The sequence below is a fragment of the Copadichromis virginalis genome, linkage group LG18 (genome assembly GCF_057382275.1).
Source record: "Copadichromis virginalis isolate Kocher_CV1m ecotype Utaka linkage group LG18, C_Virginalis_male_GT1.1, whole genome shotgun sequence".
Taxonomy (NCBI): Eukaryota; Metazoa; Chordata; class Actinopteri; order Cichliformes; family Cichlidae; genus Copadichromis; species Copadichromis virginalis.
The window spans coordinates 15,056,139-15,599,543 of record NC_140635.1 but is presented as its reverse complement, the minus strand read 5'-3'; the positions used below and the strand labels follow the sequence as shown (position 1 = coordinate 15,599,543).

At 39.2% G+C, this 543,405-nt stretch overlaps 25 protein-coding genes, 2 long non-coding RNA genes, 3 other non-coding genes and 4 pseudogenes across 40 annotated transcripts in view; 20 read left to right on the top strand and 14 right to left on the bottom strand.

The window, feature by feature from the left end:
- Positions 1-34,282: 34,282 nt before the first annotated feature.
- Positions 34,283-35,858, bottom strand: LOC146687536 (histone H1 pseudogene; annotated as a pseudogene).
- Positions 35,859-53,889: 18,031 nt separating this feature from the next.
- fyco1b (FYVE and coiled-coil domain autophagy adaptor 1b) lies at positions 53,890-79,609 on the bottom strand. 2 transcript variants are annotated; one of them, XM_085439132.1, is made up of 18 exons: positions 79,539-79,609; positions 78,924-79,004; positions 77,835-77,941; positions 76,698-76,823; positions 75,257-75,363; positions 72,186-72,329; positions 70,756-70,852; positions 68,208-70,649; positions 66,791-66,883; positions 65,416-65,534; positions 64,865-65,032; positions 63,673-63,813; positions 62,141-62,349; positions 61,852-61,993; positions 59,511-59,615; positions 57,578-57,788; positions 55,928-56,037; positions 53,890-55,836 (listed from the first exon to the last, which is right to left on the bottom strand). In XM_085439132.1, exons 2-18 carry the CDS (start codon positions 78,979-78,981, stop codon positions 55,761-55,763), a joined length of 4,455 nt encoding a protein of 1,484 aa, XP_085295258.1. In that variant the 5' UTR covers positions 78,982-79,004; positions 79,539-79,609; the 3' UTR covers positions 53,890-55,760. The 2 variants fall into 2 exon arrangements, with proteins under 2 accessions (XP_085295258.1, XP_085295259.1); XM_085439133.1 differs by lacking the exon at positions 55,928-56,037 and having other exon boundaries at positions 55,761-55,836.
- Positions 79,610-80,869: 1,260 nt separating this feature from the next.
- On the top strand, positions 80,870-84,428 carry LOC146687534 (chemokine XC receptor 1-like). 2 transcript variants are annotated; one of them, XM_085439793.1, is made up of 2 exons: positions 80,870-80,916; positions 82,775-84,428. In XM_085439793.1, exon 2 carries the CDS (start codon positions 82,787-82,789, stop codon positions 83,828-83,830), a length of 1,044 nt encoding a protein of 347 aa, XP_085295919.1. In that variant the 5' UTR covers positions 80,870-80,916; positions 82,775-82,786; the 3' UTR covers positions 83,831-84,428. The 2 variants fall into 2 exon arrangements, with proteins under 2 accessions (XP_085295919.1, XP_085295920.1); XM_085439794.1 differs by having other exon boundaries at positions 80,893-80,916; positions 82,779-84,428.
- An 831-nt stretch (positions 84,429-85,259) lies between these two features.
- On the top strand, positions 85,260-87,432 carry LOC146687533 (chemokine XC receptor 1-like). Its single transcript, XM_085439685.1, has 2 exons — positions 85,260-85,322; positions 85,499-87,432. Exon 2 carries the CDS (start codon positions 85,527-85,529, stop codon positions 86,517-86,519), a length of 993 nt encoding a protein of 330 aa, XP_085295811.1. The 5' UTR covers positions 85,260-85,322; positions 85,499-85,526; the 3' UTR covers positions 86,520-87,432.
- Positions 86,820-89,895, top strand: LOC146687532 (chemokine XC receptor 1-like). The gene is made up of 2 exons (XM_085439684.1): positions 86,820-86,871; positions 87,439-89,895. The coding sequence occupies exon 2, from the start codon at positions 87,471-87,473 to the stop codon at positions 88,482-88,484; it is 1,014 nt and encodes a 337-aa protein (XP_085295810.1). The 5' UTR covers positions 86,820-86,871; positions 87,439-87,470; the 3' UTR covers positions 88,485-89,895.
- Positions 89,896-91,437: 1,542 nt separating this feature from the next.
- Positions 91,438-94,650, top strand: LOC146687531 (chemokine XC receptor 1-like). Of its 2 annotated transcripts, XM_085439790.1 has the most exons (3): positions 91,438-92,342; positions 92,481-92,522; positions 92,659-94,650. In XM_085439790.1, the coding sequence occupies exon 3, from the start codon at positions 92,669-92,671 to the stop codon at positions 93,704-93,706; it is 1,038 nt and encodes a 345-aa protein (XP_085295916.1). In that variant the 5' UTR covers positions 91,438-92,342; positions 92,481-92,522; positions 92,659-92,668; the 3' UTR covers positions 93,707-94,650. The 2 variants fall into 2 exon arrangements, with proteins under 2 accessions (XP_085295916.1, XP_085295915.1); XM_085439789.1 differs by having other exon boundaries at positions 91,438-92,522.
- A 4,498-nt stretch (positions 94,651-99,148) lies between these two features.
- LOC146687530 (chemokine XC receptor 1-like) lies at positions 99,149-100,630 on the top strand (annotated as a pseudogene).
- A 5,641-nt stretch (positions 100,631-106,271) lies between these two features.
- Positions 106,272-107,572, top strand: LOC146687529 (chemokine XC receptor 1-like; annotated as a pseudogene).
- A 678-nt stretch (positions 107,573-108,250) lies between these two features.
- Positions 108,251-109,797, top strand: LOC146687528 (chemokine XC receptor 1-like). The gene is made up of 2 exons (XM_085439142.1): positions 108,251-108,308; positions 108,481-109,797. The coding sequence occupies exon 2, from the start codon at positions 108,491-108,493 to the stop codon at positions 109,469-109,471; it is 981 nt and encodes a 326-aa protein (XP_085295268.1). The 5' UTR covers positions 108,251-108,308; positions 108,481-108,490; the 3' UTR covers positions 109,472-109,797.
- A 16,081-nt stretch (positions 109,798-125,878) lies between these two features.
- LOC146687527 (chemokine XC receptor 1-like) lies at positions 125,879-126,981 on the top strand. The gene has a single exon (XM_085439162.1). It carries the CDS (start codon positions 125,893-125,895, stop codon positions 126,862-126,864), a length of 972 nt encoding a protein of 323 aa, XP_085295288.1. The 5' UTR covers positions 125,879-125,892; the 3' UTR covers positions 126,865-126,981.
- A 21,658-nt stretch (positions 126,982-148,639) lies between these two features.
- Positions 148,640-150,097, bottom strand: LOC146687526 (uncharacterized). The gene is made up of 2 exons (XR_014916520.1): positions 149,786-150,097; positions 148,640-149,408 (listed from the first exon to the last, which is right to left on the bottom strand). It is a non-coding gene; the product is annotated as an uncharacterized LOC146687526 (long non-coding RNA).
- A 3,604-nt stretch (positions 150,098-153,701) lies between these two features.
- LOC146687525 (chemokine XC receptor 1-like) lies at positions 153,702-156,283 on the bottom strand. The gene is made up of 4 exons (XM_085439768.1): positions 155,757-156,283; positions 155,546-155,662; positions 155,349-155,383; positions 153,702-155,183 (listed from the first exon to the last, which is right to left on the bottom strand). Exons 2-4 carry the CDS (start codon positions 155,552-155,554, stop codon positions 154,202-154,204), a joined length of 1,026 nt encoding a protein of 341 aa, XP_085295894.1. The 5' UTR covers positions 155,555-155,662; positions 155,757-156,283; the 3' UTR covers positions 153,702-154,201.
- Positions 156,284-164,906: 8,623 nt separating this feature from the next.
- On the top strand, positions 164,907-166,433 carry LOC146687524 (chemokine XC receptor 1-like). The gene is made up of 2 exons (XM_085439109.1): positions 164,907-164,992; positions 165,396-166,433. The coding sequence occupies exon 2, from the start codon at positions 165,406-165,408 to the stop codon at positions 166,375-166,377; it is 972 nt and encodes a 323-aa protein (XP_085295235.1). The 5' UTR covers positions 164,907-164,992; positions 165,396-165,405; the 3' UTR covers positions 166,378-166,433.
- Positions 166,434-175,325: 8,892 nt separating this feature from the next.
- Positions 175,326-176,693, top strand: LOC146687523 (chemokine XC receptor 1-like). The gene has a single exon (XM_085439839.1). It carries the CDS (start codon positions 175,346-175,348, stop codon positions 176,357-176,359), a length of 1,014 nt encoding a protein of 337 aa, XP_085295965.1. The 5' UTR covers positions 175,326-175,345; the 3' UTR covers positions 176,360-176,693.
- Positions 176,694-178,128: 1,435 nt separating this feature from the next.
- LOC146687522 (chemokine XC receptor 1-like) lies at positions 178,129-179,581 on the top strand. Its single transcript, XM_085438937.1, has 2 exons — positions 178,129-178,183; positions 178,336-179,581. The coding sequence occupies exon 2, from the start codon at positions 178,346-178,348 to the stop codon at positions 179,354-179,356; it is 1,011 nt and encodes a 336-aa protein (XP_085295063.1). The 5' UTR covers positions 178,129-178,183; positions 178,336-178,345; the 3' UTR covers positions 179,357-179,581.
- A 1,607-nt stretch (positions 179,582-181,188) lies between these two features.
- LOC146687521 (pescadillo pseudogene) lies at positions 181,189-183,372 on the bottom strand (annotated as a pseudogene).
- A 4,186-nt stretch (positions 183,373-187,558) lies between these two features.
- LOC146687520 (chemokine XC receptor 1-like) lies at positions 187,559-191,470 on the top strand. Its single transcript, XM_085439153.1, has 2 exons — positions 187,559-187,614; positions 189,274-191,470. The coding sequence occupies exon 2, from the start codon at positions 189,314-189,316 to the stop codon at positions 190,295-190,297; it is 984 nt and encodes a 327-aa protein (XP_085295279.1). The 5' UTR covers positions 187,559-187,614; positions 189,274-189,313; the 3' UTR covers positions 190,298-191,470.
- Positions 191,471-210,935: 19,465 nt separating this feature from the next.
- neurod6b (neuronal differentiation 6b) lies at positions 210,936-213,970 on the bottom strand. Its single transcript, XM_085439616.1, has 2 exons — positions 213,796-213,970; positions 210,936-213,440 (listed from the first exon to the last, which is right to left on the bottom strand). Exons 1-2 carry the CDS (start codon positions 213,806-213,808, stop codon positions 212,431-212,433), a joined length of 1,023 nt encoding a protein of 340 aa, XP_085295742.1. The 5' UTR covers positions 213,809-213,970; the 3' UTR covers positions 210,936-212,430.
- A 24,915-nt stretch (positions 213,971-238,885) lies between these two features.
- Positions 238,886-401,387, bottom strand: pde1cb (phosphodiesterase 1C, calmodulin-dependent b). The gene is made up of 21 exons (XM_085439535.1): positions 401,300-401,387; positions 400,280-400,379; positions 399,644-399,888; positions 366,715-366,762; positions 365,929-366,094; positions 345,484-345,510; positions 307,588-307,701; positions 302,918-303,100; positions 300,879-300,945; positions 300,537-300,653; positions 300,105-300,245; positions 298,166-298,266; positions 296,461-296,589; positions 295,893-295,994; positions 289,733-289,853; positions 288,123-288,204; positions 287,100-287,220; positions 284,652-284,827; positions 283,923-284,156; positions 282,862-282,924; positions 238,886-242,140 (listed from the first exon to the last, which is right to left on the bottom strand). The coding sequence occupies exons 1-21, from the start codon at positions 401,385-401,387 to the stop codon at positions 242,124-242,126; spliced, it is 2,442 nt and encodes an 813-aa protein (XP_085295661.1). The 3' UTR covers positions 238,886-242,123.
- Positions 259,763-267,844, top strand: LOC146687518 (uncharacterized). 3 transcript variants are annotated; one of them, XR_014916591.1, is made up of 4 exons: positions 259,763-266,761; positions 266,946-267,082; positions 267,172-267,390; positions 267,513-267,844. XR_014916591.1 is itself a non-coding variant. In XM_085440375.1 (2 exons), the coding sequence occupies exons 1-2, from the start codon at positions 259,943-259,945 to the stop codon at positions 265,083-265,085; spliced, it is 4,983 nt and encodes a 1,660-aa protein (XP_085296501.1). In that variant the 5' UTR covers positions 259,763-259,942; the 3' UTR covers positions 265,086-265,157. The 3 variants fall into 3 exon arrangements, 1 of the variants encoding a protein (XP_085296501.1); XR_014916592.1 differs by having other exon boundaries at positions 267,172-267,394; XM_085440375.1 differs by lacking the exons at positions 266,946-267,082; positions 267,172-267,390; positions 267,513-267,844 and having other exon boundaries at positions 259,763-264,814; positions 264,975-265,157.
- Positions 320,408-325,077, top strand: LOC146687517 (uncharacterized). Its single transcript, XR_014916517.1, has 3 exons — positions 320,408-320,592; positions 321,732-321,854; positions 323,117-325,077. It is a non-coding gene; the product is annotated as an uncharacterized LOC146687517 (long non-coding RNA).
- Positions 401,388-403,011: 1,624 nt separating the features above from the next.
- Positions 403,012-408,203, bottom strand: viml (vimentin like). The gene is made up of 9 exons (XM_085440176.1): positions 407,598-408,203; positions 407,267-407,327; positions 405,431-405,526; positions 404,998-405,162; positions 404,277-404,402; positions 403,862-404,082; positions 403,700-403,743; positions 403,538-403,623; positions 403,012-403,440 (listed from the first exon to the last, which is right to left on the bottom strand). The coding sequence occupies exons 1-9, from the start codon at positions 408,122-408,124 to the stop codon at positions 403,399-403,401; spliced, it is 1,368 nt and encodes a 455-aa protein (XP_085296302.1). The 5' UTR covers positions 408,125-408,203; the 3' UTR covers positions 403,012-403,398.
- A 6,112-nt stretch (positions 408,204-414,315) lies between these two features.
- On the bottom strand, positions 414,316-424,035 carry LOC146687514 (uncharacterized). 2 transcript variants are annotated; one of them, XM_085438985.1, is made up of 4 exons: positions 423,367-424,035; positions 421,179-421,338; positions 417,095-420,777; positions 414,316-416,905 (listed from the first exon to the last, which is right to left on the bottom strand). In XM_085438985.1, exons 1-4 carry the CDS (start codon positions 424,033-424,035, stop codon positions 414,695-414,697), a joined length of 6,723 nt encoding a protein of 2,240 aa, XP_085295111.1. In that variant the 3' UTR covers positions 414,316-414,694. The 2 variants fall into 2 exon arrangements, with proteins under 2 accessions (XP_085295111.1, XP_085295110.1); XM_085438984.1 differs by having other exon boundaries at positions 414,316-420,777.
- Positions 424,036-428,112: 4,077 nt separating this feature from the next.
- Positions 428,113-436,861, top strand: tcea1 (transcription elongation factor A (SII), 1). 2 transcript variants are annotated; one of them, XM_085438490.1, is made up of 10 exons: positions 428,113-428,331; positions 431,006-431,068; positions 431,156-431,261; positions 433,319-433,421; positions 433,766-433,914; positions 434,019-434,075; positions 434,628-434,782; positions 435,100-435,246; positions 435,416-435,487; positions 436,448-436,861. In XM_085438490.1, the coding sequence occupies exons 1-10, from the start codon at positions 428,257-428,259 to the stop codon at positions 436,454-436,456; spliced, it is 936 nt and encodes a 311-aa protein (XP_085294616.1). In that variant the 5' UTR covers positions 428,113-428,256; the 3' UTR covers positions 436,457-436,861. The 2 variants fall into 2 exon arrangements, with proteins under 2 accessions (XP_085294616.1, XP_085294615.1); XM_085438489.1 differs by having other exon boundaries at positions 428,193-428,331; positions 433,769-433,914.
- A 1,375-nt stretch (positions 436,862-438,236) lies between these two features.
- Positions 438,237-445,006, bottom strand: rgs20 (regulator of G protein signaling 20). The gene is made up of 5 exons (XM_085438491.1): positions 444,933-445,006; positions 443,121-443,287; positions 441,664-441,738; positions 441,332-441,566; positions 438,237-440,600 (listed from the first exon to the last, which is right to left on the bottom strand). The coding sequence occupies exons 2-5, from the start codon at positions 443,282-443,284 to the stop codon at positions 440,412-440,414; spliced, it is 663 nt and encodes a 220-aa protein (XP_085294617.1). The 5' UTR covers positions 443,285-443,287; positions 444,933-445,006; the 3' UTR covers positions 438,237-440,411.
- Positions 445,007-452,880: 7,874 nt separating this feature from the next.
- On the top strand, positions 452,881-486,188 carry atp6v1h (ATPase H+ transporting V1 subunit H). Of its 2 annotated transcripts, XM_085438274.1 has the most exons (14): positions 452,881-452,977; positions 453,676-453,829; positions 457,371-457,470; positions 458,354-458,443; positions 459,068-459,181; positions 461,224-461,328; positions 462,459-462,518; positions 465,406-465,503; positions 467,414-467,606; positions 473,766-473,944; positions 474,197-474,322; positions 475,326-475,427; positions 476,914-477,027; positions 485,803-486,188. In XM_085438274.1, the coding sequence occupies exons 2-14, from the start codon at positions 453,726-453,728 to the stop codon at positions 485,870-485,872; spliced, it is 1,455 nt and encodes a 484-aa protein (XP_085294400.1). In that variant the 5' UTR covers positions 452,881-452,977; positions 453,676-453,725; the 3' UTR covers positions 485,873-486,188. The 2 variants fall into 2 exon arrangements, with proteins under 2 accessions (XP_085294400.1, XP_085294401.1); XM_085438275.1 differs by lacking the exon at positions 462,459-462,518 and having other exon boundaries at positions 452,884-452,977.
- A 17,998-nt stretch (positions 486,189-504,186) lies between these two features.
- oprk1 (opioid receptor, kappa 1) lies at positions 504,187-511,658 on the top strand. The gene is made up of 4 exons (XM_085439068.1): positions 504,187-504,791; positions 504,912-505,263; positions 505,810-506,162; positions 508,308-511,658. Exons 2-4 carry the CDS (start codon positions 505,025-505,027, stop codon positions 508,844-508,846), a joined length of 1,131 nt encoding a protein of 376 aa, XP_085295194.1. The 5' UTR covers positions 504,187-504,791; positions 504,912-505,024; the 3' UTR covers positions 508,847-511,658.
- A 2,536-nt stretch (positions 511,659-514,194) lies between these two features.
- On the top strand, positions 514,195-525,107 carry chmp5a (charged multivesicular body protein 5a). Its single transcript, XM_085439016.1, has 8 exons — positions 514,195-514,386; positions 514,743-514,847; positions 514,937-514,983; positions 516,579-516,672; positions 516,936-517,007; positions 518,298-518,406; positions 524,189-524,304; positions 524,638-525,107. The coding sequence occupies exons 1-8, from the start codon at positions 514,318-514,320 to the stop codon at positions 524,686-524,688; spliced, it is 663 nt and encodes a 220-aa protein (XP_085295142.1). The 5' UTR covers positions 514,195-514,317; the 3' UTR covers positions 524,689-525,107.
- Positions 519,688-519,779, bottom strand: trnar-ucu (transfer RNA arginine (anticodon UCU)). The gene is given in 2 exon segments: positions 519,688-519,723; positions 519,743-519,779. It is a non-coding gene; the product is annotated as a tRNA-Arg (tRNA).
- trnar-ucu (transfer RNA arginine (anticodon UCU)) lies at positions 520,469-520,560 on the bottom strand. The gene is given in 2 exon segments: positions 520,469-520,504; positions 520,524-520,560. It is a non-coding gene; the product is annotated as a tRNA-Arg (tRNA).
- A 1,905-nt stretch (positions 525,108-527,012) lies between the features above and the next one.
- On the bottom strand, positions 527,013-527,104 carry trnar-ucu (transfer RNA arginine (anticodon UCU)). The gene is given in 2 exon segments: positions 527,013-527,048; positions 527,068-527,104. It is a non-coding gene; the product is annotated as a tRNA-Arg (tRNA).
- A 1,322-nt stretch (positions 527,105-528,426) lies between these two features.
- bag1 (BCL2 associated athanogene 1) lies at positions 528,427-531,466 on the top strand. Its single transcript, XM_085440470.1, has 7 exons — positions 528,427-528,572; positions 529,194-529,322; positions 529,410-529,492; positions 529,575-529,688; positions 529,816-529,923; positions 530,020-530,082; positions 530,178-531,466. The coding sequence occupies exons 1-7, from the start codon at positions 528,536-528,538 to the stop codon at positions 530,265-530,267; spliced, it is 624 nt and encodes a 207-aa protein (XP_085296596.1). The 5' UTR covers positions 528,427-528,535; the 3' UTR covers positions 530,268-531,466.
- On the bottom strand, positions 531,263-533,606 carry myl12.2 (myosin, light chain 12, genome duplicate 2). The gene is made up of 4 exons (XM_085440471.1): positions 533,499-533,606; positions 532,289-532,496; positions 531,955-532,116; positions 531,263-531,787 (listed from the first exon to the last, which is right to left on the bottom strand). Exons 2-4 carry the CDS (start codon positions 532,470-532,472, stop codon positions 531,615-531,617), a joined length of 519 nt encoding a protein of 172 aa, XP_085296597.1. The 5' UTR covers positions 532,473-532,496; positions 533,499-533,606; the 3' UTR covers positions 531,263-531,614.
- Positions 533,607-534,215: 609 nt separating this feature from the next.
- myom1a (myomesin 1a (skelemin)) overlaps positions 534,216-543,405 on the top strand; it is a 30,110-nt gene continuing 20,920 nt past the window's right edge. For 2 of the 3 annotated variants that reach the window (XM_085440464.1, XM_085440463.1), the window contains exons 1-6: positions 534,216-534,523; positions 541,866-542,006; positions 542,119-542,302; positions 542,402-542,559; positions 542,778-542,870; positions 543,007-543,095. In XM_085440464.1, the coding sequence (XP_085296590.1) occupies positions 534,231-534,523; positions 541,866-542,006; positions 542,119-542,302; positions 542,402-542,559; positions 542,778-542,870; positions 543,007-543,095 (958 nt within the window). In that variant the 5' untranslated portion in view covers positions 534,216-534,230. Of the gene's footprint in view, positions 534,524-538,431; positions 538,644-541,865; positions 542,007-542,118; positions 542,303-542,401; positions 542,560-542,777; positions 542,871-543,006; positions 543,096-543,405 lie in introns of all 3 variants that reach the window. The other variant, XM_085440465.1, reaches the window with a different exon arrangement.

Below are 543,405 nucleotides of genomic sequence, written 5' to 3'. Positions count from 1 at the left end.
ATTTCTGGTCATCCTCTGCTAACACCACGACCTGAACCCACTGCTCCACCCCTCCCCTACACCCTGCCACATACCCCCATCACCCTACTTAGGCCATGGAGCTGTCCCTCCTAGTCTAACCACTGCAGCAGTCGGTAGATCTGGGACACCTTTTTGGGTGAGATCAGTCAAGAGGCTGGTCAGTTATGCAAAGCCGGGAACGAACTGGCGGTAGTAACTGGCCAGCCTCAAGAACCGCCTCACCTCTTTTTTGGTTTTGGGACATGGGCAGGATGCAATGGTTGCAGTTTTATCCATCTGTGGACACACCTGCCCACCTACCAAGTGGTACCTCAGATACTGTACCTTCATCCGCACATTTCTTTGGTTTGGCCGTGGGCCACGCGTACCTCAGGGACTCCAGGACTGCGTCCACCTGCTGCACCAAACAAGCGGAATGGACGTGTGACAAATTGCTACAAACCATACGGAGAGGAGAAGGCCCTCTGCTAGTAGCCATTGGTTAAATCCAGTGTTGTGAAAAAGTAAGCCATGCCTAACCAGTCCAGGAGCTCGATGATCTAGGGTATGGTGTAGGGATCAAACTGTGACACTTCATTCACCATGCGATAGTCAACACAGAACTATATAGACCAATCTTTCTTCACCACAAGAACTATGGGGCTACACCAAGCACTGTGTGACTCGTCTATTACTGCCAGCTTTAGCATTGCAGCCAATTCCCTCTGAACAATTTGTCTCTTATGTTCATGTAACTTGTAGGGCTGTGAACACACCAGCATGCCAGGGCATGTATCGAAATGGTGCTCAATGAGACTGGTGCGGCCAGGTAGGGAGGAGAACACATCTGTAAAATGCTGTTGCAATGCAGCAACGTCTGCTCCTGTGTGAGATGGTCATCACAATGGAGAGAGGGGAAATAGTGGAATTTGGCACCTCCGGCTCCAACTCTTCTCTCCTTCACCTGGATCACCAGAGACGCAATTCCAGCCTCTCTCCATGCTTTTAGGAGGTTGAATGTGATATATCTGTGTGGGTCATCCCCTATCCAACCGTACCACCTCATAGTCTAGGTCCTCACTAGTCGTGTGACCACAAAGGATCCTTGTCAATTGGTGTCTTGGCATCATACTCAAATAGGACAGACATGATTAGACGATGGTTGTTAGCTGTTCTGGTCAGCCTGCCCTGACACCACACCCTGAACCCAGTGTTTTGACAACTTTGGGATGCTGTGCGGAAGAAAAATGTGTCACCTGTGTGAGATATTTGGAGTCACATACAGCAGCTATTTATGCATATTATTTATGCATATAACATGAATTAATTCTGCATTGATTCATTGAAACAAACAAAGAAGCTTATTTTTATCCTCAGTTTAAACCTTTTTTTTTTTAAAGCTGTTTCTTTAACCTGCCCCAGAATCCAAGGATATAGGCAGTTTCCAGTGTTTTGAGTGTGGCTCGACTCAGACGTGAATGATCACCCAGCATGAGGCTTTTGATGGGTTGGCTATAAATCAATGAAGCATAAAAAGTATTAAATCCAGAGAACCAAACAGGAAATTGAAAAGGCCACATTAACTGCCTTGAAGACACTCGTCTCTATCAAAATGTATGAAATAGGGGTGGGGGTGGGGCCCATGAAGAGCAATGACGCATGCCTCCCTCTGTTCCTGGAACATTTTTACACTGTTACTGGACTTGCCTCAAGGACAGACACAGAAATGCTCCCAGTGAGACAAGTTCAGAAAATCTTCTGTTATTAAAGTCAGAGATTTGTAGTGTTGTACATCATAGCATGTGAGACACTGATTTTAGCCTTGTTTCCATGGCAAACACGGATTCTACCAGTTACTTTCAGTAATTTGGCTTTCCAGTTCTCTATTAACTCAAGACCAAGCAGCAAAGCAATTGCAGAATCCTACTGCTGTGATAACGGCCTCTGTGTGTGCGCAGAATTACAAGGCAAGAAGAAGATAAAGCTGCTTGTGTTTATATATTTTTTCTAAAATATCCACATTCATAGAGTTCTTCAGTGCAATTACTGCACAAACAGTCAGTTTAGGGTTTCAGGCATTCAGTCATGGATGGTAATGGGTACTATAATAGAAATGTGTGTCTGTGTCAAGGGTCAAACCACCAACTCTGGATATAAAATAGCCTCTAAACCACAATGGTAACCTGTGTGTTATATGACACTGGTGTTCATTTTATCCAAATAAAAACCCTAAAACACAAAAAAGAGAGAAAGAGATAATTGTGAACAATTTTGTCCTTTATTAAAAAATACTATGGTATTAAGATATTTTCTAAAAGGTTGTGGAACTAATATTAATCAAGCTTTAAAAGATTTTCAAGAGTGAGTCACTTGGGGTTTTTATGTCTAAAAACCACATTTTTCCCTCCTCACTGAAAGATGATTTAAGATGTTATCATTTGTAACCTGAACGCCTTGACAGCTCCATTCATAAATTCAAATAGCTGATGCTTAGCAGATTTATGGCTTACCATGCTAATTGTCTTAGTTTAGCCTGTTGACATACTGAAACAGACTTTTTTCTTTTAGCCAGTGCCTGGGGGTCGCCACAGAGGCTCATCTACCTCCATCTCACCCTATCTCTATATCATCCTCCTCTGCATCAACCCTCTGCATAAATGGGGAGAAAAATGCTAACATTTTGTAATTGACACAAAACCCAAAGTACAGTTGAAAGTTATTGGAAGGCCATTATATTTGTAGGTATTTGGTCATAACCAGTGTTACTACTGATCATCCCAAAGGGCACATGAATGTCCATACATAAAAACAACAAAAAAAACCAAACCCAAACAAACATCATCTTACTAGAAGTAGGAAGTACCAAGTTTAAGGAAAACGAAAGGGTTCAGGATTTGATTTGACCACAGGGTACATTAAAATTCTAAAAAGGCAATCCAAATAATGGTTGTTTACTTATATGAATAAATAAAGTTGGTAGCACAGCAATAAAACCTGCAAACAAGTACACACGTGGAAGGTGCTGTCAAATATAATATTAAGCATTACATTTTACACTCTGTCCATTTACACAGATTCAAGAACATCCCCAGGAAGAATTTGCTTCGTTAGTCGTGTTATTGATATAACAAGTGCGTATGCTCCATTGGGCCACCACTCAATGAGGCTCACCACAGGACTACTCTCCTACTCTGTCTGCCATCATGCACTAATCAGATTGGATTGCCATGGAGACTCATCTTTGACAGCATGTGGGAGGATAGCATCAAGTGGTTGAGTGCAAAGACCACCTATCCATCTCATCGCTGAGAGGACGCTGCAGGGAACCAGGCAAGACCTCCTCCTAACTTCCATGCCATCTTCATTCTTCTCCCACATGTCAACCTCCCACGGAGTGGCTCACATGGAGGGGATTAATCAATCAGCTATGCACATGAGGCAAGGCAGGGAAGGAGGAGGAAAACTATCCCTTAGTTATGCTTCTTGGCGATACAGTGCCAAAAACACAAGCATTATAGAGCTTAAAAACTTGACAATAATTAAAGCCTGTTTGTAGCCATAATGCAAGCTAGATGGCTGCCTTGGACAGCATCAGAGGAGCTTCAGAGAAAAAGACTAGAACTTCAACTATTCTTCTTTTACTCCTTTGTTGTCTGAACATTTTTCCACTCTTGATTCATTCAATAATTAGTAATTTCCTAATCCTAACCAAAAAGAGAGGCAAAAGTAAATTAAACAGTAACGTTATTTAAACTTCATAATAGCTGTCCAGCTAACACAATGCATGGATAAAAGCACTGGGCCACCTAGAGATTACACCTTTAGGAGCTGCTCAGCCATGGAAATCCATGCAATGAAGCTCCCGCTGTATGGTTTTTATGCTGATGTTAATGTCAGAAAAAGTAGGGCCACTTACAGTTGACCCCTGGAAAATATAGAAGGGAAGAAATTTCACAAACTGACTTGATGCAACATTAGCATCCTGATGGGGAGGTGGAGCGTGAATCAGACCAGTAAGTTGGTGCAGCGTCAGCAGTAATGTGGGCATTGTACTGGACTATTGTGGTGAAGAGAGAGCTGTGCCAAAAGGCAATGCTTTTTACCAGTCCACCTACACCCCAGCCCTCACCTGTGGTCATGAAATCTGGATAATAAGTTTCCTCTGCAGGGTTGCTGAGCTCAGCCTTAGAGATCGAGCAAGGAGCTCAAACATCCAGTTGGAGTGCAACTGCTGCTCTTTTATGTTGTTTTGTGTATTCCCAATTGCATCCCCAGTTACATGGCATGGCTTCTTATACTTCTGTGTGAAACCTATGTTTTAAGTGCATTACCCTCGGAAACCCTATGCCCTAACCTGTGCTGTAACCTGACGTGCACTTTCCTGGAAATGTAACTGCATGCATTGCTGACGCAGCCCGCAGCTGTTGTGTTTGATCTCTTCAGATAGTGCCAATCCCTTATACACATTTCCAGCTACTATTCTCAACAGTTTTTGAATTTAGCAGTAAGGAAATAACAATCATCACCTCAATATAAGGAACAATAATCATTGCCTAAATATAAGTTAGCAAATTCCTCAGATCAGAATGGGCACGAGGAAATGAACATGGGGAAAACATGTTACCTCCAAAAAGAAGTGACCGCAACAAAGAGTCATGATCCAGGAGGGGAAAAAGTCCCAGCATTTCATTTGTTTCTATCATGCCTGGCACTGCTTATACAACCACAAAGTAATTAACACATAATAAACCATACACAAGCACGAATGCTGGCAACTAAATCGGCCGCTTATGTGTATGTCAGATTGTAGGCTCTATGAAGATTGACTGCAGGAGTTTAAATCAACTATTACACTGAAGGTTACATTGTAATAGTTTCAGGAAGGTTTTGTGGTTACGATGTATTACCATACAGTGCAGACTTAATACAAAACTATATTTCCACAGTGTTCCTGTGGATAGTGAGTACAGGGATATGGCAAAAGAGATTTCTTTAATGTTAATGCTGTAATCCAGTGGTTCTTAACCTTGTTGGAGGTACCGAACCCCACCAGCTTCATATGCGCATTCACTGAACCCCTCTTTAGTGAAAAATAAAATGTGATTTTTTTACTGGTGCACAAAATGAGCCATGCATGTCATGGCGAAGGCTCTGCCGAACCCATGAGACCGACTCACCGAACCCCTAGGGTTCGAGCGAACCCAGGTTAAGAACCACTGCTGTAATCTTTATTTTCTATAATAATATGCAGAATTTTTAGAAATCTCGTTTTATGAGTTTATGTATGTAAAGTCAGCCAATCTATAGTGTAGTAAGTACTAAGTGCTACTACTAGGTCGGTAGGTTTCACAAAATTTATAAGATTTATAGAAAAGGAATGCTTGCAAAAAATTAAGAGAAAATATATCCTCTTAATGCAAAGTTAAAACAGAAATGTCTAGAAAGTGCATGGTTAACAGTACAATGAACAGAAAGACTGGATCATAAAGTGTAATCCAGACATTTATAAATTAAAGTCTTACCACTAGTTTAAGGACACTGATGTGGGCAAATCAGTTCCTGCACAAATAATCAGAAACAGATCATGTTTGAATCACAAACAGACACTAATAATACATTGTTTCATATCAGTCTCATGACAAAAGGTAGAATAAGTTAGAACAAAGTCGAGTATTCATGTAAAGTCTCTTTACAGTTGATGACATTTAATTGTCACAACATCATCTAGTCTAAGTCTCTCCAGGGTAGCAATGGATGTCTTGCACAGGGCACTAAACTCTTTGGAAAAGTCTTAGTAGTTATCATAAACAAAGACAGTTCTGCCAAGGTGACTGGCAATTTCAACTGGTGTTTCCTCTACATTGACATTATATCTTCACAGGACGTCTGTTGGGTTGGTTTATAGCACAGAAACGAGGAGAATGAAGAGGAGGAAGACTGTTGATCTTCCAGCACAGACGGAGCTAAAGTTTTCTCAAATGGCAGATGGTGAGATGAGCAAAAGGCTGAATAAAAAACTCAGAGTTCTCAGTTATGAGCTCTCACCCACTTATTTGCTTTTAACGAGAAATGCGTGCAGAGAAATGCCAGTAAGTTGGAGGGAGCACCACAAGAGACATGGCTTATAAAGACATGAGCGAAATATCCGTCTAAATATTGGCTAAGTTGATCAGTAACTTTTAAAATGCTCTTAAAAATAGCTACAAAACAGATATCATCTTGTAAAAACAATATAACTGAAGACGTCATAAATAGTAATTTGGGAATGATATACAGAAGCTAATTTTTTAAAACATACTGTAGGAACTGTCATGATATCTGATCGTCTTTCCGAGGCTTCTTTCTAAACAGTCAGAGTTAGTATGACAGCACAGGGCCTGGACCTCCAATTCGTTCCTGACAAGACTTTTCAAAAGCTCTGAATTGCCTTTAATGCGAGGCTGGCAGTGTGGATTGATTTCTCAGAGGATGTGGATATAATTGCAGGTTGTCAGAGAAAGAGAAAAGCAGCTCAACAAAATGTTCTGTAATGGATGACATGTCGTCACGAGGCCCTTTCACTGGTATGGGAGAAGAGAATGACAAATCACCCGGCAGACGTCTCGGTAGGGGAGACTTTGGAGTGTTTGTGTGTCTTTGAGAGTGCATGCCTGACTGCCTGTTTCCAGTGCATTTGTTAATTGTTAGTCTCTGTGTTCATTTCCACCAGTGATCACTCGCTGATCAGTAGGAATCAAGAACATTATGCAGAAGTCTAGACAAAGAAAGACAATTTGCAGCTACTTTATCTTTTCTTTTTAAACAAAACAAATTTCCCACGTGTGGGACTAATAAAGGTTATCTTATCTTATCTTAAAACTACAGGATACAAAGACATGACAATACCACAGATCAATCTGTGCAACTAATATTATTCCTACAGAGTGCTTTCTCAACCTTTTGGTTTGAGACCAACTTTAAAGCAAAACCATGTTTTATGACACACATTGCGTAACTGAACACTGACTTTTAGCTTGTCTTGATTTGAATACATTTAAACTCGAGTGTGAAACAACTGAAATTAGCCTGTAATTTAGCAGACATTTTGGCATTTTGTTAATATTTTAATGAGACCTTCCAAGCCATTGCTCTTAAACTCATGCTGCTTCATTTTAACTAAATAACCCCCTGATATTCATACTGCAGGGATTTTCACAGATAAACTCAGATAAAATTTCTGGACATTCAGGTAAGGATTGATACTACTGTTGTTCTTATGCACATGTAGCAGTCACACTGCTCACTTGCCCACCGCTATATCAAAGCTGCTTTAAAGTTACAGTGTGTAACTGCTGTTAGCTGTTGTTAGTTGCTCTTCGGTAGCATTAGTGACACTTTCTCTGAAGTGGATCTAACATTGTTGGGAGAATAAACTCTGATGTAATCAGAGGGGAAATTTTCCCAAGCCTAACATAGTGTTAGCTTATAACGGGCTGTTGTTGTTTAGCTAGCTCATTGTGTGCTGTCTAGACACAGGAGGATCATATATCTAACCTGCTGAAAATAATTATGACAATATCAGGAATAAATAAGTATTTTGCTGCATATTTCTATTTGTTAGAGCCCTGATCTCTCTTCAATCAGTGACGTTTTAGGTGATGCAGAAGAGAATTTTCACTTCTTTGTTAAAAGGGAACCCTCTCAGATATGAAAAGACTGGTATGAGCTTTCATATCTTATGAATTTAAATTTACTTCCATTGTATGCAAACACATATAAGTTTGCTTCTCCTCCACCTTTGGTGTACTACGTGGCCAGACTCTAGCCATGTGATTTGGTGGTGGTGGAAAACGGACCTCATGTCAATAGAGGAATGCTAAATAATATTATTGCATTGTGAGCTTGCCACAATGGACTAGATTTAACCTACTAGCAAGACAGAAAAATACTTAACAACTATGAATAGCCTTTTCTTCTTTTAGCTGCTCCCTTTAGGGGTCACCACAGTCTATCATCTGCCTCCATCTCACCCTCTAGCATTTCTAGCATCCTCCTCTGTCACATGAATCCTCTGCATGTCCTCCTTTACTGCATCCATTAACCTCTTTTGTGGACTTTCTCTTGTCTTCCTGCCTGGCAGCTCCATTTTCAACATCTTTTACCCAATATATCCACGATCCCTCTTCTGCACACTTCCAAACCATTTCTGTCTTGCAGCTCTAACTTTGTCTCCAAACTGCTCAACCTGAGTTGTCCCTCTGATGTAATCGTTTGTAATCCTGTCCATTCATGTCACTCCCAGTAAAAATCTTCAACACCTTAAACTCTGGCACCTCCCCTTTGGCCTGTCTTTTTGTCAGTGCCACCGTCTTCAGACCATGCATCATCGCAGGTCTCACTAGCATCCTGTAAACCTTCTCTTTCACTCTTGCTGCTAGCCTTCTGTCACAAATCACCCCTGACACTTATCTCCACTCGCTCCACCCACTCCACCCTGCCTGCACTGTCTTCTTCATCTCTCTTTAGCCAATTTTGAGATTTCAGCATGCAACAACAGCTACCCAGTCTACAAAATATGGCACATGGGAAATGACTAACAGCAGAGACCAGAGAAAGTAAATGACGTCAGTCAGGCAGGTCTCAGGCAATAAGATGAAAATGGTTCTCTGCTGGCAGTGTGTAGGGAGCTACAGGCAGCTCATCTACCTGCAGAGAGCATCTGTTGCCAGGTGGAGGCAGTACTCAGAGTATGTGGCACGACCGGCCTGAACCATAATTGCCTCAGTTGTGCTGTTTTTGGTCCTTCAGCAAGCCACAGAGAACAAGAAGTTATCACAAACAAAGAGCAGAAGTGAAACCAAGTAAAAAAAAAAAAAAGTGTCCATTGCAGCAATTGTCTGTACCTCTCATGCAGTATTTTGTGATGTTTCTTTTTTTTTTATCCTCTCCTGTTTCTAGTGAACTTTCTGGACTCTGCTATTGCTCCGTTCTGCCTCAGTTATATCAAGTAATCAGTATTCGACTTATGCACCTCTCCATAAAGTTTTTATTGTTAGTGGCAGGCATAGGGAGAGCTACGTGCTGTAGTATTTATGGAGAACTGCACTGGAGCACATTTATGTAGGTTGAAACCCCTCCTAGTAAGCGCTCATTGGGCAAATATCTATGCCAAAGAATACAACCATGGTACTATAAAACAGGAATTAAAGTTTTCTCAGCTTCAAGGCAAGCAATTCCAGCAACTATAGCAATGAGTGGAGGATACTGTTGATTGACTGAAGACAGAGTAGGAAATACATTAGAGGGTTACCTAGGCAACTGGAGTTCGGAATGTTAGCTAGCAGCCAGCGACAAAACAATGCACGATGAGCTAATCACTTCCTGTGCAGACGCCCTTGAAGAGTTTTGAAGTCATTAATGCTGCAAAACGAATGCAGTAGACGATCTCTTGTTTTGATCTGTGTGTGACATGAAGAGCGTATCGCTTCCCCTTCTAAAATGGCGCACTTTCTTTTTTCTGTTCCTGCAGCATTTTCCTTGTAAGAACACGTTTTGTCTACTTAGTTTCAGCATTTGTTGAATTTCTGGAAGCTCGACTTGTTTTCATTAATGTTTGTGCTTTCTGTCCTGCATTTCCTTTGTCCCTAGGAGCCACTGTACTTACACACAGCTTTGTAGAGTCAGGTTTTCATTACCACCACATTCGCTTTCGTAAAACAAAAACAGCAAGCAAATCATATCAATCAGGCCTTCTTTTGTCTTTTGATACATCGACAGTATGAAAACTTGCATGTGTTTTTGTTGTATGAGGATCATAAATAACCTGAGGCCGTGCCTTTTCAAAGCCAAAATACATAACCTAGGGACGAGGGATGAATTGGCTCAAAAATCTGTTGTTCTACTGTTGTTATGTGGACCATTAAAGAAATTAGTGTGGTTATGGTCAATTGTGTCTGTAATATGCCAGAAAATACAACAGACACAATCTGCTGCTCATAATAACCAAAATTGTTGTTTCATTTGTTGGAGTCTGTGTATCTAGGTACAGTTTGTCATGTGAAATGTAGGTAGCAAACAAAGAGTTGATGTTACAGAGAAACAAGACAACAGAAAAAATTGCATTTTCATCAAACCCCAAACAAAAAGGAAACTATATGATGTTTTTTACCCAGAATTTAATTTGGAGATAGTTTGGGTCTAATTTTGTATTCATTGCCACTCTATTCTAAAACAGTGTGGCACTGATGTCTTTGTTTTTACCACTATGACTTTTATTTCTTAGTCACTGCTTCGCTAATGACGGCAGGCGACAGCATTGCAAATGATTCCAAATGGCCTTTCGCAGGTTGTGTCTAAATTTAATGGTTTGTTTGCAAAATTATGCATCTTCTGTTCACATTAAAGCCCCATCCTGTGAACAATCATGCTAAATGCTCCTGAATCCAGACAGAAGCAGAAATTATCACCAGATGATGACTGTCATCAGCTTTTCTTTTTTTTCTCTTGGCTACAGTATATTAAGATTTTACCACTTATCTCACTACTTAGACATTCACATTACTTACACTCTCATAACACATTCATATAGGATCTTGGGGGTGGGCACGCTACACGGAATCCAAAAGACCATCAGGGTGTACACCTCACCCCTGGCATCGTTGCCCACCTCTCAATTTTAAATACACGTAGACATTGAGGGCTAGCAGGAGGGACCATGCGCTCACCTGCTGCTCTCTGGCAGGTAGCTCCATGCCCTCCTGGGTTTTAAATGCACCTTAGAACACACATGCATCAACACATATGAGCGGGCAGAGGGAGGTTTGGAGTCTTCTCTCACCCCCGTTCTCTGTGGCCTGCTCCTGCAGGGGGGGGGGGGGGGGGGGGGGTGGTGGTGGTGTGCTAGGAGGAGAAGTTGGCCGTCCGACTGGGGTCTGGAATGTGGGGCCTCCCTGCTGCTGCAGAGTCAGGGCGGTCTGCTTCTCCCCACTGCAGGGAAAAAGGGTAACACCACCTGGGTCTGGGTGCAGTTCCCCCTCCAGGGGCAAGGGTACCTAGACCCGGGGCTTAGAGTACGCTTGGGGAGTGTGATTGTGTGTACAGTGTCTCTCTATGTCTGTCTCCACGTTGGGTGAGTGTTGAGTAATTGCATATGAGAGCATGAGGGTGGGAATGGATGTTTGTGTCTGTATGTGCCTGTATGTCTGTGTCCATATGTCAGGTCGGGTATCAGATGGCACCTCTCTGGGGACATCCCAGGTCCTCCAAGGTATGGAGGCCTATCTCCCCCACCACTTCCCCTGCCAGTGGCAGACGCCCTCAGACATCGGTGCGTTGGTGGTTCTTTGTGTCCGGGGATGGGCGTCCAGGTACACACCGGCTCACTCCTTGGTGGCTGCTTATCGGGGCCTGGAGCCTGGGGCTCGCTCGGGCCACTTCGGAGGTGGGGTGCCCTCGGCTGCCGGCGGAGCTCACGGGCGCGTCACTGCAACTCCCCCTGGCTTCTGCTCCGCGGCTGCTGAGTGAGCCCTCATCTGGGACTCTCCTCAGCTCTTTCTGGGACAGTGGCGCGGCTGCCCCTCTGTTGGTCTTCCTTGGTCTCTTGTGTTCTGAGGGCCTCTGGATGTCTGGAGTTTTGATCTCCTCCATACCTGTTTCATGCCCTGGTGGACGGGGCTGTGGCCCCCCCAAACCCTCTAGCAGATCATTACATGAAGGAACCTTTTAAAAGAAGCGCGTCCATGCTCACAGGTGTACACACGGGTGCTCACAGACACAAACTACACCCTTTTTGGCTCCTACCTGAAAGCACACTGTGCGCTGTCGATCTTACGTGCTGCACAATAATGTTTAATATTTAGTATTTACTGTTATATTCCCATATATCATCATGATGTTGTTTATTGTATTGCTCTTGTTTTCTTCTGCTTGTTTTCTTTTTTCATTCTCAACAGGTGAAATTAAAAAAGTATCTACTGCTATCTATTAAAAAAAAAAAAAATTTTACCAATTGCATTAGAGAGGTGCGTGTTTCGGCTTCTTTTTCATTCTAAACATTTACCCAACATATTCTCAGGATTCAAACCCTCCTGTGAGCCAAGATTTGCTACATTAATCACTATGCAGTTGCTCAGTTGATTAATGGTTCCACATACAACGTAGTAATCACTGTCATCCTGCTTTAGATAACTAATTATAAGGTGAGCGGAAGCCAGCTGCATGACCTCCAGGCTTTGTTCGAGCAGCTGGAGGTTTCAGTGCACTACAATGACCATTTGGCCTGCACTGGTGACTGAGATCTAATGACTCTCTTGAGGCAAGATTACAAATGTATTACTTAGTGCTACTTGTTGGTGATCCATGAGAAATCCATTTTTAGTGGATTTGTAATTAAGAGATTGATTTCAGGTTGTTTAGCCTCAGAGTGATTTGCCTGGCTAACATTTGCCATATTTGGAGTGCGTCTGTTTATAAATTCACTGTTAATTTACTACTAGATACCGAATAATAAAGTGAAAACACGACTCCTTTTTTTTCTGCAAATATGCTAAAAGTAAAAAAACTGAAATTTGTTCCCAGGTTTTGCACAGCTGGACTCTTCCTGGCAGATCCTGTCAGACTGGATGTGACGCATGTGTGAACTGCAGTCTCCAGACTTCTCCACAGATCATCTAAAAGCTTTGACTCGGCCCCTCAAAGACAGTTAGAGACTTGCCCTGAAGTCACACCAGCCTTGTCTACATGATGTGATTCACAGTTGTGCTGATAGGTAAACTGCCACCTCAGTCTCAGGTTGCTGCACTGTGAAGGAGGTTTTTACCCCAAGGACCTCTCTATATTTTAGTGCATTCATTCTGGTTTAAATTATGAAAGGTGTCCCTGTCTCTGCGTCTGAGAAGCACCACCCAAAAATGTTGCTGCTATCAATAGTAGTGTGCGATACTGAAAATTTTCGTATTGATCCAATACCAAGAAAAGACAGGGTTAGCTTTGGTGTTATTGACATATACTGAACTTAGAGGATAGAAACAAAGTATTGATCCTCTTGCACTAATATTAATCCAATACCAATACCTGAGTTGGTATCGATACTATCGATATTTATTGATACAATCCACCCACCTCAAGCTACCACAGTTCTTTAATATCTGCTTCTTAAGTGATTATCAGCCCAACTTTTGGGTCCTACTGCATTCATTGAGGCTATTGTTGTTTTATTGTGTGTAATAGTTTTTATCTTGTTTTAATAAATATAAAGAAGGCCACAGGCTCACAATTTGCCAGACACTAAATAACTGAAAGCTTCAGAAAAGAATCTTTCTCAGATTGAATAAGAAGTTATTGAGGATAAGAAGCTCAAGATCACAAATTGTTCATAGAGAGTCATCCAAACCATGCACGAGATTATTAATGACTAAACTCAAAGTTTGAATTTATTTTCAGTGTCTTCTTCCTGCCATGTGTGTGCATTTCTCTCTGTCGATTTGAAAAACTCAGTTTGACATTTACTTAGGGCAAAAACGTAAACCCTCAGTCTCCATCTCGAATGTGCTAATGTTTTTATATTATCCTAACCATAGCCACCAGGTAGCAGACTATTATATGTCAGCTAGCCTAACTTCAGAAACCAACAAAAATCACTGCTGTTTAGTTTGTTGTTCTTTATTTTATGTCCAAAGTGACAGCAGAGCTGTACACTTGAGGGTTGTTTTTTTTCCCAAAAATCTTTCAGTCAGAAAGTGGTCTACATCATCTCGATAGAAACTAGCAGCTAACCTGCTAACATCTAATTCTTATAAAACCTGAGTGAACAGATACACTGATTATTTATTGTAGATGAAAGAATTTGGATTGCTTTTAGCGCTCAGTGATGCGGCTGCTTTATATTGACAAATTCTAAGGAAACTCTCGTGTGTCTTACTCAGAGTTGCTTCCATCTAGGTAGTCTGCTATCAATGCCTCATTAATAAAGTGAGCTGGTGAGCTGCAGGTTCTTGTATTGCTGCAGAACACATTTTTGCTAGAGTGACAGCTTGATTCCATATTTATTAGATGGAGAGATTGTTGTTGAACTTTTTAATGTATACTTGAATACCATCTAGATTATGCATTTAAAAGCTGCAGTCAAAAAGCTCATTGACTGCATCCATTAAAGCAAAAACCATACCTAATCTAAAGTTGGCTGTTAGTCATTTTGCGCAGCAATACACCACTCCAGGGCTCCTGTCACGCCTGGAGCACTCACTGGAAGTCCTATTTAGAAAGCGCATTAAACACCATCTGCATCACATGCTGAATATCCTACACTGTATCAAAAATTGGGAGAAGAGCATGAATTCACAGGGAGCCAAATCTGGTGAGCTAGGTGGGAGGGAGTAACATTTGTGTTGGTGCCAAAAATCTTGCATACTGTCGTGTCTTAGTTTAAGTTCCCTCCCTCAGGCGCCTCAGGATGTTGTAGCAGTAGACTGCATTGGTCCTGGGAGAAACATTAATGGTCTACAAATGAACCTCAAGAAAATCACTGACACTGCTGATGGTCACCCCTCTGATCTTTCTGGCTTTGAGATAGCAGAACAATCCTCAACACAATGGTTGGTCATCTATTAACAGAGATCCTCAGAGACTTTGACCGGGTACAAATTGCACTTTCAAGAGATGAAAAACTGTGTAACACAGGTCTCGATGCAGATCAGGTGATGCCACATGCAATCTTGACTCATGAAAGTTACCAGAGGCACTAGTTGGATTGCCACGATCCTTTGTGTTCAACAGGCCTCAAAACCTTTTTCATCTTACCACTTACATACACACTTTAGTTAGTCAGACATGGACTCCAGCCAAAGTTTTAACAGCACATTCCATATGATTAAAGCAAATGTTATTTATTTTATCCATTTAAATCTACAACTGGGCAGCACAGTGGCGCATGGGTTTGCCTTAGAGCAAGAAAGCCCTGGGTTTGAATCCACCAGCTGGGGCCTATCTGTGTGGAATTTAAGTGGGCTCCCTTCTGTCAAATGTGGGTTCTCTCCATGTACTCTGGCTTCATTCTACTGACAAAAAAATACATGTTATGTTACTCTGGATTGACCATAGCAGGGGTAGGCAACTCCAGGCCTCAAGTGCCAGTGTCCTGCAGGTTTTAGATCTCACCCTGGGTCAACACACCTGAATCAAATGATTAGTTCATTACCAGGCCTCTGGAGAACTTCAAAACATGTTGAGGAGGTAATTTAGCCATTTAAATCAGCTGTGTTGGCTCAAGGACACATCTAAAACCTGCAGGACACTGGCCCTCGAGGCCTGGAGTTGACTATCCCTGGACTATAGGTGTTAATGTAGGTCTCTGTCTATGTTTTAGCCCTGACCCTTTGCCCTATCACAGCAGGTCCCAGTGGAAGTGGAAGAAAAAATGAATGTAATAAATTAGCAACTCATCAAAGTCAAGGGGATCCAAAATCATCACTTTGATTTGAGTTTTACTTCAGTTGACAAATCAGTTTCAGAAGTTCCCATTATTCTTTTAAACTAATAAGCAAATGTTAATGCTAACAGGTTAAATTAATATGGCAAACAGTCTAAAACAAAACCCTTCTAAACAGGGATTTTAGGATCTCCAAACTAAGCTGTGCTCAGGTGTTGAGGTGCAAGCATTTGCAGACTGTTCTCTTTTTTTATGTTGCCAGCTCCTGCAGAGTTAATCTTCTTGACCCATGTGGATTTTTTACATTTTCAGCTTTCCTGAGCTTTTTAGAAAAAGCTCATTATTAATTACTGTCTTTTAAATCTTTGCATAATGTATCACTTTTTTCCTGTCAGATATTAACACCTACTCATTTTAATGATTTATCTACACACATCCTCATATGTATCCTAGGTAGTTAAGTACTGGATGTCTATTGATTTTATTATCCCCTTACATGTAAATTTAGACTTAATGGACTCTTCCACATTAAACCCAATAAAAGGGTTCTTCCATTAGACTAAAAGCTTCTTTCTGCTTTTGACACAGAGGCTATTGGCCTCCTTGATGCATTTCTTTTTGACCATGAGTCTGTTGTTTGAAGACCTTTCACTTGCTAATCCTAAGACTTGATACTTTCTCATCACACAGCTGAACTTTGATTCTGCAGTTTAATTACAAGAGACATTCTCCACCACAAAGGTTATTTCAGTCAGGATGGCATTCTTTCAGCAGTCTTTGTGTATAAATCCTGGACTGTATTCAAAGTCAGCAGGCAAAAACCAAATGACCTACCTCCTGACAAATTATCAAACTGAAAGAGAAGCTGAATGCCAGGGAAAAGCAAATGAGTCCAGTTCCTCAGAATAGCTTTGAACTTGTTGCCAGAAAGCAGTTAATTATGCGAAATTACCTCATTAGCTTATCTCCAATCAGCAAAAAGGAAAATACATTTCCCAGTACTTTTGCTAAGTCGTGAAATTTAACAGTATAATTTGGGGTATTGTTTGGCAATTCTAATGTATTTAGTTCGTAGCATTAACTATATTGGTGAAAGAAGGCAGGATTATTGAAAGATTCAGTCATGCTATTAATAGCTTTAAAATGATGGTCATATATTTTTTAAAAACAGAGACCCATTAGATCTTAGAAACAGAGATCAATTTCAACCTTATACAGATTTCAGCTTAATTCAGAAAGCTATCATCCAACAAAATTCAGCAACAACTGAAAATAACAAATTTTATGGTTTTCAACTTGGAAAACAGTGAAACTGTTTGTTTTAGTGCCAGGCAGTATCATATTACTTCTTTAATTATACAATGCAGTATTCTGCTAATTACCATATTAATATGCATTCAACTGGTTATCTATACCAGATACAACCCAAGTATGATTACGAAGCATACCGAAACCAAGCAGTTTTAAACAGGAGCAGATTTTGGCAGCAACGCACTGTTCTGTATGGATGTGGCTCCCACAGCTTCAGAAAAATCAAGACACAAAATTCCCAGTTGTCATGGAGACAAAAGAATCTGAGGTGCTTTGTATATAAACTACTTGTTGGTAATGTGCAGAACTGAGATGTCAGTCTCTTCCGTTAGATCTCTCAAAAGATAATAAAACAAGCAAACACGATTTAGAAAGTAATGTAAGAGTCAAAAACCCTGGTTCTTTGCGTCTAAGTGCATGTTAGTACAACACATAAACACAGACTCTGCTCAAGAATCTGCAATCAAGAATCGGATCCCTTTCTCAAAGCTTGAGTCACACTGCAACTCACAGTTCTGTCAGTTAAATAGACCAGATTAAAATGAACCCCTTTGCATGTACAAATGTACAAGCAGGAGGCAGAAATGAATGGCTGAACAGGACGTTAAAATGAAAAGTTAAAAGTTAAACTACAAGAACTGCAAAAGTATGAAAAAAAAAATAAAAATGGAAAAAGTTCATTCAATTCAATTCAATTCAATTTTATTTATATAGCGCCAAATCACAACAAAAGTCGCCTCAAGGCGCTTCATAGATACAGAGAAAAACCCAACAATCATATGACCCCCTATGAGCAAGCACTTTGGCGACAGTGGGAAGGAAGGAAGTTCATCACATCAATCGGAATATCTGCTTGTTTACAGACTCTGAACTCCAGCAACCTGATTAGCTACAAATTGCTGAAGATAGAAGTTGGAGGGTTATAACGTAAAGGTATGAAATGCAAAGGTCACTTTGAAATCTTGATTTTCTAAACGTGTCAAAGATCTGATGGCCCCCTGCACAATTGCAATAAAATAAAAATAATTAAATGGCCTTGCTAGGATCTAAGAGGGGATCAGGCCAATGTCAGTCACTTATTTAGCCACTGGAATGTAGTTCATAGCTAATCTAATATTATTCTCAGCTGTTCATTCAGGAAGCTAAGTCAACCCTGTAGCCATAATTGGCTCGGCTCATAAAAGTCATTACTTTTGGATAATGGGTGTGTAGGCTTAACTCAGACCAGCCGCTGGATATGTAGCTGCTAGTTAGCTAATACCAGGCAAACTCTAAAAAAAAGAAAAGCTAATGAACTGCTGTTTCATTTCATTAGAGAGCTTTTTTTAATATTTTGAGTCATCAAGATGCTTTTGTTTTCTGACATGCATCGAGTTGACATCAACATCACGAAATAAACTTGGCGTGGAGAAATAAAGTTGGACAGTGAACTATGTTAAAAAGCCCAAATCAAATTACCTACCTGTTAAATTCACAATGACTGGGCCATTTCTTACAAAATCCTATAATTTTGTGTAATTGAACTGATGAGAAGCATGAAAAATTGGAAGCACAAGACAAACTGTACTTGTTTGGCCAGCTAAAAGAAAGAAAAGAAAGAAAGTAGTACTCCAGATGGTAGAAAAAACACATTAATATGGCTGTGACTAATCTTAAACAACAGTAACTGAAGCCACTAAAGCTCTTAGATAAACATTAGAAATGAAAAGTGTTATAATAAAAAGCAAAGCTGTCAGTTTACCTGTTGATCTATATTTCTACGCTTGCTTATGGTCACGAGCAGTCTGGGTAGTGTTGTAATGAGATCATCGATACAAGAGTCGGAAATTAGTTTGCTCTAAAGGGTGGCTGGCCTCTTCCTAAATGATAAAATGAGGAGTGAAATCATTTCAGGGGGATTCAGGGCAGAGATGCGACTGTTCCACATCAAAAGGAGCCAGCTGAGGTGTCTGAGTATGATACGTCTTGGCTGCTTCCTGAGTGAGATGTTATGAGCAGGGAGGAGGTTCCGGGGAGGAGGTCCCAGGAAAGTCCATAATATGCCGGAGAGATTACCTCTTGGCTGGCCTGGGAACATCTTGGTATACTCCAGGATGAGCTGGTGGAGGTGGCTGGGGAGATGGAGGTCTGAGCCTCTCTGCTTAGGCTGTGGCCCCCAATATTTTTTAAATAGGGTGTGTCATTTTGAACATTTTAAATTCAGACTACATGGACAGAGACATAGATAACAAATGTGTGTGTCTCTTTTAAGCACACTGAAACTAAATGGCAGTAGTGTAATCAAGCTCACATGTTGCAAACAAGAATGAGTTAAACATTTTATAATACAAATATGGTATCATTTTCTCTTAAGGTTCTCCTGAAAAACAGTTTGCCATGGTACTTAACAAAAGTTTAAGCCAGTCTACAATTTCTCAGAGTCATACAGTATGTGAAAGCTTATATGTGATACATGTTTGGTTCTAGCCTGCATGCAAAGACATTATTAGGCATAACATATTTTTTAAATGAGAAAATGTACCACAAAAGGCACCAGCCCACAAGCATGTAATAAGTTCCGTCCTATGGACATGCACACACAGATGTTTGGCTTGGATAGCTGAAGAAAAGACATGCCGTGCAATTCTGAAGCTTAGCGATGCGAGCAAGCATGAAATGTTTGGCAGCCTGCGATGAGCACAGACTCTGGTGAGCTAAGACACGGCAGAGGACAAGTAAATCAAAAAGGGCTTTAAAAGCACAAAGTAGTATGCATGAAAAAGTTCAACAAAGAAAGTAGTGCTGGCTGTGTGCAGAATGCGTAATTATGAATGTTTAAATACATTTTTAAAGGACTACATGATAAGTGTGCTTTGAAGTAATGCATACTTCACGAGAGCTGAGTGCTGTACACTGTTCAGACAGTTTACAGTTTAAAGGTCACCAGAGCTGAGACTGTGTATCCTGACCTCATCTGCTGTGGCTGAGTCATGTTACAGCAACTCCAAGCAGTTATATAGAGGTAGGAAGTCAAAAATACTCACAAAGTACGGCACGAATTAAACATGCTCATTAAAAAAATAATTGATTTCAGACCCCCTTTTTGTCATACAGAAACATAAACTATTCCAGGCCATCCATCCATCCATCCCACACCCTGGATGGGTCACTGATGTATCATAGGGCTAACACAGAGAGACAAATAATCTAAAAAAGGTTCAGTTAAATAAACATCTACTTAGGCTGAAGAGGGGTGGAGCTGTGCTGGGAATTACTTTACATCACCAAACTCAAATTATTAACAACCATCATGTTTGACCATTTTGGTGGTGGTGTGAGCTTTCATAATGTTGACATATCTTCCAGATTTTTTTCTCTTTCTCCCTTCTTAGTTCCTACCAGTTACGATGCATAAGAGATGTTGCTTGCTATTATCTCAGAAGGTGTTTATTTACCTTCCTCCTCAACTTCATAACTTCATTAATCTGCACAGAGATGTGTGTGTTTTTGTGTAGATGTGTCTCTGACCTTTTATCCCTCTCTCCCATATCTGATCCTTGGGGATCAGGACGGTCCTGATCCCCAAGGACCCCAAGAAGGGACCGGTCCCCTCCAACTACCGACCAATAACCTGCCTCAGTACTACATGGAAGCTCCTGTCAGGCATCATATCGGCTAAGATGAACAGGCACATGGGTCAACACATGAGCGGGACACAGAAAGGAATTGGCAAGAATACCAGAGGTGCAAAACACCAACTACTGGTAGACAGAACAGTCAGCCGAGACTGCAAGACCAGACTGACCAACCTGTGCACTGCCTGGATTGATTACAAGAAGGCCTATGACTCAATGCCCCACAGCTGGATACTGGAATGCCTAGAATTGTACAAGATCAATGGGACCCTAAGAGCCTTCATCAGGAACTCAATGGGGATGTGGCGTACAACACTAGAGGCCAACTCCAAGCCCATAGCACAAGTCACCATCAAGTACGGGATCTACCAAGGAGATGCTCTGTCCCCACTGCTGTTCTGCATAGGCCTGAACCCCCTCAGTGAGATCATTAATAAGACTGGCTACGGATACCGACTACGGAACAGAGCAGTTGTCAGCCACCTCCTGTACATGGATGACATCAAGCTGTATGCCAAGAGTGAACGAGACATCGATTCACTGATCCACACTACCAGGCTATACAGCAATGACATTGGAATGTCATTCGGACTGGAGAAGTGTAGTCGGATGGTAACAAAGAGAGGGAAAGTAGTCAGAACTGAGGGGATTGAACTACCAGAAGGCAACATTGCAGACATAGAGGACAGTTACAAGTACCTGGGGATCCCGCAGGCGAATGGGAACCATGAAGAGGCCGCTAGAAAAGCTGCAACCACCAAGTACCTGCAGAGGGTCAGGCAAGTCCTGAGGAGTCAGCTGAATGGTAAGAACAAGATCCGGGCCATCAACACGTACGCCCTGCCCGTGATCAGGTACCCTGCTGGGGTAATAGGCTGGCCAAAGGAGGAGATAGAAGCCACTGACATAAAGACAAGAAAGCTCCTTACCATGCATGGAGGGTTTCACCCCAAGTCCAGCACCCTGAGGCTGTACGCTAAGCGGAAGGAAGGGGCCCGGGGACTGGTGAGTGTCAGCACCACAGTCCAGGATGAGACAACAAACATCCAAGAATACATTGGGAAGATGGCCCCAACTGACCGAGTGCTCAGTGAATACCTCAGGCAGCAGAAACCCAAGAAAGAGGAGGGAGACGAGGAACCATCATGGAAGGACAGGCCCCTGCACGGTATGTACCACCGGCAGATAGAGGAGGTGGCTGATATCCAGAAATCCTACCAGTGGCTGGACAAAGCTGGACTGAAAGACAGCACAGAGGCACTAATCATGGCAGCACAAGAACAAGCTCTGAGCACAAGATCCATAGAGGCTGGGGTCTATCACACCAGGCAAGACCCCAGGTGCAGGCTGTGTAAAGATGCCCCAGAGACAATCCAGCACATAACCGCAGGGTGCAAGATGCTAGCAGGCAAGGCATACATGGAATGCCATAACCAAGTGGCCGGCATAGTGTACAGGAACATCTGTGCCGAGTATAACCTGGAAGTCCCGAGGTCAAAATGGGAGATGCCCCCAAGGGTAGTGGAGAATGACCGAGCTAAGATCCTGTGGGACTTCCAGATACAGAGGGACAAAATAGTGGTGGCTAACCAACTGGACATAGTGGTGGTAGACAAACAGAAGCAGACGGCCGTAGTGATCGATGTAGCGGTTCCGAATGACAGCAATATCAGGAAGAAGGAACACGAGAAGCTGGAGAAATACCAAGGGCTCAGAGAAGAGCTCGAGAGGATGTGGAGGGTGAAGGTAACGGTGGTCCCCGTGGTAATCGGAGCACTAGGTGCGGTGACTCCCAAGCTAGGCAAGTGGCTCCAGCAGATCCCGGGAACAACATCGGAGATCTCTGTCCAGAAGAGCGCAGTCCTGGGAACAGCTAAGATACTGCGCAGGACCCTCAAGCTCCCAGGCCTCTGGTAGAGGACCTGAGCTTGAAGGATAAACCGCCCGCAGGGGCGTGCTGGGTGTTTTATATATATATATATATATATATATATATATATATATATTTATATATATATATATATTTATATATATATATATATATATATATATATATATATATATGTATATATATATATATATATATGTTTGATTAAATTTTAATTTAAACACAGTCCTAATGAACCCCTGTGGTCCTCACACTGGGATAAGCCTATTTTAACAACAGAGGTCTTTGGGGGAAAATATACCTTTTATCAGCATAGCTCAGTGTCTGTTTTGGCAATCTGACTATGAAATGAAGCGATGAAGATTCAAAAATACAGAAACAGTTGACACAAAGTAGGCCTTTTCTTCCTTGTGTTGATATTTTATTGTTTAGTCATTTAGACAAGCACACTAGAAATCACATGAAACTAAATTCTCCACACTTTGTTTCACACAAAAGTAAACGTCGGAAAGGTTTTTTCCCTGAGTTTACAATGTGTTAATCCCAAATATTTAACATGGCGGCCTGATCTTTGGTAAATGTGCCAATATTTAGGAGTAAACACTGACTGTGGGCTTACAGTGCAGCTTTTCCATGTGGCTATGAGGACATATGGCATGTAAATAGAATAGAATAGAATTCAACTTTATTGTCATTGCACATGCACAGGTACAGGGCAACGAAATGCAGTTTGCATCCATCCAGAAGTGCTTTAGTGATATAGATATATTACAATATATATTAGCAATAGTATAGATATGTAAGTATACTACAGAAATGGGTCTATTATGGTATGTTATAATGTACACGGTATGAAGTATGTTGTGAATATTCTATAACTAAGTATGTAAAGGCTGTAGTGAGTACAAGCTATGTACAGGCTATGAACAGGATATAAATATGAAAAACTATACAGAATATGAAATAAATAACTTTACAGAAATCTGAGATATACAGCTATACAGAAATGGGAACTATGCAAGTTGTAAACAGTTGTAGGATTAAAGATTATTGAATGTACAGAATGATTATTTACACAGAGCTATACAGTAGTGCAGTTAAGATAAGTGAGGGTGTAGATAGTTTCTACAGAGGCTATATAAAGTGCTAGTGGTTGTGAGTGGTGGTTCAGTCCATGTTATTATTGTGTGTTTGAGGGTACAGTTGTCCATTGTGGGTGTGTGTATGTTCAGTCCATGAGTTTAACGTGGGTCAGATGTCAGGAGGCAGAGTTCAGGAGTCTGACAGCTGTGGGGAAGAAGCTGTTCCGGTACCTGGTGGTCTTAGTCCGGAGGCTCCTGTGGCGCCTCCCAGAGGGCAGGAGGGTGAAGAGTCCATGTGATGGGTGACTGGGGTCTTTGATGATTTTCCCAGCCCTTTTCAGACTCCGCTTCCTGTAGATGTCTTTTATGGCAGGAAGTGGTGCTCCGGCGATGCGCTGGGCAGTTTTCACGACCCTCTGCAACGCCTTCCGGTCCGAGGCAGAGCAGTTCCCGTACCAGACTGTTATACAGTTGGTCAGGATGCTCTCGATGGTGCAACGATAGAAGTTCACCAGGATGTCTGAGGACAGGTGGTTCTTCCTCAGGGTCCTCAAGAAGAAGAGGCGCTGGTGAGCCTTCTTGACCAGCTTGGAGCAGTTGGTCGTCCAGGTGAGATCCTCGGAGATGTGGACTCCCAGGAACTTGAAGCTGCTCACACGCTCCACAGCCGTCCCCTTAATGTGGATGGGTGGATGTGGGTCAGCATTCCTCCTGTAGTCCACAATGAGCTCCTTGGTCTTCTCGGTGTTAAGCAGCAGGTTGTTTGTGTCGCACCACTCAGCCAGACGATCCACCTCCTCCCTGTAGGCGGCCTCATCGTTGTCACTGATGAGGCCAATCACCGTGGTGTCATCTGCAAACTTAATGATGGTGTTGGAACCATCAGCAGGTCTGCAGTCGTGGGTGAAGAGGGAGTAGAGGAAAGGGCTCATCACACAGCCTTGTGGTACACCGGTGTTCATTGTGATGGTAGATGAGCAGTGGTTATCCAGCCGGACATGTTGGGGGCGGTTGGTCAGGAAGTCCAGTAACCATTTGCAGATGAGGGAGCTGATGCCCAGGTCTGTCAGTTTCCTGATGAGTTGTGAGGGGTGGATTGTGTTGAATGCTGAACTGAAGTCTATAAACAGCATCCTGGCGTAGGTGTTGTTGTTGTCCAGGTGTGAGAGGACAGAGTGCAGTGCGATGGAGACTGCATCCTCTGTGCTCCTGTTCTGGCAGTATGCGAATTGGTGGGGGTCCAGGGTGGGGGGGAGACAGGATTTGAAGTGTGCTAGGACCAGCTGCTCTAAGCACTTAGTGATGATGGGGGTGAGTGCTACTGGGCGGTAGTCATTGAGGCAAGATGGGTTGGAGTTTTTGGGTATCGGGACGATGGAGGTGGATTTGAAGCAGGCCGGTACCACAGCGTGGGCCAAGGACAGATTGAATATGTCTGTGAGCACTCCTGCAAGCTCCCCAGAACACGCTCTGAGAACACGCCCGGGGATGCCATCTGGACCTGCAGCCTTGTGGACATTGATCCTGCTCAGCACCGCTCCTACATCGGTGGGGGAGAGAGTCAGAGGTTGGTGGTCTGGCGTCATGTCTGCTTTGGTTGTGGTTGTGGGGTTCCCTCGCTCAAAACGAGCATAAAAGTTGTTGAGCTCGTTGAGGAAGGAGACATCAGAGGATGCGGGGGAGGGTTTGGTGGTCCTGTAGTCTGTAATGGTCTGGAGTCCTTGCCACATGCGTCGGGGGTTGGAGTTGGAGAAGTGTTCTTCTACCTTCTTTTTGTAATGGTGTTTGGCTTTTTTGATGCCCTTCTTTAGATTAGCCCTGGCTGTGCTGTAGGCGTGTGCATCTCCTGACCTAAAGGCGGTGTTGCGGGCCTTCAGGAGGAGACGAACATCCCGGTTCATCCAAGGCTTCTGGTTGGGGTACATGGTGATCCGTTTCTGGGTGGTGACACTGTCTGTGGTTTCGGAGATGTAATCCAGTACAGATGAGGCGTACTGGTCCAGGTCTGTGTGGGTGAACATATTCCAGTCTGTGTTTTTAAATCTGTCCTGGAGCACTGCCTCTGTCCCCGCTGGCCACACTTTAATTGTCCTCACAGCAGGTTTCACACGTTGGATGAGTGGTGAATACCTAGGTGTGAGGAACAGGGAGAGATGGTCCGATTGCCCAATGTGGGGGAGGGGTGTGGCTTTGTAGGCTCCAGCCAGGTTGGAATACACATGGTCTAAAGTCTTGTCTCCTCTGGTGTGGCAGGAGACATGTTGGTGGAATCTGGGGAGGACTGTCTTTAAGTTGGTGTGGTTGAAGTCGCCAGCAACAATAAAAGCAGCCTCGGGGTGTTTATTCTGGTGTTTGTTAATGGCTGCAGAAAGTTCTTTCATGGCTAACCTAGCATTAGCGTCGGGGGGGATATACACGGCAGTGAGTATGATTGAAGTGAGTTCTCTGGGGAGATAATAAGGTCTGCATTTGACCATTAGAAACTCCGCATTAGGTCAGCAGTGACTCTCAGTAGTAGTGGAGTTCATGCACCAAGCATTGTTAATATAAATGCACAAACCTCCACCTCTGGTCTTGCCGGAGTCATCTGCTAGCCTGTCGGCTCGGTGTGTGTGGCGTCCTGCTAACTCGATAGCATTGTCCGGGCAGCTGTTGTTCAACCATGTTTCGGTGAAAAACATGACATTTGAGTCCATAATCTGTCTGTTGTTAGAGATGGAGAGCCGTATCTCATCCATTTTGTTTGCCAGAGAACGGACATTGGCGAGGAAAATACTGGGTAAAGGCAGCCGGTGTGGTGTTAGCTTTAGCTTAGCCCGTAGCCCTCCGCTAAATGGTAAATGGCCTGTATTTATATAGCGCTTTACTAGTCCCTAAGGACCCCAAAGCGCTTTACATATCCAGTCATCCACCCATTCACACACACATTCACACACTGGTGATGGCAAGCTACATTGTAGCCACAGCCACCCTGGGGCGCACTGACAGAGGCGAGGCTGCCGGACACTGGCGCCACCGGGCCCTCTGACCACCACCAGTAGACAAGGGGTGAAGTGTCTTGCCCAAGGGGCTATAACAACACAGGGCTGCAGACTGGGAACATTTACAAGAACAAAGAAGGTACATTCGGACATGACTATTTATATGCTATATAAAAACTGAGGGCTGAATGGGTGCAAGAAACAGGAGGCAAACAACACACAGGTGAAAGTAATCAAGACAAATAGACAGAAAGTAAAGCAAAAAACAAGGTGCTACAGAAAACCATCGATCAAAGTAAATCCTGAAACACACTATAAAAGACACATGGGACAGAAGACCCACATTAAACATGAAGGTAGAAAGAAGGGAAATACAATACAATACAAATATAATAATACAGTCCAACACATAATTACCAGTTGTTACTAAGGCATACAAACAGTAGTAGGGCATGTTGTGAATTGTGGGTGGATAGATACTGGATGGACACCAAAGCATCATCTGTCACAGAAGTCAGATTGTTTTATATAAGTCATGACAGTTATCATAAATAGACCTTTTTCACTGCACAAACATTTGTTGTGTCTTGATGACTTACGAGTGTATGTACTATCTATTAATTGTTGTGTCATTGTTGTCATGGACCTGAGTCTTTGACCCAGCGTTTTGAGTTTATTTTGCATTTGTGATTCTTTCCTTCAAGTTTTGTATGGTTTAGTTTTGAGTTTAGTTCTGTTAGTGTCTCTGAGTTTATTTGTACTTCTGGTTCATGGTTTCTTGTTTGTTAGGTTTTGTGTCTTTGTCTCGTCCCTGTGTCTTCTGTGAGAGTCAGTTGCGCCCTGTGTGTTTATCCTTTTGTTTTCCTTCTGTTCGTGACCAGAGATGGGCAGTAACGCGTTACTTGTAACGCGTTACTGTAATCTGATTACTTTTTTCAAGTAACGAGTAAAGTAAGGGATTACTATTGCAAAATCGGTAATTAGATTACCGTTACTTTCCCGTAGGAACGCTGCGTTACTGCGTTACTAAAACCGTGATTTTTTTTGCGAGAATGTCTCATGACATTGACGTAAGCAAGTGCGACGTTGGTGACAGCAGCTGTGTGCAGATCAACAATGGATAATATATCGAGTGCGGGAGAGAGTATGAGCGTGCAGCGTTTAAAGTGTGGAAGTACTGACCTTACTTTGAGTTTGATTCCATAAAAAGTGACAAAAACATTAGCGTCCATCGTGCGTGGGAAGAAAACTTCTTTTTACAGCGAAAAAAACCCCTAAACTTCCGAGCAAGCACCGAGTAGCTACGACGTGATGGGAAACTCACAGAGACACTCGCGCGGATTCTTCAACTGACCGCAGCACACCTGCACCAGGGTAACCCTCCGCCTACCCTGCTCCTGCTTTACAGGTGAAAATAGAGCAAAAGGACCGCTGAGTCTTTGACTTTATTTATTTTCTGCTGTGTTTTACTTGCATCTGTTTGAAAGAGTGAGTGAAAACACAAAAAATATTTTATTTTATGTGCTGGAATGTGCAGAAAATAGGTTTAAATGTTAAACTAATTTATTCAAGTCAGAGAATGTTGCATATAATTAAATGTTTTGCTTGATGCATAAAGTTAAAAGATTAAAACTGATAAAACAAGTTAAAAAAAGAGACTTTTCCATTTGATTACATTTTGTATGATGGATTATGTAGAAAAAGTAGAATTGGGCTGAAAGATCTATCACTTTATCACCTCTTCAGGTTGTAAATCGTGTTTTTAAAAAGTAACTAAGTAACTAAGTAACTAAGTAATTAATTACTTTTGAAAATAAGTAATCAGTAAAGTAACGGGATTACTTTTTTGGGGGAGTAATCAGTAATTAGTTACTGATTACTTTTTTCAAGTAACTTGACCAACACTGTTCGTGACTGCCTCTGTTGCTCTCTCTGTCCTGCAATCTTTCTCTCTCTCTCGTCTCTAGCTCCCTGGCTCGCTCTGTCTTTCAGCTTTGTCATGTCTGTCTGCTATGGGTGCTATTGTATTCCCACGTCAAGTTGTGTGTCTTAGTCTGTGTCTCAGTGTGTTTCCTGTTTTATTTTGTGTTTAGTTTTGCTTCCTGTGTCTCTGTGTCTAATTTGTTCCAGCTGTGTTTCCCTGCTGACTCCACTCTCCTAATCACCTGCCTGTGTATTTATTGTGTCACTTCCCCTTTGTCTCTTGCTGGAGCGTCAGTTTGTCTCCCTCCATGTGTCTCACCTATGTTCCATGTTTCCATGCTACTAGTACTTCCCAGTTTAGGTTATTGATAGGTTTGTAGCTTGAACCTATTCGCTGGAACGTTGAAGACAATATAATTACACTGCAAGCAAGACACAAGTAGGCAAACTTCTTCATGGTACTCGTGCACGGGAGAGAACCGGACAACCGCTTGACTCCAGTTGGTCTCGTCCGTCCTCCCATACACTGTCCTTTTATTGAGGTTACATGAATATGCATAGGTTCATTAACATACCGACGTCTACATACAAACAAAGAGTACCTTGCCTGTGTGTGTGTGTGTGTGTGTGTGTGTGTGTGTGTGTGTGTGTGTTGCTGATCAAAGGGTCAAACATCCTTGGTCAGGAAGAGGGTAGACTAGACCCCCCCCCCCCCGGTGAGGAAGTCCAGCAGTTCATCTAAACAGAAAAGCACTTAGACTAGAACAGACGTAGCTACGTTAATCCTACCATAAAACAATTAAAACAAGATGCGACCTCTTCCCGTGCTCCCAGGATGTAGGTGTGCATTCTAGTGTGGAATGCACACCAAGCCTCTGTAGCCTGTTAAAGATCACACAACTTATCACTACACAATTGATTATACACCTCTAAGCATCTATGGTTAAATATTTCTAAGCATAAATGACAATCAACAATACAAACTCTAACATTCCCCCGTTTTTGACCTTTATGCTAGAAAGTTCCCAGTTATGCATACCTCATGTCTGACAGTTTCAATGTAAACATTTTTTTACTCAGCATATGTCAAATCACCCTAAATTACTGTAAAAGTTACACAGTTTAATAAATGTATTAGCAGTTACCCCATTCATTGAGCTCATCTCATGGCAAACTGCATCTTACGAGCAACCAAAGAAATTGTTAATGTAATAGTGAAACTAAAAAAGTAACATTTTCAAAAACATCTCAGCTTGGTGGTGCTTCCTCCGGGTGTGCACATCACATGTCTCTCTGCAGAGTGGTTTAAGCTCTGCAGGGCGTCATGAATGTCTCTTCCAGTTGTTTCCATCACTGTCCATAGGACCAGAGTCCAAATGTATGTAGAATAGACATTCAAACATACCAGTTGGTTTTGTTGTTCGTCAACATGGGTCTCAGCTATTTCCAAACTGCAGACCTCTCAGCACTCTAGTTTTATGGCCTCTTACCAGCCCCCATCACCTGACTTCAGACCTTCGTCTTGTGAGGGGGATATTTATGACTCCTTAATTGTCCACGCTCTGCAGAAAAAGCTCTCTGTGGAAAGGGTGCTGGGTTCCGTCATCTTACTGCTGTTATGATCCCAGCAGCCTTCAGAGTGTCATCGTATGCACAGTATAGTGGCACAGCATTAGGTGATGTTCATAGGAAACTGCTTTCATCACCACCAGAGATGGGCAGTAACGCGTTACTTGTAACACGTTACTGTAATCTGATTACTTTTTCCAAGTAACGAGTAAAGTAAGGGATTACTATTGCAAAAACGGTAATTAGATTACCGTTACTTCCCGTAGGAACGCTGCGTTACTGCGTTACTAAAACCATGATTTTTTTGCGAGAACATCTCACGACAGTGACGTAAGCGAGTGCGCCGTTAGTGACAACAGCTGTGTGCAGATCAACAATGGATCACATATCGATTGTGGGAGAGAGTATGAGCGTGCAGCGTTTAAAGCGTGGAAGTACTGACCTTACTTTGAGTTTGATTCCATAAAAAGTGACAAAAACATTAGTGTCCGCTGTGCGTGGGAAGAAAACTTCTTTTTACAGCGAAAAAAACCCCCTAAACTTCCAAGCAAGCACCGAGTGCGCAACGACGTAATGCGCAACTGACCGCGGCACACCTGCACCAAGGTAAACCTCCGCCTACCGCAGTCCTGCTTTACAGGTGAAAATAGAGCAAAAGGACCGCTTAGTCTTTGACTTTATTTATTTTCTGCTGTGTTTTACTTGCATCTATTTGAAAGAGTGAGTGTAAACACAAAAAATATTTTATTTTATGTGCTGGAATGTGTAGAAAATAGGTTTAAATGTTAAACTAATTTATTCAAGTCAGAGAATGTTGCATATAATTAAATTTTTGCTTGATGCATAAAGTTAAAAGATTAAAACTGATAAAACAAGTTTTAAAAAGAGACTTTTCCATTTGATTACATTTTGTATGATGGATTATGCAGAAAAAGTAGAATTGGGCTGAAAGCTCTATCGCTTTATCACCTCTTCAGGTTGTAAATCGTGTTTTTAAAAAGTAACTAAGTAACTAAGTAATTAATTACTTTTGAAAATAAGTAATCAGTAAAGTAACGGGATTACTTTTTGGGGGAAGTAATCAGTAATTAGTTACTGATTACTTTTTTCAAGTAACTTGACCAATACTGATCACCACCATAGCTTCTGGTTCCTGTGCTTTCACAGAATCATGATGTCATCCTCGAACTCCTTCTGCGCTGTCGATGGAGCTTGGCACGCTCCCCTCATCCCACGAGTTTTCATGTTCCAACGCTGCTGAAGGTTTAAGGCAGAGCACGTCGTACACCTTAGTTGTCTTCCTCAGCGTCAATATTGAATCTTTCATTTTATTTAAAATCTCCTGGAAGCTCAGTAGCACAGCTCTCTGTGTGATGTCTGCTGTGCTGAAGATGATCTCTGATCCTCCTGAAGCCTCTCTCCTGGCCTCAGCTCCCATCTTGTGGACGATCCTCTCCTCTATTTTGCAGGCAGTTTCATGGTCCTTGCTGTGGCTCCAAGGTCTGATCTCATGATGGGCCCCAACCAGCTTGACCTTTGACCTCAACCACTGCCTGGCTGTCGGCTATGCCTGGAATGGTTCACGCTTCTCACTGGGCCTCTGAAGATTTCTCAGGAGATTACTGCTGCACCTGTATTTCCTTGCTAAGAAGAAAAACTTCTATTTGGAGAGCATGTCAACAATCATCAAACCACATTCTTTAGTTCAGTGAACTTCACTTATAGGCCATCAAAGCCTCATCTGAACATGGATGCACCACTTGCATAGGTTTAATACTTGTAAATAAAACGGCTAATCACACAAATCACTGCAACAATAATAGTAAACATTGTTTAATGTTAATCCTTGCACTCCACCTCTTGACGCATGGACATTCCCATGCGTCAACTCACCAAACCTGGATCCCTGTCTTAAAGAAAAAGATTAGCTAGATCATGTCCCAGGCAACATCAGGGCATCTCCTCTGGAGTAGCTCCATAACCCTGCAATAAAAGATGTTAGCGTGTGTTGCATATTAAGTTTGCTTAACACCTGGCTCTCCCAGGAGCCTGCATACACACCATCACGGCCTGGAAAGCAAAATCTGGAAGTGAAATCAAACTTCATACCTGTAAACAATTGTATCATAAGAGTAATAAGCATTCAACATCAGCAAGACAAGTGTCATGTGCAGGTTTTCTCAAAGCAGTAACTACAACTATTACTCTAATTCACCTCAGACATGGATTATCCCATGTACTCTGTTAACATTAATGTAATCAGTGACTTCTCTTAAGCAAAGTCACTCCACTCATATATTATTATTATGGGTTCAAAAGTGGCCAGCAAATGAGCCCATAATAAACTATTCCATAAATACCGTAATCTCTTATTTGTTTTACTCATGTCACTTGTCCGCTTCAGCTGATTCTTCTAAATGCAGTCTCAGAAAAACAAACATTAGCAATACACATTGACCATCCTGGTGGGCAGGCGTCGGCCATCCACATTCCAGAGGTGCCATAAAACACCATAAAGTTAACACTCGCTGTGGAAAAAGTAACACTGGTCTCATCACAGTATGTCTCAAACTATATTAATTTCTCCATCAACATATAGCCTGTAACTACAGTTTTCTTCACACATAAACCCAGAAATCTTGTAGTAGAGAAACATTAGCCAGTATTCCTATAAATCACATGATCAAACACATGAAGAACCGTAATGCTGTAAAAACGAAAATGCAAATGTTAGCGCTTGCGCAGGCGTATGCATACTTTGTCACAGATATCTCTGTGAGCACACAAGCTAGTGAATGACACACACATAGTAAATTCACAGACACAGAAAATGGCATTTAAAATGTTAAATCATCACGCAACCTCGAGTGTTGCTGTCATCTTTCTGCTCCTGTAAAGGGAAGCACACACAGACTCATCTGCACCCCTGCCAGGCGGGGGTCAACTTCACACAGTCGTGTTACATCAGTAAAGTCTTGTCAGCTTTTGTCAGTCAGTCAGTCAGTCAGTTTTGTTTTCCTTTCACTCACTCATTCATGCATTCATTCTTTCTTTCTTTGCTGATAGTGGAACCTATCGTCGCATTTAGTTTCCACTCTCAGCAAAATGACGTCATTTCAAAAAGAAAAAGAACTTTTAGATGGGATTACCTCACTGAATCCTTTTTTTTTTTTTTTTTTAGGCTGGGACACTTATAATAAGTGGTCTTCTCCAAAGCCCAAATTAATGTGGAGAAAACTCACTTGTCACAATTTTCTCGACGACGTGTAGCGCTTTTAATTCCCGACGTGCAGATCTGCTTAAAGAACAGAGATTATCAAACAAAACTTTCAGTGCACTGTGAAAGTATCAAAATAAAAAGGCCTTGTTAAGTCATGACACAAGCTCCTCATCAACTTCACAACAGGAGAAGAATCATCAGCTAGATTCACTCCAAACCAACCATCAGCTGCACCACTCACAACATAAGCCTAATGTCTTCTTTAACTTATGAGTTTAATCACCAGGTCTGTGTTCTTCACTCATTTAGGCCACAGATCTATTTTATTCAGTTTTCCTTTTTCCCTTCATCATAAAACATGTGACATGCTGTCATGCACTTCACAAAAGACGTTTGTTCTGACGTATTCAGAGTTGTGTATCTAAATACAGGATTCACTCGCACATCAAAGCAGGAAACTCAGTGTTTTAGAGTCTCCACTCAACACACAACAACTCCAACACATCTCATTCACTCATACTAGAATTCAGTCACCTTTCATTAATCTAAAACCAATCAACTAATTTGCATATCAGCTATTAACCCACTAAGTTGACAGGACAACAGAAAAGCATGTTCAAAATAGTATCACAAAAGACAATTTCCCTCATACAGCAAATTACATGTGCTGCCTCAATCAAGCAGGAAGCTTCTCCCAATTTACCATTTTAACAACTAAATTTATTGTCTGATCACTGGTTGGTCAAACCAGGATCTTTTTTCCCACAAAAGTTAAACTGTTGTCCTGCAACCTGGAGAGTCAATTTTTTTCTTTAGGATAAATTCAGCATTTGATAACAAGTGTCTGCTAAATTGACACTATTGTAACACTGATGAAAGATAACAAGCTAATTTTCATTACATGTGTTTGTGTTATTAGGCAGGTCTAATGCATGTCTGTGGAGCTGCATATCCAGCAGAGCATGTTCTTAAAGCTGCCTTTCCTACACACTTCTCTGCTATTATTTAATCATTTCTTAACTAATGTGCTATGAGTCTTCATGAGTCATTTTGTGTTTGGAATTGTTAGTAGGGTTAATGCATGTTCTGCTTGTGTGTGTGTGATTTTGTATATGTTTCTATTTTCGCAATGTTTCAGACTCCGTCTCAATTTTCCAACTTAAGCAGTCAGTTTTCTTTTCCCCAGGTTTGCTAACCCAAATTTTGATTTCCCACATTAAATAATTCCTATGTGTTCTCACCTAGTCTTCTCACTCTGTTGTCCTCTCACTCTTCAACAGTCCAACAGCCGGCAGTTCTCCTTCAGCTTTGTCCTGTGTTCCACTGTCTCTTCTTGCCATTTTACTCCACAGGTGGCAAATGTCAAACTCCAACTGTTCAGCTCTCCTCAAACGTTTTCTTCACATGCACAGTGAAGTCACAGCCACTCTCCCTATTGTCCTCTGATGCGGTTGACTTCGTGCTAGTGGCTGAAGTGCTGCTGCTGCTGCCTTCCTGGGCGACTTCTTAGCAGCTGCTGCCGGTTTCTTGGCTTTGGCCGCGGCGGGCGTCTTAGCTTTGGTCTCAGTAACCCTGTTCATCTTGAAGGATCCGGAGGCCCCGGTGCCCTTGGTCTGCACCAGAGTGCCCTTCGCCACCAGACTCTTGATGGCGGTCTTGACACGGGCCTTGTTCTTGTCCACATCGTAGCCTCCGGCAGCCAGAGCCTTCTTGAGAGCGGCCACGGACAGGCCGTTGCGCTCCTTGGAAGCGGCCACGGCTTTCACAATCAGCTCGCCCACGCTGAGGCTGACCTTCTTGGGCTTGGAAGTCATCGTCTTCTTCTTCTTGGCCTGAACCTCGGCGCAGGGCGTGTTTATGATGGAGCCTTTCCCACCACAGCGCTGGCACGTTGAACGCATCATGAAGGGTCCATTTCTTTCATGTCGCTAGCCGCATGTGGCTTGCCCGAGTCACTCAGTCCTTTTTGAGCATTTCAACATGCTGCCACCGCCATCTTGCTCGCCCCTCCGTGGAATTCATCCAATCAGACAGGGAGATGGGTTTGCTTTCTTCTGCTGCTGCTGTTTATCCACATTGCTGCTGCTTTGCTGGGACTTTTTGTGCTCAGGACTTGCTGCTGTCTCTTTATCATGGAGCTGCATTCCTTATCTTCAGGGAGGAGTGAGCTCGCTTGTGAGGTTGAGAAACACATGGCACTGTAAATAAGTCAGCCAGAAACTTGGCCTGCATGTTTCCAATGATGTTAAACTATAACTTTCTTCCGACCGCTGCATGTGGAAAATTGATTCAGGTCTGCTTTTCACCTGAAAGTGACAAACTAAGACATTTCATTATTATCATCACTGCTTAATCAACACATCTCTCTCTCTCTCTCTCTGTTTTTGTGAACAATCCTTTCTTAAAAGCAGAAAATGAAATTATAGTTGTTTTTTTGGTTGATCAACACAAAACCTTTTTCCTATGATTATTTTTTTTCTACAATATAAATTCTCCCTCTTATTCACTCTTTTTTTTTTTTTTTTTTTATTTACAATAGCTGGTGACCTGCAAAATCACCGCTGTCACTCACAATCAAAGGCAATTACTCTTGCACAGTGCACAAAAACACTGTGATGTCAGACACAGTCACACTCACTTTGTCATCTGCAAAAATAAATCACATGGCTGATGATATGTGCCATGGTGATCCGTAAATATGATCACCAGTTTATTTAACTATTTTTCAACCCAACAAACAAATAATCAAAAACATGATGCCGATGTTATGAACACTCTACACACAAGTCAAGATGCAGGAAAACTGCTCATGGAAACGTTGCACACTCCAGTTATCACAGTTATCATAGCGCTGTTTCCCTCTCTTAGAGTAGTTCCCAGACAGTTCTCGATCTAATAATGTGTAGCCTGCTCATCAGCTCAGAAGAAAAAAAAAAAAAACTGCAACGCAACATCACACAGTAGTTGCTCTGCCCACAGTGGCAAAGTTTTACACTTTCATATTCAACTCAGCTTCTCCATCATGTACTTTTAGATGTTTCATACAGGGTTGAGCATATTAGTTGTTTTCACAGATGTGCTCTATATCTCAACAATGGCTCATAATAAGACGACCGTCTTCCACACAGGTCAAGTGCCTCTATGCACTTCATTAGTTTAAATATTTATCTATATCACTTCACCTCACATGTCATTGTACTGAATTTAAGCAACCACAAGCGTAATGTAGATGACTTTTAACAACTATCCACCTCAATTACGTCTATGGTCTGGCACACAGGCTGAAGAGTTAACGTTTTGTGTCAGCAAGGGGTGGGGGGACAGCCACCCACCAGAGCATAGCTGCTGATGTGGGCTGGCCTTCTCCACACGCTCTTCAAGGCTGGTGTGTTTTCTGAAAACTTCTAACATTTTAATCTCTTCCATTTTTAAGCCTGCGATTAACCGCACGGCTCAGGTCCGCGCGAAACCCGCGTGACCGCGCTCGCGTGAACCCGCGCAGCTGTGGAGCCGTCGCTCCCTCTCTTTTTTACATAAATACTTTGTGCTGCCAGGAGCAAAATCCAGCACAAACGTCTGTCTCCCTCCGACTCACTCTTGGTTGCTTAGAAACCCATGATAACAACAACAGTTGGTGTCACAGACCACATGTTCTGCTCCGCACACACTCACACAACAACAACAACGATGACAACAATGACAACGACAACAAAAACAACACAAAATAGGCCTATCGTCCAGCACAGTCTGGACCCCGCGGAACTTCTCAACGCCCCACAAAGCGGCGGAGAACTCACCTCTAGCCACACAAAGTAGCGAGGAACCTCTTGCTCCACAAAGTAGCAAGGAACCCGGGTATCGCTACACAAAGTAGCGAACTTCTCAACGCCTCACACAGTGGCGGAGACTGCACAACCACACGGTTATAGAGTCGGGCTCTTCTCAACGCCTCACACAGTGGCGGAGACTGCACAACGACACGGTTATAGAGTCGGCCTCTTCTCAACGCCTCACACAGTGGCGGAGACTGCACAACGACACGGTTATAGAGTCGGCCTCTTTAAACTTACTTGGCGTTGCTTAGAGTGTAATATCAGCCCGAATCCCGCCGACCGTCATTCATCGAGGAGAAAAGACAGACCGCGAATCCACAGGAACTTCCTGGCTGACGTCAGCCTTTCAGCGTGCCTCTCCTCCCCTCGGTGAATGCGATTCCAGGGCTCCGGCATCGAAGGACCAATTAATGATAGGTTTGTAGCTTGAACCTATTCGCTGGAACGTTGAAGACAATATAATTACACTGCAAGCAAGACACAAGTAGGCAAACTTCTTCATGGTACTCGTGCACGGGAGAGAACCGGACAACCGCTTGACTCCAGTTGGTCTCGTCCGTCCTCCCATACACTGTCCTTTTATTGAGGTTACATGAATATGCATAGGTTCATTAACATACCGACGTCTACATACAAACAAAGAGTACCTTGCCTGTGTGTGTGTGTGTGTGTGTGTGTGTGTGTTGCTGATCAAAGGGTCAAACATCCTTGGTCAGGAAGAGGGTAGACTAGACCCCCCCCCCGGTGAGGAAGTCCAGCAGTTCATCTAAACAGAAAAGCACTTAGACTAGAACAGACGTAGCTACGTTAATCCTACCATAAAACAATTAAAACAAGATGCGACCTCTTCCCGTGCTCCCAGGATGTAGGTGTGCATTCTAGTGTGGAATGCACACCAAGCCTCTGTAGCCTGTTAAAGATCACACAACTTATCACTACACAATTGATTATACACCTCTAAGCATCTATGGTTAAATATTTCTAAGCATAAATGACAATCAACAATACAAACTCTAACAGTTATCGTTAGTTTTTGTCTCCTTTTGCCTTTTGTTTTGTATTCGTGCGTGGTTTTCATCCAGCTTACATAAACAGCTCTGCTTTTTGTTAAGTCCAGTCCTGTCTCAAGTGTCTGCATTTGGGTCCTGTCTTCAAACCCAAATATCATATAGAAAAATCAAATATCCTATAAGCAAACTCAAAAACAAGCAAAACAAAATTTAGAGAAAACATTTTTTCCCTTTCTATTCAAATATTAATATGTAGTCAGCACTGTGTCCCTGACCTTATGGTTATCAGTTTTCTCTAAAACTGTTGTCACCATCTAATGGATCTAACGAACCCCTGTGCTGCTCATACTGTGATGCATCTATTTTAATAAGTCATAAGATATTATACATATTTTACTCTAAATACACACAATATACAGAGTGAGCATCATTTCTTTTATGGGTTACAGGTTAGATCAAGTCTAACCCCTCCTGATACTTGGTATCAGAATTCTTACATTTCTGGTTTATGTTACAGTTTTCAGATGATGCATTTCACATATAATATGTGTCCCACACAGACTTATATTCACAATGTCTCACTTTCCTTTTAAATATTAACAAATAATCATATGTTTATTCCCAAAACCACCCTCAGAAACAGTGAAGCCACACTTATGGCGCTACAATTTACAGCAAATTTAAACTGGTTGGGTACTCATCAGAATTAATGATCACTGTCTGTTATGTGAAAGCTGAAATAATGGTAATCTGTTGCAATCAAATCAAAGCACATGTACATTTTTCACCGGAGCCATTCAATCACGAGTCCTTTTCATCAGATTGTCATGGCAACTTGGGGCTCGGCGACTTGTGTGTGAGTCAGGATTTAATCATGTTGTGGGGACCTAAATCTGCTTCTCACAGAAACATTACTGGGGCATCTCTGCCTTATATCAGGAGAACAGCAAGACCCCAAAATTTAAGCCAAATTAAGACCTGTTTTAAGATTGTAAGATTCAGACAAGTAGCAGTTTTAATAAGATACAATAAAAAATGATACAATAATACGATAATAAGAAATTATGGATACAAGAAGTGTGTTTTACAGGCACCAGGAAATGCTGGAAATTTCCGATGTCATTTCACTGATGTGACTGTTCGACAAAACATAGAAGCCGTGATGAAATAAGCAGAGCTCTCATCTGTGAGGGTTGAATTTGGGAATTGGGTGCTGAGATGATTTGACATCTGCCTCTTATGTCTGACGCCATTAGACGCTTTCAGGTCCAATATTCTTCTTCAGTTCCCAAACTCAAATAAACTTCTAAATTCTTTCATCTTTAATAAAATAATCACTGTGGCTGCCCTACCAGGTGTAACAATAAAGTTTAACATCCAGGCATCCATTAAAAGCAGGTTTCATGACGTTTAACAGCATTAAATGTTAGCAGGGAGTAGCTTTGATCTAACAATGATATAACACGTTCTGACTGATGGATTTCTGAAAAACGAAGACATACATTTCTGCTATCACTTTGGACATAAATAAGGACAGAAAACTAAACAGCAGCAATATTTGTAATGTTACTGAAATTGGGCTAACTGGCATATAATGTTATGCTGTGTGGTGACCAGAGATGGGCAGTAATGCGTTACTTGTAACGCGTTACTGTAATCCGATTACTTTTTCAAGTAAAGAGTAAAGTAAGGGATTACTATTGCAAAAACGGTAATTAGATTACCGTTACTTTCCCGTAGGAACGCTGCGTTACTGCGTTACTAAAACCGTGATTTCTTTTTGCGAGAATGTCTCATGACAGTGACTAAGCAAGTGCGACGTTTGTGACAACAGCTGTCTGCAGATCAACAGTGGATAATATATGGAGTGCGGGAGAGAGTAGGAGCGTGCAGCGTTTAAAGCGTGGAAGCACTGACCTTCCTTTAAGTTTGATTCCATAAAAAGTGACAAAAACATTAGCATCAGTTGTGCGTGGGAAGAAAACTTCTTTTTAAAGCGAAACCCCCCCCCACCAAACTTCCAAGCAAATACCGAGTGCGCTACGACGTAATGGGAAATTCATAGAGAAACTCGCAGATTCTTCCACTGACCGCCGCGGCACACCTGCACCAGGGTAAACCTCCGCCTATGCAACTCCTGCTTTACAGGTGAAAATAGAGCAAAAGGACCGCTGAGTCTTTGACTTTATTTATTTTCTGCTGTGTTTTACTTGCATCTATTTGAAAGACTGAGTGTAAACACAAAAAATATTTTATTTTATGTGCTGGGATGTGCAGAAAATAGGTTTAAATATTAAACAAATTTCTTCCAGTCAGAGAATGTTGCATATAATTACATTTTTGCTTGATGCATAAAGTTAAAAGATTAAAACTAATAAAACAAGTTTTAAAAAGAGACTTTTCCATTTGATTACATTTTGTATGATGGATTATGTAGAAAAAGTAGAATTGGGCTGAAAGATCTATCGCTTTATCACCTCTTCAGGTTGTAAATCGTGTTTTTAAAAAGTAACTAAGTAATTAATTACTTTTGAAAATAAGTAATCAGTAAAGTAACGGGATTAAGTTTTTGGGGAAGTAATCAGTAATTAGTTACTGATTACTTTTTTCAACTAACTTGACCAACACTGGTGGTGGCTAGCTACAGAGCTACAGTTAAGATAGTATAAATGCATTAGCACAGTGAAGCTGGTGGATCAATGCTAGCTTTTTTCCCCTTAATAGTTAATTTGAGGGTCACCACTGGACATTCAATTGCATGGCAGGAAAAAGATGCTGAAAACTGATTAGTAAAGAGAACCCCTGAAATGATCCATATGGAATATGAGGTTAGTCATTAATATACTGCTGTATAGTTTGGATTAGTTTGTGTGAAAAAATGTTTACTCCTCAGCTTTATGTACCCATTCAAATCTTTGTTAGCCTCAAAGTGAATCTTTTCTGACATGTTCAGGTATTTGGTTTCTGGCAGACTGTGAGCTAATGGGCTGAAGTTACATCATAAGGTTTTAAAACTTGAGCTTTAAAACACGCTGCAGATGAATAGAGAAATACAAACCCAGAGAGGCAGACAGTGATCACAGACTATTTTAAGGGCTTGTTCAGACTAAATAGAACAAGATACAAAAAAGGTTAAAAAGACAACAGCCTTAATAAACACAGTGTGGTTTGGACCCGGAAGCAGGTTTCATATGTCATCACTTAACAACTGGATAACGAAAGTAATCATTTCAGGTTGAGGAGTGAGGAGTTTGACAAATGCAACGCCTTCTTTTCTTTCATCAACCTTTCCCAGTTTGGGCAAATCTTTAGCTGTCAGACATCTAGTGTCTTACATTTGACACTAGAATACTTTGGTATTGAGAAGTTTATGGTCGACCCAATGACTGCAAGGTGCCTAGGTCCTGTGGCTGCAAAACCCAAATCACCACACTTCCATCACTGTGCTTGAGGTATTTTTGCCAACATGCTGTGTTTGGTTTCCTCATGATGTGGTGTTATGCACTATGGCCAAACATCTCCACTTTGGTCTCATCTTTCCAAACAACACTGATAAATTCAGTATCTTAAGTCTTGTGCTTTTTTCAAATGCAGCTTTACAACCTAAGCTGCTATTTTTCTCTAATTGTATTGTCATGAATGTTAACACATAACATGCTAACTGAGGCCTGCACTGTTACTGCAGTTTCTCTGAGCACTGCATGATCGAAACTTAGCAGAGAATTTACTTGGAATTCCACTCCTGGAAAGATTGACAGCTGTATTGAATGTTTTCCATTTGTGAATAATCTTCCTCTTTGTAGAAAGGCTGATTCAGAATTTTTTTTAAATGACCTTCTAATACTTCCTAGAATGAGAAGCAATAATTGCTTCTCTAAGATCACTGCTAACCTTGACAGTATGTCACTACATCTGAATGCTCCAGACCTGCAAACTGCTAAAGATGTCTGCTATTATAGAAGTAATCACACTTACTGATGATCAGTTAATCATAAATAAATTTGATTAAGGGCACTGAGTTACTACGCAAGTCGAAGGTTGTATTTAACTTGACCCGCAAAGGACCAGATTACTTTTTTTATGCATTTATATGTAAAACCTTTGACTATGAAGAGAGAGAGTCGTGTACTTTCTTAGCATCACATAACATCACTACATGCTTTGATTAACTAGCATGTCTAATAATGGCCTGTGCTTTTATTTTTAATAATAACATAAAAAATAAAGTAAATATAGCGACAGTCATTCTTGATGTTCAAATGACTACATATCTAATCCGCGAATGTCTAAAAATGTATTCCAGGAGCTTCACATTTTCAAAAAGAGGATAAATATAAAACAGGACAAAGTGAGCTGAAACCCAAAAGTTCATTTTCTTCAAAGCTTGTGACTTTTGAGAGGTGAGGTTTTGATCTGGAACCATAGCCAGTCCTGTCCTAACCATCTGCTCTGCTTCGAGGGCCGGGCTGCTGTCATCACATTCTGCCCCCAACTGCCCTTTTGTCCATGTCTCTCTCTCACTCACTCACTCACTCACTCACTCACTCACTCACTCACTCACTCACTCACTCACACACACACACACACACACACACACACACACACACACACACACTTTCTCTGCTCTCGTTTTTTTATACCTCCTTCTCTCCTCTTGTTGTCACTCCAGCTGGTGGTTTTCAGTGAGGGCTGTCAGATGCTGAGCTCCCTGATGCGGAGGCGAGGAGTGTGGAGAAGAGGACGAATGGATGAATAAAAGATCACAGGGCAGCTATCACCCTATTCTGTTTTCCAATGAAAGGAAAAATTCTGACGCAGATGCACATGAAATAAAAAATGCCACAGTGTTTTGAGACTGTGTGAGAGAAGAAAAGGTTGAGCAAGAGCAAGTAATCAAATATGTGCAGTTTCAAAGTTCGTTGTTGGGTTTTTGTTTTTTTTTTGGTTTTTTACACATGTTGACTGTTTCTTTTTTGTTTTTTACATTTTGGCTCATTAGTGAGAAGGAGTTATTGTGGACAGAGCAGTGCCCTTTTTGACAGGTTGTTCTTGGACTTTCTGTGGATTATATTTTACTTTCAAGATGAATAAATTGAGGTTTGTTTTTTTTTTTTAATTCTGCTCAGTGACTGAATGTGTCATCAAGCTCTACATCCTCTTACATTCAGAGGGACCTAAAATTGTGAGATCTGAGGGAATTACAGCTTTTTTTAAAGGGATCAGTGTGATCATTCCCCGTTAAATTTGCACTGACAAGCGTTTGGAATTGTACCTGTTCTGCCCTTGATCCTTTATTCCACACGAACTGGATACTTCACTCATTTGTAGTTTTTGGCAGAATCATTTGTCTGTTTAATTCCTTGTTGTTCTCTTGGCAAACCCAGTCTTTAGAAAGAATTTCTTAAAAAAAAATCTATTTCAAATGATTAAATAAAAAGCTACTTTATTTGATTTAAATTCGTATTTTAAGTTTAGTTTCAAATAAATTATTTGGTATGTGCAGAATGTCACAAATAAACGTGGAAATCTGTATGTAGATTTGTTCCTTGCATGCACTGTTTATAAAAGATGGCAAGACACTGAGTTCTGCGCTCCATTTTGAAATTTTAAGTGGAGCATTTGGGTGCTGTCATGATTATTTTCAAACCAGGTGAAACAGGATAAGAGGCTGCTAAACCGAGAACACTGTACACTCGTATGGTTTCATGTATTTAACTCTAAATATCTAAAATATGCAAAGTAAGTGTCACACCTTTTTAAGTCAGACTTGAAATTAATTAAACCACAAACGTATTAAGAAAATATTTACTGAGGTAACAAGTCAATTGAAATCAATAAGCCTGTAGAGTTGCCCCCTGCTGTACATTAGAAATAATGCAGGTCTCTTGTTCACTAGGAGCCATCTGGGTAAGCCTAGAAATTCTGTCCATAATCTTGAAGTAAAGCCTCAAGAGTGAGGGAGAGCACCTGGTGGCCAGGGCCTAGCAAATGGGGCCCAGCTAAAGAAGAGATGGGCCTTCCCTTCTGTTGGACCACCATCTACAGGAGGTGCTGTAGGGGTTAGGTGCAGTGTGTGAGTGCTGAGGCTCTCACAGACTGATCCTCTGCTATCCAGGCTATAAAATGAAACACCATGCCATGCAGTTTTCCTTTTCTTTTTGTCCATATAGGGTATTTATCAGTATACATGCATGCTAACCACTGCTACTGAGTTTTAGAAAAATAAGGAGGATAAAGCAGCAGGTGATAGACAGGGCTATGGTGCACATTTTAGAGGATGGGAATGAGTGGGAGGGGAGAGTGCAGCAAGGCTAAATAAAAGTGACACATGGTTCTGCCCAGATAGAAACTGGATACGTTTTTCAAAGGGCTGACAGGTTAAACAGGATTGCCTATCATCAATGAATCAATCTAGTGTTATGTGATCGTGTGTGTTCAGTGCATTGGGTGTGCAGAAAAAAGTTTGGGAATAACAACAGTGTACATACCATAAATAAAAATAATTTTCTGAGTCAGCGAAATAACATAATCATGTTTCTTATTACAACAATAGTGGACATGCTTGAGCTCATCACCAGAGAAAAAATCAGCATCATATTTTCTTGCTGTGTCAGTCCATTTAATTCAATGCCAGCATTTTTTTTTGGGGGGGGGGGGGGGTGTAATGAAGACCTTACAAATCTGGGACTGACTAACTTTAATTTTCCGCTTTAACTTCAAAAACCTCTGTTCCTGTGTATCCATCCGTACAAAAAAGAAGCGGTTTTCCACGGTGTTCGCACAATTTGCCCACAAGAGCTCAATTCCTCTGTGCAAACACCACGTCCTCCCCACCTGTGCTCCCCTCTGAATAAAAGAGAAAGTAATTGTGTGCTTTTCCGCGCCCTGTGGTCCACAATGTTTCATCCCTGTGGCTGAACGTAGAGCTCGCTGTGGTAATTAGCGGGGTTAATATCCCGGGCAGCATCTCTAAATTAAATCTCCAACTCTGTGGCGATGAGGCTGAGTAATGCACCTGCTCACAGTAATTACAGATGCAGCTTGGGAGTGTGCTTGTAATGAGTTGGGATAGTCAAGGTTGAATCACTTTAAAGACGCATCCTGCCAATTTGCCAATAATGTTTTTGTCTGTCTACATGGAAATAGAAATTATCTTCTGGCAAATGAAACCTGGGACAGCCTTCACCTTTCTTTAAGGTGGACTAATTCATTTTAAAGTTGGAGCGTGGGCATTTTTGGATAGAGGGATAGGATAGATTACCGTGGCCTCCAGAGGGAAAACAACAACAGTTGAGCTTTGATATTTCACCATTTCCTCTAAAAGCAGGCCAGACTTTGTATACATGCAGTGATCTGCTTTATCTACCAGATGGCATATGTTTCTGACCATTTTTGTTTCAGTACTGCTGAAGGTTAACATTTTTAATTTTGAGCAGAATATCCTGACATTGTGTTGAATAAAACAGATGTCACATGTGTCTAGAGGATATTCACTTTGATAAAACGCCAAATACATACAAAAATAATGGCAACAGGAGTATCCTTGGCTAAGACATTGGACTTATCTATACCTGACACTTGATTAGGGTGTGACAGTTAAAGCACTGAATATATACAAGAAAGCACTTAAACTTGGCTTAAATTTAGCTTGTAGCATAAACCTCCTTATTGACTATAGTGATAAGCTATTTAGATCCCTTCACCTTACAAGTCTCAATTCAGATTACACTCTCATATAGTACTCTGTGCACATAGTGTGATAAGTTGTATAGCAGTTGAGTTTAATCTCCATAATGTTGCCTCAAATCAAACACAAAGTGCAAGCTGTGCTCTCAGTGTAGTCAGTGTTGCCAACCATGCCTGTTTTATGCATTTTGTTGTGTTGACACTGTTCCCTAACATGAGCACTGGTAGTTTGATGGGCACCAGTAGTACTACTGTTATTTCATTTAGCCTTACGTTTATATGTACTCAGCTTGCCATTTGTCGTTTTGCCTCCATAGTCTTGCATATGTTCTTCTGTATGCTCCATTTTTGTAAAGTCCTGTTTGTCCCTGCATTTTTGATTACTTCTGCTCTAGAAATTGAATTACTTTTGAACTCATGTTTAATTTTTGGATTTGACAGTCCGCTATTACGACATCGCTTTTTGTTGGTGAACCCTGCCTCCTTTATCCAGCACCAGAAGTCTATATCTAGGTCTTTTCTTTATAGCAGTCTTTATTTCTGGGTTAAGCAGTCAAAAACACCTACTTAAATTTTAAAAGAATGCTTGTTGTAGCTACTGACATAAAGTATACATAACTGGCTCTACAGTTTCCATTGATTGCTGCAGCTTTAGTCCCAAGAGTCTTTTTTTGTTTGTTTTGACAATGTCCCAGTATTTAAGTGAATGCCGTTACGCCACAAAGCTCCGCAGTCCTGTAAAGCAGTCTCGGACAGATCCCAAGCTCTTAGATCTCCTCTGACAATTTTCTCCCACCTTTGAGGCTGGCTCTCAGTGTAAGTATGTGCTCAGGCAAGATGGCCTTCTGCACTAATTGAAGTCAATGACACAAGCTGCAGGGGCACGTGAACAAATTGCGTCTCCATGGAAACACACGGTGGCAAGTGTGTCCACTGAGGAGCCTGCAGCGCTACATAGGATTTGCTGTATACACTCATCTGAAGTCCCTCATCAAGAAAGAGGGGGGAGGGGGTGACAAATCAACCCCAGACACAGTAAATGAGAACAGAGAGCGAGAGAGAGACTCTTATTGTCTGAGCCAAGTCCTGCTGAGTCCAGTACATGTGGAAAAAGACACATTACATCGTCCCCTGGAAATTAAATCAAACGTGTGAGTGAGGTATTCAGATTCAAGTTCACATTAAATGAGGCTTATCTGGAGGGGAGGGTGTGAAAGAAAGAAGAGCAAAAAAAGTGTTAGATGAAAACATAATGACACAAGTTTATTATTAATTTGGTATATAGTAACACAAAATTAAGGGAAAAGTAAACTCAGACAAACACCTCACCCTGTCATAAATGTATAACTAAATATAAACAAAACAACAATGAACTTTGTGTCTGAACTTTAAAGCCTGCGCAGATGGAAATTTTAATATTTTAAATACCATGACAGCAGGGCAACAACTTTTAGGCACTAGTGGCACATTATTGGTGAACACAGCAGTAAATGAATAATTTTGCTGCAAATATATCACAAGTTCAAAAAATCCTTACCGATGAGAAAGCGATAAAAACAGTGAGTATTATATTTTTATGTTTTCATAAACTTTACAAGCTGAGAAAACTGTGCAAAAGAAGTTAAAACGTTTCCGAAACTCACCGTCTTGTTCGTTTGGAACAAACTCGGGATGTACAGGATGTGAGTATCATTGTTTTTCAGTGTCTGTTGAACTCTGTAATGGCATAGCTGCTATTAAAGTCCTACACAAACACGCAGATGTCAAGGCCCTTTGCCGTGCATTTCATCAAAAATGACTCCCAACATTCGCTAATGGTCGACCACGTCTGTGCGAGAATTTGTTTCCCTGGGGCTTCAGAAATCATCTTCTTTCATGCTTCTTTAAAAATAACATCTCTGATCTTTTGAGATGTTGTGGGCAGAGGTTGCTCAAGCAGTTACCATGGAAACAGTGGCCATCAAGCTACCTCCACAAAGAAGAAAGGCTGTAATGAACAACTGTGCCGTACCCTCCCCCTCCCCTTTCTGCTTCTATATGTGATTTAAGATGGTAGGGATTTGTGGGTGGATTAATGTACGACTGGAAAAAAAGAAATAAATATGGTTCTCAGGCAGCCACTCACTCATATAAATAGTGTATCCAGCACATATACGAGGACATTTATATTCGTTCTCCTAAGCTCTCTGCTGCTTCTCCTCGTGAATCTGTTTCTGTTAATGATCAGCCTGCTGGATCTATGTGTCAGGCCTCCTGTATCTCCTATGCATTCATCACAACAGCTTCGACAAACCTGGCTGAGACGCTGTAAATAGAGAAACAAAACTCCGGACGCATAAAAAAAAAAAAAATCACTGCTTCATGTGATACCTGCAGCAAAAAAAAATACAGGCTCAAGCTGTGTGCACAGCACACAGCACAGCTGTGATATGTAGTAATAATACTTTGGTCTGCGACCACTGCAGGATAATGCAGCATGATGAGGTCATCATCACTAGTTACTGTGGTTTTTATTCAACTCCACATTTTGACTCTCGGAGGAAATGCGTGCACTTGTTGTTCCCTCAAGCTCTCTTTCTTTTTATTCCTAAGAAAGTAGTTTCATTTTAATCTGCCAAGTTTAAAAAGCCAAGTGTGTTGACCCCACCTGTGAAGGAACCGGATCATTTATTTAGGGATGTCCAGGTCAAACCTGCGGGGTATTTGTTATGTAATTTCCTGTGTTTTTGTTTTTTTTTTTTTACACTGAATGTTATTTTTTTTACTTAATGTCTTTGTTAGTGACGTCTTCTTTGTGATTGCTGCCCTCCCTTAATCAGTTTCACCTGTGTTGTGTTAGTCACACCTGTTTCCAATTAGCCAATCACCTCCAGAGTACATAGCTGTTCAGCTCCAATCAGCTAGATTTTAAATCACTTTGCGACTTCTGTTCTTGAAACAAAAGTCACAAAGTACATAAAAGTATAAATGCAACAATTAAGGCATCTGCTCTGAAAGTGGTCACCAAAATTTTGAGATCCTATTTTACTTAAGCACTATATACAATGTGCCTCATTCAGCCACATGTGTCTAAGTGCTTTATAACCAACGTAAGGACTTTTGTTGCGTCTTCCTCCTCTCACCCCAACCGGTTGCGGCAGATGGCCGCCCCTCCTGGAGCCTGCTGGAGGTTTCTTCCTGTTAAAAGGGAGCTTTTTCTTCCCACTGTCGCCAAAGTGCTGCACCCCATCTGCCATGTCACAAAAACTGTGTAGTTAAAAATCTAGACTATGTGTTGTTTTTAGGGAAGCTTACATCAGTCAGTTCAGACTGTTAGGACGTGATACCATAGCAAAATGTGGTCCTTAATGTAATTACCACAAAGGTTTAGTTTTTGAAAGGTTTGCATTTTATAAATGCCCCATTAGTTGCCCCTTACCCAAAGTAATTAGAATATCTATTTTTAACTTCTCACAAGGTATCTTTACCTGATGTAAACATGTAAAACACACAGCTATATACTGGCCTAAGAAGTTTGTGTAACAGCAAGTATGAGTACATTGGAGGACAATTCCTAACTTGGGCTGTGTGTGCTTGTGCATTTTTTGCAGCACAGGTGTGAAGCCATAAGAAATCAGGAAACAGGAGAAAGTTCAAAAAAAGGAAAGGGGAGTCCAGCAGAGGAAAACGAGATCTGCTGCTGTGTGAGCAAAATGTCTGGCTGGCCTGCAGCTTGTGATGGAGGGTCCCAGGGCAGCAGGAGCTGAAAGTGTCTGGTTGAAACTATGAAACTATATTTGACAGGAGCAAACTGTCTGAGAGGGGCCAACGCGACCTGTCATTACCACTACAGGGGGCTGCAAATCCTGAGCAGAGAAAGTGTTGAGAGAGGAAACACACATACAGTGAGCAAACAGATGGAGGCACATTCACAAAGACACACCAGCGTGTCCGTGTGTCTAACCTCACAATGCATACAGACATGCGTAGACTGCTAGGGACACAGCGGCAAGTCCAGATCAGTGCTGTGCTCTCTGCACATAGACAGGCTGCCAACTCACTCAGACCCATCTTTATTCAGTTATGATAATGCAGTGTCACGCAGGTACAGGTTATGTTAAGGTGTCTGAGGGGAAGACTTTAATAAAGCATGAGAGGTCTCTAAACAGGAGTGTAACTGTGGACAGTGGGTGGTCTGAGACTTCATCCACTACAAATTGGAGATGTTTAGGTCTACTGTACTATAAGTTATATGTTAGAAACACACAGTATTTTGACAAAGGATGTTTTTTTGTGTTTACAGTGAAGAGACAAACTATCCATTTTTTAAAATTACATAAGCAACTAAAATGTATTTTCCCTACTGTGTTGGGCTAATTCGCTGCTCTGACTGTACACAGGCTATCAAACACCCACCTATGCACAGTAAATGAATTTTTCATTTCATTTTACTGCCAGTAATGCTGATATAATACACATTATGATTGATGGACAGTGAGTCAGAAATCTGCACATTAGGATTAACCCATGTGCATGATTCTGCCAACCTCAACATTACCGTGCCAGCATTGTCAACAGCAATCAGTTGGAGCAATGTGAGATGGAGAACAATGTGGGCTAACGTCCTGAGCTCAAAGACTCCAGGGGGCTGCAGAGATCCAGGCTAAATGTGTGCAAGCTTTAGAATTACACACCATTACAGCATAATATGAGTGAATAAAAGGGCTTTAAAGACAAAACTGTTCTGCATTCCAAAAGAAGTTAATTAATAAGTTCTATTTAATAGGTTAGGTAAGATACTTTTTTAGGGCACTGTCTTGCACTATGAGCTCCATTTACACATGAACGAAGAAAAAAAAAAGTTTCAAGAGTTTCTAGTGCATGCTATGATTAACTTCATTAGTAGATCTCTTATAGCATTAAACAAAGAACAACAACAAAATACTGTAATTCATTTTCACATCAATCATCAGATAATAAAAACAGACTTTTCTGTTGATTCTTCATCAGCTGTCACCTATGAGGTGCTAATATCTTCCACTCCAAACAAGAGCACATCAGAGATAATGTACCTCACACATTTTACTCTTTAGTTGCAATGTGTTGCATCCCTTTTAATTTATGTAGCAGAACACAAATACAGTGCGTAACAAATTTATTAGACAACATGTCATAAAAAAGAAATATATTTTAGAAATCTGTCAAAAACTTGTCTAAAACTAAAAACCTACTTAATGAACTGATGTTGTGTTTTTATACCACGTTTGAGTCGGCATACTGGACTTTTCTGGGAAGTCAGAAATAAATCAAACATCCGACCACTAAAACTAATTAATCTGTTCAGGAATGCAAATTAAAAAACTGTAATTTGGCATCTTAATCAACAATAATAGTGTGCAGTACTTTTTTCTGTAAAACGGTAAAAAATAATTAGATTTTTAGAATTAAAAATATTTCAATCAAAAAGCTGGAACATGCTGGTGGATTAATGATTACAGACACATAAAACATGATTTTTGGTAACTACCAATACTGTGAAGGACTGCATGTGCTTACTTTTTTCAACTAGAAAAGAGAAGTTGGACTGATAAATGAGTTTTCGGGGGGGAAAAGACACACTTCTGTGTAACTGTCAGATACATGACGACGAGAGCAGAACAGCAGAGGAGGCTGTAAAGCAGTTTCTCCACCTATAAAGGAAAGTGTGATGTACTGTTATTGTGGAATGACATTTCATATAAATGTGCATCGTATGCACACTTGTGCAACAATGTGATTTTCCCCTTACACGCTCACACGTGTGAATGTCCCCATCTACATTCAACACGCAGTCACTATTATAAACAACCGCCTCCGACAGACACGCAAATTCATACATGTGCACAGCAACAGAGCAAATGACAGATTCAGTGAAGGCGACAGGCAGGAAGAGAGAAAAGCAGGAGAGAGGGGAGTCAGGGAGAGGGAAGGTGGATGTGACATGATTTACAATGAGATCATTAACCTTGAGAAACAGAATGGCCTGTGCGACATAAACACTATCTCTGAGACAAACACCCTCTTAGAACAATACCATGTGTACACGCACAGACACACACACAGAGACACAGACTGATGTACGAAAAGGCAAACACACATCCTGTGATCCTTAAAATAACACGACTTAAGCTGTGTCCCAGACACGGTGAAGATGTAATGGATTCACACTAGAAGAAGAACAAGAAGTGGCAAAATAAAGGCATAATGAGAAAGAAACGTGAAGCAAACTATACTTCCCTTCTCCTATTTTCTTTTTGGGGGTTTTTTGGGTAAGAAGACAAATTCTTAAAATGCAGTAAACACAATTAATGCAGTAGCTGCTCAGAGCTGAAGTGACTGCTTCAGGAGAAAGGGTGCAAAGCTTCAGCTAACCAAAAATATTCAGACATGCATTCTGATTTTAAAAATGATATACTAAGACATTTAGATGTTTATATCTGATCATGATTTTGTACAGCAGAGACAGTGGGCTTCAAGCCACAGTACTTCCAGTGTTGGTCCCAAGCCTGGAAAAAACTGGGATGGTTGCATCTGGATGGGCATCCGCCATGAAATCATTGCCAAATCAAACATGCGGATGAGATTTTCATACTGATTCAGTCAGGGCCCAGAACAACAGGGTTCTGGCGGAAAATGTGCAACTGTTGGACAAAGACAAAAGACGAAGAAAGGGGGAACACCACAGAGAAGATTCATAGATAGTGAAGGAGGGTTGGTGTGACAGTGGAGGATGGGGTAAAGATGGTAAAAACAGAGCTGCTGAAAGAAGAAATGAGATTTTTAATCTCAATGAGATTTTTACCTGGATACATTTTTAAAAAAGGATTGCTAGAAGAAGCGATTTTAAGGATATAGGTACAATATCCTGCACTTTGAGTGCAATGAGCTATAAGCTAATAAGAGCATGCTAACACAGGACATTTACAAGGACATGCTAGCACATGTAGTTCTGCATGTCAGGTACAGACCACCTAACAGTTCTTTGAGTACACAGTATATTTACAACAGTCTTACTGTACTATTTTAACAGAGTATCAAATTAAATTTATACCAATTATGAATGCAAGTTAACAATCTTAGTAACTAATTCATATAATACTCATATGAATATGATAAAAATGTAACTTACAATTGTATGCAAGTTACATGTTGTAGTTTCCCTCAGATTTAATATTTCTTTTGTGTTTCTCAGATTTGTAATTTGGACCGTTTCCCCAACCTTTTCCCAGCTACATGCTGCCTATGTCTCTTTGTCCACTGCATTATGAGTACCAACAGCAGGCTGAGGAGTCTTTTGTATTTAACATACCAACTCTGTGCTTTGAGAACATTTTGCTGCTTAGTGAGAAAAATGCTGTTAAGTTAACAACAAATGCAGTTAATGTGAAATTTGAGATTGTAGATGTAAAGTAAGGTGGGTCGGGAAATTTATCCTCACCACAGGGAGCAGTCTAACCCACAAGGTGAAAACTACACAGAAATCGTAAAAAATATATAATGTTATCACTCCAACTCCAGCAGTGTGGATACCAGCATTATGTGACTAAAATATGCAAATTAAAAATTGTTCATTCATTTAAAGCTGTTTGAATCATAAATAACGTGCTGCTGTTTCTTTCCAAAAATGTAACATAAAAATATTTTCTGCGTTTGTACATACATTGTACATTTTAATAAACGCGGTGTAACAACAACAGATCCAGTAGTCACCTGTTATGTAAATAAATGTTTCACTGAACGTATCCTTTTTCATCCCGAGCTGGTAAGATTGCTGTTACCGGCTTCTAGTTCCTGTCCGCCATAGAAGTCGTACAGCCAGGTATGATCATGCTGTGGTCGGTGCAGTCAGGGCGTGACAGTCCTGGTACAGCGTCGCATGGAGCGCATCAAACTCACTGAGTTCCCTCTGGTCTTAATCAGCTCACCGAGCTCATCAAACGTTCCCCACGATGATCACTGTATCAGCTCCAGCACTGAAACCCTGTTGTTTACACCGTAGCTCCTCTGAGATTACAAGCAAAAATCACCCCCCACAGAGCATCTATGAAGGGGAAACTATCTATATAGGCCAAAACTACTTTCTGTAAACATGCCTTCTAATGCTTCACAGTTGGGGATTTTAACATCAGGCTAGCTTTTACTCCTTGTTAACCTCACAACCTTCAGCAAATTCAGCTGAATTGCTCCTCTGCAAACCGTACATGCGTGAATGTGCATGGTAGCTCTTCTGGTGGTTGTCGAGACACTTCCATCGTGAGCAGATTGACATCCACAGACCAGTGTGGCTAAAAAACAATGTGACCATCAAATACATCACAGTGATATGCTTCAGATTAAAATGCAACCACACATTCATCACACAATCCTTATTTATTAACCATAAACGTACATCATTTCTAGTATAAATATTTAGTTCTCATAAGACGTGCCGGCAGATTCCCTCTGGTAAATCCAGCTGTAAACATCTACAATCAAACACTGCCTACATATGGAGGAGAAAAAAACCTCATTCATCATCTGGCACAAAGGCTCATGGGATACATATCGACAAAAAGCCCTTTCACAAAGTGCATTATACAGCAGTCATGTCGCAGTGTCTTTAAATAGAAACTCCCATTTAAGAATTGTAAAATATACTTGGCAACTTGTCACTCTTAATGAGCGGATGTATAAAAATCAATTAGCATTTTTCCTTATTTTCTTTTCTCCTGTCAGTTCTTCACAACATAAATTACAAAATGGGTTTAAAATGGTGGAAGAGATTTTGTAAAACCTCTGGATAGAGCAAAGCAGTTAAATCAATGTTACTCTGTCAGTATTGTTAAATGATGAGACACTGAGAGGATTGCTGATTGAAAACTTGGATCATCTTCCACATTAAACCTTTTAAAGGTCCACATATGAAAAAATTCAAGTATTAAAGTAACAGAATTTTTGGACTTGTGTGATTTAAAGGCTGAGGCTCGTGTTTTCTGTTTGACACACTGCAGGTTTTGCACATTTCTCATAACAAAACACTCTAATTAACTCATCCAGAACATTACACAGCAAAAGCATAAAAAAACCCCAAGAAAATCATTCTAAAGATGATTCTTTTTTCTTTCTAGAGACAGTAACAGCTTTGTGCTTTTCATGAGAATTTGTCCCATTTTTGCTCACTTTAAATGTAAAACCATCAAGAGTGATGGTTAAACTGATGGGGAAAAACAACTAAATACTGAAGCACTGAAACTTACATTTTGATATGTGCGTAATGAAGATGGGAAAGCTTGCACACACTCTTAATGTTTGCATGCACAGAACCCAAGCAGCCACATTCCCCTCTGTCTTCAGCTGCAACCACTAGAGACAAAGCACTGAAATAAAGCCTGTTTACTCAAGATAAATAAAACCAAATGCTTTCCGGGTTCTTCCCGTGGTTCTGTTTCTTCCATTTAAGCTTCGTCATGATTGCAACACATCCATTTCATCTAATTTCTGACAGCTGAAAAGGCAACAGTAAGAAAGATATGTGAAAGGACTGCTGGGCTCATTCTACCGCAGCATTAATGTCCACTGATGCGTCAGTTAAGACTCTGTTAACATCAGAGTTGAATTCTTCCACTGAAAAGTTTTACAATCAAAGTTACCGTTAATAAATCAAGTGATTAGATTTGATCTCAGCTTGCAACCACAGACGCTTTCACAACAAGAGGCTCCCTGTTTGATTATGACTCAATCGCATGTGTTTGCCAGCAGTCAGAGCTTTTCTGGGAACAATGTACTACAATTATTACTGTATATTATTTTTTTTCTCATAAAGAATTTTTATCTTATTTACGCAACACCCCACATCCCTCCCTGTTTTTTTTTTAAAGTGTATATAAACACTTTCTCAACCCTTTTTGTTTGATTTTGATACTTTTGGATATCAAAACATAAAACTTCTCATACTATGAAAAGAAGATTTTAACTGACACACACATTAAGCGGTCACATTCAAATACGAAAGCGCCTGAACTTTGGATATCCTTCCTTATGTATATTTAAACTAGCTTTCATAAAAGTGCATGCTGACATACCGTAGTGTAATATTGTTATTTACTTATGTGTTTTAATGCTGTGACCTTTCCGCTGTGGCTGCTCAGCATCAGAAGACTCTGAAGTGATACCTATGCGCTTAAACAGCCTTGACAGTTTGAAAAAGTCAGTGTTACACATCCTCGTGCTGCTCCTGCCACACTCAGAGGAGGTCGGTTCCATCGTAGACCACAGGCTTGTCTAGACTCAGATGATACAGCACTTTCTTAGAGATGAACCTGACAAACAGGAGAGAGAGAAAAGGCTTTATGTTCTGCTTTGTTCAGTCTTATTCTGAACAGTTGTTGTTTAGAGCACAGCGTGACTAACCTGGAGAAGGAATTGTCAAAGATAAGTGTGTATTCTCCAGGATTTCTGACTTTTAGTTCCCCCTGTATTGTCTCCTTGTGGGAGTTACAACGGGTCAGAGGGATCAAAACCTGCAGAGAGCAAAGGAGAGAAATCCGGGTTAAGGATTTCTTCTGTGTACACAAGATGGCAACAGGAGGCAACATTTTACCAACTGTGAAACCAATTCAGAATCAGCTTACTGAATCTAAATCCCAATAAATGTGCAGAAAAGCTGTCGGACTTTCTCCACTGCTCCGTGACCTTTTTTAACCCTGTCCTGACACATTTTTATGTTTGTTGCCGGGCAGCTTACACAGTGGGCGGCTCTGCTACGGCTGCATAAGAACCACAGTAGAATAAAATATTAGCTCTGCTTTATCACTGAGGAAATATGAACTGAATAATTTAGTTGCTTCTGCATGCACACTGCATATTACATCAGGGGTCACAGAATACAGCCCCACACTATCAGCAGGCTGGGAAAGGCCGCTTGTCCCTCTCTGACTTGATTTATTGCTAATAAATATTTAGGAAAAATCCTGCAGCAGTCTGAGGTGTTTTGTTGACTTTGATGAAATAAACTGACACAAACTTTTACTTCAATCACTGGTGGTTAGACGGTTAGGCTAAATACACATCCACGGTATTATTAAGGTTACACTATATAAACAATCTCTAAACTGTAAACTATAAACTGTAAACTATACATGTACAGTTTATCTGTCATTGACTGCCTGGCAAATAGAAAAAACATATCCAAAATAAAAAAAAAACAAAAGTAAAAATACAAAACTATATACAAAAGCATGTGTACATATACCCGTATGCACATCTGTGTATATGTCAACCCATCAGTGCCAGAATTTAAACGGGAAACACTGACCAATCAGGTTTGAGCGGGCTTTGGATGCACATAGGTGAACGATCTGTATAGAAAGCAAAAAAATGGCGGCATTTGCCAGAAAACATCTGAAACCGTCAGCTATCGTCTGACAGCGTTTTAATTTTTTTAAATTAATTTTCATTTGTAAGTAATGACCTGAAAGCTTAGCCCCGACAACTGCTGCAAGCACAGGAAGTCCTCCATATTCTAAGACATCAGACTAGCAGATTGATTTTCATATCGCATCAGTGTTAAAGGTTGGCTATTAACACATCCATTACTATTCATTTGGAGTCATGTTTGTGTGGCGGTAGTCACGGCAGTAGTGCCTTTTGGTCACTATCCTCTCCTGAGGGGAACATCTGGCTATTTAGCTGCTGAATGCTCCACTGCGTTCAGCAGCTGTTAAATTGTGTTTGTTGAACACCAAGAACACTGAGACTGAGTCAGTGCTAAAAAAAATCAGTTTGAAAGATAACCAACAAACCCAGTGTTGTGATGAGCTGCATATGCGAGCGACTGTTTTCTGTAGATCAATTCTATTCTTTCATATTGCTTACCCTTTTCATTTTACAACTATCAAATGAGATCAAATGTTCACGTTAATGTTCACTGGTGAGTTTATATTCCTTTGGAGATCGGTTTACAGTTGAATAAATCCACTTTATTGGAATGGAATTGGATGGAAATGTATCTCTGTGAGGACGTGTCCTTCACCCATGGTTATACACATGCTGGGCTCTCACCTTGGCTTGTTCCAGTGGAGTCTCAGTGCTCTCCCTGTAGACCACACTGAAGGAGATGCTCTTTGGTTCAGATGTGAAGGTCCAGGACACGGTAGGACCACGGTTGCTCATGGTGATGGGGATGGTGCTGTAACAGCTGGATTTGATGAAGAGCTCTCGGGGGCTGTCGCCAAACGCTGCGATGTCATCCACCGTGAAGTGCACAGAGAACCTGCAGCATGTGGAACGAAACATTTCACGCTGAAACAGTGGCACTGCAGTACCCAACCCAGTTTAATCCCATATCATTTATCCATTTTTTAAACAAAATCCTAATTTCCAATTTACTTGATATTTTTCAGGGTTTTTTTCAGTTTATCCAGTCACTGTGCACAAAAAAGTATTCCGATATCTATCAAACACCTTAAGAAACACACCACATTTACTGTTAATGAGCTAGAATAAGTAACTTCAGGGTCATATTTCTGTTAAACTGTAAAAAATATTAATTACAAATATAGTTGGCTGGTATCTTATGCTACATGACTGAATTTGCAGCAGGTTGAGAGCAGCTAAAACGCCAACATTTCTCAAAACACAGTGGTAATAAGAAGTACCGTGATTCCCGGACTACAGAGCGCACCTGATTAAAAGCCGCATGCTCTAATTTTAGAAAGAAAATCAATTTTGTACTTGTACAGGCCCACCAGATTTTAAGCCGTATGCATTTCACCTGTAATATGAGATATTTACACAGAAATATTACATGTGAGGACTTTTAACGTTTAATTTAATCCGTAAGGTAACATAAACATGGTAACATAAACGTTATGGTAACATACAAAAATTCATACTGCAAATGCTTCTTTTCCTCGAACAGCGCCTGTAACACGGCTACCTTTAAGTACACGTACGTATCGTAACACACAAATTACGTTGCTTATGGTTTTTTTACAATGTCTCTTAACAACCGGTAAAAATATATACCGTATATATACTACTTATCAATTTTATTGGTCTTCTGTTACCAGGCAAAATGTTTTTGGCCGCATGAAAAAAAAATGCATTAGCCACATGTCAGTATAAGCCGCAGTGTTCACAGTGTGGGAAAAAAGTAGCGGCTTATGACCCAAAAACTACGGTATGTTGAAGATTTCTGCAGAATTCCATAAATCTCTGTAGAGCTGAAAAGATTGACGTGCAAAAACACAAGCTCACATTGCAACATTTCTTTTCTGATTAAAAAGGAATTTGAAAAAGTTATCTTGGAAATGAGAAACGTCTGAAATCCTACAGACCAAACCTTCATTGATCAGCTGTCAGATCGATTGATAACAAGAAGAATAATACTAGCAGTGTGCGGCTAGCAAGCAACCTTGAGCTGCTCACCCCTTGTGGTGATGAGAAAATGATTACAAAAGTCTGGAATTTCACTTCACTCTTTTTGAATCATTTTAATCTTGACTGGTTCCATCTGACGCTCACTGAGTGGCATAAATCATCTGGTCATATGACTCGCTTTATACCATGTTTACACGTTTGAAGTAGTGCATTCCCTGAATCTATAAATAGACTGTTTCCCTTTAAAATGTTGAAATTCAAAGTCCTGTTTACAGTTTTCGACCTTATCAAAGGTGTGTTCTTTAACACTGTAACTGAAAAACAGTGCTAACAGCAGAAAGTTTCCACACAGCCTGAACAAACCAGCTCCAGGTTACACCAGAAGTGAAACTGTGGATCTGCAACATGTACTGCACAATATTTAGAGAAGTTGATAACCCCCAAACCAGATTTGCTTCATTTTTCAGTTCCCTTTTAGAATGTAGTTCAACACTTTTATCACAAAAAGACAAGAGAAACTTCTTCTGAAAATTAGAAACCCAAACAAAACATTTGACCTCACAAAATGCAACTACACTTGTGGCTTTCAGGTGTAACTTTCACAGAAACTTACGTCAGTTCTCCAGATTTCAGCAGGCAGATCTCTGCGTCCTGTACCGCAGCGCTGAGGTCGTCAGTATCCTCTGATGTGACGTCTCCCGCACTGGCACTGCTGTTTCTAATCAAAACGGCATTTATATTTCAGATCAACACATACTTTACGGCTCATTATTCAAGCATTTTTTGAAGCTTACAAAAACACTAGACTGAATACATGTATGAGACTGAGCAGCAGTCTTGAGCTTCCCCTTCTTTCATTATATTTTGCTAAACAAATGAAAATTATTGTAAGAAGGGCATATGTGGGAGGCAATATTTAAGAAAATCAGAACAGTTATTACAATAAAAACACTGAATTTTGGAAGCAGTTGATTCACAGTCTTGTAGACATCTAAAGCATCAAGAAATATATCTACCAAAGCCTCATCGGGCAAGTTTTGATCATTTAAAAACAAAATCTATTTAATAGAAAAAAACTCACTAGTTTTTCAAGTTTTACAAAATTGTTTCAGTTTATATAATCCAGTGTTTTTAATTTTAATCAGACGTCTAGTTTTTATTTTTATGGTAGTTTACTGAAATGTAGTTTCAGTTAGTTATAATAACCATGGCAGCAACTGATAGAATCATGCGCTCACACAAATTGAAAGTCGATATTTGTTTTTCTTTCTTTCTTCCCCCCTTTCTCACCGTCTCTTCTCCCCTCTGTTTTTCTTTCTCTCCCTCTCTTTCTTTCATTCTTTCTCCCTGTCCTATCCCCCAGTCATGTCTGTCCCGTTTGTAACAACCGAAAATAAAATAAAATAAATACATAATTATAATAAAGGTCAATCAAATGGACCAATATGGCAAGGCCATGATGATCCACTTGGTAAAATAAATCCGCTTGGCATCTTTTTTGGCCTTAAGACAACAATTCTGATGGCTAAAGATCCAAACGGGACAAAAAAAAACAAAAAAACAAAAACAAAGTTGATATTTGGTATGAGCACCTTTATTCTTCAGCACAGCCTGGCCAAGTTTTCTTGTGATCTCTTTAAGCAGTCATCATAGAACCATAGAGAAGCCTGTAGAAGTACACCAGTACTTCTACAGGCTTCTTGAAGTGCATTCAAAGCTCTTCTTTGGATGTTTCTACCTTTTGTTTTGTTTTCGGGCGATCGTGGCTCAAGAGTTGGGAATTTGCCTTGTAATTGGAAGGCTGCCGGTTCGAGCCCCGGCTTGGACAGTTTCGATCGTTGTGTCCTTGGGCAAGACACTTCACCCCTTGTCTACTGGTGGTGGTCAGAGGGCCCGGTGGCGCCAGTGTCCGGCAGCCTCGCCTCTGTCAGTGTGCCCAGGGTGGCTGTGGCTACAATGTAGCTTGCCATCACCAGTGTGTGAATGTGTGAGTGAATGGGTGGGTGACTGGATGTGTAAAGCGCTTTGGGGTCCTTAGGGACTAGTAAAGCGCTATACAAATACAGGCCATTTACCATTTCTGTCGAGATGATGCCACACTGTTTCAATAATAATGTTGATGTCCAGTCTCTGGGGAGGACAGTGATCGTCTAACTGGCATTGTGTTTGGGATGAACGCTGTTGCCAAGCTATAAATTCCAGATGGCATTGCATGGTGGATCAAAATCCGATGGTACAAGTTTTCTGTTATGTGTAGTCACAACACTGGTTCATCCTTCGAGTTAGGTGACTTTCTTGAATTACTCATAGATCAGTGTTGACTGGCTTGAGTTTGTTAAACAAAGCAAAAAAGAACATTCTTCTGAAAATGATCCAGTAAAATGACTGGAGTGGGAAGAAGTAAAAAAGCTGCCAATGTCCAAAGAAAAACTGAAAAAAAAAAAAACAATAACGGGAAAATCGGACTGCTTGGAAGAAAAATATGAAGAACTGAGGAGTGGCTCAAGACTTTTGCACATTACTTAAATACATTTAAAAACAACAATAAAAGCCAAATAAATTAACAATAAAATCCTCAAGAATAGAGACCTCAAGTACAAGTAATAGCTTATTGACTTCACATACCAAAGACGCCAATGTACTGCTAAAGAAGTACAAATCTATGTCTTAGAGCATATGTCATTTGTTTTGGGATATGCAAATGTGTTAAATATAAAATTGTAATTATATTCCGGGGTAAGTGAATTTTTCAATAATCACTTTAGCAGTCATGCTTATTTCTGGCTGCTTCTGATTAATCTGGAGCACACTAAGTAGACTGTTTCAGAGGAGGCATGTTGCAAAGGACAGGTGCAAATAGAAAATCTGTTTTGGTGGCTGTTATTAATCTGCCATGCAGTGTCTGATAATCCTGTTGCTTACTATATCTGTCCATCTGTGTGTGAGATACTTACAGTTGTGCTGCCCCCTGCTGTCCATGTCCAGGCGAGCAAGCGGGGACAAAAGACAGGGATTCACTGTCGTACGCCCCAATCACTTCTTCATCTGTGATAATGTCAAAAACACCATCGTCCAGTTTCTCATCTCCACCTGCTCCTAGAAGATAAACATCATATTCACCATAGATCTTTATTGTTAGCTCTTACTGTAGTGTGTATATCACTACCGTGTCCCCAATATAAATTAAATATGTAAATATTTTATCCTTTGACACATTAATCCAGTGAGTGTGTAGGAGACTACCTGAAACACCGCTTACAGCCAGGCCAGCCTGCAGAAAGCGCCTAAATGGTGTTCCCGGTGTGCTGTGAGTCACTTCTTCCTGCGGGTGGCGCTCAACTACTGCACTGTGCTGGTTGTAACAGTCCTTACAGCAGCGCTCTCTGTTGCCACCCTGCTGGGTGCTCACTGTGTTGCTGCAACAGTAGTAGCAGAAAGGACGACCACACAGCCTAGAATAAGGCAAAAAGATTGAGACAGAGCGTGTTAGTGCAACTCGCTGTGAAATGTTCACTGGAGAGAATTGACCTGGGCGTTGTAGTTCCTTTTATGTGAAGTATAGATTTGCACAAAAAGAAATGAAACTATCAAAGGTAAAAAAAAGGGCATTAAAAAACAGAAGACGTGTAAAAATGTAACTTGTAGGACTTGATAGTTCCTTAGTTTTCAGCCTTCATCTCTGGGTAGTCAGCAGTTTTTGATCTAAAACCCTAAAGCAGTGCTATGGGACAAAACATGTGACTCATAACAGCCACTTCAGAGGTGGAGTGGATAAACAGGAAAAAAGCTCAATTGAATGACCTATGAGTAAAGCTTGAGCACTACTGATGTAAGGTAAAAGTAAAGGAAGAGCATTTAGGCATGTAAATGTGGTTAAGACGACCTGCTGAAGCTCCAACAGAGCATCAGAACAGGGAAGAAAGCTTTAAGTGGCGTTGAACTTGATCGTGTTGTTGGTGCAAGACAGGCTCGTGTGAGTGTTTAAGAAACTGCTGATCTACTGGAATACTCCCACACACCCATCTGTAGGGTTTACAGACAATGGCTTTAAAAAGAGGAAATCTACAATGAGCAACAGTTCTGAGTAACAGTGCCTTGCCAGAGGTCAGAGCTGAATAGTAACGCTGCTTCAAGCTGATAGGAAAGCAACCACTTGTTACTACCAGTTTATGCAGAAGACCATCTCTGAATTTAGAACACACCGAATGTTGAAAAGGACGGATTGCATCACCAGAAGATTGTACCGAGTGTCACTCCTATCAGCTCAGGAAACGTCCCGCAAGTTCTCAAATTAGTGCCATGAAGGTTTGAGGCAACTATGAAGGCAAAAGAGGGTCCAACCGGGTACCCGACAAGGTGTACATTTGCTGAATTGAGAGTGATGCATTTGTGAGGGATACCATTCAGTGGTAGAACAGAGTGTATCTGAATAATGATCACAAAGCTTCATGAGGCACAAAGAGTTCTGTATCATAGTCACTTTGACTTTGTCTTCACTTCCCTCAGGTCACTGAGGGTCACGGTCATGCATTATCATGTCCTACACATGTGTGCATGTTTTGAATAAGCACAGTCTTTTGCAGAACTAAGTTTGTAGAAGTGCTTTGCAATGCTCAATGTAAACCAAGTGAGGAATGTGTGAGAAAACAGTTATCACACAACCACAGTGTAAACACGCAGTGAATGACCTCAGAGTGTTGAGAAGCTGTGAAAGAAATGAGTGTGCTTTTACTGGTTGGTGCTTCCAAGCAGTTTCTGTTTTGATGGACCATCACCTGCAGCTGTACTTGCGGAACCACCAGCTGAACTGAGTGTGGCAGCCCAGACAGTAGTTAACGTCCCTCTCCGACTCCTCATCCCGCAGCTTCTGCTCAAACTCCAGAGCGTCTGACTTCTGCCAAAGGGCATCTTTCTCCCTGCAACAAGCACAAGCATATTTTTACACTTTTCAAAATCCGCCCTTCCAGTGTGGATGTCACGGTACCAGAAATTTAGATTATACTGATACCAGTAGAATGATTTTTGACAGCCAATTTGATACGGACTGTTCTTAAAGTTAAACTCCATTATTAGGAATGTTGGAGGCAGTTTATTTAAAATGCTAACATTATATTTTATGAGACAGACTGAAATGTGATGGTTGCAGAATAGCCTAACCAAAAGAAAAAGGTAAAAAAGAACTTAAGAATAAAAACAAAAACCCCCAGAAATGATTTTGTATTAAGCTAATCTGTGGAAAAAGAAAAGACGTTTATACCTGATGAGCTCAACTCATCAGTTCGACCTTGGAGAAGCTCACATTTTACAGTCTGGTCTCTTAGCTTAGCTTCGGTTTCCTGGAGCTTTTCAAGTAACTCTGCTTGGCTTTTCTGCGACGCTATAATGTTCTTCTCTAACTTTTCAGCTTTGGTAGTGAATGAATCCAGTTCCTGTTGAGTTGTGGCTAACTGTTTCTTCAGTGTGGACTGACTGCCGAGAAGCTCAGTATTCTCATGCTCCAGCTTCTTTAACTGAGCATCAGATTGCTCCCTTTGCATAAACGCCTTCTGAACCATCTCCTCCAATTTCAGGTTTTCATCTAAAAGCTTTTTCTCTCTGTCTTCCACACTCATCTTTGCAGCTTCTACTCTACTTCTGAAGTGCTTCTCAGACGCCTTCAAAGAAGCTAGCTGGTCTAACAGGGCAGCCCTGCTCTCAGTTAGCTCGGAAATGCTTACCTCACTTTTCCTAACCGTTTGGAGAAGCTTAGCATTTATTTCCATTAGACTGCTGAACTGTGTTTTGTCATCTGCAGTATTCTCTGATTGACTGCAAGATGTTATTTCATCATCAATAATTCGAGGGGCCACTGTTTCTTTCCCCACGTTTAGCTTATCTAACTGCTCCTCCAAATGTTTGATTCTTTCTGAACCCCCAGAAATGATTTTGTATTAAGCTAATCTGTGGAAAAAGAAAAGACGTTTATACCTGATGAGCTCCACAAGCCTTTCTTCCAAATTGATTTTGGTACGGTAAAGATCATCCAGTTCAGCAGCCATTTTCACGTCAAAGCTTTGTTTGTCCTGTGTGACTCTCCGTAGGTTTTCAGCCATCTCCTGACAGGCCCGCTGAGCAACTGCTAACGCCTCCTCAGATCTGCATATAGCACAAATACATGCTGACCAAAAAAACATGGAGGATCGAGCATCCATGCAGACCTTATCCCAGCTGTCACTAGGAAAGCAGGGTACACCCTAGAAAGGCTAACAGTCATCACAGAGCTAACACACAGAGACAAGCAATCATGCTCTCATTCACACCTACGGCCAAATTAGACTTGCCAATTAACCTAACATGGGTGTCTTTAGACTGTGTGACAAAGAGGGAGTACCCAGAGAGATTCGACTCCGTGCCACCAACACAGACAACGTGTATTTGGTTGTTTCTGGGCTAGACAGCTCACAACAGACAAGATTAAAAACTTTCATCAGGAGCTTTAATTTGGTCCAGAATGTGTGATTATGAATACAGTATCTCACCTTGATAAATTCCCTTTCAGATGGATTATCTCGTCTTCTTTCTGCTGGATGAGGTTTTCAGACTCGGCCATCTGGATGTTTGTCTCCTCAATCTGTTGGCAGTATCTCTGATTCTCAGCCTGCAATCAGCGCAGCAAAGCACAGCCTTATTTCTTTCTCTTTGTGAATTATGTTTGTGAATATAACATTATGGTTACTTCAATTGACAATATACAGAATGGAACTGCAATTTGTTTTCCCATTTATCAACCCCACACATGAAAATGCAGATCGAGCTGCGCAAGCTACACATGCGTTTTGTCACGCATCATCCTCCAGCGATGACTTTAGTGTGGTCAGTGTTAGACAGCAAAGAAGTTCCATTTCCACATGTAAAACCACTTCACTATGTGAATACTGTCAGCATGTTGACCACAACTAAAAATCTTCTTGCAAAATTAAACCAATGCGAGTTTCAGGTGGCTTTTATGACGATGAATAACAGACAAAGAGCCTTCAAAATAAATGTGGGAAAAAAAGAACTATCTCAGGGAAGTTCTCTAAAATAATTAGAGATGTAAAATACAAAATGCTTCACATAAAGCAGTATTCAGAAGCTGTTTTCTTTGCATGAATTTCCCACTCAGGACCATAACCTGTTGGTTTTAATGGTCAAAAACCAACAGAAATTATTTTTAAGAGGAGTCTGTTTGTTGGTAGTTTGGCTCTTTAACTTTCTTCTTTAACCCAAGTGGAGGAGTTTAAGCATCTCGGGGTCTTGTTCACGAGTGATGGGAGAAGGGAGCGGGAGATCGACAGACGGATTGGTGCAGTGGCTGCAGCGATGCGGACGCTGTACCGGTCTGTTGTGGTGAAGAGAGAGCTGAGTGTAAAAGTGAAGCTCTCAATTTACCGGTCGATCTACGTCCATACCCTCACCTATGGCCACGAGCTGTGGGTAGTGACCGAAAGAACGAGATCGCAAATACAAGCGGCGGAAATGAGCTTCCTCCGAAGGGTGGCTGGCCTTTCCCTTAGAGATAGGGTAAGAAGTTCGGCCATTTGAGAGGGGCTCAGAGTAGAGCCGCTGCTCCTCCACATCAAAAGGAGCCAGCTGAGGTGGTTCAGGCATCTGACAAGGATGCCTCATGGGCGCGGTTTTCCGGGCATGTCCCACCGGGAGGAGGCCCCGGGGCAGACCCAGGACACGCTGGAGAGATTATATCTCTCGGCTGGCCTGGGAACGCCTTGGCTATGCTGGAGGAGGTGGCTGGGGAGAAGGAGGTCTGGGCTTCTGTGCTTGGGCTACTGCCCCCGCGACCCGGCCCCGGATAAGCAGAAGAAAATGGATGGACTTTCTGTTTACAACACCGTACTGAATTTTTTATCCTCTTACCTCTAGCCCCTTGAGGTTGTTCTCCAGGGCAACTACCTTCTCATGCTCAGTCTGGAGCTGCAATTTAACATCCTCTAACTCTTGAATCGTGCTCTAGATGGACAAAAAATAATCAGAAATTCATCATTAACGTTGAGCAGGGTATGTAGAAAACATATCTAGTTGCACTCTAGCCGAGTTGGTATAAATCTTTCTATACATTCTAGTTATTTTCAAAATCATGGCCTAAATATTTTAGTAGTAACAAAAAAGATGACTTGTTTATATTGCTCGTGTACAGTGCAGTGAGACTGTGCAACTTTTTCTAAAAGCACGTGTCTGCATCTTAGCAAGAGTTCAGTGGTATGGTTACTTATTCTCAGGACTGCAGATGAAATTATTTGAGAATATGGGAATGCGTTTGTATTTCTCTGTAATAACCAGTGATTTTCCCCGATAACCAGGTGCAGGTTCTGTCGCTCACCTCACTATATTAAAAAGTGGAATCATCAAACAGCTCTGTAAATTGCTGTACAATTTGAGGATAATATTATTTCAAAGAAAAGTGTAGGCAGCAGATAAAAACTTCCACGAACTGACATAGAATTTGTGGAATTTCTGGCAGTTTTACAAAAACGCAAAGCGTGAAAATCTCCTCTAGTGCCGGGGAGGCTTTCACATGTAAATGAAAGTGCAGTACAAATGCAAATTGGGACCACTGCTCCAAAAGTAACACCTTTTTTCTCAAATGTCCTGACTCCATTTAAGATCTTGTATGCTATACTTAGATCAGGCTTCATTTATGTATGTACTCATGACTGAAACTTGAATAATCTGCTTTATATTTCCAAACACATGATGCTGAATGACATTATGTGGCAATACTCATATGCAAATGCAGCACGTAGCAGGGGTTTCAATGTCATTTTTGTTGAATGCTCAACTTTAGCGTCATTTCAGCTCATCGTGTAAGATCTGAATTTTTGTAACCGACCAGACTCGAGATAAAAGTGCACAAGAGGGTCAGTCTGTACTAATATTTCAGTTATATATCAAAGCAGGAGCAAAGAGATGGTCAGAAAAAGGAAAAAATAAATAAATACCTGCTTTATTTCCTTCTTTAACTTAAGTAACTCTATACCAGCACTGATGGGTTGCGACATATTCATTAAGAAGAACACATGAACAATGCCAACCAACCATAATCACAGCTTACAAGGACAAGACTGATGCACAATCCTAAATTTGCATTAAAAGAATGAGCTCAAAAGTTAACATTAAAAAGAAACCTGTAATTTCGCTAACAGATTTCTTTCAAAAAATTAAGCTGCGTAAAACTGTTTTTCAGTTTATAAGAAACAGTTTTGTTTACAAGGAAGTATGTCATAAACGGGAAGACAACAGTAACTTTGTACATGTATACTTTACTCTGCCTGACCTGGAGCTGGCTTTCATGGCTCACAGCTTCACTGCTGAGCTGCAACTGCAGTTGTTGATTCTCTTCCTGGTTCATCTCCCGCACAGCTTCGACTTCCTGTTGGGCCTCCCTCAACTGTTTCTCCAGTTTCTCCTTGGATGCCATCAAATTCTCAGTGTTTGGGAGCTGACTGTGGAGCTCCTGGTTCTCCTTGCGCAGCTGCTCCATGCAGGCATTCAGCCTTCCTGCTTCCTGAGCCGCCTCCTCCTCCAGCTCCTGCAGCTTTGTTGACTGACCCTCCCAGCGCAGCCGAGCCTCCTCGTTCTCAGCGGTCAGCATGCACACGTGCACGCCTAGTTCTGCGGTCTCTGTGTTGGCTCTGTGAAGGGCCTCCCTTGATTCACTGTTCTCCAGACACAAAGCATTGTAACGCATCTTAAGCTTATCAAGCTCCTCTCTAGAGGCCGTCACCTCTGCAGCAAGACCGGCTCGAGCCTGTGCCTCGCCATCTCGCTCACGAATAAGAGCCTCCTCACGCTCGCGAGATCTAAGAATTTCATCCACATGCCGGCGGTTTAGTTCCTCCACTTGGGCCTTCAGTTGTTCTACTAAAACACGAAGGTCTTCTCTGGAGGCTTCTGTCACCTCCTGCAGGGCCTGAGCTTTCATCCTCTCCTCATTTCCTGCCAGGAGTTGTGCCCTAAGCTCCACCACCTCTTCCTGGAGCCTGGTTACCTCTCTCACGTTGACTTCCAGTTGTGCCTCAGCTATAACCAGCCTGAATGGGGCCTCTTTGGATTCCACTGAGGAAGTCTGGTGCTCACTGTGAAGCTTTTGCATTTTTTCGTTGCTCTCTGCGGCTCCTTTTTCATCATGCAGCTCCCCACTCCTGCTTTCTAGCTCATCAGTTCGACCTTGGAGAAGCTCACATTTTACAGTCTGGTCTCTTAGCTTAGCTTCGGTTTCCTGGAGCTTTTCAAGTAACTCTGCTTGGCTTTTCTGCGACGCTATAATGTTCTTCTCTAACTTTTCAGCTTTGGTAGTGAATGAATCCAGTTCCTGTTGAGTTGTGGCTAACTGTTTCTTCAGTGTGGACTGACTGCCGAGAAGCTCAGTATTCTCATGCTCCAGCTTCTTTAACTGAGCATCAGATTGCTCCCTTTGCATAAACGCCTTCTGAACCATCTCCTCCAATTTCAGGTTTTCATCTAAAAGCTTTTTCTCTCTGTCTTCCACACTCATCTTTGCAGCTTCTACTCTACTTCTGAAGTGCTTCTCAGACGCCTTCAAAGAAGCTAGCTGGTCTAACAGGGCAGCCCTGCTCTCAGTTAGCTCGGAAATGCTTACCTCACTTTTCCTAACCGTTTGGAGAAGCTTAGCATTTATTTCCATTAGACTGCTGAACTGTGTTTTGTCATCTGCAGTATTCTCTGATTGACTGCAAGATGTTATTTCATCATCAATAATTCGAGGGGCCACTGTTTCTTTCCCCACGTTTAGCTTATCTAACTGCTCCTCCAAATGTTTGATTCTTTCTGAACTCGCAGCTAGCTCTTTCTCTCTGCTTTTAAGCGTTTTTCTTAAATCCAAGCTCAGACTCTCAAGTTCCTCATTCTGGCTGCTACTGAGACTACACTGCTTCTCTACCTCCTCCCTCTCTTCCTGGAGCATTTTTCTCAGTTCCTCCGCCTGCCTTTCCCTGCATTCCAGTGAGGCCTGCAGGTCCTGAAGCTGTGCTCTCAAATTCCCTGTCTCTTTCTCTTTCAAAGTCAATGCCCCCTGAATTCGACCAACCGCACTCTGGAGCTCCTCTAACCGCATGAGCGCTGCCTCCCGTTCGTCATCAGCTCCAGCTTTTACTTCAGCTAGCCTCTCCTTAGCATTCTTCAATTCTTCTTCCCTGAGTTTTAGTTGCTGCGACAGACATTCACAGTGCCTCGCCGTGTCCTCAGCCTCTCTCTTAGCCTCCAGCCTCCCCTCCTCTGCAGACTTGAGTTTATCCAGGAGTTCCTGGATTTTCCAGGCTGATTCACAGTAACTAGCAGTTTGTTGGCCCCTTTCTTTAAGAGCCTCATCTAACTTAGAAAGAAGCTCCATATTTTTGTTCTCAGCAGTTGTGAGTCTATCTTGAAGTTCACTTCTTATCGGTTCCCTGCAGGTTTGATAGTGATTAACTCTTTCTTCACTGTATGTTTCTGGGTTACTTTGGACTGCTGTAGATGTCGAATTGGCAGACTTCTGAGCTGACAACTGTTCTTGAAGGTGTTTTACAATATCTTTCAGCTCCGCAGCCTCCTTGCCTAACTCCTGAACCCGCACCAAAAGCTCCTGCTGTCTGAGCTCGGACTGGTCAAGCTCAATGCGCAGATTCTCTGCAATGCTGCAGGAAGAAGGTTCCCCCAGTTCTCCCAGTTCATCAAGACCACTGTGGCTCAAGTCTGGGACTGGAAGGAACTCCTGACCCTGTTCAGTGCATGGAAAAAGAGAGAGCAAAGGTCAGGTGCATTAAACATTAGTCACATTTAACCAGAAAATTGTGGGAAATACTGATATAACAGTTTTTGTGTACCTGTGAGTGTGAATAACTGCTAACCAGACTGTTCACACTAGAGCAGCGACTCGGGGGTTTCCAAAGGTAAGCTGAGGAGCCAGATCCTAATGTTCGCCTATGTTAATGAGACACCAAATATTAGGGTCACATAATGACAAACAGTGAAAATGCTTTATTTTAAAGTTCTGCTAATTTTCTGTAATATATACCAGAAAGAACTGTATTATTTAGAAATGGTTAACAGGAAGTAAAAACCACACCTATATACAATACACATACCAAGAACATGCCAAGATTTTAAAGAACCCAAGAAAATATGCAATATTTACAGAGTATAACTGAGGTCATTTTAAAAAACTCTTAGTTATTCATTTTAAAAGGAACTATCTTGCCTAATTTTACTGTGGGAGCCCACACTCAGTGGCATTTAATTCTGTAGAAAAGATTAACATAAAAAACGAAAAAAATCCCATAGACTGCCATAAAGTCTACTTTTAGATGAGATTAGTTCATTCGATGAAATGAGAACAGTTAATTTAATTTTAGCAGTATGTTAAATGGACGAACAGATTTGAAATGTAGTCCAGCTTTTATGCTTTTCTTGTTAGTGGGGAAAATATGAGTCAATTTACACAAATACAAGCAAGGAAGTCACTCAGACGTTACACATTTCTTCTCTGGAATTAGAAAGTGATGATTTCATGCTACTCATTGGAAATAGAATTGACAACCACAGCAAATTCTTTTTAAGAATTTCTTAAAAAGAGTGCAGGACTCTACTGTCTTCTTTTCTAATAGCTTGTAAAAATAGTAATAACAATACATTTTATTTATAGGCACCTTTAAAAACCCTCAAGGTCACCTTACATTATTTCAGCAAAATAAAAACATAAAGTAAACAAATAAAATCACAACTATAAAACTAATTGAGGTAACAATAGACTAAGACCAAGTTATAATGAAGGGTTTGCAGTTCTGAACAGATTGAGTCGTGATTTAAATGTAGAGGGCATTTATAGTCCGGAGATCTGGTGAAAGTGCACTCTATATGTATGTAAGATCACACAAATACGGAGGCGCAAGGTTATGAAAGTATTGCTTGAATTTATTGCAACGAAGTTGAAAGTTTTGACAAAGCTGCTGATAGAAGAAACAATGATCCAAGTTCACACACTGTCAGCAACCACACACACACACACACACACACACCTACGCACACACGAGCAATACAGCAAAAAGACAGAACTGTGAATGTGCAGGGAGATAAGATAATTAGGTGTTAACTTCAAGTTGTGAAAAACCCAGTACGCTTTCACCACAATTCAACATTTGCAAAAAAATAATGTCTTCAGTCTAGATATTTAGTCTCTTACACCTTACATGTTTTCCAGGTTGAAGAATTATGTGTTATAAAGTTTTTTAGTCTTCTATTGTTCATACATACATACCTTGCAAATTTTGGCCAATCTGCATCAAGGTCATAACCTCTGGCTGCCACATCAAATTGGATCTGGTTGAGTTCATAAAGATTGTTGATTATGTCTCCAGTGAGGTGAGACTTGAGGAAAGGACTCCGGGCATAATACCAGTCACTTTATCGGAAGAATAGAAAAAAAAGTTGAAAAAACAACTCACAAAATGAAAGTCAGAGAAGTTCAACTAGTAAAAACAGAAACATTCAGAAAAAATACATTTAAAGGTATGATATACATCACAGACATTGGCATACAAAGCTAATATTCAAATTAAAGCTTTCCCTTTATGCCCACAACTTGTCAATAGAAACAATGGCAGTAAAAAACAGCTTTAAATAGCACTATAAAGCAATACTGTCACCTTGTTGTTGTTAACCTTGTTAAACGTGACAAGATATTTTATCTTTATATCTTTATACCGTACCTTTTACATAATGACAATACACATCACACTTTTAATAATAATTGTTTCCAAGTTATAAGACTTCTTGTTAATTTTCAACCAGTAACTCATTAAGTTACCCATGAACACCTTGGTGAAAGTAACGCAAATTTTTAATTTCTTGTTAACATGACTCTACACAAAGTTGCATTAAAATCCATTCAACGCTTATACATTCAAATTCAACAATGTATTAGTTAAATAAACAGCAGGCTCAGTGGAGGCATGTGGAGGAACCATACACACAATAGCCTGGCACCTCCCCATTATGCTGGTCAAGAACTTGGTCACACACTTCTGTGGGATGGTTCTTTGACCAGAAGTTGTTACAAGTTCACCAGTGTGGTTGTGTCGGTCAATCTGTCACAAACAGCATGCTCAAGCTTAAAACAAGTCTCAGTAGTTGCTGCTCAACCCCCAAATATATTTTCCTCCCAAATTTGGCACCGTGGAAAGGGAAACCAAAAAAATAAAATAAAATGTATTTATTTATATCAACCAAATATCAATATCCTTGCTATTCCTTTTCCTTGCTCTATCAACAATAATAAACACTCCCTCATATACTGAAAAACAGAAGACATTTTGCGCTATCTAGAGAACAGAGAAATAAAGGTTTCAAAGATTTAAAAAATAATTCAGACATAAAATGAAGACATAAAGTAATGAGGCTACCCTTTCTGAGAACGCTTTAATTGTTTAAATAAAACAACTGTCAGCATGTTTGCAGTGTAAATCTGATGGCACAGTCAGCATCCAGTTGGCTTGTCTTACATAAGCTGAGCCTATAGACTGAAAACAGGGAAAGTTTTTACTGAAGTATTCAAAGTCTTGAAATTTAAAAAAAAGAAAAGAAAAACTATTTCTAGGCACTATTTCTAAGCGCACTCAGTCCAGCACCAAAGGTCGTATGAAATGGTATTTTGTTTTTTTCATAGTTCATATTGGGAAAAATGCTTTTGCACCCCAGAGGTGAAGAATTATTTGCTCAAACATAGAAGCTGCCACCCACCACCAAAACACCAAACCTGTTTCAGGTCCATTCCTGAGGTTCCTCATTCCAGTGTGTTTGCTAACTACGCTGAATCTCTACTGAATGTAAAATACTTACAAAACCCACTGTGTTTAAATATAAGTTAAATACTTTCTCTTTCATACTGCCAAACATGGCCCATTAGACTGCGTCTAATTTGTACAGCGCTTCCTTTATTTGCAAAAGGCACAGATACTGCATCTCTGGTTTTTAAGATGAGCTATATTTTTTTTAACTCATTTCTTTATTTGTTAATTACTTATTACTTAAACCTGCATTTTGTTATTTGCATTTTTATTTTCTTTACATTTTGAATATTGTTTATGTGAAGAGAAACTTGCAAACTTAGCATGTCATTGGTGTAAACTGCTGTGTTTAGTTTTACTATGCGTGGAGAATAAACTACTTCTTTTTTTCCTTAACGCAAAAATAAAACTGACATTTTGATTTGAGAAAAGACAGGAACTGAGCAGTGCTACAAAGGTCTATGGTCAAGTTTTTTTTTGGTTGCTGTGATTTCAGTCGAAAAGGAGAAATAGGACATAAAAAAGGAAGGGAGAATCACACTTCCTAAGAACATCCAAAACAAAGCAGTACAGTATGCCTGGAGTAAAACACACATCTTGGCAACAGTTTTCAAACTGTCATAGTCAGGAACTGTAAAATGTATCAATTTATCTTCAATAACAAGTACTCTTTGATGAATTAGGACATTTAGAGATAAACCACTGTTCATGTTGCATGTAGCCATGAAGGAAATGCATGCAGTCAACAGAATTACACATTCTAATTAGCTTTGATTAATCGGTTAGTCCAGGGAAATACTTTAAGCTTCCATTATTAAATTATGTTTTCCTAATTTTGTTTTGTCAGTTTTTTGTAAATAATTTCTTCTTTTCAGATAAGTGGAGATTAAACCTTTACTGCAGTCATTTGCGCAATGTCAGCTTTATCACTGCCCAGTATCCAGAATTTTGTCATTTCACAACTTGCAGCATAGAATACATTAAAGCTGACCTTTTAGATTTCAATATCATCAGCTACCATGAAAACAATAGTATTTATGAATTTAAGCCTAAGTGTGCATCGAAACGGGTTTAATATTCTCACTAAACTGAACTGTCATGGAACATGTCCATAGATCTCAATGTTTAAGTCAGGCATTCAATCTGATATCATGTTTTTTTCTTCTTAAAGCAGACATGAAACATACCATCGGGTCCTGCTTGCATAAACTGATACAGACTTAAAACTAGATTTTAAAAATAAGTGTTTAAAGTTACAGATTTTGGGGCATGTTTAGCGCTACCTTGTCCAAGTACAGAAAATGACATCACTAGGAAGTGATCACAGAAGCAACTGCTCAATGTAACTAAAGCACATAATATCCACTTTAAAATGTAAAATAGTGTTACAGATAGTGTTTCCAGTTTCTATCATTTACAGAATTCTTTTGCCCATAACACTAAGACTAAAAATAATCATCTAATTATTTTTAGTCTTAAATGTTACGATATTTCGATGCGTTAAGTGAACATTAGATTAATCTGAGCTGATGTGTCCTCTCACCTTGTGACCTTCAGATTCATAAAACATTGCTGCAGTGTGTCAGCAAGACGCTGGTGAACGAGCGAGTAGCGGATGAAAGCCCTTCCTTTCCCCAGTGATGTCTTCAACTGAGGACACACAAAAATAGACTCTTTTGTCATAAACATGCACAACACTGGCAAACTCAATCCAAGGTGGACTAACCTCCACTGTTTTTCTTATCTAACTTGTTAAATAGGTCAGACGTCAGTTTCTACTTCCTAAAATATTATTGTATAAAGCATTAAAAGGAAACTGTTAAGACTTTTAAAAATAAGACTACAGCTCTTTTGCCATTTTTGAGGTTAGTAAATGTAAAATCTGTTCATCGCAGACTTTAAGGATCAAAGTTTTAGTTGTCTTCAGCAACAGTCTTGGCCATTTCAATTTAACATGGAAATGTTTAATTCTACTGCATAAATCGCAGTTCAGCTTAAAGATATCTAAATTTAAAGATGATCACCATATAGAGAATAGATGTACAATGTTATTTCTAAGCCTAGACTCTCCAATGCATTGGCAGATGGAGGGATTTAAGTAAGATAAGAGACACAGATACACCAGACAGACACCAGCTGGAGACGTCTTTATGTCTCTGACCAATGGACAGCAAATAAAAACAGTAAAAGAAGAGAAAAAAAATAATAATGTTTTAGGTTTTCAGAGGGCCAAAGGTTTTTAATTATTAATTATCAGTCAGATGTTATTGACTAGACTGTGTGACTTCTGAAAATAAACACGCTGACCCATTTAAACCCCACCCCTCCCCCCTCAAAAAAACTTTAAACCACAGATCTGTCTTCCTTATGTTATCAAATCAAGGATTACTTAACAGCAAAAAAATATTAACAGGCTTGTGATAAACAATTACAAAAATAGTTTAAAAATAGATGATAAGTCAAAAATGATCTGGCACATAATTCAGTACCCTAAAATTATCATCTATAAAAGTGGGTACCCAACGTCTATTGGAATGCAGGAAAATAACCATGAAATATGCAGATAATGAACGTAGTCATAGCTGTTGCCTTTACAAATAGAACAACATAACTTGTAAATGCTAATAACCAATACACAAAGAACACTTTGATCACTTAACCACCAAATATTACTAACAGTTCAACAGGAAACCAATTCATTACAATACAAACTAGGACCAAATCATGAATAGTTATTGAAGTATGAGGCTCACCAGTGTGAATTTCCAGGACAAAAAGTGAGGAGGAAACAGTACAGGTGGCACAAGTGTAAGATAGCATGTGAATTAGCAGCGTTGAGCCTTAGTGCACCTGATTGGTCGGAATATTAGTTACATGGTTATACGGTCACTGTCTGTATACATGTGCGCATGTGTTTCACGCCATGGAAGGGCTGAGGCACGAAGGGTGACTAAGTGTACGCGTGTGCTGCAGAGGAGGATTACCTCAGGGATGGACTTAACGAAACGGATGCCATCGTTAGCTCCCTTGATCTTAATCAGGCAGTCGCAGAAGTAATCCCAGTAGTCTTTTCTCTGGCCAAGAAAGGTTGTCTTCTCTTTTTGGTCAAACTAAGAGACACAAAGGACACAAAATTATTGCATTCATAAACAACGTGCTCTGTAATGTGGACTGTACTACATCACCGTGGTGACTGAGTTGCTAGTGTTTAGTAGTTGTTAATGTAATTCAAGAAGATTAAGGGAAAGAAAAAGACATAGTTGAGCTACACAAATGTGTATTTTCTTCAACTTGGACTTTACAAGAACAGCTCAAGCACATTAAAGAAATTACTCACTGGTATCAGGACTCATAACCTTTAGATACAGGAAGGCTTGTGAGATGAGTCTTGTGAAATGTTTCATTTTAAGAGTTCATAACTTAAGAACACTAGTCTACAGCACTCCCAATAGTACTGACAAGTCATGTTTGACCAGGCTTCTGTTACATGCAGGTAAATAGTTCTGTGTTTTTTTTTTTTGCAAGCAGAAATGGATCTCTTTGCTCAGAAATCCACTGGCTACACCGGGATCCCCTTAAAATTAGCCACTTCCACCAGAAGCTAATGGTGTATTCACACTAGGCAATCTATACAATCCTGGAGAGTATTTACTGAGTGTGATCGCGTCGTGCCATACTCTGGTGTGATTATCCTTACTGTGCCTTGATCTGGTTGAGAAAGAGCGGGGCCCAAGGTTTAGGTCAACTGGATCGGGTAAAGCATGCACATAGTTTGATGGCTAGACATGCCTCAGGAACTGTCTTTCTAGTAACGGCTCCAACAGAAATAGCTTTTGCTAAGCAATTAACAAATATGTTCAAGACAATGTGTGACCACTTCCCCAGTTATGCAGAAAAACGCATAAAATTGTGAAACCACAAAAGAAAGAATGAATGAAATAAAGGGAAAAGCAAGCATTAGATGGAAGTGCTGAGATGCTATGATTAACTGATGCGTTCTCTGGCTCAGATCCATTAAGGGCTATGTGAGCACATACGATAAAGGAAGAGTGTGTGGGGGGAGTGGTAGGTACTTATGGTTTAATTTACCCAATGCTACTCTCTTTGATATGGCGACATACCTGCAGCAGGTATTCTAGTTTGTAGAAGAACTTGTGCAGGTTGGCGAAGTCGTCCGTTATGGGTTCACCACACTCCCTGTGTTCCTTACTTAACTCTATCACTGCATCTACATTTTAAAAAAGAAGAACAAGAGCATTATTAACCCAAACACAAATATGTGATTTTGTGTAGATAGATTTTTTTTTTTGTCCCAGAATATTTTTGTGACATTTAAACCAAGCAGCCACGTCACTCAAGCCATAGACAGGTGGAGTGAATACCTTTGGTCGTGTCACTATAATACCGTGTTTGGCCGGGAAATCTCGGGTCATGTGGACACTACTAAGACACACCTTAAACATAATTGCAAAAGAAGACTATTCCCCAAGATAGTGACCTCCCACAGCAAAATTATGAGACACACCAAAAAAAACTGATCCTAGTATGTTGACTTAGCCTCTAAACTTAATGGGATGTACAGAAACATGACCTATTTACAGTATGGAGGCCCAAGTAGGGTTTGGATACTGAAAAGCTTTTAAAGGACTTTACTGTAATTGATTATTTTTTATGTTTTCTGTGAGGAAAAAAAGGAATCTTGCAGAGTTATTTTTAATGTGACTGCTTTGTTTCTTTTTTTTAATCTGAACACACAGTGTTGATATACAGTATGAAAAAAGGTTCTGTACATATCAGGTGTGCAAAAACTCAAACTCTTCAGCTATGAATAAAGTACATGAAAAGCTCGGTGACACCGAATTTAGACCAACTGCACAAAATTGGACCCTTAACTGATTCCCTATTCTTGCACCCCAGGACATTCCCAAACGAGCTGCCAAAACAGCTCAGACAGGTCATAGCTTTTTTGGTGGCAGGTGGAGACTTGACACAGTATTTGTCTGGTGATGCTGGTAAATGCTGTAACTGGTTAGTGTATAGTTCATCTGGTAAAACAAACAAACAAACAAACATTTACATATAAAAAAAATCTTTGGCTGATGTAAATATTGCAGAATCCTTTGGACAAGACACCTGATGCATATTGCATGATATTGTATCTACTGTAATGCACATATGGGGTTTGCTGTATGTGTGGAGAGCTTGATTACCATGCAGATCTCTGATTATCCTCTGCAACTGTTTATCCCCAACTGAGGTGGAGGCCATTGTAGGGATGTACTCAGGCAATTCTTCACAGAGGGATAAAAAAGGGAAATTCAAGTTATCTAGCACGTCATCACGAGTTCTCCAGAACACACACACACACACACACACACCGAAAACACTCGGAGGTAAACAGTGCAGTCCTAAATTAGTTCCTCCTGCTGTAAAGTAGGAGGTTCATGAAGGCTCTGGTGGCTGTAAAACGAAGTAACAGTAAAGTTAACAAAATTTAACTGCATGTACAAAGGAACAACGACAGGTCACAATTTGTCGCTACATCGTCTTTGTCAGAGCGCACTGGGACAAGATTTGTCTAGATTTATCCACCGTCGCCATGACGAGCCAATAAAGTTGACTCCTATCACTTTAAAATGCAACAAACCGCGACATAAACATCGATTTGTCAAAACAGTGAGCGCTACAGGATGGACATGCACCTGCTCTCAGCGACTCGTTTCCTGGTTTATTTCATCTACATTTCTGTCGCTAATCATCCTACTTTGGTTGTAAATAAGGATAAAGACTTCGTTGTTGAATAAATCACAATACAAAACACGTACTTGATGTATAAAATTGTCCGGACTGTCCAGTTTATCAGTGGTATAGCAGAAACTTGCTGCCGGTGAGGGGCGGGCTCTGGAAATGATTGACGGCTGACTAACCACGGTGTATGGCCGAGGTCTGTTCACGTTTGGTTGAGACACACCATAAACAGAAAGCTGAAAACATGATATGTTTATATGACACGGAATACACATGATAGATAAAATAAATGCAAGGTAAAATAGAAAGCTGAATACAGTCTAATACTGGATATACACGATACAATATATAAAATAAATACAACGTAAAACCGTTTAAGAGTTCAAATTCATAATAGAAAGTAAAAAATTAGTGCAGGGTATTTAAAACCAGTTGTTAGAATTCAAAAACGTAAGAACTTGTTGGCTGCTTAAATAAAGGGACCATTTCACGTAAAAAAAATAAAATAAAATAAATAAATAAAAACAAGCTAAATAAAAGAATTACAAAACAACTGACTGACATTAAATATCTGGGGTACACAAAGAGGTCTGAATCTGAATTTATTTAGAAAAAAAAGCTCTTGTTGTTAGTTTAGCAGTCTCATAAGGATAAAAATACCAAAGTGACCACAGACATATGCCCTCAAACAAGCACGCACAAAATCAGTGTGCATTTATTCACATTATTGACTTTTCTGTTCTAGTTATTGCTCAGACTTTTCTTAACACTCAGCATCTGGGTAAGTAGGTTAAATAACAGCCATGAAGTGACATCAAATGTAATTTGTGTTTACTAAGGGTTACATATTAATAAATTAGACACATACTTCTTTCCATCCATCCATCCATTATCTTCCGATTATCTGATTATCATGGTCGCGAGGAGGCTGGAGCCCGTCCCAGCTACAGTAGGAGGACAGGGAGGCTACACCCTGGACAGGTCGCCAGTCTCACGCAGGGCTAACAGACAGACAGACAAACATTCACATTCTCATTCTCACTATTCTTACATGGGCAATTTAGAATCATCCGGCTAAGGCAACAGCACTTCCTGAATGTCTATTTATTGTAAAAGGACTACCTTTGATGCATTGGAAAACTGATTTGATATCTCTTCCCTATCGGCTCTTTTCATTGTCTTTGGTTTATCTGCAGTAATGAAAGTTTCTCAATAAACAGTTACAGGTAGAACACAGATTTACAAATGAAACCTGTACACACCACTAAGTGTTTTCAGTTACAGGGAACATGTTTTCATCACATGTGAAACACAAGTCCCACAATCACTGCTTATTGGATGAACTGAAAAAAATGCGTAGTTTCTGTTCACCTTTGTGATATTCAAAACCACTCTCACCAACCTTTCGCTAACAACCTTGCTGAGGACCCTGGTGTGCAGACCCCCTTTGTGCAGGTACAGTATAGTTTTGACTTTCTTTCATTTCAGTCAAAGTCTAAGGTTGACCTTTGCTGAAAGTGACGTTAAAGTTTAGAGTGTGTACAGGTTCAATCAATGTTTACAGAGTGGGAACATTTTTCAGGCGTGACTGCTATTGCAGATTTGTGCACACATTTTGATTAATTTGTGCATTTGATTTAGTGAAAACCTGGACACTGATTAAGGAAACTATGGAGAAAATTGAAAACAATGACACACAACAGCACTTTGTGCACTGCACACAATGAATGTATGTAGCCTTTTTGTGGCTTTCCCCCCTTTTATGACCATTAATGCTATCTTATATTCACTGAACAAACTGAGTTGCATTGACATAAATAAATCTAGAACTCTACGTTTTAATTAGAATGTTTTCAAAAAAAATCCTACTTATTACTTAGAATGGATTTTTGCAAAAAAGTTCTCAAGCAAATTATACTAGCAACACAAAACAATTTCCTTTTTCTCAAATTACAAAACTTCTTGGAGTAGCTTATCTTTATTCTGTGTGGTAAGGTAATATTTACTTAGATTTACTAACTTTACACCCCGATTCTGATATGATTTATTTCATTTTCTACATGATACTTCTTGTGTTAACATAAGCCTTGTATCACAAGGCTTTCATAAAACATGAAATTACAGATGCTTTAAAGAACAGGCCACCAATCCTGATTACTTGCAATATTCCAACATTTACATATTGATCAACATTAAAGATGCATTGATTTTCTTAGTCAATTCCAATTTCCAATTTTTTGTAAGTGTCTCTCAGTACCAATTTTTCATGTTCCAGTTTTATTTCTAAAACCTGTACTTGATGGCATAAACAAACAAAATTCAACTTTGTGTCTTCACTCACAGTGAAGAGCTTCCATGGTAACGACACATTAGTATGCACCTGTGAGTATCTGTGCACAATTGAATGACACTTGGAATGAAGTTCACAGTCAGACATATGGGAGGCTGACTTACTGCTCAGGACAGAGAACTCTGGCAATCAGATGGCTCCTCTTCCTGACTGGTCGATTAGTGCATCTCTAATTACCAATTAGTCAATCAAACTTTAAACAAAATCACCTTTTGTGTGTATGCCTAATAATCTGATAAGAAAACTGAAAAATATACTTAGTAAAAATAAGAAATAGCAAAACAGCTAAAAGTATGAGCTAAAATATAGAAAATAAACTTAAATAATATAATCTACACATACTATATTATTTTCTTTTGCTTTCTAATCGCTCTCCATAGTGCATAATCAGTTAAAAGTCAGGGTGAAAAGGTAAAGTAAGTTTTGGTTTATGTTTAAAGCTTTGAGCCCTTCATCTTCTCTGAGGTTCTCTACCAGACTGTTTGGTCAGGCAATTCACAATGTGCTGTACCTTCTCAACCTGCAATGTTTCTCCAAGCCAGTTTGTACCCACTGCAATGACTAAATATACACAAAAGTGGCTCAGTCACAAACAGTCCTTGATTAGTTTTTATTTGCTAGCTTCTAGGTTTGCTGCATTTCTTCTTTGATGTTTTCGTTGATAAAATCCTGTCAAAAAACACAAATCAGTGCATAGAATATACTACATAAATACATTTTTAAGTCCATAAATATAAATAACTTTTAAAATGTATTCTTGGTTAAATATTATAATAGAGAGTAAGTGAGAAAAGTGAGATATGCATCCAAATACAGAGTCACTGACCATTAGCTAATATTTGTTAGATAGCCTTGTCTAACAAAGGTTTATAATATTATAAGTCCTTAAGTAAGACTGTGAAATTTGACCTACTTGATATACCTGTCTAACAGTCTTTTTTAAATTTCCCTTTATGCTGGAAGAAAGTGGATACAATGGATAACGTAGATACTATCAGCACCAGCCTTGACTCAACCTCGTACCCCTATGATTATGACTACGATGAACTCTGCAACAAAACAGGTGTCATCCAATTTGGAGCGATCTTCACTCCAGTCTTTTTCTCCATTGTGGTGATTCTCAGCATCTTTGGCAACATCTTGGTCCTCGTGGTGCTGGTCAAGTATGAGAATTTGAAATCCCTCACCAACACCTTCATCCTGAATCTGGCTGTATCAGATCTCTTCTTCACAGCTTCTCTGCCCTTCTGGGCCTACTACAACATGCACGGATGGACCTTAGGGGAGCATGCATGCAAAATAGTGAACTTTATCTTCTGCCTTGGATTCTACAGCAGCGGTATCCTCCTCATCCTGATGACTGCTCACCGCTATATAGCTGTTATAAATCCTCTGTCTGACATTGTTTCCACCACAGGGTATTACAGTATTGTAGCATCTGCGATCATTTGGGTCGTTAGCATCCTGGTTTCCAGTCTAGCTTTTGCTTCCACCAAAGTTGCAGAGTCAAAGTACTGTGTATATGCAGATTCTTATTGGAGCTTGTGGGGAATCTACCAGCAAAACATCCTCTTTCTAATTACCTCAGTGGTATTCATGTTTTGCTACACTCATATCATGTGCAGGTTGCTTCATCCTGTGCAAAGAAGACGAAACAAAACTTTGAAACTAATTTTTATTCTCATGGTTGTTTTCCTTGTTGGATGGGTACCTTACAATTTAGTGATATTTCTGCAGTCCTTTTCCTACTGGCCCAGAGAAAGTGACTCATTAGGGGAAGATTGTCAATACAGCAAAAATCTGGATTATGCGCTTGAGATTACTCGACTTTTTGCCTTTTCACAATGCTGCCTTAACCCCGTGTTTTATGTGTTTGTGGGGGTTAAATTCAAAACCCATTTGAAGAAAATGCTAAAGAGCTTGGGCCGCAAAAAAAACAATAACAGCTTTCGCAACAGACCAAACCGGCACACAATAATATCGATAACAAGTGGTGAAGAGTTGTCACAGGCACCTTGATATTGTAAAAAAACAGAACTAATACATCTTGTTCATTAACATAGTTGATTCTCAAAATGTCTCAAACGGATTTCATTGTTCTTTTGAATCTGGGTTCACTTGGGAATGAACTGCCAATATGTTTTTCCAAAATGATTTCCCCCAATGTTGGTGCTTTTTACAACCATTTTCTGACTCTTCTTTAAAATTACTGATCAGTAACCTATATCAATGCAGCATAACGGCTTATTTTCATCAGATTATTGCTTGCCATTTATTATTCAGTCAAATATGTTTATATTAACATTCACTAAATAACATTAAATAAAAAATAAAATGCCAAAAATAGACTGAGCAACATAACCTGCTACTTCTTTGTGAAACTGCATTTGGTTTCCTCATGTCTTTAGCCATCAGTGATCAAAGTATGCACACATATTCAAGAGGTTTATTGTCATCATAAACATCATAATGGAGTGTGGTCTATATGATTTCAAACCAGAAGAGCTGGTTTGATTGTCTCAGAAACTTTTTGAGATATCTGGGATTAAGACTTATGTTTCTGGAGTTTACAGATAATGGTATAAAAAAAAAAAGAAGCACAAATTGAAATGACTGGCAGTTACTAATAACAGAAACTGACTTTTTAATGCAAAGTCTGAGTAAAATATTATAGAGCTGTTCATCCTGCCAAACCTATGATCGTAACTCAAACAGCCTCATTCAGATGATTGGATCATAAAGACTTCAAGTTGTTCTGGGGTCAGAGTGCAGTCGTGTAATTTACTGGAAAGGTGCAACTGAAACAAGAAGAATAGAAAAGTGGGAAACTTCTGTTTAACATCGATGGTGTGCAATATGTTGTAATATTTTGTAATATGTTGTAATATGTTATGTTTAATCAAGTTTGCTTCATGTACTTATCTGTGGTTATAGTTTCTGACCAAACTCTTCTATGATCAAAGAACCTTTTGTTGCTGTAGCAATTTCATTTGTGTTTAGATCTGCTGATTATGCTGTACATGGTATTACAGATATATATATACATATATGTCACTTTGATTATCCATGATAATAATAAAAAAAAAAAAATCTTTCCAGTTTTCAGCAGAACATGACTTCTTCCCAACAGAGTATTGGGTATTGTGCTTATTTTCATATTCTAATACCATCAGCATTATTCTTTTGCTTTACAAAATAATAAACAAAATAATACATGCAGTTATTTTTGTGTTCATTTTGGCTAGTGCTGCATGCTTGTAGTCTGTTACATTTTTAATAAAACTATGAGAAAATATTAAAATGTACTTTTAATTTTGTTTAAGTTGGATTTTCAATGCAGAAAAACAAGTTGCCCATGGTTTTTGGGCATGTTTTTTTTTTTTTTTTTTTGTTAAGACGGCCTCTCTGACTTAATGTGAAACAAAAAGAGGAACTGTTACTTTAGTCAAGACCATCAGAGCTATCTGACCAGAGCGCAATTCAACACCAGAGTTGACAGCTGATTGTTGAGGTAAGTTGCTGTATTATTTCTCCTAAGTTGGACTTCAACTGGCTGCTCCCACTTGCTAACATAATGTACAAAGATTAAAACTAAAATAAAGAATTTCTGTTATTTAATAGAGAACTGCTCAGTTAACGTCTTTAATTACATTTTAAAAATCTAGTTTTTTGTTTTTTGTTTTTTAGAAAACTGACAAAGGAAAACAACTTCACAATGAGTGACTATAGACTGAGTGATCATGTTGAATTTCTTTGTGAGACTGACTTTCCAAACATCACCGGCCCCCTTTTCATCCTGATCTTCATCCTCAGTGTCATAGGCAACGGTCTCCTCTTATGTGTTCTTTTCATCTACGAGAAACTGAACACAATGACAAATATTTTCATCCTGAACCTGGTCTGCTCTGATTTGATCTTCACCATCACACTTCCATTCTGGGCCGTTGATCATTTACACCACTGGGTCTTTGGGGACTTTGCCTGCAAATTCATGACTGCTGCATACTTTGTTGGGCTGTACAGCAGTGTCATTCTGCTGACTGCCATGACAGTGGATCGCTTCATTACCGTGGTGCTGCACAACCGGCTGAGCAACCATGCTATAAGGCAGAAGTCTGGAGTTGGTGCCTGTATAGCTGCCTGGGTCATCAGCATCTCGGCATCCCTGAGTGATGCTATGATAGTAAAAGTAGTAGACTGGGAAAATGTTACCTATTGCGAGCCTGAATTTGATGACAAGCTTGGACATTATCTCCAAGTATCACTGCTATTTTTCCTCCCATATGCCATCATTATTTTCTGCTATTCTGCCATCCTCAAGACAGTTTTACAAGCTTTAAACAGAAAGAAGCACAGGGCTGTAGCTGTGCTGTTGTGTATTGTTGCAGCCTTTTTCTTTTGCTGGGGGCCATACCATATTGTGCTTTTAATTAAATCTCTTTATAAACCGATAGGTTGTAAGGCACAGGAACAGTTAGAAGTTGCCTACCATATTTGTGAAATGCTTGCCTATTCTCACTGCTGTATGAACCCTCTGCTATATATGCTCTCACAGAAGATGCGAAAGCATCTGTTGAATCTTTTGTTCAGGAAGAACAGGGAGAGAGACACATCTCTCAGTTCTGTTAGTCAGAAAGCAGTTTTCATAGCTGGGAGTTCTGCTATAAACTTGGAACTGCACAACAATCAGTTAAACAGCCACTTGTGAAGTTAAACATCTGTAAATATTCTTATTTAATTTGACATCTTTTTTATGTTCTCCTGAAATTAAGTAGAAATTACATGCATTTTTAATTTTAATGTGCCAAGTAAAAGCAAAATGTACGTGTGTAGGAATCTGTTTTCTACTGCACTTTTACAAGCAATGCTGTTTTTGTAAAAAAACAAAATACAATGTTACTGAAATCCAGTGAAGCTGTTTTCACTTCTCTCTTCTCTCTGCACGTCATTATAGGCTAGATGGAAAAAATGCAATGAAAGCAAATTTCTGTGGTCATATTAGTACGAAGTGTAAGTGTATTAACACAATCAGTGAGGGAAACACAGAGTGCATGCACAAGGTAGGCTCTTCTTGGCTGTTTTTCTCTTTTGAATTAGGTGATAATACTCATAAGAAATGATTCATGTAATAATAAAATATTAGTATTTATTATTTATTATAATAACAATAATAAAGTATTATTTATTTATTATTAACAAAAATAAATGTTGTGACAGAAATACAGGAAATGTAAGGAAATGTAGGAATATGGAGTGGAATTTGATATAACTGCGATATGAATTAACCAGGGAATATTAAATAAAACTGCAGTGCTGTTATGCAAGCAACATTATATGTTTTGACCATTTTCTTCACTGGTTCACAATAACCCCTGTGGACATGCTTTATTTGCCATTCATAGATTTATGCTGTTATATCATTCTTTTTACATTTCTACATTTAATTTTTCCTGAATGCTGTTGAAGGCATGAATATTATGCTGTTCAACTTTATAATCATTGGTTCTAAACTGTATTAGTTTTTATCTTGACTAACATATTTGTACCAAAATGCATTAATTATGTTACTATATATAAATAAATAAATCATCTTCACAGTATAAGATTTTTTTTCATTTCCTCAACAGTACTTTCCTCCCAAGACCTAAACAAGTAAATCATGGCCTTGGACAGTGACAGTTATGATTACATACACTTTAATGAGACTCACAGCAGTGAGACCGAGTATGACATTAAGATATCAGAACTTTACTATCCTGCTGCTGTCAACAGTCTCGTCTTCTGCATCAGCCTTCCTGCAAACAGCTTCCTGCTGTGGGTCCTCTGGACGGAACAAGCTTGGAAGATCACATCGGATATTTTACTTCTTCAGCTCACAGTTTCTAACCTCTGCTTCACTGTGACATTGCCTTTTGCAGCCTGTAATGCACTCCATACGTGGGTCTTTGGAGAGTGGGCCTGCGGAGTAAGTGTAGGGATTTATTTTCTGGGACTATTCACCGCCGTGGTGATCCTCACTGCCATGTCTTTGCATTCTTATGTTACTGTGGTTCAGCCTTGGTGCTTGTCTGCACAGGCCTTAACAAAATATGGTGTTCTCATAGGTAGCATTGTGATGTGGCTGGTGTGTGCTGCTGCAAGCATTAAACTGGCTGTGAGTGGTCGAGTCATCGAAATCGCTGACATGAAAGTGTGTGTAAATTTGGTGGAGTCACTAACCATGAAACTCACTGTAATCTACACACAGATTTTTCTTTTCTTTCTCATTCCTGTCCTTATCACTTCATTCTGTTATGTTCACATGTGGATAATGGCAAAGCAGGGCAGGATAAACAGCCAACAACAGCCTTCAAAATTGATTTTAGGCATAACTGTCAGTACTTTTCTATGCTTGGCTCCTTCTAGCATCCACATGTTTATACAGTCCTTGCTACTATTGGATTTTTATGAGTACACACATGAACTGATATATGCATTGCACTATGCTTGGTTGATCATTCATCCCATCATTGACATCTACTGCTGCTTTATCCCTTTGGTGCATTTAATAGGAGTACAAAGGTTTAGGAGGTATCTTCCCATGCCGTGCAATACATTATCACTGTGCAGAGATGAAACTAAAACTGACAGTCCAATGGCATTAATCCCTCTCCAAAATGCGGAAGAAATTTGAATTTACTGTAGCATGCATGCATTAGGATGAGACAGCTAGATGCTTGAGGGTTTGATTAGATAAATTAGCTGAACTTAATATAGTACAAGCAACAGTAACAAGATCAAAAAATGGGCAGCACCTATTAAGATAAGATAAGATAAGATAAGATAAGATAAGATAGAACTTTATTAATCCCTCGGGTGGGTTCCTCTGGGAAATTCGACTTCCAAAAAGCACAGCAACGACCGAAGTTACAGTTACAGAATTGTTATATATATATATATACACACACACACACACACACACACACACACACATATATAAATACAGAGACAAATATAAATAAAATATACAAAGGGGATAAATAGAATAAATAGGAATAAAAAATAAAATACAAGTGAATTGCACATTTCAAGTATTGAGTCTATTGCACTGTTGACTATTTACAAAAAGTATTGCACAAGGTATTGTACAGTGAGGTGAAGAGGCACTACAGCTTAGTTGTTCCCCCCTCCTTTGTCCTCCTGTTTCCCCTCCCTCTCCCCTCCAGAGAGGAGTTAAACAGTTTGATGGCGTGTGGGACAAAGGAGTTTTTAAGTCTGTTAGTTCTTGTCTTGTGGAGAAGCAACCTGTCACTGAACAGACTCTTCTGATTGTTTATGGCCGTGTGCAGAGGATGCCCAGCATTGTTCATAATGTCCATCAGTTTCTATTAATGATAGAGTCTGACTTTGTTGATGCCAAAGGGGTGTACCACACAGCAAGATTAATGGCTTAGTGACCTGAGTTTTCTGTTACGAAAGTGACTTTGTTTTTACCTGGCTAAATCACCATGGTAACATGCTGAATACCCAACCAGTGAAAGTTGATAACCACCTTTGTAATATTCGTTATGTCCCACATGGGTTTTCAGTTTTGTTGAGCCAGGTAAGACAAAGAAAGCCAACATTCTCATAGTTACCTCTTTGGTAGAGAGTGGTACAAAATGGCAAATAAATTAAAAACAGCTCAATTAGTCAAGCTTTATAGAAAGACAAATGCTACATCTGCTGCTTCATGCACAGAAAATTCAGGGTGTTCTGTGGTTAGACTGGGATTCTACCAGTTACTGCAAAGGTGTCCATCATATAAAGAGAAACAGAAGTGACAATTTCATTTTGACATTGTGTAATGTGTTGTGTTTCAATACCTTTTCTTAATGTTTTTATCTGTGTTTATATACTTTCTGATCAGAATCTTCTATTTTATACTTCTACTACTCCAAAATGATCTGTTGATTATACTGTACATTGTAGAAGTGATATTGTAGATCGGTCTCTATGATTACATGTGTTACATTTTCTGTTGTCAAAAAAATCACTTTCAAAGCTATTTTTTATACATTTGATATCATGATTATTTTCACATTTTATTTCATGTAAAGTATTCTCAATGCATTTGATTTAAAAAAATAAAACTAACGTTTGTATCTTGTGGAAGTTTATTTAATATGAAAGAGATACCTTTTAATATTTTCTTAACAGCATACTTTCTTTTTCAACAAGCGAGCAACTAGGAAGTAAGTAAGCAAATTTCACTTTGACCTGTCGACTTGAAAGATCAATTTTCTCTTTCTAATCATGTTGGACAAATTTCCTGGTGCAGATCAGTTAGAGTGAAGTGTGACTTAGCATGATAATAGAAAAGGCTCAACGATTGATCCAGCGTGTTAACACCTTGCATGTTCAGTTCAACAAAGCAGGCAAGTTCAGCAGGTGCAGACTCAGCCATCAGATTAGCATGTATGAAAAACAAATAACCAAAAAACAAATAACCAAAAAAACAAAAACAAAAACAAAAAAAAAACTGGTTGCTGAATGTCCTTAATTTAACCAGTTTAACCACTAATACAACATCTTGAGTTTTCATAATCATGTTAGAGTTAATATATTATTACATATAACTGCAAGTTGTTTATTTCTGTATTTCTAACATTTATCATTATTAAATATGATTTAATAGTTAAATAAAAGAAACAGCTGCATGAAAATCAAAGATTAATTAAAACAGGGTCGAGCCAGCAGGTCTTTGTACCTTTCTCTGTGTTTCGTTGCAGGTGGTTTGGTGGGTGGATCCCAACTGATTTCTGCCCTCCTGTGAAGCTGCGTTTCTGGGCTTTCTGTCATACACCTGCAGGCAGTCTGCTCATTGAAAGCTGCGTAGCCTGTTTTAGACTTTCTGCTAGTGGTGTGTGATATTTGTGCAAGTTTTGATGTGATACCAAGTAAATACGGGGCCAGTATACTAATACTTTTAACTTATAAAAGCAGCTTATGAAGGGGAGAGTGGTGCGTCATTATCTACAAGATTAACACATTTTAAAAACCACTAAAAAAAAATCACTGTGATTTTTACTTTTCATGATAATGAATGAACACAAGACCACGCCTTATAACTATCCTTGTGTTTTTGGGAGACCTGGAATGTCTTTAGACTTTTTCTGTATGCTGGTGGTCTGGGTCTGTCTGAGGGATTTACTTCCTCCTGTCTTCGTTTCTTTTGCTGCTCATTCTGTGTGAAAGCTCTTTTTATTTATACTAGTTTGTCACAGTACAGGATTTGTGTTCGCAGTGTTTTTATTTGCAGTTGTGAAGTACTTCTACACAATGCTGCGCTTTCTCACTCACTACAGCTCTGTGCGATTGAGTCACCTGACCACAAGACAACTAAACATAGTGGAGCAGGGAAGAAGGGGTGGCGCAAAGTTAGGCAGGATGAGAGGAGTGGTGTTTGCACAGACACGTCAACTTTCTGATGACTGGGAGCAACGCACTAAAGGTAAAGGAGCAAAACAAAGTATCGATCCTATCATGCTAGCATTGATACCAGCAGTGGTATTGATACTACCAATAATCAAATTGATTTAATAAATGTAAAAATGAGCATGCACCAGCATTTTGGATACTGGATTTAATAAACTGGTCTTTATTATCAATGCTGCAGCAGGATGTAAAATGCAAATTGGGACAGCTTACGCTGAGAGGTACAATCAAGTAGCTGGGATAATGTACAGGAACATCTGAGTTGCATATGGACTTGAAGTCCCTAAGTCCCAATGGGAGACACCAACAAAGGTGGTTGAGAACAACAGGGCTAATGTCCTGTGGGACTTCCAGTTTCAGACAGACAAGCAGCAGCTGGCCAAGCAACCACCACAGTGGTGGCTGACAAGGAAGCGAAGACTGAGGTTGTGATAGATGTGGCAATCCCAGTGGACAACAACATCAGAAAGAAGGAGCATGAGAAAATAGAGATGTACAAGGGACTGTAGCAACAGCGGGATGTGGAAGGTAAAGTCCAAAGTGGTCCCAGTGGTAAAGGAAGCATTAGAAGCTATAAATCTGAAATTGGAAGACTGGCTCCAGCAGATTTCAGCACAACATCAGAGATGTTTGTCCAGAAGATTGCAGACACAGGAACACCTAAGATACTGCTCAACACCCTCAAACTATCAGGCCTCTGGAAGAGAGCCAAAGCTTAAGATTCACATGCATACTATCCCTTCTAAGGGGTGGTTATTTATTTATTTTTTTCATTTTTATATGGGAGGGTAACAATTACCGGAAAGTGTAACTTAGGATAAAGAGCGTGAAGTTTTAGTTTAATAACAGTGACGTGTATGCTGTGTTTCCTCAAGTTATTTTCAGGTTTTGCAGTTCATATGATTGGGACCTTTTATTGTTATTCTGTTGTAGCAATTTTAAAATACATTGACCTACTGAATATGCTGTACATATTATTAGAAGTATATTTTAGGTTATCATTGTCAGTTTTTTGAAGGTTTGCTGTATCTTTCCAGTTTTCAGCTGAAAATAACTGCTTTCCAACAAGTTTTGGGTACTGTCCTCATAATCACATTTTAATATCATCAGCAATATTCATGTGTTTTGCAAAAGAGAAAAAACTGCAACTCTGAATTACTGTGAATAAAAAGAGGAACTGTAAGTTAACACAAGAACTTCACAACTTTTCCAGCACAATGCAACTGACCACAAGGCATGACAGCTGATGATTTGGGTAAGTGATTTCTCTATCCCTGTTGCTTACATAAGGTGAAAACTAAAACTCAACAGTTTGTGTCATTTTATTGGAAAAAGAAGGGGTAATGTACATACATTTTATAAATCTAGTTTTGTGTTTATGTTTTTTCTAGAAAACAGACAATGACAAACAACTTCACAATGAGTGACCATGGACTGAGTGATGTTGCATTTCTTTGTGAGACTGACTTTCCAACTTTTACTGGCCCTTTCTTCATCTTGATCTTCATCATCAGCGTCATAGGCAACAGCCTCCTCTTATGTGTTCTCTTCATCTACGAGAAACTGAAAAGTATCACAAATATTTTCATCCTGAACCTGGTCTGCTCTGATTTGATCTTCACCATCACACTTCCATTCTGGGCCGTTGATCATTTACACCACTGGGTCTTTGGGGACTTTGCCTGCAAATTTCTGACTGCTGCATTCTTTGTTGGACTGTACAGCAGTGTCATTCTACTGACTGCCATGACAGTGGATCGTTTCATTCTCGTGGTGCTGCACAACTGGCCGAGCAACCAAGTTAAAAGGAAGAGGTGTGGAGTTGGTGTCTGTATAGCTGCCTGGGTCATCAGCATCTCGGCATCCCTGAGCGATGCTATGATAGTAAAAGTAGTAGACTGGGAAAATGTTACCTATTGCGGGCCTGAATTTGATGACAAGCTTGGACGTTATCTCCAAGTATCACTGCTATTCTTCCTCCCATATGCCATCATTATTTTCTGCTATTCTGCCATCCTAATGAAAGTTTTACAAGCTTTAAACAGAAAGAAGAACAGAACTGTAGTTGTGCTGTTGTGTATTGTTGCAGCCTTTTTCTTTTGCTGGGGACCATACCATATTGTGCTTTTAATTAAATCTCTTTATAAACCGATAGGTTGTAAGGCACAGGAACAGTTAGCAGTTGCCTACCATATTTGTGAAATGCTTGCCTATTCTCACTGCTGTATGAACCCTCTGCTATGTATGCTCTCACAGAAGATGCGAAAGCATCTGTTGAATCTTTTATGCTGTAAAAAACTGTGCAGGAAGAAAAGAGAGGAAGACACTGGCCAGAACACTTCTGTTACTCGTAATGTAGCTTTTACAACTGTGAGTTCTGCTGTTCAGTTGGAACTGCATCCATTAAACATACACAGTGTCATGGTCCTGCGACCATGACTCAGTGACTTTATGTTTATGTACTTATTGTTATTACTTTCATTATTATTCATGGCTGTTTTGGGATGGTTTGTGTTTGGGATTTTAGACACTGGGTTCTGGGTTGTGCTCCCTCTGTTGGTCCCTGGTGTTAGTGTTCCCCTGTCTCGTCAGGTTAATCAGGTCCAGCTGTTTCCCCCATCTGTGTGTGATTTCCCAGTGTCTCTTTGTGTATTTATAGCGTGTGATTTCCTCTGCTCCTCGTCGCGTCGTCTGTGTTCCTACCTGTGTTCATCCTCTGTGTTACCCTGCGTACTCTGCATCTACCCTGTGAAATCCTCTGCGTGCTCTCCCTGCTGTTCTCCCTTCGTGTTCAGGTTTGCCACTCCTTTGTGTAGTTTCACCCAGTTTAGTTCATCCGTAGTTCTGTTTTGCCATCTCCTCTTTATGTTTGTTATTATCAATAAATCACCCTCACACCTGAATAAGTGCTGCGCTTTGAGTCCTCCTTCCACTCTCCACACGGCCGCTGCCCCGGACCGTGACAGTACGACGCGACCACAACATGGACCCAGCAGCGCTTAATCCATCCAGGGAACTACGGGAAAATCTCATCGATGCCACACAGGAGCTGATCGACCTGTGGCTGGAAAGCCCGGGTGGCACGTCCCAGCGCGCTGTAGAGAGGCGGCTACAGCGTCTGGTGACCGGTCTCCCATGGCTTCTGGGCTCGCTTTGTTCGTGGGAGCGGGAGTTCCTCCTTCTGGACCTCGGTCTTCACCCCCCGTCTGCTTTTACTTCCGAGCAGTCCGAGGCGGTGAGCGAGCGACATGTTCTGGCTTCCCCAGATTCCGAGACTCTGTTTTCTGGGGCTATCCAGAGCGGGATGGGAGACTGTTCGGATCGCTTACCCACCTTCGTGGTAACGGACCCTTCGCAAGTGGGCGTGTACAGACCCTCTGTGAAACCGAGAGACTGTGTCTCTGCCGCTCCTTCTGAGCCAGGACTCTATCACCATTCTCCGGCTCAGTTCTGTGTCCAGCCACAAGCTTCCCAGTCTGTAGCTCAACCATTAGCCTCCCTTAAGCCACAATTTTCACACTGTTTTTCCACCGCCGTTTCTGAGCAGGGAGACAAACTGTTACATTACGGACCTGTTCCTCAACAGCTGGCAACATTAGTGACTGTTACTCACTCCGGGGCTTCCCCAGAGGCGGGGTTGCTGCCCTCAGCTTACTCTGGACCCCTGGTGGCCAAGATGCCAGCTGTGAACTGCACCGGGCTGTCACTGCCTGAGCAGGGTCAGTGCTCTGCGCAGCTGCAGCCCTCCGTATGTGTGCCAGAGGCCCACGTGCCTACTGGTTTTGTTTCACATGTGCCAGAGGCCCACGTGCCTACTGGTTTTGTTTCATGTGTGCCAGAGGCCCACGTGCCTGCTGGTTTTGTTTCATGTGTGCCAGAGGCCCACGTGCCTACTGGCTTTGTTTCATGTGTGCCGGGGGCCCCGGTGCCCACTGGTTCTGCGGCTGTTTTCGCTGGGGGGCCCGAGGAGCCCGTTCAGTCTCCCGCTTCGCCTGCTGGGGGGCCCGAGGAGCCCGTCCAGCCTCCTGCTTCGCCTGCTGGGGGGCCCGAGGATCCCGTCCGGCCACCTGTGGCTGCTTCTCCACCTGTGGCTGCTTCTCCACCTGTGGCTGCAGCGCCGCCTCCTGCAGTATCATCACCTGCAGCGCTACCACCTGCTACTGCCACGGCTCAGCCTGAAGCTTCAGCCTCGCCTGGTTCTGGTCCAGCTTCATCCTCACCTGGCCCAGCTTCAGCTTCAGCGTCTGCTTCGCCTAGCCCAGCTTCAGCTACAGCTTCATCCACGCCTGGCCCGGCTTCATCCACGCCTGGCCCGGCTTCATCCTCGCCTGATTCTGGTCCAGCTTCATCCTCACCTGGCCCAGCTTCAGCTACAGCGTCAGCTTCGCCTGGCCCAGCTTCAGCTGCAGCTTCTTCATCGCCTGGCCCGGTTTCATCCTCGCCTGGCCCGGCTTCATCTTCGTCTGGTCCGGCTTCATCTTCGTCTGGTCCAGCCTCCGTGTTTGCATCCTCGTCTGGTCCAGCCTCCGTGTTTGCATCCTCGTCTGGTCCAGCCTCCGTGTCTGCATCCTCGTCTGGTCCAGCCTTTGTGTCTGCATCATCATCTCCGCCTGCTGCGGTCCCGGCTTCCGTGCCCTCAGCCTCGCCTGGCCCAGCCTCGTTTGGGTCTGGAGCTAAACAGCCGTTTTCTGGACCGCTGGCTAGGCTACTGGCCGAGCGCCGTCGCCTGAGTGGCCGCCGTTGCCTTCCGCATGACCGGACCCCGGACCGCCATCGCCTGTGTGGCCGCTGTTGCCTTCCGCACGGCCGGCCCCCGGACCGCCATCGCCTGTGTGGCCGCCGTTGCCTTCCGCACGGCCGGCCCCCGGACCGCCATCGCCTGTGTGGCCGCCGTTGCCTTCCGCACGGCCGGCCTCCTGAACTCTTTACGCGCCGCCGTTGCCTTCCGCACGGCCAGCCTCCTGAACTCTTTACGCGCCGCCGTTGCCTTCCGCACGGCCGGCCTCCTGAACTCTTTACGCGCCGCCGCTGCCTTCTTCGTGGACGGCCTCCTGAACTGTGCTTTGGACTCTGCTCCCCTGTGGGTTTTGTGTTCATCTTTGTTTTGGGACTCTGGGCCCTCCGTCCTGGGCCCCCTGCCGCCCGCCCGGATCTGGTGGTGTGTTTCTATGGCTGTCGGGGGCCAGCCCTTGAGGGGGGGGGGGGGGTACTGTCATGGTCCTGCGACCATGACTCAGTGACTTTATGTTTATGTACTTATTGTTATTACTTTCATTATTATTCATGGCTGTTTTGGGATGGTTTGTGTTTGGGATTTTAGACACTGGGTTCTGGGTTGTGCTCCCTCTGTTGGTCCCTGGTGTTAGTGTTCCCCTGTCTCGTCAGGTTAATCAGGTCCAGCTGTTTCCCCCATCTGTGTGTGATTTCCCAGTGTCTCTTTGTGTATTTATAGCGTGTGATTTCCTCTGCTCCTCGTCGCGTCGTCTGTGTTCCTACCTGTGTTCATCCTCTGTGTTACCCTGCGTACTCTGCATCTACCCTGTGAAATCCTCTGCGTGCTCTCCCTGCTGTTCTCCCTTCGTGTTCAGGTTTGCCACTCCTTTGTGTAGTTTCACCCAGTTTAGTTCATCCGTAGTTCTGTTTTGCCATCTCCTCTTTATGTTTGTTATTATCAATAAATCACCCTCACACCTGAATAAGTGCTGCGCTTTGAGTCCTCCTTCCACTCTCCACACGGCCGCTGCCCCGGACCGTGACACACAGTTGAAATTAAACACCAATTGAGTCTGTAACTATTTTTATTTGATTTGACATCTTTTATATATTCACCTGAAATTATTTTTTAATGTGTAAAGTGAAAGATTTATGTGTGTAAAGATGTGTATTTCACCGCTTTAATCAGCTGTGCCTGTAAAAAAGAAAATGTTGCTAGAATCGGTTGAAGCTATTTTCACTTCTCTGTTCTTATGGTATGCCAGGATAGACTGGGTTGGAAAAGAAATGCACTGACAGCAGATTTTTGTGATTGCTGATAGAGTCAGACTGGTCAAGTATGAGTGCAATAACACAACCATGGAGAGACTCATTGAGCAGTACCTAAAGTCACATGGAGTGCAAGCACACGGTAAGCTCTCCGTGGCATTTTATCTCTTTTGAGTAAGGTGACAACATAGTAATGGGAAATGATTTATGTAATAATTAAAATCTAAAAGGTTTCAAAGAGAAATATAGGAAAATGTTTTTGAAAAAATGACTCTGGATCTTATATGGGTGTGAAATTAAAGTGAACTCTTTTTACTATTTCATTACAAAGGCAAAAAGAAAGGTCTCGCATTATGAACTGAATAATTAACATGGGCTTGGTTGTTACTGCAATAACTAGTGGGTATTTAAGACTTTCATTTTCAGATCATTTGATTTACTTTTGTGTGTGTCAGTAGAATTCGGGTGAAGGCACACTGACTTTGTTGGTCAGACCTGGACACCTGGAGTTCTGTAGCTGTCATGGTTTTGTTTATTTATCCGCTGCCTTGGTCTCAGTTTGAGATCTTGTTGCTGATTGTTGGTACTCCTGCTTTTGTATTTCTCTCTGTATGAGAAGAGGCTGACTCTCAGTTGATGATTTAAATTATATGCACGAACTGATCAACAGCTTATTGACTTCTCTCTTTGTTTGTCTAATATGTTAACATGCTCTGATTTCAAATTTCAGTTTGAGAAATTCAGTCTTCTTTTAAATCTAGTTTCACTTGGGAATTACCTGCGAACATGGTGTCAGTCTTTTTGCATGTATTCTTAATAGTCAACTCTGACTTCTGTATTGCATATCTGGACCACTCTAAGTTAACTGATGTGTAATATGATGTGCTTTGTTTGGTATCTTTCATGTAGTTTTTTGTAGTTATCTATTCTTGCTATAAAACCGTGCAGTTTTACAACGGAAAACTTTCGATGTTGATCTACTACACTGGGCATACCATCAGAGATATCATAAATCTGTCACTTTGATGATATCATGGATCCATTTCATTTTATCAGCAGGAAATACTTTCTTACCAACACAATGGTTGGTATTGTGCTTTTACATAAAAATTATGTAGTCAGCATTTTCATGCTTTACAAAAAACAATCATACATCTATGTTTATGTGTGTTCTGATCTGTGCAGCATGTTTGTGCACCGTTATATGTCCCTGATAAGTATGAGAAAAAAATATTCAAACATTTGTGTTCCAAACAGTCAGTTTGTGTCATGGTCCGCGGCCCGGTGTCTGAGGAGCAGATGGGATGCCCACGACTACGGGTGTGGCTGTCGTCTCCACACCTGCATCCCATTCCAGGCGATCATCAGGAGGACTATTTAACCCCTCTCAGCTGGCTGCTCCACGCCAGTCCGTTAGTCACCATTCAGCGGTTATCGCTCGGTGTGTTTGAGCCTACATCTGCCTGTCCTCCTGCCCGCCTGGAGTTCGAATAAACCACCGGTCATCATCTCCTCCGTCTCCCTGGAGCTCTCCCGCAGACCCTCACCCCTCTCTCTGGTTCCCACGGCCCAGCCCTGATCGTAAGATAAATAACTCTACCCCGTGTATGCTGTTATCTCCCCGCTCCCCAGTAACTCTCTTGCCTTTTCTGTTGCAGCCTCCCACGGTCCTGATCATGGCGTTCCCGAGTTGTTTGTCTCCCGGTCCCTTTGTTTTAACATTAACTCAGCGTGTTTTCCTTTGACCATTCCGGGACACCCTTAGTTCAGAAATAAAGTTTATTTTGCGTGCATCTCTGCGTATTGTGTTTGCTTCTGGGTCCAGCTTGTGTGCTTGAACTATGGTTCTTGACAGTTTGAGTTTCATTTTCAACTTTCAGTTTCACTATGAGAAAAGGATTGCATATGGATTCTTTTTCTTAAAAAAATGTGACCTTTGGTAAGGAGGCATCTTTGACTTAATTTGAAACAAAAAGAGGAACACCGATTTGTTTAAGTACATTACAGCTTTGTCAGCACAGCTCAATTCAACAGAAGACTTGACAAGAGATGCTTGAAGTAAATTGTTGTGTTTGCTCCTCTAATTTTGTACTTTACTAGAATGCATGGTTTATGTAACATGAAAAAACTAAAACTAAAAGCAACAGTTTGTGTCATTTTAGAGAAAAAAATTTAGCTTTGTGTTTATGTTTTCTAGAAAATTAACAATGGCAAACAACTTCACAATCAATGAGGCTGCCTATCTTTGTGAGACTGACTTTCCAATTTCAACTGGGACACTCTTCATCATCAGTCTCATAGGCAACGGTCTCCTCTTATGCGTTCTCTTCATCTACGAGAAACTGACAAGCGTCACAACTATTTTCATCCTGAACCTGACCTGCTCCGATTTGATCTTCACCATCACACTTCCATTTTGGGCTGTTGATCATTTACACCACTGGGTCTTTGGGGAATTTGTCTGCAAATTTCTGACTGCCGCATTCTTTGTTGGGCTGTACAGCAGTGTCATTCTACTGACTGCCATGACAGTGGATCGTTTCATTCTCGTGGTGCTGCACAAGTGGCCGAGCAACCATGCTAGAAAGAAGTATGCAGTCGGTGCTTGTATATCTGCCTGGGTCATCAGCATCTCAGCATCCCTGAGTGAAGCCATAAAAGTAAAGGTGGTAAACTGGTATGATTTTAACTATTGTGAGGATGGATCTGATGAACAGCTTGGACGTTATCTCCAAGTATCACTCCTATTCTTCCTCCCATTATTATTTTTTGCTATTCTTCAATCCTCAAGACAGTTTTACAAGGTTTAAAGAAAAAGAAGCACAGGGCTGTAGCTTTGCTGTTGTGTATTGTTGCAGCTTTCTTCATTTGCTGGGGGCCATACCATATTATGCTTTTAATCAAGTCTCTCAATACAAACAAAGATTGTAAGGTACTGAAACGGTTAGCAGTTGCCTACCATATCTGTGAAATGCTTGCCTATTCTCACTGCTGTATGAACTCGCTGCTGTATATGATCTCACAGGATTCGCAAAAGCATCTGTTTAATCTTTTGTGCTGTGAAAAACTGTGCAGGAAGAACAGAAAGAAAGACACCAGTCAGAAGACTTTTGTTATTCAGAATGTAGCTTTCACAGCAGAGAGCTCTGTTGTTAAGAGTAACTGAACACTGATCCATTAAGCAGGCACAAATGAACTGTTGGTTCAGTGTGTAAATACTTTCATTTGAATTTACATCTTTTATATATTCTCTTGAAACAATATACATCTATTTTTCAGGTGTTTAATGTGCCAACTAAAGGATGTATGTGTGTAAAAATGTGTATTTTATGCTGCACCATCACTTTCTGTTTCTTCTTTTTAAAATGTTGCTTAAATCCAGTGAATCTGTTTTGTCTTTTCTGCTGTCTCATGGGAAAATGTGTCTTTTCTGTGGCATGTGAAGATTATTCCATTAACACCCATTTTTTGGCATCCCAGGTAGAGTCAAACTAGTGTGATATGCAATACAATGAGCAGTACTTTGAGTGACATAGGGTAGGTGCTTAATAGACAAATTTATGTAATGCAGATGTGCAGATATATCATTTAAGAAAGAAAATGTCGATGTTATGCAAGCAACAATGTTTGCTGTGACCCTTTGTTTCTTTGACTCTCAGCGACCCCTGTAGGCTCACTTAATGTAATTAAAGATCTCTGTCATATTATTGCTTCGCCATTTAAAGTGGTCCTTTAAATTAAAATCGAATTCTATATACTTGTTTTGAGAAGAAATGCCCAGAAAGTAATAGTCCTCCCAAAAGTGGAGTCACCACTCCACCTGAAGGGAGGGGAAATCATTGATCATTTAACATTAATCACAGTGTAAGATACAAAACAGAGCAGTGGCAAAGTACTGACATTATTTATTTAAGTAGAAGTACAGACACCTGCGTTAAAAAAAATACTCCAGTAAAAGTTACAGTACTGAGCCAACTTCTTTATTTAGGTAAAAATAGAAATTAAAGGATCTGAAATCTATTAAAAGTAAGATAAATGTAAAAAGTAGCTCCGTGAAGCAACTTTGCAAAAGTAACTGAACCTTTGCAATATTAATATTGATATTTCTGTTCTTTACATCCTGGCTTCTTTCCCATGCTGTCAATCTCAATATTGACATGTCTGATTTCTTTGAGTTTCTTTTCATGTAACCCACCTCCTCCCCATCTCCACCTCAGGCACCTCGGCCAAAGCTCTATTCAAGCCTCAGTCTTCATCTTCACCACCACCTCCAGCGTCTAGATTCTGGGGGGTTTATCAGAGTCTTATCGCGAATTACATTCATTTCTTTGTCACAATAAATCATGTTCAATTCCTCCAAGTGATCTCTCCTTATAGAAATGATAATAAAATAATATTAGTACACGAGAGTACCACATGGAAGCTCTTGTCAGACATCATAGCGACTAAGATGAATAGGCATGGCTCACTAATAATAATAATAATAATAATAATAATAATAATAATAATAATACATTTTATTTGAGGGCGCCTTTCAAAAACCCAAGGTCACCTTACAGAAGAACAAAATGAATAAAAGGAGCAATAGTCATAAAATACATAAAATAAATTAAAATTGCAAAACAGAACTTGACAACAGATAAAATCAGCACTAAACCGAATAAGCCAGTTTGAACAGATGTGTTTTTAACTGTGACTTAAATACGGGAAGAGAGTCTATATTTCTTATGGCTGGAGGAAGAGCGTTCCAGAGCCGAGGAACAGAGCGACTGAAGGCTCTGTTCCCCATAGTGATAAGACGTACGGACGGGACAGTAAGATGAATAGCAGATGAGGATCTGAGAGGGCGGGAAACAGTGGTGATATGAAGCAGGTCACACAAATAGGAAGGAGCAGATTTATGGATACACTTGTATGTGAGAAGTTTGATTTTAAAGTTTATCCTGGCTTCTGGGCAACCAGTGAAGCTGCTAAAGAACTAGGGCAGGGTTTAGCAACCTTTAACACCGAAAGAGCCATTTGGACCCGGTTTCCATGCAAAAGAAAACACTGGGAGCCGCAAATACTTTTTGACATCTAAAATGAAGATAACACTGTATATATTGGTGTGTTGCTTATGAAATCCTTGAAGTGCTACAGAGAAAATAAAATTTTATTTATGTAATTAACACATTTTAAACTCTTAAAGAAATATAACAAAAGGAAAGACACCCAGCTGAACTAAAATGATCCATGTAGCAAACAAAAACTGTTATGTCGCCTTTGGGCTTTTGGAGCCTTGACCTGACTTTTAAAAAATAACTGGAAAAAAAAGCACTATGCTGCTAAAAAATGAAAAATAGATATTTGCAAAATTCTGCCTAAATATGTATTTTACCTGGTTAATGTTTGTGGCGGGGCGTGGTCTGCAGCGCCGCTGCAGGGGAGGCGGACGCACCTGAGCGGCACCCGCAATCACGCCTTGCCGCCTTTACGTCTGTGCTATCTATGCTGTTGTGTGTGTGTGACGCTTATTTTGAGCGATGAAAAAAAAATAAAAATAGAATAGAATTCTATTTTTATATTTCAATATCACAATAATCTTCCAATTTAGAACTACAAGTTAAAAAACAACTTACATACACTTCAGCTAAATACTTCTAATTTATTTTCCCAAACCACACGGAGCCGCACTATAAGGACTAAAGAGCCGACTCCTGAACTAGGGTAATATAAGCTCTTCAGTGGGGCACAGAAAGAAATTGGCAAGAGCACCAGAGGCGCAAAACACCAGCTACTGGTAGACAGAGCAGTTGCCCGACATTGCAAGACTATAGGCTGACCAACCTGTGAAATGCCTAGAACTATACAAAATCAACAGGACCCTAAGAGCCTTTATCAGGAACTCGATGGGAATGTGGTGTATAAGACTACAAGCCCAAGTCGCAATCAAGTGCGGGCTCTGCCTCAGTGAGATCACTGACAAGACTGGCTATGGATGACATCAAGCTGTATGTCAAGAGTGAATGAGACATCGATTCACTGATCCACACCAGGATATACAGCAATGACATCGGACTGCAGATGAAAAATGAGAAATTCTACTTAAATACAGTACTTTGTTACTGCTCTGTAATATATTATCACAAAGCAGACACAGATGGAGGTTCAGAGAAAGAGTGTGATGTAAAAGAGTGTGATTAGGCTCAAACAAAGATACCCTAATTACTTTAGCCTATGTTGTAAAGAAAAAAAAAGACTTCCCAAATCTGCCTATGAGGGTAATTTTAACGTTCCACCTCTCATGTGTAACAGACAACATATTTTTTAAGCTTCATTTACTCACATGCCTACATTAACAATATACTCCTAAAATGATGCTGCATGGCACACATTAAAGACTTTATATTTAAAGGCATACTTGAGTTATTGTATGTGTGACAGTTTACTTACTATGCAGATCTATGATTAAACTCTACGACTGGTGAGCTCCCACTGATCAAGAGGAGGTCATGGTGTAGATGCTGTCAGGCAATTCTTCATATCAAACGTCTAAATATTAAAACGTGTAAATATCAAATCTTTACACGTTGTCAAGAATATACACAAAAATGTGAGTTAATTATTTTCCAATTTTTCCTGCTGGTTTAATCATCTCCACTGCCTGTGTCAGAGCTAGGATCACATTCATACACATTGTAACTTGCAAGTAGATGTTAAAAAGTATGTATCCTTCTGGGGCAGAAAAAAAATTTAAATAAGCAAAATAAAACAGGAAAAATATCATTAACATTCATAAATAATGATGTAAGTTAAACAGAAGCATCAAACAAGTCTTCATTTGAGCCAAGATATGGTGAGCTTTGGTAATGTTTTGTGTAAACCACAAGCATCATTGCTGCAAACGTATGTTACGTTAATGGTAAGATAACCACTGTGAGTGTCAGAGGTTGTGTGTGGAGGCGTGGAAGAGATGACCCAAACGCTGGACTCACGGTGCAGAAATGAAGAGGATTTATTGGAGGGTGAATGAACAAAGCAGGAACGATGGAGTGAGTGACTGGCTGGCTGAAAGACTGGAAGGATGGCTGGCTGACTAGCTGAACATACAGACGGAGACGACGACATAACATCAATGACACGACAGAGAACTGGTGAAACCGAGGAACTTAAATACACAGGTTGAATGATGACAATGATTGGAAACAGGTGAGTACAGAGCTGAACATAATCTGACTAATGACATGGAAGACAAGCTGACACGGGGAAAAACAGGAAGTGAGAATATTAATGTGGCGAACTAAACTGAACATGAACAAACTGAAATCACTGGGTCAACGACCCAGGAACCCTGACAGTGAGGAAATATATTGGTGTCACATCTGACTGAATGTGAAACGCAATAGTAATGTTAAGTTAACGTTAAGTTAAAAACTAAGAGAGAATATAAAGTCTACACAGCAGAATAAAGTTCCTAAGAAGCCTTTATAATATAATGCAACATATTGCATTAGGTAGAAAAGTCAGTGCACATCTTGTTTCTTATTCACCTGATTTTTGTAGCTGTCACAGGTTTGAGTCTGTTTTTTTCTCTCTGCTGCCTCTGTCTGAATTTAAAACATTGCTGCTTATTGTATTTGTGCTTTTTTTGGAGCTTGTGTTGCAGATGTTTACTGTTTTGTTTATAGCTCATAGTTATAAGCCCTCTGTATAGGTCACCTCCTCCCTGTTTCAGAAGAAGCTATCAAATTTCTATGTAATGTAAACTTGGAACGTGGAAATTTTACATTACTGCATCTTATTGCCTTCGAGCACTTTCAAACAAACTCAGTGATGGTGCATGAAAACCAGCTAAATTGTTTATAGTAAGTCTGGGTGGTTAGTTACCACACTCTTTGTAGGTTTGCTTTCATTCTGTACAAAACTGAAAAGCATTTCGATCATTTTTGCTTTGCATATTTTTTTTGAATGATTGTTTTTGACATTGTATTTTTTTTTTGTATTTTTCGTAAAATTTTGTTTTGTATATTTTGCATATAAACTGGACAGTTGACTTTTGTATACTTTCAGCTCAAGCGGAAGGTAATTTGTGTAGTTGCAATATTAATTAATAAGTGAGATATACTGTAAATATGATTAATTACAGTATAAGCCCATTTGACTGTTTTCTTAGTTTTGATGATATATCAACATATTTTCTCTTTGTCCCATTTCAAGGTCTAAAGTGGTGTTGGCTGGTTAACTTTGATGGTGAGCTCTACTAATTTGCTTGCTGTGGTTATTCTTGTGGGTAAAAATGAGATTTAGATGTGAATTTTAGATGTGAAGTTAATTTCTTGAACATTCTTCCTCTTGGTAGTCACAACTCTGAGTTCATGCTTTAAATAATATGTATGGACTGATTAACCTCTGTTTTATTTCTTTTTTAGAACAAATTTTAAAACAAAAGCTGCTCACTGACCTATAAAACACATCAACACCAAAGTAACACAAACACTATTATTGGAAAAAGATGTTTGTTGTTTAATTTTCATGAATCTTTTTTTATGTCATGCTTTATTGGCTGATATGAATTCCCTCCAAAAATAAGAGATTTTGTAGAATTTGTAGGTAGAAAATAGATGTGATATCATTAATACATTTTATAAAAAACCTTTCCATACTTACATGAATATTTAAAGTGAAAAGAAACAAGATGGAGACATATTTCTGGGATCATAGAGGATTTAGAAGAATTTGAATAAATCTCAGAGCAAAATGTAAAATCAGCTTTCTCTGCACTGGGATGGAGACAGAAATCTTAACTTCAGCAAATGAATCTAAAATTTTAATTAGTGGCTAAATATCACTAGCGTAATGTGATGAAACAAAAATATGTGAATGTAGTCAGAGTAAAACAGCATGATAGATTAACATCTAATGAAGCTGAAGTTGTCATAATATCATGTCTTACTGTGTAATTTGACGTACTTGATTTTTTGACTAACAAAGCCTTTTTTTTTTAATTTGGATTTTGTTTTTGTGCAAGAAGAAAGTGGATACAATGGACTCAACTTTATACAACTATGATGATTACTATGACTTTACCTGGGACTATGATTATGACAACTATGAACTCTGTAACAAAACAAGTGTCATCCAATTTGGAGCAATCTTCACTCTGGTGTTTTTCTCCATTGTGGTGATTCTCAGCATCTTTGCCAACATCTTGGTCCTCGTGGTGCTGGTCAAGTTTGAGAATTTGAAATCCCTCACCAACACCTTCATCCTGAATCTGGCTGTATCAGATCTCTTCTTCACAGCTTCTCTGCCCTTCTGGGCCTACTACAACATGCACGGATGGACCTTAGGGGAGCATGCATGCAAAATAGTGAACTTTATCTTCTGCCTTGGATTCTACAGCAGCGGTATCCTCCTCATCCTGATGACTGCTCACTGTTATGAATCCAATCTAAAGCCTCTGTCTGACATTATTTCTGCCACAGGTTTTTACAGTATTGTAGCATCTGTGATCATTTGGGCAGCTCTCTCTGTCCTGGTCGTTGGGTCCTTGGACAAGACACTTTACCATATTGCCTACTGGTGCTGGCCAGAGGGGCCGATGGTGCGATATGGCAGCCTCGCTTCTGTCAGTCTGCCCCAGGGCAGCTACAACTGTAGCTTGCCTGCACCAGTGTGTGAATGTGAGAGTGAATGAATAGTGGAATTGTAAAGTGTAAAGTGCTTTGGGTGCCTAGAAAAGCGCTATATAAATAATAAATTATTATTATTATTAGTTAGCGTTCTGCTATCTAGTCTAGCTTTCGCTGCCAGCAAAGTTTCAGAGTCAAAGTACTGTGTATATGCAGATTCTTTTGGGAGCTTGTGGGGAATCTACCAGCGAAACATCCTCTTTCTAATTACCTCAGTGGTATTCATGTTTTGCCACACTCATATCATGTGCAGGTTGCTTCATCCTGATGAACAAAAAAGAAGAAACAAACATGGAAACTAATTTTTATTCTCATGGTTGTTTTCCTTGTTGGATGGTTACCTTACAATGTAGTGATATTTCTGCAGTCCTTTTCCTACTGGCCCAGAGAAAGTGACTCATTAGGGGAAGATTGTCAATATAGCAAAAACCTGGATTATGCGCTTGAGATTACTCGACTTTTTGCATTTTCGCAATGCTGCCTTAATCCCGTGTTTTATGTGTTTGTGGGGGTTAAAGTCAAAAGCCACCTAAAAAATCTGATAAAGATTTCAGGCCCCCCAAAAAACAACAACAACAGCTTTCGCAGTAGGCAAAATCAACTCACAGTGACATCATTGACAAATGCTGAAGAGCTGTCAGTGGTGCCTTAATGTCGGGAAATCCAGAAGAAAGACATCTTATTCATTAACATGGGCAGTTCTCAAAATTTCTAACGTAAATTCATGATTCTTAAAAAAAGAATATCTTTATCTTTATTGTGACTTTGCAACATGTACATTACAAATCTGCTTCACTTAGGAATTAACTGCCAACATGTTATTCCCAAATTACTGTTCCCACTGGTAGTGTTGCTGTGAAGTGTGTCATGCAGATTGTAAGATCTGAGAGAATTCAGGCTGGTGTGGTCAGAGTGACGTCCTACCAGGTACTGCAGAGGGGTAACTGAAACAAGAAGAATACAGTGGGTGAGGATGTGTAACATGTTGTATTACATAAAGTTTTTTCAATGTAGTTACCTGTGATTATCTAATCCTTAATTCTAATTCAAAGAGCCTTTCAGTGCTGTTAATGTAGTAGTTTTGATAGCATGTTGATCTACTGACTATGCCATACATAACAACACACAAATAAATGAATAACAAAAAATCTTATATTCATATTATATTTTATATACTTGCAAAAATTTTTTGTGTAAAATTATGTCAAAAATATTAAAAGACAATGTTTTATGGGGTTTTATTTATTTATTTTTTCAAGATGTGGTTTATGTTAAGGGCGGTATCTCTGATTTCGTGTGAAATGAGGAAAGGAACTATTACTTATCTCAAGACTATCACAGCTTTCACATCATAGTGCAAGTCAGCAACGTGGCAGTTGACGTTTGCGGTAAGTTGATCAGTACTTGTTTTTATTACAAATGTGCTACATAATTACTTTTTATATTTACCTAAAATACAAAAACTTAAACTAAAATCAACAATTTCTGTTTACAGAAAAGTGTTGAGTTAATGTGTTTAATTACGTTTTTAAAATGTAGGTTTGTGTTTATGTTTTCCAGAAAATTGAAAATGGCAAACTTCACATCCACTTATGATGGAGTGAGCGATCATGCTGCATACATTTGTGATATTAATGTTCCCACCATCACTGGTCCCTTCTTCATCTTGATCTTCATCATCAGTATCACATGCAACAGCCTCCTCTTATGTGTTCTTTTCATCTACGAGAATCTGAAAAATATCACAAATATTTTCATCCTGAACCTGGCCTGCTCCGATTTGATCTTCACCATCACACTTCCATTCTGGGCTGTTCATCACCTACACCACTGGGTCTTTGGGGACTCTAGTTGCAAATTCGTGACTGCTGCATTCTTTGTTGGTTTGTACAGCAGTGTCATTCTGCTGACTGCCATGACAGTGGATCGTTTTATTGCTGTGGTGCTGCACAAGTTGAATAGCAATCATACTAAAAGAAAAAAGTATGCAATCGGTGCCTGTATAGCTGCCTGGGTCATCAGCATCTCAGCATCCCTGCATGATGCAATGAAAGTAGAGGTTGAAAACTTGGATGGTAAAAACTATTGCTACGATAAATCTGATGAACAGCTTGTACGTTATCTCCAAGTGTCACTGCTATTCTTCCTCCCATTTGTCATCATTATTTTTTGCTATTCTGCCATCCTCAAGACAGTTTTGCAAGGTTTAAACAGAAAGAAGCACAAGACTGTAGCTGTGCTGTTGTGTATTGTTGCAGTTTTTTTCATTTGCTGGGGGCCATACCATATTATGCTTTTAATTACTTCTCTTTATAAACCCAACGGTTGTAAGGAACAGTTAGAAGTTGCCTACAGTGTTTGTGAAATGCTTGCCTATTCTCATTGCTGTATGAACCCTCTGCTGTATATGCTCTCACAGAAGTTGCGAAAGCATCTGTTGAATCTCTTGCGCTGTGAAAATGTGGGCAGAAAGAACAGAGAGAGAAGCACCAGCCGCAACCCTTCTGTTACTCAGAATGTATCTTTCAGTGTACAGAGCTCTGCTGTTTAAATTATTTACATTTAATACATATTTAATCTGTAAATACTTTTATAACAAAAATCTGGGTTTATTTATTGTTAAATCTTATTACATCATCCAATGACATTACAACTTTCTTGAATTTAATGTAACAAGTTAAAGATGCATATTTCACTGCTACTTGTGGTATATGTAAAGGTATGCTAGATTTCAAAATATTTCATTGATAGTCATTTTCTGCCATTTCAGCCACCTTTACTTTCTGTTTGAGAGTCACAGCTTTGACTTTAGTCATTGTCTATTGGGTGAAGATCAGATGACTGACTTGACCATTGGAAGATAAATTAAAGGTACTCTTTAATTTGCTCGCAGTATGCTTTGGGTCATTATCTATTTAAACTCCTGTGCGATCAGTTTTGCAGCATTTGGCTCAGTCTCAGAAGAGAGTAAATCCTGTATAATTACATGCATTAATTGTCAGCCTGAACAGAGTTGGCAAAAGTATAGATTTTCTTTCCTGAGGTAGAAGTACAGATGCCTGAGTTGAAAATTGCTGGGGACAAAGTACTGAAACAACTTCTTTACTCAAGTACAAAAAAAACAAAAAAACAAAACAAAACTTCAAGTGTGAAAAAGTAGAAGCTCTGAAATGTACTCAAAGCGAGAAAGTAAAAAGTAGCTTCTTGAAGCACAATTCTACTAACCATTTTAGTATAAAGGTAACTGAATCTTGTGCTATATCATTATAATAATCAAATAATATTACTACATAAGAATACAAATATTTGAATCTAAATTCTAATTCTAATTAATGTACTTAACTTGAATCTGCTATGAAGGGCACATGCAGTGAAATGGAACTAATAAAAACCCAGGCTATTTTATTTTGTTTCCTGGTAGAGGGTGACTTTATCTCCTCAAAATTAAATAAATAGTTACATTTCTCCAAGAAGTGAGACTGGAATAGGCAGGAATGTCCAAGGGCATATCGACTGGTAAGGAGTCTGCAATGTTGCAGGACATACAAGGCAAGTGTGGCAGGTTGCCGTCAATGTAGAATTGATCAAGCATAAAACATTTTCATATGAAGTTCTCTGGGTGATCTAAATGCAGCAACTAATGTGCCTAAATAAGTAAATTACTCGTAAAATCATTTTGTATGTCCTAAATAAAGGACACTGTTCTCTAAGCCAAATGTACTTATTTGCATTTGTGAACTGCTTACTTAACATGCAGATCTCTGCTTAACCTCATCTTCGCCTACTGATGAGAAGGCTGTTGGGGAGATGTACTTAATATCTCTTAATATCAGATTAAAAATGACAAAATTCAAGTTATCTTGAATGCTTCAAAGACATCCTCACGAATTCTCAAGAAAAAAGAGAACTCATCAGTGACTGTAAAAGTTGTTAATCATAATCTGTTGGTTTAATCATTTCCACTGTTGGTGTCAGAGCTGGGATCACATTCATACACAAACATATGGAAACAGAAGCATCAAAAGGTGTCATGATCCTGGGTTGTTGACCCAGCGTTTTGTGTTCATTTTGGTATCATCTTATGTTTTGTGTTAATTCTTATTTTGTGTTAGTTCTCAGGGTTTGGTTCTTGTGTTTAGTGCTTTAGTGTTTTATCAGCCCTACCCGTGTCTTTACTCTGTGCTCTGTTCATGTCCCCGAGTTTGTGTTGTAAAACACTCTGTGTTTCCTGTTTTACTTTGAAGGTTTGTGTCTCATTGTGTCTAATTAGGTTCGGCTGTGTTCCCCTCCTGTGTGTCATTCCCTCATTACCTTGTGTGTATTTATAGTGTGTACCTGCCTGTGTTCCTCGTCGCGTCGTCTGTGTTACTCTGCGTTAGTTGGTATTTCTCTGTCTCTCTGTTCTCATCTCGTGTTCCTCTCCATGTTGCGTGTTCCAGGTTTATTAGTTTTTCCCAGTCCTCGCCACCCTTGTTTCTGTTTATATTTCACCCTTTGTAAATAAACGCTCACCTGCATCTAGCCGTTTCCTGCATATACTGTAGGGTTCTCTTTCCTACAAACACCACACGACTGCTGCCCCAACCGTGCCTTCATTTCAGGAAACATATGGTTTGTTTTAGTTATGATGTGTGTAAACCATAGGCACAATGGCTGAAAACACATTACCTCCCTGGTCAGTTAAAAACTGAGACAGAATGTATGGTCTTCACATTTGAATAAGGTTCCTATTAAGCCTTGATTATTTTAAGATATTAAAATGTAACTTATTGCGTCGGCTAGTTAGATTGTATAGATTTTCTTCTGAGTCAACCAACTTGCTGCTGAAAAAGCCTTTTCCTGTGTAATGAAATGTAACCACAGCTTCCTGAACTAAGGAACTGTTATGTGATTAGTTAGTTTGTGACTTGAGTTTCAAAGATTTAAGTCTGATAATGGCCATACATAATACAGGTTATCATTTTGGGGTTTTTACTCTCCTGTTGCTCAGTGCACATTTCTTTTCCTGTTCACCTGATTTCTGTAGTGATCACAGATTTGATATTTAAAATTTTTGGATAAATTAAATGCTTTGAATGAAAGAAATGTGTAGCATCGATTTTTTTTTCGAGCACCGGACATCAGCTCTTGCTTGAGATCTGATGTCTCACACGGCCCTGTCATTACCCCAAACCAACATTACCTGCTGATCTGTCCGCCACTGACTGATGTCCCCCTGGTCCCAGCTCCTATATTTGCTCCACTTTTAACAGTAATACACAAAACTCTGGACTCGGACCTCTCTCTCCCACAGTCAACATAATACCCGTCATAATCACAAACAGAGAGCATCAGAATTATCATAAATCCACTAACTCCAAAAACATTAATAACCTCCGGCCTCTTCAAAAATGTCAACATCCATTGACCTCTACTGTCAAAAATCCACCAGTCTTGATCAGTATGGCACTTTTAAATGTCCGCTCTCTGTTGAACAAGTCTTTTATTATTAATGATTTAATTTTAGATAATAAACTTGACTGTTTATTTTTAACTGAAACATGGCTGGGTTCGGATGCACCAGTTGTTCTCACTGAGGCCTCCCCACCAAATTTTAATTTCTCTTTTTCTATTAGAAGTGGTAAGAGAGGTGGTGGGACTGCATCTTTAACCAACAACACACTCACCACCAAACAAATTTTATTTGACAATTTCACCACTTTCGAATTCCATGCTATTGTTTTTAGCAGCCCTCCAGTTTTATCTGTCACAATTTATAGACCACCTAAAGACAGTGCTGCTTTTATCAAGGAATTTTCAGAATTTTTAACAAACATACTGTTCTGTTTTCAATATGTTCATATGCTAATGACACAAATAAGTGTAAAGTGTATTTCTATTGTTATATATTGAAAAATGTTGAATCTTTTATTTTGACATCTGGATAGACAGGGAGGCTTTTATTTTGCATTGTGCATAGACAGGAAGCAGGAAATGCAGAGAACAGTGGGAAAAGCATGGCTACAACTTTGTAATCATTCATGTGGAATCCAAAGCAATCCTTCAAAGGAGTCCTTCAGAAAGCAATAGTCGTAAGTTCTGTCAGTTCTTTGTATATTAAGCAATTAATAATAGGGTGTTTTGAGACATTATTTTGTACCTTCTTTGAAGTGCAGTTATAGGGTGTAGCTTCTGAGCTAATGATACAAGTGTACGCTCACCCACTACCTGCTTGTTTTTCTTTGTAGTAATATCAGTTTGCATATCTACAGTATACTTATTTCATGGTCTCCTGTGTAAGTGCCTGAATATATTTACCTGCTGATTATATGTCAATCGATTAAGAGTTTTGTATTATGTGTTTTTCTAGTTTCACTCCAGTTCAGTGATGTCAGTGCAAGATGATTGCTATGTTTGGAGTCATTAAAGGAGCAAGTACGCCAGAGCTATCGCTGAAGCTGCACGCACCAGGGCCACATTTGCACAGAGGGAGCTCGAAATAAAAAAACATAAGGCCAAGTTGGATTTAGAAAAGGCTACTCTTGAGGCAGATCTAGAAGCATTGGAACTTGAAAAAGCAGCTGCCGTTGCTGTTGCTGAGGCTGAGGTTTTAGAAGCAGCAGCAGCCATAGACTGTGATGATATACACAGCAACAGGAGTGGCATCTCACCTTTGTCCATAAAACAGCAAACCGAGGCATACCTCGAAGATCAAGCTCGAATCAGTTTTAAACCTGCCATAGATTCTCAAGCCACACTGAGTCCCATCTATGTTAAGAAAGCATCGTTGTCAACAAAACAAGAACTCCCAGAATCCAACGTAGAATATAACACTTTATCTACAAACCCTGGTTACTCACAGCTAAGTGAGCATCAGCCAACTACAGGACAGCAGCCATTCTCGCCTCAACCCACTCCATTGAGCCCTCGCTATTTTTGTAAGGCATCTGTAGAACGCAGTCCACACATCAGGCATTCAAATACTTCTCAAAGGAACAGCATACAGCAAAACTCTCAGACTCCATCTACAGGCATGTTAGACTTTGCAAAGTATCTGGCACGCAGGGAATTAGTAACCACAGGTCTCACTAAATTTGATGATCAGCCAGAAGGCTACAGAGCTTGGCAGTCATCCTTCCTCAGCACCATTCAGGATTTGGAGCTGACAGCCAGTGAAGAGTTAGATCTACTAGTAAAATGGCTCGGCAAGGAATCATCAGAACATGTAAAAAGGATCCGTGCTGCTCATATCACTAACCCTGAAGCTGCGCTTAATTTGTCATGGTTGAGACTTCAAGAATGTTATGCAACCCCAGAAGTGATAGAGTGTGCTCTCTTTAAGTGACTGGACTGCTTCCCTCGCCTCACGTTGAGAGAAAACATAAAACTGGCAGCCAAGGAAGATGGTTATCTACCAGGTCTTAGTTATAGGGCTGCTCAATTAATCGAATTTTAATCTCAATTACGATCTGGGCTTTCAACGATCATTAAAAATGACTGAGCCGATTATTAGCACCTCCCTCAAGCTTTACTCTCGCGCTGCTCCGTGTGGAAAATCGAGCGCACCTCTCTGCATTTCGAACACGTGTCACGACAATTAGGAGGACCCGAGGGAAGCTCGGAAAGCTAAGCAGAAGTTATTTGGAGAGGAGAGTGACTGCCGTTGGTTGAAAAGAGAGGTTAAAAAAAACAAACTTCAGTGGTGTGGAAACATTATGGGTTCGCGGAGTCAGACGTGGATCAAGTAGACACAGTGTGTAAACTTTGCTACGGTGTCGTAGCTGCACCACAGATCAACACTGCAAAGTTCACTAAACATAGATGTTTACATTTTTCATTTATTTCTTATATTGCAAACATTTGCACTGTTATCAGTATTTGCACACTATTTTATATTATTTTTTAAAGTCATTATTCAATACATTGTTATTGTTAACCCTTTAAAGCCGGTCAGAGCAGCACGCACCGTTTTGTATAACTATTTTTAAATCCCTGTAGAACCTGAACCATGTAAGCTAGCGCAATAATTTTTTTTGCATATGAAACTTATATCTTATGCCATCATTTGTCCTCGGTCACGGTTTCCTTCCACATAAAGCTTTGCAAAAAATTGCATAAAAAGCGCTTGCAGGAACAAAAACATAATATTCCAGAAACACGCTTTGCCGATCCGATCAGCTGTTCGTAACACTTCCCACATTGAAACAGACGTCAGCGCGAACTATCGCATGTCCGCCATTTCCTGTCCAAAACCGGAAGTGACGCCATATTCGCGGAAAATGTAGTTTTTTACTTGTAGGCCTTAAAAGCCTATACTGGTGTTTTTATAAGTCATGTTTGACGTTTCTGAATAGTTTCTGGGATGCTTAGAACTCGAATTGCACAGCTGGAAATATTTTATTTTGATGCTCATGCTGTTTTCTTTGCAAATTTGCATCATACGATTGTTTTTTTGTTTTTCCTGCAGTATATAAAAATTGCTGTATCTCCAAAGTAAAACTATGAAGACACTCAAAATAAATTTCCTGTTGTTGTAAACTATTTTTTGCAACTTTTTTGTATTTAAAGTTTTGAGGGACAAACCTCTTAAATTTCTCCAAGTAGAAATATATGTAAAAAAAACAAAAACGATTTTCAATTTTTTTGTAGCTTATTGCACGTTTTTGCAATTAATGTAGTTACTATGGACTTAATGCATACATATTATTAAAATATGGGCTATAACAGTTGTATTGATGTATAGCAACTTGAAATGCTCCCACAAATGGCACTACAACATGTAAAAAAATAATATAAGCTCTGGCGGACTTGGTTCTATAGTAGATCTTAAAGGGTTAAATAAATATCGTCAAATAATCGAGATCTCAATTTCAGTGAAAATAATTGTGATTACCATTTTTGCCATAATCGAGCAGCCCTACTTAGTTACTTGGATACTCCAAGAGGCATTAACCCCATTGTCGAAAAGCTGCCAGTGAACCTGCAAGAGAAATGGCTCTCCGCTGGTTCAAGGTATAAAGAACAGCATAGGGTATGCTTCCCCCCATTTGCCTTTTTTGTGGATTTTGTCAACAGTGAAGTCAAGGCTAGAAACGATCCCAGTTTTGTTTTGACAAACAGCAGCCGTTATTATAATTGAAATGAAAAACCCATGGCAAATCATGATGGTGGGAGAACTGCCATAGCCGTTCGAAAGACAAATGTGTCCACAGTAGCTAATCCAAGCTCCAGACATAGAGAAGAAACAGATGGGAGAGGCGCAAATGATCCTGCTAAGTACTGTCCACTTCACAACAAACCCCACCCTCTGGAAAAATGTAGGGTCTTTAAAGCGAAACCACTCATGGAACGGAAGAAATTATTAAAGGACCACAGACGGTGCTTTAGGTGCTGCTCAGTTACTCATGTTGCAAGGGAATGTCACATGAACCTACAGTGCAATGAATGTCAGAGTGATAAGCACTGCACTGCTCTTCATCCGGAGACTACTCTCCCAGAAGTGTCGCCTCCTGCATCCGTGTCAGATACAGACCAGCGAAACAACTCCACAACAGAGGTAACCTCAAAGTGCACTGAAGTCTGTGGAGTTGGTCTCCTTGAACGATCTTGTGCTAAGATCTGCCTGGTGCGAGTTTTTCCAAAGGGACAACGAGAACGCTCAGTCAAGATGTATGCCATCCTGGATGACCAGAGCAATCGCTCGCTGGCCAAATCAGAGTTTTTCCAACTCTTTGGGATCAGTAGCAACCTTTCCCCGTGCTTGCTGAAGACATGCGCTGGTACTACTGAGATGACAGGGAGAAAGGCAGTCGGTTTCCAGAATGAGGCTTTAGACGGTGAAGTGTGCTTAGACTTACCTCCACTCATTGAATGTAATGACATCATGACCAACAGGTCTGAAATCCCCTCAACAGAGGTAGCACGTTCCCATGCCCACTTGATGCCCATAGCGCCTTACATTCCTGAGATAGATCCCGAAGCACAGATTTTGATCTTACTGGGAAGAGATCTCATACGTGTACACAAAGTAAGGCAACAAATTAACGGCCCCCACAATGCTCCCTTTGCCCAGCAGTTGGATTTGGGATGGGTGATAGTTGGGGAAGTTTGCATCAACAGGGCACACAAGCCTACTGTAGCTGTCTATAAGACTAGTGTCTTGCCTAATGGACGTCCATCTTTCATGGTGCCATGTCAGAATGAAATATCTGTGAAAGAAAAGTTGGCGTATGGCGGGGAGAAAAGACCCGATATTTACCCTTGCCTGTCCAGTTATGGCTCCATCAACATGCCTGCTGAGGAAAAACTTGGGGTAAGCGTATTCACAAGACAGACATGTGATAACGAACCGGCTTTGTCGTTTGAAGACGAGAGCTTTCTGAACATCATGCAGAAGGAGTTCTGTCAGAATGAACAAAACAGCTGGGTTGCTCCACTACCATTCAGGTCGCCCAGACCACGCCTACCAAACAACCGTGCTCAAGCCTTGTCTCGTCTCCACTCTCTGGATCGCACATTGGGCAAAAATCCTAAAATGAAAGAGCAGTTCATTGCATTCATGAAGAAGCTCTTCGAAAATGGGCACGCTGAGAAGGCACCTTCTCTCCAAGAACATGAAGAATGTTGGTATTTACCCATTTTTGGGGTCTACCACCCCCAAAAACCCGATCAAATACACGTAGTATTTGACTCAAGCGCACAAGAAAGTGGCATTTCTCTTAATGGCGTCCTGCTCTCAGGCCCTGGCCTAAATAACTCCCTGTTAGGAGTGCTGCTCAGGTTCAGAAAGGACATTGTTGCTGTGACAGCCGACATCCAACAGATGTTCTATTGTTTCATGGTGAGAGAGGACCACAGAAATTATCTAAGATTTCTTTGGCACAAAGATCATGACCTGACAAAGGAAGTAGGGGAATACCGCATGCGCGTGCATGTGTTTGGGAATAGCCCGTCGCCTGCAGTCGCTGTATATGGACTTCGAAGAGCTTCCCAAGAGGGTGAGCACAAATACAGACCTGACACACGCCAGTTTGTGGAGAGACACTTTTATGTGGACGACGGACTGATCTCTCTCTCGAGAGAAGCAGAGGCTATTGACCTTCTCAAGCGCACTCCAGCATCACTGGCAAGATCTAATTTTAAACTGCATAAGATTGCCTCCAACAGTATCAAAGTGATGCAGGCTTTCACCCCTGAAGATCTGGCTACAGGTTTAAAAGACTTGGCGCTAAATGAGGAAGTTCTCCCAGCACAAAGAAGCCTTGGTCTGTGCTGGAGGATAGATTCTGACACCTTCACATTCAAGGTTGCAGCTGACAACAAACCCTTCACTCGCCGAGGAGTGCTATCGACAGTTAACAGCCTCTTCGACCCACTGGGCTTGGCTGCTCCAGTGACCATCCGAGGACGAGCACTACTAAGGGAACTTTCAGCTGACATATGCGACTGGGATACAGAACTTCCCACAAACAAGTTAAATGAATGGGAAACATGGAGAAGATCACTACAGGATCTAAGTAATCTTCAGCTTCCTCGTGCCTACATACAACAGTCCCTCTCCACTGCCATGTATACTGAGCTGTGTGTATTTTCTGATGCCTCAAACTGGGCCATAGGAGCAGTAGCTTACCTGAAAGTCATCACTACAGATGGACAGTGTCGAGTCGGCTTTGTACTTGGGAAAGCCAAGCTAGCTCCTAAACCAGAGCCCACAATCACTCGCCTGGAACTCTGTGGGGCAGTGCTGGCCGTCGAAGTGGCAGAACTAATCCTCAGGGAACTCGATCTTAAACCTGATACTGTGAAGTTTTTCTGTGACAGCAAGGTGGTTCTCGGATACATCCACAATGATTCTAAACGATTCTATGTGTATGTGCACAATCGTGTTCACCGAATTCGACAGACAACTTCTCCTCAGCAGTGGCACTACGTGCCAACAGATCAGAATCCAGCTGACCTAGCCACCAGATCGGTCCCAGCATCTCGGCTTGGAGAGACTATGTGGTTTACAGGTCCAGATTTTCTTCACAAGCCTCCTGTGGCTGAAACACATGAGCCCTTTGAGCTGGTGGAACCAGATGCAGATGTGGAGGTAAGACCACAGCTGACATCCTGTGCTACCCATATAACCGAGGGTAAGTTGACTTCAAATAGGTTCCAACGCTTCTCCACCTGGAGGTCTTTACTGAGAGCAGTTGCCTTCTTGAGCCACCAGACTCAATCATTCAGTACCAACCCCCCAAATACATGTAGAGGATGGCATATGTGCAACAAACTTCATACTCCAGAAGAACTGGAGGCAGAAAAGCTGACCATACTTAGGTTGGTCCAAAGGGATGCTTATCCAGAAGAGTATGTTGCACTGCAAGAGAATAGAGCAATTTCAAAGACAAGCACAATCCTCAAGCTAGACCCTTTCATGTGCAACGGTCTTTTACGGGTTGGTGGACGTCTGAAACACTCCACTGTTAGTCTTGGAAGGAAAAATCCAATCATTCTCCCAAAACAGAATCATGTGACCAAATTGCTAGTGACCCATTACCATGAAAAGATAAAACATCAAGGACGACAGTTTACAGAAGGGGCAATCAGAGCGGAAGGCCTGTGGATTGTTGCCGGCAAAAGGTTGATTAGCTCTGTAATCCATTCCTGTATTGTCTGCCGCAAGCTGAGAGGAAAACTGGAAGTCCAGAAAATGGCCGACCTTCCCCCAGAACGTCTGAGCATGTCTCCTCCCTTTACATATGTAGGGTTGGATGTTTTTGATCCGTGGGAGGTAATCACCCGAAGAACTCGAGGTGGAGCAGCTCAGAGTAAGCGATGGGCGATCCTTTTCACGTGCATGAGTACCAGGGCTGTGCATATAGAAGTCATTGAGTCCATGGACTCAAGTAGCTGCATCAATGCACTACGCAGACTTTTTGCCTTAAGATGGCCTGTGAAGCAGCTGAGGTCAGACTGTGGTACAAACTTTGTTGGAGCATGTTCTGAATTAGGAATAAGACAAGATGATCAGAGTCAAGACAAGATCCTGAGTTACCTCTACGAACACGGCTGTACATGGGAGTTCAACCCTCCACATGCCTCGCATATGGGAGGTGTGTGGGAGCGCATGATTGGTGTAACCAGGAGGATACTGGACTCCATGTTGTCTCACGGTAAACACAGTTCCCTGAGTCATGAAGTGCTCTGTACATTGATGGCAGAGGTGTCTGCTATAATCAATGCAAGGCCATTGATCCCAGTCTCCAAAGATCCTTCTTCACCACTGCTGCTGACTCCCGCTATGATAGTAACGCAGAAACCTGCAAGTACAGGTACTTGCTGATGAATTCTGGACCCGATGGAGAAATGAATATCTACACACTCTGCAGCCAAGTGGCAAGTGGCATGTCGCAACTTACAAGTGGGTGATGTAGTGTTGCTCAAACAGAAGCAGTCATCTCGTAACGAGTGGCCGATGGGGTTGGTCACTACCACCTTTCCAAGTAGTGATGGGAAGGTGCGCAAAGTGGAAGTCAGAACAGCATCACAAGGCAAAGTAAAGACTTTCTCAAGGCCTATAAGTGATGTTATTTTGCTCTTATCAATAGAGAGTCCTAAGTTAACCAAAGACAGTTAAGCATGAAGTGGCATATTTGGGAATGCCAGACGGGGAGTGTTCTGTTTTCAATATGTTCATATGCTAATGACACAAATAAGTGTAAAGTGTATTTCTATTGTTATATATTGAAAAATGTTGAATCTTTTATTTTGACATCTGGATAGACAGGGAGGCTTTTATTTTGCATTGTGCATAGACAGGAAGCAGGAAATGCAGAGAACAGTGGGAAAAGCATGGCTACAACTTTGTAATCATTCATGTGGAATCCAAAGCAATCCTTCAAAGGAGTCCTTCAGAAAGCAATAGTCGTAAGTTCTGTCAGTTCTTTGTATATTAAGCAATTAATAATAGGGTGTTTTGAGACATTATTTTGTACCTTCTTTGAAGTGCAGTTATAGGGTGTAGCTTCTGAGCTAATGATACAAGTGTACGCTCACCCACTACCTGCTTGTTTTTCTTTGTAGTAATATCAGTTTGCATATCTACAGTATACTTATTTCATGGTCTCCTGTGTAAGTGCCTGAATATATTTACCTGCTGATTATATGTCAATCGATTAAGAGTTTTGTATTATGTGTTTTTCTAGTTTCACTCCAGTTCAATGATGTCAGTGCAAGATGATTGCTATGTTTGGAGTCATTAAAGGAGCAAGTACGCTCACCTTCCTGGCTCTTGAAAAGGAGTTTGGCTGGCTGTTTATCTATGTTCACACTCAGGGAGTTTAACACATAGAGAGAACAGTACACATACACTCAAAATATAACATGATCATTTTAACCGGTGATTTTAACCTGCACATAGATAATCCTTCTGACTGTACATCAAAAGAATTCTTAAACATTCTTCACTGTATGGATTTTACCCAGCACGTCACGCAGCCGACTCACAACAGAGGACACACTCTGGACCTGGTCATCACCTATGGGCTGTCCAACAGTGTGTCCTCTGTTGTTGATTTGGCTGTCTCTGACCACTACGGTGTGTTTTTTAACATCACCGGTTTTATTCAGCGCGAGACCTCGGTGCAAACTGTGAGGAGGCGCTATCTAACCTCTGTAGTGGCTGCAAATTATACCAGGGTTTTAGACTGGATACATGCACCTCATGTGTTAACCTCTTCGACATGTAAATGGCTGTGAACAAAGAGAAACTTGTAAATAACTCATGAAAGAATAAAGTTACGTTGAAACCAAGCACACCATTGTTTTTCTTGTGACATTACCAATAAGTTTGATGTGTCACATGGCCCTCTTCCTATTGAAAAAACAAAAGTTGTATCCAAGATGGCCGACTTCTAAATGGCCACCATGGTCACCACCCATCTTGAGGAGTTTGCCCCCTCACATATACTAATGTGCCACAAACAGGACTTTAATATCACCAACCATTCCCATTTTATTACGGTGTATCCATATAAATGGCCCACCCTGTAGATAACCAAACTAAAACCTGACATTACAAAGAGTAGGCATTCAGAGGTGTTGAACTCCACTCCTGGAGGGCTGGTGTTCTGCAGGTTTTAGATAACACCCTGGGTCAACACACCTGAATCAAATAATTAGTTCATTTCCAGGCCTCTGGAGAACTTCAAAAAATGCTGAGTAGGTAATTTAGCCTTTAAATAAGCTGTGTTGTATCAAGGACACAACTAAAACCTGCAGGTCACTGGCCCTCCAGGCCTGGAGTTCCACACCTGTGGCATAGAGCAATTACAACTATAATAAGAAACAAAACCTGGAACACAATCTTAACCTCAGAACATTAAAGAAACCAGAAATAAAAGACCAAACACATAAACATTGTGCCACAGACCCACTGGGACCCAGACCCAAACTCAACTCAGATTAGAACTACTTCTACTTAAAAATATTTATGTTAGAAAATTAGTTGTAATAAGTGACTGGCACCTACAAACACAGTCAAGAGGCTTAGCTGTTCAAGCCAAATTTAAGAGATAAGGGACTTGAGATTTGTTGTGCCCAAAGATCTGGTTCCAGTATTCTAGAAACATTTAATAATTTGGGATTGACACAACAAAACAAAATTAAAAGGGAGTGGCAGCTGTCAATGGCAGATATTAACTTTTGCTGGTTAGCGAAGATTATTAAAAATTGGTTTGAGCTAAGGTGAGAGGGGGGCAAGAGAGCGATGGACAGACTGGTGCTGCAGCCGCAATAATGCAGTCGTGGTTAAAAGATAGCTGAGCGTAAAAGTGATGCTCTTGAATTACCAGTCAATCTATGTCCCTACGCTCACCTATGGTCATGAGCTTTGGGTAGTGACTGAAAGAACAAAATTGCAGATACAAGTGGTGGACATGAGCTTTCTCCAAAGGGTGGCTGGCCTCTCCCTTAGTGAGTGAATGGGTTAAATGCAGAGAGGTAGTTGTAGTTGTAGTTGTTGTTGTTGTTGTATACAGGATGAGAGGTAGGGATGGGTATCTATGAGATTTTCACGATTCCGATTCCATTTTTGATTCTGTTTAACAATTCGATTCTTTATCGATTCTCTTATCGATTCTTTTAAAAAAGGAGAACACTAAGGTCGAATAGCTTAGAACTTTGTTTTATATCTTCTCTTTGAACAAGATAGAAATTTAGGAGTAACATGGCCTTACAAACCCAACAGTGAGATCTTAAGAGATCCACAGCCTACGGCTCTTCAATGGGGTGTCACAGGGTCCCCAGGAAAAAAAATTGTAAATGTAAAATAACAAAATAAATATTCTTCTGTAGCAATAACAAAGTATAACATAAATTATTCTGTAGCAATTACACAAGAATATCCAGTAATGTCCCTGCCTACAATTAAACACATTCACTTACCGAAAATCGGGGCATCTGCTGTGGCAAATGGGTGCAAACCTTTTACCACAAACTGAGTCACTGCTCAGTAACATTCGTCTATCCTGGCCTGAAAGGAGACGCTACCGGTAGACTGCAGTGAGAACTGCCAGCATCTGAGCCAGCCAGACTCTGTCTGTCTCTCTCATCATGGTCACCTAAATGCACAGTAATAGCAGGTTTTGTAATAAGGCAGATCGCGCTAACATAATATGCACTGTTAGTTGATTATTTACCTGCCGCATTAACGGGAGAGGACGTGCCAACGTTACCGCTGCTGCTGGGTTGAGATTCACAAGTCGAGCGGAATTAAAAACATGACATTCATTTAAGGTTATCGTGTGTTTTGTGAGCAAATGCTTTTTCATATTCGTAGTGTTTCCTCCCTTAAATGAAATATCTACTTGGCAAGTATTGCAAGTTGCCCTGTTGTCATCCGTTCTCGTAAAGTATAATCAAACTTTTGAGCGTTTGAGCCGCCATGTTTCCTGCCAGGTAAATGACGCTCCGCAACGTGGTGACGTCATTCGGGGCGACTGGAATCGATAAGGGAATTGTTTTACAAAAATGGCAAACAATTCCAAGGAATTGAAACAGTGGGAACCAGTTCTCAACAAGGTTTTCGATACCCATCCCTAGTGAGAGGTTTGGCCATCTGGAAGGGGCTCCGATTATCTTCTCCACATCGAAAGGATGCAGTTGAGGTGGTTTTGGCCCACCAGAAGAAGAATCTGGGGCAGACCCAGGACATGCTGGAGAGAATATACCTTTTGGCTGACCTGTTAATGCCTTGGTGTTCCCCTGATAACCTAGAGGAGGTCGCCAGGGAGAGGCAGGTCTGGCTTTCTCTGCTTTGGCTGCTGTCCCTGCAGCCCGGTGTTAGGTCTGCACTTGCAGGCTTTGCTTTGTTCACCGTGAACAAAGCAAGATAATTAGACCTCAATCCATTTTAACTTGCAAGGGAAGCCGGTCTGGTCAGGATCTTGGAGCTGCAAGCTCCCCACCTGATCCCAGCCAACTCCAGTCTCCCCTCCCATTGTAAAACCCATATGGTGTGTCATAAAAGTTAAGGCACTGTGTGTGTGTGTGGGTGTGTTTGTGTTTGTATATGTAACTTCCTGGTTACAACTGTTTTAACAACATCCCTAGTCATAAAAAGGGTCATCTCCCCTCACCCCGTATATGTCTTAACCCCTTTTAATGGTCCACCATATACAAGCATAGGTGAGCCCATAAATGGCAGGAAGTAAACATTCCTTACTAAATAAGGAAACCAGAATGTTACCTGCAAGTGTGCCTGCAGTTTAAGACAAGGTTCACAATTTTAAATGCAACAATGACAACTTTTAACAAAATCACTCCAACACCCAGCTCCAGAGAAGTGGAAGAAAATGGATGGATGGATGGTTTTTGCTACCAAAACTATTACAGTAACTCAAATATTCAGGCTCTATAACAATGGCAAATTTCTGGTGACAAGATCTCAGACAAATCAGGCTGGTGGGGTCAGAGTGTAGCCCTATTGTAAAGGGTCTAACAGAAAAAAACAACAACAACAGAATAAGAGTGTGAGGCTTCTTTTTAACCACAGTGGTGTGTAACATGTTTTGTTTCAATTTTAATTTTCTTCTTATCTGCTTCCTCATCAAGAGCCTTGCTGCTGTACTACTTTAGCACTTTAATATGTTGGTCTACCTTTTTATGCTCTACACAGCATTAGAGATATCATAAATCAACACCATTTTTATGATCTGTGTTGGATTTTATGTTTTCATATTTAGTTGTATTTATATAATGTTTACATGTTTTCAGCAAGAAATACTTTCTTTTGAACAGAATACTGGGGTTTCTGCATTTATTTATGTAAATAAATGTAACTTTTGATTGAGTCTGTTTTGATTAGATGGCTTTGAAAAAAAAAATACATTCAACATTATTTTATTTCATTTCAATGTAGAAAAAAGTGATTGCTCAAGCTTTTTGCTTTTTTTTCTTCACAGTGTGGCTTTCGTTAGGGTGGTACTCTAGCTCAAAGACGAGACAAACTATCAGATATCTCACGAACATCACACGTTTTTCACCACAGTGCAGTTCAACAGAAGACCTGAGATAGAGGTAAGTTCAGAGGAATGTAACATGCGTATAGACAGCTATTTGTCAGGTTTAATTTTGATGAAGTTTCATTTTTCATGTGACAGTTTGTTGCACAAGTTAACTTTGAATTTTTTGTTTCATAATGTGGTTTTTGTTAAGGCAGAATCTCTGAATTAATGTGAAACAAAAGGAGGAACTATTAGTTTTCCGAAGAACATTGTACAGCTTTTGTGCTGAATCACAGGGCAATTCAGCAGAAGACTTGACAGTTGATTTTTGAGGTAAGTTGCTGTTTTTGTTTTCTGAAATTTGATACTTTTTTAGTCACTTTGGTTTTATATAATATACAAAAATTAGAACCAAAATCAAGTTTCTGTCACTTTAGAGAAAACTGCTCAGTCATTGTGTTTGATTGCATTTTATTTTATATGTAGGTTTTCCAGAAGATTGAAAATGGCAAACTTCACATCCACATCCAGAACGAGTGGTCTTGTTGAATACATGTGTGATACTAATGTTCCCACCATCACTGGTCCCCTTTTCATCTTGATCTTCATCCTCAGTATCATATGCAACAGCCTCCTCTTATGTGTTCTTTTCATCTACGAGAATCTGAAAAGTATCACAAATATTTTCATCCTGAACCTGGCCTGCTCTGATTTGATCTTCACCATCACACTTCCATTCTGGGCCGCTGATAACCTACACAACTGGGTCTTTGGGGACTTTGTCTGCAAAGTTATCACTGCTGGATTTGCTGTTGGTTTGTACAGCAGTGTCATTCTGCTGACTGCTATGACAGTGGATCGTTTTACTACTGTTGTACTGCACAACTGGCCGATCAGCCATGCCAGAGTGAAGAAGTGTGCAATTGGTGCCTGTATAGCTGCCTGGGTCATCAGCATCTTAGCGTCCCTGAGTGATGCAATGAAAGTAAAGGTTGAAAGCTGGGAAGGTAAAATCTATTGCTATGATGAATCTGAAGACACGCTTGGACATTATCTCCAAGTGTCACTGCTATTCTTCCTCCCATTTGCCATCATTATTTTCTGCTACTCTGCCATCCTCATGAAAGTTTTGCAAGGTTTAAACAGAAGGAAGTTCAGGACTGTGGCTGTGCTGTTGTGTATTGTTGCAGCCTTTTTCATTTGCTGGGGGCCATACCATATTATGCTTTTAATCAAGTCTCTCAATACAAACAATGATTGTAAGGTACTGAAACGGTTAGCAGTTGCCTACCATATCTGTAAAATGCTTGCCTATTCTCACTGCTGTATGAACCCTCTGCTATATATGCTCTCGCAGAAGTTGCGAAAGCATCTGTTGAGTCTTTTGCGCTGTGAAAAAGTGAACAGGAAGAAGAGAGAGAGAAGCACCAGCCTGAACACTTCACAACAATTCACCCTGCAGAGCTCTGCTGTTTAGATGGAACTGCACAACTATCCATTTAACAGTCACTAATAAAATTAAACCTTGATTCAGGCTGATACAGTCATAGTACTTTGATGTGTAAGTGTATTAACTCATTCATTGAGGCAAACAGAGAGCAGTAATTAAATCTAATTACTGCTCTCTGTTTTCCTCAGTTGGACTGTAAAAGTCCAACTGAGGAAAACTTGGACTGTCAACTTGGACTGTAAAAGTAAAAATAGCTGGTGTATTTTTACTTATACCTTTATTTTAAAGTAGACAAATTACTTTTTTAATTAACAAAAAGTGTAAAGGTTGGGATAAACATGCTTTAAAATTATTGAAATGCTGACACTGATGTAACAGAAATATCAATCAACCTTAACTAGATAACCAGAACCTTAAATACAATGTGAAAATTTAAATGAATTGTGCTTAATAGACAATTCAATCTGTATCCAGTTACTTAAACTTTAGGGGAAAACAGTATTAGACTGCTCCATCAAGCTCCAGCTATGCAATCTATATGACTCCTTCTGTATGTTCTTTTCAAAATGGTGGAAATTGAAACTTCCAGATTTTATGGACACAAGGGAGTGGTACTGTAGATAGCATGATTCTGTTGCTTAAACTCAAGTTGTTTCTTCTATTTCCAAGTCTGAACTTTGATTTAGTAGGATTTCAGAAATGCACAATAGTTTTACCCCTTCGAAAAGAAGTGTAAGTACCTCGCATGTTAAACCAATGTCCATACTTCAGGAAGTAGAGGGCAGGATGAGGCAGAAATTATTTTACTCAGGACAGCTATAAGGGGCAATAGGTGGAGTAAGACCAGACATCAGAGCAGGAATTTGAAAGCTCAGAGGAGGACATATCAGCTTTTGAGGGGCCTGGCCGCGGACCGAACAGCTGTTTAATGCAGGGCTCTGATGTTTAGACATTACAATATGTAGAAGGGGAAATAAGAATGTATTCAATTTAATTCACACACACACACACACACACACACACACACACACACACACACACACGAACTAAGAATTTGATTTCTTCTTTTATCCTCTCCTGTTGTTCATGTAATTAATAATATATATGTAAATAAAAGTGGACTAAATCATATGCTTTCGTACTTCATTTCACTTGAATTATCGTTTCACTTCCAATCTGAAATTCAACCTGGGCTGAAAATTTTGTTATGCATAAACAAGAAAACAGGACAACAGTGCCCGCAATCAGAGGACCACCTGTTTGGTGGTCTAAATATTAGCGCTCACATGGCGGTCCCTGAATGACATCAAACAGAAAACAGGCAACCAGGTTTTAGAAAAAAAATCAGCACACACACAACGGCCTATCTGTAGTTATAGTCAGATCAACAAGCAGATTCTTGAATAGTACAATGGTCAAAGTACCAAATGATTTCAATCTCTCTGATAATGGGACAAGAATAAAGCCTCCTGAAAAGAGAAAAGTCTCTTAAACAGCACACAACAAGGCTTCCATGAAAACATGATTCCCTTCACGGGCCAGGCCTCAATTCAACATTTAGTCTGCTTATCTTGCAGTTTATGACAGCTCCTTCTCTATAATGAAATGCAACCACAATTTCCTGAACTAACGAACTGTGGTCTGATTAGTTAGTTCCTTTTTGTAACACCTGACTTAACTTCCTGTTTTAACAGGAAATGTATTAGGTGTTGCTTTGCTTGTGTATCAGAATGAATATTTATTCTAGTAATGCTTTGCTTAATTTCTTGCACAAATGCTATCTCTTGCTTTCATGCTGATCAGTGCACATCCTGCTTCTTTAGTTGTTCAGAAAAAAAAATATCTAAAAAAAAGAAAAAGAAAAGAAAAACATTGCTATGTGTGATTTTTAATTTCTTGAGCCTCACGTTATGCAATAGCTCTTATCCATGATGGACTTTGGGTGTTGTCATTTGCCCCTTCTCAGGCTCCAAGATTATTTCTGGATGCTTCTAAACTGCATTTGTTTTTATCAAGATGTGACTAATGTATTTGTAATACAATGCATTTATTAATTCAGTTCATGACCTGATTGATACAGCTTTAACTATTAATAATGATGTAATAATGTTATATCGTCATTACTTCGGTTACTCAGTAGTTATTTGCTGACAAGACCTGAACATGTAAATCATGTTCCTGAAGCGGGACTACCATTATGTAATTATTGTCACTAAATAATAAATATTATTTTTGAATTCCTTATTTATTTTGAAACTATCTTTTTTTTTAAATTGTGTTTTATTGTATTTTTATTGGCTATTATGGCACTTTTAGTCTTTTTGTGTGTACAGCGCTGAAAGCAGCTCAATTGAGCTCCACATGGAGAAATCAGCACTTTACGTCCTCTGCATTAAAACAGCTTCCTGTGGGTCTTTCTAAAGGGAACAAGCTTTGAAGATCACATCAGATATCCTACGTCTGCACCTCAGTTTCTAACCTGTGGTGCAATTTTTAGGCTTTTAAAGAACTCCATGACGGGATCTTTGGAGAGTGGGTCTGTGGAGTAGGGACAGGAATTTATTATCTGAGACCGCACACCTCGTCTTTGGATTATGTTTTTGCAGTTTTTAAAAAAATTCAGTTTTTCTTCATTGATCCTTTAAATGCAAAGCAGCAGTGAACCCTTCCAGAACTGGGATGCCAGATTCTTTCTTTATCTTTCATTTGGAAAATGCAGCAACAAACCTGTCTGCATCTATTATTGCAAAAGGCATCAGGGAACCCTTCTGCCTCTGGATGTCAGTTTTCTGCCATCTATCTATTGTTTGCAAAACAAAAAACAAACAAACCAAAAAGCTATGGGCACTTCCCTCTATCCTTCTTTCGCAAAATGCAGCAGCAAGATTTTGGGCACCGGCATCCTGACACCTGGATTCCAGCTTCACGTTCGCAAAATGCAGAAGCAAGTTTTTCTACCACTAAGACGCCAGGTTCTCACTCTCTCTATCCCTCATTTGCAAATGCAGCACAAAGCTTTTTGCACTGGGATACCAAGTTCTCTCTCTTCTAACCTTCATTTGCAAAATATAGCAGCTCACTTCTCCAGCACTGGATTAGCAGCTTGTGCCATCTACTATTAAAAACAACAAAACATTATCATCACCGTGTTGCCAGTCTTCTTCTCCATATCAGTTCTTTGTCCAGGTTCTCTCTCCTCTATTGCTCCTTTGCATCATGCAGATGCAACTTCCCGGAACCGGGATGACAGTTTTTCTTCTCCTGTACTGTTAATTTGTAACACAGCAGCCTTTCCTGCCAGTTTCTACATTATTGTTTTCTTCTTTGCAGTATGCAGCAGCAAACCTGGCACCAGGGGCTGGTTTTTCTGCCATTTGACCATCATTCACCTTATGAACATTACTTGCACTGGGTTGCTGGTTCATTGCTCCACTATCCCTACTTTTCAATAAACTGCAGCAAACCTTTTCTCGTCACAGGGTTACCAGTTTCTCTGCCATCTATCCCTTCCCCAATTACATGCAGCAATGCACCTTTCTACACTGGGTCTCCAGTTCCAACATTCTCTTCTTTGCAAATGCAGCAGCAACAACTTCACACAGGGATGCCAGGGCAGCTTCCACTAACACACATCTTGTGTGTGTGTGTGCTGGAGACCAGCTGAAAATCTGAACTGGGTACCAAACCAGTCAACTAAGCATTTTGTGTGATTTGCAATAAACACTCCTCAAAGTTGTGTTGGGTCAATCACTGCAATCCAACTTATACAAACTTCAAGTCAAAAGATCGTCCAGGGACGAGTCAAGAATAAATAACACAATAGGTCAGTTTCAGCAAATCTTTATACAATTGTATTAGGGTTCACAATACAATTGGACCACTAACAACCTTACAACCCACACAGGTACTGTTTCTAACTAAATCCACTCCAAGTAAATACGATACCACAGGGACACTCATTACATGCACTATGTGCTTCCGTGAGAAAATAATTTATACCACTGCAAATAAATTATACTAGACACAACAAGTAATTTCATCATAAACAATTGCAAGGGCAGATTCCTATGAGTTGTTAGCCCCCTACTTAGGGATTGCACATTGCCCAAACAATATTGCCCCTAGCCCAGTTGACATGAACACAAACCCAAGCATAAAATCCTTTTTAAAATACGGCCCTTTCCCTAAAACAAACTAGGGTGTAAGATCGACAACAGGAGAAAAGAAAAATGGTGACACATGTGCAGCCCATCCTGCAGGAGACGATACAGTGTTACCTGACAATATATTTTTTTCATGTTATATTCAAAGGTCAAAGGTCAACTCGAGCTGACTCCTCTGCTTGCCAAACCACACAATTAATGAATACAATAGACATCACCAATACATTTCAACAAACTTCATTAAAAAACATTAAGTCTACACCTTGAATCTTTGATGAAGGGCAGTATGATCATAAAGTACTTAAATGGCAACCAGATCTACTCATGTTCTAAGGGCCCAGGGACCAGATCTCATGTTCTTCATCTCAAAAACTTCCCAGCATTCCAAAACCACAATTGTCTAGAGCCACACATCAGAGAATAAGAGCATCTGATTCTACTTCCTCTTTTATATCTTCCCGTTGATCCCCTGGGTCCTGAAGCCTTCCCCAATACAGTAGTTTCAGTTTCACCTTTTTTGGATTATGTGTTTTGCCTTTTTGGATTTCAACAGCCTGGAAATTAAGAGCTTGCTTTAATTTCACCACACTCCACTTGTCGTTGTCTGGATGTGGGTCGTCAATTCAATATTTAGTCCGCATGTCTCACAGATTACAACCAATCCTTTCTCTGTATTAAATGCAACCACATTTTCCTGAACAACAGGACTGATATCTGATTAGCTAGTATGTGGCTTTGCAGCAGTTGCTCTCAAAACAGCCTCACACTATGCACGGTTTTTGCAGTTATATTTCTATACTGTTACACCTCACTGAGTTTTAACAGGAAATATACTGGGTGTTGTTTTTCTAACTAATCCATTTATCCATTTTTAGTGTTGCCTTGCCTCATTGACTGAGTCAGTTTGACCTGCACACACATACAGACACACAGTTACATTATTATAATCTAAGCACAGAGAAGCCAGTTGCTCTCACTTTTCCACCCTCTGTCATGTGCCCACCTGCAAACCACTTGTTTGTTTTTCCATATTGTCAAGCACTATGTGCCTTGCACATGCTACATCAAGGGGGTAGGACAAAAAGATAAATACTTCTACATCAAACTGCAGAGTCTTCCACCACACACACACACACACACACACACACACACACGTATTTATATATATACATACATACATACATACATACATACATACATACATGTATGTGTGTGTGTGTGTGTGTGTGTGTGTGTGTGTGTGTGTGGGTCAAATGTTGGATGTATTTTGGTGTTTTATTGTTCTGTGAAATGTTTACATTGTGTCAATAGAAAATTGTACTTAGTAGTCAGTATAAACTTTTAATGATATAAGTTTGCATATGATAGAATACTGCATGATGACCTTTTGATCACTTAGACTGTTGTTCACTACTTGTTCTGTTCTTTTATAAGTTTCTTCCCACAACAAGCAGTTTCACTCCCTACCAGGAAGAGGAGAGCTGAACACTCTTATCTTCACTCCCTAACAAGAAGAGGGGCCGCATCCTTCAGAATCACACACAAACATACACACACACATACACCTACATATGCACATACATACGCACCAACATTCCTCTGTCTATGAACAGAGGTATTCACTATTGTATTACCCTTGTATATAAATAAAGACCAGGGCAGTGGCAGAGTGCAAGTCCTTGAGCCACACTCTCGGGTGCGAGCGCTCTGTGACTGCCCTAGCAAGTAAAAACTGCAGCGTGTGTGTTTCTACTCTCTGACTCTCAGCTGAAGAAGTGTCTTTAGAATACATTTCTTGTCAAATTTTATGATTGATATATCATTAGGGACCCTAAAGCTCCCCCAAAATAGGGAAAAAATTAAAAAGTCATGCAGTAGAGGGTTAATGACTAACCTTGTATTGTGGATGGATTATCTCAGTTGTTCTCCTGACTGAAGTTTGGTCCGTTTGCAATCCTGCCATGCAATTGCATTTGTCCCAAACCATCGGGAACCTTCACATTAACTTTTATCAATGGAAAAAAGTTAGCATTCATTCTCCAGCTTCACTGTGCTAATGTGTTTATATTATGCAAACCACAGCTGTGTAGCTAGCCAACACATAGCCCAACTTCAGTAACCCTACAAAATGTCACTGCTGTTTAGTTTTCTGTCTTCATGTATTTTGACGTGATAGCAGAACTGTATATTTTAATATTTCAGAAATTCCTAAGTCAGAGCATAGTGTATTATTTAATCTTAATTTTTTTAGGAGACTTAGCTTACCACTAGAGGGAGCCCACATACCACCATGCCATTCGCCATCATTATTTTACGCTATTCTACTCTCCTCAAGACAGTTTTGCAAGGTTTAAACAGAAAGAAGTTCAGGACTGTAGTTCTATATACCTAAAGATTGTAAGGCACAGGTATGGTTTCATATCACTTAATTATTCTCATTGCTGTGTAAACCTTCTGCTGTGTATGCTCTCACAGAAATTGCGAAGCATCCGTTGAATCTTTTGCGCTGTGAAAATGTGTCCAGAAAGAACAGAGAGAGAGATGCTGGCCAGACTGCAGCTGTCATTGGACAGAGATCTGCTGTTCAGTTGGAACTGCACAACTTTCCATTAAACAGCTACTTGTGAAATTAAACATCGAACCAGTCTATCAATATTTTCATACATACAATATGGTTTGTACTTTTTTAATTTCACATCTTTTGCATGATCACTTAAAATTATCTAAATCAATGTTTCACTTTTTAATGTTTCAATCAAAGATTTGCATGGGAAAAGATGTGTATAATAAGATGTTTTCAGGCTAGACTGAAACATGCTCCATTGTCATCAGTCAAACTACTGTTAAGTGTAAGCATATTAACACAGTCATTGGGGGAAACAGTGAGCAACACTTAATGTAGAGTGACATGGACTGTATGCACAAGGCAATGTCACTTTGGTCTTTTATTCTATTTTGAAGTAGATCATAATACATGTAGCCAGTGTTGGGGAGTAACGGAATACATGTACCGCCGTTACGTATTTAGAATACAAAATATGAGTAACTGTATTCCGTTACAGTTACCGTTTAAAAAGGTGGTATTCAGAATACAGTTACTTTGTTGAAATAAATGGAATACACTGGGGTACTTTCCTGTTTCATTTTGTCACGGGTCAGGACTGTTTGGGTTTTGTTTGACAGCTACGTTCTATTGTTCCAGGCGGCAGCGTTACGGTTGCCATGGTTACAGGGCGACGCTCTCTCTCTGCGACTGTGTGTTTCCTGGGTGAGAGAGCGCCTTTTCGTTGTTGTTGTTGTTGTTGTGCTAAGCTAACAGGCAGAATGCTACAAGCATAGCTCTAAAGAATGTAGCATCATGTTCAGTGTAGTCCGTGCTGCTGGGAGAATGGACTGCCATACACGTTATGTGTCTGTGAGCGCTAGGAGGGAGAAAAAGGGGAGTGGAAAGGTACGAGCAGTCATCGAGGAAAAACGGGAGCTGGAAGCATGTAAATATAATAATAACCACTTCAGCCAAGAAGAGTGCCTGAGGAGCCCAGTTGTAAGTAAGCTATTAAGACTCGACTGTACACTGTGTTCGTGTTTTCCTCCGAAAACAACAAGTTCCGTTGGAGCAGTCTTTCAACGCCTCTCTCTGTCTGTCGCAAGAAAAGTTGACCCACACAACAAAGTAGAGCTATTTTTCGGCTACCAGCCGACAGGGACCCCGCCGTATTATGCTGGGCTTACACTGTGCGATTTTTTCAGTCGCGCGATTCAGCTCCTGCTCAAACTAGAGATGGACCGATCCGATATTACGTATCGGTATCGGTCCGATACTGACCTAAATTACTGGATCGGATATCGGAGAAAAATAAAAAATGTAATCCGATCCATTAAATATCACGAAAGCACCTCACAAAACTTGCAACACGCGGTAACTCACCTCAGAAAGTTAGCATGTCGGAGCAGTATGCATCACGTGATAGAGCGGCTGTGGCATGCGGGACCTGTCGGTGGTCTGGATAGCATGTGGAGCTTCGCTAGCAACCCGGCATTTCATCTCCGACAAAGTTATCCCCGAGAGAAGTAAAGCAAATGTGTAAGTCCATCTCTGAATGTAAAGCATTCCTGCGTTAAGCTTAACAAGCGACTGCCTCTCTCGCTCTCCTGCTGCTACTTCAATCATGAAACTGCTTAATGATCAGCTGATCGGCTTTTCTGTCGCGAGTCCGTCTCTCTTGTTTGTTTTTGGCCCACTTTGCACCAGAAAGAGGAAACCAGCGGCTGAACAACAGCAGCACGTTTAAGCTTGATCAGCTGCTGTTAGAATTTATTTAATATTACTTTCTACACCAGGATCTTTTTCTAAGTAGCTGACGCTGGTAACTGTGCAGGGGCGGATCTAGCAAAGTTTAGCCAGGGGGGCTGATAGGGCATGAACAGGGAAAAGGGGGCACAAAGACATACTTTTCTTTCTTATTCTCATTTAAACTGTCTCGCTTTTAATAAATAATTATCCGAATCTTACACCCAAAGTTTTAATTTGATGTAAAATGAATAGAAGTCAATTACTGTATATAGTGACTATTAAGTCTAATATATATACCCTAGTAAGCTATAGTACTTTTTCCTTTGGGAAGGTACCATCTGTGCAGTCTGCAGTTCTGTTGAAGAAAGATGTTGAATCTATTTAATATTTCTTGAAAAATAATTGATTTCTGTGCATTTTTTTTCACACTGCATCAAATTAAGGTTGATTACGTTGATTAAGCATCATGAGGTGTAGCGTGGGGGGGTGGTTCCCTATTTTTTATTTATTTATTTTTGTTGTTGCTGGGAGTTGGAACCCTATTAGTTAGGTTGCTTAATATTTACACTAAGTACTCTTTAAAATACCAGAATAGGGAGGATGGTGTAGGTTTAAGTTTATTAGATTGATCAGTATTGCTGAACTATGAAATATTTTTTTTGCATACAGGTATAACAGAATAGCTTTAGTGTAGTTGTTGTTTTAAACTTGAGTATGAACTTATACAAAATGCAGCAAGATATAAAAAAAAAAAACAGTTTTGTTGATTAAAAAACACTATATCGGATTCATATCGGTATCGGCAGATATCCAAATTTATGATATCGGTATCGGACATAAAAAAGTGGTATCGTGCCATCTCTAGCTCAAACTGTACGATTGACTCGCAGGGGTTAGAAGTTCATAGGTCACGATGCAGGGTCTCACACTATACGGCCCGATGCTCTGATGCGACCTGAGTGCTCACACTGTGCGTCCATAAAAATAAAGGTTATAACAGAAATTCTGTCGCTCGCTCTCCCTCTCCGTCTTTCACTCACACAGACACACCACCACCATCAACTTTGCTAAATTGCTAATGAAAAACATTGGTCAGGCAGCTGTGATTGAGCAGCAGTGTCGATCCAACTATTTTCACGGTTGTTGTGGTCGTGATAATTTTGTGAGGCCACATCGAAAGGGCTCGGATGGTTCTACAGGTTGTGCCTCCATCGCTTGTGTCCAGATCACACGCTGCACTGCCGTGCTACGCCGTCTTTTTCGCTGACATTTGTGTTTGCGCGTGCGCAGTGTGGCAAACTGCGGTGACACCCTCACGACCAAGCGATTGATGATCGGGAGCTGGTCGTGAGGTGTCAATCGCTTCTCGTTACCCCACGTATACTACACGATGCACGACGCACGATGAAGGCCAAAATCGGGCCGATCGCCAAAACGATCGCACGACTCAAAAATCGGCTCAAAATGGGCCAAAAATCGCACAGTGTGAGCCCAGCATTAGTCAGAGGTCCCTTTACTACAGTTCGGAGTTGCGGACCTTCAGTAATAGTAATAAATCACACAGCAATAGTACATTCACGTTGTTGTAAAAAGCATGATAATATTGTAGCGGGTCAGGGCTGTTCGGGGTTCTGCTTGTACAGTTATGTTTTGTGTATGTTGCCATGGTGACGGGTGACGCCCTCTCGCTGCAACGGTGTGTCCTTCCGGGGTCAGAGGGCGCCCTATGTGTGTTGTGGTTGCCGCGCTGAGCAGTTAGCTAGTGGCAGTGTGTTCTTCTGCAAATGTAATAAACGGCTGTGCTCCCTGGCTAGCTCACGGGAAGCAAGACCAAACGATACCTCCGTCTCCTCCTTGTCTGAACTCGCCACAATATATTAAGTAATCCAAAGTATTCAGAATACGTTACTGTCATTGAGTAACGTAACGGAATACGTTACAGAATACATTTTGGGGCATGTATTCTGTATTCTGTAATGGAATACATTTTAAAAGTAACCTTCCCAACACTGCATGTAGCTATGAGAAATTAAAAAAATATAGTAAGTGTAAAGGTTCAAATAAACATACAGGATGGGTTGTAAATGTTGCCCTTTGAAGTCTGTAATGAACTCTACATGAAGATTTCCCTTTTCATTCTCATTCCTTTCCATACATTTACATGTGGATAATGACAAAACAGGGTGTGTGTCAGGGGGCTGGCTCTGTGACCCAACATTTTGAGTTTGTGTTTTGATTGCTTATATATTGAGATAATGTTAAGTTCTATTATTATTATTAGTTTGTCTTAGTTGAGTTTTGGTCTAGTTTATGTTTCTTCTATGTCTCCTTATTTATGAGTCTTTTCCTGTCCTCTGTGCAGTCTGTCTTGTTCTCTGTTTTACTTTTAGTTAAGTCAGTGCTTTCATCTCTCTTATCTGTTCTCATGTGTTTCTCTTTCTGTTTCATGTCTCCCCAGTCAGTCATGTGTTTCATGTCTGCGTGTTCCATGTTGTCAAGCTTGTATTATCATGTCTACATCTCGCCATGGTTCATGTTTTATTTTGAAAGTCTTGTCTTTCCATGTTCAGTGTGTTTAGTTTTGCATTCCCTGTGGCCTCATGTTCAGCTGTGTTTCCCCTGGTGTTTCCACTTCTCTCATTACCCTTTTCTGTATTTAAGTCCTCTGTCTCCCTCTGTTCACTGTCGGTTCATCTTTTTTTCTCCCTCCATGTCACGTCAGGTTGTTCATGATTCGGTCCAGGTCCCGGTCCCTCTTGTCATAGTCATCATAATCATCCCTAGTTATTCCCAGTTTATGTTTTAATTTTAGTTTTAGTTCTCTATCATTTATACTCTTGCTGTTCATTCATTCCTCTCCAAAATGTTGAGGAAATTGAATTTACAATTCTTAGACATAAACAGGAATTAGGATTGGATGGTTAGATGTATATGGTTAGATTAGGTAAATTAGCTGAAGGAATTATAATATCAACATTGGATTTGTTTTTTTACATAATTTTTTTTTCAAACAATATTGGGTCAGTAATCTTAGCCCTCTAGAGTACAGTGTTGATCCTGGGCAACAGAAAATGCTTTTAAGCCTCATTCCAAGAAAATGTAAATTTAAATTATGCCAACCAATAGGAGTGTTTGAATCTTTTTCTGACAAATGGTCACAGGTCAGAGAGTGATATTATACCCCTTTCGTCAAAAAAAGTGACAGGTTGCTTCCGGAGCTCATTAATTATTCATGAGCTCCGGAAGTCCGGAAGTAGGAAGTAATTAAATTATCCCCTAATTAAATTATCCCCTAATTAAATTAGCTCCGGAAGTCCGGAAGTAGGAAGTAATTAAATAATAAAAATATGATATTCATAAAAATATGATATTCATAAAAATATGATATTCATAAAAATATAATTGATTATTTAGAAAGTTTCTTATATATCAAATTAGCATTCTTTTATTTCTTTAAGCAATTAAAAAATTTATTTATTTTTTTATGCTCAAAAAACGCCATCTGGTGGCGGGTCAGTGTGTGTGCGCGCGCCCGCGCGCGCCCGAGGGCGCCCGAGGCTGTGTGTCTGGGCGCGCGGGGGCGCGCCCGTGTCTCCGGACCGTGCTCTCTCGGGCTCCGTGCTCATGTGTTTAAAAATGTATTAAACCATATTAAAATTGTTTAGTTAAACTTGTGCTTTTGTAACGTTCAGTATGGCCACAAACACATGCTGCATGCCTTGGGGGAAAACTTTATTTAGATTTATATGCATTTGTAGATTTAGAATAAAACTCATACTCAGAAAAAACAACTCGCGATCCCCTAACCCTCCTTAGATACATAAGCAGGGAAAACTCCTTAAAAAACCCTCCGCGATTTCTCCAAAACCCTACAATAACTTGTTAGGGTACCCCCTCTATTCCCAAAACCTTATATTCGATAACAGGGAAAATCCTGAAAAAATCCTTAGTCTTTTTTCTCAAATTCAGCGCCCCGCGGCTCCCTTCATGCTCAGCCAAACAAAGCCAAAACTCCTTTTAAAAATTTCTCCGCGATTTCTCCAAAACCCCTAGAATAACTTGTTAGCTACCCCTCTATTCCCCCAAAAAAAGCGCTATAATCCAAAAACATTGGGAAAGCTCCTTACTCTTTTTTCTTCAAAAACTTCCCTCTTGCTAGCTACCTCTAAAATTCAACGCACACTCTAAGTTCTACCTCGCTCTTAATCTCCAATCCACAACTTCTTGCAGAGCACAATTTTTTCCTGCTTGTTCGCTCCCCGCTCTGCTCCCTAATGCGCTGCTTACCTCGTTCGAAATTTGCGCCGGAGACCAACTCCCCCCCTTACTGCGCCCCGCTGCCAATCACATAACCCTTGCACCGCTCCCTTCGCACCCCGGTTAGCCAATCCGCTCCAGGTCTGATTTTACGATCTCCCGCTGATGTTAAGACTATCTTCGAACCCCCAGAAGAGATCTGACTTCAGACATATCAACAACTGGCGCCGCTCAGACTGCTTGCGAGCTCAACAGCCATGAAACCAGGGATCAACAACTACCTTCGCGTGCCCTATGTGCATATCACTCGGTAAGTGTTAATCTTCCCCCTCTAACTACATTTTCGCATTTTCCTTTTTACCACTCTGTCAATCCTTTCATTTAAAAAAATAAATAAATATCACAATGGTTTGTAACAGGTACAATACACCATCCATCCATCCATTCGCCTCCACTTATCCTTTTCTCAGGCTCGCGCGGTGCGCTGGAGCCTATCCCACGTACAATACACTTTAAAATATATATAAGCTCCACTTTTAACTCCCGTAAAAGTTTATACATTACATGTCTACATCACCTATCATGGCCTCATCGGGTATCTCATATCATCTTGTTATTGTTATGTTATTTGATATTTTGCTAGTTTGCGTGTTTTAAAACTCTTTTTGTTTTTCTTTATATTTTTAGACCCAGATGTGTTAACCTGATCCCTGCGAAACACCAGCTCTGCGTGGATTTTGACCGCGAGTGACCGGATGTTGTTTCCGGCCTGAGGTTGCCTGAAATGCCGTGAGGCTCGTTTGAAAGATTGCGCCCGAGACCAACTCCGCCTCCAAGGCATGCCTACCTTTAGCTGCCACCAGTGAGATATCAGAGCCGGGCTCCACATATCCAATCAGGAACACGAGCAAGACAGCTTTTGCAGACTCTCCAGAAATATACAAGTCCTTACCAACTGCTCTGCAACCCAGTGTTTCTGGTCCCCTCGCTAACATCGCTTTTTGAGATATTTTTTATGAACCACCAAAAAAGCAATTTTACCCCACAGACTGGGTCTGAGGGCAGCAGCGGGGACAAATGATTGTAATGAAGCGACGGACATTTCATGGCTGGTCTTGCATAATTGTGAGTTATTATGTCATATGGTGATAAGTACATAGTTTTGCAAGAGGCATACAAGCACTGTGGAAAAAGTAATCATAAAACTGTTTTTGTGAACACCCTACGTTATGCTTTAAAAAATGTGATACATGTAATGTGATCATCAAAGAACATGATTTTTATTTTTTTAAAAAACTTTTATTCTTATGCTTTTAAAGTATGTCAGATTATCTTAAAACACTTATTTGTATGTTATAATGTTTTTCTTACACCATGTGTAATTTTTATAGACACCTTATTCATTGTATCAATGTGTAATTATGTATCTTTGATAAATAAATAAAATATTTAATCTTGTATTTGTGTACTTTCTGGTGATTCAATAAAAAATTAGTCACATATCGCTCTGATAAACACAGATGGCTGAAAGAAATGTTTGATGGAACAAAGGAAACAAGTGTCTTGCTGCTAAACTTTTAAGTCACCATGGTTTAAATGAGAAAGTCTGTATGTAAAACATGAAAAACTCCATATCAGTGATATCTACAAAGGTGTACTCATTTCTTTGTTATGGTACTTTACTGTTCCAATGAAACAAAAAGAAAATCTCATTTTTAAAGTACATTTTTCGGCCATCCTGACCTATTTTCAGGGGCAAGAATGTTGATGTTAGACTGTGTTTTAAATCAGGTTGTGATCTTAAACTAACTATCACAGCACTGATTTCAGTTGTAATGTCAATTAGAATCCCAATTTGGCTTTTCTCCAGTCAGTGTTATGGTGAAATTTAACTTGTTCTTTTGTGTAATTGCACATGGCCCAGCAAAGGACCCCTTAGTAAGCTGTACAGCATAAGTTTTCAATTCACTTTTGTCAGAAAACTTCACAGTATGAGAAGTTACAGCACAGTTTCTCCAAACGTGTGGTTCTTTTTCAGCCAGCGTGCTTTTAGAGCATCTACATTAGCTCATGTAGTAAAAGTACAATCAGTAAGTGTACTTTAACATTTGAGATTCCGAGTCACTCTTGCTTAGATCATGTGAACTATATCATGAACCTTTTTTTGTATAATGCATCAAACGTGTTCAAATCAGTTTATTTTCAATTTATTTTAACTAATCTAGAGACAAGCAAGTCCTTTTTAGCTTCTGTTATGTATTTACCTCTCACACCTTAATCTAGATGTTAGTGTTCTCAGAGTTAACATGTCTCATGTTGCCATGTTGTATTTCTAATACCCAGCCTCAGTGTTCGCCCTGTTGACCCTCAAATCCAAACACCAATGATCTAGATATTCACAACATTCATAAGGAGATTCTTAAGGTCTTAAGTTTTGTTGTTTTTATGTTTTACAAAAAAAAAAACTTCACATTTTTTATATTTTTAAACGAAAGTGACATGCAAGGATATTTTTCTTTAGTGATGTTGCTTCAGCAATCTCAAATACTAATTATTCTGGGAATATTTATGGTCAAACTATGTGATTTTCCAAATGTGTGTGTGTGGAGTAAAATGACCTTGTTCTTATGATGTTGTCACCGTGAATCATTTAGGATTAACAACACAAATTGTATCGATAGCAGAAACAGTCTTATAACTTATAATTCTCACACGTTACCGCTAGTTTTACAAACGCAGTCTTCTTCAGCTCTGTTTATGTAGCTTTTATGAAACTGATTTTCCATAGTACAAGTAGAATTTAATTTTTCTTTGCTCTCCAGTATAAATGCAATAATTTGCAGGCTTTTTACTGAAACTCTCACAATGCAACACTCAATGCTCAGAGCTTCATATATCAACAGCTCTGAAAATATCTTCTTTTTTAAAGTAATGTAGGACAGGATCTCTCACTCTCTGTGTCTCAAAAAAACCCAACTAAACTGGCAATCACCACTAAACAAATGAAAGTAGTTTATGGCTTTTTTATCAGCTGCATTTCTTTCATTTATGTATTGATCACATTGTTTATTGGTAATGCTTTTAGGTCACTGTTTTAGCATGTCTGCCTCACACTCCATTTAAACAGTTTAACAGATAGTGGGGTCTGGTAAGGAAGTTGGGGGGAAGCAGACAACTCCACAGGAAGAGTCTTTTTGTCTTTTCTCCACTGTAAAAGATAGCAAGGCAGTGTGAAACTTTCTTTGCGGGAAAGACAAAACTGAGAGCCATGCTAGGCTCAGTGAGAGACTCTGCTCACCCTCTGCCCCAGCGATGGCAGTCCCTCACCAAGCTTGATTTCTGTTCTTCGTCTTGATTAAAGAATGTTAGCTACCGCTCATCGCTTGTCTGCAGGCTTTATTAAACGGAAAACTTCCACAACAACCTCTAAACAGTGGTTTATGGCTTTTTGTCACCTGCAACACCATGTAACACTTGGATGTTAGATTCTTTTACCAGTCAGTGTTGCTAGCCCCAACCCCCAGGCTCCAGGTGTCTGAGCTCTAACCCTGGCTGCCAAATGTCCCCCTGAGGCCTTTGTGCCTTTTACCACCAGACTAAGTTTGTAGTCCTATCTACTAATATTATTTTATTTTTTATTATAGCACAAGTTTCAGTTAGGTTACTACTTTGACTTCCTCAATTTGAGCACATTTCTTACCCGATACTTTATCAAGCTTTTACTCGAGTGTTTTTGACACTAGCAGCTGTACTTCTACTTAAGTGAAAATTGCCTGCAATTTTGCCACCTCAGTAGCCACTTTTCTGGAGTTTGTACACTTTTTATATCGAAACGTTCAACGTTTTACGTGTTATCCTTGATCACAGTTCTAAACAAGTTAACTTTCTTCACTTCAAAGTAACCCAAAAAAAGAAACTATATGTCCAGTTCTCTTTACTCCAAACCTGGTTTAAGGCTATGCTGTTGTTGTGATATGTCCATACAAATAATATTAAGTTTAATTAATCTTTTAAAAAAATGGCTGCTTCATGGCTACCTGTTCAGAGAATTTGCAGACTTTTATGGAAACTGTCACAATGTAACACTCTCACTGTCAAAACAGGGTTGATCCATGTTTCTATGAACACTGATTAATATATCAACAGCTCTGAAAATCCTTTTTTTTTTTTTTTTTAAGTAAAGCAGAACAGGATCTCTGTATCTCTAAAAATCCCAACAAAACTGGCAATCACCTCTAAACAAATGGAAGTAGTTTATGGATCTTTATCACCTGCAACACCATGTAACACCTAGATGTTAGACTCTTTTACCATCACATTTGCAAGGGTTTATGTGTTATCCTTGATCACAGTTCTAAATAAGTTAACTTTGCTTGACATAAAAGTAGCCCAAAGAAGACAAATATATGTCCAGTTCTTTTTTACTCCAAACCTACTGATCGGAAAACATTATGTGATGCTGGAAGTTTTCATCCTATCCACCTGCAAAACAAGTTTACCTGTAAGCCAACACATTAGACGTAAGCAAATTTGTGAAATTCCTGAACAATGTGCTTTGTGGAGTAGCAGTAGTACTAGAACTAGTACTAGTAGTCCTAGTATTCTGCAGCAACCAGGCTTCAAGAGTGATCACTCTTCTGGCTTTCAAATGGTGAAAACATGTCACAGTCTTAACCGCAAATCAGAAATGTTGGTAAATTTAAAAAGGAATTTAAACGTGAAATAATTTAAAATTAAATCTGCACTTCAGTTAACTATTCTTTTTTAACAACAGGTTTATGTCTTAGATCTACGGATACAGCTAAAACACTCTGCTTGTATAATGCTGTATTCTCTCCCAGCTTATCCTTTTCTCACAACAGGGTGATTCCCAAAGTACGAGTCAATAAAACAATCACTCTAAAAACCAGAACAGAAAGATAAAGATGCAAAAAAAAAGATTAAGGATTGTGTTTTTATAGCATGTAGTAAACTATCCCCTTTTTCTAACACAGAGTTTGTATGAAGTTCACTTTATCAGCTGAAAATATTAAAGCCAGAACTTACAAGATCAAAAACCTTTTACTTCATGTACAGGGTTTCCAAAAAAATTTTTATTTCAGGTATATAAACCAATACATTTGATTCAAGTAAAACAAATAATTACATTGATTCTTGTAAAGTTTTTCCAAGAAAGTTTTATTTGATGTAACGGGTTTCCAAAATTATTTAATTTGATGTAATGAAACCAATAGATTTGAATGGGGTAAAACAAATAACTCGATTGATTCTTGCAATGCTTTTCCAAGAAAGTTTTATTTGATGTAACGGGTTTCCAAAAAAAAAGTTTTATTTCAGGTATATAAACCAATACATTTGATTCAAGTAAAACAAATAATTACATTGATTCTTGTAAAGAGTTTCCAAAAAGGTTTTGACTGGCAACAACGCTCACCTGCTAAATCCAACAGAACACCACTGGGACATTATGTTTCACTCCATCTGACTGTGCAGGAGCTCAGTGTTGGGTATGGTAAATGGTCTGTTTCATATTTAGTGCTTTTAGACTCTTCCTGGTTGTTGATGAGACTTTGCAGAAAGCAGCTTCACCTCTGATCACACACACACACACACACACACACACACACACACACACACACACACACACACACACACACACACACACACACACACACTCAACTCCACTCACTCACCTGGAGGATCAACACTCAGGCTAATGATGCTGATGGGGTTATTGCTCTGGGGATTTAGCAGGTGAGCTAAATCATGTGTAACATGTGAATTTCCTGAGTGTGGCATTAATAAAGTCTGTGTCTATGTCAAAGCTGACGTTTAAATTCCTTTTTAAATTTACCAACATTTCTGATTTGCGGTTAAGACTGTGACATGTTTTCACCATTTGAAAGCCAGAAGAGTGATCACTCTTGAAGCCTGGTTGCTGCAGAATACTAGGACTACTAGTACTAGTTCTAGTACTACTGCTACTCCACAAAGCACATTGTTCAGGAATTTCACAAATTTGCTTACGTCTAATGTGTTGGCTTACAGGTAAACTTGTTTTGCAGGTGGATAGGATGAAAACTTCCAGCATCACATAATGTTTTCCGATCAGTAGGTTTGGAGTAAAAAAGAACTGGACATATATTTGTCTTCTTTGGGCTACTTTTATGTCAAGCAAAGTTAACTTATTTAGAACTGTGATCAAGGATAACACATAAACCCTTGCAAATGTGATGGTAAAAGAGTCTAACATCTAGGTGTTACATGGTGTTGCAGGTGATAAAGATCCATAAACTACTTCCATTTGTTTAGAGGTGATTGCCAGTTTTGTTGGGATTTTTAGAGATACAGAGATCCTGTTCTGCTTTACTTAAAAAAAAAAAAAAAAGGATTTTCAGAGCTGTTGATATATTAATCAGTGTTCATAGAAACATGGATCAACCCTGTTTTGACAGTGAGAGTGTTACATTGTGACAGTTTCCATAAAAGTCTGCAAATTCTCTGAACAGGTAGCCATGAAGCAGCCATTTTTTTAAAAGATTAATTAAACTTAATATTATTTGTATGGACATATCACAACAACAGCATAGCCTTAAACCAGGTTTGGAGTAAAGAGAACTGGACATATAGTTTCTTTTTTTGGGTTACTTTGAAGTGAAGAAAGTTAACTTGTTTAGAACTGTGATCAAGGATAACACGTAAAACGTTGAACGTTTCGATATAAAAAGTGTACAAACTCCAGAAAAGTGGCTACTGAGGTGGCAAAATTGCAGGCAATTTTCACTTAAGTAGAAGTACAGCTGCTAGTGTCAAAAACACTCGAGTAAAAGCTTGATAAAGTATCGGGTAAGAAATGTGCTCAAATTGAGGAAGTCAAAGTAGTAACCTAACTGAAACTTGTGCTATAATAAAAAATAAAATAATATTAGTAGATAGGACTACAAACTTAGTCTGGTGGTAAAAGGCACAAAGGCCTCAGGGGGACATTTGGCAGCCAGGGTTAGAGCTCAGACACCTGGAGCCTGGGGGTTGGGGCTAGCAACACTGACTGGTAAAAGAATCTAACATCCAAGTGTTACATGGTGTTGCAGGTGACAAAAAGCCATAAACCACTGTTTAGAGGTTGTTGTGGAAGTTTTCCGTTTAATAAAGCCTGCAGACAAGCGATGAGCGGTAGCTAACATTCTTTAATCAAGACGAAGAACAGAAATCAAGCTTGGTGAGGGACTGCCATCGCTGGGGCAGAGGGTGAGCAGAGTCTCTCACTGAGCCTAGCATGGCTCTCAGTTTTGTCTTTCCCGCAAAGAAAGTTTCACACTGCCTTGCTATCTTTTACAGTGGAGAAAAGACAAAAAGACTCTTCCTGTGGAGTTGTCTGCTTCCCCCCAACTTCCTTACCAGACCCCACTATCTGTTAAACTGTTTAAATGGAGTGTGAGGCAGACATGCTAAAACAGTGACCTAAAAGCATTACCAATAAACAAATGGGATCAATACATAAATGAAAGAAATGCAGCTGATAAAAAAGCCATAAACTACTTTCATTTGTTTAGTGGTGATTGCCAGTTTAGTTGGGTTTTTTTGAGACACAGAGAGTGAGAGATCCTGTCCTACATTACTTTAAAAAAGAAGATATTTTCAGAGCTGTTGATATATGAAGCTCTGAGCATTGAGTGTTGCATTGTGAGAGTTTCAGTAAAAAGCCTGCAAATTATTGCATTTATACTGGAGAGCAAAGAAAAATTAAATTCTACTTGTACTATGGAAAATCAGTTTCATAAAAGCTACATAAACAGAGCTGAAGAAGACTGCGTTTGTAAAACTAGCGGTAACGTGTGAGAATTATAAGTTATAAGACTGTTTCTGCTATCGATACAATTTGTGTTGTTAATCCTAAATGATTCACGGTGACAACATCATAAGAACAAGGTCATTTTACTCCACACACACACATTTGGAAAATCACATAGTTTGACCATAAATATTCCCAGAATAATTAGTATTTGAGATTGCTGAAGCAACATCACTAAAGAAAAATATCCTTGCATGTCACTTTCGTTTAAAAATATAAAAAATGTGAAGTTTTTTTTTTGTAAAACATAAAAACAACAAAACTTAAGACCTTAAGAATCTCCTTATGAATGTTGTGAATATCTAGATCATTGGTGTTTGGATTTGAGGGTCAACAGGGCGAACACTGAGGCTGGGTATTAGAAATACAACATGGCAACATGAGACATGTTAACTCTGAGAACACTAACATCTAGATTAAGGTGTGAGAGGTAAATACATAACAGAAGCTAAAAAGGACTTGCTTGTCTCTAGATTAGTTAAAATAAATTGAAAATAAACTGATTTGAACACGTTTGATGCATTATACAAAAAAAGGTTCATGATATAGTTCACATGATCTAAGCAAGAGTGACTCGGAATCTCAAATGTTAAAGTACACTTACTGATTGTACTTTTACTACATGAGCTAATGTAGATGCTCTAAAAGCACGCTGGCTGAAAAAGAACCACACGTTTGGAGAAACTGTGCTGTAACTTCTCATACTGTGAAGTTTTCTGACAAAAGTGAATTGAAAACTTATGCTGTACAGCTTACTAAGGGGTCCTTTGCTGGGCCATGTGCAATTACACAAAAGAACAAGTTAAATTTCACCATAACACTGACTGGAGAAAAGCCAAATTGGGATTCTAATTGACATTACAACTGAAATCAGTGCTGTGATAGTTAGTTTAAGCTCACAACCTGATTTAAAACACAGTCTAACATCAACATTCTTGCCCCTGAAAATAGGTCAGGATGGCCGAAAAATGTACTTTAAAAATGAGATTTTCTTTTTGTTTCATTGGAACAGTAAAGTACCATAACAAAGAAATGAGTACACCTTTGTAGATATCACTGATATGGAGTTTTTCATGTTTTACATACAGACTTTCTCATTTAAACCATGGTGACTTAAAAGTTTAGCAGCAAGACACTTGTTTCCTTTGTTCCATCAAACATTTCTTTCAGCCATCTGTGTTTATCAGAGCGATATGTGACTAATTTTTTATTGAATCACCAGAAAGTACACAAATACAAGATTAAATATTTTATTTATTTATCAAAGATACATAATTACACATTGATACAATGAATAAGGTGTCTATAAAAATTACACATGGTGTAAGAAAAACATTATAACATACAAATAAGTGTTTTAAGATAATCTGACATACTTTAAAAGCATAAGAATAAAAGTTTTTTAAAAAAAAAAATCATGTTCTTTGATGATCACATTACATGTATCACATTTTTTAAAGCATAACGTAGGGTGTTCACAAAAACAGTTTTATGATTACTTTTTCCACAGTGCTTGTATGCCTCTTGCAAAACTATGTACTTATCACCATATGACATAATAACTCACAATTATGCAAGACCAGCCATGAAATGTCCGTCGCTTCATTACAATCATTTGTCCCCGCTGCTGCCCTCAGACCCAGTCTGTGGGGTAAAATTGCTTTTTTGGTGGTTCATAAAAAATATCTCAAAAAGCGATGTTAGCGAGGGGACCAGAAACACTGGGTTGCAGAGCAGTTGGTAAGGACTTGTATATTTCTGGAGAGTCTGCAAAAGCTGTCTTGCTCGTGTTCCTGATTGGATATGTGGAGCCCGGCTCTGATATCTCACTGGTGGCAGCTAAAGGTAGGCATGCCTTGGAGGCGGAGTTGGTCTCGGGCGCAATCTTTCAAACGAGCCTCACGGCATTTCAGGCAACCTCAGGCCGGAAACAACATCCGGTCACTCGCGGTCAAAATCCACGCAGAGCTGGTGTTTCGCAGGGATCAGGTTAACACATCTGGGTCTAAAAATATAAAGAAAAACAAAAAGAGTTTTAAAACACGCAAACTAGCAAAATATCAAATAACATAACAATAACAAGATGATATGAGATACCCGATGAGGCCATGATAGGTGATGTAGACATGTAATGTATAAACTTTTACGGGAGTTAAAAGTGGAGCTTATATATATTTTAAAGTGTATTGTACGTGGGATAGGCTCCAGCGCACCGCGCGAGCCTGAGAAAAGGATAAGTGGAGGCGAATGGATGGATGGATGGTGTATTGTACCTGTTACAAACCATTGTGATATTTATTTATTTTTTTAAATGAAAGGATTGACAGAGTGGTAAAAAGGAAAATGCGAAAATGTAGTTAGAGGGGGAAGATTAACACTTACCGAGTGATATGCACATAGGGCACGCGAAGGTAGTTGTTGATCCCTGGTTTCATGGCTGTTGAGCTCGCAAGCAGTCTGAGCGGCGCCAGTTGTTGATATGTCTGAAGTCAGATCTCTTCTGGGGGTTCGAAGATAGTCTTAACATCAGCGGGAGATCGTAAAATCAGACCTGGAGCGGATTGGCTAACCGGGGTGCGAAGGGAGCGGTGCAAGGGTTATGTGATTGGCAGCGGGGCGCAGTAAGGGGGGGAGTTGGTCTCCGGCGCAAATTTCGAACGAGGTAAGCAGCGCATTAGGGAGCAGAGCGGGGAGCGAACAAGCAGGAAAAAAATTGTGCTCTGCAAGAAGTTGTGGATCGGAGATTAAGAGCGAGGTAGAACTTAGAGTGTGCGTTGAATTTTAGAGGTAGCTAGCAAGAGGGAAGTTTTTGAAGAAAAAAGAGTAAGGAGCTTTCCCAATGTTTTTGGATTATAGCGCTTTTTTTGGGGGAATAGAGGGGTAGCTAACAAGTTATTCTAGGGGTTTTGGAGAAATCGCGGAGAAATTTTTAAAAGGAGTTTTGGCTTTGTTTGGCTGAGCATGAAGGGAGCCGCGGGGCGCTGAATTTGAGAAAAAAGACTAAGGATTTTTTCAGGATTTTCCCTGTTATCGAATATAAGGTTTTGGGAATAGAGGGGGTACCCTAACAAGTTATTGTAGGGTTTTGGAGAAATCGCGGAGGGTTTTTTAAGGAGTTTTCCCTGCTTATGTATCTAAGGAGGGTTAGGGGATCGCGAGTTGTTTTTTCTGAGTATGAGTTTTATTCTAAATCTACAAATGCATATAAATCTAAATAAAGTTTTCCCCCAAGGCATGCAGCATGTGTTTGTGGCCATACTGAACGTTACAAAAGCACAAGTTTAACTAAACAATTTTAATATGGTTTAATACATTTTTAAACACATGAGCACGGAGCCCGAGAGAGCACGGTCCGGAGACACGGGCGCGCCCCCGCGCGCCCAGACACACAGCCTCGGGCGCGCGCGGGCGCGCGCACACACACTGACCCGCCACCAGATGGCGTTTTTTGAGCATAAAAAAATAAATAAATTTTTTAATTGCTTAAAGAAATAAAAGAATGCTAATTTGATATATAAGAAACTTTCTAAATAATCAATTATATTTTTATGAATATCATATTTTTATGAATATCATATTTTTATGAATATCATATTTTTATTATTTAATTACTTCCTACTTCCGGACTTCCGGAGCTAATTTAATTAGGGGATAATTTAATTAGGGGATAATTTAATTACTTCCTACTTCCGGACTTCCGGAGCTCATGAATAATTAATGAGCTCCGGAAGCAACCTGTCACTTTTTTTGACGAAAGGGGTATAATATCACTCTCTCAGGTCCATATTGTGTGAGAAGAAAGTTAAGAAAATTTGCCGTAGTAATCATATTAAAAATGAGATAAACTCTAAGAAAAAATATGTTTGAGAATAAAAAGATATAGAAAGGGTTTTTTGTAAGGTTTTATTAAAAAAAATTCTTTTGTACATTCAGACATTCAGTTTTTCTTTTCGTTGCCTCAGGGCAACATTGTGAGATAAGGGGGTACTTTTCGAGGGTATTGAGTATTTGTATACAGGTTTGTGTACCTTTCACATGTTGCTGATGTGATGTGATACCTTTTGCTCAGCGACAACAGGTCACAAGGAATATTGGTGGCTATGGTGAGATACAATTCAGCCTATCCCATATCACATCCTCGTGAAGCTCAAATAGCTTCCTATGCAGGAAACATTGTGTATGGATGAGCAAATGGTGCCACGTAGCGGGGAGAGCAAATTCAAGCGATACCTACCCAGTAAACCATGAAAATGGGCTTTTCAAGTATTAGTCCTTGCTCAATTAAATTCAACTCATTTAATTTTATTTACTCAATTTTATTTACAATTTTATATACTAAGATTTGCAATTTTAACATTACTGGACATCACATTTTGGGTTGTTAAGACCACAAATACTAAATTTTTCTCTACAAGGGCCTGATATCCACTTATGAGGATATGTGTGATTTTACTGCCACTGTTCTATCAAAATTTTAAACAAATGTCCTCATATGTGAATATCAGGCCCTTGTAGAGCAAAATCAGGTAAAAAGATAATTCTTTGTTGAATTTGAAGTTGAATTTGAATTCGTTGAAACTGTCTGAATTCTTTCATCTGTAATAAAATGATCAGTGTGGCTGCTCTACCAGGTGTAACAATTAAGTGTAACATCCAGGCATCCATGAAAACAGAATTCATAAAATTCAACAGAGTGAGAAGTTAGCAGGAAGTTAGCTCGCTGATTTCGATGATTTCGATCTAAATATAATATGCCATGTTCTGACTGAGGGATTTCTGAAACAAATTAAGACGTACAGCTCTGCTATCACTTCCGACATAAATGAAAACAGGAAAGTAAACAGCAGTGACATTTGCAGGGTTACTGAAGTTGGACTAGCTGGAATATAATGGTGTGGTACATGATCACTAGCAACACAGCTATGTTGGCATAAGATAAATAGTGAAGCTGGAGGATGAATGCTAACTTTTTTCCACTCGATAAAGGTTAACATGAGGGTTCCTGATGGTTTGGGACAAATGCAATTGCATGGCAGGATGCTGCAAACGGACCAAACTTCAGTCAGGAGAACAACTGAGATAATCTATCCACAATATCAGTTTAGGCATTAATATACGGCTGCATTGCCTGGTCTTTAGTTACATCGTAAAGTTTTAAAAACAGAGCTTTAAAATGAATAGTGATAATAAAAACCAAGAGAGGCAGACAGTGATCACTGACTGTTTTTTGGGGCTTGCTGAGATTAAATAGAACAAGATAAAAAGAATTAAAACATGTTAAAAACAGAACAGCCTTATTAAACGCAGAGTAGTTTGTACCCGAAAGCAGGATTCATCATGTCATCACTTAAAGACCGGATAATTTTCCACAGTGCCTCCTCTGGGTGGAGCCTTCATTGCTCCTCCCAGGATTCCCACCTGAAGCTAATCAGACCAGCTGTAGTTAAGACCAGCGTTCTCTACCAGCCTTTGCCAGAGTATCTGCTAATCTATGTTAGTTTCTGGCCTCATATTGGCCTCTGTGAGATGATTTTGAGTAATTTTTTCTCTAATTTTATTTGTAAAGAACTTTTGCTAATGCCAAGCATGGACAGAATATTGTGAAGTGGTTTAAGTTGCGAAATACATGAAAATGTTGCTTTCCAGGCTGTTCTGGGGAAAGTTTGGGATCTTACAAGTTCATGCTTTTCTCAGCAAGGAGTATTAAAATTGAGTTCAACACATTAGGGTTACGCCCTATTGTAAAACAAAGGACGCATGTTCTACAACATAAACATGATATGACAGCTGATCCGTTTGTTTACCTACCTCATCTAAACATTTTGTAAAGGTATAGCAGTCTTTTGGCTTGAAATGACACCTGAAATCTCCACATTTCGACTTCTTTTCTCAAAATACTATTTTAAGTTTAAGTTTAAAATGTCACTCTTTTTTTTCTTAATGTAACCGTAGTACGTATAGAGCTGTCAGGAGATTAGGTGGAGGAGAGCCAGACATTAGAGCAAGAAGGTAAAAATTCAGACAGAGGACAAACCGGGCTCTGAAGAGCCCGATAAAGGGCAAAATAAAGACACCAAAAGCTCATAATGTCTATGTCATTTCTATGTGTAATGTCTAAACTTCAGAGCCCTGCATTAAACAGTTCTTCTTATTATTAATGGTAGCTCCCCACTCAGGCCACTCAAAAGCTGATATGTCCTCCTCTGAGCCTTCACCTTCCTGCTCTGGACCGTGGACATTGGCTGAAAATGTGAGGTACTCAGACTTTTACTGCATAGACTCAGACTCACATCACAGACACAGGACAAAAATTTATTGTTGGACCTTAGGAGGTTTAAATAAATAAAATATATTAGAAAAGGTGAATGGAATAAAAATCAGAAGATTAAATGCAATTTTTTAAAGAAGATTTAGAAATGAAATATGAAATGAGTCTACCAGGATCACTGTGACACAATGAAAAAGTCACATCAAATATTTTAAATACAAAGTTGTATAATTCATTGCATATTTTCAAGTTTTATTTAATATTCTGTTTCATTTCAAGGAATTATGCAAAAGATATGAAATTAAATGAGTAGAAACGATGTTGTATGAACATATTTCCAGCCTGAAGGTAAAAGGAAAAATACACCAGATATCGTTACTTTTACAGTCCATGACACTCTAAATGCTGCTCTCTGTTTGCCTCAATGAATGAGTTAATACACTTACACATCAAAGTACTATGACTGTATCAGCCTGAATCAAGGTTTAATTTTATTAGTGACTGTTAAATGGATAGTTGTGCAGTTCCATCTAAACAGCAGAGCTCTGCAGTGTGAATTGTTGTGAAATGTTCAGGCTGGTGCTTCTCTCTCTCTTCTTCCTGTTCACTTTTTCACAGCGCAAAAGACTCAACAGATGCTTTCGCAACTTCTGCGAGAGCATATATAGCAGAGGGTTCATACAGCAGTGAGAATAGGCAAGCATTTCACAGATATGGTAGGCAACTGCTAACCGTTTCAGTACCTTACAATCATTGTTTGTATTGAGAGACTTGATTAAAAGCATAATATGGTATGGCCCCCAGCAAATGAAAAAGGCTGCAACAATACACAACAGCACAGCCACAGTCCTGAACTTCCTTCTGTTTAAACCTTGCAAAACTGTCTTGAGGATGGCAGAGTAGCAGAAAATAATGATGGCAAATGGGAGGAAGAATAGCAGTGACACTTGTAGATACTGTCCAAGCGTGTCTTCAGATTCATCATAGCAATAGTTTTTACCTTCCCAGCTTTCAACCTTTACTTTCATTGCATCACTCAGGGACGCTAAGATGCTGATGACCCAGGCAGCTATACAGGTACCAATTGCACACTTCTTCACTCTGCCATGGCTGATCGGCCAGTTGTGCAGCACCACAGTAATGAAACGATCCACTGTCATAGCAGTCAGCAGAATGACACTGCTGTACAAACCAACAGCGAATCCAGCAGTGATAACTTTGCAGACAAAGTCCCCAAAGACCCAGTTGTGTAGGTGATCAACAGCCCAGAATGGAAGTGTGATGGTGAAGATCAAATCAGAGCAGGCCAGGTTCAGGATGAAAATATTTGTGATACTTTTCAGATTTTCGTAGATGAAGACAACACATAAGAGGAGGCTGTTGCCTATGATACTGAGGATGAAGATCAAGATGAAAAGGGGACCAGTGATGGTGGGAACATTAGTATCACACATGTATTCAACAAGACCACTCGTTCTGGATGTGGATGTGAAGTTTGCCATTTTCAATCTTCTGGAAAACATACATATAAAATAAAATGCAATCAAACACAATGACTGAGCAGTTTTCTCTAAAGTGACAGAAACTGTTGATTTTGGTTCTAATTTTTGTATATTATATAAAACCAAAGTGACTAAAAAAGTATCAAATTTCAGAAAACAAACACAGCATCATTACTCAGTCCAGATGTGACATTTGCCATTTTCAGTTTTCTGGAAAAAAATAAAACATACATACAAAATAAAATGCAACTAAACACAATCACAATTTCTCTAAAATGACAGAAACTGTTGATTTTGTTTCTAGTTTTTGTATAACAGATAAAACCAAAGGGATTAAAGTACCCAATTTCAAAAAAAACCCCAGCAACTTACCACAAACATCAACTTTCAAGTCTTCCGCTGAATTTTATTGTTGTGTAAAAGCTGTAGGGTGTTCTCTTGAAAACTAACAGTTCCTCCTTTTGTTTCACATTAGTTCAGAGATTCTGCCTTAATAAAAACCACATCATGAAACAAAAAAAGTCACCAAATTTAAACCTAACAAATAACTGCCTACATCCATATTGCATTTCTCTGAACTTACCTCAAACTCAGGTCTTCTGCTGAATTGCACTGTGGTGAAAAACCTGTGATGATCCTGAGATATCTTAAGTTTGTCATGTTCTTGAGCTAGAGCGCCGCCCTACCAAAAACCACAGCATGACGTGAGCAACCTCTTCTTTTTCTATACACTGAAAATGAACAATAAAACACATGTTTATTTTACTTCATTTGTTTTAGCTGTGTAATTGAAACAGACTAAAAAAACCTTTTGTTCTGTTTTGTGTTTTTTTAAGCATGAGGATACTGCTGATAAAAAATGAGAAAAGAAGCAGAAACCCTAGTACTGTTAGGAAGAAACTATTTCTTGCTGGAAAAAAATGTAGACATAATATAAATACATATAAAACTGTCAAGAGATTTATTCTAAAAGACACTTCTTCAGCTGAGAGTCAGAGAGTGAAGACACACACACGCTGCAGATTTTACTTGTAAGGGCAGTCACAGAGCGCTCACACGAGAGTGGGGGCCCTGTGATCAGTGCTCTGTTCTTGCACTTGTCTTTATTTATACACAAGAAAAGTTGTTCAGTGGGATGTTGGTACGTGAGCATGTGCATATGTGATTGTGTGTGTGTGTGTGTGTGTGTGTGTGTGTGTGTGTGTGGAATGTGGGAAGCAGCTCTTTTTCCTGGTAAGAGTTCAGAACTGCTTGTTCAGCTTCTTACTATCGCTGTGGGAAGATTCAGATAAAAATATCAGAACAAGTTTTATAAAGAACAATCAGTTCTAAGTAATAAAAAGGTCATCATGCAGTATTCTATCACATGTAAACTTATATCATTAAAAGCTTATACTGACTACTAAGTACAATTTTCCATTGACAAAAACAAACACAGATAATCAAAATGATGTAAATGTATGATATCTCTAATTCTTTGTAGAGCATAAAAAGTAGAAGAACATACTAAAATTGGTAAACTTGAACAACAGGAAAAGGCTCTTGATCAGTATGCAGATAAGTGGAGGAACTTGATGAAACAAAACATGTTACACCTGGATTGCTCTTTACTTAGTTCACCAATAGATGTCGAAATAGAACATATTTCTGTTAAAATCACTCTTTCCCCAGAAATGTCATTTACGTTGATCTGTTTATATCGCCCTCCTTCCGCAAAGAATATTTTTTATGAACAACTACAGATATTACTTAAATATCATACTATAAATAATAAGTCTAATGAAATAATTGTAATGGGAGATTTTAATGTCAACTGGGACTGTGAAAAGGACACAAAAACACTCAAGGACATAATGGAGACTTTGAACTTTACTCAACACATTGAACAACCCACAAGAATAACAAGACACTCTAAAACTAAAATAGATCTGGTTTTCAGTAATAAGCCCGAGCGAATTATTAAATCTTATAATTTTATCACTGGTATTTCAGACCACAATTTTATATTATGTTCTAGAAAACTTATAAAATCACGGGTTAAGAATGACTTTCAAAGTTCATCTAACAGGAGATCCTTTTATGAATTTATACCAAGAAGTTAGCGACAAAATGTAGCAGAAGCATTAGCATCAGTTAACTGGGAGCCTTTATTGTGTAGTGATGATCCACAATTCTGCAGCAGTCACTTCACTGACATTGTTAAGGATGTTATATCAACATACTCCATTAGAGGTCGACAAAAAATAAAGACAACATCTAATTTGCCCTGGTTAAACAAAGAGTGCAAGAATTAAATGAAAACAAGAGATCAATTACTAAAGCAGTTCCTGAAAACAGGTCTAACTCTGGATAGACACTAATAGTCACTCCACAGATACTGCCCTGTGTATGTTAGTGGAGAACTTGAAGAGCTTGCTGGACAAGAGTCCCTGTGTTGGAGCTGTATTTTTAGATCTGAAGAAGGCTTTCTACTCTGTAAACCATCAGATATTGTTGTCCAGATGGACTCAGTTTAATATCTCCAGTCAGGCTCTTCAGTGGTTTGCCTCATATCTCTCACACAGGAAACGGTGTGTGGTGTTGGATGGGGTTAAATCTCCATATTTAGACTGTGATACAGGGGTTCCTCAAGGATCTGTTCTTGGGCCCTTATTGTTCTCTCTTTTTATCAATAACTTACCTGAAGTCTGTCCAAATATATTTTCTCAAATGTATGCGGATGATACAGTTATATATATGCAAGAAAATAGTGTCCAGCAGGTGGCAAAAGATCTTACAACTGCTTTAGCATTAATGCATATCTGGCTGGAGGACTCATGCCTAATGTTGAACACCTCAAAAACTGTCTGCATGTATTTTTCAAAACGCCCCTTAAACTTGAAGCAGTCAAACATATTCCTGGATGGAGTAGAGCTTGAATTAGCTCCAGAATTTAAATATCTTGGGGTCATTCTAGACCCAACATTATCCTTCAAGAGTCACATAAATAAAGTGTCCCAGGTACTTAAATTTAATAATCGAAATTTTAATCATATACGTAATAATTTAAATATGAATGTTGCAAAAACGTATTTTTACTCAAGGATGATCTCTCATATGGACTATTGTTTGACATCCTGGTCACTTGCTTGTCCAACAACACTTAAAACTATTGAAAATATTTATAAAAGAAGTTTAAAACTACTTGACAAAAAACCGACTTCCCACTTGTTTATACCCCACAGACGGACAGCATTTGGGCAGAACGTCCTCTCTGTCAAGGGAGGCCATCTGTGGAACAGTCTTCCTCAACCCATTAGAGAATGCTCTACACTCAATTTGTTTAACGCAAAGGTTAAAAACTTGTTATGGACAAATCAAGTGTGTGATCATGTATGAGTTGTATAGTTTTAATGTTTTATTTGGGAACAGAATGGTGTGTATGTGTAAGTTTGGTGATGGAGTTTTTATTATGAATGAATGATGAATTTTTATGAATTATTATGTCTATTTTTTATGCTTAAGGACAACAGATGGAAATTAGCCCTTGGCTATAATCTGGTATGTTTACATTCATGTAATTTTTTTTTTACATTTATGTTCATTAACATGCACTGTCCTAAATAAATAAATAAATGACATCTACCTTTTTGGAATCATGATAACAGGGTTCTTGCTGATCGGCACTGGCTTGGCACTGGCTTGGCACTGGCTTGGCACTGGCTTGGCACTGGCTTGGCACTGGCTTGGCACTGGCTTGGCACTGGCTTGGCACTGGCTTATCGAAGAGTAAAGAAAGCGGAAACAGCTGTTCAAATCCCCACAAGGCTGCCTGCTATGTTGATTGGAATGATGGAGCGAGCCGTGGCTTCTCAGAATGGACTCATTAGATGCAGCACGGATGACATCTTGGAGAAGCTTGCTCTCCAATGGGAATGGCGAGGAACCAGTGATGGACATTAGATCGACTGTAAAATTGACATGCCATGGTTCACACTATAGCAAGAACACCACCATTATTTCATGCGGCTACCATATCGGCGCCAGCTGTGGTCTCAAGGCTGGAGCTGAACATAAGAAACAATTTCTCCCCTGATAACAAACTGTGTTTAGACTCTTCGTTCCAAATGCCCGCGTAGCAAGTTGCCCATTTCGCTGCAGGGCAACTTGCATGTGACAAATAAAGGCTTTACTGACTTGGCTTGACTTGGCTTCAGTCACTACCCAAAGCTCGTGAGCATAGGTGAGCGTAGGGACGTAGATTGACCGGTAATTCAAGAGCGTCGCTTTTACACTCACCCCTTTTTTCACCAAGACTCTGATTCTGGTCACACTTGTTTGTGTTCCAGGGTTTGGTTCTTATTATAGCTGTAATTCCTCTACACCTATTCTTTGTAATGTCAGGTTTTAGTTTGGTTATCTAGTTTTTAGGTTGCTTTTGCACTATTATTTCTGCAATCATGCTCCCCTGTGTTGTACTGTACTGTACACCACCTTAGCGATCTTCACTGCCATGTGTTTGCATTATTATGTTACCGTGGTTCAGCCTTCATATTTGTCTGCAGAGACCTCAAAAAAATATGGCGTCCTCTTCAGTGGGCGGAGCCGAAGCTGGTGTCACGATCACATCACTGATGTGGTCAAGTTCATGTAACCCAACGAATTAAATAAATGCATTTGGTACAAATATATACAGTTGTAAAAATAAATAAATATAAATAAATAAGTATAGCCATAAAAATCAGAAGATTAAATGCAATTTTAATTAAGTGGGCCGTGTCAAATGGCATCAAATATGAAATGAGTCTGCTGTGATCCTGTGACAACAAATGCTTGTGTGTGGAGTCCATTTCACTCTAGGTATTACTCAATGTTTTTCCTCGGTGACCGATGACAATGGAATATTTTTCAGTCTAACCTAAAGTCACATGTCACAGATTTCAAAGAAAAGAGAAAAATAAAAACAGCTTCATAGGATTTTGACAGCATTTTATTATCTCCAGGAACAGTAGTGCAACATTAAAATGCACATCTTTAGCTGTACAAAACTTTGACTTGAAGCATTAAAAAGTGAAAAATAGAAATGGATGACTTCAAGCGATTATGCAAAAGTTGTGACATTAAATAAATACAAAGTGTATTGTATGAAAGTATTTACAGACTGAATCAACATTTAATTTAACAAGTGGCTGTTTAATGGAAGGTTGTGCAATTCCAACTGAACGGCAGATCTCTGTGCAGTGAAATCTACAGTCTGACCAGTGTCTGTCTCTCTGTTCTTCCTGCACACATTTTCACTGCGCAAATGATTCAACAGATGCTTTCACAACTTCTGCGAGAGCATACACATCAGAGGTTTTACCCAGCAATGAGAATACGTATGTTTTTCACAAATATTGTAAGCGATATGCTAGTATTCCTGTGCCTTACAATCTTTGGGTATATAGAAAGAGGTGATTAAAAGCCAAATATGGTATGGCCCCCAGCAAATGAAAAAGGCTGCAATAATAGAGTGTTGCACCACCCTCCAGAGAGTGGTGCGGTACTCTGAACGGATAATTGAAGGTGAGCTTCCCTCCCTCCAGGACATCTACAAAAAGTGGTGCCTGAGGAAAGCAGGGAGGATCATCAAAGACTCCAGTCACCCCAGCCACAAACTGTTCAAACTATTTCCGTCAGCCAGGAAGTACTGGAGTATCCGGTCCCGAACCAGCAGACTGAGAGACAGCTTTTTCCATCAGGCAACTTTGACATTATGCATACATCTATGCAATTTCTTTTGCACAATATTCAACTGCTGACCTCTGTATATTTTATTTTATTTTATTTGTATATATATAATTAGTATAAATATCTAGTAATGTGCATACATTCTTATATTTGTACATATATTTATTCTTAAAATTCTGACATTCCTGCTCTTACATTTAGTTGTCTTGTGTTTATTGTATCACACCTCTGTTGCTTGTGAAGCTTGCACACAAGCATTTCACTCATATGTGCTGTACCAGTGTACCAGAACATGTGATGTGACAATAAAAGCAGAGCTATAATCCTGTACCTCTCTACCACCCTCAAGACGGTTTTGCGAGGCTTAGCAAAACCTTGCAAAACTTGCATAACAAATGTATACAGCATGATCACTCACTTTGTCATCAGTGGATGTGAAGTTTGCCATTTTGAATTTTCTGGTAAATATGAAATTAAAACACAATTGAACACAATGATTGAGCAGTTTTCTCTAAAATGACAGAAACTGTTGATTTTGGTTCTATTTTGTATATTATATTGTGGCAGAGCTTTGTGTGCGGTGCAGCTGTGGGGGAGGTGAGCGGTGTCAACACACACACCTCACCGGCATAAATAGACCGAACTAGGTCCTGTTGTGGTTGTTGTTGGTATGTGGTCGACAGTGAGCTGAAAAGCATGAAAATGCGTTTGGGTCTGTTGTGGATCTTTCACATATATCACACCAAAAGGACTAATAAAGTACCAAATTTCAGAAAACAGACACAACAACTTACTTCAAAAAACAACTGTCAAGTCTTCCATTAAATTTCACTGTTGTGAAAATGCTGTGAAATGGATGTTCTTTTGAAATTTATTAGTTCCTGTTTTTGTTTCCCACTGAGTCAGAGATTACACAAAAAACCCAAAAACGACATCATGAAAAAAAAGGTTTAAATTAACTTGTGCAACAATTTTTCACATGAAAAATGAAGCTTCATCAAAATAATCCTGGGAAATAACTGTCTATTGTGCCAGCTATACAAAACCCATATGGTGACTTGAGCAACATCCTCTTTTTTCTTTACACTGAAAATAAACAATAAAATCTTTGTTTATTTTATATATTTTTTTACTAACTGAAACAGACTCAAAAACAAATGTAACTTTTGTTCTGTTTTTTTGTGTAAAGCATGAGGGTATCTAAAATTAGAATAAATAAAAAGGCAGAAACCCCAGTATCCTTTTGGAAGGAAAGTATTTCTTGCTGAAAATATGTAAACATGATATTAATACACATAAATGCAAAAACATAACATCAAACACAGATCATCAAACTGATATGGGTTAATGACATTTCTAAGGCATAAAACAGGAGACAAACATACTCAAATTAAACTAGCACAAAGCTACAGATTTTATTTCCATGTTTTTTTCCCATGGTTCAAATTTTCAAATTGAGATATTTTCCTCACATGGTATATTGTGGTTATTTTCATATCCTAATTTCATTAAAAATGATTCCTAATAAATTCATACAACTTAGACTTTTTAGGTTGCTAAAATTTTGTTAGATATACAAGCAAATTACTCTGTCGTCGTAACAGGTAGGTTTTCAAAACTCACGAGCTTAGTGTTAAGTGAAGACATGAGCTGTCCACTGATTATCACTTGGTGATTTGCTAGATTACTTTATGGAGGAAGAAATCCTGGGCACCCAGACATATTAGCTGTGCCTCAATTCAGGAGTTGCATCCTTTGGAGGACCCGGCCCACATAGACCGTGAAGGCCGGGTCCTTCAAAGACCTCTGAAATGGGACCGACTAGCCTTCAGATTTGCATCACCGCTGTCTCGGTGGAGTTTAATAAACCCAGCCGTCTGCTCCTTGTTATCTAAAATATAACAGGACAATGGAGTAAATTCTCGACCATCTCACACTTTTGTTTAATCAGTTTTCTGTTTGATGTTTATTCAGCTGTATAAAAACTGTAACTTTAATCTCAGCCAAACCGATTTACTCGCAAACAAATAAAACACTGAAAAAAGCCAAACAATACAATTTTAAAGTTATCTTAGTGACTTATATATCATGTTTAACCCGAGTAGCAAGAGACCCCGCGGGGTCTGAAAACGATGTGCCGGGAGTCCGGTGTTAGCCGGCTCTATTGAACCTTGACCACCTGGTCAGCTATCGAGTTGGTGGGTAACTCCGAAAACGTCAGAGCACTTTTGCAAATATGTGATGTCTCGATAAACTGAGCAGATATTTGAAGTTTACATAGCTACATTCTCACCTAAAAATATGGGAAAAACCTGTCCCAGAAAATTCTGGGATAGGTTGGACCACGAAGGATACACCCGACCCATCGTTCAAGTGCAGCGAAATGAAGGACGCATTTGTCGGCCACATTTGGAGCAGCGTTCGAATTGGGACAGCCTTCGTCGCCTTTCTGTGACATAATCGGCCTTGAAATGTGGCCTCCGAAAGATGCAGCCCCTGAACTGAGACACAGCCACAGTGTGCTATTTTCCACCGTTTATCTTCTACTGATGAGGAGGACGTCACTACGTTGAATTATTGAGGCAATTCTTCTTATTGGATGAAAAACAGAGAAATCCAAGGTAACCGGTTTGGATCCGTATGAGGCAGAAAGGTGAGAAAAGAAAAACAAAACAAATCAAACAAAAAAGAACAAAAAACCTAGTATAAAAGTAGGTTTTCAGTGCCATTAAAACCCACTAACAATGTTTAATAATAGTTAAATAGATGCATGAAATAAACCTTTAATTCAGCCAAAATTACTGAGTTTTGGTTATGTAAACTATGAGCACCATGACTGACCTCACTCGTGCATTAACATCCTAATGAGAGCGTGTGATCTGCATGTTGGAATACGGTTACCAAGAAGCCTTGATCATTTTAAGATATTATAATGTAACATTTTTATAAGTAAAATAGCTTGTTGCTGAGGAAGCTCCTGTTAGTTTACCCAGTTATTGAGTTGTTTATAATGTTTATATTTACTTTATGTATTCGTTTGTGTATTTCTGTGCCTAGTTCTCATTTTCTTCAGAGTTTAGTTTTTACCTGAGTGTCCCTTCCTCTTGTGTCTAGTCTTTTGTATTTAGTCCAGTCATGTGTCTGTTTTCCATGTTCCTTTATGAATTCCTTATGCTTTTGCTTCTAGTTTTGCAGCCATGACTTCTTCTGCTGTCTTGTTCGGCCGTCTCCACTCATATAATCACCCATTTAGTCGCTGTCTCCCCTTTTTCTCATGTCAGAATGTCTGATTGTATTTCAAAATCTGCCTCATGCCTCATTTTTTTTGGTATCTCCGGTGTGTTTTCTGTAGTTAAATATTTCAGTCTGTGTATTTCTTTAATTTTAGGTTTTGGTAGCTGTAGTTTCAGTTTCACTGTTTTGGATTGTGTTTTTTGCCATTTTGGCTTTTGCCTTTTTGGATTTCAACAGGCTGGAAATTAATAGCTTGCTTTAAAATTTACCTCACTCTACCTCTGCATGTCTGCATATTGGTTATCCATTCAATATTCAGTCTGCATGTCTTGCAAATTACGACAGTTAAATTAAATGCAACCACAGTTTCCTGAACAAGAGGACTGATATCTGATACTTAGTTTGTGACTTATTTCACAGAAGTGGCTCTGAAAACAGCCTAACATTATGCACAGTATCATTTTGGAGTCTTTGCAGTTATATTTCTATACTGACTGCACTTGCAAGCTGCATAAATTTAACAGAAAATATATTGGGTGTTGTTGTTCGGCTTATTTTTATTTTTTTTTACTGTTGCCTTGCTTAAATGGTTGAACTGCTGCTATATCAGCCTATAGCATCTCTTGCTCACACGCTCAGTGCACAACTTGTATGTTCAGGCCAAATGTAAAAAAAAAAAAAAGCGTGATTGTTTTCATATTGCATCATGTGGGGAAGGAAAAAGGTTGCCCAAGTGATTTTGTTTTTTCATGAGATGACGGGACATGACATGGTTTTTGTAACGCGGCGTCTCTTCTTGTTTTTTAATCTCCAAAAACATCACAGCTTTTTCGTCACACTGAAATTCAACAGAAGACATGACAACTGATGCTTACGGTAAGTTTATCAGTAATAGTTATACTCTGAATTTGGTACTTAATTACGCTTCATGCTTTACTACTATACAAAAACTAAAGTACATGTTTCTCTCATTTAAGGCAGATTTGCTAAGCTAATGTGTTTAATTATAGAAAATTAAAAATGGAAAACAACATGACAGCTAATGATGGAGTGAGGGATCCTGTACATTACATTTGTAGAGTTGAATTTCCAATTTTTACTGGGACTTTCTTCATCTTAATCTTCATCAGTGTTTTTTCAAAAATTGGGTACTTTAATCCCTTTGGTTTTATCTGTTATACAAAAACTAGAAACAAAATCAACAGTTTCTGTCATTTTAGAGAATTGTGATTGTGTTTGGTTGCATTTTATTTTGTATGTATGTTTTATTTTTTTCCAGAAAACTGAAAATGGCAAGCGTCACATCTGGACTGAGTAATGATGCTGAATACATGTGTGATACTAATGCTCCCACCATCACTGGACCCCTTTTCATTTTGATCTTCATCCTCAGTATCATAGGCAACAGCCTCCTCTTATGTGTTCTTTTCATCTACGAGGGCCTGAAAAGTATCACAAATATTTTCATCCTGAACCTGGCCTGCTCTGATTTGATCTTCACCATCACACTTCCATTTTGGGCTGTTCATCACCTACACCACTGGGTCTTTGGGGACTTTATCTGCAAATTCATGACTGCTGCATTCTTTGTTGGTTTGTACAGCAGTGTCATTCTGCTGACTGCCATGACAGTGGCACGTTTCATTAGGGTGGTGCTGCCAAACTGGAAAAATAATCGTGCTCTAAGAAAGAAGTGTGCAGTTGGTGCTTGTATAGCTGCCTGGATCATCAGCATCTCAGCGTCCCTGACGGATGCAACAAAAGTAAAGTTTGAAAACTTGGATGGTGAAAACTATTGCTATGATGAATCTGAAGACAAGCTTGGACATTATCTCCAAGTGTCACTGCTATTCTTCCTCCCACTGGCCATCATTATTTTTTGCTATTCTGCCATCCTCAAGACAGTTTTACAAGGTTTAAATAGAAAGAAGCACAAGACTATAGCTGTGCTGTTGTGTATTGTTGCAGCCTTTTTCATTTGCTGGGGGCCATACCATATTATGCTTTTAATTACTTCCCTTTATAAACCCAAAGGTTGCAAGGCAGAGGAACGGTTAGAAGTTGCCTACCATATTAGTGAAATGCTTGCCTATTCTCACTGCTGTATGAACCCTCTGCTATATATGCTCTCAAAGAAGTTGCGAAAGCATCTTTTAAATCTTTTGCGCTGTGAAAATGTGCGCAGGAAGAAGAGAGAGAGAGACACCAGGCAGAATGTGGCTTTCACTGCTGACAGTCCACATAGTCAGTCATTAAATTAAACATTGATTCAGTTTGTAACTGTAAATGTAGAGACTGTATTTCTTTCATATATATATACACATATATATATATATATATATATATATATATATATATATATATATATATATATATATACATACATATGTTTATTTGTGTCTGTATGATTAGTTTTATTCTGATTTTAGTGTTTGCCTGTGAGTGTAGTTTTGATTTTATTTGCATGATTTTATTCTGATATTTGTATTGCATGTTTCTAGTTGTTTGTTTTATTATATAAATATATAACATTGTTCTAATCCATTGTGGGCTGGCTGGACATGGGACTGTTTAGCTAATAGCAGGCACCTGTTGAGGCGTGAGATTGGTGTTTTGTTTGTTTTTTCCCTCGTCCTCCTGGGACTAGGCTGGGGTGGTCCCCACGTCAGAAGAGGAGTTCCTGTCTCTAACTTTTACACACAAGGAATATTCGTCTTGGGTTGTTGGACAATTGACTGGCGGGAATGTGTGGGATTTTGGTGTACAACGAACAACGAATTTTATGGCAAGTTTCTTTTTTTTTTGTCTTTTAAATCAGGTTTTATTATTGCTTTCTGCATCTGGGAATACTTTTTTTTCCCAGTTAGACGTGTTTGGTCTCTGGGTTTCTGATTCACTTGCTTCCCCGTTGTATTCAAAGGACCTCCTGGTATGACATTTTGGCGCACCAGCTTTAGGTTCTACGTGTGTGAATATATATGCAAAAACTTACATTCACTGCTTTTATTTGCAATGCTGCCTCTGTACAAAATAACAACAATGTAATCAGTCAAAATATAAAATACAGTCAGAATGTTAAATAAAACTTAAAAGTAAGGAAGGAATTGTGCTATTAGACAAATCATAAAAATGTGCGGGTATTTAATTTTTACAAACGAAATGTTGGCGTTGTGATGAAAGCAGCAGTGGGTTTTTGTTTTGTTTTGTTTGTAACGATTCGTTTCGTTGAGTCACAGTGACCCCTGTAGATTGTTGTCATTTATAGATCTCTGGTTTCATGTCATTGTGCCGGAACACAACATCTAAAGTTGCCCAACTTATTTAAATTTTAGTCAGTCTTCTGAATATGGATGGAAAAATAAGACAACCCAGATCTGAATGAATGAAATATTCTTATTAAATACTTTGTTCTTTACATAGTTGAATGTGCTGACAACAAAATCACACAAAAATTATCAACGGAAATCAAATTTAACAACCAAGGAGGTCTGGATTTGGAGTCACACTCAAAATGAAAGTGGAAAAACACACTACAGGCTGATTCGACTTTGATGTCAGGTCCTTAAAACAAGTCAAAATGAGGCTAAGTAGTGTTTGTGTGTTGCCTCCATGTGCCTGTATGACCTCCCTACAATGCCTGGAGATGCTCCTGATGAAGTGGCAGATGGTAAGTAAGTAAGTAAAACTTTATTTATATAGCACCTTTCAAGATAAAAATCACAAAGTGCTTCACAGAAGCTAAAACCTAAAAATAAAAATCAACCAAAAGCAAGTTTAAAAAGATGGGTTTTTAGCTGTTTTTTAAAAGCGACCACTGAGTCCACAGATCTCAGGCTCAAAGGGAGAGAGTTCGACAATCTGGGGGCCACAATTCCAAAAGCTTTGTCGCCTTTTGTTTTCAGCCTCGTGTGTTGGACAGCAAGCAAGCCCTGGTCACATGACCTCAGGGACCTGCTGGGAATGTATGGATGTAAAAGTTCACTTATATATGTTGGTGCTTGTCCATGCAGAGCCCTGAAAGTCAAGGTCAAAACCTTAAACTGGATTCTGAATTTAACGGGGAGCCAGTGCAGCTCAATCAGCAGGGGTGTGACATGGGAAAACTTGGAGGACTTGGTCAGAAGCTTTGCAGCAGCGCTCTGAACAACTTGTAGACGCTCCAAAGAGGCTTTACATAAACAAGTAAACAAAGAATTACAATAGTCCAGACGAGATGAAACAAATGCATGAAGGACAATTTCTAATTCGGAGCGCGATACAATGGACTCAGCTTAGCAATGTTTCTCAAGTGACAAAAACAGGAGCGAACCAAAGATTTTACATGAGCATCCAAAGTCAGAGCTGAGTCAATACTAACACCAAGGCTCCTGATAGACGGTTTTGCAAATGTAGCAAGTGGACCCAAGTTTTCCATAACACTAGGTACAAATTTTTAGGAGCACAAACAAGAACTTCAGTCTTCTCCTCATTTAGTTGAAGAAAGTTTCCAGCCATCCAACATCTAATGGAGTCTATGCACTTGTGCAAAATCTGTAGCTTGGAAACATCATGGGGCTTAAAGGAGATATATAACCAAATATCATCTGCATAGCAGTGATACGAAATGTCCTTAAAGTGCTCAATAAGTGTTGAAGAGGAAGTAAATACAGTAAGAACAATAAAGGCCCCGAAACTGAACCTCTGGGGGCCTGGGATCTGGGAGTGATCTCCTCCCAGGCCTCTTCCACACTCCCTCCCCTTACCCCCAACCAGTCACGGGACATGGCTGTGCCTCCCTGAGCCTGGTCAAGTAAAGGCTTTGACATATATATCATTAGTAAATCTGGCCCTCTATGCCCCTCCTTCATAATCCGGTGTCAGACTGTTAAAGAGAGAAGTGTAAGGTCATTCATATTCTCAGCAAACCGTTCTTCTCTTTTCCTGAGGGCTTATCAGTTCTCCTAGTTTTCATTGAGGTGTAGGAACCATGAGAAGGAAGGGAACGAAAAAAAAAAGGTTAGGAATAGAAGATACTTTTGAAACGCACCCTTTGTGTTTCCCTGATGATCATCAGTGATACAGATTCTTAGATGCAATTTAGGACACCTACACTATGCTTGGTGACCCCATATCTAATTTATATGTTGACTATATTTGAATGTTTTTTTAAAATATATTTAATCTTTACACTCAAAAGTTTTAACAGCGCTGAGACTGCAGCTGAAACAATAAAAAGAACAAACTGATAACATCCGAAGTGGTTGTGGTCTGAGGTTTCGTTTAAAATCAACTGCAAGCCCAACGTTTTACCTTTAGTTTTACTTTGATCTTGAGCGAGGAAACTGAAGCGATTTTCTTGTTTCCGTTAGCAGGTTGGGAGACATTAAAGTTTCAGAGATGCCGTTTAGTCCTGTATAGGCCATCTCCTCCCTGTATCCGTCTGACCTAATGTAGTCTTAACTTGTTGCAACTAGATTTTGTCGTTTTCCTCTCACTAACTGTTTACTTGTTTTATCATGCAGCACAGGGACTTTAGGTGGTATTTGATGGCTCATAGGCTTACTGTGGAAACATGGTGTCCTCCTGTGACCCAGAGGAAAAACAAGTTATGATACTTATTTATTTATCTTTTTAGAATAATGGAAGCATTGCGTTTAAAACAAACATATTGCATTTTTTTAAAACAAAATTGTTATGTATTTGTTGTTTTTATCATCTGTAGTAGAGTATATTGTATCAGGTGTTGTTTAATCACAGAATGTTGTGATGTAATAATGTCATACATTTTCAAAATCTATGTGGATTTCCGTTAAAGGAAATTTTGTTACATATTGAAGCAATTAGACAGAAGCAGATGTAATTACTAAAATATCATATTGTGGCATGTTGGGAGTGGCTAGTTAGCTCCCATCATGCCTTGGGAATATGTGTTGCTGTTTAAGATGTTTATTGTTTTGTGACTCTTAACTGTTCTTGTTGATGCTGCAGTATAAATTCATTGACAGTTATTGTTTGATGGAAATAATCTTGTACCATGAGTGAGTTCAGGCATGTAGTTATTGACCCTCTGAAGCACAGTGTAATACAGCAGAAGCGTTCAGTGAAGTTCTCCCTTTTTCTGCTTGGGGTAAGATAACATGCTCAACCTCAGCATGGGTTCTTTACTGTTAAGATTCCTCAGTTTGGCACAATATTAACAATAGACAAATAGACTTCTCATTTTAACTTTTGTTTTTGTCAACCTTGCTTCTGCACACCTATACACTCATATCAGTGTTAGATCGTTTCATCCACAAATGACAAAGGACCGGGAGACAGAAAGGATTTTACTCATAACTGTGGAAGTGGAGTTGTTCTTAGAGCTGTCAGGAAATGAGGTGGAGGAGGGCCAGACATTAGAACAAGAAGGTAAAAACTCAGAGGGGGAAATTTCAAGTTTTGAGGAGCCTTAGAAGTAGGGGTGGGTTTTGATTATCGATTTTCTGATGAAAATCGATCCTAGCTTGAATAACACGATATCGATTCATTAAAATCCTGAATCGATTTTTAAATATAACTTTATTTTATTTTGCCCCAAATGACAGAATCTCAGGTTAAACCTCACCTGGGAATATTAGGTGCTGCAAGCGCCTGGGTGGCTGCAGCTCAAGAGATAGAGTAGGTCACCTACTAACTGAAAGGTTGGTGGTTTCGTTCCCCAAGTTGATCTCCAGTGCGTCCATTGGAAGGTGAATGGTAGATAGAAAGCATTTACATACAAAAAATTGCTTGTGCGAATGACGCACTACGGTAGTCTACGGTAGTGCAAAGTCTACGGTGACTGTAGACCAGGGGTGTCGAACCCCAGGCCTCGAGGGCCGATGTCTTGCAGGTTTTAGATATCACCCCGGGTCAACACCCCTGAATCAAATGATTAGTTCATTACCAGGCCTCTGGAGAACTTCAAGACATGTTGAGGAGGCCATTTACCCATTTAAATCAGCTGTGTTGGATCAAGGACACATCTAAAACCTGCAGGATACCGGCCCTCGAGGCCTGGAGTTCGACACCTGTGCCGTAGACGGTTACGTCTTTTCATTGGCCCCGAGTCTTCAGTGACCGTAGACACTGTAGACTCGGGGCCAATAGGAGCGCCGAATCCAACTGTAGACTACCAATTGTATGTCGACGGAAGTTGCGTCACCAAAACGACAACACACGGTGGGACAGCAAAGAAGCCGGTGTTCTGGGAAAAAACATCCTACCCAATGGTTCTGCGCAGACGCGGCGCATGCGCACAACACCAACGCCGAATTAACGTCTTTTTCTCTCACCCATCCGGAATACTTCTTAAGGTTATGGTTATGGTTATGGTTAGGGGCAGGGTTAGGTTTAGTCGCAAGTCACCGTCAAATTATAATACGGGTAGGACGTTTTGTCAGAGTAGGATGGTTTCTCAGAACACCGGCAAGTCTGCTATTTTTTATGGAAACTGGAATTTCTTTTATGTTTACAGTAAGTGATAGACTCTAAGACGCTCCTGGATTTAGCTGAAATTACACGAGGCTGAATAGCCCATTTAACTCTTTTACTTCAGGGTACATCTAATGTATTACGCCCATTTCTAGTCTTTTCAGTGGCTACAGCTGATGATGATGACACTAGCAGTTCGTGTTATAAATCCAGATGCCCCTGCACTTCGTCAGCAGACCGGGTGAGAAGTATGGTCTTCACCAAACCTCCACAGGAGCTGCTCAGCCGAGTCGTTGCATTCACTCACGCACAGAAGGTATCCACGCGCCTTCACGTGGTGCTTTCGGTGGCTCGTTACAAATGATGTGAGATATATGAAGTAGTAAGTGTATTGTGTATTTAATGGTAAATGGCCTGTATTTGTATAGCGCTTTTACTAGTCCCCCCTAGGAACCCCAAAGCACTTTACACACCCAGTCATCCACCCATTCACACACACATTCACACACTGGTGGAGGCAAGCTACAGTTGTAGCCACAGCTGCCCTGGGGCAGACTGACAGAAGCGAAGGTACCATATCGCGCCATCGGCCCTTCTGGCCAACACCAGTAGGCGGTAGGTGAAGTGTCTTGCCCAAGGACACAACGACCGAGACTGTCCGAGCCGGGGCTCGACCCGGCTACCTTCCGATTACAAGGAAAACTCCCAACTCTTGAGCCACGATCATGATATCATACGAATCTGCCTAGTATGATTAATATCATACTAGGCAGATTTACTGCACTGCCATTTACTACCCATTTACCCATGTATGGCTATTGTCAGTACATGTTGCTCATAAACTTTCTTTAAGTGTGTAACATTCACAGTGATATTGTTGATGGTAACGTGTATGATTCCAGCATACCTGACAGGCACTTTTGACTTTTTGTACACAGTTAATTATGTAAAGCCCCTTGCATTGCATTTATAATCAAGTTCACTGATTGACTATCCTGCAGTGATGTTTTCCTGTATTCCTGTTTCATCCACTTACATACAAACATACAAGTATAAATAAATACAATCTATAGAAAGAGAAATATGTTTTATATGTTTTTTATTTAGTTGCACACAAATAGCCTTCTCTGCCAACAGGTTCAGAAGACACAACTATGTAGAAACACATAACAGACCAGAACCACAGAAGCAATGTGTACAAGCAGGTGGCAAACACAAGTTTTTGTACAACACAAGCCTCTGCAACAGCTTCAGTGTTTCCTGGAATTGATTCGGAAACACTAACAGAGCTATTATCTGTCTGTTATGACAGTCAAATTTCCCCCAGATAGGTTGAGGTCTAGTGACTGTGAAAGATATGATCACACCATTTTCATAATCATCTATTCAGTGACCCCTCTTCAAATACTTACGTCACAATACAAAGATAATCTCTCATAGCAACTTTGTACTGATTTTACGACTCGTTTCTCTTTGAGAAGTGGACCTTAACATGGCAGCAAAGTGCAACAATGTCTCTCCGTGTGGGGGTCAGAAGTTCAGGGTATGCCTTTAATTTTCTTGCTTGTACAGACAAGTACAAATGACAGTACAATGGTATGAATAATCCTTCTCAATTTACCAGTATAAAAGTAAAACAATTACATTGTCTCATCGGGGCACTCCTCCTATGGCCAGTCTTTGCACATCATAATAACACAGAAGAAATGAAAGCAATTCATTCTCAATTGCTGTTAATTTCAGGGGATTTTCCAACCTGTTTTGGTTCAAAAGAGCCAAAGGAAAATCCTCATCGATGTTGGAGTAAAAACTAGATGCTTTTATTGTTTGTACACTGATAATACTGTGCTGTCATTGTAAACCACTCAAAATAAATAAATAACACATTGTGATCATACTGAAGACCACAAACAGCAGTCCAGGCATCAGTTGCAATAAAGGAGCTGGAAACATCACCTGATAAAGAAAAAAAAACAACAGACTGAATGAAAAACAGAAGTTTCCTTCATTGCACTATATTCACCAATCACAAGGCTCTTCTTTCCCCTTTTGCCACCCTAGACTTTTGACCAATCACCGATCTGGATGAATTGCACTACCGTACTGTCCATCCCCTTTCTTTTCTTCTGTGTTATAATGATGTGCAATGACTAGCCATAACAGGATTCTGAGCTCCTATCGGGCCAAGTTTTACAGTGTCTACGGTCACCGTATAGACTTTGCGCTACCGTAGACTCGACGGGTATGTTCTCCTGAAATTCAATTGAAATGACATGCATTTTTTCATTTTAATGCGCCAAGTAAAAGTAAAATGTATGCGTTTAAGAATCTGCACTTTTTTACTGCCCTTTTACAAGCAATGCTGTTTTTGTAAAAAAGAAAATGAAAAGAAAATGTTGCTGAAATCCAGTGAAGCTGTTTTCACTTCTCTCTTCTCTTTGCACATGTCATGATAGGCTAGACGGAAAAAATGCAATGAAAGAAAATTTCTGTGGTCATATTAGTACGAAGTGTAAGTGTATTAACACAATCAGTGAGGGAAACACAGAGTGCATGCACAAGGTAGGCTCTTCTTGGCTGTCTTTCTCTTTTGAATTAGGTGATAACACTCATGAGAAATGATTCATGTAATAATAAAATATTAATATTTATTATTTATCTTAACAATTATTTATTTATTATTAACAAAAATAAAAGTTGTGACAGAAATATAGGAAATGTAAGGAAATGTAGGAATATGGGGTGGAATTTGATATTACTGCGATATGAATTAACCAGGGAATATTAAATAAAACTTCAGTGCTGTTATGCAAGCAACATTATATGTTGTGACCATTTTCTTCACTGGTTCACAATAACCCCCGTGGACTTGCTTTATTTGCCATTCATCTCTGATGTTGTCATGGTCCGGAGTCTGTGACTCCGTGTTTATGTTTTTATTATTCTGTGGTTTTGTTTATTCTGGGTTTTTGTACTCTCCTTCTTCACGTTTCATGTTCCTGCGTTCTGTGTTCCCCAGTCTGTGTTAAGTTTGTGTGTGTTGTGTCATTACATGTATGTGTTCCTGTTTTACTTTGAAGGTGTCTGTCTGACGTCAGTGCGTTCTGTGTATGTTTCCCCTGCCTCGTCAGCTGTGATGTCTCCCAGGTGTGGTTCCCTCCTGTTTCCCATCCCCTGATTGCTGGTGTGTGTATTTAGTGTGTTCCCTCGTCCTTGTTGCTGGTTTGTCTGCGTCTCTCCGTCCGTCATTCTGTGTATTTCCCCGTGCCTCCCTGCATCTGGTTAGTTTTTCCCAGTTTAGGTTTTCTTAGTTTCATGCTCACCCTCGCCATCTCTGTTTGTATCTACATTTGATTAATAAACTCACTTGCACCACAGCTGCCGCATCTTGGATCCTAAATAATTCGCACACTGCTTGCCCTGGCAACCAGTGACAGATGTCATATCATTCTGATTAAACACATTTTATTTAAAATGGTTTATTTTGAGACAAAATTCAGTATCTTCTGTTTTTATTCCATATTCTTGTTTCTACATTTAATTTTTCCTGAATGCTGTTGAAGGTATGAATATTATGCTGTTTAACTTTATAATCATTGGTTCTAAACTGCTTTAGTTTTTATCTTGACTAACATATTTGTACCAAAATGCATTAATTATGTTTATATATATATATATATATATATATATATATATATATATATATATATAAATAAAAAAAATCATCTTCACAGTATAAGATTTTTTTTTTTCATTTCCTCAACAGTACTTTCCTCACAAGACCTAAACAAGTAAATCATGGCCTTGGACAGTGACAGTTATGATTACATACACTTTAATGAGACTCACAGCAGTGAGACCGAGTATGACATTAAGATATCAGAACTTTACTATCCTGCTGCTGTCAACAGTCTCGTCTTCTGCATCAGCCTGCCTACAAACAGCTTCCTGCTGTGGGTCCTCTGGACGGAACAAGCTTGGAAGATCACATCGGATATTTTACTTCTTCAGCTCACAGTTTCTAACCTCTGCCTCACTGTGACATTGCCTTTTGCAGCCTGTAATGCACTCCATACGTGGGTCTTTGGAGAGTGGGCCTGCGGAGTAGGTGTAGGGATTTATTTTCTGGGACTATTCACCGCCGTGGTGATCCTCACTGCCATGTCTTTGCATTCTTATGTTACTGTGGTTCAGCCTTGGTGCTTGTCTGCACAGGCCTTAACAAAATATGGTGTTCTCATAGGTAGCATTGTGATGTGGCTGGTGTGTGCTGCTGCAAGCATTAAACTGGCTGTGAGTGGTCGAGTCATCGAAATCGCTGACATGAAAGTGTGTGTAAATTTTGTGGAGTCACTAACCATGAAACTCACTGAAATCTACACACAGATTTTTCTTTTCTTTCTCATTCCTGTCCTTATCACTTCATTCTGTTATGTTCACATGTGGATAATGGCGAAGCAGGGCAGGATAAACAGCCAACAACAGCCTTCAAAATTGATTTTAGGCATAACTGTCAGTACTTTTCTATGCTTGGCTCCTTCTAGCATCCACATGTTTATACAGTCCTTGCTACTATTGGATTTTTATGAGTACACACATGAACTGATATATGCATTGCACTATGCTTGGTTGATCATTCATCCCATCATTCACATCTACTGCTGCTTTATCCCTTTGGTGCATTTAATAGGAGTACAAAGGTTTAGGAGGTATCTTCCCATGCCGTGCAATACATTATCACTGTGCAGAGATGAAATTAAAACTGACAGTCCAATGGCATTAATCCCTCTCCAAAATGAGGAAGAAATTTGAATTTACTGTAGCATGCATGCATTAGGATGAGACGGGTAGATGCTGGAGAATTTGATTAGATAAATTAGCTGAACTTAATATAGTACAAGCAAAAAAACAACAAAAAAAGTTGGCAGCACCTATTAATGATAGAGTCTGACTTTGTTGATGCCAAAGGGGTGTACCACACAGCAAGATTAAGTTTTCTGTTACAAAAGTGACTTTGTTTTTACCTGGCTAAATCACCATGGCAACATGCTTAATCGAGGGCCAGTGTCCTGCAGATTTTAGATCTCACCCTGGGTCAACACACCTGAATCAAATGATTAGTTCATTACCAGGCCTCTGGAGAACTTCAAGACATGTTGAGGAGCTCATTTAGCCTTTAAATCAGCTGTGTTGGATCAAGGACACATCTAAAGCCTGCAGGACACCGGCCCTCGAGGCCTGCAGTTCGAGACCCCTGATATAAAGAGAAACAGAAGTGACAATTTCAGTTTGACATTGTGTTTCAATACCTTTTCTTAATGTTTTTAACTGTGTTTATATACTTTCTAATCAGAATCTTCTATTTTAAACTTCCACTACTCCAAAATGATCAGTTGATTATACTGTATTGTAGTAGTGATACTGTAGATTGGTCACTATGATTACATGTCTCCAAAAGTTGAATCTGTTCATCTGGACGTAGCGTTTTCAGTGGGAGAAATGTTTTGTCACTCATCCAAGGGACTTCTTCAGTCTCAGCCGACTGCAGGTTTCCCCAATCTTATAAACAGTACATTTGCATAACGACTGAAACCAGCCAACTGAAAGAACAATGGGCTGGGAGGTCAGTTCCTTCATCATAAATATGCAAATTCTCATGACCATTGATCAAAGACCACTGATCATTGGCCATGAGTACCATTCACAGAGAGTTGGGGAATGGCTGCGAACACAGCATTGTAAAATGGCAAATGATGTAACCTTAGGCTTCCTCCTCCTTTAAAAAAAAAAAAATCACTATAAAAGTTGTTTGTTTATATACATTTGATATTATGATTATTTTTCTCAATGAATTTCATTAAAAAAAATTAAACTAACTTTTGTATCTTGTTGAAGTTTATTTATTTTGAAAGAGATACCTTTTAATATTTTCTTAACAGCATACTTTCTTTTTCAACAAGCGAGCAACTAGCAAATAGACCTGTCGACTTAAGAGGTCGATTTTGTAATCATGTTGGACCAAATTCCTGGTGCAGATCAGTTAGAGTGTAGTGTGAAGAAGCCTCAAATAACTCACTTAGCATGATAATAGAAAAGGCTCAACGATTGATCCAGTGTGTTAACATCTTCCATGTTCGGTTCAACAAAGCAGGCAAGTTCAGCAGGTGCAGACTCAGCCATCAGATTAGCATGTATGAAAAACAAACTAGGGGTTTTAGGGGTTTATGTTATTATATCAATTAGTTTTACAAAGTTTTTTTTATTGTTTCCATTATTTTCAGCAGGATATATTTTCTTCCCAAAAAAGTAGCTTATTTTCAAACTTTATATCATCAGCATTTTAAGGCTTTACCAAATAAAAATAAAAAATCAGATAAATAAAACTTTATCTTTATCTTTTGATCAGTGCAGCAAAACTGTAGACAATTAGTTGTGAGTGATATTGAAACATAGGTGTAATTTTGTTTAAGTTTCATTTTAAATGTGGACAAAATGTTTGTTTGTTTTTTATTTTGGTTTGGGCGTTATCTTGAACTTAGTGTGAAACAGAAAGAGGAACTGTTGGTTTGCTTAAGATCATTGCAGCTTTTCCTGAACAGTACAGTTCAACAGAACACTTGCTGGCAGATACAAGAGGTAGGTTTCTGTGTTTAATCCCCTTTATTAGTCTCTGTTTTACATATTAAATTAAAACTAAAATCCACAGTTTCTGTCAGTATAGAGAAAACAGCTAAGTTATAGTATTTAAATGTGTTGAAAAAATCTTATTTTGTGTTTATATTTTGTAGAAAATCGACAATGGCAAACAACATGACAAGCGATCAAGTCCATTTTCTTTGTGACAGTGACTTTCCCAGTATTACTGGCCCTTTCTTCATCTTGATCTTCATCCTCAGTATCATAGGCAACAGCCTCCTCTTATGTGTTCTTTTCATCTACGAGGACCTGAAAAGTATCACAAATATTTTCATCCTGAACCTGGCCTGCTCTGATTTGATCTTCACCATCACACTTCCGTTCTGGGCCGTTGATCACCTACAACAATGGGTCTTTGGGGACTTTGTCTGCAAATTAATGACTGCCGTATTCTTTGTTGGTTTGTACAGCAGTGTCATTCTACTGACCGCCATGACAGTTGCCCGTTTCATTAGGGTGGTGCTGCCAAACTGGAAAAGCAACCGTGCTAGAAGAAGGAGGTATGCAATCGGTGCCTGTATAGCTGCCTGGATCATCAGCATCTCGGCATCCCTGAGTGATGCAACTAAAGTAAAAGCCATAAACTGGGATAATCAGAACTATTGTGATGATGAATCTGAAGACAAGCTTGGACGTTATCTCCAAGTGTCACTGCTATTCTTCCTCCCATTTGCCATCATTATTTTTTGCTATTCTGCCATCCTCAAGACAGTTTTACAAGGTTTAAGTAGAAAGAAGCACAAGACTGTAGCTGTGCTGTTGTGTATTGTTGCAGCCTTTTTCTTTTGCTGGGGGCCATACCATATTATGCTTTTAATTACTTCTCTTTATAAACCGATAGGTTGTAAGGCACAGGAACAGTTAGAAGTTGCCTACCGTATTTGTGAAATGCTTGCCTATTCTCACTGCTGTATGAACCCTCTGCTATACATGCTCTCACAGAAGTTGCGAAATAATCTGTTTAATCTTTTGAAATGTAAAAATTTGTGCAGTAAGAACAAGGAGGAAAATATTGGCCAGAAAACCTCTGGTATTCAGAATGTAGCTTTCACAGTAGACAACTCTTCTGTTAACACAGAACGACGCAATGATCCATTTAAAAGTCCCTCTTGAAAGTAAACACTGATTCAGTCTTCAAATACTTTTACAAAACAAAGGTTGTATATAATTTGACACGTTTTGCATATAGTCTTGATATCATATACACAGATTTTGTTTTAGGCTTTTTAATGTGCAAGGTCAAAGATGTTTGTAAAATTGTGCATTTCGCTGGTGTCGTTTTATTAGTATTTTTTGTAGAAATGAAAATGTTTCTGAAATACAGTGAAGCTTTTTTCACTTCTTTGTTTTTGTGGTATGTAATGTCAGATGAATTGGGGGAAAAAAATGCATTGACAGCAGTTTTCTGTGGTCACCGATAGAGTCAGAGTAGTGTGTAGTATAAGTATATTAACATATTCACTAAGGGAAACCGTGAAGCAGAAGGGAAGTCACTTGGGCCTTTAATCTTTCTTTGAAATGGATAATAATGTAATGAGTCGTGTAATAAAAAATGAGAAACGTTTTGGAATATGGACATTAATATTACAGGAATATAAATCATAATAGAAAAAAATTACAAAATGTTAAAGCTTGGACATATGGAATAAATTATGCTTAACTGACAATTCATACAGGTTTGCAGGTATTCTACAGGTATGCTAACTCTTTGTTTCACTGACTCACAGTGACCCTAGACTCACTTTATCATTTATAGATCTCTGATGTCATCACATTGTTCTCAAACACAACATTTAAATTGCTCCACTTTATTAAAATTCCATTTAGCCTCCTAATTTTTCTTCCATATAGTTGACTTCATATTTTTTAACTGTCACTGATGACAGGACACGTATGCTGACATGCCGGATAAATGTTATGATCATTCTGGATGCTTTTGAGCAGGGTTAGTTTCATCTACCTCTGGCCAATATAGACCTGACACAAAAAGTGAGGCAATGTTTGCTGTGCTGGAAATGTTGTAATATTCTTAAGCAAACTAATAGCTTCTCTGTCATAATCTGCAGGGTGTTTAGATTTGAAGGTGAGTTGAACCCAAATGCAGACATGAGCAGAAAGAGGTTAACAAAGCGAACTGTGTATTTGATTGATGGCAAAAAAGGAACGAAAGCAGCAAACATCCAAATGGGTGAAACAAAAGCTCAATGGGGAAAACAGAAAACTAAACATCTACGAAAAAACACAATGAGGTGGCATGACGAAACACACTAGTACTGAGAAACACAAAGGACAACGGAAAAAGGAACTACAACAGATACTCTGACAAAGGACAGCGCGCAAAGGACACAGGCTCACTAAAATAAAATAAAACAGGAAGCATAAACACAGAGAGACAAGATACCCAAACTTGACATTGACAAAACTTAAACATACATGGAGACATGAAAGACTTCAAGGAGACACAAAAGAATAAAACACAGACAGATGTCTAAAGGGGCAGGAGGAGAACTAACAGACAAAACAGACTAAACTAGAGACATAAAATAATAGAATAGGGAACTAGTGGGAATAAAAAAAAGTCATAAGCACAAGGAAACCCAAACAGAACTAGAAAAAATTTGCATTTCCTGTGAAAATGCTGTGTGGATGCCTTAATGCTGAAGATGTCTGCTGAAAAAGAAAAAAAAATGTTGCCCTGAGCAGGATTTGAACCTGGACCTTGTGGTCTCAAGGCAGCTACTCATGTCACTGCACCAAACTCTTGCTCACAAAGAAAAGGTGGAGAGACTGACAATTCTGCTGAAATGAGCAGAAGCTGCTGAGAATTGTGGTGATAAGAGGTGAAAAGGCTGAAAACTTTGCAGAAAAGAGATGAATCAGCAGAATTTCTGCTAAAAAGAGGTGAAAATTCTTTTTTTTTTTTTTTTTCTTTTTCTTTTGCAATATCACAAGTAACAGGTTTAATTCAGTCCGTTTAACTGTAAAATGTTTCGGTTACAGATTTTAAAATAAACAGGAAGTTGTATTGTACAATACAGAAAAGTGGAGCACAGATCAAACAGTTACTTTTACAATAATAATCACACAACTAGCATTTGTGACAACCTGCGCTGTTTGAAGTTCTGCAGAGGTCATTAGAGTGCATGTAGCACGCAGAGCTCTACTGCACTTTCAGGTTTTATGGTATGTAAACCTGCAATGCACTGAGTCTCAAAGTTAAAAAGAAAGTCAGTCTGAAGAAGGCACCAGTTATTTTCGGGCCTTTTTCTTTTTTGCTTTTTCTGAATCATCGTGAGCCTTCCTCTTGGCAGCAAGCTTGTTAGCCTCACGGACTTTTCTTTTCTTTCCAAACATGATTTTGTCATAGAGGTACTTTTCCTTTTTCTTCATCATCATAATGGCCAGACGCTTCTCCTCTGCTTTCTCCTCCTGCTCCAAGCGTGCCTTATTTTCTACCTTCAGCTTTCCAGGTGTCACTTTGACATGTAGAGACTTGCCCTGGGATCTTTGTTCTTCCATTTTCTTAAGGTTTTTCTCTTCTGCTACTTCCTCTTCATCATCCTCTTCATCACCATTGTCATCCTCTTCTTGTTCTTCTTCCTCTTCCTGTTCTCCCTCCTCCTCCTCTTCTTCCTCATCCTCCTCTTGTTCATTGCCTGGTTTTTCTCCTCGCTGTAAGGCCATCATCTTCAGTTTCTCTGGAGGCACATAGTCACCTTCCTTCTCCTCCACAAACGGAGACAGGTGAGGGGGTAGAGTCACCCCAAGGAAATAATCCTCCACAGGCAAGAGAATTTTGGCATTGACACAGTCGTATAGCCACTGGGGTTGGATGTAGTATCTGTTGATATACTGTTTGCCAACACTGGGCCTGTCAATAATTTGATGAGTGATGGTCTCATCTGTCACATCGTATGTGCTACCAATGCACACAGACTTGTCCCAGGATACCTGACCTCCAAAACACCTGATGACGAATGCCAGAGACTCTCTGGGAACTTCTCTGTTGAGGTAAAACTTGAGTCCCTCAAAAAGCTTCTTCTGAGCTTCTTGCTGTTTCAGTTCCTTTTCCCTAGCCTCCATCTTCTCCATGTCCTCCCCTTCACTGGGAAACTGGTCCAGTTGAGCCTCCTCCTCCTCATCTGCCAGACTGGCACTCAGAGCTGACAGTTTCTCTAAGTAACTTTCTGAATTCATGGCATAGTCATCCTCACTCTCTTCCTTAGGCTCTGACTCTCCATTACTGTCCAGCTTTGGTGGGTAGACCAAGTTGAGGGAACTGTAGAGCCTGAAACTGACAAAGCCCAGCAGAGTGGTGTACAACTCTGTGAATGTTGCCATTACTCTGTAATCAACATCAACGGGGTGAACATGGGAGAACTGATATGGCACCACCCATGTAATGAGCTGTCCCATCACCTCAGCCTGATAATATATTCCCTTGATGGAGAGGAAAACCTTTCGGAGAGAACGTGATGCGATCACATAGTTCATCCACTCCACAGTAAGGCGCCTGCACAGCTGGATTGTCTGCACATGACATTTTCCTGTTCGAGCAAAAGTAGAGAAGAGGAAGCACATGCAGAGGGCATCGTCGATATCACGGAGGGCATCAATGAAGGTTGGATACCTTTCTTTGATGATGTGATCCAATTTATAGGTCGGCTTGTTCTCTCTCAGTCTTTCCACTGCAGACCACTCTGTTTTTCCATAAGCCTTCTTAAGCTTACGCACAAATATCTTGTACTCTCTGAACTTTCCAACAATTGGCTCATGGAGCAGAAAGCGGATGTCTTTGAGCAGGTAGAAGGTCCTTGGGGCTGTAGATCCCTTGTTCACCTTCTTCTTGTGTTTTGGCTCATGAGGGTATATGCCTTTGAGAATGCAAAGTCGCCTGAAATCTGGGAGGCTGAGCTGCAACTTCTTTCGAGCTCTGTTTCTTGTGATGTAGTTGGTGGCAGAGCCCCTCTCAAACTTTTTCTTTTGAAGACCTCCCATTTAGAGACAGTTTCTAACCCTCCACGGAGTTTTATCCAAATGTAGTTGTGTACAAATTACACAATTCGCAAGGGTACACAACAACGACCGACACAACACGCAGGAGATGCACGTGTGGCTTGACATGCGCGAAAGAGGGCCTCTCTTTCGCGCATGTCAAGCCACACGCAGTAGGACCCCTACTGAGGTGAAAATTCTGCTGAAAAGAGTTCAATTAGCAGAATTTTTGCTGAAAAGAGTTCAATCAGCAGAATTTCTGCTGAAAATAGTTTTTTTCTGAAAAAAGCAGAAAAAACTGAAAATTTTGCAGAAAAGAGTTGAATGAGCAGAATTTCTGGAAAAGCTTAAAATTCTAATGAAAACAGCAGAAGAGGCTGAGATTTGTGCTGATAAGAGGTGAAAATGCTGAACCAATCAGAGGTAGTGCTTCTGTCTGCTTCATCAGGCTGTGTACTTGTATGTATTTCTGCCATGGACTGTTAACAAGAATCTGAGGTCCATATTAGAAAAGCTGGTAAAATCATAAAACTTTGCAGAATTGTAATAAATTATTAATATGAATTACTTGTCTGTGATAGTGTATTAATTTGTAGTGAAAAAAAAAAAAGTCGAACAAGGTGGGATTGAACCCAAAAACTTTGGTCTGAAGATTCGTTTCATTACCAAGCGACTGTATCTCGGTTGCGGAGATATGACGAGAGAAGAAACGGCTTCATTTTCGGAGTTTGAAAAATGAGAGGAGGACAGATTTCCTCCCCTCAAACAAACGTAATTTATGGCTCAATGGTAAGATGACTGTAAAAACTGCTTCGACCTTGAGTGTCAGCACTGTCTGAAGATGAATTGGCACAAGCCTCGTGTCTTAACTTAAGGACATATGACGATTTGAAAATGCCTCTCATTAGAGAGTTCCAGCTGTGATTTTGAACAAAGTCCCCATTCACTTTGTTTGGAGAGTTTTCAGACATTGTGTTGCTCTGAGGCGATTTGATAAAAATCTGTAACTTCCACAACAGTGATAGTGACATTTTCTGAAAGCCAGCAAAAATACCTACGTTTTGATGTATAATTTGAGGAAGTTGAGTGGAAATTTAGCGAGTAGCAAGAAGTTGTTTGGACATGAAGAGAAAATTCACAAAGTTTCACTGTCCACTCTGAGTTAATTGCATAGCAACCATAGCAACACATGTATTTTCTGAAAAATCACAAAGCTGCAACTGAGAACTTAAAGAGGCATTAAATAAAAACGGTAACAGATATGAAAAAGCTGAATCAGACAGGAATAGCCCAATCATTTGAGAACGTTTTAAAGTTTGAATAGAGTTTCCAGGTGAAAGTATGAGGAAGAAGTTAGGTTTCAAAGACAAGCAAGTTTTAGCAGAATTGTGGAAGTTTCCCATTCATTTCAATGGGACAAATTAAAGGAAAAAAGTGTAATATTTTAAAAAGTATAATAGTAATAAGTACCCGTTTGAATGGTGAAAATCGGCTGAAAACTGAGGGAGTAGTTAAGCGGCAAAGAAACGGAGCAACTAGAATAATAAAGGATAAAGAATAAAGAGAAACAGGATCTCAACAGGATCTCAACAGGATCTCAACAGGCATCCACACAATTAACAGAGTCTGCAAACAAAGCCCACATCACAAAATCTGTAATGAAATTGCAAAAGCTCAGAACCCTTGGTCACCTGACCCATAACCATGACATCCTCTTTTTGTTTTGAATCAACTCAGAGATGCTTCCTTAACTACAACAATTTACTTAAATGTTTTGTCAGTAAAAAGACATGCGTGCCTAAGTTGGTGCACCAGCAGGTGCATCAGAGTATTCCACAATCCTTTCCTATCTGACATTTCTGCTGATGAAAAACCGCTGTGTGGCGTGAAGACAGTGAAGAACTGAGGAGTTGTGGGTAAGACAGTTTAAATATATATAAAACTGCATCAGTGAAACTAAAGGTCAAAGGTAAAAACATAAAGGATATATGACTTTGACTATGACTGATTTCAGGCAACTTGTTGCGATCCCTAGAGTCCGGTGCTCTTCCCAATCCTCCTCATTCACTTACTCTCTGTAGCTTTCCCTCTTTTGCTCTCTCCTTGCCTCCTCCTCTCCTGCATGCAGGCATCACTACATTGTTCAACTAGTTTGATATAAGGATCAGTTTGGCCTTAACGTGATTTTAGTTTGAAATGCTTATTTTCTCCCAGGGAAACCTCTATGTCTTGCTGTGCTTCGTGCTTTCCTCTTAGATCTCCCCTTGGCTGCAGTTTGGCTCTGAAACCATGTTGGAAAATAAAAAGGTGTTAAGATGATAGCGCCTTGCTTTCCTCCACCATCTTGTGCAGCAGATTGATAAAAGCACTACAATGTAGGAACCCTGTTAGATGTCTGCCTGGCCATAATATCCTGCAGTTTCTGCATTTCATTCTCTGAAAGATATAAACTAATACAAACTCCCCCTTTAGTTACAACTATTATAGCAAGGTGTCATCTTAGTAAATAACTGAAAGTTTTCTGGCTGGGTCACAGTAGGAACTTTCTCAGTGGACTTTGAAGTACTCACTACCCCCCACAGAAAATGTCAGCTATTTTTAGAACACAAAAAGGAAGTCGAAAAAGCACAAAAATTTATAAATAATGTGCAAACATGACCCATTTGAGTTTCAGAGAATTCTGAAATGTAAGTATACCATCAGAGTCTAAGGAGGTGTTTAAGAGAGGAAGAGAAACACTGAGCACCAACAACCACAGGGTACTTTCAGTTTTTCAAATGATGAAATAGGGATTCACTAATACCTTACCAATGCTTAGTAGTGTGTCGTTTACCATATCTTATGGTGTAACAAGTTATAACAAAATAAATGTGAAACTCTTTGTGTAACTAAAATGTCTAACAGTATGCAGATTTAATGGGTAAAGGGTATTTTAACATTATAGTTTCATCATAAAGAATAATGTAAAATTTCCTGCTTCAAACTCAGTATGAACACAGAGAGAATGCAGAGGTAACTACTGGGATTGGCCTGTTTAAGATGGAAACATGGTTATTTCCCTTTTCCCTGTTGTTCAAGTAGCAACATACATGTATGCTGCTTACTTGAACAACAGCACCTGAAATGACATTGCCTCCTAAAATTAGCCAGACCAGACTGAGCTAGAATAACACAAAAACTTGTTGGTGTTATTTTTCATGGTATTGCATCAGGTTTCCTGAGTAATTACACTTTTATTAATTTGTTAAAAGTATTAGCCTTCAGCAGGAGCTTAATCTTAGCCAGTATAGAAGGAGCTTAGTCAATAGGGATATTTTAGCTTTCAGTAAACTATTGCCCCCTGCTTATACTACAAGGATACAAGTGTGACACTCACATGATGTCCTCTAGTGGACCAGCCAGTGTAGTACATATTTTTTCCATCTTACTGGGCTGCTGGTCTTTAGTGAAATGAACTGACTACATGTTCGTTTATAAGCTAATTTAATTATTATTAGTAATCACCTGTACGATAGCACTGATACTGGGTTGTATGAAGACCAGCAAAAACTGCAGTGGGTCAAAAACGACAAATTAATGCAGCTTCCTCATCTGGATGGATCCTGCACTCCACCTGAGAATGACTATATATCATGTAAGTGCAGTTTGCAGTTGAAATTAGGATTAGATGCTTTGTGTTAGAATTAGATAAATTACCTGAAATTTATATCAACATCAGATTTGTTATAATAAATAAAGCTGTAACTTTTCAGATCATTTTCCTTAACACTTCTTTTGTCTGACAGTCAGAAATTACTGATGATTGGGTCTTTATCTTTATTACTGGTTGCTTATTGCTATCATTTGATTAAACATGAATGTACTAATTTGTTCATTTATAAGGTATATTATTTCAGGTTAAAAAGGAATGTGACCTTAGTGATTTTAACTTTTTAGTTCCATAAGAGCTGGCTCAAGGACAAGGACTCAGTTAAATGTTACCCATTTTGGTACTTACACAGCTACATCAGGCATAACATGAAATATGTTGTTTTAACCTTATATTTTGCACAATTTGCAACAAATTATGTCCCCAAAACTCTAATCATGTTTGTATGATTCAATTGAATGCAATTTAAATTTGCTTATTGTTTTCTTTGTGAGTTGATCTCTGTGTAGAGATGTAACTTAAGCAGGAAGCAGTTTTCACTTCTCTGTTCCCACAAAATGATTTTGGTATGTCACAATAAACTGGACTGGAAAAAACAAAATGCTCAAACAGCACTTTTCTTTAGTTCATGTTAGAGTGAAATTAGTGTGAAGTTTACGTGCATTAACACTATCACTGAGAGAGGCTGTGAGCAGGACCTAGCCTGACACATGAGCACATGCACAAGGTAAGGAGTCGATTTGTGTAAATGGGAACGTTTGGGAAAAACTTTAATGAAAAATCCAAGAATATGGAGTGAAACTTATATTACAAGAATGATAATGAAAATGGAAAAAAAGTTAAAATAGACTCTTTTTTTTTTTTCTTTTTTTTTTGCCTGTCCCGTTTGGCTCTTTTGCCATCAGAATTGTTGTCTAAAGGCAAAGAAAGATGCCCAACGGATTTACTTTACCAAATTGACCATCCCAGCTTTGCCGTAATGGTCCATTTGATTCACCTTTTATTGTTCATTTTATTTTCACTCACTGAATACGGGACAGACTTGACTGGGGGAAAGAAGGGGAGAAAGAAAGAGGGAAAGAGAAACAGCTGAGAAGAGGGACGGGGGAGAAGGGCAAAAGACAAAAACCAACAGAACGGGCAGAGAAAAAAAAATGCATATATCGATCACCTGGATCACCTGATAGATAGACTCTTAAATCATCACCATGAAAAAAAAACATTTTGATGTTGCTATGCATACAATAACACTTGTTGTGACAATTTTTTTAATGACTCACTATAACTCTTACAGAATAGGTTTATGTGCCATTTATGGGTATTATAGTGCTTTAGCACATTTCATTTTATGTGGTTCATTCTAAGTTAAAGGCATGATATATACGGAATTGTGATATTTCTAATAAATATCATTAATAAGCATTCTGATCACTTTGACTGTTTATGGTTTGCCCTACAAAAAAGGCAGTATAACACAACCTCTTAAACACTTAAAGCAGTTCAAGCTGTGTATTAAAAGATAGGATCTGTTACGTTAGGCTACATTAGTCTTTATCTAGGTTGGCCTAAAAAATAATTACTTTATTAATGTATATACTACTACTAATAATAATAACAATAATATATTCTCACTTCTTTGCTAGATCAACAGTAATGTCCTCACAAAGACTCGTAAAGAAAAGCCTCAAACGGTGATCTTAAACTCTTAATTAGACTAAAAGTCTAGGTTGAGGTTGAGCTTCATCATGGTTTCACTAGTAGGGATCCCAAACCCAACTACACATTACAATGTTTAGTGATCATGAAGCAACAAGCTGCAGTGGCTTCTGGACTTGGCAGATCCCCAAAGGGAGCCCTTCTAGGAGCAGAATGAATGTACATGCACTTGGCAGGTGGTCCTGAGTGTAATTAGAATGAAGAGAGATGCATTTCGTGCTATAGAATTGTCCTGAAACCTGACAGCAGTGCGTGGAAGGTGGATGAAAAGAACCGGTGTCTAAATTAGACAAAACTGATGCCACTGTGTTCACCTTTACTACACATTATAATTCACAGGAATAGATGGGGATAGGATACAAGCGCAAAAATTACATGTTGAATAAATATTATGATTACTTTGAATTAACTGCTATTACATTAAAAAGCACTCATGGTATTTCTTATAAACATTACAGTATAACACAACAGTCGCTCCAAACAACAGATCTCCAAATCATAACCTTTAACTTTCAACACTGTTGAAGTTTGTATAGTGTTGTGTCTATTACACTGGACTGGATTAGTTTTTATCGAGATTTGTCTGATAGATTTAAACCACAACAAAAAATGTAATCATTTATGTATATTTAAAAAAAAAACTAACCTTATATCTTTACTTCTTCAATAGGTCAGCAGCTATTTCCTTACAAGACCTCAACAAGTAAATAATGGCCTTGAGCAGTGACGAGTTTACATTCTTTAATGAGACTGAAAGCAGTCAGGATGACTTTCCACTGTCGGCGCTCGAATGCTATTGTGCTGCTGCCATTATTATTTTCTTCTGCATCAGCCTGTCCGGAAACAGCTTCCTGATGTGGGTCATCCGAAAAGAACAAGCTTGGAAGATCACACCCGATATCTTACTTCTGCAACTTACAATATCTAACCTTTGCATCACTGTGACCTTGCCATTTGAGGCCTGTAATTTACTCCGTAGCTGGATCTTTGGAGAGTGGGTCTGTGGATTCATGACAGCAGTTTATTATCTAGGACTGTACGCCTCTATTTTAATCCTCACTGTCATGTCGTTGCATTATTATTTTTCTTTTGTTCAGGTTTCACGTCTGTGTGCACAGGTCTCAAGAAAATGTGGTGTCCTCATTACTAGCATCTTGGTATGGCTGGTATGTGCTGCTGCAAGCATTAAGCAGTTCATGTATACCGAAGTCATATTTGAGGTTCAACTGTGTCTGTTTGAATGGACCCAAGCTCGAGTCTACACAGAGTTTTGCCTTTTTTTTCTCATTCCTTTCCTTATCACTACATTCTGTCATGTCCACATGTGGATAATGATGAAACAGGGCAAGATAAACAGGCAGCAACTGCCTTCAAAAGTGATTTTAGGGATAACTTTTGGGACTTTTCTTTGTTTGACTCCTCTGCACGTCTGCGACTCTGTAATGTCATTTATAATCTGGGGTTTTGTGAAACACACACATGCAGTGATGGAAGCATTGCACCTTTCTTGGTTTATCCTTTATCCTCTATCTCAGTTCTGCTGTTGCCTTAGTCCTCTGTTCCATATAATTGGAGCACAAAGTTTTAGGAGGAATCTCTCCATGCTACATAATCCTTTATCACAAAGCAGAGACGTTAGTAACGATGGGAGTTCAGTTGCATTCATTTCTCTAAAAAATACAGAAGAAATCTGAATTTGTGATGCTTAGCATTAGATTAGATGTTTTTAGTTCCGATAAGATATTACTAGATCTCTAATTAGATTAGATAAAAACAAACAACAATTAAATTGAATAGCACCTGTTTATAACAGAGACTGATTTTTGTTAATGTGAGGATTGAGGAGGATATTATGCAGTGGTTAGTGCTGACAAATATACCAAAGATACGCAAACCGCCAAACTTTACAACAAGGCCAGGTTTCTTGTGCCTCATTCATTTGTGAGTGAGGTTGCTGGAGTTCTTGTATTAAACTTGAGAGGCTCGACAGTTCCATGTATTTAGTTTTTCTAACAGGAAACATGCCTAAATTGTTCTAATAGTTTTGTATTTTTCAAAGGTTTTTTTTTCTCCACCAGAATACCAATTTATTTTAACTATTATAAGTTAACCTAGTTTTTTGCTTTTTAAGAGTGTGACCGTGATAAAAAAATATCCAATACTAATTTATGTTTCACAACCTTTTCACTTTAAAGAAAGGGGCTGGTTGAACTTGGATGACCTCGCGTAATACGTGTAATGTGTAACGTGCTGTGTTTCGTAACGTTTTGTTTTTTTATGTAAATATCCGTGCCGATCACATTTCTGATCAAACTCTGTTGTGATCAAGATTGTTTTTATTTTAATTCTCATCTTTTCCATATTTGCCTTAGCTTATATATTTTATCTATCTTACATGTTTTTATTTGCCAAGTCAAAAATGTATGTTTCTGAAATCTGAATCTCATTCCTGCATTTCATTTGCTGTTTCTGAAATGCTGTGAAGCTGCTTTCATTTATCTAAATAGTGATTTGAGTATGTTACAATGAGCTGCACTGAAAAAATTGCAATGACTAAAGCTAGTTGATGCTACACTCTGGTACTTTGTTTTGTTTTGTTTTGCTTTAACAAAAACAAACAACAATGAAATTAATGGCAGATGTTTATAACAGAGTTAAAACTGGACATTTGATTTCTAAGATTGAAAATGAAAATGAATTTTAAAAAAAGAAATAAAAATAAGTGCTCTGACAATGTTTGATTGATTATATGAATAAATAAACAGCAAAAGGAACATTATTGTAGTACAAGTCAACAATATTAATTGAAGTATATGTCAGTAAAATGCAGACAGCTCATATTTTCCCTGACCTTTGACCTTTGACAACGACTCCTTTAGTTGTGATAGGACACTTTTTCAAACTTTTTTCCTTTCTATATTATGTTGCACGACAAAGGTTGATCAAATATATGCTGGTTACAGTACTGTTTGTAGGAAAGAGCAAGAATGACTTAAAATTTATCAGAAAAAACATGTGACTTGAAAAAATTCACTTTAGGCCTATAGCTAAAGTAGATTATAATGAAGGAAAACCATATCACTGCAAATGATTTAGTTTAAAAACAATGAACAAGCTCATCAGTTTATCTTGTAGCTGCAGTTGGCTATTGTTAAGCTCTGCTTGTTTCATACTAGTAGGAAACTGTAGCTATCTCAATTTTATGTGTTAAAGCTCCTACAAACATATGAAACAATATGATCCTGGACATGGACATTACACAGAATATTAAAAAAAATAAGAAAGAAAGAAAGAAAGAAAGAAAGAAAGAAAGAAAAAAAGAAAGAAAGAAATCACTATTTTAGATTATTATTATTATAATTTGTATCTCAAGTAGAATGAAACGTACAAGATGCATTTTACTACTATTGTTATTATTTATTACTATAACACTGTAACACTATTACCGTCTTTTATCTCTGATATGCATGTCATGAATGATAGCATAACTGCAGGTTACATCAGTGCTGGTAATCTAACTGTTCACTGATCAGATTTTTGCTTTTCCAAAGACAAAATTCAACCTCTAAAATATGGAGGGATTACCAATTTACTTTACCTGTCTTGCTTAAACCAAACCTTCATCTGCAACACAATAATAATATTTCATCTTAAACTGTAGGCTAGTCTTTAATTTTAATAGAATTTCAAAATAACACACATTGAAAGGCATCAAGGGTAACAAACAAACACAAAAAACCCCAGCTCATTCATTGTCATATGTGTAAAAGAGAAAAATGTGAAAATTCTAAAATTAAACCTTTGTATATTCTCAGTTGTAGTTCTTCTAATTGTTACTATCACTGTAATTCTGTAATTACTGTACTGAACAAATCAACCCACAAGGTGGCAACAAAAATGACCGTAATGACAGAAAGTAATGTAGATGGAAATGTCTTGTTGTGTGTTTTTCTACAGAGAAAACAGACATCATTATTCAATGTTATTATTTGTGATTATTTTTATTTTAATATTGTTAATATTTTTGCTTTGATTTAACAAACTTAAAATCAGATTTTATACATGGTGTTTATACAATTTAGCCCTATATTTTCAATTTAACAATAAAAAAGCACAACAAGACAAAATGACTGAGAGTGTTATAAAGCATAACAACTGCATTTGTTAAAGATCCGTGTTTTGTGTTGTGTCTCTCACAACATATTTTCAATCTGTAATTTTTGCAATAGCATAGATATTATATTAGTTTTCTATTCTCTCTGGCATGAGCTTCACTATTTGACACACATGCAAAACAAATTAACTCTCTGAATTATCAGTAGAATAATAAATTCTCCATATAATTGATTAAAGTCAAATGAACATTCTGACATCCCTGCATTTACCTCAAAGTATGTTTGGGAGAAAGTCAGTTATGCCATATTATTTCAGTAATATGAACACTACATGAACCAATTCCCTGTTTATTTATGGCCCAAATATTTTAACTTTAATATAAGTAATGCATCACTTTTGGGGTCTGTCAGTGTTCTTGATTATGGTTGACTTGTAAGGCCATGATGGCTCCACTGGGGGTCCTGAGAAGAGTGTATAGGGACAGCTCAGTGGGCCTCTCTAACAGCACTCATATCTGTCTCTAGGGCTAGATTAAGCTTAATTAACTAAACCATCCAGCACGCTTGGATGAATGGATACAAGTCAAGGGCAGAGCAGTCGGGAGTGTGTTCACACTTTCTCTGGCAGAGAATTAGGGAGGGTTTTGTGCCAGATATAATTTCAGTACATGTTGTTTGTGTAATAGCAAAACATGAAATTATACTGTAGCATGATCAAGTTATGTTTGCAAAACTCAGCAAAAATAATGGGCTTTTTTAACGTGTACTATCAGTGACCCATCAGAGCCTACATTTGGTTCCTCTTTCCACACCAATTTGAGCAATTCTCTTGAACAAATTTTGGAGTTATCAGCTTTTTCTCTATTTGAGAAGGAAGTGAAAGAAGTATTTATTGATCAGATTGTATCCTTTCATGGAGACAAAAGTTTCCTCTTCTTTCTTCTTTTTTTTGTATTTGTGTTTTTACATTCACAGAAAACAACAGATTTAATAACATCAAAGACTGCAGAGAAAAGACAAAAGTCTAAAACCTACCCCACAGAGTCATCCCATTTCTTATCTTTGAGCCAGTACAATCTCTTTTCCCAGATCATTTTCTTAGCAAATGATGTTGTTGTTCAATCCTGTTTTTAGCCACGAGCGAAACAGCTGTTGTTGTTTTCTTATGGAGTTTCTGCTACTAGCCTCCCTGGCCCTCACATTCACTCCCTGCTCTTCTTTTCTCCAGGGCAACTCACCCTCCTTTTTCACATTGATATCTCCCCTTTCATTTTAGTTATCTATAACGATAATTACTCCAACCATATGTGAATTTAATTGATGCCTAGCAAATGTGTAAGTGCGTGTGTGCATATTGCTAATAAAGTCTTATTGCTTGTTAATCTGGACTGTCAGGGAAATGCGTGCAAATCGATTAAGTGTGTCAGCCTTATAATTACAAACAACTGTTTTAGAGAGACAAATATAGATGACTTATCATTTCGTGACACACAGTGGCATGTAAGACATTTCACTAATGCACCTAATCCTGATCGAATTTGTCATGGTAGTCTTTTTGTCTTTCCTTTTTGTTTTAAGGCGTAAAATACTTAAATTTACACTTACCATACACACTTTGCAATTTTTTTTTCAATCAAGAATTCAGGTGGGTGACATGGAGCTTTTGAAGTTCACTCTTAAGAAAAAAAATATACCTAGAATTGATCATTTGCTATCTTTCATCCAGCATCTTGGCCTGTCTTCTGCCAGAAAGAGTCCTTTGCCACTTGCAAGGCTACAAGTCTCCACTAGAGGGGACGTTGGTACAGGTTTATGCTGCTTCTTTCTCCACAGTATAACTGAACCAATTGTACTTTCATTTGAGCCATAAATAAATGAAGACAGAGATGTATGCTTTAACAGATCTGACAAAAAATGAATATTCCCTAAATGACTCCACTGCTGTGAGTGGATTTCTGTGTTTATTTTGTTGACTGAACAACTTTTTTGGCTGCTGGCGTGTTTTTCAAACATGAACCACAAAGAACAAATGCAGCTTGTCTCCACATGTATCAGATCTCTATATTGTAGGGTCATTCTCCTCTTTTTACCTGCTGTTGTCAGATGGGGAAAAAAACAACATGATTAACTACCATGGAGACTTAATTAACAAATCAAACATCTGGATATTCAGACTTAGCCTAGCTGCCTCAGAATGGCCATTTGATGTATCAAACAGTGCGTCCTGATGTTTCTTGCAAAAATTTTCCATCTGGCTTGTTTTGTGTCTGGACTTTTTCAGCTTCTCTTACTTTCTAACTTTAATTTTTAATGTCTCTCATTTCTAAGTTTTCCCCTTTTTTCTGTTTACTTACTTCTGGCATCGTGGAAGAGTTCATCATGGATCAGAGGAGAGATGCAGAATTAAAAGACTGAAAAACTGCCGATGATGACCTGAATGCAACCAAGTGAAAACCTCTAGGACTATAAATTAAGGAGTGAGTCCCAAAAGCTGCACATGATAACATCAGAGTTTGATCAAAAAGTAGATCAGCACGGACAACTACATAAAGAAAAATGTTATGAAACAAAGCACATTACATATCTGTATATCAACTGGATGTCTCACATCTCTCCTGGTTTTAGTGCACATTATTCTGTTGTTTTGAGTCACTGTTAAGTTTCTAAGGTAACTTCTCAATGTAAGCTGAACCCAAATGTGGTTACATATAATTATAACAACAACAAGAAGGCGATAGCCAGAAATTCCACATTTGAAACTTCGAAACATTAGTTCACAAAACAGTGGCTGACATGGTGGCTATATTTGCATTTTGTATTACACTGTAATAAAAAAATGGATTAAAAATAATGACTTTATTTCAAGCATAAACTGGTCAAAAAAGGAAAAATGAAGGTAATGAATATGTGCCTAAGGCTGCATTACTTCTAATGACCAGTAGGAGGCAATTCTTTTGCAAGTCTCAATTTATAGGACTGAAGGAAAAAACCCTACTGCCTCAGTCGAGCCTTCATGGTGGTCTCAGTCGCTAGTTTCAGATCAAATTGTATACTCATTTTAAGTTAAAATAAATGATAAAACAGAGTATTGGTTTTTTTTTTTGGGGGGGGGGGGGGGGGTAGTTTGTGATTGACAGTTCACTCCCCTGTGAGCGTGTAGGATCCTCGGTTTCACAGCTTGAGGCATCACTTTTACATTAGTTTTCTTTTTTATTTGCTTTGTTTGTTTATTTGATTTTTATTATTATTATTATTATTATTATTATTTGGGGGTGGCATCTCTAAATGTGATAAATATTTTTATGTAATATGAATAATATGTGAACAAAACTCCAAGATGAACTAAACTCGTCTATTTGGGACAGGACCTTGTTCCTGAGTATGAAAGCGAAGCCGGCTGTTCCTACCCTAAACTGCAGTCATGAGCTGTGAGATCAGAGACACAAGTGGCAGAAATTAACTTCTTCTGAATGGTGTCTGGGTTCTTCTATAGGACAGGGTGAGGAGCTCTGTCATTCAGCACGGGCTCAGAGCTGCTACTCCACCCCATTGAAAGGATCCAGATAGTTGAAGCTGACTAGGATGCCTCCTGGGCACTTCTTGGGTGAAGCATTTTGGACTTGTGCTACTGAGAGGATGCCTGGGGCCATCCCAGAACACAGACTGCTCTCCCTACAAACTGGACCTATGTAAGTGACAAAAAATAGAGACTAGATGGATAACAGATACGGTGGCTTGCAAAAGTATTGGGCCCCCTTGAACTTTTCCACATTTTGTCACATTACAGCCACAAACATGAATCCATTTTATTGGAATTCCACGAGAAAGACCAACACAAAGTGGTGTACACGTGAGAAGTGGAACGAAAATTATACATGATTCCAAACATTTTTTACAAATAAATAACTGAAAAGTGGGGTGTGCATAATTATTCAGCCCCCTGAGTCAATACTTTGTAGAACCACCTTTTGCTGCAATTACAGCTGCCAGTCTTTTAGGGTCTGTCTCTACCAACTTTGCACATCTAGAGACTGAAATTCTTGCCCTTTCTTCTTTGCAAAACAGCTCCAGCTCAGTCAGATTAGATGGACAGTGTTTGTGGACAGCAGTTTTCAAATCTTGCCATTGGATTTAGATGGATTTAGATGGACTTTGACTGGGCCATTCTAACACATGGATATGTTTTGTTTTAAACCATCCCATTGTTGCCCTGGCTTTATGTTTAGGGTCGTTGTCCTGCTGGAAGGTGAACCTCCGCCCCAGTCTCAAGTCTTTTGCAGACTCCAAGAGGTTTTCTTCCAAGATTGCCCTGTATTTGGCTCCATCCATCTTCCCATCAACTCTGACCAGTTTCCCTGTCCCTGCTGAAGAGAAGCACCCCCAGAGCATGATGCTGCCACCGCCATATTTGACAGTGGGGATGGTGTGTTCAGAGTGATGTGCAGTGTTAGTTTTCCGCCACACATAGCGTTTTGCATTTTGGGCAAAAGGTTCCATTTTGGTCTCATCTGACCAGAGCACCTTCTTCCACATGTTTGCTGTGTCCCCCACATGGCTTGTGGCAAACTGCAAATGGGACTTCTTATGGTTTTCTGTTAACAATGGCTTTCTTCTTGCCACTCTTCCATAAAGGCCAACTTTGTGCAGTGCACGACTAATAGTTGTCCTATGGACAGATTCCCCCACCTGAGCTGTAGATCTCTGCAGCTCGTCCAGAGTCACCATGGGCCTCTTGGCTGCATTTCTGATCAGCGCTCTCCTTGTTCGGCCTGTGAGCTTAGGTGGACGGCCTTGTCTTGGTAGGTTTACAGTTGTGCCAACCGGTCACAGTAGATGGCCGCCCCTCCCTGAGCCTGGTTCTGCCAGAGGTTTCTTCCTGTTAAAAGGGAGTTTTTCCTTCCCACTGTTGCCAAAGTGCTTGCTCATAGGGGGTCATATGATTGTTGGGTTTTTCTCTGTATCTATGAAGCGCCTTGAGGCAACTTTTGTTGTGATTTGGCGCTATATAAATAAAATTGAATTGAATTGAATTGAATTTCCATTTCTGAATGATCGCTTGAACAGTGCTCCGTGGGATTTTCAAGGCTTGGGAAATCTTTTTGTAGCCTAAGCCTGCTTTAAATTTCTCAATGACTTTATCCCTGACCTGTCTGGTGTGTTCTTTGGACTTCATGGTGTTGTTGCTCCCAATATTCTCTTAGACAGCCTCTGAGGCCGTCACAGGGCAGCTGTATTTGTACTGACATTAGATTACACACAGGTGCACTCTATTTAGTCGTTAGCACTCATCAGGCAATGTCTATGGGCAGCTGACTGCACTCAGACCAAAGGGGGCTGAATAATTACGCACACCCCACTTTTCAGTTATTTATTTGTAAAAAAATGTTTGGAATCATGTATGATTTTCGTTCCACTTCTCACGTGTACACCACTTTGTGTTGGTCTTTCACGTGGAATTCCCATAAAATTGTTTCATGTTTGTGGCTGTAATGTGACAAAATGTGGAAAAGTTCAAGGGGGGCGAATACTTTTGCAAGCCACTGTATGTATGATAAAATTAACTGGTATACTTTTGACTTTTGATAAATACAACTAAGCAAGCAGGTACACCACATCAGTACAGTCCTCTGGAATTTTATTATTATTATTATTATTATTTTAATAACAAATATTTAATCCTCTTTGGAACAGTGCTGACTGAGCAACAGAATAAAAGTTTCAATAATTTATTCAAGGAAAATATAAATATATTAAACATTCTGCAGTGGAAAACAAAAGTACAGCCTTGGTCTCTTAAGTAGGTAATACCTCCTTTAACAGAAACAGCTGAATGTAGGTGTTTTGCATAACTGTCTTGGTGAAACAGTCTTTCAGTTAAATGTATCTATTTAGTTACATGCATTTGTTTAAAGTCTCTCCCTCAACATTTCAGTAGGATACAAATTCTGGGCTTTGTTTAGCCCATTCTATAACACTCTATTCCTCCTGTTTCATTCATTCCTAGACAAGATGTTTGCTTGTGGGTTTACAGTCATCATCCTGTTGAAAGGTCCCCTTCCGGTTCAGTCTTAACTTACAGACAGATGGTCACATAGCACTTTAAAGTATACTGTGACTTGATGCAGAATTCTGAAGCTGAATCAGTAACTAGAAGCTTAGCATTGCCTAAGGCAGTGAAACAACCTAAATCTATAACATTTTCATACTTCACAGTTGGAGCTCTTCTCCTGAGAAGCTGCCTTTGGTCTGGGCCAAACAGAACTATTCTTACTGCTGCCAAACGGCTATCTTAGATTTCTCTGTCCAAAACACATTATTTTAAAAGATACTTGCCTATAAACTCTCTCTGAAATGAGTTTGTGAGTTTTTCATTTTTTATGGACAGCAATGGTTTTTCTGTGACACGTTTCTCATACGAGTAAAAATTGTGCTATATCCTTCTGATTGTGCACAAGTGTACTTTGACACCAACTGTTACAACAGTTGCCTGCAGATCCTGTGCTGGACAATTGGGAAGACTTTGGGGAATGAATTTACTGGGGCAGTCAGTCCTGGACAAACTGGCAATCATTAAAATTTTACCCCACATAGTGACAGTGCAATCACTGAGCTCAAATAATTTGGAGATGTCTTTAAATCCCCTTCCAGATGAAAGGCATCCAAAATATTTTCTTTTTTTGTAGGCCTCTTTCAAGCTTGGCATGAAAACCTCACACACTCCAGTATTGAAGAGAAGAGCAAGCCCCAAGGGTCAGAGGTTTAGATGAGACAGGTTCCACCAATCACGTCACCTAATCTGGAAGCCAGGATTCAGAATCATGGTTTAAAAGAGCAACAAATGTAAGGAGCTGCAGACTTTTTCTCCATATATATTTATGCATTTAGATAATAAAATATAACTGTTAATAATTATATTATGTTATTATATAATTATATAATTATAAATTGTAAATGACATTTGAATTAATAACACTTTTTCACATATATTTTGCACATGATTGAATTTTCTATTATTAACATAACATATAACATAACATGTATGAAATGCTATATTTCTGGTCACACCTTCATATAAGGGGCATAAAATAACATCACAGGATATGCCATGAAACGTTTCCTCCACTGTTGTTTTGCAGACAAATGAAAGCATTAATCGACATAGACTAACATGACTTATATTTAATATGTCTTAGATCAATGATGGATCAGCTGTATTCCTATTTATATATTTCTGTACCTATTTTACCATATGGGAAAACACCTGGTATATATGCTGCTGGAAATTAAAGATTAAGTCATTATTTAATCATTTATATTATGAAGTGCACGTCATGCATCATATTACATGACATACTTTTTGCTTTAAAGTGCTTTGCATTAACATGAATGAAAACATTTTTATCTTGTATGGTCCCAGTGAGAACCTCCAGACCTGGCACTGACTCTTCAGTGCTCTATTCACTGAGCAAATATCCTACAGACCCTGCTTTTTGGCTTACCCTTCCTTAGCCTCAGGCTGCACCAGCTGCTGTCTACCTCCGACCACACTTCACGCCCCTGATATGTTGTCCTCTACCTACCTCGTCCCTCCTCCTCCTCATTTGTAGGTGTTCTATCTCCGATTTTTGGCCGCAACTTTCCAAAAGGTGAACAGAAGTGATTTTCGATAGCACCGTGCATGACTAATGGTGGAAACATGTTAAAATCATCGCAGAAATGTCCTTGGGAAGACAAATGAATTTTCAGCAGAATAATTAACTTAATTAACAAATTTGCATGCATATTCATCAGGGCCATTGAAGTCTTTCCAGCTCAGCTTGATGAACGTTGCTGTGTAATAACCAGCTCATTTACATTCTGCCATCCACTGCCATTTGTGTGGATTACTGAGAAAAGGCAAAGTGCGTGTGTGTGTGTGTGTGTGCCTGCATATAATGCTAAGGCTACAATCTATGTGCGCACACTTTCCTCTTTCCTTTAACATCTCACACTGAAAGCTTGATGAATTGATTTGACATACAGTTTTGTTGGATGTACGCCCCAATATTGGTCCCAGCTGTCTTTCCTCACATACGCAAACACGCGCTGATAAGAGGAGAAGCATTCATACACGTACACATGCATGCACACATACCATGAGGGAATGTGCCGAACAGAGGCCTGACTTTATGTGCGCGTGCTCCTCTACACCCATAACTCTCTTCATCCCCCTCCCCCACACCTATCTCTCTGGTGGGCAGTTCTTGGCACCGATCCTGAGTTGTAAACCCTCCTGGGTTGCCAGACTGTGCATTGTTAAAAACGTGAGGCCCTCCGTACCCCCTCCCTGTCTCTGCAGGGCAATCTTTAAAGGCAGCAAGGTGTGACGGCACAGACTGGCAGCTTGGCAGCCATGCCCGAGGATACCAACACTCTGTCAGCCGTGAACGGGCACCATCACATGGGCTCGCCTAACTAATATGCTCGCCGTACATGTGCCTTTCTCATGCCTCATCTGTGCCAGTCAGAGACAAAGGAATTCATTAAGAAATTTCACATGGCATTGTTTTGTCATTTTGTCGGGATATAGTTAATTGGGAATTTCACACAAATAAGGTAACTGAGGGAGAGATTAGTTGGGAAAAGTTAATTACACTCACTTGGCTTCCATGCCCTTGATCAGGTTGGGCAGAAAAAACAGGAAAACATACTTGTAAATGATTTTTCTCTAACAATATGTTTCTCTTTCACATCTTGTTTTTTTTTTCTCCCTCTAATTTAGGAGCTGCTGAACACCATTAGAAACAGATCCTTCCCAGCATGTTACTTTCCAGCCTGTCAGAAAACTGCTGTACCAATAGAATTTTCCCCCGACATAAACAATAATGCAAAGCATATTTCTTTGCACCTTTAACATAATCAATATGGTGCACTGTCCCGAGATTTTGAAATAGTAATTATCACATTTAGAGGAGGAAAGAAATGCCTCGCTTGACATATAAAAACTTGCGATATTCAGCATACTTTCCTCTCTTCGCCTCCGTGATAATTTCTCCTTCACTTTTTATGCAGACATATGTGTGGCACTTGAAGCTGTTATCATAGCTCGAAGTGTGAAAGAGAATTGTTGCAGTAATATGCTGCTCTTGAGTGTTGTGACAGGAAAATGCTTTTCAGATACAGAATTGGCATTTTCAAGCCTTGTCTGACACAAAACTGTTTGTCTTCCATACTGATAACAATTAAGCCAAGTTTGCAAATTAATTTCTGCAGCACTGCTTTGATAGTCTCTTTGGAGAACAAGTTGTGTGATATGTTGAAAGACTTATTGCATTTTTAATGACATGTTTTACTCATAAAAAAATCTCGTTTATAGCGCTGTCTGACCCTCTTTGTTTTGAAGCTTCCACTGAAGCAAGACGAATACAAAACACAAATGGACCATTAAACTGACCTTCAAACTGGGCACTATGAAAATCAAATGGCTGTCAACACAATGATGGGGAAATTTACAGAACTGCAACCTGTTTCCCTCCAGTGAGACTATGAAAAGTACAGATCAGATACACATTTTCATGATCTTCCTGTTTGAAGTAACAACTCTCTCAGCTCAAGTGAATAAATTCATGAAAGCTTCGATCACAGAACATGAAAGGGGAGTTTGCTTGGATGCAAACGGAGAGCATCCTCGGCAGACTTGCTTTGTTGGCCCGCTGATGTGATTGTTGCTTTTCTAAAGCAGCAGCACATTATCGTTAAAACTCTGATCTCTGGCACAAACTCCTGTTCCATCGCAGACATGTCTGAAATTAAAATAAAACCTGGTTTGCCGTGGAGGAATCTGGATCTCCCTTCCAGTCATCTTCCCTCTTTCAGCCCGTGCTCTGACATTTCTGTGCACGTTAACAGAATACTGCGACTGCCACATTAGCCTCGCTAACTCGCCCAAGTATATCAGAAAATAAAATCTTGTAACTTCTTTGTAACCCCTTCTTTGAGGTAGAGGGAGGCTATATTTGACTATGGTGCCGTTTGATGGTGCAATTGATGGGAAAGTTCTGAAGAAAGTCCCAAAGCCTCAGAGGAATTTGATTACCTCCATCCATTATCTGCACAGTGAGCAATCGCGAGGCTCACCATCTGTCATCCGTTTCATTTGCATCGTCAACACCTGCCCTGCCTGTTTATGCCTTCACATTTTTTATAAGCTGCCTTTCATGGCAGGGAAAAATGTTGACTTTTCCTTCTAAATGCATTAATTTCACAAGTTCAAAGAACATATTGAAGACGAATAACTTTGTTTATGTCTAATAGAATCTGGAAATGCTTCATTTTTATTTCTGCATTTTTGCAAAAAAAAGACAAAAAAACAAGTTTCTCTTACAGCTCAGTGAAGAAAGATAGATAGATAGATAGATAGATAGATAGATAGATAGATAGATAGATAGATAGATAGATAGATAGATAGATAGATACTCAGTTTCAAGTCCTCCTGTCTGTTACCAACACATTGTGCCACATAAACTCCCTCTTCTCTCCCTCCCATCCTCCTCAGTCCTCCCCCATCCATCCATTCCATCTCCCATATCCCCAGGTGGTGCCGACGGCTGCGGGGCCCATTAGCGACAGAATTCCTGCCTCCAGCAGGCCATGCGTGTCCCGAGTGACACATTTTTGGACCGGCACCAAGAATCCAACCCTCCACAGACAGCTCACTTCCCTCTGCTGCAGTCACCACAGTATGAGCATGTGTGTGTGTGTATGTGTGTGTGTGTAAGAGGGAGGGAGAGAGAGAGAGAGGCCTTGCGAACACAGCATGAGTCCCACAGGAAATACTTGAAAGGCAGTATGGGACAGATTGGTGATGGCATAGAATGGACTAGAATACTAAATACTAAAAAGAAACTGAAAGATTTTCTACAGCACCAAGATCACACACCGATGAGACTCTAACGCCAGGTTGGGACATTTGTTATAGTCGTAACGTCCACAAAATCCCCAACTGTGCATCCGCATCTCTTACAATGCAAACTGCATAGAAGTAGTCTCTTTCATTGAAAAGATTTAATTGGATTTCGCTGATGCACATTGTTGTTTGTGGATGCTCTTTGCCAGCTGATGCATGTGTACCAAGTTTTATCTTACAAACACATCCTGTTCAGGGAAGAGAACTACTTCAAAATGAGATTTTTATTAACTTTGCATTCACTGCATGAGAGTGACACCTCGTCTGAAATGATCTACACAAGTGATATTTGATGCTCGATCAATATTCTTATAAATCATAAGGAGGCGCGATTATGAACCAATACGTTATGAGTTAAGACAGAGGAGCAAGTGGTTTAAGAATAGATATTATGAATGAATTCTTTCTCCATACTAATAGATAGTTAATTATCTACCTAATGACTCCTCACAAAGCTCCATTTAATTAGTCTAGATGAGCCGAGAAAGTTCCTCCTTGTTCTTACATGTTTAATGTTGGTTATTTCTCACTTGCAAATGGGAATGTAATATCTATCTATCTATCTATCTATCTATCTATCTATCTATCTATCTATCTATCTATCTATCTATCTATCTATCTATCTATCTATCTATCTATCTATCTATCTATCTATCTATCTATCTATCTATGTTGAAAAATATCCATATGGATAGTAACAATCTTCATTGTCTTAAATAGAGTGTTTTCTCATAACAAAGTCAGTTTGCTCTCACAAACACTACCAACAGAAATTCCTACAGATCCCACAGGTAACGTTTGAGACATCTCAACATAATCATTTAAAATGGATTTACAGATAATTACATAGAAAATGTATAATTTATTTGACAAAAAATGGAAAAAGGTTTATTTTGATACATTTAATCTAAACCATGTATCATGGGGAGTACTTATTACTTAGCATCCTGGACTAGTAAATTGAAATGTCACTCTATAACGATGGTCTCTGTAAATATTATTTTATTAAGGGTAATAAACTAGGTATTTATTTAATGTGGAGTTTTCTTTGCATTTACAGTTGTCTTACTGTGTTGTGTGACACTTACCTTATCCAATACCACTCAAAGAATTCACAGAAATAGTGGTCCTGATGTCTAAGCTGTCATTGCCCCAAACCATGACCCTTGTGGAAATGGGAATAGGCATGTTTTCTGTTTTGTTTTGTTTCATTTTGGGGAGGTTGCGTGTGTTAGACTAATTTTGTTATCTGATTGACTTTTTTCTCCCTAAAATTAAATGTTTCATTCAGGTTCATCCCCAATGAATGCTTAGACATCAGTGGGTTAACAGGATTAGGTAGCTGTTCACTATCAATGTTGCCTTTTCAGTCATTCTCCCATCAACTTCCAGTTTTTCTCAATGTCTCATTTTTGAAGTTCTCAGCAGACTTTAGACTTGCCTTTCGCATCTTCTAAATTGAATAAGAGTCTTTCCCCGCAGTATGTTTTCTCCTCTAACACTGAATACCTGCTGTCCAAAACTATGATTTGGAGGATAACTGCTTTTGTGTATGAAACTCAAGCAGCTTCAGATGCTGATTCATGAGATCAACACAATACATTCTTCTTTTCAAAGCAAAAGCCCGCCTACATGTATTCCACATTATATTACAGGAAAAAAATTTCCTGGGAATAGCTGACTTACTGTACATTTGGCACCAGTTTCTCAGCAAACACCTAAAGCTCTCCCTTACAAAGTAATGGAAGAGATTCAATGTTTCACTGGTTGTTTTCTCCACATTCTGACTTCACTTTCTCCTCCAACCCCAGTGAAATGAAACTACAATAATTACAGACACAATTTGTATCTGTGGAACTTAAAATAATTTACTTATTTGGTAGATTAGAATTTACACGATGCTAACATATTTTGGAGGGTAAAACTATTCAACTGAGAAGCATAACTTATTTTGGACATGCAAAAACCCAGGATGTTTTTTTCATGTTGCACTTTTTCATTTGCCTAAATGTGTTAAAATGTTTGCAAATTGTAACAAAGAATGAGAAAAACTCTTTCTGCTGTGAACAAGCATCAAAATGTTGTGAAAACGTTCGCATATTTTGTCAAGAATTGAGCCAAAGCAACTGAGAAAAACATTCTTCTCTCCTTATTTAGAAGAGCTGAATGGTTTTTTTTATTTTTTTATTTTAACAGATGACTGCTTGAGCTAGTGAACAGTGAGTAATATGATTAATTCTCCAGAACACCAAGATAACAAACATGACCTAAACACTGCTCTTCAGAAACACCCTGTCTGCTTGCCTCGGTTAGAGATCGCGTAGCTACAGCTCTGAGGATGCATTTCACTAAACTAACCTAAAACTATAACTAGTGTTTCACAGTGAAGTCAAGCATTGCCTACACAATAAAAAGCTCCTGGAGCTGTGTGTAAACCAAGGCAATCAAAATATTCACTTTAACAGAATGACAGCGGATTCTGAAGGTGCGTCTCTCACATTTAGATTTTCTTGCAGTCTCGCCCTGCGTCTCATCAGTGTAACCGAATGCCTGCTGTATTAAAATGCCATTTTTTTCTGAGGATAGTTAATTTGGTTAGTGTAGGAAAGTGAATAACCTTCAGATACTGATTTCAAGAACTTAATGTTTCACATTCTATTTCTGTTAAGAAAAGGAAGTCTGTCAGTTGCATATAATGTGAGGAGAAATATATTTGCATACAGCTATTTGTCCAACACAGTTTCAGAAAAACAAAAAAATGACACAGAACTGTAAAGAACAAAGCAACGTGTAGTATGGACAAAAAACAATGGTCTGCTAAGTGCAATGGAGCGTAACACGAAGAAAAAAAGTGCTGTGATTCTCTGGACATCCTGTATCTCCTGTCCCTTTGGTCACAGACTCTCATCAGCGCTCGTCCCTTCACCGATTCTTCAGTTGATTTGCAAAGTAATGGGAAACATGTATGTTTGAACCATCCTCTGCATTTCCAATTGTTTTGAGTCCAAAGACATAAAAGAAATATGCATTCAAAATTCACTCATGTCCACAGTCGTGTGCGCACTTTACAAACTGTTAAACCTGTCAAACTACTCCTGGAAATATAATAATAAAATATTATAGTGACCGATCTTGACCAGTGTGTCCTCTGCTGTGCTAAATTTAACCAACATGTTATCCAACATTGTACAAGCCGCATGTAAAATGACTGAGACAGGAGTCTCTTCTAGACACTCTAAACCCACCAGCACAATGTACATTTCAAATTCCTTTAATTTTAAATATGTTCATATTGTCTATTTTGTAAACTCCTCAGATTGTCTACTCTTATTTAATTCGCTTAATATACAGAATTCACCTGCTTGCTGCATACATGCTACTACTGCACATTCACCCAATGTATGTATTATATATAATGTTCTCTCCCCACCCCCTTTGCACAAGTCGAGGAGTGTGTCAGGTTACATTTCACTGTGTGTTATACTTGTATAAACGAATAAAGAACCTTGAACCTTGAAATGCAAAATGATCTGGCGAGTAATTCAGCAGTTATGAGCGTTTTCGCAGCAATAGTGAAACATTTCTTTTTGATTGTTTATGACAGTTGTCTGGAGCAGTTGGGTGCATCTGAGGATTTACACAATATCCATGCTCATAAATTTTGCCCTTTATCACATTACTCATCATCTGACTTATCCATCTTACTTACTTCTCATGTGAAAGTAATATTGAATCTATCTATCTATCTATCTATCTATCTATCTATCTATCTATCTATCTATCTATCCAGCAGATGCTCGCATTCACAGTCGAGGGAATGAAACCACATCACCCAGTAGCACCCGTCTCTTTCTGCCCTGAAATAGGGTGTTGCTGGGGTGTCAGAGGATCACACCCCTATGTGTTTCCCACCTGCTCCAAAACCCACCCTATACTCTCTGGTATTGTAGCCACAGACACACAACCCATACACGCTCACTCGCACACACTCAACTACAGTACCCCTAGACAAAGAGCACAAAGCACAAAGGTGATGTAGTGACAGATGCTCCTGTCACATGCTTAGCATATCTCCACCTCCAAAACAGCACAAGTGCAGAAGTCAGTCTGTCTCTCTCTCTCTCTGTCTGATTTCACTCCGTGGAAATCATCAGCGCTACTATTTTCATGCATTTCTACTCCCCAACGGATAAAAGCGGCTCTTAAACTGCAATCCTTTACCCAATATTTATCCAATCTGACCAAATACTATAATTAATGCCTCTGTCTCTCCTCTCCTCTCTCCCCGAGGCCAATATATCCCCCACATCTCCCTCCCTGTCTAACCTTTCAGTGCCAAGTTCACAGATAGAGAGAAAGTACTTCCTGTGAGAGGCCGGGCTGGCTGCCAGAGAGACTGATCCACCAATCTGACACGTTAATGAGATCCTGGCCCGTAGTACTGGAGTGTCAGGCCTCCTCTGCTGCAGCATCAGCCCTGGCGTGACCTGCGCCACACACACATCCACGCACACCGAAGCCTCTGCTCATACGTATAATTTTTCTCACACACTCACAGGAATATAAGCATAAATGAATCAGAGTGTTTCTACACACACACACTTTAAAGGAGAAAGGGGGGCTCCAGCTCCTTAAATCTGTCTAATTAAAACACCAAATCCCTCTACTCCCCTCACCCACCATCCCAATCCTCACTTCTCATCCCCACCCCACACCCCCCACACCCTTCTTCTGCACACACACAGGCACCCAGCCCTCCTCCATCCCCACTGCCACCACCCCCGATTCCGCAGGAGAAATGATTATTAGGAATTTAATGGGGGAACGTTTCCCATCCCACACCATCTGGGGCTTGGGAATGGCACAAAATTTGAGGATGCTTGCCGACGTGGCGGGGAACATTATTTTCATTTTTCTTGACTGGTGCTCAGATTTTCAGACATCGCAGGAAAATGTTCCTGATTACAATAAATTACCATAATATATCACAAAGCAGTATATTTTTATATATAAAGATGCATTTTTTGCGCACGCGTTTTTCTGCGCGTGGAGATTGCACTAAACTCTTCACAACTTCTCTGATGATCATTGTCATTTTGCAACTCATCGCTATAGAAACGCGATGATTGTTTTTGCACTAATTATGACACCATGTCTCCGATTACAAATGTACCTCCGTACAGTACCTATATACCCCACATTACTGTCCTTCACCTCCCACACAGAGCCGGGCCATATGCTCGCTCGCACCCTCTCCCCCTCTTTCTCTCTTCCCCTCTCCATTTCTCCTTTACTTCTTTCTCCAACTGTCTCTCTCGCTCTTGCCACCAGGCTTAATGAGCTGCATGAATTGAATGCGCCTGTACACGTTTGACCCCGTGCTAAACTGCAGCACGCCGCCCTTTGAACCCTGTGGGCGTGTGGCACCCTCCTCCCTATACTCCCACTCACCCTCGTCAGCTTCTGTAGGGAGCTCCACGAGGGATTTGAACCTGCTTCTCCTCAAAAAGAAAAAAAAAAAAAACACGCTCGCAGACACAGACACATACACACCTACACTCGTGTTAGTTGGACTAGGACTGGGAATTTAAAAAAAAACGGGTGTGGGTTAGAGGGGAGCTCTAGCAACTCTTTTTTAGTTAAAATAAATTTTAAATTGAGTTTTTCTTCACTGTTTTTTTGTGGGGTTTTTTTATTTGATTGTTTTTTGTTTTTTGAGAGGCTGTTTCTTGATTTTTTGGAAATAAAGTTCTGTAAATACAGTTAGAGTTATACTTTCGACATGAACGTAAATAACAAAAATAAAATGAGTTTGGTTTTGTCTGGTTTGTGAAACCACTTAGAAGTTTGAAATCTGACTGTCACTCCCGATTTGCGATTTTTTTCCACCTACTTAACTTTCCATGACGGAATTGGACATTTATCAAATGCACCGACAAAATTTGCGCAGTTACTTTAAGTCTTACTTTATTTGTAACACACACACACACACACACACACACACACACACACACACACACACACACACACATATATATATATATATATATATATATATATATATACACACACACAGTTAGGTGATGATTTATAGCCAAACTTTTCACTTTCGGTCCTCTAACTTCCGACGAGTTGAACAAAGAGTTCTTCAGGTTCTCGCGTCGTTCATGTTAAAAGCTGTACAGTTAGCCTGAGTTGTTTTCTGCTAATTCAATCTTTCTTCAAAACGTAAATCCTGCAGCGCCAATAAGGTGAAACTGCTGAGAGTTTAACTAAAACAGGGAATTGTAATATTTATTGTTTCATCGTTGATAGTGATACAGTAAAGAAAAAAATGAATAATGAGAATAAAACCCCGGATTCGTTATACATCTAAACCGCACAAATAATACTACTAATAACAATAATGCGCTATGGAGGGCGAACTGTTCTTTATCGCGATGACATACAAAGGAGGAACCTTCCCTTTCCCACTTTTTTTCAGTTAAATAAACAGAATAACTTCACATGAAATTTTAAATCACTTTGAAAAAAGTAACTGTAAAAATGTCCCGACTAAGACGGTATCAGCAAGTGTACCCTCCGTTAAATTAAATCACATCATCGGAAGAGAAAGAAAGGCATGTACGGAATAATTTTAAAACACTGGAAATGTATCTGAAGTTATTGTTGTTGTTGTTGTTGTTGTTATTTATTGTTTTTCTTTTTTGCTTCTCTGTGAATTGGACTGTCGGATTCACTTTTTTCCCACACCGGGAGCTGTGGGATTTGGATGATAACCAACAGCTTGTGGGCATTTGACACAAATCAACCATCTGATCAGCTGAAATTAAATTAAATTTTATCAGGAAAATCTTTTTAGACACAGAACTTCAAAATCAAATTTTAGAGTTCTTCAATATTATTATTATAATTATTTTCAATGTAGGCGTGTGTATTTTTAACATGGCTTGCTGGAAACTTGAGTCTGTGGTCGCTACGATAGCCCTGTGTCACCTTCGAGGATATTTCACGATTCATTTTCCTAAAAATAAATACATAAAAACGCTCGGGGCATTCTTATATTCATTTTTTTTCTAACCATTATTATTTTTTCTTAATTGCCGTCTGCCGTCGATCACTTTCACAGAAAGCTGAGAAGCTGGGCTACCACATGAAGCCTCTCACAGCCTCTACATTTTATTGCGACAAACACATCACAAAACATTAACACATTACTTCACGAATATTTCGATCCATAACGAGTTTTCGGGAGTGCGCGTGTGTGTGTGTGTGTGTGTGTGTGTGTGTGTGTGGTTGGGTTGAAGGGAAAGGTTATCAGTAAATGCAGAAATAAAGGAGAAACATCCAAAAATCATTCAGCATTCGGTTAAAGTTACAAAATCAACAGAATTTATGAGCAGTCACCAACATTGTGCAGAAGTACATGAAGTGCATCACAGTTGCTCCTCGGGAGGAACAAGGAAGAGTAAAAAGTTCACATCAAACTATCCAAAACTTTCATTTCGTTGCATATTGATGGTCATCGTCTCTTTTTAAGGCATGTTGTTAGGATTCATAGTTTTTGATGCATTTTGTTCACCTGACAAAAATGCATTTCTGCTGCCAGTGCTGGACTTTCAGCTTGTGGTGAAATTTATCACAATGCAATGCAACGTAAACAAACTTTAAATGCGTGGAAATGCACATAAGAGTCAACACTGTTGATTTTTTTTACAATATTTTTATAATATATTATTCACATTCATTAAATAAGCTCAAATAAATAAATACAATAAAAATTTACATTCACCGCGTTAACACACTCACCTCTCCAAATACGAAAGCGTTCAGCTGTGACGTGTTTCCCCCCGCAACTTCCTGTATTTATAGGAGCAATCCGGATGACATCATTGGATGACATATCTCCTGAATTCACTGGCTTTCTATAAAATATCTATGTGGCTGTAATTGCCGTCTTTTCAATTAATCTTAGATTAAGCGGGACGCCTTGTGAGGAGAAGTAGACATATATTATTTTTAATAAGCAAAGATTGCATTTGGCTGCCTTGCATAGCTAAATTGACCTTTATTGCTAGGAGACTGAATCTCTGAACTCCAATCATGTCTCAGTAAACGTCCCCGATAAACTTTTATTTGTTTTAATTTTGTTTCTTTTGTTTTGCCTCAAAAATCGTTTTAACTGACTGCAGTAATGTTTTCAAATAAGCAGAAATTTTAATTAATCATATCGGCTTTATGTAAACTCAATTGCACTATGGCCATTAACGAACACGTACAAATAATGCACTGTAACTGCAAACGATTTACTCCAAATCTGCACCTTCAATTAATTATTTTAGACCACATCAGTTTGAAAACAAATGCTCTGCGTTGTACCAGTAAATCATTAATTTGGGCCTTCAGACAGATTTCCCCCCTTTTTTTACGAAACAAAACCTTCAGGTGGTGGTGTGTGTGTGTGTGTGTGTGTGTGTGTGTGTGTGTGTGTGTGTGTGTGTGTGTGTGTGTGTGTGTGTGTGTGTGTGTGTGTGTGTTTAAAGTTTATATTGAGACGAATGAAACTGAACAACAACAAGAAACTTGTGAATCCCTTTCATCTGAAATTCTGGCTTCGTGTCATCTTTCAAAACACACAAAAAATGACTTGTTTCAGTTGGCATTTTTGCAGTGCATCAGCCTGTCTGAGTCAATTTCATTCCACTCACGACATCTGTGGGGGGAAATTGCATCGCTTCTCAAGCTTGAACTTTGTCCAGCTGATTGATTAATTGTGGAAAGAGCCATTAACTTCTCCTTGTGCTTGGAAGGACTGGCTGCGGACGTGCAGATCGTAAGGGAAACGGGCCTCTGGGGAGACTCGGTACATGGAGTTATGCGCAAGAGCCGTGCGCCCTGGCGCACCGCAGTAGCGCATGCCATAGTGGCTATTTTTGCCGTACTCTGGCGGGTCGTCGTGTTTTAGGGAGAAAATCCCGTTAAAGTTCATTGGTGGGCTCAGCTGGCCGTCGAAATGCGGGCTCCCGCTCTCCGGGGACTGGTTCTCGTAGTAGGGTTCGTAGGCGCTGCTGTAGCTGTAGTGACGGAACGGCTTGGCGCTACTGTCCAAGCTACTCCCGCTGTGGCCGGGGGGGGTGTTCATGTCTGATCCAGGATACGGGTACATGGCATCGTAGGGCGCCCTCCCAGAGAACATCACCTCTCCGTTGTGGTCTGTGAGGAAGTTTCTCGCGTTCAGCTGTAAACAACCTGCCACCAAATTGGTCGTTGGTTGAGATAATCCTTTACACAAAGTCTGTACGAAGGCGAGGAGGTCCGGTCTCTTCCCTGCGCTAAGAGTCTCTGACAGGGCCCAGATGTAGTTTTTAGCCAGTCTGAGGGTCTCAATCTTGGACAGTTTCTGAGTTTTGGAGTAGCACGGCACAACTTTACGCAGGCTCTCTAGCGCAGCGTTCAAGCCGTGCATCCGGCTGCGCTCTCGGGCGTTGGCTTCCTGGCGCCTGAGTTTGGCCCTGTCAACCTGCTCTTTGCCCGGTTTCTTTTTTCGGGGGCCTCGCTTTTTAGGAAGCCCGTTTTCATCCTGATCGTCCTCTCTCTCGTCCTCATCTCTGTCGGAGATGTCGTCCTCGATCTCCCTCATGTCTGAGTTGGATCTGTCAGGGTTATGTTGTCGCTCCTGCTCCAGGCTCTCAGGTAAGCTTTCACGGGGATAATTGGCACCAAACCGCGGCTCACACATTATATGAGGTTCCTCGAATGGCAGTGTCAACATATTTCCTGTAAAATCAAAGCGGAAACATAAACTATAAGGACAAGGTAGAACCCCGACGTCTTTTGAAGGTTGTCAGTTAATTACCTCGTGAATGAGCCCTCCCAAGAGGAAGAGTAACAAATTGGCAAGCAAGGCCAGTGTCACAGCTTGCTACCTTTTCAAAGGCATTACACTTAATTGCCTTTAGATTTGTGAAAAATAGCCATATTTTAAACCTTATATTACATCACATTAAAGTTTATGTTTGCTCCAAATCAGAGTCCAAAACTAGCCAATTGTACGCCACGTATTTAACCACGTTTTAACCCAGAATAAAAGCGCATGATCAGTCAACAAATTGCGAACAAAAACATTACTAACCTCTGGTCAGCATGTACCTTGCATGTTCCCGAATATCTCCTCTGAAACTGCGCCTCAGCTTCTTCACTTGCAAGCTACCAAATTGGAAGAAAGAGCTTAATTCTGCGCACTCTCTTTTCTCTGCCTTGCTGTGATCTGCTCTTCCCTTTCCCTCTCTCACTCTCCCTCCCTCTCTTCCCTTTCCCTCTCTCTTTGAGGAATGACACTCATGCCAACAGCGGGTACCCATGCCATCTGCCGCTGACGTCTTGTGGCAGCCGAGACCACGTGTTCATTGTCCCACGGGACCTCCGCTCCGTACCGATCATCTGGCAGCTCCGGTAATGGGCACCGGGAGGCCCGCGTTTACCGTCAGAAACAGAGACCGGAGAGGGATAACAACTAATATCTGCATCTCCCCGTAAGAAAGATGAATTAATGTCTTTTTGTCTGGAAAATTGGAGGGAGTTTGCAGAGATTCTCAACAGGTAGACAGATTATGAATTTCCGCACTATGTGATCCATGCAGAGCTAAGTATGCGCAAATAAAAGCTGTGCGGCGGAGATGGAAAGCTTAAAAAACCCTCTCCTACATCCCAAATTAAACTACATTAATAAATTAATTAAAACAATTGGAAATGTATTTGGGTGCAAAAGTAAATGAGGGGGGCGGCGGGGGGAAGCTCTTATATTTGGGTCAAAGGGGATTCAATAACAGCGTTTAGTCAAATTTTTTGATAAGGGTTCAGGACCCACTTTAACAGCATGAGCGTCACAGGTTTTGTGAGAATTCCTCGTGAGCATCATTTTTACTTGACTTTTGGAAATGACTCATTGCGTGTCTCAGGAGCAGCAGCTGTAAAACAGGTGAAAAACAAAAGATGTTCTACACATGTGAGTGAGTGAATCTGTGAGTGATGCACTCTTTGCATCATGACTTCTGTCAAATATTTCCAAAACATTACAAAAAAAATAATCTTTGACCTCTCTGGCATCTACAAAACCCCAGATTATATCAGTAACAGTGGTAACAGTGTTCATTTCTGTGTCTGGTTCTTGTGCTTTTGGAAGCAAAAGCAATGTTTTTGTTAATGCAATGCTCATATGGTCAATTTACTATTTAATTACCCTCACTGAATGCACCGCCCTCTTGGTGGCAAAGGGAAGGGTTACTTCTAAAACGCTTAGTTAGTTAATGAATACTTTTTTAAATTCTCCTCTCAAGAAACAAAGGAGAAGCTGTTAATGCAGTTAGCAAACAATGTACTTAAGCTGGAGTGCATAGAAAGTATACATAATGATTGTTACTTACATAGATGGAGTGTTTGGGTCTAAGGTCATATCTCCCATATTACCATCACTATTCTGGCTGCCAGTCAGATTTTGAACTGATTTCATAATTGTTTTTTAGGCATTGCTTGGGTTGGCAACTTTTTACCTCTCTAACCTTTGAAGTTGGCATGCTCCCTCCAGATTACGGAAGTCTGAAGCTGAGCAAATGTTCCTAGCTTTCCCGAGCTCCCGATTAAAGCACAGAGGAGATCGAGCGTTTGCAGCTTAGAAACTGTGGAACAAACTGCCCCTTCACATCAGGACCTCTCCATCATGAGACACTTTTAGAACCTGTTTGAAAAGCCATTTTAATTCTTAACTTTTGAAATCTTTTATTTTAAATTAAGTTTTCTCATTTTATGTTTACAAATTAGAAAGGTAACATATTAACTCGAGTGGTATCCAGCAATGCAGTTAGGCTTTCCTGTATTTTATTATTGTTTACTTGTTTTAGTGTCTATGAGACAACCAACACTAAGATTAGTTAGCCCACAAAAGAAGTCATCTATTTATCTGGTGAACAATACTTGATTGTTGGGTCTGTGAAATAAAATAGTTTTCACATTTTCCAGAGATGCCTTTCCTTATCCAAGCACAAGTCCAAATCTCCAAGATATTCAGCTTACTGTGATGGGAAAGATAGCAAAAAACAGGTAGGTTCAAAATGGTTTAAGAAATTCCTACAGAAACCTCAAATGCAAAGGATGGTAAAGAGGTGCCTTGCGCAGTGTTATTACCTCAGTACCATAGACATTAAGCACACCCAGTGGAAAAGGCCCAGTGGCACGCTGCCAATTCCACACTGGGGCACAGCTGGCACTCGATATGGGTATATGCACACCTCAGTTATGTGGAACACACATACACAAGCGCACTGATTCACACACACACATGCAAATGTATGTGTGTGAATGACCTTGTTGAAAGGATAATCAATTAAAACAACTTATCAATCTCTCTGTATTGGACATTACAAGACATCGATCAGCAGAATGAGCCACGGAGAGCTGATTACATCTTGGTTTGACTTCCGAGCACTGAGGCCCAAGTAAGTCGCAGTTTCTACGGTGACAATGACAGCATGTACACACAGCACCGAATGTGCAAACACTTAGTCTAATGTGTGTGAGACAGGCTAGTGTGCATGTGGGCCAGCACATATACTTTACAAGAACACATCCAAAGTACATGTATAGATCTATGAAAGAAAAAAAAGCATCACTGCCTTCCCCCAAAAATGCCTCAGCTGGTCTGCTCAGCGTTCTGGTCCAGCAAACACACACACACACACACACACACACACACACACACACACTGAAGAGTCAAACTCCCCATCTCAGACTAATCAGTTGACTGCACTAATTGCAAATGCAAATATGCAAATTTATATTAATTAATTACTCACTAATTAGTTCTCTTGTCTTTTCAGGTAATAAATCATGGTGTGGTTGAGAGAGAGAGAGAGAAAGACATGGCAGTGATCTTTTGTGTGTTAGAAACCCTTGTTTCAGATGTTTACTGGGCAGATTTTATCAAACTGTCATCCACCCAGACTCCTTAACTTCTCCTTCATTCACAGCAGCTCTAAATTCAGTCATTATTGCATTTGATATAATACGTGTACACTTCAAGGGTGGAAGCATTGTAATTTGAGAGGTTTAATAAATAGCAGAGGTTGGTAAATCAGAGTGTCTCGCTGACAGTTCTTGCTGTCAGCTCTTTTAATTATCACATTATCAGCTTTTATAGGCACGGTGCGTGGTGCAGAGCTGCAAATGAAGGCGCCATGGATCGCACGCTGAGTTGCAAGCATTTCTCAATTGATGTCAGCAGTTAAGGGGAAATTGTGTCTGGATGATGAGTGTTAGGTGAAGTGGTTGGAAAAGATGTCAACGGTGTGGTAGTAGAACGTGATCCTGTCCGAAATGTAACGTGGAGTTTCGTTAGAAAAAAATCTCTGCGTCTGACTCTGATCTCACACTGACGATGTAATGAAGCCTTTAATGCCAATTTTCAGTGTCTCAGTGGTATCTTTATTGCATTGCCTTAAACTGAGCTGCATGTACAATTACCCCAACTCAAAACACAAAAGCTAAATGAGGAAGTGCTTACAAAGTGCCACATACGAGTGCGAGCCATTTATTTTGAGTACTTGTTGATACCCAGATGAACACTTCAGTTGCTGTTGATAATAATTCACACTATAAACCTGTTGTTGGCACACTTTTTCTTTTAGTGTTGATGATAGCATCCTCCCAAATCTATTTTGCTCTTTCGTAAAGCCTCAAGAATATACTGTCCTTTTTACTCTTTTCCCCTACATTTAAATAGACCAAGCTGCACAACCTACAGAATCAGTCACAAAATATAATGAGAACAAAAACTGAATTTTAAGTAAATAAGTCAAAGTAAGTCAGTTTTAACTGTTTTAAATTCCTAATGAAGCCCTAACTCTTTCTGAACAATAGTGATTTTAATGCCCAAGAATAAATATGAGCAAAATAATTCATACTTTTGTAATTGTGACCAGATATTGTGCGCAGTAGAATGCAGTGGATGTTTTACCAATAGACTCAGCATGAATGCTTGAAACTTGCAAACAAAGAAAACAAAAGTTTTTTTTTTATTATGATTGTTATTATTATTACTATGTAAATGCATTGTTTACAAATACAACAGGCATTATGTTTGTTTGTCTGTCTGTCTGCTCATTTTCTGTTATTACGATAGTAACGCTGGTCTGTTTGTCAGGAGTTTCTATGAACATTGTGCTTCACATATCCAGAATAAAAACAATATTTATTGAAAAAGGCTTTGGTTAGGAATTTAAGCTTTCGATCATATTAAGCATTTAGTGGACGTGGAAACAGTGTGAGGTGATTGCCATCATTTTCTGGGAAACATTTGTAAAACCTGACAAGCAGAACCCAGTTTGCAATCTCAGCATATTGGAAAATAAATAAATAAAAACAAAAACAAAACAAAGAAGAATTTGTGATTTTTATTTCTTTGTTGTGGAGCAGTCACTCCATGACTTGATACTGACATCGGCAGGGGAGAAAACAGTTAACCTTAAGCACTCTGGTATGCAGGGAGAAAATTGAGCCCTCATTTTTGGATTAAACATGGCTATATCATGAGAAGAAAAGACACGTGTTTATTTTAGATTTATGTGTCCATATAATACACACATACTTAAAAAAAAAAAAGAAAAAGGTAAAAAGAAAATTTAAAAAATCTATGGCACACTCTGGGCACAATGGAAAGATTGCATCATGTGGCTGGTTTGGAATCATCTTGTTGTCCTCCTGGAAAAGCCCACAATTCAGATAAACAGGAGAAAAGTGGATGGATGGATGGATTTATTATATATTACACAATATGTTTTAATTTGAAGTTACTGGCTACTTTTCTCATTACTTTTTTACACAGCTCATAAAATAAAAGACCTTATCACATCATATTATATAAAGCAATAAAACGGTCTCTGCCTTGACCATTCACAGCAGTAAAGTGCTGCACGCATGCAAGCATTGCTGAAACAGGAGCCGTTCAGAATTCTGAGCTCTTTTAATTTTGATATTTTGCCTTAAATTCATGAATGAGGTCTTCTTATTGCACGCTGTGTGACATTAGTCTACATTGAGTCATGCTCCAGCTGAAAACCTCTAAGTGGACAAATTTCTTGTTGGTTACAGTGTTGAGACTGAACCCCACCTGCCCGCCTATCAGTGGCTTGCATGCAGCCTGGCGGATGTGCAGAGGAGGGCTGAGGATTGTGGGACTGATTACCAGAGGCCAGGTCCTGGACTGGAGTCCTCCAGCTGTGCTGTTCTACCCAATTAGAAACTCCATATGCTGCCCCACTCAGCTGCTGAGTGGCCACACCCCCCACCCACACAGGTGGAGCATTGTATGTGTATGTGTGTGCACTTGCCTTGTTACCTATCAACAAAATCACTCTGGTTCGAGGTAAAAGGGAACTTTCTCCTGAGTCCTTTTGTGTTTTGAATCTAAAATGCCCCAGTATACAGCAATAAAATCACCTCATAGATCTAATTAAATTTTATGTGATGGTCGACCACTGCACCGCTTTCTTAATCTCAACTCATTTCTTTATGCACAAAGTAACTCAGACTGTCACTGCTCCTTTGATAGCAGACACCCAGGTATTTAGGTGGGTGGCACAGAAGTGCTAATAGCATTAAAATATGGAGATATGAATAATGGATATGTTTTTGAAAATGTATAATGTAAAGATGTTGGTCCCGTTTTCAGACAGAGTCGGGACGCAGACGTGAGATGTTGCTGCAGGCGCTCGTTTCTTTTTCAAAGCACAATCTGTTCACACACGCTCAAAGTGGCTGCGACAATCTGTTGTGGTAGAAAGCCACACTTCCATACACAGAAAGTGATAAGATAAATAAAAATGTGTCAGATATCATATTTAAGTAAGACTCACATCTTTACTTTTATATAAGCATTGCATGATATGGATGAGAAATACTATTTGCTGCAGTAGAAAAACAGAGGCGGTGGCGCCTGACACCAGCAACTATATACAGTGTGTCGACACAGAGCATAGGTGGAGAGACATGAACATGATGCATAAGGCAGCAGACAGAGTGCTATTTTACTTTACTGAGGGATCAAAAATTTCAAGTGTTTTTAGCGTGTGCACGACTTCAGTGATTTGCCAACTTTTACACATTTTTTTTGTAACAGCTCAGGATTTTTTTTCTCAAAGGCCTGGGATGATATGATTGACAGGGCTGTGATGCTGTTTCCTCACCTAATTGACAATTTTGGTGTTGATATGACTTTTTCTTCCTTTCCCCTTGGCTTCACTTTTCATCTTTTAATGTCCTCATCCATTCCAGCAGTTCTTATTTTTTTGTTATGTTTTTAGTTTTCACTCATCTCCTGTGGTCTCTTTTGCCTTCTTTTGTTTTTCTGTTGTCCTTTATGTTTGCTGTAAGGCTTTGAAATTTTTAAAGTTCTTTATAAATAAAGCTTTTGAAACTGAACAGTTTGAACATAAAAGAGAAATAATTGAATTTGATCATTTTTAGTTTAATTCAGTTTACTTTGTAGTGGTAGATACTATTGTGTCAACTGTCACCAGCCTGCAGACACATTCGTCTCATTACTTTTAGTGTCAATTTTTGGTGTAGGCTCAAGCTTGTTTTCAGTTTTATTCAGGAAGGGAGGGTAAACTGTTAAAAAGATATAAATGCTCCATTTGATTGGACACCCTTAAGAGCTGGGTGATATGTTCTGTAAAAAAAACAACATGTCATCCTCCTTGTTCTGGGTACAAAATCTACAATAAATATTTCTGCAAAAAGACATCTGGAAACCAGGTCTCACAAGATTTTCCTAACAGAGCTCATATTCACTGATAAAGAAAACATTTTGGCAAATGTGCATAAACATTGTCTTGCCAAATGAAAATTGAGTATCACTCTCCTGTCTGCTTATTAAATATGAAAAAGATGGTAGAAGGTTGGCTTAGCGGTGTTTGGCTCTGTCCAAATCTCAGTGCCAGTCCTGAAGGATCAGCTGATAATCTTTTACACATCCGATTGATAAATCTCAGCGTGCTATTTAAGCTGCTTTAGCCTGCTCACAGCTTCTGCGTAGCTGCAAGCCACTTCGCCACCCACCTCTACACCAGCTCCTTCTTTTGCACTATATCTTACCAAATCATTGCCATTTGTCTCATTACTGATGGTACTGTTATGTTGCTGCTCCTCTCCACCCCATCTACACATGGAAAGGCAGGGTGCCATACCAAATATAAAATTACAGCAAATGGAAATAATGTTCTTTTGATTGTAAGGGTGCACACTTAAATGCCAGTCATTTGCTGACAGTCTATATATGATGGACAAAACCACAGTGACCCCACCCAGTGATTTTTTTTAAGCCCACTTTTTGAAGCTTTGGTAGTCACAAGGTCGTGACTTTTTGCAAGCTTAAAAGCATACTCTACATTATCCTCTTTTTCAGGGAACATAATTTGCATAATTAACATCATGTTTTATTCAAGAAGACCTGAAATTAGCGATTGAGATCATCAGGGAACTATTTGCTGAGTCAGAGATTACAATAGTAGAGTTGTTTTCTGATAGACTTCAATAAAATGTGATGTTAATTTATTTTATTAATTTAAATCAGATTGTTTTCCACCCTGCTGAACTTCCTCATTGTCTTCACAGACTACTCCATCTTTCATTTACTGGCTGCCACTAACACACAGCTGCTTAAAAAGGTTATTTAAAATGTATATATTTGAGTCTTAACAGACAGAAATTCATCTTAGTAGGTATCCCAACACATTTATGACCAGCATCAAAATATGTGGTCAGCCACATGCAAGTGGATGCTCAGTTATAGTCTAACAGATAGACATGATTACTACCTGAATTCATGGGTCATGGGTTACCAAGTTTCTAACCCCGTTCCTGTTTCTTGTCGTCATAAATAAGAGTTTCAGCCTTCTAATGTGCTGGTCAACAGAGCCTTTAATATTTATTTAAAAGCCAATCATCTAAACTATTTTTAATTCACTGTCCAACATTAAATGAATATTTGGAGATTGTGTATTTTCTTCCAGAGAGTATATGTGCTGAAGTCTAGAGGAATGAACTGGGCTTAGAACAAAGACTGTGAGTGTTGGGGCTTTATAGTCAGGCTTTAATGAAGGTTATTGCCCGAGGTACCTGTGAGACATGAAAAATGATCTAGGAAGTCCACATCACCTAACAGTTCTGTGATGCTGAAGGTTATTGAAGGATAATAAAACACTCACACGTTTGTTTGTTTTCATTTTAAGACAGGGATTCTCAGCTCTTCCTCCCAATGCTGGGGTGGTACTGTCTCTGTGCTACAGAACTGCTTTCTATCAATGGAAGAGTCATTTAAGATGGTCAAAAACAGCCTTATTAATGTGCTTGTTCATTTCATTAATGTGATTAATGTTTGTTCATTTCTGAGGGGAAGTTTTGAAAGCAAGGATTAATGCTTAGGGGTCCATCACCAAAGATCATTTTTCAGTTGTATATAAAAAAATGCATAAATAATTTTGTTTCTTTACAATTTCATGCACCATGTAATCTGAAAAAATACAGTAAACATAACAAAGAAACATTAGTAAATGCAAGCAAAAGATAACAGGCATTTAGTACAGTGACATCACACAGGGCCAGTTCAGTTCTCACATTGGATGTATTTAGTTCGCAGCTGAACACAAAATACTTTTGATATATCTTTTAGTAGAAGGTACAAGCTAAAAAAATGTTCGACCAACATTCATGAAACTAAGAATGAGTAAAAACGTGGGTCCAATGAATGTTAGATAAAATAAAACCATCACTTTAAAACATCCATGTAATTTTCTGTCAGTACATTATCTGCTCTTTTTAAATCAGAATCAGAATCAGAAAGGGTTTTATTGCCAAATGTTGAGCGGGTTTACAACATTAGGAAATTGCTGCGGTGCTTCAGTGCAAACATACTGTTATAAATTAAGCTTAAATAGACATGAAAATAAAAATGAGAATAAGAATTAAAAGTGCTAGATAGATAGATAGATAGATAGATAGATAGATAGATAGATAGATAGATAGATAGATAGATAGATAGATAGATAGATAGATAGATAGATAGATAGATAGATAGATAGATAGATAGATAGATAGATAGATAGATAGATAGATAGATACATGATATATACATGAGTGCAGGTGGTGAAGCAGATAAAGCAGATTATTTTTAAGTTTCCATAAATGGTAAATGGCAAAATGCATTATTAACATGGAGGATTTCTTCATTTTAAAATGATTTAAAATTTATCATTCACCTTCTTATAATTAAAAATTTGTAAGAAATTAGCACAGTATAGTACAGTATCGATTAAAACAAGTCACCCATCTCCCAGCTTGAGGACTTGTCTTTTATATAAAGATTGAGGCAAAATTGCATTTGTATACTTAAGTAAGGTGGTGTAAAGATTTATAATAATAATATATGCAGTGTTCAAGACAACTCTTCAAAACACAGGAAACCTCCGGTATAGTCACACAAATCCACAACAGAGGACTGAACAACAGCAGGTGGCTGGAACAATATTGATTTAATTAGTGATTTATTTTTAGAGTATAACATATCAGAAAATATGAAAATGCCATTATGAGTGCTGAAGGCTCAAAGATTATTTTCAGATTATTTTTTTGTTTATTTATTTATTTTTAATTTAAAGTAAAACGTTGTAGAAACACATTGTGAAGGTCAGTAGTGACCAAACAACATAGCAACAAACCATATTTCTACAGCTCCTGTATGCATAACTAAACAACTGCTTTCTGAATTAAAATGTGTTCACACTTGCATTCGCTGCTCTTCCAAATGAGCTGCTCACAGTTGTCTGGGATGTTGGAGTTTTTCTAAGCCATTACCGCTGTAGTCTTTTACAGAGGATCTTTGTCTTGAGACATTAGGGAGCTCAGTGCCCTCTGTGACTTGCATCATCTGCTGCGTGTCACAATGCTGCAGCCATGATGAGGGTCTGTCCTGCCCCCTGTGCTCACCTGAGGGGGTTACAGTTGGCAGCCACCACTCCTCACCTGACAGGCTTCCAGAAAAGCAACCACTTGGCTGCCAGTAGAAATAGCTTCTTCCTATTTGGGGGTCGGCCCCCAGTCAAGATGAGGAAAGCTTGGCTCTTTAAGATTTGGGCCAATTCCCAGACACACTAGCAGCTCATGCCACAGGCCCCTTTGATTCTGGGCTCTCGATCAGTCACTCTAAATACAGCTCTGTGTGCCTTCCAGTGGATAGAAAGGGTTTAATTTTTATTAAACAGCTTGATATGCAATGTCTACTTCACACACCGAATCACATGACCGCGTGTAGTTAAGTGGCAAAAGCGTGCTGTTAATTCTGGTTAGGTTAGAGAATGGCGTCCTGAAAGGTCAATCGTTGTTTTGCTTCAGTGTAGTACCATCGCATTAGTGCTCCATTTGTTTTCTTATGTGATGGTAAACTGAACATATTTCGATTGTAGATTGATAATGTTACGACACAAGCGATTTGCAGATGTCACTCTTGAGTCCTGGGAGCATTTGTGTCTATTTTATAAAGCAACATCATCGATGAAAATAATCTTTTCTCTTTTTATTAACATTGCATTTGAGTGTATGAGTCTAAGGGTGTTTCCACATCAGTGACATCAGTGCTGCTGTTATTATTAATATGCAATGTGCAGTTGAGCATAGCCTCTGTGCAGGTGTGGCTGTTTTCCTTTTGATGAAAGAAAAGCAAACAGGTCCAGGTAACATCAGAGCAGCGGTTCCTGCCAGCGGCTGTGTGATTAAATTACACAGAGCAAGTCTCAGACAGCCGGGTAACGAAGGTAAGGGCCAGTGGATGCCTTCACACCCTCCTCCCACCACACTTCCTCCTACTCTTACTGCATCAAGCAGAACTGGAGCTAAGCCCGAGCCTGAGGAGTTGGGGAGGACCACGAATACCAGCACATGCTCCCTCACACTGTATGCACGTAGCCCTTTGCTGAATGCACTTCTCTTCATGACGTGTACGGACTTCTGTTTGAGCACATTTGAAGACCTAAAACATACAAGTCATGAGTATGACTCCACAGTGCACATGCACAAAGTAAGAAAAGAGTGACAATATGATAAAACAATCACCACAGGATGCACACTCTATTCAGTCACCCTTGACTGGAGTTAATACAGCAAGGAAACCCATTTGCACATTATACTTCCAAGCTGCTTTAATAGAGCAACTACAAAAAACAACAACAGCTCTGTAAATCAATAGTGAGCCAAAACAACAACAGCAGCGGCAAAAATCTCTCAAATCTTACATTTCAGCAGCACCAGATTCCTCAATCAAGCCAAAAATAGGCATTAAAAGCTCTTTAAAATACTGTTGATGGCTTTTGGTTACAGGCAGTCTCCATTCTCATGCCTGGCAACGGTCTTTTATGGCTAGGGACCTAATACAAGATTTCTGTTCTAGTGCAAACACAGTGGCCATGGGCACCAAGGAACAGCTGCCGTATAATTGAATTAACATTCGCCTTCTGCTCCGGCACTCAGCACTGAGCTGAGAACTCGTACACATCCCTCCACGAGCTCCATCAACCTGCCCATGAATATGCATGCTACTGGTGATAAATATGCAGTCACGGTGTAATGTTTGTGGAGTTGCCTATATGGTGGATAAAGAGCTATACATGGACTATCTTGGGAGAGTGACACAATATACATCAAGTCCGTTGATCATTTTTAGTACCACAGGCCCTCCGAGGGAGAGAGCTGTGCTGTTGGTGGAGCTGCAGTTTAATTCAAGGTCTAACAGAGACACCTAGTGGACTGCGTATTAGCAAGTAAGTCAAGATACAGTTATTGTCATTTAAAATACATACCGTGCACACTCAGTAAATATTAACAATATCGGACAAAGACAAAAATTTCTTTTTTTTCTTTACATGTGTATCGTGTGTATGGAAATCTAAAACAAAGAAGAACATTATGATGATAAAGTTATCTTAAAATGACAATGACAGAACACATGGCATTTAATTTGACATTTTAAAATGGGACTTAGTCATTTAAACACTAAAACAATAGGCACGAGGACATTTCTGAGTGACATATTGTGAAATATTGTGTAACACTGCAGGAATGCACATGCAGGAATATTGGGAATGTGCATAAAACGACTTGTAAATACATGCTACTATTGCTTCAGTGCATTCTGGGAGGTTTCCAAACATAGCTACCTTGGCAAACGTAGAATTGCACCTGTGGTGGCTTACCAATTATGTGTACTAACCTGTCACATATACACTTTATTAGGTACACCTTGCTTAATTCTTTGTGGCATAGATTCAACAAGGTGCTGCAAACGTTTCTCAGAGAGTTGGGCCCATATTGACATAATAGTGTAAGGCAGTGACTGGAATAAGGCATAAGGTGTCGCTGTTGAGCTGCATATATATATATGGTAGATCTAAGCAATTTTGACCATTTGTCCTCTGCAGGACACCGTAGTTCAGATTTCTCGTTCGCGCGGGCGCCATCTTGGTTCAGTGTTTACTGTGATTTGCAAAGGTAAGCACTGTCAGTGGTGTACTGCATTGGTTTTTTGTTTAAAAATAAGTGTTCCACTGTGTAAAATGGCGGTTTGCTAAGCATATATTGTGTTTGTTGGGAGGTTCATGTATTGTCTGATAAGAGTATGAGCAGTTTGTGTGCATGTTTCATTTGGTAATATCTGCCGCAATTTCGGGCTACATTCCCGCTAGTTAGCAGAGCATTCATTCGGGCAAAGTAATGCAAGATGAAGCATTAGCTTTTCAGCTACAGTTTGCTGGTAATCCTGCTATGTTAGTTTTGTGTCATACTCATTCCTGAGACCGAGGAATTTTGTAAAGACATGATTATTTTTGCTTAATGTGTTTTTTATATATTTGTTGTTGGCTTTTACTATGTTGATAATCACGCAGTGTTTACTGTGATTTGCAAAGGGCCAGCAGCAGAATTGGAGTGGTGTTTGCCCCAGCATCTGAATAAACGGTGCGGTCCGAGCCACAAATTGAACGCCTGTGTCCAACTGGTCTCTCTGCTGTGCACCCCAATCCAACACAAACTTACACAACGTAGAGTCCAGGGTGTAGGGAGGCCCCTGCACTGGTTGGGTTACAATAGCAAAACACAGTTCCTGCAGATTTGCAGATCCATAATGCAGATTTTCCATTCCATTCTAATATGAGCCAAACGTGAGTACAGGGACAGGGTGGAGCAACAGTTTGACAACCCTCGGAGTATGTGGCAGGGACTAAACACGATCACAGACTTTAGAGGGAAAACCAGCACACCGCAGACCACGGCCTCTCTGTGTGAGGATCTAAACGTATTCTACGCTAGATTCGACACAGCGAACACCATGAGACCGGACAGTGTGCGCACCGCGGATGACGTCAGTGCGCACACTGTGTCTGAGGAGGATGTGCGGAAGTGCTTCAGGAAGGTGAACGCACGCAAAGCTACTGGTCCGGACGGGATTCCCGGCCGCGTCCTCAGGTCATGCGCGGCTCAGCTGGCTGGAGTGTTCACGCACATCTTCAACCTTTCCCTCTCTCTGTCTGTAGTCCCAGCCTGCTTCAAAATGGCCACCATCGTCCCTGTACCCAAATCCTCCACCATCTCCTCATTGAACGACTGGCGACCTGTAGCCCTGACCCCCATCGTAAGCAAATGCTTCGAGAAGCTGGTCAGGGACTTCATCTGCTCTGCACTACCTGACTCACTGGACCCTCTACAGTTTGCATACCGCCACAACAGGTCCACTGATGATGCCATAGCCCTGACACTACACACTGCCCTGTCACACCTGGAGAAGAGAGACACGTATGTGAGGATGCTGTTTGTAGATTACAGCTCAGCATTCAATACCATCGTTCCCTCAAAGCTGGACAGGAAACTGCAGGATCTAGGACTGAGCAGCTCCCTCTGCAGCTGGATCCTTAGCTTCCTGTCTGACAGACGCCAGGTGGTCAGACTGGGCAGCATCACCTCATCCCCCATCACACTGAACACTGGTGCTCCACAGGGGTGTGTACTGAGCCCTCTCCTGTACTCACTCTACACCTACGACTGCACAGCCACTAACAGCTCCAACATCATTGTGAAGTTTGCGGACGACACTATATGAGGTGCCGTAAGGGACATTATTACTGAAACGCTCTCACACACACTACTGAAACGCTCTCACACACACTACTGAAACGCTCTCACACACACTACTGAAATTTTAGCTCTCACACACACTACTGAAACGCTCTCACACACACTACTGAAATTTTAGCTCTCACACACACTACTGAAACGCTCTCACACACACTACTGAAACGCTCTCACACACACTACTGAAATTTTAGCTCTCACACACACTACTGAAACGCTCTCACACACACTACTGAAATTTTAGCTCTCACACACACTACTGAAACGCTCTCACACACACTACTGAAATTTTAGCTCTCACACACACAACTGAAACGCTCTCACACACACTACTGAAACGCTCTCACACACACTACTGAAATTTTAGCTCTCACACACACTACTGAAATGCTCTCACACACACTACTGAAACGCTCTCACACACACTACTGAAACGCTCTCACACACACTACTGAAATTTTAGCTCTCACACACACTACTGAAATGCTCTCACACACACTACTGAAACGCTCTCACACACACTACTGAAATGCTCTCACACACACTACTGAAATTTTAGCTCTCACACACACAACTGAAACGCTCTCACACACACTACTGAAACGCTCTCACACACACTACTGAAATTTTAGCTCTCACACACACTACTGAAACGCTCACACACACACTACTGAAATTTTAGCTCTCACACACACTACTGAAACGCTCTCACACACACTACTGAAAAGCTCTCACACACACTACTGAAATTTTAGCTCTCACACACACAACTGAAACGCTCTCACACACACTACTGAAAAACCAAGGCATTTCAGTTGAACAGGAAGGCGTTTCAGTCGAACAGGAAGGCGTTTCAGTCGAACAGGAAGGCATTTCAGTTAAACAGGAAGGCATTTCAGTTAAACAGGAAGTTAATTCTTGACAAGGAAACTGAAGGAAAAAGTGTTAGATTTCAAACAAACCACCACACAGATGTCTACTCAGCAACCTGTTAGTTAGGGGTGGGTTTTTATAATCGATTTATTGATTAAAATCGATTCTGGCTTGGATAACGTGAAATCGATTCATTAAAATCCTGAATCGATTTTTTAATATAAATTTATTTTACCCGAAATGCCAGAATCTCTGGTGAAACCTCACAAAATTTCAACAACCACCAAACAGCTAAGACAGTAAATGAGAGCAGGTACACGGCTTCTGCACAAAGACGTAAACACACAGCGCGGACCCGCGGATCAGAATCAGTGAGATGTCGCCTTTCTCACCCGACAGCACGGACACGGTCGGGGCTGAAAGCCGACAGCTCGCTGACTCTGATCTGTCGGCAGGTCCGCGCTTTGTTTTCACGCCGTTTTTGCGCCGATTCTAAAGCTGTTAGTTTGATCTCTCTCCAAACAATATTGACTGAACCAGCAGCAAAAGAAGATCCAAACTGCGCTTCACATAAACATCGTCATGAATTCCCTCACTGTTTTGCTTCCACCACGATAAAATCGCACGTCTCTTTCTCTCTCTCTGTACTTCAAGAACAGTTTCCCGTCTAAAAATCCGTTTTCTGTATTATTCGCTTGCTTGTTATGCACAAGTCTACTGTTGTTTACAGCGCAGTCGGCCGCTGTTTTTTTTTTTTTTGTTTCATTTTACATACTTCCGAAAAGAAAACCTAATTTCTGCCGTTCAATACTGAATAAATTTAAACTTTTTAAAATTATGCAAAATGCAAAACGTTAGCCGTGTCTCTAATAAAACCGCTGTAACGTCAGAGGTAACGTTCATATGTTAATGGTTTTCTTTCGTTTTTGATGTACTGCAGAATATTTTTTATAAAATCCCAGGCCAGGAAAACCGCCTTCATGTTTTTATGTGTTTTATCTTCAGCTACTTTGACACAAAGGCATCTGCTGTGATGCTCACACCTTTGATAAAGTCTTGCGTGTGTCAGCTTCCTTTTTTTAAATACAAAAATATGTAAATGTACTGATCTGAATTATAATATTTCTGACTGTCAAAATTCCCCATAATCAAATCGAATTGAATTGAATCGAATCGTGGAACAAATCGATTCTGGACCTCAGTGAGACAGCTGCATTACTTAACAATATATTAGCCTCAGCATAAGTCAAAATTTAGAATAGCGGGAGACGTGCATTATCCTGGTTATTTTTTTTGGCATATGTGCTTTTTGTCTTTTTTTTAGCAAAGAAAAATATCTTAAAATCATCAAAAAAACCAGGGAGAGAAGGCTTAGCGTTCCTCCATTTAGCACAATGGATATGATATTTACTCAAAAGTATTGTTAAGATATTCATTGTGTGTACTCATGTTGTACAGTGTTTAACTGCATTATGGTTACTGTGGTTTAACAGAGACAGTATTTTAGTTGCCACCACAAGGAGGCACTGTTTCATTGTAAGAGCACGGATGCTGCGTCATCACGCCCCTAAGAAAAAAAAAAGTATACCACAACGAAAATGGCACCCATGAGAAAAGTTTTGCCGCATGTTGATGAGGAATAAAGTTCCCAAAAATATTAAGGACATTTTTGCCTCCGTCGTCATTTTCCTTCGAGTTGATCGCTGTCGATGCTGCAATACTCAACAAGTATGATGATGTTAATAATGTCTGAGACATCCAATGCTAGATGATCCATATAAAAAAAATTATGATGTAATTCAAACAGTGGCACATCATTAATATTTAGGGAAATCCAATTTTTTAAGTTGCACCAAATACATTGTGTGATAGGGCATAGGAAAAAAAAAGATGTTCTAGGGTTTCATTTTCATCAGTACAAAAAGAACACTGATCCACCTCAAAGCCAAATCTCTTTTTTTAGAAATTCTGCCACAGTATTAGTTTTGTTTAAAGTGTGTTTCTTTAACTTTAGGTAGAATAGGCTATTTCATAAATTTTTAGTATGCTTTATCCAGTGTATATGAAATAACTAAATTAGAACCATGCCATGTAACCATTCTGTTGTAACTATGAAATATTTTGTCTTTGAAGAAACTACTAACAAATTTCTTATTGCATTTTTATCAAACAGCTGACATTGCCCTAGCAATAAATTTGGGAGCACTGATGAGAAATTATTGTATATCATAAAAATTTTAATCAAATGAAGCAGAGGCAGTGGGACCAGTTCACAAAATTTGTTATATTCTCTTTGAGAACAGTTTAGACAATATTTTTCTGAAAAGTCTGTGTAACTTAGAATGACACCGTTATCATCCAACAAATCTGTTATGAATATAATATTTTTGTTCAAACCAGTCACTCTTGAAAATTGATTTTTGATTAAGTGTTATTACCCTATTATTCCATAAGGTTGAATTATGGGGAGAAGTTGTGGGTAAATCTCATTTTCCCAAAAATGCAACGTCTGTTTTGGAAAGTTTGATATCTTTATGGGGATTTTATTTGCCGCAAAATCACATTTCAAAATAAAGTCTAATCCTGTATACTATTTTATTAAACAAGAATCATGGGATGTGGAGCTAAGTAGAGTCTGGCTGTGACAGACAAGATTTTAACCATTTAATTCTAAGGGTGCCAACCATAAATTCCAATTCTGGAGTTTTGATACCACCTTTATTGTATCCCTTCACAAGCTGAGATCTTTCTATGTAATGGGTTTTATTCCTCCACAAAAATTCGAACACATTTCTATTTATGGTTTTCATGGTGTTTATCGTTTTTTTATTTTTTATATTGTTTACGTGGCGCAAAAAAGGTTGGGGACTGCTGTACTAGCAGGTTGCTGAGTAGAAATCCTTGTAGTGTTTTGAAATATACCACTTTTTCCATCAGTTTCCTTATCAGGAAACAACTTCCTGTTCAGCAGAAATGCCTCTGGTTTCAGTGGTGTGTGTGAGAGCGTTTCAGTAGTGTGTGTGAGAGCGTTTCAGTAGTGTGTGTGAGAGCGTTTCAGTTGTGTGTGTGAGAGTGTTTCAGTTGTGTGTGTGAGAGCGTTTCAGTAGTGTGTGTGAGAGCTAAAATTTCAGTAGTGTGTGTGAGAGCGTTTCAGTAGTGTGTGTGAGAGCGTTTCAGTTGTGTGTGTGAGAGCTAAAATTTCAGTAGTGTGTGTGAGAGCTAAAATTTCAGTTGTGTGTGTGAGAGCGTTTCAGTAGTGTGTGTGAGAGCGTTTCAGTTGTGTGTGTGAGAGCTAAAATTTCAGTAGTGTGTGTGAGAGCGTTTCAGTAGTGTGTGTGAGAGCGTTTCAGTAGTGTGTGTGAGAGCTAAAATTTCAGTAGTGTGTGTGAGAGCGTTTCAGTAGTGTGTGTGAGAGCGTTTCAGTTGTGTGTGTGAGAGCGTTTCAGTTGTGTGTGTGAGAGCTAAAATTTCAGTAGTGTGTGTGAGAGCTAAAATTTCAGTAGTGTGTGTGAGAGCGTTTCAGTAGTGTGTGTGAGAGCGTTTCAGTTGTGTGTGTGAGAGCGTTTCAGTTGTGTGTGTGAGAGCTAAAATTTCAGTAGTGTGTGTGAGAGCGTTTCAGTAGTGTGTGTGAGAGCGTTTCAGTAATAATGTCCCTTACGGCACCTCATAACACTACAGTGGTGGGTCTTATCACCAACGGTGATGAGACGGCTTACAGGGAGGAGGTCAGCGCCCTGACCCACTGGTGTCAAGACAACCATCTCACCCTCAACGTCGCAAAGACAAAGGAGTTGATAGTGGACTTCCGGAGGTGCAGAGAAGTACACACCCCCATCACCATCAACGGCGCTGCTGTGGAGAGAGTGAGCAGCTTCCGGTTCCTTGGCGTACACCTGGCTGAGGATCTTACGTGGTCAGTACACACAAACAAAACAGTGAAGAAGGCGCAGCAGCGCCTCTTCTTTCTCAGGAGACTGAAAAGATTCGGCATGAGCCCCCGCATCCTCAGGACCTTCTATCGCTGTGCCATTGAGAGCATCCTCACTGGATGCATCACCACCTGGTATGGCAACAGCACCGCCTACAACTGCAAAGCTCTCCAGCGAGTAGTGCGGTGCTCTGAACGGATAATTGGAGGTGAGCTTCCCTCCCTCCAAGACATCTACAGGAAGCGGTGCCTGAGGAAAGCGGGGAGGATCATCAAGGACTCCAGTCACCCCAGCCATAAACTGTTCAGACTACTTCCATCAGGAAGGAGGTTCTGCAGCATCCGGTCCCGTACCAGCAGACTGAGAGACAGCTTCTTCCATCAGGCCATCAGACTGCTGAACACGTCATAGACACCTCAGCTTCACTACTGGAACTTCAACATTATGCACTCCATACTGTACAGTAATGCCACTTGTTTTGCACATATTCAACTCTGTATATTTTATTATTATTATTATTATTTTATTTTATTTTTTTACTATTTAATTTGTAAAAATGTGTATACACACACACACACACACACACACGTAGGAAAATATTTAGTATACACATCCAGAAATGCATACACTATTATATATTGTACATATATTTATTAGTTTCAGGTTGGCCATTCTTGTATTTTGCTCGTTTGTGTTGTTGTGTTTGCACATCTCTGTTGCTTGTGGGGCTCGCACACAAGAATTTCACTCGCATGTGCTGTGCCAGTGTGCCTGCACATGTGATGTGACAATAAAAAGTGATTTGATTTGATTTGATTTGATTTAAGCTTTATGACATATAACCTGCTGTCTTGCTAGAAGCAGCCATCAGGAAATGGTTACACTATGGTCGTAAAGGGATGGACATGATCAGCAACAATGCTTGGGGGGTCTGTTGTGTTTAAATAATGCTCAGTTGTTATTAAGAGGCCTGAAGTGTGCCAAGAAAACATCCCCACTCCATTACTGTCACAGCGGGGTGCGCTGGTGTATTTTTTGAAACAAGACCCAAAAGCAGATGTGGACGAGGAGTTGCAGGTTTAAACAGAAAGCGATCCTTTATTTGGATGATAGCAGGAGTAAAGCATGGCACCCTAAGTAAACTAAAAAATACTAAGAAACAAATACTATGAAGTTCTATGACTAAGACTATAACAATGACTAAGACAATGCTGGGGATAACAGACAATCTGACCACGACATTCAGAAAACAGAGGACTTAAATACACACATGAGGTGATCAGGGGAAGTGGAGACACATGAGGAAACAGCTGACTTGGATATACATAATGATGCACAGGAAAGAGTAAATTAAATGCAGTAAACAAAGAACAGACTCTTTCAAAATAAAACAGGAAACACGGAGGGGAAGATGACAGAAACGACAACATGAACTTGACAACATAAGACACACAGACATAAACACATGAACGGCAAGGGAGACTTAACACAAGGGTAATATAATAAGAAATGAGCTAGAATAACTTAATGAACCTAAACAAACAATAAACATCAAAATAGACTAAAACTCAAAACACTGGGTCGCATGACCCAGGTCCATGACACTTACATCATTTCTCAGCAGCTTCACTCGCTCACTGGATATTTAATATTTAGATTTTCCCAGGAGGGTGGCACGGATGCCCCTCCAGTGGTCCTCCTTGGGCTCTCACATTCTGGGGCCTCTGGATGTCTGGAGCCTGGATCTCCTCCATGCCTGCTTCATGCCCTGGGGGACAGGGCCCCATTACATGGGGAAACCTTTTGAATACAAGCGCACTGATCCACACAGGTGTGCACACAGGTGTTCACTGTTCATAGACATAAACTACACCTTTATTGGCTGCTATTTCCAAGCACATTATGCACTGTCGGTCCTACAACAACATTCAATATTTAGTATTTACTGCTGTTTACACTTAGCTAGATTAACGTGATGGTGTTGTGTTTAGTATGTTGCTCTGTTGTTGTTGTTTTTGCTTGTTTTCTCGTCTTTTTCTCTCAACAGGTGATCCAGGAGATTTTTTTCCTCTTCTTTCTCTTTTTAAGTGCCCTTTCTCACTGTCCCTCTTCCCTTCTGTTTTTCTTTTCCTTCATCTTTCTTTCTGCCTTTCCTATCCCTCAGTCATGTCTGTCCCATCTGTAACAACTGAAAATAAAATAAAATAAATAATAACAACAAAGGTCGATCAAATGGACCAATACGGCCAGGCCGTGATGATCCATTTGGCAAAGTAAATCCACTGGGTCTCCTTGTTGGTCTTCAGACAACAATTCTGACGGCTAAAGAACCAAATGGGACAGGCAATAAATAAATAAATAAAAATTTAGATTTTCAGACTAGTCTGTAAATTCCAGAGGTGGTAGTGTGGGAAAATCCTATTTGGCACCAACAACCATGCCAATTTCAATATCACTTAAATCACCTTTCTTCCTCATTCTGGTGCCTAAATGCACTGAGTTGCTGTCATGTGATCGGCTCATTGGATACTTGCATTGATCAGTGGTTGAACAGGTGTACCTAATGAAGTGGCTGGTGAGTAGGGATGGGTATCGAAAACCGGTTCTTGTTGAGAACCGGTTCCCACTGTTTCAATTCCTTGGAATCGTTTGCCACTTTTAAAAACGATTCCCTTATCGATTCCAGTCGCCCCGAATGACGTCATCACGTTGAGTAGCGTCTTTTACCCAGTAGGAAACACGGCGCCTGAGCGGCACAAACGCTCAAAAGTTTGGTTACACTTTATGAGAACGGATGACAACAGGGCAACGTGCAATACTTGCAAAGTAGAGATTTCATCAAAGGGAGGAAACACTACGAACATGCAAAAGCATTTTGCTCAAAAAACACGCGATTGCTTTCAACGAATGTCGTGTTTTTGATCCGCTCCGGACTAGCGAAGCTCAACCCAGCAGCAGCGGTAGCGTTTCCACGTCCTCTCCCGTTAATACTGCAGGTAACTAATCAATTAGCATTGCATATTATGTTAGCGCGATTTACCTTATTACAAAACCTGCTATTACTGTGCGTTGCATTTAGATAACCATGATGAGAGAGACAGAGTCTGGCTCAGATGCTGGCAGTTCTCGCTGCAGTCTACCGGTAGCGTCTCCTTTCAGGCCAGGATAGACGAATGTCACCCAGCAGTGTCTAAGTTTGTGGTCAAAGGCTTGCACCCATTTGCCACAGCAGATGCCCCCGATTTCACTTTGGTAAGTGAATGTGTTTAATTGTAGGCAGGACATTACTGGATATTCTTGTGTAATTGCTACAGAATAATTTATGTTAAACTTTGTTATTGCTACAGGAGAATATTTATTTTATTATTTTACATATACATTTTTTTTTCCTGGGGACCCTGTGACACCCCATTGAAGAGCCGTAGGCTGTGGATCTCTTAAGATCTCACTGTTGGGTTTGTAAGGCCATGTTACTCCTAAATTTCTATCTTGTTCAAAGAGAAGATATAAAACACAGTTCTAAGCTAATCGACTTTAGTGTTCTCCTTTAAAAAAAAAAAAGAATCGATAAGGAATCGAATCGTTAAACAGAATCGAAAATGGAATCGGAATCGTTAAAATCTTATCAATACCCATCCCTACTGGTGAGTGTATAAAAGTGCCTGCTGATAAGAGAAAACATTGCTCAAAGTCTGTTATACACCATCACCTTAATCTAACTAAAGTGTGACTGAACACTGTAGAGAAAATAAAACTTTCTGTCAGAAAACTTTTCCTTTCATACTTTACAAAGTTAACACTCCTAGTTTGAGATGCAGATTCTCCTGTATTTTGCAGCTTAAGCCAGATCTGTCATGCTCATCTCAGCTCCACTGTTGGACTTTCTTCTTTTAGTTTTGCATAACTCACGATTTTAAGAATTCCATACTTTATATTGGACTTTCATGAGTTCATCTACCTTGTGAATGTACAACATAATTGGCAAATGTATGCACAATTGTCACTAAGTTAGTAGTGAATATACTGTTGAAAATATTCATTTAACTTCTTTACTTGGGTTAAAGTAAAAAAGTACAGGCTCTGAAAAGTTCTGAAAGTGTAAAAGTAAAAAGTCTTTGGAGCACCTTTCTACAAGATATTTTTGTGCAAAGCTAAAATAAAATAATATTAAGGAAACCTTTTTCAACTTAAATTCTAATTCTAATGAATGTTGACTGTTTAAACATCTGTCATGTAAAACAAAGAATTGATTTATTTAATAGCTCTTTTTGCTTTTGGCTGTGTTAATACAAGGTTAATACATTGTGGATGGATGACTTTGTTTCCACACCTTAAAGTGTGGTGTGTGCTGCAGGAACTCCAAGGCTGGTTGTAGTGACTCATTGTGGGGAAATGAATCAATTATTAAAAGTCAGAATAATTTCTGTTGTGAGTGGCAGTAGTTTCTGTGTACAGCCTGTGATCAGCTGACCTGTGCTGCTGCTCTTGTTGCAGATGTTAAATGAGCTATCGAGGCTCATTTCCAACTCCAACTTAAACAGTATAAACTAGTACTAGTACTATAAAAGGTAGAATTCAGTGAATCAGTAATCATCTTAAACTTAATCTGATATCTGTAAACTGTGATCTAAGCCAACATTAACCATGAACACCACAAATGAGCTGCACCACCCCAGTACAGTGCCTAACTGTAACTCCAGTGCAAACTAGACAGTGTGGCCTGCATTAGACGTCCTAGTATTTCCCTCCAAACTGAAAAATGCACAGCTAGCATACTTAACTTTGTTTTACAGTGCATCTGACAGAACATAACTTCACCAACACATGTATGGATCTTATGTTTATTAAAAACAAATGCCAAAATTAATAGGGACATTAAATGTAAGCTTTAAATTTCCAGTTTATCAAATATCACTGCATCCTTACCTTTAAACACATCCTCTCTTCTTGCTTTTTTGTCCTGTTTTCTTTTTCCATCTCCAATTAAAGTTATATATACAGCAACTGTACCTTTAGCTAACAGACACACTTTATGCCAAGCAGCACAGAAGTATTTAGTACTTAGATAACACTTTATAACATGCCCCACATGCTGTATCATCGAGTGTTGCAGTACTTGTACTTTGTTACTTCCCACCTGTGCTGTACACAGTATAAAAGTTAGACATATCCACCATGGTGTCACAAATTGGTGTCTGGACCCGACCACATGGGTCTTTCTGGAGCCAAAAGTACCCATATTTGTATAAGGGGGAGAAATTGTTAATCCGAACAACTTTGGTTAAAAAATGTATCTCCATAAACTATACTTGTGTAGCATACAGACACAGACACAGATGAAATATTAGAAATGTAACTAGCAGGCAAATAAACATTCACTCACCAACACTAAAATCCTGTCCCAAGTCAATGGACATATCCCAGATAATCCACCTTGCTGGAGACTTGAATGACCCAAATTCAGATACTAGATTTAAAACTTTATTAATGGCTCTAATTAATCAATGGCTTTTGGTAGTTTACACATCTGCAATGTGGTTTAATCAAAAGAGGAGACAAACTTTTTTAGAGGATCATGTCTGAAAAGAGTTCTGGTGTAAAAGTCTACCAAATCAAACATGTGGATCTACTTGCTGTGACATTCTCTTATGCTTATTACCATTTTATTTACAGCAGCATGACCTGAAATGAAAGATTGAGCCCATAAACTCATCAGGAAAGTGTTTGTGCAGGTCAAGTCCAAGTGCTGTTTTCTCATAGACTTCTATGGGACCAGAAGTCTTTGAAACCAGAAGATTTGCCCCTGAATGGTAAAAGAAAATGAAAGAAAACAATGCAGGTTTAACACAGATCAGGACTGTTGTCTGTGAGGCCAAAAGCAGCAAAGCCCACAAACTGGCTGTTTCACATATTTTTACTGTCACCTGGTGACAGTAAACAGCTACAACATGTAGATGATCTGTAAAGCCATTTATGTGATCAAACACATCCTGTGTCATGTAAGAAAAATTACTTTTATATATTCTAACCCAGTGATTTGAAATTTTCACCATGATTCAGTAATGACTTTTATATATATAATTGCTCCGGTCATTTTCTTGAAAAAGATACTCTTATGTATAAAATATGTAGAGTATCTTTATATCTTTAAAAATGTCAGATGGTGTTTTGCAGAAATGAAGACAGGCAGACATGATCTGAGCCCTTTGAATCAAGATTTATTGATACGGCTGTGCAGTCACAGAGCATGGTGGCACACACGGCCGCCTGGCCGGCATGGGACAGCAACACACACGCACGCACGCACGCACGCACGCACACACACACACACACACACACACACACTCAGTCAGTCTGTTTATTCAGGGATGTAGTAGAGAGTAGTACAGAACAAAGTGAAATTCAACATCTTTAAAATTATTATTTTTATGTCACCTATCCTTTTTGTCTCAATTTAACTTTGATATTATGAATGCTTTTTATAAAAGCAAACATATCAGGAGTATTGGCCTGATGGAGCATTTAAAACTAATACTAGAATAGATTCAAAATGAATTGTTCACTCAGGTTTACACAGTCCACTGCATCACTTTTTGTTTCTCTCCCACAAACACTCATCTCATCATACTCTCATCAACAGAGAAGATCACAGTGAGGAGATCAGAAAATGCACATTAAGTATTTTGTGGCAGTTTCTCACACACAAAGACGCACGCACACACACGCACACACAAATCCTTCAAACCCATCTAACCTCAGTCATTTCAACAGTTTGAGATCAGTCATTATAGAGTGAATCAGACTAAACAAGGAGGAAAAAAAGCATTAAATGAACAACAAATGATTTGTTTCATAGTAAACATTACAAAACACCATGTTCAGAAGTCTTTACATGTCATAACAGCTATGTTTCCTATTATGGTTGGTATAAATTCCTGTTACATATTCATACAGTAGGCTATCACAGTAGCTAGTGGAAGGTAGAGCAAACTACAAGACTGTACATGTGTTGGTCCCTCAGTAGGGCAACTATAATCTGTTTTACCAAGCAGCCTATTGTGAGGATGCAATAAATTTTTCTTTTCAATCTAATTTGGCGAGACTGTTAGAATAGAAATTTACATTTATGAATCTCTTGAATTTTTCTGACTTCAAAGTTGGTGCAAGAAAACATCACAGTGACACAGATAGAGGAGAAACAAAAAGAAGTCCCTACATGTTACAGACGCACGTTTTTGACAATCCATCCTCCAAGACAAAGGAGGAGCAAAACGGTACAATAAAACAACAGAGGGACAACATACGTACAGCACAAAACAGCCAGAATAAACGCATCTAAATGAAATAGAGCAAAATATGCGATCATAAATACATTACTTCTGCTGACTTTACAGAGACAACGTGTGTTTTTCAAATCTTGAGTGTGTTGGAAGATATTAACTGGTTTGTTTGACCTTAACCGGATCAGCACAGATTAAAATGACATCACAAAATTTTCCTACAGATGAAAGGTGTGAAAACGGAAGTACAGATAGAGGCACACATTCAGTCAGTTGGCCTGATAACCAATGACTCTAGTTTTTTCTTTTCTTATTTTTTCCTTTTTTTTTAGGTAAAAAGCAGCATGTGATTACATCGCGTGAAAAACTGCCATACCCCACCAGAGAACTGATGTTCCTGTTACAATGAAAAAAATGAAAGGGGGAAAAGGTAATAACCCCTTTTAGAACGCAGGATAATATATACTATACATATCAGTAGCTGTGTACACATGTATAGTATGCTTACAACTTATTGTAAAAGCCAGCTAAATGCCAGGAATTTGACCTTAGCACAGTCAATTTGGGAATTTCCAAATAAAAGAATGCAAGGAAAATAAAATAAAAGTGCACTATTGTGGAGAAAGCATATCCATCATACTGCAAATACTGCCGCAATGCTTCTTTTCCTTTCTTCCAATTATACGTATTACATTAATAGTAAAAGCTGAACCTGCATTGCAGTGGTTTAATATGTTACATTTGCACAGTAAGCAATATTTGCATCATCTGTACACGAGATTACAAGCCTTAAAAACCTTGGCAAACAACCAAGAAGCGATACAGTGGGGACTCATAGCCTGTGATGCATCAGATGGATTCAGCCTGCTAATAGGTGTATGAGCACACTGTAAACATGTACATTAAACACTACGCCCACAACCTAGAAGGTGAAGCTGCTGTTATGTAACTGTGCTGGAAAAGGAAACAAAAATACATATAGAAGATTTTTCAGCAAACAATGTTGACATTTTGCTACAGCTTTCATCCATGTAAGAAGGCATCGAGAAGAAGACAAACTTTGTGAGGATCTTAAAACACATCTAGGGCATGATTCATACGTGACATGAGCAATACAAATTGTTTTACCAAAAAAAAAAGTACTGAAAACAGAATTTTATATCTTACAAAAACTTGAATGGATTTGCGTGTGTGATATGTCTTAAATTGCACAAGAGGCATTCCCATTGTTTTCAACTATTATTTTAAACTATGTCAAAAATTGTGGTGGATTGTGGATAGATTTCTACTCCTTCTCCAGACATATACAGACTGTCTAATATATACAGTAAAGAGGACATCAACAATATGTTCCTGACTGCAAGGAGCACAAATGTGTTAAAACTTCACAATGTCTGAGGAAAGCACTACGGAAGGAAGCATTGTTCAGAGGAAAATGAGCCACAACCGGTGGTGAAGATTGCATGTTAATGTGTCTAAAGTGGCTTCAGCGGCCATAAGAAGCTCCCAACAGGAACTTCCAAATCAAAGGGGTAGAGCGTTTTACGTGAGAATAAAACAGTAGTGCTGTACACATGTCCGTATACTGTACATGCTATGTAGCAGATAAGAGTCCCTCTGAATGTGCATTTACTCTGCATTTCAAAACAAGTCTGCGTTTTGTCTGTGATTGAAGAATTAAAATATGTGACTGCTTAAAAACACAAAAAAAAGGTTTTCAGTTTTATAACCAAACCATGAAGAGAGCTGCTGAGGCAAAGTGGGACTTGTACAATGGCTACGTGTATGTGGCTATGTGAAACATACTTATTGAACATACTTGGAGAAAAGTAAATCGATGGTATACTTTAAGAAAAAAAGAAAAAATCAGGTCATTAAATCATCTTAGCTGGCTTTATCAGTAAGCAGGAAGAAAAGAATAATGCACGTGAGAGCCTGGGAGCAGAAACGTGATAAAAGCAAAAGAAAAGAAAAAAAAATGGCTGATTATAAAGACAGGGAAGCAAAGGTGGCTGTTTCTCAGTGTCCTGTAGAGGGCGGCACAGTCCAACTAATGACTCTCTAACGTGAGTCTGAGTTCTCCCATGCAAGATTTAAAGCAGGTTTAAGTTGCAGCAACAGTGACAACAGAGTGGCACTGGTACTCCCCAGCTTACTTACTCCATCACGACCTCTGTTTGGGGGCAAACAGAAAAGAGATATTAATCATTTAGGGAAATAAATGATATATTTGTGTTATCTTCTAATCAAATACTCCAACACTGTGATTCACAAAATTAGTAAGTTACCTTATTTCAAGGGAGATACAGTGGTGTGGAAAGTATTTGCCCCCTTGGTGAGTTCTTATTGTGTGGATGCTTTAAGCATCCACACTATTGAGTTCCTGTTTCTCTTTATTCTTTATTGTGTGGATGCTTTAAGCATCCACACTATTGAGTTCCTGTTTCTCTTTATTCTTTATTATTATTATTATTATTATTATTATTCTAGTTGCTTCCGTACACTTTTCGCCGTTAAACTACTTCCACAATTTTCAGCCGATTTTCACCGTTCAAATTTTAAACTATTCTGCTATTTTTGCTCTTTCCTGCTACGATTTTTGCTATTTTTAACTATTATACTTTTTAAAATATTAAGCTTTTTTCCTTTAATTTGTCCCATTGAAATGAATGGGAAACTTCTGCAATTCTGCTAAAATTTGCTTGTTTTTGAAACTTAACTACTTCCTCATATTTTCACCTAGAACAACCATTCAAATTTTAAAATGTTCACAAATTATTGGGCTATTCAGGTATGATTCAGCTTTTTCAAATCTTCTACTGTTTTACTTTTATGCCTCTTAAAGTTTTGAGTTGCAAAATTGTGATTTTTCACAAAATACATGTGTTGTTATGGTTGCTATGCTCTTGGCTTCCAGTGTGCCACTGAAGGTTTTGCAATTTTCACTTCATGTCCGAACAACTTCCTGCTACTTGCTCAATTTTCACTCAACTTCCACAAATTATACATCAAAACGTAGGTATTTTTGCTGGCTTTCAGAAAATGTTACCATCATTGTTGTGGGATTTATAGAATTTTTGCAAATCTCCTCAGACTAACACAAGGTCAGAAAACTCTCCATATAAAGTGAATGGAGAGCTTGTTCAAAATCACCGCTGGATTTCTGTAATGAGAGGCATATTCGAATCGTCATATCTCCTTAACGAAGCAAAGTTAAGACATGAGGCTTGTCCCCGAATATCTTCAGACACCCCTGACGCTCACAATTCAAGAATTTCTTTCTCACCTATTACCGTTCTGAAATGAGTTGGACTTGTTTGAGGGTAGGAAATTCGTCCTTCGCTCAGATTTCTTCAGATTTCAAACTGTGGAAATGAACCACTTTTTTCTCTCGTCATAACTTTTTGTTGGATTTCCACAGAGACCTGAAAATTTCCATGATTGTTCACCAAAGCCTGCTGTCTCTTACGGTGAAAGAATGATATCGATACTCCAAATAGATTTCAAGTCACAAAGCGTTGTTTGAGGGCAAGTCAAGGCAGTTTTTGCTTCGCTCTACTCAGTTATGGTGCATTAGAAGTCAAATATCTTTAATAATTCATATTTTAATGATAAATTGTAAACACTGGAAGATTCCCCCATCTCTTCTGAACAAAACGGTGTAAGAATGACCGCTCTAGCCCCTACGGTTTGGAAATTATGGTCATTTGTTTGAGGGGAGTCCTCACTATGAGAAATAGGCTGCAATAATCCTGTGCCTCTCTGTGCTGCGTGTGTAAAAAGAGGCACATGTTTTGGCGGGAAAAAGTACACAGGCTCTTTGATTGGTGGATTCAAATTCAGCAGCTCCCAGGCTGACCTAGAAACTTACTTCTCTCTCCCTGTGCATTTTTTTGCTGATTTTTTCATTTAACAAGTATATTTGAGGGACCCTCAGCATGTTCAGCATTTTTTCAGCTGTCCATTTTGCTTTTCCAATTTTTCTGTTTAACTTATTACTATTGTGCTAAATAATACTATTTCTGCTATTTTATAAGATTTGTGCCTAATATAGTATTTCTGCTAAATTACAATATTTCTGCTTTTTATACTATTTGTGCTAAAACATAGTATTTCTACTAAATGTAGTATTTATGCTTAATCATACTATTTCTGCTTTTTATGGGATTTGTGCCTAATATAGTATTTCTGCTTTTTATAGGATTTTTGCTCAAACATAGTATTTCTACTAAATGTAGTGTTTATCATCCTAAATCATCCTATTTCTGCTTTTTATAGGATTTGTGCTTAATATAGTATTTCTGCTAAATTATAGTATTTCTGCTTTTTATAGTATTTGTGCTAAAACATAGTATTTCTACTAAATGTAGTATTTATGCTTAATCATAGTATTTCTATATATTTCTGCCAGGTCCCCAGGCAGCCAATCCTCTGTGAGGACTGAGAAATTCAAATTTTCAAATCAGGGCCTGCACGGCTTCCCAGCCAATCATATATGTGTCCTGAGGCATTCAAATTTGCATATTGGGGCCTTCATGGCTTCTAAGCCAGCCAATCATATCTGAGGACTGAGGAATTCAAATCCACAAATCAGGGCCTGCACGGCTTCCCAGGCAGCCAATCATATATGTGGCCTCAGGCATTCAAATTTGCATATTGGGGAATTCGTGGCTTCTAAGTCAACAAGTCATCCATGTCGTATATCTCTAAAAATTCACATTTTAATGATAAATTGTTAACACTGGAAGATTCCCCCATCTCTTCTGAACAAAACGGTTTAAGAATGACCGTTCTAGCCCCTACGGTTAGGAAATTATGGTCATTTGTTTGTGGGGAGTCCTCACTATGAGAAATAGGCTGCAATAATCCTGTGCCTCTCTGTGCTGCGTGTGTAAAAAGATGCACCTGTTTTAGCGGGAAAACGTAAACAGCCACTCTGATTGGTGGATTTAAATTCGGCAGCTCTCTCCCTCTGTGTCTGTGTGTGTGTGTGTGTGTGTGTGTGTGTGTGTGTGTGTGTGTGTGTGTGTGTGTGTTTAGTGGGAGAGAGAGGACCCTGCCCTTATTTGGCAGCATGTCATTGTAGGATTTAAATTGAATATAGTTAGACTGGTTGACTGGATTAGAGCCTGTGTTTGTGTGTCCCTCTGTGCATTTCTGTTTCAATATGCCTCCATATTTGTAATTTTGTAAGTTATTACTATTCTGCTAAATCATAGTATTTCTGGTACCTTTCGGTACTTGTGCTAAATACAGTATTTCTGCTAAATTATAGTATTTCTGCTTTATTATACTATTTGTGCTAAAACATAGTATTTCTACTAAATGTAGTATTTCTGCTTTTTATACTATTTGTGCTAAATTATAATATTTCTGCTTTTTATACTATTTGTGCTAAATTATAATATTTCTGCTTTTTATACTATTTGTGCTAAAACATAGTATTTCTACTAAATGTAGTATTTATGCTTAATCATACTATTTCTGCTTTTTATGGGATTTGTGCCTAATATAGTATTTCTGCTTTTTATAGGATTTTTGCTCAAACATAGTATTTCTACTAAATGTAGTGTTTATGCTTAATCATCCTATTTCTGCTTTTTATAGGATTTGTGCTTAATATAGTATTTCTGCTAAATTATAGTATTTCTGCTTTTTATACTATTTGTGCCTAATATAGTATTTCTGCTTTTTATAGGATTTGTACCTAATATAGTATTTCTGCTTTTTATACTATTTGTGCCTAATATAGTATTTCTGCTAAATTATAGTATTTCTGCTTTTTATAGTATTTGTGCGAAAACATAGTATTTCTACTAAATGTAGTATTTATGCTTAATCATACTATTTCTGCTTTTTATAGGATTTGTGCCTAATATAGTATTTCTGCTTTTTATAGGATTTGTGCTTAATATAGTATTTCTGCTAAATTATAGTATTTCTGCTTTTTATAGTATTTGTGCTAAAACATAGTATTTCTACTAAATGTAGTATTTATGCTTAATCATAGTATTTCTATATATTTCTGCCAGGTCCCCAGGCAGCCAATCCTCTGTGAGGACTTAGACATTCAAATTTTCAAATCAGGGCCTGCACGGTTTCCCAGCCAATCATATATGTGTCCTGAGGCATTCAAATTTGCATATTGGGGCCTTCATGGCTTCTAAGCCAGCCAATCATATCTGAGGGCTGAGGAATTCAAATCCACAAATCAGGGCCTTCACGGCTTCCCAGGCAGCCAATCATATATGTGGCCTCAGGCATTCAAATTTGCATATTGGGGGAATTCGTGGCTTCTAAGTCAACAAGTCATCCATGTCGTATATCTCTAAAAATTCACATTTTAATGATAAATTGTTAACACTGGAAGATTCCCCCATCTCTTCTGAACAAAACGGTGTAAGAATGACCGCTCTAGCCCCTACGGTTAGGAAATTATGGTCATTTGTTTGAGGGGAGTCCTCACTATGAGAAATAGGCTGCAATAATCCTGTGCCTCTCTCTGCTGCGTGTGTAAAAAGATGCACCTGTTTTGGCGGGAAAAAGTACACAGGCTCTCTGATTGGTGGATTCAAATTCAGCAGCTCCCAGGCTGACCTAGAAACTTACTTCTCTCTCCCTGTGCATTTTTTTGCTGATTTTTTCATTTAACAAGTATATTTGAGGGACCCTCAGCATGTTCAGCATTTTTTCAGCTGTCCATTTTGCTTTTCCAATTTTTCTGTTTAACTTATTACTATTGTGCTAAATCATACTGTTTCTGCTATTTCATAAGATTTGTGCTTAATATAGTATTTCTGCTTTTAATAGGATTTGTGCTTAATATAGTATTTCTGCTTTTTATAGAATTTGTGCTTAATATAGTATTTCTGCTTTTTATAGTATTTGTGCTAAAACATAGTATTTCTACTAAATGTAGTATTTATGCTTAATCATACTATTTCTATATATTTCTGGCAGGTCCCCAGGCAGCCAATCCTCTGTGAGGACTGAGACATTCAAATTTTCAAATCAGGGCCTGCACGGTTTCCCAGCCAATCATATAAGTGTCCTGAGGCATTCAAATTTGCATATTGGGGCCTTCATGGCTTCTAAGCCAGCCAATCATATCTGAGGGCTGAGGAATTCAAATCCACAAATCAGGGCCTGCACAGCTTCCCAGCCAGCCAATCATATATGTGGCCTCAGACATTCAAATTTGCATATTGGGGAATTCGTGGCTTCTAAGTCAACAAGTCATCCATGTCATATATCTCTAAAAATTCATATTTTAATGATAAATTGTCAACTCTTGAAGATTCCCCCATCTCTTCTGAACAAAACGGTGTAAGAATGACCGTTCTAGCCCCTACGGTTAGGAAATTATGGTCATTTGTTTGAGGGGAGTCGTCACTATGAGAAATAGACTGCAATAATCCTGTGCCTCTCTCTGTGCTGCGTGTGTAAACAGAAGCACCCGTTTTGGTGGGGAAAAGTGCACAGCCTCTCTGATTGGTGGATTCAAATTCAGCAGCTCCCAGGCTGACCTAGAAACTTACTTCTCTCTCCCTGTGTGTGTGTGTGTGTGTGTGTGTGTGAGTGACAGGGAGAGAGAGAGAGAGAGAGAGAGAGAGAGAGAGAGAGAGAGAGAGAGAGAGAGAGAGAGAAAGCCTTTTAATGGGATGATCTCATTGTAAGATTCAAATTCAATATATTTAGACTGGGTGACTGAATTTGATCTTGTGTGTGTGTCTCTCTGTGCATGTGTGTTTCCTTATGTGTAGATATTTGTGATTGTGTGGCTGTTATAGATTTTTTTGCTGATTTTTTTCATTTAACAAGTATAGTTGAGAGACCTTCAGCACGTTCAGCATTTTTTCAGCTGCCCATTTTGCTTTTCCAATTTTTCTGTTTAAGTTATTACTATTGTGCTAAATCAGACTATTTCTGCTATTTTATAAGATTTGTGCTTAATATAGTATTTCTGCTTTTTATAGGATTTGTGCTTAATATACTATTTCTGCTTTTTATAGGATTTGTGCTTAATATAGTATTTCTGCTTTTTATAGGATTTGTGCTTAATATAGTATTTCTGCTAAATGTAGTATTTATGCTTAATCATACTATTTCTATATATTTCTGCCAGGTCCCCAGGCAGCCAATCCTCTGTGAGGACTCAGACATTCAAATATACAGATCACGGCCTGCACGGCCTCCCAGCCAGCCAATCATATCTGAGGTCTTCCGTTTCCTCTCTCGTCATATCTCAGTGACGGATGTACATAGAGCAATGTAAATAGCAGTCAAAGTACACCAAAGTCCGCTGATTCACCCAGTGCAATAATTATGCTTCTAGTCCACCTATTTTTTGAGTTACACAACGTTTTGTAACTCCAAAAAACGGCGTATTTCGTTTCTCACCGCGATCTAATTCTGACTCCTTATGAGCCTGTTTTTCAAAGTGGCTCCTCTCTTTCCCAGTGGCGCAGTTGGTAATGACACGGGTCTGCAAGCCAAAGATCGTGGGTTCGATTCCACCTTGGTCAACATGTTTTTTTCACTACAAATTAATACACTGTCACAGACCAGTAATTCATATTCATCATTTATTACAATTCTGCAAACTTTTATGATTTTACCAGCTTTTCTAATATGGACCTCACATTCTTGTTAACACTCCATGACACAAATACTCTTCCCTTTAGGCTCTGTGTATGTATGTGTGTGTGTGTATCAATATTTCTCCCATTTTAAAGTATTACTCCTCCATAATTGTATTTCTGTTAAATCAAAGTACTTTTACTACATCTTAGTACTTCTGCTCAATCATAGTATTTGTTCTAAATCATTTTTATTATGCCATATTGTAGTATTTCTGCTAAATCATACTATTTCTACTATATTATATTTTTCTTTCTAAATATAGCATTTCTGCTATAGAATTGTATTTCTGCTATGTTATAATATTTGTGCAAAACCAGAGTATTTGTGCTAAAACATAGTATTTCTTCTAAATGTAGTATTTCTGGGTAATCATAGTATTTCTATATATTTGTGGCAGGTCCCCAGGGAGTCAATCCTCTGTGAGAACTGTAATATTCAAATTTACATATCAGAGACATACAAATTGCATATTGAGGCCTCCATGGCTTCCCAGCCAGCTGAGGACAAGTCAAAGCAGTTTTTGCTTCACCTCTATTCAGTTATGGTCTATTACAAGTCAAATATCTTCAATAATTCCTATTTTAATGATAAATTGTCAACACTTGAAGATTCCCCCATCTTTTCTGAACAAAACGGTGTAAGAATGAACGCTCTAGCCCCTACGGTTAGGAAACTATGGTCATTTGTTTGAGGGGAGTCCTCACTATGAGAAATAGACTGCAAAAATCCTGTGTCTCTCTCTGTGCTGCGTGCACCTGTTTTGCTGGGAAAAAGTACACAGCCTCTCTGATTGGTGGATTCAAATTCAGCCGCTCACAGGCTGCTTGACTGAAAACTTGCTTCTCTCTCCCTGTGTGTGTGTGTGTGTGTGTGTGTGTGTGACAGAGAGAGAGAGAGAGAGAGAGAGAGAGCGCTTCTTTAATGGGATGATCTCATTCTAAGATTCAAATTCAATATATTTAGACTGGCCGACTGAATTGGATCTTGTGTGTGTGTCTCTCTGTGCATGTGTGTTTCCTTATGTGTACATATTTGTGATTGTGTGGCTATTATATTTTTTTTTGCTGATTTTTTTCATTTAACAAGTATATTTGACGGACCCTCAGCATGTTCAGCATTTTTTCAGCTGTCCATTTTGCTTTTCCATTTTGTCTGTTTAAGTTATTACTATTGTGCTAAATCATACTATTTCTGCTATTTCATAAGATTTGTGCTTAATTTACTATTTCTGCTTTTTATAGGATTTCTGCTTAATATAGTATTTCTGCTAAATGTAGTATTTATGCTTAATCATACTATTTCTATACATTTCTTCTCTTCTGAACAAAACGGTGTAAGAATTAAGAATGACCGTTCAAGCCCTTACGGTTAGGAAATTATGGTCATTTGTTTGAGGGGAATCCTTACTGGATAAGGTTTATTTATATATATATATATATATATATATATATATATATATATATTGTCTTTAAAACATCTTTGTAGACTGTCCTGGACTGGTTGTCTTTTTTGTTTGTTTTTTTAGGTCTGGTGAACTCTATCACCAGCTATTTGGTGTGGGTGTTCAGGAGAAGAGCCTTCTAATAATATTTATTTAACTTATAGAATTAAAGTTCTGCTAGTTTTTAGCAAATAGATATTGTATAAAATATTTAAAAATCACCTACATTTTTTATGTTTACAATGCCCATTGTGTGTAATACTGGAATTTCCTATGACCTGTGAACGCCTCATCTTTTACCTGACTGCCGGACATCCGCCTTTCTGCACACTTCGTTGAGTCCGCTCTGGGTGAGTGCTGCTCCTCTGCTTGTCCTCTCCTCTTCTAAATGTCTATACTCTGTTTGCGCGATGTAACAAGTTCTTGTTAGTGATTTATAAAGCCAGCCGAGGTATAACTCATGTTAAAGTAACACAATGGTTGCTTTTTAGTGAAAAGTTGTCATTTTTGTATGTAAAAGCAGTGTTTGATGAGCTAAAGCTAACAACCCAATGCTAACGACTAGCGTTCTTATGAGCCCAGTGTGAAATGAAGATTTGACGGTAAACCACGGTTATTGTGTTGTTTTATTAATTACATTTGGTGTGTTCGTGTTTGTCAGTCTGTTACATAAGGTGCAGTTAGTTCTCTTCACAAATCAGTTGGTTAAAACAGCCTCATTCTTTATGCTGTAAAGTTTTTAACGAACCGCCATCTTAGATTCAGTGTCAGCTGTCGGCAAGATCAAAGGAGCCATTTTACCGCCTCTGACCGAACACGGGAGAAAAAGAGTCGCGTGTGTGCAGGTCTTGTGGATTAATTAAGAGAAAGGAGGGGGGGAGAAACTGAGGATTAAACATAGGCTATGTCCCCACATACACGGGTATTTTTGAAAACTGAGACTTTACGTTTTCATTTTAAAAAACAATCCCGTCCACACATGAATGCAGAAATGAAGGAAAACTCTGCTAGGAACATACCAAAGCAGCAGGTGGCGATATATTCCTAACCGTGTAGAAATGTTGGCCAATCAGAAGTCTAGAAGCCTCGGTGGGAAATGGCAAACAAAGATGGGGCATAAAAGCAGAACAGGGTCATATGTGTGGGGGGACAGTAACTGTGTGTGTGTATATGTAAGCATTTAAACACTGCAGAGAGAACAATTAACAGTAACCGTATTGTAGAAATGCATTTCACTGAAACAATAACGTGGCGCACAGTGTGACGGCAAAAAAGGCGCTGCGTTTTCTCCGTGTCCCTGTCCACACATAAATGCAAAAACGGAGTTTTCAAAAATATCCTGGCAAGCGTTTTTAGTTTTTCAGTGACCGAAAACGCCGTTTAAGTGTGGACGAAAGGTGCAAACGGATAGAAAAATGTCCATTTTCAAAAGTACCTGTGTACATGTGGACATAGCCCAAGAATAATAAGAACTCCTAATTTGTAGACTTTAATTTTTAAGAACTGTTTAACAAGGCTTGTTTGTGCCAACCTAAATCTGCAGCACAGTTTAAATTCTCACTTTGTGGAAAATTAATGAAATAAACAACAGCCCACCTTCACATTAATAAAATATGTCAGTATATTATTATTATTAATATGGTATATAGATATTTATTTTAAAATAACAGCATATTTAATGATACTATGTGCAGTTGGTAATATTTTAGGAAGTAGAATTTGAATGCAGACCACCTCAAATATTAAAGCCTTAAAAATATACACCGTGCAGTTTTTCATGTATGAGTGTTATTGCAATCTTAAATGAGAGGTAGACCAAAGAAAACAGAGGAGAGTTGTTGTTTGTATTCCAGCTGTAGTAAACAAAGAAGTTTAGTGAATCTTTTTGACAACAGAGAGTGATGCAGTATTGATGCTGATTTGAGTTTTCTGATCCTGTATTTTTGCTCTTTGTCTTTTGTTACACAGAGTGAACTAGAAGCTTGGTTTTGCCTTCGCTGGTAAGTAAACAGTGATTGTAACTGAAGCAATATGAAATTGGGATTGTGTAACATGTTTAGCAATTTATATACAATAGTTTGGCTTTCTGTGATATCTTGCCATTTGCTCATGGGCAAAAACACATTTAGGATTTATAAGAAGTAAAGCCCCCCCCCCCCCCCCCCCCCACTAGATCTCTGAGTGTCCCTAAAAATGTCCCTGAAGTTTAATAGGCCATTTATGTCTAATTTTAATTTTAAAGGCTTATCAAAGCATTTCTGTAGTAATTATTGTTTTTATTACACATGTTAAGGCCATTTGAGACTCTGCAATTAAATGTTGCCCTCTTTAGACTAAAGTGAGTTCATTTTGTCTGAGGTACAGTGCTGGGAAAAGTCTTTCTTCCTTGCAGATTTATTTTGTTCATGCTTTTTTGTCACATGTTTCAAATCATCTAACAGGGATGATATGAATAAATACAAAAAAGCATTTTAAAGTGATGATTTCACGTATGAAGCAGAGAAAACCAAACCAGAGCTATCTGTTCTAATGTGAGAACATGCTGGTCTCTAATACCCAGCTGTGGAAGCCCTGATACGAAGAACTACCATCAAGCATTTATAGTATCAAGTATTATTTGTGATTGTTGCATGCTTTGAAACTGTGATGTTATCATTTGATCAAGTGTGCAGTGCGAGCAAATCCTTGCTTGTGGTATCTGATGTGTTATGTAATAGCACCAAAGTATTAGAGCTTTACGTTAATGAGGAATTTCTGTGGCTTATTGCAGATTGATAAAACGACACATCACCTTAATAAAGACAGAAATCTTTAATAAGGTGCAGAAAGAGAAGATGGGGTGTTTATAGTAAAGCTGTTGTAAACAAAGAATTTAACAGATTTTTTTTTTCACTACAGATTGTGATGCAGTATTGACTCTGATGCTGATTTTAGTTGTCTGATTCTGTATTTTTGTTCTTTTGTTACAGAGTGAAACAGAACTTTGGTTTTGCGTTTGCTGGTAAGTAAGCAGCAATTGTAACTGCAGTAATATGACATTGTCACTGTGTAACATGTTTAGCAACTTACCTAACGTAGTTTGGTTTTTGTGACATTACCATTTATTTATGGGCAAAATCAAATGGTCAGAATTTATACCTTGTAGCAGCAAAGGCCCCACACATGACCTCTGACTGTCCCTGAAGTTTAACAGGCCATTTGTGTCTGATTTTTATGTTTGAACACAAACAACTGTTTTTATACAGTTGTTTGTGTTCTCCGTTTGTTTGTGGATTTACGTAGCAGAGCACCACAGTTGTTGATTTATATCTTCACTCATATTCTGCTTATGTATTACATTAAAGTCAGACCACTATAGAAGTATTTTTGCCTGAGTGAACAGAAGTGGTAGGTTAAACATTTAAGCAATAATAAAAAACTCAGAGGACCAGAGTTGTGAGTAGGCAATGTTGTGTATGTTAAAGCCTGTGTGTAATTTATATACAATAAGTTTAAATCAGTTTCTTAATAATTTGCTTGATACAATGTGTTTAAAATTTTATATAAAAGGGAAATATTGAAAAATACAAAAAGATTCCTGCCAACAGGTACAATGGAAGGACTCTTTATTATAATTTTTGTAATTGCAAAAATGGTGTGCCACTGTTGTTACTATAACATGTCAGAATTTACATGTATTTTAGGATTTACATATTCAGATCAGAACTAAAACCTAATGAGGTTTTCCGTTGATTCTAACAGTTGTGGTTTTTTCACACTTTATTAAGCACTGTCTTGTGATAGAAAATGATGGAGCTAAAAAGCCATAATCTGTACCAACAAATATTGGTGCCTCTTTTTTGCACTTCTGTAGTATGCATGCCTTTATTACACATGTTATCACCATGTGAGACTCTGTAACTGAAGTTTGTCCTCTTTAGACTACAGTGAGTTCATAAAGGCTTGAAGAAATTGAGGATTTTACTAGTTATTTCATGTCACAGTAAATTGGATTGTGTGCGAAGAGGTTCAACAGTGTAAGTCATTAAACAGTGATCTGATGTGTTGTTTCCTTTCTCTAGGATACTGATCTGATCGTCGCAAGTCTGGTAAGTAAAGGTTTTGTCTGCGGTACAGTGCTGAGAAAGGTCTTTCTTCCTTGCAGATTTATTTTGTTTATGCTTTTTTCACATGTTTCAAATCATCTAACAAGGATGACCTGGATAAATACAAAAAGCAGTTTTAAAGTGATGATTTCATTTTTGAACCAGAACAACCTGGTCTAATGTAAAAACATGTTGGTCTCTAATACCCAGCTGTGGATGCCCTGATAGCAACAATTACCATCAAGCATTTACAGTAACTGGTAATGACTGGTTTACATCACTGGTTGATTTTGGTCCACTATAATTTCAGAATTGTCATAATTAGATCCAAACAGGACAGGCAAAAAAAGAAAAGAAAAAAGTCTTAATTAAGGCCCAATATAGGGTTTTCAAGTCATGCCAAGAATCTTAATTTCATTAAAGTCCAGACTGATTAGTTTACACCATGTGTTTTGTTTCATTCATTCAATTGGACTTGCTTGTGTGCTTCAGATCCTAAGTGTGATTAAACTTAAGCCCAGGACCTGATGAGTTGATGTAGGTCCTGAAGTAGTAAAGGAACTCTGGGACATCACAGTAACAGCACCATGTTTGACTTTAATGCTGGTGTTTTTCTCTCACTATAGATGATTCAGTTTAGTGCAGTTAGTCAGCACAGCTCTTGGTTATCATCGAGATATTATTAGGCAACTTGTTTTTGCATGTTCAGCTACAACATCTGGGAGGGTTTCTGTTTTCTGAGGTCTCCAGATCCTTAGTAGTCTCTTTGTAAACCTTTACAGAACTATATGTGTTTGTTTCACATTAGAGCAGCTCACGACTAGCAGTTTAGGGACAATTAAATATTCACATAGGACAGGGGTCTCAAACTCCACTCTTCAAGTGCCGGTGTCCTGAAGCTTTTCCACGTGTCCCTGTTACAAAACACCTGAATAACATTTGTAGGTCATTAGTGAGAGTATAGAATTTGACTGTGTGCTGAAGTGGCATCCCCTAAGACTACTCAAATGTAAGTAATTTAAGTGTTTGGAAAAATGTACTTCTAAAAGTACTTTCATTGCATCATGTTCATTCACTCATGAGCTGCTATAACATGAATCAAATTCCTGAATTACCACCTCAGCATGCAGTCAGGTTCTGTAGAGTTTTGCTAATGACCTACTAATGTTATTCAGGTGTGTTGCAACAGGGACACATAGAAAAGTTTCTGGACACCAGGCCTTAAGGACCAGAGTTTGAGACCACTGGTGGTAGGGCATTGTGGATTTCAAAAGCTTCTTCCCTTAAATCACTGCCTAAAAACTGCTTTTTGTAATTTGTCATAATGACTTGCAAAGTATAGGTGGGATGAAAACATAAACATAAGACATTTTATAGTGGCCTGATATTTTTATCAAGGCTGTTTTTTGAAAATAATCCTGGCCTAATTTACAAAAGATGAACTGTCTGAAAGTCATGTTTGTTTGTTTGTTTAAGAAATGTGGGAATGTCCAGCAAAGATCTTACATGCAACAGCTCAGATACAGCACTCACTTCTGTTCTTTTTATCATGAAATGATCTACAAAGAAATGATCATCATACTAAATTTTGCTAATTAGGCCTTTATATCAGCTATGATAAGTTTATTATAGATTTAGTGTAGTGCTTATTGCTGTGCATCAAACATGCCCCAAATGTGACTGAAATATGTAGAAACTGCTGTGTAGAAACTAGCTGTCTCCAAATTTCTCATTTTGCCAAAATTCATACAGAGTGACCTGAAACTGTGCTGTAACCTCAGTGTGTTGGTTTTGTTGGACCATTTAATATTTACAGTAAGTTACTGTAGCAGCACGTCTTAGTTTGAGTTTATAGACTTAGTTTATTGTTTTAATAGAATGTAAAAATGTCCTTATAACAGTTCCACCATCATTTGTTAAACATTGTCATTCTGTTCAGTCCAATAATTTACTGTAGAAGTCTTTAGTATTTAAAGCCCTACATGTATTGTATTTTTGAGATTATAAGGCATAATGTCAATAAACAAGCCTGTTTTTAAGGCAGATTAAGCCAAACAAACAGTCAGATAAGTCAAACTTTATTCAAGTCATTCACAAACAACTCTCAACACTGTTCAGTTGTAACACATAAAATACAGAACAATACACTCACTTTTTCAGTTCATTCCTCATCCACAAATCCATCAAACTCTTCATGGGTTGATCAGTTTGAAATCTGCTTCTTAAGCATGTCTCTTAGCACGTGCCAGGTCCTTGTACACACACCATAATGTTATGTTGAAGCACCGTACGAATTACTCTGCGAGGGTCCTGACTATGGTAGCCATAATGCTCTGACAATACATCAAGCAGCGCAGCTTTGTAGCTTACGAAGTCTTACTAAAATATTTGACAGAATTTTGAGCGCTGTGTACCACAGAAATCCCGTTTGAGGTCAGTAAGCATAACCAGAATCGATACGCTAGGCACATTGTATGTTTTTGAGATAATGACAGGATTTTAGGTGTGCCATATAGTCTGAAGAATATGGTAAATCCAAGCATGTTGGAAATATGACTAATTCCATGCCTTTTGTGTCTTACAGGTGACCTGCTGCAGAAGATCCTCTCTCTCTCTCTCTATCATTATAAGCAATTCTGTCTATCCTATCACTCTCCCAACTCTATCTAATTTGAAAGCCATTCTATCTTGTATCCCTCTATCCCTACTGCTCTATCTAATTTGAAAGCCATTCTATCTTGTATCCCTCTATCCCTACTGCTCTATCTAATTTGAAAGCCATTCTATCTTGTATCCCTCTATCCCTACCGCTCTATCTAATTTGAAAGCCATTCTATCTTGTATCCCTCTATCCCTACCGCTCTATCTAATTTGAAAGCCATTCTATCTTGTATCCCTCTATCCCTACCGCTCTATCTAATTTGAAAGCCATTCCATCTTGTATCCCTCTATCTCTACTGCTCTATCTAATTTGAGAATCCAAGTTTTGAGAATCCTTTCAGAATCCAATTTTCAGAAATCCAAGTTACCAGAACTTGATCTATCTGTTACAGAATTCTGAGAGATCTCTGCTCTCACTGCTCTTTCTTTCCTGTCATTAAGCTCTCTCACATTCAGTCATTTTGCTTTAAATTACAAGTTGAATATACAGTAGTAGAATTACAGTACAGTAGAACTTATAGTAGAAACTACTTACACAGCCCTACATTTGTCATTTTAATTTTGCATTAGACTTTAGTTTGGACTGCTAGTTTGGCTTACTTTGATCAATTGTATAAAATATCACCTTTTTATAAGTTTATTTGTAATAAGATAATCTGGTTATTTTGTAATACATACATTCAGATAAATAATAAATCAGATCCAGTCTGTTAGTCTGTTTCATTGGCTATAACATTTGACTGCAAGTTTATAGTATTATTATTTAAGGACTAACCCATTTTGTCACTCAGTGTAAGTATTCAGTCAGTATTGTCATCGAGAAGTGCCTGAGGACCCAGACTTCCTGTTTCCTGACTGCTGCAGAACATCCAGCTGAAGAAACCCCGTTTCTAAAAGAGGTACAATAAAACGGACCAAATTGTTTCCAGAGAACTTTGAATTTCCTTTATTTTGAGTTTGGAGTACAAATCAGCTTTTTAACATCTATTCATATATTCATAAAAACATTTTATAGTATAATAGTACATTTCTCAGATTTAACAGTAACTTAAGGAGTTATAAGTTTTTCTGTGTTTCAAGGTTCAGTTTTGTTTATATTTGTGTATAACCACATATAAGCTCCAGATTGTACTTCAGCAAAATGCCAAGAAAAAGTCAAAGGTCGCAGTCCTTGAAGCTTAGATGGCAAAAGCAGAAAGAACAGGTGAATGTTTCTCAGAGCAGTGAGCAGGTAAAGGTTTGTGTTTCAGCTTTTCCCAGCACAGAAGTGCAGAGCAGTGTTCAGACAGCCACAGTGTCTTATGCAGATGTGGTAAAAAGAAGTGTTCCCTCAGTGTCTGTCCCAGAGCCTGAAGTTATGCAGGTAATCCAGACTAAACCCCAGCTAACTGTACAAACACAGCATGATGGACAAGCTCCAGGACAGTCTCATGTACAGGTTACAAACAGTGAAAGTCCACGAGTGAGTAGCGTCTGTGCTTCCCGAAGCCAGGCCGCTCCTAGGTATGGAAAGTACCGGAATCAGCAATGCATGGCTAACAGTTTGGTTTTCCTGTCATTCTTACACGAGGATGAATTTATTACCAGAGCAGATCTAAACCGTGTGTTGGACAAAGGCCATGCAGTCTATTCAGATGCCAGACTGAGGTTTGTGAACAGTGTGTTTCTAGCCTGCGATGAACTTCCTTCAGTTGTTACCAGCCGCAGACACGAGTATCAAGTCGACATGTCTCAGTTTGCTCATTACGGCACATTTGATGGTACAGATCACTTTCCGAGCCTTGAACAGGGACTACAGTGTTTGGCTTCAGACGTTCGCTACGCTTTGCTAGTCATGGGAGGAACAGTCATCGCTGTTAGCAGGCTGACTTCAGGTGAATATGCATATTTTGACCCTCACCCACGTAAGTCTACTGGTATGCCATTGTCGCTAAGTGCAAGTGGTGGAACTGCAGTTATGTTGAAGTTCACACGTCTTAATGACATGATTGACAGGATCAAACGTTTGTACAGAATGTTCAGCATCGCACCAAGCTGCACTTATGAGCTACAGCCCATCGAGTTTCACAGTGAAAACGCTGCTGACCAAAGAGATGCTGATGAAAACAGACAAACAGCTACAACTGTTCCAGCACCAGCTTTAAATGAACCTGAATTTGAAACTCCAAAGTCCACTGAGCAGACACAGAACACTGTGGCCGACACTTTAGCTACTGAAGTGATGTCATCCAGAGTGGATTATTCAAATGAGCCAGCTGCTGAGCTGAACAATCGTCCTTCTGATTATTTAGAAATAGAAACCTCTGCATCTTCTGTAAGAGACACTCAGGTAACAGATTCTGTTCCTCAGAATGATTCAAACAGTGCCTCCAGTTCAACTAAGATAACAGAGGAACTCTCAGATAAACTGCTGAAATATAGTAAACATGAAAGGCAAAAAATGAGGAGAAGATTATTGACCCAACAAAAGCTACCACAGAGAAAGGAAAATCAGAAGACGAAAGAAAGGCAGATGTACAGGTTTGATGAAAGCTTCAAGACAAAGAAAAAAAACTCAACTAAGAAGTGTAATGATCCTGATCACAGACAGAAAAAGAGCATGTACAAAAATGAATTGTATAAATTAAATGCTACCTATAAGGAGAAACAGAGAGAACATTTTAGAAAGATGTATAGGGAAAGTGCTAAAATTAGAGAGAGAAAAAGAGAATGTGTCATAAGGACATATAAAGACAATCCCCTATTCAGAGAAAAGCAGAAGGAACGTGTAACAAGAACATATAGAGAGTCTCCCATATTCAGAGAAAAGCAGAAGGAACATGTAACAAGAACATATAGAGAGTCTCCCCTATTCAGAGAAAAGCAGAAGGAACGTGTAACAAGAACATATAGAGAGTCTCCCATATTCAGAGAAAAGCAGAAGGAACGTGTAACAAGAACATATAGAGAGTCTCCCATATTCAGAGAAAAGCAGAAGGAACGTGTAACAAGAACATATAGAGAGTCTCCCATATTCAGAGAAAAGCAGAAGGAACGTGTAACAAGAACATATAGAGAGTCTCCCATATTCAGAGAAAAGCAGAAAGAGCGTATAAGAAGAATATACAGAACTTGTGCTGGATTCAGAGAGAAACATAAAGCTTACATGAGGTTATATGTATATAACCTATATAAAAAAAGCGAAGATTTTAAACAGAAAAAACGATCTTATATGACAAAGCGGTATGGAGAAGAAAAACAATTTCAGCAACAACACAAGGACAATATGAGAGAACGAATGAGAGTAAAATATTGGAACGGTTTTTCTTTCAGACAGATGCATAATATCAGATGTGCAATGAATATAAAACGGAAATATCGCCAGATGCATCGACCAGCTGAGAGTTTACAGTGTCATCCAGAGAACACTTTAATGAATGAGGCCATATCTCGTTTCAGATCAAACATTAAGTCAGCACCATCTTATGTTTGTACTGTTTGTCTAAAAGCTTCTTTTCCTAATCAGGTGAAAATCTGCAAAAGAGAAAATTACTCAAAACACCAGACTGTAGCTCATCAGTGCCTAACTGGTAAATTTGTTCATGTGTGTGATGAAGCATGTCATGATCACTGCAGCTTTCCTGTTGAGAGAAAAAAAGAGTATATCTGTCACACATGTCACAGTTCCCTCAAAAGTGGATGCATGCCCAGGCTTGCTGCTGTTAATGGTTTAGAACTGCAGGATATTCCAGCTGAACTTTGTGATCTCAACATTCTGGAGAGACATCTGATTGCCAAATGCATACCATTTGCTAAGATTATTCCTCTTCCAAAGGGGAGACAGAGACTCATACGTGGTAATGTGGTGTGTGTACCATCTGAGGTCCAACAAACAGTTGACTCTTTACCGAGGATCAGAAGCCAATCACAGATCATGAGGATAAAGCTGAAAAGACGACTGTGCTACAAAGGCCATCAGCTGTTCCAGACTGTCACCTGGTCTAAACTCATTCAAGCTCTGCGTAAACTGAAACAAATTCATCCACAGTACACAGATATTATTATCAGAGATGATGCATTGCTTTGTGATCCAACGTTACCTGATGATGACAGCAGTGATGAAGCCAGCATGGCAAGTGATGATTATAATGAAGCAGATTTAATGGAAATTGACAACTATGAAAAAGATGCCCTTTTGTGTGAAAGTGAGTCTCAAAGTGACCAAGATATTAATATGCAATCCTGTGATGAACAACCAGAGGAACAAAATCCAGATGAACCAGAAAGTGATTTGAACAATGGAGGTTTTGCTCTAGAAAGTTGTCTGCAGCCTGTAGACATTTCAGAAGAGATTCTCTGTTTCACTGATAACACATATTGTGTGGCTCCTGCAGAAAGAAACAATCCTGTTAGCTTCTTCAGAACTCCTCATTTGGAAGCCATGGCATTTCCTGTGCAGTTTCCTACTGGTCAGAATACACTGGATGAAAAGAGACGTCTTAAACTCACACCAAGTGCTTACTTCAAGTCAAGGCTTTTCAACATTGATGCAAGATTTGCTAAAGACACAAATTACCTGTTTTTCTCACAGTTTGTCACTGAAATACACTTGGCTAATTCCAGCATGACAATACAGCTAAGGAAAGGTAAAACTATGACCAAAGATGGACGCAAAATCACATCAGGAATGTTACAAAGTAAGACAGAAGTAGAGAAGCTGGTAAGAAATAAAGATGCAATCAGATTTATGCAGCCACTCAGAGGAACTCCAGCTTACTGGCAGAAAACTACCAGAGATCTATTCAGCATGGTTCGCCAAATAGGAACACCTCAGTTCTTTGTCACTTTCTCTGCTGCTGAGATGAGATGGCCTGAAGTGATTCAAGCAATAAAGAGACAGCAAGGTGAAGAGGTTGATTTTGAAGCCCTGGACTGGTCAGAAAAGTGTGAAATTCTAAGATCAAATCCAGTAACCACCATGCGAATGTTTGATAAACGTGTTGAGGCTTTGTTCAGAGATTTGCTTTTTTCTCCTGCACAGCCCCTTGGTGAGATCATTGATTACTTTTACAGAGTTGAGTTCCAGCACAGAGGTAGTCCACATATACACATGTTGCTGTGGATTCGAGAAAAGGTAGAAGCAGATGTGGATGACGACCAAACTGTCTGTGACTTTGTTGACAGATACATCTCAGCTCAACTCCCTGATCCAGAAAAACAACCTGAACTGCACAAAAAAGTCACTGAGCTACAAAAGCACAGCAAAAACCACACAAAGACATGCTTTAAGAGTGTGAACTCTGGTTGTAGATTTGGGTTTCCCAAACCACCAGCCACAAGAACAATGATTGTGAGACAGGATGAGGATTCAGACACTGAAGCTGCAAAAGCCAAACTCAGACCTTTGTTGAACCTGCTGAAGGAACCTGAAGCTGCTTCCCTCACCATAGAGCAGATTCTGTCACGATGCAACTTGACAATGAATGAGTATGAACAATGCCTCCAAGACATAAACAAGAAAACAGCTCTGATTCTGAAACGTGACCCAAATGAGTGTTGGATCAACAATTACAACCCAGACCTGCTTGAAGCCTGGAACTCTAATTTAGATGTCTCATTCATTTTGAATGCCTATTCATGTATAGAATACCTCTGTAAATATATAACAAAGAAAGAATCTGGCCTCTCTGAATACCTGAAGACAGTTATTGACAACTCTGATAAGAACACCGTCAATGAGTGTGATGAAATGAGAGCTGTGATGCAGGCTTACTCAAAAAAGAGAGAAATCAGCGCACAGGAGTGTGTGACTCGAGTCTGTGGCCTAAAAATGAAAAAATGTTCCCGCAGTGTTGTATTTGTACCAACAGATGATAACCCAGTAAAAATGAGTCGGCCCATGAGCTTCCTGGAAAGCACAACACATGACAGTTGTAATATTTGGATGACAAGTTTGAGTGATAAATACAAATGCAGACCTGAGACCCCAGAATATGAGGAAATGTCACTGGCTGATTTTGCTGCCTTGTGCAGGTTGGTGAGTGGTCCAAATGAAGGAAAAGATGTGCTTCCTCTTCTAAACCAGCTTGGATTTGTACAAAGGCGAAAGAATGATAAACCAGCTATAATCAGATATTACCACTGTTCACAGGAAAAAGATCCTGAGCAATATTATGGTCGACTGTTGAGACTTTACCTTCCACACAGATCAGAGCAGGAACTGAAACCACAAGGGTTCCAAACCTATCAGTCCTCCTACAACTCAGGTTTTGTACGACTTCCATGTTCAGACCACAGTGAGTCTGTGAAAAGGGTTGTGAAAAGAAATAAAGACAAGTATGAGAAGAACTCTGAGGATATTGAGAGTGCACTGGAAGAGTTTGAACAAAATAGGGATGTTGTGATTGATGAATGGTGTAATCTTGCTCCTGAATCTGAAGTTGTGAGGCTGCAATGTGATGAGAATCTTCCTGAGAGACATTCTGATGATGAGAACGAACAGGAGAATGTCCCCGACTACAGTCGTCAGTCTGATGCTGTAACAGAGATCAGAGCCATCAGAGAACAACCTGCAGTAGATCCAGCCGTGGTACGTGTAATGTATCAGAATCTGAACCAGAAGCAGGCCTGCGTGTTCTATGCCATAAGAGACTGGTGTATTCAGCGAGTTTGTGGTTTGAACCCAGATCCATTTTTCTTCTATATCAATGGTGGTGCAGGAACTGGAAAGTCACATCTGATTAAGTGTATTCATTCTGAAGCATCAAAGATCCTGAGCAGACTGCCTGCTAATGCAGAAGAAGCTGACATATCAAATCCAACTGTTTTACTGACTTCATTTACCGGTACAGCAGCTTTTTCTATCAATGGCTCTACATTACATTCTCTACTGAAACTACCCAGGAGTCTGAAACCACCCATTCAAGGACTTGGTAACCAACTGGATGAAGTCAGATCTGAGCTGATGAATGCTGAAATTATTGTTATTGATGAGATTTCAATGGTTTCAAAACCCCTTTTTGCTTATGTGGATGCAAGACTGAAACAAATCAAAGGCACTCAGAGACCTTTTGGTGGAATGTCAGTTTTAGCTGTTGGAGATTTTTACCAGCTGCCACCAGTGCGACAGTCTAAACCTCTCTGTGTTTACGATCCAGAACAGATTGACCTATGGCAGGAACATTTTCAGATGATCACTCTAACCGAGATCATGCGTCAGAAAGATGATGTGGCCTTTGCAGAGATGCTGAACAGGATTAGAGTCAAAGAAAAGACAGATGAGCTTTCTCAGTGCGACAGAGATTTGTTGTCACAGGCTGTGACTGCACCAGAAGAATGTCCAACTGAGGTCTTACACATTTATGCCACCAACAAGAATGTGGAATCCCACAACACAGATACCCTGAAGAAGCTTCATTCAAACATCATAATCATCAATGCAGACGATTTCCAGAAGGATAAATGTACAGGCAGAATGGAACGAAGAGACAAACCATTTACAGGTGGGAGAAATGATTTACCTGACACTCTGAATGTTGCTGAAGGAGCTCGAGTCATGCTGACCAGAAACTTGGACACACTAAACGGTTTGGTCAACGGTGCTTTTGGTATACTGGTAAAGGTGGTGAGATCTGAAAATGATGGACACATAATTAAACTGGGGCTCAGGATGGACAACCGGCAGCCTATGAGACACAACCGCAGTGCTAATGCAGCTTCTGATGATCTGGTTTACATTGAGAGAGCAGAGGAGAGTCTGAAGTTTAAAGGAGCAGTACGCAGACAGTTTCCTGTAAAGCTAGCATTCGCTTGCACAATTCACAAAACTCAGGGTCTTACAACACAGACAGCTGTAGTTTCAATGAAGAACATTTTTGAACCAGGTATGGCTTATGTTGCTCTCAGCAGGGTGACGTCTCTCAGTGGACTCTATTTGCAGGACTTGGATGAGAAAAAGATTTACGCCAATCCCGAGGTAACTGCAGCACTCCAAACCATGAGACAAGCCAGTGTTGAGGAAATGATGCCTCTTCTTCAGGTCAGAGAAACAGCCAGCAGACTTGACACTCTTACACTGATCCATCACAATACGGAGGGTTTGCCATCTCACATCAGTGACATCAAGAGTCATCATGAAATGTGTTTAGCAGATGTTTTGTGTCTCACTGAGTCTCACCTTCAAGGCTCCTTTGTTGCAGACAGTCTTCATTTGGATGGCTACACCATGTTCAAACGCAACAGACATGTGTCCTACACAAACTTTCCTCACATGGCCAGCAGAAGTGGTGGTGGAGTTGTTGTGTATTTGAGGAATCATTTTCAGGTTCAGGTAAAACAGTATCTGCATAATGTCACTGATCTTGAGTTTTTAGTGTTGAAGGTTCAGGCTCCATTCCCTGCACTCATTGCTGTTGTGTACAGACCCCCTGACTACAGTTTGACACCATTCATGCAAAACCTGGTAAGTCTTTTAGATTCACTTGAAATAATGGACTGTCACCCAATAATTGTGTGTGGAGATTTTAATGAGAACCAGTTGCAGAGTGGAAGAAAACAGATTCTGGAGCAGTTTCAGTCGAGAGGGTATTCACAGCTGATCACTTCTGGCACTACAGACAAGAACACCCTGCTTGACCTCATTTTTATTTCTCAGCCACAGAAATGTCTATATTCAGGTGTTCTGAGATCATATTACAGTTACCACAACCCTGTGTTTTGTGTCCTGTCCTCGAGCCAATCATGAAGTCGTCTGGTGAGTTTTGAAACAATTACAGATCATGTTTGTTACAGAGTTTACTGATTGTAGAGCATGAAAAATATTTTTCATTGAAAAAATTGTCTTCCCTACTCTGTCTGTAAGAAGACCCTTTCTTATTGCAATGTTATTAATCATTTCACCAAATCATTGCTGAACTTCATGCAGAGCAGAGAACATCTGCTATCATGCACCTCTGATCTGAAATGTGCTGCAACATTTATTAAACCAACATCATTTCTTTTATTCTCATGTTTTAAATGACTAAATCTTTTTACTGTGACGTATGTAGCTCAACAAACGAGATCTTCCCCTCCAAGGGCTTGAAAATATGAAATAGTAAATAAATAAATCCCACATAAATGCAGGTATTTAATATGGGTCACATGAATAAATACAGACAATTATATTTTCTTGATTATAGTAGCTTTTGTAGAATCAAAAGTTTTTGTGATGAATGAGTTTTTGCTTATCATGTTTTACAGGTAAAAAATGTCAAAAGTTATAAACTATCTTTAGGCTACCAGAGATGTCTATAATGATACATTATGTAGAGAAAAACATTAGTACAGCTTACAGAATATGTATAAAAACTGATTTAGAAGTAAATGGATAGTTTTCTGAAAGTTCCCGACTACAGTTTAACACCACCCACCCAGATCAGCCCCCAAGTGTCTATGTAATGCTGGTATGGTGTGTGAGTTTGACTTGGCCTTTATCCGGGTGGGTTTGGGTTTGGGTGGATAAAGGCCAAGTCAGAATTCTCTGAGCAGCTGGAAAAAGCTGCTAATAAACAAAGACATCAAAAAGTGTGGGCTTTAGGTGTAGCCCCCGCTTTCTGATGCACTAATTAGACTTAGTAACCGACACCCCATACCAGCATTACATAGACACTTGGGGGCTGAGCTGGGTGGGTGGTGTTATAAGCACGTGTTTTGTTAGATATATTTTTTCAGACACCATCTTCATGAACTGCTGAGCCAAACCTGATCCATCAGTGCTGGACTGCACAGATAACTACATGCCACAAGGAGACTGCTGTGTTATGAATTGCCATACCAGTGTGTCTTCAATGGAGAAGATGACACACCCATCACCTGACCTCCTGCCTGATCTGGAGACCATCATCATGCTACCACACTACAACCTCTGAGACCATCAATGATGACTCATACTGAGGAAACTGTATTTCCTGTCAGAGATGCTCAGTGATCCTCAGAGCAGAGAGAGGTATGATTCTTTATCTTTGATAAAAAAAAATGTCAGTGTTTTTAATTCAATTAATTAATTAAAATCCTGTTTATTGCATAAATAATTCCACACTCAAATGATTATACTTGTTGACACTTTTTGAGTTTTAATTCACATTATGGATTACAAATCTATGCTTTTTCTACTCTGTCTCTCTGTGCAGGTATTGCTGTCTTCTGAGTTCTTCCGTGTCCCAACTGAGGCCTTCAAACCTCATTGCAGAGCTCATGTCTTTCCTCACCATCATGTGAGTGTGAGATTGCTCTGGATTCTGGTTATGTGGCCTGCAGCACCTATAAGGTATTTCAACATTGTTCATTGTATAACTTATTTGTAGTTTTTAGGGTTTCTACAGACAAAAAAAATGTTCCTTTTTCTGTATTTTTTAGAACAAGCTCGTCCAGTGTGCCTGCATTCCAGCTTCTTAGACTCTACGCAAGTGGACAGAGTATCAGTGTTTGGCCACTCTTACAGACACTGACTTCTGTCAATTCACTTCTACTGATCGGGCACCTCACTCCAGGAAGACAGAGGGCTGCAAGCCTGTCATCATTTCCAGTGTGGCTTTGTATTCTTGGGGTAGCATCAGATTTTTCCCACAAATATTAGTAGGTAACACTTGTTTTAAGCTTAGTTATTAAATCAAAAGTCTTCCCTTGTGTCATGTCTGTGAAGGTTCTCATGATGTCCTTTGATGTAGTCTCTCTCTTCACTTGCATACCCACTACAGAGGCAGTGGAGACTGTCAGAAAACGACTGCAAGAAGACAGCTCCTTGGAAGACAGGACCAACTTCACACCCGATCAGATGTGCACACTGTTAGACCTCTGCCTCACCACTACATATTTCAAATACAACGAGGGTTTCTACAGACAAAAACATGGCTGTGCCATGGGTTCCCCTGTGTCACCTGTTGTAGCCAACCTTTACATGGAGGAAGTGGAAAGGAAGGCTCTTGGCTCTTTCAAAGGAAGAGTACCCAGCCACTGGTAGAGATATGTAGACGACACCTGGGTCAAAATCAAAAGGCAAGAAGTGGAATCCTTCACTGCGCACATTAACGCCGTGGATAAAAACATCAAGTTCACCAGGGAAGACACAAAGGATAACTGTTTGCTTTTCCTGGACTGCGCTGTGCACATTGAAGAGAACGGCAAACTCAACATCGAAGTTTACCGGAAGCCCACACACACGGACCAGTACCTCCTCTTTGACTTCCATCACCCTCTGGAACACAAACTTGGAGTAATTAGGACACATCCCTCCCCCCCGGGCAGAACATGTTCCCTCTAAGCCTGAAGGGAAAAAGAGGGAACACACACATGTAAAGGAAGCACTCAAAACGTGTGGCTATCCTAATTGGGCGTTTATAAAGTCAGCAAAGATGCACAGAAAAGAACATCAGATACCAGCGAGGGAGGATAAGAAAGACAGATGCAACAACATTGTCATCCCCTATGTACTAATTAGACTTAGTAACCGACACCCCATACCAGCATTACATAGACACTTGGGGGCTGAGCTGGGTGGGTGGTGTTAAAAGCACTTGTTTTGTAGATATATTTTTTCAGATAGGGCACAGTCTCCTTTGTGGCAAAACCTTCAAACTTCACCATCCTCAGCTGAAACAACAACATCTTAACACCATCTTCATGAACTGCTGAGCCAAACCTGATCCATCAGTGCTGGACTGCACAGATAACTACATGCCACAAGGAGACTGCTGTGTTATGAACTGCCATACCAGTGTGTCTTCAATGGAGAAGATGACACACCCATCACCTGACCTCCTGCCTGATCTGGAGACCATCATCATGCTGCCACACTACAACCTCTGAGACCATCAATGATGACTCCTACTGAGGAAACTGTATTTCCTGTCAGAGATGCTCAGTGATCCTCAGAGCAGAGAGAGGTATGATTCTTTATCTTTGATAAAAAATGTCAGTGTTTTTAATTCAATTAATTAATTAAAATCCTGTTTATTGCATAAATAATTCCACACTCAAATGATTATACTTGTTGACACTTTTTGAGTTTTAATTCACATTATAGATTACAAATCTATGCTTTTTCTACTCTGTCTCTCTGTGCATGTATTGCTGTCTTCTGAGTTCTTCAGTGTCCCAACTGAGACATTCAAACCTCCCTGCAGAGCTCATGTCTTTCCTCACCATCATGCGAGTGTGAGATTGCTCTGGATTCTGGTTATGTGGCCTGCAGCACCTATAAGGTATTTCAATATTGTTCATTGTATAACTTATTTGTAGTTTTTAGGCCTTAACACAAATAAAATGTTCCTTTTTCTGTATTTTTTAGAACAAGCTCGTCCAGTGTGCCTGCATTCCAGCTTCACAGAAAAGAACATCAGACACCAGCGAGGGAGGATAAGAAAGACAGACACAACAACATTGTCATCCCCTATGTAGCCGGTGTATCAGAAAAACTCAGGAGAGTTTTCTCCAAATGCGACATCCCAGTGTACTTTAGACCCAGCAACACACTTTGACAGAAACTGGTTCACCTGAAAGACAAAACTCCTAAACACAAACTTAACAATGTGGTGTACGCTGTAAAGTGCAGCGAGGATGGAGGAGTGAAAGAAGCCATTTACGTCCACTGTGAGCGACCATCTTTGAACAGAGGCGGTGGTTTACAACACCAACTGTCTGCCATCTATAATCCAGTTTTGAGTTCCCTCCCCAGACACCGTAACATCCACTCACATCCTGGGAGTGGGCGTGGGTGATTTCCTGACCTCAGGAAATCACATGATAGGGTGGGGCCAGGTTTCACAATGAGCTCACCCAAAACCCTGGCTGATTGGGACCCACACCCACTTTCACACCTTGGCTCATGTGATTAGGTAGAGGATCATCAGGAGGTTCTTTGTCCCTCTTTGGGGAGAAACTCCCACTGGGTTTAAATCTGGGACTCTCCACCATTGACCCTTAGAACTGAAGAAGCTTCTCGGATGAGAGGTGAAACGTCTTCAAGGAACTCAAAGAAGTCCAGACGCTTTTCTTTCCAAGCTCCTTAGACTTCACTTGTGTTAATTACATTTTATTTGTTGTTGTTTTCTTTTAGATTTATATGCAGTGATTGGATGTGGTGGAGCTTTGTTAACCGTGTGGAAAACATCTGTTTGTGATGATATTTACAATGAGGCTTTAAGGTGACAGTTTCCATGTAATTTCAATCCTTTTACTAAGCAAAAACATGTTTGCAATTAACATATTTTTTCAGTTTTGTCTTTTGGATTTATGGTTAACATTCCTCTGTGACAGCAAATACTAAACTGGTCCAAGTAACCAGCATATCATTGGTCAAAGGCAAAAAGGACCACATGTCACACTAGCAATGAATTTGTGACTGTGTTTGTGTTAGTATAGAGTAGGTCTAACAGTGGTTTTCCACATCTGCTCTAATATATAGAGATAATGGGTCAGACATATAAAGTCATTTTGAAAAGTTCATAAAGGTCATTTATATGTGTTCCTCTTTATCATTTTATATCAGGTCACACAGCTGACTTGAGTTTTGATCAGAGTAGAACCATAACATTCATGCTAATGGTTCTACTGTTTACAGTTACTTTATGATGGATTTCACCCTGGTCACAGCACTATGTGAAAAGCTGTTAGAGGTAAAGTTAAGCCAATTAATACCTCATCATAAGTCACTCTCTAACGCAGGGCAGTGATTATTATTCACTGTAATTTATTCCACAACAATGTTCTTTATTTGATTCTTTAAATATGCACATCGATTGTTTAGCTGTGTGACTCTCCACACCTGAAATATATCACAATGTGGACTTCATTTCGACAGTATTTTGTAGATTGGTACCATATTTATCATCAAATCATCTTGTGCATTTATTAACTAAATGTTGTTTGTTTTTGTTTTTTTGTTTGTTTGTTTGGGGGTTTTTTGTTGCCATTTTTACATTTCACCAACTGTGTAAATTCTGCAATTTTACTTTGGTTTTGTTTCACATCAGTTTATCTGCTGGCTGGTATTCCTGTCTTCCTTCTCTCACCCCAACCGGTCGCAGCAGATGGCCGCCCCTCCCTGAGCCTGGTTCTGCTGGAGGTTTCTTCCTGTTAAAAGGGAGTTTTTCCTTCCCACTGTCGCCAAAGTGCTTGCTCATAGGGGGTCATATGATTGTTGGGTTTTTCTCTGTATCTATGAAGCGCCTTAAGGCGACTTTTGTTGTGAATTGGCGCTATATAAATTTAATTGAATTGGTTTTCTTCCTTTTCTAATGTTTCTGGTCATTTTTCACAGTTAAACAAGTAACTTTGAGGTTACGTCATCATTTTCAGCTTTTATCTGTTTACAGTTTTTTCCTAATAATTACATTTCTGCAAAATTATAGCAGTTCTGATAAGTTGTAATATTTCTGCCAAGTTATTAATTTTCTACTAAATTATATCATTTCTGCTAAGTTATGTTATTCTAAATTATTACATTTCTGCTAAGTTGTAGCTTCTGGTACATTACAACTAGAGATGGACCGATCCGATATTACGTATCGGTATCGGTCCGATACTGACCTAAATTACTGGATCGGATATCGGAGAAAAATAAAAAATGTAATCCGATCCATTAAATATCACGAAAGCACCTCACAAAACTTGCAACACGCCGTAACTCACCTCAGAACGTTAGCAGTCGGAGCAGTATGCATCACGTGATAGAGCAGCTGTGGCATGCCGGACCTGTCGGTGGTCTGGATAGCATGTGGAGCTTCGCTAGCAACCCGGCATTTCATCTCCGACAAAGTTATCCCCGAAAGAAGTAAAGCAAGTGTGTAAGTCCATCTCTGAATGTTTGTAAAGCATTCCCACGTTAAGCTTAACAAGCGACTGCCTCTCGCTCTCCGGCTGCTACTTCAATCATGAAACTGCTTAAATGATCAGCTGATCGGCTTTTCTGTCGCGAGTCCGTGTCTCTTGTTTGTTTTTGGCCCACTTTGCACCAGAAAGAGGAAACCAGCGGCTGAACAACAGCAGCACGTTTAAGCTTGATAAGCTGTTGTTAGAATTTATTTAATATTTCTTTCTACACCAGGATCTTTTTCTACGTAGCTGACGGCTGGTAACTGTGCAGGGGCGGATCTAGCAAAGTTTAGCCAGGGGGGCCGATAGGGCATGAACAGGGAAAAGGGGGCACAAAGACATACTTTTCTTTCTTATTCTCATTTAAAATGTTTAGCTTTTAATAAATAATTATCTGACACCCAAAGTTTTAATTTGATGTAAAATGAATAGAAGTCAATTACTGTATATAGTGACTATTAAGTCTAATATACCCTAGTAAGCTATAGTACTTTTTACTTTGGGAAGGTACCATCTGTGCAGTCTGCAATTTTGTTGAAGAAAGATGTTGAATCTATTTAATATTTCTTGAAAAATAATTGATTTCTGTGCATTTTTTTTCACACTGCATCAAATTAAGGTTGATTACGTCGATTAAGCATCATGAGGTGGCGCGTGAGGGGTGGTTCCTTATTTTTTATTTATTTATTTTTGTTGTTGCTGGGAGTTGGAACCCTATTAGTTAGGTTGCTTAATATTTACGCTAAGTACTCTTTAAAATACCAGAATAGGGAGGATGGTGTAGGTCTAAGTTTATTAGATTGATCAGTATTGCTGAACTATGAAATATTTTTTTTGTATACAGGTATAACAGAATAGCTTTAGTGTAGTTGTTGTTTTAAACTTGAGTATGAACTTGCAGACTTGCAAAATGCAGCAAGATATTTTAAAAAACAGTTTTGTTGATTAAAAAACACTATATCGGATTCATATCGGTATCGGCAGATATCCAAATTTATGATATCGGTATCGGTATCGGACATAAAAAAGTGGTATCGTGCCATCTCTAATTACAACATTTCTGCTGAATTGTTATGTTTCTTCTAAGTTATTGCATTTCTGCTAAGTTATTTCATTTTTGTTAACTTGATGTTGTTCTGCAAAGTTATTAAAATTTCAACAACTTTTTAAAAACTGGCTTTGATTTCTACAGCTTCTTCAGCTATTTTCAACTATCTTCAGCAGACAGCTTCAGCTTTACAATTTCTGCAACTTTTCAGCTTTTTCAGCTAGTTTTTGCATGCAGCTTCAGCTTTAAAGCATCCACACTGCATTTTCGCAGGAAATGCAAATTTTTCTAGTTATTATTATTATTATTATTCTAGTTGCTTCCGTACACTTTTCGCCGTTAAACTACTTCCACAATTTTCAGCCGATTTTCACCGTTCAAATTTTAAACTATTCTGCTATTTTTGCTCTTTCCTGCTACGATTTTTGCTATTTTTAACTATTATACTTTTTAAAATATTCCACTTTTTTCCTTTAATTTGTCCCATTGAAATGAATGGGAAACTTCAGCAATTCTGCTAAAATTTGCTTGTTTTTGAAACTTAACTACTTCCTCATATTTTCACCTAGAACAACCATTCAAACTTTAAAATGTTCACAAATTATTGGGCTATTCAGGTATGATTCAGCTTTTTCAAATCTTTTACTGTTTTACTTTTATGCCTCTTAAAGTTTTGAGTTGCAAAATTGTGATTTTTCACAAAATACATGTGTTGTTATGGTTGCTATGCTCTTGGCTTCCAGTGTGCCACTGAAGGTTTTGCAATTTTCACTTCATGTCCGAACAACTTCCTGCTACTTGCTCAATTTTCACTCAACTTCCACAAATTATACATCAAAACGTAGGTATTTTTGCTGGCTTTCAGAAAATGTCACCATCATTGTTGTGGGATTTATAGAATTTTTGCAAATCTCCTCAGACTAACACAAGGTCAGAAAACTCTCCATATAAAGTGAATGGAGAGCTTGTTCAAAATCACCGCTGGATTTCTGTAATGAGAGGCATATTCGAATCGTCATATCTCCTTAACGAAGCAAAGTTAAGACATGAGGCTTGTCCCCGAATATCTTCAGACACCCCTGACGCTCACAATTCAAGAATTTCTTTCTCACCTATTACCGTTCTGAAATGAGTTGGACTTGTTTGAGGGTAGGAAATTCGTCCTTCGCTCAGATTTCTTCAGATTTCAAACTGTGGAAATGAACCACTTTTTTCTCTCGTCATAACTTTTTGTTGGATTTCCACAGAGACCTGAAAATTTCCATGATTGTTCACCAAAGCCTGCTGTCTCTTACGGTGAAAGAATGATATCGATACTCCAAATAGATTTCGAGTTAGAAAGCGTTGTTTGAGGGCAAGTCAAGGCAGTTTTTGCTTCGCTCTACTCAGTTATGGTGCATTACAAGTCAAATATCTTTAATAATTCATATTTTAATGATAAATTGTAAACACTGGAAGATTCCCCCATCTCTTCTGAACAAAACGGTGTAAGAATGACCGCTCTAGCCCCTACGGTTTGGAAATTATGGTCATTTGTTTGAGGGGAGTCCTCACTATGAGAAATAGGCTGCAATAATCCTGTGCCTCTCTGTGCTGCGTGTGTAAAAAGAGGCACATGTTTTGGCGGGAAAAAGTACACAGGCTCTCTGATTGGTGGATTCAAATTCAGCAGCTCCCAGGCTGACCTAGAAACTTACTTCTCTCTCCCTGTGCATTTTTTTGCTGATTTTTTCATTTAACAAGTATATTTGAGGGACCCTCAGCATGTTCAGCATTTTTTCAGCTGTCCATTTTGCTTTTCCAATTTTTCTGTTTAACTTATTACTATTGTGCTAAATAATACTATTTCTGCTATTTTATAAGATTTGTGCCTAATATAGTATTTCTGCTAAATTACAATATTTCTGCTTTTTATACTATTTGTGCTAAAACATAGTATTTCTACTAAATATAGTATTTATGCTTAATCATCCTATTTCTGCTTTTTATAGGATTTGTGCTTAATATAGTATTTCTGCTAAATTATAGTATTTCTGCTTTTTATAGTATTTGTGCTAAAACATAGTATTTCTACTAAATGTAGTATTTATGCTTAATCATAGTATTTCTATATATTTCTGCCAGGTCCCCAGGCAGCCAATCCTCTGTGAGGACTGAGAAATTCAAATTTTCAAATCAGGGCCTGCACGGCTTCCCAGCCAATCATATATGTGTCCTGAGGCATTCAAATTTGCATATTGGGGCCTTCATGGCTTCTAAGCCAGCCAATCATATCTGAGGGCTGAGGAATTCAAATCCACAAATCAGGGCCTGCACAGCTTCCCAGCCAGCCAATCATGTATGTGGGCTCCAGGTATTCAAATTTGCATATTGGGGAATTCGTGGCTTCTAAGTCAACAAGTCATCCATGTCATATATCTCTAAAAATTCATATTTTAATGATAAATTGTCAACACTTGAAGATTCCCCCATCTCTTCTGAACAAAACGGTGTAAGAATGACCGCTCTAGCCCCTATGGTTAGGAAATTATGGTCATTTGTTTGAGGGGAATCCTCACTATGTGAAATAAACTGAAAGAAGCAGGTCTATGTCTCTGTGCTGCGTGTGTAAAAAGATGCACCTGTTTTGGCGGGAAAACGTAAACAGCCTCTCTGATTGGTGGATTCAAATTCAGCAGCTCCCAGGCTGACCTAGAAACTTAGTCCTCTCTCCCTGTGTGTGTGTGTGTGTGTGTGTGTGTGTGTTTAGTGGGAGAGAGAGGACCCTGCCCTTATTTGACAGCATGTCATTGTAGGATTAAAATTGAACATAGTTAGACTGGTTGACTGGATTAGAGCCTGTGTTTGTGTGTCCCTCTGTGCATTTGTGTTTCAATAAGTTATTACTATTCTGCTAAATCATAGTATTTCTGGTACTTTTCGGTACTTGTGCTAAATACAGTATTTCTGCTAAATTATAGTATTTCTGCTTTTTATAGGATTTGTGCCTAACATAGTATTTCTGCTAAATTATAGTATTTCTGCTTTTTATACTATTTGTTCTAAATTATAGTATTTCTGCTTTTTATAGGATTTGTGCTTAATATAGTATTTCTGCTAAATTATAGTATTTCTGCTTTTTATAGGATTTATGCCTAATATAGTATTTCTGCTAAATTATAGTATTTCTGCTTTTTATAGGATTTGTGCCTAACATAGTATTTCTGCTAAATTATAGTATTTCTGCTTTTTATAGGATTTGTGCCTAACATAGTATTTCTGCTAAATTATAGTATTTCTGCTTTTTATACTATTTGTTCTAAATTATAGTATTTCTGCTTTTTATAGGATTTGTGCTTAATATAGTATTTCTGCTAAATTATAGTTTTTCTTCTTTTTATAATATTTGTGTTAAAACATAGTATTTCTACTAAATGTAGTATTTATGCTTAATAATAGTATTTCTATATATTTCTGCCAGGTCCCCAGGCAGCCAATCCTCTGTGAGGACTGAGAAATTCAAATTTTCAAATCAGGGCCTGCACAGTTTCCCAGCCAATCAAATAAGTGTCCTGAGGCATTCAAATTTGCATATTGGGGCCTTCGTGGCTTCTAAGCCAGCCAATCATATCTGAGGGCTGAGGAATTCAAATCCACAAATCAGGGCCTGCACGGCTTCCCAGCCAGCCAATCACATATGTGGTCTCAGGCATTCAAATTTGCATATTGGGGAATTCGTGGCTTCTAAGTCAACAAGTCATCCATGTCATATATCTCTAAAAATTCATATTTTAATATTAAATTGTCAACACTTGAAGATTCCCCCATCTCTTCTGAACAAAACGGTGTAAGAATGACCGTTCTAGCCCCTACGGTTAGGAAATTACGGTCATTTGTTTGAGGGGAGTCGTCACTATGAGAAATAGACTGCAAAAATCCTGTGTCTCTCTGTGCTGCGTGTGTAAACAGATGCACCTGTTTTGGTGGGGAAAAGTGCACAGCCTCTCTGATTGGTGGATTCAAATTCACCAGCTCCCAGGCTGACCTAGAAACTTACTTCTCTCTCCCTGTGTGTGTGTGTGTGTGTGTGTGTGTGTGTGTGTGTGTGTGTGACAGAGAGATAGAGAGAGAGAGAGAGAGAGAGAGAGAGAGAGAGAAAGGCTTTTAATGGGATGATCTCATTCTAAGATTCAAATTCAATATATTTAGACTGGTTGACTGAATTGGATCTTGTGTGTGGGTCTCTCTGTGCATGTGTGTTTCCTCATGTGTACATATTTGTGATTGTGTGGCTGTAATAAATTTTTTTGCAGATTTTTGTCATTTAACAAGTATATTTGAGGGACCCTCAGCATGTTCAGCATTTTTTCAGCTGTCCATTTTGCTTTTCCAATTTTTCTGTTTAACTTATTACTATTGTGCTAAATCATACTATTTCTGCTTTTATAGGATTTGTGCTTAATATAGTATTTCTGCTAAATGTAGTATTTATGCTTAATCATACTATTTCTGCTTTTCATAGTATTTGTGCTTAATATAGTATTTCTGCTAAATTTAGTATTTCTGATTAATTATAGTTTTTCTACTAAATCATAGTACAGTATTTCTGCTTTTTATGGGATTTGTGCTAAAACAAAGTATTTCTACTAAATGTAGTATTTGTGCTTAATCATACCATTTCTGCTTTTTATAGGATTTGTGCTTAATATAGTATTTCTGCTAAATTATAGTATTTCTGCCAAATTATAATATTTGTGCTAAAACATAGTCTCAATTTAAAATTACAATATTCATAGTTCATCACAGTGTCTCTGGTAAATCACAATATTTCTGCTCTGTTGTACTATTTTTCTAAATCATAGTGTTTCTGTAATGTTTAAGTATTTTTGGCTAAATATATTCTTTCTGTTATCTTATACTATTTCTCCTAAATTCTTGTATTTTTGAGAAGTTATCATGTTTCTGGTAAGTTACAATATTTCTGCTAAATTCTGCTATGCTATTGTATTTCTGCCAAGTATTATGTTTCCTCTAAGATATTGCAGTTCTGCTAAGTTATTCCATTTTAGCAAACTTCTTTTGCTTCTGCAAAGTTTTTACAATTTCTGCAACTTTTCAGTTTTTTCAGCTACTTTTTGCATACAGCTTCAGCTTTAAGCATCCACACTGCATTTTCGCAGGAAATGCAAATTTTTCTAGTTATTCTTAGGACTTCCGTACACTTTTCGCCGTGGAACTACTTCCACAATTTTCAGCCGATTTTCACCGTTCAAACTTTAAACTATTCAGCTATTTTTGCTAATGCCGGCTATGACTTTTGCTATTTTTAACTATTATACTTTTTAAAATATTCCACTTTTTTCCTTTAATTTGTCCCATTGAAATGAATGGGAAACTTCAGCAATTCTGCTAAAATTTGCTTGTTTTTGAAACTTAACTACTTCCTCATATTTTCACCTAGAACAACCATTCAAACTTTAAAATGTTCACAAATTATTGGGCTATTCAGGTATGATTCAGCTTTTTCAAATCTTTTACTGTTTTACTTTTATGCCTCTTAAAGTTTTGAGTTGCAAAATTGTGATTTTTCACAAAATACATGTGTTGTTATGGTTGCTATGCTCTTGGCTTCCAGTGTGCCACTGAAGGTTTTGCAATTTTCACTTCATGTCTGAACAACTTCCTACTACTTGCTCAATTTTCACTCAACTTCCACAAATTATACATCAAAACGTAGGTATTTTTGCTGGCTTTCAGAAAATGTCACCATCATTGTTGTGGGATTTATAGAATTTTTGCAAATCTCCTCAGACTAACACAAGGTCAGAAAACTCTCCATATAAAGTGAATGGAGAGCTTGTTCAAAATCACCGCTGGATTTCTGTAATGAGAGGCATATTCGAATCGTCATATCTCCTTAACGAAGCAAAGTTAAGACATGAGGCTTGTCCCCGAATATCTTCAGATACCCCTGACGCTCACAATTCAAGAATTTCTTTCTCACCTATTACCGTTCTGAAATGAGTTGGACTTGTTTGAGGGTAGGAAATTCGTCCTTCGCTCAGATTTCTTCAGATTTCAAACTGTGGAAATGAACCACTTTTTTCTCTCGTCATAACTTTTTGTTGGATTTCCACAGAGACCTGAAAATTTCCATGATTGTTCACCAAAGCCTGCTGTCTCTTACGGTGAAAGAATGATATCGATACTCAAAATAGATTTCGAGTTAGAAAGCGTTGTTTGAGGGCAAATCAAGGCAGTTTTTGCTTCGCTCTACTCAGTTATGGTGCATTACAAGTCAAATATCTTTAATAATTCATATTTTAATGATAAATTGTAAACACTGGAAGATTCCCCCATCTCTTCTGAACAAAACGGTGTAAGAATGACCGCTCTAGCCCCTACGGTTTGGAAATTATGGTCATTTGTTTGAGGGGAGTCCTCACTATGAGAAATAGGCTGCAATAATCCTGTGCCTCTCTCTGCTGCGTGTGTAAAAAGATGCACCTGTTTTGGCGGGAAAAAGTACACAGGCTCTCTGATTGGTGGATTCAAATTCAGCAGCTCCCAGGCTGACCTAGAAACTTACTTCTCTCTCCCTGTGCATTTTTTTGCTGATTTTTTCATTTAACAAGTATATTTGAGGGACCCTCAGCATGTTCAGCATTTTTTCAGCTGTCCATTTTGCTTTTCCAATTTTTCTGTTTAACTTATTACTATTGTGCTAAATCATACTGTTTCTGCTATTTTACAAGATTTGTGCTTAATATAGTATTTCTGCTTTTAATAGGATTTGTGCTTAATATAGTATTTCTGCTTTTTATAGAATTTGTGCTTAATATAGTATTTCTGCTTTTTATAGAATTTGTGCTTAATATAGTATTTCTGCTTTTTATAGGATTTGTGCTTAATATAGTATTTCTGCTAAATTATAGTATTTCTGCTTTTTATAGTATTTGTGCTAAAACATAGTATTTCTACTAAATGTAGTATTTATGCTTAATCATAGTATTTCTATTATATTTCTGCCAGGTCCCCAGGCAGCCAATCCTCTGTGAGGACTTAGACATTCAAATTTTCAAATCAGGGCCTGCACGGTTTCCCAGCCAATCATATATGTGTCCTGAGGCATTCAAATTTGCATATTGGGGCCTTCATGGCTTCTAAGCCAGCCAATCATATCTGAGGGCTGAGGAATTCAAATCCACAAATCAGGGCCTGCACGGCTTCCCAGCCAGCCAATCATATATGTGGCCTCAGGCATTCAAATTTGCATATTGGGGGAATTCGTGGCTTCTAAGTCAACAAGTCATCCATGTCGTATATCTCTAAAAATTCACATTTTAATGATAAATTGTTAACACTGGAAGATTCCCCCATCTCTTCTGAACAAAACGGTGTAAGAATGACCGTTCTAGCCCCTACGGTTAGGAAATTATGGTCATTTGTTTGAGGGGAGTCGTCACTATGAGAAATAGACTGCAATAATCCTGTGCCTCTCTGTGCTGCGTGTGTAAAAAGATGCACCTTTTTTGGCGGGAAAACATAAACAGCCACTCTGATTGGTGGATTCAAATTTAGCAGCTCCCAGGCTGACCTAGAAACTTACTTCTCTCTCCCTGTGTGTTGCGTGTGTGTGTGTGTGTGTGTGTGTGTGTGTGACAGAGAGAGAGAGAGAGAGAGAGAGAAAGCCTTTTAATGGGATGATCTCATTGTAAGATTCAAATTCAATATATTTAGACTGGTTGACTGTATTGGATCTTGTGTGTGTGTCTCTCTGTGCATGTGTGTTTCCTCATGTGTACATATTTGTAATTGTGTGGCTGTCATAAATTTTTTTGCAGATTTTTGTCATTTAACAAGTATATTTGAGGGAACCTCAGCATGTTCAGCATTTTTTCAGCTGTCCATTTTGCTTTTCCAATTTTTCTGTTTAACTTATTACTATTGTGCTAAATCATACTATTTCTGCTATTTTATAAGATTTTTGCTTAATATACTATTTCTGCTTTTATAGGATTTGTGCTTAATATAGTATTTCTGCTTTTCATAGGATTTGTGCTTAATATAGTATTTCTGCTAAATTTAGTATTTCTGATTAATTATAGTCTTTCTACTAAATCATAGTACAGTATTTCTGCTTTTTATGGGATTTGTGCTAAAACAAAGTATTTCTACTAAATGTAGTATTTATGCTTAATCATACCATTTCTGCTTTTTATAGGATTTGTGCTTAATATAGTATTTCTGCTAAATTATAGTATTTCTGCCAAATTATAATATTTGTGCTAAAACATAGTCTTAATTTAAAATTACAATATTCATAGTTCATCACAGTGTCTCTGGTAAATCACAATATTTCTGCTCTGTTGTACTATTTTTCTAAATCATAGTGTTTCTGTAATGTTTAAGTATTTTTGGCTAAATATATTCTTTCTGTTATCTTATACTATTTCTCCTAAATTCTTGTATTTTTGAGAAGTTATCATGTTTCTGGTAAGTTACAATATTTCTGCTAAATTCTGCTATGCTATTGTATTTCTGCCAAGTATTATGTTTCCTCTAAGATATTGCAGTTCTGCTAAGTTATTCCATTTTAGCAAACTTCTTTTGCTTCTGCAAAGTTTTTACAATTTCTGCAACTTTTCAGCTTTTTCAGCTACTTTTTGCATACAGCTTCAGCTTTAAGCATCCACACTGCATTTTCGCAGGAAATGCAAATTTTTCTAGTTCTTTTTGCATTCCTCACAACTACATGTTTCAGATCACTGAAACAATTTTATTATTAGACAAAGATAACCCAAATAAATGCAAAATGCAGATTTTAAACAATTATTTCATTTATTAAGGGAAAACATTTTATCCAGATCTGTGTGAAAAAGTAATTGCTCCCTAAACTGGTTGAGTCGCTTTTGGCAGCAAGAACTGCAATCCAGCATTTGTGATAACTGCCAATGAGTCTCTCACACCACCTTTCAGGAATTTTGACCCACTCCTCCTTGCAGAATTATTTTAATTCAGCCACATCGGAGGGTTTTTGAGCATGAACAGCCTGTTTAAAGTCACGCATCTTAATTTGATATAAGTCCAGACTTTCACTAGGCCACTGCAAAACTTTCATTTTGCTCTTTTGAGCCATTCAGAGGTTGTCTTGCTGGTATGTTTCAAGTGAACTTCAGCTTCAGGGCATGAATTGATGGTTGGACGTTCTCCTTCAGGAATGTCTGGTGGAGAGCAGAATTCATGGTACCATCACTTACAGTAAGTCCTCCAGGTCTTGAAACAGCACAGAAGCTCCTGAGCATCACACTACCACCATGCTCGACTGTTGGTATGATGTTCTTTTTAAATGCAGTGTTAGTTTTACACAGATGCAACAGGAATAAAACCTTTCAAAAAGTTAAAGTTGGTATTTTTTGGTCGACAGCATTTTTTTCAGTCTCTTTCGCGTTGTTGAATCATGAACACTGACCTTAACTGAGGCAAGTGAGGCCTGCAGTTCTGTAGATGTTGTTTTGGGTTCTTTTGTGACCTCCTGGATGAGTCATTGTTGCTCGTGGGAAGGCTCTATGCTGTTCCATGTTTTCACCATTTGTGGATAATGGCTTTCACTGTGGAAGCCTTAGAAATCACTTTGTAACACTTTACAGACTAAAAACTGTTTGTGTCTCATCCGTTTCTTTAAATTGTGGCATGACTCCTTTGAGAATCATACCACGGCTCCTTTTTGAGATCTAGCCTACTTCACTTTGTCAGTTTCTATTTAAGTGATTTCTTGATTCAGCAGGTCTGGCAGTAATCAGGCCTGATTGTGGGTAGTGAAACTGAACTCTGAATGCTTTCCAAAAAATGTGGTTAATCACAATCATTCATGCAATCATGTATGCATACACAATTGTTAAATCATGTACACGTACTACATGTATGGAGGTAATTACTTTTTCACATAGTGCCTGGTAAGTTTGGATAGCTTTTTTTTCCTCTTAAAAATGAAATAATCATTTAAAAACTGCATTTTGTAACAGGTGGTCTTTGTCCATTATTAAAGTTTTGATAATCTGAAATATTTACGTCTGAAACAAACAAAAAAAAAAAAAATCTGGAAGGGGCAAATACTTTCCACAGCCCTGCATACAGAAATAGATGGAAATAAAGATATTTCAGTTTTATTTTCTATCAGTAGCTTCAGGCTGCAGGGTTACACTCACCCTCGACTGCTTTGTTTTTGTCTTTTTCACCTTCTGGAGACTCGGCCCCTTCTGACAGCTCTCCTGAAAAAAGAAATGGTTGTGTTACTATTCTGACTGTACTTATACATTTAAAATCAGCATTTAAAAACATGCAATAGTCCAATGAGTAATTCTAAAATACAGACCCACAGAATGGTCTGTATAACGAAGGCAGCATTAAATTATGTACAATCCCCAAATCTACAGAATTTAGTCTGATGGAAAGTTGCAACTTCCAAACAGAATATTTTGCTCAGTGTAAATGTAATGCTCTGTATAAAGAGATGGAACAAGCTGATAATACTGTCAGAAAAACTGAATATGATAATATTTTAAAACTTGAAGCAAACACTGGGAAAATGAAAATGGGGAAATTTGATGCTCATAAGCTAAAAATATGATTAAAGGAACTTTGCATTTGCTCTCTTTTTTCAAAATTTAAAAAATTGGATAGAAAAAATCCTCCTTGTGTTTCTCATTCTGTTCTAATACAATAACAAACCTATTCTTGGATTAAAAAGCTACAACAATCCATCAAACTGATTAGTCAGTCCAAGTGACACGTATATTTTAATTTCAGCTTTTCATATGTGCTGATGTGAAGCTTTTTCATCTCAAATGGGATACTGTTCACAGTATCTGGACTTCAGAGTGCTGCTTTGATGAAACGAGACATAAAGATCCCATGATTTGCTTTAAGGGTGGGTAGTTTTTTATTCTGACTTTGAAGGGAGGGATTTGGTCCATTCTAGTTAGGAATTAACAAATATTTTGTAAACATTCATATGTACTCGAAAGATTTCATTAAAACGTTACATTTTGGAAGTTAATCTAAGACTACACTGATGCACTGATCAATATCAAATTCCATGGAAAAGTTAGCTATGTTCTGCAAACTTTTATGATCACTTAAGCTCCCAGAAAAAGTTTGCATGTCAGTAAACTGTATGTACTGACTGCAACATGTAGAGGATCAGGCCTTAGGTCACGTCTTTTAAAAGCCGGCCATGCTGTGGGATTACATAGTTTAAAGGAAGTACCGTTCTGCAGTGGGGGGCTCTTGTGCGTGGCACTCCCAGGCTGTGCTCCCTGCTCTGTTTTCCCTGTGTTACCATCTGGTGGTGTGCTGACCTCTTCCGACTCGGGCGACTCTCCCTCCAATTTGTCCTCCTTTGGTTCAGGCTGTTCGGATTCTGCTTTGACCTCCTGGGGCTCCATCGACTCTTCCTGCTGTGCTCGCTCCTCTGCTTCCTTTTTAGCTCTTTCCTCTGCTTCTGAGGTAAAATGGAGTATGGGAGCAGTTTAGAAATATTCATAACTCCTTATTTTTTACTTTAAATGAGGAAAATTCGAGATGAGGATTAACAAACAGTGTTTTTGTTAACACACTGGAGCTGTACTTTGTGGACTTTAAATGTAAGTCTGACATTCTTTCTTTTAGCTCTGTTTTTGGTCTCCACCAACTCACAAGACATATGTAGCTTCAGTCTAATGTTTTTTGTGCTACTGTAGTATGAAGTAAATTAAATACAAATTAATCCACACTGACATACTGATCAGCAGTGGTGTATTATTTCATCATGTCTCAACAGATCATGTTCCCACCAATGCTGTTGTTGTGCAGGCCAGTTAAAACCTCCCTATAAGTCGAAAGCAGTGCAGCTTTTTAAAGCCAATTTTCTGTGGAGAAGGTCATGATCTGTTTGGACAGATCAGATTTACCATGGCCATAAATCACCATATTTTCACTAGATCGAACTGTACTATACCTTTAGCGGCCTGGGCTTTCCACCTCTCTCGGTTTTGATAAACTTCTTCATTCCACAACGCTTTGAAGTTCTTCATGTCCACCGTCAGGAGAGAGCCCGGGCCCGATGAGCTGCTGTCGGAGCCCATGCTCTTGACACTGTGCCTTTTGCTTTCATCTGAACTAATACTGTTCAGACTGGACAGACAAAAAAGAAAAATGTAAACAAGAGATAAAGTATCTAGAGGTATTCAAGCAGCTCTGAGAGACTGAAATCGGGCCACTTTTACCATCACTGGGCATGTATCTGCTGAAAAGAGGTTAATGCAGTTGCATGGCTGCAGCTGGTGGTGTTTAAGACAATGGAAGCATTAGCATCATTGCACAAGACTGGCTGAAGATTTTAAGGAGTTTTCAAGAACAATTTCCTAACGGAAAAGATGTCAGATATTTCAGTCAAATAAAAAAAAAAACACACTGCGTAGATCATCTGGTCTTTCATGGGAGATATTGATGAAAGACTGATTATGCAAATCATAACCAAATTGTAATACCACAAGCCAGCAAAAGCTGTTTTAAATTAGTAAACCAATGTGCCTACTCAGTGAGCGGCAAAGTGGCAAAGCACATACTTGAATTTGTTTCTTTACTTTTACCATCAGCCTGTGTGTGATTCTGTAGTGATATAGAGAAATTAGTTTGGGGAGTTGACAGTAGGAGGAGGTGCCACTGAAAAAGAATACCCCAGGGCAGCGCAATAAAAAAATATATACTCAAAAAAAGTTTAATGCAATCTGGTCTGATGACATCTATTAGCCTGGTATACAGTATTTAGTTTATACCAAGGACATCTTTCTTAACAATTCATTATGTGAATAAATGAACCTTTGATTTTATACATCACAGTTACATTTTACTCGGAATTATTGCTTCATGCTTTTTGAGGGTAAAGAATCGTTGTTTTGAATTTATCTGACCTAGTTCATATCTGTGATTGTGAACTTACTTCAGGTTGGTTCATTTTAACTCTTTGACCTTGCTCTTCCATGTTAATGTACCAATTGCTGCCATCATATTTGTTAATCATGTCACACTTTGAAAGCTCCTGTTTTTCAAACAAAAGTCGGGCATTTAGAAGGTGCTCATGACTGACTGAACAATGGGACTTTTTATTATAGGCACTAAAAGTCACAGACCTCCAGCTGCAGGGAATTGCAGTTCTACACTGCTGGAAGACCCCTTTTAATGGATCAGAAAAGATATTCCAAATCTATTATGTAAGGTACAAGAACGTCAGCTTCCTGCAATTCTTTTAATAGTTGCAGATATTTAATTCAAAGTTACTAATGTCGGTGACGTTAGCCCTAGGAAAAAAAAAATCTATGGGATCTTAAAAGTCAGAAGGAATCTGTCTCTGGGGACCATAAATGTCAAAAAAAATTATTTTTCAGCTAAAAAAAAACTTGAGCTTTTAGATTTGTCTGCGTGTTGAAAAAGCAAGGAAGAAGCAGAGGTGGATAATCATAGGAAGCGAGACAGACATAGTTACAGGTGATTGAAAGCAGCTATAAACGGTGTGAAGAAACAGTCCAAGGAAAATCAAAAGCACCCAGGTGTGTACGTAGACAAAGAGACTGCACAAGTGGCAACACTATCTGAGATTTCCACTCGGTTAGCTTCGACTAGAGGCCCACTGAGTGATGCTAATGACTGCTGTTGAGGAGAACAGGGAGGATGATATTGATGTGCAGGTGCAACAAAAGATGCAGAGCCAGACTCCCCAAGTACTGCTTTATTTTGCAATGAGCCCACTTAACAAAACATAAAGTTTAAACAATTTACAGACTAAAGTTTTTTAATTATCTTTCTCGTTATAGTTTAAATATTATGAACAAAAAAGCAAGCGGAATGTACTTTCTTATTTGGGAACTTTGAAAGCCTTGCACATACGTGATTGAGTACGAGGCCGGAGGAAAAGTATTGAGCCAATTAATTAAACCAGTGAAGGCAAAATCGCTTCCTTTTGTATCTCGAGAGGCTTTTGTGTATGCCAATCCAGCACCACAGCTCATTCTCGATCACGGACGGTGAGGTGAACTCGACTAGCATCCCTAAAATGTCAATTTCAAGGTGTGTAGCTCTGCTTGATGAAAGGTGGAAACATTTCCACGCACAGAAATGGATTACTCATGGGAGACTCATCTGCTGTTCTCAATACTTCCATTAGATATGCCGTTATTGCAGCAGGGTTGTTGAGGTCTAATCTTGTCATTGAGCAAGTAGTTTCTTGGAAAGGTACACGAGGAGAGAAAACAGCACGTTTTTTTTATTCTTGATCGACGAGGCTGGTTGAATAAAATGTAATGTGATTTACATACAGTCACCCACTTCCATCTGCTTGGTTTTCCGACTGAGCTGCACAAACTTTTTTATTCCTAAATGATCTCTGAGAGAAACCACTGCAGCTTACCTTGAGCGTCTGAAACCAGTCAAACCGGAATGGGAGGCCTCCTCAATGAGTGGCGTGACAATGCGCTCCATCATGTCGGTGAGCACAGTAAAGGTTGGCACTACGATGAAGTCTATGAATCCTGGAGATGAAGACGTCGGCAAAGGTAATGTTAGCATGTCTGCGGTATATAGTCACAGTCTATTTTGTGCTATTAAAGGTTAAAAAGAAGAAAAGAAGCCCAGAGCAAAAAAATAATAATCTTTTTAACGTTAATTAGTAAAACGGGCAAACAGCAGTTTGATGTAGTGTGTGATGTAGATGTAGATTGCACAATGTAATAATTATAGAATAATGACACATTCAGACTGGTTGGCTATAAGCCTTCCTTTCTTCCTTGCCACTGGGTAAGAAATCTATCGGGAAAACTAAAGCAATAAAAAACAGAAAGAAGACAGTTCTTTGATTTTTCCAGTTAGTTGGAGGTCTGAAGGACAGAATTAACTAAAAACTATACCAGGTACAAGAAAATATTCCTGTTGGCGAAGCAAATAAAGAAGTCAAGATGAGAGAATGATAGAACCAAAAGTGAAATAAGAGTGAACCTCAGAGGGAACTCAAAACCTGCCTGCTTATCAGCAAATATTAGCTGCTGTTTCAAAATAGATGCCAGTTTCCTATATGATTAGTGTTTCTGTGGAGACAGAATAAAATAGCTTATTTTGGTTTATTTTTATTTCTTTTACACATTTTTCCGATATTTTCTTGTTCAAATGTGGCAGACTTCAATTACTCGAAATAAAAATTAGCCTTTTTAATAATTTGTGATGCAAAAAATATCAATAGATTCAGTAATCTTCTGTGAAAACAGTAAATACACCTTTGGCCTATGTAACCTCTGCACTTTTAAACGTGTTCTAGCTAGTTCAAATGTTTGTCCATTCCTCAGTGCAAAATTCCTTCAGTTGCAAGATGTTTTTCCCAAAAAAAAGTGGCGTACTGTATTGTGCAGATGGTTTATGTGAGGGTGGGGAAGCCTCTCACCGATTTGTGACTGTGCCACCATTGTTGACTTTCGGTCACAGAGTGGAGAGAACGGCAGCCCGAGCTCAGCTTCTTTGTCCCCCTGGAAACACAAGAGCTTCTTAAGTCAAAATCCTCCTGTCTTTGATATTTTTGGGCAAATACGACGCACCCTGCAGACATGCACACACACATCTTTGCCTACACACTTACCACTGCACACCATATGCTCACACTTCTATCAACAGACCTTGGATTCGTCTGAGCCCCTCCCCGAGTGCGTTTGGGCCGCAAATGTGTTTCATTTTCTCCTCTGTTTTGTCACAAACAGATGAGATGTGGAGTCGGGAGGCAATGTTCTTTGGAGAGGCTATTTATCGGCAATTCGTATCCCCAGAGACAAAAGGCTCGTGAAAGCAACCACAATAACAATAGCACTGATAATGGGAACAATGTGGATTAATAATGGACGAGATTTAAGCAGTGTGGCACCATTTAAACGTCTGTCCTTCTTTATGAGATTTACAATTACGCCATTTATTATTTATAGCATAAATTCATTGTCACGCTGTACATTTTAATCTTCTATGGAGCACGTTGTTCTTTTTAAAAACACATTTGCTGGTGTGACTGCATATTTCTCTTGTTGGTAGTGTTTTGCAAAAGCTTCACATTAACAGCATTATTTCCCAATATTAATATTTCATTTTTTTATGTCACACTCACATGAAGTGTGTTTCACACTTCATGTGAGTGTGACTGAATCAAAAGAATAAATCGCTTTTGTTGACATAGCACCCAAAAACTAATACAATGCACCAGCGACAAAGATGAGCAATGACTAAAACCAAAAGATAAATAAACTGCATTTCAAATCATGTGTTTCATCTATCAGCAAGAAATCTCAAGATATTATTTCCAATGCCTCTCTTCAACCTCATGTCTTCATTAAGGCTCTGTTGGACTGCGCAGTAGCACCTCAGAAATTTTAAATCTCACGCCAGCATTTAAAAGTCGATAAATCTTGCACGCTAGATATTCAATTCACCTCTAGGTGCTTGATATTGTAAGGTAAAGAACCTACAATAATACAGAGAAAACCCCAACAATCAGACAACCCCCTGTCAACAAGAACAAGGCAACAGTGGGAAGGAAAAGCTCCCTTTTAATAAGAAGACTCAGAGAGGTGAATCCATCTGTCGCAATCCGCTGGGCATAAGGGGAGGGAAGATATCATTTTTAATGTATAACACCTTAGGTGGTTTTTTTTAATAAATTAATTCAGCAAATTTAACAGGTGTCAGTTTGTCAAAATATAATCAAAGTTATAAAAAACTCAAACATAGATAGCTACATGTGGCTTATTGATCATGGCAACGATATACTTCCGATTTATGACCCTGAATTCCAGAATTTCATGAAATTGGAGAGCATGATCTTCCCCCAAAGGCTTGATTAGTTCTCAGCATGACTACCTAGTAAACTGCCAGCTGAGGGTAAATTTGACCTTTGTGTCTGAGGTCAACTGAAAAGCATGCCATGTTCTCTCTGCATACATTTAAACTACCACTAAACCATACACTGTACCACCATCATCCAACATGTTACTCTGACGTAACAGAGGAACTCACCTGTCTGAAGAACTCCTCTAGTAGGGAGGTGGTCCAACGGTGATGGAGGTCCCAAGTCTTGGCCGGGTGGCTGATGTCTGCTGTGTGCAGCAGCAGGGACAGCGCCTTTGGCTTGTCGATGCTAAGAGAGAGAAGACAGGCAGTTTTAAAAATTGCCATCACGGCTGTTTTCTTGAAAAGTCTAATGGTTTATGTTTTGTATGTGTGTTTTTATAAATGAAAAAAGAAGCTATTGTTAAAGAAAAAAGAAAATGATAGAAGGAAAGAAGGACAAATAACCATTTGCAATGCAGCCAATTGATTTTGGAGGTATCATGATAAACTGTATTGATTGAGATCATTTTTGTGTTTCTGGCTTTAAAAAATGAATGTGAGTCAGAAGTACAGTGGGGCAAAAAAGTATTTAGTTAGCCACCGATTGTGCAAGTTCCCCCACCTAAAATGATGACAGAGGTCAGTAATTTGCACCAGAGGTACACTTCAACTGTGAGAGACAGAATGTGAAAAAAAAATCCATGAATCCACATGGTAGGATTTGTAAAGAATTTATTCGTAAATCAGGGTGGAAAATAAGTATTTGGTCAATAACAAAAATACAACTCAATACTTTGTAACATAACCTTTGTTGGCAATAACAGAGGTCAAACGTTTACTATAGGTCTTTACCAGGTTTGCACACACAGTAGCTGGTATTTTGGCCCATTCCTCCATGCAGATCTTCTCGAGAGCAGTGATGTTTTGGGGCTGTCGCTGAGCAACACAGACTTTCAACTCCCGCCACAGATTTTCTATGGGGTTGAGGTCTGGAGACTGGCTAGGCCACTCCAGGACTTTCAAATGCTTCTTACGGAGCCACTCCTTTGTTGCCCGGGCGGTGTGTTTTGGATCATTGTCATGTTGGAAGACCCAGCCTCGTTTCATCTTCAAAGTTCTCACTGATGGAAGGAGGTTTTGGCTCAAAATCTCACGATACATGGCCCCATTAATTCTGTCCTTAACACGGATCAGTCGTCCTGTCCCCTTGGCAGAAAAACAACCCCATAGCATGATGTTTCCACCCCCATGCTTCACAGTAGGTATGGTGTTCTTGGGATGCAACTCAATATTCTTCTTCCTCCAAACACAACGAGTTGAGTTTATACCAAAAAGTTCTACTTTGGTTTCATCTGACCACATGACATTCTCCCAATCCTCTGCTGTATCATCCATGTGCTCTCTGGCAAACTTCAGACGGGCCTGGACATGCACTGGCTTCAGCAGCGGAACACGTCTGGCACTGCGGGATTTGATTCCCTGCCGTTGTAGTGTGTTACTGATGGTGACCTTTGTTACTTTGGTCCCAGCTCTCTGCAGGTCATTCACCAGGTCCCCCTGTGTGGTTCTGGGATCTTTGCTCACTGTTCTCATGATCATTTTGACCCCACGGGATGAGATCTTGCGTGGAGCCCCAGATCGAGGGAGATTATCAGTGGTCTTGTATGTCTTCCATTTTCTGATGATTGCTCCCACAGTTGATTTTTTCACACCAAGCTGCTTGCCTATTGTAGATTCACTCTTCCCAGTCTGGTGCAGGTCTACAATACTTTTCCTGGTGTCCTTCGAAAGTTCTTTGGTCTTGGCCATGGCGGAGTTTGGAGTCTGACTGTTTGAGGCTGTGGACAGGTGTCTTTTATACAGATGATGAGTTCAAACAGGTGCCATTCATACAGGTAACGAGTGGGGGACAGAAAAGCTTCTTACAGAAGACGTTACAGGTCTGTGAGAGCCAGAGATTTTCCTTGTTTGAGGTGACCAAATACTTATTTTCCACCCTAATTTACGAATAAATTCTTTACAAATGCTACCATGTGAATTCATGGATTTTTTTTTCCACATTCTGTCTCTCACAGTTGAAGTGTACCTCTGGTGCAAATTACTGACCTCTGTCATCATTTTAAGTGGGGGAACTTGCACAATCGGTGGCTGACTAAATACTTTTTTGCCCCACTGTACTTTATCTGCCAAGTTCCAGCTTCAGGTTTTGCCAAAAACCTGGCAAAAAAAAAATAAAAAATAGAAGTTGTTACAAAGACATTGCAGATTAATCTTGGATAAGATTAATGAAAGACCCCAGAAAAGATGCAAGAAAATGCCAATAACGGTAAGTATCCCTGGCACAGCTGCACAAGAGTCTGCAGCTGTCCAGAAATGAGTCTGTACAAGAAATTCAGTCTAAGTGACAGGTTAGCTTTTTATTGTCTTTTATGTTTTACTGCACATTCACTGGCTTGAGTTTAGTTTTTCGTCCCCAGTCACTTAGAATATTTAAAAAAAAACATTATTCCAACATGACAGCAAGACAACAAAACTGGTTTTGTTTTCACTTTGCGAGTCTTCAAGTGTGTGTATGTGTGTGTCTATGTGTGTGTGCATGTGCAATTATAGTATAACGAGGTCCTGGAGACACCAACTGTAGTGAGAACTACTACAAAGGCGGCTGTGAGGAGTGTGGCAGGTGTTTAAACAGTATGACTGCATATCTGTTGTTTAAACGTAGATTATTTACTAAATGCGATAACATAGTTGGTATTGTTTGCACCTTGTGGGTCTGTGTGTATGTGTGTAATCATAGCATAATGTGATCCTGGACATAACAAATGTAGCATGATCCAGAAAGCCCGTAGTCTGTAGTCGATTTGAGTTTTTATGTCTTTCTGTTTCTGGGCTGACCACACGTGCAGTCACAAGGATTTACAGATATTGGCTTGAAGCCAAAATAACGGCCAATTGAGTGATGACTGTGTTGGTCACACTTTTGTGACACCAGTTCTTAGATCACAAAGACATAATCATGGGTATCACAGTAACATATAGTACAATACATACAATACATGTATAATTTTGTATTTATAACTATCTTAAGTGATCGTGGCTCAAGAGTTGGGAGTTCGCCTTGTAATCGGAAGGTTGCTGGTTTGAGCCCTGGCTTGGACAGTCTCGGTCGTTGTGTCCTTGGGCAAGACATTTCACCTGTTGCCTACTGGCGGTGGTCAGAGGGCCTGGTGGCGCCAGTGTCCGGCAGCCTCGCCTCTGTCAGTGCGCCCCAGGGCGGCTGTGGCTACAATGTAGCTTGCCATCACCAGTGTGAATGTGTGTGTGAATGGGTGGATGACTGGATGTGTAAAACGCTTTGGGGTCCTTAGGGACTAGGAAAGCGCTATACAAACACAGGCCATCTCCCATTTCCATTAAATCTAATTTTCAGTACTCAAAAAGATGAAATGCACTATTTTCATTACAGTAAGGAACCCCCTACCTCCAGCACTATGTGTCTATCTGTATAGTCTTCCATCCAGCCATCCAAAAGTCCTCTTCATTCATATTACTTCCACATTAAAACACAGTATGAAGATCATCTCAGCTCTAGAGAAATCGCAACCTAATATCAAAATCTCATGGTAAACGGACTGAATCATGAACAGACGCATATAGAAAATAGGCAGTCACATGAAAATGCAGGCACAATAATACATGCATAGCAGAGGTTAAACAGAGGTGAAAAAGACTAGCTCACGTTTTTTCCCCTCATTCCATTTGTGGCAGATTGGGTCTTAAAGTGCACTCTAAGCAGGCCTGCAGCAGTCTGGTTTGAATTACTTCACATTAGAGTCTATTCAGCATCACAGCTCCCTGCAGACTGCAATCTCTTATTTTGGTGCGTGTGTGCGTGTGTGTGTGAGCACCCAATACTCTCCCTTGACGATTACCTTCAGGTCAGCAATTTTCAAGTTATATTCACAAATACAGGGAACACAATATTGTTGATACCAATATATATTTTTAGGAAGCCACTTATCTACATATCAGTGCCTTCTGAGTAATTTTCAGATAAGTGCTCGGCATTATCACGGTGAAAAGAATACCCTGAAGGTCAACATGTTTCTTGTCAATGCGGCAGCTGCATCAGCACTGATGAGTCATCACATTGCATGATAGTTTGCTTGATAGTGTTTTTATTTCTGTATGCACGCTTCAGCTCAGTGTCTGCATGTACAACAGTTATCGGTCACTGCAGTCGTGTTAGGGTGCTTAAAGTGCTTAAAAAGATGCACACCATTAATGCACTTAAAAATACCAACAGAGTATTATGTAGAACTTCTAAATGAATCAGGCACATATATCTAACGTCATTCACTACCATTTAGTTTAAGCAAAGCAGGGCCTAAACTTTGTTTTTTATATAGATTCACTGCAAGAATTTTAAAGAGAAGCAAAGTTGTAGCCATTCTCTCTCGGATAACATTAAGAACCACCTCAGCATAATTTGCCATCCATATTTTTTATGTGTGGGTCTTTTCTCTGCACTGGTTCACAGCTCTGTGGCTCGAGTCATTTTTTACTCAGGAACAGCAGCCTGATATTAACTGTCAGAGGTACAAACCTAAGGTGTCCATCGCAGTGAGATTGGATATTAAACAGGCCTTTATATACAACCCCTTTAGTACGACATCCACATAATATCCGACCAAGCCTATGTGAGAACAGAGCAGGCAAATATCTACTGAATTCACAAAAGGCGTCACGTGTCCTTCCTCTTGCACGGTCTCTCCAAACATTTCCCTTTGCCTTAAGCAAACAGAGTATTTGCAGTAGTGAGAACGCATCTTAAGTGCGCAGTCTTGCTGAAAAAGGGCAACTCCTGACATTTTCTTACTTTATTCTCTGGATATTTTCCAGAGTTAAAAACCTAAAAAACAGCGTCTTTGCAAGGTCACTTGCGAGCTGTAGCCCTACTTTGGCTCCCACTTCGCCTCATTAACGTTACATCACATCTGTTGCCAATCTATGAGGTTTGTATGGGTTCAACATAAATAAAAAAAATACACAAGAGATTGCATGGTAGCCTTCTTGACAAGTTTACTTCATTTTGTAGTCTGTATTAGATTTTGGGAACGCACTTATGAAAGTTTATCCCATAAGTGACTTTGTTTTAATTTTACTCTTTTCCTTATTTTATGATTATTCCATTCTGGGATAAAATTGTGTACCATTTATTTTCCCTAGTTTGTGTCAGTTAGGCATCCCTGTGGCATAATAAGAGATAAGAATATAAAATGTGAACATCAGCAGTTCACAACAGCCAAGTCAGTCTGTGAGAGAACCAGCTCTGTTAGATACTTTAGTTTTTGTTTTCTACTATCAGGGACATTATCCTGCTTGGGAGGAAGCTTCCATCAGATAGTGTGTAACAATGTTTAGGTGGCTGGTGCATGTAAGAATAACATCCACATGAATGCCAGGATTCAAGGATTCCCAGGGGAACATTGCAAGGTAGAGAGATAAAGAGTGTTATTCCCTCATTGTTTCTGGGTGATGTTATTGATAATTTCTCTTCTTGTCTTCCTCTTGTCTAAATTGTTTAAGAGAGGAAACAGTTGAGAAGTTCCTTTTTTTTTATTTCTCCATTTTTGATTCTGCTCATATCTTCTGCTGTGCAAAGGATTTCTGATATTCTTTACCAAAGTATAACACCCAGAGAATATTAGCGACTGTAAAGTGTGAGGGAGCATTAATGCTAAAGAATACAAGCAGCACAACAATAATTCTGTCAAAGGAAGTGCTATATTTTTTTTCTGTGAAAACGAAACATTTTCTGCTAGCTCATCAGCAGTAGCAAAAGGACGGCATGCCAACAAACCTGCCAGCAATTTCTGGCAGCGGCTCTTTTTTTTTTAGCCACAGTGTGTAAATAAATTTCACCCTGCCAAATCTGGTGTGACTACACCGTAACTCTGTTGCAGACGTCCAGCACAGAGAAGCAAGCTGCGTTTGTGCCTGAGAGGCACCGTGGTAATTCTCTGTTGAATACCTGCACTGTGTAATGTGCGACATTTGGTACTATTTGGCAGCAAATGACTCGTTGAATTTAATTTTTTTATGTTGAGTAAACAACACCTGAGCAACAGAAATCCTCCCTTGTTTTTCATTCCAGAGGTCCACCTGATATAAAACAGGCCTGTTTATAGTGTTTCTCTCCATGTGCCCCCTTTGGGGCAGGATTAATTAGGTTGTAAATGGCAGGTGGTTAGTAAATGGTGGCTGATAGCGGGGGTAATGGGTATGTAAATTGCAGGGGCAAGGGCGCACATTATAAACTGTAATGAAGGAAATGGCAACTGACCCCTCCGGTTGTTGTAGGAAGTTCTTCATGGCCTTAACTTGCTGGAAGTGGCAGGACATGTCTGTAGCCAGCACCATTTCCACTACTAAAGCCCGCAGCTCTCTAAATGAAAAAAGGAGAGAAAACGTGAGCCATGTGCAGCATAAAAAACGGTCAAACCTGCGGCTAATAAAAGCTGACTTATTTTGAAGTCTTTGTAATTAGATGAAGGCGGTTTTTGAGAACTATTTATATCTTATTTGACAGTAGCTTATGCTGTATGTAATCAGATTAGAGCTATCTTCATATAACAGTTCCATTTCTATAAAGTTGTTGAGCCTTGGAGGTAATCCAGCTTTGCTGATTTTGACTCTGTGTTTCTACTGTGTATAAGTAGCCTGGAAAAACAGGAGCTCAGTTTACTTTGAGTAGATGTTCATTGTGAGACTGCTTGACCTGTGCGCTCTGCTTGGTTTTATTCATGCTTTGTCTGTTCTTATGTGATATTTTTACATCTGACTTTTAATCCCCTTTGCTGTCACTCACCTATCCTGCACCCTTCCTATCATTCTCTGTCTGTGTTACTGACCTCCAGTCATCCTTAGAAAGGTTGTAGAGGATGTTCATTTCATCGTCGTCCTGCAGCAGGCGATAGGCTGCGCTGACATGATGACTCTCCAATACTGAACGATCATTATACAGGATAGCTGTGTCTGACCTGTCAGTCCAAAAGAAAGAAAACTCTTTTCTTGGGCTATTGCAGGGAAATCAAACAGCTCAGAAAACACATGAGGGATCCACAGATGTTACTAAATCCTTTAAACATTTTTGCAGATGCTAGTCAAAATCAAAGATCCAAATTGGTTGCCTACTTGAGATTCATTTAGCTGCTTCTGTTTTACTTTAGTTCAAAAACTGTAGCTTGATGACACTATAAAGAGTGCTGTGCTCAAAACACTGAGTGCACAACAAAGCTATTGCTGCAGTCTGGTAACTAGTGAAAGATCTGACATATTTCTTTCCTGGCAAATCCAATACGACATGGTCAAAGACTAAAATTTGGTTGAACTCTCACCTGCCAAATGCAACAGAAAAACAATGAAAAGAATAAACAGAAAAAATAAAGAAATAACATGTGGAGGGTATTATTTACTTAAACCTGCATCAAAGCTAACATATTTTTTTTAAAAAAAACTTTCATTATTTATTGAAAGGCTAAGGAACACTGACTCTTCTAAGGTTCTAAATCAAAATGAATAAAATGACGTTCATGCATCCTAAAAATAGGAGGGCACTGGTCAAAAGAAATAATTTTGTTTCTCATAATAATAGATTTTAATTGTTGTGTTAGGTGAAATGCCAAAAAAGTTTCAAAGGACTCTATCTGCTGCTGTGAAAATGTAAGTACACCCCCATGATTTTAGGCCCATATTTTGCCCTAAAATGTTCTGTGGCTGAAAAACAAACCCAAATCATCACCTCTCTGCCACCATGCTTGACAGCTAGTATGAAGTGTTTGTCATGATATGCTGTGTTTTCACGAAATGTGACACTCTGCATCGTGGTCAGACATCTCCACCTTGGTCTCATCTGTCCAAAGAACACTTTTCCAGATGTTTTTGGGTTTGTTCAGGCCCAAAAAGAGAAGAGGTTTTCTCCTGGCAACCATTCCAACTCTGCAGCCTTCTTCCAACTGTACCGTCAGGAACATTAACATTATATCTGTGTGAGTTTGATATTGTCTTGGGGTTTCAAAATTTCTCTTAGCACTGCAAGGTCTGACCTTGGGGTTAATTTGCTGGGGCATCCACTACTCAGAAGATTGTAACATGTTGTTAACAAACACCTAAATGCTTTAGACCTGTAAGCTGCCAAAACTTCTGCTTTTACAGAGATGGTCACAGTTGCTGATGATCAATTAATCAAATGCATTTTATTATCAGCACCTATCAGCTACTTATCTTAAGTCCTATAGAAGCTGTAATGGTATACTTAGTTTTTCATAGCTGTATATAGAGTCCTGTGAATTGTTTTTCCTTTTTTTTCCAAATGATGGTAAATGTTTTTCTTTCAAGTTGACAAGAGTGAAAAATGCTGAGCAATTCCTTGTTTTGTAGAACAGATTTTTTTTTTCAAGAGGATGAGTTTTGGAGTTCATCTGGACTCCCAACCAGCCCCAGTGTTATTACTGCACTGCAGGCGATCACAGTGTGATTGTAAAGCCCTCTTGCTGCAAATGAAAACATTGATCGGGCGAGTCAGTGCCATGCATTTATGATTTAATGATCCATTACCTTGTCTGAATGTGGAAGTTGTTTGTGGTCCCCGTGTGCTCGTAGTCATGCACCGCCGCCGCAAAGATCATGGCAAAGATCTCAAGCTCAGTCAACCAATGCTGGAGGCAAAAGAAGAAGAAAAGAGGAGGACAAGGGAGCGAGGGAAAAGGAGGGGTGAGGTAAGGATGATGATGAGGAGGGCATTAAGACGGATATATAAGAGGGAACGGTGTTCAGGAGAAGAGGTAACGACATGGAAAAGACAGACATTGACAGGAAAAGGAGGTGGGGAAAGTAATGAACAGAATGGACAAAAATTAGAGAAGAGAGATGAGAAGCAAGTGAATTGAAAAAAGAGAGACGCAGGGAATAGAACACCAAGCCATAAAAATGTAGAGGCGAAAAGTGATATAAAAGATCCAGAGAAGTATGCGGCATGAGAAATACATTACCGTCAGGGATGAAAGGAAACAAATGGGAAGAAGGAGATAGAGGAAAAGGTTAGAAAAGCAAAAAAGAAAACTTCAGATAAGACAAGCTCTATTGAAAATTGCATTTTAAACTCTCACTTCATCACTTCTGGTTTCAGTTTCTCTGTGACGGTCTGTCAATCTGCTTTGTTCCACATATGTCACCAAATATTACAAAAAAAACCCCACAAGTCTCTTTTTTAAGTTTACTATAAGTTTAGTGTCACAAGGTGAGACTACACATCACACCTTCCTATGTGTGTTTTTGGGGCATGTTGTAGCTGTTTGATGTGCGATTCATGATTACAGCAAAGAAGATAATGTCAGTGCAGCAGCACACTGTTGCAGGAATAGTTTGAGATAATCTTATTTCATTTCTGGCCAAGATGTCAGTGAGGAAGATCGATAACAACTCTTCAATATATAATTAGTTAATATTATTGGTGGATTTGCGGATTTTTTTTCAGTGAATCAATCATTAGTTTCATCTATAAAATCTAAAATCTAATCTGTAATCAGCACACTGTAATCAGGGCTTTTTCCCCTCTAAGATGTGCATGCATCTGAGTGCCCTCACATACACAGAGTGGGGATTTAGCTCAGGAAGCCCAGTCGATATTGGTGACTAATCAACAGTGGGGGGTGGAGGAGTCATTAAAAACAGGGTGGATGCATGATGGCTGATCCACCACTCACTGTATTTCCTCATGGGTCTGCTTTATGAATGACCTGTTGATTGTTGATTTAATGGAGTCTGGAGGGCCTGCAAAATGATAGATGTCCCTCACCTGCTCTCCAAGGAGCCTGTGGTTCTAGCAGTAATGTGGTTTTCTCCGCAAGGCACTGCCCAGAGAAACATACCATGTCGACAGCTGTCGCAGCCACCTTATTAAGGTGATTAAATAAAAACACTGGAAGCGGGGGCAGCCGGCTGGTTAGGGACTTTGAACTCAGGCTAGTGTTTTTTATTCCTTTTTTGAATAAATGCTGCATCAGAAACGCCCTAAAGTCACCTCGGTGCAAAGAAGTGAAATAGGTCACCTGATAGTAAAAAGAGCAAAAGCAGCAAAATCTATGGAGCAGCAATGATATACCCAGGAAAAAAAGGCAAGAGGTAATATTTTATTTTATATTCGGTGCCTATTCCTTAGATGTTTTCAACCTTCCTAGAATTAATTTTGGCTCTTGTTTATTTTTTTGTCTAAAAAGATGGTTCATGGATTCTTCAGGCTAAAAAAAGCCATATTTAAAAGCTGAATGTCAAGCAAAGCTGCAATTAGGCTGACAGAGATGTTCTGAATACCATGTGGATAAAATCCCCTCACTTTCACAGACTAAGCTTCGATCCCGTGAGCCTGCTTTCTTGGAACTAAACCAAGATGGTCAACAGTTTTTTTGGGGTTTTTTTTTTGCTTGTTTCTTTTTAGCAGGTTACTGTATGTATGTGTATAACATTATGTTACCTAACTTGTCCATGTTTTACTCACCACCATGCCAGTCTTGAGTAGCAAGTAGTGCACAGTCTGTGTGACATCAGCAGCATGAACCAGGTTGTGGTAGGGGTTTTTATGTTTGCTGTATCCGACCTCAAGGGCCTCAACAAATGACACCACCGCAGAGATTGGGATCTGACATTAGACAAAACAACAAGAAAATGTAAACAGGAAACCCTTCTCCAAGATATCTGGTGACTTGAATGATGTACTATCAGTTGAGATGAAATGTGGCCAGCCCCCTTCATATAATGATTAAAATTTAGTGAGATAATCTTATTCTAAGGTGGAGAGGAGAGTGTGCCCACATCCATCAAATAAGGAACAGTGAAGATTCTTACTCATACTGAATAGTTTTTCTTGTTTTAATGGCATAAACCACCACATATCAGTTTCAGGTGGTACATTATTTCCTTGGGGCTTTACCTTGAAACGACTAATGAGATCATATCTTGTGAGCAGCTCGTAGAATATGAATTTAAGTGCGTGGTCTCCACTGGCCTCATTCAGAGCGAAGACATCAAACGACCACTTGTCAACATTCTGTATGAAGGAGAAACATTTAAATAATGACACCATCCTTGTCAAACAACTTATTCATCCTCTACCAACACAAAAGGAAAACACACAACACAAACAAACGGTGCCAAAAGTCCACTTCATATAAATATTTCAGAGTATGTCGATTTTCACAGCGTGTATGTGTGCACCAAGTAACTTTTCCTTATGCGTATGTTTCTTTTTGAATGTGAGTGCGCACGTTAATACCTTAAGCACAGATATGACAGAGGCCGGGTAGCTGAGTCCCACCATATTGGAGGTACGCCGGTACATCCTGTTTGAACGAGATAAAAACATCAAATGAAAAGCACTGCTGAGTGCAAACAGCAGAGGTTACTACACCAACCCCAAACCACAGCCTGCTGGTTTCCCTAAAGCTTCAAATATGCACAACTCACTGTGAAGCTATATTAGACAGGTTAGGTTGAGAAGAGGTAAATGCTTTGCAAGCTAGTCTTTTTTTCTTTTTTCTTTTTTTTTTTACATGCAAAAGCTTTATCCTCACATATGAGGATAAAATATGGTTTTACTTCATTGCAAGCTGCAACACAAGCTACATAATTCCCCATGAGACCAACGAGTCATTAGATTCAGTTGGATGGCTACAAAATTAGTGTGTGGTGCTCAGCATCTCGCAATTTAGTGGAATAAGAACAGATGCTAGAGATTCAAATTTAGCATCACAATAGTTGTAATGAACGGCAGATATCTATACAGATAGTGGACAGCTCAGAGTGCACCGCGCTGTTCCACATTTTCACTTTAATCCTCCATTTTCCAATATGGCTTCACTGTAAAACAGATTAAGAAAGATTATAACTCACATGTTAGAGGCTTACTGATTTAAACAAATACATGTTGCATGTTACTGTGTGATAAAGCACAGCCTAGAGCTGTATGCAGCTCTCCGAATGATTGTGCTTAGCCAGGCTTGCCAAGGAACTGATGATGTATTGTTGACTCAGGTGAGAGAGCCAGCGTTCCGAGGATGCACACACATTTCCAGCAGATTGAAATTTTAACCAAAGAGTGTGGCTTTAAATTTTGAATTATTTCCTCTCTCTCCTACTTGTCAGTCGCTCTCATTCAGTTTGGTGCTCACACGTTCAGATAAGGCAGTCTTAAGTAAGAACTTCATCACCTATCAGCAATAATATACCAGAGATTTACATTGCAAGACAGAAAAAATATATTATTTACATATGTATATATATAGTAATTGAATAATAAATATGCCAAACGGTTTGCCTCTCTCACCTTTACTGCTTTGAATCCTTCCTCCCTCTGCTGTATACCTAAGTATTTATTAAAGCACCAACAGATGTAAATAAAGAAAAACCTAAAAACAGACAACCCTCCTCCTCCAGCTTTTGCTTATCTATTCTAAGAGCCTCTTATATATGAGCTTTACACCTGCCAAAAGTAAAGTCTCAAACTATTTTTTTGGCTACAAAGAACTACTATTTCCCTCGGTAAAGGATTCTACTTAACCTGCACCCCTGCCTCTCACTATAAAGTCTTTTTTGCTTTTTAGACACCTCATACGTCTTCATCTGAACTAGAGTAAAAAGACCTGCGGTCAAAGTCTCCTGTCATGATTTGATTATCTAAAGATTGTAAACAATGACCAGAGGAGAGGCACTAGTTCCCTTCCAGACCACTTGAATTACTATATGCTGAAAGGTTATTATTGATCTTTTTGTCTAGTAGTGCCAAAAACATGTTGCCAACCCCCAGCTTTAATAACTACTCTTAAATTATGTACAAAAGAAAGTTCTATTACTGCATTTTAGTATTTGCCTTATTGCCTTCAAATGTTTTTCATGATTCATCTAAAAAGACTTATGTCATATCAAATTTACACATCAACATATCATCTATCCAGACACAAACAAAAGCAAACAGCATGTGCAATAAAATGGGTGACTTAAAATAAGTTTCGAGCCTCTGCATAACTCAGTTATTTACTATTCCTCATTAAATTACACAAAACTTTGAACTACTTTAACAAACAAAAGCAAACAAAACAGCTTTAGAACACCATGTCTTCTATCCATTTGTTATGCAAGGCCAAACTAAAGACGCTGATTGAACTGCTTCAAGTCGTGACACTGATTTGGATGCACCAATAATAGATTGGCAAGGGGGGAAATAAAAGGTGATAGGCCATGAATTATTTAGGGATGATGGCTCCAGGCTCGGATGTGATCGTGGAAGTGTTTTTGTGCGACACAAACAAATTCTACCTCTCAACAAATATTCCAGCCTGAACGGCGTGGACGATGCTTCGGAAGCGAGGTTTTTCCTCGTTACGTCTTAGCATCAGGCCCATCTGTCGGGTAAAGGTGGAGGCCAGCCAGTCTCGCACTTCTGAAGGCACCGACTCGGACTGAATGTCACTGAGTTCATCTTCTGTGTCCACCAAGCGCCTGGAAGAAACCACATCATTATTATTATTAGTAGTGGTAGTAGTAGTAGTGCAAGACAGAAATAAAGGTACAAAAAAGGAAGATGCAGAGACCAAAGATTTACTAAAATATTTATTGTTTATTGCACATTTACATTCACAAAGGATAGAACTCAAATCCTAATGCTGTCCATCAAATAATATTGCCTCTTATGTAAGATCAAAACAACCCAGGCCTCTTGAAACACCGGGACGCAGAATACCAATCCAATTTATAATTCTCCACAGCCACCCTGTTGTGTTGACATGTATGAGGGATCAAGAGCAAAGCCTGCAAACCCTCTGAACTAAATACATGCTCGCATGGCAGAGAGAGTGAGAGAGAGATGGAGAGGGAGGTGGGGGGGAGAAAGCATTCACAACATAGGTTTTATGGCGCTACATGGATTCTGCACTGGATAGTTCATCATCCTCCATCCTAGGGTGGCGCTGCCATTGCTGACCCTAATCTGACTGGATCTAGATGATGAGAGGTTTTCAAAATTCCATAAGCCTGGTCGTATCTCAGATTTTGGACCTCCACTGGACTTTTGAAATATACTGACCTACTATATTTCCTAATAATAAATGTTAAAATGTGCAGTGACACCAATGATTCTATGACTTTACCCAAGTAATTTTCTATTTTTAAACTTGGCCAGAGGGGCAGCAGAACAGAAATTATTTGTATTTTGTTCTTTTGAAATTTAAAGACCACTTATTAAATGTATATACCCCTTGCCCATGTTTGTCACAGAAAACTTCAGTGGTAAGTGAAGTACATGTATTTATACATTGATGAAGAGTAAATTTCTCACGTTGAAGGTAATGCAGGTCATTTAAGGTAAAAAAGCAAACTTGTACCATCCCTTTGTCTATCTGATATTGATGCTTGGCCAATCAGCAGCTATGTCAACCTCTGAGAAAAAGATCTGGCTACCACTTGAAAGTGTGAAATGCAAAAATATTGATTATGTAAAATGACTCTGATATCTAGATGATGAGAGGTTTTCATAATTCCATAAGCCTGGTCTTATGGAAGACCAGGCTTATGATCCAACTATTATATAGTTGGATCATTATTATTGATCCCTAAGTGGCTTATTACCTTGTTGTGGCTGAGGGCTTTATCTTTTACCCCTAAACTTCAGAGGATTCCCTGGTCCTTCAGGTAAGATCCACCAATCATCCAGCCTGGACTGGTGACTGTATTACAGAAATTTTTATTTTTGACTATACATGCTGTCGGTTAAATGTCCTATAAAAAGAAACTATAATTGGAAAAGAAAATTGTATCAGGAGGTCATACTTAGAAAAACATCAGAAATTGTAGTTGTTGGCCAAGAAATTGCAATCAGTCCATTTATTAACATCCCTTTCCTGTAAAAACATTTGTTGTTATTGAGAAAATGATGATGAGAAATCCACATCTGTGTGTAAATGCCTTCACTTGCCTTGAAGAAACAAATGAGGAGGGCTTGTTGTTCTCATCATTAATTAACGAGCTAACTATCATTAATTAACAGTAGTAACAATATTTTAATATTCCATTAAGCTGAGGTGCAGCAAACATTAACAACTTATCTACTTCTGGGTAGTTTATGTGCCCCACGTTTTATGTGATAGACTCCAGCCTCACTATGACCCTGAACTGGATACACATGAGAAAATGAATGAATGGATGTTATAAAAATGTGTTGCTTGTAAGAATCTGATCCGAAAAGTATGAAAAATCTGAAAAGCATTGATCAGCCTTTTATAGTATCAGGATGATTATCAGAACTGATGTTCTGAATCTTTCCAGTTGTCTCCAAATATTTACTGCTTACAATTTATTACAATATCCTGCATTATAACATAGCAGCATTATCAGATTGTTAATATGCCATAAAAGAAAGAGGAGAACAGAGAGGGAGTTGCAGTGTCGAGACGAGGTGTTATCTATGGTAGTACAGATGTTGCTGAGGCAGACGTAGATGTCCACATTGTTATGATGTATTTTAATGATGGCAGTTTATTTACATGGCTAAGGTTAAGCCAATGAAAACAACCAATCTTCTGTTGCTGTGTAGCATGAGCACACTAGCAGAGAACCTGTTTCACACAGCCAGCCAAACGTGTCTCCAAATTGCTGTGTCAGTGCTGGTCTGGCAGCACACATTTTCATTCTGGTACAGGAGGAAATCATTCTGGCTTCTTTATATTTCTTTAACCCAGTCACACCTGTCTCTGGTGGCACTGAGCCCAGGATGCATTGATGCAAAACTCCACTGGAAAAATCTTGTTTTGGTCTACAGGAAGGCAAGCACCAATATAATAATGATCAAACTCCTACATGTAAAGATGCCCCCCACAGGTTTTAGTTTCTTTTAGGTAGCTAGCTTAAAGGTTATTTTTTCCAGCTGCCAGCAAAGAAGGAGATTTAGAATTTGCTAACATACAGCCAGCAGGAAGCTACGGCTGAGCTAGACTGAATCAGCTGGAGAGATGATCTGTGTGATTAGTTGTTATGTTGTGAGGCAATGTGGGGGCTGCTTTTCTGTGATTAGTTATTATACCAGTGGCTGTATGTAAGTTACTTGTCAGACATTCTAGCACAGGGTAGAAAATTAAACCAGTATTTCAAGTTCTGGTCTGTAAATTCTATTTAGAGTCATAAAAACTAATTAAAATCATGACATATGACTATGGAAGACATCCTGCATCGTCCCGGTCCCCAAAAAGAACCGGCCCAATGAGCTGAATGACTTCCGACCGGTGGCACTGACGTCACATCTTATGAAGACTCTAGAGCGGCTCTTCCTCAACCTCCTCCGACCACAGGTACAACATGCCCAGGACCCACTACAGTTTGCATACAAGGTGGGTGTCGGAGTGGAGGATGCCATCCTGTACCTCCTACACAGAGCCCACTCACACCTGGATGGGGGAAAAGGCACGGTCAGGATCCTGTTTCTTGACTTTTCCAGTGCCTTTAATACCATCCGGCCCTGTATGCTTCAGGAAAAACTGAACAGGATGGAGGTGGACCCCTGCCTGGTGGCTTGGATCTCCGACTACCTCACCGACAGACCACAGTACGTCAGGCTGAAGGACATCACGTCTGACACAGTGGTCAGCAGCACAGGAGCACCACAGGGAACTGTGCTGTCCCCTCTTCTCTTCACCCTGTACACCTCTGACTTCTGCTACAACTCTGAATTATGCCATATTCAGAAGTTTGCAGATGACACGGCCATCATGGGGTGTATCTGGGATGATCAGGAAGAGGAGTACAGAAGTCTGGTGAGGAACTTTGTCGCATGGAGTCACACAAACCACCTGCAACTCAACACCTCAAAGACTAAGGAACTGGTTGTGGACTTCGGGAGGTCCAGAGAAGGTCCACTGCCAGTTCAGATAGAGGGGGAGGAGGTGGAGGTGGTCAACAAGTACAAGTACCTCGGGCTGTGGGTGGACAATAAACTGGACTGGTCATGCAACACAGAGCACCTGTATAAAAAAGCCCAAAGCCGACTGTACTTCCTCAGGAGGCTGAGGTCTTTTAACATCTGCAGGAAGCTCCTGAGGATGTTTTACCAGTCGGTGGCTGCTGGAGTACTTTTCTATGCTGTGGTGTGCTGGGGGAGCAGCACAGCAAAGAGGGACTCATCCAGGCTGGAGAAACTGATCAGGAGGGCTAGCTCTGTGGTCGGGATGAAGCTGGACACTCTGGTGACAGTGGCAGAGAAAAGGACACTAAAGAAACTGATGGACATTATGGACAATGCTGGGCATCCTCTGCACACGGCCATTAACAATCAGAAGAGTCTGTTCAGTGACAGGTTGCTTCTCCCCAAGACAAGAACTAACAGACTTAAAAACTCCTTTGTCCCACACGCCATCAGACTGTTTAACTCCTCTCTGGAGGGGAGAGGGAGGGGAAACAGGAGGACAAAGGAGGGGGAACAACTAAGCTGTAGTGCCTCTGCACCTCACTGTACAATACCTTGTGCAATACTTTTTGTAAATAGTCAACAGTGCAATAGACTCAATACTTGAAATGTGCAATTCACTTGTATTTTTATTTTTTATTCCTATTTATTCTATTTATCCCCTTTGTATATTTTATTTATATTTGTCTCTGTATTTATATATATGTGTGTGTGTGTGTGTGTGTGTGTGTGTGTGTATATATATATATATATATATATAACAGTTCTGTAACTGTAACTTCGGTCGTTGCTGTGCTTTTTTTGGAAGTCGAATTTCCCAGAGGAACCCACCCGAGGGATTAATAAAGTTCTATCTTATCTTATCTCTTATCTTATATGAATTATTCTATAATCTTTACTGTAGCACTGATGCCAGATTACTTAAGCCAGTTTCCACTTCAGCAAATTCTGGCCTTAGAGCTGCAGGGTTTTCTTGATAAATGGACCATTTCTTGATAAATTAACCATTTTAAAGCAACTTCCAACATTTTCTTACCTTGTTTCCTCGATGTAAACAGATTCCAGCACAGACGCCGCATACTCAAGGTTTTTCTTGAGGTCAGTAAGTGAAGCCTCTCCTCTCTCCAGTTGCTTTACCAGACATCGTAATCTAAAACAGAGATCCAAAAGTCATTTAACAAATGGGATTACACCCATGACATATGACATGATAAACTATCGTAAATGATATTGGATTAACCCCATCTGGGTTGTGTTCCTTGTGTGTGTGTGTGTGTGTGTGTGTGTGCCAGTGCCAAAACAAACCCGTATTTGCAGTACAAATTGCAAAGTAGGCAGCAATAGACCACAAACAAAATACAGCTTGACCTATAAGCTAGATTTAACTGTGATTTTTTGGAGATGCGGGTTTGTCCGCCCACACAAAGTGACTGAACAGCAGTACAGCAGCAGAGAACCAGATAAAACTAAATTCTCAAACTTACAAGATGAGATTCACCCTCCTGTCCTTTTCAGACTGGGATGAGAGAAGTTGGGCTAGAATAGCGTTAGATAGCTTTTCTCTTTTCTATACTTTTCCTTTAAAACTTCCTTGAAAATATCATGTCCTGTCCAAATGATTTGTATAGGTATAATACCATCCAGTGGGGCATTTTCACAAGAGACATTCTAGTCAAACACGGGTAAAAAGCAATAATGACTGCATTTCTTATATTCGTGAGCTACAGATGGTTGTTATTTTACATGCTGGGTCACTGCTGGGACACTTAATTGGAACTGAACAATTGTTAACATTATTAGTTTCACCTGTGCTTTTTTCTGCTCTGACGAGAGACACTGTCTGCTGTTTGAAAGGTCTCACCGTTCTAAAAATTGCACATCTTTGATGTGTGCACACTGTGTTTTGACAGTTGGCTATTTTAAATAAAGCAGCTCTAATATTGCTGTTCCAAGTGCTCCCAATACGTGGCTTTTGACACCAAGTCTTTTAAAAAAAAATTTTTCATGCCTGCAAAACTAGGTTAGAGTCGCATGTTTTTCTTAGATAGTTCAGATTCTATTATGCTCTATTATTAAGTAATACATGTGACTATAGACCCATGTGCAGAGTGTAATATCCTCAAACCCTCAAGTCCAATAATAGAATTAAAGAGAAAAGCAAGTTCCATCTTCCATTCTTGCACAGAGTAACCAGTGTGTGCACCACCTGCTGCTGTGCTGGAGGTCATGCTTTACCTTTCACAGTGAAAGCCCAGAGAGGCTACGCTTGTTGTTGAATTATTAAGCAGAGCGATGGGGGAATAGGAGCGTTTCGATGCCCTCATTGATTACATTCCCTGACAGCAGTAGCAAATTTTACCAAGCAAAGACTCCAAAATGTTTCTGTGAAAATGCATCTCCACCATTTTGGTTTCCTTTAGACCACTGAAAGACGTTTTCACAGAGAAAGAGAGAGAGAGCATGCATTTCAACATGTATACCTGACAGCAAGGCCAGTAACACACACTTTGCTGTACAGAAACATCAAAATCAGCTTGATTGGCAAAAGATTTGTGAGAGTATTTATGTTAGTATGTTAAGTTACAAGGCTATAAGTCATTGCTGTTATGTTGTGTTTGGTCCCATGTTGTTATTGTTCATTTATGTGATCGCCAGTGTTTTCACAGCTTAGGGTTGTGTTGAGCTTGGCTACCGATGATGGAGGCTACGTCCGCACTAGCCCGGATAGATTTGAAAACGGCGTTTTCGTCTGAAAACGCTCCGCATCCACACTAGCGTTTTCAGTCGTTTTCACAGAGTTGCGCGTCCACATTGAAACGGCCGAAAACGCTTGCGCTCCAGTCCTGTGCATGCGTGAAACGCAACAAGATTCGGCCTGCATCATTTCTGTCTGCCGCTTTATTACTTTCCGGCTCTTTGAAACATTGCGGCAAAATGTCGAGGAAAAGCATGGAGTTATTTAAACGGACTAACAATGAGGTGGAGTTGTTGCTGCGAGTAACACAAAAGTACAAAGTTGCCAAAGGGAGTGAGAATGAAAGAATTTGAAGAAAAGCTATCTGGAGCATGTACAGACTGATATACAAACAGAACAACTGCTTTATAACAACTGCCCTCTTGCTATCTTAGTTTAATTGGTCACATGACTGCATCATATGACTAACATGCGTCATCGTTTTAGAAAGTCTCTGTGTTCGCTATCCACACTGCAACGCGAAAGCACAGTTTTCAAATGTATGCGTTTTCGAGAGCGTTTTCAAAACACTGCGTTTTCCATAAGCGAAAACGCCATGTGGACGGGAGGCAAAAACGGAGAGAAAACTATGCTTTTTCAAATGAAAACGCATTAGTGTGGACGTAGCCGGAGACTAGTGTTGGAGTTTGTGACCCCTGGTCACTGTTCCTGTGTGCACAGAAAGCAAGAATTGCAAATAGAAGCTGAAATCTCTGTCTCCTGGTTCCTTCTCTCATGTGAGGTTGCAACATTATGCAAACAGAGCAAAATCTGAACCATTATTCATTTTCCTAATCTTAGTAACATTAAGCACAAAGTGCTGCTTTAGGTATGGGAATAAAATACATTTTACAGGCTTTAAACCAAAAAAATAATAGTACAATGGAAGATGAAATCAGCCATGACCACCTGCATGAAGTAGCTTGAAGATGCCTTAGTGAAAATCTACATTTTAACAATCTAATATATACACATATAAAATAACTTTTGGGCCAAGAACCAAGAAAGATTTATTGTAGTGCTATGCAATCTCCAATCTCCACAGGTGATGGACATATGTTGAGATAGTCTGGACCACGTGGTAAAAGTATATTATCGTACCTTGGGTCATGCAGCTATCCAAAAAAAATAATTAAAGAAAAAGACAAAAACTTAAAGCATGTGATTATATAAAATGTTGTATGAACAAGGTCAACCAGCAACTACTATGTTTATCTTAAGGTGCTGGCAGCTATTTTAAGAATCAGGGAGACATGAATGGATGAAGGATAAGATGCAGCTCTAGAATCACAGCACATTTGATTTGGATGGAAGTAATGATGGTTATTAAGAACAGCTGTGTGCCAGTGAGTCTCCCTGCTAATACACAAGAACAGAGAAAACACCCTACCGCCTTGAACAAATCTCACTGTCAGACTATAATTCCCAATACAATGTTCAGTTTTCTCCTGTTGGTCATTTGCTCTGACTTCACATCTGTTATTGCTGTAGTGCTGGCATGCTGCGCTTATCTGAAAAGTCAATGTTCAGTGACATTGGAACAAGTACTGGAAGTGTTTGGGTACAAAAATAAAAAAAATTAAAAAAGGAAAAACCCTTGTTCCTTGAAAATGTTTCTACACTTCTAATACATTCACAGAACCAGCAAATTACCCAAACTCTACTGTAAATTATAAATGTCAGTTTTAAGTTTTGCCCTCGGAGATAAATTTGAACATTTTGTGATTCAACATGAGCTTCAACAACACTTATTTTTCTACCAGATTGGGTTGGAGTTTATACTTCCCATTCAAGAACCTCAAAGAATGATTTATAACCTGAAACTGTTGCTGAGCGTTTTACAATTTGTAACAATTCCCACTGAAAATATGCCATTGGTGAGGCTTAGAAAGAATAATAGAAATGGTAGCAATGCATTACTAAAAAGTTTTCCAACTTTGCAGGTTCAGTGAACTAAATCTAAGTTTTTATTTGAACTTTTTCGAGCAGTATAGGTTGTTTGGTGTAGAATGATTGTCATAGATTTTCTTCTTTTCGAAAACAGACTAAATTAAATGTCCGCTGAATTTTCTTTTGTTCAATAAAAAAGAAAAAATAAACTAGATAATAAGCATCCAGGAGGGCTTTGTAGTGATAATGATTTCTGTTTTGTGTTGAGATGAAAGAAGAAACATTTTCTGCATTGTGGGATGCAGAACAACGGTGAAAATCACACACAACTATTCAAAATTCACTTTGATGAGTCTGCACACTATTAAAACGTGATTTGAAGAGACAGAAAGAAAGGCTCGTGATGATGACCTCAGTGTCAGAACGTTCTATAAATTAATGTCTCTGCCAAGCACAATAAAATTGGCTCGTTTCACCTGCTGTCACTACCAAGGGAGGCAACATGCGGGGTTAATAGCATAGGTCAGACCCAAAGTAACTCGTGGGCACAGAGCCAACAGAAAAATCCCATTTAAGCCAGAGAAAAAGCTGGTCGGGTGGTGGACTGACAGCCATGTCATTTGTTATGGCTGAACACTTAGTGGTGAGGCACTGAACTAATTTCCTCACTTCCTTTTATTATCACCAACAGAATGGCTTTATCTCAGATCAAAAATATGCTTTCATTACAGGAAGTAAAGGGGCACTATCTTCTGTAATCCAGTCAAATTGGACCACAAGGATAAATCTTTTAAAATTAAAAAATATATATAAATATAAAAGAAAAGACTAAAAATCAGACTGGTCTGTTTTAAAGACTACAGGGAGTGCAAAATTATTAGGCAAATGAGTATTTTGTCCACATCATCCTCTTCATGCATGTTGTCTTACTCCAAGCTGTATAGGCTCGAAAGCCTACTACCAATTAAGCATATTAGGTGATGTGCATCTCTGTAATGAGAAGGGGCGTGGTCTAATGATATCAGGTGTGCATAATTATTAGGCAACGTCCTTTCCTTTGGCAAAATGGGTCAAAAGAAGGACTTGACAGGCTCAGAAAAGTCAAAAATAGTGAGATATCTTGCAGAGGGATGCAGCAGTCTCAAAATTGCAAAGCTTCTGAAGCGTGATCATCGAACAATCAAGCATTTCATTCAAAATAGTCAACAGGGTCGCAAGAAGCGTGTGGAAAAACCAAGGCGCAAAATAACTGCCCATGAACTGAGAGAAGTCAAGCGTGCAGCTGCCAAGATGCCACTTGCCACCAGTTTGGCCATATTTCAGAGCTGCAACATCACTGGAGTGCCCAAAAGCACAAGGTGTGCAATACTCAGAGACAGGGCCAAGGTAAGAAAGGCTGAAAGACGACCACCACTGAACAAGACACACAAGCTGAAACATCAAGACTGGGCCAAGAAATATCTCAAGACTGGTTTTTCTAAGGTTTTATGGACTGATGAAATGAGAGTGAGTCTTGATGGGCCAGATGGATGGGCCCGTGGCTGGATTGGTAAAGGGCAGAGAGCTCCAGTCCGACTCAGACGCCAGCAAGGTGGAGGTGGAGTACTGGTTTGGGCTGGTATCATCAAAGATGAGCTTGTGGGGCCTTTTCGGGTTGAGGATGGAGTCAAGCTCAACTCCCAGTCCTACTGCCAGTTTCTGGAAGACACCTTCTTCAAGCAGTGGTACAGGAAGAAGTCTGCATCCTTCAAGAAAAACATGATTTTCATGCAGGACAATGCTCCATCACACGCGTCCAAGTACTCCACAGCGTGGCTGGCAAGAAAGGGTATAAAAGAAGAAAAACTAATGACATGGCCTCCTTGTTCACCTGATCTGAACCCCATTGAGAACCTGTGGTCCATCATCAAATGTGAGCTTTACAAGGAGGGAAAACAGTACACCTCTCTGAACAGTGTCTGGGAGGCTGTGGTTGCTGCTGCACGCAATGTTGATGGTGAACAGATCAAAACACTGACAGAATCCATGGATGGCAGGCTTTTGAGTGTCCTTGCAAAGAAAGGTGGCTATATTGGTCGCTGATTTGTTTTTGTTTTGTTTTTGAATGTCAGAAATGTATATTTGTGAATGTGGAGATGTTATATTGGTTTCACTGGTAAAAATAAATAATTGAAATGGGTATATATTTGTTTTTTGTTGAGTTGCCTAATAATTATGCACAGTAATAGTCACCTGCACACACAGATATCCCCCTAAAATAGCTAAAACTAAAAACAAACTAAAAACTACTTCCAAAAACATTCAGCTTTGATATTAATGAGTTTTTTGGGTTCATTGAGAACATGGTTGTTGTTCAATAATAAAATTATTCCTCAAAAATACAACTTGCCTAATAATTCTGCGCTCCCTGTATCTACAGTGCTAGTCAATGCTGAAGTTCAAATGGTCTATCAGAATGTGTAAGAAAGGTGATTTACGTAACTTTGCGTGTGGCATGGTTGTTGCAGTGTGGCTTCTTACTATACTACTGAAATTGTTGCCTGATATGTAGGAAACAGTGACTCAGACAACTGCTTCTTATAGCTAAGCTATGCAGACAAGACAACATGTTGAACCGTGAAACAGATGGGCTAGAGCAGCAGAAGACAACACCAAGTGCAACTCTCAGTTTTTTCTTCCGTAATAAACAGTGCTTTTCTTTTGCAGTAAAAAAAACGTCTTGTCACTGCAACCTTTTTATCTGTGTTAGATTATGGTGACATTCTGTATATGAACGCTTCTTGCAGCAGACTGTGACAGCACTGAGCAGCTCCTTCAGTGGGAGACTGCGGCACCCACGGTGTGGGACGGAGAGATTTCGCAGGTCTTTCCTCCCCACTGCTGTCAGACTCCATAATAAAGACTTTAACTGATCAAGCACACACATCCATACATATGCAATAATACTAAGTGCAATAATCCTTTCTGTCATCGTTGTATTTTTACTCAGTTGTATATAGTATTTGTATTTGTATTCTATTTTTATCTTATTGTATATTTATTTTATTTTATTCTACTGTATATAGTATTTTATTTTATTCTATTCTGTACAGTTGTGTACTGTATTTATTCTTATTGTATTCTAATTTTTGCCTCATAACTTTTGCACTGTCCACTTCCTGCTGTGACAAAACAAATTTCCCACGTGTGGGACTAATAAAGGTTATCTTATCTTATCTTATCTTATCTTATCTTCTTCTTCATGTCTTCTAATGTTGGACACGATGTATCATGCTTCCTTGAGGTTTATTACCAACTGTAGATATCTGACCCATCACTGTGACTTGTACTTAAGAGTAAAATGGCCTTCTTTGGCCATTAGAAGACAGGGGCATTGGTACACTTTTATTTACAAAGCTATGCTAGGATTGCTGCCTCCTTATATTTGTACTTTGGTCACAAGGACAAATAGTGGTTCTTACTCCTTGCGTTCAAATGATCAGCTGCTGCTGTCTGTTCCCCTTGTCCGCACAGAGTTGGGTAAGAAAGCCTTTGTCCACTCTGCGCCTTTTTCGTGGAACCTGTTACAGAAAGACTGGAAACTGACTGAACTGTTGTCTTTAAATGTTTTTAAAACTAAACTCAAAGGCCTACAGACTGCCTCAATAATGTGTAATTGTTTTGTGTAATTTTTTAACTTTGTTTGTTCGTATGTATTTGTTTGGAAATGTGCTGCCTCTTGGCCAGGACTCTCTTGAAAAAGAGGTTTTTGATCTCAACGGGACATTCCTGGTTAAATAAAGGTTAAATAAATAAAATAAAAAGAGCAGGAAACTGAGACTCGCCAGTACTGGACACCAGAATATTGGAAAAACACTGAAGTCTCCAGATGAGGCTTGACTTCTGCTGTAACATAAAAATCATGACAACATTGATCCATCCTGCCTTGTATCAACTGCTCAGGCTGGTAGTGGTGTAATGATGTGGAAGCTATTTTCTTGTCATATTTTGAGCCCCTTAGCACCAACTGAAGTGTAGCAACTGTGTGATGCTATCATGTCATTATGAACCAGAATTTCTGAGGAATGCCACCTTGTTATATCTATGGCACAAAGGATTAAGGCAGTTCTGAAGGTGAAAGGGGATTCAAACCAGTACTTACACGGTGTACCTAATAAACTGTCTGGTGAGTGCAGAACTATGGGAATGTGGTTAGGCTGAACATTATTATTTTCATTACCGGCTATTATTAAACATTGATTGAAATGTCAAAAAATTCTAATAGTGATGATAAAGTATTCCTTCAGATGGAGGAATAGTAGACAAATGTGTTCCTGTTCCCCTTTTTTCTTCTTTGACAGCATTTTTGCATGGCAAATGACTAATCTGTCAACTAATCACTAAAATTGTTTAAGATCCAGATGCTTTCACTATGAAAAATATGCTAATTACTAAAAAGCCCATATGCTATGCAGCAGTGACACTTCAGATTAAAAGTAAAAACTTGAACAGGTGAGAGGATATTATCATAAGGATAAATAGAGAGTAGGTCTAGCCCAAGAATATGGCCTTTTATATGTATATGGAGAGAGAAAGAGATAGATTAGTAATGTTGGAAAAAGGCAAGTGCACCCTTACATTTATCACACCTTTAACTTCATAAAAGCAGAATGAGGGCTTCCAGAATAAGTGACAAAGTTTTGAATCTCCTGAACAAATGACAGATGATACCTGGTTTCTTTAAGCCTATGACATCTGATGTCTGGTGCTTTCACTGATATTAAATACTGTGGTTCCATCATGCCACATTTCAAACAGCTCTTTAAGGCTTTTATAATTCCCGTATGGGATTAAGAAACTTCTCAAAATTGTTTTAAATAAATCACATTGTGATTACATTATCATATTCTATTCAGAACAAGAGCAAACTGCTTTAAGACAGGATCTGCGCGTGCCTTTTATTGGAGATGTAGGGGACACAGTTCACACTCAGTTCCAGTGCACTTAAGCAATGTCTCCTGTTTGACAGCTCAATATTTTACGGGCACCTGCAGTCAGGCAGGGTCAGCTGGTAATGCCTGACCTGTAGGAAGTGCATATCCAAAGTACTGGAAAAAAAAAAATCCTGGGATTTGTACTTGAGCTGTCATGTTGTGAGAAATGGAGCTGCAATGCAACGCTGAACATGTCATTACAAACTTCTGTATGTGAACTGTGAGCTTGTGCAGGCTAGGAGGTAGATTAGCACGGCGCTCTTCCTGGTGTTCTTGACTGCAGAGGACCGGTAGAGAAAAAAAAAAATGCATTAGCATGAGCATCAGAGCCAAGAAAACACATTAATAAAAATCTTTACTTCTAGCTGAATAAAAAAAGTTATACATTTGTCTGCTTTTAATTTGAAACCAATTATTGAAGTTTTTGATTTTTTTTTCAGCATTGTGTAGGACATTATTCATTATTCATCTACAATTATATAGCCTCCCACCAAGTAAATAGTTTAACTCCTAACATCCCTGAAATTGCGTAACAGATGCCTCTTTCCCCACAAAACTGTCAAGTTTTTAGCAGCCACTGGGTTAAGCTGGCCTGTGACGGAACGAAACAAAGACATCAGCCTCCAGCTGTCTGCCTCTGTATCTGAGAGATTTATTTGTTTTCATAGGGGTGAGCACAGAGCTCTGAGAAGAGATTAGAGTTGGAATTCAGGTTGAGAGTGTTTTCCTCCCCTATTCTTATGGCCTCCAGTTCTTTGGCCTCAACTGACCCGCTCGGAGAGAAGAATGGAAAAGGACTGAAAGGACTGGAGCAACCTAGTGTCAAACTGAAGCAGTGTACAGTGTGACTCCACAATCCTCAATTTCTCTATAGCAGTTGTGACAAGCAGAAGTGAGCATGAAACAAAGAGAAATTAAACAGCGGAGCAACGTAGTAACGTAGCAACAGCAAATCTCCTTCCTCCAACAATTGTTTTGTCACTTAAAGCAAAAAATATATACTCCCCACGTGCTCGCTAAATGAAATGTATTGTATTCTGACCTAACTCATCGTGAAAACAGGTCCAATTCTGTTTCAAGAAGCTGCAGCAAAAACCAGAGCCTATTATCCTCGCAGCAGAACACAGAGGAGGGGATAAATGGGGCTGGCTGAGGAGAAGGAAACGAGCAATGCCGGGATGCAAAAATTGGTCACCGCCTGTGTTCCAATGACAGTGTGTAATCAATGGCCTGGGGTCAATGTAATCACCCAGGGAGATTAGCGTGCTTTCAGAGAACACACACAGGTTTTGGGCTGATAAGCAGAACAAGGCCTGTAAAAACACAATGTCTCAGTGCAGCCTCTGCCATTATTTGTGACTGCAGTGTATAAAAGAGATTCATCATTAAAATACCGTAGTCATGGGACATCTATGTTTTAACAAGATTGATGAGGTGAAACAGCAATCAGAGGGATGGTATAATTTGAACTGGTGGCTGATAAACAACAACAAAACAGCTCAGTGTTTAGCTCTGATCAGCTGAATTGAAAAAGAAAAAATGAATAGCATCCATCCGTATAGCAGGTAACCAACCCGAAGAAGATTTTCACATTGTTTCTATCAGAGCAACCACTGACAAGTAATCAGCTGTGTTTGAGTTTGGCTCCTTGTAGCCAAAGGTTTGCCTGCAAAGTATGCATGTTACTTTCTTAAAGTCATTGTTCACGCTCACCAAATGGTCCCACACGTTTCTGTGGTGTAATAGCTAGAGGAGATTTTCATAGTTCACAACCAAAGCAAGACTTGTGCTACATACAGTACCAGACTGGCTGACAGACCTGTTTTGGTTTCCAGTCATCAAGATCGAGATTTTCTTTTCTCCGTTACATACGCTGTAAGTATGTGAAATATAGTAAAGCCAGAAACCTGTACTCTGATAATAAGTGGAGGGACCAGTAAGGTAAACGATGTATGTCCTGACATACTCGGTAACTATGGCCACTTCTTGTAGACTCTACAAGAAGTGGCCATAGTTACAGAGTTACTCTACAATGTAGAGTTTTGAATTTAGTCTTTTCTGTGATTAAACATCTTTGACTAAAACTCTTCATCATCAACTAATGTTTACTCAACTATTAAGAGGCAACCCTAGTATTTTAATAGGCTGTGGCAACTTCCTAGTAATGTTAACTAAAATGTTATATTTTAATTTGTTATATGATAATCCACTGTAGGATTAAGGGGAAGGCAATTTAGGCAAGATTTTTCATTTAGGTTCATTTTCCCTTTATATAATCACACTTTTAAATTTAACAAATGAAAAAAAAAATACATTTAATGTGGTTGATTGAGCAAACTTAAGAAAGCCAACACAATAAAATATATGAATTTTAATCAGTTTAAAAATACATGGGCCAATGCTGCCTTGGGATTTAAAAATCTAAAGGATAATGTAAAGGGCAGACAAAAAAGAACTGATTTGCTCCACTTAAATGTTGTTAAACTCTTTTTCCCCCATTGTGTTTTGTTGTGGAAAATGAGTAAAAGTCTTAATTATATGTAAATATAAATGTTAATGTGACACCCACACTGCGTTGGCAGTCTATCAGTTTTAAGTGGGAACATCGACAGCAGGCTCAGCCCGAATGTTTCAGTTGATAGCTCTAAATAAACTTACAAATACTGCTACAAGCAAGCAAGCTCTAAGCAATATTGGTAACTCCTTCAAAAAGTCCCAATATCTGTTCCAAACAAAGCCTCTCCTGTGGGAGGGTTGCAAATGACAGATATGACAAGAAAGGCGTGGGACAGAAGAAACCTTAAAAAAGATCAGTGGTTGGCTAAAAGCAGCCCACTCATGTCAAAGCCTGCCAATCAAATCCACAAGATGAAGTTAAAAAAAAGAGAAAGATACCTTCAGTAAGACTGCAAATATAAGAAACAAAGTAAGAGAGACAACCCTTTGGTTGAACACACTTTGTGTACATTGCAGAAGCTAAAATATACATCCAGTACTTTCCATTTAATGTAGCATAAAGACAAAAGCAGAATGTGTCAAAAACAATGCTGCAGATGCAAAACAAGATTGCAGACATTTAGTGATTAGACCCTGTAATATATTTACTGTGCAGTATTCATCTTTTGTGCACCAATCAAAAACCCATTAGCTATTTTGAGGAGGCACACTGTCGCTTTCACTGTAATCACTGAAATAAACAGAATTAGCAATGCTGTCAGACACAATAGACCCTCAATGTAATACCAGAGCATTGTTCAGACCCATTGCTGCTGAGATTATAATGTTACTGGATACAATGTCACAGTGCTTGACACGATACACGTACATTTTTTCTTCGAAAACTGTCACAACTGTATTAGTTAGTTAGACAAAAAAAAAGAAGTGCATATGGCATTTAATACTATCATCACAGTCTTGCGTATTTCCTACTCTTGGGGAATGACTTAAGTCAACCCAATATAACTTGGGAATTTATTGGAAACAACTTGGTTAAATTTTGTGCCTATACACAGAATAAATTGCAATGTGAATGTGCTGAAATACATATTTCTGATATATTTCATAACTGCATTTACATTAAAAAGGAAGTAATCCATTATCACTTGACCTCAGCCCTGCGTGCCACCACCTTCAGCAGTCAGCTCTATTTGCTTTAAAGCTGCTCCAGGAAACATTTTCGTGGAAAACAAATATTATATCTAAAGTGGATTATGAAGGACAAACAAGGTCATCCACCTTTATCTCAGATGCTTTAAATTCTTCACTGTCTTCTTCTTCTTTTTCCAATAAACATCCAAATGTATAGTGTGAGCACTGGATAGAGGACTCTGACAGGTGGCAAAACAGACTGTCTAGAGTTGACACAGCAATATGAGTTATTTAACATATTCAGTCCAAATAAGAAACACTGGAATTTGGAACATTAAGGCAAATGTGCATATGCTTCCTTCATGGTAGCACCAATATGCACATAAAACTGGAAGAAAAACCAGTTCAGCAAATTCCAGCCTGCACAAAGAGAGTCAATGAGAGGCGGTGAACCATTTGGCATCAGGGCTGTGTGGGTGTTTGATTTACCAGCAGCCAAGTCATCATTTTAAAAGGCTGAGCATTCATCTGCCATATGGGCTTTTATTGTACCGCTTAATTCTTTATGAATTTCCAAGCTCCATGTGAAAAACAAGCACTATAAATTCACAAAGCAGCCTACACTGTAAAAAAATCCGTAAAAATACAGTACTATCTACTGTATAAACGTGAAGGAATTTTCCGTATTAGTCATTTACAGGTATTTTTCTGTATTTCTCAACTACTGCAATGCATTGTGGGAAAAAGAACCCAAAAAGGAGGGAAAAGTAAGCGCAAGAGCAGCCATTAGGCTTCTTTCAGGCTTCATCTGGATTTTGGACTCTGAAGTTGGAGAAACTGCCTTCAAATTTCTGTGGTAAGTATTAAAACTCATGTTTCCTTTTATCAAAATAATAATTTTCAAAAGACTCTGCGTTTTTATTTAGAAAGAATTGTTAATTTATTTGTTAACTGGTTTCGGCTGTCTCCAGACAAGTCAGGAATATTTTGCTGACTCATTTTTAAAAAAATAATTGTTATTTAGGTTTAACATGACTTAAGCTTTATTTTAGTTAATGTTAAAATAATTTTTACTGTGATACCACCAGTTTTGCCCTTCAGTGGCTGAACCAGTTTTCATAAATATTATAGTTAGCTGTCTGTGTCTCTCTGGGTATTACACAGCTGTGACTGCTAACTAGCTAATTAGCGAAAGTCAGCGATGTGGATAACTGGGGAAAGTGAGAACTTATGGTCCTAGAAATTATTCTAGGACTCTCATAAGTACTGTATCAATACCCGTGTTTTACAGTTGGCTCTACTGTACACTTTAAAGGGTTTCGGGCAAAGTTACACTAACCCTAGTTTAACCCTCAGACCTTCCCGGCTGACGCTAGCAAATGCTAATGTAGCATTAGCTTTTGCTGATGATACTTTAGCAGCACTCTGATTTGGGCTGCTAAAGTAAATACTTTTAGCTAGCTGACCAGCATAGATTATTTCGGTGGTTAACAGACTGTAGTGGTAATATTATTGAAAGTATAGTTTCACCTCACCACGTGTCTATTTTGTAGCACATAGAAATGTTTAGTTAATATTTATAGACAGACACATTTTCCCTGTAACTGTGTTTTTACTCCAGCATTTGTTGAAAATGTAATTTATGAAATGTTGAGCAGCATTTCTAGTATGTGGAATATTTTTGTCACCCCACTGTGCAAATATGATTAAATACTAATAATTATTACTAAAAAAAATTCAATAATAAATCAATAATAACTATTTCTTGATTGAACTATAATGTAAGCGCAGTGCTGGTGTGCAGGGGCTTTATATGCCTTGTCTATATCAAGCTTTTAGCCAAATATAAGCAGAGATATTTGTATCTTTCTTAAAAATCCAGATCCTTACAGATTATTTGAGAAATGGTTCAACAGCTATCACTACTTGACTCTAAGTCCTGCAGTGGAAAAATATCCCTTATTTCACCTTTGATCACACACTTTGGTTTTCCAGTGCAGAGCAATGAAAGACTTCACCAAGTGAAAAAAAAGATGAAGATACAAGCTGGTAATAATCCAGAGCAGCTGGTCTCAGGAAATGAAGAAAAACCCTGACCACCTTCTCTACAAACACAAGGTGAGTTTAATGTTGTGGTTGATTTCGTTTTTCAAGGTATGCATGTTACTTTAATTATAAACTGCTTTTGTTGCAACAGAATGGTGTTATGTGTATGCAACTCTACGTGAATTATAATCCTTTGTAGGGCTGTGTGATATGACCAAAATCTCACATCCCAATATAAGACATTTCTCTCCTGATAACGATATATATCACAAAATAGTGCATTTTCTGTAAATTCTGTGATTCTCGGGCAACTCGACTTATGTGAAGTGTTTTCAGTTGGGCGTCGTGTACCTGGAGTCGAGTGTTTTGACCGATGCATGAAACTATACATTTTTAGACATGAGTTTAAACGGCTGCCATTTTCTTTCTGAGTATTTATTTCACGGCGTGCTGCGAGGAAAAGCCTGTTCTAACGTTTGAGTCTAAGGATTATTTTGAGCACCTGACGGCTCTTTTTTGCTTTTCATTCGTAAACTCTCTCCATACTCTTTCATGTGATTCTTGTGTAGGTGGTTAAAGAGGTTTGTCGTGTTTGAGTGGTGGTGGGGACCAGTTTGTGGCATAATTTGCATAGTATAGCTTTCTGGGGCGTGTCAGACTTTTCATAACCAAACCATGTCCATGCTACAGAGGTAGCCCCTCGTTTAACAATAAGGTCCTCGATTTCTTTTGTCTGGTCCTTCTGATGGAGCTAGCTGGTTCTGCCTCATCCTCGCTGGTCATGCTGGTATTCTCTGTGCCTTCATCTGCGTGGTGACTGTAAGCGCCATTTATAGTCACTTCATGTTTTTATTTGAGGTCATTTGTTTGATGCATATTCTGAAATTTGATGTTTGGGAATAATGTACATCATTTGAGCTTTATTGTGAAAGGTTTATGTGGAAAATAAACAAGCGGACGGCGGAGCCACGCAATGGTTTTACCGTCATTGTTGGTAACGAAAGTACACGTAAAAACAGTCACTTGTCCGTCCATAGTGTGGTTATTTTAAGTATAAGAGAAAGAGAGAACTTTAAGAAATTAATATAGCCACTACAGTGACCATCAAAATCATGAAAAATATATTGCCATAAACAGTTTATTTTGCAACACCACATAACAAACAATAGTGTATAATATGAAACATACACATTTTTATATTGTCATCTGATATAAATCGTCATATCGCACAGCCCTAATCCTTTTTTGTTTATGTTGTTTATGTTCTAGGTAAAAAATAAAATAAAAATACAAACTTTTTAAAAATGACTTGTTGTTTCTCTTTTTTTTCTCAGAATAAATTGCGACTAGTCTCAATGGCTGACTTGGAGGAGCAACACAGCGACACGTTAATCCCGACTGCTGCAGTTCCTGTATGAACTGAGCAACTCTGAAAATCCAAGGAAAAGCTGAGTGTATTTTACTTAAAGCTCAGATGGACCTTGATGGACTAACATGCAGGCTGGATTCAGGACTTTGTCACACTGGTATATGAAGAGTGGTAACAAGACTTTGTAGTAATTTGCCTTACTATTGTCTTATTTGTTGTGATTTAGGGTCTGTGCGCACAAGCAGAGGTTTTTGTTTGTAACCGTAACCTTGTTTTCAGAGCCTTGTCTAACATTTAATGGTCATGAAATATGTCAGACTTTTTCCTCTACTTAAACAGCTAAGAGCATTTGAACACCATGGAGAAAAAGGTGTGCATTAAGGATTTTGAACTATGATGTTTAAGTGTTGTCACTGCTGAGGATGACACAGATCCTTATTCACTACGCTGCTGTTTACAGTTTAACTTTTCATCAGAACAAGCACTTCTAATTGTACTTTGCTCCTCACTGACAAAACAAGTCCAGTAAATACACTTTTATCTTTAAGTTTGGGACAGTGATCTGTCTTAATTTATTTTGTGTTTTAGTTATCATATGGTGAAAAGTCCTGTGGTTATCCATCCGTCCTGTTCGAATAAACCCAAAGTTCAGGAACATCTTCTTTAGATCTGTTCAGTTTTATTCATGTGGCACCACTTAAACAGTCAACAAATTTTGACTCAAGTATGTTATATTTTAAGGTAAAGAGTTGTTCTCAGACAAATGTTCACACAAATGTGAATGACATTCACTTCATTAATGAAGTGAATGTAATTCAGTAATCAAAGGTGTTTGGCTATAACTGACTACATGTGTATACTGTATCATAAGTGGACAGACATGGATGTAAGCCACACCTTAACCATTTGGCTGAGGCAAAACTACCACAAGGCAGTGATTCTAACTAAAAGGTACTATGGATATTATTAAATGTGAACATATAGTTAAATATGACATTTTTTGTTTGTCAGGTGTCCTGTTTGAAGAAAACACTTGGTAGCCACTTGAATGAATGTAAATAAACACATTTACATGAGGGCAACCTGATTTTAAGGAAATAAAAATGCTCAAATTTGAAAGCTTGTGAGTTATTTTGTTCATGTATCAGCTGTTTAGTAGTTTTATGACAAGATGGATGCTGTCATTATATTTTAGTATAGTTTTAGAGTTGAGGAGAATAAAAGAATATTTAACATTAATTGTACCAATGTTGTTGTGTACGAAGCACAAATTAATTTAAGTTTTAATTTATGAATTTTTGAGTACATGGTGTACTAGGTTGTAATTGCATAGAAATGTACGTTTAAGGATATAAAGAACTATATTTAATGAGTTACAGTGAAAAGAAGTGCTTGGAAATAGTAATATAAACAGAAATTTCAAATTTTCTATTTACGGAAAATATCAGTTAATGATACAGAAAATATACTGTGAATAAACGGAATCTTCCGTTTTATAGCTGAAGGAAATGTCCGTAAATAGTACAGAGAGTATACTGTAAATCTACAGAATTTTCCGTTTTATCGTTTACAGAAAAGTCCGTCAAACTTCCGTAAAAAAACAGAAAATGTACTGGCAGAAAATTACCAGGACATTTTCCGTTTTTCTACGGAATATTTTTTTACAGTGTAGGAATTTTAATTCATGCAGACCCAGATATCCAGATAAAGTTAACTTTACGGTCGATAATGTTGTAAGAGTGAAAAATGGCCCGAGTCAAAAAAACAAAGCAGCTCGTGGATCAGAAAGTTGTAAGCTGGTGGATTTTTTTGTAACTGAATTGCTCACTTCTGTAGGTGCATATATACATATGAACATTTTTTGAAGTGTATCTTAGACAGAAGGCAATGAGAATGACATCATTTTTAAATTGAGAGCATGGCAGAAATAACTACCACTGAGTTCTGACATGAGTTTATAGCGTCTAATAATTTGAATGCATTGGTATAAGTGTGTTTTAGCTGTTGTATACTCTGTTAATGAGCAAGTGTATTTGTTTTGAATCTGCAAGAATCAAAAGCCCTTGTAAATACAAACTACGTTTTCTTTAATCCCAGTAAATGATTTGTTGAGTTCTGGGAAGTCATTTGTTCTGCAGGGAAATAAAACAAAGCCCGCAGCTTAACAAAGTGGTTTGAGTGTGTGTACAAGCAGCATTACAACACAGAGACCGTCAGCAGTGCAGACAGCAATACTGAACCCTGAATACCTGTGCGAAGTGAAGTGGGCCTGAAGCACCAATAAAATAAATAATTTAAAATACTGTATCATATCATATAAAAGAGTACCAAGCAGTTTATTAGAGTGCATATCTAATGATACATACCAAATAAAATTAAGCGGTCATGTTCTAGGGTTTCATCAGGCTACTTCCTGTCAATCCAATCTGGCAACAGTGCTCCTTTCTTTCCAAAAATTACATTTCCATGCATACAACCACAGAGAATAACAAGTCCTCAAACATGCATGAGACCTGAAAAAGCAGACATGGCCAATTAATGCTGTCTTTCCATGACTCACACCATTATTAGGTACAAGCTGGGGAAAAAGTTTAGTGATGGAGATGAGGTCAAACACAAACAAATGAACTTGCGGAAAAAATGCGAGCTCACCGGAACGTAGACACAACTGAGGGATCGCACAATTAAGGATTTAATGGACTCAATAATGACAGTACTATTGTTCGTCTTTTATTTTATGCCTCAAGTGACAGCTAAGAGAAGGGTTTGAGTAACACATTATGGAAAAATGAGAGCGCTTTTGAAGCTTGATTAGCAAACCTTTTTTTTCTCATTGCAGGAACCAGTCAGAAGCCTGGTGCTGTTAAAGACACAAATGTTTGACACCCTTAGAAATATGCTATATTTCAATAAGTGATTCTTTTTACAATAGACCAAAGCAGTCAAAAAGTTATTACCGCTTCTCAACACATTTGATCCTGGCTCTTAGTCATGTTTTCTGTAGTGCATAGTCCACTTTTAACCTCAATTTCTGCACTTGAGCTGTTAGTATGCTTTTGCCATTTAACAACATGCATATTACTAGTTTTCTAAAAATTGCCATTGACCTCTGTTTTAAAGTTGTGCATTTTAGTAAAGCTGAAAATTTTTATTAAAACTGATTAAAAATCAACATTGTTTTAAGGATTAAAAACACTGGGCCACTTCTTGCATTAAAAATATGAAATGGTTTTCAGATATGACTGACTGTATTAGTATTGAGATAGCCCTATTATCACTTAATGCTTGCTTTATCAAAGACGATCTGTTTCACTGAAGTTTCAAGTCAGTGCAAATCAAAGCACAGCCATTGTTGCACGTTGCACAAAATGTGGCCTGCTTTAGAAATTAGTCAGCAACAAGTGAAGTGAAACAAAATTGTAATACCTGTGTGGAATCAGAATAAATCACCTATGCTTTAATATGCCATTTAACAGACTTTATTTATTTTATTGTTTTTTGTTTTTTTTTAACTAAACCCTGAAACCTTTGTTTCCTGGTAGTGTAGGAAGTATGTTGTTGATAATCACCACTGCGAAACAACATGTGGTTCATATTTGCATAAATAGCTGGAAATGCAGCACCAAGATAACAAGCCCGTGTTTTTCTCTCTATTATACTTGATTAGCAGAGCCAGCAGAGTGAAGCAGCTCCATCACACTACCTCACAAAAACTCAGGTCTGTTAAAATGCAACAGACAGGCATGTGAAACTACGGAAACCTTGGTCTGTAATCAAAGTTCATTGACCTGACACAACACAAGCCAAGTGCATGGAGCTCAGTGAGATTCTGTACAGCTCCTGTAACTCTAACCATTCACACTGTATCTACATTATATTCTTCTACCATATGTCCTATGCCATATGTGACATGAGTTTGAGTTTACTCTAGTGACCATACCTATAGTACCAGTGGCGATGTCAAACATGGTCTCTCCATGAACATGTGTCAGTAGCGAAGTGTAATCCCTACCACACTGTAGTGCGTGAGTTGTGTAATCCCATAGATTAAAATGCATCCCATGACCTGTAAGGGTCTACAGAGACAGAGGAGAGGGAGAGACTGTATGTAGATATATTGTATAAGACTGTAATTAAAAACAAGAACCTTCATTTAACCTGCTGTCATGTTACTATTTGCCTAGTACTCTACTGTAACTGGACATAACTGCATGTTGTAGGTTGAAAAATCAACTATAACAGAAAAAAAAAATCACACATTTGAATATTTGGATGTCATTGAATATGCTTGAATGAGCAGGATGATTTTTCACTCACATAAACCATTCAGATATGAAAAAATGGATACAGATCAGAACAGAGCTGCTATTCTCAACTTAATTTCTGATTCTGAGTCTCCAATTTGTAACCAGCAGTGGGCTTCAGGTACACGACTGACTGCCAAAAAAATACAGAGAATGTGCGTAAGTGTATGTTTACATACACACATAAAACATGAGTAAAATGGGAGCTATTCAGCCACCTGTGTCCTGGGAACACATCTTTTCATGTCAGACACTCAAGAGATAGTGGAAAACACCTTTACACTTGTGTTCTCATTCTTTCGTAGGCACTACTTAAGCAATTCCAGCAATACAGACAATAACCAGCAGAGTCATCAACAGAAATTTGAGCAACAAGCAACAAGGATTCCACTTGTGGAAATGTTGACAAGGCTTTTCCCACTCAAATCCAAACAATCCCACTTAAACAAACATCTTTGAACAATAATAGAATTTTTGGACACACTGGAGAACTGGCTGCACAGTTTTATAAACACAAATATTTTCCCTCGAAAAAGAGATGTTAATCTCAAGGGACTACTTAGTTAAATAAAGGTTGAATAAGGCATTATAGTCATCCTTTCCTTGATATGCTGTTGAGACTTTCTGTTACTAAAGTATCTTCAACTCACAAAAGTTGACTCTAGAGGACCTCAGAAAGTGCTCTGTGATATCAGGCTCCGAGATGCTGTACAAGAGTAGAAGATCTACTAATTTCAGTAAGTTGTGAGGTGCCGTAACTGCAAGCCACACGTTTCCAATTCATCAACCAAAGCGTAGTAACATGATGCTCTGAGCCATATGTAGAAATTGTGATTTATTTATTTTTTGATTCAGAGGGTGCTAGCTATTTGACTTCAATCATGTTATGATCGAAGGTGTTGATCTTCCATAGTTTTTCCACCAGAGGGCACTCTGCAAGTTCCCTGTTGGCAACACATACTTGGAATGCCACAAACCACAAACACAAAATCCTGGAGAATCAGCTAGTGTAAAAAAGTATTCTGTAAATTGTTGCAACAACAATACAACATTATTTTAAACTACACATAACCAATGTTGGGGGAATCTGTTTGGCAGATTTTATATGTATGAAGGGGAAAAACATATCAGCTGACATAGCAGGTTTTTACCAAACATCCATGTCAGTCTTAAAATCCTATATCAGTCAATACTTTATACATACTATAAATAGCCAAATATTTTACATACAGATAAGAATAAAAGTCCAGAAAATGTACTATTGAGTTCATTTTGTATTTTGAGTAAACATGGTTTTGGTGTGAAAAGCCAAAATAAAAATTTTGCCTATTGCAGGACCGAACATGGTTCTGTTCTAAAATAGGACCATGTTTGGTCATGTTTTGTCTGAACATTCAGAGCTGTCTGCCATGTTCTGGGTTCATAACAGGCTCATTAAATACCAGTAATTCACTTACAACAATCTAATAAGGCAAAACATCTAATAAGACAAAACCAGATCTTCAAAGGTCATTGAATTCCCATGTGAGATAAGTCATGCAGGCTAGACACTAGGAAGGCTTTCTGTCTGTGATAGCAGTGTTGCTATAGTTTGCAAAACTAATTCTAAAAGTACATGTTTCACTGCTTTAAATCCCAACACATAGCTGTCTTCAAGAATCACCAAGCTAATGAGTGAAAGTGTGGTTTCTCCTCCTAAAACTGCCACCAGGATGTTCTTGGGCAGTTTACTGTATTGAACCTCAAGCTGCTTCAATGGTGCTGCTCTGTTGCCAACAGTAAATATCAGACAACAACAAAATCAACGTAATGAAGTTAGTGCTGAGTAGGCTGGTGCAAATGGAAATAGAAATATATATATATAGAAAATTGAATATTCAGGTAAATCCTAGAACTAGGTTTATAGCAGAAGCGCACAGCCGCATAAAGAATGTATTTGAAAATGAGATCTAGGCACTGTGCAACACTTTGAACTTCTTAATGATCTAAGAATAGTAATTAACCCAGGAACACTCCGGTTATTTTTAGGAGCCTTTCCAGAACTGACTAGCCTGTGCCACCCTGGATGCCAGTAACAGGTGTTGCCATTGCGAGTTGCTACTGCTAGGCTAATGGTTTTAGCATGGATTTTCTCCGAACTGATGGACTCGTGGGCAGAGCAAACTCAAATCTCAGAACAATAACAACCAATTTAGGACAAATAAACCATGTGAAAACCTTTTCGCATGCTTTGGAAAGCAAAGGCAGCTTTACACAATCACAGCTGAAGCTGAACATTCTGAATAAAGCCGTCACACAGAAGGATAAAAGTAGTTCACAGAAAATAAAGGACATTCACTGATGTGTACTAGGTCCCAGTCAGATGTGAAGTAACCCTATTACCTTCTAGAATATAACATTAAATCAAATCAGAGTGTAGAAATATTAAATGGTATTATTGTGGCTTATATCAGTAAGGAAGGTGGACAGATATTAACTTATATGGTAACTTATGGTAAGGGGTGGGATTAAATAAGTGTGCACTTCTTCCCACTCCTTTTTGATATGTAAGTGAATCAGAAAAGGTGAAGCGATACTGTAAGTGTATTTTGCTTTATTTTGTATAGCCTTTCTTTTATCTTTTCTTTTCTAAATGAACTTCTGTTGTTTACATAACAGGAATAAAATGATTACAAAAAACAAGTTTATTTCAGTAGTTTTGTAGATTATTAAAAGGGAAAAATGCTTAACATTTTGAGTAGCACTGCAATAGTGCTTTAAAAAAGATCATCTATGGGCGATCGTGGCTCAAGAGTTGGGAGTTCGCCTTGTAATCGGAAGGTTGCGGGTTCGAGCCCAGGCTCGGACAGTCTCGGTCGTTGTGTCCTTGGGCAAGACGCTTCACCCGTTGCCTAATGGTGGTGGTCAGAGGGCCCACTAGTCCGGCAGCCTTGCCTCTGTCAGTGCGCCCCAGGGTGGCTGTGGCTACAATGGAGCTTGCCATCACCAGTGTGTGAATGTGTGTGTGAATGTGTGTGTGAATGGGTGGATGACTGAATGTGTAAAGCGCTTTGGGGTCCTTAGGGACTAGTAAAGCGCTATACAAATACAGGCCATATGTCTATGTCATGTAGTGATGTATGTTGATCTATTTCTGTATCGTCTATGCAGAGATTGATGTTTTATAGGTCCAAGAGACTTTAAAGAAGCCAACACAGAAATCTAAAAAAATTGAACCCAACCTATTTTAACAGACTTATGCATCAAGAAAGCCTATTGGTTGATCCATCTACGATATAAAGATACTTTTTAGTCATAATGACCCCATAACTCTGGGCCTCATCACTGATATATTTTTTTCTTCAAAGGCTTTTATTTATGGACTGAGGAAGTGGCTCATCTTCTTCTTTGCTCACTGAGTTCCTCTTCAAGCAGTTCATTGAACATTTTTACCTCTTTAAGCTCGTAATGAAGCATTTGAGCTATAAAACTCTTCATTTATATTTTTTCTGCTTCAAGCAACTCTTTGATAGCCTGTAGGAAACCCTTAATCAGAGCTGTTCTATGTTTTCCACTCCACTTGCACCTCTTAGCCTTCTTGGCCCTACAGCTTAAACCCTGCTCTTCTATTCAGTTGCCTGACAGATGGCTGCTTCTTTCCCTCTTGAGCCTTAAGTTTCATACTGTGCTTCATTATTTTCACCTCCTGGAGGAGTTTGAAGTCCACCGTGTCAACAGACCTTTCAACAAAAGGTATTGGATTTCAGTGAAAAGGTCAGCTGTCTCAGGTGGTTTGCCTGAACACGAGCTGTCACTGGGTGTGGACTGAAAAAGCTATCATTATGGTGGTCATAGATCTGTTTGTGAAGTATCTTATCTGTCTGTGCTGAGGGCATTATTATCCATTTACCATGTGTTTTTTTTTTTTTAGCTTTTCCATCAGCTGAAAGATGTTTGCTTGACATATGACTTCAAAAACTACAACCGAAAATACTACAAATGAGCTTTTTGCACTGCACAGCTTTAATTTATTCTTTTATCAATAAAGATTTATGCTCTCTATCCCACAGAGAGCATTCAGTGGTCACGCTGGTCACAGGTTAGATGAATACAACAACAACTTAGTATCCATTATGTATATGTTTTTGCATGAAGCTAGATTAAACAGAGAGAGCATTAATTTAAATTTTACCTCAGCTGCCATTAACGCCATTAGAATATCTTCTTCCTGAGCTGAATGATAGTGCTGCACTATGGGGGTGGGGGAGGCTGGGTAAGACTTACATAAGAGTTGCAGATGTTGTTTCCTGTATTTAGCTAAAATGCAATATTTATTCAAATATTACTATGTTTAAACTTTTGTTTTATTTGTATATTTTTTAGCTCTAAACAAACTCTAAATTCCCAAGATTTAAGAAGTGATTTAATGTAAGCTGAAGCTTTAAATTAATAACAACAAGAAAAAAAACTTTTATTTTAAGAGATATTCCTGTGAGGGGAAGTGAGGCCATGTTAAAATTCTGGCTTGAATATTTTTTGTGTGTTTATTCTATTTAAATGTTTGTTGCTTTGAGATGTCCCCTTGTGGCTCATTTGTGCCTCCCTCCATTTAGACTCTCTGTTTAAGCGCCAAATAAAGTGCCACTCAGGTTTTCTGTTGGGTATTCCCCATTTTCAGGAACCAGGACTGACTTTAAGCCACATCATCAGATACCCGGCCAGCTTTGCTGTTGCCTCATTGATAGATGTGCATATTAGACATAAACGATTGATTTTCACTCTGTACATGTGCCATTTAAAATGCTGTCTGTAATATGTTTTATGATGACCCTGGTGAAAGCCATAAGGAAAATATATCAGTAAAACAATAAAAATGCTCTTTAAACTAAGTGCTGCAAGAGCTTTATCCTCCCAGAACCTCAGTCCCACCTGTTTAGCTGAAAATGCAAAGCAATCTACCTTCATTACTGTAATAAGCTGTACAGAAATGGCTGGTTAGATTGCAGCAGTGCCGCATTTTGGCTGCATAACACTGACAATAAAATAAAACAGCTCCATAATACTACTTTTTAATCATTTACACTATTGTCTGAATAAGCAGAACACTGGAGATTGGAGTGTGAAGTATAGCATGTACTGTTTAACCACCTTTTAAAGTTAATAAAGCTTTTTCTATTGGTAAAAAAAACAATAAAAACATTGGCAAAAGGACATGCAAGGCAGTAAGATTGCTCTTTGTTTACTCCAGGAAAGGCCTTGTAAGGGAAATTGGTGCATCACAATTGACTTTGACTGTCCTTTCATGAGTGAGTTCAGTGTGTTATCTCATGTAGAAGACCAAGAGGCTCTGAGAAGTGCAGATGTGAAGGTTTCTGACAGATAAAAAGGGAGGAGCTGTGATAACCTTATACTGTATCTACTGTAAAGGCAGTTACATCGATAAAGTAAAAATGGCATAGGTCACTTATGGACAGTGGGTCATATGCAGACACACACACACACACACACACACACACACACACACACACACACACACACACACACACACATGCAAACACACAAACCAATAGGCTAACGCAATGAAACAGGCGAGGTAGAGAAAATAGCGCTTACAATTAGATTATCTCTTTGACTCTAAGCCAGCGCTCCAACATAATAACAGATAGCACATAATGGCATGAGTCTATCAGATTATTACCACAGTAATCCGGACACAGTGATAGCTAACTATAGTTGCCCCAAAGCTATACAGACAATGAAAGGTGTTCCAACAGTATATCTTGATAACAGATATTGAAACCCATATCGAGATAATTTTGGTTAATTCTAAAACACAATGAGAAGGAGACAAAGGGAAATAAATAAATAGGCCAGAGGCATGATAGCACAGCAGTCTCTGTCTTTGTCCTTGCCACACACACAACACACAACCAAACAGAAAGATCAATAAAAGCTAAAAAGCGTTGCATTGTGGTTAGTGCGGTCATCACGATGTGTCCTTCAACCTCAGGGCAGTCAAGGACATCAGAGTGCACTTTGTTTAGCAATGCACCATTGCATATACACTTTGCACACACACGTACACAAAAAAGTCCTCACAACTACAACCTTTATTCCCAATAAACCACTCTTCAGTCCTGTGTAGGGGACTGGGGAGTGGTTCATATATAGACGTTTCATCACCCATGCCTGTAAAATACATTTAACAACGCTAAGCTGAGAATGCTGTTTTTTACCCACAATCCACTTAAAAACCCATAAACAATCTCTTTAGGCAAATTTGTTAAGCCTGGTATTCTCTTACACTGGTGCTGAGGGTGGTTCTCTGTATAGGACACCTGAAACCAATGTATTTTTATAGGAATTAAAAATTTGAAAAAACTCAGATCAGTCTATATGTAACAACATGATCATCATGATATTAATCAAAGAAAGGAAACTAGCATGACTTATCCACCTCTAAAACACCCAATCAGCTTGAAACTTCAAATAAACTTATCAGACTGGACAGAGTGTAGGAGTCACTGACTTTTATGTTTGACAATATCTGAAGGCGATAAGCTGTTTTGAAACTGGTGGTCTCAAAGTATTTTTTACCATAACAGCCTCCAGATTTTGTTCAGAAAGGTGTGAAAAAGAAAACAACTGGGTAAATGTGTCGAAAAAGCACAAGCAACCTGTTACCTGCTCTTTATAACTGTAGTGAACAAAGAAGCATCTCACGATTCAGAATCTTGTTACAACAGCAGAAAATCCTATTATGTTCCATTCCTGTCAGCCAAGAAAAGAAATTTGAAGCTGCAGTGGGCACTCGCTTACTAAGGCAGGACAGGTAAAGACTGGAAAATGTAACTTTGTCTAATAAATTGAAAATTTCTACCAAGAATGCAGATGCTCACCTCAGAACTTGTCATCTACAGACTGATTGGAGTGTGTGCGGAGACTGTTTTCCTGGCAAACTGTGCTTTGGGCCTTTAATCAGACAATCAATTGATAATCAATTATTCCTTGAATGCCACAGTCTGAGGATTGTTGCTGACTAAGTCCATTACTTCACCTTCCCTAAAGGCTACATCCATCAGCAGAAAAATGCACATAGTTATCACACACTGATTACTGTCTCACACTAGTAATCTCACACTGGTTTTTAATAGAACAAAAGGTTTGTCATGAAATGTATCCAATACTGTGTAGAATGGACATAAGGATCTTTTGGAATCATAGTTCTATCATTTGTACCAAATGTTTTGATTGTTTAACTTAAGACAAAAAGGAAAACTTTTTCATTTGATGTTGCTAATTAACTCAGTGGTGTACCTGCCCCCTCTTCCTCCGCTCAGTGGTGGTAATTGGACATTCACACCTTTTCTTTTGGTATGTTTTTTCCTGTGGATGAGTTTATGTACTATTCCAGGTGAGGTTCTGGCCTTATTTTTCTAGAAGCTCACAGACATCCTGAAAATGTTGTTTATAGCTGAAACCTGGAGTCTTCTTTGTGATGACAGTTGGTACCGTTTTTAAGATTTTGATCATTGTTATAAAAGTTATAGATATAGGTGCCTTACTCATTCCCAAAGGAAAATGTAGCCTAAAATTAAATTCAGTTCAGGCACTAAACATTTAAGAGAAAATATAAGGTCTACTGGGGAGAATCCAGACCCTGTACCCCAATATCACTACAAGCTAGAGGGAGATGTGATTTTGGGGTGAACTTTTCCTTTAATATGTAAACACAGATCTGTTCAGTGTTTTTTTTTTTTTTTTACTTTTTTTAATTAATTTAGCTCATTCTACATTCTACATGTAGAATTCATTAATGCAATTCTTTGTGTGTTTTTAATTACAACTGATCAATGGCAGCACAAATGAACAGCATTAAGGACCCCTTTATCACCTTATCATCAGGTGCTCTAATGCAATGCAAAACAGTCTTTCAATTATTACCTTGAGAAATGTTTACTTACCAACAAAAAATACATAACACAAAAAAGAAAAACCGAAGCAGTTCTACTAAATCAAACTATCTCTTTAAGCCATCTCAAAACACTGAGTGTCTTCATCAAACACCATGGTTACCAAAATTAGCATGCCATTTATGACTCAATTACGCTTCATTATATCCAGCAGGAGCAAGCAGCAGTGTAGTGATGAGAGGATTGTTGAGCTCACTGGAGACTCCTCTCCAGCCTCGTGTCTTTGCTGCTGCCCTGGGGGCCACTTATTTAGCTCAGATTGTTGCACTGAGGAAGGAAGTGCTAGTTAGACACAACCAGTTTGATGAGAGCCTTTGCTGATGAAGTAGCAACTAGCAGTAGACTCATCCTCACCTTCTACACATGGTTATTGTTCACATAAAAGTTTGTGTTAACATCTGTTTACAACTATGCACACTTATAGCCTGTTATAATAACAACATTTATTAAATGATCACATCTACTGCTTAGGATTCCTGTATAGAGGTAAGTTAAAGATTTAATAGTTTGGGAGTGGTAGCCTAATTGAATGCAAGCCATTTGAAAGCCTCGAGTTCTCAGAACAGCAATTTAACCTTGAGATTTAAATCTGAGCCAAGGTAGACCTGAAATGTAGAAGCATTCCATATCTGTTTATATTCAGCCTATAGCTGGTTTAGATAACCTTTAGCATTGCAAGAGATAAGTGCTTATCTCTTGCAATGCTTTGTTTAGTCGTTCAAGAGAAGAACAGAGTCATTTCTGTTGTAAAAGTAAAACTGAGAATTCATTACCATTTAAGTATTTTATTTGGTCCAATTAATATTCCAAAGCCCAGAAGTTAATTTACTGTTTTACATTTAGCACCAATAACAAGTGCTTTTTAACAAGTGAGAAGCTACAGACGCCAAATGTTTGGCCTTTTTGCTTTTTCTTTTTTTCTTTTTTTTGCTTAAATTAAACTAGATTGTAAAAGTATACAACAAGTCAGTGATTGACATATTCACTTAAACAAACCATGAACTTGAGACATTCAGTCTCAGTCCCCATGAGTTTAACTGTACAACAGTGAACTACTGTACTGAAAGTTTATTTTCTGGAAAGGATGTTTAGTCCAGCCTGTCCAAAAGAAAGTTTGAAAAACCGTGACAGAAAACAGACTCCTGGGTGCGTGACTGTTGTGATTTCTAGCTTCCCTCTTAGATTAGCATCAGAGAAAACGCCACAGCAGTTTATCCACATGCTCACACATTTAGATTAAAAAGAACAGAAAAGCAAATATGGTGCATTTTTGCAAATACAAACAACAGCAAGTGTTTATTAATTTTCCCATATGCGGCCAAGAGATTTTCATCAATTGAAAAGCAACACGTTTCATTTTGCAATGAAATCCTTCAATGTTTCCTGTTTACATAACAACAAAGCACCAACAAGCTGCAAAGCACCACATTACTAATCAAGCCATTAACTCCTTGGCTACCATCCAACAGTGGCTAATGCCATATTTGTTTTGACACAGCTCACTCATTGCTTTTAACTTAATTTTTTTAATTTATCTGCTGGGCTTTCCATGAGGCACAGGGTGAGGCAGGGTCTCACTACCAGATGTATATGCTAAATGCTTATAGAGAATGGTACAACAAAATACAAACTATGATAATTGGGAAGTAAATGGGAAGTAAATTCCCTGATTTCACCAGAAAATGTTTTATTCAGATCTCCATACTTCACTCCACACTTTCAGTTCAAGTTTTACTCATATCGCACCAAATCACAACAGCAGTCACTTCAAGGCACTTTATACTGTAAGACAAAGACCCGAAAATAATGGAGAGAATCCAACAATCAGATGACCTCCTATGAGCAAGCACTTGGCAACAGAGGGAAGGAAAAACTCCCTTTTAACAGGAAAACAAAATAAGCATCCATCTGCTGCAGCTGATTGAGGGTGAGGGGACAGAAGCAGAGGAGAAAAAACGAATTAATATTAAATCACTGGGTTTGATCATTTGAGACACAGATTTGCTAAACAACCAGTTATTATCATTACCAATTACTCAAACTCCCTCATAGTGCCATTCCCAGTTACTGCTTTTCTGTTTTTTTGTTTTTTAAAATCTCTTAAATCATCACCATTGCTGCTTAAGACAATTTTGAATATGTTGTCTTTCACATTGGTAATGACAGAACCTGTGGGCCAGATAAAGTATTTAAATAGGTCATATGTTAGATCTGTGACTCCCACTAGAGCTGACTGAGAAATCTGAAGATGAATGAGATGATAGCTGAATGGAAAGAAAATATATGCAGCACACACAAACGTATTCAGACAGATGCCAGACAAAGCATGTAGTGTATTTTTAAGCATTCTCAATCAGTGTGACTGAATATTTTATCTCAATATAAACTCATGGACACTAGTTACACATTGCTGCTCATCTAACTGCCTCTGTCCTGAAGTCATGCCAAATGGACAAACAGGCAGTAGGGACCGGCACAGGGGTGGAATGGTTAGATGAAGGATGGTTATAAACAACCAGGTTAAGGAGACAATCTGCACCATAAATCTGGAATATTATCTGCTGCAGGCAGTAGGAAGGGGAAGCCTGGTGAATTGGCACCATTAAAGCATGTGACGTTTATGTGCTCATCTCTCCTATAGATTCAACTTAGGATGAAAGCCTTTCATTTAGGCTTTGTAATTAATCTTCACTGTATCAATATACTTAGCTTAATGATGGCTCTCTGAGGTAGGCAAAGAGGAAGAAAATAATCAGGGTAGAAGCATATCGCTGTAAAATGAAAATGAAGCACTTACAGTAACACATTCGATTTCTCTGTTATGATGACCGGATTGCACAGACAACAATTAGTGTGAAAGTGATTTGCTCTGTTTGCAGATACTGAAGGGTAGTATTCAGTCTAAATGGAACCTCCATACCATTCCATAATAAAAATCTACCACACCTGATGTCCATGAAACCAATGACAGGTAAAAGTGTGAAACCCGGGGTCCTGGCATTCATGCGGATGTCACTTTGACACTGCATCCATCTGAATATTGCATTGTCCCCACACGTTCCACACCTGAGCTTTGGCACAATGGCACTCCACAGTAGCAACAGCATTCCCACAGAGAACAAAATCACTGCAACTCCAATCACAGCTGCCTCACAGAAAAGGACAAAAAAAAAGCCAAAGCATTGATTTTGCCTGTAATCTCTGCAGATAGCAGTATCCCCAGAACAAGCCTCAACCAAAGAGCCCAACTTCTCAGTGGTAAACACTAAAGGACTTCCAGTGTTCAAGCCGCAAAGAGTCAAAACTGTCTTTGCTGCATGAGGAGTACAAACACAACATAAAAACGTGGCTTTAATTCTCTTTTACTGATGTTGTTCATGGTGCTGAAAATGCCACATGTTGTATGCATTTATGAATATTAATGTACAGAAGTAAAATAAATTTGTAAAAAAATGCATTTTACTACAGTACCAGCATTTTTTTTTTAAGAAAATGCGACGTGGAGTGAATCAGGAAACAGTAACGCATGAAAAGGAAAGATCACCTGATGAGAGGCAGAGTGGAAAGGAAAGGGGGGAAGAAGAAGACTGGATAAGAAGAATGCAAATAGGCTAAGCTTTTAAATTCATTTGAGACAGGTAATTACCCCTCTAGATAGGGAAAGATAGAGAAAGGAAGAACAAAAGGAAAAGCAAGCATAAATATCAATACATCTGAGCTGGAAAGCACACAAGCAAAAAACTGAGCTACAAAATTGTCCTTAAAAAAAACATATGTTTTACACTACTTCTGCTACTTTTGGGATAATGTAAAAAATTGTTCACGTGTTCTAAGCAATCATTCTCAAAATGTGTAATTCATAATAATAATTAATGTTTAAAATGAGGCTGTTGTCACAAGTGAGCCTGAAGTGACATTTGTGTTTCTAATTTTTAGGTGATTAATGGCATCATCTCTGTTTTTCATCTATTATCTCAGCACATCATCATCTTTATTGCCGTTCTAATTGCCCCAGCTCCTTACTGCTCAAAAGACAATCGGGTTGTTTTAAAAGACATGATTATATTTGTTCCAGTGGCCGATGAATCCACTCATAAAAAAACCAATAACAAGATAACAATACACCAATGTTGCTCCAAATGAATCATCTTCAATAGACAGGCCAATAGCTGCGGTGACTGACAAATGGCCTTAGACCGCTGTTCTTGAAATGCCAATCCCAGGATTTGCTCCGTGATTACTGACATTCAGCAAAGAGTTCAATTTTCCCCTGTGACTCTCAGCCTGACTATATCTGTCCACCTCTCTATTGCTCCTTGCCTTTTTTCTTCTGTTAATGAGCTGTCTTTTTTTAATTCACCATTCATTTTATTTGTATTTTTATTTCTATGAGTTACTACATAATGACACAAATCAGCGTCACCAATTAAAACCCCTGAAAGGTGAAGCAAATAACATTGATCACTTGTTACAACGCAGTGTCACAATGCCATGGGAAACCTTGTGTCATGTTGTCATGTAGATATTAGACACGTATGACCCCCCTAAACATTGTAGAAAATACACCCTGTCCCAGCGGCAAAGGCACTTTTCATGATCAGCTGCCTCTGCCAGGAGGAAAATGTGCCAAAAACTGTTGAGTTATGCTTCAAAACAGGACAAAGAGCCCAATATTGACTTGCCTCTTGAGCTTCTCTGATCCCAGTCCAAATCAGCATTGGGACAATGTTCCAGAAATGGCACAATCTACCGAGTCCCACCCTGCAACCCTTTAGGACCCAAATGATCTAATGCCAGCATCCCAGCGCCAACAACAAATACCCCAGGAGGTCCAGTATCCATGTTCTGATGAGACCATATTAAAAGAAAAGTCAGGCAGGTGGATTAATATTGTTGTACAAATAGATATACAGAATGAAGACTGATAACAAATCTTAGTGCAGTGAATCTTCAACATGTCAAGTGTATACTGATTTAAAAAAATACAGTCATAGTTTAAAACTGTATAAGGCCTCCAAAATTCTCCTGAATTTTCCTAAAGACATGTCCCAGTTTTTTCCTTAATATTATTCATTTTTATTTTCTGTCAGTCATATTGTTGCCTGTAATCTGTATTGTCTGTTCAAAAACTTTGAGTTTATGTAGACAGAGAGGCCTTGAACTGCTGCTGAGGTTCGGTAGTAAGAAATGTGGTTATTACTTGGCATTTAAATTTCAGCTATCAATGAGCGATCAGATAGTATTAGAAGGATTTTTTCTAAGTAACAACAAGAAAGGGAAAATTAAATGGTTTTGTTAGAAATTTGATGCGGATCTGCGAATGCAATCAAGTGGAGTTTAGATTTGCTACTTTTTTTAGTTAGTGAATCACAACTACAGTATGAGAAGAAAATGAAATTTGGATTATAGGTAATTATATATACACACACACACACACACACACACACACACACACACACACACACACACACACACACACACACACATATCCCTGAAAATCTGTCCTACACAAACTGGCATTTATAAAATATACATAGACAGGGTGCCTGATATTTATGGCAGAGAGGAAACGGCTGGCTTGTGCTGAAAAAGTTTTGCCACAGAGAACATGATGTAAGGCCTTGGACAGTTTTAAAGGCTGTGATCTGGACCAAAACACTAACCACGAGAAGGCTAAATGAGAAAAAAAAAAAACCCAAAGAACCCCTTGTATAAGCGCGCGCACGCGCACACACACACGGTTACTTACAAAGACCATTTAAGGCTGGAGACCATTTAAGGCTGGAGGCCTGTCTGGATCAGATGGCAAAACACTTAAAAGCTAAACTACAAGCAGTGACCACTGTAGCATATTTACAGGCTTAAGTAAAAGCATGCTTAATTCAGAGTAGCATTCAGGCGCTTGTCATGAAATACAAAGAGACACTCAAGTCCTCTACTTGTAGCTTTTGGCGGTTGATGAATAATCACTGTAAGTGGTAGCGTTCAGATGATCAATGCCTTTTTGGTAAACATAAGAGAAAGTGCTCTTTTCTTCCTAGTGGCTCCAATCAATCTGCTTTCTGACACATTCAAAGGGATTAGTCAAAGAAGTAACAGATTTCAAACAAACCATTCACTAAACCTCATCCACTGGCGGATTTAGTGAATGGTCAGTAACAGGATTGTAAGGTCTTAGTGTGTATCTGGCACTCACTGAAATATTCAGTACTTCTTTTTTCAGTTTCAGGCTGCAAACTGAGGGCAGTTAATTTACCATGTATACAGTGCTTAATAAATTTTTAAGGCTACCACCCAATGTAAGGTTTATGCCACAGTTTCCCTCAATCACTTCTTTAATGAAAATTACATGCCTAACGTTAAAATATAATTATTTCTGTTATCCATACATTTTTAAACTTACTGTTTTACAAAAAGTTTTTTCTTTTTTAAAGTAATGCTTATTATAAATTTTTGATTCATTTTTTGATTTCATTTTGATTTTAATTTCTCAAAAACATCCAGCGTGCCAGCCCAAACATGGCAATAAAAACATGAAATCAGTGTTATTTGCCTTATACATAATTGTATACAAGTTTCTAAAAGACAGATTTCTAAAACCTTTTCTTGTTTTTATGCCACGTAGTCTAATACATTTCTAAGCATTACAAGTTAACAGGGTTAGGGTTGAGGTTGGGGCTTAGGGGGTTAGATGCCATGATGTCACTATCTGTGACATAATCTGATCTTCACTGATTGGCTGAGAGAAATCCATGTGGTTTGACAACATCACAGTGAGCCGGAGGAAGCCAAGCTGAATGAAATCAAATAAGGTTTCTGACCAGATAATGGATTAAGAGTGTTGTAAGGTTTGCAATGAAGCATAAATCTTACCTCTGTCTTTATAAACTAAGCATACAATGACAATAACAACAAAAAATGTTGTAGTCTATTAACTGTATTTATTGTAATCATCATTGCAAGGCCAGCTAACTGCTGAGGCTAAGTGAAAAACACATAACACGAAAAAGCTGTTTTTGTTATTCTAGCTTTTATATGTACTCTTAATAAAAGCCTTCTTTATTATTAATAAAACAGCAACAGTTAGCTTGTTTTAGTCTTAAACAACTTTGGATTTAAATTTGGATTATTGCTCCAAAAATTGCAAAATGAAACCTGCCATTGCCATCTTTGTAAATTGCAGATGTGCTGTGCTATGAATGGAAAGCTTGACAACCACAGCAACAGTAACTAAGTGGGAGGCGGGGCTTACCAACCTGCCAACTGTTGAAAGAGAAGAGCAGAACACAATAGAGATCATGTGATCAAAAATGATAACCTATACAGAAGTAGGCAAACTGTTTCCCTATTTCCAGCACCAACCCCAGATAAAACACACAATCACAGGCCTACACAGACTATCTTCTATTCTTTTTACAGCTTTACTTTCATCCCTCTTAACCTCCTTTCTATGTGCACATTCACACAAACACTCCTCTCCCTCGTCACTCCATGCCTCCCTCTGTGAGGAGGGCAGTCTCTGCTTCCATCTGTGTGTGTAAGGGGTTGTCCTGGTGTGTCAGTAATAACAATTTCCCAGTGTTCCTCTCTGCCAATTAGCCCGGCCGTAATTACACAGACACATATGGAGCTGTCAATCACCCGGCTCCTCCACACAGGAACTCACCCACCCAGCGAAGAGAGCGAGAACGATAGAGAGACTGCGGCAGGGAGAGAGAAGGAGTTTCCAACAGCTAAGGCTATACCACTCTAAACGACCACACACTGTGCCAATAACATGAGCAGTATTTCTCTGACTGTGCAGCAATCCATCAGTTCCCAGGAAAGTGCCATGAAACAGGCTGCAGCAAAAAAAAAGTGTTTTGGAATTTCATTTTGTGGAGTGTTTACAATTTTCTTGTTTACTACTGATCATGATTTGTGCAAATGGTGGAAAAGTAGGTGGAAAAAGAAGCACTGTATTCCATGAAAGAATACACTTAAGAGGTATGACTGAAATTGTCTTAATGTTTGTTTTTTTTAAACTTTGTTTTTTCTATTTTTCAATAAAAAAAACGAATGAGCTGAGCCTGAAAAGCAGGAGAGTTAGATACTTTTGTCTATACCGGCATACACACAGGGAGAGACTAGCAGCTATTTAGCCACCGGAGACTCTATGAAATGCCACCGTAGTGATGACAGTCAAAACAAAAAACAAGCAAGTGAAGCAAGTGATATAAGCAAGTACCGAATGGAGCGAAAGATAACAGTAGCTGACATATGATGCAACCAGAGCCTAGAACATTCCTCTAGTAACCAAATGTCCGTTTTAAAGAAGCTGGTGAAAAGCAGCTTGCTTTTTATGTGGACGCCATGGTTTTTATGTGGACGCCATGGTTTTGGACACAATAATTTGCAGTTGAGAAATTGCCACATCTGTGACTTTTATAAGGTTTAAACTTAAATAAGCAAGCTGAAAATATTTGACAATGATGTTGTTGTGTTATGTAGGTCATATACATAACATGTACACTTACCTGCCATCAACTGCTTGTAAGCACTAATATCTAATTGCCAACTCAATGCATTTAATAATATAGACATGGTCTAGACAACCTGCTGTAGTTTACTAGAATGAGGAAGAAAGGCGACTTTAGTGACATAACATGACACGATTGCTGATGCAAGACAGGCTGGTCTGAGTATAACTGCTGATCTACTGGGATATTCCTATACAACCATCTCTAGGGTTCATAGATGGTCTGAAAAAGAGAAATCCAGTGAGTGGCAGTTCTCTGGGAGAAAATGACTTGTTGGTGCCAAAGTTGAGAGGGAAATGGTCGGAGTGCTTCAAGCTGACAGGAATGCACAGTCTGTGCCATGAAGTATTAAGGTGGTTCTGAAGCCAAATGGAGTCCAACCTGGTGCTAGCGAGTTATAACTAAGAGGTATACGAAGAGAGGCCGGTGAGTGTGAATTAATATTAGAGCACAAATTTTAAGAGAGCACAAATCTTAGTGATAATGCTGATTTTTGACACATATACTGTAGATGCTGAAAAAAATAATTTCTTGTGTAAAACTTCAATAAAATTATTTTTTCACTCAACAAGGTATATTGTTTATTTTGAGAAAAGACATTACTCTTTTATAAAGAATGTAGGAAGATTGTCTCAAACAATACATCAGGTACAAATTTCATTCACCACAAAAGACTACCGTTTCACTATGTGGCACTTTGGATTACAAAGCACATTTTTGAAGGTATGTATAAAGCCTTTTAGTTTTAAACCTTTTGGGTCACCAAGCAATAAAACATGTCTGTTGCACCAAGAAAAAAATAACCAGATACATAACTGAAAAAAAAACGCATGACACCCATTTAATGTTCAATGCAGTAACATCTGTAATAAATGACACTTAAACCTACATTACCCATTTATCTAGCAACATTAATTAATCCCCGCTTTTACTCTTGTAAATAAATGCATTCATGTCTCACTTAATGCAGAGCCTGATTTCCCCTGAGCATCTCCAACAGAAGAAAACAAATGAAAGTTTAATAAAAATGAAGATAACATTGAGTTATCTGTCAGGCTTTCAAGTTGTGTGCGTGTTCTATGGTAAACTGTGTCGCCCTGATTTCTATCCATTGTACTCAGTCGACACTTGAATCAACCCAAGAGGGAAAGAGAGAGTGAAAGCAAGAGTATCTGTGAATGCCCGCAAGTGTGGCAAGGTGTGCTTTACTTGTTTAGGTACTATATGTGGCTCTCGGGATTTAAGGTGGTGAACAGGGGGATAACAATAACAATAGTAATAAGATACTAATCATAATAATAATAATAATAATAACAACAACAACCTTTATTTAAATTACACATTCATAACAATACTGCAAAAGTGATTTTGCACTGAAAGCAACAATGAATAATTAATAATAATAATATTAATAAAAAGTTATTTCCTAAGGTCCGGTGATGCAGATGGCAGGAAATGAAAAGAAGACAGGCAGAAAGTGGAGGGGGTAAAATATGAAGGGGAGATGGGTAGGCACAGGGCTAAAGGAGGAGGTCCAGTCCCAGCAGCAAGTCTTACCTCTGGGATGTCTTCTTGTACTTGCGCCTGCCAGAGAAAGAACAAACACGAGGAGAATGAGGCTTCGGAAAGACAGGACGAAAAGACATCAGGGTCATGCAAAAACCAGCTGAACATTACACTATAAAGATGATGACTGCGCTATCGCTATCTTTCTTGAGCTGAAAATTTCATGTGAACCAAGCACAATCTGATTTTTTTTTAACAAAGGAAAGAACTACACATTTACACATTATAAAGCTTATTTTAATGAATATGAAGTAAAACTGAGAATCCCAAATAATACAGATCAGTTATCAAATTAAAAGGAAAAATCTCCAGGGTTCAGGAACCCTATACTGAAGACATGACGTGGCTCCGTTATGCTTTACTGAGCATTTTGCTCAAATGGTAAGGCTCCACATTTCTCCTTAGAGGAAAAGGTCATGGCAAATCAACACAAAGTTGTTTTAAAGTGATCAGCTTTATCCTAGGAAGACATATTTCAGTCCTGACGGGAGTGTTTTCTTCCAGGATGGCAATGTCCCCATTTTGAGGGTACAATCATGTGCTATGTGCCTTTGCATTTACCAGATCTTGACTGAGAGTTTCGAGCGACATTGCTCTCCACTGCAATCATCAAAATGCCAAATAAGGAATGTGTTGCTCTCTCCGGTGGTGTTCCAGAGGCAGGGAATCGATACTAAGGTGTATTAAAAAGTCTTTAATGTGCATATGGTGGCCCAACAGCTTGCTAAAACAATTCATTTAATTTAGTTTTTTTCCTTTTAATTTATCACTGATCTGTATATAAACTTAATTGCAAATTGCATCATCAACTTCATGGCTTACTAGAATTGAAGCATATCAATAGTGTAAATGATCAAATCTCACAAATGCAAGCCTGCTCATGGCATTTATTGAGATGAAATGGGCAATTTAGCATATGTTCAATGGGTCTAATTCCTAAACTTGACTACCAACATAAAAAGTAAGAGCGCAGTACGATTAGAATAAAATAGTGACTCATTAAAATAAGAAACTTTTTCACTGATACTGGATCAAATGGGTACATTATAACAGTTACCTGTAAATAAGTGAAGAGCTTTAGAGTCTACTTTTTTGAGTCTACTGTTACAGTAAAGAGAAGTAAGAATGCAAATGCTTACAATCACTTATGCAGAAAAGGGATTTAAGAGTGTCATACCAATATGCAAAAAGACACACACACACACACACACACACACACACACACACACACACACGGCATTCAAACTCCACTTGATCCCACCAACCTTACTTCTACACACACACGTACAAACATTGGGAAACCTACACAGCTACATTAACACACCTATTCTACTATCACTTACGTTTGGCCCTAAAACACACCCACACCTCCATGAAGTGATAACAGCATGGCTCTAAAAGCTGAGGTCATATACACACTCACTCACACACACTTACAGCACTCATGACAGCAAACTGGGGGGGAGGCATAAACTCACAACTGTTTGACTACAGACATCTATTTAAATTCTAGTCAGGCACAATTCACAGCACTTAGCTTGATTTGCTCCTCCGTTGCTTTCAGTATCAATCTTTTAGAGCTCAGTGCAAAACTGCAAGCTAAGGAAGTTAATCCCCGTAAAGAAATGTTGAGAGCTCCCTTGAAATTAGTGGGAAAGGAAGAATGAATAAATCATTTAGGGTTGATGAAGCCATTGAAATGAAAACAAAATGAAGTTCCACAGTTTAACAGGGTAAACAATACAAAGAAAGACTAAATAAATAGTTTTAGGGGAAATATAATAATGAGACTTAAAAGACAGATCAATACTACATTAAGTAACTACGGGGAAAGTCAGGAGGCAAAAGCAGAACTAAATGCATTATTTCTTTTTTCTAATCTTAGGTCACAGGTTTTGCCCTTTTACCCTCTTTTGGTGCGTGGGTCTTCTAATTAATTCTAATTAGATGTGGACAAGCAGTGAGGATGGGTCAGAGAATTCTAGGAATTATCACAATTATAAAGGTTAAACATTATAGTAAATGTAACCTTAAAATAAACTAAACATGATATTTCCATGGGGGGCAAGGGGGATGACTCGTCCATCACTAGGGGTGAAGTCACTAAGGCAGTTAAACTCCTTGTTGGCAGGGCCTCGGGGTGGATGTGGGTTGGTGGTTCCCATCTTTAAGAAGAGGGACCAGAGCGTGTGCTCCTACTATAGGGGGAACACACTCGTCAGCCTACCCGGGAAAGTCTACGCCAGGGTGCAGGAAAGGAGAGTCCATCTGTTAGTCGAACATGAGGTACAGGAGGAACAATGCAGTTTTCGTCCCAATCGTGGAACACTGAACCAGTTCTTTACCCTCTTGGGGGGTACTTGAGGGTGCATGGGAGTTTGCGAGTCTACATGTGTTTTGTGGACTTGGAGAAGGCATTTGACAGTGTCCCTAGAAATGTTCTGTGGGAGGCACAGGAGTATGGGGTGTCTGTCCCATTGCTAGGAGCCATTTGATCCTTATAGAACCATTGGAAGAGCTTGGTCTGCTTAGCTGGCAATAATCAGAATCAGAATCGTGTTTATTGGCCAAGTATATGTGCAGACACATACAGGGAATTTGGTTCCGGTAGATGGTGGCTCTCAAGCACAGTAATGTAAATCAGACACACACACACACACACACGTCTATATATACACACATTACACATACATACACAAAGCTGTGTAAACCAACTATAAATAACGAATCTAAACTTATATACATAAAATACAGAAATGAATGAGGTGGAATGAATACTACATTACAAAAAAAAAAAAGAAGTAATGAATACTACAAAATGTACATAAGGTGCAGCTGCAGTCTGGCAGTGGGAGCAGTGTGACAGGTCAACTGTTAAGAAGGGAGATGACGAGGGGAAAGAAACTGTTCCTGTGTCAGGTGGTCCTGGTCTGCAGGCTTCTGTACCGTCTGCCAGAGGGCAGCAGATCAAAAAGTCTGTGTCCAGGGTGTGAGGGGTCTGTGATGATTTTCCCTGCCCGTTTCCTGGTTCTTGAGAGGTACAGATCCTGGATGGAGGGCAGGGGGGTGCCGATGATCCTTTCTGCTGCCCGTACAGTGTGCTGCAGTCTGCTCCTGTCTTGTTTAGTGGCTGCTCCATACCAGACTGTGATGGAGGAGCACAGGACAGACTCAATGACCACAGTGTAGAACTGGATCAGCAGCTCCTGTGGAAGACTGTACTTCCCCAGTTGTCTCAGGAAGTACATCCTCTGCTGGGTCTTTTTGAGGATGGAGTTGATGTTGGTCTCTCACTTCAGGTCCTGGGAGATGGTTGTACCCAGGAACTTGAAGGTCTTCACAGTTGACACAGGGCTGTCTGATATGGTGAGGGGGAGCAGAGTTGAGGGATGTCTCCTGAAGTCCACTGTCATCTCTACAGTCTTAAGAGTGTTCAGCTCCAGATTGTGCTGACTGCACCAGAGTACCAGCCGCTCAACTTCCTGCCGGTATGCAGACTCATCACCATCTTGAATGAGGCCAATGACAGTGGTGTCATCTGCAAACTTTAGGAGTTTGACAGCCGAGTTCTTGGAGGTGCAGTCGTTAGTGTAGAGGGAGAACAGTAGTGGTGAGAGGACACATCCTTGAGGGGCACCAATACTGAGGGAAGTGAGACTCATTCCTGGTGGGTGTCAGACTCCCCCAGGGCTGCCCTTTGTCATCAATTCTGTTCATAAAGTTTATGGACAGAATTTCTAGGTGTAGCCGAGTGGTGGAAGGCTTCAACTTGGGCAGTCTCAGAATCCCATCTCTGCTTCAAATCAAATTAAAATTCAAATTTTATTTGTCACGTACACAGTCATACACAGTACGATATGCAGTGAAATGCTTAGACAACTGCTCGTGACCTAAAAAAAAAGAAAGAAAAAAAAAGGCTATGAATAAGATAGAAAATAAATATGAAAAATTAAAAAGGGTAAATTTAACTAGGAAGGAATGAAATATAAATTAAGGTTAAAAATGAAATAACTGTACAACACAATTTAGAATGAAGGGTAAAGTTAACTGGGAAAGAATAAGATAAAATATATAAATTAAAGTTGAAAATAAAATAACTGTACAACAAAATACACAATACACAGTATAGAACTATATAAGAATGTATGAAGAAATATAAATAAATAAATAAATAAATAAATATATATATACACAATAACAGCAGCTGTACAAGTATTAACTGGAAATGAAGAACATAGTGACCAGTGTTGTGCAATCCACATTATGTCTTGTGCAGTGCAAATATGCTTAAAGTGATTTAAGTGATGAAGTGAAACAATGTCCAGAATGTCCAGTGTGTGTGTAAGAACTATATGTGTGGGTCAGTACTGTGTGGTGGTGTGATTGAGAGACCGTATCGCCTGCGGGAAGAAGCTCCTCCTCAGTCTCTCTGTGTTGGTCTTCAGGCAGTGGAATCGCTTTCCTGACCTCAACAGAGAGAACAGTCCGTTGTTGGGATGGCTGAGATCCTTCACGATCTTCCTGGCCTTCGTCCAGCACCGCCTGCTGTAGATTGAGTGCAGGTCAGGGAGCTCGGAGCGGACTTGATGATGGTGGTGGAGCTGGTAGTGGCCACACAGTCATATGTGTACAAAGAGTACAGCAGGGGGCTCAGAACACACCCCTGGGGGGCTCCAGTGCTGAGAGTGGTGGAGGCTGAGACATGTCCGCCCATCCTTACTGCCTGTGGTCTGCCAGTTAGGAAGTTGGAGATCCACTGACACATAGATGAGCTGAGTCCCAGATGCTCCAGCTTGGTGGTGAGTGTGGAGGGAATTATGGTATTAAATGCAGAGCTGTAGTCTATGAAGAGCATTTTAACATAATTCCCCTTTCTAGCGTCCAAGTGAGTGAGTGATGTGTGGAGGAGATGAGAGATGGCATCGTCTGTGGAACGATTTGGACGGTAAGCGAACTGTAGTGGGTCCAGTGTGTCTGGTAGTGAAGAAATGATGAAGTCTCTGACCAGGCGTTCAAAGCACTTCATCACTACTGAGGTGAGGGCTACAGGGCGGTAGTCACTGAGAGAAGCAGGGTGGGGTTTCTTCGGGACAGGAACAATGATAGACTCTTTGAAGCATGTGGGGATCACCGACTGAGATAAAGAGATGTTGAATATCTCAGTGAACACAGGAGCTAGCTGGTATGCGCAGTCTCTTAGGATACGACCTGGGATGCTGTCTGGTCCTGCTGCTTTCCTGGTGTTCACTCTCTTGAAGGCTCTCCTTACTTCATGCTCAGAGATGACGAGCACGTTTCCGGTGCTGGCAGTATCTTCCTGTCTGCAGCCGTTAGCGCCGCTAGCATTAGCATTGTTGGAGTCCTTAGCTGCAGCCTCGAAGCGAGCATAGAAAGTGTTCAGCTCGTCTGCCAGAGTCACGGCCGCGTTCGTCATACCGGTTGTTGGTGCTTTATAGTCCGTTATTGTCCTTAGTCCCCGCCACAGGCTCCTAGAGTCACTCTGTTGGAGTTGTGACTCTAGTTTCCTCCCGTAGAGCTGCTTCGCCTCTTTCACCGCCCTCCGCACGTTATATGACGCGGCTTTAGGGCTGGGCCATATTATACCGTTCACGGTAATACCGGTATAATGTTAGGCAACGATAGGAAAATGAAATATCGCGATAGAATGGGAGTAAAACGCGCATGCGCAGTGCCTTTGTTTTCATACGCACATGGCCGATTGTTGAGTGAAACAGATGAACCAGAATTGGTTTGTAAAAATGGTGCAACTTCCGTGATGTGGAACTGGTTTGGTTTTTTGCAGAACATGCAAGCGGCCGTCGTTATTGTCGTATTTGTCGGACTAAGATGCTCTTAAATCTGGGAGTAATCTGGGTCCTAAACTCCGTATGCTTCAGGTCAAACAACACTGCAGCATCACTTAGAGTTAAAAACTGTCTAAATTCTTTCATCTTTAATAAAACGATCAGCATTGCTGCTTTACCAGGTGTAACTATAAAGTGCCTCTCAACTTTAACTTCCAGGCATCCATGAAAACAAAAGTTATTACATTTAATGGAGTTAGAAGTTAGCAGGAAGCTAGCGGAAGTTAGCTCGCTAGTTTCGCTAGTTACCTAAGCATGATATAGCATGTTCTGACTGAGAGATTTCTGAAAAAAATCAAACGTACAGCTCTGCTATCACTTCCAACATAAATGAAGACAGGAAACTAAACAGCAGTGACGTTTGTAGGGTTACTGAAGTTGGGCTAGCTGGTATATAATGATGTGCTACGTGATCGCTAGCGACACAGCTATGTTAGCATAACATAAACAGTGAAGCTGGAGGACGAACACTAACACTTTTCCACTTATAAAAGTTAACGTGAAGGTTCTTCATGGTTAGAGACAAATGCAATCGCATGGCAGGATGCTGTAAACGGACCAAACTTCAGTCAGGAGAACAACTGAGATAATCCATCCACAATAAGAGGTTAGTCATTAATATACTGCAACAACATGGGAATAGAGCAGCTGCCAGAGAATTCAACATTAATGAATCAATGGTACAGAAGTGGAGGAAGCAAGAAGAATGAGTTTAATAAAGTTTGATTTATCTGACTGCTTTGTTTCGCTTAATGTGCCTTATAATCCCGTGCACCTTTGGTCCGAAAAATGCGTACTGCACACTGCAGTTTAATGTTGCAAAGCACCTCTTTTTAACTTCAGTGGATATTATACATGGTTATGCTCAGGATATGTCAGCCCATTTCTACTGGAAATGCCTTTTGGTTAAACTTTCAGCAAGGAATTTGCATTTGCACTGTTACATTTTTATAAAGCTTTAATGTACATAAAAACCAGCTTCTTGTTTAAGTGAAAATAAATGGAAGGTTGTCTTTTTGCGCTAGTAATGTTGTGGAGTTGTATTTTGTCTCGCATCAATTATATCGTCGGTTATATCGTTATCGCAAATTTTCAAATATATATCGTGATAAATATTTTTGGCCATATCGCCCTGCTCTATGCGGCTTTGTACGGGTCCATGTCCCCCGTCATGAGTCCCGTGTTGTAGGCAGCGGTGCGGGATCTCAGAGCGTCGCGGATGGTTTTATCCACCCACGGCTTCTGGTTGGGAAACGTTGTGATAGTCTTTGTCTCCACGGTATCATCCGCTAGTTTCCCGATGAATCCCACAACCGCTTTGATGTGGTGGCAGATTATGTGGTTCTGTTTGCTTCATCAGGTGGTGTCCTCCAGCTCGCACTGGAGCAGTTTGCAGTACCGGTGTTACTAACCCAAGTAGAGGACTTCTAAGGGTTACGAGTGGGTGGAGAGGGGAGTGGGAGGTCAATTGACGGATTGGTGCTGCGGCTGCAGTGATGCGGATGCTGTACTGGTCCGTTGTGGTGAAGAGAGAGCCGAGCGTAAAAGTGAAGCATTCAATTTACCTGTCAATCTACATCCCTAACCACACCTATGGTCACAAGCTTCAGGCAGTGACCAAAAGAACAGGATTGAGGATACAGAAATAGGTAAAAGAGCTTTCTTCAAAGGGTGGCTGGCCTCTCTCTTAGAGATAGGGTGAGAAGTTCAGCCATTTGGAAAAGGCTCAGAGTGCTGCCGCATCAAAAGGAGCCAGTTGAGGTGTTTCAGGCATCTGACAAGGATGCCTCTTGGGGTTGGTGTTTTGGGAATGTCCCACCGGGAAGACCCAGGAGTCGCTGGAGAGATTATATCTCTCGACCACCCTGGGACTGCTTGGTTTTCCCTCGGACAAGCTGGAGGAGGTGGTCAAGGATAGGGAGTTTGGGGCTTCTCTGCTTAGGCTCCTGCCCCCGTATAAACAGAAGAAAGTGCATGGAGGGATAGATATTTACACTGAATGTGGTCCTAAATAAGACAGAGATTCAATCGGAATGCTCAAATTAGAATTCATGACACTTTTACCTCATTGTCTGGCCTGTACATCTTGCCAAAAGAGTTATATGGCAAGGTGCTGATATTTTAACCTCCTGAGACTCTCTGCCCTCATATGGACTCAGAACATTTTGGTTCATTTTATCCATATACTTAATTTGTATCATTTGTGTTTTCTTAAGCAATGGTGACTTTATTGTGCTGTTCTTTAAAATAAAGCCTTGTCCTCATATGAAAATATACTTAAAAAAAAAAGAAAAGAAATATCTTCTGCTTTTCTGTTACTATATCATTAGTTATAAAGTATTTTATAGTTTATTTTATACTTTATAGTTTATTTGTAGCTTTTTTAGTTAATACAGTATAAGTCCACACAACTATTTGTCATGATATTACCATATACCAATTATATCTTATGCACATAATTTTTGTCTTTTGTCTATGATTATATATTGTTATTCATTTAGTTAGTCGATGTATTAGCCTATCTTATATCATCATAAGAAATGGATAAGAATGAATGTCATGTTTTATAGCAGGCGCAGAGCTAGAGCTGAGGAAGTTCTGGTAAATATTGCAATGTTTTTGGACAGATTTAATAATTTGTGGTTACCAAAAAGTTTTGAAGCGAAATTCCATTTCAGTTTGCACATAAAATAAATTTTCTATTTATTTACTTACATTAACATACATAAAACCAGAGCTCTGCAATTTTAATTAATATAAAGACTTGTTTTATTTGGTCGCCTGCCAGTGGCATCACATCTTTCTCAAACCCTGTAGCGATAAACCTCCCAAGGAAGCACAGTAAATACCGGATGATCAGGCTTACAATAAAGTTATAACATTACAGTAATATTAGCTCTTCTCAATTACTTTGACTGAAGATAACAGCACTAGGCAATCCCACAACTGAATCCAACACATGGGATGACAAATATTTGCTCTAATCATTTAAGTACTAATCGTCTCACTAATCATTTTACAATCTGTTAAGTATTTTTAACTATAACAAGCAAAATACACTGCTCAAAATAATTCAAGGAACACTTGATCATCACAGTTTAACACAGAGTCACTTCAACTTCACAGAAATCAGTATTTCTAGTAACCAAGCTTAAACCATTGTGAATCAATTTCACTTGCTTTGGTGCAAACCCAAGTGTCTGGAAAGGCATCAACAAGACAACCCAAAAACTAGGGATGGTTTTTCAGGTAATGATCAAAGATTATTGCTCTGCTTTTTTTCTTGTTTTTGTTGTGGGTGTCCTTGTCACTACTAGTAGCACGAGATAATGCCTGCATCCCATTCAAATTGTACAGGTCCAGCAAACCTTCTTGCAAGCCATTGAAAAAAGCACTAATTGTGATTTACTGAAGGACAGCTGGACAAGGCTTAGAAGTGCATCAACCCAGCACCAGGGCTGGTATTGGTGACTTCGTATAACAGGAGGAGCACTGCCCTTTCTCAAGTGGGCTACTCATGTGCACATTTCTGATGGGCTGTGATCAGAGGTCCGACTGAAGGAGTCAGTTTCTCACCATCTTTTCAGAAACACAAGAGCTAGTGCCTTCAGGTCATTTTGAACGGTTCTTTCAGGAGACCTCCTTAACCTCTTTGCACAAACTAGCAGATACACTTTTTTTAAATAGCCCATCTCCTGGTGCCTCCTCAACACTTTTAAGACTCCGCTGAGAGACAAAGTAAACTTTCAGGACAACACCAACATGACAGCACATATGGATGTGATATCCTGGAGAAGTAAGACTATTGACGACTTATGTATTTTGAATGAGCTCCAGGTACTGTGTGTGCTACCAGTAGTGACGGATACTAGCAAAAACAAAAAACTGGAGAAAAATCAGTCAGAAAGGAAGATGAGGAGAAAGCAATGATCTGTGGACAGCACCTGCAAAACCATTTTAGGGGCTTATTCAGTGCACGCCAGTGTGCTCCAGTGCACTCACTGATATATTACATATAAAAACAAGGGCCATCTGTTACAGGCTGGTGACCATGGTGTACTCCTCATCATTGAAGACCGAGCATAGAGATAACTGTCCAAAACATATGCTCTGTCAATCCACACATGTTTGGTACACTCTGTGGAGTACACTGTGCCAGAAACTGTGCTGTGTCAACCAGCAAACTCACATACAAATCACACAGCTGACAAACAAATCTAGGGTAAGCTAGCAGCACCTATAGTAAATATCCCCAAGTGGACTCAAACATGTCCACAATCTATATCACCCACTCGAACACATGCACAGTCATCCTTTCGCAGTCGCAAACACCTCAATGCTGCAACATGTTATCTAATCCCTATTAAGCACAGAAAATATACTCTGCAAGTTTATGTTGTGAGTCTGTGTCAACATCTGTGGGTGCTGCCTGTCAGTTGGGGGCTCACTCTTTTTAGACAGAGGCTTTTTGTGAGATTAAAGGCTAATGTGATCTCTGACACACTACAGGAGCCCTCAGAGCACCCAGCCAACTGCTGTGTAGCCCTTTAAAAAAAGAAAAAGAAAAAGAAGGAAGGGGGGGGAAAAGGCTTGAGCTCCCGTTACATTCATCTGACTCACTATCCATCAATTATCCAAAAAGACAGATGGTTATGACAGTGAGCAAATTGAAGAGACAATGAAGTCATCCAAGGAAACTAAATGTGGCAGAGGATGGTGGTGGAACATCAAGCTTTTAACACAGGAGAGATAAACAATGCATACTCACGGAGCTATATAATTAAATACTGGCAAATAAAAAGTAACTAAAATATTTGGTATTAGAGTTACAGGAATTCTAACTGCTGCCTTTATGTGCAGGAGGGAAATGTATTTCATTGAGACCTTGAGCAGCAGCATTAAAGATATCCTTCATAGCCCAACCCTCCTAGCAACAGTGCTGTCTCCTCCCCCTGCTGAGTAGGAATGATGTGAACTGAAAATGGATAAAAGAACATTTCACACTTCAACTTACATATAAAGTGCTTTCCTCTCAGGGAGAAAGGTCATAGAGGTGTTGATTGGTGGTGAATGTGACAAAGTAAGTAAGAATCTTTAATGAAACCAGCAGCAAATGTTAAAAGAAAAAAAGAATGAACCCCATGACACACCTCAGTATCTGAAAAATACACTCTTTTAGCCACTGAGGTTTAAATGTACAGACATGCTGCACAAGTCTGCATGGGCAGCAGGTGTTTATTGCACATCTGATGAGACAGTGAAAACGTAATGAAAAGTTAAGGAGAGTAAAGATTTTCTTGCACAAGTGTGAGCAACACTCGAGCTCTGATGTTCTTCTTCCTTCCTGTTCAGTTAGGCAAACAAACCATTTGGAAATGTATGGTTATGTTTGGCCTGAGTAATTACATACACACGCTCCCTCTCTGTTTTTCTTTCCATTTTACATTTTCACTCTGGGTTCTGTCTCCCATAAATTGACATACACACAACACAACTGAAACTAAGAAATGAGTGTGATGGTCACACTTTTATAATAACAACCATAATAAAGGCGACAGAAACTGTGCCTCTTTTTTTGTCAAAATGTGTGAATAATTCACACGATTGCAGATCAACTCACTTCTAAACATCAAATGCCTCATTCAAACACGCTGAAGCATGCACAGTGCTGCTTCACACACTTGTTGAAAAGAATAAAAGTGGATATACTCACAATCCCCGGAGCCGGAGCCAAATCTTCTCTATCTGTTCTGGCTGGAGGTACTTCAGGGCCGTGCTTTCAAACTCCTCAATCTCTTTGGTGGGAGACTCCATGTCTGACGGAGTTACAGATTTGCCAGCAACAGATCAAAAAAAAGTTTAATCCCTGTCAAATGTGAACAGTGAGGAAGGTGCAACGCAAAGAAGAGAAGTGCTGCGATGTGTTGGAACCCGGGATGTGACCGAGGTTTCCTCTCTTACAGTAGTTCCCACAGCTGCGACAAACTGGCTGCCATCCCTCCTGTTTCTCTCTTTTCCCTCTAGTTATGTGATAGAGAGTGTGTGACTGAAACTAAATAACACTCAAGCAGCTGTGGTAGTCATGAAGCAGTCCAACTGTACCTCTTTCCTCTCTCCCTCTCTTTCTCTGTTACTCATTCACTTCTCTGTCGTGTCAGCGCAGGGGTCCTGGAGCCGTGCCATGCTCTCCCAGCAACAACGGGATGCAGACGGCAGGGCAGCGCAATCCGGGATTAACGTTCACTGCCGAGCCCTCCGCACATGAGGGAGGGAGGGGAAAAAGAGCACCAGTCAAAGAGAGGGAGGAGTCTGGCTGATAATGAGAAACCATGTTCTGTTTCATCTACTGGAAAACTGGAGGGAGTGAGGAAGAAAAATGAGTGGGGACAGACATGAGGAAAAGGAAAAAAGCCTTTAGGAGAAGACGAAAGCGCAAGTGCGGTGAATTCCTGTGTAGAATTTGCTGGTTTAAAAAAAAAAGAAAAATACTTGCAAGAGGACATTTTCTTTTGAAATTTCAAAACAGTGACACAGCATTATCTTTTTTTAAGCATCTAATTTACAAATGCAGTCGCTCAACATTTAACTCATTCACTAAAAATGTGGCAGCTTTATGACAGCTGAAATGTAGATAATGCATGTTCAGTGCAACATATTAGATGCCATGCCAAGAGGGATTAAATAGCATGCAGAGAGTGTGCTGACACTGATTTGACAGAGATTACTTTGATCCATCGAGCACATTCAGGACCGCCCCACATTCAGCCCCCTAAAAATGGAGCAATTTAAAACATGGAATATTATTCCCTTTGTTTATTTTCCTTGCTTTCTCTAACAAAAACACTCTACAGTATCTAAACACCGCAGTGCTCTCTGCCAAGCTCTTGTGGGCAGAAATGTCAGCCAAGCCAGCAATAAGTATAATACTGTCACAACTTTATAAGACTCATACCCATCGTTCTACACAGACTTGCATATATAGTGTGGTATCCTCGTATAAAATAAAAAGCTTTGTCTGTAATTACCTACAAAGTAGTAAGTCCTCAGTGCTGGATAGTCTATTTTAAACCTGCATCGTGCATGGTGCATTGTGTGCTGGAAATATATTCTATACAAGCATACTAAACTTTTTGTGCTTGCTTAACAACTAGTGAAGCATATTAGTTATTTTCTTAGGTTTCGTTTATTTATCCTTTTCCAAGTCCAACTGGAAGATTGCTAGGATGACTCACCCCCCTTATCTGCTCCCCTGAGCCCCTTACCATACTCTAAGGTCTTTCAATTACTTGATGCAGGATGTAGGGATAATGCCGGGGCGCCACCTCAAAGGGGCTCTTTCTTTCATCTGGTGAGATGCGTCCTCCATGAGGACAGAAAAGAGGTTTGCCTGAGTGCCACGAACCTGCTGATGTCCTCTTTAAAGGTGCGTTTATGCATCTGTTTTTTCCTTTCCTTTCAGATTCTTTCCTTTCCTGGCTGCCTTTCTTCATACCATTCTTTGTAACAATTCTTCTACCTGTCTGTGAGGGTATGCTGCCCCCAGGAGATATCAAGCCACATTCAGAGATGGCAGGTTAACCTGAGCAGAAACTACAATGACAACTTCACTAGTGACTGCTTCTGGTTCACAGATTTGCACCCCAGGGATCGTATGCACCGTGTAGTCTGTATGTGCGGTGTCATACTGCACCGGGAACACAAAGATTCCATCAAAAACGATGATTTCAAGGAGCTGGTCAATTTAAACTGTGCAGCAGTCACTGCACCCAAGAATCAAGTGTGTTGCCGAGAAGGCAAATAAATCTGTGATTCTTGGTGAGAAGCTTGTGAAAATCAGAAAATGTGTGGACCCTTGCTAAGGGTCAAATTTCCATTTAAAACACACTCAGTAGAACAATTTTGACAATTGTGGACAATTTGGGTAAGAATTACAGCTATCATTACTATTATTATAGCATTCCATGATAGCTGTACATGGAAACTGCTGGAAATATTGTACTGATAGCAATCAAACCATGGTTAAGGTGTCTGAACATTCAACCCCCTACACCTTTTCAATAATGCAATAAAATCTCAGAATCAACATCCACTTTATGCAGTGAAGGGCAAGATGTGCAGCCTTTTCTCACACAGTCATTTGGCAAATTAGTCTCCTGTAATTACTCTCAGTTTTATACGTAAAAAAGTCCAACAATATGAATATGATTGAGGAAACAGGTCGAAAGTGCTTTCCAGCCTTTCAGGGTACCTTGAAATGTGGCTGTTCAGAGCTGCTATAACACTTTCTCCTTCAGACACAGTTAGATGCCATATCGTACAAACTAATTCATGTCAAGGGTGCCCACAATTTGATGGATAGGCTACCTACAACATTTGTTTAAGGTTAGACATACGGCAGACCCAAACCTGATCTTAGAACATAAACGACAGACTGTTTCAAGCACTAGCAATAAATGTAGGCATGGGAAGTAAACAAGAAAGCATTGAATCATCTTTAATTATCTCCGAGAGATGTTTATAACAATAAACCCCCCTTTGGCATAAACTATCTTTGGATCGCTCAGTCACATTTAATTACCTGACAACTCGTTGTAGCTTTGGTTAATTATTGACAAATTGTTTTACCGTTACTAGAGGTTTAAGGAGAAAATATTTATAGCAACTCACACTGACTAGAAAAACGCTCAGTGATTTATGAAATGCTATGATAAAGAATGCAGCCTGGTTAAGTAGCCTCCAGCCTTTGCACCAAAAGAATCTCAGACAACACTTTAATTACATTGCCACCTGATGAATGAAACACCTTCCAGCAAAAAAGCACTGTAGTAATGTGCCGTGTTTGTGCCACTGAATTGCAGGAGAACGCGATACAACAACGATGAGTATGTGATGAAGTATTGGGAATTCTTTTGCTTGCTGCTGAGTCATCCTCTGTGCCACTGTTGCCAACGAATTTGACTATAAAATTGAGAATATTTAACAGGGTGAGCAAAGATGCACAAACACACATAACAAGCAAAATGTGTCGAGTGTAACAGGGTAAAACAAATATGATGAACCAACAAAAGCAAAAAAGCGATGATGGTCCTTCACATAATGAAACTAAATACTGAAAGTCCCTGATAATTACAATTACAAAAGCTGTTCGCCAAAAAAAGGAATTCCAATTAATCCTGTTTTACAAAAATGAATTATTTGCAAGGATCTGCTGAATATTACACTCTGCTACAGCTTCCTTGTCAGAGTGCTTGAGTCTTCTTAAAGCTCACACATCGAAATCAAGACATTAACAGCTCTGGCCATTTGGCGGTACATGAAAAATTCAAATCTCATTTAAATTTCTGGGAGAGTCGATAAGGATATCTATGCATCAAAATAGCAGGCGCCTTTGCAGTAATGACCACGTTTTAGTAGAGATCATGAATCACAAAATATGATTACGCATCACTGCTTCATTTCTGGTTTTGTATTGGAAGTACTGTAGATACAGAGATGGGTGGGAGAAATTGAGGGCACCCAGCTGTAAAGCTATATTTATTTGCAAAATGATGGAGGTTGAGAATTACTTCAGACAAGAAATTTGCTATTTCTCCATCCCCACGACTGATTCAGATAAGTCAGAGGTGATGGAACATCTGAAGAGAAACCCAGGGTTAAGGATTAATGTGGTCAAGCTCGCATAATGTAAAAGCAGTTTACACAAGGACAAGCCTTCACTTCCGTATGTATGGTTGAAAAAGTCCAGCTGATTACGGCAGCTTAATCTGGGGGGTTTTGTGCCCCTCTAAAGGATCTAACTGGGGCAAAAAACTTTTCTGCTGTCGTGTCATTCTATTCACTCTTTGGGCCTTTTTTGTACAGCTATTCATGGTCCCAGAGGATGACTCTTGAACCTCTCTCTCTTGATACTCTGCATAACAATAGCCTTCAGTGGTAAATTGCATAATAGTAATTAACATTTTTTGTTACACATACATATTATTTAAGGTGTTTACAAGAGGATTTGAAAGTGTCTGGAAACTTCCATTTTAAAAATTTCACATCAGAAATTCTGTTACGGTGACTTGCTAAATTCTCAGCTTGTCCTCAGTAGCCCTTATTTATTTGCCATCCACACTGAACAGACAGAGAACAGGAGGTTGTGTAAGCTCATTAGTTGTAGATAACTATGGTAACAGGAGGGGTTAACAGGGCATTAATCTGTTTGAGAGACAACTACAAACTAAATACAGACTGTTTAACCTCTCAGAGAGCTAAATGTAGCTTACAAGTGCAGATCTTGTACTAAAAATACTATTGACTATTTTTAGGTAATTTCAGTCATTTTCAAAAACACAAAAAGTATTACTTAAACTCATTCAATTTAAACATGTTTTGCTTATTGCTACTCCACTACTTAACAGTGGGATGTTCAGGCTCTAGGGAGGCCAGTCCATTCATAGAGCAACATTAAGTGATCTAACAAACCAAGATATTCTAAAAAATGGTGAAGTGCAAAGACTGGACTGAAAATAAATTAAACAGCAGAAAAATGTCCAAAAGAAACCTTGGAAGAATCTTGGATTCTGGCTCCTTTGAAGCAAAATATAGAGAAATGTGGGACTTTTGCACAACACTATAATTTTATGAATGTCAGTCTTTAAAAATTATTATCTCTTATTTATTATGTACCATGAAATGTCTCTGAAACAATTCTATTAATGGGTTTTTTTCTAGTTGTCATGTAAAGCATTTTGGTATTTATCTAAAAATTTAAATAGCTTCCATAAACCTCAAGCAGTGAAAGAAACTTATGGTGGATAATATTATTGTCAGACAGGGGTAAAATGATGGTTACTATATAATAAAATCCAAATTAATACTTTAAAAATAATTTAAATTAAAGTTTTAAAGTTTTTATGAGGGCAGGCAATCTTGTCGATATTTGTGGTTCTTTCCCCCATCACACCTCTGTTGTTATGCCTCTAATATTCCCTTAAAAAGTCTATGATAGATGGTGATTTACTGCACAGGGATAAAGCTAAGGAAATGTTGCACTTACTGTAAATAACAGCTTAAAGTGACAAATGCTGCTGGAAATTTATGCTACATTTATGCTAAAGAGAGGAGTACTCATGTAATGGGTGATTATAATGCACAGTGTATTTAAAAGCTGTTATGCAAGCAGAGAGAAGACACTATTACTGAGTGAGGTTAAAGGGAATGAGCTAAGGGAATGGGCAGAATCATAGAAATTGTCTCTGTGGAATTTTTAGTCTACTTTCAAATGTCATTTTATTTAATTACTACAGTGGATGGCAATGCAGACACACATTTTTACCCTTATTGTGCAAAAGCAAATAATTTAAAAAACTTGGTTAACTTTATTTTGGGGATTTATACACCTATTTCGTCCTAAAGTAAAATGCAGTATCTTTCTATCCCATTAACATTTGAATTTTCTAAAAATAATACATTATGACTACTCCTGCAAGTCACCCTAATGCATCTACTGATCTATATGTAAGAAGAAAGAAAACGGCTGTAGACAGTAAAGATTCAGACTTTGGACGACACTGCGTTCTGCATATTTTAAAGTTTGACTTTTCTCCCTGCTACACATAAAACTATACTCCATATCAAGCTGTATAATATCAAGAAATATGTGCTACGCAGCAGTGACTTTTCCCAGCAGACCCTCATTAACCCGCTAGTAAGGCTAGTGATGGAGCTTGTTGCTGCGGGGAAGATGTCAGCGGGGGGCTGCGAATCTGCGGCTGCAGCCAGTGGAAGGGTCAGCCTCAGAAACTGTTGGATGGCACGATGAAGACAGCCACCTTAATCAGCTGTGCAATGTTCACAGCAGCGAACAGCATCCAATTAAGCAGTTGCCAAATCCAACTGAGGACCTCAAAAGAGTGCCTGTCCAGGTTTTGGCTGCATGTGTACATTTATTGAATGTTTGTCTGTGCCGAGTCTGTTTTTCTCATCATTTGGTAAGCATCTAGCCACCCTTGTAATCGTTTTCACTACCCTCTATTTATCTTTTTTTTCTGCTGTTTTTGAAAATGCCTTCATTTGGTGAAACATAGACTTGACATGAATTTTTAGTGCATTCCTATCAGTCACTACCTATCCATAAGGACTGTCAAAAAAAGGGGTTCAGAAAAAAAAGCACAGTTATAAATCTAGCACTAAATCTCAAAGGACCATTAGTGTAATAAGATTGGAATATAATGGAAATTAGTTTCTAATAAAAAGGCAATTCTAGCTAATGAATAACAACCTCTTCCCAAAATCTTTCACTCTTCCTCCTATGGGACGATAACAAACTAATCCTAATGGCTTTTTTGTATCATACCTCTTCAAAGATTTGGCTTTCAAAGCAGTAATTTTGAAAAGAAAAAAAAGTCAATCAATTAAAGAAACGATTGATTCAGATAGAGAGTAAGTGCTGATCAAAATGATGGTTCAGAAACTCTTGCACACTAATATCGTGTTTGTGTTGCATATATCAAGTTCCAGCAATTAGGAAAATGAATGCAATGGCAATCTATCATCTTCTGACATGGCAAATTCTGCAGGATCCAAAAAAAAAAAAAAGACAAAACAATTTGATTCTGCATAAAAATCACAGGTTTCCCCCTCTGCATGAATGCAAACTGCTATCTATTCAATTGGTAGCCAGTGCTTTAACAGAATATGGTTTCCATAATGAACAGAAGAAACAGCGTGGCACCAGCCGAGCAGATGAGTCACCGTGTGTTTATATACTAATGGCTCAATATTGTGTTTTAGTCCTCCCAGTTTGTGTGTGTGTGTGTTTGTGTGTAAACTGCAATCCTAAACCAGTTGCAACAGCAGCCACGTAAGCACCAGGCGACCTTTCAGATTGAAAAAGAAAATCAGGTAATCAAGTAACTGTGGGATTGACTAGAAAACAATTAAATTATATTCAACTAAGTCCAGTTTATGACAGTCAATATGTTTTAAGGCTCTCCAATCCTTCCTGCTAAACATCATGTGATCTTGCTCTATTCTCCAATAAATCTAATTATCATCACCCGGAGGATATCGGCCAGAACCGGCCTCGGAGGTGACACTGTAGTTACATCATTCCATGGATTACTGCTAGTTCCAGTGTCATTTAATCACCCTGTGCCATAATCTGGCTAGTTGTCATTAAGATGTATATCCCTGTGACTCCCTGCAGTTTTGGCCTGTATTAACCACAGCTGACATGGCCGAAGACGTCCCCTGACTTTCAGTAGGATCAGGACAAAGGTAATCATTGAACAGTATAAATCATTGTAAGCATAACATTGCCCTTTTCCACAGCTAACATTCACCACCTGCTATCACTATTTCACCAGCCAACACATTTTAGTAAAAAAAAAACAAAAAAAAGACTGGAGTAATTCCTAGCATATTTTATTTGTTTTAAACTGTTAGCGCTATTGAAAAGAATCATTCCCTTGCCAGTTCTTGAAAAACATAGGCAAACTGTTCATCTTCAGCCAAGGATGAACAGCCTCATGCTTGGCAATTGTTCCCGCACTCTGATTGAGGCTAAAGCTATGGCTAAATGACAAATGAACTGTTTCCTCTATGGAAGGTAGGAGTGCTTTCAGCTGCCCCAGTGTTTTCTTTTTTAATCTGAGCTATAGGTTTTAACTAAAGGACTAGCCTATGTCCAGTCAAGTGGAAAATCACTTTCTCCTTGTCACCACCCTACTCTGGAAAAGGGATCTGTGTTCCAGGGGAGACTGGCAGAGAACAACGACACTGTAATTTGAGATAACATAGAGAAGAGCTGGAGAGGAAGCATTTGTTACTGCAGACTGGAAACGAAGGAAAACCCGAAAACAACACTTGGATGGGATTTGAGAAGTCACAAACTGAGCACCCGATAAATTGTAAAATTGTGATCTCTGTGAGGACTTGCTAAACCAAAATATTGGGAAAACTAGTGAAAATCATCTGGCCATAACTCCCTGTCTATTTTCTGTACTATTAAAATCTTGTTATCAAGTACTAAAGTGCACTTTTAGTATCCTCTGACAAATGCTTACTTGTTGCCAACTGAGACATATTGCCGTCTCCAGGGCCATCAAGGTTAATTGGAATCAGGTGTTAAAAGACAAGCAATATTCTAAAAGTGACAACAAATTATGTTAATGGTAGTTTGAAGTCCTTGTTATCAAGGTGGAATCAATCACGCCCAAGTCCCTCGAGGTCAGCAGCCTTAAATAGCAATTAACAGAGTAAATGTGAGTGTGCATGCGTATGTGTGTGCATCAGCTAAATGTCAGACAGGAGATTATCTTCTTCATTAACAAAAAAAAACAAACCTGAAGAGGTTCAACTTTAAATATCGCCTGCTCAAGTTCATTCTGATCCAAAAACAGAAAACAAATACAAAATACAGAGCAATGCCTGATGGTGCACGCTGCTACATTGTAAGATAATAAGATGAACATGGCTGCTGATGTCCCACTGTAGCACCACGCAGGATGCATTTCATGATAATTAACATATAATGAGCATTACTTGTTCTGGCATCATTACTGGGATATTTCTGACAGCAGCAAACCTGATGGCAGTTTTCTCTGTGGCATCTGGTTCATCTGCTGGAGGAAGATCATCAGCCAGAATCTCTTCAGGACTCCGTGGGTCATTCAGGGGGGGCTTCTGCTCTTTGCCTTTGATCCCCATCCCTGCAGTGATGGCATTCCACAAAGCACTCTGGGACTTTGAGCCTAAATAAAACAAAAGCCTGCTGGTGTCACAGTCATTTCATACAGTGAATAAACCGTTAATTTGTTTCAAGGTGTTGTTTCACAAAAGATATTGAAGCATTGGCTGCAGGAGTACGTTTCACTGAAAGGGAGTGACAGATTTCAGCGCCTCTGTAATACTGCCCTCATGTGGATGATTGTCATTAGTGCCAGTGCTCTCACTTAAGAGGAGAGGAGGCAACTTTTTTGCTCAGTTATAGGTTTTTCAGTTAATTAACCACTCCTACATCCATACATTTGCATGAGGAAATCCATACTGCAAATATATTCTAACATATTATTACATATCTTCAGTTTAAGTCTCTATTATTTACAAAACACTTTTTAACCCTTTAACTTTCTGGTCAGGCCAAACTGTCTCTAAATTATCTCTGCAGAAAAGACTTCCTATAAAAATCTATTGTCATAACAATAACAAAGAAATATGAAGTATGGTTGCAAATATTTCAAAACAGACTTTCAGCACTTTCTTATATTCATTTTATTGAGTTGGTCAGAACTCTTTAAATATCTCAAAAACTTGGATGGATGGAAATGTGATGAGTTGAATAACAATGAAGTATAACAATGGTGATACTTACGTGCAAAACTGGCCTGAGGTCTTGCTGAGCTGTCTTCTTCATTTGCCACTAGAAGGAAAAACAATTAAATAAATAATTCAACAAATGTTAAAATTGTGCATCAAGAATGATAACTTGAAACCTCTTTAGCCAAATCCTTTGATTAAGATGTTTAGTACATACAGTATCTGTAGTACATTATTTTTTACATTGTATTTGTGGTGAATAGGTGTTTGACTTAATGCTTTCATGTATTTGCTGATGCTATCTCTGTACTTTTGCTCAGCTGGAATTTTAACAGTCCCTTAAACATATTTGCACAGTATGGTAGTGAAGAACACACTCATTAGCTACATCCTTAGCTATACATGTTCCACTGCCAGTTAAGGCAGATTTCTGATCAGCAAACCACGTGGCAGCAACTTTTAATCATGTAGGCAAGTTCAAGATGACCTGCTGGAGATCAAAGTGAGTATCAAAAGTGAGAAGAAAGCGAATTTAAGTGACTTTGAATGTGACATGGTTGCTGGTGATCAGATACTGCTGATCTACTGGGATCTTCCCACACCTCCATCTGCAGGGTTTATAGTGCTTGGTCTGAAAAGAGAAAACATCCAGGGTGTAGCAGTACTCTGGGTGGAAATGCCTTGCTTATGATAGAGGTCAAAGGAGAATGACAAGACTGCTCCAAGCTGGTAAGAAGGCAATAATAACTCAAATAACCACTTACCAAGGTATGCAGAAAAGCTCTTAGAACACATAATACGCCAAATCTTGAAGCAGATGAGCTACAGAACCAGAAGATCACACAGAGTGCCACTCTTGTCAGGCAAGTACAGAAAACTGAGTTTCACATGAGCTCGGTAAAACTTGGGAAGATTGACAAAACATCCCCTGGTTTAATAACACTCTATATCAACAGTTACACACTATATAGAATAACTTTATAGAATTATATTTGTATATATTATATACAAATATAATATATACAAATATAAACATATATACAAATACAAATATAAAATATTTTATTTTATATTTGGCAGCTATCAGCAAATAGTTATCAGCTATTCTGAAACAAAAAAAAAAGACACTTTTTATCCATAACAAAAACTCCATAACAGCAAATGGCATGTTTGTTAATACAGGGATGTTAATGTGATCTCTGGTCTCCCACTCAGACACACACGTCTCCGAGTGTCCAGCATTCAGACGGTTACCTGAGAACTCGTGAGAGAAAATCTGCTCACACAGATATGTAGAGCCAAATACTGTAAATAATGTCCCTGAAATGTTCTGAAGACAGTTAACCTTGTCAGGTAGTGATGTCCAGCAGTTGAAAATGCAAGCTCCATGAACACGCACAGCTGTGAATTCCAGCTCGTTCGTAGTTCTGCAAACTTCAAGTCGAGGTTTTCACTTCAATCAGCTGCATTTCGATGTCCTCTGTGTCCAGCCAGTTAATGCAAGACAAATCCAGCTGCTCATGAAAGCTTTCTGGTTTGATCAGAAAAGAAAACATTGGTCCATACACCTGAAAATCCAGAAAACACATTGTGAATTCTGTCTCGAGTCTTTGGATGTATCCATGTATTTACGTGGTGCTGATGCTGCGCTGAGCGGAGAGCTCCTGAAGCTTTTGAAGTGGAAATTTCAACATTGCTTGAAAAAACTGCCAGCTAGCAACGTCCCTCTCACCGGTAAGTTATTTTTAGCCAATTACAAGTTGAATCTGATAGTTGGGGTTGTTAGCTAAGATACCGTCATTAAGAAGCGGCACAACTAATGTGTTAACTAATGTGTCTATGCGAGCTAATTTGTGATGTGCAACGCTTATTTTTTAATGCACCTTCTCAGATTAATTCACTGCGTGTCGTGCCCGGGGCTGGACTGGGACAAAAAAATCGGCCCGGGCATTTTGACTAGAGACCGGCCCACCAGGTATTATAGGAAAAGCCATAAAGCCTTTGAATGAAAACATACGCTGTTGCGACAGTGATGTACACTGTCTTGTTGGTATATGTATGATTTCTATTTTACATGAGATAAAAACTTTGGTTGTAAGATTCAGATAATCATTTATTAAAAGCGAGACATTTTAAATGAGAATAAGAAAGAAAGGTATTTCCTTGTGCCCCCCTTTCCCTGTTAATGCCCTACATGACCCCCTGGCAACACTTTGCTAGACCCACCCCTGCACAGTTACCAGCTGTCAGCTACATAAAAAAGGATCCTGGTGTTATTTGTCTCTCAGAAACAGCTCATAACTTCCCTTCAACTCATTCATATCACCTAAAAGGTAAACCTGTTTCTCCATCACCTGTTCAGCTCTGATGATTCAGTAAGGACATCTCCTGGTTTCATCTTCATGTTTCCCTCTCACCACATATCCAAACCGATATCATGACCAGCAGCTTTACAGCTGTGGCTCCAGCAAACATCAGATGATAGAAATTAATATTAAATAAATTCTAACAACAGCTGATCAAGCTTAAACGCGCTGCTGTTGTTTAGCGCGACATCCGCTGGTTTCCTCTTTCCGGTGGACGATAAATAAACAAGAGGGAAAAGCCGATCAGCTGATCATCAATCAGTTTCATGATTGAAGTAGCAACAGGAAAGGGAGGGGAGAGAATGAGAGAAGAAGAGGCAGCTGTGCAGCGTAACGACAGAATAACTCCAGCTTTGTGTCTTTTTCATTGTAGCTAAAGTCCGGGACAAACTGTTCCTTTTCACCTCAATACGAAACACGTAATATTTTCTCTGAATACGGGACGATTCTGTCTTTTTACAGGACGGTTGGAAACTCTACTAACTAACCTTATGAATAAAATAAAGTTCACTATCAGTAACATCATAGCACCCAGCTGTATAGTAACTCCGTCATGCTAGCTAGTTATTGCTATTACTAGTTATTGCAACTGACAACAAAAATAAACTCCACCTAAACTTGGTTTATATCTGACCCAGATAGACTGCAGTTCATAACTTCTTACCTGAAGTTCAGTTCACCTGACAATCGCCTCTGGTCTCTCTTCCTCCTGCCTCCCCTTTCCTTCATCCACCTTTATTTTATACATCGGCCAGCATCTGGCCAATCCACCACCTCTTATTGTTTATACCGCTACAAAAAACAACAACAAAGAAGCAAAAAAACAAAAAAAAAAACCCAAAAAAACATCAGCCCATAAAAACTAAAAATCACCATTGTGCCATCAGTTAACCCTTTGTGTGCCAGCTGTGGCACGCGTGCCCAGGGTTGCCGACCCCTGCTTTAAACACTACAGCCTGAATTCACATAATGCATATGCACCCAACAAAGGAGCAACTGTGTGATGTTATAAAGTTGGACTGAGGAATGTTTCCTGCACCATTTTCTGTACCATAAACATTAATAAACGCAGTTCTAAAGGCAAAAAGGCGTCCAACCCAGTATCTACAATGTGTACCTAATGAGGTGGCCAGTGAGTGTAAGTTGACAGGCAGCCAGGAGCTATGTTAAATTCATTCATGTCATCATATAAACATGGCAGCAAGCTGCTGACCAAGCCTCATAAGGGGTCATGTGATGTATTCATTAACTCAGGAGGACATGGAAGAATTAACAGCCAGGATCTTCTTGCTCTGAGGCAACAGTGGTAACCACCTCACCAGCAAGCTGGCCCACAACTACAACTTTTTAAAGTAATTTCCAAATGATCAACACAGTATAAATGAAATGAAACAACAAAAAGTTAATTATTTTGTATTTGGCAGAAATTTACAGGTTGCTTAATTTTGTTATCAGCAGGACTAACGCTGTAAGAGAAGGGCTCTGGGGTGCCAGTGTTAACCAACTAAACAGCCTCTCAAATTCAGGCAGTGTGAATGTTGCAGCTCAACCCCGCTCAGGTCCACCAACACTTCACCACAATCAATAACTCTGGCTGTTCTCCAGCACAGTTATTCTGCAACGCCACAGTTCTGTGAGTTCGTTAAGTGCATCAATGTGAATTTAACTCATTAGGTAAAGCTTTTCACTAAGAGAACTGCTCATTTGGAAAGCTGAGAAATATTTACAGTAGCAGCCATCATGCTTTATGAACCACTGTAGGTCCATTAGTGAGTTCTCGGGCATTCTGCTTCATTTTTTGTCTTTTGTCAGAACAATTCTGCTTTTGCAGGCCCAATTTTAAATTGGTTTCTTTAAGAACCATGGATAAAACATTATAAAACAAAACAGTTATAAATTTATAAAACATTGCTTACATCCCATTCCAGCAGATCTTCAAGGGTCTTTCAAAAGAGCTTGCGAACACTTAAAACTAGATTTCAAATCAAAATCAAATCAAATCACTTTTTATTGTCACATTACATGTGCAGGCACACTGGCACAGCACATGCGAGTGAAATTCTTGTGTGCGAGCCCCACAAGCAACAGAGATGTGCAAACACAACAACACAAACGAGCAAAATACAAGAATGGCCAACCTGAAACTAATAAATATATGTACAATATATAATAGTGTATGCATTTCTGGATGTGTATACTAAATATTTTCCTACGTGTGTGTGTGTGTGTGTGTGGTGTGTGTGTGTATGCACATTTTTACAAATTAAATAGTTAAAAAAAAAATTTAAAAAATAAATAAATAATAATAATAATAATAATAATAATAATAAAATATATAAAATATACAGAGTTGAATATGTGCAAAACAAGTGGCATTTATATACAGTGTGGAGTGCATAATGTTAAAGTTCCAGTAGTGAAGCTGAGGTGTCTATGACGTGTTCAGCAGTCTGATGGCCTGGTGGAAGAAGCTGTCTCTCAGTCTGCTGGTACGGGACCGGATGCTGCAGAACCTCCTTCCTGATGGAAGTAGTCTGAACAGTTTATGGCTGGGGTGACTGGAGTCCTTGATGATCCTCCCCGCTTTCCTCAGGCACCGCTTCCTGTAGATGTCTTGGAGGGAGGGAAGCTCACCTCCAATTATCCGTTCAGAGCACCGCACTACTCGCTGGAGAGCTTTGCGGTTGTAGGCGGTGCTGTTGCCATACCAGGTGGTGATGCATCCAGTGAGGATGCTCTCAATGGCACAGTGATAGAAGGTCCTGAGGATGCGGGGGCTCATGCCGAATCTTTTCAGTCTCCTGAGAAAGAAGAGGCGCTGCTGCGCCTTCTTCACTGTTTTGTTTGTGTGTACTGACCACGTAAGATCCTCAGCCAGGTGTACGCCAAGGAACCGGAAGCTGCTCACTCTCTCCACAGCAGCGCCGTTGATGGTGATGGGGGTGTGTACTTCTCTGCACCTCCGGAAGTCCACTATCAACTCCTTTGTCTTTGCGACGTTGAGGGTGAGATGGTTGTCTTGACACCAGTGGGTCAGGGCGCTGACCTCCTCCCTGTAAGCCGTCTCATCACCGTTGGTGATAAGACCCACCACTGTAGTGTCGTCCGCAAACTTCACAATGATGTTGGAGCTGTTAGTGGCTGTGCAGTCGTAGGTGTAGAGTGAGTACAGGAGAGGGCTCAGTACACACCCCTGTGGAGCACCAGTGTTCAGTGTGATGGGGGATGAGGTGATGCTGCCCAGTCTGACCACCTGGCGTCTGTCAGACAGGAAGCTAAGGATCCAGCTGCAGAGGGAGCTGCTCAGTCCTAGATCCTGCAGTTTCCTGTCCAGCTTCGAGGGAACGATGGTATTGAATGCTGAGCTGTAATCTACAAACAGCATCCTCACATACGTGTCTCTCTTCTCCAGGTGTGACAGGGCAGTGTGTAGTGTCAGGGCTATGGCATCATCAGTGGACCTGTTGTGGCGGTATGCAAACTGTAGAGGGTCCAGTGAGTCGGGTAGTGCAGAGCAGATGAAGTCCCTGACCAGCTTCTCGAAGCATTTGCTTACGATGGGGGTCAGGGCTACAGGTCGCCAGTCGTTCAATGAGGAGATGGTGGAGGATTTGGGTACAGGGACGATGGTGGCCATTTTGAAGCAGGCTGGGACTACAGACAGAGAGAGGGAAAGGTTGAAGATGTGCGTGAACACTCCAGCCAGCTGAGCCGCGCATGACCTGAGGACGCGGCCGGGAATCCCGTCCGGACCAGTAGCTTTGCGTGCGTTCACCTTCCTGAAGCACTTCCGCACATCCTCCTCAGACACAGTGTGCGCACTGACGTCATCCGCGGTGCGCACACTGTCCGGTCTCATGGTGTTCGCTGTGTCGAATCTAGCGTAGAATACGTTTAGATCCTCACACAGAGAGGCCGTGGTCTGCGGTGTGCTGGTTTTCCCTCTAAAGTCTGTGATCGTGTTTAGTCCCTGCCACATACTCCGAGGGTTGTCAAACTGTTGCTCCACCCTGTCCCTGTACTCACGTTTGGCTGCTTTGATCGTCTTCCGGAGTTGGTAATGTGCGTGTTTGTAGTCCGATGTGTTCGCGGAGGCAAAGGCGGTGTTCCGTGCCGCCAGTGCCGCGCGAACATCTCCGTTAATCCAGGGTTTTTGATTTGGGAAGGATTTGACTGTTCTGGATGGGACGACATCTTCCACGCATTTCCTGATAAATCCACAGACTGAGTCTGTGTATTCATCAATGTCTCTGGCGGCCACGTGAAACATTTCCCGTGATCAAAACAGTCCCGCAGCGCAGACTCCGATTGGTCCGTCCAACAGTGCACCGCCCTCCGGGTTGGAGCTTCCTGTTTCAGCTTCAGATTTCTGTTCATATAATGAGTAATTACAAATGGAGAAACTCCATATGCTTTATTAATCACATACTAACATTTAAAACCAGATACAAGATAATCAAAGTGGAACATGATATTTATTAATATCTTAAAAACACTTCTCACCGTAGACATGTAGCAGACTCCATACTAAAACTGCAGGGAGCTGAACTTCACAACCTGGTGGCCTGAAAGGTGTTGCTACAAGGCGCTTTTAACTAATCATGACAGATAAATTAAAAAAAAAAACAAAAACATATTATTCAAGGTGCCTTATCAGAAGGTTGTATTCATTTTTTTATATGAACGTAAATATAACAAAAAAATTACTGTGATTCTATCTTTCATCTCTATTAATGAATTTGAATCTATTTATTGCCTCCTGTTGGTTTGACTTACAGCAATAAAAACAGTGGTTTGTTCCACTAATAGAAGAGTACCCCTATAACTAGAAGATCTGTTGCCCAATTACATGGCTAATGGAGCACATATATGCAGACTTAAGGGACTGCAGTGTCCTGGGTTTTAACAAGAAATAATTTTATGCCTTTGAGATGTGGTCTCTAAGTCCAATTTTAAACGTTCCCAATGTAATTAGCTGTACTGCAAAAGTTCCACAGTAAAAGAAGGAAGTTAGAGGTTACGTTATTGCATTACTGTGGAGGTGGCATAGAGGGTCATCATATAACATTGACACAACTCATTACAAAGCCATTAATAGTCTGAGTGTATTGGAGTTTACTTCTTCACAACAGTTAGTCCAGCTACAATTCAAAAACTACATTTGTACACAATGGCTAAAATTTCCTATCAGAAGAACTGCACAGATGTTTGATGGTATCTTAGTTGCTGACAAATTGCATCCTTTCCAATATTATGAAGCACCGAAAGTCATTGACCCACTATCTGACCTACATAAGGAAAAAAAACAAAAAAAAACACCAGGGACATGTTCAAGACTCGGCTACAGAACCTGTTAACGTCCACACTCCAGAATCCTGAGGAAGGATGTTGCATTATTAGAGCATTTGTCAACAATATGAGAATGAAAGTGACCTTTCACCTGCTAATAACATGAGATGAAAGAGTATCTTACAAGTTCACCAATGCAACTAGTACACCACAAACTCACAGTTGCCTTAAAATTAAGGCTAATTCACGTAATTTAAGTTTCATTAGTTCGTTACCCTGAAAAAGCAGCAGGAAAAATCCTTTATATTCTGCTACAATAATTACTATCATCTACACTGTTTTAACAACCTTCAATTAGTGTTTCAGTGACTGCATTTCTAATTTTGTCATCACCAGCTGACTACAGAGTTTCATTTGTGTTTGTTAAAGAACTCAGATCTTGAGATATTTCTTATACTCTTCTCTCTTCATCATTCAGTCTGCAGTTGAACAACTGTGTCTTGAAATAAACTTGTTGTTGTGTCTAATTGTGCTTTGGGACCTAGTGTATTATTTTGCTTACAAAAACGTCATGCTCTGTTAATCAACATGGGCAACTGAAGGATAAACGATTTAGAAATGGCCTTGTGGGATATAACGCTGCATTTGGACTTCTGTGGGCCTCCATGAAATTCGACTTCTAGTAGATAATAAAGCAGGTGAATAAAACTCATCATCAGCTTCCTGTGACAAATATAAACAGCATTGTTTGATTTTGGCCTTTGGTGTTAATCAGATTATCCGCCCTTGTAAATAAGGAACTCTAAGGATATGAACAAGGTTAGATGCAAAAGTCAGTGTTCCACGTTTCAGCACTGTAGCCACGAGTGGATCATAGACTCATGAGACTAAAGAACACAGTGAAACAAATCCCCTCTAATCTTTTTGCTTTTTACCCTATATTAATTGTTTGTTTTACTCTATATGAAGTGTTTTTCATCTTTTCAAATTTCCATCTTTTCATTTTTTTCCTTCCTGCAAAAGATAAAATATATTTTAATGCCTCATTTTGAATTTAGGGGTAGTTACAGGAATTTATTCCACCAAATGTGTTCTTGTGGATGGACAAGCCAAGACAGCCATTTATGTAAAACCCCATTTGATCATGAGACTTTTAGACCATTAGTGGGTAGTTAGAGGAGAAAAATCGCAGATGTGTGCTTGGATTTTAGCTGGCAAAATGTTGCTTATTTTTCCAAGTAAGCAAAATGTGTTTTGTTTCCAGTTTATTTAATTTAAGGTAGGTGAGAAATTCAATCACAAATGATGGATTTTATTTAAATTAGTCATTTAATTAAACCCATATAAGCATCTTTCAGACATGCACTCTGATCCAGCATCTGAACATGCTAGCTTCATATCTAAATGCACACCATGATCACTTTAAGGCAAAATACACAATGATCTAGTAACATTTATGCATCAGAAACATTGTGTACAAGTAGTCAATTTAGATACTGTACAAGTCTGAACAGTTAGACGAGAACAGTTGGGCACGCACAAGATTACAACTGTGCATATGTCTCTCCCACATCTTTGTTAGTGAGCTGAACAACGCACAAACATGATTTCTTTGGATGATGCCCTAAACAGTAAAAGCAGAGCAGAAAACTGTTGCCTACTCTCATGCTTTTGGCATGAGACACCCACTTTCACTCTCCTCCTCACTCTGCTAAAGCTAGTCTCACAAACAACCCTACTCTCGTGCTTTTGGCATGAGACACCCACTTTCACTCTCCTCTTCACTCTGCTAAAGCTTGTCTCAAACAATCACTTTATAAACAACATAAAGTGCATGCATACAGTGCCTGATTTCTATTTTATTTTTGCATATTTGTCACACTTAAATGTTTCAGATCATCAAACAAATTTTAATATTAGAATAAGATAACCTGTAAATACACAATTCAGTGTTGAAATTGAGAACCACTATCTACAAAAGGAGCAAACTTGGAACAGTGGTGAACCTTCCCAGGAGTGACCGGCCTACTAAAATTACTCCCAGAGTGCATCAACGACTCATTCAGGAGGTCACACAAGTACCCAGAACAACATCTAAAGAACTGCAGGCCTCACTTGCCTCAGTTAAGGTCAGTGTTCATGATTCAACAATAAGAGAGAGACTGGGGGAAAATGTCACTGCTGACCAAAAAGAACGCAAAGGCTTATCTCACATTTACCAAAAAATATCTGGATTATCTGGTGGAAAACACAGCATTTCATAAAAAGAACAGTCAAACATGGTGACAGTAATGTGATCGTCTGGAGCTGCTTTGCTGCTTCAAGGTCTTGCTGTACATGATGGAACCATGAATTCTGCTCTCAACAAGGAAATCCTGAAGGAGGATGTCCAGCCATCAATTTGTCCTCTGAAGCTCAAGCACATTTATGCACCATGAAACACCAATGGCCAATGAAGTGGCCTCAAAAAACCTGGACTTAAATCTTACTCAGATGCTTTGGTATGACCTTGAACACAAACTTCATGATCAAAAACCCTTCAATGTGGCTGAATTAACAACTCTGTAAAAGAAGAGTGGGACAAAATTCATGTGAAAGACTCATTGCCAGTTATGATAAATGAGTGACTGCAGCTGTTGTGCAAAGAGTGGCACAATCAGTTATGTAGTTTAAACCATTCCTATGTAAATCTTTGAGATTTTGCACAGGAACATCCCAGCAATTACTGAAATACTCCTGCTTATCTGGCATCAACAAATATGTCACATTCACAGTCACTAAAATGACCCTTCTGATGTCCATTTGTCTATGCTGAAACACACACAGTTTTAACAGCAGACATTTTAGACCTTTAACATCAGTGAACACAGACTCCATATCTAGTTTTTTTCCATCCCCTTTGTTGTTTAATATAACACTTTAATGTTTTTTATAAAAAATACAACTTTAGGCAGCAATATTTACTGTGGTAATGGCAGGACCTGTGGCAGCTGGTCAGATTAATATGAGTCGCCATTAATGAAAATATTCCCAGTTTAAATTTTTAACAGTAGCTGAAATTAATTGTAGCTATAATTTGACATTTTAAGTGTTTGCAGAAAATTTCTGAGAAAATTCTGACATTATTATAGGACATATATGGAGCATCAATTTCCAAAGTGAGTGTAAAATAAGTGTAAGAAAAAGAACAAAATACCACAGCACTAATTTTCCATTTGCTTACAGAGCACAAGTCTGTTAGGTGGTGAATAGGTCACTACATTTCATCTAACCAGTGAGGTAAATGGGACTGACACTGTCAGTGTTAGTTTTTCCACTTGACCTTCACTCTCCTTCACTACATCCTGCTGTTTTCCAAAAAAGTAGGTCAAAAGTCTGCATTGGAGCTGTGTCACATCGCACTGTCCACACTGGTACTGGTCTAATGTTTTATTCGATATGAAAATGTCATACTGGGATATCATTGCTATAGCAATGCCATGTATTTACATTCCCTAGTGTGTAAAACAATGAAACGAGCTCGGGCATGTCCGAGAGCAAGTGTCTAAAAGAGATAAAAAGGGAGCTACTTAAACAGCCTCCAATAATGTGAAATTCTTTGCTAAAAATGCAAGAAAGCTGTTTCCGCTGAAGGTGGATAAAACTATATTTCAATGCATACCCATTGAGTGCAACCAGGTTGTGAAGGAGGAGACACTAACTGCTGTTGATTTGAAATGTAAGCAAATGACTCAACACAGTGCTCACAAGTTGCACTACATATGACAAGAGGAGCAAACAGTGGATGGAAATTACTGTTCTGGTTATATGGTGGAAAAGCAGTGCCATGATAGGATGCCACCTGTGCAGCAGGTCAAGTCATGAGTTTTCCTCACTGCTAAATATTCCACAATCAGAGGTCACGAACTTTCAACAGAGTCAATCTCTACACACTTCCAAACTTTATGCTGTTTTCAGTTTAGCTCTAGAGCAGTGAGTAAAGAGCTTCATGGAAAGGGTTTCCATGGCCTTGGAGCTGCATCCAAGCCTTACATCACCAAGCACAATCCATAGCATTGCTGTGGATCGTTGCGGTGGTGTGAAGCACACCACCAACGGACTTTAGCGCAGTGGACACGTATGACCGCATGGTGCCAAGTTTAAAGTCTGGAGAATCAGGGGTTATGGTATGAGGTTATTTTTCAGGAGTTCCAGCAAAAACGCTAAATCCTTCAGCACACCAAGATATTTTAGACAATTTCATTCTTCTACCTGGGAACTGTGGGAACAGTTTGGGCCCCTTCCTGTTCCGATATGACAGGTCCATAAAGACATGGGTGAGTGAGTTTGGTGTAGAAGAACTTGACTGGCCTGCACAGAGTCCTGACCACATGATAGAACACCTTTGGCATGAATTAGAGGGGAGACTGCAAGTCAGGCATTCTCATCCAACATCAGTGTCTGACCTCACAAATGTGCTTCTGGGAAAATGGTCAAAAATTGACATAAACACACTCCTAAACCTTGTGGAAAGCTTTCCCAGAAGACCTGGAGCTGGGATGACATAACATTAAACTATATGGACTAAGAATGGGTTATCAGTCAAGTTCATATGCATGCGATCGTTTATCTGGTATTACTAAAACTACATCACTACTATCATGTTATACCGCTGCCACCTTTTTTTCTATGGATTCACACTTTGAATTAGAAAGTCTGTCAACTGTCATCAGTGAGGAGGGGTTCATTGGAAAAGATGGATGGAAAATTACAGACATTATATATATCCCACCTGTATCCCCTTCTTATCTGTATATAAGCTCAATAATGTTTGTTGCTCCACTGGAGTGAAAAGTGAAGCTGAACATGTCAAATCATTTTGTGAGCACTCAAATTATTATTATGCCTTTTAAATTTCACAATGAACAAACTTTACAAAAACAAGCTTTAATCATAATGCACTCACTGTGATTTGATTTGGATAAATTCTGATAAACAACACTATAACTCAATCAAATCTTACTTTCGGATTTATGGTCTGTTATACTATCCTCCTGGAAATCTCCTCGCTCACTGCTGTATAAAGCACTAATAAAGGAAAGGCTTTAGCAGCATAAAAAAAACCCCAAAAACATTCATTATACAGACTAACTTATTAAGAAGTCACACAGAAATTAAAGAAGATCCACACATTTCGTATAAATAAAGTTCAGTTTTCAAAGGTCGCCTGGCTTATGAAAACAGTCTATACCAGAGAAAGAGAGTCAGTCATCAAGGTGGTGCGAATACTGGCTGGGAAAATGTAGGATCCAGCTGCAGAAAACGATTCACAATTTTTCAATGTCATCAGAAAAAAGAACATAGCAAAATGGCATTACGGTCTCACCATGGAAACAGAAATAAGCATCTGCATCAGCCGTTATCATCCAGTTGTAGTGTTATACTAGAAAATAGGTGGTTTTTATGATATGAAGTCCAACATCCATCAGAGTCGATCACTCTGGAAGGCAGAGTGAAGAGCTAGTCATCACGGAGCAAGTTAACAGCTGAGCACATTTTCAAATATTCTATCCTGGAAGGCATTTAGGAGAGGGGGGGCAGTTCAAGGTACTAAAATAGTCAGACAAAACCACACAAATGCAAAATCAAAAAGTGTTTTAGATAAAGGGTCTTTGAAGATATGCCAGGGTTTCCTTCAGTCTAATAAAGGTTGGCTTTAAGCTGTCCAGGCCTAGCACTGGGAATTTTTGTTTCTTTAAAGACAAAAGATAATATATTTTATTACCATCACTATTATAGTTACTTAAAAAAAGAGAAAAATTATAGGATTTAAAATGAATGGATATTCCCTATGTTGATTAAGTGAGGTAGACTAATTCATACAAAATGTATAATATACATTACATGCATTATACTTTTAAACATGACTCAGTGTTTACATACTGATGTACATTATTTGCACTTCAGGCTGGAATAAAATAAATAAATGAACTCTCCCGTGTCTCTCTCCCTCCGTCTCTGTCTTTTCTTCTCCTATATGCAAAGCTGCACATAAGCAGCTCAGCCTGAATGCTTCACAATTAGCAAATATCTAGACAAAGAGGAGCCAAGGCTGGAAAATGAGGACTGCAGCTTTTTGTGTGTCAAACTGTGTGTTGGCTGATTTCTATCTGTTACGTAATTTTGACATGTATCAGTTCGCAAAAGCAATTAAATAGAACACCCACACACTGTCTCACTTAATGCTAGAATATTTATTACAATGATTCAGTCTATCCAAACTTCATTAGGTATATGGGCGGCATGTCAGGTTCTCTCACAGGAAATGCTTCAATCATCCCAACATTCAATCAGAATACCATAAAAAAGATTATGACTAATGAACACCTTGTACAATCCATCCATCCATCCTGTCATCCATCTTCTTCCACTTATCCAACTGAAGGTCACAGTTGGGGGGAAAAAAAGCTATGTTGATGGATATTGAATTGGAAACAGTTGCAGCTATAATAATAAAATTATTAAGTGAAAGTTTCAAAGATTTTATGTTTTTTATTAGTTACTGATATTGTTCACTGATTAATCCTACATGTCCTTTTGCTATTTTATCTTTCAGTCCTAAATGTAATGTCATTATTTTCTTATTACTGAGCCAATATCTCCATGCTGTCACTGAGAGCAATGCCAGGCTGCAGCACAGGAAAACTAAGTCATTTGATGGTAATATGTATGAGTGTGCCTATCAGATTTAATTGCTCATTACCTGAAGGTGCAGGAACACTGTTCTAGGTCATTAAGGCCCATCCTAACCCCTGAAAATATTATAATTTTAAACATAACGATTGTTTATAACATTTAGATGAAAGTGAGTAAATGCATGAATCCATGGACATCACCAAATACAGTGTTTCATCTTTTAAGTTACTCCGCCAGGCTTTTACAACAGCCAGTGAAAGCATGGGCTGTTGCTGAGGTGATTGATTTGACTATTGAAGAATATCCCATTTGTTTTCATTGAGAAACTCCTTGTTTGATTCTGCCTAAGACTTTGGGTCATTATGCATTTGTATTGTGAAGCTCAGTCCGCTCATTTTTACAGCATTTGGCCAGATGAGAGCAGATAATATAGCCCTGTGCCCTTCACAAATATCCTGTCTATTCAAGTCTATTGTAGCTTTGTTATTCTTGGGTGTAATCAGTGATGTGCACCTTGTTGTGTTTCCATCCCTAGGCATTTCTTGACTGTAAACTTAAACAATGGCATGCCTGACACTCAAAGAGTGTCCTTGACTTGGTCAGATGTGAAGTTGTTTTTCAAAACTATGGAAATAATTCTGTCATCATGCACATTAGATGAGTTCCATGGTCTTTAAGGGTTTTGGTGTTGCTGATCTAGCTAGCGTTTTCCTTCTTCTCCTCCTCCTTTTGCTGTCTCTTTGATAGATTTATTTAATTCTTTCAGCCTAACGACGGCCTCTCCCACTGGCGCTGACATCTCTTCAGGCCCCATATTTAAAATTACAGTGAAAATTTGTCAATATTTTATCTGAAGTTGACTGAAAGTCTGCTTCACGTATCATAAAATAACAAGGGAACAGACCTCACCATGAAATTGCTGTTCAGTTAACTGTCCAATTATTTCTGTGCCTCTGAAAATGGGGAACTATGTAAAAAAAAAGTGTCTATATGAACATTTAAAGTCAAATTCTTGTAAAAACCTCTTGAATTAAAGCTGAAAGTTTGCACTTCAATCACATCTTGACTATTTGATTTAAAATACAGTTTGTTGGTGTACAGAGGTAAAACCAAAAAAAAGTGTCTTTTTCCAGTTTAACTGTAGATAGATATGTGATTCAAGTTGATTCATGATGTTAAAGTTAAACTAATTATGTGTTTGTTTTAGATAGATGTGTATTGAACTTAACAGTCTTTATTGTGTTATTTGAATTTGATTATAAAAAACATAGGTTTTTATATAGTGATTATCCTGCAGCAAGAAATGCACAAGAATGGATGTTTCTGAATAGTTATAAAAAATGTTTGGGGAATAATTGGAAAAAAAATAGGAACTAGGAATGAAGAATCACATGTCATGGATCTACAGTCTTTATAACAGCTATTAATATGAAATGGACAAAGGAGCTTGTCAGCATTTGCTACTTTTGTTTTCAGTAGAAGTTTGCTTTGTTCAAAATTGGCACCCAGACTATTTGACAAAGACACTATTTCAGACACAAACTGAATGGTACAATTAGAAGAGAAAAAGGAAGAGAAAAGATGGTTTAATAAAATGGAAACAGAAGGAAAAAAACAAAACAAAAAAAAAACCAAAATGTGTGCATAAAAACAAGAGTCCTGGTGCTTTGTACTCTGACAAATGAGCTGCAAAGTTAAAACTGGCTTTGGCCACATGAAACTCATAACATCAACAGAAATATAACAAATCTAATAAGGCTAAAACTTGACAAAACACCTCAGTGGGAATCTGAGCAGAGGCTGTCAGCTACAGTTGAGGTTCAGAGTTTAATAAAGGAGAAAACAAAAGAGTCCAGCCAGGCAATGAGGACCAGCGCTTAGGAGTCACGCTTCAGAGGAGGTGATTGGTAAAATGCTGCTGCGCGGACTGAAACCTTGACCCAGTGAGCAATTGATTGTGACATTTGTAGGTTACCATGACAACTGCCATGGTTGTGAGTAGTTGGCCATGATATTAGGGCATGTGACTGAGGCAGGTTTTCACAGGTAAGAAGATGCAGCAATGTAAGCGGAAAATCCAAAGATCTGTGGGATCATAAAATCTTTTCAGGTACGTTTGAGCACTATTAAAAAATCATCAAGAAATCATTCACTGCTTCTCTGTTCCTATCTTTGTATTCTGTGACAGTCTAAAGATTGAAACGTTCAATCTTATACTCAGCTAAATGACACCGTCCAGGCATGGAATCTGTGCTAGAAACAAAGAATAGATAGATATGTAATAGTACTAAGGCACTAAGATCTCCATGTTCCCAGTTCAACCCAAGTTAGATTTTATTTTAACATCTCAATGTTTTTAAACTTGCACACACTGGTCTGGTTGTTACTGACGCAAACAGTAAGGAGAAGGTAAATTAAGATGTGTTAAGATTTGCATAAAAAACACTCCAAACTGGACAGAAATGTCCAGAATAGGCAATGTACCCGCTGTGCATTGTATTCATAATGCAAGCACTTCCTGTTATGCACGTCATGTTAAATGTGATTCCTTCGTAGCAAAAAAACTTAATTAATGTATATACAAATTTGAAAGCTCAAAAAGGAAGAGATTTTAAAGTCTTCATTAAGGTAATGAGGAAAATTACCTAGTGCGGTTAGAAGACTGAACTATTTAACTAGCAGGAGGCAACAAAAAAAGTTGTAACAAAGACTTGCCCTTAATAATAATGGATTGGATTTATATAGCGCTTTTCAAGGCACCCAAAGCGCTTTACAATACCACTATTCATTCACTCTCACATTCACACACTGGTGGAGGCAAGCTACAGTTGTAGCCACAGCTGCCCTGGGGCAGACTGACAGAAGCTAGGCTGCCATATCGCGCCATCGGCCCCTCTGGCCAACACCAGTAGGCAAGTAGGGTAAAGTGTCTTGCCCAGGGACACAACGACCAGGACAGAGAGCCCAGGGATCGAACCGGCAACCTTCCGGTTACAGATGCGATTCCCAACCCCCTGAGCCACGGTCGCCCTTATAAAGCTTCTGTGCCAAACATGATAACAAACAGTATTATATTTACACATAGCACCACCACGTGATCACCGGTTAGTCCAGCATTCATTCCTACTACTGACACGTGAAGTAGCTGCGAAATGCACCACTATGTCCACCATTTAATCATTTTATTCCTCAGTAGTTGATGGCCAGGTTACAGGGATACATCTTAAAAAGCAAGTGGATAACACAACCAAGAATGAACCACAGGCAGCAAAGTTGCAGGCTGTACAAAAATAATAATAATAACAACAATAATAACTAAGCTTGGGCATGTATTAAGGTTGGCTTACAATTCTCAGTGGATTTGTCTCCACAGGCGACCACACTCCAAGTAATCATCTACTCGACTGTTAACGGAAAATTCCATAATGCAGGTTTAATTAAAATGAATATTGAATTCATAAGTATACACTTAGTGCAAACAGTGACAGCTCCGATAGGGGTGCCACAAAAAGTGTTGCGTGTTTTCAGCTTTACATAAAAAGTAAGTATGACAAATGAGAGAGATAGATAGATAGATCTAGATAGATAGATCTAGATCTATCTATCTAGATCTATCTATATCTATATCTATATATATATAGAGAGAGAGTTCTACGCAGAGTTTCTAATTCACTTTGTTTACCAAACTGCAAGAGAGAGCATGACCAAGATTTTGTTTCTCATCACAACACGTTCCCACATGACAAAAGGTCAACACTGCTGTGTATGAAACAAACTTATTCTCATTAACTCCCCCCATGTTATCTGAGGACACAAGTCTTCTAAGGGAACACACCACAGAACATCTTCAGGACACTATTTTTCACATTGCTTCAACACTCAATACTGCTGGAGTTTTCACAAGTCCTGGGAAAACTAAAAAAGGCAAGTGGCACATAAGTTCATTAACACTCTGGTTGTCAAGACAATAGAATGAATTCCTGGTGACGTCAGCTGCACACAGCTTTAGTCTGAAGTCCCCTTGTTTCCATGGTGTACAGAGGCAAGCAGCAACTTCAGCAGAATGGACTAATGTGTCGAATTGTGCAGAGAAGCTGAAATGTGATGATGTGTTTAACAATGTCTCTGTGCTGGTGCCGAACGCCTCACTGCACTGCCTCGAACTCTCTTACACACCCATATAATCTGTTCCACTCACACACGCACACTTTCGGGCTCCCCTGCAAACACACTTAACCTTTGCTCGTGCTCTGCTTGTTGCTTACATGCTTACCTATGGTGATGTTAAAGCCATCAATGCTGAAGGTGGCACTCCGACCCTTCCTGAATCGATGCTTTTTAGAGTTGGCTTCCATCGCGCTGTCACCCTTCCTCCTTTTAATCTCGTTTTAATGCCTCTTGTCACTTGCAGTGCGTTGTTTTAGTTTTGTTTCAGTCCTCTGACTCCATTTAGTGCCGAGCGCTCGGGGAGAACTGGCAAAGACTCACCACTTCTCGTTACACACGCCGAGCAGGAGAATTTCCTCCACCCCCTGTCTTTGTTGTACATGTCTTTCTCTCGGTCTGTCCGTTTCTCACCCCTCAACAAGCTCATTTCAAGGAGCTTATGGCTCTTGGTTTGCTTTTCTTCTCTCTCTCGATTTCCCTCCTCCCCTCCCTCCCCACTCTCTCTCCTTGTCTCTCTTCCCCTAGAGGTACAGTAGATGTCTGTGGTGGGTGGTGGTGGTTGGACAGGACCTCTCTAGAGGTGTTTAAATGAACGTGACTCCTCCTACTGTCAACAATTTTTAGCAAAAGCTGTGGAAGCTCGGATTTGGCCTATTAGAGTCTCTTCTAGTTGTGATCACACACCCTCAAACACACAAAAACTTTGGTGCACGAGTCAGGTAGGGAGTGATTATATGTTTTTAGTCAAAGCGAGATCTCAACGCTTGACTTTGCTCTTTATTTTTTAGCAGTTCCATGCTTCTCCACAGAAAGCCGAAGGCCATTACAAGTAAACGCGCACGTTTTTTCTTTTGACAGAAAAAAAACACAGTCTCATCATTATCCCTTTAATGGCAGCGTTTGTAAGAGCAGACAAATTGCTTCAAATGTATTTATTTTTCCCCTTTAAATCCCAGTAGATTAATTGACACCGAAGCAAGGACGCTGCTTTGTTTGTTATCCAGGAAAAATCCTCCCTTTGTGATTCTTTGAACAGCATTTCATTTTACCAGTGCAGTGTGTGTGTGCTTATACGCACGCACACACACACACACACACACACACACACACACACACACACACACACACACACACACACCTGATTAATAAAGGATAAAAAGCTCCCCATATTAGCACCATCTGACATTTAGTTATGGAATTTTTCAGTGTTTCTTCCCCCCCCTGATTAGTGCCTGTGAGAAGTCTTTATGAACACTTCTGGCTTGATCTCACACCCTCTCTCAGATTCATTAGTTGTGCCTATAAAAGCATTTACACAGATAAGAAAACATGTCTTTCAACACTAATTTTGTTCTTAATTTAGGTAAATAGATATTATCTGTAAACATTCTGCTTACGGTGTTCATTGTTATTAAGGATTGTTGCAATAAAACAGTCCAAATCTCTTTTTTTCTTTGCACTTTTTCGAGAAAGCTAATATTGATCTAACTTTGTTCATTGTGTTTGTTCCTTTCCCCTTTGTTGTTCCACTTTCATAATAACAGACACAGTCATTGTCATATAATCCAAGCAATGTTAGGCAGGGGATTTGGAAGCATTAGCACGCCACTGCTTTAATAATAATAATAATAATAACAAAAAAATTAATAAGCAACCTGGGCATTGGAAATTATTTTTTATGCAACAAATACATAGACTGTTCGTTTTTTTTTCCATTCTAAATTATATGCAGTATAATTGCTGGTCTGATAACAATTAGGGGGAATTTTGTTTGTTTGTGTTTAATTGCATAACGTGCTATATTCATAATGGCATAGACCGTGGCTAACTGTAACAGCATAGATGGGCTTGGACAACAAAAATATGTTGTTTAAAGTCAGAGAAACACCATGGTTTCAGTTACCTACAATGACAACAGCCCTTTCCTAAGAGCTAAGTCAAATGCACTTCTCAGCTTATTGCCAAATGTATTAATTGGTTGTATTTCCGTTGTATTTTTATTTATTTTTTTAAATGTAATCTGACAATAATTACTAGTTTGCAATGAATGATGCATGATGCCCGTGTGCCAAAACACCAAAATGCTAACACCTACTTAAAAAAATCTGCACACCAATCATACATGCAAGACTGAAAATGAGTGTGTAAAATCAACAGGTGACAAATCACTCTTTGTTATACAAGAATTTTGTAAAATAAGGACACACGGTGTAATACTGTCAACAATAATTAATGCATACTTTCTAAATGATGTAGCAGTTAGAGGTGCACGTATTTCATGATAGCGTCTATATTTGTGTGTCTTGTGCCACTAGAGCTGTATAGGAAGCACATGTATCACGGAGAGGGGTAAAGACAGATGGTCAGCAGTTTTTTGCAGCAGCAGCAGGCAGTTTTTTCTGACTTAACTGTAATGTAACAGCACACAAACTGTAGCCATATATTTTTGGGGGTTTTTAGGGTTAGCCATGGTTGGGAAGCTTTTATTAAACATCAACATATTGAGTTTTTGTCACGTCAAGTAACATCCTTCAGTTCACCTGTTTCTCCTCAACTCCACGTGCGTGGGAGGGGGCACACATCGTGAAACACAAGCGCACATACAGAGACAGAGAGAGAGCAGAAGAGAGGAGAAAAACTAGTGCAGTGCATTGCAATGGCAATACAACAAAGCCAATGAGTGTATTACAATACGCAAATGATAGTGAGCATCTATGTTTTTTAATTTACATAGTGAAAAATAGGATTATTGTTTTATAATAGGAACGGTATCTTCTAATACCCAAAGGATCTGTATCGGTACAGTCAAACAGCTATCGATCACAATCAGAACATCCATCCAATTACAAGAAAGACAGTTTGAGTCACTCAGCTCGGTTTCAGAGGACATATTACACGGCTGTAGGATAATTACACTCCATCTCATTTTGTTGGTGAGCTACAGTAAGAGCTCTTTACGCGTTCCTTCTGCTGTCACCTTGCTCTCCCGAGCCTCCAATTCATTCCACATGTAGCAATTTGTGAAGATCCTAATTTTGTAACACTCTCACTGTGGGTTCCTGGGCAGCTTTCATGTTAATGAGGGCATGTGTGGGAATATTGTAGCTTTGCTACTCTTTCCTTTTGTCAGTGGACTAAATAATTGTTTTTGAAAGGTTCAGAGCGGTTACAATATACTTTCAAGCCTTATTCAGTGTGTTTGAATACACTGTTTAGTGCAATAAAATGTAATTAACAAAATTATATTTCTGCCAATGCAATGACACTGCTCCTTAAATAACATGCCTAACAGAATATGTGAAGTCAGTGTAAAGGTGTTAAATGCCAGGATTCTCTTTGAGAGCGTGTTGCATGAGAGCAGGTGTTTTTATATCATGGTCAAAGTGTGCTGCATTATATTCAGATCTTGCTGTTTAATGCATTCAGGGGTTACAGAAGTTAGAGAGGAAGTTATGTAACACACTTAACTGAAGAAGTGGGCCTCTGCTTTTATTTTCCTGATATTTTAGGAGGCTACGTGCTGTTCCACACCTGTGCATCACCCTATAAAAGTTGCTATGCAGCCTTTTATATAAGCTTCGATTAAAGCCTTAGTACAAATGCAAGCATGGTGGAAGCTTTACGTAGTTTGTTTGTAAGATGCCGGACAACTTTCTCATACATACAACTTGACCCTAACTTGTGAGTGCCATTCAGATTTAGCTGATAATCTTTACACAACAGATCTCATTATAATCATTTTTGTCTTCATCTCGCCCTATCTGCCACACAAATTCTCTGCATGTCCTCCTTCACGATATCCAGGAATGTTGTTTGCGGTCTTCCTGCCTGGCAGCTCCATCTTCAGCATCCCTTGTCCAATGTATCCATCATCCCTCCTCTGCACATGTCAAACTGTTTAACCTCCAAAACACTCAACCTGAACTGTCCCACTGATGTACTCATTTCTGATCTTGTCCCGCCTGGTCACTCTCAATAAAACTGTGCCACCACCAACTCAGCCTCCTGTCTTTTTGTCAGAGCCACTGTCTCCATACCATACATCAGAGCAAGTCTTACAGCCGTCTTGTAAACCTTTCCTTTCACTCTTGCTTTGTGACTCTTCTGTCACAAATCTCCCCTGACACTCATTTCCACGCACTCCACCTATCTGCACTCTATTTTTCACCTCTTTTATACACTGTTCACTGGTTTGGATGGTTGACACAGGTATTTAAACTCATCCACCTTCATTATCTTGACTCCTTGCAGCTTCACTGTTACACCTCTCTTCCTCTCATTCAAAAACAAAATCAAAGTGATAGCATAGGAGGAGCCAAATCAACACTTTGCTTTACTGACAAAAGAATGCACTTCTGAGCTTAGAAACACCAGTGTTTTCTTCTGTAGCCTATGTGTCCACCGAAAAAGATGCTGGTAGATGATTACTGGATCTTTTCAGAGCATCCAGCCAAGTGGAAAACATTTTTCAGGCAGTAGGCATATCATTATCCAAGTCTAACATAACGAGAAGACTTTACAAGAAAAAAAAAGAAATCTAATCACCCTGTACTGGAATGACAAGAGTAAAAGAACGCTTTGGGAAAGGCTCACTCTATGAGCCCAGTATACTAAAAAAGCACAATTTCTTTAAAAAAAAAATGTGTTGGAATGAGCATAGTTAACATTCATAATGGAAGACAAGTCTCTAATGATAGAACAGAAGACAGAAGCAGGTGGATACATGGATACATGTTTCTGAGACTGGGATACAAATGAGCTCACAACAGTAGGTGATCGAACTGGCAGCCAGAGCAAGGAGAAACTGGAGAACTATGGCAAATAGCCAACAGACATAAGAGGCCACTATGTGGGTGGGTTGCAGGTAGGGAGGACAGGGTATTGAGAGGAGGAAAAGGCAGGCGAGACCACTCTGGAGGTCTACCAGGAGAAGCAGAGCAGACAGGCAGTTCAAGTTAAGAAGATGGAAGCAGCCTGGAGGCTGAGCATGTAGGCTGGACTGCTCAAGTGCAGCCTAGGATCAGGAGCACAGGGGTACTAGATATCTCGTGTGCACCTCAAGAGCTGACGCAGACTATTAACTGGACCAAAGACGGGCATCGGGTAAAGCTGACCTTGAAGAAGGAGCAGGTTAGGGGTCAGTATGAAGTGCTATTAATCTCCAAGGAACTGTTAATAGTAAAGATATAGCTCCTTCTGTATATGCTGATGTTACCTCCTTAAGAAACAGGACACAGGAGATTAGATTAGGAAGCTTGAGTAATGAAGCTTACAATATGCCTGTGTTCAACAAGGTAGCGCTGTATTCACTCATCTGGCTGCATTCATGGGAATTCAGGCTGCTAGTATATTCTTTAAATCACTTCTGCTTTCCCACACTGGCAACATCAATTCTGTCATTGTCACTTTCACCGAATATTTTACTGGCCCACATTCTGTGAGCCAATCGTTATCCTACTTCCTACAATTGTTGGACGTTTTGCCATGTAGCTTCATCAGTGTCCTTCAAATAATCTCTCAATTGAAGTAAAAGATTGAAGGTAATCAGATAAGATGGAAGTGAACAAGTGGTTAAATATACCCTGAAATGACTGATGGAAAAGTAATAGGTCATAATGAGAGAGGAACAGAGAATCACATTAAAATAAAAAAATAAAGAAAACAAAAAAGCAACTAGGCCTAGGGGAGACCGGGGATAGTTGTAACGTGGGTCAGTTGTAACACTTCCAATTTCTTCAACCAGGGCTAAGTTTCAAATGATGTGACTCATCCTGTGCATGCCCAATTCAGTTCTGCTATCACATGTGAAAAATCAGCACATTTTGTCAAACACAGACAATTTAACACGAAAAAAAGTAATTTGTATGCCAAAAAGTAAGTTTTTCTACTTTATTTCAATTTGTAATAGCATTATCTGCTTTGCAGTTAAACTCATCAAACTTAAATTGTGTTATTTGTATGTCTATGGGGATATATTCTGTGTAGGTCTTTAGTGCTAATGTTTTAGCCGTTGGCTGTAATGTTAGCTAGTTCATGGCTATAGGAGTCTGGGTCAGTTGTAACAGCAACAGTCTGGGTTAGTTGTAACAATAATGCAGATGTTACAACTTACCACACTATTACTTTAACTTATATTAAACAAGTTGGGGCAACGACATCAGCAGAGAGAGGTTCACTGGTCGCTTTTGTATATGCGGTTAATGCCATTGGCAACACAATTCCTCCACTGTTTGTGTTCCCACACATACATTATGCAGACCTCTGTGTCAGAGATGGACCAGTAGGAAGTACTGGTAGTGGAAATAAATCAGGATGGGTGCAAGAAACAGATTTCCTCATCTTTCTGAAGCACTTTGCAAACCACACCAAGGTAAGCCATGATAAAAAGTAATGGAATTGCGATGCTGGTGAACAACTACATTTTTTCAGCTTCATTGTTATGTTCAAAATTGGTGCAAGAGTTGTAGGTTATAATGCCCACTGAGCCAATGAGGCCAAACTCAAGGAAGACCAACCAAAATTAATGAAATATTCAGTTGCAGAAATTTCCATAATTTGTCTTTTTTGGGGGGTTGGAATATGTTCAAAAGCTAGATTTCTGCATTCTGTCACACACACACACACACACACACAGCTACACAAATGGCTCTAAGTGCATTCATGTGTTGAATAAACAAAGATTACATGTTAATATTTTCTTAGTACCCTTATTTCATTGTGTTACATTTTACCCCAGGATATGTTACAACTAACCCAGACTATGGGGTTAATTGTAACATTTCACTCTTCGTGTTTGAGACCATACCATGCAATGGGTAATTGTTCTGCAGAGAAAATAGCTGCACTATTTAATAGCAGAGACATGAAAATACTTTGCATTACATTTTGAATCCACTACCTTAAAAGAGCTTCAATTTACAGACAGAAATGTCAAAAATGTTACAACTATCCCCGGTCTCCCCTACTCCAGGAAACAACAATTAAACATCAGTCAAGCACAAAATTAACTTACAGCAGTGCTTAATCTGTAACTCAAAATACTGGCAATACATTAACAGTGAACAAGTGAATACACTAAGAGAATGTACCTGCTTTCTAACTGTCTATAATTCAATACATCCTTCAAACGTTAGACACAAACCACCATAAAAGAAGCCTAAAAGTGGTTATGGGAAAAGTGAGGCTTTCTCTACATTGACACCTACTGGCCACTTTTTGCTTTGCTATTGTCACTACTACCACTGATTCAAAACAACAGCCACCTCAAGGTGGTTCAATTGTCAGATAAAGATCCAAAAATATTAGATATAGGCCCAAAAAGCCCTTTGAGCAAGCACTTGGCGACAGCAGAAAGGAAAAACTCCCTTTTAACGGGAAGAAAGTTCAGTAGAACCAGCCTCAGGGTGCTGCAGGAAAAAGAGGCAAAATATAGGAGAGAGAGCTAGAGTTGAATCATTTCTAGATAAAGATTGCACAACTCTAAACAAAGTAACATATAGACCAACGACTGCAGGAACCAGCATGTGAGCAGACACATCCTTAAATTTGCCAACGACACCGCCATCATTAGTCTGCTAAATACTGAGAATAACACTGAGAATTCCAAGGACGTGGTGATCAGTCTCAGAAAGCCCCCTCACCCTCGACTGCAGAGCAACATCAAGAGTAAAGCTACTGAACAGGTGGAACAATATAAATAGCTTGGAATGGTCATTGATAATAATTGAAAATTTGACACTAATGTGGAAGCAGTGGTCAAGAAGCGCTAGCAACACCTCACATTTTTGAGGAAGTTGCATGTTTTCAACGTCAACAGAATTATGATAACTCTTTCATTGAATCAGTTTTACCATTTTCAGCTATTTCCTGGCTTGAAAAGGAACAAAGTGAAAGTAGCCAGTAAAGTTACAGGTCTCCCACAGACCACACTGCCTGCTGTATATGAGCAGCAGGTAGCGCGAAAGGCCAGAGCTATTGTTGAGAGCCAGACTCTCCCCCTGCACAGAGAATCTGAACTGCTTCCTTCAGGCTGCAGATACAGAACACCAAGAGTAAGGTGTAACAGGACCAAAAACTCTTTTGTTTCCAGTAAAATAGCAGTCCTAAATCGGTTTGTGATACCTCTACATTACCTTGTACCATTTTTGTGTTTTTACAAATTTTTACTGGATAAAAAAAAAAAAAAAAAAAAATCACTGATTGTGTATCATTTTTCATATTTTTTATAATGTGGATGTGAATGATTTCTCGAGAGCCAGTCTGTAAACCAGACTGGGTGCGTATTGTGTTACATTTACTCTGATAACCACACAGGTTTTGTGGGTTTGATTGTCTACGCCATTTGCTGCGTGTAGCCAAATAATCGCAGGATTTTTTTCTTTATGGTGAAATGAATTGCAAATGAATGTATTGTGTATGAATGAGTGAAAAATCAAATAAGAATGTCCTACGTATAGGACAATTCAAAAAGCATGTTCTACAACCACTGCTTTGAATCCTTGTCAAGATCCATTTTTTAAGGGTCTTTATTAGGGTGACATCACTATCACTAGGCAACGGGAAGACCTTGAAAATATATACTGCACAAAATAAGACAAAAGGTTAATATTGCTAGCTCTGTTTTCTTAAAGATTATTTATTTGGGACATTTTTGCCTTTAATGGACAGCTAATTCAAAGCTAATTTTATTGTCATCTCAGCCAAATACACATATGCAAAAAGACAACATTACAAAGCTCCAACAAACAAAACCAGATATTGTTCCAATAGTCCAAGTACAAAAAAAGAAAATGCAAAACAAATACTCCAAAAATATGTTTCTTTTATTACACATAGTATGGAATGAGATTTGAATTGACCAAAGATGTCCTGGTTGTATGCAAGTACTGTGCAAGACACACACACAACAGTGCTTGTTCTACTTTACTAATTCAGCTTTGATATGATTTTTTGGATACGTATGCATGGAGAAGCTGACGCACCGGACCTTCATCGGCTCATCACGCCGCTCTGCATAAGTAGTACTGGGTCCTGAGTGTTGTTGTTATTGTGGGTGATGTGTCCGGCTGGCAGCGGGAGAGCTGCAGCCGAGTGTGTACAGCAACCGTGGTGAAATAATCAAGTATGCTGAAAAGCATGAACATGTCATCAGGTCTGCCGTGGTTTGTTACAATCGATTATGTGAAAATAAACTTTTTTTCTTCTTTTTAGCAGACCTGTAGTACAGTGGATTGTTGACAACAGAAACACACCTGCTTGCTTTGCTGATGTCCATTAATCATGAACTATTGCTCAACCTTTGATCAGGCCATCAAACAACAGGACAGGCCATCACTCAAAGACTTTAGTTAGTGGTGAAGATAAAGGGAAGCTGGGGACAAACTAAAGGGCTTAAAAGCAGTCTGTTGTACTAAATTGATGTTTAAACAAAACCACCCAAAAAGAAACACTTTTTGTTTCTGTGTGTGTCTCGTTGTATATAACTAAAATATATGATGATTTAAAAAAAAAAAAAAAATCAATATAATTACTTGCTGAATTATAATTGCATGAGATTTTTTTCTAGATGCTTCAAATTTACCGTCATTTTATTTGATCAGTTTTGAAACTTTTCGATTTCGTAATCTGTCCCAGCAGCACATCACAATTCTTGACAACAACTGTGCGATCAGATGGAAAAACAAGCTCATTAGAGATGCGGAATGACATACACTTTGTCAGTCCCAACACCGCTGTCACCACAGTGACACACTCATGTAATTAAGACACACTGGGTGCAAGGGAGCTTGTCTTTTCCCCTGCTAAATACTCATTAGAGGCACCTTTAAGGGTAATGTTAGCCTGTGTTGCAAAGCTGAGGGAAATGAGCTGACAAAACAGAGAGCTCCATGAGCTGTCATCTGATTTCTCCTGCACCAAGACCCTGAAGAGAACAAGGAAAAGCAGTCTTAAGAAACAGAGTCCACCATTTTAGCTAATGATTTTTGCACCAGCATGGTTCCATATCAAAGACACAAAACTAGTTTGGTGAGAGTAAGGTCAGCAAGGAAAACAAATATAATCCTTTTGATTAGAGGCAGACATCTTTCACATCCTAGACATCATTGCGCCGACAGACCAAAGCGACTAATCTGCGTTATATGGACACAGCGCGAAAACCACAGCAGTTCTGCACTTTATGAAAAAGTCACGTCCAGTTTCTTCACAATTTGGAGACAGAGCAGACTGTGCAAGCTGTGGAGCAGTGGCCACAAAGGAAGCAGAATTTGGACTGCATGACCGAAAAATCCTCAGTGTTGGCAGGAGAAACAAAAATTTATATTTGCTTAATAGTTATCAAATACTAAACTGAATACTTTAAAACTAGAGTTAGTAAACAGACAGAATTTTTTGATACTTTTTAACTACTGCTTTTCCTACTAAATAACAGCAAACAGCTTTGATTAAACCATTTAATACTTTTGAGACAGTAAGGAGAGATTATAACTGACTATTAAAAGTTTAACCACAAATGGTGTGAAGTTGAGACACCAATTTTTAATGTGAATACCCCTCCCTGACTTACACACTTGCATACAGATAAATGCACATTAGATGCACAGTGGGGAGCAATGACAGTTTAGTGTTGCTAACTTTTCCACTGAACATCAGCTACATGTAAAGTAGTCTGTGGTTCCTAATTAATCCCTTCTCTCTTCATCTTTTCCTTGCACTCAACAGTGACACAGAGCTGCGAGGATGAAAGATTAGAACATACACTCCCCAGACATTTTATTAGGTGCATCTGTTCAACTGCCCATTAATGGAAATATCAAATCAGCTGATATCATAGTGGCGACTATGATGCAAACATGGTCAAGATGACCAGCTGAAGGTCGAAATGACCACCAAAACAAGGAAGAAAGATGATTTAAGAGAAACTGATTTGAGTATTTCAAAAACTGCTGCGCTACCGGGATTTTCTTTAATAACCATCTCTAGGGTTTATAGAGAAAAGAGAAGATTTTTAGTAAGCAGCAGTTATCTGGGTAAAAATGCCTTTTTGATGCCAAAGGTCAGATAAGATTGGCTAGACTGCTTCAAGGTGATAGTAAGGCAACAATAATGCAAGCAACCACTCAATCCCACCAAGCCATACAGACAAGCATTTGATGAACACAAAGCATGTTCATGACATAAAGCAGAACAGAAGCCTAGAACAGAAAACTGAGGCTGTAACCAAAAGTGGACGAGAGAAGACTGGAAAGCATTGTGTGGACTGATAAGTCTCAATTTCTGCTGCAACATTCAGATGGCAGCGTCAGAATATATGAGTATGAATCCATCCTGCCTCGTATCAACAGTTCAGACTGGTGGTGGGGAGTGTAATGGTGTGGGAGGTCATTTTTTAGCACAACTGGGTATTGTTGCTGACCACATCCATCCCTTTATGAGCATAGTGTACAAATCTTCTGATGACTTCCTGCAGCAGTATAACGCGCCATGTCACAGAGCTCAAAACATCTCGAACTGGTTTTCTTGAAAAACAGAGCAGGATGTGGGAGAACAGAAGACTCATAATCATACCTGCACCAACTGTGTGAAGTCATCATGTCAATATGTCCGAAATATCTGATTAGTGTTTCAAGGCCTTTTTTGAATCTATGCCATGAAAAATTAAGATAGTTCTGAAGGCAAGAGCGGGTCAAACTCAGTACAATCAAGGTGTACCTAATGAAGTGGTAGGCGAGTGTACATTTAAATTAAAGGCCACATTCAAGTTAAATAAAAGCGTTATATTTTCCAAGAATTTCTTGTCCATAAACAAAAAATATATATCACAGTAATTACTTATGGACTTCTACATTTGGAAGCGAGTGATTTCTTCTTTAATTAGAATGTCATTATAGGAAAATCAGCTTTTTTCACGCTGCTCAGAAAAGTGTCCGATTATGTGGATTTAGGAATGAAATTAAGATAAGATAAGATAACCTTTATTAGTCCCACACGTGGGAAATTTGTTTTGTCACAGCAGGAAGTGGACAGTGCAAAAGTTATGAGGCAAAAATTAGAATACAATAAGAATAAATACAGTACACAACTGTACAGAATAGAATAAAATAAAATAAATATACAATAAGATAAAAATAGAATACAAATACTATATACAACTGAGTAAAAATACAACGATGACAGAAAGGATTATTGCACTTGGTATTATTGCATATGTATGGATGTGTGTGCTTGATCAGTTAAAGTCTTTATTATGGAGTCTGACAGCAGTGGGGAGGAAAGACCTGCGAAATCTCTCCGTCTCCATTATATCTTAACACATGAAGAAAAAATCTCGGATAAAAACATGTCAATAATTTCTTGCTACTCTTCTACAAATCACGTTAAATCTTTTAAAACCTACAATCTTAAATGCAACTTGACTCCTTTATGTAATATGACTGATGTATGCTACAACAGCAGCTCCACCCCCTTTAACACCACTTTAAATCTTATGACCTATTTTTTGTGCTAGTCATAAAATTCGAAGGGTAATTGCAGTTCTTCAACATCAGATGCACGTGACTGTATGACTGGCTGTAAAATAATTCCTGGAACACATGTTGCGTAGTAATGGTAAAAGCTGTTTTGGTACTGATGTGTCCATATTAATCATAGGGTGTGTTTGTCTGTGTGTGGTCTCATCTAGCCATGCTCTAAAGACCCAATATAAAACCTCTGCAGTCCCTTAACATTATAACTAGGCACTCTGATACTGAAGGGATCCAACCAGATAAGCATGATACTAAGGTTGGTGCTTATTTTATTTTTATTTTTTTGCCGTGTGCGTTTTGTTTTGTTTTCCCCCTCAGGAGGTAGCACTTGAGTGCACAGTCAGGCAGGAGACTCTTCAGCACACATAAACGTCACTGGGGATCAGGAAGGAAACTCAGCGGGAGTCTACACTGTCATATGGTCATGGAAACTGCCCAAAACAGGTGATATTTAAGGAGCCAACCAGGGAGAGGAATTTCCCTCGAGGACAGATATGCGAGGAGTTGTAACTGGAGATGGCAGCGGTAGAGCAAGGTGAAGATGCAGATTCACACTCGTCTGCAGAGCTGAGTAGGCATTAACCAGACAACACAAGCAGCTTCAGCAAGACTTTGTACATTTGTGCATGCTGTATATCTCAGCTGAAACACACAACTGCCAAACTGCAGGGTTAACATAAAATGATAGGACTGTTAGTTTTGTTTATTTCAGTCGGGGGGGCATCTCAAACATCAAAGAGATGCTTTGGTAGTGGAGATATGCTGCATTGAGCCTGGTCTTCAAAGAGCTCAGCATTCATTCGGTGAATACCTTTTGTCAGCAGGATATTCACACGATCCTCTGAAGTGACCAGTTGCTCTCATCTATTTTTAAAAAAAATCCATGAAATGAACCACAGACATCTGCAGTATAAAGTAACACAAAAGCCAGGATGCCCCCCCCCCCACCCCACCACACCACACCACACACCACACACAGAGAGATGTTGCTTTCACATGAAATGAACCTGAGAAATTCTATTAATGAAATAGCTAACCTGATCTATGGAGCGGTCACTTACTTTTACTGGCATTCATCAAAACATCATTCCCACCTTTCAACAGAGTGTGCAGTACATGGCACTCATGACCAAACCTCAGTGATTACTGCATGTCAGTGGTTTTCTAAGAACAGCTCTAGATACTTATTATTAAATACAAGATGAACCTAACGCTTCCAAAGAAGAAGCAAAATGGCCACTATCAGTGCTATGGTGAATGTATGAAGCATGAGGAAATTGTATAATAACTATTATTAAAACCATTTTAATGACATAAGCCTTTCACAGTAGTCCTATTAGAAAGTCATGCTGCAAAACCCTGAATGCCAGACCTTTATGTGGAGTATTTATCTTGTGTCACTGCTTGTTTTAAAAAACTTCCACATCTGCTGCGTGTTAGTCGACCCTTCTCAAAGATTACCTTTTGGCAAGAAAACCACAGGTGTAATCAATGACATTAATAAGTGCAGCTGCAATTTAAATTAGCATCCAAATGGTTCTGCTATTGTACACCTGGCTCATTAGGTCTCTTAATTGAAATGAGCCATCATTAATTTCACTACTTCCACCTGTGCTTCTCTGTGTCTTAAAGAGTGATAGAAGAAGTATTCAGATCCAGAACTCACTATATAGATAGACAGCAGCTGGAGCCAAACTTTATATTATATAATATAATTATATATATTATATTTAATTAAGCGCTATCTTTTATAAACTCCGTGTGTTTTGTAGTTGTCAAATAAGTGGAAAGCAAAATAATTCTGTGTGAAATTTGGAGAAGTTAAAGTGTACTTGCATAAATATAACTGGGTAAACTGTACTATGTGTGACTCTTAAAGTGGCATTAGTATGTGTTGTTCTCCACAACTTCTCCTTGTTATGTGCTATTATGTCGTAAAGCAATCGCATGCTGTGTAACTCACCGCTTTGTGGACTCTCGAAAGCCTTTTTCTTTGAACTCTGTTTGGCTCTGTCGGAGTCCTGTCTGCTCAGGACCTCGGACAGCGACTGCCGGGAGCTCTGCCGTGCGGTCTGGTTAGAAACGTTGAACCGTGTTGCCCTCTTCCTGTCTTTGCTATTGGCCCGGTCTGACTCCGGAGCGGACTGGCTTCTCTCCGGGTCATGGTTCTCCGGCTCTGAGCCGACTTTCACCAACGCGTTCCTCGTCCTAGTTAGAGCAGAAGTCACCGAACCCATCGCTAATTGAAAGTTAAACGTCTCAGTTGGAAACGGTTACTCTGAATTTCATTTTACCCAAAACCTGTTGAAAGTGGCCAACAGTGAAAAACATGTACTTCAGCTGTAAGCTTGGGACTTCATCGTAAAGTTACATTCAAAAGAAAGAAAACTCCGCACTTTGACCGGACCGTGTCTGCATCTTCCTCGTTTTCTGTTTCCTCCGAAAGACACGTCATCTAAAGTTCCTCCTCTGTCAACAAAAGCGCGGATCTCCCGGGACAGGGAGGCGAAAACAAGCGGCAACAATTAACCAGCAAGGTATCCCGAGCTGTTAAAACAGCTGCGTTGACATAAATGTTAATTGCATCATCACAAATTACCTGTAGATTCCCTTCGTCACAGGCGACTTTAGTCCTATCTGCGAAAAGTGATCGCGAGATTTGGGCGTGGTCAAGAAAATGAAATTGTAGTTCCTGGCTACTTCAATTATTAACCGGAGGGAAGAGGGGTGCAGTTGTCTCAATCACTGGCAAACAGCAGTTAAAAAAAGTAGGCGATGTACTTACTTATTTATTTGTGTATTACATTTGCAGCAGCATTTCTATCAGTTTTTAATTAGAACCATGGGGCAATGATTGTTACACTAAGTTTAACTTTTACTAATTAAAGTGCAAATAAGCTACATAGTAACCAACTATGTTTCTAAGATGAAATTAACACTTATTCAAACATATTATATGTTTGTGATGGAAGACCAACACACATGGTTAGGGAAGCATCAGTGTCACAGTGAAAAAAAAGTCTGCTGCAGGAGTCTGGGTACTTAATGCACTGAAATCAGTTGACCTCATTATACTTGCGCCACATTGACCCCGTTGAAAAACTATTATGTAACACTGTGGCTGAATGAGATGTTAACAGCTTCATGTTATAAGGTGACCTGAAATCCCAGTCTGAAGTAACTATACCTGCCAGATATGTCCTGGGGGTACAGAATATTATATTTCACTTGTAAGAAAAAAAGTGTAGTTTCCCAAACATTAAAGTAGATGATCCTTAAGTTACACTTCATAAATTAAAATGTGTCATTAAATGTTAAGGTCTAATTTTAAGATTAACTGTGTGTAGTTTTGTTATATTTACTTCATATATGTTATAGTTGATCCTATCTCAACCAGTCCAGAGCTTTTGATCATATCACATGACTTTCATCAGCAGATGACATGTAACTGTCACATAATTTTAGATTTTTAATTATTCTTTCAGAGCCTAAAACAGTACAAAAGAAGAAGCAGAAGAAGAAAAAGAAGTCCACCTTAGCTTACAAGTTTAGTCAAATACTATTTCTTTATTTTGGAAACAGCAGCTGACAAAATAATCTCAGATGCTATTGTATTTACTGGATTGAACTGAATTGAGTTGAATTGTGTCATAGTGGCCTGGAGCTTCTTCTGTCTCCGATCTATTCAGATCAGCTCTGTTTATCATATTCTGTGTTGTTTATCACTTGAAAAACGTTTCAACAGTAACTAAAATACTCCTGATATATGCCCAGGTGTGTGTTAATTAAACTTGTAATGTATTTTTCCACTGGAACTGTGACAGCGACTTGAATGAACTATCCCCTCAAATGTTTGTGGTCACTTAAAATTGTCCAGTTTTTGACAGAAAAGCACATTTTATCGACTAATGAAATAATTAGATTTTTTCACATGCAGGGATTAACAAGCACATTTGCAGCAGCCGTCACTCCTGTGTTCCAAAGGCACATTGTGTTAACTAATTTGATTTTACTATATTAAAAGGCCAATAGGCTGTGTGGTACCTGATGGAATAAATGCCGTTAGTTGATTATCAAAAGTAAAAATAAAACTATTGTTATGCTTAAAAATATCTCTATTATGTGTTACAGGCACTACAGCACTATACTATAGTTACTATAGTTACCATAGTATAGTAACTAAGAGGACTTCACTCTCAGATTGCAGGCTTACGTGCTGAGCCTTCAGCTTTTAGGCCCCTCCCCTATGGCACAAACTCTCAATCTGGATTTGGAAGACAAATACCCGACTTACATTCATACATTTAAAATTCAAAGTAAAACTTTATTTTTTCACAAAGCTTATAGTTTGGGTTGGTTCAGGTGAACCTAAACCATCCCTTAGTTATGCTGCTATTTGCTCAGGTCACTGGGGTTTTCTTTCTTCGCTTTATTGCATATCATTAACTTTTGTGTATTTCTAGTATACTGAGAGCTGTCTCCATTACACTGATTCCTTTTCCATGTGTAAATACTTTCAGAACAAAGGTGGTAGGGTGTGATTAGCTGAATCCAAAGACCTCACTGAAGCCCCTGAATATGAACTGTCTCTGGATGAAGCTCCTTAGTAAAATAGTCACTGATAAACATTATAGGCATATAATGTCTCCATCAATACTGCTTGTCTGATAACCAAATCATCACGACCTGAGAGGAAACCTTATGTTCAGTAAGGCAGTAGTAAATTATCACAGCATTACAATCACAGGAGTTAGTGTGTGGGATAACTGTCCATCAATACGTAACTGCACAAACAATTGTGCAATTTGTTTAAACACAACAAATTGCACAAATACTGGAAATGTTCCTCTCAATGATTGAGTTGTTTCATTGTGTTCTATTGAAGCCAAGCTGAATGAATTCATTAAGGTTCTTCTTTAAGCGATGACATGGAAGCATCCAAATGTGCATAACATATGCGGAATAAATTAACTAAACTAACAACCTAATAGTTAGGGTTATTTTTTTTTTATTTTGTCCCTATCCCGCACATATTTAGCATGAATATTTAGCAAGTATGTTTATTATGTTTGGAGTCTTACTTTGATTTTCAGAAGCATAATTTAACTTACCGTAACTTACTTTGCAAAAAATATTTTTAATCAAACTTACTATTCAAGTTTGCTTCTTAGCCTCAAGGACACTTTGACAGTTTGATTTACTTAAAATCAGATAAAAGAGATTGTTTTTCATGCAATGCTTTATATGTATAGCATTAGGTATAAAGTATTTTTATACTTTATAACAATAATGCACTGCAGTATTACAAGTATTACACCTTGTGCACAGTAGCGAGTAACAGTCTTCATGGTTTATTGCTGCATACAGGCAATTGTGACATCTTTAGCATACAGTTTTTCTGGTAAGTGCATGCTATATTGATCAAAAATACTACTTTGGTTACAAAGATAGATTTTTGTAGGCCTCAGTGAGAACTGCTGTGTTGTGCTGACTTCATTATTGTGTCTAAACAACTGTGACAAAATACTTGCTGCGGCCAAGGAAGCAAAATACAGTCTGTGTCAACTAACAGGCTTACTGGATCACCACATACAAAGGCACTTCTCGAAGCTGTTTGCTTTTTGTGTGTTGCTGGTTTGTTTGCTTGCTTGTAGCCCGAGTGAAATGTGTTTCTTCTTATTGCTTTTTGTTGGTGGTTTGGTAAAGACAAGGACATTATTAGTCCATGTCATTGTGGTTCTGGGTCGACTCGTTGATCACCTGAACAAGGGAGCAGATGAAGAGAGAAAAAGCGATGAGCAGGGATATATCTGTATGTGCCTGTATGAAGTGAAAGATCTCTTTAAGCGTATTCTACCTGACCATCCCTGGTCTCAATGGTCTTGATGAGAACTTTCTTGGTTGCTGTGGTTTCGATAAGTGGTTTGGATTCAACCATTGTTTCTAAGACAGAGAAGTATCGTTAGAAACTGGCAAAAACTGTAATTCCAACTGTAAAAATCAGCATGGGGAATCTTACCTCTCAGGTTAAGCGATGAGAAGTTTGGCAAGGGGGTGGAGATTCTGCAGACGGAGAAAATACAGCTCACTAATTAAGATTAGCATCTTGAATCTTGAATCAAATGAGTGTTCATATCTGTATTACAGATTAATGCATTTCAGAAAATGCTTCTCCCATCACCTGCTCTCCTCTCCTTCCAGCAGCTTTCTATAGGTGGCAATCTCAATGTCCAGAGCCATCTTGACATTTAGCAAGTCCTGGTACTCGCGGAGGTGACGAGCCATCTCATCCTTCATGTTGTGAATGTCCTCCTCAAGACGGCTGATGGTGTCCTGGTACCCACTCGTCTCCAAGGAGAAGTTCTCCTCCACCTCCCTCATCTGGCGCTCCAAGGACTCATTCTGGGATGGCAGCCAAGACAGAACAAAATACACTTTTGCAGTAAAAGTTAAGAAAAAAGAAATATTTTCCTCTCTGCTTTTCTATTTCCTTAACTTGTGCTCAGTTTCCCCCTTTGCTTCCAGTTTTACAAATGTTGAATATTTTTATATATATTCTGTATCGTCTATATTGCAGCCAAAAACTGGAAACTCACAGTTCCTTTCAGGGCATCCACTTCACAAGTAAGTGCCTGAACTTGGCGTCTGTAATCATTGGACTCCTGTTTGGCCACTCTCAGAGCTTCATTATTCCTGGCTGCAGCTTCAGTGAGGTCAGCAAACTGGCAATCACAGTGACAAACAGAGAGGAGAGACAGAGGAAAAGAAGGAAAAAATGAGAAATCAACTCTTCAATAAATGATGAGTCAGAGGCTGAAGGAGATGGGAGTACGGCAGCTTTCATAAAGTGTGTAAATTATGAAAGATGTAGCCACGACAGAGCCTTGCAGGGATTACCACTGTGGCACCAGTGCTCTGAGGCACTTTTAAGGTTACTGACTTTCCACTAGTGCTCAAACGGCAGGAAGGAGGATTGCTTATACCTTGCTAGTTCTCAGTATTCTAATGTATAATCAGTTTTTAAGATAAGAAAGACTAATCACATAATTTGGACAAATGATGTTGCATTTATACGGTGAATTTGTTAGCAAACACTTATTTTTTTTACCTGTCAAACAAATACAAAGAAACATTAGTGACACTTGTTAGTCTTTTAATGGCCTTCCTGATAAATTTTGAGCCTAATATTTACTTGTTCTGTTGTTTGGTTAGATACATGGTGATGTTATGAATATAAAAACATAAAAAATTCACGAGTTGAAGGTGTAGTTCACGTTACTGCGCTTGGTTAGATATGCTTCTCTAAAATGCCTTTACCTTGGATTTGTACCATTCCTCTGATTCCTGGATGTTTTTGGAGGCCAGGTTCTCATACTGCAGACGGACGTCCCTCAGAGCCGCTGTCAGGTCAGGCTTAGCTATATCCATGTCCACCTGCACATGCTGCTGCTGCTGGATCTGATTCTGCAGCTCCAACATTTCCTGTAGCAAATTCAGCAGAGTCAGTTTATACAGTTAGCACAGAACGTTTTTTAACAGTTATTTTGTATGCTTTTGTGCAATTAGCCTTAAAGACTTACAAAAGCTTTGGAAACTAAACCCTGCTGATGTGGCGCTTGAGCAGATTAACAAATATTTCAAACTATTTGGCCCAGTTTTTCTAAAGGTACCTTTTTCCTCTCAGGCTGCACACGTGCAGTGATTCTGCAGTAGACCGATTTAGCTTAGGCAACAAAAAAGGAAGGCTTACCTCATCATGCAGCTTCTTGAGGAAGTTGATTTCCTCTTGGAGTGACTCCACTTTCCGCTCCAGGTCCAGTCTGGCGAGGGCAGCGTTGTCTACATCCTGTACGATAACACTGACTCTTAATAAGGTGACTTGTGAAGGTGACATGAGTTATGCATAATGTGCTTGCTGACAAAGAAAAAAAACCCTGTTGTGCACATGCTGTAAAAAGCCCTCACACAATCCAGTGCACAAAATGACCCACTGTATGGTTGATTAAGGTCACAAACACATGCATCCAATGAAAATCAACTGTGGGCACATGACATGTCCTTGCAGACGTTGTTAACAGATGAGTAGGTGTTTTCTCGTGTCGTTATACAATTCAGCAGCTGCATTATAGGCAGACATTTGCTCAAATACTTCACATAAGCACTATAATCAAGTTCAAGAAGAAAAGTGACTTTTTCCTCATCTACATTTGTTTGGCACAGTTATTTTATCTTTTGCTCTATGATTCCTGAGCTCAGATGGAGCATGAGTTTTTTCACTTATACAATAAAACAAACCAATGAACCTCTATAGCTGCTGGCCTGACAATCTTTGTGTGTGGGAAAAGGCTGGACAGAATTGAGTGAAATTTTTAGTACTGGAGAATACCCAGAACCACAACAAATTATTAAAGAGATTATTAATAACCTAACCTGCAATCCCTTGCAGTTTTCTCCAGTAGAATTCCAGATCTCCTACTGGTAACTAATTTGGCTTGTTATCATTTTATAACATTACTGAATAAAGTTCATAAAGCCATCTTCTGTTTTATCATACTTAATCATACATACAGACTGGCTGTGGCACCATGGCTTTGTTGGGGCGTTGGCAGGCTGGCAACTGAGGTATCAGCAAATGAAGCAGCTTTGCCTCTGCACTAATGCCACAAACAAAGTGTGCTATTCAGCAGGGGTTCCCAAACAAGCCCAAGGCTGAGAGAGTGACTGTCTGCCTGACTGAGCAAGAGCTGGCTGTGGGCTCTGCATTGTTGTCAGTGTGCCACTCAGGCAAGCCACGGGGACTTCCTTCCTCCCATTCACACAGACAATGCCATGACTGTGTAACGTATGTATCACTTAAAGCAAGTCCTAAAAGGTATATAATCATCATGAGTCTAACATTTAAACTACATTGGTGGGATGACAACTTTCTTTTTCACCTTTTTATTCCATGACAACCTTTGGAAACTGTCTGCATGACTCATCCCTGTGAAAACCAGTGATACGGAACAATCTCTGACAGGACCATAACAAGTGAGATTTTTCTGTGCTGATGCTCTCCCAGAACGAGACAGCCGGATCACATGGTGGCTTGTCTTCTCGCTCTGATAACCACATTGGAGCCACACTGTTGTTGCCCTTGTGTCCGGCTCATTCATTGTGACCAGTCAGACTTAAAAAGATCTCCTCTCGCTGCAGGCCTGATTTAACTCAACAGTCACAACTTAGCCTTTTGTACCAGTCCAGGGTCAGTCACTGCTCTACAGCTATTTTGATCATGCCTAGAATCTGCTGTTGTGCCATCAGAAGAGTGCATTCCTGTCTCCACAGCTCATGGGCAATAATTAGAGAGAGATCACCCAGAAAAGAAATGAGAAAGTTAATCTTCATATTAAGGATAAAGGTTTATCCGATTACTTTCACATCACTTTCCATCAGTTTGGTTGCTTAAACCTTAATTTAACCAAAAACAGCTGAGAATATGAGGCACTGTAGGTCTGCTATTGAGATCTAAGACACTTCTCTTTATCACCCTCAAAATGTCCATCTATTGCAGTTTTTGGCTGCTGTCACCAGTGTAGAGCTGTACCTGTCTAAAGCCCTGCATGTTTGCCTCAGACTCCTCCCGCTGGGAAATTTCATCCTGCAACCTGCAAAGAAAGGCATAAAGCAGAACCTTTATTTTAGCAGCCACTGTAAATATACACTTAAAAATCATTTACTTCTCCTTTAAGCACGAAAAACAACTTTTTGCGCAGTGCAGGGTAAGAATTTATGTTTACATACTTTCACTCTATACATAGTCTGTTTAGGCTCTAACTAATAAAGATTTATGTAATGTACCAGAGCTGAATAACAGTTCTAGACAACAAAAGAAACAATACATGGAGTTGAGGACAGAAAAGTGCCACGCCTCCTACTTCTCTCTCAGCCTGTCGATGTCGTCCGCCAGGTTATCCCGGTGAACTTCCACGCGGGCCTTTTCGTTGGTGAGCTGGTCCACCTGGCGTCTCAGCTCCCTCATCTCGTCCTCGTAAAGATCTCCGACCCGGGACGTCCCTTTGCCCCGCAGCTGCTCCAGCTCCGCCAGCAAGATCTTATTTTGCTGCTCCAAGAAGCGAACCTTCTCGATGTAGTTGGCGAAGCGGTCGTTGAGGGACTGCATCTGCGCCTTCTCGTTGGTGCGGTTTGTGATGAATTCGGTGTTTATGGCGTCAGACAAGGAGAAGTCCAAGTTCTCGGATGCCAGCCGGGGCATGGCTGCACTGCTCCGGAGCCTCTGGGTCTTCGACGCGTATATGGTCGGGGTGGAGGAGAGCCCGAAGGAAACCCGGGATGAGCGCACCGGGATCGAAAACTGGCGGCTCGAGTAGCTGGACCTTACGGCGGTTTTCTCCCCGCCGAACATCTTTCGGTAAGAGGAATGTGGACCTGATCTATAGGCCATCTTGTTTGTGTATTTAAGTACTAGAGCACTGTCGCCGATCTGGAATATATCTTGTTTCTATCAGCATCTGCGAAGAGCGCCTGGGAAGGCGTGTCCTAAACCGTTACTCATTTATAGTCTCCTCCTTATGCAAATACGTAACAGTGACTTGAGTGGCACATTGAGAATCCAATCGCAAATCAGAGCACACATATTTGCCTGTCAGACTCGCAGATATTTACGCCAACTCTTCGCATACAGTAGCCTAAAGTAATTGGATTGTGCTGTTGTGTCCAAGATATTGATCCTGAAGATTTTGCACACATTTGAGACTACTCTCACCAAGTTTGCCCGAACTTTAACGCTCATCTTCATTTTTACTGGGACACCAAACATCACAATGAATGATTTTACACTCTCACTTACTGTAGATGAAACAGTGGCATTTTTAGCACCTCACAAGAGGAAAGGACTTTTTCATCATACAATGCTGAGAATTGTAAAGAAAACAAGTTAGGTTTTTTTTTTAAAGCAATGCACCCATGTCAGCACTAAGCACAGTCAGTGTATGACTACATGTCTAAGTGTAATACCGTAGTGTTTTACGTATGTCTACTGTTTTGGTGAAGGGTGTTTGCTTGGGTGAGAAATACAGGTCTAGTAAAGTATGTGCAAGTCAGCAGCCTCACACAACGGTTAATCAGGTTTAAAGAACAAGTCTGATGATGTCACACACTAATCCTAGGAGAGAAAAACAGAGAGCTTGGGGGATATGAGTCAAAGTCATTCAATACTGGCAGGTTTGCTGCATTCCTGAAGCTTTTGTTTGGGGTGTATTATTTGTCACCCTCGTCTCAGACTGAAATGCAACGAAAATAATGAGATATTTCCGTAAGGACTAATCTTTGTGTCCAAAAGCTCTTTCCTTCTTTCCCCTCCTCTGTCTTTTGCCCTTCTCAGCGCACAGGGCTGTCAGTGCTGCAGTGCTGCTGACTTGCTGAGATTCAGTGATTCTGAGGAGAGACGCATGGCAGCAGAGCTGAGCCAATGACACCTAACACCTCCCAACTGTGCTGCACTGGTGCTGCTGAGCGTTATCTGCTCTTTAGTAAACATAAAATAAGTCCAAGATGAGAGATCAAATTGGTTTTAGTGACTTTTTTTTCACTAGATAAGACTGAATGCACAAATATCTCTTTCAGGGAGACTTTCAGATTTTTGGCTTGCGGGTGAGGGTGACTGCGGTTATCTGAAGCTGGCGTGCAGCCCCTGAGATATGACTGTGCAGTAATAAACCCAGCTACTCGGTGAGCTTGTTTGATCTTTGTGACGCAAACTTCAAATTATAGCCTGGCTTTGCCTAAGCAGATTGACTGTTTAAAGCTTTTGGTTTATTCTCATAGTCCTTATCTGTGCCATATTTGTTAAGACTTTGCACAGATGTTCTAGTCGACGTTTGTGCGAGTTAATCAAGTAAGAAGTAAATGGTGATTGTATAAATTGGATTTCACCTCTCTCATTTTGAATAAATTACCAGAACACACAAAATGTTTGCTTTTTGATTTTGATTTTGAATGTGCAGAAAATAATGTGAGTGAGTGTGCAGATAAATGAGAAAGAATCATCTGAGTCTATGTTTACATGACTCTGGCGCATAACCTGAAAGGCACTGAAAAGCTTTATGTATGTATATTATCAGCAATATCAGGGGTCAATATTTTTTTATTCGATTCAATTCATATTTATAGCATGAAATCACATTCACCTCAAGGTGCTTTATATTATAAGGTAAAGAGCCTACAACAATACAGAGAAAATCCCACCAATCAGATGACTCCCTATGAGGAAAGAGTTGGTGACAGTGGGATGGAAAAACTCCCATTTAATAGGAAGAAGCTTCAGGCAGAGCCAGACTCAGGGAGTGTTCTTTTGAGGTGATACAGTACTGTGGAGTACTATGCATAGAGAAATATACTCTCTCTTTCTAGTCCCTTCAGTACTCTCACTGCAGCATTTTGCATCAACTGAAGGCTTTTTGGGGAGTTTTTCAGCATAGCCTGATAATAATAAATTACACTACTCAATAGAAAAGTAGAAATGCATGAAATATTTTTTCAGCATCACTCTGAGACAGGGTGTTTCAAATTTTTTGAAACATCCTGTGCAAGCTATTGTGCAAGAAAGCAGTCCCACGTTTCTGTTTAATAATTATTTGTCTTTTCTTTATTTGTGCAATTATATAAACAAATCCAATAAAATCACAGTATGAGACGTGAACTGCTTTGAAGTCAATTTTGATACTGATTTGGGGGTTTTGGAGCAGTTTTTTTTAATTTCTTAAGTTAGCATTCATGTTGTGTTGTTACAAGATGACTGTCACTGAATCCTATCCTGAAAAGTGAGATTGTGTAAGTATTTTCTATTTTTAAACAAATCTTTGTAAAGTTGATGAAGTTTATGTGTGTGGTCAGATCTGTATCGAGAGCCATTTAAATTTTTGCTTTTTTTCATGGGATTTAAAGAAGCATCAAATCTTACAAAGGGGCATTTGCCAAAGACATGCAAGGACGAATCAAATAAGGAAACTTCCAGCATAAAGGGCAAAATGCAGTTAAAGGTATCAAGGAAGATTTTGTACAATATGGCCCACAGATGTTTTAGTATTAAAGTGAAACATTAAAATCTAAAGAGAACTTCAAAAGTTCAATTCCAAACTTTTGAAACTGGAGAAGTGATAGGCAAAAGCATAATAACTGAAGCAGTTTGTGGTGCTTGAGCATGCAAACATGAGGCCATGGTTTGAGTAAAACAGTGGAAGCCCATTACCAAAAGCAGCTACGTAAATTCACATGATCAACGCTCACTTAGAAACAGGGTGGGGGCCATGAAAATTCCTGCTCCCAGGCCCATTATGATCCCGCTCTGCCAGTATTGGCCACAGAGAGAGACAGAGGAGGCCTGGATTGACACAAACAGAGCAGGGATTGTGTATTGCTGATCTGTCACCTAACTGCATCAAGAGAATGCAGACAGTAGGCCGTAATTATTGTGTGTAGCACGGCGCTTGACAGTGCAACAGTTTGGGCCAAATAGCTCCCATTCTTGGGAATGTATCGCTTGGTCTTTTTATTTTTGTTGCTGAGATTCCGCTTTTCTGCTCCAAAGCAACAGCCCTGCGGGGGAGCTAATTAAAGGAGGCGTACAAAAAGAATCAAATAAGACTCGACATCAGTCAGAGTCAGTCACTCTGTAATGGCGCAGGGCAACAGATAAGTTCAATCTTATTTCTGGGTGTGGTCCCTTCAAAACTGCAGGGTAAAAGCAAAAAGGAACCCTTTGTTTTATCTCCCATGATGGTGAATCACAAACCCGTGCGCACCAGTAGCCATAGTGATCATCCCCAACATTATTTAGCAGAACTAAAGTGGAGACAGTGGCTGCACTGTTCATCGATTCTCACAGGACATAAGTGATGTGTTCAGCTATAAGGTTGTGAAAATTAGTTATTGTGGTGAGAAGATTGCAAAAAGTCTCTCTCTCTTTTTTTCCCTTTGGTCTTTTTAAATTGGTCAGCATCTCTGCGGGTCATGACCGCTCAGATTAATTGTAGGCAGAATCTGAGCACAAAGTATTTGCTGCACATGAGTTAATGCACAGAGAGCAGACAGTCATAAATCTTAACGTGAGAAAGAAAGGCTGTAAATCCACGGCAGGGGCTTCTGTGGGCTTTTGTCAAGTCAGTGTGAGAGTCAGGTTATCATCAGTGGGGGAAAGTAGAGCCTGTTTAAAACTGGATTCATGTGGTCAATGCTAATTCTTAGAGAGTTAAAAAATCACATCAAACACCACCTAAACAAGGACATTTATATGTATGTCTTGTCTTTAAGTAGTCTTCAAGAATATTTCTCCAGGCTTTTTAAAGGACATTCAAACCTTTTCTTTGGATGTTGACTGCTGTTTGTTCCGTTCTCTGTCAAGATGATCCCACACTGCTTCAATGTTGACATTTCCAATTTATATTCAGTACTCCATCAGACCTGATACTGATTTTCATAGCAGTTCTTGTGTATTTAGGCATACCTCAGCCTTTTCTCCCTGTTTCCCTTCCTTCAGAATGGATTCCTGATATGCACCTTTCCACTGAGTCCATTTCTGATGAGGCTTCGGCGAACAGTAGATGGATCAGGTGAGGTCAGGTTCTGGAATTTTCAGTTACTTCTTCAGGACATAACTTAGCAGATACTGTTTATCTGGTGTAGATTTTTTTGTCTGTCACTTCTCCAGTTTAGGGTCTTTTTTATGCTTGAGTGATTTATAGTTTAGTCCTAAGTGACTTAACAACCGAACAAACAAAACCAAAAGTCCTCTGAAAACGGTCAGGCTCAAGAACTTTGAAAGACCTTCACAATGCCTGTAGAACTATTCACCAAGAACACTTTAAAAGTTAAAAGAAAGTCTGGCTCCATTAGAAGCAACATATAAAAAAATAATGGGTGTTCAAGACTTTTGCACAGTACTGAACATTATCAGTTTTAGCGATACTGCTTGTTTTACTGCTGTTTTTAAGCTGGATCTTTTCTGTCAATGGTAAGCAAAACACATAGAGCAGGCATGTGTGCTCATTTCGCTTCCACTGGATACCTTTGAACCATGGTAACAACAGAGGAATTAAAGTGCAAGGGCTATTTTCCAAATCTCCATAGTGACTGACAAAACCCTTGGAAAGTATCCAGAATGGTCACTTTGTAAAGACCTCTCTCCCCCATTCTCTTTGTCTCTGTATTTCTTTGTCTCACTCTGTGCTTGTGTGTGTGTGTGTGTATGTGCGTGTCCATGTGTGTGTGATTGCAGGGAAGGGTCAGGCACAGGGACAGGGAGCGGAAACACCCACACACACTAATAGGATTTCCCAGCATTCTCCCTTCACATTAGCATAAAATCATCATGTGTAGTCTGTCAAATATTTAGCATGTAAATGTCGAAATGAATTATCCCTGTTCAAATTACCACCTGCAGCCGTCTGGTCAGACTTGTTTCAAGGATAAGATCCCTCTGGTCACGCATATTACAAGCTAGCCTGTCAATGACGATCACATCAAGTGTCACTTGCATATGCCTGACTGCATCAGGGGGCCATTGCTGACACCGAGTGACAGCTGCAGATGACTCGCACTCTCCTCTGCACCTTCACCTGCCCGAGGATGAGTGAGACTCAAATAGTGTACACGGACTAAAACACAGACTTAAAACAACAACCAGTAGATAACAATTTTGTATCCAAAATCAGTCTATTAAAGTACATCTTTTAATAGTTTAGAGGATAAACGGAGTAATGTAAGCCTACGACTCGTTCAAAATTCACATGTTTCACTTAGTTGTAACCAAAGTCAAATACCACCAGAGCCCAGAGATGCTTCTAGGCACTCAACACAAATAGGATTATTTTCACTATTTTATAACTCAACCCTGAAAGTATTTTGAGGAGACAGGGATGAGTGTATATTTTTTGAGCTGCCTTTTTTAACCCCTACTTATAACTGGGCTACATTAGTCAATTTTCTATTTGAGAGAATAACATCCCACAGGCGTTTGTCACCTAAATCTTTTTAAAAATCAAGCTGACAAACTCATGGACTGACTCACTGATGTGATGATTGATTGACTGACTGGGTGATTGATTAGACGATGGATAGAGTGGTAGACAGGCTAATAAAACCACCAAAAATAATCTCTTCTGTTCCCAAAACTTCTCCACTGTGGACGTGTGAACATGTAAACACAGGCTTTAAACACAGGTACACCTTTAATAGAGATAGCAATGTAAGTTAAATATTGACTGTACATACAACATTTCAACTCACACCCAAAGTGTGGGTGTTAAAAGAAGGCACATAAAAAAAAAAAGTAAAAACTCAGAAATGAAAATGTTCACTTTTCTATCATTGGTTATCCTGATGACCACTTTAACACATCCTGATATGTTGATAAAATAAGAAAGCATTCAATTATTACAGAACCAAAGCAACAGTATCAGTTTTGTGTTCACCCAATCAGTTTCACTCCTTTGTACTCTATTTTTGGCCTCAACCAAACCCTAAAGTAAAAAGCCAGTACTACAGTAGTCCAATTCACAAGTAGTATATATCCTGCTGATTAAATGAGCCTGGGTAAGAAACCTATAACTTATAGATTTTTTGCAAGTAAATCAGTTCTTTAATCTAAAAAGATCAAACAGCTATTAGAAACAAATGTTCTGGACAAACCCAAACCAGCAGTAAAATAATACAAGCAATGAAATCTGCTTTCTATTACAGATGACCTTTTTTTTTATTTCCCGTATGATGTTCAAGAGATTTGAGGGAGAAGAAAAATAGGTCTTATTTGTTTACATTCTTCTATCCTATCAAACACTACCTGATATTCAGCACCAAAAAATATCGTAAATTTAGACTTTTTTTCTGTATTCAAATGCAAATAAGAGGCACAACTCTCATGGTTCATAATTATTTACAGATAAAACAACAAATTTTTCAAGTTGCATGACATTAAACAACAAACACAGTCGATACTAGCAGCTGATTCTGTTAAATATCATAGTATGGGGCAGTATTGGCCACATCTCAAATGCAGATTGTCCATTGAGTCTTGTGCTTGTAGTACATGGCTTACGCCACCAGATGTCCTACTTGGCTGTGTCACAACCGCTGACTCGCCCTCGGGATGAACTTTTCTGTCTGGGATTCTGAACTCCACTGACGCAAAGGAAGACTGACTGCCATTTTTATTTGCCCAGGTTTTTGATGTGTCAATAGTAGGTGACACCCTGACACCCCTGCCTCGAGCACTGCTTTTAATACTTGAAGCATCTAAAAAGGGGTCCGAGTCGCTACCATGTGGCAGGTTGTAGTAGATGCACTTTGGAGTCGGAGGCTTCGCCATCTCCTCGAGTTCTGATGAGGATATGGCTGCAAGGGGACTGTGCTGAGTTTTGAAATGGGGCGGGGAATCGTCGCTAGTGTTCTCCTGACCTGTGTCTACGGATGTGCTGTCCAAATTGCTGTACATTCCCAGCGAGACTGGAGGAGATTTTCTTATGAGATGGTTCTCCTTTAGGAGCCATCTGCCTTGATCAATCAAAACCCCATCCGCTGAGTTTTGTGAGACAAAAGAAATGCACTGTGCAGCCTGTGTGGTGGCTTCACGATCTGCTTTTAATGAGCTTGCTGCACTGAAGTAAGAAAGATCCTCCCTTGAGGCTTTAGTACCTGAGTCACTGGAACTAGGAAAGGTTCCTGAGTTACTTGCAACAGACAACTTTGAGCTAGCCAGTTCCAGACTTGTCCTCTCAGCTTGGACAGCTGAATGTGTATAGACTGGAGAAGGTTTCTCTGAAGCCTCTCCTCCACTCTCTGACATAATATCTACAGACTCCTGAGTTCTATAGCTGCCGCTCTCTGATGTTTCTGGTCTGTAATCAGATAAATCAGAGGTGCTCGGGCTTGGCAGGCATTTTAAGCCGTATGAACTGTCTTTTCTGCTTTTCAGAAGAACACTTTGCTTGGTTTTTACAACCTGAGCATTATCAGGCTCTATCCTAATGTTCCCATCCTTGTCATATATGAATACAAGCGAAGAAGACCGGAGGGCATAGTTCACAAAGTCGAGTAATTCCTGGGATATTTCCCCTGGATGAGATAAACTGCCACTTCTTTCTGTAAGCATCTCTCCTCCTTCATCTGTTTCAGTAACCGTGTCTGTTCCGTTACCTTTGTCATCAGCACACTGACCTTCAGAGGAGTATTTGCTTGGGGATTCAGTGCCTTGTTTTTTTTCCTGGTCTAATTTCTCTTGTGGCTCCTTCTCTTCATCATCCTCCCTCTCCTCTTCATCTCCAGTTTGACCTGCTGTCAGATTTTCATCCCTCTCTAACTCTTCTCCACATTCTCTCTCTTCTGCTGATTCTTCCTCCTGACTACTTTCTGTTTGCTCCGGCTCTCTCCTCCTGTCTTCAGCCTCATCATACTTTTCATCTTCTGTGTCCATGTCCCTTCCTCCGTCTACCTCTTCCTCGTCTGTTGTTGTCCTTGCTCTCTCTTCCTCTGTATTTTTAACCACAGAATCTCCACTACCTTCCTCCTCATGTTCTTCATCTTGTTCTCTCTCTTCTTCTACCTCCTCCTCTTCATTGTTTCCCTCACTAACCTCTTCTATTTGCTGTGTTTCCTTTTCATCCTCAACTTCTAGCTCATTTCTATCTTCATTAAATTCTTCCATTTCCTTGTCATCATCTGCATTTTCACTAACACTTTCCTCTGCATCTGTTGCAGTAACTCCATTTATTTCTGCTTCCACCTCCTCTTCCTCATCTGCCTCAATACCATCCCCAATTTTCTTTTCCTCATCGTCAGATACGTCAGTACCTTCCAGTAGTTCCTGCTCTACATCACCTGTAACAAGATGTAACTCTTCATTTTCTTCCTCCTCCTGCTCTAATTCTACAGTTACATTTTCTACTCCACCCCCTTTATTTGTGTCTTCCACATTGTCACCTTCATCTTCTTTCTCCTCCTTATGCCTCTCCTCATTTTCCCCTCCATCACTGCTTTTTTCCTCACCTTCCTCGCAAACCTTCTCATTTATCTTCTCTTCCTCCTCTGTCTCCCCAGCACCCTCTCTCTCATCTGTTTCTTCAGCACTATACTGAGTTGGGTCCTCATTCATAAAATCTTCATCTGTCTCATCAGCCTCTTCTTCCTCTCCTTCTCCTAATTCATCCCCCAGCTCTCTTTCATCCAGTGTCATCTCTTCCTCCTCTTCATCTGCCCCTGCTCCTTTCTTGTCAAGAGATTGCTCATCACTCACTTCCTCTGATTCTGATTGCTCTGGCTTTTCTTCTCCATCTTCCCCTCTTCCCCTATTTTCTTTTTCAGTCCCTTCACTATCGGCCTCTGTGTCTGTTCTATCTCTATATTGCTGGTTCACCTCATCTACTTCCTCTGTTGTTTCCTCTTCATCTGTCCCTTGCTCTTCTTCATCCACCCCTGCTTCTTCCTTATCAACAGACCCCTCTCCGCTGTCTTCGTCTGATTGCTCTGGCTCTTCTTCTCTGTCTTCCTCCCTTTCTCCATCTTCCTTTTCAGTCCCTTCACTTTCATCTTCTGTATCTCCACCCCCCTTAATCTTCACCTCCCTTTTCTCCTCTAGTTGTTCCTGTTCTCTACTTTCTTCTTCTTTTTTCACCTCCTCTCCATCTGTCTCTTGCTCTTCTTCATCCACCCCTGCTTCCTCCTTATCAACAGACCCCTCTCCACTGTCTTCGTCTGATTCTGATTGCTCTGGCTCTTCTTCTCTGTCTTCCTCCCTTTCTCCATCTTCCTTTTCAGTCCCTTCACTTTCATCCTCTGTATCTCCATCCCCCTTAATCTTCACCTCTCTTTTCTCCTCTAGTTGTTCCTCTTTTCTACTTTCTTCTTCTTTTGTCTCCTCCTCTTCATATGCCCCTCCCTCTTCTTTATCAATAGATTCTTCACTACTTACTTCCCCTGATTTTGCTTCTTGCTCCTCTTCTTCCTCTTCCTCTCTTTCCCAATCTTCCTTTTCAGTCGTGTAACAATCAGCTTCTGTCTCTTTTGTATCTTCATCTTCCCTCATCTTTACCTCTTTTTCCTCCTCTAATTGTTCCTCTTTGCCACTTTCTTCTTCTTTTGTCTCATTTTCTTTGTCTTTTAATAACTCTTCTTTTTCTGTCTGTGATTCTTGGGTTTCACTAGGCTGCTCTGACTTGCTTATTATTTGTCCCTGTTGGGTATAAACTGCATCAGGAGTGTCTTCAGTTACACATCGACTATCAGACTCAAGTGATTGTTTTGTTTCATCGTTACAGTCCTGGACAAATTGCTCTAAATCTTCCTCTGAGTCTGACTGGTTTCGATCAGTCTCTACACACTGGCTCTCTTCCACAGGGTAAAAAGTTCTGATTGTCGAAGCGATCTGTTCCCTGAGGTCTTGCGGCATGCTCAGCTCCTCCATCAGCTCATCAATGCCCGAATGCTGTTCCTCAAATGCATCGCCGCCTTCAGAGACGACATCGAGCGCAAACTCCGTTTCTGACACTTTGGGAGAAAGGGGTTCACTTTCAAGCCTTTCCCTCAGAATCTGGAAATCCTTCCAGCTCTGTCTTAAACGAGAAGATGCTCTGCTTTGCAAATCAGTCAGACTTGCTCTCTGCTCTTCCTCGTCCTCGATGGCCGAAATCTTCTGCAGGGACTCCATCATTAGCATCGCCTCTGACTTGGTTCTTGATATTTTATCCTCTCGTGGTGTGGAGTCTATGAGGTGATCTCTCAGAGTCATCACTGACAAGAATGACACAAAGGCTTTACACGACGAGCCAAACACTGAGGCTACTTGTGTCGGGAAATCGGGAAGGCTGTTAGATTTTTCAAGGTTGGATGCCACGTTGGTGTCAGAGGCTCTTCTGATGCACTGAATGGATGAACAGAGTTGTTGCAGGGCAGGCTTTATCTTTGCTTTGGGACTCAAAAAGTTAGATGATGAAGATGTTTCGTCGCCAGCTGGACAGACGGCCTCTGCAGATTTGTGTGGCCTCAGTCTGTTCTCCTGATGTTCAAGGTCAGCTCTGACATTTGGCATAGAAACACTTAAAAAACCTTGTACTGTTGTTAGTTCTTGGTGGCTAAGAGGAACTGATAGACAAGATGATGATCCCTTTATAACATCATTGGAGGATGGGTTATTTTCATCAAAATTAGTATGGCATTCATTTTTTTCATCTGATTCAGAATCTCCGCCTATCTGAAATATAACCTTTGTTCGAGATTGTGTTTCCTCTGTGATCACCTCCTCTGGATATGGCACTTGGTCTGGGGTGACTTTCTCCAACCAGTTCTCAACATATTGGTGGATCTCGGAGGGTGAAGGATCGAGAGAAGGCATCGAAACAAGCGGTTTTGTTGGTGATATTCCGCTTTCAGGCATGGATTTTGGCTTGCTAGTTGTCTTTTTAGTAAGAGATTTGTTGGGTTGCAAAATGTCTGACATGTTCTTTTTCATTTGAGGCCTTCCAGTTGGAGTATTTACATTGTGGCCAATATCGCTAGCAGCTTCTTTGCTTGTGTTTTGTCTCTGTGGTGCTGTTCTAACTAATGAGGCTGAGCTCTTTGTTGGTGTTTTTTCACCTTTATTGGATTTCTTAGATTGGAGACTTTCTGCTTTCTTTTCTGCTCCTTTACTCTTTTGACCACTTCTAGCACTTTCAGAAGAATTCACACTCCTTTTCCCCACACTGACCTTACTGCTTAGCTTGTCAGCAGATGAATGCTTGCTATCTTTTGAGGGGCTGATTAGGCTTTCCTTCGGTTTTTTATCCGTGTTACTTGTTGAAGTTGAACTCTTCTGGCTCCTGGCAGACGTAGTCATCTTTTTCTTCGTCGTGCTTTTTGGAGTGTTGTCTAGTTTTACTCTCTCTAGAATTTGAAGGTTTCTCTTGGTTTCGTTTTCACTCGGTGAAGACAGATTGTTTGTATTCTCATGTGTCAGAGATACTGGCTCTGATGACAGTGATAGCATCTCCTCTTTCTGCCTTTGCAGTGAGTCAGCAGTGGGTGGCTGCCAGCTACAATCTATATCACAATCATTACTCGATGAATGAGGCCCTGAGTCAGTCGACTGTTTACTTTGTGGTGCCAGAGGGGAGCCATGTAAAGGAACGCCATCTACACTATATTCCTGATTCGCCAAATAGTTGTCATAGCAGCCTTGGGTCTCATAAATATGCATCACAGTCTCTCTAAACTCCATCCCATTATTCTGTATCTGAAGGACCTCAGCAACTCCTGATGACCTGATGGAGGAGGGGGTGCATTTGTTGCTCATTCCTGCGGATGCTGTTTTGCGAGGTTTTGGGATGGGTCTATTGCTGCTGCTGCTGCTGTGTTTGACAAGGCAGTATCCCTCCGTTGTTTCGCCATCGGCTGTCCTTTCCACATAGGAATAATGTCCCAGCATGCTCTCTTGCACCCCTGACTCTGTGACCCTCTTCACACTCTCAATAGACGCCTTTTTATTAACATGTCGAGGACCAGGTGTGGGAGTGCGTTTGACACTTTTTTTCGCTTTTCTCGTAGCTGTTGAAGTGTATCCTTCACATGTTCGCTCATCATTAAAGCCGACGCCTCCAGCTGCGGAGGGAAAGTTCTCCTCTTTCGTTTCTTCCTCGCTGATACTAGAGGAGTCTTTGGGAATGACATTGTTCGAGTCAGGGGAGCGGTTGCCTGACTCAGAAATTGAGGCACAAGCTGCCCTCTTGCTAAGGCTGGTGCGGCTGAGTGTGGTTGTCCAGTGGAGCATCTCCTCCTCCTTAATGGTCAGACGAACTTTCATCTCCACAGTCATGCTGCCATCTTGATTCACGCGGAAAGACTTTTCAATGTCATCATCGTGAGGTACGATGCAGGTTTGATTCACGTTATCTTCCCTGCCAGTTCCGGACATCTCCATAGATGTGTGATGCTGATTGGCTTCTGCTTCAAGTACTCCATTGTGGGGATGCAGGTGGCCATTTTGAGACTTGTTTATCTGGTTCACAATATATCGCTCTGATGACACGGAGAAGTTCCTTGATCCTCGTCCGCTCGAGAAAGACTTTTTATTCTCTGCTTTCAGAGATGTTTGGAGAAGAGATGGGACAAAAAAGAAAGAAAAAAGATCTTGGGTCACGTAAAGATTTTGCAGTAGTGCTTCAAAGAATAGAATAGCAGAAATTATAATAAGCATGCTTATGTGCTTCACTCTCATATCTTTCTTTTGAAAATTAATCCGGACACCCACAAAAAATCTACCATTTTTATTTTATACCATTGTTTTGGTATGAAAGTAAACAAGATACAACGTGAGATTACTCTGTGCTTTTTTAAGAGATTTGACACTTCAAGGAAAAGATTGTATAGATTCAAACTTGCGTACAGAGAGCGTATGAGAGAGGTATGAGAGTAACTGAATAGAATAACAAAACATAACATATTTCCTTTTCCCCGTGGCGTAAACTAACACTTACGTGCTCTAGGTTGTAACATTGATGGTTCAGCAGTTTCCAGGAACATGGCCTGTGCCATCTGGCCTGTTCTGTGAAAACTATAGTTTGCTAATCTGAAAGGCTCGTTGCCCGCTGCCACAACAACTCCAGAGCACAAGATGATAGCAGCAAGACCATCAACCTAAAAGAGGAGAAATGAGATTGACATTCAACATGGGAAACCGCAGATTTTCTTCATCTTATGAATGCATCACTTACTCTATATGTGACTATTCTAAATTATGCACTTCTGAGCTTTTTTTTTGAATAACACAATTTTAGTCTGTAATTTATATCCCTTAAAAACTGCCGAAAATTAGATTCTTTTATTTTTGCGTCATTCCTTCTCAAATCAACACTGGTCTTCTGTTTGATCGTCTCAGATTTGCATATTTTACACACATTTTATGGTACAAAGGTTAAACATATAGAACGAGTCCTGTACAATTTTAGCTTTAATCTCCTAGGACCTGGCGTCCACATATATGGACATCACATTTTGGATTATTTAGACCAAAATACTCAATTTTGCTCTACAAGGGCCTGATATCCACCTACAAGGACATTATACTGCTACTGTTCTATTGAAATTTTAAACAAATATCCTCATATGTGGCTCTCATTTTTCTTAGAAACACAAATCAGGTTTAAAAAAAAAATCTGGTAATTCTTTGTTTATACATTCATCGGGTCCCAATATGCCCAAATATGAAAGAGAAATTAAAATGCATGCCGTGGAAAAGTTCGGGTCTTAGGAGGTTAAATATAATTTTTTTAAAAGCGAACCATCAACCTATTTTCATGCCATCAGAGGCGATGTTTGAACACAAATATCTCAAAGATCATTAAAAATAAAAGCCTAAAATTTTCACTCTTTTTTTCTTACCATCAAAATGAATCAGGATTTGTAACAGATACATCAAAATAATCTCTAATGACACACAGTGGTGTGTATATTTTTCATTTTCAAAACCTGAGTAACTCAATTTAAATATTTCTTGGCAAATAATCCTTTAATTAAAAAAACAAAACAAAAAAAAACATTTAAACTAAAAGACTTTATCCTCATCATCTCAAAGGTACTGAGAGAATTAATTTGGTACATTAAATGTCTATGGAATAATCGGATGTTTGAGTATCTACGATTGCGTGACAACTGAGAAGACTCCACTGATCAGCTGATCGCCTGACCTTGTGTCGTGGTTTAAAAGTCTGGCAGAAGCCCAAGTTGCTTTGTCAAACACAAGCACAAGAGTAAAAAGTCAACCTTAAACATGTAATTAGACTGAAAAAATGTGGATAACCACTTTGTAGATTTGTTTATATCTGTCTGTCTGTAGCTTTTTTTTTTTCCATCCTTGTTTTGTGCCAGGCAGACACACCTTTGCTTAATATAGATTGAGGTGTCTTTGGAAAGAAAGTAATATACTTACTGCTATACATAGAAAGTATAATAAGTGGAAAACACAGGTCTCACACAGCAGGGAGCCAATTTAAAATTCACAAAAACATTGCTCCTTTTAAACCCACATAGACAATGAAAAATGCATTTCCAAGTTCTAAGCCTATGTGCTTGTGTTATTTTTGGCTGTTATAGTTAAATATTCGAACCATCAAATTCTATCTCCTTTCTCTTCTCGTAAAACTTTCTTTTAGAAATCACCTACAATCCTGAGGCAATTGCACAAATTTATTTTCACTGATTGCAGAGTGAGATTAAAATGAAATGTAACTGCGCTACATTTACTTAAAAGAAAAACACCCTACATTTGTCGGTATCTATCTGAGAACAATACTAGTAGGTGCATAGCTCGATCTGTTTCTATCCAAACACACACCTTTAGACAGATTTTTTTCCTCGCTGAGCTCCTGATCTAACAATGTGGGTGAGGAAGGTGTGGGTGGAGGGAGACACCTCTGTGGCTCCAGTAGAATGAACTGTGCTCTGTAAAACTCATGAGTAATCCAGTATTTCAGATATTTAAATCCCTCCATCCCTTTTGTTCAGAAACTAGCAAAAACATCTGGTTTGTAAAGGATAAAGACTGAAAACGTGGACAAATAGCAACATGTAACATGTAACACTGATGACATAAAGATTTATTTTGGAAATTTTACCCATTTCACAGGACTAGTGATGATTCCTATTTTCAGTTTATCGAGAACTTACTCTTCTTCCATCTGTAGAGTAGAGTTTCAGCACTGGGAACTGCAGGATCTGCGATAGGTAATCCAGCAACGCATCAAATGTTGGAGCTGTTCTTCTCTGCAAAACAATTGTGCGTTTAACACTTGGATCCCTGTTCTTGATGACCATAAGCCTCTTTGGTGTCCGTACTGCCACCCTTTCAGTGACCTTTGCTGGCCTGATGGCTTCATTCTTGCTGCCAAACTGACCAAATCTGAGTCCTTGACGCCGCCGCCGTCGCCCTGCACTGAGCGGTCTGGTAGTATTCCAAGGTACCTGCCGCCGGTTCACTTCATCCAGATTTATTGGCTTCACACGTTTCTGGTCAGAGCACACATAAGCACCTCCATCATGTAAGTCATCTAATGCCTTAACAAGGTGAGTCCCCCGGGGTGTGGTGATAGTCCTCACTCCAAATGCCAGGGGCACTTTCTTGGAAAGAACATCCAGTAGAGCATCAAAGGTCTTAAAGGTGCGGGTATTGATGACCATTCGATGCCCTCCAAACTGATAGTCACCGCTTTTGTAGAAACATACTCTTTTAGAAGCTGAAGGGTCAGACGAGAGCTGCAGGGGTCGGGAGGGTAAGGTCTGCCCACTCCCAGAGGACAGTCCCTGGGTAGGGGGTTCCTGGATAGGTGTAGTGCTCATACTGTCTGGAGGGAACTGAAAAGAGAACAGAGAGGCCATTTCAGTGTAGTCAAAGTCGCTTTTATCCTTTTTTTTCTCTAATTTGATGAAACCAAGATATATAAAAGTTGCTTATAATATAGACAATAAGAGAAATAATACAATAGTAATAGGGAAACTGCACTTTTGGCTTAGTGCAAAGGACATTAGCTGTTTATGTGAAATATAATGAAAAAATAAAATAAATGAATATCAAACTACCACAAACCATTTTCTTTAGAATTTTCTCAGTGTGTAGGTTTTAGGATGCATTTAAGTTGTCGTGAGTGAAACTAAACTGACTGCAAATGTACATAAAGAGGGCTGCAGAATATAATCATTTTTCCTGAGCAAATTCTGTAATCCATTACAGAGAAAACCTTTCAACTTTAATGTAAGGCGAACAAAGTAATAGAAACACCTCTGGTTATACTGCAACAGAGTTCAGTGTCATAAACTACATGCTAAAACTCCACAAATACAGGATTTAATACAGGACAGTTAGACTGAATTACATTTAGCTAAGTGTACCCAATAAACTGGCAACTTTATTTAGATTATATTAATATGATAATACAATATAAACATTTGTATATTATAAGTCAATATAAACACTATCTAAAATTTAAAAAAAGACACATTGAAAGAGCACCATTTGTACTTCAGAGCCTTTGTTGCTCTCATCAATAGAAGATACATATATTAGTGTACAGTAAAGATCGCATGGAAATGATGATGAATAATGTCTTGTAACTTATAACTTATAAACAGTAAACAAACAACAGTGTGATCAGCAAGTCAAAGTGAACGTAAACACAGGCCCTTCACACCCCACCCATACACTAGATCAGACAACCCACTTGAAACACATTAAAATGACTGACTGGATAAGCAAACATGCCGATAGATGAAACAAACAAAATCTTACCCGATAGTTCCCATTTTATCCTAATAATAACAGCTAAAACAACAGAAAGCGTGTATCTGTTGCTCCTCCGAGCGCTGGTCAAAGCCTCTCAGCAGCGTTCGAGGGCTATTTTAGGACGTGCAACATCATGGCCAATTTGCCTAATCTTTGCTCACACTTAATCAGCACATAAGGCAGCAAAAACGCGAAAATACGTAGAGAGTGTACCACAGAGGACTAGAAGAGAATGCTTTTATTTGTAAGGAAGTAAATAAATGATTATGTTATTGTATTAGAGAAAGTGTGGGATATACATGTATATATTTATCGAATAGCTTATTTTGTATTATTTCCAGTAGGAAATCTCCATTTACAATACAGAAATGATCTTATTGGCCATATTTACCGGCGATAAGGTTTTCTCATCCTTATTGGCCATAAATACCTCATCTCTCCTTTTCCTTATTTGCACTTAAAGACAAAGTAATAAATATTGGGTGACTCAGAGAAGGGTCTAGTAAGTACCAGAATAAGAAATAAATGAAGAAGATGGTGGGAAATGAAAGTATTCCTGATTTCCAGTTTAAATGATATTAGTGAGTGTTTGCCTCTTCCAACAGATACCACAGGTGGCTTGGACTATTTCTAATTTGCAAGCAGTCTGTCTAATCAGATTTGAGAGGTCTTCGCCTAATAGGGATTAGGTTAAAGATTTTGCGCGCTGCTGACAGCGTGAGGTAGAATAAAGTCTTTAGAGAGCACTTTTACCTCACAGCAGGTATTGAAAATCCACCATCAGGACACATGATGCATCAGTATTTAGAGTTCATGCAGTTTGTGCAGCGGGGCTTTAGTAAATAAACAAGAAAGTGGGGAAATCTGTAGCATTGTATCTACACTTGGATGTTGTGGATTTTGAATTTTGGCCGTTGGGAGAGAAGCTAATGTTCGAGCACATGCATCAGGAGTCGAGAGCTGTGTCACTGTACTACAGTTCTCATACGGTATGCCAATTCCTAATTGGCCCCGACTGAATAAAAGGCATTCATATCTCCTGCTAACGTGTACCATCCTAGAAGATGGAGACAGTGGTGGTGAAGAAAGGACATGTGTAAGTCGTCAGGATTAATCCATTACATTTTTTGTGTAAATAAATGTAAATAAGTACAATTATTTTTCATTACCTCATTTCTCTTGCAAACTACATGGCTTTTAGCACTAATTTTAGCATTTAACCTCTCTTTGCTATATACTCTACATTGTATGTACTGTAGCTACCAGTGTATTGCACTTTCTCTGTTAAATTATTCAGAGTGTTTGCAGTGTTTGCCTAACCTTCAGTCATTAGGTGGTAATGTCACATGCTGGTCTCTTTGGATTACAAAGATCCAAATTAGCAAGTCAGTCGTGTCACTGTGTAAGATCAACAGTCTGCCATCACTGTGGCCTGGATTGTGGTCCTCAAAGGTTACAAGTTTGAACTACACAACAGTCGTGCCTTCTTCAAAAGCCCAAGTCCATCTAATAATTCCTTCAGAAAAACAGGGGCTCTTTCATGGGCTTTTAATTACACTCAGTAATACATTATTCACCACTGCTTGGGGCAAATCTAATAGATATTGTATATTTTAACCGCTTGGCAAGATGGCAGCATCTGTGTTTTCACATGAACTTAAGCTCCCAAACCACAGCTTACAATGAAGCCATGACACCACCACTCTGCATGTCCACTTAGTCCAGCAAACTGTGACATTGTTTTAACCCTCTGCAGTGGTGACAGATGTGGCCAAAGGTCTTCATAATGCGTGTCTATCTGTCACATTCTCCTGTAAATTATTTATTTCAGTCCTTTCCTAACTTTTAAATAAAATATTCCTCATATTGTATCCTATCCCTTGAAGGAATCTGTACAAACACATACTTGCACTTAAGGATGAACAAGCTGGATCTTTCTGATTTTTTGTCTGCTTTTTTTTTTAATGCCAAATTCACCTGGTTTCACACATATGTCTAATAGGATAACATCATTACATTTTATATCCAAAAGGTCAGATGCCAACTTTCTTTTCTGATCTATTAGAATGAGCTTTGTTGACCAAATATGAACACATGCAATGAGTCAGTAAACTTACACACTGGTAAAGCAGGGCAATGAAACTCAAAAATATGAAGTCTAGTTAAAAATATAGCCTAGGCGGGTTCCACAATAGCTTTGCAATAGATTAGCAACATGTCCAGGGTGTACCTTGCCTCCTGCACAATGGCAGCTGTCTTGTGTAACTTTAGTTTTTTAGCTTGAACTGAGTTTCTGATGCCAGTAATATACAGTAATATATATGTCAGTTACTTATTATTATTATTATTATTATTATTATTATTATTGAAAAAAAAACTATTTAACTAACTAAAATAAAAAAGAATGGAAAATTGAAAACACTTAAAACTAATTGAAATTAGTTTGTAAATTTGGAAAACTAGCTAATAATAATAATATTAATAATAACAATAATAATAATATAGAGAAATATAAGAGGTTTTAGTATTTGTTAGTTTGGTAAAAAGAAAATGTTACTAGATCTTGCCTAGTGACGTATTGATGGACTAAAACTAACCCTGAAACTATTTTAAACTGAACTAAAACTATAAACATTTTTACACAATAAAAACTAAACTGAAACGAGCAAACCTGCTCTGGAAACTGAAAGAAGTGAACTGCGTCAAAAACAATACATCGAAACAAACAGAAAACAAACAAAAAACAAAACTAGAACTAACTAGAAAATACAAAGCGATTACAACTTATGAATTGTGTAAGTTCTGGACAGTAACCTGTTGTGTGAGTGACTGTTTTTGTGAAAACATAAAGCCGGAGTGTTTAGGCTGTTGGTCAAGTTGGATTGTCTCCGATTGTGAACCTAGATCCGGATGGCACTTTGGCGCTATCTAACGACAGGTCGCCATGCTGATTTTAAAAAAATCCAGGCTTTGTACGAAGATAAAATTGGCAGATGTTATGAAATATAGTTTTATCTCGGTATTCGGAAAGTCTCCTCTTTGATTAAATTGTCTAGGTGATAGCTGTTCTGGGATATCAGGCTTCCAGAAGGTTGCATGTCGATTGAGTTCCCTTGAGCTCATCGTGCATCTACTAGTCAGGTCTGCTGCGGTCGGTGTGCGGTCCCGGTCCGCCGACTAGCTGTCACTGCCGCTGCTTTCTGTTCAGTGGCGTGGTCTTTGTGGCAAATTTAGTTTCTGGCTTGGTTCTAATTCATTTGGACTTTACCAGCTCGGTCACCATGGGCAAAAAGGAAGAAGAGGAGGTCATCAGAATTGCGAAGAAGATCGATAAAATGGCGCAGAAGAAAAACGGGGTAAGATGTGTGTGAGGGAATGAATGCCGATCTGACTGATGGTGTAGCTAACATGAGCGCTAACTGGAAAATCCAGTCAGGATCGGGCTCAACGTGTGCTAAATAACCCCAAAGTTGTCAACAAAAATTCTGCACTGTTGTGTTGTTCCGCTGACGATGGTTTTCCGGTCCTTGCCCTCAGCAATTAGCTCCAAAGCTAACCTACCTGTTGTTATGACTAATGGGTTAGCCGCTAATAAGCTCCCCTGCGAGTCTGTTTATGTGAATGGCAGGTTTCTATGTTGCTAGGACTTAGCCACGTAGCATCCTACTAACCGCTGTCAGCTTTATGGCCTCGCAAGGCAATAATACAATTCTAGATCTGGTCACTTTTAGCTAATTTAATGACTGAATATCAAATCGTTAAACAAATTAGTGTGATATTGTTCTGTTATCCTTCGGGTTAGGTTTCATTTTCGGGCTTGTTTGGGGGAGGTTTCTTAGTAGCTAATTGGCTAACTGTTAGCTACCAAGCTGCCGCTCCTGTAGTCCAAGCATCATTGCATAAACATAAACAAAGCTGCAGCTAATGATTATCCGTTAATCTGCTGATTATTTCCTCGATTAATAAACGGAACCTTAAAGTGTAAAAGATAATGTAATCAAAAGACTGTAACAGTCCAACATACAATCTAGAATCCCCCAAAAAATGAAAGTCGGGAGATTGGAAGAGATTACCATCATAGTGTAAGGAAAGAGTTAGCTTCATAGTTTCAAGTCAATTGTGAAATGGTACTCCGCACAGAGCTTATAAATAGGAGCCTAAACGTCAGATAATATAGACAGAATACGTGTTCGATGCCCAGCGTACATGATCACTGAAAATATCTTAAAATGACCCTATCCTGAAGTATAATTACACTAATCCAACGGCACATGAAAATAGTATGATTTCTCTTGTGCTTAATTAAAATTTAGAGGGGTGGTCTATTATTAAAAATGCTTACTATACAGAGTTTCTCCTCAAGAGCTGTTTTTCTTGTGTGTTGTGTGTGCGAAAGGAAGTGTATATTGGGATAAGCTCATATAGTCTGTCAGTGAGTTTAAATACTACATTTTATGTTAAACGAGAATTTGAAAAAATGTGAGATTCAGTAAACTTCAGAAGTTTATACCCCTAAAAAAGGTTTTGAGCTTGGACCAATTTGTAGCTTGTATAACTTTCTTTTGTAAAGTCTGTAATTTCTCAAAATAAGTAGGATAACATCAAATAAAATTAAAATGTCTTTGACAAATAACCCAACACAATTACATGATTTTGTTAATAGCAATTTGTCATTATGACTCCTAAAATTTAGAGTGTGAAACCTCCAAAATTTTGTAAAAGCTTACCCCATTCATAACCCTACTGTTTTCTGGATACACGCATGTTCTACATATTTTTGGTTTCTGTTTGAGTAAAATACCATAAAATTCGTTTTTCCACTATTTAACAATAACATATCTCATTTGTTATGCAAAGAAAATAGATTTCCATTAAGATTATTATTATTATTATTACTATTATTATTATTATTATTATGATTATTCTGTTTTCTCCCAGTTCACTGACAAAGCAATTGTACATTTTTCTATCCGCTTAATATAAGTACTTCAGGCTTAAATCCAAAATATGACCCCCCCCCCCCTTCACTTTGCTTTTGTTTGTTTAAATGGTAAATGGACAGTGTTCCTCTGGTGTTACTATTATTAATACTATTATTAGTAATAATAATAAAGGCAATCTGTTGCACATGCTTCAATGAGATTACTCTAGCAGAGCTGGAGATCTAGCTACAGTCTTCGTTTAGCAGATGTCCTGCCCTGTCTCTTGCCTACCACATTTAACACATTTAATTTCAAAGAGACATGAGGGGTAGTGCCCAAAGTCTGACCTGCGCAGGCCAATCTGCTCAGTGTCTTCCTCAGTCAAACCAGTTACCACAATTGCTGCAGAAGCACCAAAATAATGTTGACTGAATAATTAACTTTGCACTGCAGTTAGTCATATAGGTGGATACGTTTTTCATTAATGTAACTTACATTTTAAATGGTATCAGAATAATTTAGCCAATGGGGCACAGTGGCTTTACTCGGCAGACCTGGACCTCCGATGATGTGACCCAAAAGATAAACACTGGTCACAATAACCTGGATGTGTCATCTTACTTTTTAAAAGCAGACGAGGCTGAAAGGCCAGTATCAGTTGTTCAGACTGTTGCTGCTCAGCTTCCATATCTAAGGATTCCTAAATTACGTATAATCTGGAGTAGATTGAATCCAAAGAAGCTGCCAGTTTGAACAACATTTGTCTTTTAACTAGTCTTTTATTTAAAAGTGGCCAAAAGGTGTTAACAAATTTTTGCTCTTGGTGTTTGTGCCAGATGTGCAAATGTATCAGCGGTAACATGTGTATAGATCCTGCCATATTACTGAGACAGTGCAGAGTGTTGAATGAGCTGCCATTAGCACAAGCTTCCATAACATAGCAGGATGTTCGAAGCACCACATTTTCCTTTTTTGTTTTACTATGTTTTCTTGTGGCTAAACACAGCTCTGGTCTTACTCATGTTGATGATAGAGCTGAGTAATCAGTTTAGAGAAAACAAAAAGTGTGTTATGGTCTAAATGATCATCCCTCCGCTTTATTCTGCAGGCTGGAGCTTTGGATCTCTTGAAGGAGCTGCGCAGTATCCCCATGACTCTGGAGCTACTGCAGGTATCATTGCTCATATGTTCTCTGGCTCTGTCCTGGACACAGGCAGCGCCGAAACCCAGATGCTCTGACACCATGTCTTTTCCACAGTCTACCAGAATCGGGATGTCCGTTAATGCCATCCGTAAACAAAGCACAGATGAGGAGGTTACATCTCTTGCAAAATCCTTGATCAAGTCATGGAAGAAGCTTTTGGGTAATTATTATTTTTGTCTTCTATAATGTACTTGGAGATATCTTTTGCATGTCTAAAGCTGTTAGGCATGCTTGTATCAACGCCTATCGATCTTCATGAAATCGAGCCAATTTTGAATTCCCCCCCCCCCCTTTTGTTTTTTACTGTAACACATTGCACTCTGCCGGGTACACCAGCTGTCAAAAATGTCCTCTTGTTCTTTTTATAAATTGCTGACACCAATTCTCAACCCACGGAGTTGTGAGTAAGTGAGCTGTTCAGCAGCACAAACAAATGAACAGCAGCCAGCAGTTTGAGTGAAGATTTGAGTAAAGACAAGCATCAGCCAGAGAAGATTAGAGAGAAGAGATGTTTTTATTGAGGTGTAAAATAGACATAATACTTATAATTTTTCTAAATGCCTAAAGAGTTTGTGGTTTGTAAGGTGAAATCAATACCGCAGCAGGGGATTAAATGTGTCTTTTCTTTTATAATTGGATCTATACCTAAATCTGGATTTCTCTTTGAGTTTCACTGTTTTTTGTTTATTATCCGTTTAGAATGTCATAATGATTATTGATACATAGGCCACTCATTTCCCAGCCTTATGTTTACGCTTTAAGGGAAATTACAATGTAATATTAATTTTGTTTAATCTGGCTTGATTCCTCCATTCTTATTGCATACCTTTGCCCTTGCTCACCTTAAGGCCCTTTCCCACTGGATGCGGCACGCACAGTGCTGTGCTCTGAAACCCATTCATTTCCGGCTGCGAAAATCAAGGCGCGCCAGTACTTGTGCATGCCATGGTCATCTTCATCTGCAGCGCACTGTGATGTTTCTGTTGGTTGTGCGAACGACCAGTAGAAACGAAGCCTACTGCTGCGCCAGTTCAACCACATGACGCAACCACACAAATTTTGGATTCTTTGCTCTAGTTAGCGGTAATTGCAGCCCATGCTGCGTCCGATGTGAAAGGCTCCTTATGTTTTATGGCTGGCTGCATTTGTGGTCAAGGGCATGAATGTGATGGTAATTTTGGGCTTTTAGTAATTTCTTTGAACTTTTCTTTTTCTTATTTCTTTTTAATGAGAAAAATCAAAAACAAAAAAATTGGGTGTAAAAGTTTGAATTTATTTTGGATTTTCTTTCATCCACATAGGGTAAAAACACATCGGGTCAAATACAGCCTCAAATATATACATACACTCAAATCTTTTAAAACATGCTGAAGCTTCTGCAATGTCTTTTTAATTTGACAAGGCCTATAGTGATCATGATTGATTGCACGCTCATAACTACAACTGGTAGTGTGTCTTTGCCAGCATAAAAATGATTTGTTTTACAGGACTCATCAGACTCTGCAATACTCAAAACTAACTCCAAGGAATTCAGTGAAGATCTAAGAAGGAGATTTGTAGATTTATTCAGCTGGGAAGGTCTCCTCTAAACAACAACAGGTTCTAAAATTATCAGTTCAAATAAGAACCACCAAGCCTCAAGCCTGCCTTGGAAACTGCTGGAAACACCAGTGTGTTCACTCGACAGTGAAGCAAGTTTTAGAGAAGTTCTCACCATCTCAGTCCACTGAGAAGGTGAGAACAAAGAAAGAAGCAACTGCTCCGAACTTGAAACAACACGAGCTCAACTGAAATTTGCAGCTGCCCACATCGACAAACCAAATACCTTGTCGAAAATGATGAGGTATGAATGGAGGAGTAAAGGTGAGGCTTTTAAGCCTAAGAACACTGTCAAGCAACATCGTGGGAGTGGCATTATGCTCTGGGGCATAATGCTACAGTTGCTGTCAGTGCTACTGGTACGTTGCACAAAGTTGATGGCATAATTATGAAGCAGAGCTGCCTCCAAAATTTGCAACTTTACCCCAAATCAACAACTTTATGGTTGAAACTTGGACACAGTTGGGTGTTCCATCAGGACAGTGAACCCAAAAACACATCATAACTGGTTTTGGGATGGATAAAGCAGGCTAACATTAAGCTTCTGGAATGGCCTTCCCTTCACCTCTCACTTCCTTGATTCTGATGCCTTCTTAATTCTTCTCACTCATTCTCCAGATGAGCCAGGAGCTGGAGAGAAAGCTTCAGAGGAGAAGAGGAAAGAACAATCAACGCCTGTCGTCTCTCCTTCACAAGGAAGCCCAGAGGCAAAAGAAGAAAGGTAATAAGGAAAACTTTTTTTTCCTCATGCACGCTTTTAGCAATGCTCTCCATTTTAGTGTACACCTGGAATACATCTTTCATACTTAGGAGTTGGAGAAGATATAAACCAAGCCTCAGCTAAGCTAGTGTACTCATAGTTCAAGCCTTGAGCCTGGATAAATGGGAGAGTTGCCTCAGGAAGGGCATCTGGTGTAAAGTCAGCATCACATCAGACATTCAGATCCATCCACTGTGATGAGTCCTTGGGAAACAAGTTAGCAGCTGAAAGCACCTACTATATCTTCTGCTTCTAAGTGTGTTTTGCTTCAGAACTGATTATGACACTTCTTATTGCTCCCATAGCAGCTCCAGCAGCAATTCCAGCAGCAAGAGTGAACCCAGTGAAGTTGCTCCCAACACATTAATCAACACCTTTCCTCGTGCCCCGAGTACCTCTGACTCCATCAGGCTTAAGTGTAGAGAGATGATAGCAAGCGCTCTGCAGACTGGAGGTAATCTGAAACGTTAATATCACAAACTTTCCAAAGCACTTATCTGTAATTGTGTTTTCTTACTCTTTGTTTTTGTCCACTGCCTGATACTTTTTCCTTTACAGATGATTATATCGCTATTGGTGCTGATTGTGACGAACTTGGAGCACAGATTGAAGAATATATCCTTTACATTATAATAATGTATACTTTATTGATCCCCGTGGGGAAATTACTAATCAGGTGTCCGGGGAACACTGTGTAGGGACAGTACCTTGCTCAGGGGTACCTCAGGGTAGCTGTTCGGTGGATTTGAACCCCCAACCTTCCGATTATGGGGTGACCACGCTACCTACTGAGCTATCTCTGCCCTCTGATTGAACTCTTTAGAGTTTTGTTATTTCATAATGTTCTGGATATAGCTACTGTCTTCTCAGTGTCTGTTGTGTATTTTGGTGCTGGTGATATAAATGAGCACATTGTGCCTTTCATCTTTTGAATCACTTGTTTTGTCTGAACACTAGCACCCTTTAATTATAGCGTGTTACACAAATAAAGAGACACTGGAGAACCTAAAACAAAGAACGGTAGGCATGCTTGATAAATGACTACATTAACCACTCTAATAATCGACTAGAAGCATCAGCACTAAGCCACCTGAAAGGCCGGGGATTTCTTTTTGTTGTTATTATATAAATTCATTGGTGAAGTTGAATTCTTTGACCTGCAATTACGCATCTTCCAAGAGTTTAAGAACACAGACATGAAATATAAGAACCGCGTGAGGAGCCGAATCTCAAATCTGAAGGATATGAAGAACCCGAATTTAAGGAGGACCGTGCTGTGCGGGAGCGTAACCCCTGAGCGGATGGCTAAGATGACCGCAGAGGTGTGTGAGCTGTTGATGGCACAATCTCAAGAGACAAACAGTGCCCTTAGTAATTGTCACTAATTATATATTTCGCTCTCTCACGATAGCAGATTTAGTTTACTTAAACACTTATTGGCACTTCTTTCTTTCTTTCTTTCTTTCTTTCTTTCTTTCTTTCTTTCTTTCTTTCTTTCTTTCTTTCTTTCTTTCTTTCTTTCTTTCTTTCTGACTGACTGACTGACTGACTGACTGACTGACTGACTGACTGACTGACTGACTGACTGACTGACTGACTGACTGACTGACTGACTTACTTATTTTTTCCACCGCTGTAGGAAATGGCCAGTGATGAGCTGAAGGAAATGAGGAAGAATTTGACCAAAGAGGCTGTCAGGGACCACCAGATGGCCACCACTGGGGGCACTCAGACTGATCTGTTCACCTGCGGCAAATGCAAGGGAAAGAGCTGCACCTACACACAGGTATGGATATGCAGGCTGCCTATAGAGGTCTTTGTGGAGGTTGTAGTTATTTAATTTGTTCAGACAATGTGAAATCTGATAAAGCCATGTATATTGGTATTGATAGAGCATACGCTGATTTAGTAGTCTATGATTTTAAGTGACTTTCTTTTTCCGTTTTCTTTCCCAGGTTCAAACTCGTAGTGCTGATGAGCCAATGACCACGTTTGTCTTCTGCAATGAATGTGGAAATAGATGGAAGGTATGTGCCCTAATGCAGGTTTTGTTGAGTCAGTCTTGGAATGCATTAGCCTGTAGACTTCCATCATCCATCAGACTTAAACTTCAGCGATAGAAGTTTAGATAGTGCACTAAGTTCGTTTACAGCAGAGATGTACCAGTTGTGGAACCAGTCAAATGGTTAAAGATACAGTTTGGCAGATGCGTAATGCTGATGTCAATATTTTGTTTGTTTTGTTCCATCTTTTGGGTCACGGAAACAGAGTAGCTGTCTTTTGGTGTTAAATTAGCAAAACATTTATTTTCAAATTTACACTTTTAAGCCTCAGTCCTGCTTATGTTATTAATGTAATACAGGTTTGGGGTATACTAGTAATTAAGTCTTCCCAAGTTCTTGGTCTCAAATTATATTGATATTTTTCCTTTAAAAGAAAGGAGATGAAAGATATTTTATTATGTTAGCCAGTTCGAAATGATTAAAGAAAGCATTTATCTGTTTGTCAGGTACCTTTAGAAAAACGGCTAATTGATGCCACATTCAGGCTCATGTTGATTAAAATCTAAAAGGGCCTGTTTGTAGAGGTCAGACTCTCAGCCGACCATCCATGGGAATAGATTTTCCATGACTGCAGGGTCTGCAAAGACCGCACTTGCTCGACGTGTATGTTAATTGAATGTGTGATAGTGACTAAATACACAGTGCACACATATCTGGTGTGTGAAGCTGTTGTTGCTTTTATTGCAATTTGTTGCTCTAAAGGTATGCGTATGGTGCCCTCTGCTCTGTTTATTTATTTATTTTTTAATTTATTTTTTAAATAAACAAATGCCATGGCCAAGAAGAAGACTCATGACTCTGCCTTCTATCTACTTGGTTGTAACTTGAAGATCAGTGTTGCAACAACAAAAAATCCTATCCCATGATTTTTTTTGATTTTTTTTATTTGATCATTTTTATTATAATAAATTTTTTTTGTTCTAGTTCTGCTGAATCTGCGGCATCATCCACGGCACTCCTACAAGTAGCAAAATTCCTGGACCAGATTCTGTCTATCTGCAACAGATTGGAGCTTTCTATTCTGTGGTACATGGTACACAACATGCCATACAAAGATGCCACTGCGGTTATTGTTTAAGTAAATATCTTGTTAATAGATTGAGCTCATTGTTGGTTCCCTCAACTCCTTCCCCTAAAAATTATTTTACTAGCGTTATTAGTTGTTTCTCACCGTCAGATATATGCGATGGATCTTATCATGCTCTTTTATCTGCATTTTTTATATGTAGTTTTAACACTTTGGACAATGTTGTTTTGCTTCCCCCTCACAACATTGCATTGTTTTATTTAATTTCCCAATAAAGTGTAATCCATTTGATTAAAAAGAGCTGCTTTTCATTAGCTGTCTTTTATGATGGGTTTTCAGTCTCTTCTGGTTATTTAAATCTTTAAAATTATACTAAGCAGGTCGGATCTGAGAGAACAGACATCTTCTCTGTGTGTGTGTGTTACAGAGTATACATTTGTAATTGATGGAATATTCATCACATCAAAGCGAATGCTGATGTATGCATATTAATCCATCCAGGGACAGGATAATATCGTTGGCTGGAGAAGGGAAGATGCACCAATTGTTTTCGGCTTCCTCCAGGATTTTTTTTTTTTTTTAAATAGCCAGGTGCAACCACTTTATGTTGATGGGCTGTTCTGCTGCTTCACCACCACATAAAGTGAACAGTAATACAAGATTAAGATTTTTTTTATTCACTGAAAAGGGCTAAAACTGAGGAAGGCCTGGTGGTAGACATTACACTTCTCTATATGTTTTATCTCACGTTCTTATTTATTTTTTAATTGAACCTTTGACGAAACAACTTTTTTTTTTTATTGTGAATTCGATGACCATTTTTATGAAAGAAGCTCCCTGTATAAAATTCAGACACAGCAAAATATTCCTATATAGTTACAATTAGGTCCATAAAATTTTAGACAATGAATTTTAAATCAAACTGTCAATGTGTGAGTTAAGTAGAATTTATCTTATTTATTTAATTAAATGGGTTTAACAGAGTGTTTGTACCTGTCAAACTATGTTACCTTTGTACCTAAATATAGAATTTAAAATTGGTTCTATGCTAGGTTGTCTGTTATGTGTAGACACAACAACACAACACTGGTTCATCTCTTGCTTTTATGTTTCACAGATCAGGGTTAAGTGGCTTGACAAACAAACAAAACAAAAACTTAAAAGATAAAAGCAGCTAATTCTCAAAGATAAACTTTAAAAGACCTTCAGGAAAAAAAAAATATTATACTGTCTGAAGATGCGGCTCAAGACCTTTGCACAGTACTGTGAAAGAGTATGAACTTTTCAAAGTTTATAAAGCATTTCAAAATAGTGTGGTACACAAGTAACTGCATATTGCTACAATCCTCTGCGCACTTAAATTAAAGTGTTTTTGTTTAATTCTAATTGACATGTTGTGCTCATGTGAACGTTACCGTGTATTTCAAGGAGTTCACAGAATTCATTACTTTTGATTTTAAATGTTCTTAATTAGGATTTCACCTGATCTGCGTTATTTTTAAAAGAATCATGAATTTAAACTGCTCAAACTTACACAGGGGCAGATGTACTGAAAGAATTCTTCCATTCCTATCAGTGAACCGAGTTGGTTGAATTTGCTGTTAGGACATTATTAAAGTCGTTTCCTGACACATTTTACTGATATTGGTGTCATGCAGTTTGCTGATTAAATCATTCCAGAGTCAGTAAAATTATTGTGCTTTATTTTATCTTAATCGAAATGCCCACAAGTCATTATTTTCTCAAAGAGTAGCAGAAAAAAAAAAAAAAATCAACCATTTACTGTAAACATTCACATTATTCGTATTTTTTTTAAAAATGTATTCTTCAGTAATCTCAGCGCAAAATAACACATTTCATATAGTAAACAGAAAAGAAAGAAACATTTATAGGCATCACTCCAAACCACTGGCTTAGGTTGTGTTTTGAGGTTGATCCGCGCAGTGAACCCATCAACTCAGATTGCACGCAGGTTGGTAAGAAGTTCAGATCAACCGGCCTGTCCGCCAATCTTTGTTTGACATGTGCTGTCGTCAGCCTCTGCCCTACCAAAGTGAACAGATGTAGTCACGACTAAGAAATCAAGACAAAACACTTAATATTTTGGCCAATGAAAGGGACAATTTCCAGTAAACTGACTTCACGCTCCAGTAACCACGCTTACGGCAAGCGTTTGAAAGTAACCGCTGCCCATGAGAAAGATGTCGTAAAACTGAATGTCAAGGCACTTCCCCATGTGAGGATCTTGTCTTTGAGTGACACGTTTGTGAGGCAACAAAGTAATTCAACTGAAACTATTAGAGTACATAAAAGTATTAAACACTTGGCAACTCCAATTTTACTCAGTGAAACACTCTCGATAAAACGTATGAGCACAGTTTACATGGTAGCTTTGGTGTTGCTGCTAACCTGGCCGGAAACCTACTGTCACTGATAATCATGTCAAATTATATATCATAGACGAGCTATGTAATCTTAAATAGTGATTTTTTGGTAATTTCAAAGTGTATTCCAGAAGGTTCCCTAGAAATGACTTTGAATAAAGTCTAGTTAGCCTGAGAAGAAAGTCAAATAAATACGAGCAAATACTTAAGCGGAAATTGAGAATGAAAAGCTTTAGATTTAAAACTTAAGAGCATCATAAATCTTCTTACTCTCAGCGTGAAAACAGATTCCATTCCAGCTGTTTAGGCCTTACAACAATAGGAATTCATATTTATTTGGGTTTAAATGATGGAATAATTTTCCTTATATTTAGTCTCAAATTAGAGTACCTTCAAGGAAACCTTCTGGAACGTTATTAGGAAATTACAGACCTATAAAACAGAGCCATATACTCTTTAAAAATAACATTATTTAAAGTTTTTTTGACAGCTTAGTAGAGTTTGGTCCATCACAGGACTTTAAATATGATTTGTACTTGTTTTTCTGTATTGTTTGTATACATCAATAAATAAAAAATACTTCATCTGGTAAATAGAATTACTTATGTCACACTTGTAAAACTATAATAAACCTATGAGGTGTGCAGTGAATAACACTTGAATTCAAATAAACATCTTAGACAGGCAATCTTTTGTGGTTAAGCTCAAGTAACAAAAGTTAAAACACCCTTCCATCGTTGATTTGAGTTTCTTAAGGAAACGAATTGCACGCCGTGACAAGAGCTGTTGTCACTTTCTGTTACTTCACTGATCACCACGCTTACAGTATTTCTCAATCACGCACAGGTTCTACATGAACTGGAGTTGCCAAGTCGCTGTCACAGGTACTGAAGTGTGAGGTTAGGGGACCAAACGGGGTGAAAATAAGGTAAAATCAGTACAGTACCCCACAAAGCTGCCTGCAAGTAGAGCTAACGAGTAGCCTTTGACTTGAGCTTTGATTTTTGTACGCAGGAAATAGAACCAGGCGTTTCCACATAAAATACCCACAATTCCATTTTTACTATTTACAAACTCATAAATATATAGTCTACAGTAGGAATCATTTTCCCCCCAAACGATCATACAAAAAACAACAGACCATAAAAAACTCTGAACACAAATAAAATAGATTATTTCTATCAAAAGAAAGAAAAAGAAAAACAAAAGAATTAAAATGTATTCATATTCCTTTGGAGTGTTTTGCTTTGTTGATCTGTAGCAGTACTTGTGATGTCAAGCCCTCGGGAGATTTTAAGACCTGAGTGTCTTCAGTCAGGTGCAGATCACAATAGCGCTGAGATCCCTGGGAGGGGACAGGCCCGAGGCCTGATTCATGTAATCCTACACTGAACATACAAAGAAAAAAATTTAAAAAAGGGGGGTAAGGTCTGGGAGAGGGGTAAAGAGAGTTAAAAGATCACAGGTCATCACCACCCTAAGATTCAGGGGACTGCTCTGACAGGGTGTTGAGCAGGTTTTTGTAGGCTGGGGAGTTCATGTAGCGGGGATACGAGTCTCTTTGCATTAGTGTGTAGATCTGCAGCTGGGCATCGTCAAAGGTGTGCGATGTGGGCTCCTGCATGTTCCTGTTAATCGTCTCGCGCACACGGGAGTCGAGGCTCACCTGGGAGTCGAGAGAATAGCCCGTTAGGGAAGAACAGCGTGTGCTCTTTTTGTGCGACAAAACCTTGAGAAATGTCACTGTTTGCTTCACGACTGAAAATTTGATGACGACCTGAAAGCTAATAGACTGTAAAGAAAAGATGGACCAGGGCTCTGTGCAGTCACTCACTGAAGCCTCCAGTGGAGCATTTTGGCTGTCACCATCTAGCAGCTGTCACCATCTAGCAGGCTTATTCAAGGCATGGATCACACCAGTAAAACCAAGAAACCTTTACAATCATGCAGTAGTGGCTTATTGTTCTGTATTCTCTGTACTGATATTTTCCCCAAGGGGACAATAAGTTACAAAATGAACACCATGCTGTATAACAAAAAGAATCTAAACTAGTGATTAAGAGTGGAAGTCCATTAAGAAAGTGCCCAAACAGGAAGAAAGAAACAGGGTCATTTTTTCATTCTTAGCCACTCAGAGCCAAAGGCTGCATCCATCTTTTATATACAGTCTTTGAACTGGTTAACTTAGCTTTGCACAAAGACTGGAGTCAGGGGGAAATGGCTAACCTTTGCCTAACGCTAACAGTTTATATCACTAGATGTTTAAAGCTCAATATGTAAGGAGTGTGCTGCTGTTTCTAGATGTTCTAGATGCGCCCTCACACTCACACATACTTTCAGTATTTGTTCGAACAGGTCGCTAATATTTGCAAAACGATTAAATCAAAGCTCTCTGACCTCTTTAGGCGATAGGATGGAGATGTAGTCTTCGTAGATGACCCGAGCCTTCTCCTCTATCATACTCTTATTGGTCTCTTTCCTGAACTCCTCACAGGCTAGCCAGAAAAGCATGTTCTCCTCGCTGAACTCAGTGCGAAGGAACTGTCGAAAAGCGTTTCTCCCCGCTGGACAGCACATCAGCTTGTCAAACGACTGCCCCCATGAGTGCACCTCCTCCAACGTGGGCTTAGGACTGTGCAGAATAAGCGAGAGAGTGCCTTTAGCCAAGAGGATGCATTTAACTACAAAAAAAAATCAAAACACATTTTTGTACAGCGATATAAGCTGACCAGTCTTCACAGTCTGTGGTCCCTTCCTTGACGTCATAAGATGCCTTTCGGTTCCTATCATCTCGATCTTCATTCCTAATGGTAACACAGACATATAAACATACTTGGTGTGCGAAATAAGAATTTTATACTATTACAGTTACTATGAATACATTTAGCTTTCCTCCATTTTATTAGCAGGTGTGCTTACAAAGAAGCTCTTTATTAGTATATTTATTAATCAAACAAATACATCAATAATTTATATGAAGTGCAAGTTAAATGTAGTACAACATATTCGGCCTTTAAAGTCATGCACAAGTCCACGCAGAGTGAATGTGCGTATGAAATCAAGTAATGATTATTTCTACTGTGTATGACACGTCATAATGTGTCTTCTAGGCCAAAGTGTGTATTCATGTAGCTTGATTTACTTAACCAACAGCCGTGATCACAAACATGTAAAGTTAACTATAATGAGAAGAAGCTGAGACCAATAATTGTCATTTTTGCTTGAAAACCTACTTTGTAATTTGCTGTATGCGCTCTCTCTGTATGTACACATTTAACCGCCGTTTATTAAATCGTGTGAGTGTGCTCGATGTTACGTGGCTGCACTGATATCTTTGGACATGAAGCATTGCAACTGCTTTCCAAGTACTGGACGCTTCATGGGCAGCAACTAAATAGTGTCATGATAAATGATTGACAGATGAGCTCCCTCCTAGCCTCCTACAACGGCACAAACACCAAGCGGAAACTGACTGGACAAACGCCTCTCGTGGGCTGTCCACTCCTGGGTTCTAAATCAAAGCCAGCATGGCGGTGCTTTTGCAAACTGTCTCTTATATAATGAAAATAGTTCATTTAATGGTGTTTCCAAATAGGGGTGCAGATTTATCTCAGTGGGTTAAGCAGGAGACGCGTATACTGTAAAACTAATCCAGAACACCTGGGTTTGAATCCACCCTGAGGCCACTGTCCTATCAGAAAAAGGTTAAACAGCCTCACAAAAAAAAAGTTTGTTTTCCCCCCAAAATATTTGAGGTTCAGTTGTAAGTTTAAAAGTTTCTTGCAACTTTAGCCATATGTCAGTATCGTTTAAATATGCTCCTGTACTGTACTCAATTACAGAAAATTACAGAGTCAAATATATATTTGCCAACTACTTTGATTTTTACTCCAACTCCAACTCTAAATTTCCAGTAACACTACAGAAATCAAGACAATTAATGGGCTTATTAAAACTGTGAAATGGTCCCAGCAGATGCACTCCCTGCATGATCTTTAGTTCGTTGTTGTCACGGTGCTGCTAGATACAGATTCGCAAAAAAAAAAGAAAAAAATGTCAAGCCCATGAAGCACAAGCTGAATCCTGCGGTTGAGACACGGTAGCTGAGAGCGTCCTGCCTTGTGTGCAATAATGTCGGCCATGTTTGTGCCACAATTGGTGATTTCTCAGTTGGGGAAACACCTACCAGGAACAGCTACAGCAGCAACACCAGCAGAAGCAGCATGCATTCGAGCCCCGTGGGTTAGCCTGGCCCGGCTGGTCCTGCTGGGCCGGTGCAGTTCCCCCCGCTGCCGACTCCTGCTGCACCGACATCTGCCTCTTTCGCATCTCCATCCGCTCTGATCCCATGGGCTATAGACAGAGGGGAGGGGAGAGGGAGGCGCTGAGTTCAGACTGTTCATGTCAGAAATAGTATTCAACAGAGATTTTGTCTTGTAAGAAAAATCTCTTGGCCTGCAATGCATTCATGTGATACAAATCAGTCCCAGGGTAACAAGGGTAGTAAGGGCATCACTGGGTGTTCTGACAGTAGAGCTGATGATAGTGTGAAATCCTGATCACGAGTCTATTTTTCCCCCTGGTACTTTCACCAGGACAGCTTCATCAAATTTATTTAGATTTGCCTCACAGGTTGACACCAATCTGTTTCTTAGATGGGCTGCTGATGCTTTCTGGTCGAAGCATGTGCCAGCATCCCCAGAGGTCTCGCTGCAAAGGAATGCTGTTTTGAGGAATCAAGTATGGAGTAACACTTTGCTGATTTTGTTTTGCCTGCTGCCAAATACGCACCCGCCAAGAACATTTCAGTCTTTCTAATCTCAAACTGGCTGTGTGCTCTCTCACACACTCCAAAAAAACAGAGAATGGATTTTAGACCATAGGTTCGATATCTGTAATCCAACATGTAAAATTTGTGAACGCCTTGTTGTAAAAGCACCACATTAAAAGATTTACAATGCTCACTGAATCCAAGTGGAGCAATAAATTAAATACACTTGCAAATATTGAAAATATTTGCCTTTTTTCAGGGGGAGTGGGGAGGGATTTGTAGTTGACAAGCTCAGATTGTCATGAACCTCTGGGCTACATTTATCATGTACATGAGTAATTACTGTGACTATAGGTCTGTAGTGTATTCATCAGAATCCCCTTGGTGTGTAGGCCTATAGACTACAGACAGGCTATGCTCAGAGAATGACTTCTTGTCTGATTTTAACAAATGTGTCATCATCAGGTCAGGCACTGCCAAATCCTGTCAGATCATTTATGTAACAAAGCTGTCGGCATCATCCGGCCACTACCTGACACAAGAAATGATGCTTAAAAAATGTCTAGAGATTTGGTCCACGGGTGGCGGGGAGGGCTGAAGGCGCAGCTTGCAAATCTATAACCGCAGCATCGCTCTATCACATCCTTCAGAGAATACAATACCGTTAGGTCATTTCTAAAATGGATCCGTGTTCTCACTCAGATTCGGAGCTGGCTTCAGCTGCAGATTTCGTGCGCCTTGCCGAATGGCATATTTTACGCGTTAGGTGTTCGGGTACTTCAAACCTGACACTATTGCAGTAGGCTATGCTTCGACTCAACAGCCATAGACGATGAAATGGGGGGAGGAGGAGGTGGGGGGGTGGTCGTATCAATTCAGAGAATAAATCATGATAATGCCAAATAAACCGCTGTTCTCCTTCACAGCGGCATAAACGTGGACGACACTGAGGTTTAATGGCCCCTGGGCGATTTCACAGCAGAAACCATTGCATTAGCAAGTCGCGAATCATATCAATGGGAAGTGCCACCACGAAGAACCGTAGAGCTTCATCGCCCTGGACAATCACCGAAAAGACACTGCCTAGACCCGTTAAAAGCCCGCTGTACAGCTAGATAGTTACATGCCATTAAAGAAAAAAGAAAAAAATACCCATGAAACGGCCTCAAACGCTCCGCTCACAACATGTCAGTGCAACGATACATCGCTTTTTCTACCAGTACTTACAATTTCACCATGTATGCACAGCGAGAAGAGGTAATTCTTTGCCTTGATTACATCCGATGGCACATAAGGCTCCCCCCCCCCCCCCCAACCGGCTGCTTCAAGTCAGTACGCATGCGCCCTCTCTCAAGCTCGTAGTAGACCGACGAAGAGCATAAAACCTTACAGTATGGCACAGGTTTGCTGAGCAGGTACTGAAAGACTCCAGTAAGAGACCATTATAGGAATAACTGCGTGAGGCAAGTTTATTAGAAACTCGTACCAGGTATCTAAACAATAAATTAATAAAACATCCTAAAACTTAACGCTACTGCTATTAAAAAATCTCAACATATTTAACAAGAATACCAGGGGGGAAAAACACTTTTTAGTCGGGGTGACTGCGCCAGTGAGGCTTTGCTTGAAGTCGCTGTCTGTGGTGCTGAAACCTTCAGCGGCTAATGAAGTGCACCACTGCGTTCAGCTAAACCCTGCAGGAGGATGGCATGACTTTGCCAACTAATGTTAAATCATTTGTGAAGTTTAGTGTGATATTACGTCGTGAGAGAAACCCCGGAGCTCATATTTCAACGCATGGATACGCCATGCACAAATTCAGATGCATACGGTATGTTTTATCCGCTCACAGGAGAATATATTTGTTTAAACGCTTTAAAGGCTTAACCAGAAACAGGGGAGGGATGACGAAACTATATATTTGAATACTGTTGCAATACTTCTACCTCTAAATCCTTTCAATGTGAATTGTCTCTTTTGGATATAAGTGAATAGGCTTCTATTTCCTCCTCTATCCTCCCCCTTAATTTCCTTTCCTTTACAGAGTATTATCTATCAGACTTGCGTGTTTTAATCCACAGCACAGGCCTGCGACCCGTGTTATTCTAAAAGACAACACTGCCACCTGGAGGTTGACTGAGCTACGGCACTAACACGATGTGCTCCGTCCATCTACAACATAGGAAGACACCACATCCTGATGACTTAAAGTGTGCCCATTGATTTCAACATGGAAAGCTTTTTGGAGTGTTATGAGCTCTCACTTGGTTTTCCCTGATCATTTTACACATGTGCACAGGCATTACAGTGTATAATTATGCAGTACAATATATTTTCATACATCTTCAGTGTGATCCATTATATGCTATTAATGACACTTTTGCTTTGACTATAGGCCATGTATTGCTTTTTTACTATCACCAGGTGGCACTGTGCCCACAATACCTGTCTTTTCTGCAGAACTAAAGTGTAACACACCCAGTTTATTCCTCTTAATTTACACCAGAGCTTTTGTGCGGTGTCTTTTGGGGCCATGTTGCCAGTCAAGATGCCTCCTGGTGCCCTAAAAAATAATCTCACCAATTCCACTCTGGTATAAGAAGTGGTACAAAATGTGAGTGTGGAGACTCCATGGAGAACTGTTCTTACACTTTCTGCAAAAACCCAGTACTGTTCTATGACACTGCCAGTGGCTCCACTTGGGAAACAGACATTCATCTGTTCTGTTATTTTATCAAAAAAGGGGGCAAAGAGTGAATTTGTTTCCTGCTCACATTATTTACTTTGTGACTGAGCTCAACCGGGGTGCACTTAGAGCACTGACACGTCTTTATTACCCCCGAGATGTTATCATGTGACTTTCTCCACAGCACTTCATTTAACACCTCCCCTTGTGTTCATGTTAGACCCACAGATAGCCCTGTGAGATTGACACATGCACATACACACAAGCAATAAATGATGCTTATGTGGGTGTATGCTTTAACGCACACACACACACTTCCTCAGATGGCACAAGGCCGAGCAGAAGTGGGAATTTGCCTGAACACACAAGGTCACAAAGGAGAATAGGACGACAGAGCCGTGTGACGAGATGAATAGAATCTTTCAGTGGGTGATTAAAGTGATTCAAGTCATTGTGTGGGTTAAAGGGAGACAGAATGAACTTTAGATTTGATTACTGGAGCTAAATATGCAGGTAGGTTCTGGAGACGGTCTATGGTTACCAACTTAAACACTTCAAGAGATCATGCATGGTATCTGTGAGAAGCTGTTCAATCAAATCAATCAATCAAATATAATTTTATCTCTCTTTGAATCTAACTTGCCATTTTTGCTTTTTTGTTGTTGTTTTGTAATGAATTGTTCTGTTCCCCTGAAGTGTGTTGATCAAATTGCTGTTTGCACTCTAAATGTCAGACTCAGTTTAATCATGCCAAATCAGTTTTGCTAATTATTGTAACTGAGTCACAGATTCATCACTTCTTTTGCTTTTAAATTTAACATCACTTTATCTACGTAACAGCTACGTCACAGAGGGATCCAGTTCAGCACAATTATTTAGAGGCAAATAAATTTGTTTCAGGATAATTTTTTAATACTTTGCAGGACAAATAATTTTGTAGCTTTGTGCACAGCAACATCCTGTAATACTGGATCCGCTTTCTTAAATGTCATGAAAATTTTGTTTGTAATTTTGAGTTTTACAGTCCATTCAGAGCCTGTGCTGATCTCTGGAGCTGAATCGAGTCATAGACATTTCATTTCTCATATGCTAATGTTTAAGTTTATTTCAAAGGTACAATGTACTTTTGCATGACCACTTATGCCCATCATGCAGTTATGCCAGATTTAGCCATGTGGTTATTTTCATCTGTGGTTATTGGCAGGTGGCATTTACACACAATGAAATAAAATGCAAAGGAATCTATGAATAAACATGAGCCTGAAGCAAAACCTATAACCATACAACATATCAAACAAATGTCAAAAGCAAGTATAAAATTCACAAACAAAAGCACATGAACACGATTACAAAAGGTTTTCATGCCTGTTATGAAAAAGCCAACTGCAGAAAAGCACTGAAAAGCATTTTAAAATGCATTCTCGTCTATATGGATGTTTTGAATTTTGGTTAAAGAACTTATTTTTCACTAATATGGGGATGGTGTGCATCCTCATAGACGGGAGGTCACCATGGGACAACATAATAATAAGTAACTGTAAATAACTCTAACATAAATAAAAATAATAAACTGGGAGGGAACTTGTTTAAGCATTGCTGTATAGAATATGTATGTCTATTCCCAATGCCAGAAAGTAAGCACAGTCTTGGCTTCTCCATTTTAATTTGATTTCACATCTTTGTTCATTTGCATTAATGTGAACGCTGCTGGAACATTCGCTCAGGTTGTTATTCTTTCATGTATTGCGAATCAATTCTGTTGCCTTGCTCCATGAACACTGTCTGTTGTATCTCTGCCGAACCTGGAGGAGGAATGGAAGGCCCTTTTCTTTCTCGCTCTTTGAATTGAAGTGTCTAAGGACACAGAGTGATCGGTGCTGTGTACCAGTAGCTCAGTTTGACTCAAGAAAGTTAGTGAACACAGAAAGCATCATTCTCTGCTTGAGTCCGCCAGCAGTCACAACCACCCACCAAAATGGAAAGAGGTCTCATTGGACCTTGGACCTTGCTAAGATAACAACGGGCCAAGCCATTTTTTGGTAGAAAATAAGTATCCATGTGCCAAAGGTGAAGTTCATTATCCAAAACAAATCAAATAAACTCCATAGTCGATCATTTTAATAGCCTGATATCAAAAGCTGCACAGGAATGATCTTCACTGTGACAGACTGAGCATAGACTTAGTAGACTCAGAGTTATTCTGACGTGAAGATACGTCAGGGTGTCCTGGCGATCTGAAGGTTTCAACCTGCGCGTCAGTGTCCACGGTTTGAAATCAGATTGAGACGTTTGCTGCAGCTCGGTGACAGACTGACAAAGCCCCGATTTTTAAGTTAGTTATCTGCATCTGCTAAGGCAAGATAACTCCTTACTTGCTCTCATCAGTATATGTTAATAGAAAATGTGTAACTCAGTGCTTTATCATTGTCTACCATGAGAAGGGTTTTTATGGCTTTCTAAGATTGATGTCAACATCCACAAGTTCTCCACTGACTCCTTTCTCATTATGGAAACAGCTCCCTTGTCCTCACATGTCTCTTACAATCCCTTCCCCACTGTGAATAGCAACACGACTCTCCTTACTACAGAAAGCCATCGGAAATCTTTGTTTATCCCTTTACCGAGAATGATTCTGTTGCCAAACTCCAAGCAAAATCACATTGTAAGCCTGTGAGTGTATCCACAACACTCTGATTCGGTCATTACTTATTAAATATCGCACTGAGATGTTAATGCAGGTTGTCAGCCATTTTTGTGTGACTGACCATGTGATTTGGTTTTTAGATTTCTAATGACTTGTATCACACTATTTCAAGGCACGCTATCTTTTAATCTTCTTAAGCTCCGTTCAAACAGGAAGTGCATCCCTGAATAGAAGTTTGGCATGAAGCAAAAAAAGCTGATGATGCTACAAGAGCAATCTGGTTGCCGTAACAACAAAAGATAGCATGAAGGATGTCTCATTTGCTGAGGATTACAATAGTCAACAGTAGTATTCTGTTAATATTTAGATATCTTGTGTTGATTATTGGCGCTGTCTTACATAAGAACCATACTGCTAAGCATGTTGAAAAATCTGTAAAATATATTCAGAGGAAAATGTATTAAATTGTTATAGAGTTTTAGGTTTACTTAATTAGAGAGACTGCATGAGTTCCATGAAAATTAGCTCCAAATAAAATGGTAGTAGTAGAATTAGTATTAGTGCTATATATAACAATAAATAATAATTTTAAAAAGCAATAGAAAAAAAAACAAACAAAAACTACACATCCATACCTCAAGGCACACCATCTCCTGTTCCTCTCGGTCTGGGTCATTATAGTTGACTGGGTACCCCGCACCATGCCGGCAGGCCCGGACCAGTCTCCGTATCCGCTGCCACATCAGGGCCCTAGTGCATTTGATCCCCCGCAGTGTAGACGTGGGCCTGATCTCCCACTGCCTCACCGCTCTAGCATATGGCATGCTCCGACCATGAGGCCTCACTCACCATGTGAGGCTCAAGTCTCTTTGAGATCATAAGAAATCCAGACTTTTCACTCCTTTCATCTCTATGTTGTCCCGGCATCCGTTCTGTAGCACATTGCAACAGAGAGAGCGAGAGGTGGGGAAAAGCATGAGCGACCCTGACGAAGAGAACGGTGTTTACAAGGGAGAGGGCAGAAGGGGATTAGGACAATGTCCCCAGTGGATGCAATCCTGATTCCTCTGTGCTTTAGTGCGTCTCACCAGCTTAGGCCAGATTAAGCCTGGAGGTCTTAGTGTCTGAGTTAGATGGACAGTGAAGGGACTAGTGGTAGACCTGGAATCATTTGTGATTGTAAATGTTGAGTTCTATTCCAATGGAAATTGTTAAATGGACCTTGTAGAAGAAACATTTAGCAAAAATAAGTCTAACGCTATTGATATGCACGCATACAATCTGCTGGCAACAGTGGTGCCAGCCTCTTTTTATTAGGGGTTTTACTGAGAAGATTCTGATGTGTCATACTTGTGTGCTTATTACAGACATGCATGGATCAACACAGATCTAACGTCTTTGGTGTGAGCTCTCATCTGACTTTAGTGCTCTGTCATCCACACAAATCCACAAAGTTCAAACACCTCATCAGCCAACAGCAAAGCTGATTGTGATTGATTGGCTGGTGTCTTCTCATTTCCAATCCTCTGGAATATTTTAAATGTTACAGTCTATATTTATAAATTCTACTTTCTTGTGTTAATATTTAAGCTTTTAACTTTGTCTTGGTTGTGTTTATTAGATTTCATTAGTCAACTGAAATGTAATAAATGCAACCACGACAAAATATTATCAACTGACTAGGGTAATAAATTATTTACGAGCCACCAATTTCCACCATGTGCCTGAATTATTTAGATAGGCAGATATAGAACATCTTCTTGATATGTTAATAATTTGAATAAATGAATAAATAATTCGGCTACAGCTCTCAATACAATGGCAAACTGAATAAGAAATACAGGTTAAAACATAAGATAAGATAAGATAAGATAACCTTTATTAGTCCCACACGTGGGAAATTTGTTTTGTCACAGCAGGAAGTGGACAGTGCAAAAGTTATGAGGCAAAAATTAGAATACAATAAGAATAAATACAGTACACAACTGTACAGAATAGAATAAAATAAAATACTATATACAGTAGAATAAAATAAAATAAATATACAATAAGATAAAAATAGAATACAAATACAAATACTATATACAACTGAGTAAAAATACAACGATGACAGAAAGGATTATTGCACTTAGTATTATTGCATATGTATGGATGTGTGTGCTTGATCAGTTAAAGTCTTTATTATGGAGTCTGACAGCAGTGGGGAGGAAAGACCTGTGAAATCTCTCCGTCCCACACCGTGGGTGCCGCAGTCTCCCACTGAAGGAGCTGCTCAGTGCTGTCACAGTCTGCTGCATGGGGTGGGAGATGTTGTCCAACAGGGATGACAGCTTAGCCGCCGTTCTCCTGTCACTCACCACCTCCACAGAGGGCATCCTAGAACAGAGCTGGCCCTTCGGATCACCCTGTTCAGTCTCTTCCTGTCCCCAGCAGAGATGCTGCCGCCCCAGCAGACCACGCCATAAAAAACATGCTCAAGCAATGAACAATAAACTCTTTAAGTGGCCCATATCAACACATGGTAAATGGCAGTGGGTTGACATTTGTAATTTAAAACCAATATGCAAGAATATTAAATGAAATATTTTATCTTTACTGTAAAGATCAGGATTTGCTTAACTGTGAGTAACTAATGGTATTTTAAAAGTGAAAGTTGTGCATTAATAATAACACTTAAGTCTTCTTCTTCTTCTGCTCTGTTAAGGGGTTGCCACAGCAGATCATCTGCCTCCATCTCACCCTATCCCTAGCATCGTCCTCTATGAGCCCATCCCTGCATGTCCTACTTGATTATGCCCATGAATCATTACTGTGGTCTTCCTCTTTTCTTCCTGCCTGGCAGCTCCATATTCAGGATCCTTTGTCCAGTGTATTCACTATCCATCCTTAGCACATGTCCAAACATGCAAAACATCTCATCTTGGCCTCCTGACCCTTGTCTCCAAACCACTTAACCTGAGCTGACTCCCTAATGTGTTCATTTCTATTCGTGTCCATCCTGGTCATTCCCATTGGAAATCTGTCTCCAAACCTTACATCTTATCAAGTCTCACTACCAACTTTTAAACCTTGCTTTACACTCTTGGTGCTGTCCTTTTGTCATAAATCATTCTGCCACTCATCTCCACCCATTCCACCTTGCCTAGAGATGCTTCTTCACCTGTCTCGTGCACTTACTTGGATGGTTGATCCCAAATATTTACCTCATCTAATTTCCCATACGCCTTGCATGTTGAACTTTCTTCTCTTTCTTCTCCCTCTGATTCGCACACATGCATTTTGTCTTTTGTCTACTGACTTTCATTGGTCCTCCCTTCAGTGCAAATCTCCACTTCTCACTTAAGTCAAAACTGCAATAAGGAAAAACAAAAGTGTATCATATGTTACTGGGTTGTTAGTGTTGCATTAATGGTAAGTAATTAAGTAGGTAGTACATTACTGATGATAATGACTGGGGAGAAAGTAATTTAAAATACTTTACATATGCTGAATTTGGAAATTAAAAAAAGAACTCACTATATGTCTCAATACAAACTCCTAATCTAAAAAGAAATTTACATCTTTCGACCGCAGTAAGAAAGAAAGTATAATTTTTTCCCCCGAGCACTGCCTTACAACAAATATATAAAGTAGGAAGAAAAGTAGTTAATAGTAGTAGTTAGTAGTTAATGTACGTATGCATTAAACACAAAGCTACTTTCTGGATTTCTGTATTCGTTTTTTATAGGTAATTCTTATTTGGCATTTATTTACATCTTGTTCTCCCTAACTGTTACACTAAGGTGATGTGGTAATCCAAAAATACAAAAGCTGACCCTCTTCCGCTCTGAAGACCGCACTTCACACTGAAGTGCGTGCATGTGACTGACTGACTGTCACATGACGGATCGTGACGCTGTGTTGTAGTCAGTCAGCTGTTCATTCATATAGCTCAGAAGCTGGGTAAGAAATTTAACCGAGTTTATACTCTGTTGTTCGTTGACGCATCGATTAAGTTTTTAGCGGGCAAAAAGTGTGTTTATGAATCTTGCTTCCGGTGTAGCTGTTATAATGTGGGCTTTTTACAGAATTGCTTTGAAGCTATATTAGCACAGCTAGCTTATCTTAGCATTCTTAGCTTGTTTTGCAATCGGTTAGCTCTGAGCTAACGATGTTTGCGTCGCCTTTGACGTTAATAAATGACATATTTGTTTGTACAAACCGTGTTAGGCTACAGTTTAGGCACAGCTTGGTGCCAAAAGCTATGTCATAAGTTGTTTTATCACAGCTCTCAGGAAGACAAATGTATGACTTGATGTGACATTGGGCAAGCTAGTTGCCTAGCTTGACCTGCTGCTGCTGGTTTTGTTTTTCCGTTTAGCCATTTAAATTAAAACAATAAAACTGCACGAAAACGTTTAATATATCCACACACGAAGAAAGAATAACGCTATAAAATAGCTTTCGCCCTCGCTTAAGAGCTTTATAAATAGATATCGAGCCCTGTTAGCTATTACAGCATCTTAACTGAGTATTAACAAGTACAGCATAAACCCAGGCGTTGTAGTTTCTGTTCTTGGTTCTCCAACTTTCCAGCTTGTAGGTAAGAAAGGGGGGAGGGGGGGTGTCACTGTACTGAATTTGAATCTGTTTCTCATAAGGTGGTGCTGGATCTCTATCCGGACATATACTGTAAGGGATTTAATACAACATGGATATTCGCGGGGCTGTGGACGCTGCGGTCCCAACCAACATCATTGCTGCAAAAGCAGCTGAGGTTCGGGCCAATCAGGTCAACTGGCAGTCCTACCTTCAGTAAGTTCATATTACAACGGTACTTCATGGTAATATACACATGTAAAATAATGTAATTCAAGACAACAGTTCTGTCAGGAATTCTTCTTTTACAAATCGCATGCAATTTGGATTTTCGGAGACACTGTAAATCATAATTTTGTTTGACTATATGTGTATCTTCTTTCGAGCTATGGTATCTGCATTGTAGTGGGCTAAATTATATTGGAAGGCGTGTCTTGTATTTTGTTCTCACCAATTACATATATTTCTCTGCTCTTTCATTGTCACCACATCCAAAGGTTTTCTTTCTTTGCTGTTTGTTTATAATTTTTATTTTTATTTTTTTGCATTAATGGAAAATCTATGCTGTAAGTAGGGTACATCGTGACTGTAAACCCCTCTGAAACCCTTAAATGTAATGTTATTCAGTTGTAACCTGACATAACCTTGCATGTCATATTAATGCAGCCCGCAAACACTGGGATTGGCCTGTTCAGTAACTGACACAGATAGACAACCATTCATGATCACATTCACACATACAGACAATTTAGAATCACCAAGTAACCTAACCCCCTGCGTGTCTTTGAACAGTGAAAGAAAGATTACCTGGAGTGAGCCCACACAGAGATGGGGAGAGCATTCACTCCACACAGAAAGGCCCCAGATTGAATTTGAACCCTGTTGCCTCAGCTTTGAGACAGTGGGTAACCATGTTCTAAATCGGAAACAAAAATAACCCACTTTCATGGTAGCTATCAGTAGACTGCAGGTTTTTCACGTGTAAGTTTAGCTTCCTGGTCTCATCTTCTCCAGTTGTCGATATTGCTTTGTGGCCCCCACATATCTGAAATTAAATCTAGGTTTCTGTTTTTGTTGTTGTTGTGTATGTTGCCTGAGAGTTAGTGTGTCAAAATCTTATTAAGCTGAGCTGTCACTTCATGAATATTTATTTTTTTCTGCATACTTTAATGGTCTTAGTGCTGGCTACGTCCTGTAATCTAAAATAGCTAAGCTCCTTTTCTTGGACTGAGATTCATTGTCTTGAGTGATACTTCCTTTTTTAACAAGCATGTGTTAGTAAAGAAGGGATGATTTGTGACTCATAAAAAAATCTTCAGATTTAATTCAGCTTTGAATAAGTGTGGTCACACTATTGGCATGTTTGTTTGTTTTTTGTTTTGTTCTGTTTTTACAACATCTACCGTTACAGAACCTGCTGTGCTTTGTCTTGACTAGGAAATGTGGTATATTGTGGTCAGTTGACATTATTGTTTACGTTGCCCCTTGCAATTCAAAGGATCATGTTAGTGACTGAGCAAATCCCAATCCTCCAGTGAGTGTCTTTGTTTGAGTGTAGCAAATCATTGCACACATTACAGTACCAAGTAATTAAAAATGTATTTAGAGTTAAAAATTAGTGCTGTCAGCGTTAATCTTGTTAAAATGACGTTAACGCCATAACCGCATTAACACGGCAAATCTCAGTTAGCAATCGCCCCGTGCCTAGGGGCTGCACAGTGTTAGCGCAGTTAGCATAACGGAGATTTGCTGCGTTAATGTGGTTATGGCGTTAACGTCATTTTAATGAGATTAACGTTGACAGCGCTAATTAAAATATAACTTTCAAGATAAATATCATAAATTATTTCAAAACACAAATGCTAGAACTTAAAAAATCCACAAAAAGTCCACAAATCTCAGGCTCAGTGGGAGAACGTTCCAGAGTCTGGGGCAACTGTTGCAAAAGGTCTTGTCTCCTTTAATTTTCAGCCTTGTGTGATGCACAGCCAGCGGGCCCTGATCATATGACCTTAGGGACCTGCTGGGGTGGTATGGATGTAAACGTTCATTGATGTACACTGCTGCCTGTCCATGCAGAGCTCTAAAAGTCAGAGCAGGAATATTAAAGTAGACTCTAAAGTTAATGTGAAGCCAGTGCAGTGGAATCAGTAATGGTTTTACATGTGAGCGCTTAGAATAAAACAATTAGAATTAAATAATAGATTACAGTAGTCCAGATTTGATGATATAAAGGCATTTTGGCTAGGGATGGGTACCGGTGTCCTGACATAAACGGTAGTAACCAGACCGAAAAGCAGCGCACATTTCGGTGCTTTATTTCGGTGCTTTTTTTTCCTGAGCTGTGATACACTTTAGATTCTAGCCAATCATTTTACGTTTCCGAGGATCGTAGGCGGGGCCAGGTACGTACGTTCTGTTAGAGCAGAGCTACAGATTAAAAATGTCCAAGGCGAAGCGGTCAAAAGTCTGGCTGTACTTCATAGCAAAATATGCAAACTCAGCAGCCTGCAACAAGTGCTTTAAGCTGATACTGTGATACTGTCAAAGGAGGTAACACCTCAAATCCGATGAAACACCTGGCGACGCGTAGCGTTTTTTTTAAAAGCCCAGAAATGCGCCGTATTTGATAGCTTGCTGCGAGACCTCACACCGAGCACATCTACTGCGGGTGGGTTGCCTGTTATGCAACATCCCCCAAAAACACGAAGAGGAGAGTCCTGGCCCCTAGCCCTGCCAGTGTAGCAGAAATGATGACGGATGATGGTGGCAGCAGCAGCCGTTCTTTTCTGCGTGAGTAGCTAATTTACGTTGAGTAGGCTAACCACGTTATTACATTAATGCATGTAAGGTGAACTAGCAAACATCATCATAGCTACATGCGGCTGTCCTCTTGTTTGATGGCAGATACTCCCTTCACCCTGGCTAAAAAGGCTAAAATGACCAAAGAAAAAGTGGAAAACAGTTAAACATGAGAGGTTTAGGACAAAGTTTGTGTTTTTTCCATTGTTTAAGCACTGCTTCCAGCCAAGAGTGATACCATATATGCCCCATAGCTGCAGAAAAGGCTAACATTGTTATATTTTTACAAAAAACAGCTGAACATGAGAGGTTTTTGGACCAATTTTGTGTTCTCCATTCTTTAAGCACCGGTTTGAGCACCGTTTGAGCACCGGCACCGTTTCAAAAGTACCGATTTGGCACCGGTATCGGATAAAACCTAAACGATACCCATCCCTAATTTTGGCAATATTTCTTAACCGGTAAAACCAAGATCAAACCAGAGGTATAATTTGAGCATCCAGAGTGAAAGTTGAGTCAAAAGTTATAGGTTGTGTTATCAGGTTCCTGATAGAAGATATAGAAAGAGGACCTAGAATTTCCATTACTTTAGTCTCAAATCTCAGAGGCGCAAACAAGGATTTTTTATTATTAAGTTGGAGAATATTGTCAGCCATCCAACTTTTAATAGAGTCTAAGCCCCCATGCGTGATCTGAATCTTAGAAACCTCTTGGGGATAAAAAGAAATACTGAAAACATATGTGTGTAGCAGTGATAAGAAAAGTCCTTAAAGAAAAGTCCTTAAAAGTGCTCAAAATGTGCTGAAGAGGGAGCAGATATAACAGAAACAATAAGGAGAAGAGCTGTTTCGGTGGAATGAGCTCTACAAAAGCCAGACTGCAAATTATTAGGAGTACTGCATTTGTCCAATTTTAGCTTTGTATTAATGTGGAAATCATGTCATGATTTTTTTAGGAGTCAAATGATCTCAACAGAGGACTGTGAATTCATCAAGAAGTTTGAGGTGGCCAGCTCTGATCAGAAACAAGTCATTCTGACCAATGAGGGGCATCAGGTATAGAGTCCTTTTCTACTGTCTGTTCATTTTATGTGCTTCATCAGTGTTAACATTCAGGGAATTCATACCACCTCTTTTAGATGTTTTCAAATCAAATCAAAATCACTCAAATCACTTTTTATTGTCACATCACATGTGCAGGCACACTGGCACAGCACATGCGAGTGAAATTCTTGTGTGCGAGCCCCACAAGCAACAGAGATGTGCAAACACAACAACACAAACGAGCAAAATACAAGAATGGCCAACCTGAAACTAATAAATATATGTACAATATATAATAGTGTATGCATTTCTGGATGTGTATACTAAATATTTTCCTGTGTGTGTGTGTGTGTGTGTGTGTGTGTGTGTGTGTGTGTGTACACATTTTTACAAATTAAATTTTCAGCCTTATAGATTAAGCAAAAACCAGTCACAGTGAGGAGTCTTAGTTATGCCATTTCAGATAAATGAGGGCATTACATCAAAACAATGAACATTAATCATCTCCCTTCATAAGCAGTTGGACAGCTGAACACTGTGCTAATTTAGCATTTACCGTGCAATCTTGAAAGTTTTTTGTAGCATTTCATAGTTGTGCAATTTTACTGAAGTTACATGTCTTTTTTTAATCACTGTTGATGTGACAACTTCCTGTTTTTAAAAAAAAAATAAAAAATTTTCTGCCTGTGTCCATCACTAACAAGACAGCACCAGCTCTTGTGTTTGCTTGTGTTGTTCTGTTATCTGTAAGATCGCAGCTTGCTGTGAATTGAATTCCTACCAATCTATTTCAGACACACTGCTTTGCATTATGTTTATCTGAGCTTGAATCTCTTCAGAGGTTCAGTGCAGAATTTTTAAAATACATATGTGCTTTTTTTCTGTTTTTGCCCAGTGTGCAAAGACCTTTCTAAACCTGATGGCTCACATCTCCAAAGAGCAGACGGTCCAGTACATCCTGACTCTGATTGATGACACCTTGCAGGTACACAGACAGAACCACTGACCTGGGACAAATGGAATATGCATGTACAAACCTACTATCTATATATATGTAAACAAAGATACTGAGATTCATGCTCTTTATATAGAGGGTGTGAATGGTTCACAGGTCACATTGCTTTACCCTCACATAGACAGACTTGTGATTTAGGTTTTCGAAGCACTCTTAGCTAAGTTTCTAGAAAAGCTAAAATAAAACTATTAAAGGTCCCCCTTGTGCTTGGATTATAGAATCAACTCAAGCGTGGGTTAGTAATTATTGAAAACGAAAACAGAGATTTACATCTTTAAACACACAAGTGGTATATTTGGAGGCTTGGCTGATGAGAGTTGTGATTGAAATCTCAGGGGTTCTGCAGCATTCCTGGAAAATAGGTGTCTAATACTAAAATCTCAGCAGCTACAGCGATAACTGGAGAAAACTGATTAAACCTTTAATAATGGCATTAGCCATCGGGACAATCACGTTTCTATTAACATTAGATAATTTTCTTCAAAATATTGTGTTCCTATAAAATAGATTGTCTGTCAGGCAGTCAGTTGTTTAGTATTCATGTGCACAACCCAAGAGCTCATCCAATTAAGTTTTATTTTTATTGTCTCGCAGGAGAACCATCAGAGGGTGAACATCTTCTTCGACTATGCCAAAAAGACAAAAAACACCGCCTGGTCCTACTTCCTTCCAATGCTGAATCGTCAGGATCTCTTTACTGTCCACATGGTGAGTTAGAAACAGAACAAGTCACATCCAGACAATTTTTGTAAATTGTGCATGTGTTCACAGTGGACGGTGGCCCAGGCGGAAAAACATTTGTGGTCTTGGAAAGCAGGATCATAGTGTACTTAATAGAATACTCTAAATTAGCTGGTATATTCTATTATATTTTTAGAGCCATACATTTTTCATAGATGTCTCTGTTTCTAATCATGGCAAGGCATCAATAATTCCTCACAAAGCAACCTTCCACGTTTTCCTTAAAAACAGGCAATTAAATGTAATGACTTCTCGCTGCCACTCTTTTCTAATAAAGAATGGCCACCTAATGACAAACTGAGTACTATGATAGGGCAAAGCTTAATTAAGAATACCAGCCAGATGGCATCCAGCAGGTGGGCTTAATGTGACCCCAAGTCTATGACACAGCACTTAACTCAATCAAACTGTCATGCTGAGTCTTGTTTTTAAATTACAGGCTTGACGTTTCTCTCCTGGCCAAGAGGAAATTGGAGAACTGAAATTGTTTCTGTCTCATCACAGAACACTTACCAAGCTGAAATTGTTTATGAGTCAGTAGCTGTGGCCTCGATCATTGTAAACTGGTAAATGGCCTGTATTTGTATAGCGCTTTATTAGTCCCTAAGGACCCCAAAGCGCTATAGCCTGATTGTTTGAACTCCATCAGCTATATATATATATATATATATATATATATATATATATATATATATATATATATATATATATATATATATATGTGTGTGTGTGTGTATACTGGTGGCAAGATGCCACTTGCCACCAGTTTGGCCATATTTCAGAGCTGCAACATCACTGGAGTGCCCAAAAGCACAAGGTGTGCAATACTCAGAGACAGGGCCAAGGTAAGAAAGGCTGAAAGACGACCACCACTGAACAAGACACACAAGCTGAAACATCAAGACTGGGCCAAGAAATATCTCAAGACTGGTTTTTCTAAGGTTTTATGGACTGATGAAATGAGAGTGAGTCTTGATGGGCCAGATGGATGGGCCCGTGGCTGGATTGGTAAAGGGCAGAGAGATCCAGTCCGACTCAGACGCCAGCAAGGTGGAGGTGGAGTACTGGTTTGGGCTGGTATCATCAAAGATGAGCTTGTGGGGCCTTTTCGGGTTGAGGATGGAGTCAAGCTCAACTCCCAGTCCTACTGCCAGTTTCTGGAAGACACCTTCTTCAAGCAGTGGTACAGGAAGAAGTCTGCATCCTTCAAGAAAAACATGATTTTCATGCAGGACAATGCTCCATCACACGCGTCCAAGTACTCCACAGCGTGGCTGGCAAGAAGGGGTATAAAAGAAGAAAAACTAATGACATGGCCTCCTTGTTCACCTGATCTGAACCCCATTGAGAACCTGTGGTCCATCATCAAATGTGAGATTTACAAGGAGGGAAAACAGTACACCTCTCTGAACAGTGTCTGGGAGGCTGTGGTTGCTGCTGCACGCAATGTTGATGGTGAACAGATCAAAACACTGACAGAATCCATGGATGGCAGGCTTTTGAGTGTCCTTGCAAAGAAAGGTGGCTATATTGGTCGCTGATTTGTTTTTGTTTTGTTTTTGAATGTCAGAAATGTATATTTGTGAATGTGGAGATGTTATATTGGTTTCACTGGTAAAAATAAATAATTGAAATGGGTATATATTAGTTTTTTGTTGAGTTGCCTAATAATTATGCACAGTAATAGTCACCTGCACACACAGATATCCCCCTAAAATAGCTAAAACTAAAAACAAACTAAAAACTACTTCCAAAAACATTCAGCTTTGATATTAATGAGTTTTTTGGGTTCATTGAGAACATGGTTGTTGTTCAATAATAAAATTATTCCTCAAAAATACAACTTGCCTAATAATTCTGCACTCCCTGTATATTGGTATGACAGTAATATAACAAATAGCATATTTTACATTACATACACCGTGATCTGTCAGTACTTTATATTTTATTGGATTGGATTGGATTTTATTATATTATATGGATGTAAAATATCCTCCTTCATTTAATAGGCGGCGAGGATCATCGCTAAGCTGGCTGCCTGGGGCCGCGATCTGATGGAAGGAAGTGATCTGAACTACTACTTCAACTGGATCAAGAGTCAACTCAGCTCACAGGTAAATGAAGCGTAATTGTTTGCAAAAAATATAATGTTAAAATAGTTTCTAAATCTGAGTTTTAAAGCTGTTTTCAGTTTTTAAGGTCACATAGATTGTGATTAACTGCTTGTGGAGAAAGAACCTTTTAAGCATTTAATTTTTGTGCTACACTATTGTACAGTTAATTGTCTCTTTGTTGCGTGTATGTATAATTGCTGGTATTGGTAGTAGTATATATAGTAAGGTTGCTTGATGTTTAAAGTTAAGAAACACCATGAACGTGACTAAAACAGTACATTTATTCTCATTAACATTCATTTTCACTATGAATATTGCAAGATCATTTAAATCATTGCACAAATTACATTTCATAATGCTGGTTAGTAAAGATCCATTTCATTTGCACTCTTCGATTTGGTTCAGTTTGAACATTAGTGTTCAAATCAATTTTTGGAGCTGCATGAAATGGTTCCAACTTTTTTTTTTCCTGAATCATTTCATGGGTTATTAACATCTCAGATATTGGCTCTCAGCTTCTCGAGACACTGGGCTCCTCTTTCACCGGTGGGGTTTAATTTACTCCCTTTTTCCAGAGTGTAACTCTCTAAAAAGCCAAGGTAATTCATAATTTCCACCTATTCATTTTGTCAGCATTTTATTCAGGTTTTGGGCTCACAGTGGAAGCCTTGTTTGAAATATAATGTATTCATATTGGGTTTGAACAGGCTTGTCAGACCTTGAGATTTTTCCATTGACAGATGCTCTGTAGGTGCTAGCGATGCTTTGGCAGATGTATGCAATAAAGAATAGGCTGATAAAACGACATCTAGTTTCTCCATTGTATGCCAGTATTTCCAGCATAGCCCCAAAGTTGTCTTCAGATTTTATAGATATCCAACTTTTGACAACAGCATGGTTTTGTGACTGTTCTTATTTTTAACACTTTCTGTCTTTGCAAGTTTTTTTTAAACTGCTTCCTGAAATTGCATTTGATGTTCCTTTCCCCCTCAGCACCCAGGCAACCAATCAGTGAGCACCTGCTGTCCCTGAATTACATACCGTGTAGAGTCCACTGCCTCTGTACCTTGGCTTGAAGTGAATCCCTTTGAACAATTTTGCACCTCTTTCTTTTGTTTATTTCTCATTAGAATCTACACGGTACAGGTCCTGAAACAAGCATTGGAGCAGGAACTATTTCTCCCAGTGAAGTGAGTATGAGTGAAGTGCAGCTTCAACCATCCTGGCGCTTCCCATACAAAGAGTTTAAAGAAACCAAAATGCTGGGTTTGTGCAAGCTGGCATCTGTCAGCTGTCACTGGACTTTCACATCTTTTCTCTCCTCCCCGTTTCTGCCCCATCTTCTTCCTGCATTCAAGATCTTCATTATTAATTCCAGATGGTTGGAGAAATGAGTCAGCTGATGAGACGCTTTTAGAAAGAATTCTCCATTTAGACGGCATGGTGTTTGCTGCCACTGTTTGCTTTTAACTGTTTAATTGAAAATTGCATGCTGTAAGCTAGTTCTCTTTAAAACAGAAAGCGCATGACAAACATCTTTCCCTGAACATTGAAATAAAAAAGGAAAAAATATAAAAAGCATTTGCACAGCAGCAGCATCCTACCATTTTATATCTCATATCTTTAATACAATACAGTGGGGCAAAAAAGTATTTAGTCAGCCACCGATTGTGCAAGTTCCCCCACTTAAAATGATGACAGAGGTCAGTAATTTGCACCAGAGGTACACTTCAACTGTGAGAGACAGAATGTGGAAAAAAAAATCCATGAATCCACATGGTAGGATTTGTAAAGAATTTATTCATAAATTAGGGTGGAAAATAAGTATTTGGTCACCTCAAACAAGGAAAATCTCTGGCTCTCACAGACCTGTAACGTCTTCTGTAAGAAGCTTTTCTGTCCCCCACTCGTTACCTGTATAAATGGCACCTGTTTGAACTCATCATCTGTATAAAAGACACCTGTCCACAGCCTCAAACAGTCAGACTCCAAACTCCGCCATGGCCAAGACCAAAGAGCTTTCGAAGGACACCAGGAAAAGTATTGTAGACCTGCACCAGACTGGGAAGAGTGAATCTACAATAGGCAAGCAGCTTGGTGTGAAAAAATCAACTGTGGGAGCAATCATCAGAAAATGGAAGACATACAAGACCACTGATAATCTCCCTCGATCTGGGGCTCCACGCAAGATCTCATCCCGTGGGGTCGAAATAAGATAAGATAAGATAACCTTTATTAGTCCCACATGTGGGAAATTTGTTTTGTCACAGCAGGAAGTGGACAGTGCAAAAGTTATGAGGCAAAAATTAGAATACAATAAGAATAAATACAGTACACAACTGTACAGAATAGAATAAAATAAAATACTATATACAGTAGAATAAAATAAAATAAATATACAATAAGATAAAAATAGAATACAAATACAAATACTATATACAACTGAGTAAAAATACAACGATGACAGAAAGGATTATTGCACGCAAAATGATCATGAGAACGGTGAGCAAAGATCCCAGAACCACACGGGGGGACCTGGTGAATGACCTGCAGAGAGCTGGGACCAAAGTAACAAAGGTCACCATCAGTAACACACTACAACGGCAGGGAATCAAATCCCGCAGTGCCAGACGTGTTCCGCTGCTGAAGCCAGTGCATGTCCAGGCCCGTCTGAAGTTTGCCAGAGAGCACATGGATGATACAGCAGAGGATTGGGAGAATGTCATGTGGTCAGATGAAACCAAAGTAGAACTTTTTGGTATAAACTCAACTCGTCGTGTTTGGAGGAAGAAGAATACTGAGTTGCATCCCAAGAACACCATACCTACTGTGAAGCATGGGGGTGGAAACATCATGCTATGGGGTTGTTTTTCTGCCAAGGGGACAGGACGACTGATCCGTGTTAAGGACAGAATGAATGGGGCCATGTATCGTGAGATTCTGAGCCAGAACCTCCTTCCATCAGTGAGAACTTTGAAGATGAAACGAGGCTGGGTCTTCCAACATGACAATGATCCAAAACACACCGCCCGGGCAACAAAGGAGTGGCTCCGTAAGAAGCATTTGAAAGTCCTGGAGTGGCCTAGCCATTCTCCAGACCTCAACCCCATAGAAAATCTGTGGCGGGAGTTGAAAGTCCGTGTTGCTCGGCGACAGCCCCAAAACATCACTGCTCTCGAGAAGATCTGCATGGAGGAATGGGCCAAAATACCAGCTACTGTGTGTGCAAACCTGGTAAAGACCTATAGTAAACGTTTGACCTCTGTTATTGCCAACAAAGGTTATGTTACAAAGTATTGAGTTGTATTTTTGTTATTGACCAAATACTTATTTTCCACCCTGATTTACGAATAAATTCTTTACAAATCCTACCATGTGAATTCATGGATTTTTTTTTTCACATTCTGTCTCTCACAGTTGAAGTGTACCTCTGGTGCAAATTACTGACCTCTGTCATCATTTTAGGTGGGGGAACTTGCACAATCGGTGGCTGACTAAATACTTTTTTGCCCCACTGTATATAATTACTCTGATAAGTATGCTCAGAAATATGTACATGGCTATCTAACAATTGATCGTCATCTTTTCTCTGCATTTTCAGCCAGGTAACCCCCGCTCCTTCTCTCTTCACTGCTGCCTGTTTCTCTCGCTGGACTTCTTTGCTTCTACCCAACCTCTTTAAAATAACAGATTAATGTGATCAGTTCTCTCCTCTCAGCTTCTTCCACTCTAATCTCAATTTACATTATTCTGCTTAGGTGTGATGAGCGTTTTCCCTCCTGCTGCTCTGTATTGTACTTTTGGTGTGTGATCTAGCATGTGTTGATGGACTCATATGAAAAGACTGCATGTGCGATGCCTGGGGTTTGAAAGGTGACTGTAATGCAAAGTTTGGAGTGTTTGTTTTTTTTTTTTGTTTTTTTTCTCAATGTGCTGTCCCTGATCATCAACTTCTTCATGTTTCAGAGCTGCACTAAATGTGTTTGACTTTCTAACATTTTGTTTTTTTTTTCTCCTGGTTTCACTGCTAAGGCTTTAGTTCATGTTTAAGTAAATGTTTGCCACTGTCTTTTGCAGAGCTCTCAGTATGTCCAGTGTGTAGCTGGGTGCCTCCAGCTGATGCTGAGGATCAATGAGTATAGGTTTGCCTGGGTGGAGGCTGATGGAGTTAACTGGTGAGTGAAGCATGTATTAAGGTTGACTTAAACATTGGTTAAGCTGCTGAAATAGCCCTTGGAATCAATATGAATACAGTTCCTGATTTATCATGGGTTTGCTTATGCTTAGGATTCTTGTAAATACATTAGTTAGATTGAAAAGAATCACTGAAAGGAAGAATAATGACAGTGACAGTCACATCATGTAAAGTAGTATTGTAGAGTGTCTCTGTCAGGATGTCATGACACAGTGCTGCTGCTGCTAAAGCATCGTAACTTTGTTTGCTCTTTTCAAAAATATAGTTTTAATCTCAGCTGTCCTCCTGATTCATACATGTCTGCTCTGCTTTTCCTTGAGTCACCAGTGATCATCTTGCTTCTGTTGTACTGTGAGACTTAAATATCTTGTAAAGACTAAGAGCTTATGGAAAAGGTTGTTCTTTAAAGTTGCTAAAAAATATTTAAAAATTGAGTAATGATGGATAGTTGGCACAGACATATTTTGATAAAGGCTCTGTACCATGGGAATTTTTTTTTTATAATGGCATAATTGTTTTTGAAGTTCCCATTTCACTTCAGTTTCCTGTATGCGATAATCGAGGTTTGGTTCCTGATTGAGTCGATTAGTAGAACCTCTCTGGTCTTCTAAATGTCTTTTTCTCTGTTAGGCAATTAATGATATAAACATGTGAAAAGGTTGTGCAGCAGCTGGTTTATTGTTTGTTTGTTTTCACACTACTTTTCTTCCGATCAAGTAAGTTTCAAAAACCACTGAAAGATAAAAAATCAGGAAATAGAGCTCAAGATAACAGCATCACAATGCCCGTTTTGGCTGACAACAAGCCACATCTCTAGGTGAACAAAAGGACTAAAAGGAGAAGCAGAAAATCACCTATTTGAAGGAGCAGGAGCCATGAAATTTTGACATTTTACTGGCTTTTCAGCTATATTTCTATATCCACTTCATCCACTGTTTCAATGTAAAATTATTCTCTTGATAGGACTCTTTGCCTGTCTGATGGTTGGATAAGCTAATAACCTAACAGCCAGTCACAGTAGGGCAAACCTCTGACTTACCTTTTACCCAAACATAAGTAAGGCTGTAGTATAAAGCCTGGCTGTTAATCATCTGCATTTGACTTAATTTATATAAGAGACACACTATAAGGTGAAAAATTTAGTCCAGACAGCACAAAGCAGTATGAAAAATTAACTACTGACTCTATACCAAGTTTATATTTTGTTTAAAAAAGATCTGATGTAGCTTTTGGTGCTGCTGTGAAGAAGGTGCAATCTCTGCCCTGACGAAAATAAATGAAACTTGATATGTAAACAAAACAAAACAAAATTCAGAGCCACACAATTTCACATGTACTTTTAACCATATTCGTCATATTTGTTACAAATTAGTCTGTAACTGACCAAAAATAAGCAAAGTGCTGAAGAGTCCCCCTCAGATATTACTGTACAATTGCCATTCAAACAATCGAGAACTTTGCAGGTTCATGCTTACTAAAACTGAGTGAGACAGAACATGAAAGGTTCAAAATTTAATGTACAAATTATGCATGATTTACCATCATCTTTCACCAATGCCTCATTGCTTAATCTGTATCACATAATTATCGCACATCTGTGAGATCCACATCTCTGCATTTTACAGCTATTTCTGCAAATGTATGACACTCTGTCTACTTGTAATCATTAGTACCATACTCTCCATTTGAACAACTCTTCTGTTATTTAAAGACTGAACATCTCATTCTCAGCCATCATCACAGATAGTGGAAGAGCAGCGTGTAGGGACACAGCTGTGAAAGCTCTCCTATTAGTAAACAGCTAGCAGTGATAAACGTTGGTCTTTTTCCCTTTTCACTTTTTTTGATCCATTTTACTTTTTATTTATTTATATTGTTTTTCTGCTTAAGCATCACAGCAGTGCTGAGCAACAAGTGTGGCTTCCAGCTCCAGTACCAGATGATCTTCTGTGTTTGGCTCCTGGCCTTCAGTCCTCAGCTCTGTGAACAGTTGAGACGTTACAACGTAGTGCCTGCCCTGTCCGACATCCTCCAGGAGTCTGTCAAGGAGAAGGTCACCCGAATCATTCTGGCTGCCTTCAGGGTTGGTGGAGAATTTTTCACTCATTGTATGTTTCCCACTGATACAACTGCATCTGCATTTTCTCTGTGCTTTGTCTTTGTCCTTTGTCCTCTGTTTTGGGGAAAACCTAGAGCTATCAAGTATGTGGAGTGGCTACAATTAGTTAGAATATATTAAATAACAATGCATCACAGTGAAAGGGTTCTCTTGTGGTGATCACAAACCCAAACAGAAATATAAATCTGCAGCTTTTCCCAATTTTAATGTTTGGTCGATTCTCACCCGTCTCACCCTGTCACCCTGTTACAGCTGACTGCTGTTTGTCAGGAAACAAAACAAAGCACTTTAGCCTACATGATAAACACCAAACAGCAACTAGCTGGAAAGCGTAGTGGAGTGTGTAGCAGCTGAAGACACATATACTTTCCTCAAGTCAGTGGAGACCTAAAACAGAAGTAAAAGGCTGGACTACAGGTTCATCAGGTGGCCTGAAACATGACTGTGTAACTGTTGGATGAGTAAATGGAAAAGCGTTTGTTAACACATAGTTCTTACCAGCACTTTAATTCTGATATAGAGCATGCGTTTTCTCAGACTCTGGCACAGCATATTTGCATCTAATTGGATTCTGCTCTTTATCAAAGAAGAGGAAACGAAAATGGCAACTCTAAATCAACAGATGGGGCTGCCTATAAAGAAGCAGGGCCATAAATGATACATAAATGCAATTTATGACTATGCTCCCCTTTCAGCTCCCTGCTGTGATTGTTCAAAACATCTACTGAATATTTAATGTAGTCCTAAGAGCTGTGTTCTGGACTTTGTTGTTTTTTGTTTATGCCAGGTAATGAAATCCCTATAGTGTGCTACTGACAAAACTGAATTAATGGCATAGGCCTCATTTTTTTTAGCTAATGTTAATGTAATTTTTAACTGCACAGAGTTAATAATTCTGACAGGGTACCAGTGCAAGTCTGGAACATATAGGAAATGCACTCAGTGGAGTAGCTTTCAGGTCTTCATCAAGCTCGCTACTGTTCTTGGGAAAAGTATAGAAATAATTACGTAGTCCTGAATGATTACACATATTATGCAGATGATTTGTTTTTTCTGTAAAAGACAGACAGCATACTAATGACACAGACTGTAAGGATCCTCTGCTTAACACATTAGTATAACTGATAGCCTGCAGTACCTGACCACCCTCAGCACACATCATCTTGAATACTAAACAAAAAATCTTTTCTACTCTGTGAAATGTCTAAAGGGAAATATGGATCTTTAAATAAAACTTTTCAGTGATAGCGTTGCTTTCATTTTTTTCAACCCAGACAGCTTCAGTGACCTTGCTCAGAGCACAATGGTGTTATAAATGGCATTGATTACATGATTGAAACATGAGCTCAGAGCTGATTTTAGAACCTAAAGTTGAGGAAGGTATTCACTGATGTCATTGTAATCTGAGTCAGTATTACAATGTTTTTATTGTTTTATTATTTTTTTTTCATTTATGCTAAAAGAAACTTATTTGACACCAAATTTATGTCCTGTTTTATGCGTGCTCTCAATCGCTGCATCTGTTTCTGGTTTTAATTTCAGCCCACAGCTTTTTCATCACACTCCTGCCAGTAGAGATGTCACATGAAGGTTTTGGTAAATGCACCCGTGAAAGATAGGGGCTTTGTTTTCTTCATTGGAACTTCACTACATTACACTTAATTAAAAGCAGTGGTGCATGGAGTCACCACATCTTTACGTTAAGCGGGTTTTCTTATGAGTGTGTCAACTTGCTGTATGGTGTGTGCGTTTGAGAGCTACAAGACATTGTTTTTCACCAACAAATGGGGTATTTCTTTGTTGACACCCAGGGGTTCTGGGTGTCAACAAGGGGAAGGCTGAGATTATTTTGAGATTATTTTACAAAAATATTCAGCGCTTTTCTGCATGTTGCTATTTGTCCCAAATGTCCTAATTATGCAAATGATTCTGCTCACCACATGGGATGAGGAAAGTGACTTATTATCCAGACCATCTGGAAGTCCTTGAACACATCCTCAAAGGCAGAACTGCTGCGTTTGTGATGTGTTAGCATTAGTTTAACTGTGACTCTAAAACTTTTGTTTTGACTACTCTGTTAAGGCCTAAAAATGTTGAACCTTCTTGTAGCCACAACTCCTTAGGTGGTAACTAGGCTCTAAATATTTGGAGTGACTTGACTGTTTGATCTTTGTGAAGACATTGCAGGTTACTCTTAAAAGACATTTGTGATATATTAGTCACATTTGCTGGTGCCAGAAAAGATGGTGCCAGCAGAACACATGGCAAGGTGTCTGTCAGTTTTTGTCTTGATTAATGTTAGTTCTCTTCCTTTCTATAATATCTCTAAATGTCTTAGTACTACGTGTGTGATCACCAGTTGCCTTTAGAGATCAAAGCATCTTATGGTCTAGTTCTGAAACAAACTGCGCAAGGACAAGCTTTACCACCTTTTGACATACCTGTGCCAACTCCCTAATGCCACACCCTGGAAGAAGCTCCCAAGGAAACAGGGAAAACGGGCTGGTACACTCATCAGAGTCGGGGCTTACCTCTGTGCTTCTCATGCAACTACAGGACCAGTGGAGTACACCTTTAGATGGATCCTGCATGTTGTCCCTGGAGATCCCATAACATTGGATCAGCTTCTTCTGGTTCCCTGTTTTCCTAAGCGGCCTCGGTCCTGTGGATGTAGCATGGATCTCACAAATCTTTGCAGCCTTGCCTATGCTTGTGCTTCAGATGTCAAAATCTGCACTCTTCAAATAGCTTTATTAAATAATAGATCACCATCAAACAAGACATTTGTATTAAGCAACTTCTTAATGACAAAGTCTCAGCAGCTTGGTTTTCTGTTTTTGACAGAAACTGTGGTGAGTCTGTAGCTTTTTCTGAACTTCTTCCTCCAGACTTCACATTCTTCAGCCTCCCTTGGACCTCGGGTATGGGTGGAGGTATATGTACAGTGTTCAACATCCGTTTTCGTTGCCACCAAACACTCAAACAAACATCAATCATGTCTGCTGTGAGTCTAAACCTCTGGTCAAGGACATTCTAAATGTTCTGGACTCTTTTAACCTGACACAGTGGGTCACTGGCCCCCCTCATAAAAAAGGTCACACACTGGACTTAGTGCTATCACAGAGGTTTGGTGTGTACATGACAGAAATATCTGAATTGTGTCTCTCTGGTCATTTTCCTGCGATATTCACTATAACGTTGCGCTGCTCTTTAGATAAGTCATGCACTCTAGCACATAAAAGACAAGCGCGCAATCATCTAATAGCCCCTCAATCTAGTATCACATTTCTTCATTATAGGATAATAAATTCAGTCTGTGAAAGTGTCGAGGACAATTCTGATAGTTTTAATTCCACCTGCACTGATATCTTGGACTTAGTCGCACCACTCAGGACTAAGCGCTCTAAGCCATTTTCAGAACCCTGTTTGAATGAATATACACACACCCTTAGACATAAATGCAGCCGTGCTGAGAGGAGATGGGAAAACAATAGGTCGTATGTTTCTTTACAGGTATTTAAGGACGGTATCTCTGTTTACCAAGAGTGTTTACAGTAAAGTGTTTACTGTAAACACTCTAAATACTAATTCTATAGTTTTAGTGTCTACTTTTTAATGTTTTTAATCATATTATTAGTCCATGTAATAATTTGGTGCTGTACCTTCACCAAGTATGTATGATGATTTTTAGGCAATTTTGAGCGACACAGTTTCAGCTATTAGGCCCCCTCTCATCACCCACCGCCTCAGACCCCTGTGTGCTCAGCTTTATACAGAGATTAATTAACACTTCTTTTATTACAGGCTGTGTCCCATCATGTTTTAAATGGGCTCTTTTTAAAATCCTCTTCTTAAAAGAAACACATACTGGACCCAGCTGCTCAGGCTAATTACAGGTCCATTTCAAAGCTTCCCTTTCTTTCAAAAGTTTTAGAGAAAGTGGTCTACTCATAGTCTGAAAAGTTTCAGTCTGGTTTTAAGTCACTACATAGCACTGAGACAGCACGTTTAAGGGGTTTTAATTATATTCTTTTAACTCTGGATTCTGGCAGCCCTGCTACCCTGTTGTTGTTGGGCCTTACAGCAGCCTTCGACATGGTTAACCATGATATCCTCCTATCACATTGTAGCCTGAAAGAATCTGTTCTTCAGTGGTTTTGATCTCACTGATCTAGGAGGACCTTTTATGTAACATGGCCCCCTACAGCTTGAACATAGCCCCTCTTTATTATGGTGTACCTCAAGGCCCAATTTTAGATCCAGCCTTGTTTGCACTGTATATGTTGACACTGGGGTCTATTTTTTCACGGTATAGCCTTTCATTTCCGTGTTTTGCAGATGACTTGCAGATCTGTTGCCTTTAAAAGCAGGGATAGACTCATTTCAGCTGTTATTGTGTTGCCTTTTGAGATGTTAAACAGTGGATGTCCTTAAATTTTTTAAACCTAAATGAATGTTTGGCAACTCTGTTACTTTATCCACTCATTGTAAGACAAATGTTAAACCCATGCCGTGTACCTTGATGGTTCGTTTAAATTGTGTAGGCAGGTGAGTGCACCAATATAGCTTTTTCCATCTGAGACAGCTAGCCAAGGTAACACCTTCCAGCTAATGCCTTTGAACACATTATTCATCTCTTCATTACTTGCAGATTGGACGTCTACAACTCTCTTTATTTCAGTTTGTACCAGTCGCCTCCAGCTCATCTGCCTCTTTACACTGGCTTCCTGTTACTTATATGATCTGATTTAAAATTTTACCTTTTGTTTTTAAATCATTAAATGGGCGAGTCTATTCTTACCCATCTTAGCTCCTATCTATTCATGCTCCAGAAAGAACCATGAGGTCTAGTTCAAAACTAATGTTATCATTCCAAGGCTTAAACTTAAGTCTCGCAGTGACAGTGCCTTCTCTGTGGCAGGTCCCACACTCTGGAATAGTCTGCTGCTATATATTAAAGCTGCACAAATGCTGGAACTTTTTTAATAGTGAAGACACTAGACACTTGTTTTAACAGCCTCAGTCATTGTTGTTCTTAGTTTTTTTGTTTTTGTTTTTTTCTTATTGTATTGTTCTTTCTTCTTCATATTTTTATTTTTATTGTCATTGTTGTGCATTTTCCTTGTTTAGTTGCTTTTTAGTTTGTAAAGCACTTCGGAAGCTGTTGGAAATATTCGATATAAATACATTTGACTTTGACCTTGACCTAGTCATAGCTTTTCCCTAAGTGTTAGCTGTAGGGGCCAATCAAGGTATGGAGTGATTTCTTCTATCTCAGTCCCAGTGCAGAAGCCACTTCTCTTTTGAGTCACTCCAAGTGTTGCCACCACAATTTTCTCTCCATTAAAGCCTGAGGCCAGGCTCCGAGAACTTTGTCCGCAGATTTTACGTCAGAAATAGCTTTTATAATACTTGAACATTGTGTTCTTGTTGCTGGGCAACTCTACTTTTCTTTCTCTTCACACTCACTCACAACACCTGAATTTGAATCCTAGTTAAGGATGGGTATTATGAAAACCATTAGCTCCATTGGACAGATTTTATACCTTTTAATAAAGTTGTTTAACATCAGGAGTTGACAATGTTACGATACTACAATGAGAAATACATGAAAATATAGAAAACAAATCAACTGCAAAATGGACCTGAATAAAATGACCAAACACGCACAACCGATTTCTCAAATATCAGTCTAGTCATCACAGTGATTCAGTCATAAAATCATGATGAACACATAAATAAATGCATAATGATGCTGCAGAGGTCTCCTGCTCATTGATTTCTGTATTGTGATTTAAAACAAAGGAATATTACAGCAACACAGTATAGATCGTATAGCAACATTTCTGACAGTAACAGTGTATATTTATAAATAAATTCTCATCTTTCATAAGTTGTTACAGGCAAAAACAAAAAAGGTGCAACAGGCAGATGTTTGAGGTTTAGCTCAATAAATTACTTAAACAGTTCATCATGAATGTTGAGTATTTTTTTTTTCATTGACTAATAGTTAAGTATGATTTATTAGCCTGTTCGTTCATTGAGTCATTTCTGCTTTCTGATTCAGACCTCAGCTAAGTTTCTCATCAATTAGCGAATTAATAATGATCTTTTCTTTGACAGAATCTCCTGGAGAAATCGGTGGAGAGGGAGACTCGTCAGGAGTATGCACTAGCTATGATTCAGTGCAAGGTGCTGAAGCAGCTCGAGAACCTTGAGCAGCAGAAATATGATGATGAGGACATCACTGAGGACATTAAGTTCCTGCTTGAAAGGCTCGGAGAGAGTGTGCAGGATCTCAGGTACCTAATTAAGATTATTTATGAATAACATGTATTCATAGTTAGTTTACTAAACCATTATTTCTTTAAAAAATGGAGCTTGAATAAAAAGTCAAGTGTCTTTGTGCAATCCTTTTCATACAGCTACCATTAACATGTCCATATGATATTTCTGTACTTTAACTGTGCAGCGCAAATCATTCTTCTTCACATCATCAGTTAAAGTAGTTTTTGTTTTTGTCTGAGGTAATGATGTTTATTTTTGATCAACAGCTCATTTGATGAGTACAGCTCTGAACTCAAGTCTGGCCGCTTGGAGTGGAGTCCTGTACACAAGTCAGAGAAGTTCTGGCGTGAGAACGCTGTCCGCCTGAACGAGAAGAACTATGAGCTCCTCAAGTAAGCTGAAGCATCTGCTGTCATGAGATTACTCATTTTCTCCATTGCCTTTTAAAACATGATTTATTATTACCTTGACACTTCAGTAAGAGCAGAAGGACAAAGCTTCTCAAAGTGCACCTTGTTCCGATATTGAAGGGCACAAAGACTGTGATTTGTCACTTCTTATCTACTTTCGCCACAAGAGGATGTATATGTATACATATACATACACACACACACACACACACACACACACACACACACACACACACATACATATATATATATATATATATATATATATACACACACACACACACACAACACTTGGACAGCATGCAGCCTTTCATGGCGTGACTAGATGCTGCTATGGAAAAATCCAGTTTTATACTTGACTCACAATCAGTTCTTTCGAGATACCTTCCCAATGCCTTACTTTTATCAGCTATGAGTTACACTCCCAACATCATGTGTCTGTGTTTCTGATCTAAGGACTCAGATCGCCAGAGATAAAACATCCGTTGGTGTGTGTGTGTTCTTCATTATTCGGGTCACACACTGTTGTGCTATTGACATTCTGTAAAAATCCTCATTGTCTCATCGCTGTCCCCTCTCTGTAATCAGCTCAGCCATCACCTCGGCTTAAATTAGCCTTCTGTTTTTTTAGTATATACCCTTAAATCTCACGAAGGCTTTATTCCATGTTGAAGAAGCCACTTTTTCACTGCATGCCTTACATCTAATATCCTTGGCTTCAGAGTTTAGTGTTTGGGATTTCCAGTTTTAAAGTAGCACTAACCTTGGCTTAGTGAGAATAAGAGCGTTTCTACTTAGAAAACTGCTTTAAAGAAAGTAATCTCAGCTCTTATATTTTTCTTGAAGCTTTCTCAGAAAAATCTTTGCCTAGAAGCGTCTTTAAAGATATGTGATTGAGATCAGTAAGAATTAAGTGATTGAATCTTTTTTATGCAAACAGACCTCTGCATTTTAATGTTTTATTTTCACTGTGTTTCTTTGAAAGGATTTTGACGAGGCTGTTGGAAGTGTCCGATGATCCTCAGGTTATAGCAGTGGCAGCTCATGACATTGGAGAGTATGTGCGGCATTATCCACGTGGTAAAAGGTGAGATGTTAAGCATAAATACTATTAGATATTCACTAAAATCTATTAAAGATTTTTTTTGAAGATCACCTCCCACACACCCTGCCTCAAATGACAGCCCATCGTTGTAACGGAGTTGTTTTATGCTGGCTTTGCCTAGCACAGTTTGCCCTTGACACCAGATTTTTGGCAGTGGTAATCATTTAAGGCTTTGTGTGTTTCTCGTTTTATACAGTCACATCTAATCTGACTGCTCCATGCAGATTGTGCCAGTCGGGTGTTACGTAGTAATGTTCTGTTCATCTGTTTGTTGTTTAATGGTCACTGGCAAACATCTCATTACTGCCATCTCACCTGCCAGTAATATTATTTAACATACTTCAGTGATACTTAAATAGTCTTTTTTTTTTTTTTTAATAAATCAAATCTACTCAAACTTAAAGGTACCCAAAATGTGTCAATTGTGACTAACAATTTATGCCAAACCAAAGTAAGTTTGGAGAGATTGAGGTAAGTGCTGGAGGAAGGAAGCAAAGTGAGCAGAGGCAAGAAAGAATATGTTTGTGGATGAGAGGGAGATAGGTGAAACAGTAAGGATAGCAAATATTAGTTATATGAGTTCAAATAGAGACAAGTCTGGCTGGACTTGACGAGGTTCAGTCACTATCTTTCCTGGCACAAACACAGTGTGAGGCATGATTTGTGAAAAAAGAGTGAAAGGGAAAGTTTACAATATGTTATTGTCACCTGCTACTATGGTTTGGAGACTAGGGCACTGACAAAAAGACAGGAGGCTGAGCTTGAGGTGGCAGATGTTTGGATTGTCATTGGGAATGAGCAGAATGTCAGGATTAGATGTGAGTATATCAGAGGGAGAGCTCAGAGTGGGTAGTTTGGTGGAGATCCCGAACAGAACTCAGACAGTTGGTTTAATGTGGAGCAGCAGAAGCTCTACCTGACTAGCAGAACTCCTCATTTAATCACAAGTCAGCACAGGCCTAAACAACCAAAATAGTTTATTTACCCAATTTATGTGCCTTGTTGAATTTAAGTGCCATTTGAGAGGATGATTCAGTGGGGGAATTTGATCCAGGGTCTTCAGTATGAACCCAGTGATCCTCTAACAAAGTGAACTTCAGGGTCAGTGCTGTGAAGACAAACTGGCAGTTCAGTAATATATATACACTGCAATTCATTCAGAATATCATGCACCTGGATGGAATAAGTTCACCCAATGGAAATGCGTAATAGTATCAGTGCTAGCACCTACTTTTTCTTTGATCAAACCTTTTGCGTTAATATTACAAGCATTACATCTGGTTTCCTTTTCACTGTGTTTTATCCTTTCACAAAGGCCAGTGACCCTGTATTAGATACACAGAAAATTTCACCAAGGCTGGATTAGATTACATGATGGCTCACTGAATGACCTAAAATACGAAAATAGTACCTGTTTACTGTGTATAAAACCTCTGTCCCATTATTCCCTATAACACTCCCATTTCAGAGTAATTGAGCAGCTCGGTGGAAAACAGCTTGTGATGAATCATATGCACCATGAGGACCAGCTAGTCCGGTACAACGCCCTGTTGGCTGTGCAGAAGCTGATGGTCCACAACTGGTATGAGCACTTTTTATAGCTTCTGTTTGATGTAACTCACTCACATGAACTTAACCTTAAAGCATTAGCTGAACTTTCCTGACATGAAAAAAAACCAATCAGCTACAGCTACACGCTAGTGATTAAAGACCATGCACACCCTCATGCATATTATGATTTACTCTGGCTGATTAGACATCCGCTAAGGTTAACGTGAGCGGAGATTGGTTGGAAATGATACAAGGTCAGTGAACAGTCATACTGATGAGAATGCTGAAGATGCAAAAATGATCAGAAAGAGGCAAATTAGTTGTTGACCTAAAACAATCTAAAAAAGTTAGTCATGTAAGACTATATTGGATGGTCAATGAAAATTTCATTTTTGAGCATTTAGTCATCATAGCTAGGGAGATTGATATGTTTCGCTTATTTAAACTTTATTTAAACCCATAATTAAAATAATGTAGATGTAAAGCCAATAATGGAAAATGTGAGTTAGCACAAGTGTGATGTATACACTGAAAATCACATTTTTACACATTGTATCTGTGTCCTGCATGCAGCATCTTGAATAAAAATGTTTAAATATGGTTAGATTTTGTAACTTTCATTTAAGGAGGAAGAGGCCATGCAATCTCTCAAATTTGCCTCAGACATATGAGAGAAAAAAAGCACTTTTATATCCTAAAACGTGACTGGAGAGGCGTTTTTAGGATTCTGCCTTTGTGTGTTTGATGTGCTGTTGGCTAATCAGGCTAATGCAGGGTGAGAGCCGGTTGTCTGAATTTTTGTTTACATTTACTTGAATTATGGTCGGAACGTGTCCTCACTGGCCTGAAAGCAAGTGTAATGAGGCAAAATAACTGTGTGGACAGCAGGGCTGCGCTGGGGTCAGATCAAGATGTGCATGACTTAGGTTCAAAATATTGACAGACTAGGATGTTCCACAAAATGTCAAATGTGCTGGGCTGTATGTTTCTCATGTCACGAATTTACCCAGAGTGAACTTTACATAGATAGTGTCTTTCCTCTGCTTCTCAGTCTTACAGAAAATAACTTGAATGATCTTATTTGCCAAAAGTAGATTGATTTAGATGATTGTTCACACTATTTTGCAACTTGTGGCTGGCATAAATGTGTTCAAGTAAATTTCAGCTGGTAATTACAGCATCAAGAAAGATCAGTTAGAAAATGCTACAGTGGTGCTATGGCACCTTAATTTAGTGTATCATGTACATATCTATCATTCATATTCTTAACCTGCAGACTGAGATTGCAGCAACCTTTTAGGGGGATCACAACCCCACTTGTGCATCATGGATTGAATACACTTGTGTCTGATACAGACTGTAAGATGATAACACCCACTGAATTGTTGGCTACAGCATTTTGCTGCAATTACTCTGCTCTTTTCTTCCATGTCTCATTATCAGTTGCACAGTTATAATTACCACTAACAGCTGGATTAAAATATTATGCAAACAAGCTTCTGCTGCTTCTCTGTTGAAATTCCAAATATTTTGTTTGACACTTCCATCTGCTGGGGTTCATGCCCACCTTTGGAGTTCTCACACTTTGTGATGCCTATTTATCTTCATAGCCAAAATTTGAAAACTGTATGGCTAACTTTTGTCTTTTTTTTTTTTTTTTTTTTATTCTTAGGCTCTTTAGACCCATTGCAAGCACCATTATAAACTCGTCATGCTTGATTTTACTTAGGTTAAGTCACCACTAGCAACATTTTCCGGACATCCACTTCACCTCCCCGTCTTTGTGTGTGTCTTCTGTGTACTGGATTTCTTGGAAACAATAAAAATGAAAGCCAACTAGCATTAAGTGGGAATATGTTTGTTTTTGCTGCCACTATCTAAAACACACACTTTCAGTTTCCTGAGCAACTCTGGATGGAGGTATTATGATTAATATTACAGTGATGTTCCAAGTGGGCAATGTGATCAGTCATGCGTGGACAGAAGTTTATTTGTTTGAAATACCACTAAGAGTTACAGAAAGGGAGGAAGAACATTGGGTTCAGTGACTTGAAATTTCCAGAAAGCTCAAAGATCATTTACAGTCAGTGATGGGAATAACGGTGTTGCAAGTAATGGCGTTGCAAGTAACGGCATTACAAGTAACGCCGTTACTTTTTTCAGTAACGAGTAATCTAACTAATTACTATTCCTATCGTTACAACGCCGTTACAGTTACTAACAAGAAAATGCGGTCCGTTACTATTTTTCAACAAACAGACGGTTGAAGCTGTGTTCAGCTTACGGCATCTTATATCAGTTGCACGGAAGTAGCTGCCTACGTAAGTAATCTGGACGCTACAGCTTTAAGCAGCTGCGCGCACTCCCGCGGACGATAATCACGATCACTGTCTAGCACGACACCTGGAGCTAAGAGGGCAAAACGATCGCATGAGTCCTGCTGTTTGACTGAGGAAGAATAAAGTATTCGTGGTAAGCCAATCACATGACCACTTAAAGACAAAGCAACAAGGTGATAGATACCAGTTTTTAAATTGTGTTGATAGGCCAATATATATACGCGGCGTTTTTTCCTCAATAGTTTCGTCACGTAAGGACAGCGCTAGCAAGCACTCTCTGCTTATGACCCCCCCAAGGGGAAGTTTTAGGAGTGTGAGAGAGAGAGAGCGAGAGAGAGAGAAAGACAGCAGAAAAGGAGAGAGAGCGAGTTTTGAGATGTGAGAGATTTGTGACGTTTAGCTTGTTTGGAGTGTGTAGTTAATGTGTTGTCTTGTGTAGTCAGTGTGTAGTGTTGTGGATAGTTTTGTGTTGTGTGTCAGAACAATGAGGTGACTGCTGTCTCCAGGTAGAAACAGGAGTGATACTCCTGCTGCTGTCACACCTGCAGGTATCAGGCTGTGATGTTCTCCTTCATAGTGGACAGAAAAAAAATTTTTGTGGCACAAATAATTTGTGTGGCATCTTATTGAATGCAGAACAGCTGATTGTTCTGTAAATAGTTTGAAATGGTTATTTAAAAAATCAAGATAAAAGGTAAATGGATGCAAATAACTTTGTTTGCAAAACTTGTACATAGGATTTTAAAATTGACAATTTATATTTGCATTTAAAGTTATGAAATATGATTCGTTAAACATGTTTGTGGTTGTTACAGTAAAAAATATAACTTTTTCTACTCTGATTTTATGTTTTTTGTCTGATTTTAGATCAATTGTGTTAATACAGTATGTAAAAATGAAAACATAACTGTAAATTCAGACATGTGAGGTTGGGCTGAAAAGGATGATACCAAACAAGGCAAAGTAAATAGTTTTTAAAGGTGAAATGTGGAGGGAAAATCAAAAGTAGTTAAAAATGGCCAATTATACCCTGGACCCCAGAGGGTTAAACTTTTTTCTTTTCTTTTTTTTAAAGTAACGCAATAGTTACTTTTCAAGTAATTAATTACTTTTAGACTATTGTAACTCAGTTACTAACTCAGTTACTTTTTTGAAGAAGTAACTAATAACTATAATTAATTACTTTTTCAAAGTAACTTGCCCAACACTGTTTACAGTACTGTGGAAACGTGTTGAGACACTCCTTATTTCTTTATATTTTGGTAGGAAAATATGTAACAGGTACAGCAACTATAAATGGAATTTCAAAATATATGGCAAAAATAAAGTTTGTACAATTCTAACGAGCTTGAAAGTCAATATTTGGTGCGACCACGTTTTTCTTTTACAAAGCCGGAACGTCTTCAGGAATAATTCTCCTGGCTTCTTGCAGGACATTCAGATCTGTTCTTTGGATGCTGGTTTCCTTTTTGTTCCGTTCTCTTTTACGATTGTCCTGCAAAGCTTTAGTACTACTGATGTCTGGGCTCTGGGGAGGCCAATCCATGACTGATAGTATGCACTTATTTATCCAGGTATTCTTTTACTGCCTTGGCAGTGTCTTTAGGATCACTATCAGGCTGAAAAATAGCGTTGCCAATCAGAAGCTTTTCTGATGGTATTGCATGGTGGATCAAAATCTGAAGGTTCCAATTTGTGTTAATAATTCCATCAATTTTGACAAGATCACCAACAAAACTCACTGACATGTAGCCCAAAGCTTTTAGAGAGTGTCCACTGTGTTTAGACGCTCACTGTTGTAACTCTCTCCTGACATCCTCTGTAATTATCTGTACTGATGAAAAATTGAACCAATAATGTCAAATCTGGCATCATCACTCTATAAGACCTGTTGCCGGTGATTATCACTCCAATTCTTGTATAATTTGGCATACCTCAGCCTTATCTCCCCGTTTCCCTTCCTTAAAAATGGTTTGTTGACAGCCACACTTTCACTGAGACCATTTCTGATGAGACTTTTGCAAACAGTACACAATTCAGCTGAAAGGTCAAATGCATCTCTCAGGTCTTCTATCAGGTCTTTGATGGATTTTTCTTTCTTTCTTAGGGGCAGGACTTTCAGATACTGTTCATATCCTGCACATAGTTTTTTTTTAAATGCCTGCTATTTCTTCTGTTCTCCTCTACTTTCCAGTTTTCTTGTTTCTTTTTGAGGACACACTGAACACCATGCTAAAATGTGCCATGCTTTGAGTAACTCTTTGAAAACCACCTTGTTGGTACAAAAATACTTTTTTATGCCTGTAAAATTGTTGTATCTTTGGTATTTTCATTCAACTAAAGAAAACTTTCTTATGCTTTAATTATTCAAAAGTCAGTGCTAAGTTGTTCAACAAGCAAGAAACAAATAAGACAAACTAAAATCAACAAAAAATATTTTTTTCTGAATATGATCAAGTACAAGGATTAAGCATGAAAATGTATGAAAAATGCATGAATGTGTGGCTACGTAGAAGCAAAATATAAATGAAATGAAGTAGAACGTAGAATCGTATATAAGCATCACCTCTGCATTTACTGCATGCCATAAATTAGCTTCCGTATCTTGTTTGAGATTCTCCTGTTTTTACGTGGGGAATAAAAATGAAAGAGTCAGAGTGAAGTTAAAGAATGTTAAGTTCAAATGAAGGTGGAAGAATTGAGTATTAAAACAGGAGGAGAAAAAACCTGAAGGCTGCATACGAATGTTTTACTTCGAAAAATGAAAAGCAGGGATTACAACTGTGTATGAAGTCTGGTTTAAAATGGATGCAAAACTTCTGCACACGCCTGAATACAAGACTAAGTAAATTAAATTTTATATGGAAATTGACATTTTGTTTGACAGCTTTTTTTTTTTTATTCTTCCCTTGTAGCTTTTGAAAGCAGCAGCTCATAATTTTAATGCCCAGCACATAAATCACATTTAAAGACATTCACCTGTCCTCATTTATGCAGGTAGTTCTTATAAGACACCCTCCATCCACACCTACCTCTTGTGTAGGGCATGTTGAGCAACGTTGGTGGTTTTTTTGTAAAATAAAACATAATAATTAAAGAAAGGAATGTTGCTCATGCCATATTTCTCCATTAAGATGAACACTTTGTTACTAGTTTCAGTCCTCATAACACGACCTCCTAATGTGAGGGGGTGAGCTATTTCTCAAGGTTTTTTCGTCATACTGAAGAATCTGCTGCCTACACTCATTGCCTGCGTGAAAACAGAGGTGTGTGAATGAGATGAGAACTTTTTTTTTTCTTTTTTTTTTTTAATTACAATGAAGAGTTTTTCAAAGCCGCTTCCCTTACCCGCTGTCACCTTGAGTGGGTTGACTTGTCGTTTCTAATATAACATTTTCTTGTTCCTACCTTTCTGAGGCCCCTGATGTCATGACAACAGCATGCTTGAATGTGCGCAAACTGTTATCTGGTCATTGTTTTTGACGTGTTTCTAAATCTCCAGCAAGCTTTGACTGAATGGTGTTTTTGCCAATAAGCTCCATAACTCCACGGTTGTCGTTTAAGCCTTAAGCTATCGCTGGTCCAGCCACCTTTATGCTGTGCTTGTCTCAGTTACAGTCAGTCCTCTCTACTGACATTTGACATGTTCATGATATAGTATTGGTTTGCCTTTCATACAGTAGCCTGGCTTTTTTTGCCAAACAAACTCAAATCTGTGCTCCGAGTCACTGTGAACTGTCTCCTTTTTTAAATTTGATTGATGATTTCCCATATTCTTGTTTGTATTCTAACATTATTATAGATTCAGGTGTTTCTGTCAAATACTGTAACAAATACAGACACGCTACCTTTACTGAATGTACACAGATGGTGTTTACATGTATAGTCACTCCCCAAAGGCCGCTCGGAGCAAAGAGAGATGCTGTTTGTTTTATAATGCAGTGCAAATTTAAAACAATACTACAAAAGAATCAGCTTATGTTGAATAAGTCTTAGCACCAGTGTTTACTTTCCTGAAAACCACAATGCTGTATTTAGTCCTAGGGTTATTACTCAAAAAAGTAATGTATTACACATTATTCTGTATTTTTCTTTAAAGTAATTCAGTACATTTCCTGCTGGAGAAAGTCATTACACACGTTACACACATACTCGTTACACACATGCAATCTTTTTTTACATATGAAAACCAGCACAAAGAGACTTCAGAGTGATCGCCATAGCGATTCTACTATAGAAGTATGAACAGGTAGAAACGTAGGCTGCAAGTCTGACTGCCCGTCAGTTTGTTACCCATTAAAGATCAGGACCTGGCTGCTGTGCTGGGGTCAGCATTCACTCAGATTGTTACTGGTTTTGTCCACTTTAGCATCACGTTCTCTTCCTTTTGTGCTATAAAAGTATGTCCATATCTACACTCCTAAAAAGTCGTAGATCTCTTTTTGATCTACAACTTTGACTTGAGCTGATTGTTGTGCAAGTGCACAGGAAGAAAAAACATGTATGTTTGTTTGTTTGAATTTTTTCGGCAGTGAAAAGATTACTGAAGAACTTTTGTAACAAAAGTAACAAAATAATTGTAACTGTAATATAATTACTGTGGCGTGTTACATTACTGCATTAATGAAAATTGTAACACAGCTGCACGGTGGGTGCAGGATTTTTGTAAACAGTCGAACAAGCTGCCGTTCTTGTGAAACGGTCGTGTAGCAGAAACTGTGTGAAAAGAAAATCTATTTTTGATCAGCTGTATGTGTCTTTCACCTCAGCACCACGGGCAAGCACTTACTGCCATTTCATTTGTCATTTCTTAAGTAGAGGCATGGCACGTGTGGTTGTATAGCCAATTTTAAAAGCAAAAATATAAAAAATAAAATAAAAGGAGAGACAAGTTTAAACAAGAATTTATAGAATAAACAAAAGGTGGCACATTAGATTTATTGTAGTTCACTTTGGACAGCTGTCTGCAAAATGAAATATTAGATAACATCTTGACAGTAAAAACTAACTTTGAGTGTCCGCTGATTTTACTGTGGCTAATACTTCTTAATATCATGCAGTGTTTCATGTCCAAGACTCATTTCACTGTGTCTTACAACAGAGACATATGAAAAGGTGCCTTGGCTGCGGGACACTAACTTCATCAGTCATCCTACCAATTATTGCTATTTGCCTTTTTTTTTGTAATCTCACTGGCAGTGCTCTAAATCAGCGTACTGTAACTGATTTTTGAGAATGGGCTGAAGGTTATCTCTGACAGCTCCAGCAGTTGGTGTGCCGTGCTTTGACCCTGCATGAATTAGAGAAAATCCAAAATAAAGTCAAGCTCATGCACCCAGGTCTGTTTTTTAAAGTCATCCATGTCACCCATGATGAGTGTATGTGAAGTTCTGTACAAGCCTGTGGATGGGGGTTAGAGGAGGGTTAGCTAAAGATCAAAGGCTTAAAAGCTCTTATATGTCTTGGATATATTTGAGTTGATCTATAGCAGCTTGTGGTTTTACCAGCCTGGTTGTTTGGTCAATATTTAACAAAGAGGTATTTGGTATTTTCAGTAAGAGAGGTATGAGACGAACACATGAAAGTACTGTGCTGTTGTTTGGAAAAAGCTTTTTGCTGCTTCTGCGTTGGATGCATATTGTACTGTTTTATCTCACTGCTGTGATTCATTCTCATAATAGGGCAAATTAAAAAAAAAATAACCTCCTTCAAAAATAGAAGTGTACAGTGGTTTCATAAAGACATCCTTACGGCTCTGTTGCTTTGTAGAAAAGGAGAATAGTGATGAGTCTAAGCGTGCATATTTTTAAGGAGAAAATATTCTCTGTCGTTATGAGTATTCACCATTCCCATTTTTAGACTATTGAGAGGCATTTGATATTTCTGCTGCTGATAATTTGAGTGTCATGAAGCATATCTAAAAATGTTACTGCCAAGAAGAAACATGAAGCCGAACTGTGACCTTTCAAAGTAATATATAATGGGTCTATATTTCAGCATTACATCATGTCAGGGTCAGGATACCTGGGAGAAGCTCATATTGTTAAAATGAGAAGCTTCATTAAAAACCTGTTTTCACATTAAAGGATATAAAAGATCCAGAATCCACCCAATCAGAGAATAGATTGAAGTGAAAACATTCAGGCAGGTGGTGATCGGGGTGGATATTATCCTCCATTTATCAGAACTTCAAATGCTTACCGGTTATGTTTTGATTTAAGGAAAAATATGTACTGTTATTGAAAAACATGAAGTGTTTTTTTCTTGAAGTATTTAAAATTGAAGTATTCTTGATTTTCTCGTCTTACTGTCACCAAACAAATAAGGAAAATATACAATAAGCATGCCTTCCAAAATATTTCTTTGTTCCTTGTAACAGGAGGTATGGCCTTATTTGACAGCATGTTTAGTGTTTCTTGCTTTTTCAGTCTGTAAAAACAAACAAACAAACTGTTTCTCTTTCACAGGGAGTACCTTGGAAGACAACTGCAGTCCACTGATCAGCAGCAGGCTCCAGCGGTGGCTGCTCGAAGCTGAACACTGAATGGTCATGTGTGTTTGTGTCTCATTTTGTGGACGAGTGTGAACTGTACGCAGATTGGCAATTGTAATGATCAGCTCTTTGTTTTTGTGTAATGACTTGAAAAATCAAACGGTGCGATTTCCGCTTCTACACGCACCCCAAATGATCCTCGATGTTCCTCGATTTCCTTGATGTTCTGTCGTGCTTCGTGTTGTGACTCCAAGATAAGTAATGCTTGATTAAAGCCGCACTTTGTGTGTCTGTGATGATGTACAAAACTGCAAGTTATTTAAGTCTTAAGTCTGTAAAACATATGAATACCAATAAAAACTTATCTGTGACATTCCTGTCCTGCACATCCTTTTACTGAGAGGTTGATGAGAAACGAAAGCTGAATAACAAAGAGATTTTCAGACGTGACAGCATTATTGAGCTTTCTTATCAGCCCATATGCAATTGGCTCCCCAGCAGTGGCAGCAGGGTGGCTAATGAAATATTTATTTATTTATTTGAGGTCATCTTCACTAGCTCCTGCCTTTGAAGGGAAACAGATGTGTTAGGAAGTTAAAGTGGCTTGTAGAATTAATTGTAATAATTAGAGTGCTCTTTAGTGAAAACACTCACCGGCCACTTTATTAGATACAACAACTCATTGTATCTGATTAGCCAACTGCATGGGAGCTGTCAGTGCATTCAGGCACGTAGACGTGATCAAGACAGTACTGGTGGTTGTTGATCAAAGACAGGAAATACGGGAGTATTTCACAAACTACTGATGTGGGATTTTTCACACAACTATCTGTATGATTTACAGCGAATGGTTCAAAGCGCAAAATATCCAGTGAGCGGTGGTTATGTGGTGAAAATGAATTGATGATGTCAGAGGAAATACACACTTGTTACAAGTAAGGTATGTAGAAAGGCATCACTAAACATTAAAAATGTCCAACTTTAATGGGCTTCAGTAACAGAAGACCACACTGAGAGCTCCTCCCAGTCAAGGAACAGGAAACTTAGACTACAATTCACATGGGCTTACCAAGACTGGAAAAACATTGCCTGGTGTGAAACTGAGTCAGTTTCTGCTGTGATCAGTATCCCAGTATGGACCACAGTCTCTGAGAGATGTTAAGGAATGAATGCAAAATAAATTTTTAAAAAACTGTTTATTAAAAAAAACAGTCCATCATAGTACAAGCAAGGTGTACCTTATAAAGCGGCCATCAAGTGTGAGCGTATTTCTAACTCATCCTCACAAGAATTAAAAGAAATAAAATAAATCTTTGTGCCATGTTTAATCTGTTTTCTTTCATGTTCTACATTTTTTCTCGATTGATTACCAGAATGAAAAAAAAAAAACTCCTGAAATTGTGATTGGCCATTTTTGCTCCTTTATGTAAATATCTGCAATTGTAACGTGAATATTCACCTTGAGCTTTTTCTAGTCATTATCTTTGGCCGATCCTTCACCAACCGATGACACTTTCCAGTATTCCTGGATCATCGAGTTACAGAACTTTGTTTCGATAATCAGCTTTTTCTGTCTTCGGTGACTAAACATACGGGAATGTGTGCGTACATGTACACAGAATAGATCTAAATGGAGACTACCTGACAAAGAAAATGAAAGCCAGCTATCATAATGTGATAGTTGGCGATCTCATCCCTTTCTTCCTTTCAGCACCTCTTTCCAGTGCCACTTCTCTGCTTCTCTCAGAGACTACAAACCTCAGTATTATGTGGGTGAAAGAGACAGACGAGCCACAAAATCATTTTGTTCTAATAAAATATCCATCCAAGTTTTGATAATGTATGGTTGCAAAATGTAAAGTTTTTAGTTTTTTTAGTTTTATTTGCTTGTTTTGTGGGCCTCCAACAGCGCGTAGGTCCCCAGGCGCGTGCCCAGAATGCCCATTGGATAATCCAACCTAGCCTTCCAGTCACGCTCACTACAAATATCACACTGTGCTGCTAACAGCATGACAGCGAATCCAAATCCACAGTTGAACGTTGTCTTGTGGACTTTATTAAGGTTGGACTCTGCTTCCTGTTGTGTACGCTCATTGCTTCTGTCCACAATCTCCCCCTTTAAATTACCATAGCCTATTTGTCGTGGATGAGTGGCTCTTAGGGGGGGAAAACAATTTTCTACCTGTAACATAGGTTTCAAATGCTACTTTGAGTTGGTGGAGTGCCCCCCGTAATTGAAATGAAATCTGAGCTGGCTGACCTGTTTTAATCTGACCTTCACTGTACATGTGCTCTTCACATCTCTTCCTTTGTTATTTTCTGTTCATTTAGCTCACACACAGTAACTGCAAGCATCAGCTTTCAAGTTTACATAGCAACAGATTCTCTCTGTAGGGCAAAGAGACCACTGCTTGAAGGTCTTCCATAATACGAAGTGTTGATTTTTTCTCTCTTTTTTTACATAAGTAACTAAGAAACAGTAACCAAGACTGCTTTTTACATCAGCCGCATCAAGCACCGTGTTTCGTTTTCTCTTTGATAAATCCCCGAAGGACAGCACACTTCTATCAATGTCGTGTTTTTATGGATGTAATTATCATTAGGCTGCATTCATTTTCTCAAACACTTGGTTTCTTGACAAAACTCTGGTCTCTATTGTAAACCACTAAGACATACGATCAGACACTTGGATATAATCATATACTATAAAGGTCAATCTGAAGTATGATGAATTCATATTTATGTCTACTGGCTGCTTACCTTCCGTCTTCTCTATGGCTGCTCAGAAACCTAATGAATGCCACAGTCGCCTTCCCTCTCACTTCCAATGACGATCACTGATTCAAAGCTGAATTTAATAAATGTTTACACTTTCTCAAACACTAATAATGCCATCCATCATAAGCAAGAAGCGTTCCACTGCACTATATGAATGTAAAATAGACGGAAGCACTCGCTACATAAATTTCCATGGAGGACTGAAAACTGCCAAAATCAAAAAACGATTGGCGTAAAAAGTTAAAAACAAGTGCAATATACAAAAATCTGATGAAAAAAATGTGTCTTTGTTTGCCCACTTCACTGATATCATTAGTGTGGTATGTCATTGTGAGTCTTTAGTGTATATTTTTGAAACTGGCTTGCCCACCAGATTGATTTCAGTGTTTTGATTGTCTTCCTGATGGCTTTTGTGGGACACCTGTAGGGGAGAGCAGGAGACTCTCTATGGTTATTTGACATTCTTTCAACACCTACATAAATAATAGGCAACCATATGCAAAGGTTTTGTTAGCAGTAATATTAGAAACCTTGTGTTTATGTATGTGGATGCCTTACCCGGACATATCGTCATGAGAACCGAGGAAAAAAAGTGTCATTCAGTTCAACTTTTTCTGCGATTTGCTGCCTCTTCGGAGCTAAGATTGGCCACACAAACACATTAGATATCACTAGAAGGGCGACGTGTTTTCTATTGAGCACATCAGAACTTAGTTGGGTCCCTCAAATAAGTCAAAAGATATGAACCAAAAACAAATGTCCATTATAGAGGACATAAATGAACAGGCGGGGTCATGGATATGTGTGCAGTCCATGCAGGTGATGCTGGGAAAACATATGTATGAGTAGTAGAGGAGAGGAGAGGTGGCAGCTTGCTGTGAGACTGGAGTTTGATTCATTTCCTCTCATGTAGTTTTCTTTTATTTGTTGTATTTAGTTTCCTTTAAGATGTTTTGTTGTTAAATGCTCAATTTTATACCTTCATCTACTCCTGCCTCCAGATCTCCATCAGGGAGTGCAGAGACAATATGGATGAAGTGAGGGCAGCTATGAAGCTATGAGGAGAACGAAGAATGGAAAGGTAGTTGGTCTAAATGACATACCTGTATGGAGATGTCTACAAGAAGATATTGGACTTTTTAACACAATCCTAGAGAGTGAGAGGAATGTAGGAGTGTCAGTTTTCAAGAGCAAATGTCATGTGCAGAGCTATATTAACAACAGAGAGATAAAATTGATGAGCCATGCCATGAAGATATGGGAAAGAACTGTTGAAACTAGATTAAGAAGAGAAGTGAAGATCAGTGAGCCGCATTGTGGTTATTAATGTTGAGTAAGAGCTTGTGGCGTGTTGATGGAGAGGTTTAAGGAAGGTCTTGTCTTTGTGGGTCCAGAGAAAGCATGTGATAGGGTGCCAAGAGAGGAACTGTGGTACTAATTCAGGAACTAAGTGAGTGGGAAAGAAGTACGTAAGACTGCTGTGGGACGTGTACGTGGACATCGAGATACTGGTGAGGTGTGGAGTAGGGGCGACAGACGGGCTCAAGGTAGTGAAGGTAAATGAGTTTAAATATCGTCCAAAGCAACGGACAGTGCACAAGAGAGGTGAAGAAGACAGTGCAGGCAGGGTGGAGTGGGTGGAGGTGAGTGTGAGGGATGATTTTTGACAGAAAGAAGTGCCCTAAACCTGCATTCATTTTAATAGCCAGCGGGGGGCGACTCCTCTAGCTAATCTGTTACCTGGGTGAAGACTATATGAGTTATTATGAAGATCCCAGTATACTGAATAAAATACAAATTAAATGTGTGGTTGGACATTAGGAGTTACATTTAACATCACCACTAATGCAGAGGCAGTCAGCTGCACTGAGGGATCATCCCTCATTAACTTTGCACAAAGAGAATCAGAATATAACTGTGCTTTATTTAGTATTCGAGTGTTTCGTGTTTCTTTCACGGATTGCTGACAGTGATAGAGATTAAGAAATGGCTTCTGCTGATGTACAGCGACACTTGGATGAACTGCGCGCAAAACTGGACAACGCGTTTGCTCATTTATGACCGATAACGTATACATATTACAGATGGCCGAGACATGTGATAAAGTTCTGAAATTTTACAAGTAAAAACCTTTTCAGCTTAAAATTATTGTTGTTATTATTATTATTTCTCTCACTTCATTCATTTCAAGAAATATAAAGGTAGTGGTGCCTTGACACGTGAAGTGGTGATCATTTTCAATCTTGTTGTTTTCCGCTTCAAGAAATCTACAAAATGTGGCACTTGCCTGGGGGTACATGAACACTTTTGTACAACTTAAGTAATATTTACAACCGTCACTGTCTGGTGCTTTTATGGAGCATAGTGCTCATGGGAAATCTGCTTCCAGTTCGCTTCAGTGCTGCAGTTAAACTCCACGAGGAAAATATGGATGTTCTTCAGCTCTGAATCCTCTGCAGAAATCAAGCTATCGGGCTCAGATTGGTAGTCTAATCAGAACTAAAGTCTTAGACTACTTGTGAGTCTCCTGTGTGGTGGGATTTAACTTTAGTAAATAATGAGCAGCATTCAACAGCAACACCTACAGCCTCTTGAGCATGTAAACATCCCTTAATTTTTTTGTTAGGAAGCATTCAAATCAGGTTTCTCTGTCTCATTCTCTCGCTCCAGCTTGATGCACTGATCCTTTGTGTTTTAGCCTCTAAAAGGTGTGGTGAGCTGGGATGTATGCAGAGTCAATATTTATGTAGAGGCTCACTGCCTCTGGCTGCAGTTGTCTGACCCCGTTATGCTCCCCAAGCACTATTTACAGCAGCTGGCACACTGTGGTCCCTATGCAGGCTCACCTGCAACAACTGAGTGAACTCTGGACCCTAAAAAGAGAGAGTTTCTTTCCCCTGGCTTTTATTTGTATTATTATGCTACCCACATTTGCTGTACAGGGTCGAAGCAAAGTGCAAAACTGGCTCTCTGCATTCACTGCCATCCGCTGAGCCTCGGTTTATTCATGAAAGTCCCCTGAGGCAATGTCTTGTCTTGACCTCTCAATTAGTTTTATTTCCACTCTATCTGGAAAGTGTTTGAATATTTCCAGAATATTTGTGTGTTTAACACACAAGAAGGGAAAATAAGGACAAGTTTTCCAATTTGTGCTTCTAAATAGTTTGTGTTTGACATCTTTATCTGCTCAGCCTGTCAGATTGTTAGATCAGCTCGCACAGAGGAGGGTACTGTTGCTTTGCTTCATCGATCAAATCCCTTTGCTCTTGTAACCATGGGTCAGAGACTGTCCGTTCCCATAGTGACAATCAAAACAAGACTCTGCCGACAGGCATGCAGCGTGAAGCTCAATTTAAGGCTCCATCGAAGGAGAATCACAAATACAAGAGTAGGCTTATGCTTATGTGAGCTCACCCTTAAAGCCTGACGATAACGTGTGCTGTGTTAAGCTGCGTGCGTCTGCTATCTCATGCTGTTGTATGGACACTGCAATTACCCATTCCTGACGTTTTCCGAACTTCATATCATTGACTGAGTGCAGGTGCACTGTAATCATTTTCCTGCTGCGCTGTGTGAGCTACGTGAGCTGCGTGAAGTCACGCTATTTTCCGAATCATTTTGGTAAATAACTACCTAACAGTAGTTATATAGCACTTAGGCCATACTTAATGCTGATTGATGGCAGCATGGTGTATGCTGTTATTGCACAGTGTGAAGTATGAACCTACATTATTTACCAAAACCTATTAACCTTTCGCATTCCCGAATCAATCTTTATTATTGAAGAATGGATTGTGTAGACCTTTAACCCCCTGAACCCTAGCAAGAACCCCCCACACACATAGAAATACACACCTTTCCCAAACAGACAACAAACCCAATTTGGTTTTAATGATAAGACACATTTGCTGATATTTTTTCTCTCCTCAACTTTTCTAACTGTTTTTGCATTTAGCTTGGGCCATTGTCACTGCTCGTAACATGAGATGATACCTAGACTACTTAAAGGTTGCACATGTCATCCAACTTCTCCACAATGGCACAGCAATACGTGCCATTTCCGGAAGATTTGCAGTGTTTTACAGCACAGTCTCAAGACTTATTTATTTATTTATTGTAAACATGCACTATGGACCATTTCTATGATTTACCCAGCAGACATGTGTGCAGGACCTCAAATATCTGAGGCGATGACTGGACATTAAAGGTCTTTAACCTGCCAGCTTAGATGGGCTGCCTCCTGTATGCTCTTTTCCACAAGTGTGGGCACATCTGAAGCACTAGAAACTGTAGAAAATATCCCAAAATTGTTCAGTGTTCATCTCTGAAAATATCAAAGTCAGTAACACTGATCGAACAAGTTTCAAATATCTCAGCTACATCTCCAAACAATGTGTTGACTGCATATTTTCCATACTGTGGGTGAGTTTTCTTCACTTTAGGGTGCAGTTTACAGAAAAGCCACAATATTTGGTGTGAGCACCCATTCCCTTTGAAGTAGGAACAGGTCTCCTCATGTCACTGAGTTATCAAGGCCCTTTGGTAGCTTCTTCCTTCTATTCATCGAATAAAAGTCCCTCCAGATTCTTTCATCTTTACGGACAAAATGTTCCCAAAACATATTTCAGCCATAACACTGCATTTTCACAGCATTACATGACAAGATTTAAGATCACGGTGGCAAGTCAGAGAAAGAGTCAAACAGGCATGTAAGATTGACTCAATCTGAGGAAATTGTGTGATGTTCTTTTAACATTTTTCTGATGACACTGCAACTACTTTTTGTCCAATAACCACACATTTACATTTCGAAAGTACAGCCAGAACACCTCAAACTGCAGGTAAATGCTCAAACACAGTGCACGTCAATCACATCATTACAAAGTAAGTCACTTTCATCCAGAGCAGACCTGAAGGGACCACACCATCTGGATATCTGGATATGCAGGTGATGATCTTTGCGAGACATGGTCTGCATATAAAGTTCTGACTGTCGCCTTCATACAATGGTCTTCATAATTGGCTGGATAGTTTGGAACTGACACACTGGCAAATGAGAAAGCCAGCAGCAGGTTTGCTATGTAATCAATGATTACGTGATTGTTGCAGAAAAAAGAGCTGGCGATGGCAAGAAACCACATTCAGGTTCAAGATCATTAACAGGCTATCTGTATCTTCCTGTATCTCTAAATTGTTTTCATCTAAAGTTTTCAAAATCAAATTGAATGCTGTTAAAAAGAAGGACATTTGGCAGAAATTCAACATTGACTGGACAGCAGTGAACAAAAAGCCATTTCAGCTTGCTTTTCTTTGTTTTTCTCAGGAGATTTCAATGTGCTGTAATGAGGATAAATCCTGGGGTGATGACACATTATTATGAGTTCCTCTGTGATTGCAAATTGATCTTGATGGCAGTAATCTGTAGTTTTGGAAATGACACCCCATTTCATCAATAGGAAGAGACTGCTGAGCCCCAGGGCCAGAGTGGAAAAGAGAGGAGAGTGCTAAAAACCCATAAAGTACTTCTATAAATTGAGATTATTCACTATCAGAGTAGGATCTTGAGCATGAACAGTAACTTTAGGTGTTAAGACCCCTTCGGTGCTTGCACACTTTATTGTGTTTAATATCAAAGAAAAGAAACAGACTTTTTTGGCATCTCAAAACACTCAATAATTAATACAATTTTACCTTCATTTATTAAAAATAATTCTCTTGGAAATTTCTCTCTTGCAAAAGTCGTAAACCTTTGCTGTGATGCTTCATACTGTGGTCAGATGTATCCCGTTTGATTTAATATTCACTGAAGTGTGTTTTAAACTTTAGTGGAGCCCACCTATGGTAAGGTGATGGACAGCAAATAGCCTAGAGTGTTCTTAAAGGCACAGTGGCCTCTGTAATTGTGAAATTGTTAAAATTAACAAGGCTCTTGTTGAGTCGCAAATTCTGAAGCCAATATGATAACCTTATTATGCCAACGATGTGGAGGTCCAGCTTTTCAGATCCAATCAAAATCAAATCACTCAAAAAGATCCTGTGCAAAAGAGTAGAATTCTTGGAACAGAGTTTAATACACAGAACAGAAAAACAGTACATTTTACAGCAAAATAATAGCAAAAAAGCAAAGCGATGTGAACCCCGGGGTTTAAGCACAAACAGCACAGACACACGAAATGACAGACAGGAAAAAAGCATCCTGGGCCATATCAGCCCTCCTCATCCTGCTGTTGGGTATTTTTCCATTCCTTCTTTTTTGCTTGATCAGTGTTAAATTTAAACTAATAATTATTGTCTCACCCCCAATTATAAATGTAATTTTTTTGTCAATACTTTCCCCCAATCACTTGTCAATTTGCACTTTTTTCCTTCTTTAATCTCCGACACTAGTGTTACATAACTTTCTGGCACTACTCCATAGCTTTCCAAGCACTGTTCCCAGCGTCCACCATTTTTAATTGGGTCCCTTTGACCAGAGTGAGTCCAAAAGTCTGCAAAACTACAGATATTAAACAGACTGCAGAGAGAAAACAATTAATCCTCCCGAGAACTTTGTCGAGTTTGCTGCCAGGGGTATGCTACTATATCCGTTCAAAAAGGGGGTTTCCCAACTTTGGGCAACAGAGATGGGCAAAAGGTGTCCCAGGTGCATCTTAGCAGGGCCAAGTGTATTTAACCCTTTGTTTGGACGTCACCGTTGGCCATAACACAATCAAAGGTAAGTTATTGATCCTAATTACTATTACTTATTTCAGACAGTATTGATCACATATGCTCATATACAACAAGTGGCACAAACTTATATATAATTGTGGATAATATTTGACCAACATATGTGGGTCTTGTGATGTTACACATATAGGTTAAATGCTTATCACAGTGATTCCATTAAATAAACACTCCAGTGTGTATGTATGTATGTATGTATGTATATATATATATATATATATATATATATATATATATATATATATATATATATATAAACAAATCCACAACACTCCTGCTAGAGCCCACTGTGTGTAAGAAAGCATGTTGGCCCTGTAACAGAGAATGGTAAATGGCCTGTATTTATATAGCGCTTTACTAGTCCCTAAGGACCCCAAAGCGCTTTACATATCCAGTCATCCACCCATTCACACACTGGTGATGGCAAGCTACATTGTAGCCACAGCCACCCTGGGGAGCACTGACAGAGGCGAGGCTGCCGGACACTGGCGCCACCGGGCCCTCTGACCACCACCAGTAGGCAACGGGTGAAGTGTCTTGCCCAAGGACACAACAACCGAGACTGTCCAAGCCGGGGCTCGAACCGGCAACCTTCCGATTACAAGGCGAACCCAACAGTCACACAAACAGAGCTTCATAAGTCTTTTGCAAGGGGCTGGTTGACCTGCTAGAAGATTATCAGCAGCAATTCTTCCATTAGGCACTTGTAGTAGAGTGGTTAGACAGAAGGCACTCTGAGTAAAATACACATGACATCCTGCCTGAAGTTTGTCAAACAGCAGTTAATGGACTCTAAAAGTACAAGGGAAAACATATTCAGGATTTATTAAATAAAAACTGAGCTCTTTGGGTAAAAGTCCAAAACTAGTTCATGCATTAGATACTTCTAGGCTAGACTTGTAAGTGATAATTATCAGCATGTCCTAAAAACTCCCTGAAATGCCTTCAGTTGATCCAAAATACTGCAGCAAGAGTACTGACAGGGAATAGAAGGAGAGATATTTCTTCACTATTTGCATCTGATCGCGCCATCGACCAGAGGGGCCGATGGCGCGATATGGCAGCCTCGCTTCTGTCAGTCTGCCCCAGGGCAGCTGTGGCTACAACCGTAGCTTGCCTCCACCAGTGTGTGAATGCGAGAGTGAATGAATAGTGGCATTGTAAAGCGCTTTGGGTGCCTTGAAAAGCGCTATATAAATCCAATCCATTATTATTATTATTATCATTATTATCTCTGTATTGGCTGCCTGTTAAATCCAAAATTGAATTCCAAATGTGTTTATATACTACTCCGTGTTTAATCATTAGTTATTATTAATACCTAAAAAGTTCTAGAAACGTGCTTTTTTAGTTGGTTGTGGTAACCAAATATCTCTCTTCATGTGGGAATGTACAGCATATGTATCCTTGTCATCTCACAATTTAAATGGTCTCTAGTATTCCGTATTTAAAATATATTTTGTAAACCAAAATACGTTTTAACATCTGGCTTTTATTGAATGGCTCTGAAGAAAACAGCTGTCCTAATGGGTCTTCTGCTGCTTAACATGTAACCTGTTTCTATCTACTGTGCCTAAAGTGGAATAATGATTGTGAGACAAATAGCAAAACAACAGATTAGAATCATCTAGAATATAAAGGCTTAAAAAGTATTTCAAACTTTTGCTCTTTTTTATGCACATTGCATTTATTTAGCAAGGTAATAATGCTGCATTTGGATATTTAAACTGTGACCGTTTCTTTTTTTAAAGAAAGCTGCTGCGAAAATACTAAATCCTGACAGTCTAAATTATAAGTCTTATCTTCAATGAGTCAGCAGTTAATATTAAGCTAAGCATCTGTACTTTGCAAATTAAAAAGAAAACAGTTAACTCCACACCTCCACCCCTGCCAGTGCTGTATTATCATGGACATGTGGATGCTGCTTTGTGATTTTAGCTGTGGTAACAATAGCACCCACTTCGATGTGATGGTTTCATTGTTCAGTTTTCTTTAGGAAAAGGAAGCAGCCAAAACCAAAACACTAAACATACATATTTGGAAAATGAAAATTGTTATTGTGGATTTGCAATTTCCTTTAAAAGCTTTTATTATTGTTTTTATTAAGTCCTTCATGTTTAATTATTTCCCCCTTTAAAGCCCAGTCTTACAAGGCTGTTCAAACAAGTCTTAAAATTAATTAATGCTTCAATTTTAATTTTAGTTGATCATTTTATCTCTATTAATTAACACTGCTGAAAATCGCCTTATAAATGATTAGATACTGATTTCTACCCGTCCTTAATTTAAAAAAAAAAAATCTTGAAAGAGTACCGTATTTTTCATACCAGAAGGGACACGGGATTATAAGGTGTTAGCATAACATAAATTATGTTATGCTAACACCTTATAATCCCGAAGCAGTATAGATACGAAGCAGTATGGCTTTGTATGGCTTCGTATCTATGGAACGCCAGGACTGCCATAATGAATTAATTAAATACACCATTAAATAATTAATTAAATGTGGCAATAATTAATTAAAATTGGAATTAATTAATTAAATAAATAGTTATGACACATGTAATTAATTAATTATTGACACATTTAATTAATTATTTATGTGTTTCACATTTTAATTAATTATTGACACATGTAATTAATTAATTATTGACACATTTAATTAATTATTTATGTATTTCACATTTTAATTAATTATTGACACATTTAATTAATTATTGACACATTTAATTAATTATTTAATGATATATTTATTTATTTCATTTTGGCAGTCCTGACGCCTGGCTCTCATCATGAAATAATTTTATCTGTCAGCCTCACCCATCAAACTCAGGGGGCGGGGTTAACGCTGCCCATGCAGCTCTAACATTTGATTGGTTGCCGTGCAAAGTAAGTCAAAACAGGTCGATCCTAGAAAATCGATTGCTTGTGTAGACTTGGGGCAGCCAGTTATCCCAGAATGCAGATCAAATCACAAGCAGCAATGGTGGTGGTGTAGTTTTAAAATACCCCGTTTTTCTGTCACCAGCTACACTTTTAACAGTGTTTTAGCCGCGAATGTCGCGACGTATGTCTGGTCAGGTTGTCAACATAGAACATGTTTGCAAAAGTGCTCAGATGTTTTCAGAGATTTCACTAGCTCTGCTAACAGTTAGCATGCAGAGTGCACCGAGGGGGTTACGTTAACCGGTTTGTTTACATATTCCACTCTCCGTGTTCCACATGTTGCATTCGCAGATTCTCATTTTCACCGAACGATCGTCTCTTTCCGCCTGGTCTTGTGTCTCTGTGCTTCTGTAACATAAAGAACGAGCTGACATTTTTCTCACGAAACCAGCGATCAGCTCAACAGACCCTCAGTTTACCTGCATGCATCCTCCTCCTCATCTGTCAGCTGTTTAACACCTACTGCTAATTCAAGAAACACGCCTAGTTACCTGGTGATAGTCACAGTTTAACTGGGCAGCCGGTGCTCGATATAACGCAATGTCAGCGCATTTTTCTGCACAAGATAAGTAAATATAGTGTTTTCCCCGAGCGCAGAGCTGCTGGAGCTCGTTTCCTTACAGAGCACTTTATAGGCGAACAGCTTTATCAGCGGCTGATGTCCAATCACCGGCACACAGCTTTGAAACCTCTGCTGAGTTTTAGCTCTCAGTGGTTAAACGCTGGACTTCATTCACTCAGGTTCTGTCTGTCGGGTCACGTTTACTTCGCTGTTTTATTTACAACTGAGCAAATCGGTTTGGCTGAGGTTAAAGTTACGTTTCATAACTGCATAGTTTCACAGACGTTTAATGGTTCACTGGCACATGTGTTAGACTGAACTATCATCTAAATATCATCTGTTTTTTAATAGTTATTCAACTGTATTCTAAGCACCAGCTGTCTGTTAGAATGTGATTTTTTTTCTCTCTCTGTTGGCAGAGGTATAAAAATGCGCAGGAAAATCTGACATGCATGGCGAACTTCACCGACGATATTTAGGGAGGAATAAACACACATCAAACATAAATGAACCATTTGTCTGTCTCCATAATTGAGAGAATTTTCTCTTCTTATGTCAACACTCTCTCTCTTTTTTTTTGCTTTTTTTTTGCTTTTTCGGTCATGTTATGTTTACCTGTCAAAGGCTTGTTACAAACTATGAAACACATTGTGCAGACTTCTGGATGTTAGAAGAAAACTAATACTGCTCATGAATGAGACTAAAGGCAGGAAGGTGTCCTTTAAAACTAAACATGTTAATAGGACCTCCCTGTTTATATCATAGTTTATGATATAGCACGTGTATTTCAGTAATAGCCTGCTGAGGCCACTATACGTGCTGGCCTCATATCAAATGTGAAGGCAGACTGAGTCTATGTTTGACGTTTTTTATATCTAATCTTCCTTTTCAAACATTTAAACAGCAGCGAGTCTGCAGCTGAGGGAATACAAATTCAAATTGTCGGAACAGGTTTGCTCGTTTCTTGGATTCATTTGGTGATTTATTAAATGTATAACTGTTATTCTAATCTGCTGCTGAGTCTCTTACACTTTTCTTTATGCTGTATATTTTCACGTCTCTGGAATAGTTGGCAGTTAGATAGTCAGCTGGGAAACTTTGTGTTAACTCATGGAGCTGAGGATATCGTGGATATGCTGACCTCGCTGCGTGGTGTACAGAGCGAGGTCAGCATGATTAATATTCACAATAAAAATATTAGCCGAACATCATGAAGTCTGTATGTGTTTCATAGTGTCGAACAACCTTTGTACAGTTAAAGCCAGCAGTTACTACATGACGGAAACACCAACGTTATCTCTTTTATGTGTTTATACACAGGTCACGCTGATTACTGAACAAAAACCCAAAGATCAGATGTTAAACAGATTTATTTGCTCTCTCTCCTCCTTAAACATGTTTTTAATGTTAGTTATAATTCAGAATTGGCGACTGAAACACGTAGGACACATAAGAACATCAGGAAATAAAACACCGATAAATATAACCTCAGTAAAAGAAGTCAGCGGGGGTTACTACAGCTGTGTACCGGGGCCTGCGCTTTGTCGGTGGGATTGCTTGCGAGGCGAGCGGGTCTATCCCACGCTTTGCCGTGAGACTGGGCAGACATCTCCGAAATCATCGAAACACTTTTGCAAAGAGGCTGTATCTTGACAAACCGACCAGACACATGAAGATTAAACCACTACATTCTCGGCTAAAAAAATATTAAAACGGTATTTGGTAACACACAAACAGGGTTTTTCAAAGCTCAGTTCTGTTAGCTTCCACATGCCGGTTGTTGTGTGCTAGAAACAATGGCCACCAGGCCAAAGCAATGGTTTTGACTCGATCAGCGTTAACCCCGCCCCCTGAGTTTGATGGGTGAGGCTGACAGATAAAATTATTTCATGATGAGAGCCAGGCGCCAGGACTGCCAAAATGAAATAAATAAATATATCATTAAATAATTAATTAAATGTGTCAATAATTAATTAAATGTGTCAATAATTAATGAAATGTGTCAATAATTAATTAAAATGTGAAATACATAAATAATTAATTAAATGTGTCAATAATTAATTAATTAAATGTGTCAATAATTAATTAAAATGTGAAATACATAAATAATTAATTAAATGTGTCAATAATTAATTAATTACATGTGTCATAACTATTTATTTAATTAATTAATTCCAATTTTAATTAATTATTGCCACATTTAATTAATTATTTAATGGTGTATTTAATTAATTCATTATGGCAGTCCTGGCGTTCCATACGTATCTTACTAAAGTCGTACTAAAACATTTTTTGACAGATTTTTGAATGCCGTGTACCACATAAAATCGGTTCAAGATCAGTAAGCACAACCAGAATTCATACATAAGGCGCACCGGATTATAAGGCACACTGTTGATTTTTAAGAAAATTAAAGGATTTTAAGTGTGCCTTATAGTCTGAAAAATACGGTAGTTATAAAACAGCTTGGTAATCATGTGCAAAGGAACTGTTTATTTTAAGAGTTGCAGCATTCCATACTACTAATCATTTTACTACATTAGTCATGGAGTTCCACAGGGTTCTGTACAGGGACCATTATCTTTTTATTTCCGTAGCCAACATTATTTGAAAATACTGTATTTTTTTTTCTTTGCTATATAGCGGATACCTGGCCACAGACCGTTATTAAGCCAAATAACACAAATCACTTAAACTATGAACGAGTGGTACATTCCATCTCGAAACAGGACATTTTTAAAACATTCATTACTTGACCGTCTCTGATTTGCCTAAAAACATTATGCTCTAAAGTCCAGACATGTATAATGATTCCTGTGATTTTTTAGTTTATATCGAATACTTTTCTAGATATTGATACTTTTAAAAAGCACTGTTCTCCCACTTCCAAGCCTTTTTTCTTTCACTTTGAAATCTGAGGCAATGATGAACATGAAAAACTATTAAAGATAAAAGCATGATATTTTCACCTGCCTTTCCTACCATTAAATTGAATCAGGAGCTGTAATTTGGGACAGATGCATCAAAAAATGTTTGAGTACTGGCTCTTTAAAATACAAAAAAAAGTCTCATATTTGACTACACACTACTAAAGAAACTCCACATTGCAAAAAACAACTAGTGACAATTTCAGAGGAGTATATAGTGGTGCAAAATAGAGCATGTAGAATATTTTTTAACATTAAATTATTATTCACAAAATTGTGCAAAATGCTGGAAATGGGTTGAAAGACCATTTTTCTGTCTGGCATTATCTTTCCCTCCATAACACTGAGGAACCTGGGAGTTACTTTTGGCCAGGATATGTCCTTCAGTGTGCACAATAAACAAATATGTAGAATTTATTTCTTTCATCTCTGTGACAGTGACAGTGAAAAACTAGTTTGTGCATGTGTTACTCTGAGGCTGAATTTAATTCATTGCTATCAAGTTGTTTAAAAAATAAGTTCCCTGAAAGCCTTCAATTGATCCATGATGATGCAGTGCGACTACTAACAGGGACAAAAACGAGAGACCCTATTGTGCCTATTAGCTTCTCTTAACTAGCTCCCTGTTAAATCAACAGTTAAATTTAAAGTTCTTCTAGTCACATGCAAGGTACTGAATACTGTTAAAGAGTGTTAAAAATAAATAAATAAATAAAATCAAATTAAACTGAATTCACAGGATTTCACATTTCATAAGACCATTTTGTATAATATAATGATGGTGATGTCACTTGGTGTATTGTGTAAGATTTATTTACCCACAGAGATTTATCACCTGGCTCTACAATATCCCGCAGCTCTGTGGAAAATTTTAGCATCTTTCACCATATTTTTTTTAAATACAGTAGCTTCACTCATCAGCTTCAGGCAGACAGATGTGTTTAACAAAAATACGTCATGTTGGATTACAGAAGAAACCTTTTAAACTGACCTCTTACTTACTCTTAACTGTTTTGCTGAACTGCTGAAACAACACAGTAACCTTAAGGCTTTAAACCAGGTGAATATGTGCTCTGCAAGCGGCAGTTTTTCCTCTGTGTAACCGAGAGTGGGTGGGAAGGCAGATATTTTGAAGATTAATCAATAATATAGTTGTAGGATTAAAGAAGTATTACTTTGTTGTTGGGAAGAGGTTGTGTCTTCGAAGCACATTGTGCTTTTTTTTTTAATCTCCAAAAGCTGCACTCAAACCGTAGCTATCTTTTTTCTGTTGGTGCAATCTTTCAGTGAATGCTAAAGTGGAAACTAATACTGCATATGGAAGGACAGTTTTCAAATGGAGCTAAATAAATGGAAAATTTCAAAATGCGACACTAATCAGCAGGTGAAGAGCTCTTGAAAGAATTATTTTTTTTAAATAGATCATTTGGGAAATCCCCAACAAAAAGTGAAATTAGGTTGTTTCACTGAAAGTTGTTTCATCGTTAAAGTGAAGCATCTTACTGAAGAGATAGGGTCTTGGGCTCACTATGCAAAGTGGAGGAAAATGCGAAAAGGAATTCCCTCTTGACCTCATCTACAGGAAGTTACATAACAAACATTTCCTCTCTTCCTCTGGAACGCAAATGCATATATATATATAAAACTGTTTCAAGTGCCAGAGGAACAGTAGCAGATTGCATCTATGTGCAAACAGACCTTTGGCACTGCACTTATAAGACTGAGGGTAAACACTGTAACTGCCTCCTTCCTTCACTCGCAGAGGAAAACGATGCGATTCTCAAGGTTCAAGTGGGATTTGCATCAAATATTTGTACAAAAAAAGCAACAACAACAACACAGGACATCTCACAAAGTCAAGTCCGTCCTTGACAATAGAAACACACCTACAAAAAGGCCTTGTCACTCAAGTTACACCTGGCCATGATGGGTCTCTAAGCAACAACTGTCAATGCATGAAACGAAGGAAAGGAAACAGCACACGCTTAATTACATGCTGGTTGGAATCTGTCTGCTGACTGTTGGGGGAGAAAGGGGGAGACAGGTTACATGGGAATAGCCTGTAATATCGGGACTGGTGCTTTCTTTATTTGCGATGGTAGTGATTCGTTAGTTTGACATCTCAGTGTTTTTACATTTTGTGTTATTGTGGGGTGGACGAGTAGATCCATGTTTTCGGGTAAAGTTAAATCAATAAAAGAGACAATGCGCAAGGAAAATGTTTTTACGGAGATTAAAGGCAAAGCTGAAAAATGAGACTTCTCTACTGTTGCAGCAAAACTAATTCCGGTTAAAATTGGAAACAAGAATGTTGATGAGGTGACGATCACTTTCCCCCCTCTTTTTTCCCGTGAAGCCGCGCAAAGTAGCGTCCTTTGTTATCGCTCGTTTCCGCTCAGGCTGTTTCATATGCATTGCATTCATATATATAATTTTTTGGTTAGATCGCCTGACGTCTGCGTTAAAATGTCTTATAACCTTCAGCAACCAGGACTCTGTATTTTTTGCACTGCGGTGGTAGCTCTCACGTCAGTTGGCCGCAAAAACAGGAATTCATAACATTATGTTTGAACACACAGAGGAAAAAAATACATTTTAAAGATTATTTTCGTTATTTTGTGTAGCTTAAAGGGTGGTTTAACGGTCAAAGTGCGTTAGTCACTAGTAATGCAAGTACCAGAAATAAAACAAAAATGGTCCAAATTTAGATAAAAGAGTGATAAACGGACTGTGTTTCTATCTAGCTGTTATTCCTGTGGTAAGAGTCCTTATTCTGGCTGGATACTCTGTCATATCTGTTGGCGCTACCTCTGATGTCACTGAATGAGCAGTGCGGGCTTCCAGTGCGCACCTTCGGGGACGCAGCAGTGGCACAGCCAGTGGATTGTGCTGTGCGTTCGCCAACTACCCGGAAACCTTTTGTTTCTCACGTTTTTCCTCGCATCCGGATTTCAGTCCGTGTTTGCACTTCTGCTCATCCGCCTGGGTTTATTCCAATGAACTTTTTTGGAAGCGGGAAAGCAGGTAAGGTGGTGTCACACTTGTGTAATTATGTCCTTGAGCGCGTTGTGTTGGCTCTTGTTCTCTCACACAGATCCCACAGTATGTGCTAATGGAAAAAACTGCCCTGTTTTTTTTAAACAGTCGCCAGATATTCTGCTGTCTTGGTCTGCACCAAATTAAGTTGAACGGTCAGTTTACGCCCAACAGCAGCAGCAGCAGCAGCAACAGCAGCGGCGGCGGCAGCTTTCAGCACCATGGAGAGCAACGTGGTGCACATCTTCAAAGAGGACCGGTGTCCCTCGGGCCAGCCGGGGGAGTGCATCCCAAACTTTACTTGGCAACCTTCGGATATTTTCAACTACACTGCCAACGCCACCTGGGATGCTGAACCCGAGCCAATGTCGCCCATCATCCCCATCATAGTCGCCGTTTACTCCATAGTGTTCGTGGTGGGCTTAGTCGGCAATTGTTTGGTGATGTATGTCATCATAAGGTGAGCTATCAGCTTTGAAAGCGTGTTATCTGTTGTGTGAAAGAGCATGATCATCAGCTTGAAACCGAGTGCGTATCTGCAGGAGTAGCTCATAAAATGGGAATTCGGTGCGCACTGATCAAGTCCTTTGCAGTGTGTTTGCTCATGTGTTTTCAGAAAAGCATTAAGTTTGGTATCACCTCTACTCGGGTCTGGGACATACATCAACAGAAATGAGGTTTAAAATGAAGCAAATGTTGGATTTTTGTCGTTTCTGCAACTGTATAGTGCATGCATATAGTGTGTTTTCTTGTTTCAAACACACACACACATACACACACACACACACACACACACAGAGAGAGAGATAGATAGATAGATAGATAGATAGATAGATAGATAGATAGATAGATAGATAGATAGATAGATAGATAGATAGGGTTTTCCCCCATGTTGCTTCCCTTTATTATACTGAACACATGATTTAATCACTCTCGCTTCCCCCCAGATGAAAGAAAATCAAAGAGAATCGTGTTTACTTCTACTCTCCCCACTCCTCCCCCCCAGATACACAAAAATGAAAACAGCCACCAACATCTACATCTTTAACCTGGCCGTGGCTGACGCCCTGGTCACCACCACCATGCCCTTCCAGAGCACCGACTACCTGCTCAGCTCCTGGCCGTTTGGCGAGATAGCGTGCAAAGTTTTCATCTCCATCGATTACTACAACATGTTCACCAGCATCTTCACCTTGACCATGATGAGCGTGGACCGATACGTAGCTGTGTGTCACCCTGTTAAGGCCTTGGATTTCCGGACCCCCGTCAAGGCCAAGATCATCAATGTTATCATCTGGGTGCTGTCGTCGGCTGCTGGGATCCCTGCCATGATACTGGGCAGCACCAATACTAATAACGGTATGACCATTTCATGCACTGGTATGACCCTACCTCTGTTCTTTATCTAATTTTTCTATGTTTTTTTTTTTTTGGTTATATTTCAGTTTATTTATAGTCTGTCTGCTGTAGAGACAAATTACCTTGTTCTGTACTAAGGAGACTAATATGCGATTTCATGCTAAAAGCTCTATATAATTTACAGCTGAGAATTATCTCAATTGGCTACTTCACATTCAATGAACAGGGTGTTCTATAGGTCTGATGACAGCCTATTAGCTACTTGATTTGCTGAAGCTATGACAGAGAAAATGGGTCTTCCTTTAGAAAGGTTATAATAGAAGAACATATTTTCTTTCAGCAAATGTCTGAAATTCATCTTTACAATGAAATTCTATTGAGTACAAGACACTTTATCCAAAGACTTGCTCATGAATCTAATTCTGGACTTTAGTTTCCTCAATTGACAACTTTTATGCATCACAGGATCTCTCTCACATTGTCATTTCTAAGCCATGCTGGTGGCAGGACAGGAATTTAAAGGAGCCCAAAAGGATCATAATCATAATCAAATACAGAACGAAGGATAAAATAGCATGAAATTTTTTTTCAAACTATGTCTACTGAGAACATAATACACACCACTTTATTAGGTACACCTTGCCTTCATAGTTGCCTGAATTCTTAGTGGCACAGATTCAAAAATACGCTGGAAACATTCAGAGATTTTGGTCCATCTTGACATGATAGCACTAGGCAGTTGCTGCTGGCCATTTGAGCACAGCGAACACAAGAAATCAGTTTGGGATGATGGTATTGTGTGTTATCCTCCTGGAGGCAACCATCAGAAGATAAGATAAGATAAGATAAGATAAGATAAGATAAGATAAGATAAGATAAGATAAGATAAGATAACCATTATTAGTCCCACATGTGGGAAATTTGTTAATGACTACACCGTTGGTTATAAAGGGACAGTTGTTCAGGAACAATAATAAGGTAGACTGAGGTGTTTAAACAATGCTCAGTTTGTGCTAAGGAGCCCAAAGTGTGCCAAGAATATATCTCTCACCTCAATACCCCACCAGTAGCCTGAAACGTTGATACAAGGCAGGATTATGCTTTCATGTCATTTATACCAAACTCTGACCCACCAGACTCACCAGTTTTTTCAGTCTGCTAGTTTCATGCATATTGTCACCTCAGTTACCTGGTCTTAGCTTGCAGGAGTGGTTGCATCGGTGGTCATTTGAATTACTGTCTCATCAGATCAAAGCAGTCTTTTCTTTGTCCTCTGACCTCTGACATCAAAAAGCATTTTCACCCAGAGAATTGCAACACATTGGATATTTTCTCCAATGTGTTGCAAAAATATTTATGAGATATTTTCTCATAAAACAAGCCATGGTTGTCCTTGAAATTCTCAATGAAACAGCATGTTTAAAGTCACTTGTCTGCATGTCTAAATGGTGATCAGCTGATTATATATTTGCATTAACAAAGAGATAAACAGCTCTATCCAAACAAGTGGCTTGTGAATGTAAAATGTCTGAGAAACTAAACAGTTTTTCATGGTGTTTATGAATGTATTTTAGTGTTTTATAGCCAGACTTTAATGTTTACAAACAGTTTAACTGACCTAAATCGGGTCGGTTAAATTTTAACCCAGTAAAGCCAGAACAGGGAAATAATTTCCAGAAAAATTCAATTTGTTTTTTAAACTGGAGTGTTTAGAGCCTTCTGACAATTAAAAAGAAAAAAAAAAGACTTTACATACCTATTTGCATATATGACTTTTAATCATATTCACTACATCCAGCATTTTTGTGAAATGCATTAGGTGTTCAGGGGGGAAAAGAAATCGCACTGACGATGGAGGTCTCAAAAACTCACAATAACTCATGTGTCAGATATAATGCATTTGGAGTTACAGGGTTAAGTCATATGTTTTTTTTACTGCTATTAATGCCCTGAGAGTAACACTTCCTTCATATCCATCACCTTCATGCTAATAAACACAAGAAAACCATTCACTAAACATCTCTATGCAATTTTAAAGATGTCAATTTGACATGTAACTTTGAACATGTCAATCTGACATTAGCGTGTCATTTTGAGCATTTCCTGCTGTGTGTTCCTATAACTGCATTCTTCTGTAACTAACAGGGACTACAGAGTGTGCTTTACAGTTCCCTGATCCCTACATCTACTGGGACACGCTGATGAAGATCTGTGTCTTCATCTTTGCATTTGTGGCACCGGTCATCATTATAACTGTCTGCTACACTCTGATGGTCATGAGGCTGAAGAGCGTGCGGCTGCTGTCAGGCTCACGCGAGAAGGACCGCAACCTGCGTCGCATCACCCGTCTGGTGCTGGTGGTGGTCGCCGTCTTTGTGGTGTGCTGGACACCCATTCACATCTTCATCTTGGTCAAGACGCTGTCAACAAATGTCCCCGAGACCACGGCTGTTATGGCCGCCTACTTCTTCTGCGTGGCGCTGGGCTACACCAACAGCAGCCTTAACCCCATCCTCTATGCTTTCCTGGATGAGAACTTCAAGAGATGCTTCAGAGACTTTTGCTGTCCCAGAACACAAGGACAAGGTGACTGTCATGGAGTGAGCCGTGTGAGAAGCACTCTGCGGGATCATTCTTGCCCTGCAGAAGCTCGGGGAGGCGTAAAGCAAGCCAGGCCCGTATGACTAGCCATGGACATGTCCTCTATGCCCTATCAGAGCTGGGAGGACTCCAATGAGCTGGGCTTAACTCAAATCACTACAGCTATCTGAGATAAAAGCCAGAGTCAGGGCCAGATTTTTAGCTCTGTATCCAGCACGTTGGTCAAATAAGCCAAAAACATGTTCACTTAAAAGATTAGCCTGGTGCTAATCTATGTTTTATTCTTACTACACAAATCCCATGAAAAGGCCACAACCAACAAAGATTGGAGCTTCTAATTTTCTGTACGCTACTCTGCTGCAATGAATGAGTCACTAAAGTCGCTAAAAAGTATTAATTCCTCACTAAAAATAGTCACCAAGGAATAGACTTCAGTCGTGTTGGAGACCACAGAACACAGATAATTAAGCCTTAAAAGAATGAACTGTATGTAATAGTACACAGAGACGACTTAAATTTTTAAAAGATGCACAGACATGAATAGGCTTCAGTTCAAGTTATGTAAAAAAAATTCTTGACAGAAAGATGAACCTGTTGGTGGTTTTGATATTTAAGTATAAAAGAGTTTAAAGTCCCACTCGCAAGTTTATCATTATAAGCGTGATGTTACTTTTTTATTGTGTTTTTTTTAATCTTCTTTTTAAAAAGAAATCATATTCAAAGGATAGTGGGATGCATCATCATTATGCCCATGCTAAATAGTGATAAGACGTATACAGGCAAAATACTACATTAATCAGAAGTCTTTTCAGAAAGCCATATTATTTGCCAGAAAATTGCATCAAAAATATAACACTGACCCCACAAACACACTCAAGAAGTCCAGGTCTGTGAAGTGGATTTGCAGTACTCCCTGTATCCTTAAGCCTTAATGCAAAAATAAAATGAGTTAGTTACAAACAGGATAACAACTAAGACAAAAACCCATCCCTGTCTAGTTGCTGTGAATGTGGAAATTAGCTACAGAAATTGAAATCATTATTTTTACTGCAAACATTAAAGTCGAGTCCCAAAAGGTTGATTCTGTTCATCTGGACGCAGCGTTTTCAGTGGGAGAAACATTTCGTCACTCATCCAAGAGACTTCTTCAGTCTCAGCTGACTTTAGGTTTCCCCAACCTAATAAACAGTACATTTGCACAATGACTGAAACTAGCCCAGTGAATCAACCTGTTGGGATTTAGTAACTTGATGCATGCATCAAGACATTAAAGTCAGGTATTTTGACACCGCAGTCTGTGGAGAACTACTCGCTTTTGGAGACTGCCTCGAGTGGCCAATTGAGGAAATGCAATTTTTGCACCTTTTCACATTGTTGATGGCAACACTGCAAAGATGAAGCCAGATGTTTAAAGAAGATAAACACGTTTTTTAACTAGACCTGTAAACTGTCTGGGCTTTCATATTAACATGAATAAGATCAAAGCTCTTTAAGAAACTGGATTAAAAAAAAAAGGGACTATCCCTGATGATGTTGGGAACAATGTGCATTACTGTGTGTCATTGTTTTATAGATGTGCATTGCAGTTTGGTGCTTTGGTGTTAAAAGTGTGTGAATAGTCCTTTCACTCTGACAGTTAACTAATGTAGAATATTTAATAGCCTCTCAGGGAGTAATCCTCTGATATTCACGACTTAAAACGCTGAAGAGAGCGAATCAAAGTATTTTCTCCTTGACCCGCTGCTTGACTTTGACGACGGCTTCGTTGTCAAAACATCAGTAGGTATTGTTCTTCAGTTGTAGGCTCAGTTTGAAGCTGAACTGTATTAACTGCATCTTTGAACATTTAGAGCTGTGATGCTGCAGTCTCTTTGAGATAACAGGACACAGTGTCCGCCTTTTCTCATCTACTCTGAAACTAGAACCGCATGTAAAAGGAAAAAAATGGGCAGAGGGCTTTAAGGCAACCGCCATCAGGACAACAGTGTATTGTATCTACACAACAGTGCTTTCAACATTTAGTGCAATTTAATGTCTATACTGTAAATTTCCTCTCAACCTGTCACCATAGTCTGGGCTTGGTAAATGTGTGTTTGTGAGTTTATGTGCTGAAATGTGACACGGAGCATTATATTCTAATGGCAACACATCGGCTCTTTCAGCTTTACATACATTTTTCATCAGCCGCAGACATTCTGTATGAAACAGTTTGTTATTATGGCCATCGCTCTTTCACTGCACACAAATACTGAAAGTTTTTTTTTTATGGTGTGTTAAATTCCTTCCATTTTAGATGGTTCAAAGTGCTTCGTAATGGTCTATGATAAGTCTTTCTTTCATCTTTGTAAAACGATTTACTGACTCGTCCTTGTTTGCTGAACTTATTATTGTAGCTGTTCTAGTAGCCATCAGGTCACCCAGATTTAATCAAATAAACTCTTAAATGTAATGTAATATATTTACCTGTTTAAATCTGATAAAGATATAGTGTTATAGCAGAAGTTGTGTTTTGTGCCTTGTTTGTGTGCCTTATCTTCTGCACCAGAGTTCAGCTGTTATGCTTGTTTAAAATAAAATAGCAGGTAGATTTTAGCACTTACAGTTTAAGACTTGTTATTCTTAAAGTACAGTTTATCCCATATGAGCTTAGTAGCTGTAGCATTATGTAAGAGGATTAACATCTTACAGAGGATATGTGTTGTTATGATATGTTTCTCTTAATTATTCCTCTAATGCTATTACATTATTTGATGCAGCACAATATCAGCTCATTAATGTCTAATGCTGCTGCTGCTGTGGATGTTTGGACATATTTTGATGTATCTTTGAGCTTTGGATGTCAAAAACATGTTTCACACATGCACAACTAAGTCACAATAAAGCTGAGAAATGTGAGATTCAAGGTGAATACAAAGGAGAGCTTCAGTTCAGTCTTCAGTTATATCAGCGTGGGCACAAGGAAGTTATTTTTTTTTTAAAGCTTATTTGTCAAAAAAAGTGGTAGGAAGACTGTATAGCCCACCTCCTCAGTGCTTCTATTTTTCAAGGTATTATTAAGTAAATTCAATTCAGATACAATGTTAATGTTTCCATGGTGAACACACTGAGGGAGAGGCAGAGGTCCATGCTTGTTGTGCTAATTGTATGGCACTTTGTGTAGTCGGCCTCGTGGAAGAATCTGCACTGACTGTAAGTTCAGCCCCTGTGTGAGGACTTTAATGATATGTTGGCACTGCTGTGACCTTCCTATCTTTTTATTTATCTTGTTGATTTGTCTTGATTTGTGTTTGAGCTTGTGATTAAGACGGGGTTATTACTATCTGAAGGTGTGGGGAAAAGAACAAACCAATATTTTGGGTTTTTTAATTTGTTTTTAAATTGTTAACAATATTCTATTTAATTATACTAAGTTGTTAAAAGTTGGCTTAAAGCCATTTCTACTACAATTTAACTATCCACTCGCTGTTTATTTATGGTAGTTGAAATAAAATGTTGCCTAATGTGAAAACTGTTTATGTTGCTCTTATAAAGTCAGATATTCTGTGACAGTTAAGAGGTTGGGATGGATGTTGTTGATTCAACAATATATAACTTTGTAATGCTTTGTAATGCAAATCATAATCAATAATTGCAACAGATGAGAAAAAAATAAAGAATATTTGGAACACTGGATAGACACAAATGAAAAATGTTATCCTGCTGATGAGAGATAAGAAAATTGTCTCGTAGCTAAAAAGGAAAACTTAAATACACTGAGAATGAGCTTGGAGCGACAAAGGCAGCTCCCCAACTGCAGCCACCACACAGCCAAGAATGAGCCACTTTATTTTTCAAACACTATCATCGGCTGTGCAGGTTTTTATTTACTTTTTATTACAAAAGGACTGTTTGTTTGTTTTTTCATTATTTCTACAGTTGCCATTTGTGAAAGGCTTCCAGATGAGGTGCCCCTCCTTACAGCAGCTGACAAATATAATGGTGCACAGATAAAAGGGATTCTGAAGGATTTTAGAGGCAAATTAAATCAGTCGGTCCTTACGTGGATTGTTGAAGCTGACAGCTATAATTACAAAGATTACTGCATTTTTCTACTCACTGTCTCCCAAGGTGCAAGTGCATTTGCAAGCCATTACATTTAGCCAGGTTCAGTAATAAGCTCTGCCTTCTAATAAGGATTGAACAGGTGCCTACTCATTGCTTGCCTCATAAGCCATATACTAAAAATGAAAGTGCTGGGAAAACAGAATTATGTGTATTAGATTATATGTAATTATGTCATATTAACAGGCTATTAACAACTGTTTAAAATAGAACCCAGTGAGGACATAGATATAGATATCTTACTACATGAAGACTGGTTTTGGGATGTTATGAAAGGTAAATGGAGTGCTGGGGAGGAGTTTTTGAGGAAGGAAGGAGCCAAAATGTCAAAGCAAGTGTCATGCGTGCTGATCCATGATAAATATAACTAGAGACATTTTTCAAAACCTGCCGACCCAAAACAGCATTTAGCCTCCGTCACATTGTGTTTGACACCCCAGAGTTAAATCATTAAATTAATCAAAAAAGAAAAGACATCTCAGAATCCCTCAGATTTGCCTTGTCCATTGGAGTCACCATTCATCCATTCATCTTTTTAAGCCCTAATCCTCCTCAGATGACACTGGGAACAGATTGGATTGTCCATCACAGCTATACAGCCAGTTAACCTGACATGCATGTCTGTGTATTGTATGGGGAAACCAGAGCACCCCAGGAAAACCCACTCAGGCACATGGAGAAAATGTAAACATGCAGTGACTACAGCTGACTAGCAGGTTCAAATTCTTGCTCTGGGTAGGCATTGCTAATAAGTGCACCAGCATGCTGCTCTGTCTGGAGTAATGACTCTATAAAAAGTTACATATGGCCCATTCTTTGAAATAATTTTTAAACATGTAAAAGTCTAAAAACTATTACAGGAACCAGGAGGAATTAATTTGCATGACTTCCACCTTTTCTCTACATGGACTGGAATGCAGGACCTAAATACTTCTACCTCTGAGAATAGATATGCAAAGCATTAGCAATGAAATTTACAACTTACAAATCCTGAATAAAAGATGCCATATTATAACGCAGTACCAACCTTTCTATAACTACTCATTTCAATGGAATTTTACTCCGTAGAGAGCAGTTTTTAGTCTTTGGGGATTATACATTAAAATCAATAAATAATAACATGCTCTTGAAAGAACCAGATTAAAAGATAAAATCTAAAATCTAAGTAAAACCTACATTTGTTGCCATTTTATTTGCAGTGGGGGAGTAACAAAGCCTGATGGTGGATGCAATCTGTGGGGACAAAAGGTTCTCCCTGGAAGCTGCAGTGCCTCTGCTCACCGCTAAGTGGCAATAGCGCGTCTAAAATCTCATTGGTCACAAGCGTTTGCACCAACCAATGGAAATATTTTGCGTCTGAACCGTTGCTTCCGGGTGTCTTCAATGAAAAAATCTCTTTGCATTTGATGCTTTTTGTGTTTTCTAAGGTAAGCTAAAGGCTGACGTTTAGAAAATGAACCGAATATTCGGACGAGGAAAACCCAAAGCGCCTCCTGCGAACCTGTCGGACTGTATCGGCACTGTGAGTACTGTCAGCCTGTGAGCTTTTGTTGTTTATGTCCATATTGTGCGACCTAACGGTAGCGGTGCATAGCTAGCATGGTTACAAAAGGCTTGTCAAAACAGCATCCGTGCCAACTAGCTCAGAGGCTACAGTTAGTCAGCACTTTGGGCTGGAATAAAAGACATTCAGCCTCGGTTGGACTGTGAAGTAGGGATGTGTTTGTTAACCACAGCTCTCAATTATGTTCCAAGCTTTTACCTCTCTAATTTTTTTCTTCTAATGCACCCACATACAGGCATGGCGTTTTAGCACAGTGTTTTGTTTGCCAGGACGCTGGAAATCATTACCTCTAATTGATCTCTTCCTCGCTCCAGGTGGATGCGAGGGCTGAGTCCATTGAAAAGAAAATTGGCAGGCTAGATGCGGAACTCTTGAAGTACAAGGATCAGCTGAAAAAGATGAGAGATGGGCCCTCGAAGGTAGGACACATGATGTTAACTTTGGGTGTTTAAAAGGCTAGAAGACAAATACATCGATGTTATTTATTTATTTTTGCTTTCAATTGCAGAACATGGTGAAGCAGAAGGCAATGAGAGTCCTGAAGCAGAAGAGAATGTGAGTCCTTCACTGTGCAAACATCTGTATGCTTTATCTCAAAGATGTGAGCACGATAGCCTCTCTGATACATACACACACATAGATAGATAGATAGATAGATAGATAGATAGATAGATAGATAGATAGATAGATAGATAGATAGATAGATATAGTGTGGATGTTGGCAAATAAGAGGAAAGTTTTAATATGTTAATATTTTGGAGATTAGGTTGAACAAAAAATTAAGCCTGTAAACTAAAATCATCTAAACAAAGGTTTATTTCACCATACGATTTAAGTGAATTGCAGGTACTGATTTGTGACAGAAAGATAACAGCAATAGTGAAAGGGAATGTTTATAAGATGGTTGTAAGACCCGCTATGATGTGTGGTTTGGAGATCGTGGCACAAGAGGTCAAGCTGGAGGTGGCAGAGTTAAAGATTTTGAGGGTTTGTATTGGAAGTAACCACAGGGACAGCTCAGGTTGAGCAGTTTGGAGGTGAAATTAAAGCGTCAAGGTTGCAATAGTTGAGTGATGTCCAAAGGAGGTCCAGTTGAATATATTGGACAAAGGATGTTGAATATGGAGCTTCCAGGAAGGAGTTAAACAGGACGACCACAGAGGAGGTTTATAGATTTAATGAAAGAGAACCTGCAAAGGGTTGGTGTGACAGAGTAGGGTGAGATAGAGGCAGATGATCCGCTAAAGGGAGCATCTGAAAGAAGAAGAAGCCGTTACAGGTAAAGACGAAAACATCAATGCATGAAGTGTTGAATCGGAAAGAAAACAAAACACGACTCTCCTCCTACCAGATCTGCCAACCCAAAGCATCGTGAGGAGGTAGTAAAAGTGAGTTCTTATATAAGGAGTGAGCAAGTGAACTAAATCAGGCAAATGTGGAGAGACAAATGAAGTCAACTATTTAAATGTCTCACACACGAATTATTGTGTCATATATCTATCGTAATAATAAAAACTGCTTTGTTTAGGGCTGTAACTGTTGATTATTAACATCATAGATGTCAAACCTAGGGCTAAATATTTTTGGCTCTCTAATTGGAGCTGTAAAATTTCATAACAGCTCACATGTCATATTAAACAATCAGGCTCACCGCCACAGTACCTCAGAGCAAACAAGCTTGCTAACACTGAATGCAACAAAGAGTGTAAGCAAGTTGAAGATCGTCATTCGATGAAACTAACAGAACCAAATTATCTCATTTAGTGGCAGCTTGGTCACATTGCTTCCATTAAGGCAGACTTGTTCCCAGTGGTGTTTCACTTGGCCAGTTTTGTCCTTTGTCACCAGTTTTGTTCATAACTTTCACAAACAAAATTTCTTGGTGCAGCTAAGAAGTCAAGGGCATTAGGTCCATCTGCAGATGCAATCTATCCTTTTTGCAGATGATGTGGTTCTGTTGTCTTTGTCAAGCGATGACCTCCAGTTCGCACTGGGGCAGTTTGCAGCCGACTATCTCACCCTACTCTGTCGCACCAACCCTTTGCAGACGGCTGGGGTGTGAAAAGCTCTTGATTTTACGGTAACATAGGAGTGTAATAATGTATGTAAAGACTCAAATGTATTAAAGCATCTGTATTGTTTTTACATAGGTATGAAGGTCAAAGGGAGCAGCTGGCTCAACAATCCTTTAACATGGAGCAGGCAAACTACACGATCCAGACATTAAAGGACACCAAAACAACAGTAAGAGTCACACAGCATGACTCCAAGACTCCAACTTTTTAGTTGCTGTTAAGCACTTTTTTCCAAATCACAGCTTTCATACGTACCAAACATCTAGATTTCTGACATACTATATTGTATCGCTAAGCTTTTGATTTTGTCCATTCATTAAACAAATCTCATTAGAAAGTTCCCTGGTTGTGGTAGTGGATGTGTTCAGATTGTCTGTACCTGATGAGAAAATGTTGTCAGCGACTAAATCCACATGTATTTTTTGTCCCCAGGTGGAGGCCATGAAGATTGGTGCCAAGGATATGAAAAAGGCTTACAAGGACGTCAGACTTGATCAGATTGATGTATGTTTGTCTAAACCAGAGCTTCCCAAAGTGTGGGACCCTGCAGAGCCATTGCAGGGGGGGTGCGGTATGAAAAGGGGAAAAAAAACAAAACGCTTGGACACTGCTAGCACGGGGCGCCCACACAAACGCAAAGCAAGAGATGAAGCATAGCTGAATATGTTTCCAAACCAACTTCATTCTAAGCCAATGACTAAAAAATATGGTGAAGCATATCTTCCCTTTGGTTTCACCTGCACAAGTGCCGAGGTAGGTCTCCCTGCAGAATTGGTTTTCCCTTCGTCGGGAGCAGCGCTGGGCTGTTCAAATCACGGACAAACAGGATCCTACGTTCTTGATTTGAATATTATTACACAGGAAAAAAACAACTACACGTAAAATAATCACACCGTGACGCCTCTGCCTTTCTAAATGGAGGGACAGTAACTGTGTGTGTGTGTATGTAAGCGTGTAAAACCTGCAGATAGTCAGAAAAAGGCACACACCTTTGACGTTGCGTGACGAACTCTGCATTCCTCGTCCACACATAAACGCAAAAAAGGAGTTTTAAAAAATCTCAGTTTTCGGTGATTCGAAACGCCGTTTACGTGTGGACGAAACAGCTGCGCTTTCAAAAATACCCGTGTAGGCGTGGATGTAGCGTTATTTTATTACTACCTGTCATTTATTCCAGATTACTTGTATTTGCTTAATTGTTTACTAAATGTTTGAGGTGTGAAATAAACCACAATGGAGCAAAATATGGGCGTGTGTGGTTGGAGGATGTGTGCGTGCGCGTGGGGGGGGGGGTGTGAACATTTTTCTTGTAAAACAAAGGGGGGCCTAGCAAAAAAGGTTTGGGAACCACTGGTCTAAACTATGAATGCAGTCATTAGCCAAAAATGGGGAGATACTTGAGGCCAGGAGAATTGCTTACTGCATGCGAAGCATCAATTGTAAGAAAAATCACCTCACATTACATCACATTTCTGCAACACTTACACTGTACTCTTAGCAGCAGCCAGATTCAGCAATTTATCAGCTCTTGCTGTATAATTAAACTTGCTCTGATTTCAGAACCCTGCAGTAACAAAATGAGTTAATAGTTTTGTTTAAATGAGTTCTAATCAACACACTTAATAGGTCTCATTTATTTTCAGTGCCCCCTGCTGTTATGTGATTCTCTCTTCCTATTTGTGCAGCAGTCGATTAAAAACTGATGAAATTAAAATTATGATTTTACATGCAAGATAAAAGTTAAAATCTCACAGTTGAGGCATTAAAAGTGAACACAAGTATTTGGACTTCCAGGATTTACAGGACCAGCTGGAGGACATGATGGATGAAGCCAATGAGGTACAAGAAGCCCTGAGCCGCAGCTATGGCACTCCAGACATCGATGAGGAGGATCTTGAAGCAGGTAAATGTACATTTTGTTGGCAGTTTTTCATTTAGGGTGCATTAAAGTGAACAGTCGCAGTGACCAGTGTTGGTCAAGTTACTTGAAAAAAGTAAGCAGTGACTAATTACTGATTACTTCCCCAAAAAGTAATCCTGTTACATTACTGATTACTTATTTTCAAAAGTAATTAATTAGTTACTTTTTAAAAACACAATTTACAACCTGAATAGGTGATAAAGCAATAGATCTTTCAGCCCAATTCTACTTTTTCTGCATAATACATTATATAAAACGTAATCAAATGGAAAAGTATCTTTTTAAAACTCGTTTTATTAGTTTTAATCTTTTAACTTTATGCATCAAGCAAAAATTAAATTATACGCACCATTCTCTGACTGGAAGAAATTTGTTTAACATTTAAACCTATTTTCTGCATATTCCAGCACATAAAATAAAATATTTTTTGTGTTTACACTCACTCTTTCAAATAAATCCAAGTGAAACAGCAGAAAATAAATAAAATCAAAGACTCAGCAGTCCTGTTGCTCTATTTTCACCTGTATAGCAGGTGGATGTTTGCCCTGGTGCAGGTGTGCCACAGCAGTTAGTGGAAGAATCCGCGAGTTTGTCTGTGAATTTTCCATTCCGTTGCAGCGTACTCGGTGCTTGCTCGGAAGTTTATGGGTTTTTTCGCTGTAAAAAGACGTTTTCTTCCCACGCAGTGAACGCTAATGTTTTTGTGACTTTTTACGGAATCAAACTCAAAGTAAGGTCAGTACTTCCACGCTTTAAACGCTGCACACTCATACTCTCTGTGTTACTTGTAACGCCTTACTGCCCATCTCTGGTTGTGACACATAAATATGTCCAGTGACATATTTTGTGGGTGGAGCCATTGTGACCAGACATTTTTTTGTTTGGTTTTTGTGGAACAGACTGATGTATTACCTATAGCTAGAGCGACGAACTTCAAATATAGCCATGTAATGAAAATATAGCCGTTCCCTATGGTATCAGCATCCATCCAGAGACCATGCAAACTCCACACAGGAAGGCCAGCTGATTCAAACCCAGGACCCTCTTGCTGTGAGGCAATGATGTTAACCACCAAGACACGGTAAGCCCAGCCCAGCTGTTATAGGGCAAGAGGCAGGATCTATCCTGGATATGTTACCAGTTTATCACAGGACATTTGTGGTATAAGACAATGATGCTAACCACCCTGCCACTGCACTACACCACAGAGATGTCAACTCTTTAGATGCATCTGACTTCCATAGTGAGGAAAAGTTAAACTTTTGACTCTAGTGGGACTTGAACCCACAACCTTTGAATCACTCCTTAAGTGTATGCTTAGAAGTCCAATGCGCTATCCATTGCGCCACAGAGCCAGATGTGTGACCTTGTCCTGTGTCACTTGTTGACAAATTAGATTCCTCTATGACTTTGAAGCAGCTTCTGTGTTCAGAGTTTCCCTTGAATAAAGGAATAATGACGGAACAAAGTCTGGACTTTCTGGATCCATAATTGCCTCCTGTTTTCACACGTCCATTCAGGTTCTTCCACTTCTCTCTCACCAGTCTATCACAGAAATGCAATTAACCTTTCACACTAATTAACCTAACTTGCAGAATACCTGGATGCTCCAGGTAATCCCACAGTCATCTCTTATTTTTGGTTCTGGAGAGTGGAAATTCCCTCTTGGATGCTAAAGTCTCAGATTATGTGATGACATCACATCTGAGTGATTAGCTTCCATGGATAGTGGTGTCTATACAGATTTGTTATTTGAGACAGAAAATTTTCTTGTAGTTTCAGTATTAAGATGTACATGACTTTAACATTAAGAAAACACATGTAACTTCTACATTAAGAAGTCAAGGGTTAGACTCTGGTGGGACTCAAATCCACAACTTTTGAATCACTGCTGAAGTGCTTGCTTAGAAGTCCAATGCGCTAGCCATTGCGCTACAGAGCCAGATGTGTGCCCTTGTCCTGTGTAGTAGCTTCAGTACTAAGATGTACATGACTTTAAAGTTACGAACAAACATGTAGCTTCTACATTAAGAAGTTAAAGGTTTGACTCTGGTGGGACTCGAACCCACAACCTTTGAATCACTGCTGAAGTGCTTGTTTAGAAGTCCAATGCGCTATCCATTGCGCCACAGAGCCAGATATGGTTTCACCTGTTTTACTTTTTGTCAGATGTGATCTGACCATTTAAAAAAAGTGGTATGTTAAAATGTATGTTGAAGTGGCTCCTATGGACTGAGTTTCCCTTGAATAAAGGAAAATCTGGACTTTGAAGATCCATTGATTCCTCCATAGTTGTCAGCCATCCATCCAACTTCTTCTATTTATCTGATTCAGGGTCGCTGGGGGCACTGGTGCCTATCCCAGCTGTCATGGGGTGAGAGGCAGGTTCTACCCCTGGTCAGCAACAGGTCACCAATCTGTCACCCCATGTGCGACTTGGGACTGTGGTAGAACCCACGCTGACACAGGGAGCGCTCCTCACAGAAAGGCCACGGGCTGGAGTGGAATTCAGAGCCTTTTTACTATGAGATAACAATAGCAATCTTAACATGAACTACAGTAACCGATTTAAAAGCCCAACCTCAAGAAAAATGCTTCATGTAAACACACCAGTTGGAAGATTCTGAGAAATCCAGACAGTGGCATTTATTTCCATCAAACAAAACAGTTTCTTCTTCTACTATTTCTAGGAAGTTAGACAATTTGGTGCACGCCATTTCAAACATTTGATGTTTATGCACATCATGATCTATCTACCCAAGTTTGTATCAGCAAACTATTTGGTTCGTTTTGATGCTTCAGTGCTTCTAATACGCTAATGAAATTAGAGATGGACCGATCCGATATTACGTATCGGTATCGGTCCGATACTGACCTAAATTACTGGATCGGATATCGGAGAAAAATAAAAAATGTAATCCGATCCATTAAATATCACGAAAGCACCTCACAAAACTTGCAACACGCCGTAACTCACCTCAGAACGTTAGCACGTCGGAGCAGTATGCATCACGTGATAGAGCGGCTGTGGCGTGCGGGACCTGTCGGTGGTCTGGATAGCATTTGGAGCTTCGCTAGCAACCCGGCATTTCATCTCCGACAAAGTTATCCCGAGAGAAGTAAAGCAAATGTGTAAGTCCATCTCTGAATGTTTGTAAAGCATTCCTGCGTTAAGCTTAACAAGCGATATATGGAGCGACTTCCTCCTCTTGCTGCTACTTCAATCATGAAACTGCTTAATGATCAGCTGATCGGCTTTTCTGTCGCGAGTCCGTGTCTCTAGTTTGTTTTTGGCCCACTTTGCACCAGAAAGAGCAAACCAGCGGTTGAACAACAGCAGCACGTTTAAGCTTGATCAGCTGCTGTTAGAATTTATTTATTATTACTTTCTACTCGAGGATCTTTTTCTACGTAGCTGACGCTGGTAACTGTGCAGGGGCGGATCTAGCAAAGTTTAGCCAGGGGGGCCGATAGGGCATTAACAGGGAAAAGGGGCACAAAGACATACTTTTCTTTCTTATTCTCATTTAAAATGTCGAGCTTTTAATAAATAATTATCTGACACCCAAAGTTTTAATTTGATGTAAAATGAATAGAAGTCAATTACTGTATATAGTGACTATTAAGTCTAATATACCCTAGTAAGCTATAGTACATTTTCCTTTGGGAAGGTACCATCTGTGCAGTCTGCAATTTTGTTGAAGAAAGATGTTGAATCTATTTAATATTTTAATATATTGAAAAAAATAATTGATTTCTGTGCATTTTTTTTCACACTGCATCAAATTAAGGTTGATTACGTCGATTAAGCATCATGAGGTGGAGCGTGAGGGGTGGTTCCCTATTTTTTATTTATTTATTTTTGTTGTTGCTGGGAGTTGGAACCCTATTAGTTAGGTTGCTTAATATGTATGCTAAGTACTCTTTAAAATACCAGAATAGGGAGGATGGTGTAGGTTTAAGTTTATTAGATTGATCAGTATTGCTGAACTATGAAATATTTTTTTTTGCATACAGGTATAACAGAATAGCTTTAGTGTAGTTGTTGTTTTAAACTTGAGTATGAACTTATACAAAATGCAGCAAGATATTTAAAAAAACAGTTTTGTTGATTAAAAAACACTATATCGGATTCATATCGGTATCGGCAGATATCCAAATTTATGATATCGGTATCGGTATCGGACATAAAAAAGTGGTATCGTGCCATCTCTAAATGAAATAGTAACTAATGTAATGTAAATATCTACTAAAAGTGTTGGCTTGTCAATGACACACCTTATATATTCAGACTCCTTATATTGGGCCTAAAAAGCCAATACTACTTTCTGATGATGCATGTAACTTCTACATTAAGAATTTAAATGTTCAACTCTGGTGGGACTCAAACCCACAACCTTTGAATCACTCCTGAAGTGCTTGTTTCGAAGTCCAATGCACGGTCCAGATGTGAAAGGTTGTACTGTGTCATATGTTCATAAATCTAATTCCTCTGTCAATTTGAAGCAGCTCCTCCATAATTTTCCCTTATAAAAAAAAGAGGGAATATATTTTAGACTTTCTGGATTGTTGCTAGAACCTAGCCCAGCTGTGATAGGGGAAGACACAGGGTACACCTCGGATCTGTCACCAGTTTATCACAGAGATACAGTCAACCACATACAAGCACCCATGTAAACATGTACATGTAAACTGTCTTATCTCTTATTTGGTTTTTAAGCAACTGGAGAGTGGAAATCCCTTCTTGTATGCTAAAATCCCAGAGCTCAATGCTAAGTTATTAGCTTCCATGTATAGTGATGAGGACTTCTTATTTGAGTTAGAAGTTGCCTTGTAGTTCCGTTCTTAAGAATTACATAACTTTTACATTAAGAAGAGGTTAAAAGTGTTGACTTTGGTGGGACTCACACCCACAACCTTTGAATCACTCCTGAAGTGTATGCTTAGAAGTTCAATGCACTGCCCATTGCCAGGTGCGAGAAGATGCCCTGTGCCATTTTTTGTCAATTGTGATCCGTCCATTAAAAATGTGGTAAATAGTGACTAAAGTAATTTAAAAATCTACTAAAAGTGCTAGCTATTGCATAGACATGCCTTGTCTATGCCGACTTGTTATTTGAGGCTTAACCCAGTAACTAAAATGCCTTTTCGTTAGATGCATCTAACTTCTATAGTGAGGGAAAGTTAAAGATTCAACTCTGGTGGGACTTGAACCCACAACCTTTGAATCACTCCTTAAGTGTATTCTTAGAAGGCCAATGTGCGAGCCATTGTGCCACATGTGAATGGTTGTCCTGTGTCACTTGTTGTGAAATCTGACTCCTCTGTGAATCCGAGGAGCTTATGTGGACTGAGTTTCCCTTATATAAAGGAAAAAAGAGGAAACAAAGTCTGGACTTTCTGGATCCATGGGTTCCTCTATTGTCCCATTCATTCAACTCCTTCCACTTGAGGGTTGCTAGAACCTATCTAAAATGCCTTTTAGTTACATTCTGGGAAGGCAATATTTTATGATCCTGTATTTAGGCACATAAAATCTCTTTTTCAGGAGATACACTGGCACTGTTGTTTGAATTCTGTTTTATATCACACTCATTCTCTGCCTTCTTTGCCTCCTGGGGCTCTTTCTCAGATTTCAGCATCCACGATGTGGAGCTTCCAGGACAGCTTGGATCTCTTTTTATTGAAGCTAAGACCTCTTTGCTAGTGTGTAATTTGAGCAATGATCTGGAGTATTACAGTGACAGTACCACTGTGGTTTCAGAGCTGGATGCACTGGGTGATGAGCTGCTGCTGGATGATGACACCTCTTACCTGGATGAGGCCTCAGCTGCCCCGTCTATCCCTGAGGGAATCCCCAGTGACAGCAAGACAAATAAGGTGACAGTCTACAGAGCTCAGTTTTCATGACATGAAGGGCAGGGTTGTGGAAAATACATGAAAGTAAAATAAAAAGTAATCATAAAGAATTTTTCCTACTTCAAAATGGACCTTTGGGGTGTGACTGTGTATGTAAGCAAACTATTAAACCTGCCACGAATTCTGGTGCCAGTTTCTAATCCTGTGTATGTGTTTGGTAGATTAACTATAATGTGCAAAACTAAGTTTTTTCCAGTCCACTCTATTGTTTAAACACAAACCTGCTAAGTGAGTAACACTTGAAATGTAAGTGTTTTGCTCGTGGCTGATGTTTTTTTCTTCTTTTGTGTTCAGGATGGTGTGCTCGTGGATGAGTTCGGCCTCCCTCAGATTCCTGCCACATAAACAAGAAGCAAATAAAAACAGCTGCACTCGAACTGAAAACACTTTTATATGTAGAGTAACATTTATACATGCAAAACCATTTGATGTGAGAACACTACAATTTGGAGGCTGTTCTGGTTTCAGGTTGTGTATTGTTACTTCTACCGTGCTGGCATGTGGCCTTGTAACATACTAAACCTTTTTTTTTTTAACATAATTCCCTTCATCTTCTCTTTCTTTCATCATCAACAGCTTGTCTGTGTCGTTCATTAGTGTTCCTTAGTGTTTATTTATTTCTGTTTGTTATTAATTTTGTGTGATTTTTAGTCACTAAGATCATGTCTGCATTCTCAAAAGTGGAGGTTATTCACACTTGGGCTGTTTAAAATATCTGCAGGGTTATTTGAAACATGCAAAATAAAAATGTTTGTTTTAAATCAGCTGTGAGTTCTTAATTTATGGCGTATTTGTTCATCCTCCTCTATCTTGTTTTTAGCTCTTAAGTAGACATTGCTAGTACCACGTTGCCGTCAGCCTGTTTTAATTCTCCATGGCATAGATTCAACAAGGTGCTGGAAACATTCCTCAAAGATGTGGTTCATCCATGATGTGAGTCTCCTGCTCCACCACATCTGGAGTCCATTTGAGTACAGCGAACTTGCTGTCATGTTCAGGAAACTAGTTTGAGATGATTTGTGAGAAACAGCTATCAAAGGATGGATGCTTTTCTGTGGGTGTGGTCATAAAGGGATGGATTTGGTCAGCAACAATACTCAGGTAGGCTGAGGTGTTTAAACGATAAGTGTGTCAAGAAAATATCTTGTTATCCTGTTCTTAGGTGACATGGAATGGTACCAGGTGTGGTGTTCTGTTACTGTAACCCATCTGCTTCAGGCTTGAGAGCTCTTGGCCATACCTGGATGGCAAGAAGTGGACCTTTCATTTTTTCTGTTGCCATGCTATGATCAGTGTAGCCATTCTCCTCTGACCTCTGGCATCACTGAGTAATTTCCACCTGGAGAATTGTCGCTCACTGGATGTTTTCTCTTTTTTGAACCATTCTCTATAAACCCTGATGGTTGTGTGGAGAAATCCCAGTGAATCAACAGTTTCTGAAATACTCATACTAGCCCGTCTGGCAGCAACAACATACCACATTCAAATTTACTTAAGTAGAGCCATACCAGTGAAACGCCCCTTTCTCTCTGTATAAAGTAGTTTAAGTGCACTACTTAAACTTCTCTGAGATATCTCAGTATAAGAAGTGCAGTTTAAACAATGCGTCTTGTTTTTCTCTCCATGATAAAGAAAATCTGCTGTACATAATGAAGCAAATGTGTCAGCACAACTCTTTGGGCTTAAATTGTAAAAAGAAAAAGAAAAATCGAATTATGGGAAATGTTCTGCCCAAACTGTCATGTAAATAGAAATTACAGTTAAAGGTCCAAAATGTATTTATGTTTCCAATTGTGTTTCAGATTGAAGTCTTTTTTTTTAGATTGAGGCCATTTTTCGCATTACTGCCATTTGATTGGCTGACTACATATTTGCATTCACAAACAATGGCCTAATATACCTAATATATACCACATAAGTGACCAGTGGATGTTTGTATTATTGGGTCTATCTTACAATATAAAGCGCCTTGAGGCGACTGTTGTTTGGGTTTAGTGATGCGTAAATAAAACTAAATCGACTTGAATTGTAAATATCTTATATAGTTACTTTAAACCTCAGCACTTCAAGCAAATCCCTAAAAGTGCCTTACAAAGGATTTTCACCCTGGTACAAATAATCTTTTACTCACAGTTAATAAGTAACTGTTCTTCACTTATAAGGACATCATTGAAGTGATTTGGAAACAGCCTGGTATTACCAGCAATCGAGTTACACATGTGCTCTGTGGGACACGAACCTACAACCTTTGTTAGCGCTGATACAGAAACTACATTTGCGAAACAGCTAAACATATCACGACTCTGCGTTATTTTATCTGTTTTGTGTTGTTTAACATCATGAATTCAGACCTATTTTGGCCATGTAAAAAATCATTATAGACTTGTAATGTTATAATTGTTGCAATGTCTGCTCCCCCACTGGCCACGTCTGTCATCACGTTTTTTAATCTCAATGACACTTTTGTTTTTAGCCCTTGATCCTCAGATGTGGTAGACTGGAATGAGATAATGTGAAAGACACGAAAGCACCGATGAGCTCGGGCACATAACCAAAGACATATTCAGGAACATCATGTAAGCATGATATCAGCAATTAACGAGTAACCGTGACTTAGACTAGTAACGGTATTGAGAGGATTCGGAGGACAGATGGTCAGGTTAAAAATGCGACTCTGGTGGGACTCGAACCCACAACCTTTGAATCACCTCTCAAGAGCTTGACTAGAAGTCCAATGCGCTATCCATTGCGCCACAGAGCCGGTTGGGAGAGCCCCCTTGGCGCAACATGACCTGACATGTTATACATACAGACATCAATTATACAGACTTTAAAAAGCTTTACTGTAGGAAAACTCTACACACTTAAGCTAAATGTATTTACCTCTGTCAGCAGAGTTTCATCGAAGAGTTTCAAGTTGTGCTGTAGACTTCGGCTCGCGTTTTACACTTTTGTGTGCAGCTGTTGTGTTTGTATTTGCTGTTCCGCTTTTTTAAACAAGTAAATAAATAAAAAGTCAAATAATTTAAATAATAAATTCAATATTAAATAAGTAAAATTGCATTTAAAAAAGTGAAAGAAAAGAAAAAAAGGGGGTACTTCCGGTGTTCAAGCTTAACTGGTGGTCGTGCTGATCGGTGAAGAACCACAAAAGTAGTAGGTCCAGATATGTCTAGTCGTAGATTCGTCACATACATTGACACCTCTTGTTGTAAAAGGTTTGAATGACCAAAGTTTTGTAAGGTCGCTCATCCAAGTGACTTCTTCAGTCCCAACTGATTTTAGGTTTCCCCAATCTTATAAACAGTACATTTGCATAATGACTGAAACTAGCACCACTGAAGGAACAATGGGCTAGGAGGTCAGTTAATTGATCATTAATATGTAAATTCTCATGACCATTGATCAACCTAAAGTCAGCTGAGACTAAAGTAGTCACTTGGATGAGTGACGAAACGGCTCTCCTACTGAAAAGCTTTTGGGGATTTACCTACCTGGATGACTGAGCATGCATCAAGATATTCTCATTGTTGTATCTACTCTGTGTGGTAAAATATAATTAATCCAATTAATTTCTGATGCACTCTTGGCCATATTTCTCTTGAAAAAGACATTTAGGAGTCTCAATTACACTTTATTCCAGCATAAATAATAATATGTAAAAGTGACTTACAGCTTCTTTGTTGTGACAGGAATGTTCTTTCAGGCTCAAAATTACTTGATACCATTGATGAGAGACGTGTTTGAGATATGTCTCTCATGAATGGATTATAGGCCAACAATTTAAATATCAGAAATCATTTTTTAGCAGATAATCTTGCCTTGGTCACCTGAGAGAGGGTGTAGGATATTGAAAGACCCCAAATCCCTGATGACCCCGGGCAGATCCCCAAAGATGTATTTAGAACAGCAATGTGCGTGTGTATCTGCATGAACTGGTGATTTTATTTATTTGTTGTTAATTAACTTATTACATATAAATTATTTTTGGTAAGCCACATTTTTAATCCAGTCAAACATTACACACACTGGTAGCCCTGGGCTATTTTTCGTGGATTCTCTGCGAGAGGAACATATGGAATAACACCACTTAACGCGATCACCAGTTAAACTGTAACACCGGAAGTAGTTAGCAATAAGCAACAGTTAGCTTTGCGTTTGATGTTGTGATTAAAGGTCGCCGGGAAGCAAAATGTCGGAGCAAACGATAACTATGACAGTCGCATACGGTAATAAGATTTCGGCTTTAAACTACACCTTAATCACCACAAAATATAAGTAAAAATTGGGTTTCGTTGTGGCTAAAGCTAGCTAGAAACGGCTCAGCTTCTGTAGCTCTTCTCCACAGACTGTGTGGTTATGTTACTTGAATCCCGCTGGTTATGTGTTGTTCTTCAATAACAAATTAAATATATAAACTACTGTAAATATCAGCATTTATTAAACACGTTTATGAAGAATTGTGTAGCTGTTGTAATTAGTTTCGTTTGAAGACACTTTACAGCACATTTGGGAAACAGGAGGGCTGCTGAGAGAAATTGTATTGTTGCCAATCGCTTGTTAAATGTTTTGTAATTATTTTTCCTCACACGATAGTGAAACAAAATTTTGCAACCCATCGTTAAAAACTGAACCAAACGTGCGCGATAGTTTCCGAGATATGCCGCATGTTCTGTAATTGGATGGGTGCAAATACTTTTAAAGACTTTTTTTATTATTGTTTTTTTAATCCTGGTAGGTGACATTTACTTTCTGAATAACACCGATAGAAGACAAAAGGGTGACAATGATAACTCCCAATCCTTAATAGCTTGAGAGCTGTGTAATATTTATTTATTTTCCTATTTCAGGATCCTCTAAGCACAGCATCACGCTAACAGGACATGAGGATGGAAAAGGACCCACTGTTAAAGACCTGTCAGATGCTCTCGCTCAAGCCACCGGAGTCCCACCTGCCTCTCAGAAACTTATCTTTAAAGGTAGACTTTTAGTCTTCCTTTTTTTACACACTCAAATGAGGCCTAATGTAAAATATCAGGTTTTAAAGTTGTCTTTTTTAATTTTAGGGAAGTCACTGAAAGACATGGAAGAGAGCCTTTCCAGCTATGGAATAAAAGAAGGCTGCAAACTCATGATGATTGGAAAGAGGGTAAAGCACATTTATACATGTGCTACATCTCTGGTGCCTGAATATGTGCATTTGCAAAACACTGATGATAATCTCTAAACAGAACAGCCCAGAGGAAGAAGCTGAACTGAGGAAACTCAAAGACATTGAGAAATGTGTGGAGCAGATGGCCAAGAAGCTGGAGAAGGTAGACGGGGAGTTGACTGGACTGAAAAATGTAAGCAATCATAGGTCTTTTTGTTTTTTGATAATATATAGGAAAATAAATAAATATTACACAGCTCTCTTTTGTCCCATCTTCTAATGTATTATTGTCACCCCTATCCTATCCTATCCTATCACAGGGCTTTCTCGCCAAAGATCTCCAGGCAGAGGCCTTGGGTAAACTAGACCACAGAGTAAAAATAGCAGCTGAGCAGTTCATGAAGATCTTGGAGGAGATAGATGCTATGGTAATGCTATTTTAAGCGTAAGCATCTGTTTTGAGTGTCTGCTTTAATCGTGTGTGTCATGTATAGCAAACCATCAAATTGCTCCTCTTTTAACAGAGTGTTCCAGAAAATTTCAATGACTGCAGAATGAAGAAAAAAGGACTAATAAAAACAGTGCAGGTTAGTATTTGTTTTTCCCTCTGACAAAACAATCATGCTTTATTTGAAAACTATTGAGAATCAAAATAAGTCTGATCTTTACCATATGTCCACAGGATTTCCTCGCCCAGTGCGACAAAATCGAGGCTTGTATATCAGACCATCTATCAAAGATCCAGTCAAAAAACCTGGCTTTGGCAGAATAGTGCAGTCTCTTTAGTCACTTATTCTATACATTGCTCTGTGAGCAATGGCAAAGTGTGCAGAAAGCTTCACGTGTGAAGCAGATCCTGGTTTATTTATTGCTGGTGTGAAGCAAATGATCAAGTGGAAAGAAGGATGCTGGTTATCAGGAACGATGTTGGATATGTAACACAAGCAAATCCTCTTGGTTCAAGACAGATGCAAAGTGCCGACTGAGAAACTTTGACCATGAACTTGCAGGAAATGGATCACATGCCATTTTAATTAGCTAAAAGAGCTGTCAATGCCAAATATCTTAAAATGTCCCGTTTGTTGCCCTGTATGTCTAAAACATAATGAGTTTTGTTCCTCATTGTGCACAAGCTGCAGTGAATGATTTATGATCAGAAATATATAGACACTGTTTAATTGGGGAAGTTCCAAAAAGCAATATCCACTCAGGATAGTGGATTGTTCCCATTGGGCCACAAGAGGCTTATTATGTTGTGGGATAAACATTTATTGCCCTTATGGGTCTGAATGGGTCACTGTTCCCTGGCTTTTACCTGCCATGCTGTCTTTTGAGAACAAGCAATCAACTAGCGACCTTGTACAAGGCGTACCCTGCCTCCCACCCCCCATGACCATGAATTGTGAAAAGTGGTTAAGAAAACTGATGAGTGGATTTTCCAATATGAGTCTGGCACTTGTGAGACTGGCAAATTTTCTTCATCATATGTGATAAGCAAAATTTATTTGGGTTTTAAACTGATTGGCCCAGAGCAATAACAGCAAAATTACAAGTAAAAAAAGAAAAGGTTAGTACTGCAGGAGTGTCCATATATCGCAATCGCATGTACTATATTCAACATCAAGAATCCTAAGAAATCAAGCACCTAAATCCAGTGGCTGATCCTGAGTGTTCATGTATCTTTGAATCTTGTGCTAAGACTGATGCATCACATCGAATTCTTTGGTTTTAAAATAAAACTTTAAAAAAAATAAAGAGCACTGGTGATTCTTCTCAGAATACATTTTAATCTCCACGCTTATTCTATAAAATACAGCTGATTCATTTGCAATAACAGACATCTGGTGTCAGTTTATTTCCAGCTTTATCCGTGGGGGTCTTTTTATACATCTCCACTAGCTTATAGAGACCCCCTAGTAGTGTTATGACAGATGTGCAAACAAGCTTTCAAAGTAGGATTGGTTGGAGGGACCCAGAGGTCCATAAAGCAGCTTAAACAAATGAGCTTCAGTAAAGTAGACCACAGTAAAGCTTTGTCATGAGCCAAATTACAGAACATAGCTTTCCTAACTTGAATGGAAACTCATTAAACATAGACATGGAGTAAAGAATGAACCCACTAGTCATCCTTATCCTTTGCACCGTGTTTCAGAATACGTGTGAATGCTACATAGTTGAAATTTCCTTTTTTATCAATGGGCGCCTCGCGGAAGAGCTCGTCCACTTCTTCATCTGTAAACCTGTCACCCATAGTGGTGAGCAGCTCCCGCAGGCACTCCTCCTGAATCACACCTGTGTGAAGAAACAGTTTCACTCTTGCAGGTGCTTCCTGATGTTAGCACTGAGCAGATATCTTCAAATTAAGCACTTACTACAAAACAATGTCTCTACATGCCAGAGTCTGAGACAAATTCACATAAAAAGATGCGAAACTTAAACAGTTGAACACATCAGCTCACCTGTGCCCTCCTCGTCGAAACAGGCGAAAGCGTTACGGATCACTTCCTCTGGATCTGTGCCGTTCAGCTTCTCTCCGAACATCGTCAGGAACATGGTGAAGTTGATTGGGCCAGGTGCTTCATTCATCATGGCCTCCAGGTACTCATCTGTGGGGTTCTTACCTGGGAAAAAGCTCAAGGTCAGAGTGACTCTAACCTGCTAACCACATTTAATGGTTTGTTTTTAGAAAAAGATTGAAATCTTTTAACTTCTGAATACGAGCCCCAAATAATGCAGTTTTAACTCCATAAGACGTTATCACTAACTAAATATGTGTAAATAAATCAAGTTTACCTAATGAGGCCAGCATGTCATGAAGGTCTTCTTTGTCGATGAAGCCGTCCCTGTTTTGATCGATCATGTTGAAAGCCTCTTTGAACTCCTGGATTTGAGACTGATCAAACATGGCAAACACATTGGAGGTGGCACGCTGAGGACGCTTTTTGGTGTTCTTTCCCTTGGCCCTTTTGCTTGACATGTTGGCAGGTTGTTAGTCCCTCTCCTGTAATACAGGAGCATGAAAGTTGTCAGCTTGGATCAAGCAACACGTTCAAATGAAAGATTCATTCACATTTTTTTCTTATCTTGACTTCATTACTGACGCTCTCCATCTGGTGAAAGTTCCTTGGTTACACTGGCTATTAAGTGTCTTTAGATTATTTACTGTGCAAGCTATGAACTGGAAGGTTAATGTAGGTGAGTTCAGGCAATGCATTTAATACTAATGAAAACTTATTAACATGGTTACAAGATGTTGGTAATTCAATTTAAAGTCAATTTGGTTGACACTACTATCACATTGTCATATAGCCTCCTAATTTGCCTTTTTTTAAAAAGCAGCTAAATATTATACACTCAGTGGCCACTTTGTTAGGTACAACTTTACATTAACACAAGTACGTAGTCAACAAGAACATCATGTGCCACCAACTCAGTGCAGTCTCTTAACAAAGCAGACTTGGTTAGGAATGTCAAATATAGTTCCTTATTCAATTTATGCCTTGAAGATTTAAACGAATTATGACAAAAGGGGGTCCAATCCAGTAATGGGTGAACCTAACTAAAGAGTCTGACGAGTTTAGCTCAGTCTATGATCACTTACAACGGATATATGCACTCGGTACTTGTTTTGTGATACGAAAGCACTTAAGTTGTCATTTGTTTACTGGATATTTATGTTATTAGATCAATATAATTTCAAATTATGCTCACCTGTCACGCAATAACATAACAATAACGCAAATATAGGTATTGACATGTTGTTTACATCACTCATATTTGAGCTGTAGCACACACGCACTACATAGCGCAATGCAGGAATCACACAAAATGCGAAGAAAACCCCTTAATTATTTGCCAGCTTTGCCAGCTAGCCCCTTGCTGACCTAAATAACTGACTGACCAGGCTAGCCTTAGCGAGCTAGCAGAGATTTATTCACAAGAAAAAAACGAGTCCTTAGTCCTCAAACTCTGCAGCTTCATAAACATAAAATAAATCGCCTACCTTAGAAAAAACGTATAATTTCTAGGCCCAAAAAGCTGCACACACAGCTACCACAGCATACACAAGCTGATGAAGAGGAACATCAATGTTTTATTTCCTCTTGCCTAAACTGACCAATGAGAGTGAAGTTGGAAGAAACCAACAGTCTGGAATATTCCACGCCTTGGGTTTGTTTACGTCCCTCTCCTCTTCTTGTTTTGGATGAAATGACCTACGTACTGCTTGTGGTAATAATAAATCCATGATTTATACACTGATACGATTATAAGTACAGCCTTAATTGAATCATGTTTTTTATTTGTCCGGACGACTAATAATGTAGTCAACATATGTCACCACTAGGTGGCAGCAATTACTTGCATGTCCAAGACGTTTGTTTGAATTGGCCAAAATGGTTAATGAGTCTTTGTTTTCAATATTTAATAAGGAAGTTGAACCACTAAATATTTTTTTGCGCAGCGGAATAATAACGGATCGATTTCAAACAAATAAGCTAAACTATAATCTAAGGGAAAGTGAAGTTTAAAACTTAACAGCATTGGTGTTAAATTTGGTCGGTGGATGATATGATTGTACTAGGTTAGCAGGTTTTTGTTTTTTAAGACTGAGAACCCGTCCTCTATTGTATTTTCTTTTATTAGTGGCATTTTTTCTTCTTCTTTTTTCGGTTTGTGGTGCAGTTCATATGCCTTTTATTACAGTGAACTGGGTGAAACCACTGGAGTCCTGCATATGCCCCTGAAGTACAGTACACAGCGGAGGGCCAGGCCAAAAAGAAGCTCCTCAGCTCAGCTGGCCTGTCTCATGGTCTCATGGTCTAAATTTAAAGCTGCCCCAGCCTTAAAAGGTCCTGACGGTGTCTTGCGCATTCTGCCGAGTGGCAGCATTATTTTTGTTCTGTGGACTGCCGCCCTGTCCACTGCCCCTCACCCTGCTGCTTTGCCTGGATCTCAACTTGCTTTAGCTACTTCTGGATTAACACACATTTTCTCTTATTTTCAGCGATTGTGGATTTTTAATTTGTGGTGAGTGAGTGTGCATATTTTCTTAAATAAGCTGAAGTACTTATGTGCTCTGGTTATCATTTAAAACCATGACTCCATAAGGCCCTAGGCCGGCTTCCACTGTATGATTATGATTATTTATTTTTTACTTAGTTTGTTTATAAATGTGTTTTAATTAATCAGTTTTATTACATAGCCTACTAACAGGGTTTTGTTCATTTTGAGAACTAGTGCTCTGGTATATTAGCCTGCATGTGTCATTGTAGTGAAGTGTCATCCTAATCTTCCAATTAACACCAGCCTTACCTTACAAAACTTTACGTTTTTATGACCTGGCCTTGTTAAAATGTTTTTAATGCATTCTGTGCCTTCATGGCTTACAGTCCAGTTCAGTGTGTAACTCTGGATGGCTTAGTCTGCTTGTAGTAGATGTTGCTCAAGCACATAAAAAGGAGAAAATAGTTTTGTGTAATTTGGGAGAAACTGCAGATCATATAGTTACTGTTGCCTGCCTCCCAGCTGGAGCTGCTCTTCTTTTTAACCTGAGCCATATCTAAAATAACTTAAGTGGCCTCACATGGGGAAAGGTCAGCTGGATGATATTATTATTATTATTATTATTAGACAAAATATCAATATTTCATTCATTCCAATCTGCTTTATGTTGTCTTACAATAAACATAAAACCTTTGAAGTTGGACTTTTATTTTGAAGAAACAACCATCTAGGCTTTAGGAATTTGCCATTGTCACAATATTCTGACATTTTATAACTCGGATATATGAATAACTAAATAACCCTCAATTAAGCAAGTACTGAACATAGATATTTGGTAGCTTAATTACACAAAACCTGCAAAATCAGTAAGTATATTTTAACTTGTTCTTGCCATCTGTCCACGCTTGGTGTCCAGTTCATCAGTTCAGTTCAGTTCAGTTCATTTTTATTTCAAACATTTCAAACATGTGCCTTCACAATCATTACAAAATATCATTCCATTATTTGTTTGAAAAGGAGTAGGCTGAAGTATTTACTTATTTGTCCCTACCCCCTCAAGTTTTACCTCTCATTCATTTAATTTTTTTTTTGTCTTAAATTAAACAAACAACATATGAAACATATAAACATATGAAGTAAAACAAAACATAACATACATAAATCAAAACAAGAAATTAGCAAGCCCCACCACAGTATAGTTTCTTTCATATGAAAAATACAGAATGTGTATATTTGCAGATACACAAGTTATGGAAAAACAACAAACCAAAACAAAACAAAAAAACAACCAAAAAAGAACCGCAACACCATTACCAGCAACATTACCGTCCTGGGTTAACCCCGTTTTCTTCATTCTTATACTTATTTAAAATTAGGTTTTTATATTTTACTTTAAACTGTTTTATGTTTTGACTGTCTTTTATTTCTTCTGTTAGACTGTTCCATAATTTAACTCCTGCAATTGAGATTGACATAGTTCTTAAAGTTGTTCTAGCACTTTGTATTTTTAAATTCCATTTCCCTCTTAAGTTATACCCACCTTCTCTTTCTATGAACAATTTACAGATTTCTTTGGGAAGCAATTTATTTCTGACTTTATACATTATTTGCGCTGTTTTAAGCTTCACCAAGTCTTGGAATTTAATAGCTTGCATTTTGACAAAGAGTGCATTTGTAAGGTCCCTGTACCCTACATTATTTATTAATCTAATGGCCCTTTTCTGTATTATAGTTATTGTTTGTGTGTTACTTTTGTATGTGTTTCCCCAGACCTCTACACAGTAGCTCATATATGGCAGTAGTAAAGCACAGTATAAAATGTGCAGTGCTTTCTGATCCAACATATGCTTTGCTTTCCCCAGGACGGCAATGCCCCGTGCCAATTTCCCCCGAACATAAGTAATGTGTGGCTTCCAACAGAGCTTGTGGTCAATGATCACCCCAAGAAATTTTATTTCATTTACTCTTTCTAAATATACATTGTCAACACATATTTCTACTTCGATGTTTTTCTTTTGGTTTCCAAACAACATAAATTTGGTTTTATCGAGATTCAATGATAATTTATTTATATCAAACCACTTCTTTAATATCGTTAATTCCTGTGTGATCATTTCCAAAACCTGTGGCAATTCCCCACCTGCACACAGTATATTTGTGTCATCTGCAAATATTACAAACTTTAAAATCTCCGATACTCTGCAGATATCATTTAAGTACATAATAAACATTTTTGGACCCAGTACTGAACCTTGAGGTACTCCACAAGCTATATCCATCAAATTAGATTTATATTCATTTATTTGTACATATTGTTGCCTATTCCCTACATAGCTTTTTAACCATTCCAAAACCACTCCCCTAAACCCGTACTATTCCAGTTTTTTTAATAGAATTTCATGATTAACAGTATCAAACGCCTTCTTTAGATCTAAGAAAACTCCGAGCGCATACCTCTTATTATCCATACATTCCGTTATCTTTTCCATTAAATCTATCAGTGCCAAAGCTGTTGATCTGTTGTTTCTGAACCCATACTGACTATCTGTCATTAATTCATATTTTTCCACAAAACTGTCAAATCTTTTTATGAAGAGTTTTTCCAGTATCTTAGAGAACTGGGAGGGTATTGACACTGGTCTATAGTTTGTAAAATTATGTCTTTCACCGGTTTTGTAAATGGGAATAACTTTAGCAACTTTCATTTTTTGTGGAAAAACTCCTTTTTGAAACGACAAGTTGAATATATATTTTAATGGTTTTACGATACCATCAATAACTGTCTTTACCGTTACCATATCAATATCATTCCAGTCTGTACTGGTTTTGTTCTTAAGTCCTCTAACCATGTCATAAATCTCTTTCTCTTCCACTGCTCTTAAAAACATTGAGCTACTATTCCTTTCAATATTTTCACCAGTGTCCCTTTCTATTCCATCAACCTTTATTTCTTCTGCCAGTTTTGGCCCTATGTTTACGAAGAATTCATTAAAGCCATTTACTATCTCCTCCATGTTATTAATACTTCTTGTCCCTTCTATAAAGTACCCAGGGTAATCATTATTCCTTGATTCATTTTTGATTATTCTGTTTAATACATTCCATATATCTCTTGTGTTATCTTTATTGTGTTCTAACCTTTTAATGTAATACTCTCTTTTACAGGATCTCATTATATTAGTTAATTTATTTTTGTAAGTTTTATACTTCATTTCAGTTTCTATTGTTCTCTTTTTTATGAATTCTCGATATAAGGTATTCTTTTTTTTGCTGGCATTTTGTAGTCCTTTTGTCATCCATGGTCTTCCTGCATAGTTGTGTTTCCTATTGATTTCAATTACTGGGCAGTTTTTATCAAGTCACAAAACATCACAAAACATTTAAAAAGCCCACTGCAGGAAATGATCTGACTGTAAATTTACATATTATTGTTCAAGGCTTCCTTCTGTCTTCTTCCTCCCTCCACCCTAAGCGGTCACGACAGATGGCTTTTAACAGGTTTCTTCCTGTTAAAAGGGAGTTTTCCTTTCCCACTGTCGCCAAAGCACTTGGTCAAAGGGGTAATATGATTGTTGGGGTTTTCTTTGTTGTAGGGTCTTCACTTTGCCTTGAAGCAACTGTTGCTGTGATTTCACAGTACGTGAATAAAGTTGAATTAAATTGAATTGAAAAATCATCAAAACCACCAGTTTATCACCTGCTGCTTCATTTAACACAAAAGTAGATCTTAACCAGAGCTAACACATAAGCTGCTTGCCCAAAACAAACAAACAAAAAATCACAATAACAAGTTTAAAAACATATTTTTAACAAGCAACCAATTCTCTTATCCCTTAATCCCTGCTCCTACTACCTTATTACCGGCCTCTGCACTAGACTAACCTCCAGTAGAGAAACCAGTCTTTAATAATAACAGTCAGATTGATTCACAGAGCGGGTAAAGTAAAGGACAGTCATTATAAGTTGGCGGAGTGGCCGTCAGGATGTCAGCATCATTACAAGTGACGCAGAAGCTGCAGCATCAGCATCAACATCAACATGAGGAGAAGCAGCAGCAGCATCTCTATGAGAGCAGCTATTACCTGAGCAGCAAGTCGTCTGTTAGCAAGCAGTCATTCTCAACTTTCAAGACCACCAGGCATCGGTAAGAGGATTAGAGTGAAGGGGTTGCAGAGTCCAAGGTTGTAACCTGCCACTCCTAGTACTTCAGAAATGATGAATGTTCCCCTTCAAATATTCAGCATTGTGCTTGTGGTCTGAAGTGGGTTTAGCAGCAGGAAGGAGAGTGCGTGCATACCAAAAAGGGTTTTCATCGAGAGCAGGTGCTTTTTTATGCTATAATTTATTAATTGATTTTCTTTTTTACGGTAATAGATTTTAAAAAAAGAAAATATAGCACTTTTTAATGTTAACATACTGTTGTAGCATGGCCTTTAAAGTTTTAAAGTGTATTAAATGGTAAATCATGAGGGTGACAACGTATTTTCCTTCCAGCTCTTTCTCTACATACGGTAGGTTTAATCAGGAATTAGACATTTAATCTGAAGGAAAAAATGTTTTGTAATAGTTGTTCAAATAGGAAAAAGCTGAAGAAGTGTGTAAGTACAAGTACAAGAAAGCAATAGGGTTCAGGGCCTGGAGTCTTGGCGTAATAGCATGGGGACCATTACACATGGCTGCCAGGTAAACAGAAGGATAGATGTAAAACAACAGCCACTCTCCCTTGTTTTTTTATAGCTCAGATTTGTGAACTGACTTTTATTTTAAATCTCATCTCTAAGTGTCAAAGCAGACATGTCAATATCGAACCTCCTAAATTGTCCAGTTATATGAGAGTAATCCACTTATAAAGTCTATATCTTAAAGTAATGTTTCTAAGTTCATATCCAAAGGCTTTTTCTCATGTGTTTGTGTTTATACATGAGTTTTGTTGCTATAACATCTATTTAAGGAGGCAGGTGCATAGGAGAGGGACAAACTGATCCAATGTTTGACACAGACTCCCACACACTATCTAACTTGGACAAACTATTTATTTTTGATGCTTTGGCGCTAGACTTTCATGAGGCATTTTGCCAGCAAATAAATGTACTTTTGCAAGTTAAACATTGTGGGAGAATGTTTGCAATGTTGGATCAGACTGTAATGTTTAAATAAAATAATTTCCACTGTGTTAGAGCTGATATATTGACATACTTTTATCTATTAACCCACTGAAGTAATACAGAAAAACAGTGAATGCAACAATACAACAACAGCATTAGAATACAACAACATTGCTAAGACATTTATTTCTTCAATGAAATAATTTCTTTTCTTCTGTTCATTTGTTTTCTGTTCTGTTAAATTGCACATTATTGTTATTAGGCCACAAGCTGAATAAAATATGCAATTTAAGGATTTCAATTTGATCAAAAAGGTTAATAATGGCAAAAGGTTTACAGCCTTACCTTGACATCTTTAAAACTACACATTAGTGAATATTGTAAGGAATTTAAATAAAGCCTGACTGATTTATTGACAGGTCGATACTATTGGACAATGATAACTGTCTGCTGCTCTGTCAGCATCACCATTTATAATGACTGACAAATAAACATTTAAAAAAGGGAAAGAAGATCGGAGAAACACCCTTCAGCCATATTTGAGTGTTGATGTTGCAGTGTTTCCCCCAGGGATCAATAAAGTATTCTGATTCTGATTCTGATTCTGATTTCTCCACCAGAGGGCACTCTGTAACTTCTGTTAAGGCAAGTCTTTCAAATCCCTTAAACACAACCAGCCTACGTAAATAACTACACCTATCAAATACTGGAAAATCTGCATATGTTTCATGTGTCTGAAAAAAAAGAATTAGCCAATGTATCGGTATTCCTCCTAATTAGAAATATCAGTCAGGTTCTATTTTTAAGCCAGTGATTTTTCTTGGGCTTGTTTTTGTTTATCTTTTGTCTCTGAAATTTATGAACATGCACCTTCCCGTACCAACATGCAGTATGGTTAGCATTTCTTTGTCATTTAAGCTGTGGTGCTCAGTGTACATGCTGGAGCTGGGATAACTTTCTAAATGAGGTCAAGGAAAGAATTTCAGCTGTAGTGAAGGGCTGCCAGTTATATTCCTGGACAGCCAAGCTATTTTTGAAGATGCGACATGAGCTTGTTGCCTATAAGCCAACTGTAAAGACATTGTAAAGAAGTGATGATATTGTAGCTGGTTGCAGGCTGGCTTTCACAGTAGTCTGATAGGTATTAACTCGTGGGCCAGTAGTACAGGATAGCTGTTGTTGATTTTAAGCATCTGTGTCTTGTTTATTTACTAAAAAAAATAAATCAATTTGTACTTTACTGATTCTGATTTTCAGACTGACATTCTGTAGCTTGTCAGTCGGAAAAGAAGTGCTCTTTTTCAGCCATCAAACTTTATTACCTTTGACTTTGTTTCACACTGAAGCAGGCATCCTCTCAGCTCACCTGGTGAGTCAGCAATAGAAATAACGTCCTGACATTACAGCATCTTTTGTGAGACTCCATCTGTCTGTCTCTGCTGTGCATTGAGCACCTTCCACAGATTGTGTCCTGCTTCACCAGTACATAACAGACTTCATCAAAGCCACGCGTTCCTGCTTCCTTTTCATGCCAAATGGATAGACTAGCGCTGACTTGGCAGAGATCATGAGTGAGAGTGAGGCTTTAAAACAAGTCTTATGTACAGCAGTCCCAGTTCCATTAAAAACAAAGCCTTCTGACAATAGTGAGGACTAAGAGGCTAATGAAACAGACTGTAAATGGGTCAGGATCTTAGGGAGCGGACCGGAATACATCTTCCTCTCTGAGTAACTGGACTATAGCACCAGCTGAATATGTCTTTATGTAACCAACATATTTATTTAAATGTTTAGTTTTGAGTGAAACATCAGAAACATCAAAAACAAGCACAATATCGCCCTTCTGTCTTTGTCAAAATCCTGGTGTGTTTCTATTGTAATGTGATTCTTAATATTTTCCACCAAGAATATTTTTGCATTGGTTGTAACTGGGTAAAGAAAACTTTATAAAAGTTTGTGTGATTGGAAGAAAAGACTGAGAACCACATTTACTATTATTGTTTGTTTGTTCCAAGAAAACAAACGGATGCAGAAGTCTGATTCTGGCTCAGGTTGTTTCTCTGGCACTCAGCTAACTGGCATTTTATTTCTTCTGAAGATGAAAAAAAAATTTTTTTCTTTGAAAAAAGCCAAGGAATCTTCCACAATCACTCAGCACATCATTATTTAATAAAATAATAATAATAAAAAAAATAATCATGCAATTTATTTGGAGCTACACTGTTGCTTTAGTAAGATCAATTATGCCTTTTACCTCTTAGCAAGAAGATCTCTGTGAAGACAGAGAAGGGGCAGGAGGTGGTTAAACTGAGCCCACTACCCAAGAGAGCCAAACGCACCTACCTGGCAATGGACAAGGACAAAGAAGTTATCGGCTATGTTATTCCGGTGTTTAGAGCCAAGTGAGTATGCAATCTGAGTTTGTGGATATTTCTTAGCAAGTAATCAGTATAATTTCTGAGATTCATAGTGTCCTCTCTGTTCTCACATCTTGGTTGGTTTGTATCGTTCTAGTCATGATGTAGTTCGGGGCTTAATGGAGGCCCAGGAGGAGGTCACAGAGGAGGGCATCAACTATGTGGCCATGAGGAACCTGTTTGTCAGGGAGGCCAGGGAGGCCATGGAGGTGAAAGTGGAGAAGAAAACCAGGTCAAAGCATGTCAGGGAATCTGCTGAACGCCTGGAAATGAGCAGGACGGTAAATCCTTTCCATAGTTTTGTGAATGCAAAGGTTTAACCATTTTCACATGACCCATACAGGCGTTGATGGGCTTCATATCACACACTCCCGCTACAGATGGAGGAATGGTCGGAGTTCCGTAAGAAAATGAACCCAGACAGCCTGACACACCGCCCAGAGTTCATTGTCAAGCCCCGTGGACAAACTGTTTGGGAGGGCAAGGATGTCAAGTTGCACTGCACCGTGGCTGGATGGCCCAAACCCAGGATTGCCTGGTACGTTCCAGGTTTATAAGTTCCCTTCTTCTCTGAGTCACAAAAAAAGAGGCTGATGAAAACAGTCTGTCATGCGTGTGTCATAGAGAAGTTTCCATCCAACACGTCAGTCGAGTTTATTTTCCACAGTTGCCACATAAACACCTACATGCACCATGGCAATTAAAAACTCTGAAGACAAGAGTAAAAATAAACATTGGTTTTCTGCTGCTTTTAAGGTATAAAAACAACGTCCTCATCGATGCCAAAGCCCACTCCGAGAAGTACACAGCTGAGAGCAATTACAACATGCACTCTCTGGAGATCAAGAAGTAGGTAATCATTCAGCTGGCCTCTGAATTAACAGCACACACCCAAGATAAACGGTATTAGTGTTTGTTTGTTTTTTGCAGCGCTGAATCTATTCATGCCGTTAATAGTTAATCGTGATAACCATTTTGTTTCCAGCTGTGATTTCTTCGACACTGCTAAGTATCATATCTCTGCCCTCAATGTGAAAGGGGAAGCTTCTGCTGTGGCCTCTGTGGTTGTGAAAAGTAGGTAACTCGTTTAATGTTCTTTTCCACATGTCCCTCTCTGCAGCAGCTCTAGTCGATTTCAGTTAGCGGTCAAAATTCAAAGTAGAGGTTTAAAACTCAGCAGTGTCCTACAGTTGTGCCCTGAGTATGTTTCAGGAGACAAATCCCTCCAACTCGCGGACCACAGGAAGGTCTTAAAGCTCATTCACGAGCGTCAAAGGGGCATTTCACCCCTCTGGCCTGTAGGTCTATTTTTTCATCTGTACTCTTGTGTTGAGTTGCCAGTTTTGGTAGCTTTCCGCCAAAAAGATGTCTGCCTTCTCCTGAG

What these genes read in the sequence shown, in the direction of transcription:
- fyco1b (XM_085439132.1), bottom strand. Translation starts at nt 78,981, where the DNA reads ATGGCCTCCACCTCAGTTGGGGATAAACAGTTGCAGAGGATAATCAGA. An exon ending in GATAATCAGAGATCTGCATG is followed by an intron (nt 77,942 to 78,923) that starts GTAATCAAGCTC and finishes TTTAAAATGTAG; the next exon opens with ATGCAGTGATAGAGTTAAGT. An exon ending in GGCTGTAAGCGGTGTTTCAG is followed by an intron (nt 61,994 to 62,140) that starts GTAGTCTCCTAC and finishes TTTATCTTCTAG; the next exon opens with GAGCAGGTGGAGATGAGAAA.
- LOC146687534 (XM_085439793.1), top strand. Translation starts at nt 82,787, where the DNA reads ATGGATAACGTAGATACTATCAGCACCAGCCTTGACTCAACCTCGTAC.
- LOC146687533 (XM_085439685.1), top strand. Translation starts at nt 85,527, where the DNA reads ATGAGTGACTATAGACTGAGTGATCATGTTGAATTTCTTTGTGAGACT.
- LOC146687532 (XM_085439684.1), top strand. Translation starts at nt 87,471, where the DNA reads ATGGCCTTGGACAGTGACAGTTATGATTACATACACTTTAATGAGACT.
- LOC146687531 (XM_085439790.1), top strand. Translation starts at nt 92,669, where the DNA reads ATGACAAACAACTTCACAATGAGTGACCATGGACTGAGTGATGTTGCA.
- LOC146687528 (XM_085439142.1), top strand. Translation starts at nt 108,491, where the DNA reads ATGGCAAACTTCACATCCACTTATGATGGAGTGAGCGATCATGCTGCA.
- LOC146687527 (XM_085439162.1), top strand. Translation starts at nt 125,893, where the DNA reads ATGGCAAACTTCACATCCACATCCAGAACGAGTGGTCTTGTTGAATAC.
- LOC146687525 (XM_085439768.1), bottom strand. An exon ending in AAATGTCACATCTGGACTGA is followed by an intron (nt 155,184 to 155,348) that starts GTAATGATGCTG and finishes TATGTTTTCCAG; the next exon opens with AAGATTGAAAATGGCAAACT.
- LOC146687524 (XM_085439109.1), top strand. Translation starts at nt 165,406, where the DNA reads ATGGCAAGCGTCACATCTGGACTGAGTAATGATGCTGAATACATGTGT.
- LOC146687523 (XM_085439839.1), top strand. Translation starts at nt 175,346, where the DNA reads ATGGCCTTGGACAGTGACAGTTATGATTACATACACTTTAATGAGACT.
- LOC146687522 (XM_085438937.1), top strand. Translation starts at nt 178,346, where the DNA reads ATGGCAAACAACATGACAAGCGATCAAGTCCATTTTCTTTGTGACAGT.
- LOC146687520 (XM_085439153.1), top strand. Translation starts at nt 189,314, where the DNA reads ATGGCCTTGAGCAGTGACGAGTTTACATTCTTTAATGAGACTGAAAGC.
- LOC146687518 (XM_085440375.1), top strand. Translation starts at nt 259,943, where the DNA reads ATGAGGTTATATGTATATAACCTATATAAAAAAAGCGAAGATTTTAAA. An exon ending in AAATGATGCCTCTTCTTCAG is followed by an intron (nt 264,815 to 264,974) that starts GTCAGAGAAACA and finishes CCTTTGTTGCAG; the next exon opens with ACAGTCTTCATTTGGATGGC.
- pde1cb (XM_085439535.1), bottom strand. Translation starts at nt 401,387, where the DNA reads ATGATAAACAGAGCTGATCTGAATAGATCGGAGACAGAAGAAGCTCCA. An exon ending in CTGTCATATCTGTGCTTAAG is followed by an intron (nt 300,654 to 300,878) that starts GTATTAACGTGC and finishes TCCTTCATACAG; the next exon opens with AATGTTGACAAGTGGTCGTT. An exon ending in GAGCCCCCCACTGCAGAACG is followed by an intron (nt 282,925 to 283,922) that starts GTACTTCCTTTA and finishes TTCTTTTTTCAG; the next exon opens with GAGAGCTGTCAGAAGGGGCC.
- viml (XM_085440176.1), bottom strand. Translation starts at nt 408,124, where the DNA reads ATGGCCTATAGATCAGGTCCACATTCCTCTTACCGAAAGATGTTCGGC. An exon ending in AGGAATGGTACAAATCCAAG is followed by an intron (nt 404,403 to 404,997) that starts GTAAAGGCATTT and finishes TGTGATTGCCAG; the next exon opens with TTTGCTGACCTCACTGAAGC. An exon ending in TTGAGACCAGGGATGGTCAG is followed by an intron (nt 403,441 to 403,537) that starts GTAGAATACGCT and finishes TCCCTTGTTCAG; the next exon opens with GTGATCAACGAGTCGACCCA.
- LOC146687514 (XM_085438984.1), bottom strand. Translation starts at nt 424,035, where the DNA reads ATGAGCACTACACCTATCCAGGAACCCCCTACCCAGGGACTGTCCTCT. An exon ending in ACTCTACAGATGGAAGAAGA is followed by an intron (nt 421,339 to 423,366) that starts GTAAGTTCTCGA and finishes CTCCTCTTTTAG; the next exon opens with GTTGATGGTCTTGCTGCTAT. An exon ending in AATGTTACAACCTAGAGCAC is followed by an intron (nt 420,778 to 421,178) that starts GTAAGTGTTAGT and finishes CTCTGAAAGCAG; the next exon opens with AGAATAAAAAGTCTTTCTCG.
- tcea1 (XM_085438490.1), top strand. Translation starts at nt 428,257, where the DNA reads ATGGGCAAAAAGGAAGAAGAGGAGGTCATCAGAATTGCGAAGAAGATC. An exon ending in TGGCGCAGAAGAAAAACGGG is followed by an intron (nt 428,332 to 431,005) that starts GTAAGATGTGTG and finishes TTTATTCTGCAG; the next exon opens with GCTGGAGCTTTGGATCTCTT. An exon ending in CCAGAGGCAAAAGAAGAAAG is followed by an intron (nt 433,422 to 433,765) that starts GTAATAAGGAAA and finishes TTGCTCCCATAG; the next exon opens with CAGCTCCAGCAGCAATTCCA.
- rgs20 (XM_085438491.1), bottom strand. Translation starts at nt 443,284, where the DNA reads ATGGGATCAGAGCGGATGGAGATGCGAAAGAGGCAGATGTCGGTGCAG. An exon ending in ACCACAGACTGTGAAGACTG is followed by an intron (nt 441,567 to 441,663) that starts GTCAGCTTATAT and finishes TATTCTGCACAG; the next exon opens with TCCTAAGCCCACGTTGGAGG. An exon ending in CCATCCTATCGCCTAAAGAG is followed by an intron (nt 440,601 to 441,331) that starts GTCAGAGAGCTT and finishes CTCGACTCCCAG; the next exon opens with GTGAGCCTCGACTCCCGTGT.
- atp6v1h (XM_085438274.1), top strand. Translation starts at nt 453,726, where the DNA reads ATGGATATTCGCGGGGCTGTGGACGCTGCGGTCCCAACCAACATCATT. An exon ending in AACTGGCAGTCCTACCTTCA is followed by an intron (nt 453,830 to 457,370) that starts GTAAGTTCATAT and finishes TGATTTTTTTAG; the next exon opens with GAGTCAAATGATCTCAACAG. An exon ending in CATTATCCACGTGGTAAAAG is followed by an intron (nt 475,428 to 476,913) that starts GTGAGATGTTAA and finishes CTCCCATTTCAG; the next exon opens with AGTAATTGAGCAGCTCGGTG.
- oprk1 (XM_085439068.1), top strand. Translation starts at nt 505,025, where the DNA reads ATGGAGAGCAACGTGGTGCACATCTTCAAAGAGGACCGGTGTCCCTCG. An exon ending in GTGATGTATGTCATCATAAG is followed by an intron (nt 505,264 to 505,809) that starts GTGAGCTATCAG and finishes CCTCCCCCCCAG; the next exon opens with ATACACAAAAATGAAAACAG. An exon ending in CAGCACCAATACTAATAACG is followed by an intron (nt 506,163 to 508,307) that starts GTATGACCATTT and finishes TGTAACTAACAG; the next exon opens with GGACTACAGAGTGTGCTTTA.
- chmp5a (XM_085439016.1), top strand. Translation starts at nt 514,318, where the DNA reads ATGAACCGAATATTCGGACGAGGAAAACCCAAAGCGCCTCCTGCGAAC. An exon ending in TGTCGGACTGTATCGGCACT is followed by an intron (nt 514,387 to 514,742) that starts GTGAGTACTGTC and finishes TCCTCGCTCCAG; the next exon opens with GTGGATGCGAGGGCTGAGTC. An exon ending in TGAGAGATGGGCCCTCGAAG is followed by an intron (nt 514,848 to 514,936) that starts GTAGGACACATG and finishes TTTCAATTGCAG; the next exon opens with AACATGGTGAAGCAGAAGGC.
- bag1 (XM_085440470.1), top strand. Translation starts at nt 528,536, where the DNA reads ATGTCGGAGCAAACGATAACTATGACAGTCGCATACG. An exon ending in AACTATGACAGTCGCATACG is followed by an intron (nt 528,573 to 529,193) that starts GTAATAAGATTT and finishes TTCCTATTTCAG; the next exon opens with GATCCTCTAAGCACAGCATC. An exon ending in AGTTGACTGGACTGAAAAAT is followed by an intron (nt 529,689 to 529,815) that starts GTAAGCAATCAT and finishes ATCCTATCACAG; the next exon opens with GGCTTTCTCGCCAAAGATCT.
- myl12.2 (XM_085440471.1), bottom strand. Translation starts at nt 532,472, where the DNA reads ATGTCAAGCAAAAGGGCCAAGGGAAAGAACACCAAAAAGCGTCCTCAG. An exon ending in TGACATGCTGGCCTCATTAG is followed by an intron (nt 532,117 to 532,288) that starts GTAAACTTGATT and finishes GCTTTTTCCCAG; the next exon opens with GTAAGAACCCCACAGATGAG. An exon ending in TTTCGACGAGGAGGGCACAG is followed by an intron (nt 531,788 to 531,954) that starts GTGAGCTGATGT and finishes TTCTTCACACAG; the next exon opens with GTGTGATTCAGGAGGAGTGC.